Source organism: Symphalangus syndactylus, chromosome 3 (assembly GCF_028878055.3).
Source record: "Symphalangus syndactylus isolate Jambi chromosome 3, NHGRI_mSymSyn1-v2.1_pri, whole genome shotgun sequence".
In the NCBI taxonomy this organism is placed as follows: Eukaryota; Metazoa; Chordata; class Mammalia; order Primates; family Hylobatidae; genus Symphalangus; species Symphalangus syndactylus.
Window position 1 is genome coordinate 94238367 of NC_072425.2, and position 561784 is coordinate 94800150.

Here is a 561784-nt window from a genome sequence, read left to right on the forward strand (position 1 = left end):
ATATTCACCACAGTGAGGAAAATAAAATAGTCATACATTTTTAAAGTTATGTCTGATATATGTAAGTTAATCCAACAGTGGTTTTATAGTGTGAATATGCAGAGTCTCTGATGTGGAATATAAGCTAAACAAGTTAATCAGAGTCCTCAGTCCTAATGGGACTCATGTAAGAAGTAAAGGATGCTATTAATGTAATGTATTTTGCATCATGCATGATTGCACAAGCATGGGGTGCCTTAGTCCTAATTATAACTTTATCACATTGTTTTTCATTTGTTTCATATTCTAAGCAGAAATGCTTGGAAACATTGCCAGCCTTCCTCCCCTGCCTCAATCCGAAACAAATACAGAAAAACAATCAGTAAAAATTTCCAAAAACCCATCAGCTAATTGATTTCACTTGCTTTAAAATGATTAGACTGACAAAAATTAGATTTGATATATTTTAACTTAATCTAGCATGATATATAGAGTATCCCAGAAATAAATATTTTTTTTTGTATCACATTTTCCTTTTGTGTAATACATTTTATCTCAGTAGTTTTCAGTATTTTAAAATTAACTGGGAATAGACCATTCAAATTGAAGTCTCCCAGGCATCAAACGGACACTTTTCTATTAGTCACCTGAATTAATACAAAGTCTGTTTGTGCTGATGACATCTACTTGGGTGGACTGACTTTCTTACTGTAGAATAGGACTTAAATTCAAAACATCTTGACAAATTGGTGAAGTGGGAAGATGTAAATCAAATTGAGTTCAATAGGGATAAAGTGGAGGATAATTCATTTGGGCAGGAAAATAATTTCCAGAAATGAGAGAAAAGGACCCCTTAGAAGTAGCTAAAAGGAGAGCTAATGGTTGTAGCCAAATAGACGTAAGAATTCCAATGTAGTGTGAAAATGAAATAGGAAAAAGGGATTCCGAATAGATATAACATTGAGGAAATGGGAGGCTTTTGTATCATGCCCATATTAGAGAGTTGTAAGCAATCCTGAAATGAAATTTGATCCAGAGAACACAAAGTGGTAGGAAAGGCCACATGGCTGACTAGAAAGAGACATCACTTTCTTTATGATGAATTAAAATGATCTGCCTGCCACGTAAGACACCTGACACATTATCACATTGTCAACACACTGACAATTAAACAGGGAAGCCAGAATAATTTTTATTAGTGGAACTTGCTATCTTTTTAAAGTATTTCAGTATCCTCCTGTCTTCAAACTGATGCACAGGTTAGCTACATTATACCCCAATATCCTTTTGGAATTAAAATTCTTTGAGGAAAATTAAGATATTCTCATTAACTATCTGGGTTTAATTCACTCCAAAGGTGCCAAAAATCTGAAAGAACTCTACTTGTTTTTAATCTACACTGGGCTCCTGGCATGCCATGGTATCTTATTACATAATGCCCTTTTCATGTAATTCTACCTCAGACCCTGTGGCTCTGTGGAAATTCATAATAGCATGAAAGCACCTGTCTCTGAAAATAGTATGAAATCATTGTTAGGATGATTTTTTTTTTCAGTAGGATTCAGGAGGATGAACACTACAAAGCTTTTCCAAAGACTGATCCACATATTTTTAACTCATTATTCACACGACCCCAATTACTTCCTACTTTCCATATTTACCATCTGCTGTCAGACTATATTTTCTTCTTCAGAAACCATGCATAATACCTGAGTTTGTCATTTTGTTTTTTTAAGATGAAATAAATGCATTTAAAATAATCCCAATCACAGTTTTAATATGCTTATGAATGCCATTACATGTAATAAATGTGGGAATCACTTGTGAAATTCAATAACAGCTTTTCTCAGACTAGTAAACTAAGATTAGAGGCCAATTTAAAACAAAGTTATAAAAATAAATCTTTAGTAAGTTAAAAAAGTAAATATTTTATATTTCCAATGCTACTAGTTTTTGAGAACATTTCTTAAATTCCCAGCGTACTGATGACAGCAAATGCTAATTTTCGCCTGACAGAAGTTTTGAGAAACTATAGAGTTAAAATCAGTCTCAAGAACAGAGTATCCTGGTAGTGACTAAAAAGATTTAAAGAAAGTATTTTTTACTTTAATTTCTAAATACACTTAGGCTGGTGACTTTTAAGAAGCAGCCATTTATGCCATGCCCTATTTTCTAATAAAATGCCTTTAAAATAATTCAGTTCATATTTGAGGTGACTAATATTTAGACTATAATATAATATTTAAAATACAAACAACAAATACCTACCTGGCATAGTTCTTTGAACTGTTTGGGGGAATAATTGTATTTTCTTGGCAGCTCTCTTTGTTGCATTCTTTCAGTAAAAAGCCATCTAGAAAGAAAAATAAGTTTAAGCTACAAACATTCCAAATCTTACAAGCGTGGAATATGCAGGATTGATCTGCAAATACTGTCATAAAAGTGGCTTTTTTGGTTATGTTTTCGTATTTCCTGCCTAAAGCTGGTCAGGATAATGAATAACAATCCTCATGGGCACCTCAACATTTCTGCTTTCAACTCTTGCAAAATGTTGCTAGAAGTAGTAGACAAAGGAACAAAAATGGCTCCAGAAAACAGGATTGCTACACCAGACTCTAAGAACCTATAAAAATATGCCGCTCAAAATATCAATATGTTTTTTTCTGTAAGTAATTCTCTGATATCATGTATTTTTACAATACTCTTCACATTAACAATGGTTAAATACATTGAAAGTATATTTGACTAAAAAATTTTTTATGAATTATTTTCCCCCTTAATAGCTAAGTTTTATTGAAATGCAGCTTCAAACTGTGGTTTGAAAAATTCCAGAAAACTTTTTATTGCATCACAGTGTATTCAGCCAGCTCAGTAATCCCCCATTAAAATATTGTTTACTTTGGTTACAGATGGTTTTCAGAAACAGCTCCCAAAATAGAATGAATTTGCAAATACAAATTATTGTCACATTCATTTCATGGAAGAGATGATACAGTGATTTGAGGACATAGTAATATCAAGTTTAGGCTGTACTTTGTATTTCTGTACTTCAAATAGTGATTCACTGAGATAGACGTGTATTTTCTTAGAGTAATCAGATGGTTTGGGAACAATCAATTATCCTATAATTATTTAAGTATAGGCTTTGTTTCTGCATATATGTAATAACTATAGCTGAAAACATTAAAAATTTTCTTTTGCTCAATACATATTAATTTTAAAAACAATAATTAGAAAATACTTGTCATTGAGGAGAGGTAGTTTTTTTTTTTTTTTTAATTACCATTGCTGGCTTTGTTTTTCTTTAAAGAAAGGCGGTTTATTCTACTTTTTCCTGAATATACTACTGTCAATAAAGGAAAACAACCAGTCAAGATCCTTCTAATTTTCCTATTTGAGGAAATGTTGGACCCAAACTGTTATTTAGGTCAAGCTATTAATTCAATTGGATTATTTCTTTGGCTTGTATTTTTCTAGGGCAGAGTTTAATTATTTTCTTTGGACTCTTCAACACTGAAATATAGTAATTTTTCATGATCACAGATGTATATGGTGTAAGAGAGTGTTTAGGTATTAAAAAGCAGCAAAAAAAGTTGAAAGAAAAGTGGATGCTAAACTGAGAACTTAAAAATACTTCTTGAATTGTTCAATAGCAAAAAAAGAAATTGGCTTATGAAATTGCACATTCTATAGAAGTATCACCAACTTAACTTCTTTTAGAAGAACGTATGAAATAAGCCTTTCAAAGTTGCCTCTGACTACCACATTTTTGGGCAAATTGTTGCTTACTGGAGGCATGTGATTGCAGCCAGTGTCAAAGAATGATGATTGGGCAAAATCTTATTATTTGTATCTGAAATAAAATATTTGCTAAATGTTATGAAATAAAAAATCAAAGGAGATATATCTTGTTTGAATTCAATTTAACAACAGACCACAAATCAGATTGGTTAAATGAAGAGATGCTCAATCATGACCATATTCTTCTCTGGAAACCTCATATAGATTTAGGCGTCCTTGCTAACAATATATTACACTTGATCTTAGCCAAAAGGCTGAGAAGCAATGCTAACATACATTAAATCATGTTCAGATATTTCCTTAGGATAAATGCTTTTCTAAAAAAGAACATATAAGAGAAACCTTTTTATTCACATGATACATAGTCTTAGAAAATATATATCTGTATAAATGTTTATTTTTAAATAATTTTGGAAATATACCATATATGCTGCTCTGTAAGCTGAGGTGTTTCTTTGCATAATAATAAAATACAAATATATTTAATAGCTGAACAGCATTTCTTTTTATAGATCTATTATATGCTATTTAACAATCCCTTACTACTGGATATTTATTTTTTTCTCCAAGTTTCCCTTTAATAACATTGAAGTGTTTTTTTACATACTTCTCTGTAAAATTTAATTTTTCCCATAAGGGGATTTTGTAGAAATTGTATTATTGGGACAAGAAAGTATGTTTATTATTAGGACTTTAAATACACATTGTCAATTTTGTATCGCAAATTTACACTCATTCCATATCTATTTCTTCATAAATAGGATAATTTTAATTATTAGAATTTTTAAAAATTATGTGGAATCTGATGATAAAGCATATTTTAGTTTGTATTTGTTCAATCATTAATGAAGTTGAACATCTTCATGTATTTATTGAAAATTATAGTTTTTAAATTGTTGATCATATTAATTTTTTCTCAGTTGTAACATTTTCATTTCTTATTAATTGGTAAGAGCTTTTTACATATTAAGTGTATTAAGTATTTATATGTCATGTTATATAGTTATAAAATTATAAAGTTAAAAATTAAGAATTTTGCTACTTTGTTAAATTTCCAGTGTATGTTATTTTTAAAAAAGCAACAGGTAATTAGTAAAGAAATTGATCAAATGAAAATACTATACATTCATGACTCATTTCTTACATATGTAAGCAATAGACTAAATGAATATATCTTATTTCGTTTTCAGTAAATCTTTTTCTTATTAATAATATATAAATTCTAAAATACTAAATAACTACATTATTTCACTTAGTAGGAGGTCATACAAACGATATCTTAATAGTAACAAATATAATTATTATTAAATTTCTTAGGTCTTTTGGTTTGGGGAAAACAACAAGAACACAGACAAACTTTGATGTCTCCCTTAAACATATTTTCTTCCTTTAGGGGCAGTAGTATATCTAAAAAAGTTAGGCAAAATCAACAGCTTTTTTAAACAGAAAAACAAAGCCACAACAATAAAGCTACATATCTATGATGACAAGTATTTTCTAATGATTACATCTTTAAATTTTAGATTTCTTCTAGAAGTTACCAGCCATGTCTTCCAGGCAAGTCACATATGCAACTGAGAAAACACTAGATAGAGCTGCAAAGATAAAAGTATACCTTTAAAAAGTACCATTGTGGTAAACTTTCCTTGACTTCATTAGAAACAGGCACGGAAGAGCAGGTGGTGTGAGAACTGCGCCTTTTAACAGAAGCATCAGGTCTTAGAAAGAGGAAGAAACAAATACTTTGAGGGAATTTTTTTCTTGGTCTTTTAGTTTTTAGAGGAGCAATCAAAATGAACTCCAGATGTATTAAAGATCCCGTGTGCATGCTAATGTTAATTATAAAATTATTGGTGATAAGATCCATTGTTTATTAAAATTTTTCCACTACTCAGGATGCTGAGGCAGGAGAATGCCTTGAGGCCAGGAGTTGGAGTCCAGCTTGGGCAGCAGAGCCAGACCCCCATCTCTAGAAAATAAATTTAAAAATTAAACATTTCATGCATGCAAAGCATATATAAGTTGCTATAGTGAGAACCAAATAGAAACAAATAGAAAATCATTTCTTGTTCCTCATGAGGACTTTGGTTGTTAATTTTTTTAAATGTACCTTAAACCTATTGAAAAACTTTAAATTATTAGTGGGCACCATTATGGAGAAGCTTATATAACATTCTGATATTACAAAATTAATGAATCAAAGAAGTTGTTCACAATAATACTACTTTAAATTTGCTTTAATTTTTTTTCAGGCTACCTTGGCCAATATTTTATTATGGTCAATTTAATTCATTCATTCATTCCATAAATATTTCTGTACTAATTTTAGGTAATGTTCTGTTCAATCATCATTTAATTTGCTGTGTTATTGATTTCTGTTAATATATTCCTCAATCTTGGAGAACATTTTAAATAATTGCCTAGTCAGCATTTCTATGGACATTGTTCAGTCCAGTTCCATTTTGTTAATGCACAAAGCAATTCAATTTCTGTGAGTGCGGGCTAGGAGCAGCCAAAGCTGTCCTTCTAGTACCTTCAGAGGCAGTTAATAAGGGTTGGCTGACATTTATCACTTATCTTTTCTGTGTGTTTAACTATTACTATTTTTCCACTAGTAAATTTTCAAGCTACTGGGGCAAAATCCATATTGATTCTGACATTTATGCTTTATATTTTGAAAATTATTTTGATAATTACTTATTATTTTATTGCTGTTACTTTGAAAATATTATACATTTTCATTGTATAAAATGTCATTAGATCATGCAAAAAGTTTACTTCTTGTAAATAATTACTTTAGGAGTTTGAGTGCATCTATGGTTCCTTGTGTTATTCTTTCTAATCAAGAGTCCGATTACATAAAATAATCAAAATGTGACTTAAAGATGTTCAAAATTTAAAAAGCCATCTGCATTAAAAAATTTTATTAATAAAGCTGTATGAAACAGTGACTTTTTTCCAAACAGCAGTAGAATTTCTAGATAGTTCCCTGGGCAAGAGGACAGAAGAATACAATGCCCTACCCTGAAGTCACTTAACAAACTGTCGAGGGTAATGTAACACATGAAAATAGCTGTCTCCCCTGTTTTCCATTCTTCTTCTGCTGTATGTAATCAACTTTCTACACTGCAGCTAGAGTGGTCCCTCTAAAATGCAAATCAGATTAATAAGCGGTTCATAGTGACTTGCAAATGTAAAATAACATGTGAAGGCTGTAATGGTCCATAATGAAACATTTTTACACATTTTTAAAAAGACAAATCAGATCATAGCTCTTCTTTGCAGAAAACACTCCAATGACTTAGAATAAACCCCAAGATTCTTACCTGGGCCTCACAACACTGTAACATCTGGCCACACACGGTCACCCATCTTGTTGCCAACACTTTCCCCGAACAGCCTCACAGCTCCAACCACTCATGCTTCCTCCTGATCTCCGCCCACACTGAGATCACTTATGTCTCATTCAGGCCTGTATTCCCAATCCTGTTGCCTGGAATGCTCTTCCACCACATGTATTTGACTTACTCCCTCATTTCCTTTAGGTTTTTATTTCTTCACATAGCCAATATCGGACCTTCTCAAACAAAATGGCACTATCTGCGACATTCTACCACTTTAAGAAGTACAGCATTGGTTTTCTCTTACCCCTTGGGTAGTTATCTACTAATCTTTTCCCCTTATTGAGTGTAGGTTTCATAAGAGCAGAGACTGTCTATTATGTTATGTATATGTCTCTAGCACTTTGAATGGTCTCTGGCAACCTCATCACCAACCCATATCCAGAATTTGTATGAATTAGAAAAGGGTACTACTGACTACCATTGCCTGGAGACCACCGTAAAAATGGTATAACTCTATGCTAATTGTGAAGCAAATTATACCCCCTTCATATATATATAGTTGTGCAAATTATACCCAATTCATAATTTGCACTATAAGCACTGACTCTGAATTTGAGAATTTGCAATGATCAATAAATATTTTTGAATAACTGCATGAATTAAATGGCATGAGATCCATCCAAAAAATATCTCTATATCTAAATTAATATAGTTGAAAATGGAGCCTTAGAATGTTTTTTAATAGGCAGTCTACAAATATCACAAATCAAAACGAAAATCCGGTTATGATCTTTCAAACATCATTGCACTAATAATATGCAATCAGAAGAGAATAAGTAGAAAAGTTAAGAGCATGTTTTAACAGATGTTCATATATGATTTAGAGAAGAAGGGAAAATTTTCCTTCTTCTCAAATGCCCATCTTGAAATTCTCACATTTTTTTGCAGACAGTTTGGCTGGTTTCCAACACACATCATTGCTTGTCTGGTATGAGGAATGCCATCTGTGCAGTATGGAAGTCCTTTTTAAAAAACAGGCTGCTAATTATGCTCTGGGCAGGTGCTGTTAAAGTGAAATCAGGTGTCAAGCTTACAATTGCCTAAAATGACCAAATTATACTGAGAAAGAATGGTATTCCATATTGTAAAATGGAATTTAAGCATGGCATGTAAGCATTCCATTTTTTGGGTGTTACAGAGGTCAGGTTGCATAGCAAGGCTGTAAAACTTTTAAACTACTTCACTTCCACCATCAACAATAAGAGAAAGCTTTATTTTAAATCAAGATTATTGACTAGATCAAAGTTATCTATTTTCTTACTACAGTATCTTCCCAATAATATATTTTTAAATGAAAGTTGATGAAAGAGGAACAGTGACCTGAAAAGTATGACAGCCAATTCTAAAATACATAAATTAATTTAGTGAAACTAGAATCAGTCTTCCATAGTTATTAATTGGAACTCATTTTGTAATTGCAGGAAATAGGGCTCAATAGAGCTATTTAACTCCCTGCAGGAAAAAAATGATCAATTTATTTTCTTTAAATATATTAATCTTTAGAAGTTTTTTTTTTTTTTTTTTTGAGACGGAGTCTCGCTCTGTCGCCCAGGCTGGAGTGCAGTGGCGCAATCTCGGCTCACTGCAAGCTCCGCCTCCCAGGTTCACGCCATTCTCCTGCCTCAGCCTCTCTGAGTAGCTGGGACTACAGGCGCCCGCCACCACGCCCGGCTAATTTTTTTTTTATATTTTTAGTAGAGACAGGGTTTCACCGTGGTCTCGATCTCCTGACCTCGTGATCCGCCTGCCTCGGCCTCCCAAAGTGCTGGGATTACAAGCGTGAGCCACCGCGCCCGGCAATCTTTAGAAGTATTAAAGCTTGTCTCGTACTACAGATTCATGATGACATATTTGATGCTGTTCTAACTTGTATATAGCAAAGCAGAAAATTCTATTGCAGATAAATTTTAAAGCATAAATATGAATATTGCTACTACAATTAGAAAAGTTTATTATCATTATGTGAATCTAATTTTGTTATTGCCTTTATGTGTGACCTATTTTCTGCTTGCAATACAGCTAATACATTCTGTCGTTTAATCTTCATGGTAACTCAGTGGCTAGATTCCATTATCATTCCAGGTTTCAGGTGAGATTATTGAAGCTCACTTGAAGCATCACAGAGGCTAGTAACTGGCAGTTATATTTCTCTAGATCTGTTGAACTCCAAAGCCTGTGTTTTGATTACTCCAGAAATGGTCTCAGATTTACCTTATTAGCCAATCTGATCTCAATGGACATATCATTAGCATTGTAAACTATTATAATGTACATATTACTTGGTCACAGTCAAAGTGTCAGCCATTGTAGTCAAGGCAAACAGGACCACGAAAGGAAGTGTAGAGGTCCCTCTCATCATGTAATTAGTGGGTCTCTTAAGGCCAAGAGACATAAAGTGGAAGGCTTATTCTTACATCCAATTTCATTTCATTTAGTTATCTTGTTTCTCATCAAGTTGTGGATTATAAGTATCAAATAAGAAATGGAAAGTTTTTGCTTCCAGACACAGGGCTACGAACAGAACTAGTATTTTAAATATCAAAGGAGAATACAGAAAAGAAACAAAGAATAATTTGGAGGTATTGCCTTTAGATTAAAAGTTTCCCTATTATAGCAGTATAAGAGGATTTGGTTATTATGACCTATAGACAGAAGAATTCATTGTAGTGGGAACTTGCTAGAGATGCAAATTCTCAGGCTCCACTCCAGACCAACTGAACCAAAAGCTCTATAAATGAGCTTAGCAATCTATGAAGCTACCAAAAAAAGAGGATAATTTTCCAGTAGCAACATTTTTTAATTGCCCTGATATGTAAACAATAACAATTTAAAACAGCATTTGGCTGGAAAAAATATTTTTAAATCTATAATTAATTTTAAGAATTTTCATGAACCATCTTTGTTCTTATTTTATCTAGTAAAACAACAAAACTTCTAAAATACAAATTATCTTGAGGCAAATTTTGTAAAGTATTTAGTTATCTCAAGTCACTTGCCTGAAATTTGGAAATAGTATTGATGGCAGTGGTGGCCCACATGGAGCAGTCACCACCAAGATGCTGGCTGCAGTGGAGGTGTGGCAGAGCTGCATGCTCCAGGGAGCCAGCAGGAGCTGGGAGCAGGCAGGAGCCCCACCCTTCCGGATGTAACTGTAGCTGCCCAAATCGTGGCTGCCCAGGCAGGCCTCCCTATGATCTTGGGGGCTAAGAGAAGGCAGCAGCCCTGCCCTTTTGGGCACAGCTGCAGCAGCCCAAGTCACAGTGTGGACCCAGGCCTCCTTGTGCTCTTGGGGCCTCAGGAAGGCCCCCCACCTCAGCAGGTTTGGAGGTGTGTGCTCCTGCTGGCTGGCTTCTCCTTACTCCTGGCATACATGCTCCAATCTTGGAGTGAGGATAGGGCAGAGCCTCGGCACTGTTGCAACCCAGCCGGGTGTGCGCACTCTTGGGGCAGTGCTCACACACACCTTCCCCTTGCCACCATGGCCCCTTTAAACTCTGGGCACCAACAAACATGGGAGGGAGGGCTGAGAGGGTGCTGATGGCAGTTTGGTGCTAATCTGCAGGCACCCCTTGGCACAGACAGCCTGGGCACCATGAATGGGGACAGGAAGCAGACAGGCTCCTGGGCAAAAGAGGGTGGGTCTCTGGTGAAGCCTTGCCTTCAAGTCAGTGAGGGCCTGAAGCCTGGGGACCAGACAGCTGGTCCAGCAGACTTGAGTGGGTCTTTGTGGTGCTTTTTCTGGCCACTGCCCATGGACCAATCAGCATGCACTTCCTCTCCTCTGAGGCCCATAAAAGCTTCAGACCCAGCCAGACTCAAGTAGAGGATGGAACGACCAGCTGCAGAGAGGAGCTGCCCACCCCAGGGTCTCCTCTCTGCTGAGAGCTGAAGGGACAACAGCACGGCCAGCTGTGGAGAGGAGCTTTCCACTCCAGGGTCTCCTCTCTGCTAGAAGCTGAACACTCACTGGGACACGCCAGCTGCAGAGAAGAGCTACTCACTGTAAGTATCCCCTGAACTATTCTATCACTCATTAAAGCTCCTCTTTGCCTTGCTCACCCTCCATTTGTCTGCATATCTCATTCTTTCTGGGCATGAAACAAGAAATTGGGACCTGCCAAATGGCGGGACTAAAAGAGCTATAATACAAACAGGGCTGAAATACACCCTCTGCTCACTATGTTGCTTGCAACAAGAAGGAGAGAAATGAGAAGGAGAGAAGAGCTGTGGCCCTTTGGAGACCCCAGACCCAGGAGTTCCCCAGCCAGGGCTATGAGATCCTTTCTGGAGCTCTGCAGTTCCTGGCATCTCCAAGTTTCTGGGCAACACCACATTCCTTGGTGCCAGCATGGAAGCTGCTTGTAGTATGACTGGTTCAGCCACAGCCTCGCAGGGAGCCAGCCTGCCTCACTGCAGCCAGCATATCTGGCTGGGCACAGTGGCCAGACCTCACGCTTGCCCACACACCCCTCACCACTCCATGCTGGACTCACCCTTGGCAGGTGTGGAACTCAGGCGAGTAGCATGAGCTGAGTGCAGCCTACCAGGCCAAGTGGGAGGAATGAGCCCAACAGGCCTGAGCAAAACTCGGCAAAGGTGCCACTGGCCACAGAGGTTTCCAGCCAGAAAAACATTGCCCCAAGAATCCCATGACAATATATTTAGCACCCTAAATAACAGTAATTACTTTTATCTGCCACAGGTAGTAACTGCATGAAGTGTATCTCCCCTAACACCTGAGGCAACAATACTAGTTTGGAGGATTAGGGAATGAACAATTTTTAAAGTTTTGGAGAGCATATAAATATACTTATATATGATTTTAAAATGAATTTTAGTTTGGAAATGTTAAACTTATTATTTTCACTAGTAGAAAACGCATGGACACGTGCACACACATACACACTGCCTTTCAGGTTATTACCTAATCATTTAAAAATATCTGTCAAGATTAATTAGTTCGAGTGCCAAAACCCTATGGGAAGCACAAACATGAAAAGGGAAAAAAGTGTTATTAATGTTGTGTGAAGAACACAATGCAAAATGTGCATTTAAACTGCAGTATCAGAAAATGAGGTAGTTAAATATTAAAAACATCAAGAAGAAGGAACTCCCTACATCATCACTATATAAAAAATACTCAACTAAAGTCAATAATAAAATATATACTATTTTTGTACTTTTAATGGAATCAGTACCCCATTTTAAGTACTATGGTACTGCTCTATTGCAATCCTGAAGTAGAGTAGTTATAAAAAGACCAAACTTGGGAGGTTTTATTATTTCTTCTGCAGCCATAAGAACATACAACTGCCTCAAAAATATATATTTTGCGATTCATAGATAAAACATAAGAAATCCTTACCCTCAACACATTTTATGCTTCTCTCCAAATTTTATTCCTTCTCCAACCTCACACCCTAATCATTCCATCATAAGAATGAATGATGGAAGAAACAGTCAAGAATGAAAGAAAAACTCAGTTTCTTGCTATAAGTTTCTCCCTTCACCCTGTGAGGTCCCTCTCTGATCCCATGATCTGCCATGGAGTATACAGATTTCACTAGATATTTATCACTTCAGATTCTCTCCAAGCCAAGTGAATCTGACATTATCCAAGCCCACATATTAAGTTGAAAATGGTCTGAAATATTTTAAGAAAATAAGTGAGCGCAAATCAACACTGGCTACCCTTGTTCAGTAGAGAAGAAAAAAGAGAGGACTATAATATTGTTTAAGGGAAAATGACATAGACTAGAAATATTTTCAAATCATGAAACATCTATGATTCTAGATCTCTCGATGCTTAAATGCAGGGTCCAAAATATCTTTCCATTTCTTCCTAAATTATCTCTAATAGTTTGTCTAGTGTTGTTCTATGCTGATAAATGCTAGTCAGCATCTTGCAAATTATCCTACTGTTCTCATCCTACAAATGGATCCTGGGTTTCAAGGAGAACTGACAGTATTACTAATTTCACAAATCAAACAATTAGAACATATGGTATATTGAGACCATGATGAAATTATGAGATTGTAAATTCTTTTGCCTGCAATTTAATTTTTAATGGCAAAAAATTAATCTATGGTGTCTATTTGTAGTGAGTGACTCAGTAGCAAAACACATAACTACATATTTTTAAGTAACATGACCATAAACTATGCAATTCAACAAAACTGCATAGGACGACCAATGTTGAATTGTACCCGACATTGACTGATGAACGATTACTCTTACGATTGCGTAGGACTATTCTCTTACCTAGATCTTGTTACATGATCATCTTTCTAGGGAGTTCAATGACTTGCTCTGTCCGTTGCTTAACCAAATTTTGTTATTAACTTGTATTATCTATCGTTCTTCATTAATAAATAAAATTGATTTTTATAAAAAAATTAATTATTGCTAGAAGTTTAGATCAGACACCCCCATGGTCCTACTTTCACAAGTTCGATACACTCTAGGTGTCAATGGGTTTATCCAGGCTTTCACCTGAGTGCAGGATTCGGGAGCATCTCTGAAAATTGTTCCAGGGACTTACTTTCAACAATCAATGCCTTTTAGTGTCTTGGAGTAGCTTTAAAAAAAGACAAAAACGAATCTGGTTTATAAAATAATTTACCATTTTTCTGCACCCAAGGAGATAATATGATGCCTAAATCTCGTCCCAAAGGTGTAGCTTTTTCCTTTTTATTAGACTTACATAGTCATAAGGAGCTTCTACATATCCTTCACAGTATTTACAGTCTTCTCCCATTTTTAGCTCCTAATAAAACACCACATCTGTCTACATCATACGACATGAGACTGGAAAGAACTTATCAAGAGAGAAAAGTTTAAGAGTTTCTACTGTAACCCACACCATTTGCCTGGGACTGCTCCTCCTAATCTCCTTGTAAACAGTCGGTAGCTTGTGACATTTTACACAAATGAAGAACAAGTTTCCATGTTCAGAAAAACATCATACACCGTATAGATCTTATGCAACCAGTCAAGGAAAACGAAGAATAAAATATTTTAACAAAATAAGAACATATTCAAAAGGTAAGGAAAGAGGACATATTATTGCTAAAAGCACAACGGCAACTTTGTGTTTTGAATTCATCTTAAAGATCTTTAGTAAAAAAAAAAACTTGATAGGAAATTGCAATTATTTTATCTTTCATTCACTTCATTTAGATGATTTTCTTCCTTTCAAAATTCCATTTAAAATTTTTCTGAGGCCAGACACAATGGCTCACGCTTGTCATCTCAGCACTTTAGGAGGCCAAGGCGGGTGGATCATTAGGTCAAGAGATCGAGACCAGCCTGGCCAACATGGTGAAACCCCGTCTCTACTAAAAGTACAAAAATTAGCTGGGTGTGGTGGCGCACGCCTGTAGTCCCAGCGACAGAGAGAGACTATGTCTCAAAAAAAAATTCTGAAATATAGCAGTATATAATTTAAAAATATATATGCAAGTTGGTTAACATCTTCTCATCTTCTGGGAAAAACTAAATCATACTATTGTCTACACTCTCACCATGTCTTTCCTTTCTGAAACTGTTCGCTGAACTCAGTCTTGTCATTGGAAAATCTAGCTGGGTGAAAGGTATATGTGAGATGGTTCTCAAAATGTCAGTATCTGTGTGTATATTCTCTGCCGCCGAGCATCTGATGCAGCTGAAGGAGCAAGGGTCTATTGATAATCACAAGTCAGTTGTGAGCAAATCTCTGAGGTTGGCACAAAGGTTGAAATTGGAGGGACCAAGGAAGACTGGCTCCCTAATCTCCTTTAGTTTTTAATATTGTTCTGTTCTTAAGCTATTGCTTTGAGTTCTGACTTTTGGAAACACATTTTTTTTTTCTAGGAGATTACCACAAAAATCCATTTAGGGTGATAACATTTCCCCCTACAACGGGAGATGAAAAATGAGAATACAAGTTACTTGTGTTCCTAAGTAGGGGGAGCATGACACAAAAGGAGGGGTAGGTGATTTGCACAAAGAAGATGAACAAACTAAAGACATAACTCTTGCACTTTATGGTTTTGACTTAGTGGCTTTACAAGACCAATTAAAATAGTATTTTAGAAAAACATGACTTTGTCTGCTATATTTTTGGTTTCTATTTTTACATGAAGCAAAATCTATTATTTTTCTGTATCTTACCCCTGCCTTTCTGCAAAAAATTCATAATATGCTTTGCTTTGGTCTTGATGCAAGCTTTCCCCTTGTTTAGGAAAAGTGTTTGCTCTTCACTCCTGCTTCTGTGATATTATATTTAAATTACTATTACCTTGTTAGTCAATGAATTACATTTTGCTGTTAGTAATAGCTTTTTCTCTAAAATGTCTATAAATCCAGCTCTAGGAAATTGGGTATAATGACAAGTATTTTTAGCCTCACATGGCAAGTACTATTACAGAAATTTTCAACTAAGAGCTTCTTTCACAGTCAAAATGACATTTAACAAAATACTTATATATGGTAAATGAATATTATGGCCCCATATTAAGGATTTGAAAATATTTATGTAATTTAAAATATAATCAAATGTATATTTCCCAATAGTAAGTTTTACATGAAACATGTAGAGAAGTAATTTTAATAATCCAGGATATATCAGTCTGTTTGATTATAGCTACAGGCCTTATATGTCTTCATATATTTTTGCAGGAAAATGATTTTACCTTATTTCTAGTTAAATTATTATACAGAAAATGTTAAGGCATCTTCCTAGCTTATTTCCAGCCACTCCCAGAAACCCCAGACATTGGAGTCACAATTTACTAGTTCTATGTGGTACTGTCACATCTCCAAACCTTGGATTACAATTTTTTTTTTTTTTTTGACACAGAGTCTTGCTCTGTTACCAGGCTGGAGTGCAATGGCACCATATCGGCTCACTGCAACCTCTGCCTCCCATGTTCAAGTGATTCTCCTGCCTCAGCCTCCTGAGTGGCTGGGACTACAGGCCTGTGCCACGATGTCCAGCTAATTTTTGTATTTTTAGTAGAGACAGGGTTTCACCATGTTGGCCAGGCTTGTCTTGATCTCTTGATCTCATGATCCACCCGCCTTGGCCTCCCAATGTGCTGGGATTACAGGCGTCAGCCTACAGGGCCTGGCCACAATATTTTTTTCTTCTGTTAACATTGTAACAAATGCTCCAAGTTTTGTTTGTTTGTTTTTGTAGCTTTGTAGCTTCTCTTGAACACTTACCTGGCAGAATTCATTCCTCCTTTTGCTTGGAACGCCTTCCTTGTCTGCAATTAACAAGCCTGCACCTATTCTTTCAGGTTCTGCTTATAAAGAGCCTCTGCAGGATGGTACAGGTTCTCCTCTGCACTAGGAAGCTGTCTAAGGGAAAGACACCAGGAGGGGATAAAATCTAAATAGCTGAACTGAGATTCTGAAACAGATAGCAGGATTAGCTCTTACACTATTTCACCACCTTTCTGAAAGTTTCAGTAAATAATAATAGTAATTATTATCCAAACTAACCATTTGGCTTTTCTACCAAAATCAAGGTGGAAACTTTTCCTGCAATGAAAGTGTTTATAGTCCCCCATCCCCATTTCTTATTCATTGAAAATAAACACTACTTTTAGATCTCTACCCTACTTTCTTTACTATAATCAAGAAAATAATATATTTATAAGATATATGCTTGTGTTGAATGTAAAAATGCATTATTTTCCTTCAGATAACAAGTTTATAAATGGATTAATCATTTTTCACCAAATATTTGTTCTTCATATAGCCTAGGAGTGATTTATAGACTCATTTTTCATCATGAAAATAATTACCATTTATTGGAAAGGGATTTTTATGTAGATATGCCAAGAGAGAGAAAGAGGAAAAAATCACATAGAATTTAGCATATTCATGTAATTATAAATTATATTAAGGTTTGCAAGCAATTAAAAATGTAAATCTGTTTAGATATCCACAGTTTTCAAATATTATTAAATCATTATATATAGGCTGGAATTGAGAGAGGAATGTCTTCTGTAAAGTTGCAAACTAAAGGAGACAATATATTTCCAGCCTATACTGATCTTTCAGTAGCATCACGTTTCCAGTTGAGTGGGAAAACCATACTGAGATTCAACAAATGGACTACGAGTTTTATGAATTTTACTTCAAATATGTAAAGTAATACTTCCATTTCTCTTTTATAAATTTGCTTTTCCTTTATGCACTTAGAAGAGTTCATTACCAATATGACAATTTGTATGTTTTAGACTTTCACCACATAGCTATTTCAGATGAACAGTAACAGGTGGCAAAGCGTTCATATCATGCATATCCAGGCTGCCAGTGATGGCAAATGCAAACAGTCAGGTCCAGACATATAAAAAATATTGTTTTCCTAGACACTTTTCCTGTAATAGGACACATCTCCACCTGGAATAAATCCACAGATACTTCAAAGTGTAATAAATCCCCATCCAAACTTATTAGCTCTTTCATTTCCTAGACCCACTCCTCCTGTGTTATGTCCTACTCAATTTATACCACTGCCATCCTCCTAGATGCCCGAGTTAGAGTTTTAAGTCAAATTTGCCTCTTCCTTCTGCCTTGTTCTCCATTTTAACACTGAAACTGATGGTAGATAGTTCAGTTAACTTCGCTTTAAGTCTATTCTTTTGGACCCCATCTTTGGTCTCATTAACTTGACAAAGACATTCATTAGCACTGGAGATCTGGATGATTTTATCTTTCTCCAGAAAGGATTTGTTCCCTTCCGAAATTCTTTTAGGGTAGGGCATATAACCTTAATTCAATTAGGAATGAAGTAATTTGAAGTTTTAATCTATTGTAGGGATCATCTATTTCTAATTCTTCCTTATTCTTGCAACTCTTTGGGTTTCTCTTCATTATTGGAAACAAGAACTTTAATTTTTGCCCCATCTCCTGCACTCACCTTGAGCTCCAACACAGTGCTGAAAGTTCTACTGAGCTTCAGGTTGTGTCAACAGAACCTATTTTCTCTCAGTCCAGTCATTTAGCCTCTTAGTTGATGCCTGGAATTATCACTAAATGTCAGGATGACTTATTTTCACTTTTCTTCTCCTGAAGACCTTGGCTTATCAAGTCCTACCTACACTGTTTGCTCTCTACTATCTTAAAATAGGGGTGCTTTTAAAAAATGTGGTAAAATTTACATAACATAAAATTAAGCCCTTTTAAAGTGAACAACTCAGTGGCATTTAGTACATTCACAATTTTGGGCAATCACTATCTCTATCTAATTCCAAACATCGTCCCAAAAGCAAACACTATACTCATTAAATAAGTACTCTCTCTTACCCTTCTAGAGTCCCTGGAAACCACCAGTCTAGTTTCTGTCTCCATGAACTCTGTCTCCATGAATTTCTATTCTGGGTATTTCATATGATGGAAATTATACAGTACGTGACATTTGTGTTTCACTTTTCACTTAGCATGATGTTTTCCAGGTTTATTTTTGCTTTAACCTGTGTCAGTACCTTATTCCTTTTTATGGGTGAATAATATTCCGTTTTATATAGAGGCCACATTTTTGTTCATTCATCTGTTGATGGACATTGGAGTGTTTCTACTGTTTGGCTTTTATGAATACTGCTGCTGTAAACCTATGGGTCCAAGTATTTGTCAAATACGTTTTTGATTATGGGGGGTATATACCTAAGAGTGGAATTGGTGGGTCATATGATATCCCTATGATTAACTTTTTGAGAAACCATCGAACTGTTTTCCACAGTGGCTGAACCAGTTTACATTCCTAGAGCAATGTAGGAGAATTCCAATTTCTTAACATTTTCCAACACTTGTTATGTTTTCTTTGTGTGTTTTGATACTAGTCAGCATTCTTGTGGGTATAAAGTGGTATCTCATTGTGGTTTGTATTTGAATTTCCCTAATGACAAACCTTGAGCATCTTTTTATTTACTCATTGTCCACTTGTATTTCTTTTTTGGAGAAATGGCTATTCAAGTCTTGGGCCCATTTTTAAATTGGGTTGTCTTTTTTGTTGTTGAGTTCACTATGTATTCTGGATTCTCTATGTAAGAGTTCCCTATGTATTCTGGACACTACTCTTTGCAGATATATGATTTGAGAGTATTTTCTGGCCAGGCACGGTGGCTTACACCTGTAATCCCAGCACACTGGAAGGCCGAGGCGGTTGGATCAAGAGGTCAAGAGATGGAGACCATCCTGGCCAACATGGTGAAACCCCGTCTCTACTAAAAATACAAAAAATTAGCTGGGCATGGTGGTGCAGGCCTGCAGTCCCAGCTACTTAGGAGGCTGAGGCAGAATTGCTTGATCCCGGGAGGCGAAGGTTGCAATTAGCCGAGATCGCTCCACTGCACTCCAGCCTGGCGACAGAGCGAGACTCCGTCTCAAAAAAAAAAAAAAAAAAAAAGTATTTTCTCACTTTTTGTAAGTTGTCTTTTTACTTTCTTAAATATATTATTTGATGCATGCAAGTTCATAATTTTGATGAAGTCTGATTTATTTTGTCTTTTGTTTTTCATGGTGTTGGTGTCATATCTAAGAATTCATTGCCTAATCTAAGGAATCTAAGGTCATAAATACTTACTCCCACATTTTGCTTTGAGTGCTCTATAGTTTTAGCTTTCATTTCTTGGTTGTTAACCCATTTGAGTTAATTTTTATGTGGTGTGGTAGCAGGTAGGAGTTCAGCTTCATTCTTTGTATGTGGATACCCAGTTTTCTCCGAACCAGTTTTTGAAAAGACTATTCATTCTCCTTTGAATGATCTTGGGACCCTTGTCAAAAATCAATTGAACATAGATGTTTATAGTTTTATTTCTAAACTCTCAATTATATTTCACTGGTCTATATTTCAAGCCTATGTCAGTGCTATACTGTTTTGATTACAATGGCTTTTAATAAATTTTTAAAATTGGAAAATGTGAGTGTGACTTTTTTCTTATTTTTCATTATTGCTTTGGATAATTGGAGACTTTTGCAATTTCATATAAATTGAAGATTGGATTTTGTCATTTCTGCCAAAAGCATTGTCAGAATTTTGAAAGGGATTGTGTTGAATCTGTAGATCACTTTGGTATCTGTAGATATTGCTATCTTAATAATAGTAGATATTCTAATCCATGAATATGGGATAATAACAGTAAATTTTCCTATCCATAAACACATTTACTTTGGTGTTCTTTAATTTATTTCAACACTATTTTTTAATAGACTATTTTTAGACCAGGTTTAGTTTCACAGTGAAACTAAATGAAAAGTACATAAAATCACCTTATACCCTCTGCTCTGTTTCACCCCAACATCTCTCTCACTATCAATATCTGCATCAGAATGGCACATTTGTTACAATCAATGAACCTACATTGACACATTATCATCGAAAATCTATACTTTACATAAGAGTACGTCACTCTTTCTGTTTGAAATGCTGTGGGTTTGGACAAATACATAATGATGCGTACCTACCATTATAGTATGCTATAGAGTATTTTCACTGTCTCAGAAATCCTCTGTGTTCCATCCTTTGATTCCTTCCCCACTATAAACCCAACAATCATCAATATTTTTACTGCCAACAAAGTTTTGCCTTTCTAGATTTTTTTTCTAGTTGGAATAACATAATATTTAAGCTTTTTATATTGGATTCCTTCAACTTAGTACTACTCATTTAAGGTTTTTCCTCATCTTTTCATGACTTGGTAGCTCATTTCTTTTTAGCACTGAAAAATATTCTATTTTCTGCGTGTACCACAATTTATTTACCCATTCATATACTGAAGGACATATTGGTTGCTTCCAGTTTTTGGTGATTATAAACAAAGCTACTATAAACATCTGTATGCAAGTTTTGTGCGGACTAAAGTTTTTAATTCATTTGAGTAAATATCAAGGAAGACAATTTCTGGATCATAAAGTAAGAGTATGTTTAGTTTTGTAAAAAACTGACAACGTTTTTTTCCAAAGTGGTTGGAGCATTTTGCATTCTCACCAGCAATGAATGAAAGTTCCTATTTTTCACATCTTCACTAGCATTTGGTATTTGTCAGTGTTTTGAAATTTGGTCACTCTAAGAGATGTGTAGTCATATCTTACTGTCATTTTAATTTTTAATTCCCTAATGATCAAATAGAGGTTTTAGGTATAATTTTTTCATGTTACCTATTTTTTTAAACCATGGGAGAGTTCCTCTGCAACAAAGTTGTCTACCGTTATTGTAAGAGTTCCCTATGTATTCTGGACACTACTCTTTGCAATTCTAAAACACTCAAAGGTTTGTTTAGAGTCAAACATTTATTGACCACCTACTCTGGCCCAAGTGCTATGCTATGTACTTGGTACACAACAGTGAATAAAGCAAACGTAGTTCCATGTTCCTATTGTATTTAGGTATTTAAGATAGTACATTGTATCTGTTTGTAGCCCTTTCTACATTTTATTAGATTTTTTATTAGATTACAAGCTAATCAATAGTAAACTGTGTGTGTGTGTGTGTCTGTGTGTGTGTATGTGTATGTGTGTGTGTGTGTGTGTGTGTGTGTACACAGTTGGCCTCCACGAGAAAATAACATTTTGGTAAGGAAACAATTCTCTTCTCTTTTGAAGTTTCTAATTAACATTTCCTTAATGCCATTTTTAAATCTGTCAAAAGAGAGCTAAATGTATAGCAATATGAAGTCTAAGCTGTAACAAGCCTCAAGGAAATTATAATGTATCTGAGAGCAATAAGAAAGGAACATAAAATCCTTAAAGATTTTAATCTTAGGCATCTAGTGTAAGACTATACATTAAAACATGGACTGTGTTAATCCAACCTTAAAACATTATTTACATTACACTAATGTATTTTAGTTTTTCAATCTCTCTGACCTATTCCCCATCCAATCTACTTCATCCCTCCCCACTTAAATGTGGATCTGTACTTATCTCACACACTTTACACTATATATAACCCTACTTTTGTAATTTTATTTTTCAATTCTATATAGTCTAATGTTTAACATTATCACTGCATTATATTTAAATGTCTGACTTGGATGTTATACAACTTGCTATAAAATTATTCCCATTGACCTTTCATCTCAAAACACAACATTTCTAAAACTGAGTTTACCATTATTTTCCAAAATGCATATTTTCCAATTCCAATGATATGTGACCTCATTCTTAAAGAAAAGTGGTCTTCAATTCTTGGAATAATTACTTCAACTATTCTCTGTCTCCATATCCAGTCTTACATTTTAATCACTTTTATCCATTCTTTTTATTGAATTCCCTTCATCACCACCAGGTACTGATCACCTCACACCTGAGGGTATTGCTGATGCCTGCTAATTGTCACTCTGCTTCCACTTTCTAATCTTTCCAATCAATCCTGTGAAACACTGCTAGAATAATTTTCTTACACCATTTTTCCATGCTTTTTTCTAATGTGACTGTCGAATACCTCTTCAGATTATTCACTCACTGCAGAAAACAACCTGCATAGATCCAGCAAATTAAAACTACTGGTTTGTTCACAGAGCTTGCCTCCAGGATTTTATAACCCACACTCCCAATTAAAATATTGTATTCTCATTCTCATTCTTACTCAAATGTCAAAAACCTGCATCCTACTTTCTACCTGATACGTCCCTAAATGCTCACTCTTCTCAATTTCTGTAGCTCTTATGGAGTCTACTATTTCATTTTTCGTGAGTCATCTTTTTATGTTGTGTTTCCACAACACTATTGCAAATTCTTGTTGGGGATGATAAGATAAGTTTCCTCTTCCTAACCCAGATAATGACCATAACTTTTATGCTGTGATTCAATGTTTTCTATACTGAATGACAACCTTGCAGTCAGAAAAAGTCACTAAGAGAAAATGCCATGGCACAGTTTTCTCTTCTGAAGGAAAGGTGGCATAATTTCACATTTATTTATGTTAAAATGCTTTCTGACAGTTTCCTCTTTGTAAGAATGTGGGCCAGGCCCCATGATACCAGCAATGAAGAAAACACTTTAAAGGTTTTATTAATTATTGTTCTAGGCACGTTGTGTTATGTCTTCTTAATTTTCTTTTATTTATTTATTTATTTTTGAGATGGAGTCTTGCTCTGTCTCCCAGGCCGGAGTGCAGTGGCGTGATCTCGGCTCACTGCAACCTCTGCCTCCTGGTTTCAAGTGATTCTCCTGCCTCAGCCTCCCAAGTAGCTGGGATTATAGGTGCATGCCACCACACCCAGCTAATTTTTATGTATTTTTAGTAGAGATGGGGTTTCACCATGTTGGCCAGGATGGTCTTGATCTCCTGACGTTGTGATCAGCCTGCCTTGGCCTCCCAAATTGTCTTTTTAATTTTCTTGGGCCTAAGTCTTTTATGTTGCAGGAAGTCAGGGACCCGGAACGGAGGGACTGGCTGAAACCATGACAGAAGAACATAAATTGTGAAGATTTCATGGACATTTACTGGTTCCCCAAATTAATACTTTTATAATTTCTTACGCCTGTCTTTACTGCAGTCTCTGAACATAAATTGTGAAGATTTCATGGACATTTATCACTTCCCCAATCAATATTCTTGTGATTTCCTATGCCTGTCTTTAATCTCTTAATCCCATCATCTTCATAAGCTGAGGATGTATGTCGCCTCAGGACCCTGTGATGATTGTGTTAACTGCACAAATTGCTTAAACAATATGAAATAAGAGATATATCACTGAATTCTTTCCCCAGTAAGGAATATTAATAATTAACAGCCCTGGGAAAAGAATGCATTCCCAGGGCGGGCCCATAAAATGGCTGCCCTGGGAGAGTCTGCCTTATGGAGATGTAGATAGGGATGAAACACACCCTAGTCTCCTGCAGCACCCCCAGGCTTGCTAGGATTAGGAAATTCCAGCCTGGCAAATTCTAGTCAGACAGGTTCTCTGCTCTTGAACCCCGACAATGCATGCACAGCAAGACATGGAAGTTCATTAGAGATTCTAGTTTCTCCCTGACTTTCTGCCTTGTGATCTTTTGTCACCCTTGAAGCATGTGATCTCTGTGATCCACACCCTATTCGCATACTCCCTGCCCTTTGAAAATTGCTAATAAAAACTTGCTGGTTTTACGGCTGAGGGGGCATCACGGAACCTGCCGACATGTGATGTTTCCCCCGGACGCCTAGCTTTTATATTTATCTCGTTTGTACTCTTTCCCTTTATTTCTCAGACTGGCCGACACTTAGGGAAAATAGAAAAGGATTCACGTTGAATTATCGGGGGTGGGTTCCCCCAATACTTTTAGAAAAGTTTATTAGCTATAAGTTGTGTAAATATTTTCAAGGTTTTGGGGAAAAAATCCCTAAACCTCAAAGCAGCAGGAACATTAATTGAGGAAAAATCTATTTAAACTAGAGCCATATGCGTTCTTCTCTATATGGCCACATTATGCCAAGGAGACAGGTCTTTAGCTCTGCTTTATACATCAACACAATGGAGTTTTTCCAGGCAGGCCAGGGTCTATGCCAATTTTGCCTCAGTGAAATCTAGAGAACAGGCCTTCCTATTTTTTTTTTTTTTTTTTTTTTTTTTTGAGACGGAGTCTCGCTCTGTCGCCCAGGCTGGAGTGCAGTGGCGCGATCTCGGCTCACTGCAATCTCCGCCTCCCAGGTTCACGCCATTCTCCTGCCTCAGCCTCTCCAAGTAGCTGAGACTACAGGCGCCCGCCACCACGCCCGGCTAATTTTTTGTATTTTTAGTAGAGACGGGGTTTCACCGTGGTCTCGATCTCCTGACCTCGTGATCTGCCCGCCTCGGCCTCCCAAAGTGCTGGGATTACAAGCGTGAGCCACAGCGCCCGGCCAGGCCTTCCTATTTTACGAACTCTTAAGCCGTGAGCATTGAAGTCATCCAAACATCTCCGTTTTCAAAGTGCATAATGTCAGAATTTCTTTCAGCTTCCTCTAACTTGCTTTGAAAAAGGTTTGCACTTATTGCTGACGTTTAGAAATTAATGAGTTCTGTAAAAGTCATACTCTATTGTATTTCAGTTCATTGAAGGTTTCTTGGAATTTTAATATTTGAATCCATAAAATATATTTTATGTAATACTTGTTTGCAGCAGGAGTTATAAAAATCATGCCTTTAATTTTTTTGTTAGGAGTTAGAAAAGTTTATTTCAATTTTCTATGTCAATACCTGTATCCTGATAATTTAATAGAATGCAAAATATATGAATTAATTAATTAGAACCTTTAATAATTATATAGGATGACTAAATGTCTTTGCAAAGTCTGCTAATAGTCACTAGGAGCAAAACTATGTCAAAAGTTTTAACTTTTTTTAGTCCTCTATTCATGGAAGAATTCTCCAGTAGTAGAGAACTAGGTAGAAAAAGAAGAAAAGGAAATAACAAGGAACAGATAAAACAAGTAGAACACATATAGAAAGACAATAGACTTAAACCTAACCATATCAATAATCATATTTAATGTAAATGCACTATGTATCACAATGATCAGGAAGAGCTTGTCAGATTAGATATAAAACCAACACCAATCTATATGCTTCCTATAAGAAACACACTTCAAGTATAAAGATACAATTAAATAAAAAAGTAAAATGATAGAAAGATATATACAATGATAATACTAATCAAAAGAAAGCTGGAATGGCTATATTAATATTGGAAGAAGTCTAGTTCATAACAATGAAGGGTATATAAAGACCTCATTCCATTCCAAAATATTTATCACCCAATAACAGAGCTCAAAAATGCATGAAATAAAAACAATGAATTTTAAGAAGAATAAAAATATCCACAATTATAGTCAGATATTTCAATTATCACTTTCTCAAAAAGAAATTGCACAAGTAGAAATTGGTAAGGATGTAGAAACTTGAGCCCTTTTGTATTTGTCCATTCTCACACTGCTATAAAGACATACCTGAGACTGGGTAATTTATAGAGAAAAGAGGTTTAATTGACTCACATTTACACAGGCTGTACTGGAAGCATTGCTTGGGATGTCTCAGGAAACTTACAATCATGGCAGAAGGCAAAGGGGAAGCAATCATAATCTTCATGTAGTGGAGCACAAGAGGGAGAGCATAAAGGGGGAAGTTCTACATAATTTTAAACAATGAGATCATGTGAGAACTCTCTCACTATCATGAGAACAGCAAGGGAGAAATCCACCCCCATGATCCAATCAGCTCCCATAGAGCCCCTCCTCCAACACTGAGGATCACAATTCAACTTGAGATTTGGATGGGGACACAGAGTCAAACCATATTGTTCCACCCATGGCCTCCAAAATCTCATGCCCTTTCTCACACGTCAAAACATGATTATCCCTTCCCCACAGTCCCCAAAAGTCTTAACTCATTCTAGCATTAACTCAAATGTTCAAGTCCAAAGTCTCATCTGAGACAAGGCAAGTCCCTTAAGCCTATGAGCCTGTAAAATCAAAAGCAAGTTAGTTACTTCCAAATTACAATGGTGGTTCAGGCATTGGGCAAATAGTCCTGGTCCTCAAGGGAGAAATCAGCCAAAATAAAGGGGCTACAGTACCCATGCAAGTCCCGGCAGGGCAGTCATCAAATCAGAGGTTGAAAATAATCTCCTTTGACTCCATATTTCACATCTAGACCACATTAATGCAAGAGATGGGCTGCCAAATCCTTGGGCAGCTCTGCCTCCATGTCTCTGCAGGGTACAGTGCTCACAGCTGCCTTCACAGTCTAGCATTGAGTGCCTGTGGCTTTTACAGGCACATGGTGCAGGCTGTCAGTGGATCTACCATTCTGGAGTCTAGAGCATAGTGCACTCTTCTCACAGCTTCACTAGGCAGTATCCCAGTGCAGACTCTGTATGGGTGCTCCAACCCCAAATTTCCCTTCTGCACTGCCCTTGTAGAGGTTCTCCATGAGGGCTCCATCTCTGCAGCAAACTTCTGCCTGGACATTCAGGCATTTCCAGTTCAACTAATCTATAAATTTAGTGTAGTCCCAATTAAAGTCCTAACAGATATTTTTGTAGAAATTGGTATGCTAATTGTAAAATTCATGTTGAAATTTAAATGATCTGAAGTAGCCAAAACAACTTTGAATAAGAACAAAGTTTGAGAACATTCCCTGATTTCAATAATCATTATAAAGCTACCATAATCAAGAATGTATATTGGTCTAAAGAAAGAAAACTACATTAATGAAACACAATACATGATCTAGAAACAGACCCATACTGTAACTGGGCAACTGGTTTTCAATAAAGATTCGAAAGCAATTCATGGGGAAATAATAGTCTTTTCACCATATGGTGACAAGCTAGTTGGCTATTTAAATGCAAAAGAAAAATAAATATTGATCAATACCTTATGCTATACACAAAAATTAACTTAAAACATTTTATAGATCTATAGTAAAATAAAAAAAATAAGACTTCTTGTAATAGGGGAAACATTTATTTCCATGGGCTAGACAAAGATTTTTTCATGTAAGACGAAAAGAGCACAATTCATAAAAAGCTGATAAGCTGTATTGCATCAAAATTTAAAACATCTATGTGTCAACATACAATGTTAAGAGAATGTAAAGACAAATCACAGACTGGGAGAAAATAAATTCAAATGATATGTCTAATACAGGATGTTAATAATATATAAAGAACTCTTAAAACTCCATTAAAACAAAACAAAAACAACTAAAAAAAACAGTAAAAAGATAGGCAAAAGATTTGAACAACTAGTTCACCAAAGAAGTTATAAAGATGGCAAATAAGCAAACAAAAAGATGTTGAATGTTATTCATTAGGAAAATATGAAATAAGACCACAATATCACTACACACATTATATGAAAGACTGAATTTAAGAAAACTATTACCAAGTATTGTGAAGGACATAGGGGAACTGGAACACTGTCAGTAGAATCGTAAAATAGGATGACTACTTTGAACAGAAGTTTGCAATTCTTAAAAGGTAAATGTACACTTACTATGTGATTTAGCCATTCCACCACAAGGTATTTTCTCAAGAGGCATCCAGGATACTTCTGTGTGTAACAGCAGTGCTTTGTAAGCACTCCTTCAATCTATCACACAGAATATTAAAAAGATGTGCACTCAGGGATTGAGACTGAATAAATTTAACATTTTAACTGTTTCAGCAAGGACATTCAGCTTTTTCATTTTCTCCCCCATTGCCGGTGTGCAGTCATGACAGGTGCCTAGTACAGGTTATTACCAGTTTTACCCCCCATTGCTTTTGCACACAGTAAATTATTATTATGAAAAATAATTCTGTCTTTCTAGTCCCCTAAGGGGTCTTGGAGAACCACAGGGTTTTCAAGGCCACACTTTGGGAACCACTGGAACTCATGACATAACTGAAAAATAGAAAAAAAATGAGGTTATAATAAAGGCAAATAGTACACAACAAAGAATCTGAAACACCAGGGGAACAAACTTCTAAAAGCTGCACAAGTAAATTATACTGCAAATATGAAGCAAACTAAAATGTGGCATGATTTTAAACATTTGAGCTTGTGTCTTAAAAAATAATGTTAGTAACATTTTATTTGTATAGTCCAGGGTTCCTGACATTGGGACACAGGAAAAGAAATATAATCCTTGTATATTTTTTGGCCAGCAGTCAACAATATTTTTATAGTCACATAATTCACTGATCCTGTTTATTTATTTCCAACCTTTAGAGTGAACAAATCTTGTAAGACTTGGTTGGAATTGCAAAAGAGATTCATGTATTAACACTGATGTCATGGAAGAAGAGCTCACCAAGGATGGGGCATGACAGTGGAAATTGGCAGGAAAGTTGGAGGGAAAAATAAGTTGTTAAAAAACAGGAGGCAAGGGATATTGTTGAAAGTTGATTGAACAAGAGCAGAGATTTAAATAAGTTATTTAAAGTTACAGTTGTAATAGCAATATAAATAATCCCAGAAATAGCAACATTTAAAGGAGAATATGTAGAGGAGCGTGATGGCAAGAGTGAGCTCAAATAATCATGTGGGCAGGAGCTAACTGTTCAAACTGATAATTCAAGGTTATCACTAACATAATTAAAAATATTAAAAACTTGATAGAATTCTATGTCTAGAAAATAGTACTGAGGTACAGAGGAAGAATGATGCTTTCCAACATTATGTCTTCTGTAGTGCTTTTTTCAAATACATGCAGTTATTAAATAAATAATTACATTGTAATTATATAAAATATATAATATGTAATATATAATATGCATTCATCATATATTTTATGTTAACTTTATAAAATATATCTCAGATTGCATTTTATAAAATATAATTAATTATGCAATTTATATAATTAGTAAATTATATAAATAAATTATATAAATTACTATATAAAACAATAAATTATTATTTTCCCTGGGATTTAACTCATATGAATTGCTTCCATAATAATGCCTCATCTTTAAGTTGAATCACCTTGGGTGTATAGACTTTATTTGTTCTTTATATTCGTATGCTTATTACAGTGTCTAGCATATAGTAGATGCTCAATAAATACGGCATGGACATATAGGCTGCCATGATAACGCTGTTGCCTCAAAAAATACTGTGACACACTTTAAGTAATTTTATCTGCGACCTCACTTTTCTCTGCCTTTCATTCTAGGAAATGTTAGTATATAATAAATTACAGGCTGGTGGTAAGTGCTCATTTTCAAGAAAAGGAAGGGAAAGTAGTTATGGTTTTTGAGTGCCTGCTACTTGCTTCATATCATTTTATTTAATCTTTACAACAACCATAGCTGTAAGTCTCAATAAATGGTCATTGAGCAAATAAATATCCTCAAGAGATAGAATTAGTTCAGTTGAAAACATGAGTAAACAAAGCATCAGAAAACATAAACATTTTTTTTTTCAGAGTGTTACTATTAATAGAACTAGTAAGCAGTTTGAAACTTACATCTGGTCAACATCAGAGACTAGGGATTCCCATTATGCCCTAATGTGGCACTTGGCATCAGCCTGTGGGTTCTGTGTGGTAGCTCAATATCATGAGTTTTGTTTTCTAAATTAATATAGTTTTGTTTGACTTTAAAGAAAGAACTTTATGTCTGATCCTTGAATAATCTTCCAGAATGATGATGACAATGCTTTTATCATCCCCGATTAACAGGCTGACAGTCTGTAGCTACTTTCCCAAACTGAGCTACAGCTCTGTGAGTGGCATGCTATTGACTTGGAATACCCAGTTTTCCCAGAAAGAAACTAGTAGGAAATTGAGGTAAAAGCAATAGCAGCTATTACATTTAACATTGTTAAAACCTACATAAATCTGACTACATGTATTTTGTCAATGTAGCATGTTAAGGAATAATATTTAACTATGCCTTGTCTTATCATTGACTTTGAAGCTTTACCAAGCAAGTTGGCTCAGTCATAATGACCCGATCCAAGCATATTCGATTTTCAGTTAGGTATGTCAGTGCCATGTTTGTTTTTTAAGTACAATCACACACACACACACACACAAACACCAATAAAAGTGAAACCACATTTAAGCCAGAGTGGCTGGCCAAAGGGCAGCTTTTGGTTTGGCGTACTCTGCGCCAAGACTGTGCTACGCTTGGAAACCAGACTAATAGTAAATGTCATATAAATCCCTAAAAGTACAGCAGTGCCAGTTTTGATATAGTTTGCCCAGGAAAAACAATATAAAAGTCAACTTTTCAAGGATAGTCTCTTTTTGTTAGCTTGTTTTAATATTCCAAGATAATGTTAAATGATAGAAATAAGTTGCATTGGCTCAGTTCTCAATAGCATTTCAAATCCAGTAAGTGGAGGCTTATTTCACATTGTTCTTTCTAGCGTCTCTCCAGCTTATACTTTATGAGTTGTGTTTAGTTCAGGCCCAGAACTCAGAAACTCAAACAGGAAGCATCTGGGGATTCTCTGTTTTGAAGCAAGGATGGGTCAGGAATAGCCTAGTGAAGTGAGAATATTGCCTGCTTTAAAAGGGGGCTAAATTTCTGATTCCACCCAAGTTTGACAGATACCGTCAATTCCTTGAGATACTGCAATAATTTTCATCAAATGGAATGTAAAAATGTAATCAATATAAATCACTCTGAAGTCAGTAGGTGGGAAAATTCCAGTTTCTTACTTTCTAATTCATAACATTTTAAAATATTTCCATTGTTTGAACCAGATTGCACAATTTCAGTTTTCACTTCCCAGACAGGCCAATATAGGTACATCATTTTACTTTCTCTTTGGCATCCCTTTGAAGTTATTTCTGCTAAGGCACTGAGCACATTATAGCTCAAGGATGAGCTTACATAATTTTCATTAATAGGACTGCAGGCTCCTCAGGTAGATTTTATTTCTTTTTTCTTTTTTCTTTTTGTTTTTCTGAGACGGAGTCTTGCTCTGTTGCCCAGGCTGGAGTGCAGTGGCATGATCTCGGCTCACTGCAACCTCCACCTCCCAAGTTCAAGTGATTCTTGTGCCTCAGCCTCCCGAATAGCTGGGATTACAGAAGCACACTATCATCACACCCGGCTAATTTTTTGTCCTTTTAGTAGAGACGGGGTTTCACCATGTTGTCCAGGCTGGTCTCACACTGCTGACCTCAAATGATAAGTCTGCCTTGACCTCTCAAACTGCTGGGATTACAGGCCTGAGCTACTGTGTCTGCTCAGCTTTTATTTCTTATTCAGCTTTAAAATAAAGTGATGATCAGTAAGTGTTCTTTTTAACGTAGGCATAGTTATCTTCACCTTTTGTCACTTTTAAAAATCATTAACATGACCTTAAATAATTTAATACTCTTTATGACCCCTAGTTGTCTTTATCTGAAAAATAACAACAGAAGAAGGCTCATATATGAGGCCTCCTATAAGATCAGATAATGCAATATTCATCAAACTTTACTTATATGAGTATCAATTTTAAAAATTTTGCCAGACTATTTATTAAATAAATTCCACCTTAAAAATAAATAAAATTGGCTGGGCACGTGGCTCATGCCTACAATCCCAGCACTCTGGGAGGCTAAGGCGGGCGGATCACCTGAGGTTGGGAGTTCAAGACCAGCCTGACCAACATGGAGAAACCCTGTCTCTACTAAAAATACAAAATTAGCTGGGCAAGGTATTGCATGCCTGTATAACCAGCTACTCGGGAGGCTGAGGCAGGAGAATCGCTTGAACCTGGGAGGCGGAGGTTGTGGTGAGCCGAGATTGTGCCATTGCACTCCAGCCTGGGCAACAAAAGTGAGACTCCGTCTCAAAAAATAAATAAATAAATAAATAAAATAAAAAATAAAATAAAATTACTTAGAAAGTAAACTTTATTACTTTCTGTAAAGAGATGGTAATTGAAGAAAGAAAACAATAAAAATAAAGTATCATTCAATACTTTAAAAGTTAATAAAAATAAGAACTTAAATGCAAATTATGAAAATCTAATCTATTAAATGCATAACTGAAAAATGTTTCTGAATGAATAAATGAAATTATCAAATATCAGTTGTCAATGAACTCAGCATTGGCCTCAGCATTGCTTTCTTTGAGATGAAGATGAGAGTGTTTACTGCAAGAAGTTTCTGTGTTTTCCTTTGATATCAATTAGCATAGGAATACCAGATGGTGGATGTATACAGCGTTAATAAATATTATGACATATTCAAATTCTCACTTCACATTTTAATACAGGTGGGCAGCCTGACTGTTAAGTGGAGGAGGAGAACAAAGTAGATATAAACTCACTCATGCCCACTCATCCCAGACTTGGGTCCCACTTCACCCTTATTTCAGGAAAATGGATTCTAAGAAACCTATGAAATTAAAATAACTTCATCCTCCTCCCTTATCACTCCCTACTATGGTGTCCTACTGTTAAATTACATTTGGCCTAAAGCTGCCTCCTTACATATTTTAATTTTGGCCTAAAGGGTTCTCCTTGTATACTAAACTGAAACATAACTGGATTTGTAAGTGGACGGTAACCTACACTTGTAACAAATAGCCCAGTCTCAGCCAATCTCAGCAGCCAAACCTCAGTCACTCACAGGCAGCCAACTGTTCAAACCGTGCTGCAATAAGGCGGTCGCGCCGTACGGTTGCTTCTCTACCTCCCTTCCGTTTTCTATATACCATTTTCCTTTTTCGGTCCAAAAATCGTCTTCAACCACGCAGCACCGCCTGAGTTGCTTGGAATCTCTTCTGGTTCAGGGAACTTCCTGATTTGTAAATTATTCTTTGCTCAAGTAAACGCTGTTAAATTTAATTTTTCTTAAGTTTTTCTTTTAACACTAATAAGCTAGGGTTATAACTGCCCTGGTAAAGGGAGAGGAACAGGGAAAATAGAGGGGCCTGTAGCATTAATCTCCTCCATACTACCACATTCTTTTTGCCATTTCCAGTTGTGAAAGAATGCCATAATTATTGTGGCCTCCACCTCGGTGGATGGATATCAGCTCATACCAAGCCATTTCTTTCCAGCAGCCTGAGCAGCAAGGAGGGAACAGTACCAAGAACTTCCTCAGTCACCTCAGTGGGAAGCCTGGACAAATAGTTGCCCTTGAACCTCCAAATTCATCTCGTATTTCATATAATGATCCTGTCGTGGCAACAGAGAAACATTGAACTAATGGACATGTATTTATTAATCCTGATCTCCTTGTCTTAACTTGCTGTGTGAGCAATATCTGAAAATGAAACCTAAATGTCTCCTCCTTTGCTATTTTTTCCATAATGTGGTTTAAAAACTTGTAATATTCAATTCTTTTTAAAATTGAAATGAATATATAATCATTATCAAAATTGTCTAATAATTCATCTGTCTGTAAAGCAGAGGTTAGCAAAATAGGACCTTTAGGTCAAGTGCTGCTGCTGCCTGTTGAGCAAGTAACCTTTTACTGAAACTCAGTCCACTCACCTGTTTATATATTGTTTATGGTGGCTTTCTCACTGCAATGGAGTTGTGTAGTTGTGATAGTGACTAACTGGGTGGTTTGTAAAGTGTAAAATATTTACTACTTGGCCTTTTACAGAAAAAGTTTGAGAGTCCCCAATAATTGTTACACGCCCATTTTAATCCAGAGATAGCTAGTGTTAATGGTTTAATATATTGTCATTTTATTTATTTATATATTTATTTCAATTATTATTTATTTTTATTTTTTTGAAATGTAGACTCGCTCTTGTTGCCCAGGCTGGAGTGCAGTTATGCCATCTCAGCTCATTGCAACCTCCGCCTCCTGGGTTCAAGTGATTCTTCTGCCTCAGCCTCCCAAGTCTTTGGGATTACAGGTGCCCGCCACCACGCCAGGCAATTTTTTTTTTTTTTTGGTAATTTTAGTAGAGACGGCGGTGTCACCACGTTGACCAGGCTGGTCTCAAACTCCGGACCTCGAGTGATCCACCCATCTTGGCCTCCCAAAGTGCTGGGATTACAGGCATGAGTCACCGCGCCCACCCTGTCCTTTTATTTTATGTGTGACACTTCAATGCCTCATTACCTTACAGCCCAGCCTTAACTGGCAATATAGTAAGTCCTTCTGTTATTGTGTAAATATTTTAATGGTGTAACTGATGAATCTGATACTCTCAAGTAGTATAATATTTTAGAACTATCCTGATTTATACTTTAAACTCCTTTCTCCTTTCTTTCCTGAGTCTTTCCTGACCACAACACAAACTTCTTTCTCTCCCCTGAATTATTTTGTATCTCCTGTAATTACCATTCATTTAGCAATATACATATCGTTTTGTCTTGTTATCAAAGTTTCCAACATAAGAAGTTTGGAAACGACACCTTCACTCCTTAATGAAAAATAAACACCCTCAAGGGAGTGATTTAAAAAAAAAAAAAAAAAAAAAAAAAAAAATTCTGATACATTTTACTCAATTCAGCTGAGACTACACGCTATCAAAGAAATCAGGCTTCATTTTAATATGCCAAAAATTCAAGTAAAATACTGAACCAGTTATAGCAAATTTAGAACACCAGATTTTTTGCTAAGACTAACTCATCTAGAGAGATTGACAAAAAATTGATTTAAATTTGCTGGAAATTTAAACAAAGCTGGCAAACGTTTTTTATGTTAAAAGAATATTGGGTAATATAAAGAAAGGAACAAAATAAAATACTAGTACAAATCAGAAATTTACTGATAGATTAAAAATAAAGTTCAGCACTGCTGTGTAGCTGTGCAAGGCCCAGTTGGTGCTTGAAACTTCTAGGGAGCTGGAACTTTCCAGATGTACTTTCTTTACTGTTGAGCTTAGAGGTCTCTGCCCTAATGTAGGCATGATCTAGGTTCATGCTCCATCCTCCAAGCTGTGAATGCACACCGTAACTGGACATTATGCTGCTGTAGAGATAAGCATGGATGTTGTGAATCATATCATAGCATGACAATAAAATCTACAAAGTTGAAAAATCCTAGGAATTTATATGTTTCAAATATTCTCATTTGTTTCATGAATATAAACTTATATACTAAGCTCTTTGATTATTTTTGTTGTATTTATTTATTTATTTATTTATTTATTTTGAGACAGGATCTCACTCTTTACCCAGGCTACAGTGTAGTGGCATGATCACAAATCACAGTCCACTGCATCCTTAACCTCCTCAGGCTCAGGTGATTCTCCCACCTCAGCCTCCCGAGTAGCTGGGACTACAAGCATGTGCCACCACACCTAGATAATTTTTGTATTTTTTGTAGATAGGGTTTCACCATGTTGCCCAGGCTGGTCTCAAACTCCTATACTCAAGAGATCTGCCTGCCTCAGCCTCCCAAAGTGCTGGGACTACAGGTGCCAGCCACCGCACCCAGCCTTAAGCAATTTGATTAAAAAGGAGACATCTACCTGGCAGTATCAGAAGTAGAATCCTCAAAGACTTGGAGATAGAATAGATGTGAATGTAGAGAGAATGAGAGGAATACGGATGCGTCCAGGCTCTAGAAAAGTGGCGACGTTCACAGAAGTAGGGATATAGAAAAGATATACAGTTTTGTTGATGGCGGTGTGAAAAGGGAGGCAAGGATGAACAAAGATGAGCTCAATAACGACATGTTAAATTCTAAATACGTGTATAGTATCCAACTGGAGATATCCAGAAGTCAGTTGGTATTCAAAGAAGACAACTCTAAGTGGGGCATACTTACGCTGATTCATGAAAAAATGAGAAGGATCCAGGGATGCTAAGAGGTCAAGAAAAGTATTCCAGGCAGAGGTAAACATGAGCTTGAAGGTGCTGAGGTACGTGGGGATATTGACAGTAGGATCACAAAGAGTGAAGTGAAAGGGTGGGAGGCATATAGTGAGGTTATGGCTGGGGTAAGAGAAACAGGAGCCAGCTCACGTTTTATGTAATCTAGGTACAGATGGGGTTGTGCATCACTTTACTCCAAAGGCCGTGGATGCCAGTGGAGAATCATAAGGTAGAGAAAGGATTGATATGATTCGGATGCTAAAAAGATTTTTCTAGTGGCTGTCTGGCAGTGGATTCAAAGTGTGTTGGAGAGAAAGCAGAGAGGCAGAAGAGAAGGTAGAGAGTGGCTCAGAGGTGTGATGTATGATAGTGGTAGAAATGAAGATAAAGGGTCAGATTTGAAGCAGCGGTTTGCAATAATTTTGTAACTGGAATTTACACTTTTTAAAAGATTCAACTCTGTGTAAGTGTATGTCTGTGACTGTGAAACAAAATTTTGTAAATAAAATTAATTTTATCACTGGTAAAACATAATAAAATTTTGGAATAATTTTATTATCTTCTTTCCGTTCTAACTTTTAAAAATTCTACTCATGACCCATTAAATTGATTTTATCACCCACTAGTAGGTTGTATTAGTATACTGACTTACCAGAAAAACTTATAGGTGTTGACGTTAAACTAAATATGGGAAGTAAGACAGTAGAAGCATCAAAGAAAACTCCCAGATACAGGCAGGCAAATTTGACAGAACAATTAAATAGTTCCCAGAAACTCAACACCACAATGGGAACTTTTAGCAGGTTGTATAAGAAGCCTGTGGATTAGTGTGATGCGTCTGTAATAAGTACAAATGAATGTGCTACGAACATGTGTGTGCTGGTATTTGCATGGGTATATGATTTCACTTCTCTTGGGTAAATATCTAAGAGTGGAATGACTTGATTATTTGGTAAATGTATGTTTAATTTTTTAAGAAGCTACCAAACAACTTTCCATAATGATTTGTACCATTTTTTTATTCCCCCCAACAGCTTATGATGGCTTCAGTTCCTCCACATCCTCACAAACACTTACTAGCATGTCTTTTTAATTTTACCTATTTTAATAGGTGTGTAGTGTTTTTAATTTTCATTTCTCTAATGACTAAAGACATTGAGCATTTCTTTAGTATTTATTTGGCATGTGAATTTCTTTAGTAAAGCATCTCTTCAAATCTTTTGCCCTTTTTTTTAAAAAAATAAATTGTTTTTGAGTTTAGCATTTTCAGCATTATTTATTCTAGATCCAAGTATTTTATTTATATAGGATATGTAAATATTTTTCAGAGTTTGCAGTTTATCTTTTTATTCTCAGAACAGTAACTTTCGATGAGTAGAATTTTTAAATTTTCATATAGTTCTGAGGGGGTAGGGAAGATGTGGAAGCTACGTGGCTTTGGATTTGTTGGTGTAAGGTATCCTCTCTATTATTTTGAAGAACTGCCATGACTTAGGAAGTTGTTGTTGTTCTCCGTCCCCACCCCCCACCCACTGGTTAAAAAAAAAAAAAAAGCAACAAGCTGATCGTGAGGCATCCAATTCATTCCTTTAAACAGAGCAGGTGACGATGACAGGCAATAATGTTCTAGCGCTGGCAATGAAGATGAACAGAAGATTTCTTTCAGACATTTCTGATTTCAGCTTAGACACAAGAATTCTTGACTAGGTGATGGCAACAATAGCACAGTGGTTCATGATGGGGCAAAGGAGTTACATATTGGAAGTCTATAGCAGCACAGTTCCTTATGCAGAATATTAAGTGCTAATCATCTTCCTCCAAGAAAAAGTCTAAAATAAAAATCAATATATCAATATGTGTTTATTTTGGAAGACAATGCTTAAAATAAAAGTTAAAACAAATGAAAAATATATCAATTTGCTTGGATCATGAATTGGTGTACTAAAAATCTTTAGTTGTTTTCCATTGTCATAGCTAGCAGTCTGGTCCCACCAAATAATGGCTCTTCTTAATTACAATCTGTGCTGTTGTAAGGAAAATAAAGATGTATAGATGTCTTCTGAGAAATGCCTATAAAATGAGGCACTATCTAACTAGAGAACTGCCATTTTCATTCATCACATGATCTATTAGCTTACTAAATTTTCTACTTCATTACAAGAAGAGATGAAAACATTGTGTATCAACACACTTAATAAAGCTCAATAAAATAAAGTGAAATAGATGATAAGATTTAGGCAAAAAAATATGTATATATGTATATATATGTGTGTGTGTGTGTGTGTGTGTGTGTGTGCATATATATATATCTATATATAAGCAGTAATCACTGTGAATCCTGGAATGAGTTCAGCCTGTGCAATGATATGAATGTTTGTGTCCCTTCCCCTCAAAATCAGTGTGTTGAAATCCTAACACACAAACTGATTATATTAGGAGGTGGGGCCTTTGGAAGATGATCGTGTCATGAGGGTGGAGCCCACATGATCGGGATTAGTGGCCTTATAAAAAAGGCCCCAGAGATCTCTTTTGCCTCCATGTGAGGGCACAGTGAAAAGATGATTATCTATGAACCCAGAAGCAGGATCTTACAAGACAACAAATTTGCAGGCATCTTGCTCTTGGACTTCGAGCTTCCAAAACTGTGAGAAATAAATTTCTGCTGTTTATAAGCCACCCAGTCTATGGTGTTCTGTTATAGCTGTCAGAACAGACTAAGACAGTGTGCCGCCCTTTGAATTCTATACACTTAAGATTTATGTCACACATTTGACACTAAGCTACCTATTTAACCATCTGAAGTGGGAAACATGATTAGGTAAGTGATTCATAGCATCCACAAAATTAAATAACACAAATGTTGTTCAGGAGAAACACATTATTCTTGGTACTAAAACTAGAGAAACATGCTGAAGCACATGTCCTAAAGAACAGTAAGAACTGGATTTACGTCTATGATGAATTGCTTCAACTCTGTCTCATAAAAGAAGGTTCACAGGGCCTGTCACCAGCAGGCAGCAGTCCCTGTGATGAGTCCTTAGGTAAAGGACTGGGCCTGATCTACTGCCATTATTAGAAACACACTGTGTGTAGTGTAAAACATGATGGAACCAATCTTTTCTTATTTGTTTTCAAACATAGACACATCTTTTATAATAATTTTTCCTCCAAGTCATGGACATTAGTTACGATTACCAATGTCAGTGGTATCTACTATTTCCTCAAAAGAGAAACAAGTCCTATAGACATTATAAGTTAGAGCAGCAACCCCAAATCATGAATCAGGTAATTCGCACTTTTAGAGTCGTTCACTGGTGATAGGTTAACAGGAACGCTGTAGTAAATTACGACTAAGAAACTGCACGTTGAGCAAATTAAAATAAATTTATATGCTGCTGGACTTCTTAGAACCTTTGAAATATCTGCATATTTATCTCTGAACGAAATACTCAGGAGATCTTCCACATTCTTTTATTCTGCACTGTGAATTTGGATTAATTCCAACACTGACTGACTCACAATCAATCCCATAAAGAGAATTACATAGATTCTGACACTGATATGTATGCAGCACTTTGAGTTGTTCTTTTGGCACTGACTACTGTTAAAATAACAATGAGATGTATTAGCTTGATGGGATTTTAAAGAAATAACTTCTGAAATACTATTTGTTTTTTATGCTCTGACCTCAAGTGTATGCCATCAATTTCTTTAAAGATCATGTTCTACCTGATCTTTGCCTTCTAAGTCGTGGAAAGGACTTTGGCCAAAAGTAATAAAATCTGATCTGAGAAAATAGAGAATGATTTAAGTTTCATATGCTGCTATTTTCTAATGAAAAGTATTAATACAAAAGATTAAAAGACTCCTAGAGACAATATTAAAATTTTGGTAACACACAACTAGATTCTTTAAAAAAATGTCCTCAAAATATATGAGACTGTAGTAAAAGGGAAAATAATTAACTTTGTATTATGGAAATAATATTCTGTACAAATAATGTAACCAATTAAATCAGAAAGGGAAAATAAAAAATAAAAATATACCTGCACATACCAATTTCTGCAAGTCATGCAGAGCAACTGGAACTCTCATAATAATGGAAATACTAAACACACACCTTGAAAAACAGTTTGGATATGTCTTAATATTAAAATATGTTTACCATACTATATATTAAAATATGAACAGTATTCTCTAAAAATTACTTATATTATGAGATTATTTATACTAATATGTAAATTATCATATATTATATTTGCATTTGAACTCCAAAAATGGTCATGAAAATAAATATAATAGATCTGGTTTTCAAACTAAAAATGAGTATTATTTATTCATTTGAATATGATTGAAGTGAATACGTGAAAATCAGTTAGGTTCGGCTTGTAATTAGTTTTGTCAGTACTTTTTCTTTTCATTGAGAATTCTGTTTTGGGCTTTGAACTCCAGATTTATATATCAACCTGTGCAACCATCTCGACTTTGATGTCTATAGGCATCTCACATCATGCTTTAAGCCAAATCTTGCAGTTTGTCCATCACAGTAAATAACAACTTTATTCTTTCAGCAGGTTGAATCAAAGTCTTGAATTATTCATGTCTTCTCTCTTTTAATCTCATTCCCCACATCTGGTAACTTAGCAAACCTTATCAGCTCTACCTATAATATGTTTTCACAGTCACCCTTTCACTTTGACTCCTTCTGCTGCAACTATCCTAGTGAAAGTAAGCAAGATTTACCTGAACTATATCAACTATTTACGAAGAGTCCTCTGCTTCCAGCCTACCTCTCTAAAGTCCATTCTTCACAAATAAACCAAAATGATCATTTCATACAATACATTGGACCATGTGACTTTTCTGTTCAAAACCCTCCAATGCTTTTCTGCATGTATGAGTTAGGAGACTGTTAGCCATTAGGTGAACAAGGTTCAAATAGTAACAAATAAAACACAAAATACATTACGAATTTGGTATTTGCTCTTATAATGACCTAATTGATGGGCTGCTCTTCTCTATGTAGTAACTCAGAGACTCAGACAACTAATCTGGGGCTTTGTCTTTTCATCATGTGGCTTCCAAATTTTACAAAGCTTGACCTCAAATGACACGTCGAGTATGAACTCATCTACGTAAAATAATGTGCCTGAAAAAGACCCTAAATACAAGATGTTCATTAAAATATTGATGAGACTACAGTCTGATTGGTGTGGTTATGAGAGCTTTTTTTCTTAATATCTTCTGCATTTTCTATATTTCTACAGTAAGTATATATTATTTTATAATTTTAGAGATATAAACAAACTTTTTAAGATGATCATGTCAGTGTAGGTTTCCAGTCTAATTCCCAGTAACTGATTCTAATGACTAAAGAGAAAGATATGTGGAGAAGGAAAGGATTTCACCAGTTCTAGGGTGCAATCTAGCAAGCCATATGTCCCCTCATTTGGAGAGTTAAAGTTTGGAAATATGGCAGCATCAAGCAGAACGTTAGGGTTTCTTTTCTTGAATTCCCCTTGAAATGCATCTCTATGTTACTCTTAACCCTTGGTTATAAGACAACCATTCAATGAACTACTTCTTCAACCCAGTTTCTTTTTAAAAAAAAAAAAAAGAAAGAAAAGAGTTGGCTTCCTCTGCTGTAATGGATGAACCCTGTAATCTGCAGGTGGTCAGCACTGATGGGGAGAAGAACTATGAGTGATATTGATTCATTCTAATTGGAGTCATTTTGGCTTTGAGGGCCAATGACAGCTGAGGAGAAAGTTATCATACAAAGTAGGGGGGGTTATAGGAATTGTTACAAGCTAAAAATGTTGTCATGGATCGAGAATCTTTCTTCTAAACAAATTCTCATTTGTCACAATTGTCAATTTGTCCAAAAGCAAAAGCCATGTTTTCTGACTGGGATACCCGAAATACTAGGCCTTGGACTCTCCCCAGCCTCAATAAATACAAATTATAGTAAGATCTTAAATGGTATTTTTGTATGTTTATAGAAAGAGTAGAGGCCAAGGAGAACAAAATCAAAGTAAGGAAAGCTGACATGTGCCGTGGCAGCTCTAATTCACTGTAAAAGGCTGCCAGGATAGCTGGGGCTGCTCAGTGATAGCTCTATCCTCCACCATCTCATGCTGAACCGATAAGATAGACCTAAATTCCAAAGTGCCACATATACCTGGAGTGGACACAAGGACTATTCATCCACATCTTTTTTTTTGTTTTTTGGTTGGGGGGAAAAGAAGCGTAAAGAACCCGTACCCATCCGCAACAAGACAAATTGGAAGTGAAGGAGGGGAAAGAGCTTATTAAAAGTTGATAAAGAACATGCTTTTGAGTATTACCTCCAGGAAACTAAGAATAATTTTGGCAGGACTGCTGTATACACTCAAGTGAAATAGGAAAAAAAACTGAAGGAAAAATGAGGCTATATGATAAGAAATAGATACAAAAGGAAGACTGAGAGAGTTTAGGAAAACATTTAAGAAAACAAATAATGCCATTGTGAAATTTGAAGTAGACCCAGAAGGAAGATGAACATAGTAAACAAACAAACAAAAAACAAAACAAAGAAACTATACCCAAAGTATAGACTTAAGAAGACAATGTCAGAAAATAAAAAGGAGATGAAAACGGACACAGACAATATAATGGATATGGTAGACAAATGGGATCTGGTAAACAGATAATCTCATTTATGAAGAAGTGTAAAAGATCAATGGAATATAAATAATAGGCACAAACACAATGGCAGAAATTTCACTAAAGCAAAGGAAGATTCAAATCTGAGGTTTAAGGATGCTCACCTCTTCAAAATATTCTACCCAAAATATAAAAAACTAAAATGATTTCATTTCAAAGGCACAAAAATATTCTACAAGCACCCAGGAGGTAGAAATGAATGACTTTTTTTTAAAAGGCAAGTTGAACTCAGACTTAATATTATTTTGAAATATTAGATGCCAAAAGAAAAGGCAGATCTATAATTATAGAGGTTCTACCACTCTGTTTTTCTTACATAAACACCTCCCAGAAAATTCTTTACATTTTTTACAATTTTATAAACATTGAGGCTAAGTATCATATAAATAAGAGACTATGATGAAGACTTTTTATAATTATTAAAGAGTGTTATGTCTTGTGCTAATTATAGATTTATTGCCTCTCATCTCCGAATTCAAACTTTATTACCTGATTTATGAAATGGAAATAGGTCCTTTAAATATTTTTCTTTGCTAGCTGACATGATGTTAAGCTTTGTCAGGAGTGGGCTGCAGACAGTCATTGGCAAAGGAAGAGGTTTTCCTCCCTTGTTCCTACATGCTCACTAGGCAGGGTTTTGTAACACTGGCAGATTCTTCAGTGCCCAGTTCCTGAAATGCATAGCAGCCAGTAGCTTACCTGGCAACTCTTCAAGTGGTTTTGTAGGAAAGTGCCTCTAGTGAGAAATTACTGGTGAGCAGTGTCTTCTGTGCTTTTTCCTCCTAAAGGGCTGATTTAAAGCAAGTTCCCCAGTCCAGCCCTGGGGGTAGCAGCTGCCCCTTCTGTCTTCTATTCCTATGTTCTTTCGAGTTTTCTTAACTTTTATTAGCCACTCCCTTATTATGCCAGCTACCTGTTATAGCTGGCAAGCCTTTATATTAAACTTCTCCTATTCAAATTACTGTGTTTTCTCTCTCAACATTGGACCATTATCAATATCACCAGAGGTTCCTAATCAGTTGTTTCTTTCATGTCGTTTCAATAAAAATCTTTTGATGTCTTTTTGTGTTGATTGATTTGCAAATGCAAATACTGAGAGTAAATAGTTCCTCATGTCTTACATTCTCATGGGATGTCTGACACTGATATTAGGCCCTTCTCAAGCATTTTCCCTTGAATTAGACAAAAAAAAAAAAAAAAAAAAAAAAAAAAAAAAAAAAAAAAAAAAAAAAAAAAAAACGGGAATCCCCAGCAGAATCCCATTGACTACGTAGCTTGGAGCAGAGATCTTGTCAGATCTTGTCAAATCTTGTCAGAGTTACTCAGAAGACAAGAAGACATCCGAAAATGTCTGGGGTGTTGATATGGTTTGGCTGTGTCCCCACCCAAATATCATCTTGAATTGTAGCTCCCACAACTTAGAGGTCCCAATAGACTTCTAATTATCTACCTTATTCTAAATGTATTTTTTAAACTAATTTGGAAGCTGTTCCTCTTAATCTTATAATATTATAATTATCATGGATATATCTATGACTACATTTCATATTCAAATTATGGAAGGGACCTGGTGGGAGATAATTGAATCAATTGAATGATGGGGCCACTTTCCTGCTATTGTTCTCATGATAGTGAATAAATCTCATAAGATCGGATGGTTTTATAAGGGGAGACCCCTTTCACTTGGTTCTTTCTCTTTCTTGCCTGCCGCCCATGTAAGACATGCCTTTCACCTTCTTCCATGATTGTGAGGCCTCCCCAGCCACGTGGAACTGTAAGTCCATTAAACCTCTTTTTTCCTCACGAATTACCCAGTCTCAGTATGTCTTTTATTGGCAGCGTTCAAATGGACTGATACAAGCGTCCTCTTTTTGGTTCATGTGAAAGTTCAAAGTCCTCTGTTCTGTCCACCTTGGCTTCACCTAACAGGTCTTCAGCCAAAGTGCTCTGTCTCTGTTGAATTTTGAAAGAATTACTATTTGAACCAAAAAGTGTATATTTAGCCAACTTATCCTTCACATATATAGGCAAGAAAAAATTATAGTAAGGTATGCAATTATGCATGTACTCTCCCGAAAACTTTTTGCAATCTTTAACAGTACAAAGGAAAAAAAAAAGAATGGAAGATATAAGGAATAGAAGTGTTGGAAGTGAGCATTGACATGATTTAGTCATAGAATTAAGGTTAAATGATTTCAGTATATACATTAATTCATTCCAAACAAATTTATTGAGTGTCTCCGATGTCAAATGTTTCCATGTTAATCCATGAATTTAATGTAGTTCCAATTAAAATGCCAACAGGATTCTTTGAAGTTTAGTCTAAACATTTACACAAGCAAATGTGTAAAAACAGCTTCATATTTTTGAGAAATAAAATTCAAGCATGATAAATTGTTCTACAAGTTACCAGAATTTATTATGACAGTACAATAATGAAGACAACATGGTACTAGCATTAGACAAAAACATCCATAGAGCTGAATGAAGAGCCTGGAAATAGTACAGGTACATAGAATAGTGGGAAAAGTATTTACTGACTAATGGTATGGGAAGGACTGTGATCCGTAAAGGCAAGGTAAAAAGTCAAATAATTAATACATACCATATGGAAAACTAAATTCCAGATAATTGCAACAACAGAAATCCTTTAAATATTTCAAAAAAAAAAGCCAGAAGATGATTCTTACAGAATTCTGGCAAGGGAAATGTTCATAAGCAAGATCCAAAAGCAGAAGTAACAAAGGATAACAGCACACACAAAGTTACAACTGCAGTATGACAACATAGAGATAACTAGTGAATATGAAATGAGAAAATGCTTGTCACATATATCAGAATATATATATATGCTGTATATAGAATTATATATTTATAATACAAATGGCCTATAAACCAATGATAATGAAATAAAATAATGTGCAGCTCATATTAAAAAATAAATTTCAGATTAAAAAGCACAAAAGGTCAATAAATGTACCGAAAGATGTTCAGTGTCATTAATGAGATGCAAATTAAAACAAGATACCATTTTTTCGTTAACTAATTGGCTACAAATTATGAAAGATCAATAGTAGCCAGTGTTAGCAAGAGTGTGGAGGGGAAGGCAATCTGAAAGGGGAATTTGGCAGCAATTATCAAAGGGTAAATTTTACATACTCTTCATAGCATAATTCCGCTGCTAGGAGTCTATGTAACACAAAAAAGTGCAAAATGTGTAAATATTTATCCCATGATGTTTACCGTTGCATTAAATTTATTAGTTAAAAATGGAAGACTGCATTTACACACACAACAATAGAGGAGTAATTAAATAAGTTATGATGGTGTGCTGGTTCTTGGTTGACTTTTTCCATAGATTGATTCTTCACTCCCTTTCTCCTTCAGCACTGTGTATAGTGAGGTTACCTTCAGCAGGCTTCTTTTTCTAGCTTTTTCTGTCAACTGGCTTTTGACTCATTTAGCTTGTATTAGTCTATTCTCACACTGCTGTTTAGCTTGTATTAGTCTATTCTCACACTGTTGTAAAGAACAATCTGAGACTGAGTAATTTGTAAAGAAAAGAGTTTTAATTGGCTCACAGTTCTGCAGGCTGTACAGGAATAATTGCTATGGAGGCCTCAAGTAACTTTCAATCACTGCAGAAGGGGAAGCAGGTGTGCCTTACATGACAAGAGCAGGAGGATGAGAGAGAAGAGGGAGGTGCTACACACTCTTAAACAACTGATCTCTTGAGAACTCACTCACTATCAGGAGAACAGCAAGAGGGCAATCTACCCCCATGATCCAATCACCTCCCACGAGGCCCCTCCTCCAACACTGGGGATTTCAATTTGACATGAGATTTGGGCCGGGACACAAATCCAAACCATGTCATAGCCTAATGGGAAGTACTGTTGGGAGACTGATGGGCAGGAAGAAGGGAGAAGCCATAGTACTTCTCTTCCTTCCCTCTCTGCCACAGGTATTATTTCTGGCATTGATTGGCTTTGCTCCATGGGAAATGCTCTTGCTAGACAAGCCAATTGTGGTTCCAACTTTTCCTGGATGACCATAGCCCCTGGGCTCTACTAATACAATCTTCTCCATTTGTCCCTACAGTTTAACAATGCTAGTGGCTTCCTATTGGTGCTAATCTCTAGATTATCTCTTTGTCCCTGCTTGGTTTTTTACTTCTCCCATCATTTGTGTAACAAATTTTTTTGTATAAAATTGCTTCTACTTTAAAAAGTTAGAAATAATTTTGTTTTGCTCATTAGAATGCACACACACACTTTTGCAGCCAGTGAAAACAGAGAAAAAAAGGCTATACCTGTATAACCGTATACTAAAAAAGAAATGTTCCTGGTAAGTTACTGACTCCAAGAAGGAAGTTGCTGTATCTTATGTTTGATATGGTCCATTGCAAAATGGAACCATTATGTGTATATAGAAATGTATTTGTATAGTAATAATGATAATAACTACCCCTTTTAGGAAAAAACAGATATGGCAAAAAAAGAAAACCCCACCAAGAGGATACGTTATCCCTCTAAGTGGAGTGGAAGGTGTGCATATATCGAGAAGAAAGGATGCTGTCACTTTTGACTTTATATATGCTATATTGTTTGTATTTTTTCTCTTGTAATGTATCACATTGTTAATTTCCAAAATTTTTTTGAAAGCAGGTAATAAAACAGTATGCCTACTATGACCATTTTTATTAATTTTTTTTGTTTTTGTTTTTGAGACAGAGTCTTACTCTGTCTCCCAACCTGGAGTGCAATGGCGCAATCTCCACTCTCTGCAACCTCCACCTCTCGGGTTCAAGCAATTCTTCTGCCTCAGCCTCCCGAATAGCTGGGACTACAGGTGCCCACCACCATACCCAGTTAATTTTTGTATTTTTAGTAGAGACAGGGTTTTGCCATGTTGGCCAGGCTGGTCTCAAACTCCTGACCTCAGGTGATCCACCTGTCTCAGCCTCCCAAAGTACTGGCTGGGATTACAGGTGTGAGCCATCACGCCCAGACACCTTTATTAAAAATTAATGTCCATATGTACTTATTTGTAATGGGAATGGTCTGAAACGACAGTCGACAGTCAATTCTGCTATAACATGTGCTTTGAGATTAAATTTGTTCCAATGTGATTAATATACTAGAAAATAATTTAAGCATACTACCTATGCGCATGTGTGATTTTTTTTCAGTGAAAAAGAGTAGTTGAACTTTAAAAAACTGAACTGAAAAACTGAAAGGCTTAGGATGCACAAAATACACCCACCGCTTATAGTAGCACCCTCACTTCACCTATGTGTTGTGAGTTGTGACACCCATATGTCATATTACAACTTTCTGTCCGATTTTAGATAACCCACATTTCAACAAGCTAAAGTAGCTTACGGTTTGCATACCTTCCAATGCCTAATTTCCAAAACAAGTTTCAGGTCTTTTTCAAGGTAAAGCATCATATTTATTTTAGTATTTATATATGTCTTAACCATGTAACATGTGTGAAAGTGTGCTACCATTTTTATTAGGCTCTCATCTTTTTTTTATTGTTGTTCCTTGTGGGTCATTATGAAGTTTTTGAGTATTTTACCCCAATCACATTTTTTCTCATAAGTCCCGTGGTTTTTATTGCACAATTTTGTACAGTTTAGTGATTTTTAGGAATGGATATATCACATTATAGCAAAACTGACTATACATGTACCAAAATGTTAATAGTGTTTTGGGCAGCAATTTATTATTGCTTATCTGTAGTTTCTATATTTTTCTAAAACAATCGTGCATTGATACTTTAATTAGATCTATGTAAACATCTTTAAATGATGAAATGGCAGCTAAAGGATGATTACAGCTATTCTGGGTAAAGGGCTGAGGCTATTCTGGCAAGCTCCACACATTCACTGGTAGTGTAATAAATTAAGTGCCTTCTAATCTACTTAAAAGGTACAATCACTTAAGCTCGGCACCTTCTTTAATCAGAAAGTTCCCATAAGTACTAAGAAGAATAGAGAAGATGTGACTAGCCAATTTTCCATTAAGCAATGTAGATTATGTAATAAGCCAAATGCCTCTAAACTGGTTGCAAACATTCAGAAGTTATAATAACATGATTCAGATACAGAAATATAGATAGGCAATAAGGAGCCAGATATTCAGTGCTTACTGACTTTCAAGCTATTATTAAGTAGCTCGCCTATACACAGTCCCTGTAGGAAATAAAGAAACTACAAGCTTGAACACATTGTAAATTTCTAAATGAGGAGAAAAAAATGTTTTTCTATGTGATTTGATGCTTGAATTTCTATCCAGTTTTTCAGAGTGAAGATATACCAGCGTTATCACTTTTTTCTTCCCAAGACACTATTATGATTTTTTTCCTCTTCTTTTTTAAGTAGTAACTTGCTCCACCTACAGTCAAACTGCACTCTATGACTTTGATTTGGGTATGAGTCCTCTTTTCCCTCCCCCACATGCCCTGTTTCTCGCTCAGTGCCCACTGAACTCTGTACTTGTTCTTGATCCTTGTATTTTCCTGTCTCTCTACACAGAACTGGCTGTTGAGTGTGCTCTCAATGGAGCTTTGGTTTTAGCTGTTCTCTGACAAAGAGCTTGTTCTGAGCTGCACATCTCGTCCTCTTTGTTCAGCCTCAGGCTTCAAGCATTGAATCCTAAATATTCTCCAGCTGGGAATCAGACAAGGGCAGAAATGAAGAACCCAGAAGCCCAGCAGGATGTTTCAGTTTCCCAGGGATTTCGCATGTTGTTTTACACGATGAAACCCAATGAAACTTCATTCCAAACATTAGAAGAGGTGCCTGATTATGTAAAAAAGGTGAGACTATATTGGAAGAGGCTACTCTTATTCTTGCTGCTTTCTTAATAAATGGTAAGGTCAATCTCCTTAGAGTTTTGTTCACTTTCATTATTCAAATTATTAAATTCTAATAATAATAATTCAGTTTCTTAAAGGCGTGAAGCAAAAGTAGAATTTCCACTTGAATTTTCTTACAATCCATAGCCATCTTCACCTGTAAATTCCCTCCTTTATATGTCACTCCAGAATATGATAAAAACAAAAGTTTAAAGTTTTCCTGGACTCCATGGCATTGTAAATGTGGCTATTGAAAGCTCAATGACAAATAGTTACACCACATCAGTAAACTGTGTAACAATTTCATTTTTAAATCTTTAACTTGTCCACCCCTTCCAGGGAAACTGTCTCCTCTTTCATCTGGTAGAGTAGTTCAGCAGAATGAAGGATATGAAGCTTGACCAGGTCCAACTCTGACTTCCTAAGTTTGAATTTGACCCAAGTTTTCTTTGAAACTCTGAAGTGCTCAGAGGCACATTTCACTTCTGGTTCCTGGCTATGATTGGAAGTGGAAATATCCAGAATTAGAACTTGAATACTGAAGTGCCCCACCCTATCAAAGTTATTCCTACAACACTCACTAGTTCAGGGCAGAAATAGAAAAAAACGACATCATAGAATATGTTAATTTTATTATTATTATACTTTAAGTTTCAGAGTACATGTGCACAATGTGCAGGTTTGTTAGATATGTATCCATGTGCCATGTTAGTGTGCTGCACCCATTAACTCGTCATTTAGCATTAGGTATATCTCCTAATGCTGTCCCTCCCCCCTCCCCCCACCCCACAACAGGCCCCAGAGTGTGATGTTCCCCTTCCTGTGTCTATGTGTTCCCATTGTTCAATTCCCACCTATGAGTGAGAACATGTGGTGTTTGGTTTTTTGTCCTTGGGATAGTTTACTGAGAATGATGGTTTCCAGTTTCATCCATGTCCCTACAAAGGACATGAACTCATCATTTTTTATGGCTGCATAGTATTCCATGGTGTATATGTGCCATATTTTCTTAATCTAGTCTATCGTTGTTGGACATTTGGGTTGGTTCCAAGTCTTTGCTATTGTGAATAGTGCTGCAATAAATATACGTGTGCATGTGTCTTTATAGCAGCATGATTTATAGTCCTTTGGGTATACACCCAGTAATGGAATGGCTGGGTCAAATGGTATTTCTAGTTCTAGATCCCTGAGGAATCGCCACACTGACTTCCACAATGGTTGAACCAGTTTAAAGTCCCATCAACAGTGTAAAAGTGTTCCTATTTCTCCACATCCCCTCCAGCACCTGTTGTTTCCTGACTTTTTAATGATCGCCATTCTAACTGGTATGAGATGGTATCTCATTGTGGTTTTGATTTGCATTTCTCTGATGGCCAGTGATGATGAGCATTTTTTCATGTGTTTTTTGGCTGCATAAATGTCTTCTTTTGAGAAGTGTCTGTTCATGTCCTTTGCCCACTTTTTGATGGGGTTGTTTGTTTTTTCTTGCAAATTTGTTTGAGTTCATTGTAGATTCTGGATATTAGCCCTTCGTCAGATGAGTAGGTAGGGAAAATTTTCTCCCATTTTGTAGGTTGCCTGTTCACTCTGATGGTAGTTTCTTTTGCTGTGCAGAAGCACTTTAGTTTAATTAGATCCCATTTGTCAATTTTGGCTTTTGTTGCCATTGCTTTTGATGTTTTAGACATGAAGTCCTTGCCCATGCCTATGTCCTGAATGGTATTGCCTAGGTGTTCTAACAGGGTTTGTATGGTTTTAGGTCTAACATGTAAGTCTTTAATCCATCTTGAATTAATTTTTGTATAAGGTGTAAAGAAAGGATCCAGTTTCAGCTTTCTACATATGGCTAGCCAGTTTTCCCAGCACCATTTTTTAAATAGGGAATCCTTTTCCCATTGCTTGCTTTCGTCAGGTTTGTCAAAGATCAGATAGTTGTAGATATGCGGCATTATTTCTGAGGGCTCTGTTCTGTTCCATTGATCTATGTCTCTGTTTTGGTACCAGTACCATGCTGTTTTAGTTACTGTAGCCTCCTAGTATAGTTTGAAGTCAGGTAGCGTGATGCCTCCAGCTTTGTTCTTTTGGCTTAGGATTGACTTGGCAATGAGGGCTCTTTTTTGGTTCCATATGAACTTTAAAGTAGTTTTTTCCAATTCCGTGAAGAAAGTCATTGGTAGCTTGATGGGGATGGCATTGAATCTATAAATTACCTTGGGCAGTATGGCCATTTTCACGATATTGATTCTTCCAACCCATGAGCATGGAATGTTCTTCCATTTGTTTGTATCCTCTTTTATTTCACTGAGCAGTGGTTTGTAGTTCTCCTTGAAGATGTCCTTCACGTCCCTTGTAAGTTGGATTCCTAGGTATTTTATTCTCTTTGAAGCAATTGTGAATGGGAGTTCACTCATCATTTGGCTCTCTGTTTGTCTGTGATTGGTGTACAAGAATGCTTGTGATTTTTGTACATTGATTTTGTATCCTGAGACTTTGCTGAAGTTGCTTATCAGCTTAAGGAGATTTTGGGCTGAGACAATGGGGTTTTCTAGATATACAATCATGTCATCTGCAAACAGGGACAGTTTGACTTCCTCTTTCCCCAATTGAATACCCTTTATTTCCTTCTCCTGCCCGATTGCCCTAGCCAGAACTTCCAACACTATGTTGAATAGGAGTGGTGAGAGAGGGCATCCCTGTCTTGTGCCAGTTTTCAAAGAGAATGCTTCCAGTTTTTGCCCATTCAGTATGATATTGGCTGTGGGCTTGTCATAGATAGCTCTTATGATTTTGAGATACCTCCCATCAATACCTAATTTATTGAGAGTTTTTAGCATGAAGAGTTGTTGAATTTTGTCAAAGGCCTTTTCTGCATCTATTGAGATAATCATGTGGTTTTTGTCTTTGGTTCTGTTTATATGCTGGATTACATTTATTGATTTGCGTATGTTGAACCAGCCTTGCATCCCAGGGATGAAGCCCACTTGATCATGGTGGATAAGCTTTTTGATGTGCTGCTGGATTTGGTTTGCCAGTATTTTATTGAGGATTTTTGCATCAATGTTCATCAAGGATATTGGTCTGAAATTCTCTTTTTTGATTGTGTCTCTGCCATGCTTTGGTATCAGGATGATGCTGGCCTCCTAAAATGTGTTAGGGAGGATTCCCTCTTTTTCTATTGATTGGAATAGTTTCAGAAGGAATGGTACCAGTTCCTCCTTGTACCTCTGGTAGAATTTGGCTGTGAATCCATCAGGTCCTGGACTCTTTTTGGTTGGTAAACTATTGATTATTGCCACAATTTCAGAGCCTGTTATTGGTCTATTCAGAGATTCAACTTCTTCCTGGTTTAGTCTTGGGAGGGTGTATTTGTCAAGGAATTTGTCAATTTCTTCTAGATTTTCTAGTTTATTTGCATAGAGGTGTTTGTAGTATTCTCTGATGGTAGATTGTATTTCTGTGGGATCAGTGGTGATATCCCCTTTTTCATTTTTTATTGCATCTATTTGATTCTTCTCTCTTTTCTTCTTTATTAGTCTTGCTAGCGGTCTATCAATTTTGTTGATCTTTTCAAAAAACCAGTTCCTGGATTCATTAATTTTCTGAAGGTTTTTTGTTTCTCTATTTCCTTCAGTTCTGCTCTGATTTTAGTTATTTCTTGCCTTCTGCTAGCTTTTGAATGTGTTTGCTCTTGCTTTTCTAGTTCTTTTAATTGTGATGTTAGGGTGTCAATTTTGGATCTTTCCTGCTTTCTCTTGTGGGCATTTAGTGCTTTAAATTTCCCTCTACACACTGCTTTGAACGTGTCCCAGAGATTCTGGTATGTTGTGTCTTTGTTCTCGTTGGTTTCAAAGAACATCTTTATTTCTGCCTTCATTTCATTCTGTACCCAGTAGTCATTCAGGAGCAGGTTGTTCAGTTTCCATGTAGTTGAGCGGTTTTGAGTGAGTTTCTTAATCCTGAGTTCTAGTTTGATTGCACTGTGGTCTGACAGACAGTTTGTTATAATTTCTGTTCTTTTACATTTGCTGAGGAGAGCTTTACTTCCAACTATGTGGTCAGTTTTGGAATAGGTGTGGTGTGGTGCTGAAAAGAATGTATATTCTGTTGATTTGGGGTGGAGAGTTCTGTAGATGTCTATTAGGTCTGCTTGATGTAGAGCTGAGTTCAATTCCTGGATATCCTTGTTAACTTTCTGTCTCATTGATCTGTCTAATGTTGACAGTGGGGTGTTAAAGTCTCCCATTATTATTGTGTGGGAGTCTAAGTCTCTTTGTAGGTCACTCAGGACTTGCTTTATGAATCTGGGTGCTCCTGTATTGGGTGCATATATATTTAGGATAGTTAGCTCCTCTTGTTGGATTGATCCCTTTACCATTATGTAATGGCCTTCTTTGTCTCTTTTGATCTTTGTTGGTTTAAAGTCTATTTTATCAGAGACTAGGATTGCAACCCCTGCCTTTTTTTTGTTTTCCATTTGCTTGGTAGATCTTCCTCCATCCCTTTATTTTGAGCCTATGTGTGTCTCTGCACGTGAGATGGGTTTCCTGAATACAGCACACTGATGGGTCTTGACTCCTTATCCAATTTGCCAGTCTGTGTCTTTTAATTGGAGCATTTAGCCCATTTACATTTAAGGTTAATATTGTTATGTGTGAATTTGATCCTGTCATTATGATGTTAGCTGGTTATTTTGCTCATTAGTTGATGCAGTTTCTTCCTAGCCTTGAGGGTCTTTACAATTTGGCATGTTTTTGCAGTGGCTGGTACTGGTTGTTCCTTTCCATGTTTAGTGCTTCCTTCAGGAGCTCTTTTAGGGCAAGCCTGGTGGTGACAAAATCTCTCAGCATTTGCTTGTCTGTAAAGTATTTTATTTCTCCTTCACTTATGAAGCTTAGTTTGGCTGGATATGAAATTCAGGGTTGAAAATTCTTTTCTTTAAGAATGTTGAATATTGGCCCCCACTCTCTTCTGGCTTGTAGAGTTTCTGCCGAGAGATCTGCTGTTAGTCTGATGGGTTTCTCTTCGTGGGTAACCCGACCTTTCTCTCTGGCTGCCTTTAACATTTTTTCCTTCATTTCAACTTTGGTGAATCTGACAATTTTGTGACTTGGAGTTGCTCTTCTCGAGGAGTATCTTTATGGCATTCTCTATATTTCCTGAATCTGAATGTTGGCCTGCCTTGCTAGATTGGGGAAGTTCTCCTGGATAATATCTTGCAGAGTGTTTTCCAACTTGGTTCCATTCTCCCCGTCACTTTCAGGTACACCAATCAGACCTAGGTTTGGTCTTTTCACATAGTCCTATATTTCTTGGAGGCTTTGTTCGTTTTTTTTTATTCTTTTTTTCTCTAAACTTCCCTTCTCACTTCATTTCATTCATTTCATCTTCCATCACTGACACCCTTTCTTCCAGTTGATCACAACGGCTACTGAGGCTTCTCCATTTTTCACATAATTCTCGAAACTTGGCTTTCAGCTCCATCAGCTCCTTCAAGCACTTCTCTGCATTGGTTATTTTAGTTATACATTCCCCTAATTTTTTTTTCAAAATTTTTAACTTCTTTGCCGTCAGTTTGAATTTCTTCCTGTAGCTTAGAGTAGTTTGATCATCTGAAGACTTCTTCTCTCAACTCCTCAAAGTCATTCTCTGTCCAGCTTTGTTCCATTGCTGGTGAAGAACTGTGTTCCTTTGTAGGAGGAGAGGCACTCTGCTTTTTAGAGTTTCCAGTTTTTCTGCTCTGTTTTCTCCCCAACATTGTAGTTTTTCCTACTTTTGGTCTTTGATGATGGTGATGTACAGATGGGTTTTTGGTATGTGTCTTTTAATTGGACAGACTGGGTTTTTGGTATGGGTGTCCTTTCTGTTTGTTAGTTTTCCTTCTAACAGACAGGACCCTCAGCTGCAGGTCTGTTGGAGTTTGCTAGAGGTCCACTCCAGACCCTGTTTGCCTGGGTGTCAGCAGCGGTGGCTGCAGAACAGAGGATTTTTGTGAACCGCAAATTCAGCTGTCTGATCCTTCCTCTGGAAGTTTTGTCTCAGAGGAGTACCCGGCCGAGTGAGGGGTCAGTCTGTCCCTACTGGGGGGTGCCTCCCAGTTAGGCTGCTTGGGGATCAGGGACCCTCTTTAGGAGGCAGTCTGCCCATTCTCAGATCTCCAGCTGCGTGCTGGGAGAACCATTACTCTCTTCAAAGCTGTCAGTCAGACAGGGACATTTAAGTCTGCAGAGGTTACTGCTGACTTTTCGTTTGTCTGTGCCCTGCCCCCAGAGATGGAGCCTACAGAGGCAGGCAGGCCTCCTTGAGCTGTGATGGGCTCCACCCAGTTCAAGCTTCCTGGCTGCTTTGTTTACTATGCAAGCCTGGGCAATGGCAGGTGCCCCTCCCCCAGTCTCGCTGCTGCCTTGCAGTTTGATCTCAGACTGCTGTGCTAGCAATCAGCGAGACTCTGTGGGCATAGGACCCTCTGAGCCAGATGCGGGACACAATCTCTTGGTGTGCCGTTTTCCAAGCCCGTTGGAAAAGCACAGTATTGGGGGGAGTGACCCCATTTTCCAGGTGCCGTCCATCACTCCTTTCTTTGAGTAAGAAAGGGAACTCCCTGACCCCTTGCGCTTCCTGACTGAGGCAATGCCTCGCCCTGCTTCGGCTCGCGCAGGGTGCGCTGCACCGACTGTCCTGCACCCACTGTTTGGCACTCCCTAGTGAGTTGAACCAGGTACCTCAGATGGAAATGCAGAAATCACTCGTCTTCTGTGTCGCTCACGCTGGGAGCTGCTATTATATGTTATTGAGAGTTCAGTTTAGAAAGCTTCAAAACTCATGATTAGCATCCAAATGAGTAAAATCCATATCTTTTTCAAGATTAGATATTACACTTTCTTTCTGAGTTTTTAAGTTAAAAAAAGTGGCACTGATATCTTCATAAATTATTGTTGTTTATACTGCAACATCAAACCAAATTCAATGCTCCATCACCAATACTGGAGCTTTCAAAAAATCTCTTATTATGTGAAACAACAATCAAAACCAAATGAATAAAATCTGAATCATGTTTTAAGCAAACATGTAAAATTACCGTATTCTCTAAAATTCTAAGCAGAAAATTGTCTCTACTCTTTGAATTTCATCATTAGAAATAGTTCTGGTAATTCTAATATGAAAAATTAGAATTATGTGCATCTTTAAGGAAAGCCTCTTGAAGTGGGTCTAAATTATACATGTAGAGACAATAGACTTCTAATTATCTACCTTATTCTAAATGTGTTTTTTAAACTAATTTGGAAGATAGTCCTCTTAATCTTATAATATTATAATTATCATGGTTTTATCTATGATTACATTTCATATTCAAATTGGATGATAGAATTTGAGCACATATTTAGCCTATGTCTAAAATAATTAGACTTCTTTACCACTGTGTAGGAGGTAATCCTCTAAAATGAGTGTCTACCATCTCCTGCAGGGCTTCCCAAGTCTGGGCCTTTCAATTCTGAAATGACTAATCAGGAAATGTAAAATAATTTCATATGGAACATAATAGCATCTCTTTTCTGCAATTTCCTTTCCAGGCAACTCCATTTTTCATTTCCTTGATGCTGCTTGAACTTGTTGTCAGCTGGATTCACAAAGGAAAGCCACCAGGTCGCCTGGATGATGCTTTAACGTCAATCTCAGCTGGTGTTCTGTCTCGACTCCCGAGGTGAGTTACATGGTCAACAACGCTGAGCATAAAAACTGAAATTGCCTAAGTATGAGGGGCAAAGGAACCCAATGCATGGGAGAATTAGTTTATTTACACAAATTTTCCCAAAGAATTCAGTTCATGTCATTATTTAAAATTTTGATATTTTGTTCTTCATTGATTTTTTGCACTCATTTAAAAAAGATTATTTATCTTGACTTTGTTGATATCCCTTTAAAATGAGTGCTTCATTTGCCTTATTGCGGTTCCAACTCTGAGTTATGGTCTGGTTCTCTATTAAAATTGTGTTTTGTCTCTTCCAGCTTCAGAAAGAATAGCTCTCTCGGGTGTAGGCATTCCCTACAGCAGGTCACACAAATCTCTGAATAACTACAATAGTTTGCTAATTGGTGTCTGGCTCTAGTACAACCCCATTTGCAGCCAAACATTTCCATAGTATGAATCCAATGGAAACCCTTCACTGGCTCTCTATTGCCTCAAGTGTAAGGTAAAAATCCCTGTATTGAACTATAGAGAACATTGTTTCCCTGGCTTTGCTTTTGGGTCCTCCACTCTCCTGTCTGTTTGTCATATTTATCCTGTCGTGCTTTACTACTTGCCATTGTCCACATGCCACAGGCACTTCCCTCTGCCTGGAAAGCCATCCAGGCCAATTCAGATTCATTTATTAGGTCTAACCATAGACGTCACACTCTTCAGCAAGCTTAATCTGTTTTCCAACCTTATGTTAGGCATTCCTGCATTCCTACACTACAGTCCCATGGAACTGTGTGCTTATCCCAGATCTAGAATTAACACATGACATGATGCTCACCTGTTTTTCTCTCAGCCCTTCCTTCTAGCTTGCACACAACTTGAGAGCAAGAGGTGTGTGTTCTTAATAGTTTTAGCTCCTGTGCCTGGAATGATGTCTATTGCATGTAGTTTCCCAAAAAGCAGTAATATTCCTATAACATTATGTTGATGATAAAATTAGATGATATTGGGACCCAATAATAGTAAGATATAAATGACCTACTTTTTTTAGAAAGAGTACATTATAATGTGTGAAGAGGAAAGACCAATAAATGGAAGTCATCTTCAACACATGTGGGCTTACCAAAGAGGCAGAGGGTGAGGAAAGATTCCTTTAGAAGTCTGTGCTTTGAGCTGCTGATGAATGTTCTCATTCCAGCTTCCCACCCATTGCTTCTTGTCCTGTTTTAAGAGCTTTACTTCTGACTGGTGCTCATTGCTTTGGAATGTTTCTATTAACTGCCCAGTGGGAAACTAAGGTGGATTTTAAAAAAATAACATTAAAACTTTAAACATCTAAAAAAGGTGGAATAATCTCATATATTACATAAAATAGTTTAAACAGAAAGTAAACCTAGAAGTAAAGTTTTTTTCAATAAGTGTTTGAGAAAGGTGCATTATTAGGTATATAGTAGAAGTAATATTAATAATATTTACTCTGAAAAACTACTTGTAATTGTTGCATTTTGCAGTTGGAATCAGAAGAAGATAATGTCTCCAGAAATTTGCAGCCAATTCCCAGATTACCATGAATAAGAATTTACAATTATAGATAATTTCCTTTATTATAATACTTGTCCCCCTTAAGCAGAAATGAACAAGAAATACATTCAACATGCCCAAGGGTATATAGATTTAGATGTAGATTTAGTTATTTAAAAATACCCAGTTGGTTAATTTAGCTCATTCTCAGAAAGTTAAGTATATAGGTTTATGGAAATCAGATTATTGATAGACTATAAAAGTCACTTGATAACTGAAAATTACCCTGCATATACTATTATAGGTCATATATTTTACTGAATTGGAATGAATTTGTTAAGCATTTTGACAATGAATTTGACGGCAAATTGAATGAACTCTTCAGAATTTTTTTTTTTACCTTTTAAAGTTTGATTTGGTTCCAAATGAAATTAGATTGTTCTCTTATCACAACATTGTAAGTACCAGAAATACAAACTGTATCCTCAATACAATATTTTTGCTTAGCAGTGTTATTTTAAAAAGGTACAGAGTTATAACAGGAAAATGAGAATAAAAGAGATATTTTTACAAAAAATACACCCCAAAAAGCAGAGAGAAGGAGGGAGGGGGAGAGAGAGAGAGAGAGAGAGAGAAGCAAAAAAAGAAACCAAAACAAACCAGTCCTTCAGGGATAGAACATGCGATTCTTTTCCTTCACCCACTACTCATAACAGTCCTTAAACTAACACAAACTGTTAACTCTGGTGCCCTTTGAGATAAAGGTAAAAGGTTATGAACTTTAATTTGGAGAATATTTTTCTAAGGTTATTTTAAATGAGAATGGCAAATTACTCCTTTTTTCCTTGTAGATGTAAAGAACAATTCTAAATTATGAAATGTGGATTTTTTAAAAGTTTTTCAAGGAATTTTCTCTTTTACAGCCTTGTCTGAAAGATCCTAGTAAAGCAAATTATCTGAAAATGCATTTTTTTTGTTTTGTTATATAGAACTATGGTGAAAAATGTTTTTATTTTAATTTTTGCTATTAAAAAAAATCCCAAACCCAGATATAAACAGAAGAGGAAAAGTGAGCCTGTGGATCCATCCCTCTCAATTCCCTTTCAGAAAAAAAAAGGAAGAATTTGACATCAATTCTTAAAATAATATTTCAGTTGAAGCCACAGCATCAAGGGGAATCCCTGTGCAAATCATTAACAGCTGAGGGTTAGATTAACACGGCAATGATCGGATCCTCTCCCAGGGACTAATTTCATTTTCTACACTAGCAACAGGGGCTTGCCACGTCCTTCAAATAGGTGATTGCAAGACAAATGGTAGTATGCCTTTTGTTAATTCGTTTGTGAAGAATTATGCTTTGGATAATAATTTCAAATAAGCATGTGGCCTCTGACAAAAGAAGTGGAAATCAAAGCGAACACGTTTTTCCACTTCGCCATTCATGTAATAGAAATGTTGTGTGCAGACTTTGAAGAAAAACAATTTTTTTGTTTTTTTTGAGGATCTTAATTTCAGGATTACATAAAATTTCAGCTACCTTAAAGATTAATAGCATGTCTACCATGTTGATAGAAAAGGCACATGCTACCTCTTTCAAACCTTTATGTCAAGGAAAATATTAACGATGGACAAGATTATATCTTGTTTACAAGCCTGTTGGACAGACCATGATCTATAATAAAAGTCCCTCTCTCCTAAGAACCAGATTATGGACAGGCTTGCATCTGTTTTGCTCTTCTGAAATCCAGTAGGCAGCCTTCCTACTCAGATACTTGTTCCGGTTATAAAAATATATGTCTATGTATTCTAGATAAACACAGTGTATCATGCAGATAATCTGCCTTTCTAACAATTAGTCGCACATGTGACTGTAAAAAAATCAAACTTGATTTAACAAAATATTTACCAAATCTATTGTTTAAGCAAATGTATCTAAAACTTGTGAAATATCCTGCTACTGACTTAAATGTTAATGAGTGAAAAATAATCACATTTTTTTTTCCTGCTTGTTTAAGCAGAACTCAATTTCCAATCTTTCATTAGAAAACCGGGACTTCAATTTGTTACTTCCTTCCAATGTTTCTGCTTCCATAAATTGCATCCTCCCCAGAGAAGTTTTATTCCTGATATAAATATCTACAGTATGTTTGTTTTTAATGGGTTCATTTATTCTGTTGAAATAGCAGATTATAAATCAAATTGCAATAGGTTAGAGGGATAATTTAAGTAGGTAAATTTTCAAATAAAGTTGGGGACACTCCACTTTTAATACATATGGGTCACTGCCAATTTTTACTATGGAGCTAGCTCCACAATGTTCAATCATATATATGCATACTTTTACTGGCCATGCCTGCCGTGGAATTTTCCATTCCTGACAAGAAAGTTTCAATTCATCAAAAAAAAAAAAAACTAAAAAGGAGGAAATTAAACTTCTTTAAAATATTTTTGACTCTTTGGGGTGGGGCCAGAGAATAAAGAAAAATTGTATACTGGGTTTTTACACTAGGGGCCTTGGCACGAGAGGCTAAATGTTGCCTTGGCAAATCAGACCTAACAAATGAATGTATATAATTTTGGGTGATGACTTTAATAAGCAGCAATCCCTTGTCCAAAATAAGAAATAAATGAATCTGTGTAACTTTAATAATACTACTTTATTATTAATACTAAATGTATTAACTTAGAAATAATTATTAAAAATCCCCATGTAAGGAAAATAAATTTTAAAAACTTGTTGGTTTGTTAATTACATTTGAGAGAATGTCTCATTTCCTCTTAACATTTGCATTAGAAAACTAATAAATAGACTTTGTCTTTGTTATTAATTGCGTAACTTCAGAAACTGCTATTAGACGAAACTTCCCTAGTGAATGCAAGGTTCACTGCTTATTAGTCTGGACTTGTGTGTTTATTCAATTGAGTAATACATTTCCTGCAAAGTAAAGAATAGCAAATTAATTTCTTCCAAATCTATCACATTGTGTTTATAAAGGTATATGGTTTTATGGTTGCTGTTAAGAAGAAATTAAAGTAAGTGATTGTTTTATGAATGTAATACCATTTAACAATAATAATTAGTAGTACACATTTTATTTTGTTTGCAGACGGTAAAGGTAATATTATCTATCTTATTATTACCAAGCAAAAATCAATATTCCACTAGATGGAGCAAAAGTGGCAGTAGCTTTACAGACGGGCAGTGCAAACTCCTGGATTCAGTTGAAGAGATTTTGAAGTAAATAAATAACAAAATTTCCCAGAAAAATCTCTCTCTCTCACTCTCTCTACATATGTGTGTGTGTATATATATATATATATATATATATATATATATATATTTATGATCATGTATATATATATGATCCAATACATTAATTTATTTGTAACTTCTTGGAGTTTTACGAATATTTGTAATAATCTTGTTTAAATATTCATTTATTTTCTGGCACATAAAACAAGATTATTAGAAATAAAAAGATCGAATTTTTTTTAGTTTCGTATAATCTGGCCAAATCAGAACACTCAGCTATAATGACAGTTATGGAATAATATAAATTGGCAGATTTGTATGAGTGTATTACATGAGTCTACTTATTCTGAAACTTGCTCTCTTATTTTAGGAGCTTTCAATGAGAGCATTACACCAAATGTCATTTGCTTTCTTAATGATAACAACATGAGAGTCATTTTAGGGCTCATGCAGCCTAATTATCTCATACTTTAAATTATCCTTAGATACTGAAAGAATGAATGTCATGCCCACTCTCACACTTCTATTCCTGGTGATGGGTAGACTCAGATGGAGATGACTTTGAAAACTAATTAGTTTCTAATTCTCAATCCCCAAATAACATTTATTTCTAATTTATTGATTATTTTTCAATCTTAACATTAAAACTGAATTTTATTTTGTAAAAAATGAGGATTAATACTAAATAGCAATTTAGTAACTTAGCAGCTTTTTTTATAGTAACTGAACATTGACAAATTTCTAGTGATGAGAGAAAAATGTTAGGTAAAGCACACAGAAAATCAGTTCACTAGTTAGAGAAATAAGCTACTTTTCATTTACTGAAACATATACTTCAGACCCAAGAGAAAACTACTGATTGGGGGAATTCATGAAGAAAATAGGACAATGGGAGGAAAGCCTCTCTATATGCAGGTTGCTAATTAGAGGATTCTAATGTCTCTTTACATTTAGATCACTTTCCTGGTCTTACATTCAAACTTAAGGCAGAAAAGGGATCTAGTATTTGGGAATTCCAAGCCCCTGTGCTACCCAATATTCCATCTTCATGTGATAAAGTAAGCTTACTATATAGGTACATATTTTATATGCCTCTTCCTACAGGATGGAGTTTAGACAGTTTAAATTCCAGGGTGCAGAGTCATGTGCTGAGATTGCAGGGTGGAAGGGGTAAGGGGGATTGAGAAGAGAAAGAGGAAGGAACTTTGGTTTATGATTCAAGGTCTTCTGAGAACATTTTTGAAAATGTAGGTGCTATTTTCTGCAATCCAGGGCTTTCCAGAGCTTGATAATCATTTCCCAGCTGTAGTGCTTAGGTGAATTGCTTTTAGTTGTGGGCACTCCATGGCTATTCTTTCACATATGTAATAAAAGAGGATCAAATTAATTTTGCTAATAGAAAGCAGGGAATATAACTCCCACAGCTTCTTCCCTCTTTCTTCGTGTCTTGAGGGAAGTTAGGCTTCATGCTAATGTGTGTGGGATATGGTGGGGGGAAGGCTTGACTGTAGTATGTCAGGCATATTTCAGCTCTATTTGTGTTAACCCTAATAAGTCAGTTGACGGAGTAATAAATTGGGTGTCTGCTCAAGACCTGGCACCTGTACAGGAAATAGAAAAGTATTTCAATTTCAGGCAGGTTTTTAAAATTATTTATTTATTTATTTTATTTATTTATGTATTTTTTTACAAATGGAAGTTTTTCTAGGACCTTCAGTCTGTTATTGAGATCTTGGTATCTTAATGCCTATTTCCATTTTCACTGGAGCTGACAAGAAAGATAGCATATTTTTAAGAAAAGGTATTAAACTGAGGGAACATTTATAAGACTGGTGGCATTTGCCCTGTTTAATAGTGTGTTCTTGTGTCTTGTGCTGTGCCTGGCACTTAGTAGGCTCTTCATATGAATTCATTGAATGACTTCCTGAATCCATGGTGGAATCTGCTTTAATACCATGTGCTAATACTTAAGCCATTCAGCTAGAGATGATTTCAACTTTCTACTACACTTTGTTTTAATCTTTCTTCCAGATCAGTTGTTTTAAGGCAGAGGTTATCAACTGGGGAAAATTTTGCTCCCCAGGAAACACTTGGAACTATCTAGAGACATTTTTGTAGTCTTAGCTGAGGTGAGAAGGAGGGGTCCTAAATCTAGGTGCTAAAGAACAGCAATGCTGGAATACATTCTATGATGCACAGGAAAGGCTGTTGAAACAAAAACTTACTTGGCCCAAATTGTAATAGTGTTAAGGTTAAGAATTCCTGTTTTAGAGAAATTGTTATATTGAAGCATATAAAATTGATATTATTTGCCATTTTTAACCTAAAACTTGTATTTTATATAGGTAACCCCTACTAATGAACAATAGTGAGCAATTTTAAGATTTCATAGTTTCAGTAAACATTTGCACCAAATAACCTCTTCCAACAAAGAATTATCCTGCCCAAATGTCAACAGTGGCACTGTTGTGAAGCCCTCATCTAGACATGTAAAAGTAACCACCAAAGCTAACAAGCTTTACAGCAGAATTTGTTCTCACCCCCTACTTTGACTAGCATACCTTCCTAAAAACTTGGAAGGCAGGTTTTAAGTGTTCATTTCATAGATTCCTTGGAGTTTCCACAACACTGTGGGAACCCTTGGCTCATGGCTTGTCCTGCCCCAGGAGGGGCCTCACACACCTGTGTGTGGACATCCCAGACCTCTCGCCGCAGCTCTGTCTACATGCCCCGAAATAGCCACCCTTGGCCACTCTGTCAGGTTGAGGGGTTTGCACACCTGCAGAGGTCTGCCCTCAGGAAGAATGGCTCAGCAAAGAGGCCCATGCAAGGCCCACAAGCAGGCTCAGGGCCACCGCAGCAGTGGATTCCAGAGTATTCAGACTATTGCTCAGATTGGCATTGTGGTATGGGTACAGGATGAGCAATTCCTTTGGGTCAAGGACTTGAACTCACGGACCAAACTGCTTCTTCCAACCATGTAATCTCAAATTGGAAATTGAGTTTTTTAATGTGTGATGATGTGTACTCTTGTTCAAAATTGTGAGCATTTGGCGTTTCTCTGAGTTATGTATATTAATGCTGTTATAAGATAGTCTAGTGTTTTACTTTACAGATTAAATAATAATACTTTGAAATATTAAAGTATGAGAGGTTATTTTAAAGGTATTAAATCACAGTTAAAGTCATACAATAATTAAATTCAAGAATAAAATTAAAGGGCTGGATCTTTAAAAGACCCAGTAAAATGCTAATTCACAGAAACTGACTCTGTAAAGGGAAATAGTGTAAAAATAAAAAATTTTAGTAGTATAATAATCTGCACCACTTCTTCCACTTTTATCTAAAATTAGAATATTTAAGAAGTTTCTCAGAATTTTCAGCACCAAACTTGTTGATGACTTATAAATATATCTTTATTAACCAGAATGATTAATTCATTTTATATTTAATAACAAATATAGAAGGAAAAGTCAACTCAATCAAATTGATAAAAGTGACAACAAAACATCTAGAAGCTAATCTTAAATTTGATCATATAAAACTTGAAAGAAAGAATAATATACTTTCTAAAATTGAAGTATATTTTGTAGGTTTTTAAAAGTTACTGAAAATAAGAATTTGCGGAAGCTTGATAAATAGATGGCGAGATATATTCTAGTGTCTGAGTTTTAGAAACAATTATTTTAATTAGGTTTGTATACCTTACTTTGAAGGAAATATTTTTTCTAATATTTTGAAAACCCTAGTTTATATTACTTATAAGAACTGTTGAAATGCTCTGAGTATCTAATACCTGATGATAAGTATGACATGTATGTGTGTGTATGTGTGCGTGTGAAAGAGAAAATAAAAAGGAAGGAGGAAGAAGAGAAGAGAGAATAGATTTAGACAGAAGCAACTTTAACCTAAAGGCAAATTTTATAGGATCAAAATATTTGAATGCAGTAGGCAATTTGCAGCACCCTTTATCTGCCTTTTAAATTCCCTTTATAAAGAATTCTTAATATATACTTCAGTAAGATTTAGAAATGACAATCACAGAAATTAAGTTGTAGTCTTGTCCTATTTATGTTGTATGGGTTCCGTGAAAAATATTTTAAGAGACATAAAAAATGGCCTTTTAAATTTCGTGAAATTGAGAGCACAAACAGTTGGCATCCGTGATGCCTATGAAATAAAATAAAGCTTCCTGTGAATGATTTTGATACCAAGAAATTTGAGCCTTTAAAAGGAATGACAGAGAAGAAACAAAGTAGAAGAAAGAGTTTCATTTTTTTCATATGAAGATAGTAATTTTAAATGTTATCTAAAACATTTTAGCATAATTTTATTTCTAAAATGTTACATAATCACTGATTGTGAATTTTATCTTCCAGTCTATTTTTCAGGAGCATTGAACTGACCAGTTATATTTATATCTGGGAGAACTACAGGCTGTTCAGTTTGCCTTGGGATTCTCCATGGACTTGGTATTTAACCTTCTTAGGAGTTGACTTTGGCTACTACTGGTTCCATCGTATGGCCCATGGTAAGCTGCAAGTGAGGACTTTTTGTTAACTTATGTTGAACTGTGTTTGGTACATAGTACATATTCAGTAAACATTTATTGAATGGATAAATACAGGAATAAAATAGTATATTTTACAGGATATAAAAATTAATAATGAAGGTTTACTTTGCAATTTAAGTGGAGAAAATCTGAAGCCATATTTTAAAAATGATATGAAATTATTGGAAGTACATTTTTTTCGCTTCTAATTTTAAAAAAGATTAGAAAGTGATGCCTATAGCATTGCTTTTTTATCATTTACCATTTGGTTTTTAATGAAAATGTTAATTTTTATGGGGGTATTTATAAGTCAGAACCCAAACAAGGTCCTAACATTTGGCCGTTGGGATAAAAGGTTTTTTTGTTTGTTTGTGTTTAATTTTTTATTGCAATAGGTTTCTGGGGAACAGGTGGTGTTTTGTTACATGAATAAGTTCTTTAGTTTTGATTTCTGAGATTGTGGTGCACCTATCACCCGAGCATTTTACCCTGTACCCAATGTGTAATCTTTTATCCCTTGTCACTCCCACCCTCTCCCGCAAGTCTCTAAAGTCCAATGTATCATTCTTATGCCACTGTGTCTTCTTAGCTTAGCTCCCACATATAAGTGAGAACATATGATGTTTGGTTTTCCATTCCTGAGTTAATTCACTTAGAGTAATAGTTTCCAATTCCATCTGGGTTGCTGCAAATACCATCATTTCATTCCTTTTTATGGCTGAGTAGTATTCTATGCTAAATACATACCACATTTTCTTTATCTGCTCATTTCTTGATGGGCATTTGGGCTGGTTCCATATTTTTGTGGTGAAAAGGGAACACTTTTACGCTGTTGGTAGGAAGGTAAACTAGTAAAAAGGCTATGGAAAACAGTGTGGAGATTCCTTAAAGAAGGAAAAGTAGATCCACTACTGTTTGATCTGGCAATTCCAATGGGATTGCCGGATCAAATGGTGGATCTACTTTTCCTTCTTTACCCAGAGGAAATCATTATATGAAAAAGATACTTGCACATGCATGTTTATAGCAGTATTGCATTTTAATATACTGCCTTCCATTATTGTTATTATGATATGCTTGGTAGAGTCTAAAAATGTACACAATATCAAACTTCACAGCACAATTATTGAGGGTCATTCAGAAGGACTCTGCAACAGTGTGGAATTCTAAGTAATGTGTTCTATTATAGTAAACTTAATTCGATTTGTTGGCAGTACTTCCACATTACAAATGAAAATGCAATCAGCTAGGCACTGACCATATGCACTTTTCTGTTACCATAGTTTTGCAAAATGCCTCATCTGCAAAAGCCCTCTTACTGGTTCACTGAATTTGCTTTTTGGGATTCTTGGCTGCACTTCCAAAGAAATGTTTTGTTATAGAAAGGGAAATGGAAGAATGAGGAACAAATCTAGGTCTGAACCTCTGCAGGAATAAGTAGGGGCTGAGGAATGGTTGTAGAGCTAAGGTGAGCAAGTGGTCTCTGAGGAGAAAAAAGCATGCCAAAGTATTTCTGAAGTACTAATTTCTGAAGTACTAATCTTGAAAAACTACTGAAGAGCACAACCCAGGATTTCAGTGGGTGGTTGGTTGAGTGGGTGGGGAGGAAGGAAGGAAGAGGAAGGAACCTGGAATAATAATAATAAATACATGGCAGATGGACAGAAGAGACCAGAGATCAGGGTGAATAACTGAGCCATCTGTGTAGGAGTAAGTGTGACCAAATATCCTTCCCAAGCAAGGATGAAGGAAATAGGAGTAACATGGATTTGTGTTATGCTCAAGGCTGTTAAAATTTAAATATAGCATTGTTTATGTTAACCACCTTAAACATGTGCATTTAATAAAACTGTATGAAGGCTTAATTTATTAGAGCAATATGAAGTGAATATATAAGTTAGAAAAAGTTATTAATTTTGTGTGTGATAACCTTTGTCTTTGACAAATAATAGGTCAGTTCCTGACACTATTTCCTCATATATAAATGCAAAGGTTACTCCAAAATCAAACATGATTAAGAATAAATGTGGTTTACATAATAACATATTTGTGTTTTATTTCAAACTGGTAGTTTTCTCCCTAAACTCATTGGCAATCTTCCTCATTTTCTATGCAACAAAGGGGTGTTGCAGAAAGCATTTATATTGTACTATATTACATACTTTCAAGAACCTTCCTCATGCCACACTGCCCAACACGGATGTGTTTATTTGAGAAATGTGCAAATTTGTTTACTCCTGGAAAGCCCATTATAACAGGAAACAAACAATCGACAAAATATTACTAATATAAAACTCTTAAAAATATGTTGATTATAAGTGTTCTCAGTTGGGAACAGCAATAAAGTAAAATAACATATTAAAAATGTGGCATCGAGGCTATTTAAAGTATGCTTCTCATTAGAAATTTTGAACTGAATCCAGTAAAAAAGGCAGGCATTAAAAAAATTTTGAAAACCTTCTGGAAAAACATTCACAACCTTCAGGTTATGGAGCCAAACCGTAAGTTCAAAGACTTTTGACTTGTAATGGAAAGCTAGTAGGAAAAAAGTAATTTATTTAAATGTATCAACCTTCAACAAAATGCTTAATTTTTAAATTTTATTTGTAAATAATACTGTAAAATATTAAAATGGGTTTTTAGAAATCAAGACACACACAGGGCTAAAAAAAAATCCCATATAATATCAAATTTCTTGAGCCTCTTGGATTACTGTCCAAATTGAATAACTGGTCAGATTTATTTAACTGAAAAGTTTCAATAATTCCAAAATACATATGTCATCTTAAAATATAGTAAGAAAAAAATCAAATCCTACTTTTTCTATTCAATGTGTTACTTTCCTTTCACTACTTCAAAATGATATAGCAAAAACATATTTCACGTTTGTTAGTATGTTAAATGCTGTGAGTTTTGAAGAAACAATATATTATGTATTTAAAATGTTGTCTTTACATGTATTTAAATTGCTTCCTTAGGATTCCAAATCACTGCTAGATTTGTTGTTGTTGTCATTTGTTTGTATGGCATATATGTCGCATTTTCTCACAGTTATGGGACAGTTAGCAGAGAAAAACAGTTTATTCTCAACATTTGAATTCCATCTCTATCACTATGCCAAGATATTGAAGTTCTGTATGCTCTTTATATACTTTTTTCTTCCTCTGGAATGAAAATGAAATTGCTAATTATTGTCAAATTACACCAAGCAAAGGCAATACAATAGTTCTATTATAGACAGCTTTGATGATTTTAGAAAAATATATAGAAGGATAAATAGTTCTTAAATTTAAAAAGTAGCTTTGTGCATTCTTTCCTCCACATAAAAATAGTGCATTAGGCTGGGCGCAGTGGCTCATGCCTGTAATCCCAGCACTTTGGGAGGCTAAAGCTGGCAGATCACGAGGTCAGGAATTCGAGACCAGGCTGACTGACATGGTGAAACCTCGTCTCTACTAAAAATACAAAAATTAGCAGGTGTGGTGGCCCACGCCTATAATCCCAGCTACTCAGGAGGCTGAGGCAGAAGAATTGCTTAAACCTGGGAGCCGGAGGTTGCAGTCAGCCAAGACCGTTCCACTGCACTCCAGCCTGGGGTGACAGAGCGAGACCCCGTCTCAAAAAATCCCACAAAAACAAAAAAACAAACAAAAAAACAAATAGTCCATTATTTTTCTTTGTACATTTTATTAGTTACACTAAACATGTAAGAAAACAAGTAAAGATTTTCAAGGAAACATTTTTAAAAGCTGATAATTACTGCTTGGGAGGAACAAGAATGAGGCCTTCAGGGTCCTGATAATAAGCTCTATCTTGCCTTGGGTGCTGTTTACATGAGTGCATATATTTGTAAAAATTCATTGAGTTAGTTGTACACTTTAACTTTATACATTTTCTCTATATATACTTTTATAGAAAGTTAAATTCATAAATAATGTCACCAATATAATTTCTTGGTTTATAGTTCTAAGGCAGAATGCTATAGTATATAACCAAATTTAGAAAAACAATACAAGAGGTTATGATTTGCGACTCTATGTATAAATATGTGACCTTATACAGTTTTTAACTGTGTCAGTGTCAACAAAGTATGGGGAAGTGCCAGCATGCCAGTTATTAATTTATTGCCTCTCTTATCCAAATCTATTCTTCTTTGCCCTTCCTTCCGTTGTTAGAGCTGCATGCTGTAGACATTTCTCTTTTGCCAGCTGACTTGATGTTAGACTTTTCCAATTTAAGGGGCTGGAGGGACACTGCAAAGCCAGAACAGGAGAAAGAGACCTTGCCTCCATTTTCCAGCATGCTCTTTTCTATCTGGCACTTAGAGGTTTGGTATGTGAGGGATGTGGTACTCTTCACCTCTTGCTCAGCTGTAGCCTACACCCTCTGGCAAGATTCTCTGCCATTCAGGGGGCCACACCAAAAAACTATCTGTAGCTCATACACTCTGGGATCTACATACTCTATCTAGTAAGTTTCTCTGTCACCAACAGAGTTCCAGTGGTAGCCACAACCTCTCCAGAGATGTCTGAGTCTTAGGCTTGGGGGTGGTGTGAGTGTATGAGTACGTGTGTGGGACTCTTCTAAAGATATAAGTACCTGCTTGGTTCCCTCTCCCTCAGCTCTATAGGCAGTAGCTGCATTCTTTGGTTGCTATTTCTGTAACATTGAATTCCTCCCTCCTTACCTCTTTGGTAGTTCACTTCCTCTTTACCTGTTAATAATTCTTTATATTAACTTTTCCTTATTCAAGTTACTAATGTGGTTTCTGTCTCCTGATTGGACCCTGACTGATACAGGCAGCCTCCTCATATATTACATAGAATAACAAATTAGAGTTTTCATATGAAAAAGGCTCAACATCACTAATCATTACAGAAATGAAAATCAAAACCACAGTAAGATACCTTCTTACACTAGTCAGAATGACTATTATTAAAAAGTCAAAAAATAACAGATGCTGGTGAGGTTGCAGAAAAAAAAGGAATGCTTATACACTGTTGGTGGGAGCGCAAGTTAGTTCAGCCATTGTATAAAGCAGTTTGGCAATTCCTCAAATAACTTAGAATTGCCATTTGACACAGCAATCCAGTTATTGAGTATATGCCCAAAGGAATATAAATTTTTCCATTATAAAGACACATGCATGTCTATGTTCAATGCAGCACTATTCACAATAGCAAAGACATGGAATAAATATAAATGCCCACCAATGGTAGACCAGATAAAGAAAATGTGGTGTATATACACTATGGAATACTATGCAGCCATAAAAAAGAAAGAGATCATGTCCTTTGCAGCAACATGGATAGAGTTGTAGGACATTATCCTAAACAAACTAAGGAAGAGAAAACCACATACCACATGTTCTCACTTAAAGTAGGAGCATACAACGAAAACACATGGATACTAGGAGAGGAGCACAGACACTGCAGCCAACTTGAGGGTGGAGGGTGGGAGAAGGGAGAAAACCAGAAAAAAATACCTATCAGGTGCTATGCTTATTATCCAGGGGATGAAATTATCTGTACACCAAATCTCATGACACACAGTTTACATAGAACAAATATGCACATGTGCCCCTGAACCTAAAAGTTAAAAAAAATATTAATAATAATAATCAAAAAAATTAAAATATAGAATTTACCCAGTTGCACCTTTTACTACTATATTTCATTCTGAGGCATTGATTATATATTGAGGCTACAAAATTTTGTTTAGTCCTGAAAGTGGGATCATCATCTAAAATTGTTGTAATAAGCAATCCAAATATCCTCTCAAACTGTAACTTTTTTCCTCAACAAACACATTGATTAATTCATTTTAAAATTCATCTCATTCTGTATGTAAACAAGGTAGTGATCACAATTTTTGTGTAGTTACAAATATTTATTCCCACAACTTCATTTTGATTAAGTGAGCTCCTGTACATGACTCTTAAATTTAAAATTATTCATTGCTTTCTGACTTTCTTTTAGAAGTTGAAGTTAGATTATCCTAATTTCATTCACAGTTTAAAAAAGAAAATAAACAGATGTAGTGCTGAGAAATTATTTTAATTTGTGTAGGTGTCAGGATTGTGGTCTGCATTGATGAATAGATTACTTACATTCTTCTGTATTTGTGTTTCTTTTTTGATACCAGAATATACCTAAGATTTTTGTAACTCTTTGCTATACATTATGACTTATTCTTTATTTTAAAAATACACTATGGCAGGTATGCTGGCTCATACCTGTAATCTCAGCACTCTCAGTGCCTAGGGAGACCAAAGCAGGAGGATAGTTTGAGGCTAGGAGTTTCAAGACCAACTTGGACAACATGGAGAGACATTGTCTTTACAAAATATTAAAAAATTAGCTGGGCGTGGTGGCACATGCCTACAATTCTAGCTGCTCAGAGGCAGTAAGATCACCTGAGCCCAGGAATTTTAGGCTCCAGTGAGCTATGATTGTGCCACTGTACTCCAGCATGGGTGTCAGAGTGAGACCCTGTCTGTAATAATAATAATAATAATGCACTGTGATTGTATTCTTAGTGGATCGCTTAGGGTAAACTCCACCTTGTATTTGCCTGAGTTACTACCATTTTTCTTGTCTTCTCTCATGATCCCTTACTTTTCCTCAGTCCTTGAAGTGGGATGATTTAGCACCTCTACAAGAGAAGCCTTGGAATTCCCATCAACAACTTGCCTATGCCTTTTAGTTTCTTAACATTACTTTCAACCAAAAAACATGGCACCTATGTTAAGCATTTTCCTCTGAGTTTATTTCAGTGACAGGGGCCATCCCATGTCAAATGTTAAACATTTGTCCGTAGAAGCACTTAAAATATATATGAACTGAAAGGTCACCATTATTTCCCCTCAAAATGCCTGATTTGAGGGGTCTTTCTCGGAGAAATAGCGTATTCTTATCACTAGCAACTGTAGTCATTTTGAAAGACACAGACTAACTTTCCTTTGGTGTTCTGAGATTCCATATGTAGATAATGTATAGAAAGTACATTTGAAACAAAGATTATGGCTATTATCAAGGGATTGTTAAGCAGAAATTCATTGAATTATTAAACAGGGAAGTCATAAACAAAAATAAAATATAGGGATGCCAGGAATCTCCATCAGTCTATTTTTGAATGTTGATTGTAAACTATAGAAATATTTCCAGGAATAATTAGGAGAACTGAGGATGGCTGTGCAATATTTTCCAGAAATTTAATTAAAAGCTGTGAAATGAGTAATCAAAATTAAATTGGAAAGCATAAATGGAGTAAAGATTATAAGCTTTAACTTACTTATGATTCTTTTTAGGGACACAAAATATGCCGTGTTTTTCTTTTAGTCTTAGAACATAATGTATTTGCCTCTTATACAGCAGAGAATGCATTAAAATTTGAATCAAAAGATCTAGGTGTGCACCACTGTGCAACTGTTTACCAAACACATAACCTTGGGATTAACCACTCTGAGACAGATTTTACGTATTTTACTCATCTTCTAGTTTTGTGAAACAATTCTACTGAAAATGCTTTGAAAGTCCGGGAACGAAGTATAGATGAGTGACTGAATAAATAAGCCAATTCAAATAAAGTAAGATGGAGAGTTATGTGAAGGTTTAGGGATGTTTCAAATGGGACCAGGAGGGAAAACACTTAAATTTGAAGTAGACTTTAGGATTGTTTTGGAACAATATGCAGTTAAATATGATCTGGAAAAAACAGATTTTGTCCCACGTAATTTTATTCAGAAAGAGAATTTGGAAGTCTCTTTCACTAAATATGTATGACGCATTATCACACAAAATATTTGAATACAGCCATTTTAGACCAAAAAAAAGTCAAATCAAGTGGAATTCTATCCATTTTCATTTATTGAACAAGTATAATTATGACTAAATTTAGTGTTACCATATAAAATAGCATAATGAAAGACGGCTGTGTGAATTACTAAAAGGGTACATTAAGATTTTTGCAGTAATCATCAGCTTAGATATTTATTTCTATAGCTATTGACTTCACTTATGCATTTATTTGTGAATGAATGAATTAATACATTTACTTATGTATTAATTTTTTCAAAAAATATTTGAGACCACTTATCTTATACCAACCCTATACTAAGTACCTGAGATACTTGCTTAATAACAGGTATGGTCACTGATTGTTTATTCTATTGTGAATCTGAGACTTCAACAACTAATAACAATAATAATAGGGGCAGGTTCTAAAATTGATAGATAAACTGTCCTCTCATTGCCATTAATTCTGAAATTTACAAATTTCTGGAAAGTCTATAGTTGTATGCATAAACATCAAATGGGATTCTGCTTAAAATTCTTATTTCTGAAATGATGATGCTAGTAAAAGTACTAATAGTAATATAGAAAATTAAATTTCAAGTATCACTGAAGGGCTTTGGAGAAGCAACAGGTATAGTGGTAAAAAAAGTAGATTCTGGAGCCAAGTTCCCTGAGTTCAACTCTTTGTACTGACACTTATTAACTGAGATTTGAGCCGTTTAATCTATGTCTTAGTTTCTTCATCTATAAAATGGGAATAATAATGATAATAGTATACATCTCATAAGATTTTTATAAAGCTTAAATGAGTAAAACTTAGGGGAGTGACTGTCAGATAGTTAATACTATTTAAATATTACCACTGTTATTGAATACATGGTTTTTATATTGCTAGGTACTAGACTAAGTGTTTTGTGTTAATAACACAGCATATTAGATTATTTAATTCCCAGAATAACTCTATAAAGTAGGCACTCAGTCATTCATGAGACATTAACTGAGTACCCACTATACATTATAAAGCCTCCTAATTGCTAGGATTATAACCGTGAACAAATAAAAGTTGCTGCCCTACCTTGTATTTGATAGCACACCTGGGAGCTTAAAGTTAATAATAATTTAATTATTCACTTGAAAATAACTAAAAGAGTAAAATTGAATTGTTTGTAGCCCAAAGGATAAATATCTGTAGTGATGTATATCCAATTTTTTATGATGTGGCTGTTACACATTGCATGCCTGCACCAAAATATCTCATGTACCCCATAAATATATACACCTAGTATGTACCCACAAAAATTAAAATTTTTTTTATAGTTGTTACCCTTTGGGTGCTTACATCCTAACGAGGGAAGAAAGTCCAGATATAAAATGTATCCTATATAATATGCCAGGTTGTGAGGCATGCTGTGGAATACGGAGTGATGGACCCAGCAGTCAGGTAAGTTCAAATGCCAAAGTAATTAGTTTGAAATGCATAATTTTTTTGAGTTTGGTTAATTTCCTAAACTATTATTATATTTGTTCAAAACCAAACAATTTTCTTATTTTAACTTCATTTTGTAATGTATTTCTTGAATTCTGATTCTTTTATTCCAAAGGTACAAAGAAAGAGTATTCCCCCCCAATTCCTATAAAATTGCCCCCCATTCCTATAAAAATAGGAATAATTTATTTTTCTTACTCCGAAGCATTTGTCTAAGAAATAATTGCAGAAAAAAGCACAGGTGAGCAGATGTTAGAAAATGAAATGTTCATCTAAATCCATCCCTGAGAGACAGGCTCTGTAAATAGACAGTAAGGTAATAGACCCTGGAACCAAACTGCCTGGATTCAAATTCTTTTGCTACCACTTTTTAACTGTGTAATATTAAGCAAGTTATGCCACTTCTTTGTGTTTCCTTATTTGTAGATGCAAATAATAAAAGTAATTTTCACAGACTAATTGAGAGGTTTAAATGAGTAAAAATGGACAAAACACTTAGGGTGCAGTCTGATACATAAGTAAAAAAGTTATGAATTCGTATGTTGTCTGACCTGTTTATGTAATGTATTATATATAACGCAATAATGCAATAATATAAATATGACTATGTTTTCTCTAAATAATATTAAAATACATTGGTAGTTATAAGAATTGCCTTACCAAAATTCAGGGTTAAATTTACTTATCCTCATACAAACTTAATTTTTTTCTCACTGTTAGCTGGGGATAATAATACTTCATAAAGGATCTTATAAAGATATAATACATTTGTGTATATGTACAAATGTATTACATAATATAATCCAAAGCTAGGGAACCTTGGTTGTATAAAGAATGTCATATTGATTTCTATTTATCAAATTGTAATGGAATTGTCTTTGTCTTTAATAAGATGCATCTATAGGAAAATGAACATTTTTCAAATTGTAATGGAATTATCTTTGTCTTTAATAAGATGCATCTATAGGAAAATGAACATTTTAGTTGTCACAGAGACCACTGACAGACTGTGTTTTAGATTTATACTGAAGTTAGACATGATACTAATGATCTTTTCCTAGATGAATAGTTGTCAACTGTAATAAACAAAATTATATTTTGCTTTTATAAAAAAAGTGTCTTTTCCCAAAGTGAGTATCATGGAATTTGATTTCTTTCTAGTAAATCAAACTTATCCATATTCCCTTTTTCTTTCAACACTTGAAGTTTTTATTTTGCTATTTTAAAGATTTACATGAAAGGTTTTAAAAGAAATAAAATCCATTAGAATTTGTACATTTTGCCTATATTTTAAAATGTCTTTTCATCTTAATTAAATATTAATGTGTTAAAATATGCTTTTTCAGCTTAGAGATTGAAATGTCTTTTCCAGAACCTAGGAAATGACTTGAAAAAAATTGCTAAAACAGATTTGTTCTTTCTTCTCTTACGCTAATAGGTAATTTGATTTTGTTCTTTTTTTTATAATTGAAGCCTCATACTTCTTAAAATAGCTTCTAAAATGTAACTTTGTGCCATAAGTATGTGTCCTAAAGTATGTACCGTATACAGTTTTATTCTCTCGAAATCTGCAAATCTTGGTAATAAAAAACCCCCAGCATTGTATATTATCACAATATATAGCTTGTGCTACATCATCTTTTAAAACAAAATTTCAGTGCCAGCTCTGTGTTTTGGAACTGTTTGAAGAATGAAGAAGACACGGTTTCTATGTGAAGTGCTTATACTGTGAGTTAAACAAACAGAACAGAAGAGCCCCAGAAAAATACACCAGATGTGCAGGTGGTAGTTAAATCAACAAGAAATCTGATTTCATCAGTATTAGATTTCATTAGCAGTGATCTTTTCTTCTTTAGAAATATAGGAATATAGTGGAAAAATAAGTCATTATGCAGAATTTGATGGCTCCCACCATAGTGAAAATACTGCTCAGGAAAAAATCTGACTCTAAGTAAAAGGACAAAGTGAACTGCACATAAAACATAAAACCAAATGAGTAGGAAGAGAAAACAAAGAATGTAAACAAGGTTGAGTAGAGGATATTTGAGTGGAGGCAGTGATATATACCTCATATTTATAGCAAAGATCTGTAAAACAAATTTAAAAATTTTACTAAAATTGAATAGTAGGGGCAATCATAATTTAATAAAACCAGATAACTATATAGGTACATTGTTAGTGTCATAGATTAATATTTTGACTAAATAAATATCATAAGAAAAACGGCAAATGAAAATGCAACAAACACCATTATTAATCCCAAGAAAATAGATTGATGAATAAGAGAATGGAGATAAATAAGAATAAATACATAACCACAGCATAACAGGAACTCTTTGGAATGACAATATATATTACTTAGATCTTAAGTACCAGGTATCTTTTTAGTGACTCTAAATACATATTTCCATGTGTATAAAAATCAAAAACTGAAACAGAAAGTACTTAAGGGTATTACTCTGAGAGGTATTGCCAAAATCTTGTGGGTGAAAGATGAGCACTGAATTTCACTAAAGTTGTAAGTAAGATTTTTTGTTTGTTTTGTTTTGTCTTTTGAGACAGGGTTTTGCTCTGTCACCCAGGCTGGAGTGCAGTGGCATGATCTCTGCTCATTGCAACCTCCACTTCTTGGGCTCAAGCCATCCTACCACCTCAGCCTCCTGAGTAGCTGTGTCTGTAGGCACGTGCCACCATTCTCGGCTAATTTTTAAATTTTTTGTAGAGATGGGGTCTCACTTTATTGTCCAGGCTGTTCTTGAACTTCTGGGCTTAAGACATTCTCTCACCTTGGCCTCCCAAAGTGCTGAGATTATAGGCATGAACCACCGCACCCAACCTAGGAAGATGTTTATAGTTTACAAGATGCTCTCTCGCTATTTTTCAAATCCTAAAGAACTAAAGATTTTGAATCTTCTTCACTGGAATCAGCCACAGCAAAACAAAATATGTGTGTCAGTCCTACTAGTCATTGAAAACCTGTCATTTTATTAAACAATATTAACAATTAATTGGTATTTACTAGGTTCTTACTAGGTATTCCTAGGGGATTCTCATATATCTTTTATCTTTAATTAAAACAGTAACTAACTTGATGATGTCTATCTTTGACAAAAGAGGAAACTAAAACAAAGCAAATTTAAGCAACTTGCCCAATTCTCAGAGCTAATGCACCAGAGCCTTAATACATTGGCCCAAGGCCATTGATTTCAGAGCCTATGGGCTTTGCCATTTCTTGACCCTCCTAATAAAATTAAAAATTTTCATTAAATGCAACACACACTAATATCAACACCAATCCTATCTATTTTAGATCACGTTGACTTATATAAATCACCAAATATTTTGGTAGAAAACAAAAATTATATTTAATGATTTGGTTGTTAAGGTTTTCAAAGCATTTACTGAAGCATTAACCTACACTAGGATAGATGAAGTGATGCTACCTCTGCTTCACTCACCATGCAATATTGTAGTCATATCATAGTTCTCTCAATCCATTATCATAGCATTTGCTAGATGTTTGACTTGTGCAGTAGCTGCACATTAGAAGCATATTGAAAGCTTTAAAAGCTATTGGGCCAGGGGTGGTGGCTCAGGCCTGTAATTCCAGAACTCTGGAAGGCCAAGGCAGGCAGATCACTTGAGGTCAAGAGTTCGAGACCAGCTTGGCCAATATCCAATATGGAGAAACCCTGTCTCTACTAAGAAGACAAAAATCAGCTGGGCATGGTGGTGGGCACCTGTAATCCTATAATCCCAGCTACTTGGATGGCTGAGGCATGAAAATCGCTTGAACAGCAGCAAGGTGGGGAGCCAGAGGGTGCGATGAGCCTAGATGGTACTACTGCACTCCAGCCTGGGCGATAGAGTGAGACTCCCACTAAAAAAAAAAAAAAAATTATATATATATATATATATATATATATATATATATATATATATATACTAGTCTAAGAACAGAAGTTCTTAGATGAGAATCTTAGAATCTCTAGGGGATAGAACCTGAGCTTAATTGTTGTTTTTGTTGTTGATGTTGCTTTAAACTACCCAGTTACTTTAATGTGCAGCCCAAATTAAATAATAATGTCTACTCATTGAAGATTATTGACAGATGAAACAAGCAACATGCTAGTTCTTTTGAAGATACATTAACAGTAATATATATTTAAATATTAGAGAGAGTTGTACATTTGTTTCAAAAATTTCCATGTATGTTGAAATACAACTACACCCCAGTACTATATGATGCATCCTCCAATAATAATATTTTTCTTTTAAAAACACCATTATTATACCTAAGAAATTGAGCAATAAATCGATTATATTATCTAATGTTGTCAGTGCATTTTAACAATTCCCCCAATTAAGCTGAGAATGTCTGCTTTGAAAGTTTTAATTAGATCAAATCAATGTTTATCCACAAGGTTTTTTTGTCTTTTTGTGTCTTTTAAGTTGATACCATAACCCCACTTTCTTATGCAATTTACATCTGAGTCCAGGAGAGTTGTCTTGTAATAATGGTTGGCTGGGTGCGGTGTCTCACGCCTGTAATCCCAGCACTTTGGGAGGCCGAGGCAAGCAGATCACCTGAGGTCGGGAGTTCGAGACCAGCCTGACCAACATGGAGAAACTCCGTCTCCAGTAAAAGTACAAAATTAGCCCGGTGTGGTAGCGCATGCCTGTAATCCCAGCTACTCGGGAGGCTGAGGCAGGAGAATCATTTGAACCCAAGAGGCGGAGTTTGCAGTGAGCTGAGATCGCACCATTGCACTCCAGCCTGGGCAACAAAGAGCGAAACTCTGTCTCAAAATAAATAAATAAATAAATAAATAATAATGGTCCATATTCCAGTCATCTGATTGTTCCTCCTAGTACTGCTTAATGTTTCCCTCTGTCTTCTGAACTCTCTGCAAACTGGATGACAGTTTCAGACTCTGGATTGATTAGATTGAGGTTAAATATTTTTTGGCAAAGAAAGTTCATAAATGATGTTAGGTACTTCAGATCAAGATTACCACAAGACAGGATGCCTTATATATAATATATAATATTATGTATGGTAATACAAGTGTACTTTGAAGATGTTGTGGGTTAGGCTCCAGACCAGCATGATAAAGTGAATATCACAATAAAGAAACTCACACCAAATTTTTTTGTTTCCTAGATCATATAAAATTTTTGCTTATACTAATACTACACTGTAGTTTACTAAGTGTGCAATTGCATTATATCTATAAAAACAATATATATACTTTAATCACAAATTACTTTTTTTTTGTTAAAAATGCTAATGATCATCAGCGCCGTCATTAAATCATATCCATTCATCAGATGAGTCACTATCTATGGCAATGATAGACTTACAAAACGCATTTATTAAATAGTAAGGCTGGAAAGTTGAAATTACTCCTTGATCCGTATACCGCAGAATGGATATTTTGTTAGCAGGCATCAAAACATTGATTTCCTTGTACATCTTCATCAGAGCTCATGGGTGACCATGTGCATTGACAAGAAGCAGTAATACTTTGAAAGAATTCTTTTTTTTTCAGAGCAATGCATCTCAATACTAAGCTTAAAATAGTCAGTAAACCATGCTGTAAACAGATGTGCTGTAATCCAGGCTTTGTTTTGCCATTTCTAGAGCACAGGCAGAGTACATTTAGCATAATTCTTAAGAGCCCTGCAATATTTGGAATGGTAAATGGCTTCATCTTAAAGCCACCACCTGTATTAGCCCCAAACAAGAGAGTCAGCCTGTTCTTTGAAGCTTTCAAACTTCTAACTATGAAAATTGTAGATTGCCTCTTCTGCCAATATATGGCTATTTAGTCTACAATTAAAATCTATTGTTTAGTGTAGCCACCCTCAATGATCTTAGCTAGATCTTCTGGATAACTTACTGTAGCTTCCAGATCAACACTTGTTGGTTTGTCTTGTGCTTTATTTTATGGAGATGGCTTCTTTCCTTAAACCTAATGAACCAACCTCTGCTAGCTTCAAACTTTACTTCAGCAGTTCTCTCATCCCTTTCGTCCCTCATAAAAATTGAAGAGACTTAGGGTCTTGCTCTGGATTAGGCTTTGACCTAAAGGAAATTGTGGCTAGTTTGATCTTCTATCCAGAACACTAAAACTTTTTTCAAATCAGCAATGAGGCTGTTTTGCTTTCTTATCATTCATATGTTCACTGGACTAAAACTTTCAATTTTCTTCAAGAATTTCTTTGCTAGATATCCACTGCTTGGCTGTTTTCCACAAGAGGTCTAGCTTTTAACCTTATCTCAGGTTTTAACTTACTTTTCTTCCTAAGCTTAATCATTTCTAGCTTTTAATTTAAAGTGAGAGACATGTGACACTTTTTTTTTTACTTGAACACTTAGAGGTGATTGTAGGGTTATTAATTGGCTTAATTTCTATATTGCTGTGTCTCAGGGAACAGGGAGGCACAATGAGAGAAAGACCGGGGAACTGCAGGTAAGCGGAGTACTCAGAACACACACAACATTTATCCATTAACTTAATGGCAACATAGAGAGACCCCTAAAACAATTGCAATAGTAACTAGTCATAGGTCACCATTACAGATAAAATAATAATGAAAAAGTTTGAAATATTGTGTGAATTACCAATGTGTGATACTGAGACACAAAGTGAGCACATGCTGTTGGAAAAATGCTGGTGATAAAATTGCTAGACACAAGGTTGCCACAAACCTTCAATTTGCAAAAAATGCAATATCTGCAAAGCTCAATAAAATGTAGCACAATAAACTGAGGTATGCTTGTGTTAATGGAAAAAAGCAAGCTCTGTAAAATATTTAAAAGAGGTTTATTCTGAGCCAATATGAGTGACCATGGCTCAGGGAAACACAAACCCAAGAAGGCTTAAGTGGTCCCAAGGCAGCTGGATTACGGTTTTAGTTTTATAAATTTTAGGGAGGTAAGACTTACAGGCAAACGCATAACTCAATGCATAGAAAGTATACATTGGTTTGGCCAGAAAAGGAGAGATATCTTGCAGTGGGGACTTAGAGGTTACAGGTAGTTTAAGAGACTCTTTACTTTCCAATTGGTTAAAGAAGTAAGGCTCTCACTAAAACTTGGAGTCAGCAAAAAGAAATGTTTTAAGTTAAAGATGCCATGTAGCAAGATTGATGGCCTGCAGACATGACTTAACTTTTGCTTTGTAGGGCCTTGGGTCTTATTTATTATTTGGTATCAAAATGATGCGGGATTTTTCTCAGTTACTTTGCCAGCTAGAGACCTTCGGCCAGCAACGCCCCTGCCCAGGCCTTGCTCCCACCCAGGTTCGCCGCAGGAGACACCTCATCTACTCAGCCTGCCAGGCAGTGCCTGGCTTGCACCCTGGTGTGAATCCCATGGCCACCATGACTGCGCACTCCGTCCCTGGTGGGAGGAGTTGTGTGAGTGAGTTAGTGCGAGCTTCGGCCCATGGTTCTAAACACTGGCACAGGAGTGAGTTCCATGCGGGGCTTGCGGCTGGACCAGGCGTGTTGCAAGCAACTCCTGCAGTGGACTCCGGTGTTCAGACGAGGGGAATGCAGTGGTGCCCAGAGAGAGGTGCCTGCAACCCTGAGGCCCTAGAGGGTGTGTTACTGCATGCTAATTAGCTTTTTTAGCCCACTGTCTGCAGCCTGATGGGTGGCGGTGCACTCACTGTTCTGTCAGCCCGTTGCCCCTCTCCAGCCTGGGGTTCCTGGGCTGGCTCAGCTACGACACGCCACTGCTCCTCATCAAGTGGGGCGGCTACCCTCTCCCGGTCAAGGGCAGAGGGCCACAGTGTTACCGTCTTCTTTATACCTGCATTTGGTGAGTCCTGAGTTCTTGTCCTGCATCCAAGAAGAATGAGATCTCCCTGAAAGTTGAAGGGTGAGGAGGGCTGAGAAAAATTTTTTTGAACAATGAAACAGATCCCAGCCGGGTCTCTCTCTCAGCATGGGGCTTTTATGGGCTCAGAATTGGGGAGTGCATGCTGATTGGTTTGTGAGTATGCAAAAGAGGCTAAAAGACACCACTCAAAGGTGAGCATGGCAGTGTAAAAAACCAATTAGGGAAGGGTAGGTATACGTAAAATAGTTGAAGGGTGGGGATCAATCAGAAAAGTTCTCAATCTAGTCTGTAGATTTATCCAAGATTGTGACTTGCTTTTTCAGGCTTTAAACTGTCTTTGGTTTGAAAGTCAGGTTTCACCAGGGGCCCACCCCTATCTGGCTAGGATTTGTCTGCCTCCTGTCGTTATCATTACTGCCATGAAGAGTCTGTTTTGCCAGCCTGAAGACCTCTGTTTTAACATGAAAGCTTCTCAGTTGCTGTGCCTAAACTCCAAAAGGAAGGGAGTATTATGAGGCAGGTCTGACTTCCCTTTTTGTCATGGCCAAGAATTCAGTTTTTAAGGTTTTTCTGGGGTCCGCTTCACCAAGAAGAGATCCATTCAGTCAGTGGGGGTTAGGGTTTATTTTTAGTTTCCACCTGTATTATAAATTTTATATTCATATAATTCTATATATATTATTTGTGTGTGTGAAATAAAGCCGTATTTCTTTTTTTTTTTTTTTTTTTTTTTTTGAGATGGAATTTTGCTTTTGTTCCCCAGGCTGGAGGGCAATGGCGTGATCTCGGCTCACTGCAACCTTGGCCTCCTGTGTTCAAATGGTTCTCCTGCCTCAGCCTCCCATGTAACTGGGATTACAAGCATGTGCCACTATGCCTGGCTAATTTTTGTATTTTTAGTAGAGACGGGATTTCTCCACTTTGGTCAGGCTGGTCTCAAACTCCGAACCTTAGGTGATCTGCCCATCTTGGCCTCCCAAAGTGCTAGGATTACAGGCGTGAGCCACTGTGCCTGGCCACAAAGACCTGTTTCTAGAAAAATATGTTTGCATATCCAAACTGATTCAATAAAGTAAGGAAAATACAAATTTCCTGTGGGCCATTAAAAATTTAATTAGTTGTCAAAAATTAGCATTTTTTATAAATAATTACCAATTAAACTTTACTTTAGCACATAGGCGTGTCTTAGTTCCATCAAACATTTCATAATTATTTTAGCCTTCATTTTTGAAAATTGTCTGAATCAAGTATTATACTGGAGTTATAAAATCATGATTTAAAAAAAACCTATTATTCCTTTTACACCATTACCCAGCATTTTCTTCCTGTTCCTCCTAGTGGACAGAGATAGAATATATGTATGTGTATATGAATATAAAAACATAAGTATAAATAATCTTATATTGATATCTCAAATTCAAGTTTACTATTTTAGCATTTTGCTCTTACACTTTTATATTTATACCTCTATTGTCTAACATTGAAAATCTTAGTTTATAATAACAGTAATATATTAATTATTTGCTATGCCATATGCAAATACATACACAACAAAAATATCAAACAGAAAGTTTACTACTAGGCTTCAATTGTTTGTATTTACTTTTATTTTTATATGTATCTAAAATATTTCAAAAGCATATAAAATGCATATTCAGACATACTGTTACATTTCATTTTCCCTCAACCTTACTATGACCATACCATGTAGTTAGCCATTTAGTAAGTTAAATTATGTATTTTTTATTCTTCCTGGGTGTCTTTTTTATTATTACTATACTTAAGTTTTGGGATACATGTGAAGAATGTGCCAGTGTGTCACATAGGTATACATGTGCCATGGTGGTTTGCTGCACCCATTAACCTGTCATCTACATTAGGTATTTCTCCTAATGCTATCCCTTCCTCCCCTTGACTCCACCACCAGACAGGCCCAGGTGTGTGATGTTCCCCTTCCTGTGCCCATATGTTCTCATTGTTTGACTCCTACTTATGAATGAGAACATGCAGTGTTTGGTTTTCTGTTCCCGTGTTAGTTTGCTGGGAATGATAGTTTCCAGCTTCATCCATGTCCCTCTAAAGGACATAAACTATTATTTTTTATGGCTGCATAGTATTCCATGGTGTATATGTGCCACATTTTCTTTATCCAGTCTACCATGGATGGGCATTTGAGTTGGTTCCAAGTCTTTGCTATTGCAAATAGTGCTGCAATAAACATGTGTGCATGTGTCTTTATAGTAGAATGCTTTATAATCCTTTGGGTGTATACCCGGTAATGGGATTGCTAGGTCAAATGGTATTTCTAGTTCTAGATCCATGAGGAATTGCCACACTGTCTTCCACAATGTTTGAAGTAATTAACACTCCCACTGACAGTGTAAAAGCGTTCCTATTTCTCCACATCCTCTCCAGCATCTGTTGTTCCTGACTTTTTAATGATCGCCATTCTAACTGGTGTGAGATGGAATCTCATTGCATTTTTTGCAAATCATTGGTTTTGATTTGCATTTTTCTAATGACCAGTGATGATTAACTGTTTTTCATATGTTTGTTGGCCACATAAATGTCTTCTTTTGTGATGTGTCTGTTCATATCCTTCACCCACTTTTTGATAAGGTTGTTTTTTTCTTGTAAATTTGTTTAAGTTCTTTGTAGAGTCTGGATATTAGCCCTTTGTCAGATGGATAGATTGCTAAAATATTCTTCCATTATGTAGGTTGTCTGTTCACTCTGATGATAGTTTCTTTTGCTGTGCAGAAGCTCTTTAGTTTAATTAGATCCCATTTGTCAATTTTGGCTTTTTTTGAATTGTTTTTGGTGTTTTAGTCATGAAGTATTTGCCCATGCCTATGTCCAGAATGGTATTGCCTAGGTTTTCTTCTAGGGTTTTTATGGTTTGAGGACCTATGTTTAAATCTTTAATCCATCTTGAGTTAATTTTTGTATAAGGTGTAAGGAAGGGGTCCAGTTTCAGTTTTCTGCATATGGCTAGCCAGTTTTTCCAACACCAGTTATTAAATAGGGAATCTTTTTCCCATTGCTTTTATCAGGTTTGTCAAAGAACAGATGGTTGTAGATGTGTGGTGTTATTTCTGAGGCCTCTGTTCTGTTCCATTGGTCTATATACCTGTTTTGGTACTAGTATCATGCTGTTTTGGTTACTGTAACCTTGTAGTATAGTTTGAAGTCAGGTAGCATGATGCTTCCAGCTTTCTTCTTTTTGCTTAGGATTGTCTTGGCTATACAGGCTCTTTTTTGGTTCCATATGAAATTTAAAGTAGTTTTTTTTTTCTAATTCTGTGAAGAAAGTCAATGGTAGCTTGATGGAGATAGCATTGAATCTGTAAATTACTTTGGGCAGTATGGCCATTTTCAGGATATTGATTCCTCCTATCCATGAGCATGGACTATTTTTCCATTTGTTTATGTCGTCTCTCATTTCCTTGAGAAGTGGTTTGTAGTTCTCTGTGAAGAGGTCCTTTACGTCCCTTGTAAGTTATATTCCTAGGTATTTTATTCTCTTTGTAACAATTGTGAATGAGAGTTCACTCATGATTTGGCTGTTTGTCTATTATTGGTGTACACGGCGCCTTGTGATTTTTGCACATTGATTTTGTATCCTGAGATTTTGCTGCGGTTGCTTATCAGCTTAAGGCATTTTGGGGTTGAGATGATGGGGTTTTCTAAATATACAATCATATAATCTGCAAACAGAGATAATTTGACTTCCTCTTTTTCTATTCGAATACCATTTATTTCTTTCTCTTGCCTGATTGCCCTGGCCAGAACTTCCATTACTATGTTGAATAGGGGTGATGAGAGAGGGCATCCTTGTCTTGTGCCTGTTTTCAAAGGGAATGCTTCCATCTTTTGCCCATTCAGTATGATATTGGCTGTGGGTTTGTCATAAATAGCTCTTATTACTTTGAGATACGTTCTATCAATACCCAGTTTATTGAGTGTTTTTAGCGTGCAGGAGTGTTGAATTTTATCAAAGGCCTTTTCTGCATCTGTTGAGATAATCATGTGTTTTTTGTCATTGGTTCCATTTATGTGATGGAATACATTTACTGATTTGCTTATGTTGAACCAGCCTTGCATCTCAGGGACTTGATCATGGTGGATAAGCTTTTTAATGTGCTGCTGGATTTGGTTTGCCAGTGTTTTATTGAGGATTTCCGCATCGATATTTATCAGGGATATTGGCCTGAAATTTTCTTTTCTCGTTGTGTCTCTGCCAGGTTTTGGTATCAGGATGATGCTGGCCTCATAAAAAGAGTTATGGAGGATTCCCTCTTTTTCTGTTGCTTGGAATAGTTTTAGAAGGAATGGTACCAGCTCCTCTTTGTACCTCTGGCAGAATTCGGCTGTGAATCCATCTGGTCCTGTGCTTTTTTTTGGTTGGTAGGCTATTAATTACTGCCTCAGTTTCAGAACTTGTTATTGGTCTATTCAGGGATTCAACTTTTTCCTGATTTAGTCTTGGGAGGGTGTATGTGTCCAGGAATTTATCAATTTCTTCTAGATTTTCTTATTTATTTGCATAGAGGTGTGTATAGTATTCTCTGATGGTAGTTTGTATTTCTGTGGGATCGGTGGTGATATCCCCCCTTTATAATTTTTTTATTCTGTCTATTTGATTCTTGTCACTTTTCTCCTTTATTAATCTGGCTATCAGTCTATCTATTTTGTTAATCTTTTCAAAAAATCTGCTCTTGTATTCATTGATTTTTGAAGGGTTTATCATGTCTCTATATCCTTCGATTCTGCTCTTATCTTAGTTATTTCTTGTCCTCTGCTAGTTTTTGAATTTGTTTGCTCTTCCTTCTCTAGTTCTTTTAATTGCAATGTTAAGATGTTGATTTTAGATATTTCATGCTTTCTCCTGTGGGCAATTAGTGCTATAAATTTTCCTCTAGACACTGCTTTAGCTGTGTCCCAGAGATTCTGGTATGTTGTGTCTTTGTTCTCACTGGTTTCAAAGAACTTATTTATTTCTGCCTTAATTGCATTATTTACCCAGTAGTCATGCAGGAGCAGCTTGTTCAGTTTCCATGTAGTTGTGCAGTTTTGAGTGAGTTTCTTAATCCTGAGTTCTAATTTGATTGCACTGTGGTCTGAGAGACTGTTTTTTATGATTTCCATTCTTTTGCATTTGCTGAGGAGTGTTTTACTTCCAATTGTGTGGTCAGTTTTAGAATAAGTGCTATATGGTGCTGAGAAGAATGTATGTTCTGTTGGTTTTGGGTGGAGAGTTCTGTAGATATCTATTAGGTCTGCTTGGTGCAGAGCTGAGTTTACATCCTGAATATCCTTGTTAATTTTCTGTCTCATTGATCTGTCTAATATTGACAGTGGGGTGTTAAAGTCTCCCACTGTTTTTTTCTGGGAGTCTAAGTATCTTTGTAGGTCTCTAAGCACTTGCTTTATGAATCTGGGTGCTTCTGTATTGGATGCATATATATTTAGGATAGCTAGCTCTTCTTGTTGCATTGATCCCTTTACCATTATATAATGCCCTTCTTTGTCTTGTTTGATCTTTGTTGGTTTAAAATATGTTTTATCAGAGACTAGGATTGCAACCCCTACTTTTTTCTTTTCTTTTCTTTTTCTTTTTTTTTTTTGGCTTCCCATTTGCTTGGTAAACCTTCCTCCATCCCTTTATTTTGAGCCTATGTGTGTTTTTGCATGTGGGATGGGTCTCCTGAATACAGCACACCAATGGGTCTTGACTCCTTCTCCAATTTGCCAGTCTGTGTCTTTTAATTGGGGCATTTATTCCATTTACATTTAAGGTTAATATTGTTATGTGTGAATTTGATCCTGTCATTATGATGCTAGCTGGTTATTTTGCCCATTAGTTAATGCAGTTTCTTCATAGTGTCAATGGTCTTTACATTTTGGTATGTTTTTGCAGTGGCTGGTACTGGTTTTTCCTTTTCATTTAGTGCTTCCTTCAGGAGCTCTTGTAAGTCAGGCCTGGTGGTGACAAAATCCCTCAGCATTTGCTTGTCTGTGAAGGATATTATTTTTTCTTCACTTTTGAAGCTTAGTTTGGCTGGATAGGAAATTCTGGTTGAAAATTCTTTTCTTTAAGAATGTTGAATGTTGTCCCTCGCTCTCTTCTGTATTATAGGGTTTCTGTAGAGACATCTGCTGTTAGTCTGATGGGCTTCCCTTTATGAGTAACCCGACCTTTTTCTCTGGCTGCCCTTAACATTTTTTCCTTCATTTCAACCTTGGTGAATCTGACCATTATGTGTCTTGGGGTTGCTCTTCTCAAGGATTATCTTTGTGGTGTTATCTGTATTTCCTGAATTTGAATGTTGGCCTGTCTTGATGGGTTGGGGAAGTTCTCCTGGATAATATCCTGAGTGTTTTCCAACTTGGTTCCATTCTCCTCATCACTTTCAGGTACAACAATCAAACCTAGGTTTGATCTCTTCACATAGTCCCATATTTCTTGGAGGCTTTGTTTGTTCCTTTTCATTCTTTTTTCTTTAACCATGTCTTCATGTTTTATTTCATTAAGTTGATCTTCATTCTCTGATATCCTTTCTTCTGCTTGTCAGTTCAGCTGTTGATACTTGTGTATGCTTCAGGAAGTTCTCGTGCTGTATTTTTCAGTTCCATTAGGTCATTTATGTTCTTCTCTAAACTGGCTATTCTAGTTAGCATTTCCTGTAACTTTTTATCAAGGTTCTTTGCTTCCTTGCATTGGGTTAGAACATGCTCCTTTAGCTTGGAGGAGTTTTTTATTACCCACCTTCTGAAAGCCTACTTCTGTCAGTTCATCAAACTCATTCTCCATCCAGTTTTGTTCTCTTGCTGGCAAGGAGTTGTGATACTTTGGAGGAGAAGAGGCATTCTGGTTTTTGGAATTTTCAGCCCTTTTTGCCCTGTTTTTTCCTCATCTTTGTGGATTTGTCTACCTTTGGTCTTTGATGTTGGTGAACTCTGGATGGGGTTTTTGAGTGGTCGTCCTTTTTGTTGATGTTGATGCTACTGCTTCTTGTTTGTTAGTTTTCCTTCTAACAGTCAGGCCTCTCTTCTGCAGGTCTGCTGGAGTTTGCTGGAGGTCCACTCCAGACCCTGTTTGCCAGAGTATCACCAGTGAAGGCTGCAGAACAGCAAAGATTGCTGCCTGCTCCTTCCTCTGGAAGCTTTGTCCCAGAGGGGCACCTGCCAGATGCCAGCCAGAACTCTCCTGTATGAGGTGCCTGTTGACCCCTGCTGGGAGGTATCTCCCAGTCAGGAGGCATGAGGATCGGGGACCAACTTGAGGAGACAGTCTGTCCCTTAGCAGAGCTCGAGTGCTGTGCTTGGAGGTCCGCTGCTCTCTTCAGAGCCGGCAGGCAGGAATATTTAAGTCTACTGAAGCTGCGCCCACAGCTGCCCCTTCCCCCAGGTGCTCTGTCCCAGGGAAATGGGAGTTTTATCTATTTAGTAAGTGCTTTACTAGTGCTGCTGCCCTTCTTTCGGAGATGACCTGCCCACAGAGGAGGAATCTAGAAAGGCAGTCTGGCTACAGTGGCTTTGCCAAGCTGCGGTGGGCTCCACCCAGTCCGAAATTCCTGGCGGCTTTGTTTACACTGTGAAAACCACCTACTCAAGTCTCAGTAATGGTGATACCCCTCCCCCAACCAAGCTCGAGTGTCCCAGGTCAACTTCAGACCACTGTGCTGGCTGGGAGAATTCCAAACCAGTGGATCTTAGCTTGCTGGGCTCCGTGGGTGTGGGATCCTCTGAGCAAGACCACTTGGCTCCCTGGCTTCAGCTCCCTTTCCAGGGAAGTGAACAGTTCTGTCTCACTGGTGTTCCAGGGGCCACTGGGGTACAAAAAAAGAGAAAATTCCTGCAGCTAGCTTGGTGTTTGACCAAACTGCTGCCCAGTTTTGTGCTTGAAACCCAGTTCCCTGACAGCATAGGCACCCAAAGAAATTTCCTGGTCTGCGGGTTGTGAAGACCATGGGAAAAGCATAGTGTCTGGGCTGGAATGTACCTTTTCTCAAGGCACAGTCCCTCACAGCTTCCCTTGGCTAGGGGAAGGAGTTCCCGACCCCTTGCACTTCCCAGGTGAGGCGATGCCCCACCCTGCTTCTGCTCGCCCTCCTTGGGCTGCACCCACTGTCTAACCAGTCTCAATGAGATGAGCCAGGTACCTTAGTTAGAAATGCAGAAATCACCCACCTTCTGCATTGGTCTCGCTGGGAGCTGCAGACCAGAGCTGTTCCTATTCTACCATCTTGCCCGGGAATCTGGGTGTCTTAATAAAAAAATAAGCACACGCACACACACCCCACACTAGATTAAATTTTTTAATCACAGTATTCTTCTTTTCCATTTTGTTGTCTTTGTAATTGAACGAGTGAGATGTGCTAAAGTCTTGCACTATGATTAATTCATTATAAATTCTTCTTGTGATTCCATCAAGTTTGACTTTATATATTTTGGGACTATGATATTAGATGTACACATTTTCAAAATCATTATATTTTCTTGATAAGTTGAAAAATTTAACATTATCAAGTATGAGCTCTTTATCTTTTAAAAGTGTTGATCTTCCTCAGTGGTGTTCAAGCTGCTTCCTTCCTGCATTCAAATTGTATTTAGTTTGTCAAAAAAAAAAAGACTCTTGTGTTATGACTTTGGACAATCAATGTCTGTTCTTTCATGTGAAGACTCTTTCTCTTTATTCTATACAAGTAAATGTTAATGAAGCCCTTGCCCCCATCCTCCCATCCTGCTTTCTCCAGAGCCAGAAGGAATTCAGACTGCTTATTTTTATACTCACCGATATCCTGCGGAAAAAGGTAAGGAAGAGTTTATAAAACCTGAAAAAAAAAAAGGATGTAACTTTTTCACTTCTCCCAAGGGCTGAATCTCCTGTGAAATAACTGACAGTTTTTGGATATACAGAAGGAAATGATGAATTGAGCTAAGTGCAGATGTGTGCTCAACAGATGTATAAGGTTACAATTTAAAAGACAAGGAATGCAATACCTGTATCTTTACAGAGGAAGTTGTAAATAGTAAACACATCATTCAGCCTTCAGTAATCCAACTTTTTAAGGTTTTCAAAGTAACAGATTTCTTTTTCATCTTTTTAAACCATTTAACAGTGCACTAAAAAACCTTATATATGTAAAACCGTTCAATAAAGGTCATAAACTGAATTAAATCAAATTGAGACTTGGAAAATGATAAAACTTGCTGTATCATTTGTAATATGTAGGTGAACATTTGTGATGAATTTATTTTTACCATAAAATAGAAATGAATCATTTAAAAAATATTTACTCATCTATAACTGGGGGATTTTGTACATGCTTCCCTCACCATCTTCTCCTTCTCTCTCTCTCTCTTTTTTAAGTATGAGCAATCTTTATTGTTGTTATTTAAAACATTATGATGTTTGGCCTATTTCCAATACTTTTATTATTTTTAATTGATTAAAATTTGTGTATATTTATTGTGTAAAACATTATGTTTTGAAATATGTATACATTGTGGAATGGCTCAACTGAGCTAATTTACATCATACCTCACATACTTATTATTTTTGTAGTAAAGTAATTTACATCATACTTCACATACTTATTATTTTTGTTATTCACTATAGTCACCACAGTGTACGATCGATCTCTTGAACCTATTCCTCCTGTCTAACTGAAATTTTATATCCTTTGTCTAACATCTTCCCAACTACTCCTATGCACATACCCCTTCTATAGTACTAAACATCTTCATCAACAGCTTGAAAATATTCTGAGTTAACTCAGGCTAAAGAAAACTATTGAAGAAATAACAAAATGACTTCATTGCTTATAAATCCTACAGGACAACGTTGTGCTTTTTGAAATATATTTCTTAGTTCTCCTAGAAACTATTATGAATAATAATCTTAAAATATAAAACAGGAAAAGTTCAGTCTTTCTACATGAGAAGGCTATTGGAGCATGACACAGGAATGTTCTAGTTGGAGACAGATATTGCCTTCATTTAAATATGCATTCATATACAGCAAAATAGTCTTTTATGTTCCACATGGTTACCATGCCTTGCATGCTTTTTAAAAGCCAAAACGTACATCCATGGGAATGACAACAAAGCACATTCTAATTCCAGGGATTTAAAGGGCTCTGGGATTTCAAGCTGAACTTCTTTGGCTAAGCTCCAATACACGACTGAAGAAGTGGGGAGAAAGGAACCGTTTGGGTTCTGTGTTTTCCTAAAGCTCGTACAGTTCTGGAGAGAAAAATAATGTCCAAAGTAAAAGTATGATGACTTGCTCAGATAACAGGAAGTTGATTCAAAGTGAATTAGGAAGGAGGTCTTTACTAAAGAGGACGTTGTCAGTGGAAATTCACTAGAGAGTTTTCCCAGAGTAAAACCTTTTAGTAGTCTCAGAAGCATAAACAGACAGAAGTGATTCCTCACATTGAAAGAATAATTTTAAAAGTTGTAGTGCTTCCTTTTCATCCTCTGTAAATGCACCCAATGGATGAACTACTTTTCTAGGGTTTAACTTCCTCCTGTGCATAAACAGACAATTGGTGAGAGAAAGAAGTGAGTAGAGAAAATGCAGAAAGAGGAGACCATTACTTGACAAGGTGTTGCAGCATTGCTGAGCTCACTGACTGCCTCCCATCTCCCACAGCAACCTCTCAATCCTAACAGATGTAGCTTCTCTCCTTCCCTTATTTGCATTTGAGCACAGAGATGGGGTGGATGAGGGAGTGAGCAAGCTGCCCAAAAGTTGATGAACCTATTTCTGGGGAAGTCTCTGCACCTGAACCAGTAATTCTAAAAGACAAGAGGAAGAGATGCTGAATGAAAAGCTTAATTCAATTATTCATGCAAAATATACTACTAGAACTTTTTTCCCTTTCTTGATGACATTAAGTAGTTATGCATATGACAATTCTTTTATTTAAGATGTAAATGCATTTTCACATATTCATGTACTCTCTTAAGGCATTTCTTTACTTCCTTTCCAAGTTTTTAGATGCCCTTCATTTTTTAGAGCAGTGATTTTATAAAGAAGATTAGAGAAGATATTTAAGTTGTGTACAAATTCCTTAATTTCTCTGAGCCTCAACTTTATTTGTAACATGGGCATAAATACTATATACCTCTCCACGTTTGGTGAGATTAAATGAAATCATTGTGTGTTCAGTGGCTGGTACTAGATACCATATTCATACGACAGTCATTGTTTTAATTATTATCATTCACATATATAACAAGTATGTGGTGACTATTCCAGAATCCATGAGAATTAGTGCTAAGTGATTAAGGTGTTTTGGCTTATTGATACCATAGTCAATCTTAGAAACTTTAACAGAGAAAAGAAAAGTGTGCTAAGTTGAAAAGGGCACAATAAGTAGATTTTATAAGCCAGGGGTTGATGAGTTCAATTTTAGATATGCTAAAATTGAGGTATCAGACCTCCAAGTGGAAATGTCAAGGAGAAAGTTGAATCTAAGACTGGTGCTTAGGGAAGAGATTCAGACTGGAGATATAAACATGTACATCTTTAGCATATTGGTGGTATTAAAAGCTTTGAGAGAGATTGAGATCCAAAGAAATGGGTCTGGAGGAAGAAGACACTCCAAAAGTTTAGCCCTGCTGTTTTCCATTATTTAGTGTTTGGGGGTCATAGAAGGAACCAGCAAATTAGACTAGGGAGGCAGCATAAAAATATCACAGAAGGGTGGTGGCGTGAAGTCCTGAAAGAGAGTGAAGAAAGTGTTTCGAGGAGGAGATAATGATCTGTTGTGTCAAATACTGAAGAGAGATTCCTCCTTTAGGAATGGTTTCCTCTCGGAGGTCAACTAAAACTCTTGGATGAAAAATAAAAACTGTCTTGTTAGCTTCAGAGAGATGCCAAAATAGTGAGCGATCTCCAAGCCCAATCTTGAAAACAATAAGGACAGAAAATTAAGGTAGCTTTCCAAACCACATTTATTGTGTGGCCACTGGCAAGCCTGCAGAAACAGCCATGGAAATAAGTAGTGATCTTGATTGTCTTGGAGGACAAGAGAGTAGGAGTAAAAGCTCAGGGTCTGCCAAGATGGGGATTTGACAAAGATAAAGGTCAAAAAGTTATAAATCCACCACCTCACCCACACTCCCATCAGAATGTGGAGAAAAGATTGTCTTGATTCTGGGGAAATAGAAGAAATAAAGAAAGAAAAAACAGAAATAGCCTCAGAGAGTTTGTAAATCAAACACCAGCCCAAACAGATAATTATAGTCAAAATCCACAGTGCCAGGTGTATCCACGACATTTTGCCAGGAATATAGTTTAAAGTTGTGCTATAGGTATCTGATAAAAAATAAAGTAAAAGCCCCTGGGAAAATAGTAATGTTCATCTATGTCTCAATTATTTTTTCATTAGCAATGACCATCACATATCAAAGAACATCAGGCACACAAAGAGATAAGCAATTATGCTTGACAACCAGCAAAAACAAAAGAAAAATGATACTCAGCTGCAGATTTCAATAGTGTCAGACACAGATTATGAAACAACTATGTGTAATACCTTTAAGGAAATAAAGGCAATCTCACAAGTAATTAGATTACAAAAACAATTTTAAGTGACATGCAAATTTGCAAAAGAAATAATTTCTGGAAATGAGAATTATGAAAATGGAATTGAGTACTCAGGATCTGATAACAGATTATAAAGCAGAAGAGAACATTACTCAATAGTAGATTGAAAGAAACTATACAGAATATAGTAAGAAAAAGGAAAAAGGAAAAAAAGATAGCAAACATAGAGAATAAAGTGAGGTTTCATGTATATTGAATAGTACTTGGAGCCAGTGCTAACATTACTCCAAAAAATTATAGATAAATAAAAATATTATTGAAATAGAAAAATTTCTAGAAAATATTGTCTGAGAATACCAATCCGTATAGTAAATAGCAAGCAATTTACTGAGTGACAATATGTGAGATACTCCAAATAGTCAATTCAACTAAATATGTAGGCAAACCTCTAGTTGACATACTTATCAATTGAAAAAGGAGTATCCGACTTTAGGCCGGGCATAGTGGTTCACGCCTGTAATCTCAGCACTTTGGGAGGCCGAGGAGGGTGGTTTGGTTGAGCTCAGGAGTTCGAGACCAGCCTGGGCAACACGATGAAACCCCGACTCTACAAAAAACAGAAAAATTAGCCAGGCATGGTGGTATTCGCCTGTGGTCCCGGCTACTTGAAAAGCTGAGACAGGAGGATCACTTGAACCCCGGGAGGTGGAGGTTGGTGCCGTGTTGTTGCCGCTGCACTCCAGCCTGGGTAACAGAGCGAGATCATGTCTAAATAATAATAATAATAAATTTTAAAAAAGAAATATCAGACTTCATCATTAGTGTTGTATGACGGAGATCAGTGCTTGCTATTTTATTTTAGAAGATAACACAAGAGGTTAGTACAATTAAAGAGTTGTAACTGTTGTATCAGTCTCAAACTGCAACATTTGTATGAGTGATACCATTCTGCTACAAAATAAGTCATAGTTATCTTATTAAAATTATTTTGTATGTTCATTTTCTTTTCTCTTCTCTTTCTTTTTCTTTTTTTGTGTGTTTTCTCGTGGCTTAAAGAACAGAAATGTATTTCCCCATGATTCTGGAGACTGTAAGTCCCAGACCAAGGTGTCTGGTGGGCTGGTTTCCTTAAGAGGCTTCTCTCCATGGCCAGCGGATGGTTGCCTTCTCTGTCTGCCTTTATATGGTCTTTGTTCTATACATGTGGATGTCTGTGTCCAAATTTCCTCTTTTTTGTTTTGTAAGTTAATTAAAAATAATTTCAGCTTTATTGAAGTATAATTGACAAAACTATATATTCAACATGTTCCATGTACAATGAAACATGTATACATTGTGAAATGATTAGCACATCAAGTTAATCAGCATGTGCATTACCTCACATAGTTACTTTTGGGGGATGGGAATACTTGAGATCTATTCTTTTAGCAAATTGCAAGTATACAATACAGTATTTTGTCTATAGTCACCAGGCCGTACATTAGGTCTCCTGAACTTATCCATCTTATAACTCTAAGTTTGTGCCCTTTGACCATCATCTCCCCATTCCTCTGCCCTCCAACTCCTAATAACCACCATTTTATCCTTTGTTTCTTTCTACACCAGGTCCTCAAAGAAAGTTGTTTTGTTCAAAGTCATTTTGTTATAATGTTGATGAGAAAAAAATTGATTCCTGGCCAGGAGCAGTGTCTGTGAGGAGTTCGCATGTTTTTCCCACATCAGTGCGGGTTTTTTACAGGTACTTTGCTTTCCTACTATGTATAAAAGATGTGCCCATTAAGTTCACTGGCATGTCTACATGATCCTGCATGAGTGCATGTGGGTGGTTGTGTGAGTGCCCTGTGATGGGATGGCATCTTGTCCAAGGCTGGTTCCTGTCTTGTGCCCTGAGCTGCCAGGATGGGCTCCAACCACCTATGATACTGAACTGGAATAAGTGGGTGAACATGATCTTACTTTTTACTATTAGTCTTTCTTAAATGTATGTATAGTTCACATTTATTTCAATGTTTAACATTAGAAGTGTTGCCTATCTTTTTTTAGAAGTTTGGTGATGTTTTTGTGACCAGAAATAAGCCATAGGAACTTGTTTATATTATCATATAATATAAACAACATTATATTATATGTTATATTATATTTATACATATATACATAAACATATATTCTATGTTATATTTATAACATTAACATTATATTATAATATAAACTCTTGTTTATATTAATCAGCCTGTAATACAATAGGTTTCCTTATGCATAATTTTGCTTGAAGTCTCAGTTTCCAAGAAACTGTCAATAACGTTAAGTGGAGACTTACAGTTTTTGATGTATTTAGATTCCACATGTGAGATGATGCAGTATTTTTCTTTCTGTGGCTTATTTCAAGTAGTGTTAATATCCTCCAGGTTCATCTACATTGTTGTAAACAGAAAGATCTCCTTTTGTAAGACTGAATAATTTTCTATGTTATATATGTTATATATATCATATATATCACACACACACACACACACACACACACATATATATATATATATATATATATATATATATATATATATATATATATATATCACAGTATCTTTATTCGTTTATCCATGAACAGATGCTTAGGGCCAGGTGCAGTTGCTTTGGGAGGTGGAGACGAGAGGATTGTTTGAGCCCAGTAGTTCAAGATTAGCCTGGGCAACATGGCACCATCCTGTCTCTACTAAAAATAAAAAAAAAAAAACTTAGCTAGGCGTGGTGGTGCATGCCTATAGTCTCAGCTACTAGGGAGGCTGAAGTGGGAGGATCATTTGAGCCTCAGAGGTGGAGGCTGCAGTGAGACATGTTCACATCATTGTGCTTCAGCCTGAGAGACAGAGCGAGATCCTATCTCAAAAACAAAACAAAAGATGCTTAGGTTGTTTCTATACCTTGTCTCTTTGACATAATGCAACAATTAACATGGTACTGCTGATCTCTTCCCTATACTGGTTTTATTTTCTTTTGGTATGTTAACCAGAAGAAGGGTTGCTGTATCATGTGGTAATTCTATTTGTAATATTTTGAGAAAATTCCATACTTTTCTATAATGGCTGTACCAATTTACATTCTCACTCACAGTGTACTAGGGTTCCCTTTCCTCCACACTCCCCAATACTTGTTATCTACTGCCTTTTAAAAATATATATACTGGCCATCCTAACAAGTGTAAGGTGATAGCTCATTGCATTTTTGATTTTACCTGATGATTAGTGATGTTGAGCAACTTGTCACATACCTGATGGATATATGTATGTCATCTTTGAAAAAGAGGTCTATTCAGGTCCTTTGCCCAGTTTTTAATCAGGTCATTTGGATTTTTGCTGATGAGTAGTTTCTCCTATATCTTGGGTCATATACCTTTTATTGGATAGATGATATGCTTTGAATCTCTAGAATGCCTTTTCATTTTGTTGATTGCAATGAAGAAGCACTTCAGTTTGATATAGTCTATTTGTTTATTTTTACTATTGTTTCCTGAGCTTTTAGTGTAATATCAGAAAAAAAAAAATTGCCAAGGTCAATGTTAAGGAACTTTCCCCATATGTTTTCTTCTGGGATTTTTACAGTTTCAAGTCTTACATTCGAGTTTTTAACTCATCTTAAATTGATTTTTTTGTGTAGTGTGTAAGATAATTGTCCAATTTCATTTTTTTTTTTTGCATGTGGGTCTACAGTTTTCACAACATCATTTATTAAAGAGACTATTTCCCCACTGTGTATTTTTGGTGTTGTTGAAAATTAGTTAACCATATATGCTTAGGTTTATATCTGAGCTCTGTGTTCTGTTCTATTAGTTTGGGTGTATGGTTTTATACCAGTACCATAGTGTAACATTTCCTTTTCTCGATGTAGTATCTAATTATTTGGTCTTAATTATATTACTTAGTCTTCCAGAGTCTCCCTTTTTAAATCTAAAAATTAGAAACAACACTACTGGTTCCTTTTACCTGATTGCATAGCTGTGAGGCTGAAAGGAAGTGATTTGTGTCAGAATTTTAAGGGCTATAGAATTGTAAGGGGTAGTTTCCAAATAAGCAAAGTTGGTTTGTCAGTTTTTAGCATTTTGACTAAATTTCTTTTTGTTATTTATCCATGTTCTTAAAATAAACTAAATTATGTAGAAAACATGACATACATTTAATTACATTCACCTGAATGGAATGCAGTATGGTATATTTTTATTTGTTAAATATCCATACATTATTATTTACATGACTTAAACAGAATGTGGCAAAAAATATGGTTAGGTTTTTTTTTTCCCTCTCTAAATGTTAAAAAAAGTTTTTTTTTTTGTGTGTGTGTGTACGAATTTAAACCTAGTACAGGTGAGGGATGAGAAGTGGACTATCTCCCATTGTGCGCAGTATGCAGAGGCTGTCTTGTGCGAGCATTCTTATTGGTGAACTTTCCTTGGCATCTGTATCTCTTATAGACTAGATTGAATTCAGTTGGTGTTGTCATATTCTTATCTCTTTATACACTTTTTAGTTCCCTGCATATGTTTATTACTCACTTCCTAACAGAACATGTTATGAATATGTGAATATGAAAGAGGGTTTTTATTGCAGGAAGCAGCTTCCTCAAACAAATTCATTTCAACAGTTCCACTGTTTATAAAAACAAACAACCCACTATAGCCTCCGATTTTCTAAAGAATCAGTTACTTTACAGATGTCAACTTGCATCCATCATTCATTGCAGCTGAATATAACTTAGTGTGTTTACTACTTCCCAGACAATGCAAGGATCACAAAATATCTTCATTAATTCTTCTAACTTTTGGTCATTTTTTGTTAGATATTTTAATTTTATATATATTTCAACCTCACAAGTATTATTATTTTAAACAATTAATATTCATTTAGATTTACCTGCTTGCATTTTCTAGGGACTAATTTTTTTTCCTGCATTATTTTGTGCTCATCTGGAATCATTTTCCTCTCTGGAAACCCCCTTTTGGTGCTATTTTAAGTGCAGATATGCGGGTAACAAATTCTTTCAACTTTTCCTTTATTGAAAATCTCATTTTATTTCCATTTTAAATTTTATTATGGTACATTTTTAACAATGACAAAAGTGAGCACTTCGGAGTCATCACCCATCCCAGCAGTCATCACCTCAGGACCTATCCCACCCCTTTCATATCCACATCCACACCCATAAAATTAGTGTGAAGCAAACCTCAGACATGGTATCAGTGCATTCACTTGATCTGTGAATAGTTTACTGTAATATCTATATAATATGCTTTTTTGTTCCTTTTTAAAAATTCTTTTAACATATCCACTTGACTGATCTGTAAAATTGTTTAAAAAGCATTTCTTCATATCATCAACTAGTTATTCAGTGTTAAAATTTACCACTGTGTCATAAATGTCTTAAAATTCTTGCGGCTTAGTTTTTAAGTAAGGATGCAGTAAAGTTATGACACTGCAATTTTTACCTTATTTGTTAAATTTATTTTAAACCATAAGTTCCATTTCCATTTCCTTGTAATTTATTTGTTGAAGGCATTGTGTCTCTCTTCCACCCACATACAGCTATTTAGGTTTTGTTGATCCTCCCCTGTGGTATAGCTAAACATATTCCTCTGTCCTATGTAATTCCTATGAATTCTTGATGGGTTCTAGAGGCTGGATAAGATTCAAGTTTGACTTTGTGGACAAGATAAACTGAGCCATAGTGTTGTTTTCTTTCCTCAGGGGGGTCATACTGTTGTGCATTCTTTTTTTTGCAATGTTAGCATTGATATTCATGCTACCCATCCTTATGTTGATAATTTTCCAGTCATTATGGCTTTCTGAAGCTTGTTCTTCAGTAGATTCCACTGAGAACAAGATTTCTTGAGTTTGTATATGCTGATAGCACTTTGTCCTTGACTTTTGTAGCAGTTTGTACTTGGAAGTGAGTTTGGCTGCATGTAAAATCCTTGGCTCACACTTTTGTTGACAATCATAAATATGTTATTCCTTTCCTTTCTCTTTGTTTCTTTTTTAAAAAATAAAGCACCGTTGTTAATACAATGGTGGAAATTTTATTTCCTTTCCTTTTTAAATGACCCAGCCAGATCTTTGGTACATGAGACCACAATTCTTTTTTCTTGCTCATTTTAGGGAAAATTAGTTTTCTTTAACTTTGGGAGAAAGGGCTATGGTGGGGTAGCTCTCTAAGTCTCACAGCATTAGGGCTCTTTTTTGTTGTTTTTAGGGACTCTCTGTCTCTCTCTCTCTGTGTCTGTGTGTGTATTTACCTCATCTCATACTTTCTGAGATCTGGCTCTATATTTTCTCCCACTTTTATCTGAATCTTCCATTTCCTATGTGCTGTAACAGTTTCTACATCTACAGTGGTATTGGAGTTAATATGTAGATTAAGAAGACTATTTCAGGTACAATAGAATTGCCAAATAATATTTGAGAAATTTGGCTTTGTTTTTGTTCTTGTTACACAAACAAAGATATAGAAGAAAATACTGAATTCAGTTTCAAAACAAAAACAGTCATGAACACACACGTAGTATGAGGAATAGTTATCTATCAGGGAGTAATTGTCCTCCAAGAATACTGCCGATGTATGGAATAAAGACAAACGAACGCTAGTATCATAAACACATAGAGGGCAAGTGCTGTACTGTTTATGAGCATGGACTCTGCAACTCGACCCTTGGGGTTTGAATTTCTGCTCTGTCATTTAGAATCTGTGTAACTCAAGCAAGTTTCTTAACTTACCTCTGCCTCAGTTTCCTTGTTTGTAAAAAAAAAGTAATAGTAATTAGGTAGATAATGCATATCATTTACATTCAGTTTCTGGCACAGAGTAAATGCTCAATTATGAAAACTTTACCCAGTGTATCTTTGGAGGTTTTGAGCAATATTCAAGTCTCTGAGTTCAAAGTCTGTTTCCAAGTAAATTGAACAATTTGACTCTACTTTTGAATGTTAATAAAAATAAGGCAAATCACTGCTCAAATGTAAATGAATGTTCTTTCTAGGTAGTTTTGAATTTTATGAGATCAAAATTGTGTTTTCTGGTTCTTTTCTAAATTTGCCATTGTGGTTGTCTAAACTTTGGCAAATTGCCAATTATGTAGGTGAACTCTTCATTTTAAAGTACTGAATTTTGGATCATGCTGAAACTATTAAACTTTAAAAAGTCATCAGAAGGCTCATCTGATAGTAATTTTTGTTTTACTTTTTTTTCTTAAAAACAGAAATACAGAGTCTATTTGGATTTCTTAGACTCTCTTTGTTATTAATAATTTAAACAAGAAAAATATTTTTCAAAAATTATGAAGAAATAGAAATTATCTAAAATATTTTAAAATTATGTCTGCATGGGAATTTAACATTAGTTTGTTTTTTCAGAAGTCTTCACACTTCTTACGTTCATATTGTGTTCTCTTTGTCCCCAAGAACAAAAACTCAAGACTTTTCACAACTCTGTAACAAAAAGTAGATGCCAATGCCTATTTTTATTTATTTTAATAATAGGAAACGAATCGAAGGGAGAGTGACATAGACTTTGTGTTCATTAGAATGATATAGGAATAACATCTGCCTGCTTGGTTGAGTGGCAAGGAGTAGTTTTAGCTGTATGCCTGAGTACGCACAGATTTCTCCAAATTCTCCTGCCTTATTGACTGCATTTCAACCAGACAGATACGTTTTAGCTTTGGATTCTCTTACATAAACACAAGGTCTCCGTCTCATCCTACCTTGGCTATATGGCCTGTCATCTATACTACTCATAAATCCTGAAGACCTTGAGAAGAACAAAAAGTAAATAGCCTTAATTTCCTTAATCCAGTTATTTTAAGTAGACATCATAGCTCTCTTTGTGAGTACAATGTAGTAATTCCATTTATTAGTATATCACTACATGAAAAAGTGTAGTAGTTTGGCAGTAGGTGATTTGACTTGAAATGTGGATAAAATCAGAGGTACAGATTATTTTGGGGCAGCAAGCAAGTTTAATGCTGTACATAATAGTCATGAAATTAAAATTGGCATTACAGAATTGAAGACCTGGAGCACACAAGAATTCTAAAGAAAAAAATACTTCAAAGATGAAAGGGGAATGATTACTGATGATACTTTATAGTATGATAACTAATAATTTTTTTGAAAGAGATGATCATTAAACTGATCATTTCACATTTATTGAGGGAATATTGAGAAATGATTTGAATCTTTAGTTCCAGATTAGGGACATTCTTCTAGGACTCATGACAGGATGTTTTCCCTTAATCCTTTGATTTTTTTTTTTAATTTTAACTATAAAAGGAAAAACCTTTCTTGCCAACTTTTTTTTTTAACCCTGTCTGAGTGATAAACTTGTATCCAAGAATGTAGTTGTTAGAAAGTACTGTTATCTATTTAAAACTTACGGAAACACTTAATTTTTAAGGCAACATTAACTGAGGTTGAATTATGGAGCAATTCCTCCGGAAGTTCATGTCAGAGGAATGTTATTGCCAAATAAATCCACTATGATCAGTTGAGTGACAGTGAGTAGGAAAAGCACTTAAAATAATTGGACACTCAGGGGTACCGTTCTAAAAACTGTTGTGACATGTTAGCTATGTCGCTTCCATTAAACCAGTGGGGGTTTTGAGGTTGAAATTCATCTTTACAGATTAAAGGCTTGCTTCTTAATACGCAGCGCTGTAGAAACTATCAGAGAAGGCCAGGCTTGGAACGTATCAAATGTTCTTTGGAGAGTATGGCCCTAATTTTTCCCTCCTCACATTTATCTTTATAAAGTTTCTAGTTATAAATTTTGATGCATTCAACTAAAGAAGGAAGGAGAAGATATAGCATTTACATTAGAATTTCTGCATTAAAAGCATTATTTCTGCAGTTGGTATGCTGGGTCAGAAAATAACCATTGCCTTTAAAAAACAGTTTCCTTATATTACATCCAAAAATGTATCCTTTTTAGATCTCCACTCCCTCTACTGGTATTAATTGGATGACTAAGTTTCTCCTTAAAGGACTAGAGGGCTTTTACATAAACTGTGTGGAATTGCCTCTGTCATTGCTTTGAGGACAATTCAAGACATAATGATTTTCAGAATTACGCAGAATCAGTCTCCCTTTGTAATCTGAAAAATAAAAGTATGTTTACTTATTACAGAGTAAAATATGTTTTTATCATTTTCTAAATGAGGGCATGAAACGGGATTCACTTTTTCTCAGTGATTTCAGAAAAAAGTTTGCAGTATTATCAGAGACTACGAGTAAATGCTTATGTTCCTTGCATGCCCTGACTCATGTTGTACAAATAAAAAGTGCCCCATTATAATTTTAAGCCTATTTCAATGACATTCAAATATAATATTTGTGTTATGCCATTCTTGGAAATATGTTAATACATCAATAAATGGTTTAAAGATGAATGGAATACAGACAAATGGACGCCAGTTATTTCTTCTGCAGCTCATTTTGATTTATTTCCCTGGGATTATTTATTTTTGGATTATTTCTTCTTGACAGACTCAACTTTTCATAGAGATTTTCTGTTTTCCTTCTGTTATGTAGATTTCCATTTTTTTATTTGATTGTACTCAGCTTCCTATTAGACTTAGAATTAATGTCCTAAGCCTATTTTTTAAATAAAAATAAGCAAGCCTACTCTCAAATCCCTGCTCTGTGACCCAGCAGCTATAATGTATTTATCTTTTAAGGATAATTTATTTATCTTTTTTCATCCTACTTTCTTCATCTTTAAAATCTGGATAATAAAACCTCCCTCTCAAGGTGCTTGTGAGCATTAAGTGACCCAATGTATGCTTGACACCAGCTCTTTGTTCAACAATCATCGCTATCCCAGATTAACAAGTGTACCTTCTAACCTGGCTCATCTCATCTAGCCAAGTGTCTTGTGTGGAGTAGATTATAGCGGAAAGAACTGAATGAATACATGAATTGAAAAAAAATGAATGAATGACTTAGAGTGGTGGGTCAGTTTGTCTCTAATTTGTCTTGTCCCTCTGAATCAATGTCTCAGTTCCAAAAATGACACCAACAATGGTGGCCTTGAGACATTGGTGTAGACAGGTAAAGGCAGGTATGTGAGGGAAATCATTTTTATTATCGTTCTATGTCCCTAAGTTTGAGCCTATATTACTAGCACAGAAGCAGAAATCTAAAACAGGATGCAATTTGATCACAGGTCTTCAGGTATTAAAATCAATGTTCTTTTTACCATATCATACATAACTCTCTAGCCCATTAGTGACTATATCAAAATAGAAAGAAAAGAATTTTCTCTATTTCATTCAATACGTTACCTGATTTGCTTTTCACATTTTTGTTTCTTCATACCTAGCGTCTAACCACCAAAAGCATTGCTTTTCATCTTAGTTGCCAAACTGAGGTCTTCCTTTCTGCAGTTCATCTTTTGTTGCTTAGACTAATTTGCCCTGGCATTTCCTAGGGTGGCCCTTACAGAATCCAGGAGAAGAGATGAGAGGGAGCTTTATGAGGAGCCAACACAGGATGCAAATGCTAGCCAGACCCTCAAAACCATCAGGGACTCTCTGGGGATCTGACCCCATGTGCTGAGGACCACTGCTTTGATAATTTTAAGAGGTCCATTGTTTATTATAAATTGTCTCTCTCTCCAAAGTGACAGCAGCAGTATATATGATTATAAATTGCTTCCCAGCCTCCTGCCTCTTGCATTCACCCATGCTGCCAGAATGTGTATTTAGGGGTGGGGGACTTGGGGGGGGTGAAAGAATGTTTAGCAATGAAGGAGGAGGGGCAAGGCTAGACTCAGTTGATCTCCTCTAGTCTGAAACAGTGCAAAAGAATCAGAGAAATTTGGAGAGGCCAGAAAAAATAAACTTGGGTCATATAATTCAGAATGTCAATCATAGAACACTGAGATAATTTCTTTAATGTCTCTCACTTTGGAGATGAGAAAAAAAATGCCCACAGAGGACAAATGGATTAAAATGATAATTGTCATCCAAAGTCTGAGACTTGGACTTAGATTCTGGACTTCAAGACTTGAGAGTGCATACTGCCTCCAAATTGTTCTTTCCATTTTATATTCTCTGGGCAATTTTGATGACTTTTTTTTTTTTTTTTTTTTTTTGAGATGGAGTCTCGCTCTCTTGCCCAGGCTGGAGTGCAGTGGCACAATCTCGGCTCACTGCAAGCTCCGCCTCCCGGGTTCATGCCATTCTCCTGCCTCAGCCTCCCAAGTAGCTGGGACTACAGGTGCCCGCCACCTCGCCTGGCTAATTTTTTGTATTTTTAGTAGAGATGGGGTTTCAGTGTGGTCTCGATCTCCTGACCTCATGATCTGCCCGCCTCGGCCTCCCAAAGTGCTGGGATTACAAGCGTGAGCCACCGTGCCTGGCCAACATTTATTTTTAAAGGAAAAATGATATGACAATTTTAACTAAATATATAATTAACTACCCTGATAGGGAAAGCTCCTTGAAATCAATTTTTTTTTCTGCAGCTCATTTTGATTTATTTCCCTGGGATTATTTATTCTTGGATTATTACATCTTGACAGACTCAACTTTTCATAGAGATTTTCTGTTTTTCTCCTGCTATGTAGCTTTCCATTTTCTTGTTCAATTGTACTCAACTTGGTAGTAGAATTAATGTCCTAAGCCTATTTTTTAAATAAAAAAATCCTATGCTATCAATATTTTTCGCCTACCATCATAAGTCTACCATCCCTGCATTTGTCACTGTATTATCTTTTATTTCACCTCTCTTCTTCCTCTGTAGGGCATAATAATGGAGTTCTTGTATATTAATTGGATTTGACCTAAAACCAGTCATTAAGACAATTGGTTCATTTTTCTCACATTTGATTATTCTTTTTTTTAATAAAAATTTCCAAATATACACAAAAGTGGAGAGAAACCATGATATATCCCAAGGTACTCATTATCAGTTTCAAAATTATCAACATTCTGTCCTTATTTTGTTCATCACAAGCATCTACTTTTTTGCCTAAAATATTATGAAGGCAACCCCAAATGTCGTATTTCACCTATGAAAATTTTACTTTGTAATTGCCACCCTACTGACAGCATTAGGCAGATAATAAAGGCAGAATATTAACAAAGATATTCATGTCCTGAACTCAAGACTTGACCAAATGGACCTAATAGACATTTATGGAACGCTCCAGCCAAACACCACAGAATATACATTCTTCTCATCACCGCATGGCACATACTCGAAAATCAACCACACAATTGGACATAAAACAATATTTAATAAATTTAAAAAGAATAAAATCATACCAACCACACTCTCGAACCATAGTGTGATAAAAATAGAAACCAATACTAAGAAAATTGTTCAAAACCATACAATTACATGGAAATTAAACAACCTGCTTCTTTTGGGTAAATAATGAAGTTAAGGCAAAAATCAATACATTTTTTGAAACTAATGAGAACAAATATACAACATGCCAGAATCTCTGGGACACAGCTGAAGCAGTGTTAAGAGGGAAGCTTAGAGCATTAAAGGCCCACATCTAAAAGTTGGAAAGATCTCAAATTAAGAACCTAACATCACAGTTGGAAGAACTAGAGAAACAAGAGCAAACAAACCCCAAAGCTATCAGACGACAAGATATAACCCAAATCAGAGCTGAACTGAAGGAAATTGAGGCATGGAAAACCATACAAAAGATGGATGAATTCAGAAGTTGGTTCTTTTCTTCCTTTAAAAAATATTTTAAAAATATTTTTTCTGGGAAATTGGTAAAGAGTTTATGGGAGTTCCTTGTACTATTTTAGAAACTTTTCTATAAGCTTGATATCAAAAAATGTACACACACACACACTCTCATATACAGCACAAGAATTGATACTCTTATTTGCAAATAAAAATAAATACTGTATGGTTTTCCTTCTTGGATTACTTTTTAAAAATCTTTTTAATTATAATGAGAAATTTGGTTCCTAATGACATTAATATCATTACTTATCTGATTTATTCCACTTTCTTTAAAGACAAGGCCACTTAATGCAACATTAAACTCTTTGTGGCTCTTTTTGTCCATTGAATATTCCCTGACTGGGACAGACACTCAAAAGACTCAGTTTAAAATCACTAGAAATAAGACTTCTCTAGTATATCATTAACATGGTATTCATTTAAGCTCATTTGTTAACTTTTTTTAATTTTTAAGAGTTGCTTTTACAAATTTTAATCTTCTCTTTTAATTTGATAAAGTATTTGCATCCAAAACCAAAACTGTAAGACAACATACCTTCAGAGAGAATTTGCTTTCATATACAACATATATACTCATACTTGGTTTTGTCTTTTTCCATCTGTGTAAACATTTTTACTATTACTTCAAAATCCAATTGCTTGTTTTTGGAAATATATATATATTTTATATATGTGTGTGTGTGTGTGTGTGTAATACATATAATAATATTCCCATTCCTTCACATAATTGCATATGATAAACCTAATTTGTACATTGCTTTTCTCACTGAGTAAAATATCTTGGAGAACATTTTAATCTCTTTTACAGTTGCATAGCCCATTTTGGGATATATCATAATTTATTCAGGCAGTTCTCTATTGTTGAACATTTGAATTAGCTCAGTCTTTGGAAGTAATAAATAGCCTCGTGCATATATCCCTTATTCATTTTTGGAAATGTAGATCTAAGATATTATAGATTTTAGAAAGGATGCTGCAAAGGGGAAATGAATATGTGCATATATCCCTTATTCATTTTTGGAAATGTAGATCTAAGATATTATAGATTTTAGAAAGGATGCTGCAAAGGGGAAATGAATATGTGGTTTTGATAGTTATTGGAAATTCCCTTACAGTGGGGTTGATCTATTTTGTATATGCATTAACATTGCATGAGAGTGTCAGTTTTCTCACAACTTCTCCAAAAAAGTGTGTATTGTTAAGCTTTTAGATATTTGCCAACCTGATAGGTAAAAAATTTTAATAGCATATAAATCCTGTTGGAAGCCAGTTGGAACATCTCTGATCAGAGTAATGATGAAGTATGTTACAACTTTTTACGTATATGTAGAGGTGAGGGTTTGCTTCAAAGTTTTGTTTGATTCTACTCAGGCAGATAAAAGGTGAGTGACTGGAGTGGAATATTTTTAAACATCTTTATTGAGGTAAAATTGACTCCTTTATAGAAAGGCTGTTGTGGAATGAGAGCCTCCTGCACATTTCTCTTAAGCTTACTTCTAGACAGAAAAGATAGGCAGAATTGGAGTTTTTATCTATCACTCTCTAGGTATTCACAATGATCTTCTTTGAAAAGATCTAAGAATCATAACTTAGAACTTTAAGTGTTTTTCAATGTTAAACACAAGAATAAAAAGAATTCCGTAATTCTATTCATGCTAATATTTTCTACTCTCAGCATGTATATCTCCTGCAACTTCATACTTCCTTTGGGGATGAAATAATTTTTATCTCAGAGACTGTTCCATATTAGATATCAAATAAAACTGTCTTACATTTTAGATACTTCTGAAAAAGTTTGAAATTTAGAAACACTGCTGAGAAAATATACAATAGATGTCTTCAGAAAGTACATTTCTCACTGTTTCTCATTTATATTCTGAAAACACAATAAAACAGAAACCAGATACCATTTACATGTTCGTATCTTTGATTAAATTAGACACTTGTAGTAAATCAAAACGCATTTTCTAAGTAGAGGAATAGGAAGCCAAATTGCTATTTGGGCTGAAGATTTTCTGGAGAAAAAAATAAAGCACATTGTTTTGATTTGGTCAGTGCATCCGTAAATTTAATTTTCCAATTGACTGGAGAGATGCCGTAATACCTTATACAAACATGATTTGTAACCTTCTAACCTTCTTTATTCTGTGCACACAAAATGAAACTATTTTTCATCTGTAACAGACTGCAGAAATGTTAGCATGGAAAAGTCATTTTTTGCTTCCTATATGTATACAGCTACTTAAACAATGTAAGAAAGCAGAGTAATATCTCCAAAAAAGGGTATTAATCAGTTTTCTGATGCAAAAAATAGTTAGACTTGAAACTACTAAATATCCCCATTAACTACCTTTCTTTGATAGTATACAAAATAAATTATCACTATTACTGTTTTTCTAGATGAAAAAGTTCAGCAAAGAATTGTAACAACTTATTTGTGTGCCAAGTAATTGTAATAATTTATTTTGAAAAATTGGCTTTTGGATAGCTTTTGTATTCTGAGGTGTTTTTCCCCCATAACATAAATACAACTGTCATTTAGGTAGCCTTATTGTAAGTTATAAGCTTTTGACATAGTATGTTTAATCCCTGTGATCTAATTCACTGAGGGGAACCAAGCTAATTTTCATGTGTGTTCTGGGTGCAGTACACATGGTATAACTTGAAGAGCCTTCTTGCTACCAAATACTTCTCCCAACAAGCATGATATGATGCCCATAAAAGTATTGCCCTAAACATATTTCTTTTCGTTGAGGCATTGGTCTTTAAATCTGCTGTTTTCAAAATAACCCAGTAAGGCTTCTAAAATCTTCAAATTCAACTTATCCAACCCGGTCTATAGGAATATCTTAGAGATGGACCCAAAAATGCTTTTTTATGTTGATTTTTGTAGGCTTTCAATTTCAGTAACCACTGAGTTGAGGAAATATATAGTCATTAAGTCCTTCTGTTAAATTGCAGTAATCAATATATGATTTTAGAATAAATCAATTAATTGTGTTCATGTGTGAGCTTTAGTGTTAATATGACTAAATGTGCATGCACTCACACAGTGTTGTAATTGTCAAAGTAAAAAAGTCTAATTGTTAAGCAAGGAGGTATTTTTCTGAGGCGTTGCTGTTAAGGGATGCCACACTGTATTTCACTTCCCAAAGCCAGTGTAGAGTTTTCTATGCCTTGATGATGTTTGTACCTCCATTTATAGAATTCTGTAACATTTAAAATATAATTTCTCAACTAGATTTTATATATGATGCTAAAAAAAATTCCTGTGAAATAAGATAGCTTTATTATAGGAAGAAAGAAGAATTGAGGCTTGGGGGACAATACAAACAAGTGGTCGTAGTCCCAGGCTTTGGAATTTCACAAGTCACTGTTCAAATCTTGCCTGTATCATGAAACCCTTACCAAAATATATAACCAATCTGACTCACCTTTTCTCATCTGTCAAATGGGAATGATAGGGTTGTTGTGAGAACTAAATGTGTCAAGTTATCTCAAAAATTACTCACTGCTCAACAAACAGTGGCTAATTGTAGGGATAAGTGGGAGAACCACAGTGAGGGCTCCAGTCCTCTGACTTCCAGCTCATATCTTCTTCTTCTATGGCACACCTAAGAAGCTTTTTATAAAATCCATCTCAAAATTTATAGCCAGCAAAGAGCTGGCCAAGAATGGAATATAATGTAGATAATATTGGATAGTAGAGAAATAGGCTCAAGTATATGGGGCATTTGAGGGACAGCAGGTGTTGCTAAACTCAGAGGTTTCGGCTGATTGGAAATCTGCTCAATAATTGATAAAAGAGTAAATGACAGGGAACAAATGAATATTCAGGGTGAGGTAATGCAAGTGTGCTTTACTAATTTCATCCAATTTCTGAGCAATCAAAGTAAGATTTTTAAAAACATGTATGTAACCAATATTTTATTATACACATTTCAATCAACCAGGAAGGTTGACAAAATTACATAAAAACACTCACATAACCACCCATTCGCTAGATTTTACAATGAACTTTTTTATATGACTGTGTCATTACATATCTGTTCATTTGCCCATCATTCATGTGGCAATTGTAGTAGGAATAGTATTAGCATTTTTTTTGATTCCTCAGCCTCAATTCTCACAAGACTATATGAAAAAATGCCAGGTGACACTAAGACACACAATATGTTACATTACAGGAGAGAAACCCTGAGTTTAGGGAATCTAAGCCTTTTATAATAGATATTAAGCATCCCTGCCCTTTTCTCTGAAAAGAATATTTATCTGAAGTATAGTAATTTATCATTTTGTTGAGGTATAACATTGATTTATTCTCAGCACTCTTTATAACCCTGATGCACAAAGCCAATCATTTATTCAGTGGCAAAACTGGTTCTGCAGCTGATCAGGCACATCTTAGTTTTAGTTTGTCAATTGCTTTTCTCACTTCCTCACTGTGGTATCACCCTCTCAAGTTGGTAAGGTGATCATATGGGAGTTGAGGCCTTTCCACTCATCTCCATGAGAGGGGTGATGCTGTTTGCATTTCCACCCAAGCTATGCAAATCTATATCCAAGACTATTGCCTCTTTAATGTGTTTCCAGTGTTTTGTAGATGTTATGGACTGAGTATTTGTGTCTCCCAAAATTCATGTGTGGAAGCCCTAATCTCCAGTAATGGTACTTGGAGTGTGACCAAGATTCAGATTAGGTCATGACAATGAGACTCTCATAATGAATTTTGTGCCCTTATAAGAAGAAGAAGAGGAAGAGGGAGAGAGCAAGAGAATGAGAGAGAGAGAGAGAGGAGGGAGAGAGAGAGAGAGTCTCCATCCCCACTTACCAAGGAAAAGCCGTAAGAAGCCCTAGAGAGAAAGTGGCTGGCTGTCTATGAGCCAGGAAGAAGGCCTTACTAATAACCAAATCTGCTAGCACCTTGATCTTGGACTTCTCAGCCACCAGAACTGTGAGAAATAAATGTCACTTGTTTAAACCACCCAGTTTATGGTATTTTGTTATAGCAGCCTGAGCAGACTAAGACAGTAGATGTGCTGAAAAACTGAGACATGGGAAGCTATGAGTTACAGGAATTTAAAATCAAACACACTTTCCCCCCTAGTTACTTTGTAAAGCTTACAAAATCCCCCCTTCTGTTTGAAAGAGAAGTGATGTATGAACTAGCTTAGTAAGACTACCTGGGCACCAAGTAATTCTAAGCAACAGTACTTTGATGGCATACGAGCAAATGAATCAGAAACACATGGACTGAATTATCTCTGAAACACAGTGGAGCATAAACATAAAAAGGAAAGGGTAGTTATTGGAAGAATGCCAAAACTATTGGGCACTGCCAAGCCTAAGTAAGTCTGAGAAAAGAAGGGGAAATCTTACAACTCTCAGGCAACAACCAAAGCCTTCTGAGTCCTGGAGCTTAAGGAGATAAAATCTTAATATTTTGAAGCACCAGGCAAAATGTTATAAAGCAAACATGTATTAGCAAAAGCATCATGATGGGGATTTATATTATTGCATATAAGATAACACATTAAACTATGTGTTATTTGCTAAAGCAAACAAATGAAAAGTCATAATTCAGGTTATACTGGTAAAATTCCTTAGGTCTTAGGCTTACCAAATGCAAGGCAATATTAATCAGTATTTATTTATAATTGTGGCTGCTGCCTTCTCAGGCAAATTGTAAAAATATCTTTCTTCTTAGGAAATACACTCTGCATTTCTATGCTTGTGCAAAACTTGCATTTGGTAAGTCTGAGACCTAAGGAATTTTGCAAAAGGCTTGTAAGAAAGAAGTGGCTTTGCCTGCAGAGTTACATTTTCTTCAGGACACTATATTTATTCTGGTACATTGTGTCTGTATCTCTATGCTTGTGCAAAACGGAGCACTCAAGTCAAGATCTGTAATACTTAAGAGGATTTTCATGCATTAGGCAATTCCTATTAATTAGCCATTTATTGACATAATTATGAAATGAACAAAGAAAAAGGCAACTTTTTTTCTCTACTTAAAGCTCCAACCACAGTGCTTCTCCCATGTGGTACATGGTCCAGGAGCATCTTTACTACACAGGCTGCGAGCAACTTTACTGGATGCGTATTAAAGTGTTCACTCCAGCTATTTTAGCTGACACATAGTAATTAGTATAAACACACCACAACATCATTTCATGTATTTATACTATAATTGCATATCTTAATCTCAGTCATTAAACATATTTAGAGTGCATTAATTTTAAAGTGAAGTAATTACTTTAATTGTAGCATGAATATAATCAAGTGTAATGCTCTAGTTCTGGTATGAAATTCAGTTTTAACATATGCCACAGCCAGAGCATAGCTGGGCTCAAATATCCTGAACCACTTATGTTTTCGTCTTGATGAGCCTCTATTTTCAAATTAAAACTTGGTAGAGGAGTGCCTTCCGAAAGCCCCCTTCGCGTTGTCTTAAGAAAGTCATCAGGAGATATTTATTTAGTCCCCATTAGGTGTAGTATACTATGCCAAATCCTAGACATATATGGCACCATGGGATTCACTTGTTGACCTTAAACTCCTTAACCCAGTGTCAAGGAGGAAATAAGAAACATACATTATATTTAAACAGAACTAATAGAGTATAACTGGATTGTTTGTAATCCAAAGGAAAAATTCATGAGGTGGTTGATACCCCCATTTATCCTGATGTGATCATTACACATTACATGCATATATCAAAACATCTAGTGCAATCCATAGATATTTATACGTACTATGTACTCCCACAAATAAAAAAAAAAAAAAGAGAAACATACATTACACATGAAGGTCTGTCAAACTGTGCCCTGATTTTGAAGACTGTACTGGGATTGTGTAACTGAATCTCTTTCTTCTTAGGAAACGCACTCTAAAGGATTCAGGGGTAAAGGGGCATGAGGTCTCTAAGATATTATCAAATGATCAGGGAAAAAGAAACGTGTGTGTGTGTGTGTGTGTGTGTGTGTGTGTGTGTGTGTCCATGTGTGGGTAGTAGAGACAGAGAAAGAATGAGACTAACAAAACATATGGACAAAATGCAAAAAAAACAAACAAGCTGAATTTGGATAACGATTATATGGGAGTTCCTTGTACCTCGTCTGCAAGTTTTAAGTTTGAAATTATATAACAATAAAAATAAAGCACTGATATAAACCTTTATTACAGCAATTTGGCAATGCCTTAAGCTATAGCCTTAAAATGTTTACACATGAAGTTTGAAGCAACCCTTCCACTCTTAAGAATCTATTCTAAGGAAATAATGGGAAAAATGCTTATAGCAGCTTTGATTATAGTAGTAAAACACCTGTAAAACATTCTGAATGTCCCATCATAAGAGAAGAAAGTGATGGGGTCAAAAATGGAAACTTCCTTGAAGATATAGGAGAAGACAAAGGGGCTGGTGAGATAATCCAAAGCGCGACCAAAAGGAGAGGCTGCAAAAGGACTAGGACAGAAGCAGGATTGCAGAAGCATCTTCCTTCTCCTTTTTCTCTTTCTCACTCCCTTCCTGACTTCTTTCCTTTAATCAACGTGGATATATTGCATACCATCTAAGTCTCAAGCACTATATTAGCGTTGGGGAAACAACGGTGAACTAGATAAAGAAGGTTTCTGTCTTCACTGACCTTGTAATCTAGTAAAAAATTAATTAATAATAATAATAATAACAAACTCCCTGAATATAATTATTCAAACCCATTCAGGGAGCATGGGGGACTGAAAGGAAAGGAGTACTCTTGAGTGTAGGTACATTTGAACTGTGAGGACCTCGAGCACCTAAGGACAAAATTTGGAACCTGCAATTCTAGAAGATTCTATTTCTGGTCTCCATAGGACTTGCATAGCCCTGTGGAAAGTCTAGACGTTATTTATGGCTAATGATTGAATTTGTTATTATTGGTGGTGTTTTTTTTTTTTGTATTGGGCCTCAAAATGACTTGCAAGGGTTTGCAATAGGTTGCATTTACCCATTTTAGTAGCCTAGTAGGACTTTGTCTTAACTCCAGGAAGGAACTACAAACTCTGGATATAGGGTAGGTGGCACAAAAAGCCACTGAACTACTTTGATAATTAGATTCTAGCTGTGTTATGCCAAACCAATCATTTCACTTCACAAGTAAAAAACATATATCTCCCTATTTACAATCCTGGAATGAGTATCAAATAAGATATTTTTGAAACCGCTTTAGAAATTAGGAAATGCTCCACCATGACTATGCTACCACTGTTGGTGTTGCCACAATGCAAGGTCTTAGGAGGAAAGAGCTTGGCTTTCACTACCCTTTAATTTCAAACTGCACTGCGAATGTTTCTAACTTCGGTCTAAATAGAGTAATGGGTGTGGAAGCAGGACAATACCTTCCTTCTCCCAACCAGTTGAAAGGTGATAGATTTAAATTCCTCTGATTTGGGGATTAACCAAATGGCTTAGTTCCTCTGTGAAGATCTACATGCTGTTCATTGACTACTAGCAGAAAAACAATGCCCTGAGATAATTTTTCTTTCACCTCTGTCTTCTTAATTCTTTTGGTGTGCTCTGAGGTCCCCAGTCCTCACAAATGCGAAAGAGTGAATTTTGCATGAACTGGTGAATACTATGTTCTTACAGTGTATCACATGATAATCTGTTTTTCCTTCGGGGCTTCATCTTGGGTTGTGTTGTTAAATTTTAGCCATAGGACATGGTGATTTATTTTCTGTTGCTAATATAATGAAGTGAGTTAAATGAGTTAATAGTATTAAAGTCCTTATGACTTTTTATATAGCACTTACTTGATGGTATGGCACATAATAAGTACTATACTTAAATTTAAGTGTTTAATAACAGAAATTTCAGTGTACTTACTTATTTCCAATCTCAACTAATGGAGGGCAACTAGAATAAATACCAGTGTGAGACCAGTTAAGCAAGTGATGCTAAGATCACTGTAGGCATGACACTTTTCTTAGCATTACTTAAGTCACAACACCCAGTATAGTTTACCTAGTTTTGCACATATTACACTGAATAATTATGTATTGCTCATATTTCATCATTCCTCCCACCAAGCCCCCCGACTAAACCATGAGTTCTTACGGGACAAGGGTCTTTCCTCTGTCATCTCTGTATTTTCCAGGGCCTGGACATAACAGTATTTGTTTGATGCATCTTTGTTGATTCGGAGACTGATAAATAAATATAGCAGTGTATAAATGTAATTCCATTTAATTTAACAATGGGCAGATTAGAGTTCTCAGATTTATAGATGCTAAACCACTAGGATTTTCCTTTATTCCTCTACTTGGCATAAAGTCCTGATGATAGAGGATATTATTAAGAAAATATTCATGCTTGAGCTAAACTAGAATGGATAACTAGTTTCATCAAGTTAGATTATTACTAACTGCTTTCAAGCATTGTATAACATTTGATTTTTAAATCATAAGATTTTCTTTTTAAACATAAGTTTCTGATGAGCTCAAAGGGCAGACAACAGGTATTCTATTTGTTCCTCAAGTTTACTTTGTACATGAAATAGTGGGATTTTTTTATTTTCTTATATCAATTTTCCTCTTCATTTGATTTAAATTCCTTATGCTCTCTGCATTTTGAATTGTCTATTACTAAAATGTTCCTTGCAGATTGTTCAGTTTATGGTGCACAATATTACTTTTTCATTGGTAATTGCACTGCAGATCATTATATGAAAAAAGATCCATTCTTTTCTTGAGGCATAAAACCAAGTTCCTGTCTGTGTTGCGGATGTTAATAATCCCAAGACACTTAAGGAAGAAGAGTGGGAGTATTAACTCTAGAAAAAACCTTTGGCCAAATCCCCATGAAAAGCCTCTCTCATCATAGCACAGGGGACCGAGATTGTTAAGAATGATCTCTGTGAAAGAACTACTTTATGCAACTACAATAAAATATTGAGGATTTCTTTAGATTTTTATGCACATTCTTTTCCAAGAGGAAATCCCAAAACATTTTGTAAAACCTTACACATTTATACCACCAGAAAGCAAAATGAATGATTTAAACAAATTATCAAAATTTCAGGAACAATAATTTAATTGATTTATGAAATATCCTAAATATTGAATTGCTAAAAATGAGCAAGCTTTTCCCATCTGAAAATCTGTAATGCTTACAACACAATAGTCCATTTTCATATAAATCTAATATTTAAAAATTGTTTGTATAAGACTTCTAAAAGTAAGAACCAAGATTCTGTTATAATTTTTTTTGATATAGTTCCTTAAATTAGATATTTTTCCATTCAGTGTGTCATGTGCATGGAGAAAGATAAATTCTAAAAATAATTCACTTTTTAAGATACTTTAACTTTTTTCCATTTAGTAATTTGTAATATTTTAACTCATCTACATTGAAATTTGAGGCTGTTTACTCATGATTCTGTTGAAATATTGTTGCCTTTGTTATTATAAATTCTTTTCCTTTAAACTCTCTATCTTCATCTCAAAGTACAAACTGTATCAACTTTTTGAAGTATGCTAACACTGACCTAGGCATTAGCTTAGATGACGTCGGGTTAACAAACCACAGGAGTCTGCGCTACTGTGCCTGGTAGAATTGATGAACGCACTCATTTCAACTGGGGACTTTGAGTGTGCACTGGTTGTTAAGATAAACACAAAATGTTGATGCCAAGAGGATCAGCCCAACAGAGCAGTAGATGGATGTTATTATTTTTACGAAGAAGGCCTCTGGTGATAAAACAAGGTTGACCCTGTTAGTGGGAGTTCCATAAATCTTTCTTGGCTGAAGGTTCCTGGCCCTGCAGGTTGGAGGGAGGACAAAAGCATCAAAAGGTCCAGGATGTACTGTACATGTGAAGATTGCCTATGGGACTCTGGAATAATATAACAATAGCCAAGACTGCACGGCACAGCTTCAGTTCCTGCCTGCTTTCCTGCTTCTAATAACATTTTTAATTTTATATTCCTCTATTTCTTCTGAATTAAAGAAAATTCTTAAAGTTATGTAAGTTTTTGTGAAGCTATTTAGTATTTTCTCCCCTGCCCCCCCGTAAAGGGCTCTTCATGATTCTACAAAGTTATATAACAACTTTGTTATTTTATTGTCACTTTATGACAATAGTGAAAGTAATGTTTCTTAATTATTTATGTTGAACATGTTTAAGAGCCTTTCCCAAATTTAAAAACAATCATTAAAAACTAAGAGTTCATGTTTTTATGGCAGTGTCCATACTAGTTTGAAGATATAGTATATGATTTGTAAGAATCCTTGTATTTTATCAACTATTGCAAATAAAAGTAAGGATAAACTGATATGTCACATTGTAACTTTTCCAAGTCATTCAGTTTGAAGAGAAACCCCAACCTTTAGTAAACGATCTCAACACACAGTTTATCAAATATTGTCATCTTCTTCTGTTCATTTTAGCATAACAAAGAAAATACTTGGTAAAAATTATATTTCTGTTATTATTTACACATGGTTAATTGTAAAAAAAAAAAAAAAACAACTGAATGCGCCCTTATATAACTAAGCTTGGGCACAAATATGCAAATGTATAATCTTTCTTGCCTGGCTAGTTATCTTAGGAATAGTTTGTGATAATCCAAATTCAATAATCTTCAAATATTATTAAGTACCTACTATCTGTTCAGCACTATTAAGTACTTTGTCATTTAAAAATGAAATATTTACTGTGATCCTCAACGATTTTCTAAGTTTAGGTCAAAGCCCAATAATTCCCTGTATTTTGCCAAACAGATGATGAAATGAGGTTTATGTTGTATGCTCCATAATTAACTAGATAATGCCAAGAATGGGCTTGTTTAAAATTTATTGAGGCTGCTAGCTTAAAGTAGTCTTCAACTATTACCATTAACATAAAGAATATTATAGAGACCAAATGTGCTTTAGTGTGTTTCTCTGAAAGACAAAAGCAAAAACAGTTTTCTTCTTTTGCATTAAAGTTTCTGGCCTTAAGTATGCACTGTGAATGATTAATGAGTAGAAACAATTTTTTAAAAAGAATTTTGCCAACAAACTACAATTCTAAACATTTTTAATAACCAAAGCTAAACAGATTCACTAGGTGTGTAATATTCAAAAACTGCTTTCTACCTTCTGCTCAGCTGAAAAGCTCAGGTTGAATAACTTAAGAACTTAGGCAAAATGTGTTCCACATTTCAATAAACTTGGTGGCTTTATGCCTCGCTCTTTGCTTATGGGCCAGCAATAAAATGTGCTCCTTCCTTTCCTTCTTAGAAACAGAGCCTCATTCTAAACAGATCTCGGGGAAAATTATATGCATATTGTTAAAAAGAGAAATTGCTGAAGACTTAAGCCTGAATTATAGATTTTTTTTGAAATTTTTGAATGTGTTAGATTATTTTTCTCAGGAGATGATGTAGTATCAGCAGTGTCTATTCTAATCACATTGTAGGTGAAAATATATTTTACTTGCCACTGACATTCCAAAAACTTATAAAATGTTTCCAAATACTTTTAAGGGCTCTGAATATAGTTTTCATTACTTTGGAAAGCCATGGCTATTTTATGTGTTTTTTTTCCCAAAATATCAGACACAATTTGGCAAAATGGTTTGATTGTAAAACAAAAGATGTGATTAAGAAACATGTTTAAATCAAATAAGGACGTTTATTGTTAGTTTTCATAATGTTCAGGGAGAAAACGGGATCCTGCATGTTAGGGAGTTTGAAACCTTTAAACATACATATTTTTAGAATAATTAGATATCTAAGTTATTTGCCTAAACAAAACATGATACCTGATATATGAATAAAATCACTGTCCAGTTGATTTGATACCAAAATGATTATGAAAGTGCAATTGTAATCTTCATCTTTACTATATTAAGTATATTATTCAATTTTATTTACTATATGCACTTACCCTCCAAGTTAAACCTGCCAGCACAAGGAGGCTATAGATGCTCCAATCACACTTATATAACCATATGTTGCTTTTGGCCTCTTTATTTTTGTCCCATTTAATGACAAGACTCTAAGTCTTATTATAATATACATTTTAAATGATTCTGTTTTGTTTTATATTTACATCTTGCTATTTTATTTCAATTATTTCTTACAATTCATTTAGAATTTTTCACCAAGTTGGAGTGTAAAATATAACTTATTATTTAAAAATATTTGAAAGGGAACTTTCACCCAACATTATTTTAAACATAATAGATTAGAGCAAATTTTAGAATAAGTAATTTAACGTCTTTTTACTAATTCCTAACTTTGCTTTATCTACTCAATCTGAATGTTATTTAACAGCTCTTCCAGAGATGGTGAGAGTGATGAAGGGGTGGAGGATGTGCCTGGTGGTTGTCAAGGAAATGGGACAGCCAAAGAAAGACATTATTGCCTTAGTGGTTCTTTGTTTTGTCTCACTTGCATATTTTTTTTTTTGTATGTGTGAAGCAGAAATTAGCAGAAACAAGCTACTTAACGCAAAATGATTTTGTCTATTTTTTAGCAGTAAAAAGTATTCCCCCACTCATGGACGTGTTTTAGACAAAATTACCATGATATTTCTTAAGATAAAATAAACATTAAAAAGTATATTCTTAGAAATCTAAAGTGAACATTGTTATTTTTATTTGCCATGGAAATAAAATAAAACTATTATTACAATGTAGGGTGTGTTGTTAATTGGTGTCTTATAATTTAACCTGTGGTCCCTTAATTATGGTACTATTTCTTTTCAACTACCACATTTTGTCAGTATGTTTACATTTAAATTTTCTTTTTTTACAAAATATAAGCTGTGGATTTTTTTCTCTTATGTAATTATTCAGGATGGCTTACAAAAAATTCAGCAGTCATTTGAATGTTTTGCTCTCTCAAACAAAATCTGCATGTGTTCATGTTTACCAGATATTATCACTTTCCCAAGCTTGTTTACTTCAGTTCCTGAGAAAATATGTTTTTTTAATAAACCCAGGATCACAGGTTTGAACTGTACATAGCCACATCTCTTCCTAGAATCAATACTGCCTCCTAAATCACTATTATACCCCTTACTGTCAGAAAATTCCACGTCGATATGTTGCTCCTGGACCCACTGAGCTTTGCTGATAGAGCTAGATACCGAACAATAATGTTATAGCCCATGTCTGCTTGCAAACATAATAGCAACACCTCTGTATAGTTGGAGGGCAGTTTGTGTTATCTGCAAATGTTATAGCAATGATCCAATACATGGGCTGCATGCTACAGTGGAAAAAGCAGTGCTTTGCAATCATACTATTCTAATCGTGAAGCTCAGAACTTCTGATGACAAACATTTCTTAATCCAAAACACAGAAATAGTAAAGATGTGGTAAAGTAGAATTGAACTTCACTTAAATAAGAACACCAGAAAATCACTCTATAACTATACCTAAACCCTTAGAATATTTTAGATCTTGGAACCCCAAATAAGGTCAATTTGAAATGAAGGTCTACATAGGGAAATAAAACATGCTTCACTGAGAGCAGCCTTGTTTGTAAACAAAAATTATCCTTCCTTGATCTTAAGAGCAGGGAGAAGGAGTAACACAATCCTGGTAATGATCAACAGGCACCGTGCTAAAAGTGTGATGCCTGTAATTCGTCATCTACGTTTTCTTCCAAGCTGCCATCGATCTCCATCAGGCCCTAACTTCTCTAAGACTCCCCCACCAACGTGGGAGAAATAATCCCTGTTATGCTTGAAGAAATGGGTTACAAAGTGCATTTGTTAACATTGAGCAGGGTTCCCTGACCAAAAAAGCATTAACCACCCCAGAGACCTCATCTGAACATGAGAAATTGATTAAGGCTGCTAAAAGCCTATGACCTGACTACAGATACAGGTAATTTGAGCTTCTTTGTTTCCGTCTTCTGAACTGATATTATTGACCATCACTTTTGTATCTCTCTTCATTTACCCTTCTCAATTTTTCCTACTTAAAACTTATTTTTCATTTTTTTTTATTTGAGACTATCTTGCCCTGTCTCACAGCCTGAAGTGCAATGGCATGATCTCGGCTCACTGCAACCTCTGCCTCCCTGGTTCAAGAGATTCTCCTGCCTCAGCCTCCATAGTAGCTGGGATTTCAGGCGCCCGCCATCACCCCCCACTAATTTTTTTTTGTTTTTTTTTTTTTTTGTATTTTTAGTAGAGACGGGGTTTCGCCATGTTGGCCAGGCTGGTCTCGAATTCCTGACCTCAGATGATGCACCCGCTTCGGCCTCCCAAAGTGTAAAACATATTTTTCTTATTACCATCTTTCTCATACCTCTGTATTTATATCACGTTATCTTGTATCCCTGCCTCATTCATTTATTTCTTCCTACTCAATCACCCCTTAGAACTTCTTATCTACCCCCTACATATTTTGTTGATGTCTAAGTCTAGCTTTGCAGAAATCATAAAACAATTTTTTTTTTTTTTTGAGACGGAGTCTCGCTCTTTTCGCCCAGGCCGGAGTGCGGTGGCGCAATCTCGGCTCACTGCAAGCTCCGCCTCCCAGGTTCGCGCCATTCTCCTGCCTCAGCTCCCCTAGTAGCTGGGACTACAGGCGCCCGCCATCGCGCCCAGCTAATTTTTTGTATTTTTAGTAGAGACAGGGTTTCACCGTGTTAGCCAGGATGGTCTCGATCTCCTGACCTCGTGATCCACCCGCCTCGGCCTCCCAAAGTGCTGGGATTACAGGCGTGAACCACCGCGCCCGACCCATAAAACTATTTAAACAGGTTTGTCTTCAATTACTCTTTAAAGTATGTGATATTATTTCTTTTCTCCTCCCCTGAGACATTTTGAGTTTGTTGTTTCTCACATTTTAGAAATGCTTTGACCCCCTGCCATCTCTATCTTCCCCTTTATCAAAGCATGTTCTTAAGAACTTAAGTTTCTATTACTTTTCTAGAACTAGTTTAGTTTACTGCCCTGTCTTTTTTTGGATTGGGTGAAAGATTGTTTTTTGTCAAAAGCATTTCAAGAGCGGAATACCTACTTGGTAGCTTATTTTTCTTGTTTTAAATTCCGGTAAACATTTTTGAAGTATGGCATATATACAAAAATATCCATAAATCATAAGTGAGCAGGTGGATGAATTTTACAATGTGAACACACCATATATCCACCATCCAGATAGCCATCTTGAACTTCCTCAGCACACCAGATATCTCCTTCATGGCTCCCGTCAGTCATTAACGCCTCAATGTGACCACTATTGTCTATCTTTCTGGAGATTAAATTTTCCCATTTTTGAACTTGATGCAAATGAATTTGTATGATACATTTTGTACCAGGTCAAAGAATGGGATATAATATTTTCAATGAGTATAGCTGATGATCTATAATGATAATAATTATAATAATTTCTTTACTCTGCCTCTACTTCAACATTTCATAAGTATTAATATTTTATTTTCTTTTAAGCCATCTTCAAGGACTTTTGCAATATCTTTTTTGTGAAAATATAAATCGGTGCAATCATTTTGGAAGCTCTTTGATGATATCTTCTTATATTAGAACTATATGTATATCCTAAGACCCAGAAATTCTACTGCAGGGATTATATTCAGCAAAATGAATAGGTATGTGCACAAAAAGGAATATCTTGGAACGTTCATTGAAGCATTATTTTTCTATCCTTGCACCAATAACAATGTGACTTAAATACTGGCATTTTAATAAGTATGGATATTAGGTAGGGTAGGTTCTCTAACTTTTATTTTTCTTTTTTGTTGGAGTGGTCCCCTGAATCTTTATATAAATTTTAATCATCTTGCACAGTCCCTCAAAAAAACATACTGAGTTTTCTTTAAAATTACAATTGTATTTTAATTTATAAATCAATTTGTGAGTGTTTATATCTTTACAGAATCAAGTTTTCCAATCTAGAATATGGTATTTGCCTCTATCTAGTTAATATTTTTTCAATAATTCCTTCTAATTTTTTGTATAAAAGGCTTTTTTCATGTGAGCTAGTTTTAGTCCTAGAAATTTTGTTTTTTTTTTTTTGAGACAGAGTCTCGCCCTGTCGCCCAGGCTGGAGTGCAGTGGCACGATCGATCTCGGCTCACTGCGAGCTCTGCCTCCTGGGTTCATGCCATTCTCCTGCCTCAGCCTCCCGAGTAGCTGGGACTACAGGCGCTCGCCACCACGCCCGGCTAATTTTTTGTATTTTTAGTAGAGATGGAGTTTCACCATGTTAGCCAGGATGGTCTCGATCTCCTGACCTCGTGATCCACCCGCCTTGGCCTCCCAAGGTGCTGGGATTACAGGCAATTTTGTGTTTTTTATATCATTAAATATTGTACCATTTAAAAATATCACTTCTAATAGCTTCATACTAGTTTGTATAAATATAATAATTTTTGGATATTGAACTTTTTTCAATGGCCTTATTGAATTCTCTTTCAGATTTAAAAGTTTACAGTTGTTTTGGATTTATTAAGTACACAATTCTAATGTCTGCTACATTAAGAGTATTATTTTCTTCTTTGCAACCATTGCAACTTTGATTTCTTCTTGCCTCACTGTACGTATGAGTACTTTTGGTAAAATAATCAATAAAGGAGTATTTTAAAGACAGACACTGATAAAATAAAGGAAATTACCTTTGCTCCAAATTTGTTAATTTTTAAAAATCATGAATGGATGTGTATTTTCTCAAGGGAATTTTCTACTTCTATTGACATGCTTATATTATTTTCCCTGAATTTTAAAAAATATGATTAATTGAACTTATTGATTTCTCTAACATTAACCAAACCCACCTGAATAGAAATACACTCAAATTGCCCATGCCATACTATCCTTTCTGTATATCATTATATAGGCTGATATATTTAGTGTTTTTCATTTGTTTTTATGACAGACTTTCCTTTTTCTAATTTCCGTTTCTAGATTTGTTACTAAAGAAATGCTAGTATCAGCACAGAGATGGCAAGTGTCCCTACTTTATCTGCTCCATGTGCTTAAATTTGTCACTATTTCTTCCTTAAATGTTTGGGGTAATTCAGTTGTGAAACAATCTGGTCCTGGATATTTAGTATGGGGCTGATTTCGAATTACAGATTCAATTTCTCTAAAAAATATATCACTGTGGAGATTTTCTAATTATTATTTCCTTTTTGGTATATTTTTGCTTGTAGGTACTTGTCCAATTTACTGAAGTTTTCAAATATATTGTCATAAAGTTAAGTCATCCTATTAATTTTTTTTAAGATCTGCAGGACTTTTAGTGATGTCTTATGTTTTATTCCTGTTTTAGGTAATGTGTATCTTCCTTATGTTTTCTTAGTCAGCCTTGTTAGTGGTGCACTGATTTTTTTTAATCCTTTCAGAAAAACCATCTTTTGGTCTGGTTGAGTACCGTACATTTGTTTCCTGTTTCTTTTTATTTATTTTCTTAATTTTTTATTTCTTCTTTCTCTTTTTCTGTTTCATTTTCTTTTTTTCTAACTTTTTCATATGGATATGGATAGCATTGATTTTCAGCCTTGCTTTTCACTAATATGTGTGTTAAAAGTACAAATGACCCTCAGAGAACAGCTTTATCTGCATGCCACAATTTGTGATATGTTATGTTTTACTGTGATTTCTTCTTGGACTTACAAGTTATTTACAACTACATTGCTTAATTTCTAAACACTTGGGAGTGTTCTAGTTAGATTTTTCTTATTGATTCCTGGCTTAGTCCCAGTGTGTTTAGAGAACATACACTGCTATTTCCATTTTTTGAAATGTATTAAACTTGATTTAGCAAAAAAAAAAGTGCGTTTAGTCCCAGAAAATGCATCAGGGCACTTGAAAAGAATTGTATTGGCGGATCCTGAAAACACAATTAACAAAACTTGATCCAATTTCGATATTCTCATGAAGTATTTTGTCTGCTTCTTTTATCAGTTTTTGAGAGGTGTGTTAAGTCTCCCTATCTGAATATACATTTATCTATTTCTCCTTTAGTTTTTTCTTTTTCTTTTTGCTTATACATTTTGAAGTTATGTTGTTCAGCTATTTTGTGAAGTTAGGTGTATATGCTTTAGAACTATTACAGTTGTCTTGTAGACTGATCTTTTTATCGTTATGAAATATTTCTCTTTATTATTAGACATGCTTTGTGTTTTTTAAAAAAATCAAGGAAACTGTCTAGCTCTTCTTCATGTTAAGCTTTAATGGCTTTGGCAGAGATTCACGGACTGCCTGGTAACTCCCAACACTTATGTCACCCTCAAAGTGTTCTCATAGTCCTTTCCTACTGACAAAGATTCCGTTGCACTTTTCCAGACCTGCCCATTATTAGGACATGCGGATAGGATCCTGGCAATAAAACATTTTGTATTAAAAATGTCAGCTCTTGCTTTATTTTTTCTCCCTGTTTTCCTTTTATATGCCACCATTTATTTTTGAAACAGTAAAAAAAGTTAAAATCTACAAGTAATTTTTGTTCAGCCCAAGGTTCTGTGGTGATATGTCAACATATACATCATATGTATAAACATATGTGTAAACATATTAATGTTTACGTATATGTATATAAACATGTTAATGTTTATACATTAATTGTGTATAAACATAATGTTTATACATTAATTATGTTTAAACATAATTAATGTGCTGCTTTTATTTCTCTCTGATGCCCAAGAATCTATAACTGTGAGGATTTCTTATTCATTAGTGACTCATCATGGCCAAAACAAACTTAGTTCTAACTTTCTTTAATCTTAGGTGGTGTTTGACTAGGCCTTCAACCAATCATTGTCACTTTCCTGTAGCAGTGGCAGGTGCTTTGACAATAATTTTCTTTATGTAATGGCAAAGACTTAGAAAAAGACTGTAAGATCCAAACTATAAAATTTTCTTGTGAAATGGGACAACAGATAAAGGTAAGTTTCATCCAAACGTGTTTAACACTTTAAAGCAAAATAGTTCAGCTATTTTGTGAAGTGTTTGAATTGGTATGTAGTCAGAAAGGAGAATTCCAGGCAAAATCAGGACAATTTACAAAACCCTCACCCTAAATATGACATCCTGCTGTTTAATTATAACTTAGTTGTAGAAAGTGCTAGAATCTTTCATCTATGTTGTTGTCCAAGTCTGTCTTTATTCTTCTTGCTTTTAATGCTTTTCTTTACCCCATCAACTATGCACTGAAGGCTACTCAATCCCATTTTTACTCCTTCATTGCAAACTTTAGAAGTTATATTCAACTGACTCTAAACATTATTGCATTAATCATAAGACTCTCAACCTGAAGATGTCCTTAACAGAACTTATCTATACTGATAAACCCAAAGTTTCTTCCATGTAACTGAAGCTCCTTTACTCCATCTAGATAATCCTTAATTACTCACACTAGCAATTTACAGTGATTTTTAAATTTCTACTTGAGATGGGTATTCCTATCTCAGAAGTAACTACTGACTCAGATTCTTCTGTGCCTTTTATTTCAGGCTCAACATCTTCTCAGGCTATAGTAACTGCTTTTGACTTGATTACCCTGCTGTCTCACCTTCTCTTGTTTCTCTTGTCTATTGCCACAACAAAGCAGAGTAACTTTCCTAAGTGAACAAATTCATGTTGCTTTTTTTGCATTAAGTCACCCTCTGACTCTTGACTTGCCTAAACATACTTTAAAATCCTTCCTATGGGCACATCCTTCCTAACCGAGTTCCTTCTTTGAATTCCAGCCATTACTGAGCTCTCATCACCACTCATACCTATCTTTTTGCAACTATCTATTTATATACCTGTCTCCTTTACTAAGGAGGAAATGCTCAAAGCGCAGAGCCCATGTCCTCTTCAGTTTTGTATGCCTTGCATTTAGCACAACCCTGGCACAAGGCAGGCCTTCAGGGTTGATGGAAAGCATGATGTGTGAGAAAAGAGGCCAATTTTTATTTAAGGGACTTTTACTAAATTGCATTCACAAGTGTTAACCCAAATCACAGCTTTGTTTTCATTACATTCATTTCATCCATGAAAAAAAAACATGATGATCCCTTTCAAATTTGAACGATTTACATTCTGTGGAAATATTTAAATAATCTAAAACTGTGATTATGGGCGATAGTGAAAAGAACATTGGCTCAGGAGTCTGGAGATCCTAGTTCTAGTCTTACGACCTTAAGGCGAGTGACCTAATCCCTCAGAAACTTATTTTCTTCCCTGTCTTATTTCTAAGATCTTTTCATTTCTAAGTTTCTGTGGACTTAGAATGATGTTGATATCACCTGTGTATTCAATCCATTAGATTTTGCTTAACTTTGATTGGCTTCTTCCTTTTCTTGGCCCTGCCCCATTGTACTTTTGTCACCTTCAACTCTGTTATCACAAACATGAGAGCATCTCTTATTTTAGGTTGTCCCCTCTTTTTCACACTAATTATATCATGTTTAATGTCCATAATTTCTACATAGAAACTTCTATGTAAAACAATATATCCTTGCACTGTCTATGCAGATATTTATATTTATTTTGATGAAAACTATGCATGAACAATCATGTTTCTAACTTGAATGTCAGAGCTGTATCACCTGCAGGTGCAATGTTTATTAGCTCATTTATCTTCCATAACAGTATATAAAATTACTATACAAGATTAAGTTTCCCATACCTATCCTAGATGATGAACAGCATGACCAATTAGGGTTCTAGTGCACCAAATTTAGGATAAAGCTAATTATTTGGGGTGTATATTTTTCAATATACAATATCAATACAAAACCAAATCATTAACTTGAAAATGAAAGAGAAGTCTTGATAAATCAAAGTAATTGCTTAAGATCTTATCTGACCTGAACAGGCTTTAATACAAAAAACAGACTCTCTGGCTGGCCCTGGAGTGAGAACAGGAACATGACCAGTGTTGACAACGCTTGACATGGCCAGCGTCTGAGGTTCCCATCGTGATGTGTAGTGTTCTATTCAGTTCAGCAAATTCCACAGGATTTTGCACCCCATTGACTGTGCTAATGACAAGATCTGATGTCTGTCAGCAGATGGGAAAGTCACAGCCACATTGTGAGCATATGCTGGACTCTCCTGGTTTTTGTAAAGTATATTAGCTGGTTTGCTTCAGCGATCACTTTACAGTTTGAGCCACAGTGAGTTTGGAAAGGATAAAGCAGTTAAACATTTCCCCTGTATTTCAACGTATTTTCAATGATTCTTGGTTGATACAGTTCTTGTTCTTACAGAAAGATCTTTGGAGATTACCAAGCTTTAGCCTTTAGTTTCATAGACAAACAAGTTAAAGGTTGATGAGGTTAAGTAATTTGCTCAAGGTCAAATATCAAATTAGACAACAAGTCAAGTGCATGAATTCAACTTCTCCTAATTTCTAGTCCAGGACTTTCTCACTCTTCCATGCCCATTTTCTAATTAAGGCTATAGCGATATCTAATTCATAAGTGTTAAATTCATCCATAAGTACTGAACTATCATTACAAACAACTTTTATTTTTTTACACCCCTGAGTGGATGATACCTGATCCAAAAAGGAACATTTTTCTGAAGAATATGTGTCCCTTCAATATGCACAGGAAAAAGGTGTGGTTCTACCTGCTCATACTTAGGGATTCTCTACAAGTAAGAAAAGTATTGGTTTCCATGTGACCCAAAATTCAACAAATATCCAGTATAGAAGTGGTTATCAATCTTGGCTGTGTATCAGAATCACCAGGAGTTACGTGATTATTTATTGATTTGTTTAGAAAATTGACTTAATTCTTGTATTGCTTTCATACATGAGAAACCAATTTTATAACAGTGATTTTGAAGAACAGCTATGACAAAATTAGAAAAGAAAGGAAGAATCACTTTTGAGTGTCTGGTGATCAAGGCTATAATATTTCTAGAGATAACTAATGGTAACAAATTTGATATCTGAAACAATAAGTTACTTTACTGGCTTAGTGGACATCAGTGAACTGCCTGCACATTGGTATTTTAGATACCAGCTGCACAGAAATATTTGGTAGCCTACAAGAGTTGCATAATTTTTCATTCAATGTATGCAAACTAAGAAACTTTAAAAAATTTCTGTTGGCAGCTGTACAATCTGTTCGCATTTCCTTGCACCAATGTCTCATTCATTCACATCGATTATATGCTGCTTTGTTGAATGTAGTTTCACCTTGAAACATGATACGATCATATAACAAGACAGAGTGACTCTATGTAACAAGTATTTGAAGAAAGCATTTGTTACTGTCTATGGGACATATTTTATAACCCATTTTAGTTAACTGTTTCAGTGGCATCTAACCACTACAGCCAAAAGACCCTTCCTTATGTATATCTTTCTATATATTGTTTTTGTTCTTCAATATTTATTTTAATGTTTCATTCATACCTTTAACTTAAAATTCTCAACTTTGCTTAACACATAGAGCAGTTTTGAGAATTTCTCTTTGTAAAAAAAAAAAAGAATTTTCTAAAATAAATAGTCTGTGATAGGCTAATTCTTTTTCTGTATATACGTAATTTGAGTACCCAAACTGATGCCATTCAATGAAAAAGAGGACCCTCAGATTATTAGGAAACTTTGTATCAGTAGATTTTGAGATAATAAGCTGGCCATGATCATAAAGAAGTGGTATCTAGACTCAGAATGCTGGAATTCAAATTCTAGATCAACTAGCAAGCAAGGTATTTCATTTATATCATTTAACCATCTCTGTTTCGCCATTTCCTCATCCATAAAATAATGAAATTAACCTCAGAGGGCTGAATTAAATTCTGTGACAGGCAAAGTCCTTCAACTGATACAAACCTTCAGCTATTTTGTTTTACCTGTATTTCATAATATTTGGAAACGTGTTTCAAAATGTTTTAAAGTCCAGCCGACATAATCTAACGAACAACTTTCAAAGCTGATAGAAGGAAAAGGGCTCACTGGTTTTGTTGCACTTGCCCTCTTAGAGACTGCAAATTAAACAGAAGGACTTATTCACTAAAGAAAAATAAAAAAAAAAAAAACAATTATCACCACAAACCCAGATTGTATTTTTCTCTCAACTTTGAAAAGAAAATGTTACAGAGATAATAACTTACTTCGTGCCATAGAAAGATGAAAATAAAACAACCACCACCCTTATCCATGTTCTGCCCTACTTAGAGCTTCTTGTAAAATAAGCACAGACTGGGGCATGAAGAAGCATTCCATGGAAATAATATCTTCAAAGACTGAATTTTTCATGAAAGTTATAGTTCGCTACTTTCAGTAAAATGTCAAGAATGATACAATCCATATGTGGATTAAAGTGACCTCACAGAAATCTTTGAAATGTTAGATGCTGTTTTGGAAAACTGTTACCTTGGTTTCCACAATCCGTTTCTAATATCCTCTGCTTACTCGAGCAGCAAGGATTCTTGATAATCAGTTCATCTTCCATTCCTGAAGTGAAATTCGATTTCTACTTCAAAATATATTCTCACTTTGTACATATTGTCTATCAATAAGCTTCCACTTAAAGTGACACTGTATCGCTTACTTATTCAAAAATTTTGTCTGAGTTCAATTTAAACCAGACCCAGCATCTCACTTACCTTGGTCATTAAACTCCAATGCATTGCTGATGCTCTATTGCGTGATGATTTGGAAGCATTTCTACCCTATGGTTTGAAAATTAATGCTCACAGAAATGAGTATGTATGTTTAGATCTTATGTGGGATAAATAACTGCTTATACTTATAGCTCATTCCTTCTTTTAATCCTACTTTCAAATAATTTTACTTAGTTTCATTTTTGGGTCATAATCACATCTAGTTAAGTTGCATTTTAAAAAATCTAAATAAGTTGAAAAAGCATGACAAGATTTACATTTAATAAATCGAAATTCCTTTTTTTTCTTTTTTTTTAAATTATACTTTAAGCTATGGGATACATGTGCAGAACGTGCAGCTTTGTTACATAGGTATACACATGCCATGGCGGTTTGCTGCAACCATCAACCCATCATCTACATTAGGTATTTTTCCTAATGCTATCCCTCTAACGCTCAACATCCAACAGGCCCCAATGTGTGATGTTCCCCTCCCTGTGTCCATGTGTTCTCATTGTTCAACTCCCAATAGTGAGTGAGAACATGTGGTGTTTGGTTTTCTGTTCCTGTATTAGTTTGCTGAGAATGACGGTCTCCAGCTTCATCCATGTCCCTGCAAAGAACATGAACTCATCCTTTTTTACGGCTACGTAGTATTACATGGTGTATATGTGCCACATTTTCTTTATCCAGTCTATCATTGATGGGCATTTGGATTGGTTCCAAGTCTTTGCTATTGTGAATAGTGCTGCAATAACATATGTGTGCGTGTGTCTTTATAGTAGAATGATTTATAATCCTTTGGGTATATAACCAGTAATGGGATTGCTTGGTCAAAAGGTATTTCTAGTTCTAGATCCTTGAGGAATTGCCACACTGTCTTCCACAATGGATGAACTAATTTACACTCCCACTAACAGTGTAAACGTGTTCCTATTTCTCTACATCCTCTCCAGCATCTGTTGTGTCCTGACTTTTTAATGATCACCATTCTAACTGGCATGAGATGGTATCTTATTGTGGTTTTGATTTGCATTTTTCCAATGACCAGCGATGCTGAGCTTTTTTTCATATGTTTGTTGGCCACATAAATGTCTTCTTTTGAGACATGTCTGTTCATATTCTTCGCCCACTTTTTGATGAGGTTTTTTTTCATGTAAATTTGTTTAAGTTCTTTGGACATCTGGATATTAGCCCTTTGTCAGATGGACAGATTGCAAAAGTTTTCTCCCATTCTGTAGGTTGCCTGTTCACTCTGATGATAGTTTCTTTTGCTGTGCAGAAGCTCTTTAGTTTAATTAGATCCCACTTGTCAATTTTGGCTTTTGTTGCCATTGCTTTTGGTGTATTATTCATGAAGTCTTTGTCCATGCCTATGTCCTTTATGGTATTGCCTAGGTTTTCTTCTAGGGTGTTTATCATTTTAGGTTTTATGTTTAAGTCTTTAATCCATCTTGAGTTAATTTTTGTATAAGGTGTAAGGAAGGGGTTCAGTTTCAGTTTTCTGCATATTGCTATCCAGTTTTTCTGACACCAGTTACTAAATAGGGAATCTTTTTCCCATTGCTTTTGTCAGGTTTGTCAAAGATCAGATGGTTGTAGATGTGTGGTGTTATTTCTGAGGCCACTGTTCTGTTCCATTGGTCTATATCTCTGTTTTGGTACCAGTACCAAGCTGTTTTGGTTACTGTAGCCTTGTAGTATAGTTTGAAGTCAGGTAGCATTATTCCTCCAGCTTTGTTCTTTTTGCTTAGGATTGTCTTGGCTATATGGGCTCTTTTTAGGTTCCATATGAAATTTAAAGTAGGTTTCTCTAATTCTGTGAAGAAAGTCAATAGTACCTTGAAGGGGATAGCATTGAATCTATAAATTACTTTGGGCAGTATAGCCATTTTCACGATATTGATTCTTCCTATCCATGAGCATGGAATGTTTTTCATTTGTTTGTGTCCTCTCTGGTTTCCTTGAGCAGTAGTTTGTAGTTCTCCTTGAAGAGGTCCTTCACATCCCTTGTAGATTGTATTCCTAGGTATTTTCTTCTCTTTGTAACAATTGCAAATGGAAGCTCACTCTTGATTTAGCTCTCTGATTGACTATTATTGGTGTATAGGAATGCTTGTGATTTTTCCACATTGATTTTGTATCCTGAGACTTTGCTGAAGTTGCTTATCAGCTTAAGATTTTGGGCTGAGATGATGGGGTTTTCTAAATATACAATCATGTCATCTGCAAACAGACAATTTGACTTCTTCTCTTTCTGTTTGAATACCATTTATTTCTTTCTTTTGCCTGATTGCCCTTGCCAGAACTTCCAATATTAAGTTGAATAGGAGTGGTGACAGAGGTCATCCTTTTTTTTTTTTTTCTTTTTTTTTTTTGAGACGGAGTCTCGCTGTATCGCCCAGGCTGGAGTGCAGTGGCGCAATCTCGGCTCACTGCAAGCTCCGCCTCCCGGGTTCACGCCATTCTCCTGCCTCAGCCTCTCCCAGTAGCTGGGACTACAGGCGCCCACCACCACGCCCGGCTAATTTTTTTTTGTATTTTTAGTAGAGACGGGGTTTCACTGTGGTCTCGATCTCCTGACCTCGTGATCCGCCCACCTCGGCCTCCCAAAGTGCTGGGATTACAAGCGTGAGCCACCGCGCCCGGCGACAGAGGTCATCCTTGTCTTGTGCTGGTTTTCACAGGGAATGCTTCCAGCTTTTGCCCATTCAGTATGATGCTGGCTGTGGGTTTGTCATAAATAGCTCTTATTATTTTGAGATACGTTCCATCAGTACCTAGTTTATGGAGAGTTTTTGCATGAAGTGGTGTTGAATTTTATTGAGGATTTTCACACTGATGTTCAGCAGGGACATTGGCCTGAAATTTTCTTTTTTTGTTGTGTCTCTGCCAGGTTTTGGTATCAGGATGATGCTGGCCTCATAAAATGAGTTAGGGAGGAGTCCCTCTTTTTCTATTGCTTGGGATAGTTTTAGATGGAATGGTACCAGCTGCTCTTTGTACCTCTAGTAGAATTCAGCTGTGAATCTGCTTGATCCTAGGGGTTTTTTGGTTGGTAGGGTATTAATTACTGCCTCAATTTCAGAACTTGTTATTGGTCTATTCAGGAATTCCATTTCTTCCTGGTTAAGTCTTGGGAGGGTATATGTGTCCAGGAATTTATCAATTTCTTCTAGATTTTCTAGTTTATTTGCATAGCAGTGTTTATAGTATTCTTTGATTGTGGTTTGTATTTCTCTGGGATCACCTTTCTAATTAAATATTTTATAATATAGATTTATGAATTGTTGATATTTCTTGATATTTTACACTGAGGAAAATTAGCTTTGGCCATGTTGATGAAACATACAAAAATCATGAAAAGTTCACTGCCCTGCTGAAAAAGAGGACAATGGATTTCCTATTGCTTTGTTTCCTACTTGCTTTTGTTCTAATTTTGCAGCCAAAAGTCACTTTTAGGTCTACTCCATCGCATTGAATATGATGGCATAATTCAGAAAAGAGTAAATTCACATAAAATGATAGACTATTTTGGTTTGATAATGTATTCATAATGTAAAAATAGTGTTATTGCCAATGTATAGGCTAATATTACCACAACAAAGTTTCTTTAAATATTGCCAAAAAATATGATCACATAATATTCTTAAAACATCAAACAAGTATGTTTTTCTGAATCAAAATAATTTTAAATTAATTGTGACATTTAACTCTTTCTGTGATTTTGCAGCACGTCTGTAAAATCTCAAAGCAACACTGCATTTTACTTTTCGTGTATAAAGTTGAGAGTTGCGGCTGGGTGACATCTGAGGTTTCTTTCAGGTCTAAATTACTATGATTCCAGAGTTGTTCTATGTGCTAGAAAGGACTTCCCATATTTAGTTCTATATTTTCATTTCAAAGATGAGGAAATGTGTTAAAATAGTTTGCTAATTGCATACATCTGAGTTTACTGAAGAGCTTTCCTTTTAAGAAATACATTTCCATTCAGCTTTTTGAACATATTTTTGTCAATTATTCTTTCTACTCAATGGATTCATTAGAAAGTCAACCATTGCATGAGTCTTTATGACACTGTGATTATTATCGCTGAGCCAGAACTTCAACCCAAAGGTTGACAGGAACTCACAGCACTGAGTACCAGGTAGAGTGAAGTTTATAGATTTGATTACACATAGTCCTTAACCTCAAGGAGTTTAATGTCTACTATGAGATGACAGAATTTAATACACCTTTCAAAACGTTCTCATAAAAAATTAAAGGCTCCCGCATTTTGAATGGCTGTATCATTCAGTATTAGGCTCATATCTACTGTTGGGATTCTTCTTTAAAAAATTCTTTGTTTTCATGCTCTGGTCTCTGGGCAACACAGTCACCTTGCTAATCAGCCTATACTTCTAAGATTTCCAAGAGTGAAACCTGAATTGCTTCTTTCCTCCTCAGAGATTTGCAATCCCATTTGTTTTTAAGCTTTTTGGAAGATAAAAAAAAATCTTGGCTTTACATAAGAGCTGTGCCTTGTGGAAGTTTTGGAAATTTTAAATTGCAGTCAAGATCCCCACTCACAGGTGAAACATTATCTGGTCATCTTGTCATTAGTACTGACAGTTTTGGCTGAGGTTGAAGTTAAGAAAAATGCTGGAATGAGCCTGGAAATAGTCATATGTTCCTCATCCATCACCTCATTAATCACAAAGTTAACATTGTTTCTAAAACAATGCTGCTTTATTGTAAGGTAATCCTCATTTATAGTTAAAGCTACTAAACAATATTCAAGAATACAGATTCTCCTCTATGCCCTGCCAAGTGTGGTTGAGACATGACAACCATGACATTATTTATTGATAATTAAAGTAGAAAGAAAGATCCTGGGTAATGATCTCATTTTTATAGTTACAGAGAATCGAATATGCTTATAAGAGGTCCCACGTAGACTCATAATTATTATGTTGAATTTTTCTTTTTACTATTTGCATTAAACCTCATGGTCAGATATACGATGAAGTCAGAAAACATTAAATTTAGAGTTCTATACTTCAGAGTATTACCTCTGTCCACCAATGGCCAAGGTATTTAATAGCTCACCTCCAGCTTGCAGAGTTGTGAGATCATACCAGTGTGGGATATCAATACAAAGCATGATAGTGGAAATGGAAAAATGATAATGATGACAATTGGGCACAATTCTGATTTATGTTCATGCTGTTCCAAAGGTATAAATAAACCACTTAGGGAAATTTGTCCATTTTAAAGTGCTGGAGTTGCAATATATCACTAAATCCAGAGAGCAAATGTATCTCCATGAGTACTTAATTTTTACTCAGAGGCATATGGCTGGCCCAGAAGCATCTGGCTATGCTTTTAAAAACTATACAACTTAGGGATAAAATGATGGATATATTTATTATTCTGAAAGAATATATACATACTTATATTAGAGAAAATGAAATGTGTTAGCTATTTACTCCCCCATAATAAGAGTACATTTGAAGTAACTATTTATATTCATTGGTATTCTAACAAAGAACGGTGAAATTTGTCTCTCCTGAAACTACAGTTCTTTCAAACTCGTTCAAAGTAATAAAAATTAATGTTTATGTTGAGAATTAAAAAATAGGTAATAAGAACAGTGAAAAAAACCAGGAAAATATTTAAATGATACAAGATTGCCTAATGTTTAATTTCAGCATTGTAAGGGTTTGAGGGAAGAAGATCCACTTAGATCACATGAGTCTATATTGTACTTTTTCCATATTTAATTTCATATAGCTGAAAATTGAGGTTTAATCTGTAAAAAAGTCAATTTATTAAGATTCTAATTATGAATACTTGAAGTTGAAAAATTTTAGAAACAATTTGACTTTATTATTGCTTACTACTTAAAAATTTATAAGCCCATGAAACAAAAAAAGAAAAAGATGAAAAAAGAAGCCATAAATCTACAACATGACTATTTAGACTATTAATGTTGTATTACCGCACTTTCTTCAAATTTCTTGTTATTTACTCCTAAAAACTGTTCCATCTATTTTTTGTTTCCAGCAGTGTACCAGAAACTCTTCCTACAATGGTTAAATATAATCTCCTAATGATTAAATGTTATAGCATATTTCCAGATATTATTTTATCTCTTTACTTCAACTCTTCACATGCTATGCTATCTTTCTTGAATATCCATCTGCCTTCCATTTTATGACATCTCCGAATTCTTCTACATCTTGACTACCCTTTCTCAGTCATTCACCTGTTCCACATTTTTTGCCTTAAAAAGTGGAGTGGAAAGATCTTAAAAAGTTGTTTTTATTGGGTTTTTGCTATTTGGTTCTTTTACCTATAAGTATTCCCAAATAATATCCCAAATAATATCATCCATTCTTTTGTTTTTCCTGATATTCTTTGCCTACCTATAATTGAGACATGACAATCATCCGAATCTCCATCTTCATCTGCTCTGTCTATCCTGAGATCTAATCATATATCCAACTGTGGCATCTCTTCCTGGATATCTCCTAGCCCCTTCAAAATTAACTTGTGTTAAGATGGAAACTTCTTCCTTCCTGGCTCTCCTTACGTATTCTCTATCTCCTTTAATATCATCACCATCTCATAACTACAGTCTTCCAAAAGAACATTAACTTTTTTTTTGTAATTCTGTCACATTAAGACAATCACAAAATTCTGTCAATTTACTGCTAAGATGGTCTTGAATACCCTCATCTCTTTTGACTTTTACTGTTCTATTTCAAATGACCTCTTGCCATGGGGCATGAGGAACACAGTTGACCAGCCAAAGTTACATATCCAGTAAGTGTCTCAGCAGGTGGCTGAGCCCATGTGTGTCTCTGACTCCTAGTTATTTAGTCAGATAATCAATGGTACAATACATAGATTTATTTTGTTATAGTCGGTTTAGTTGTTGCTGTTTTGTTTTTACCTACGCTTTAACTTTATGTAAACATGTCTCAGATATTATAAAATTATAACTAACTTTCCTGAGCTGTAATACATTAAAACAATGTGACATCAGTTTATTATTTTATGAGATGGTTCATGTTCCTAGCTTTTGATGATGCAAAAAAAAAAAAAAAAAAATAGTCCTGTTACTGCCAAGAGCAGTCTGCAAGAAGATAGAGCAATTCTAAAGCACATGTGAGATTGGTCTAGATTGCTATAATTTTAAATTGTGGTAACTTATCAACACAAACCAAGTTATTATACACTCACTGTGTAACATGCAACGAAAACAACCCATATATTCCCAGTTTAAAAATCTTACTTCCTAAATATGTTCTGAGTTTAAATGTATGCAAATTTTGGGAAGAAAAAGAAAGCAGAAATCAACCTGTAATTTAAATCGAATTCTTAATTTACTATGTTTTAATTGTGATATTTTTATTGATATAAAAGTAGATATTGGATAAAACCAACAAGAGCAGCATTTTAATGAAATTTATCTCACAGTTTACAGTATTAGAAAAAATGTTGAATCGTAAAATCATCCATCTCTACCTGGTTTACCTCAATCCACAAACCTGCACAAGCTTCAGACATTTGATAAGCAAGTCAAACATAACCTCTTGTAGATAAAACTTCCTGTAAATAAACACACACATATACACATATATTATTTATATAACATTTATGTGTATTTTATGTTCATATATGTAATGTGAATACCTATCTCTATACTTTGAAAATAATCTGAATTTATATCTCTAAGGCATGTTCTTATCAAGTTTACAACAAAATCATATATATATGATTTGTGTGTATAAGCATATATACATATGAATCATGCATTTAAATGCATATGTATAATTATTACATGTTTAAAACATGTACAGCTGTGTGTTATACATGTACATATAATTACACAATTGATATTACTATGCATTTTCTTTACAGTAAAATTATTAGGTAATATAGACAATTTCAAATGTAAATGAGGTTGCTTTGAATATTCATAAAGAATAATTATTGAATCATATAGAAAAGATTTCTTGGTATAGTAATCTTGGTACCAGTGTCTGGTATTGTCATCATTCAGGACAAAAGTAAAAACAAAAGCAATTCTCACTTAGTGTTGCCACTTGTAAGAATGTTACAACGGATGTAACAGCTACAACAGTATTTTTGCCATCACCATTTTGGATTATCAACTAAAGCCAGCATTTAAATTCAGTATCTTCTTCAGGAGATATCCCCAAAAGTATTTGAAAATTTAGTGAATTGCCCACCTTGTTCAGTCAAGAAGTGGGAGGAGAGCTGTTGTGAGCAGATTTGTTAGAAAATCTTGTTAAGTTTGGTAAAGGAAGAGTTACAAATGAGAAACAGACTATTAGGTCTGCTGAGGTCAAAGGGGAAGTTGAGTTTGTTTGGGAGGGTGGCAGGGAGGGTACGGGGAGCCAGGGGTGAAACAGCATTTCAGAGCCATACTATATTGAAAGAAGGCCATTTTCCTAAAACCGGGGCATATGAAGTCACTCTTCTAAAGGGTTTAAATATCTTAATCTTCAATTATATTTCCTTAAAATTATAGAATTATGAACAAGACTTAGTGATTTCAAATGTAGATTTATTTAACAAATCCCATAACTGCCTGAGAAATAATATTCCAAAAATACAGATACATGTTATTTAATATGGTGCAAATACCCTGTGTAAAATTCTGGATTTTCTATTTGTCTGGAAGAACCATTATAGAAACAGTGTTGGGGTGTAAATATTTTCAGGAATCCTGCTATTATTAAATTTCCATGCACCTTTGTGAAGTTTTAGTCCTTTTGTGTGTATTTAAAATGCTTTTGATTTTGTTTTGTGGAAAGGAAAAATATTACAATATCTTCAGCTGAAACAAGGTTAATTAGGAAACACCCGTATCAAAACTAGTAAAAATAATGTAACTAGTTATATTGTCAGAATATTATTGTAGCTGCCATTCTGGCCTTCCTTTCACATGAATTAAATCTGATGGGTTTGGCTACATTTGCCTCCAACACTAGAAACCCCTTGCTCTTAGGCCTTTAATGTTCCCTAAATGTATGCCTTGGCTACTCAATATGTTCCACATGTCATGAAGTTGGGGAAGCCATAGTGAATTCAACACATCTATTAGGCATGGAAGAGTACAACATTTTATTGTTGTCTGGATTGCGTTTTCCATATAAAATCCCCCGAGACTATTACACTCAATAGGATTTACATTCTTTCACTCTTTGTTATATATTTTTAAATTCAGCAGTATTATAGAACTATATTATCCATAATTTAGGATATTATTGCAACAGTACTTAAAAATCATCAGGTTCACTCTACTAAATACTGTTTTATGTTTCTAATTTGTCCTTACCTTGCTAAATCATTACTAATCATTGTCCATTACTAATCATTGTCCTCCTTTCCATTTCCCTGGTAAACTTACCTACAATTGTTTACATACTAGAAGACAGACAGTACAATTAACATAAAGTATGGAATCTGGACTCATAATTTTGCTTGAACCAACTGTATCCTTTATTTATCCAGTGCTGACACAGTACTTAAAATGAGAGTATTTAAAACTATTTGAAATGCTTTACAAATAATTTCTTTAACTCCTTAGCAATACTATGATTTATATACAAGCTAGTCCTCTTAACAGGTGAAGAGGTTGCGTCACAGAGAATTCAATGTCACGCAGCTCATAAACAGATGAGCAGATATTCAAACCTAGGTAGTTTAGCCCTAAAGCCTGCATTCTTAAATTATTATATGCTGCATCTCCATTTATAAAACCCTAGGCAAATTCCTTAATCTTTCTCAGCCTTTCTTCATCTGTAACATGACCCGTTAATGCTACCTACTTCAAGAAGTTGTGAAAATCAGATGTGTTAATAGCAGTAAAGTGCTCATGGTGATATGTTGCATATAACCTTAACTACATTGTATCATTAAATTAATACTTGCCTTCTCCACTAGACCAAAAAAATGCTTATGAGCAGCAAGGATGCAAAAAATTCAGATTACCCGGAATTGAATCCTGGCCCCACTAATTACTTTGTGTTTTGAACAATTTACTTCATTTCTCTATGCTCTATTTCTACACTTGTATGTCAGAATAAAGATAGAGCTGTTATGAATATTACAGGATATGCACTCAGTAAATATGAACTATTATCACTGCCATCACTATTATCATCACCATTGTACCTGCAACAATTAGCTCAGTGGCTAGAGAGTAGGCTTGAGAAAAATAAAACATGAGATCCCTAAGGACCAAGATTTTGGTCCTTTTTATTCGCTTTTGTATCCCCAACTTATAAAGAAGTATTGCTAACATATTAGGTGTTTCAGTACAAATAAATAATTAGATGAATGAGAAAATAAATTTTAGTATTTTTATTCCATTTGCATTCTTGAAATTTTATCTGACTACTGATTTAGGAGGCTATTTTTATAGTCATCTGGAATAGTTTAAAAAAGACTGAACTATTAATTTTGTATTATGCTTTTCCTTATTGACTGGTAGGAACAGGTTATCAAGTAAATACAGATAAACAATTATTGAAAGCATAGATTGACTCTTAAATACATGAGACTTAGGTGTGGTGCTCACACCTGTAATCTCAGCATTTCGGGAGGCTGAGGAGAGATGATTGCTTGAGCCCCGGAGTTTTGGAGCAGCCTGGACAATATAGAGAAACCCTGTCTCTAAAAAAAAAAAAATTATATATATAAAATTAGTCAGATGTGGTAGCACGTGCCTGTGGTCCAAGCTACTTGGAGGCTGAGGCGGGAGAATTGCTTGAGCCCCGGATGTCAAGTCTGCAGTGAGCCAGTATCATGCCACTGTTCTCCAGCCTGGGCAAAAGAGCAAGATCTTGTCTCAAAAAAATTCACAACTTTGAGACTTTTATTCTGTTTTCCAAGCCATCTCGTCTCATATATATGAATATACATATTCATATATATGTATGTGTGTGTGTACATACACACACGCACACACACACTAATTTGGGAAGACTTCTGTATTTACTCTGATTTAAAATTCAAGGAAAGTGTGTTTCTGGGAAGCAGTGCTGAGGAGAGGGAGTGGCATGGGCTGGTCCTGGCGAGCCCACATTTGGTGAGTTTGGCTCACAATAGCTAATCCTTAGCTTGTCGAAAGTAGGGGCATAAAGGCTACTCAAAAACAAAACAAAACAAAACACACAGAGTAAAGACTTTTAGCTTTTTCTGAGGTCCTCTTACTACTACAATAAATTTCTCCAGTAAAAGATAATGCTTCCTAAGCTACTTTCTCTAATTACAGAAAATGACACGTGGGAACATGGACTTAGCAAGTGTAGAGCAGTCATTGACTTCTGGTCTGTGCTTGCAAGTTGCAGTGAACACAGAACATTGCTTCTTGCCAAAATTGCCTCATCTTATGTTATTAATCACAAGCTATCAAGTTATTATTTCCTATTCAAGAGTTATTTTCCTGGGGATTAAGAAGTTCCATAATTGCTTTTTTGGCCTTATCCTAACAGTATTTATTCTTTTCTAGTCATACTTGGTGACTCTTCTTAGGAAGAAAGCCTGTGCTCACAATTACAACACAATGCACAATGTTTATAACTACTGTCTTGTCTACAAGCAATGTTATGACATTATAGTCTCAAATAACCTCTAACCTCACCTCAGATTTTTCTAGGCCCATTTCACTGAGTGTTTTCATATTAGAAGACATTTCTCTTAGATTAATCACCTAACCTTTTTTGAAACTAATGTGGCCAGTATCTTCATGGGTTGTGGAGGAAGTGTAATAATAGAGAAACTACCAGAGGAATTAAGTAATTCATGAACATTGGTATGACTTACTTGTTTAAAAAGTGATTTTATGAGGAATCTTTTTTATTTCCAGATATACCATGTCACATGCAGCATGCTGGAGATTAGTTTGCCTAAAAGCACAAGTTCAAGTCTATGTTTTAAGCTGTAAGTTATTTTTAATATTTAAAAGAGTGTCAGCAGCCAAGCATCTAGTTTATTTATGGCAAATGACCAAATAGCTCTAGCTAAGATTACATGTTTTTATGGAGAGATGAGCTAAAAGGCTTTGGTAACCTCCTGGTCCCACTCCAGTTCAGCCACAGCACTGCAGAAACAAGAGCTCTAATGGGTGTGCATTTATTTCTGTTTTAATTAAGGAATGTGTGGACAAGAGTTTCTCTAAGTGATCGGGACTGTGCTTATGTTCTTCAAGCAAGCTAGTGAAAGAGTAAGAAATCTCCGTGGCTATTACTAGAGAATATTATTGAAAGAGATTGGTCAATAACTTTCTCATGATTCAATATGCCAAATTATGCTCAAAATTTCAGTCAGCCCTATTGAAATATTCTGAGGGTGATTTCTCAGTCTTGCAGCATCCGGTTTTATCCAGACTTAGAACTAAAAATAATCAAGCACAACTTTGAAACATTTATTCTGTTTTCCAAGCCATAATTGTTTGAAATGGTCATAGCAGTACTACAACCAAACATTCAAACTGTAATTTCTTCATCACTTGTAGTAGTTCTTATACTTCAGACAGAAAAAGGCTCAACTCAAATTTTGCTACTGTTCTATCTCTTTCCAAATGATTATTGCATTGTCCAATTTCACACCTCTAGATGGGTGCATTGGCTCAAGCAGTACATTGAAAAAAATACCTGGATGTATTTCTTGAGGAAGGGGACCCTATGTAATTTATTTTTTCTTGTATCTCCAGTGTATTCAAGAAATGCTTATTAATTCTTCACTTGAAAGTACATAGAATTAATGTACAATTGTAGAATCTTAAGGACAACTCAATTTATTATTTTATTTCTCTATGTGCATATGTGCATGTGTGTATGTTGTCAGTATGGGTGAGTATATAAGAGAGGGTCTGGAGAAATCTCTGGCCTTTTCCTTCTGGCAGCTATTATGACACAAATATAGTTCAGCTTCTTGTGCCCTAGTAAGAAAATGAGAGAAGTAAGCATCAAGTAAACAAAATGCTGTAATGTTTTCACTGTTTCCAGTACGATTCTTTATTGAGGTCCATGTCCATTGCCTCTACTTATGACAAACAAGAACAACAACAGAAAAGCCTCTGTTTGCAATCTGGCCTCTTATAAATACTTTCTGTATATTTTAAACAAGTACTGTAGAGTGATGAATCATTACATCCTTAATAAGCATATCAAAATTTTACTCAGTGATTCAGAAGAAAGGACAATGGAGTGTACTTATTTTTAGTTATCCATTCTTGATAATCTTATACCCAAGCTGTTTCCATCCAGCTAACTTGATTCACATTTTACAGTGAAATTCTGGGCAAATGGTCCTTCCTGGGGAATCCAAACAACCTGACTTTGTGTAGCTTATACCTGCTGATTTCTCTTGCCTTCCAGGAAATTTGACCCAATGAGTTTTAGAAGATGCTTTTAGGGCAGACATGAGTGATTCTACTTTGTTCACTGATTCATTTTTCTTTCTTTCCCTATTTTGCATGGATTCATTTATGAATCAATATTTCTCTATTTGGTATATTGATTGGATATGTGAAGTTTTCATATAGGGCATTTTAACCAATCACATGATAGAGCTTAATTTTTCTTGCACTGGTGAAAAAGTTTTATGAATAGAAATTTGTAACTTTTTGTTGTGAGTGAACCAGAAATGTAGATAGATTTAGGGCAGATATAGATCTAAAGCTCCTACATGTCTTGCAATCTGCATGACTATAATTTAGCCATGCCTATTAACTTTTATTTTTAGAGTTCAGTAGTGAAGGCTTATAGTTTATTTCTTTGTATATTTTAGTACTTAACCAGATATTTTAAATAGTAGAACTTTTCCAATGTTGTGTATGACAGGGAAAAAAGTCTCTGTCAATAATAGAGCTGATTTCCCAGCAGAATAATAAATTTTTTTTATATGCAATCAAACAATAAATAACTTTATTAGATTTTTCTAAGTTTGAACCTTTCTATCTCTGCAGCAAGTAAATTAGAAGATGATAATTTCAGTTTACAAAAATTTTATATCACTCTCAACTGACAGTTATTGAGCTCAAACAGTGTGTAATGCATACTTTAGAGTACCAGGGAATAAGTACAGTGAAATTAGCTTTCTGATATTCTCCGAAACTTGTCTTATTTAGAATTCTATGTTTATGTAGGTGATAAAATGGACCTACAGTATCATGCATGTTTTGTGTCTTGTTTTCATTTTAGAATTTTTTTTACCTTTTCCAAGTAGGATTCTTCTGGGTCCCACTTAATATCCTTCAACCTAAAGTTTGTAGACTTGTGGTCATTTAAAGAAATATTATGAATTATTTGGACCATTTGTGGTATATAAATAAGGAAAAGGTCTTATTTCATTTATTATAATGTTTGTAATACTTTTCTATCATGACATTGAATCTCTGGTCCTTTTGCCAGATATAACCACAAAACAGTATTCTTATTTTCCTAGGAGCCCTGGGAATTTGCACTATACTTCTTCAAGTAAATACATGTGTAAATATGTAGCTTTTCAGCCCCCCAAAGACTCTGCTTTTTCTTTCTTGGCAAGGGAAACGAATTCTAAAATCCTGAATCATTTACTGAGTGTGCTTTCCTTCTGATCTCCCAGAGGTCTGATCAACAAATACCAAAAGACATGCTCATTCTAGAGAGACCGGCAGATCGGGTGTCTCCGCAGGAAGATTTGATAAATGGTAATGAGAACCCCTACTGCTCAGATATTGACAAGGGAGAGCTCAAATAAAATAAGTTCTTCATGACCATCCTAATTTTTAAGTAGGTCACCTTGTCCTATAGTTTTTCACTAAAGTTCTTTGTTTTTTTTTTGAGACGGAGTCTCGCTCTGTCGCCCAGGCTGGAACGCAGTGGCGTGATCTCGGCTCGCTGCAAGCTCCGCCGCCTCCCTGGTTCACGCCATTCTCCTGCCTCAGCCTCCCGAGTAGCTGGGACTACAGGCACCTGCCACCACGCCCGGCTAATTTTTGTATTTTTAGTAGAGACGGGGTTTCACCGTGTTAGCCAGGATAGTCTCCACCTCCTGACCTTGTGATCTACCCGCCTCGGCCTCCCAAAATGCTGGGTTTACAGGCATGAGCCACCGTGCCCTGCCTTCACTAAAGTTCTTTATTCTTGACCTTAGGTATAATACATGATGATTACTGCTATCCAGTGGTGCTAACAATGAAGTTGTAATATTGAGAAGAAATATTAAGGATGCTGTTTCTCTACAGCCTTTATCATGTTTTTTTTTTTTTTGAAAATAGAAAAGGGGTATAAAGTTTTTTTACATATGGAGGGTTAAATGCGGAATATATATGATTATCTTTATGTATAAGATTCTAAATAAATATTAGGCCAATCTCAAAAGCATACAGCATTGTAATAATGAGGCAGTTGACTGGGTGGCAGATATTTCTAATTACTTTGAAGCAATAACTTTATGTTTCATGACTCAGGCTTCAGCTGGAGATATCTCCTTATCTAGGGGCCTTATAAAATAGCCATACATTTTGAACAATAGTGGGCCCTATTAGAGCAGGAAATACATCTGTCTTCTTCAACAATAACTAGGTCACATAGTAAGCCCACAACAAATGCCTTAGCATTAATTACTACAACATAATTCATACAAATCATAATTCTTGATTATGACTCAGGGAAGGAATCATGTAGCTATCATAATTTATCATTATTTCATTAATAATAAATCACTTCAGCTTTATCAAGAATTCAGATTACTTTCCAATTTAAAAGTTATTGATTGCTTCTTTTTGTCTCATATTTTATCTGGAGTACTTCATACATCTTATTTTTCTTCCAACCTTCCCTGATCAGTTTGCTACAAAAGTTGCTGATGGTATATATTTGGTATATTTTTCACTAATGCCTTATTTTAAAATCATGTCAATGTGAGTTAAAATTTCTATTTCTAAATTAGCATAAAACCTAGGTCAATATTTAATTTATTATATCTCATTAATATCTTATTAAAATTAAAATTTTTAACACAATATGTAAGAGTCACATTTATTTCTGAAAATCAAGTATAATTGAACACAATCTGGTTTAAATACGATAAAATATTTTTGATAATAATGATGAATATATTCTGTTCATTTCTGAGGCTTTTTATGAAGAAAACATAGCCTTAAAATATGTGGTTGCAGATATTAAGTATATGAAAAATTAAAAAGTATGGACTTCCATCTAAGGTTTGATACAAAAGTTTCATTAAGAAAAATAAATGTGAAGTGGGTGGATGACTTGAGGTCAGGAGTTTGAGACCAGCCTGGACAACATGGTGAAACCCCATCTCTACTAAAAATACAACAAATTAGCCTTTAATCCTAGCTACTCAAGAGGCTGAGGCAGGAGAGTCACTTGAACCTGGGGGGCAGAGGTTACAGTGAGCAGAGATCGCGCCACTGCACTCCGGTCTGGGGGACAGAGCAAGACACCTTCTCAAAGAAAAAAAAAAAAAGGGAAATTGGGTAAATAGTTACTTTGAAACTTTGTACATTTTTTGTGTCCCCAGGGATGCAAAGTATGTAGGTAAACTTGCTATACACATAGTAAGTGCTCAACAGGTACTTGTTTATAAATAAACGAATATTTAATCAGTAAATGAATTATTAATGAATGATAATTCTTAATAAACATTAATCGTAGTACAGTCATAAATGAAATAATAATCATCTCTTATAAAACATGCTATCTGATAGAATTCAGTGTAATTAATGAGGCGACTTCTATCTTAAACAATAATTTTTAGTTTGTCTACTCACATAGCTTGAAATATAGGTATCTCATTCTTACCCTTTTTTTATCTTTTAGTTTAAACTGAGTCAAATACAGTCTAAGCAGTTTTAAAAACATTACTGTTTTAGAACCACTATAAAATCTATGAGCAAAAATTATTAAATTCATGACTTGGGTGGTGTGATGTTTTTTAATGACTGACAACCATACACACACACACACAAACACACACACACACACACACACACACACACACTTAAAGATCAAACCAAAATTTTATCAATCCCTTAAGTTTGGAAAATAATTATTTTGAGATTCAGAAAAGTTCATTCCAGGACCTTTGATGATATCTATGCCTCCCTGGGGAGAGGGCAGGAAATGAGAGCATTCGGAACATAACCACTCTTCCCTCCTTCTCAGCATCCTGAGGCATTGCAAAAGGGCCGTCTGCCATCTGAGAACTCTCTGGAACTCCTGCCCAGAAGCACCTTTTCTCACTGCATCACTTACGCTGTTTTTGCATAAAGGAACCCTTTTAAACTAACTATATTGATTTATTCATTACAGAACAAAAGCAAACAGTTTTCACTCAAAACAACTCATTGGGTGATTTTACTTGAATTGGCTTAACTAAATCAATCAAATTGACGAAACCCATGTGTGTCTGCATAGACACAGCTTGAACTACTAAAGTGCTAGAACTGAAGTTTCAAAAAGAAAAAAAACACTTCTTAAATGTTTGTGATATAGTTTAAAATAGGACATTTGTAAGTGGGCCGTATTGCAGATTTATCAAATATGTTTATAGGGGTTCTATATGCATTAGATTGAACTATTTGAAATTGCTTATATTCCTCTTCTGACCTGAAAAAAGGTAATTTTGTATGCTTTAATCTGATATATGATGGAAAATAACTAATGTAAGCTAAAGTTTTGGAAAGCTAATTATAAGAAGGAAGAACATCTTGCAATGGTGGTAGAGGAGAGTGCCCTCTCTGGTTTTGAAACAGAAGTCCAGGGTTCCTGACTTGACCCTGAAATTTTGTGGTTGTGTCATCTTAGGCAATTCACTAATCCCTTTTGATGCTCAGTTTTCTCTTAGATAAAGCAGAGCTATTAATAATACCCTCAACAGTTGTTGCAAGGATTAAAGGTGGCGATGTATGTGAAAGTACTTTGCAAACCATAGAGAGCCATAAAAATCCAAGATAATGTGCAGACTTCTGTTTAATACTGTCTAGCAAAAGTGAGATGAATAATGAGAAAAGCAAGAAAACTTTTCTCTTGTATAATGATTCCTATCATAAAATGAAAACAAGTAAAATATTATATTTGTTGCTTTATAAGACAGACATCCCATGTGCATTTTTAAGCTATGATATCTGCCAATAAAATTCCCAGGCTAGGCCATTCCTTTCCTATGAAAGCAAGTCACACCACTCCCAAGCTTCACACAAACTGTCAGTGCCATCTAAAAATACTCCTGCACATTATGAATTAATGTTTCCCACTTTGAAATTACAATATTGTTTTTATATACTCTCTCAGCACTTTCCTCCAAACATAATTTTATTAATGCTGATTTTTGCTACAAGACAAAAATCTTTGCAAATATTTGTTCTGGTTTTTCTTTGGAACTGTGAGAGGAGACTCCTGGCTGTTGAAGGAGGGACAGGATGTCTTTTTTGGGCTGTAGTTGTATTTGGCTTGATCCGCTGAAGGAGAGACGGTGCTCATAGGTGCCAATATTTGGTTAAGAGCTAACAGCAGAAAAAATAGCTACTTTGGTAAATCAAGTGATGCTTTCTTGTAGGCAAGTGAGAGAATAAGCAGTCCTACAAGTTAAATAATCTCTTTTTTGCTTCCTAGTTATGAATAGTTTTTATGCAAATTTACCCCCATTTTATTTCATCACATAATTTACAATTGGAATGTCAATTTTAGGCATCACTAGTGGGTTAGATATTCAACACATGTGTCTGTACCAAAGAGTAAAGCGTGAAAAGGATGTGATTTATGAATTAAGTATAGAACTTGGTTAAAGTAGATCTCATGGTAGGTGTAAGGTATTCTTCAGGTTTGCATCTTCTAAATAAAATTTAGTTTTCATGCCAGATGATAGTATTCTAAATATTATTACCACTTCTTTCAGTCATAAACCCTTAAAAAAGAATATATGCGTTTTAAAGAATGAATTGTAGGATCTTATTTTTGACAAACTTATTAATCAAATTGGAGGCAAGTAGTATTATTTACCATGCCAAGCTAATTTGCTGTAAGCAGTCCTGTAATACTTTTAAAATAAACCATCATAAATGCAATACATGATAATTACACATGATGCCTGGGCAAAATGTACTCGAGTAAAATTTTGAATTCACAGTAGGGTTTCTAAGAATGTATTGCACAGAACAAATCTACTGGATGTTGTTACGAAGTTTGCAGAAAAATTGTTAAACTGTCACTTAAGTTTAAGAAATCCAAGATTAAACAAAATAAACTATGTTTCTTTACTGCAGGATAGTTTTGAATCATTGTTATTGTAATGAATGTCATGTATTTCTAAAAAGGGAAATATGCATTTATCAAAGTTATCTGAACACTGAATTACAGTAGACTTTTAGAAAACACTGATTTTGAAGCATAGAATGCAAAAGAAATCAGTATTTCATGTTCTGTGTTGGAAAATTAATAGGTTTGAAATAAAAATTCCAAACCTTCATTTGAACATTAAAGTTCGTTGTTTAAAAAGCAACTGAATACTGAATATTACACTATTAAATAGTATGAAAGGATAACCTCTTATATTATTATCCTAGTTTACAATAGAAAAACATGGATACTGGCTTCCAATAAATATGGCTGTTTGAACATGTGCTTTCATTTCTGCTTCTTCCAAAGCCTCTTGAAAATTGTAGTAATAAGATGGACAAAAAGAGGCATTAACCCCCAACAACATTGAGCAGTAAATGGAAGGTACTGCAACAAAACTTTGAAAGCCGAAAGTTGACAGACAAGAATTAAACTAGTTAGCTAAATCAAGAAAGCTGAAACCCAAAATAGTAGGGCACAGAGCCAAGGTGAAAGATGAACTGCACCACAGAACTCCAGAAAATTTCAAGAATTAGAAACCACATGTGCATCTGAAAGAGGTGTACAGATCAAGTAGAAAACTAAACCACCAGTTGAAATTCTGTATAAGAAGTAGTGATCCCCGGATCCTCAGCACAGCTGAGCGAACTATTTCCTTACTCAGGAGAAGAATGAAATCTTGCTCTCTGATATCCATGAACTAGAAGATCCCCTGATCTTGTGGACAGCAGGTAGAGCTGAGGGCAAGAGAACTAATTTGAACATAGGAAAACTTAATAAATCTGTCCTCACTGGCCTCAAGAATCCCTGAAAAATTCTAATCATCCTGAAAGCCAGCAATAGGAAGACTTCTTCCTGATGTGTAGAGATTCAAAGTAATTGAAAAAGGTAAAAGTCAATATAAAAACCAAATGACAATAACAACAAAAGAAACGTGAGAAACAGAGACAATGCAAGGAACATAAAAATAGTTTTAAAATTACATTATACCAGCATCTTAGAGTAGTACTGTATTTATAAAACTGGAGGATGTTATATTTAACAAAAATACAGAGAACCAAAGTGAAGTTTGAGAAATTAAATATATGAAGACAGAAATAAAATTCTCCAAACAGGGGTTGAAAGATAAGCTTGAGAAAATCTTCCGTAAGATATACTTTTTAAATGGAATAACATAGACATAGATAAGAAAACTAGAGAATTAGTGCAAGAGGTCTGAAGCATAGCCAACATATTTTTCCCCAAAAAGCAAGAATAGAGAAAATGGAAAGCAGGATATCATAAAAAAATGCATTAAGAAAATTTCTGAGACCTCAGGGAAGGCAGTTTTCAAATTTAGCATGCCCCGAGTAAGTAAACAAAAAAACAAAAACAAAAATCTCGACTTAAATGCTTCATTGTGAGATTTTAGAATACTGGGAATAGAAACGTAAACTAGCAGCTTCCAGAGAGGTGAACAAAATCAGGTCAACTGTTCAAAGGAGGTGGAATCAAAATGGCATGAGATTTCTCAGCAGCAGCTGAATTCTAGGAGCCTCTGTATCAATGCCTTCAAAATTCTGAAGGAAAATCATTCCCAACCTGAAATTATATACTTAAATAAACTATCAATCAAGCATGTGAATAGGATAAAAATATTTTCAGAAGTTGCTGGTTTCATACTTTCCCTTCTGTGAACTAGAGGAAATATTTAGCAAGACAAGGAGGAATAAATAGAGGAGAATAAAGTGGCATCTTGTAAAAAGGGAAGCCATCAGGAGAGAGATTAAAGAAACCTCCAATTAATGGTGGAGGGAAATCCTACTAGAAAAAACATGAAGCCAACCTGAGAGTCATCAGTTTAGGAAGCTGGTGACCCAAAGTCACCATAAATGATGTCCAAAAATAAATACATAACTTTCATAGACCGTGGATATATTTGAATATATTAATAGGAGAATATTTCTGCAGCAGAATTTGGGAATAAACTAATGTCAGATTGTAGAGAAGAAACAAACCAACATAAACCAAATGTGGAAGAAGAAAACATCATAACATGCTGCATAGCTCAGCAGTGCATAACATCTTCATAGTCACAAAAATGTACACATTTCATACTTATTTACCAAAAATAATGATAATATAACTCTATTGAGAGGACATGAAAAAAGTGTGTGTGTGTGTGTGTGTGTGTGTGTGTGTGTGTGAGAGAGAGAGAGAGAAAATGCAAGCATTAAAGAGTAAATCTTCATCTACTGTAGCACAGGTTGTGAGCAGTTAACGTATAAAATATCTTAAAAAATACTAATGGAAGAATGCTATTTAACAACATGGGGGTAAGTACCAAAGGCAGCAGCTGAAATGGTTCAAAGCGGTTGCATCTGGTAAGTGGGAATCAAAGGTAGGGAAGATTGGGTCAAGGTTTGCTATTTTTGTTTATATGCCTTATGGAAAATTTAACTTTTAAAACTGCAATATGTATTACTTTGATACATATGTAAAATATTTAACCCATGAGTATCTATGGTGATAGAAGAATCAAAGCTTTTGAAACGATGGTAATCATATATATAATTAGGGTAAATGCACACTAAAAGGAGAACATTATGGAACTGTTGAAAATGTTTGAGGATAATAGAAAATGTTTATTATATATTCCATATAATCTTTAATTACACACACATACACATACACACTAAGATTGGAAGGCTACACACTAAGATGTTAACAATGATGGTCTTATACAGATCAATAGTTTTTTTAGAAAAAGGTTATTGAAAACACGTATATTTAAGTTGTATATAATGGTGTTTTGTTATACATAGTGAACTGATTACTACAGTCAAACTAATTAACATATCTGTCTCTCCACATAGTTGCCACTTGTGTGTTTGTGTTTGTGTGTGTGTGTGTGTGTGTGTGTGGTGAGAACACTTAAGATCTATTCTTTTAGGAAATTTCAAGCACATTCAAGCACATTTCAAACAAAAGCAAGCAAATTTCAAGTATACAAGACAGTATTATTAACTATAGTCCCCACACTTGTATATTAGACCTCTGGAACTTGTTAGTGTGTGTTTCTTTTTTCTTTTTTTAAACTTTTCAAATTTTCTACAATGAGCATATATTTACTTTTCTAGAGAAAAATAATATTTATGTGTACCTAGTATGTGGCTGAGGATAAGGTAACATTCCACATGTGTCATTAAGTTCTCTGAAAATTCTCTCTAGTGATATATATATATATATATATAATATAAACATATATTTTATGTATATACTTTTAAAATATATATTAGGTATATAATATATAATTACATGTTTATATATTACATAATAGATATATAATAATAAAACATTATATTTTGTGTAATAAAATATAAAATATATATATTTTAAAAATAATCCCTGAGACTCAGAGTGGCTACTTTGTGGAAGGTCAGTCAGCAACTTAGGTAGTGGAGCTGGGATGAGAAGCCATATCTGTGTCCTCCAAACCTGTTGGCAGACCCTTCACCTGACCCTGCTGCCACAAATATCCTGTGCTGACCTGCTCAGCTCCACAAGCTGAAGCTCTAAGCCTGCAGGAGTGCTCATTGTTCTCCAGATGTTTTTCACCTTCTAGGTTTTTCTGACTTTGGTATTTTCCTTTGCCTGAAATAAGTTTTTTTACCTGGAGAAATGCTTTAAGACCTGGTTTGAAGTTATCTTCTCTGTGAAACCATCTCTAGCTCTGTGTTAGAATGAATTGCTTTTTCTTCTTCCCTGTTTTTACATCTCAACTGTTTGTTAAGGCAGCACTTTTTGCAGCCTGACTTGTATGATGTTGTTACACTGTGTCTGCTTTCTCCACTACACTGTGAAGTTGTTTCAAAGGCAAGAGGCAGTCATCTATTGGTCCACATTACTTAGAATAGACTTGGTTTTAGTTTTTCCTTTTGCTTTAGTTAAGTGAAAAGACATATTATAAGACCACGTATAAAAGCTTCTTTCTTCCCCTTTCTTTACTCTCCTTCCCAGAAGTTTTTATTTTAATTTATTGAGATATAATTAACATACCATAACATTTGCCTTCTTAAACTGTGCCATTCAGTGGATTTTGGTATATTCACAGGTTGTGCCACCATCTCTACTTTCAAATTCCGGAACATTTTCATCACCTCCAAGGAAATCTGGTGCCATTAGCAATGACTTCCCATTTCCCCTCCCACCCTCACCCTTGGCAGCCACTAGTCTACTTTCTGTCTTTGTGGAGTTGCCTATTTTGAACATTTCATATAAATGAAATCATTCAAGATAAGGCCTTTTGTATCTGGCCACTTTCACTTACCATAACATTTCCAAGTTCATTCACACTGCATGTGTATCACTTCATTCCTTTTATGGCTTGCTAATATTCCATTGTATAGATATACCTCAATTTATTTATCCATTTATCATGGACATTTGGGTTGTTTCCACTTTTTGGCTAATCTAAATAATGCTGTGAAGTGCATCTGTGTGCAAGATTTGTGTGAATGTGTACTTTAAATTTTCTTGAATATGTACCTAAAAGCAGAATTGCAGAATCATACGGTAAGAGTTTTACTTGTTGAAGAACTGTGAAACTGTTTTCCAGAGCAGCAGCACCATTTTACATACACACCAGCAATGTATCATTGTTCTAAATTCTCCACATGCTCACTAACATTTAATATTGTCCATTGTTTTTATTATAGCCATCTTATAGATGCAAAGTGGTATATAATTGTGGTTTTGATTTGCATTTTCCTAATAATTAATGACATTATGCATTTTTTATGTGCTTACTGAACATCTTTATATATTCTTTGGATAAATTTCTATTGAAATACATTGCCCATTTAAAAATAAGACTGTGTGTTTTTCTGTTTTCAGTTGTAAGAGTTCCTTATATATTCCAAATACTAGGCCTTTATCAGATATTTTATTTGTAAACATTTTCTTCTATTCTGTGGATTGTCTTTTCAATTTTTTGATAGTATTATTTAATATACAAAAATTTTAAAAATTCAATGAAGTATATCTATTTTTTTTTCTCTTTGCTTGGGCTTCTGGTATCATATGCAAGAGACCATTGCCTAATCCAATGTCATGAAGATATACACTTATATTTTCCTTTAAGAGTTATATAGTTTTATCTCTGGTTAAAGCGATCTAAATATGGCCTGAGAAGGACTCTGTACTTGTATATTTGAGTCCTTGTAGATGAACTGCAACCTAGCTTAATAGGTAGACAAGATTGAAAACCTAACTTAGTAGTATGCACCTCTAACAATAGCTGTGTCTTGGCCAATCCCAACAGCTGTCCTTCAACCATTCATACACTGCTGAGTGTTGTGTTCAAACCGTGTTCAAATAAGTAAGGCAAATGCCAACCTGTAACCAACCCAGCCGTTCTGTACCTTCCTTCACATTTCTGTATGTCATTTCCCTTTTTTTGTCTATAAATCTTCTTCTGCTGTGCTGGGGTCTCTGTGAATCAGCTCTGATTCTGGGGACTTCCCAATTTGTGAATCATTCATAACTCAATTAAACTCCTTTAAATTTAATTCGGCCGAAGTTTTTCTTTTATCACTCTTATACTAAGGTTTTTAACCCATTTTGAGTTAATTTTTGTGTAGGATAAGCAGTGTTTTACAAATAGAGGGGTCATAGAAAATATTTATTAATTATGATATTAAAGAGACCTGAGGGAATTTGTCTTTTTGTCCACCATGTAAGAATACAGTGAGCAAGCCCACGCCTAGATCCTGAATCTGCTGGCGACTTCATCTTAGAATTCCCAGCCTCAAGAGCTGTGAGCAATATATTTCCATTGTTTATAAATTATCCGGTTTAAAGTATTTTGTTATAGCAGCCCAACTAGTCTGAGGCACTCTCTATTAACTACTGTATGTAATTACCCAGAATTCATCACCAATTTTATAAAGATTGGAATCATTTTATCTTCTTAAAATATAGGCAAAAATTATAAACATCTTCTCTGAGTCTTAGATTTTCCACTACACTGAAAATAATTTTATATCACATCAGGTTTCATTTCCACTGACAAATATGTATCTATATACCTCTCTCTATAAAATTGCTTGCTTCCCTTAATGAAAGGTCTACAGAAACCCAGCTAAAATTCTGGATGAAAGAGATGAAAGGATGGAATTTAAACGTCTTCTGCTAATTTTTTTTTAAATTTTCATATAGTAAAATGTGACGATAGGCAATTTTTCTAACATATTTACCTTCATTATTCACAGATATAAAACAATGTTATTAAATAATTAACAACAGTTAGCATAATCTATTGAAGTTTTTTCTTTGCTTTAGTTCTAATTTCATTTTTGCCCCATCCAAAGTATGGACTAAAATTATTTAATTTTATTATTAATATTCATGTTTGGATTTCTATGTTGTTCAAATGTAGGAAACTTGCCTAATGAGTTGCTTTTATTAAAGGAGAGTGAATAAGTCAGCAATAGGCCTTTCAGTAAAACGAAAGGAAGTTACATACATTCGTGAGCATTTTTTTCTGCAGGCACATTATTTGCTAAAATGTAGAAGCCAAGAGCTTTATACATCCAGAATAATATCAGACTTGCTGTGTGTGTGTATGTATGTTTGTGATTATGAATAAACAAACCAAAATTCATAACATTATTTGTGTAAATATTTCTCTGAACTACAAAGATAGTCTTGGTCTTTTCTCTCTACATGAAAATATTTCAACAAATATTTGTGGTAAAATTTTCAGAGCACTAGCGTAAATATGTTAAGGAAAAATTAATATTTTCAGTAAATTTAATTAACTGAAATAGAAATTTTTTTTCTTTTTTTTTTTTTTTGAGACGGAGACTCGCTGTGTCGCCCACGCTGGAGTGCAGTGGCGCGATCTTGGCTCACTGCAAGCTCTGCCTCCTGGGTTCATGCCATTCTCCTGCCTCAGCCTCCCTAGTAGCTGGGACTACATGCACCCGCCACCACGCCTGGCCAAATTTTGTGTATTTTTAGTAGAGACGGGTTTTCACCGTGTTAGCCAGGATGGTCTCCATCTCCTGACCTCGTGATCCGCCTGCCTCAGCCTCCTAAAGTGCCGGGATTATAGGCGTGAGCCACCGCGCCCGGCCCTGAAATAGAAATTTAAAATGTTTGGTTGATGCAATCAGTTACATTTGTAATACTTTACTAAAAATTTACTAAGGGTTTTACATAACCAAGTTGCATGATTATGTAAATTAAATTGGAAAAAAAGAGTTGAACAGAAATTCATTTTAAGTGACTGTGTATTACCACTATTTGTTGTTAAATTTGAAAAGAGGTGCTCTTAAAATGTGATTTAAGTGGTACCTCTTTATTTAAAACAAGTCATGTTAAAATCCCATTTTTTCTTTTTAAGTGGGACATTATTAAGTTGTTCATATTTTGTGGACTCGACTTTACTCATTAGTAATAGTACCTAAAAATGCACATAACTTGATTTTTAAAAAATAAGTAGTACTTTTAAACCAACATCTACTGGTTTAATATCAATGTCTATGTTCTGAAAGAAGGCAAACTATAACAGATATACTGCACTGTAATGTGCAGTTAGACAATTCTGCCATGCAAACCTCATAGAGTGTACTTACACAAACCTGGATGATATAGCCTACTTACACACCTGGGCTGTATGGTATAGCCTATTGCTCCTAGGCTACGAACCTGTGCAGCATGTTACTGTACCAAATAATGTAGGCAATTGTAAGACAATGGTAATTATTTGTATATCTAAACATATTTATGCATAGAAAAAGCATGATCAAAATGTGGTGTTATAATCTTATGGGACCACTGTGATATATGTGGTCTGTCCTTAACCAGAGAAGCATTATGTGGCACATGGCTGTATATGTTTATACATGTACAGAGAGAGAGAGAGAGAGAGAGAGAGAAAGAGAAAGAGAAAGAGAAGCACTCTTAATATGCTAAACTTCAGGTTTGTAGGGAATTATTATTTTAACATTCAGACAGAAACTCTATCTCTTTCTGAGGATTAACTTGGTCAATCAAGTCTCAGCTGTGTATTGAATTTCATTATAAATAATGTTTGCACAACTAATCTGGCACTAGTGGTTTACTATTTTTTATTGTTTACCTTTTTGTATGAAGGTGTTGCTCTTCTTTTTCCATCTAAACAACAAACTTTTCATTACTTATCTGTAGGTTCTTTCACATAGAAAGGAGAGGGTAAATACCTGTATCATAACTCCGGAAACAATGCCAGCTCTGGTGCCAAATAGGTCTGGATTTAAACTCCAGCTCTAACACTTAGTAGCTATGATCTTGAAAAGTCATTTCTACAATTTCCTCTTCCTTAAAACAGTGACAGTAAGAACTAACACATTGTAAGGATTGACAAAAATAATATCAGGTACCTGCCCAGATCTCTACATATTTTAATTTTTCAACTTATGTTATCTTTTATTTCTCACCTTCAAACCACCTTCAACTCTCCTCACAGCTGACCGCACACATTTTTTCAGTCTTTGCTCTTTCTTCCATCTTTTAGAAAATAGTGGATTTATAGTGTTCTTAATTCAAAAGCAAAATTTAAAATTATGGCAGAATTTTGCTTATATTTTCTAAAATTTTGGCAATGGCCTAGGCAAAAACTGAAGAAAAAAAGTTTTTAAACTTTATAGAGAAATCAGTCATTGCTTTTAGGGTCAGTTTGAACTTTTATGCTTAAAGCTTTTACTTGAAATTGAACTAACATTCATATCTTAGTCCCTTTGCACTACTATAACAAAATTCCATAAACCAAGTGGCTTATAAACATTAGAAGTTTATTTTTTGCAGTTCTAGAGTCGAGGAAGTCCAAGATCAAGGAGTCAGCAGATTAGGTGTCTAGTAAGGGCCCACTTCCTGGTCCATAGTTGACCATCTTCTCATTGTAAACTCATATGGCAGAAGGGGTGCGGGATCTCTTTGGAGTCCCTTTTAGAAGGGCACTAATCCCATTCCCTAAGCTTCTAATTGTCTTCCAAATAGCCTTGCAAAGGGCACCACCTCCAAAATGCCCCATCTGCAAATACAATCACTTCTGGGGTATGGATTTCAACGTATGAGTTTTGGAGGGGCACAAACATTCAGACCATAGTAGTTCATTTCATTGGATTGTTCAAAGGATTAGGCCTGTTGCTTAAAGCACAGAGTTAATAAGACCAAGGTCCAATCCCTACACAGTGCATTGTTTTCACTGGGTTTGGTGGTTTTGACATTTGTAACCAGAAGCAATCAAAATAATTTTTGTTTATATCAATCAGAATTCAAATGATCTATAAGAAACAAAACCCCCTATTCTATTTCTGCTTGATATTGTGAATATAGGTACATGGTTCTTTATGAAAGATAATACCTTAACTCACTCATAGAAATGAGAACATTGCAGGCTGGGCCTGGTGGCTCACGCCTATACTCTCAGCGCTTTGGGAGGCCAAGGCAGGCAGATCACTTGAGGTTAGGAGTTCAAGACCAGCCTGGCCAACATGGCGAAACCCTGTCTCTACTGAAAAAAAAAAAAATACAAAAATTAGCCAGGTGTGGTGGCATGTGTCTGTAGTCCCAGCTACCTGGGAGGCTCAGGCAGGAGAATCACTTGAACCTGGGAGGTGGAGGTTGCAGTGAGCTGAGGTCATGCCACTGCACTCTAGCCTGGGTGACAGAGTGAGACTCTATCTAAAAAAAAAAAAAAGAAAGAAAGAAAAAGAAAAGAAAAGAAACGAGAACATTGCAGACTTTGAATGACTTTGCCATGGTCACACAGCTTCTGAATGTCTTGCTTCTATAATAGCACTTTATCCCACTATGGGGTTCAATGGTTCTTAAACACCTGTTTTATGTCAACTTATGTGAATTCCTTTCATTTTACTTATGTTGCAAGTGTTCACTCGTATTGCTGTATTCTCCATAGGGGTGGAGGTATAGTTGGGACATGTTACAATGCAGAAATTACTTTTAAAATGCATACTGACAATTGCTATTATTAACACAATTGATCACTAAACTCTTACGTCTGGGAAAAAAGGGTCAAAATGTCATTAAGTTGATCGAGATTCTCCCAGGTTATTATGGGGATGATGTTTTAGGAAAATTTTTAATGATAGAGGAAACTTTGACTTTTCAATCTCTTTTAGCATTGCTAAAAGAGCACTACTGCTGTTTATCTAACCTTTCAGCTACAATATTCATTTATTCCCTTTCATCTCATCGTTTGGTGCCTCAGTGTCCAACTACTAAGAGTTTTGAGCATTGTGGGGAAAATGTCATTGGGATCACTTATTGCTGTTAAAGAACTTCCCTTCTGGATATTGGCTGACAAAGTAAGTGATATCCTGCAGAGCAAGAGAATGAGGACCTAGATTGCAGTGAACCTGAACAGTTTGTACTTCCTAGCAGTGACACCAGACATCAATCTTTCCTTAAAGACAGCCCAGAAAGAACACATGAAAATAAAAACTCTTTACAAAGAACAAACGAGGCATTATCTAACCACCAAAAATGCTACCAGAGCAGTTTTCTAATAAGTATCTCAAGGATAAATATGCACTGAAATTACTTAAATTGCCAGGTTGGTTGTTTAGAAAAACAACTAAATGCAATCTATTTTTTATAAGGTAGATATTTATGAGGCTTGAATTATGTATGGCATAGCATTTGAGAATCATTTAATTTCATCTCAAAGTATGTGTGTGTCTCATGTTTTACATGTGCATATCAGCTGGCCTTACAGAAGAATGCAATTTGGTTACAGTTAATCTGCTTCACATGGTCTGCAACATCAAATGTGACATCATTGTAGGAAATCATATTATGCAACTCTGCAATGCCAGGAGAGCTGGGGTTTTTTTTTTTTTTTTTGGTCATTTATTGATATTTTTAAGTTGACATATAATTGCATCTATTTATGATGGGCAGTGTTTCATACAAGCTGATCACAGGGAAAGAGAGAATTACCAGGAGAAATGTACTTAAATCATTATTTTAATTTATATTAATTTGTCTTGTTATCTAGGAATAGATTTGTGGCTGCCCAAATTCACATTGCACTGCAAAGCTCAGAGATCAAGGCAAGCTGTCCATTACTGGCTGTTACTTGACTACTCTACATGGGCCTTAGGCTTTGACAATATTTTGCTTCATGATCTTTTAAATATTTTGCAATTTAATGGATCTTCATCACATGTACAATAGTTTTGAAAATAACACTTCCTGACACTAATGATATTTTAAGATGTTTTCAACAACTTGTTTTCAAAATGATATTTAAATACAAAATGGTACTCCAAGGAAATTGTTATGTTTTTGATCACAATTTTTTTTCTTGTATTTGATGGGATAGGATCAAGTCCAGTTTACAGTAGGACCACACATCTTTGGAGTGGCAGAAGAGAGGCAGGGAAGAGGTTCATGGAAGCCATGATTGACTTCCTTTAGATTTTAAGAACAGGTGAGGATTACACAGCAACAGAACCACATGGACATCCCTGTATGTCTTGACCATTTCTTTCTTCTCTATTTGGGAACTTAAAAATGTCTGGGACATTTGGTGTAGTAATATTCTTTGTTTTTTGATGTTTGATGTTTCTGAAGAGAAATTATGACTAATAAGAGTAATATATCACATTCATATTTTCCCAATCTCAAAAGTGTATCAAAAATGATCTATTAAATATCTTCACAATTAAGGATTAATTTTATCATGGGATAAGCTTAATTATGAGCAAATGAGGTAGCTCCAGTAGTGGCATCCTGTAAATGGTTAAGAAATCTATAAATAGCATAAAGGGGGATGGGCTCCAAGTTTGATATTCTAACCCCAGGACCAAAGGAACAGCAATATACCATGTGATAATATTGAATGTACTTTGTTGAAATAGAAGAAAATATCCTTTGAGAGCTATCTCATCATTATAGAAGTTTAATATGTCCAATATAGTTTTGAATGTTCTTCATGAACTTTTCCTTTAAAATATCAAATCTTTGATAAAAGAATATCTTACACATTATTATTGACCTACACCAATACTGATGTTATTCCTTGTTATCTTTGCTTTTTCACATTTCTCTTCATAGTTTTCTTAAATATACAATTGTTTGTTAGTAAGAACCAAGTTTTAGACATGTTTGCTGCAGTGTTTTAAAAGACACTATCACAAGCTAATGTTCAGTATTTAAAAAAATTATTCAGAAATACTGGCTTTTCCTTGATTATGTGCTAAGAACTGCACAAATACATAAAGAGAAGTCAGAAAGATAAAATAAAGCTCTGAGATTGAGTTCCATCTTCGAAGTCCTCCCTAGATGTCAGCTCCCTGGCCTGGGTGACCAAGATGATGATAATGCCATTAAGCAAGAAAGTAAAACGGGAAAAGCAGGAAGGCAGTAAGATAGATTCAGAGAATAATATGCATATAATTTCCAAAAGGAAATCAGGTCTAGAGTTCAACAGAGAGCTGCAGATACATACTTGGGAGCCATCAACTTTTGGATACATGCTTATTGAAGGCATTGTAGGTGATAGGACAACCATGAAAAACCAGCAGAGTGAAGAGTTGCGAAAAACAAGAGTTGATCTTTTAAAGTTAGATGAGAACAAGGGAAGAAATCACGGAAATGCACCCAGTTGGAGCAGAGATGGAGGAGAATCAGGAGCAAGGAATGTTACTCAAGCCAAAGGAAAAGATTTTTCAAAACAGAAGAAGTGGTCAAATGTTTTAGAAAGTTCAAATAGAATGGCATCTAAACGGAGGCCTTTGGTTTTGGCAAGAAAGCCAATAATTGTTTTGGAAAGATTCAAGTGACATTAACAATGAGCTTAAGAAAGAATGGGAGGTAAGGGAGTAAATAGTTCATTCTTTTCTCATGCTGGAGATAAAAACAAATTAGGGAATAGGAGAGTCAAGCAAACATTTCCAAAGTGGAATGTTTGGATATAACTGAAATTAGGGAGAAGGAATCAGTTTAAAGGAAAGGAATATTACAAAAAGGATTAATTTTGCTAACAAAAATACATGTATTTAGCAAATAAAGTAGTGTGACTTGGTTATTGATCATTGATATGAACCAATTTTATCTGATTAGCATATGTTTAATTAAGAAAAATATATTCAATACTATATAAAGACACAATGGTAGATGCTGTGGAAAATACGAAGATGAATAAGTTCCCTCTCATTAAGAAGCTTATGAAATAGTGGTGGATACAAAATAGTAGAGTATTAGTAATGGTAATACTGTCCTTAGGTCTACCTAGGGATAATAAGCATTGCATAATACTTTTGGCTGAGGAGGGCTAAAGATAGCTTCTTGAAGAAAATGTCATATGCAATAGTTCTTGAAAGATGAAGAATACTTTGACAGATGGCACAAGGAGAAGGGACCATGAAAATACTGAGAGTGTTCAAAAAGCTCAGAGAATGGTACATGAGAAGGAGGAAGATACAGATTTTTTCAATATAATGTTTATGTGTCATAAACTATTACTCTTCTGATTTTAGTTCAGGTATTTGAAAATGTAAAAATCATTCTTAGCTCTCTGGCTGTACAAATCAGGTGGTAGGCAGGGTTTGTTTTATGGTGACAGTTTGCTGATGCCTGCACTAGATTTTGAGTGCACATGGACAGCACATCTCATATACAGATATGGCTCACTGAATACCTGTTAATGGTGATGAGGTAATAAGGCATCAATCTAGGGAAGTAGTTATAGAACAGCAAAGGAAGGATGCTGACAATACAGTGGACTGATGAAAAACAATAATGAAATCTTGGTGGGGGTTAGGAGGGGAGTGATTAAAGGTATAATAGTCAAAGTATTGAAACAAGAAAAGTTCCCTTGGCCCCTTGCAGGGCATGAGATGGGCGTGGCTTGCTTCCTTGGTGCCCTGCTGCTCAAAGCTCTAGGGGGAACATGAAGATGGGCAGGCTGTGGGGCTCCAACCCCCCGACAGCATCTAGGGGTGAATGTTTACAGCTCCTGAGGCCGCAGTGGGCATGTGTTACCATGTGCTCTTTTAGTTTTGCCATCTTTAGGTAGCTTGTGTTTATCAGCTCAGTTAGACCTCTGGCCTCATCACAAGTACAGAGGGCTTTCTGTATCCCGGGGTTTCCTGCCTTGGTGTACCAGAAGAATTGGAACACAGGTGGACTTGGAGAACGAGTGCAAGGTTTCATTGAGGGGAAGTAGCTCTCAGCAGATGGGGAAGCCAGAGGGGAGACGGAGTGGGAAGTTGGTTTTCCCTGGAATGGGACCACTCAGCGGCCCAGGCTGTCCTCTGCCCTCCCTAGCCAAACTCCACATCATTCTGCTGGTTGATGGCCTGCTGCCTGCTGCCTGCTAGCATCTGTTGGTGTGCTCTTACATCGGTGCCTTCCTCTTGATGTCCAGCCGCTTGTGTCGTCTTCCACTTGTGTGTTCCTCTTGATGTCCAGCTGCTTATGTCTCTGCCCGCTAGGGTCTCAGGGTTTTTCTTAGGCACAGGATGGGGGTGTGGCAGACCAGGGTGGCTCTTGGGAAATGCAACATTTGGGCGTAAAGGCAGGAGTGCCTGTCCTCATCTAGGTCTGTGGGTAGAGGCCCCGGGGGTGGAGCCCTCGCCAGGGACCACACCTTTCCCTTCCCAGCACTTCCCTGCCCTCCTCCTGTATCACTACGAGATCAAAAAACAAAAAGAGCAAGCATGGGCAGAAGGGAATCAATTCAGTTAGTAAATAGATTTGGGTTTGGATGTAATGTCATTCAAGGTTCAAGGTTGGGGAATATAAGGGGTATGATATGAGGTTATCAGTACTAGAATAATGGGGGAAATGTTCCTACATAAAACCTTCCATCTCTCAATGCCAAAAAGTCAAAGAATATTACATAGGACCTCTTCCTCCTGTTGTAGCAAGACCTGATAGTCATTGGTATGCCACCTTTAAAACCAGACATACATTCAGATTTAAGGAGTACCATGAAAGGAATAGAAGAAAGAACAAACTAAGTCATCAAAATAACATCTGTAATTGGTAATAATAGAGTTTCTAAATGCACAGACAGAAATCTATCACAGGGGCAGATTGCTTCTTCAAAGACCACTAACAATGCTAATGTATATGACATCATTCACAAAGGATAGACCAACCTGTTTCAATGAGGACATTCAGTTCTGATTCAATCTGGCACTTTCAGTGGACACAGCCTTATTCCTTGCAAATTCAGTAACACTGAAAGCTTCTATTCTGAAAGCCACACTCATTTGCTATGAAGTTCTAAAGTTAGTTTCAGGACACCAAGACAAATGTTAAGACCAATAGGAAGTCCTTATTAGTAGCAAAGAGATCCTGGTAAGATTTTGTTGACAGGGGTAATATACGTCCACTCAGTAGGCTCATTAGGGAGGAATGAAGAGAGATTGCAGTTACTTTCTACCTAGTGATTTCGGTGCTCTTTTTTTTTCTACTTTCCTGTCTTTTCCTAACAATTCCTGGTTGTTTTGCTTTCCTTATGTTGGTCTCCTTTCAAAATGGATTCTGTAGCTTGTGGAGACAAATTATAGAAATCATTTTTCCAAATATAATATGGCAGAAGTTCATTGTGTCTCACCACAGGCAAACATGCTGCAGGGGAGGAGCGTCGTAGGAGTGCTTGCCAATCCTAGCTAACTCTATTGACATCAAGACAGTTCTCCCATGATTTCTGCCTCCTAATTGTGCTACTCAGGTTATTATGGCTGCCAAATATGTCATTAAGTACTTTGGAAGATTTCTTGCTTTCAATCTATGTAAAGCATGTGAACTCCTTTTGAATGTATTTAAGCATGATAAAATCCTTAACTGCACCAAAACCAAAGTCATGGTGTTAATGTTAGTGCTGACAACCAAGAACAAAGTGCACCAGAATTTGGTTTCATGAAGTAGATAAAAGATTTTCATGCAATATAAAAATTGTCAAATTCATAATTATTTTATAATATAGTACTGATAACTTTTATTTCAAAGTATTTTTATCTAATCTTGACAACTTTTGCAGAGAAGGACAGTTTTCCTATGTACAGGACTGGTTTTCCTTATGTTTGAGAAGTGTAGTAAATTCCCTTATCCAAAAATATTTCTTCCCTGGCTTGTTACGTTTCTGGAAATTCCAATATTCATGCTACTGTAGAATGCTTTGTTTTAAATAACACATATTCTATTGAGGGAGGAAAAGCTCTTTGTGCATGTCATCAAAAATATTATTTAGGATCCCCTAACAAATTGCCAGACCCATGGCCTAGGGCTAAGGAAGTCTAAGTTCGAATCCAGAGATCTAGGTAGTTGTTGGGTCTTGGCCATTATCAGCACACAAATGACTGGTGATGGATACAAATGGGAATGATGGAGCTAAGAGAAAGAGGAGTATAATTTGAAATCAGACTGTCTTATCCATAACATTACTTTCCATTAACCTTAAATATAACTTTGTAATAGATTGGACAATAAAGTTAAAAATTACACATTTTTTCTTGGTTAGTAGGCAATCACTTCATCTCCTGGGTTGCGAGTGTTACAGAGGTTGGCAACACGTAGTAAAGCTCACTCTGCTTTGAATGACTATAACGTGGAACTCTCTCGGCTCTCACACATAACCAACACAGTTTCTTTCTTATCTGCCTATAGGTGAAACCATGAGCACCATACTACCTATCTGTAACACCGAAATATGGAAAATAAGATGAAACTATGTGTGTTTTTATACCTGTTGTTTCTACGTTAGTAAATATATGTAAATACACACAGAGTTGCCCAATACACACACAATGTATGTGTGTATACAAATTACACTGTGGCTTTTCTCTGTCTCATTAATTTCTTGAGAAAGTGTACCTCATTTCTCCCTTCTCTTCACAGATTCACTTTCATTCTTCCCTTTTCTGGTTTCCAAAACATATATATGAGCAATAATCTCCTATGATTGAGTGGTATTTAGAAATCTTGGTTGTAAACTGGCTTTTAGGAATTTGAAGGACCTTTTCTCAACAAAATGCATGTTTGTGAGCTTGTGTTTTCAGATCTGCCTGTATAAAGACAGATAACTCATCATGAAATGGAAATACTGGTACTTATTTGGACATAAGTACCATATTTAATAATATTTTAAGAGGGGACTGCTGTTAGTCCTTAAACTTGGGAAGCCCACAAGCATCTCTCTTTCTCTGTTTTTGCAGTGAGATCAGAAACCCCCTCTGACTTTGTCTTTCACTTGCCTGAGGCAGGCTAAGGGAAATACACATTTATTTTCAAAATACAGCTGGTTTGGTGTTTTGTGGTTTTGGACAGGGCTCTAGTTTGGAAGGGGTTAGATAAAGTGTGGGGAGAGATTGGAAGCAAGAGACAGGGTGGGGGGTCTCATCCCAGTTCCTAGAGTGAGCTCCTGGTAATGTTCAAAAGTTCTTGCTCTTGCTCCTTGATCTGGCATGTTTCACACTATATCATCCAACTCTTTGTATTTGTAGATAGCGAAGGGAAAAATAAAATCATACATAACTAATATAATGGTGGGTCTTTGGTCCACAATAATAAAATTAACCTACATTTTGGGAAAAACAAGTAGCCAGACTTGGGCTTTTCAAAGCACAGTGATGCTCAAAGAACAAGGGTGTAAGGCCAGAAACAATGCTGAAAATAAGTGGGCACTGTAAGAGGACAATGGAAATGGGACTTGCAGCCACTACTGATAAGATATGAGCCCTGTTTTTCTTTCTTTGATATGTTTTGTTAAACACAACTGCCCAAAGGCAAGGGGCAGAGAACGAAGTGAAGAATGATTCAAGGTAGCAGAAGAAAGGGAGGGAGGAAAAAGCTACAGGATATGTTCTGGATTTTATTATTATTATTTCTTTTGAGACGGAATCTCGCTCTGTCACCAGGCTGGAGTGCAGTGGTGCGATCTCGGCTCATTGCAACCTCCGCCTCCTGAGTCCAAGCGATTATCCTGCCTCAGCCTCCCTAGTAGCTGGGACTACAGCTGTGCACCACCACGCCCCGCTAATTTTTGTATTTTTAGTAGAGATGGGGTTTCACCATGTTGGCCAGGATGGTCTTGATCTCTTGACCTCGTGATATGCCCACCTTGGCCTCCCAAAGTGCTGGGATGACAGGTGTGAGCCACTGTGCCCCGTCATGTTCTCGATTTTCTATAGACATCTCTTTGAAGCAGTAATTTTGGAAGGTTGATGATAAGAAAATATGTTACTTTGAGCTATGCTAGTTGGTCACTTTTAGAAACATAGGCACCAGCTTACTAGTGTCCTAGGAAGTGCTTTCCCTATAGAACACAGTCTGTAAGAAACTGAGTGAAGAAGATAGACTGATAAATCACTCTATATTTGTGGTTATTGCATCACATTCGTATGTGTTAATAACGACAAATTAATAGTGAGGATGTATTGTAGTTAGCTCACCAAGTAATAGCAAATCCCAATGAATTAGCACAATTAATACTTACTTTTCACTCACAGCCTGGTTCAGTATGGGTCAGGGGGTACTCTGCTCCATGCTGTCATTCAGGAACCCAGAATCCTTCCATCTGGTGTCTTTGCATACCCTAGGGCCTTAGTGTCCTCTGCTAAATATTCATCATGTTGATTGCTGTTGCAGAGTAACAGACAGACCATGAAGAAGTCACGCCAGTTCTTTACCTTGGCTCAAAGTAAAACATGTTATTATCACTCACACTGCATTATTATGAAACAGTTCCATAAACCTATCAAGGTGGTAAGCGGCTAGAAAATATAGTCTCTGTAATGAATAAAAAAGTATTAATATGTAGCATGAATAATAATCATTACTTTATGTAAGTTATTAAATATTATTGTATCTCCATTTCCTCATCTATAAAATGGAAACTATATAAATATCTACCTTCTAGTTCAGTTCTAGAAAATGTATGAGTTAATACCTGTAAAGTGTTCTAAATATTCCCTACATGATAAGCATTCTTACTCTTATGTGTTTATAATCACTAATATTTATTATTATTACTAATAATATTGTTATCAACATAATTTAGATTTTTAAGTATTTTATTCAAATGACAATAAGCACTACATTAGTTCTTGCTTTTGGATTGTATGAAAACAAAAGTTTAGGTTGAAAAGATGATAAATTCTTAAGGTACTTTTTACTTCGTACTAAAAATCTATCGTCTTATTTTGTTTAAATTTTGAGAGAATATTGTCACACAAATGGAGACATCTTTTTAAAAATTCTGCATACTAGAACTTAAAAGCTTCCATTTGAACATGAATAAAAAAGAAAAAATTGTGTTAAAGTGTGATTATGGGATAGAATAAAGGGACGGTATAGTGTTTGCCACAGTTTTAGCGCCATCCTAAAGTGACTCCAAAAGACTCATGGAGCTTACTCTTCTAGAGAGATTATTTAATGTCGACATGTGGCCAAGCATCCTGGCACGGTGGCTCACGCCTGTAATCTCAGCACTTTGGGAGGCCGAGGCGGGCGGATCACGAGGTCAGGAGATCAAGACCATCCTGGCTAACACGGTGAAACCCCGTCTCTACTAAAAATTCAAAAACAAAAAATTAGCCGGGCATGGTGGCGGGCACCTGTAGTCCCAGCTACTTGGGAGGCTGAGGCAGGAGAATGGGGTGAACCCTGGAGGCAGAGCTTGCAGTGAGGGGAGGTCACACCACTGCACTCCAGCCTGGGCGACAGACCGAGACTCTGTCTCAAAAAAAAAAGGAAAAAATTCTGTTGCTCCTTCAGAAGCCTGGTTTCTATGATGCTGAACATATGGATATATACAAATATACAAAATGTGTGGAACAAAAATACAGAGGCCCAGACAACTTACAAATTTTATTCTAATTAATTTGGTAGTTTTAGATATAATTTGTGTTCTGATATTAAGTGAGCACGGATAGAATAGAAAAATTATAAGACAAAAGTTTCTACTTACTGAATGAATTAGCAATGCCATTTATTTTTATCATCACCAACTTTATTTGCTGCTATAGGAAGTGAATGCATTATGATGATAAAATTGATGACATTTCTAGTTCATTCAATGAAAGAAATTAGTGTATATTTATTGTTATTCATGGGCTATTATATTTTTTAGTTAGACTTTGGTAGCTTGAGTCTGTTACTCATTTTATTTCATTTACTTAGCTCAATTTATTTATTATATTTATTTATCAACTATGCTTTGATATTAAGACGAGACAAAGCAAACTTTTAAAGGATTCATTTATATGGGCATCTCCAAGTTCAAAGGGACAATTGTTTTCAATCTAAACTTAAAAACTTAATATTTTATATTTAGATATCTTATTAAAGACAGTTTCTACAATTCAAGAAATTTAGCACTGTCATTGAATAGCATGTGTTGAGCTCTTTAATGCCTTTTACATATTGGAAATTACCAAAGATGTGCCATGATTGTCCCAGAGAATACTTGGACCCAGTCACCTCCACTTCTGAAGGATTAAAACAAAATCCAAAAGAGGAGAGAGTGTATTAAATAAGTCACCGTTGAGAAAGAGAACAATGAAAAACATGTTCTCCTTTTTAATAAAACTCTTTTTTTCATTATTCCTTTCAATTTTATTTTCTTTACAAAATTAAAAGTTTGGATTAAGCAATTCTAGACCCATGCAGCTCACTGTTGTTTGACTATTTGTCTCCTACAGAATTCATGTTTTAGAAACTTAATCACAAATGCAACAATGTTAGGAGGTGGGGCCTAACGGGAGGTGTTTAGGTCATGAAAGCTCCACCCTCAAGAATGGATTAATGCCCCTATAAAAGGGTTTTTGCGAGTGGGTTCACTCTCTTCTGCTTTTCTGCCTTGGGAAAATACAGCGTTCTTCCACTTAGAAGGAATAAGCATTCGTGATGCCATCTTCGAATCACAGAAACTGAACTCTGACCTACCAGTGCCTTGATCCTGGACTTGCACAGGAACTGTGAAAAATAAATTCCCGTTTATTACAAATTCCACAGCCTCAGGTATTCTGTTATAGCAGAACAAAATGGACTAAGGCATAGCTCTTCTGTTCTATATTCATTGTACAATATGCTAAATGTTGCATAAAGCGCTAGCAATATGCTTTTAGTGGTGTCAAGCATCATTACCATTTTGCAAATAGGCCTATAATATTTCTTTCTTTATAACTAGGGAGTTTTCCAGATTATGAGTGAAACCAACATCATCATTCCAAGGTTATGCCAAGACTTCTTGACCTGCCCACTATTGGGAATTAAATGCCTATCTTATATGTCTGCGAAAATTTCTTGTAGACTTGTCTTTATGTCTTGAATTAACATAAAGGATCACTTCCCTCCATTTCATAGATGACAAGATATGAGAGAACATATTTTAAGGTGCTTTTTAGATATTTAATATATGTAGAAGGGTTAGATTCTGGATATTTAGATATTTCTAATTTTTCTGAAAAATTTCTCCAAAATTACCTTTTTTTTTTGTTATATACACCAGAAAACTAAATAAAACTGTCAGGAATATAAATTGGATTTCATGAAAATTAGAACTTTTGTTCTTTATAGGACACTATTTTTTAAAAAGGCTACGGCCTGGAAGAAAATAAATGTAAATCACATATTTAATAAAGGACTTTTCTGCAGAAGATACAAAGATGTCTCAAAACTTAAGAAAACAACCCATTTAAAATATGGGCACAAATTTTGAATAGACACTTCAAAAAGAAGATACATAGATGGCGATTAGGTACATAGAGCCATTGTCATTAGCCATTACAGCGATGTAAATTAAAATTTCAACGTGATACCACTGCATACCTATTATAATGGCTGTCAAATAAATACAAATAAAATTAATGATGTCTGATGCTGCCAGAGATGTGGAGCAACTTGAACTCTCACACACCGCTGGTGCTAATAAAAAAAAAAAAAAGGCACAGCCACTTTGGAAAACAATTTGATAGTTTCTTAACAAGGTAAACGTAGGCATATCATACAGCTCAATAATCTCACGCCTAAGTATTTACCCACATGAAATAAAAACTCATGTCCTCAGAAAACCTCTATGATAACTACTTGATAGAAGTTTTATCTGCCAAAAACTGGAAACAACTGAAATGCTCTTCAACTCCTGAATAGATAAAAACAAAACAAAACCGTGATATAGTCATTCAAGTGGAATACTAATGATAAAAAGGAAAAAACTACTCATAAAAACAGCAAAATGAACGGATCTTTAATGTATTATGCTAAATGAAAAAAGACAACAGACTCAAAAGGCTAAAAATACTGTATGATGTTATTGGTAGGATACACTCAAAAAGGCAAAACTAAAAGGAAAGAAAACAAATCATTGGATGCTAGGGACTGAGAATGGAGTGGGGGTGGGAGTGAGGGGTTTTTGACCACTGCATTAATTATCTATTGCTTTTAACAAGTTAGGAGCTTAAAACAAGAAATGTTTATTATCTCGTAGTTTCTGTGGGTTAGAAATTGGGGCATAGTTTAGATGAATGTCTCTGGCTTAAGTTCTTTCAAGAGGTTGCTGCTAGTCGGTTCAGCTCTTTGCAAACTGCAGTGTCATTGGAATGCTCAAATGGAGAAGGATCTGCATCCAAACTCTCTTACATGGTTGTTGGCAGAATTCAGTTCTTCATGGGGCTTGGACTGAGGAGCTTAGTTCCTTGCTGGCTGGTTAGCCCACTTTCCTGACATATGTATTTCTTCAAAGAGAGCTCATAACAAGGCAGCCAGCTTTTCTTAGAGAGTGTTTGAGTATAAGAGAGGACACCCAAGACACAAGCAATCTACTGTCTTCTTAAAACCTAATATCAGAAGTGACATCCCATCATCTTTGCTAAATTTCTGTTTACTAGAAGAAAGTCACTAACTCTAGCTCACACTCAAAGGTAGGAGATTATAAAAGGCGTGAATACCGTTGGACAGGAATCACTGGTGGCCATTCTAGAGGCTGCCTTGCCTAGTTAGCTCTCTGGACCTCAGTGATTCATATTTCTTCCACATTCAAAAGACACTCACTTCTTTCCTGTTCCCAAAAGTTTCATCCCACTGCATTATCAGTTCAAAGTCCAGAACTTGAATTATCTGAAGCAGGGAGCCATCTTGAAGTCTGACTACCACAACCACGAAAAGGAGGTGGGGGAAACTCTTTGGGGTAATAAAATTGTTCTGTATCTACATTGCAGTAATCATTAAACAGCTGCATTTGTTAAAAACTCATACAGCCGAACATTAAAAGAAGATGGGTTTTGTTGTATGTAACTTACATCTTCATAAAAAAATTGAAAAAGAAATTCAAAAATACAATACAGACCACACACACACATTACATAAAATGCTGGCCAAATGAATGGAAGTGTTGGCCAATATATTAATAAAATATACAGAATTACATTTGGCACTAGAAAGCAGCATAATCATTTCTAATTATATCACTGAAAAATTATAATAGCATATATACATATATTAATATAATCTATAATTTTCTTATAGAAAAAGAAAAATATTATTGAACGGAATGTATAATTATATGAAGTCTTTCACAGAGAGAAGCTTATTCTAAATAATATCTTTTTCTCCTCCTTAATATTTGTTTTCGTTTCTTAAAACAGATAATTCATCAATCCCAGTATTAAGGAAGATGATCATATAAATGCACTGTTAAGTTTTTCTCATTTTGTTCACAAAAGAACTACTGGAATAACTTTCCATAAAATGCATTTTTATAACCACTTTTGAAAATAATTTACCTCCAATAAGCTGAATATAGACTTTGAAACAAATTCAGTATTCCTTCTTTTTTTTTTACTAATTCTGAAAAGTGACAGAGGTGAGTCAGTAGGATCCTGTTACTGTGCCCTGTTTGTACAGCTGTACCTCATTGAATGAGGCTTGTGTTACACACAGTTTGTGATAGGAAGTAAATGCTTTTGAAACAACTAAAAAGACAGATCTTTAACCTCCACCTTTGTGGATTTTTTGTTTCACCGTTTAGCTTCTGTAGAGGGTACAAGGAAGTGGCTCCCAATATATATTATGACTCTCTAATAGAACCTCATCTGATTAGCTCATCCTCTTGTTAACTCATTTTGTGGATGCATCAGGATGAATTTTTTAAAAACCAATCCTGACAGGTCAAAAACTAGACAATGTATTGATTTTTAATGAAGGTTTATAAGTCATAAGTTATAAAATGTTCAGCAATGGGTATGTTCTAAAGGGAAAATGGTATTTGGATTACTTCAAGATCTCTATCTGTAAGCGGATTTTAAACTTTAGGGGATTCATCAAATTTATTACCTCTTATTCAATGTCCACCTAACATCTGAAGATATAAAGTGCCACAAGGGTCTTTGTATATTTCTTATGTACAGCCATTAGGCTTATCAATAAACCAGATAATTTGGTTCTATGTTGTTTCAAAGATTATGACTCGATATTTTTAGAGGTCATTATGGTGAAGTAGTTCTCTTTTGTGTAAGAATAATTTCCTTAATTGCTAGCATAGAAATACAACATCTTTCCTACAAATGATTAAAATAATTAAATCACCAACCAATTGGGATCTAAGTTACATATCTGCTGATGGTTGATGACAATACGTGTTCCACTGAAAAATATATGACTTTAATAAAAATGGCATTTGTTATCTGTTCATAATAAGACTAACCATAATTCTGTTTATAATATTCCTTATTATACAGAATTAAGTCCTTCTTGTATCTATGAGCTATCATTTGTTTACCAAGACCTTTTATCTTTAACAATTTTGTTTGGTAATTCTCTACACAGACTGTTCAGAGAACTTTCATTTTGAAAGCAATGGCCAAAATTTACCCAGATAGAATATATATACATATATATGTATATATATATAGACCATGATTTTCATAAAAACTTCTAAAATTATTCTACTATGTACCATGCATTTTAACTGTCAGTATATGGCAACTGCAAAGACAATTAACCTGATATTTCCAGTTCTAGGTTCACTGTTTAGTTCCTATACATCCAAGCCTAAAAGATTTAATTTCTAACCTATACTGGCAAGGATATGATGAACATTTCACATAGCTAATTCCATTTCCTGGATCTGTAGCAAAAGACTAAACATAAGTTACTTTAGCTAAGAACATATATTTTTAAACTGAATAGAGTATAATGTGACATTTTGATCTATAATTTTGTTAGGAAATGAAAAATGGCAATACAATTTTAAAAATACGGGCAGAATAAAAAATGACTTGGGCTATTCTGTGTCAACTGCTTAGGGGATCAATGCAGTGTCATATTTGTTGTAATAAATTTTTAAAAAGCCACTCTTCTTTGGAGTCTGTATGAATTCCAAGACAGTATGAGAGCAATCTGTACAGTGCTTGATGAAAATAAACAACAAACATTTTCTTTTTTTATGAACACAAATAAAACTATGTGGAAAAATTTAGAAATGGTTTAGTATTTTGGTAAGCTATGGGAAAACCATAGGTAACTGTTAGCTAATATCTTTTTATAAATAAAAGAGTACCTGAGATCTTAGTGCAAAATATTACTATGCTATGCTTTGCTTCTTATTCCAACAGATTTTGAGACTTCTCAGAAAGCCATGAGGAAATAACTTCATTAATATTTTATTCCAAAATTTCCATACCAATTTCTCCCATCAGACAATTTTTCTTTAGTTGGAAACATGTTATCACGTGCTGAAAAATCATCACTATCCATTGAGTGTATTGTCACAACATTACCAGCTAGCTTTTATAATCTGTCATATTATAATATGTTAGCAAAGTATAAATTTTGGAATTAATGTCAGTTTGTTGGAGGCATTTGATTATAACATATAAACTAGACATATTTATTGGCTATGCTTTCATTTTTATTTATTTACAATGTATACAGTCTCTGGTTCCAAAAATTATTTCAGGCAGCGTATTTTAATTATAATTATATTGGCCAGCTTTTACAGAGATGTTCCAGATTTTTCTTCCTCACTTAAGAGAGCAGCATGCATAACTTAAAATGGAAGTTGCTTTGTTCTTATTCTCATGGCTCATTGCAAATTATGTGTTTTGCAGAAGTTAATATTATGTGGGCTGGACACCAAACACATCACAGTTCTGAAGACTATAACTTATCCACAGCACTGAGACAGTCTGTCCTCCAGATATATACTTCCTGGGTAAGTTGTATGAAATGGAATAAACATGGTAATCTAATTTGTTTTTAAGTCTCAGCTATTTCTATTTCCTCAAAAAAAAAAAAAAAAAAAAAAAACTAATAGAAGGTGTTTTACTAAAATGCTTCTTTCTTCTTTCTAAAGCCAGATGCTAAAATCTTTCTTTTCCTTCTGTAAGGCCAGACGCACATGAAGCAAATGCTGTTTTTCAATAGAAGCATTTTATTTGACCCAGAAACTCAAAGTATATGGCAATGTGAGAAAGTGAATGGCTATTTTTTAATTTATTATAACCCAGGAGGGTGATGTATAGATAAGGTATCTCCATTCAAATATATGTAAACAAGGATTTCAGTAAAAACTTTTACCAGTTGTTTTTTTTTTAAAACAACAACAACAACAACAAATTCTCTAAAATCTAGTTGAATGCTTTGCTTTTTGTTACCATAATAGATCAATATCATGATCCAAAAATTTTTGGCTCTAAAATATTCTCACACAAGGAAATGACAAGGTTAATGAATACCAGAAATAACCTCTACTTGTAGAGTTCTTTTGACTCATGGAGAAACCCCGATCTACTTGATAACATCCCTTTTTTTTTGTCATCTTCGTTGCTTAGCTCTTCTTGGTTATGAAAATAAGTGATACTGAAATGTATGTTGAACAGTGAGCTAGAAAGTCAGAGTAACTGATGTGTAAAATCAGTAATCATATATACTTAATATTGATGTGTAAAATCAATAAGCTATTTATTAACTATAAATTATAATGATCAAACATTTCCATGGTTCAAAATACTTTGCAAGGTACCTTTGTTAGATACCATTTAATAAGTACGTACTATGTGTCACTCTTCTAAAATCTCTTTATATGTTGACTTACTTCATCTTTACAACAACCTTCATACACAGAAATTATTATCGCTCTTATTTTAAAATAGTAGAGCTGAGTCTATAGTTCAGTCACACCACTAATAAAGGAAAAAGTAGAACTTGAACTCCTGCAGTCTGGTTCCAGGACCCCTGATCTTAATCTCCGCACTCTAAATGCTCTTCTACGTGCCTCCATATTGTTTTTCACTTATGTTATCTTTTCTGATCCTCATAAATAAGCCTATGGTTCTCTAGATCAAGTATTATCATTCTCAGGGAACTGAAGATCAGTGAGATTAATTACACAGCTAGTAAATAATAAAGCTAAGTACTTGAAACCAGATGTTCTATAAGCCGTAGAAAAATACACTGGCATGTGTGCTAACCCAAACAGCAGCATAGGCAAAACAAATCTATAAGCCAGGGATGGTACTAATACATTTCCTGGAATGGATCTTAACAGGAATTCACCCTCAAACTCCCACACCATACACCTGTGATGACATTTGTATTCTTTTTCTAGAGCTGCCATAAGAAGATACTACTAAATGTGTAGCTTAAAAACACAGAAATTTATTATCTCACTGTTCTGGAGGCCACAAGTCAAGTCAAAATCAAGGTATTGCCAGGGCAATGCTCCTATAAAGGCACTAGGAAAGGATCTTTTCTGGTTCTCTCTCTTAGTTTCTGGTTCTTTCTGGGCTTGTGACAACATAATTCTTATTTTCACATGGCGTTCTTCCTGTTTCTTTGTCCACATGTCCTTTTTAGGAGGATACCAGGCATATTGGTTTAGGGACTCGCCATACTCCAGCATGACCATTAGTTAAGTTAATAATCTTAACTAATTATTTCTACAACAACCCTACTTCCAAATAAGGTCACATTTAATGGGTGTTAGGGCTCAGATTTCAACATGTGAATTTGGGTAGGGAAGGCACTATTCAAGAAACACTTCTAAGCAATATATGTGGAAAGGAAATATGTATATATTAATAACCTACAGCTTATGCTGGAACTCTGGATGATTAAATACAAACAAAATCACTGCCTATTTTACAGCTGCATAGTTCAAGACTGGACTAAGGCTTCATAGCAGTCAATGGGGGGAAAAACAGGGAATGTGATGGAGGAAATGTGTACTGTTCATCCTCCCTTCTCAAAAAATTGCTGCATTAATACAGCCTTTTCAAAAGGCCAAATATATAGGCTGGATATATGGCTGATGAAAATTACAGCCTCCAAAATCTTTACTCTCTTCTGACTTACATATTTCTCTTTTATTAAGGACAACTGAAATCTCCAGTAGTTGCATTTTCAGAGAGAAAGCCTCCAAGAAAGGAAGTAGCTGCATTTGAAGTTGCTCTGGGGAAATCAATGCAGTTAGTTAATTAATTACCTGAGGAATTATCAAAGGGAAAAATTATCAGAGCATCATTGACTTCAGAACTAGAAGAAATCTTGGAGATGACATATTTAAGTCATCTATTTTCAAAGCTATAAATACGAATCTTAAAGAAGCCCACAACATCAGTATTGAACAATGCCAATTTGGAGCTTGAGTCCAGTTTATTGTAATCTCTGTCTTGGTTTCTCTTGTGTCCTTTTCTTTATTAAGTCAATGCATACAAAGTAACAAAGCAGCAAAAATCTATGTAAAATGAGGCTCACACTTGTTTTATTGCCAGAATAATCTTTACAAACTCATGCCATGTTGTTAGGGAATGTGCTGAATAAGGAAACGAACATTGAGAATGCATGACAAGCTGCTAAATATTTTTGGAAGGGGAATGTGGGAACTCACATGGTGGGAAATGAGACATAGGGATTGTAAATCAGCTTGGATTCTTACCTAGCATTTCTAGGTCCCTTGGAAGTTAGGAGAGATGTTTTAAGGGCCTGTGATGGTTAAAGGCTTCTAAGAGGACTTTCTAGACATCAAAATTATAAAGCACACTTCAGGTCTCTTCATTTTTGTTTAGTCATTTGTTAAGATTTTCCTCACCAACATTGTTACATAAGGCCTATAATTTGGCAGTTACCAAGGTAACAATGTATTTTAGGACAAATAATAAATGGGCCACATCTTTGAAAAGAAAATTAATTTGTGAAATGAAATGTGAAATTAAGCTCATTTCACATTGAAATGTGAAATTAAGTATATTTCTTCCTTATTACTACGAAAATTAGAACAGCAGAACTTTTGAAGAAGTTACACATAAGAATTCAACTTTCTAGAATTTCTAACAATATTATTTGCATTTTAAGCCAATTTTAAACTTAATATTACTCACCAAAAAGGAGGGCTATTAATAGAGTGCCATTTTAAGTGAGACGTCTTTACTGCATATACACTGTAATATATGGTTTTGCATGCCACTTCAATCTTTGATTATACATCTTACTATCATGTCTTAAGAACAATACTCTATCCAATTTGCTAATAATAAAATAATAATAATAATAATAAAATTTGTTTAAATTCATGGATGTCATATAAAATATAACAGTATCAGGATTATAACTTCATTTTCTTCTGACATTATAGATAAAGCACTTGAATGCTGAAATTTTATATTCATAGCAAAGCCACTAAAGTGCGTGAAAAAGAAAATACTTCATCTGGATGGAACTCTAAAACAGAAAAAGAACATTAGGGATTAAACATACAAAATCCCAACTAGTGAAATCTAAATAAAGTGTGGAATTTGATTAATACTAATGTAACTGTGGGTTTCTTAGTTGTGGCAAATGCAGCATAACAATGTGTTAGCAATAGAGGAAACCAAGTAAAGGATACAGGACGACACTTTAAGAGAGTTATTATTATTGCAACACTTCTGAAAATATTAAACTATTATAAAATAGTTTATTAAAAAACACAGCTACATGTGCATGTGTACGTGCTTATACTCAGAGCCACTATACATTATATATCTGCTATAGAAAAAATATTAGAATGAGCCATCAACAATAGACATTGTTTCCTGGGAATCCTAGAGTATTATAAAGAGCAATAAATGTATCAGCCAATATTACTTTTAATTGGATTTCATTTTTTCATTCTTTATCCCTCAACCCAACACCCACTGTTTCCTTTTCAGACCACCATTCGAATGAAGCTAAATCTGCCTATAGCTTAGAGAAAGGAATATAATAGACTCCTTATCACATGCAGAGCTAGTCAAAACTTGGTTTCGTCTCTCTAGTTTCATCTTCCACACACCCCATTTTCATCCCATCTCCAATTTAACGATTTTCACTTCTCTCAATCTACCATGCCATAATGCATTGCTATTTCTTTGCACATGCCATTACCTCTGTCTGGAAAATTATTTTCCCTTTACCTCTGATGGTTCTATCCTTCCAAAAAAAAATTTTTTTTTTTTGACAAAGTGTCACTCTGTCGTCCAGGCTGGAATGCAGTGGTGCATCTCAGCTCACTGCAACCTCCACCTCCTGGATTCAAGTGATTCTTTTGTCTCTGCCTCCCGAGTAGCTGAGATTACAGGTGAGCACCACCGTGCCTAGCTAATTTTCATGTATTTTGTATAGACAGGGTTTCGCCATGTTGCCCAGGCTGGACTTCAACTCCTGGCCTCAAGTGATCCGCCTGCCTCAACCCCCCAAAGTGGTGGGATTACAAGCATGAGCCACCACGCCCAGGGAAGATTTTGGTTTTTGTTTGTTTGTTTTTTGGTTCCATAAAACTCTTATATTTATCTATTGTAGTAATTAACACTTTTCATTATTGTTATTTATGCTGGCCTATAAACTTTCAAAGAAATTAGTCTATTTTTCACTGCTGTATACCTAGTATATATAAGTGTCTACTACAGAATTAGTGGTTAATAAATGTATGTTACATAAATGAATGAAATAAAAAGTGTTATAGTTGTCAAAATAAATTTGGCGATGGAAATATTTTTGCTAAATTAACTAGGGTCAGGCCAATGTGAAACTAATAAAAGGTACAATATGCAAAATAATTTAAATCTGTCATTCATTTAAATATTTTTATTTAATAGGCATTCCAAAAATTACAGTATAGGGTATATAATTTATTTACCTTTTGCAATAAAATATATTTGAACATATTTGTTTTATCTATAAAGCTAGTATTGAACAGAAAATAGTGAGCTAACTGCTTTCAAAGAATTTAGTATTTCTCTCAAAAGCATAATAAATTAATGACAAATGCACTTAATTTAAATTACTAGAGTGAGTGAATTTTTTAGCTCTGTCATGTCTTTCCACCTTTAAAATTGCTGTGTTCTCTAGGTTGGTATTGAAATTAATTTTATAAGATTTAGCAATGTTTATAACATATTAGCAACCCTAAAAAGGGTAAATTTTACCCACCATCAGAAAAAATAAATACGATTGGGCTGGGTGTGATGGCTCACGCCTGTAATCCCAGTACTTTGGGAGGCTGAGGCAGGCAGATTGCTTGAGCCCAGGAGTTCAAGACCAGCCTGGGCAATATCACAAGATGCTGTCTCTACAAAAGTAAAATAAATTAGTCAGGTGTGGTGGTGCATGCCTGTAGTCCCAGCTACTCAGGAGGCTGAGTGAGATGTGAGGATCACTTGGTCCCTGGAAGTTGAGGCTACAGTTATTCATGGTGGCTCTACTGCACTCCATCCTGGGTGACAGAGCAAGACCCTCTTTCTCAAAAAAAAAAAAAAGAAAAAAAGAAATACAATTATAACATCAAATTATGAAAATCTCATTAAAACCATTATTACATTATCATATAGAGAATATATAAATCAATGATGATCTTATTATATTTGTGCATAATAATTTAAAAATATATTCATTTATATTTAGGAAACAGTAAATAGCAATTGACTAGAAATAAAGAAAACTGAGTCCCACGCTAGCTTAGTTGTTTACTCACTTTGCTAATTTAAACCGATCAACTAATGTTTGAGTCTCAGTGATTTTGCATATGAAATAGACCTTTTAATATTTACTCTGCCTTCGCATATGGTTATTTTGTAGATCACTTTAATTTATGAGTGTGGAAATTCTCTGAAACATATCAAGTATGATTCTTATGTGTGATATTATTTTTATATTACATATAAGACTGCAGAGAAACCTTAGTGAAATCTCAGATCTTTTTATTACATTGTACTCCCTGCCAAACTACATAAGCAAAGACTGTTTTTCAATATGTGGGAGTTGGATTTATATAAAGACAAATGTGAACAAATAAAGATATAAGAAACTAACAACTTTGATGTAATGCATTTGAATGCACTGGGGATAAATTCTCATAACTCTTTGTCACAAAAGGAAAGCATGCATTAAGCCCCCATGAAGTAAAGAAACAAAACTTCTCTCAGAACTTTGCCTTGGAACTCCAAGGCATTCCTTCTTCACCCTCAACCAGCATTTAAAGATGACTAATAAGACAAAGTTTATGTCCATTAAAGAAATGAGGCTCTTGGATAGTTTGAATCATTACTAGTATCAAAGACTAATGCTAGCATGCGTCAGGAAAATGGAATTAATTATTCTGTAGCTTACAGAAATATTCAAAGTCATTTTGAAATTTGGTAAAAAATAAAATTATTCTCTGATTTTCAGTGTTTTTCTTTACAGAGATTTGATAGTCATTTATAGTCCTCCTAATGAAGGATAAACAAGAGGAAGCAAATTGAGTTCTCTCTAAAGTTGCATTGTCTTATTGCCACATATTTAAAATATACAAGTGGCTAAAAATGTAACCTCCTTTATGTGTCATTGTTCTTATTATGATAGTGCATCACCCATTTTTTTTCCACATGTACTTTTGACTAGCAGGGCCAATCATGGTGGCAGAGATTGGGGATATAAAGATAAGTAAGAAGTGAGCTTGTATTCTCAAGGTGATGGTTTTGCTTGGAGGGAGTCATGTAAGTGAACAGCCATTGCCACAAATTTTGAAGGTTTTAGAGAGAAGTGTTTGCACTGAGAACCGCTGTGGGTCAAGGGAAGCTTCATAGAAGAAATAAAGCTTGAAGCAAATCTGTAATGAATGAAATTTTGCAATGGAAGAGGTTGTAGATAGAATATTATGTAGAAGGACAACATCTGTAAAAACACAAAATTTAGAAAAATATAATAAATTTTAAGAATAACAAGAAAAATGTATGGCATGTGTATTAATTTCCTGGGGCTGCTGTAACAAAGTACCCAGAGCTAGGTGGCTTAGAACAACAGAAATTTATTATCTTACAGTCCTGAAAGCTGGAAGCCTGACATCAAGATGGCAGCAGGGTTAGTTCCTTTTAAGGGCTATGAGGGAGACTCAGTTCCATGCCCCCCACCTAAATACTGGTGGTTTGCAGCTTTGGTATTCCTTTGCTTGAAGATGCATCACTGAGATCTCTGCCTTTGTCTTCATGTGCCATTCTTGCTGTGTGCATGTCTGTCTCTGTGTCTAAATTTTCCCTTTATATAAAAAGACAAGCCCTCCTGGATTAGGGCCCACCTAATTAACTCATTTTAACTTGATTACCTCTATAAAGATGGTATTTCCAATTAAGGACACATTCTGAGGTACTGGGTGCCAGGGTCTCCCATATCATGTTAGTGAAAATCAATTCAACTCATAACAGCATGACTGTGGCTAGATATAGGATGTATAAAATGGTGGAATGGGATAAAAAGGAAATGGTTAAGTGCATAGAAATGAGACCAGAAAGATAGGCATAGGTTACTTAAAGATAATGACTTTCTAAATAGAAACACAAACTCTTATTTCAAACATAAATCTAAGTAGATATGTCTTAAGGACAGAGATCAATACTGTCTATCTATAATCAGGTAATTTTGATCTGTGTCATTACTAATCATAGACTTAAGGAATGTGGCACCTGCTATTTGATTCTTCAATCTCTAGTTTCTGAATTCAGATGAACATTTTTTTAAATTGCTTCTTCTCTAAAGTAATGTTATAAAAATAAATGAAAATCCTAGAAATATGTACATTAGTAATGTTAATGAAATATTTTTGAACTATTAAAGTAGACATGAATTCTAGAGTTCAAAAGTTTTTTTGTTTTTCATTTATTTAAAAGTAGTTTTACAATTACTGTTTAGCCATTTGCTTAGCAGCTTACTCATGGAGTACTTTACTCTCTCACCTCCTACATTTTCTGTTTGTCATTGCCTCCTCACTTTACTTGCCTTGTCCAAACTAAGAAGCCTAATTTCCATGACTCTGTGAAGCACAGTCTGCATCCTCTGCTGAAATCCTGTGCCTTGAAATCTTCAGGCCATGAGTAAATCTAGTCATCTACCTTCTTCACTCTCACATCCAGATTGCTGAGTGCTGTGGGCTTCCTCTTGTACCAGGTTGGCAATTTGGTGCCCCTCCATGAATGGATTCAGATCCAGCTGACCCCTAAACACTGCGTACCAAGCCATGAACATGAGACTGCCCTATTTTCTCCTACTTGGGAAACTCTTTAGAATTTCACTGTCTCCTCAAGATCTCTTCCCCACTGCTGCCTCTTCAACATATTTAAAACTTCAAAGAGAAATGTGAGGTTTTTTTTTTTTTCTCAGTTTTCCTTCTCTGGTCTTCCCTGTTCATACATCTTCAATTAAAACTCATGAACTCACAAGTGAACATGCATTCTTACCTCTAGTTTTATAGAAAATGTTCACCTCTCTTCAGTTGGTCTAATCCTTAGGTTGGTGACATTGCTCTTACCTTACTGTTTTTTTCTCTTGGACTTTGTCCTATCAAATACTCTTGGCATTTTCTCTCTTCCTTTCAACTGGATCCTTCTGAATAAGCCATAAATATAGTACGATCTCTCACATTAAAAAAAAATAAACAGGTAATATCTCCTCCCTCATCCATTGTTTTATTGAAGGAATACATCCAGCTATCTCCTTTTTTGTTATCAGAGAAACATAGAGGTAATCCCTCTTTTCATTTTGTAACCTCCTCTGGCTGATTCTTAAACTTACTAACGTGGGTTTGTGAACTTGAGGACTGCATTCTAGGCCTACTGTTCTGCTGATTCATACCTGCAAATTCCATCTCACTTCTTTTTTTTCAGTTCCTGTCTCACTTGTACACTAACTGGGAGTCTTCTCTCTGTCTCTTAAAAATTTCTCATCATCTCTGATGATGCTAGGTACCAGATCTCTCCCACCTCTGAGACTGTCCTGTTTCAGCCTCATTTACTGCAACTCTTTCTGACTTCTCATAGAGTTGCATCTTTGGCTATCTTCCCACGGTGGACACACCTGTAAGCTAAATAAAATTGATATTTGCATGACACCCATATCAACAAGTTCAACCAAGAGACTTCCTGATTCCCTGAGATGTAATTCCAGTCAGACATTTCCAAAATCTTACTCAATAGCCTCCTGGACATACACCTCATAGACCCCAACATGACATTTCCCAAGTTGAACTTTACAACCTATTCTTCCTCCTGTTCACCATCTTGGTGAACAATATCACCAACAGACAAGCCAGAAATCTGGGTGTCTTCTGACACTGCTACATACCTCTCAACTCCTATGTTTAACAGTTGCCAAATCCTTAAATCTGTTGCATGTACTTTATCTCTCCATCCCCATGGCTACTGCTGTGATTAAATATGCATCACTTTTCTCTGGGCTATTGAAATGAGTTCCAAACATATTTTTATATTTTCTATTTCTTACATGCTTAAAAAGATGTGAATTGTTTCCTTATGCCCAATCTTCTTGAAATGACTCCCTTCTCTGGTTTAGCCACTGTCTAAATTCTTTTTCTGTGTTGGCTGTGGCCAGGCACAGACTTATCGAAGACTCGCTGATGAAGGCTATCAATTGTTTCTTGAGAAAAATGCAGACTCTGCCACGCACACAGGCTCACACGTTGTTATAGTGGCATCAGGGGATTCATGGATTCCCTGAGGTCTGTCAAGAAATCCCATGGTCCAACCTGATTTCTAGCCACACTACTCTCCAACACCTTCTACAATAGCAAATATGTTTAGCTCCCCCTAAATGCCATGTTGTTTCTTGCTTCATGATACTGTCTCACACAACCCCTGCTGGCCACGTTCACTTAGTAAGAGAATAAAATCCACTCATCTGCTGTCTGTTAGCCTTAGATCGCCTTCAGGCTTGTACTCATTCTTTCCTCAAACACATAGGTCTGGGTTTTTTTTCTCCATTATAGCCTTATTATATATGACTTCTACAAGACAATAAAATAACCTAGGGTAGACAGTGTAATTTAAAGCTAAAGAAACTCAGAGTCAGAATGACATGGGTTTGAATGCATGGTAGATATGGATGTATTTGGTAAAGGATATCATGTCCCTAATCCAGCTACCAAGTTACTCTGAGTTTGAGGACGGAGAAATTTCTTCAGTCAAGTTAGTGCCATATAAAGATTTATAATGGAAGTGGCCTTTAAATTGGTTTTATACGTTAGATAGGATTCAGAAATGCAAAGTTTGGAGGTAGAGAAGAAAAGTGAGAATTCTCCTACCTGGACCACATTTACTAAGCTGCTTTCAATCGTAAAAATTAGAGCTTTGATTGGGTCATTAGATTCTTTTTCTAGAACTGTATTAATCATAAGAAATTATCACTCATGTGATTCATGTGAATTATTTCCTCACCTATATTTTTTTGTTAGAAATATGGTATTTTGGAATTCATAGTGAGCTTATTTTTCCATTGGTCAGTTCCTCATTATATTACCAATATGTAAGATTTAGCACACTGTTTCATAAAATGAGTTTTCAGAAAATCTAATCCTATGGAAAACTCATCAAGAAAGTATTCTGTGTGCTAATAGACTTGTGATTCACATTAGCATGGTAAAAGCTCTTAAAAGACCTGTGTTAAAGAAACTTCAGTTGTTTAGTTTACCACTTCACGACTTATCTGATCTTATAACCACTTTTTCCATAATAGCTGTTATTATTTCAAGGGACTACTTCTCCACACTTTGGGAAATTATAATGAACTATAAATATTCATCTGCTATGCATAGTCTTTCCAAACAGAAGTACTTATTAAGCATCCAAAATAAAGTTGTTTCATGTTTTTCTCACCTCTCAAAGAGGAGATTCCAAAACACTCCTCAACTTAGAGGACTTATATCATAGGCCATATATGTTTTGCAAGTATTTTGCTATTAACCTATTGGGAGATAATTGTTTTAATATATTATGAAACAATCAAATCATAGTATCACAGATCTTTTGGAACAAAAAGGATGACTATATTTTAAATGGTTTTCCCCCCCACCACTAATTTCAGGAACCTGAAGCCTAGAGAAGCTTAAGAACTTAGTGAGTATCACGGAGAGCGTCTCTAGTGGAACCATGGACTAAAAATTGATCTCTTGAATGAGAGCCCAGTATTCTTTTGCTCACTAATCTAGTCCATTGCTTAATAACACATTTATGTTAAAAAAATTCTACTTATGATGACAGTTGAAATTTTTATGAAAAGTTTCAAAACAAGAACTAGACGAGTTTTACATGCATAATCATTGCTAAACATCCTTGAAATTACATTTTGCATAACTGAGAACAAAAGTCATAAAATAATTTTAAAATAAAATTATAATACTCAGAAGAAATGTTTTTAAAACATCCAGTCTTTCAGAAGTATAAACTCTATAAAATTAGAAATGTAAAGTGAAAGTCAGATTCATTTTATTCTTATTGGTTTATCTAGTCTCTCATTTAATAAAATGTTTCTTTCCACTGCTAATGACTTTGACCACTCTTGGGGATTCCTTTTATTCTTATTTGGTTATTTTTATTTTATTCTTATTTGGTTATTTAGTCTCTCATTTAATAAGATGTTTCTTTCCACTGCTAATGACTTTGACCACTCTTGGGGATCAAAGTCATTAGCAGAACAAGCAGATCATGCTCATTAGTTAATTCTAACCAGTTCTGTGGTTTAATCATAAGTTGTCTTTCTAAGGAGGAGGCGTTTCTGTTTATTAGGTAATATGGACCTTTAAAATTTGTTTTCACCATGGAACCATATCATATCTCCTTCCTAATAACCTTGAAAAAATTAAGAGATATGATGCCATCAATCAATCATACAAAAACAAAGTTAAAAGGAAAAGTATATGCTGTCCTCTCCTTATATGAAATTAATTTCTTTTATTATAATTTCACATTATTATTGAAAATGCCAAGTAATAATACAGAATTTGGGAGCTGTCAAAGGTATAAAGTCATCCATTCCTACATTTTTTAACATAAAGAGAGTATTTGTGTGTACATAAAAAATCCCTTTAATTCCAGAAAACACATCCAACCTTTTTAAAAGTAAGGAAATAACACACAACATATAATATTTTAACTAGACAATATTAAATGCAAAATCGAAGTCCAATGGCCTTAGCTCCAACATGTCTGTAACTTTATCACCGTGAGGAAAATTAATGTTGCAAAGTAAACATGGCAATAAAATATACAGTGTATAGAATGAGATATATTTGCTGAAGAAATATGCATTCAGAATACTGAACCATTAACAAAGCATTGAGAATTCATATATGCAAATTAATTTTTTTTTAATTCTTTCTTTCAGATTTTCTACTCTCCCCTGGCCCTCTTCATACCCCCTTCAGTATATGCTGTTCATCTTCAGTTCAATCTTCTTTACCAATTTTGGATCCATACAGAGGTAAAACTTTTTTTTTAATCTTTGTAAGTTTTATACCTAAACAGCCTGAAGCAATGTCCTGGAAATCCACTAGCAGATGATTTATTGTGTAAGAAAAATCTTTGTCTGCCTTTTTTAAGGAGAAACATCTGTTCATTTTTATTCCTTTTTACTGAATATATATTGCAAAGTTTATAAGAAGCAATGAGGCCAGTTGGTCTCAATTAAATAAAACAATTTTTTGAACTATTAAGTACCAAAACATTTTAATACTATATTCAATACAATATCTTCCTGTATTACAGTTTATTAAACATTATTTACCAAGAGATGTTGAAATTCATTTCAATTTAGAGAGATAAACATATGTATAGTGTATATATAAATATATCTATAATCTGTTGAAACTCTGAAACATCCTTAAAAATTGTATAGAAATTATGAAGATAATTTTTGGTTGGAAAACTTTCTCTAACTACAGAGATTAAATTTTATTTAAAATTGTTCAGTATATTGTTATTTTTTTCCCAAAAAACTGAAGAAATGTAATTTTAGAGTCTTCCGTGGCATTTCAAACTGTCAGATTTGAATGTTTGCAGATAGATTATTAAGCAGCTGATTGGTTTATGAACATTTGTACCAATCCTATTGCTAAAATACCAAAAATCACAGACCTAGAAAAATTCTTACCTATACACACAAGCACTCTTTTAAACATTTGGTATTTACTGGAAGCCTTTTGAAGTTACTAGAGGAAGCATGTTGACAGGTGTTGCAACTGGTTGAACAACACTACAAATCACAGCTGCATTATATGTGAAATCTTGATACAACGAAGTGCATTATTCCATTAACCTGCAGTATTTTATGCTACCGATTTACTTGGAATAAAGAGACTGTTACCATGACTTTGGACGTATGTAGCATTATTTGAAGATCTATCATGAAATAGTATTGTGTTTTATGATACTTAACACATCAAACACTCAATACCACAACCATCTGAAAGAGATGTGGGGCCAGTTCTAACTCTAGAGGTCAAAGACCAAATTTGTTTAAATCAGTGGAGGGAAGCTTTCTGATGATTTACATGGAGGGGTTAAGGGAGAATTACATTTTATAGCAGCTCTGCTCCAGGTCACGCCATGTGTTGGGTCAGGTATTAGTTTGGATACAGAAAAATAGTGCCTCAGTCACTTTCACCTCTTCCTATGTCCGTCAGAGGGCCATGAGCTAGGGCTTGAGTTCCATTTCATGAAGTAAAGCAAGAGTGGAGAAAAGCCACTGGTGAGACTTATTCCTGTTTGCTAAGAACCTCCAAGTGGCTTCATTTCCACTTCAAAAGCAATGCTTAGAACCTCTCCCTTGTGTTACACTTTACGCTTTTCAAAATACTTTACTATATGTGGGTTCCTACAGTTGAGCTGCATGGGAGGCAAGAACACATCTTCTGAAATTCATGGTTTGGATCTTGGAATTTTAAATAGTATTATTAACTGCGAAAACATTTCTGAAATATTTCTCAACTGTGCAGTTACATTCGTTTATTATATACAACATAGAATAGTTTGTTTACAAATAGTAGAATGATTCAGGATGGAGAGCCAAGAGATTGGACACCATGACTGCTTCTGGAGAGAAAGACAAATGCTTTCTGCAGAGAAAGACAAATTGGACACCATGACTGCTTCTGGAGTGGGAGGAGTATTAAGTATTTTTTAAAAATTATTTTTATCATTTGCTTGTCTTGCTTTTTTCAATTAAGAGTTAATACACAGATTAATAAGTAAAAAATAAAAACTGAAAACAACAGCCTTTAGTCTAGAAAAATACCCACTTTATGTTTTCCTGTACTGTAAATTGTATGAAACCCTATAGGCCACTTGCATACTGTTTAATATCAGGCATCATACTTGGATCTCCATTGACAGAAATGATATGCGAGCTGTAGAGATGACAATGTTAGCCAAAGAGCCCTGTATATTCCTGAATAGCGTTTCATTCTTACAATTGTTTCACTTCTCCTAACATCCATAAAAATCAGTTCTCACTCTAAGGGGAATATGATCTTAAGAAGATACTGATTTTTTTGAAAGTGAAGAAGATTCAGTTCTCTTAAAATCTATCACATTAGAATAAAAGGAAGAAAAAAAAACCTAAAATCACATTTTTGAAAGACTGCATGTGAGATAAAAAAAATAGGCCGTAAAACGCACTAAATAGTTTATAGAAATTTTCTGTTTACTTTTGAGTTATTTTGATAAATAAACAAAGTCTAGGCCTGGCACAGCAGCTCATGTCTGTAATCCCAACACTTTGGGAGGCAGAGGCAAGCAGATCACCTGAGGTCAGGAGTTTGTGACCAGCCTGGCCAACATGGTGAAACCTCATTTCCACTAAAAATACAAAAATTAGTTGGGTGTGGTGGTGCACGCCTGTAGTCCCAGCTACTTTGGAGGCCGAGGCAGAATAATTGCTTGAACCTGGGAGGCGGAGCTTGCAGTGAGCTAAGATCATGCCACTGCACTCCAGCCTGGGCGACAGAGTGAGACTCCCTCCCCACCTCCAAAAAAAAACGAAACAAAGAAAAGAAAAACAAACAACAAGGTCTATTGTCATCCTCTTTTTTTGAAAGTTATGAAGCATTTGGCTTGAAACTCTGCTCTGTTGATTAATTTTTGTGATTATATTTTTGTCTGTGTATTGTTCACGGATCTAAAGCCTCTGCAGCACATATTCAGTTATAGTCTCTTCTTGTGAATTCACTAAAGATAGTAAGAAAACCTTCTTATTTAATACATGTTTTTAACTTAAAACTGTGGAATGTTTTAAGTATTTTTTTAGATGTCACGTGTTATTTGGGTGTTAGCTGAGTTTTCACAGTACAGTAGCAATCGTATAATGATACTATTACACTATTACCTTTGTTTTATCTTAAATTTATTATCACATTGTTTATGTATATATCATGTAATGCTTGAGTAGAGAAATGTAGCAGATAAATAACTTAATTCTTCGATATTGAAGATTTGAACTGAATGATTCAATGGTATTTTTTTTTCTTTGACATAGTCTCACTCTGTTGCCAGGCTGGAGTACAGTGGCGCCATCTCATCTCCCTGAAACCTCCACCTCCTGGGTTCAAGCAGTTCTTCTCCCTCAACCTCCCAAGTAGTTGGGACTACAGGCACGCACCCCCATGCCTAGCTAATTTTTGTATTTTTAGTAGAGATGGGGTTTCACCACGTTGGCCAGAATGGTCTCGGTCTCTTGACCTTGTGATCCGCCTGCGTCAGCCTCCCAAAGTGCTGGGATTACAGGAGTGAGCCTGTTCAAAAAAATTAGCCAGGCATGGTGGCGGGCGCCTGTAGTCCTAGCTACTCGTGAGGCTGAGGCAGGAGGATGGCGTGAACCAGGGAGGCAGAGCTTGAAGTGAGCCGAGATTGGGCCACTGATGACTTTTCATGAGCAGAAATATTAAACTTTGAAGTTCAGTATTTTATTTTACTGTTTTTTTAAAATATTCTCTAAGAAATCTTCGACTATCACAAACTCTGAAAGAGTCTTCTAGGATTACTTTTGAATATTTCAGAGTTTTAACTTTTGCCGTTATTCTGTGATATTCTTGAATTAACTTTTACATATGGTATATGGTAGAATCAAGATGCCTGATTTCTACATACATAACCACTAACTATAGCCCCATTTATTATAGAGACTTAAAAAAATCCATTAGATGTCCTTGATGACTTGTTGAGAAAAAGTTGACCACATATGTTTGGATTTATTTTTAGACTCCTACTCACTTTCATTGATGTATTTGTTTCCCTTTATGCCAGTTCCTCAATTTATTGATTATCATAGCTTTAAAGGATGCATTATTCACACATTTGTAAAATAATTTAATTTTCTCTAGGATTTTTGTCATGCATAATTTTGTGGTCTTTGAATAAAGACAGTTTTGTTTCTTTTTTTTTCCCTATATTTGTGCTAATTTTTTTTCTTGCCTTATTGCTCTGGCAAAGAGCTAGATGGTATAAGACAGAAGTAGCTAAAGTAAAATGTAGGCATCCTCTACTGACTTGTTTTCCCTCTCTCTCTCCCCACTTCTCCCTCTCTTCGTGTGTGAGTGTGTGTCTATTCTAGGGATTAAATATGCATTCCTATCATATCTTACCTTGAATTAATATAATACTTATCATAAATGTAAGAATTTTATAGTAATATAATTCAATGTATGCCCTCCCAACCTTTTAGCTAGCATTCTCACATATGCTAATCTTTCACATCATAAATCCCAAAATATGGCTGGGTACACTGGCTAACACCTGTAATCCCAGCACTTTGGGAAGCTGAGGTGGGTGGATCACGAGGTCAGGAGATTGAGACCATCCTGGCTAACATGATGAAACCCCGTCTCTACAAAAAAATACAAAAACATTAGCCAGGCATGGTGGCAGGCACCTGTAGTCCCTTCTACTTGGGAGGCTGAGGCAGGAGAATGGCGTGAACCTGGGAGGCAGAGCTTGCAGTGAACCGAGATCACGCCACTGCACTCCAGCCTGGGTGACAGAGTGAGACTCCATCTAAAAAAATAATAATAAATAAATAAATAAATCCCAAAATATTGTTTTTATTATTTTAGATTTAATTAGTCAGTTATATTTAAAGGAATCAAGAAGATAAAACAGTTAATCTTCTTTATTTGCCCAGATGTTTACCTTCTAATAGTCTTCATTCTTTCCATTAACCTAAGTTTTCATCCGTTATTATTTCTTTTCAGGCTGAATAACTTTTGCATCTTTTCTAATGCAGACCTGTAGCAACAAATCTATTCAGTCTTTGTCTACCTTAAAATGTCATGTTTTCCTTAATTTTTGAAAGATACTTTTCTGAATATGAATTCTTAATGGACATTCCTTTGTCGCATTTTTTCAGTACTTTAAAAAGTTTATCTCATTGTCTTTAAACTTTTATTTTTTCTGATAATTCAGTTTTCATATCATTGTTATACCGAAGGTAATGTATCTTTTCATTGCTAGATGTTTACAAAATTTTTCTCTTCCTTTTAAAATGTTAGCAGTTTGACTATAATGTGCCACTGTGGTATTTAAAAAACATTAATCTGGGGCTTACAAGTATGTGCTTTGAAAATCAAATTCGGAGTTAAGGGGTTCTGGTCATGATTTTCTTCAACATTGTTTCTGTCCCTTTCTCTTTCTACTCCCCTCTGGGAACATCAATTACATGTATATTCTGCATGATACTACCTTAGAGATCAGAAATGCTCTGTAATTTTTAAGATTTTACTTTCTCTTGTATTCAGATTGAATAACATATTAATTTGTCTTCAATTTTGTTTAATCTTTTACCTACTTTCTCCAAGCTGCTATTGAATCTATTCAGTGTATTTCTCACATTGGATATTATACATTTATGTTCTAGAATTTGGCTTTTTTAATAAACAGTTTTTTTTCTCTGCTGAGAGTCTCTTTCACTTACTGTGACTATTTTGGCTTTATGTCCTAAATGTAATAATTATTTAAAAATTCTTGTCTGTTAATTCCAATATCTGGTTCATATTCAGGTCTACTTCAGTTGACTGTTATTTTACTTGATATGAATCGCATTTGTATTTTTTCTTTGTACATCTAGTAATTTATTGTTAATATTATATGTAAATCATTATGGCAGATTTGTTGTAAAGACTCTAGATTCTGTTTTGTCCATCTGACCATACCTTATTGTTATTCTAGGAGGTGGTGAAATAATTGGCTAACTACCCTGTATTTTTGGAGACTTTGACTTATACACTGTTAGGATATGTGGGGATTTTTGGCACTGCCTTTAGTCTTAGGGCATATTCCTTATCATTGGTGATCTTCAAGTTTAGGGCAAGCCTTGTCTTTTTTTTTTTTTTTTTTTTTTTTTTTAATAATGAAATGCTGGAGGTGTTTACAAAGCCCCTCTCACTTGGCAGGATTTGAACTCTCAATTCTCTTTTGCTAGCACCAGACAGCAATTGAAATCTCTGCTCAGCAATTTTACAACTTTTCAACCTCCGAGTTTTTCATCAGGTTTCTTAGTGTCTTGCCCTACATATGAGTAATTTAAGAGTCAGCCAGGCTTTGAGGGCACTTTGTATGCAGATATTATGGCTCCCTTTCCTAGAAAGGAAATCCTATCCTTTCTAGGATTTCCCCCTTATATTTCCAGTCACTTTTGGTATCCTTAAATTTGGTCTACGACTCCTAACCTAGTGCATACACTGCCCATACAGTGATGTAATTGACAAGCTATCAGGAAAACAAATTCTTCTCAGCAACACTCTATACTCAGATAACTGCCCCAATTAGTCCTTTTGTCTGGAGATATATTTATGAGAGACCTAAACAGCAAAGGGCAATAGAAATTAGAGTACAAGAGAGCTGCAAAGATGCAATGTGCAAAATGAGAAAGCGTAAGAAATGTGCAGCAGTATTATGAAGTAATATGTACAATGAGATAATAGAAACCAGAAGTTTTCAGAAGCTAACAGATATAGAGAAGAATAGAAGAATTTTACTCTATAGCAGCAAATGCAATAGAGTGGTAGCAGGATGAGCAGAGACTTAGGAGATCTGACTTCTGAGGACACAGATAATAGAGTGTTTTGCTTATTGCGCTTTAGTATCCAAAATTAATGGAAGTCTAAGAGTATTTATCTAATCTTCAAAATTATATTAAATTTACTCAAGATCCAGTCATGTGTAAAGATACATTTTTTAGGTAACTATCTCCATTTTGTTTACCTTTTAAATAACACATCAAGAAAGAAAAAATACATACTATTTGTGATATGAATTTTAAGTAATGATTGTAGAGAAACATGTTTAGTGAATATTAAATTTCTGTAGCTGTTATTTCACCATTTGTGTAGATAGGAAATGTATTGGACTTATTAATCTAGTTGGCACATCTTCGTTATCAAATTAAATATTTATTTCGTGTAAGGAAATATGTTGCCTGGGAGATTTTTTTAATATATCATATACTATGATTATAAAAACTTTAATATGAATATTGTAAACACACAATTAGTCATCTCGTGCTTTTTTAAAAAACAACTTACATTACAAATAAGTAAATCATTTCTTTAATGTAAACTGCATTTTTTATTTTGTGGCCTTTGGGATTAAAGTGCCTGAGTTTGGCTCCTGATTTTATTTGTCAACTGTGCCTATGAACTTGCACGGAGTCCTTTACCTTCTTGTGCTTCAGTTTCCTCCTATGGGTAATGAGGATAATAACAATACAAAGTGTCATAGTCTGTTTTCTATTGCAATAACAGAATACCACAGACTGGGTAATTTATAAATAATAGAAGTTTATTTGGCTCAAAGTTCTAGAGGCTACAAAGTCCAAGATCAAGGTGCTGGCATCTGTTGAGGGCCTTCATGCTGAGATATAACATGGCAGAGGGCAAGCAATCATGCAATACAGAGAGCAAATAGGGTGCAAATTTATCCTTTTATCAGGAACCCATTCTTCAAATAACTAACTCACCTCCCATTTAGGCAGTAATAGTATTAATAAATTCATGAAGACAAAACCCTTGTGACCTAATCACATCTTAAAGATCTCAACTCTTAACTCTGTCACAGTAGCAAATAAGTTTCAATATGAGTTTTGGAGGGGACATTCAACCATAGTGTATACATTGTTTTGAGGATTAAAAAATGTAGTTCATGTTTCAATCTGACAATTAAAATAGTGCTTGAAACTTAAGCACAAGAATGCAAAGAAGGTAAAGAACTCTGCCCAAGTTTATAGTCACAGTAACAAATAAAATCTGGAGTTGAACTCAGGCAATTTAATCCCTAAGGCCACAAAATGAAAGATGCAGTTTACATTATAGAAATGATATTACTTACTTGTAATTTATCACATAGAAATTACTAAAAAGTGTTTTCAGTATTGTTACTTTATCTTTTTTGAAATCTAGATACCTGTTTTACTGCATATCACTTACTAACCACTCTTAGCCATCATGATTATTCACATACATTTTGTGACATAATTTTAATGTAATAGATATTTTATTTAATATGAATTATTAATATAAATAAATGCAATCAAATTTAAGACTTAAATAATTAATGAATCCCCAACTTACTTTAGGGAAAAAAATTGCATTCTTAACTATAAAAATTTGGGATTCTAATCATAAAGTACATTGCTTAGGGTTTTTTTGTTTTTTTTTTATCTATAAACTGATTAATGTACAGATTATTACATATGACAAGTTCAACGTATTTTTTAAAATATTTCAATTGTTGTGGTCCACAGACCACAACAGTGAGAATCTATTGCTATTCTTGTAGTATCTTGTTACTATACATAAGACTAAGTATCCTAGTCTTATGTACATAATAAAAAAAGTTAAATGGTGGAAAAAGAGTTATAATTTTCTTCAGGAAGAAGTAGCTAATTTTGAAGAACATATTTTAAAAGGACTGAAGTTTAGAAGCACAGGTACAGTGCTCTTAGCCCAAGAATTCTCAGTTACTTATAGTTACTGATAATTGGACTGACATATTCCAAAGAAAATTTAATGAGTATCATTTCTATTTATTATTTATTTATTTATTATTTATTTATTTTATTGTGAGCCTATCCAGTATTCATTATTTTTCAGGAAGTATTTTCACATTAGATTTTCAATAACAACTCATTAGAATTTGTAGTGGTATTACCTCCAATTAAATATACTAAGTAACTCACCCTGGGCCATATGATTAGTAAGTGTCAAACCTGGGGTTTGTACAAAGTAGTCAGACTCCATATTCTTTGCTCTAATCTACTACACTATGCAGTTTCCCTCTACAATGGTCATTTCTGATCTTAATGTTGTAATAAATAGCCGCCATGTATTAAGCATCCAGTATGTGCCAAGCAAAAATTGCTCATTTAATTCTCACAAAATAATTTGAATCTCTGAAGGATAATTAAAGTTTTACAGGTTGTAAAGAATGAATTCAGTAATGGGGCTTTATTTTAAGGGTATGGGTAGACATATATGCAGCAGGAAACCATTCCAGAAATTTAATAGAAAGTCAGAAAATTAATTTTTTTATATTCATCAAACTCTGTGATCAAACCTCCTTCCTTTTAAGGCTAAGAACGTTGATATTCTATGATTTATATAAGGCGACACAGCATGCATGGGAGATAAATTTTGACCATACTTCATTCACTTGTCACACTTTTCCCTCAAACAATACATTTATCTGCATTTCACTCGTTAGACCCTGGCGGGTGGCAGCAGAGTTCATAAAGAACTGATATGGTAGAGTTAAAAGATCAAGGTCATTGGCTAAGGCCAAGATCAGTTGTAATTCTTCCTGTACCAAATAACTGTGTATACTTTACTCACAATTTACATCCCCCATCTTAAAATCTAACCTATTTTCAGAGGCCAGCCCTGATGAAAATACTTCAGTGATGTTCTATTTCTTACTGAATAAAGTCTAAATTCCTTTCATTTCATGTTCTTTGTGTACCGCCTTCCATCTGTATCTCCTGGTCTATGTCTCATTACTTTCCATACTGTGCAGCTCAATAAAACTGGGCCATTTTCCGTTTCTCAAATTCATCTAATACCCAATCTTTGCATTTTCTCTTCTTTTCATATTTTCCATATCCTAGTATTCCATACATTCTTCAAGGCCCAACTCAAATTCTCCCTTCCCCAGAAAATGTGTCCCCTGTTAAGAACAAACCACTATACAGTTCAGACCATGTGTTAGTCATTATGCTAAATATTTTACATGTATTTACTTATTTAATTATCACACAACCCGTGGTCCCTACTCAAAGTGAGGAAACAACTATACAGAGGTTATGTAACTTGCCTACTGTTGTTGCAGTTAGTTAGTAGCAGAACCATGATTCAAAGCCTGGTAAACAATTCTCTCTCCTTTCCTCCTCTGAAATCCTATATCACTGATTTTACATCTCTTACAGCTACGGTGTCATATGTCTCAGCTTGCTTGAAACAGCCCCAATGTGTACCTATTTTTTCTGGCATAGTTGTTAATAACACAGCCATTCACTCTTAAAACATTCATTATACACTGGTTGAGTTGTCCTCCTAAATAGTTCGTTAATACCTCTTGCCCTTTCCATCTGTATTGCCCTACCTGAATTTATAATCCTTCATCAGTTACATAGATAGTTACAATAGAATTCTGGTTTTTTTACACCTACACACTCTGCCCTCTCCTATATATTTTCATACAACAATTGTGATGATTATTTTAGAACCCAAATAATATTAGGGTACTCCTAACATGAGAAAAAAATTCTTAAATGACTTTCTCTTGTCCCCAAGATAAAATCAAAACCCTTAAATTCATTAATAGATTTCAGGGCTCTTAGAAAATGACTCTTGTTTACAATTTCCATCCCATCCCGTAAGTCAGCCAGTACAGCTAAACTGCCCTGCTATTTGCTTCCTGAAATACTTGCGGGTTATCTGTATTTGCACATGTTATCTCTGTGATAACCTTTTTTAAAACATACTTCATGACGCAACCCAATTACCACTTCCTCTGCAACATCTTTCTTTTACCTCCTAGTAAGAGCTCGATGTACTTTTCTTTACACTAACTCTGTGTGTATTTCTATTTCCATATTGGTAGTTAAGAGTTAGGAGCACGAGCTCTGTTTGGAGACATAAATTAGATAACACATTAGTTTCTGCATATGGGAAGCATCTAATTATTAATAATAATAGTGAAGTTTAATTCTTATGCCACTGTGTTGTATTTGTTGCTTAACTCTCTGTCTCTCTCATTATTCTCCGAATTCCATGATAGCAAAAAAGTTTCTCATTTATTATGTTACTGTGTTTGTGTGTATATGTAAACATATTTCACATACAAATATACACACACATAAATTTTAATAAGCATTGTATTTAAATAAAAAATTCTATTGATTGTTGATAATTATTACGTGTTAAATATTAATGAAGATGCTTATGGGTTTCAAATCAATGTTTCCAATACCTTACTTCACATATTCTTAGAAATATTTGCTACTACCCTGAATCTGCATATCTAAAATGTATTTTATTATGACTTTTATCACCTTAAATCATCTACTCTTCTACTTTGCTTCCATTTCTCTGAAGTCAACATCAAGATCAAATATTGATGTCACCTTTGGCTTCTTGTTCTGTCTTGTTGCCCATCTTTAATGGAAATCCTATACATTTCTTGTTCTCTGTAAAATAGTCTTTCCTTCTATTCTATAGTTACCTTTTCAGATAATTCATCACCCCCTTGCTTATTCATGTATGCATTTCTAGTGTTTATGCAAATATAATGAAAGATACATATAAGTGTATATATATATATATGTATGTGTATTCCAAACAAAGGGGCCTTTCGAGTCTTCTGACCTGAACTGGCACCCTTGTCACTAACAATTTTAGGATCACACCCTCCTTTGAGAATCTGCTGAGTTGTAGTGAGTCTTTCCCAACAGAAAATAAAGAACCAAAGTTGGAAGAGTTTTACTGAGCTACCTGAAGCTGGACTGTCTAAAATTTCATGAATCTTTATTAAAAAATGTCTGTTGTGAAAGGATTTGAATTTAAGCTCTTAGACACAAGGAACACGATGGAAATTAATTTGCCAAATTGAAGAAGAGAACATTTCAGGGATAAGAGAGTAGTATGACATAATGAATAATTTTATACATTTTGAAATCAAAGAGAAATCTGTCCTATTTTAGCTTAATTAGGCATTTGTCCAGCTTGTTTACTACTTTGTTCTCAGAACCTAAAAGATAGTGTTTTTTGAATGAATGAATGAATATGACTATTTACTAATCTTATTTAGATTCTCTGACCTTGCTTCCAAATCTGTTAAGTAACAGTAATCATACCCATAAGAATGTTATGTGGATTAATGAAATAACAAATGTAAAGCTCATAGTTTGGAACATAATATGTTTTCAATGAATAGTACTTATTTTGAAAAAGCCAAATGACTACATTTTAGAATTGGTTCATAAAGTCCGAACTAGAATTGAAGCAAGGGTAGGGTCACCTGCATGCATCAGAATAATGTGAGTGCTTATCAAGATACAGAATGATTGCTCCCTTCCAAGAACTACATAAAATAAATCTCTGGTGAGCGAAGGTAGGAATTTGCATTTTGAACAAGCATTAGACTGAATGTAAATGGAATAAATTTTGAGCATCATGAACGTAGAAGCTGACAGTAAACTTCTTGAGGATAATAACTATGTTGTATTAATTTTTGTTTTCCCAGTGTGTAAAGCTTAGATCACCACCAGCAAACATCTTTTTAATGAATGAATGCACTGATTGTGTTAAGTAGATTGTCTACAATGTTTGTTTATTGGCAGGAGGCAGAGAAAGCAACAAGAAGAATGTACTCATAGGAAAGACCTGAGTCAGAATGGATGTATTAATAATATATATTTTTAATCCCTAAGAGGACAAGGGAAGGGATATGCTTTAGTAAGATAGCTTGTCCTTAGCAGGAAGCTATGCAAATGGAAATGACAGGGCAAATGAACTTAAGACATGTAAGTCCTTATAGATTCTAATCTAGTGTTTGAGAATGTATAATATAATATTTGACTTTAAAATATTAGTATCTGAAATATTTGTTAACAGATAAAAGTTTATAATAGATGACAAAGACATCTAACATTTGAGAATGGAAGCTAAAATGTAGATTCGTGTTTGCTTTGTTTACTAAAGTATCTAATGCCCAGATGATGTCAGGCACATAGTCGGTTGGCAATCAATTAATATTTGTTGACTAATCAGTAGAAGTCACACCTGAAATTGGGAATATGATCATAATGGCAGTCACAATACAGTGAGTTTTAGAAAGAGTCAAAAGTATGGAGCTTGTACCATAAGACTGTAGATTGGAGGTTTGGACATGGATTGCTTAACCTTTCAGTTTTTCAGTTGCCTTCTTTTCAAATAATGTTATTATTACTCATACTACCATGATTCCATTTATCACTGGATGCCTAAATCTGTAAATATAAAATGATGTTACATAAGAATGAAGTTTGAGATGGTTAAACCTATAAATGTTTCCAGTTTTTCTTCTGTAAATTTACTCCAGGTTGTTTAAAAATAACAAAATAACTTATTCTCCTATGAGGGAACTTGTTTAACAGTTACTTGTATTCATTTTTCCAATTAGAAACCAAAAGTGTTATTCAAAAGATATGCTGAAACAAATTCAAATAAAATGCTAGCTTGTCCTGCTCTTGTCTTTTTGCTTGAGGAATAATGTAATCATAAGTGACAAGAATCAGCCTTCAAGATAATTTATTATAAACGCAGTCCTTTAAAACTTTTGTTTATTGTATAAACATAACCTAGTCCCATTCTTCATTAAAACTAAGCCTTTAACTCTTTATCCCTGTGGTATGGATTCATCAGAAATTTACTCCCTATGAAGCTCTTTATGATCCCAACAGTCCTGATTCCTCCAGATTGTTTTATTTCCAAACTATAAATATTGTTTTTTCACTCTTTAGTGTGGAAATTCAGCTACCTCCATATTACATGCTTACTGAAGTAGAAAACTGCCTAATCAAACAGGAAAACATTTGGCCGTGAATAAATCAGCATTTGTCCAGCATTTCAAAGTGTGAAACTAGGCAGACAAGCACATATCGTAAGAGTTCTGCTTTCTCTTCCTTCCCTGTAGATAAATCAGAGGCTAATATGGCCGCCACTACCATCTGTCTAAATACTTGTGTGGTTGTCTTGAATTAACACAGCAGAAATAGTGGAAGAAGTAATTAAGATTTTATTTTTACATTTCATCACCAGATGCTCTATAATATAAATGTATCCATAAACGTTCAAGTTGATTAAGCTTGTAACAAGTAAAACAATAAGTGTTTAAAGATCAACTAATTCAGAACAAGAAACTATTTTAATATGTTGACTTACAGTGTTCATGGATTTTATTCTTTTTCTAAAACTTTAAATGAGAATTGCTGTAGACTTTATTGATAGTATAAAAGCATATTTTTATGTATATTCAAACAATAAATGCTGACGTCATTTATTCTACCTTTAAATTAATAAATAGATAATTAGTAGACATTAAAATGTAATTTCCATTGTTTCACTCTATGACCTCTTGAAAGATCGTACTGCAGTACCTTGTACTCAATAAATAAGCAGAGAGTAAATGAAACCCATACAGATTCTTTTAATTTCTGTACAATCAGTTGAAGAAATTTAGGAGCAAGAAAGAATAATCTAAACTCTCTTCAGGAATAACCAATGAGAGTATTTGCAAAGCTGCACTACAGGAAACTAAATAAAAGCACACATTTACACTAAAAGTAATTTTCAGCTTGAGACTTGGAAAGGGAACTCATTTTGCTTCTTATTAGACAATGCTTTTGCCAATTATAAGTTCAAATTGATTATAAATTCAAATATCTCTACTGTGAAATAGTAATTGAAAAATAAAGAAAAATGAGTGATTTTTTTCATCAGTCCCAAGAGAAAACAAAATTATGTGGAAAAGGTAATTTGTTTGTAAAATCTTTTTTTTCTGATATAGTTTAAACTTTCCATTGAAAGGTCCATTGGAGTGTAAATTTCCTGCAGGCAATGCTTGTGTATTACATTTCTTTTTCCTTTTAAAACCTAGTGAAGTCCCTAGAAACTCAATAAATATTTGCAGAATAAATGAACTGGCTGACAAGAGACTTCTTGCTCTCTTGTTATGCAAATAGCTTTGAGTAAGAGATTCTGATAAGAATTTATAAGTACAGGTTTTAATGCTCTGAAATAGATTATTGGTAGTGTTGATAGAAAACACTTATTGGTAGTTTGGTACTTAAGACAGTAATTGTTCAGCATTTGAATATATATTTAATATTTAGTACATATGATAAATATACTTAATAAGTTTAAATATATGACTATAATACATAATATTTGTGCCCTTCAGGTTTTCCATCTGCAAATGAGAATAAATATGGGAATATCCTATTGAAGGAACACAGAAATATTTATTACTACACACTTTTTAGATAAGTATGCGTGAGCCTATAGTGAATATTTATAAAGATCTTTCCAAATAAATTTTTGTACATATGCACACACACGTTTAGATAGATAAGATAGATGGATACAGATAGATAGATGAAAGAATAAATGAACAAAAAGAGAAGAAGAAGAGAGAGAAAAAAATAAAAGAGGAGGAGGAGGAACAGAAGTGAGGTATGGGAGAAGAACATTGGCCAGGAAAAAGCCAAGTAATTATGGCGTACATATTAGTTCATTTAATTTTAGACTTGGCTTACACTGAATCGTCACCAATTTACCTGAAAATTAATCTTTAAAAATTGTCATTTTCAAACTTCATTTTAAGCATATCTTTCTCAGCTGAATCTAACATGACAAAGATTTTCATATCAGATAATAAATGTATGAGAAGCTGGCTTAGTATTTCCCTTAAATACTGACGGCAGTGATTAAGGAGACCCACAGTGGTCTGGGCTCCGCTGGAACATCATTCATGCATGACGCTGTAACGAAAAGTCTTGGCTAGTTATAATCAATGTTGTCACTCTAACCTATGCTCATCTAAATGCAGACATTTATCCTGCTATGGAGATTTCATTTCACTTCACCCAAACCCAGTCATTCCTCAGCATTTAGCATATCATTTTGCACATGCATGTTTATAAAGAGGGTTCTGTAAAACTCATGCTTTTTAGGATATATTTTCCCTATTATGATTTTTCCCTCTCAGATAAGAATCATAAATATTTGTAAGCATCTTTTATTTGGGATGAACTTTACAATTAACCATAGATGCATGCCTTCTTTCTGAAAAGTAAGTGGTTATAAATATTCCTATGACTTTTCAATAACACATTCTAGTATTTTAGTATCCATTTGCAGATGTAAAAATTGAATAATAGAAATATTATGTGACATTCCCAATATTTAGAAAGTCTCTTCTCCAACCTCAATAGTCAGAATGAGGTAAGAGGAGGCAAATTTCCAAGCAATTCAAACAAACAAAATAATTTGTTTTGAACAAACTGAATATTTTTGATGAAGATAAGTCTTGTTCTCTAACTAAAATCACCAGTTAATTGCATCTCTACTTTTAACCAAGCCACAAAAATCTAACTAGTCAATGTTTGCCAATCAAATGAATCAAGATAAATAATTATGAATTATATAGAATGGAATAAGTTAACTGTATACAAAATAATTTCAGACAGGACATTTATTTAGAATATTTATTTTGATGCTTTGTAGAATTCAGCTCTAAAGTATTTTTCAATTTAAATGGGAAACACACAAGACACAGAATTACATTTTTTAGGTAATGTAAGGTAGTGAGAAAACTTCTGAAAATTGTATCATGAAAAAAATTGTGATTAGAGTAAGCGTTTAATTAATTTATCACATGTAGATAGGTTATCAATTTCCATAGGAAAATTATTTCAGACTGGTCAGCTAGATACAATGGGAGTTTCATTAACCTTTTAGGTCTCTACATTACTCAACTTAATGTGTGAGTGCAGGGTAGGGCGGGTCATAAGGATTCTCAAAAGAAATTTCATAATCACTTTTCCATCTCTGGCTACTTTCATTTGAAACTGAAGCTCTCATAAAACTGAACTCCGATAACATAAAAATAATTTATGGCACTCACTTGCCAATGATCACCAGAATTTAATCACCTCATTATCCAGTTTTACAGTTCCTTGCTCTGTGATTTTCTGTTTGTTCTGTTTGTTTATTTGTTTGTTTGTTTTGGCTCCTTCATTTTAGCTTTTTATCTTAACTTGCCCAACTCACTTGATCAAAGATCATGCTTGGACTTTCATTCCTGGCTTCAAACTCCAAGAGCTCCAGACTCACGCTTTGCCTCTGGTCCTGGTAATGACCACCACACTCACTCCCTACGACATCCCTCTCACCAACTCCCAGGTTAGAACACAGAAATTATACAGTGTTTGCCTCCTGAACAGTAAAGGTCTGGAGCACAGAAAGACACTCATACCCACAAAACAGAATTCTTCAACTTCAGCACTATTGACATTTTGCACCAGATAATTCTTATTATGGGGACTTGTCCTATTCATTGTGGAATGTTTAACAGCACTAAACCCACCACTGCTCACTAGATGCCAGTAGCACTTTTCCCAGTTATGACAACTAAAATTATCTCCAAACATTGCCAAAATTGCCTGGGGGGGTGGTAATCACCCTAATTTGAGAACCGCTGCTATAAAGAAATGAGTATGAGAGGAGTAAGGGGGATTTATCTATTGAATATACTATTGTCAAACAATCACGATGTGTAAGCAATGTTGTATGTGACCTGAGAGACACAGAGAATGGTAAGGCACAATTTTTATCCTCATGAAACTTGTAATATAGTATGAGAAATGAAAACAAGTAACTAGCACACAGAACTGGAAGACATGAGAATTAATGATCTCTCAATATGCATTCAGAGAAAGGAAAACCAAACTCTCACTGGAAAAATCAAGAAGAGTGCTTGGAGAATTGGTCTTGAAAAGAAAGCAGGATTCCAAATGTTAAGATAGAAGGTTAAGGTCTTAGTCGGAGAAGAAAGAGAACATTAGAAATCACTATCCAGAAAGAATGTGAACAGCTTTGGACTCTGAAAGTTTTGGACATTGGTTCATTACAAGGAGTCTTTTTATTTGGCTTCATTTTATTTTTGGTCAGGGGAAATGACATAATGAGATAACGATGGTCTCATGGCTCCCTCTTCTCTTGCTTTTATATTTAACTCTTCTTCCCCACTTTCACCAGAGATTGGAGAGGAAGAAATGAGGAGTTTGTGATCATTCCAAGAAATTGTCCAGAGCATTTTTGTTGAATGAAAGTGAATCATCATGGAGCTTACTGTTACAAAATTGTTATTTGTATTATTTATATATTTATAATTTGTTACTATACAAATAAAATAGCTTAAGAAATAGTCTGAAAAATTTAACAATTTTAAGAAATGTGCCCCCAAAAATGTTTTAAGTTTCTGTGAAGTTTGGGTGAGAAATTAGCACTCAGGTTTTACTGATCTGTAAACTGACAACACAATGTAACTAAGAAAGGCAAAGGAAATAACCTAGTCAACTCTGTTTAGGACATTGGCTCTTAAAGCTTTACGAACTCATGTTTCCTTTTCAGTATATAATAGAAATTCTAGAATTTCTCCCCAGAAAAATACCTTAGGTGCTTATTTATAAAATTTCATCTAAAACTTCAGGGTTTTCCTGACTCTCTGAACCCCTTCACGGCCCTTCTAGGCATCCATAGTTCTCAAGTTATAAGATCAAGAAAAAACAAGTTACAGAATACAAAGAGCATTGCTTCAGAGACCAAAGGGGCAGCAAAAATTCCTAAAATACCATATGGGGAGGTTTAGAAGCTGAAATCCCTGGGATCTTTATAAATACCTGGCATCATTTTAACTAATATGAAATACAAAAGGAATTATCATTTTCTATTAAAGTTCTAAAAGTTTAAATTATTTTTATTCAATGGAAAATTGCTGTATGTCTTAAAAACAGTGTAATAGATAAGTAGAAAGATTCATGAGCTGAAATCGGAAAGGCTTTAGGGCTTATTCCAAGCTAATTAAACTTAAACTAGTAGTTTAACCTCTCTGAGTTTCAGTTTTATGGGTATTTTTAAAGAATGAAGTATTGGACTATGTTATATTGAAGCCCTCTGTATGTCCTAAGATTTGATAATTTAAATAAACCCATCTATGTCTAAAAAATTAACACAAATAACTTCTAAAAATGAGAATTGCTACAATTATTCCCAGAGTAACATATTTTCAGGAAGTGATTCAAAGCTAGATGTTGTCGAATTGCCAAATGCCTGAATTTGCAAAAAATAGGCGATAATTAAGTCGTTATGCTCAACCCTTATTAAATATTAATGAATTCTCCATGACTTTGAATTGGAAGAGTTTTTTACATGAGAGGTTCTGACTGGGCTGTCGGAATGATGAATCATTTCTCACTCAGAGGTGGTCTTCCCCAGCTCCAAGGTACTCATAGGCACTACCAGGAAATTTTATCTGTGGTTGACTGTGTTGTACTTGGCTTTTAACTATTTTTTTAAAAACGAACTTTCAATATTGATATCACCGTGCTTTCGCCTGCAGGAGCAAAAGATTTTCACTGCAATAAAGAGCTTGACATTAAAAAAAAATAGTGCAGTCAGCCAAGGCTCCAATCATCTGCATGCACTCACCATTTGTGTGGCTTTACATCTGGCTGCACACACGCCAGGGCCTAGGATCAGAAATGCATCTGGGGAGCAGAAGCTGGTCAGTGTAGTCCTCTCCACCCACATTTGTTGTTTGTTTTTGTAACACATGTTAGGCACCAAAGAGACAAACAAGGGTAAAATGGTTTTCTCCTTTCCCATCTGGTTCTCTGTCGTAGATACAAAACCCAACCAAGGCATCAGATTTCAATGTCCTGACTGCTGAGGATCCCCACTTCCTTGTTCTCTACTCTTCACCATTTTTCTTAACAAACAGTTTTTCACCAAGTAGAAAGCAATGTAGTCCAATAAAATACAGGGTTATTTATCTGTACCTTCTTCCCAATTCTTGGTTATTAACAGTGTATGCTTTACTTCATAGGAATGTATTCTCTTATAAGAGCTATATATTCACAGTATTTGAAACACCTGAAATTAAAAATACAGATAATCTTTGGTGTATAAACGAGCTCCATTGTATGAATTAATCAAAAGTTCTGCTGTTTGGAGGTCAAAATATATCTCTCATGGAAATAACTTTAAAAATAGTGGATAGCACCCCAGATTAGAAAAAAGAGAAAGACAGAGAGGGAGAGGTGGGGAGAAAAGGAAGAAGGGATGAAGAAAGAAGGAAGGAGGAAAGGAAGGTAGGTAGTGAGAGGTAACAACGTGCTAGCAGCCCCTGCTGGCTCTCGGCGTCTTCTTGGCCTCGGCGTCTGCTCTGGCCGCGCTCGAGGAGCCCTTCAGCCCGCCGCTGCGCTGTGGGGGCCCCTCAGTGGGGCTGGCCGAGGCCGGAGCCGGCTCCCTCTGCTTCCGGGGAGGTGTGGAGGGCGAGAAAGGTGCGGGAGCCGGGGCTGCGCGAGGCGCTCGCGGGCCGGCGCGGATTCCGGGTGGGTGAGGGTTCGGTGGGCCCCGAACTAGGCGCGGCCAGCCGGCGCCTGCTGGGCTTGATCAGTGTCTGGGTCCCATGCGCGGACCGCCGTTCCCTCTTCGCGGGGTCGTAGGCCACGATGGCGGGTCTGCGTCTCTTCCTCGCTTCCCCTCTTTTCCCCTTGGTTGTCTGGGAGAGCTCCCTCTGGGCTGCGGAAGTACCCAGGATAGGTGCCGCAAAGTTCCCTGGCGGGTGCCAGTGAGAGGTGAAGCCAGGAGCTTCTGGGACCGGTGGGGACTTGGAGAACTTTTGTGTAGCTAAAGGATTGTAAACGCACCAATCAGCAGTCTATGTCTAGCTAAACGTTTGTAAATACACACCAATTAGCGCTCAGTCGCTAGCTAATCAGGTGGGGGGACTTGGAGAACATTTCTGTCTAGCTAAAGGATTCCAAACGCACTAATCAGCACTCAGTGTCTAGCTAAAGGTTTATAAACGCACCACTCAGCACTCTATAAAAATGGACCAATCAGCTCTCTGTAAAACGGACCAATCAGCTCCCTGTAAGATGGACCAATCAGCTCTCTGTAAAATGGACCAATCAGCTCTCTGTAAAATGGACCAATCAGCAGGATGGGGGGGGTGGCGCCGGATAAGGGAATAAAAGCAGGCGACCGGAGCAAGCAGCTGCAGCCTGCTGAAGTCCTTTTCCGCGTTGTGTGAGCTTTGTTGTTTTGCTTTTTGCGGTATATATACTGCTGTTGCTCGTTCTTTGGGTCCCTGCTGCGTTTATGAGCTGTAATGCCCACCGGGAAGGTGTGCAGCTTCACTTTTCAAGCTAGCAAGATTACTTGAACCCACGAAACTCAGGACGAGCCACTTTTATGAACTGTAACACTCACTGCAAAGATCTGCAGCTGTACTCCTGAAGCCAGCGAGACCTGGAACCCACCTGGAGGAAGAAACTCCAGACACGTCGGAAGGAACAACTCCGGACGAGCTGCCCTTAAGAACTGTAGCACTCACCGCGAGGGTCCGCGGGACCTCGTTCTTGAAGTCAGCGAGGCTAAGAACCCACCAATTCTGGACGAGGGCTAAATTGACATATAAAACAAGGTATACAGTCTTCTGTATGCAAATATTTCTGTCCGTTTTGAAATGGAAAGTGGAAATCCCTTAGCAGCTGGGCAACGGGGAGAGCGACAAGAACTCTTTCAGGTGGGTAAACAATGTGCCTAACAGGGAGATGATGATGATGGCTTCTGTCACAGAGAAGGATCCGCATTGACATGTGGCAACATTGCCACAGCTTCCATTTTAAGAGGGTACGTGATGCCACAAGCTGAGGATGTGGTCACCCCACCTATTCACATTTATTGAGCAACTGTAAATTGGGTGTTTTAATGCCAGATTGCCAAAAAACAAACCCTGCTAGATAAAGAGTTTTGAATTAGAGATATGTCAGAGACTTAGGCAATTTAAATTATTTTCAATTGGATTAGTGAGGACTTATGGACGTTACTAGCAGTTCTGTTTAAATTTTGAACTTAAATTTTTTCAAACATTTGTAAAATTAGAATAACAGAATAAATTTATATATCGTCATCATTTTGTTTCAAAACTCAAGATTTTGATTCATTTGCATCAGTTGTCCTTTGTTTCTTTGTTTTTTCATTGCCAAAATATTTCATAGCAAAATCTGGATCCACTGTCGTGTATATTTCAGTTATACAACGCTAAACAAATGCATTTTCTAACAAAATGATAATGCCATTATAACTCCCAATGAAAATATTTTTTCCTATTAATACCCTGTTTATAATAAATTTTTCTTTATTGTCTATAAAATGTCTTTTATAAAAGTTAGGTTTGTTCAAATCAATATCTAAAGGTGCACACCTTAAATTTAGTTATGTATCTTAAATATTTTTTATCTTAAGCAGTCCCATCTCTATTTCTTCCCGCAACACTGACTTATCAAATTCATATCAATGTCATAATTGTCAGTGACTATTTTGCCCTTTAGCATCATTTAACTCATTTCTTTATTCCTCATATGTCCTCCAAACGGAAGCTAACCCTAAAAGTGAGTCATGTCTTAAAATATCATGACAATGTATTGATTTTTGTCATTGGTAGGCTCTAATAAATCAGTTTAGATTGTGAATAAAGAAAAGCAAAATATCTTGATATCTGCCATGGTTGGTGGAAGATCTCAAATTGTCCAATATTATTCATATAACATACCAAATGTCTTACATCTGGGCTGCTGTACTTTTTTCATGACACCTACCTGGTTTCTATGATTTTTAGAATTTATAAACTCAGAACTAGGGAATTCTTACTAAGGAATGTGAGAATTAGGCACTAGATATTAAAGTAACTTTAATTGTGAAAAAAGGCCCTTTTACATATTTGACTTTGAATTGTGCCTCTAAGATGTAATGATAGACGATGCCTCTAAAGGTAAGAGATGATTTAGGATTCTATTTGAATAAGTAGGATCACCTTAACGCAGTAGATTACTGATGCAATGGTCGTTGCTGCATGGCTGATTTGCAGGGTGAAACAACTCCAGAGATCATAACAGTGTTTTCACTCTCCTAGTTATACCCTGCTCCCATAAATAAAGCTCTAGTTGGAAGGCAAAAACTATAATGCAACGTGAAATCTTAGGGAAATGTGCCTTGGTGATAGTGGTGTGTAATACAGTAACATTCATAATCCTCAGAACAACATTATTATGTAGATATGTTACTATTTCCATTTTAAAGATGAGAAAATTGAGATATGAAAACCTAGTCATTTCCCGAGGATCACACAGTAGTAAGTGGAGGTTCTTGGAGCTGAACTGAAAGTCGTCTAGCTCTTAACCATGACACCGTACTCACCATGCTGCCTCTCAGAATAGAGTTTTGAGATTACTGTTGTCTTTATATGAATTCCAGATTTCAGAGGAACTTTTTTCCACTCTCTGATACCAACCCTGAAACTTGCAATATCTCTTAATTTATGTGAGCTTCTAATGTATTTATATACTAATACACGTTTAATGATAACTATATGTATAAATATTCTTTCTGTTTTAAACAGGTCATCAATAACCTTGGTCCTTTGGAACTGATTCTTAATACTCCTAGCCATCATAGGGTTCATCATGGTAAGGAAGTTCTATTTCTTCTCTCTTTTCTTCTTCATTTCTTTAAAAATCGCATTATTATTTTCCTTAACTTCATTTAATCACAGTTTCCCAATATAGTCAGCACACATTTTACAAATAAATGTAGTTTCTTCTTTTCTGTCTTCTTTGGTACAAGCCTCATCTCCAAAGTATGAACTGGTGGGGTGTGGTGGGGTAGGGGGATTTATCTATCTGACTTTTGGATTTTTCTTTCTACCTAAATCTTAGCTTCACTGTAGTAGAAAATGAGTTAACCAGCTGAGGAAATACCCATTTTATGTTTTAAAGGATTCTGTCAAAGGCTACTCCTTGACCCAGTGCTGAAGGTATTTCCTATCTATAGTCAGAGAGTTAGTGGTCTTGAAAACTTTTGATTTAAGGAGAGCCCAATAAACAACACTTCACCTTCCTGCCTAAGGCCTTGAACAATCTCAGTATAAGCTGCGTTTCCCTGACAAGGAGAAAATCCCAAGTGGCGAGTGCCTAAGGTTTAAAGACACCAACTTAAGTAACAACAAAAATGTTTACATTGTGTACCCCAAGCCCTATATAGCAATGTGCATATCATCATTATTTGTGATAGAAAAAATAGAATTCAAATGTTTTTCAGCAGTAGAATAGATAAATTTTATATTATACAGGTAATGGAGAAGGATATAACAATGAAAATGCCCAAACCATTGCTACAGGCAACGGCATGAATAAATCTCACAAACAATACTGAGAGAAGGAAGCCAGTAAAATAAATACATAAGTAAATGCTATTGTTTTGTTTTTATAAGTTTCCAGTCTTCCTCAGCAACCCTGAATCCCTGCCTTCCCAAGAAGGGCAGGTCCCTATCTTTATGGCAGGGAGCCGAGTAGAAGCACAGGCTTCCACAGAAGGAGAGAGGCCAGATCAGAGGGCACAGGCGGTTTCCTCTTCCAAACTGAACAGTCATTCTCCAACTCCAGGGAGGACAGAAAGTCCCTGAGTTATGATGGTTCGACTTCTAATTCTTCGACTTTCACAATGATGCAAATGTGATCCGTGTTCAGTAGAAACCATACCTCGAGAACCCACATTGCCGTTCTATTTTTTACTTTCGGTACCGTATTCCATAAACCATGTGAGATATTCAACACTTTCTTATGAAATAGCCTTTGTATTACATGATTTTTGTCTAGGACTGCAGGCTGATGTAAGTGCTTTGAGTGCATTTAAGGCAGGCTAGGCGAGGCTATGATGTTCAGTAGATTAGGCGTATTTAAAAGCTTTTTTTTTTTTTTTGAGACGGAGTCTCGTTCTGTCGCTCGCCCAGGCTGGAGTGCAGTGGCGCGATCTGGGCTCACTGCAACCTCCGCCTCCCGGGTTCAAGCGATTCTTCTGCCTCAGCCTCCAAAGTAACTGGGATTACAGGCGCCAGTCACCATGCCTAGCTAATTTTTGTATTTTTAGTAGAGATGGAGTTTCACCATGTTGGTCAGGCTGGTCTCAAACTCCTGACCTCGTGATCTGCCCGCCTTGGCCTCCCAAAGTGCTGGGATTACAGGCCTGAGTCACTGCACCCAGCCTAAAAGCATTTTTGACTTTCAATGTTTTTTAATTTAGATGGTTTACTGGGACATAATCCCTTCAAAAAAAAATTAAATTAAAAAATAAAAAGAAATATAAGAAGTCGAGAAGAACAAGTCCACATTACAAAATGAAACAGTTGCTACTTCCTCTTACTTCATTTTCCCATGCCCAGGCCTGCTTATATCAGGATTTCCCAAGGTCAGCACTATTGACATTTTGGGACAGATACTTCTTTGTTGTGGAGGATGTTCTGTGCACTGTAGGAAATTTAGCAACCTCACTGGCCTCTAACCATTAAATGTCATTAGTATCCCCTCCCAGGTGTGGCTACCAACAATGTCTCCAGAAATTGCCAAATGTTCCTTAAGGGGCAAAATGCTTCCCTACTAATTCAGAACCATTATTTAAACCATGTATATAGCAACGGTGTCTGCATCTGTTCAGCCAATCTCTCTCTACTTTTACACTATGGGAGATTTTTCCTTGTATCCGTGCATTCAAATGTGTGGTTGCATGCATGGAAACTATGCAAAGGAATGGGAACACAGGATAGTTGAGTTTCTTGGGGTAGTGGCTTGGTTAATTAATTATTCTTTTTCTTTAGATTTACAGTCATGTGGATATCATCATGTCTACTTAAGTTTTATAAAAATATGAAATAATGACCAGCTATTTGCCTTATAATCATTTAGCAGCAGGAAAAATATATGAGTTTTGATTAAGGGTAGTTTATTTTTTACTATGGCTTTTATGATCTTAAAAAAACTAGTCAGGTGTCACTCTAAGTAGAAAATTTCCTTCCTGAAACAGATGCAGTTAAAAAGGATAGACATCCCATCAAAAATTTAAAATAAAGACACATTTACATACATCGTTTCCTTATTTTATTTCTCATTTATAATTTTTGGTATCATTTAATTCTTAATTTTTATTCTTTAATGGTCCTGAAAAAATTATTTACATTTATTCAATTTTTATACTGAAAAATTGACAAGAAAGCTTACATATAGCTTTAAGAAAACACTTCCCCTTTTTAGTATAATTAATTGAAAAATAAAAATAAAAATTCCATTATTAGAGAATAAAATCTGATGTAAATGAGAAGACATTCCCAGGGAAATTATAACCTTATTTAAATCTGAATTTTATGAATATATTCTAAAAACAAGATGAAAGTATGTCAAAAAGCATAACTATTTTTCTGAAAAAAATATTTTCTAATATTTTGTCTCATAGGCAGAAATCGTTATTGCATAGACAAAAATTATGCTGGTGTTCTTATTATTTGGGATAGAATTTTTGGTAAGTAAAATATATTAAAATCAAAAAATTAAATCAGCTCCTTCACTTTATAGGAAGCCAAATCTCATATCCTTAATATTTATCTTCCAGGGACATTTGAAGCAGAAAATGAAAAAGTTGTATATGGCTTAACACATCCCATTAATACATTTGAACCAATCAAAGTGCAGGTAACATACTTGTTTTTTATTTTTTCTTCATTTATATCATTTCATAAATCTTATAGTTAAGAGAAAAATCAGCTGTTGAAAAGTGAAAGTATATTACATTAACCTGAAAAAAAATTTAACTATTAAAAAATTTACAAATAATTATTGCAGAAGCAAAAGTTTGAATCAAATCAGGCAAAATGCATTTTAAAACAACTAATTTTCAAATATGTCTACGGCCTAGAATGAAAAATAAAGTGGCTTCTAAACATACCCTTTCTCAGAATGAACCTGAAATATATTCATGTATTCAGTAGGAGCAATAGTAACATGTATAATTAAGGCCGATCCCACAGTAAGAAAAATATTTGCTTCCAGGGTGCATGACTCTGGTTAGAAATTCAACGTGAGGCCTTTGCGTTACTGTTCTTGGACCCAAGTGTCAGGAACTATTACAGATTGGTTAAGTCTGTGCATTACCTCACTTGCTAAAACTTGTCAGACTAGACCAGTTTTCTGTTAGACATGTGGTACTGGTTGTTCACTGGTCTCGATGGTTGGCACTAGAGAAATCAGGAATGTCTGTGAAGCTCTGATCTGTCAGAGTCAGACCACCACAAATACTCCTGGGGTTAGGCACTCATAAATAAGAAAAAGATAAGAATACTTGAAAAGCTGAAGAGGTTGGTCAATGACAGCTCTGTACAGGGGACTGGTTACAACATTTGGTAAGTGAGGAAATTACTGGCTCATGTTGGGTCAGCTTTTCCAGACTACTTCGAGTTTCACTGAAAGTTGAAATAACAAAATTATTGACCTCTATTGAGCTTCTACTATGTGCACTGCTAACAGCTAACAGCGCAGCAGAAAAATATTTAATGTAGCTATTACTAAAACCTTATAAAGTAGTGGCTCTTTTCATTCCCATTTTCTGTTGGAGGAAACCAAGGTTCCCAGAATTTAAATAATTGACCCAAAGTTAGAAAACTTGTTAGCTGTAAACTTAACCAAGGTGGGTTGAAAGCTAAGCTCAAGATTTGCTTAACTCAATTTAACCTATATGCTGTGCTGCCTCTTTACATAAAAGGCCTTAACAAATTGCCTTCAGTTGTTCAGTGAAAGGCATTTTAATCTCGTACACCAAAAGAAGAAAGGTGGTTATCTCTTTTCTTTCTTCTCAACTATATGGCATTTCTCTCTGTGTCTCTATCTTGATTAAACTTACTAAGAATATGATACATCTCAGGAGAATATAAGCAAATATTTTGGATCCTTTCTTATTAATAATAAGCTTTGTGTACATAAAACCAATTGAGAAATAGTACATTGAAAGCTCTCTTTTCTTCATATAGGAGTTGTCTCCTTATTGCAGTCATTAAAAAAGAGATAGACACCTTCATCTCTATCCTCCAGGGGCAGAGCTTTGCAAACTTAATGTGCATGTTAATCAGAGGATCCTACTGAAATGCAGATTCTGTTCAGTAGTTCTGTGGTCTGGTCCAAGATCCTGTGTTTCTAAACAAGCCCCTATATGATGCCAGTGCTGCCAGTTGATGGGTGATTTCTTTCAGAAGCAAGGCTTTGGGAGTGTACAATCTTGCTGAGGAAAAGGGCGTTTATAATTGAGACAGAATGAGAAAGTGAATATTAAATACAGTAAGAGCTGCACACATAGTGGGATGATTAGTATTTTGAGAGGAACGGTGGTCAGAAAATCACAGGTATTTATGGACAGCTGCTGAAACTGTGTTAGGTTCAATTCTCCAGGTCTTTCCCCTCACATTTCCTTCAGCATAGTAATTGTCACAAGTGGGTCTAAGGTTTAGTCTTTTACATATTCACTTACATTGTCAGAAATGTCAAGCCGGCAAGTTGTGATAATTAGGAATACTTGAACTTACAAAGACATTCACTTATTTTCACGTCCATTCCTTTATATACAGGTAAATTTCTCACCTATTCTGCAGAGGCATCAAAGCAGCTTAGGATGGCTTCCAACAGACACAGGGTTTTGTTTGTTTGTTTTCCCTATTATTAGGCATAAATCATTCACCTTGCCCTCCTTTGGCATCACACATTTTCAGAGCATTGGGAAATAAATAAGTGAAAAACAATATTTTATTTTAAAACATTACCATGTATTTCTCATGGCTTGTGTCCAGAATGATAGAAACAGAACTGTACTCAGTTTCCGAAATTACAAAACAAATTAAGTATATTAATGTACATTATAACTTCTACGCACATTAGTTTTCTATATTATTATTGCAAAGCCCCAGGCGAAGCTTCCACCTAACATTTACCTATTCCTCAGATCTATTCCGTTAACCCATTTATGCCTGAGGTTGCAATTTTTTGAATTTTTCCAATTAGAGTTTGGCGATGACCTTGAGCAGCAGGATATAAATAACTCCCACATGCTTAGGGTTCCAATAATGGAACACTAGGCATAAATGCTTATGTTCTAAATTATTTCTGAATTGCTTCAGATTCCTTATTGTGATATTTTAAGCAACTTTAAGTTATTTTTTATAATCTTTTTTTTTTTTTTTTTTTTTTTTTTCTTGAGACGGAGTCTTGCTCTGTCACCCAGGCTGGAGTGCAGTGGCGCAATCTCGGCTCACTGCAAGCTCCGCCTCCCGGGTTCACGCCATTCTCCTGCTTCAGCCTCTCCAAGTAGCTGGGACTACAGGCGCCCGCCACCACGCCCGGCTAATTTTTTGTATTTTTAGTAGAGACGGGGTTTCACCATGGTCTCGATCTCCTGACCTCGTGATCCACCCGCCTCGGCCCCCCAAAGTGCTGGGATTACAAGCGTGAGCCACCACGCCCGGCCTATTTTTTATAATCTTAATGGTTCAACTCATTGAAAACTAGCAAAATCACAAATTCTGATAGAGCCAAAACCTCTTTCTCCATTAATTTATTTCTATAATTATCATAGAACTCATCTTTAGAGTCTATAGCTGATGCTCAATCCCGAGGAGTCTTTTTAGTCTCCTGGTGCATTAGGATCATATATATGTCATAAACGGCAAACATTTATTGAACATTTATCACGTGGGCACACTTTTAACTTCTATACATGTGAAATGCATGATACTTAAAGAATGTGGATTCCTGCTATGAGACTCAAGGGGAACTTTTGCCTCAGTTAGCAAACTTTTCGATCTCTAATTATAGAATATAGACTATTTAATACTCAGAAGTCTAGTATCACAAACTACTTAGAGTAATTTTATGAATATATGTTGTCTGTAACACAATACAGTAAATATTTATATTTTAAATTTTTAAACAGATAGGCAATCTTTATATGTTATCATGTTCAACTTTTGTATCCACTCAGCAACACTTAGAAAAGGTGTCATTGGCAGGGCATGGTGGCTCAGGCCTGTAATCCCAGCACTTTGGGAGGCTGAGGCAGGTGGATCATGAGGTCAGGAGTTCAAAACCAGCCTGGCCAACATGGCGAAACCCCTTCGCCACTAAAACTACAAAAATTAGCCTGGCATGGTGGCAGGCACCTGTAATCCCAGCTACTCAGGAGGCTGATGCAGGAGAATCACTTGAACCCAGGAGGCAGAGGTTGCAGTGAGCCAAAGTCGCTGCACTGCACTCTAGCCTGGGCAACAGAGTGAGACTCTGTCTTGAAAAAAATAAAAAAGAAAGAAAAGGTGTCATTAGGGAGGGATGTTGAGTGCACAGGGTGCTAGTTAATTCCATTGGAAGCAAAGCCTCTTGACTCATTTTTTTCCTACTTTGGTGATTGTCTAAACAATTGCCCTGTTTTTACATTTCAAAATTATAATTTTATTGAACTTCAGAAATACTGACAACGCACTTAATGGTGCACAGTGCATAGAATAGATTACAGCATGGAATGCAATTACACATTAATTTCTGTTGCTCTAATCAGGCATAACATGTTTTAAATATGTAAATTACCTTGAACAATTAAATAATATACATAATTTTTGGTATTTAATCTTTCTGTCCTATTTATCTTATGTGAAATAAGCTCTTTTTTTTATTCTTTCTAGTTCCATCACTTATTTTCCATATGGACTACATTCTGGGCCACACCTGGATTCTTCAATAAGTTTTCTGTCATATTTAAAGGACCAGGATGGGGTCCAGGTAAACCAAGACTTGGTCTAAGTGAAGAAATTCCAGAGGTAAATAGAGTTCACAGAATTGGAAATGGTGAAGATTGTCTCATATTGTCAGGTCTACAGCCAGCCTGTATATATGCTGTTTTCATGCAAATCTGTAAAAAGATGTTCCCCCAGTCAGATGCAGTCCTGTGGTGCATAACTTAGTATTCACCAACTATGTGCCAATTAAAGGAGTGCCTTCTCCCAGGTGAACACTGCCTTTTACCTAGGAGCACAGATTGTGCAGCAGTGCTACAAAGGCTGGTTTTCATATCGACTTTAACGCCTGCCTTTGTGTACGGCATAACTTCACAAATACATGCGGCTCAGACAGAGTCCTAGAACACTAGAAATGGAGGGAACCTTAGGAATGAGCCAGTCTAAACTTACCTCCACTCATGAAAAACTGAGCCCCCCAGAACAGATGTATCTAAAGTCACATTAAGACTGTGGATTTTGGGTCAAACCATAACTATATTCATTTTATAGTAGAGTAGAAGAATTAAACGCAGAAACCACGTTGAAAACCAAAAATAAAAAAGATAGATCTTTAAAACAGTAGAACCCAAATGAAAAATTCAGTTTTAACCCAAAATTACTCCTCTGGGGAAGAAAGAGAAGTTTCTTTTTTAATCATTTAGAATATAAGTTGTGATTTCTTATCAAATAAATGTATAGTAATGCAGAAACAATAGGAAAGGTAAACTACTCTTAATTTCAAGGTTGATACTATGTGTACAAAAGTTAGCCTGTTATGTTTCAAGGAAATAAAATAAGATGTTTTATTTAAATACTTTATTTTGAAAAAATCCTAATCTAAATAATGACATTTTCTCATTCAGTTACCAAAGCCGCTAGGAGTAAGTTTCCCAGACACTTTTATGTTCACAATTCATTGCGCAACAATCCACCAACTTGATATAGGTGAAATAATTTTTATATTTCAACTCCAAAAAGTTGTTTGCTATGATCGATTTATTATTTTTCATTTTGTCAATAGATAACTCAAAGTGAGTACAGTATTTTAAAGTTATATGAGTGCTGGATTCTGCATTAAAAAAATAGATGTGTAGCATTTTGGGGAAACTCAAATGCTAGAGTAGAAACGTAGTCTATTGGAAACAACTTTTCCAAAGTTTCCAATAAATAACTTTAGAAAAGTTGTTACCAATAAAATAGTATTTTTCTTTGAAGCATGATTACCTATACTGCCAAGATCACCCTCTTTTTTTTTGGGGGGACTGTCTCCCAGGTTGGAGTGCAGTCATGCAGTCTTGGCTCACTGCAACCTCTGCCTGCCAGGTTCAAGCAGTTCTTCTGCCTCAGCCTCCTGAGTAGCTGGGATTACAGGTGTGTGCCACTGTGCTCAGCTAATTTTTGTATTACTGGTAGAGATGGGGTTTCACCATGTTGGCCAGGCTGGTCACGAACTCTTGACCTCAAATGATCCGCCCACCTCGGCCTCTGAAAGTGCTGGGATTACAGGCGTGAGCCACCGCATCTGGCACCTTCTGTTTTTTCTTTTACTTTGCTTTTGCTGCCAGATATGATCATGGATGTATTATCAAATAGGGAAGATCCATCCCATGCATTTTGGCTCTCTTTATTATTTGCACATATTGCTGAATTAGTTCTTATGCTGCTTTTTAAGGCAGACTACATCATAATTGTAATGCTTTCAAAATGAGAAAAAAAGTCTCCTAACTTACCAACATGTTTCTATTTTTAAAAATTATGTTTGTCTTTTAAAAAAAATAGCAGATACTTTTTTTCAAATCTCTCTCTTAGTGTGAATTTCAGTAAGAGAAATAAGTCTGGAGCAATATAAAGGAAATGGTTCTTGTCTACCTAGGTCACTGGCAAAGAAGTTCCCTTCTCATCATCTTCATCTCAGCTATTAAAGATATATACAGTTGTACAGTTTGCTCTGATGTTAGCATTTTATGAAGAGACCTTTGCAGATACAGCTGTAAGTAATATCCATTTTAAGTAGTGTGAGAACATTATCTGTTACTTTGTTTGAAAATGAAAATAAGCTCCCCATATTAAGGCTGCCGTATATTCTTCTCTGTAGTTGTCTGTTGTAATTTTGGCAACGTCTAACATTTAAACAGGTAAAACAAATCTTCTGGACTACTAAACGTAAATGAATTAACTCTATCCAAAATGCTTCTGTGTAGAATGTTCACCAAGTGGTATGCTGTTAATTTGTGTGATAAATAAATTACTTGCCATAAACAAATTTTATAACAATTACAATAAAAATACTTCAGAAGTCAGAATTAAATGTGTGGGAAAGCATACTTTTCATCAGTTTCAACATATTTACCTTCATTTATATAATTTCCTGATAGAATTACTTTAAAGGGTTTTCAGTGTAGAGTTTAATTCCTTTAGTTTGACATTTCTGAAACATTCAGAATATTCCAATTTGTCTGGTGCAAATAGAAGAGCACTAGACCAGAATTTAGTTCAGGGATCGCCACTTTGGGGGTCATTTTTGGCCACAAAAGAATACTCATACTACCTAGGTTTTGGAAAGAGCAAAAATAACATAAGGTATATAAAAATACACTGTAAATTGCAAAAAAAAAATGAAGAGAAAAACAGGTATTTTGTTTTATAGATTTATTTATTTTATATTCATTAAAAATTTACAGTAGCTCAAAAAGGTACATGAAAGCAGTAAGGTAACTAAATTGTAAGTAGGTGAAGTAGAAAATAGAATCACAGGTGAGTTAAAAGAAATGCTGTTTTTATACCTTGTTACCAATAAAATATGCACCCCGTGAAAAACCTCAGTGAATCAGGAATGTTGAAGGTTACATGGTAACTCTGAATAATAGTTATATTGGAAAGAAACAGGTGTAGCAAAGTGGTGGTGAAGATACCCCTATTCATTCAGGTGTATAGGACACTTAAAATTGATGGATAAAATATACAAAAATAAAATTATTAAAATGCACAGAACAGCTAGCAAAAATGGAAGGACTGCTAAGGAGTTAGAAATGTTGACAATATATGAATCCAGTGAGGCAACTGAACATATATTGTGATAGTTGTCCTAGCTGTCATTTTTAAAGTAATAAACTTTTAAAATATAAAAATATAACTAGCATGCAACACTTAGTGACTTACATAGCAGCTTAAACTAGTGCATTAAAAGATGGACTAAATTGAGGCCGGGCGTGGTGGCTCACGCCTGTAATCCGAGCACTTTGGGAGGCCCAGGCAGGCGGATCACGAGGTCAGGAGATGGAGACCATCCTGGCTAATACGATGAAACCACGTTTCTACTAAAAAATACAAAAAAAAGTAGCCAGGCATGGTGGGGGGCCCTGTAGTCCCAGCTCTTCAGGAGGCTGAGGCAGGAGAATGACATGAACCTGGGAGGCAGAGCTTGCAATGAGCTGAGATCACGCCACTGCACTCCAGCCTGGGGGACAGAGCGAGACTCAGTCTCAAACAAACAAACAAAAAATAGATGGACTAAATTAATCATCCATTACACAGTGCTAAAGGCAATAGATAAACATTAAAAACATGGAAGAGATGTTATCTTCAGATATGAAGAACTGTGGAAAAGCCTAAAAAGAAAAATACAACAATCCAGGAAAAAACTTAAATGAATAAAGATAGGATTAACATTCAGTGAATACAGAGAATAATAAATCATTTTCAAAGAACAATGTGTATTATTGATAGGCATCAGTCTATCTAGTTAAAAACTCCGTAAGTAAAAGAAATTAATAAATAATATATGCTGAAAAATGAATCTAATCTAGGATTATCAATAATTTCAATATAAGACCTATGGAATTATTTTAATTAATTAGGTACCAGTGTAATAATCTTAAGTATGATGATGCCACTGTAACAGTTCTATATATTGCATATGATTTATATAGTTAATTATAAGGAAAGGAGGCTTCTTGAAATAGGTCCTGAGCAGGACTTTTAAGCAGGAGTGTTAGGTGGGACTTTTTTTTATTGTATATGGCAGAAATTCAACAGGGAGTGGATTTATTAACTAACATAACTGAAAAGTTTGGGACTATTGCTTCTTCAGAAACAGCTGGACCCAAGAGGGCAAATAACGTCATCAGGAATCTTCTTTCCTTCCTGCAGCTATGCTTTTCTGAGTGCAAATTCTCCTATAAACTGTGATCCTTCATGGTGGCAAGATGGCTACCAACTTGCTCTAGGAAAAATACTGCCATTCAAAGAACCCCACAAGTGAAAATACCCAAACTGAGCCTGATGTTGTGGCACATCTGTACATCAATGAATGCATCTATGTATGTGGTCCTAGATTATGTACCCAGCCTACGAATGGGAGGGCAGGGTCAACTACACGGGATCCTCATGGTCTATGAAGAAGAACAGAGTGGCTTGAAAAAAAAAATTGAGGTGATAGATTATAGAAAAAGGCAAATAGGCTCAAGTAGGCAAAAATAACAAATGTTAGATCTATATAACATAATAGATGTTATCACACAAATAGGTGATTTGAACTTGTTTTCAAAAGTATTTAATCATTTATAAATACCTAGTGACATATAAACATGCCTGTAGGATAACATTTTAATTAAGATATCTATGGTAGGAGTGTCCATTAGGTGTCTTCTGCTCTAAAAAAACAATATTCAATTAAATTTGTCTGGAATATGGCAAGTGTTTCCAGGATTGATTACTTCAGCAGTTCAAACATGCAGCGCTTCTAAAAGGGCTTCTCTAATTCCTTTGGATTTTATCATAAAATAATTGCAATAACTCTAGTCATCCTGCCTTTACAGCTTTTGACCAAAGGCAGCAAATTCAATACTTCTAGAGCATCTTGTTAATTTTATTTCATTTTATTTAAGAAGGAAAACACACACTGAGATACATTTCTTCTGAGCGAACTTCCTTTCATGCCTCATTTTTCAGGACATGCCCACACTAAACCAGTAACTAACATCATCAGGTCATGAATTAACCATGAGCGAATTATACCAAGTATAATTCTTGGCCTCAGGATACAGTGGTACTCACTTCCCCCTGAGCACATTCCTTGTGTATATACCTGGACGAAATCAGCACAGTATTAGTACAAAATAAATGGGAGATATATTTTGGCTGGGCATCCAATAGTGTATGCAATGTGTCCTGCTAAATAGATTTTCAGGAAGTTGTTATAGAGATTATTGAATAATGTATTAAGAAAAGCCATCTTAATTTTTTTAAACTTTTAAGTTCGGGGGTACATGTGCAGTTTTGTTACATAGGTAAACTTGTGTCATGAGGGGTTTGTTGTATGGATTATTTTATCACCTAGGTATTAAGCCTAGTACCCAATAGTAAAATGATCCTCTTCCTCCTCCCACCCTCCACCCTCCAATAGGCCCCAGTGTGTGTTGTTCCCCTCTTACGTGTCCATGTGTTCTCATCATTTAGCTCCCACTTACAAGTGAGAACATGCAGTATTTGGTTTTCTGTTCCTGTGTTAGTTTGCTAAGGATAATGGCCTCCAACTCCATCCATGTCCCTGCAAAGGACATGATCTCATTCTTTTTGGTGGCTGCATAGTATTCCATGGTGTATACTTACCACATTTTCTTTATCCAGTCTATCATTGATGGGCATTTAGGTTGATTCCATGTCTTTGATATTGTGAATAGTGTTTCAATGAACATATGCATGCATTTAACTTTATAACAGAATGATTTATATTCCCCTGTATGTATACCTAGTAATGGGATTGTTGGGTGGAATAGTATTCCTGTCTTTATGTCTTTGAGGAATTCCACACTGTCTTCCACAATGAGTGAACTAATTTACATTCCCACCAACAGTGTATAAGCATTCCTTTATCTCCACAAACTGACCAGCATGTTATTTTTTGACTTTTTAATAATAGCCAGTCTGACTGGGGGGAGATGGTACCCCATTGTGGTTTTGATTTGCATTTCTCTAACAGTCAGTGATGTTGAACTTTTTTTTTTCATATGATTGTGGCCTGCATTTGTCTTTTTTTGAAAGGTTCATGTTCTTTGCCCACTTTTTTGTGGGATTGCTTGTCTTTTTCTTGTAAATGTGTTTAAGTTCCTATAGATGCTTGATATTATACCTTTGTTGGATGCATAGTTTGCAAAACTTTTCTCCCATTCCGTAGGTTGTCTGTTTACTCTGTTGACAGTTTCTTTTGCTTTGCAGAAGCTCTTCAGTTTAGATCCCATCTGTTAATTTTTGGTTTTGTTGCAATTGTTTTTGGCGTCTTCATCATGAAATCTTTGTTTTTGTCTGTGTCCTGAATGGTATTGCCTAGGTTGTCTTACAGGGTTTTTATAGTTTTAGGTTTTACATTTAAGTCTTTATCCTGGTTAATTTTTGTATATGCAGTAAGGGAGGGGTCCAGTTTTAATCTTCTGCGTATGGCTAGGCAGTTATCCCAGCACCATTTACTGAATAGGGAATCCTTTCCCTATTGCTTGTTTTTGTCAGGTTTGTTGAAGATAAGATAGTTGTAGTTGTGCAGTATTATTTCTGAGTTCTCTGTTCTGTTCCATTGGTCTATGTGACTGTTTTTGTGCCAGTACCACACTGCTTTGGTTACTATAGACCTGTAGTATAGCTTAAAGTTGGATAATGTTATGTCCCCAGCTTTGTTCTTTTTACTTAGGATTGTCTTGGCTGTTGGGCTCTTTTTTTTGGTTCCATGTGCATTTTAAAGTAGTTTTTTCTAATTCTGTGAAGAATGGCAATGTTTGTCTAGTTCTGTGAAGAATGTTTAATAAGCATAGCGTTGATTCTATAAATTGCTTTGGACAATATGGCCATTTAAATGATATTGAATCTTGCTATCCATGAGCGTGGAATGGTTTTCCATTTGTTTGTGTCAATATCCGATTTCTTTGAGTAGTGTTTTGTAGCTCCCCTTCTAGAGATCTTTCACCTCCCTGGTTATCTGTATCACTAGGTATTTTATTCTTTTTGTGGCAATTATTAATGGGAATTCATTCCTAATTTTGCTCTCAGTTTGACTGTCATTGGTGTATAGAAATGCAAGTGATTTCTGCATATGATTTTGTATCCTGAGACTTTGCTGAAGTCGTTTACCAGCTTTTAAGAAGCTTTTGCAATGAGACCATGGGGTTTTCTAGATAGAGGATCACGTCGTCTGCAAATAGAGATAGTTTGACCTCCTCTCTTCTATTGTTGCCCTTTGTTTCTTTCTCTTGACTGATTGCACTACCCAGAACTTACAATAGTATATTGAATAGGAGTGGTGAGAGAGGGCATACTTGTCTTGTGCTGGTTTCAAGGGGAATGCTTCCGACATTTGCCCATTCAGTATAATGTTAGCTGTGGGTTTGTCTTATACGGATCTTTTTATTTTGAGGCAATTTCCTTCAATACCTAGTTCATTGAAAATGAACAATATGAAAGGGTGTTGAATTTTAGAGAAAGTCTTTTTCTGCATCTATTGAGATAATCATATGCTTTTTGTCTTTAGTTTTGTTAATGTAACAAATCACATTGACTGATTTGTGTATGTTGAACCAACCTTGCACCCAGGGATAAAGCCTATTTAATCATGGTGGATAAGCTTTTTGATGTGATGCTGGATTTGGTTTGCCAGTATTTTATTGAGAATTTTTGCATTGCTGTCAGTCGAGGATATTGGCCTGAAGTTTTTGGAATAGTTTCAGTAGAAATGGTACCAGCTCTTCTTTATACCTCTGGTAGAATTCAGCTGTGAATCTGTCTGGTGCTGGGCTTTTGTTGATTGGTAGGTTGTTACTGCCTTAATTTTAGAGCTCACTGTTGGTCTCTTCAGGGTTTTAATATCTTCCTAGTTCAGTCTTAGGAGGGTGTATGTATCCAGGAAATTCTTCTAGATTTTCTAGTATACGTGCATATAAGTGTTCATAATATTCTCTGATTGTTGTTTGTACTTCTGTGGGGTCATTGGTAATAACCTCCTTGTTGTTTTTGATAGTGTTTATTTGAATCTTCTGTTTCTTCTTTATCAATCTAATTAACAGTCTTTCTACTTGATTAATGTTTTCCCCAAAACAGCTCCTGGATTTGTTGATCTTTCAAACGGTTTTTGATGTCTCAATCTCCTTCACTTCAGCTCTGATTTTGGTTATTGTCTTGTGATAGCTTTTGGATTTCTTTGCCCTTGATTTCTCTAGTTATTTAGTTGTGATATTAGGTTGTCAACTTGAGATGTTTCTAACTTTTTGATGTGGACTTTTAGTGCTATAAATTTCCCTCTTATAACACTGTGTTAGCTGTGTCCTAGAGATTCTGGTATGTTGTGCCTTTGTTCTCATTAGTTTCAAAGAACTTCTTCATTTCTGCCTTAATTTCATCATTTACCAAAAAGTGATTCAGGAGCAGGTTATTCAGTTTCCATGTAATTGTATGGTTTTGAGTGAATTTCTTAGTCTTAATTTCTAATTTGATTGTACTGTGGTCTGAAAGAATGTGGGTTATGATTTCAGTTCTTTTGCATTTACTGAGTAGTGTTTTACTTTCAATTTTGTGATTAATTTTAGATTATGTGTCATGTAGCGATGAGAAGAATGTAAATTCTGTTGTTTCTGGGTGGAGAGTTCTGACTGTATCTATCAGGTCCATTTGATCTAGTGCTGAGTTCAGGTGCTGCATATGTTTGTTAATTCTCTGTCTAGATGATCTAATATTGTCAGTGGGGTAGTGAAGTCTCCCACTATTATTGTGTGGGAATCTTAAGTCTCTTTGAAGATCTCTAAGAACTTGCTTAATAAATCTGGGTGCTCCTGTGTTGGGTGCATACATATTTAGAATAGTTAGAATTCCTTGTTGATTTGATCCCATAAAGGGATGGAGAAAAATCTACCAAGCAATTGGAAAACAGAAAGAAGGCTGGGTTGCAATCTAAGTTTCTGACAAAACAGACATTAAACCAACAAAAACCATTTTAATTTTAACATTATTTTAAAACTTTAATGATTGGTGTTGTCCATATATATTTCTTTTGTGTGTGTGTTCAAAGTTAGTAACCAAATTATTCTCCATATAGGAACCCCAATTTTAAACAATAGGTAAGTTTGTATGTGTTGTCTGTCCAAATATAATTTTTTAAAATAAAGAAAAAGCCACAGGGAAACATATAATTGACTTGTATTATTGTAGCAGAAAACATTGAGTTAGAGTCTTGCTTCCATTTTGTGAAGCAAATACAGGAACTAGGATACTATGGGGCCAGAAGTCTTTTGAAAATGTAATGATTTGACATGTAGTTACTGTTTGTTTTCTTACATGTGCTAGAGCTAATGATGAAACAAATTGCATATTGGACCAGGTTTATTTGGCTTTTAGCCCCCAAAATGACAAAATTTGAAACCAAGAACTTCTTTTTGGACCAAAGCTTTTATAACAGTGGCATGAACCACATTACTCTTGGCAGTGCACACCTAAACATCAAACCACCAAAATGCTTAGACTTCATACTTGTTTAACGTAAGGTCTCATAACTAACCCCTCACTTACTACTTTGTTTAATATATTAACTTAATATGCTCACTCCAAATAGAACTAAAATGTACATCATTAATAGAGCTTAAATAGTTGAATGAGATGAAAAGAAAAGCCAGGTCATCTGTATCTAAATATCCAACTGTTGATATACTGACCAATGTTGAGTACAGTTCGCATTGTTGATTTTCATTAATTGTATTAAATAAAATCTCTAAATAAATTATACTGATTCATAGAAACAAAAGATGGAGATTTACTTATTTTAAGGTATGTGAACCTCCATGTTAAATTTGAAATAGTGGCCATTAACATTTGAATGCCTGGGCATGAGTAAGTGCTTCCTGGGTAAAAATGTAGCCAGACACTGTGTATATTAAAAGATGTGACTTACAGCATGGTTTTCTCAAGATTTCTCTACTGTCATGAAAAACCATATGAGAAACTCATGTAGATATATTGACGAAGAGAAATATCAAGTGTTGAAACCCTTTACAAACTGAAATTAGAGTTGGAGACAGCTTCGTTCCTGACACAAATTAATTTTGAAAGGTGCATTTGCTTGTTTCCCACATGTGTTTTTCTTTGCTGAGAACATGCTGTGTGACTAGGAAGAAAGGTTGCTTATTTGCAAAATTCTATAGTGACTTTTTAGTCTCAGGGATGTCTAAAAGCATACAAAGACATTAAAATCCAACAGCAATATTTTTTTCCAGATTCACTGTAGCCAATAATCACACAGAATAGTTGTGGCTGACTTGTAATTGGGGACCATGCTGTGGTCCCACAGTCTTTTCTGTTTATGCATATATTAGAGAAGATAAATACTTACTTGTTTTATGTATGCAGGTTCTATATAAATAACTTTGGAAGTCAAGAAAGCAATTTGATGGCCACCACAAAGGTGTAAGAGACACATTCTTACTAAAACTTGCAAAGCATACATTTAAATATACAGTGTTTAGTTTAGTGATATGACCCACGGACTTTTATGTTGATTTGGTTTAGTAATCCTTGAAAAATCAATTCCTCAGCTACCAGGGTCCACTTCCTGGGGTGATAATCATGAATACATGTTTGAAATAAAAATATGTATTGCACTAGCATGTTCTACAAACTAAAATTGAAAAGGCAATACTTCTTTTAAATAATAGACACACAAAAAACAGTTTGAATATTCAATAAGGTCTTATAATAGGATATGTTATAAAGTTACTGCAGATACATTTGAACACAGATTACTTTGATGATATTTCAAGTTAACAGGGCATCTGAGAGTATCCAATATAAATTTGGAAACATTTTTATGGTTTTTAATTCCCCTGAATGCCATGCTCTGTAAAACATTATGGGCACTACAATTTTGTAACTAATATTTTCATGTTGGCATTTTTTAATAAGGCTGCTGAAAAAACCGTCTGTAAAAAAATCAATATATTTTGGTCTACTCTTATAGCAGAGAGTGTCACTTGCACAAATTAGATCTAGCTTAGGTTCTACATGAAAGTTTTCAAGTTGATGTCCAGGGTATACTGTTTTTCTCTATTCTATCCCCTTGGGATTTCATTTCCTTAAGATTTTCGTTGGTAACTAAGGTAATGTGGGAAAAAAAGGAATGTGGGCCAAAATGAGCATCAATTATAATATAAAGGCATGAAATGAATGTAGCGGATTTGTAGTAAAGGAAGACTATTAACAAAAGCTACCTTTCAAATAAGCATTTTCTACAGAAATGTAGAAAAGTGATCATTGTATTTTCCTAAATACATTATTTTTTGCCCACTCTGTTTAAATACATTAATAAACTGGGAAATTACACATTTAATAGTATATGCATCAAATAATATAGTGTTAACTTTGAAATTAAATGTATCTTCATATCACTATTAGTGTTTTCTAATTTGGTGTGAGTATCAGGCAGCTTCTTTAAAAAGTTATATAACAAACACAATCAATGATAACCTCCTCATAATTCAAATTGTGACCTCACTTTGATTTGTTAAGTATATGTAAAAATTAAGCAATTTAATTCTGTTTTGGGAACTCCAAGTCTAAATGTGCAGTTCTTTGGAGTTACATTTCCTCATTAAAAGTATTCCACATGAAGAGGCCGGGCACAGTGGCTTATGCCTGTAATCCAGCACTTTAGGAGACCGAGATGGGTGGATCACTTGAGGTCAGGAGTTTGAGACCTGTCTGGCCAAGGTGGCAAAACTCTGTCTCTGCTAAAAATACAAAAATTAGCTGGGTGCGGTGGCAGGTGTTTGTAATCCCAGCTACTCTGGAGGCTGAGGCAAGAGAATCACTTGAACCCAGGAGTTAGAGGTTGTGCAGGAGCCAAGATTGTGCTACTGCACTACAGCCTAGGCGACAGAACAAGACTCTGTCTCAAGAAAAAAAAAAATAATAATCCTTTTAGAAAGAAAGTCTGGTCTGTCTCTCTGAAACGGTCTTTTAACACCTTTTCTCTTCTGTATTTTGGAAAATAACGAAAAGGTATTTAGTTTATAGATCCACTTGTTTCTTAGTAAGAATATAAAAGTTTCCTATTAAAAGTACAAGGAAATTTGATCTTGAGGCAAATACAGATTATTCAGAGTGGCTCCCACGAAATAGTTTTATGGAGCATTCAAAAAAGATAATATGTTAACAACAGACTCTTTCGGCAACTGTTGTAGGAACTTTCTTTGCTAGAGGTTTTCAGTCTTGGACCAATTACTACCCAATAGTGAGGCACAACCCTTTGGTGTTCTCTACTCAGTGAATGTCCAGTGAATCATGAGATTTTCCAGTCTCTCTGGTAGGAGTATGCATTATACACATACTGGGCATTGTAACTCTGATCCTTTTTTGCCCTTGGATAATTTCTTCAGGGTATCACGCATGAGCTGATAAACTAAAGACTTGACTGACGCTGCAAATTTTTAGGGTTCTATATGTATAACTCTTGCTTTTTTGATACTCTATTTTCCAAACGCTAGCCTCCTTGGTTTCTCTCAAATCCTGGCTCTTTCTTCACAATTTAGGGAATCCACCAAGCTCCTCTGGGTCCCTCTGTGTTGTAACCTAGAAACTCTCAAGGTGGGAAACTGGTGCAATATGGATCATGTCATTTGTATCCCATTTCCCTGAGATCGCTGTTCTTTGTTGCCTTGTGCCCTGTAATTTGAAAACAGTCATTTCAGATATATTGCTATTGTTTGTTTTTCCAGGTAGGAGGGTAAATTTCTCTATCTTATTAGGTACACATTCATATTTTAATGGAGTAGAACCATAGTGTCAAATATAATTGTCACATATCTAATATTTCGGTATTTATAAAATGCAATGTAATCTTTGGCTTTTATTTCTTACAATTTTTTGTAGAAACTGATGAACTCCGTGTCAATTCAATGTTTTGAACTATATGTTAATTATACTTTTTTAGCCAATATATTTTCACCTTTGATATATTTATTGTGTTTGCTTCTTGCTTGAAATTCTAGCAAATGCTTATTGTAGTTATATTCCTCTTAGTATGCTTTAGTGGTAGCCACCTAAGGAGTTCTGAAAATGTAGGGAAAAGAATAAGATAGCCAATATTGACAATTATTTTAAAGAGCAAGAAATTCTTTCAAGACAGATTCTTGAGACTCACATATAATTATACATTGCAGTATGGTGTCACATTGGATTCTGCTCTTGTGTTTATGTTGTAACACTGAGAAGCATCTTCAAGCCTTCGGATTCAGCATAACAAATCCGCAAGCTCACAGCGTCTGGAAGATGGAGCCCTTAGAGCCACAGAGATAATAAGGGCAGCAGGATAAGTATGCCAAGAAAGCCAATCTGCTGCCTTCACATCAGAGGTTGTAGAGGTTTAAGTGTTAGGCAATATTAGCCTCATTTTATAGATGTCTGAGAAGATGAGCATTAATCGAAATAATAACTTTGTAGACCTTGTCAGCCACCTTTTAAAGAAACTACTAAAAATGTGCTAACTTGTTTTAATAAAATCTAGACATTTTCATTCCTAAAGCCTTAGAATACAATTATGGAAAATATTATCAAATGTTTGATAATGCATAAAGTTTAAAAAAAGAATTTTTTCATATAGAAACATACTGTTATTTTAGGATATAGTGACCGAGTTTGATAGCTCCTTTGTGAAGTTTGTTTGGTGGAGAAATGTGAGAGGAGGTTGTATTGACCACGAAGGTTTTCCCATGCAAGGGTAAGACAGTGATAGTCTTCTTCAAGAAGAAAAGGGCTTTCTTCTTTATAGTATCTGTGGGCAAAAGAAGAATTCCCACACCTTCATTGATTAAGTAACATGGCATCAAACATGTAATTCTGCTGTTTTTGTGTTGTTAATGATACCTCTTCCTAAGTATTTTTTTTCCATCTATTTAAAGAAAGTTGGAGTAGATAGGGTTCTGCAGGCATAATTGGGGCTACAAATCTAAATCATCATCCTTGCACTGGGAAACCTATGAAAACAAGAGCTACCAAATAATTTTTTTTTTTTTTTTTGAGACAGAGTATCACTCTGTTGCCCAGGCTGGAGTGCTGTGGTGCCATCTCAGCTCACTGAAACCACCTCCTCCCAGTTTCAATCAGTTCTTGTGCCTCAACCTCCCAAGTAGCTGAAATTAGAGGCATGTATCGCCACCATGCCCGGATAATTTTTGTATTATTTTTGTTTTTTTAGTAGAGATGGGGTTTCGCCACGTTGGCCAGGCTGGTCTCGAACTCCTGGCCTCAAGTGAATTGCCGACCTCAGCTTCCCAAAGTGCTGGGATTATTGGCATGAGCCACCACACAGTAGTGAAACTTGACAGATAATTTTTAAAAAGGAAAAATAACTTATTGCCTCATAAAGCAGCTATTTATGGTTATGAGCTTTCCCAAATGCTTTCTGTGAACTGATCATACATCCAAATTAAAATGGAACTAATTTAGAATAATTTTAATTTAGCACTTTAGGACAGAGATATTTTATATGAAAAACAAGCAGTATATAATTTGAAATGGGAATAAATTGAATGAAAAAATCCTCCATGTTATAAAAAACTAATAAGCTATGTGTGATTTCACATATTGTTTAAAATACAGGAGACTAAAATATTTATAGTCTCTAAAACCTATAAATTCTATTCTATTATTTTTTCTTTTGCTCTAGTTGGCCAGTGGTCTTATTGGCAAAGACTAAGGTGATATGAATTCAAGGGCATGGATTTTGTTGTTCTTGGTTACTCAAACTCATATTTAACCACAGTGCCCAGCACATACTCAATATATATTCATGGAATTAATTTGTAGAATTTATTTATTTATTTATTTATTTTTGAGACAGAGTCTCGCTGTGACACCCGGGCTGGAGTGCAATGGCATGATCTCGGCTCACTGCAGCCTCTGCTTCCCGGGTTCAAACAATAGTTTACTCCTGCCTCAGCTGCCCAAGTAGTTGGGACTACAAGTGTGTGCCACCATGCCCGGCTAATTTTTGTATTTTTAGTAGAGATGGGGTTTCACCGTGTTGGCCAGACTGGTCCAGAACTCCTGACCTCAAGTGATCTGCCCACCTCAGCCTCGTAGAGTGCTGGGATTACATGCATGAACCACCACACCCAGCCGAATGTGTAGAATTTAGAGACGTTCAACTGATTATCTCCCTTACTAGTCTATCAAAGGATGCTATATAGAAAAATTTAAGTTCCATAGGAAAATGAACCCTAAATTAAGCATATATGTTCTATGTTGAATTCCCTCTTCAATATTCTCAGTTTCTTTTAAACTCATTTTTGGGATATTCTGTTTTTTAAGGAATTAAAGGAATAAATATTAAGATACTTAATATTTAAATATTTAACATTTAGAAATACTTAATTTAATATTAAACTATTCATTGAATAATTTAGTTGAATTTATCTTAAAGTTTGAGGAATATAAAATATTGGTATTAGATGAGGTGTGGTGGCTCATGCCTATAAATCCCAGTACATTGGGAGGCTGAGGCCAACTTGAGTCCAGGAGTTTGAGACCAGCCTGGACAATGTGGTGAAAACTCATCTCTACAAAAAATACAAAAATTAGCCGTTGGCTGGGTGCAGTGGCTCACGCCTATAATCCCAGCACTGTAGGAGGCAGAGGCCAGACTTGAGTCCAGGAGTTTGAGACCAGCCTGGACAATGTGGTGAAAACCCATCTCTACAAAAAATACAAAAATTAGCCGTTGGCTGGGTGCAGTGCTCAAGCCTATAATCCCAGCACTTTAGGAGGCAGAGGCAGGGAGATCACCTGAGGTCAGGAGTTCGAGACTAGCCTGGCCAACATGGTGAAACCCCATCTTTACTAAAAATACACAAAATTTAGTCGGATATGTATGGTGGTGGATGCCTTGTAATCCCAGCTACTCGGGAGGTTGAGGCAGGTGAATTGCTCGAACCCAGGAGGCAGAGATTGCAGTGAGCCGAGATGGTGCCATTGCACTCCAGCCTGGGCAGCAAGAACGAAATTCTGTCTCAAGAAGAAGAAAAAAAAATTAGCTGTGCACGGTATCATGTTCCTGTAGTCCCAGCTACTCTGGCGGTTGAGGCAGGAGAATAGCTTAAGACTGGAAAGAGACGTGGCAGTGAGCCTAGATGGTGCCATTACACTGCAAGCCTGAGTGATGGGAAAACAAATAAAATAAATAAAACCCTGTTTCCAAAAAAAATTGTTATTAAATATTTAATATTAAATTATTGATTAATTGTATTAATGTTTTCTTCTAGGGTTTTTATAGTTTGAGGTCTTACATGCAAATCTTTAATCTTGAGTTAATTTTTATATATGGTAAAAGGTAGGGGTCCGGTTTCATTCTTCTGCATATGGCTAGCCAGCTATCCCTATACCATTTATTGAATAAGGAATCCTTTCCCCATTGCTTTTGTCAACTTTGTCGAAGATCATTCTGGACATTGGCCTAGGGAAATAATTTATGAGTAAGTCCTCAAAAACAACTGCAACAGAAACAAAAATTGACAGGTGGGACCTAGTTACAATAAAGAGCTTCTGCACAGCAAAAGAAACTATCAACAGAGTAAACAGACAATCTACAGAATGGGAGAAAATATTTGCCAACCACCCATCTGACAAAGGACTAATGCAAAATCTATAAGGAACTTAACCAAATCAACAAGCAAAAACCAAATAGCCACATTAAAAAGTGGGCAAAGAACATAAACAGGCACCTCTCAAAAGTAGACATACAAGTATCCAACAAACATGAAAAAATTCTCAACATCACTAATCATTAGAGAAATGCCAATGAAAACCACAGTGAGATACTGTCTCACACCAGTAAGAATGGCTATTAAAAAATAAAAACAGATGCTGGTGAGTCTAAAAAGAAAAGGGAACACTTACACACTGTTGGTGAGAATGTAAATTAGTTCAGCCACTGTGGAAAGCAGTTTGGAGATTTCTCAAAGAACTTAGAACTACATTTGACACAGCAGTCCCATTACTGGGTATATATCCAAAAGAAAATAAATCACTCTAAAAGACACATGCACTCATATGTCCATCGCAGCATTATTCACAATAGCAAAGACATGGAATCAACCTAGGTGCCCACCAACGGAGGATTGGATAAAGAAAACGTGTTACACGTATGCCATGGATTACTATGCAGCCGTGAAAAAGAATTCAGGTCCTTTGCAGCAACATGAATGCAACTGGAGGCCATTACTCTAGGTGAATTAGTGCAGGAGCAGAAAACCAAATATTGCAAGTTCTTTCTTATAAATGGAAGCTAAACATTGGGTACCCTGGACATAAAGATGACAACAATAGACACTGGGAACTAAGAGGAATAAAGGGGGGGCAAAGTTGAAAAACTAATTGTTGGGTACTATGCTCACTGCCTGGGTAATGGGATCATTCCTATCTCAAACCTCAGCATCAGGCAATATACTAATGTAACAAACCTGCAAATACATCTCCTGGACCTAAAATAAAATTTGAATTTGTAAAAAATGAAATAGATTGTTTTCCCAAAATATCATTAGCAATGTAATAAGAATTAACATTTAATATATTAATACTAAAACACAAACATAAAATATTCATTTTATTAGTCTTTCAATAAACATACTGAGTTCTATAATCTAGGCACTTGGGATAGGACAGTGAATGAAGAAATAAAAAGTTTCATTGAGTTTACATCCTAGCAAGAGGAGACAGACAACAAAGAATGCACCAACAAACATATAAGTGTATAGAAGTGGTAAATCATATGAAGAGCAATAAAACAGAAAATAGTTATAGAGGTTTTTGGAGAAGTACTATTTTATGTCAGAGGGACAAGAACATGTATTTGAATAGAGACCTGAATGAAATGCAACCTAATGATCACTAGGGGAAGTCATTTCAAGCAGAAGGAATAGTAGGTGAAACAGACTTGAGTGGGGAAAATGTTTGTCATGTCTAGAAACAGGAAAATTTCTGACATGGCTTATTATGAGTTAAAGAGCGAACACTAGGGATTAATAGTGGGGTATGGTATATTTGGGCTAGAGTGATGACTTTGAGCTTTATTCTGAGTGAGCCCCTGGAGGGTTTAGAACGTGTGACATGATCTCACTTAAGCTTAAAAGGATCACTCTGCATGCTGTGGGTTGGGGCCTGTGGTAGGTGGACAGGCAATTTTAGAAGTAGGAAGACCAGTTGAGGAGTATTTCAACAATTGTTGGGGAGATCATCTTGGGGTGGAATAGGGTATTGTGCTGTTTATAACACATGCTTTTATTCTGGATATATTTTAAGTATATCTCTGATATATTAGAAGTAGACAGTGACAGACAAAGTTAAGGACCAGCCACAGGTTTTTGTCTTCAGTAACTGAAGGCTAGGAGGTGTCATTTTCTAAGATGATGAAAACTAGGGAATATATGTTGTAGAGGAGGAGCTCAAAGGCAGTGTTTTAGTCATGCCAAGTTTCAGTTGCCCATTTACCAGTTAGAGATGTTGACTAGGTGGTGGATTCCTGCATCAAGTTTGTTTCCACTCTAATTCCAGTAGTCAGGATGCAGTTTGGTAGAGAGAGTTATTTCTGTTGTCCAGGGATCATATATTTCCTAATGAAAGTAAATACATGTACTTATTCCATCTCTGAGTTTCCTATGACATCTGGAAGAGCTAATAGACCTTCTATTTATGCTTCTCAGTTGTTTATCTTATTGTAATTAATTAAGATTAGCCTAAGCTCCTGAACACAGTAACAATAATACTAACCATGACCATCAGTTGACTTTTTTTACTCTGTGCCAAACACTCTTCTAAGTATTTAATAAGATTACAGTCCTTGCCAAACGTGTATTTTATTTCAAATGTACCAAATGCATAGCTGAGGCTTTAAAATGTCAAATAATTTGCTCATGGTTGCATGGGTGATAGGTTCGAATAACAAATTCTGTGTTCTTAAAGAGCATTTGCAATCATACTACAGATTTTGACATAAATCATTTCTCCCTTTTATGTAAATTATTCCCCGCGAAAACCCACAGTGAAGCAATATAGTGAGAGAAGCCGTTTTAATCAAACAAAGTAACTAAACAAACCTTAGTTACTTCTACCACCAGGAAAATATTTTTCTGGTTTTTTTCTTTTTTTGGTCTCATTCTTCCTAAATGGACATCGCTGACCTCCACATACCAAAATCTTAATAGCCCTCTCCTGCTCTGGTCTAAGACATTCTGGCTTTCACTGACTCCCCCATCTTGTATCTAATACCTATCATTGTGCCCCTATTCCTAAACATTCTAATACTTTCGTATTCAGATTTTTGACCACTCAGCAATACTCTTCCACTAAAGTATTGCTTTGGAGGTTTAAAATCTCTTGACAATTCTGGCTGCCATTCCAGGAAGTTGGCCGTGAGAGATGGGGCTGGTTTTTAAGAAGGTATGAAGCTACGGTACGGTACTGCATGTGAGCAAAAATTGACTGGTGGCTTTTGTTTACTGTTTATAACTTTGGACAGATGCAGTTTAGTTGCAAGTAAGGATATTAGCTAATAGGTGAAATTCCTTGTATTCATTTCAAGGGGCAATGAAGGAGTGCTTGCATAACGTTTTAGGCACTATTTTAGCCAATCTGTTGTATCTCACCTCTGGATTTTCATAAAGATGGAACTTAAGCTCCACCAGTGAGTAGGGAACTCATCCAGAAACTGTGTTCAATACTTTGAATTTACTGATCCACTTTTAATCTGAAGTCGTGTTCACCTGGCTCTAAACTTTGGCTATGTAATCTCAATTTAGACTTCTGCCATTAGCCCCTTTAAATATATTGCTCATATGTATTCCACCATCATCATGCTTTGTGATCAGGCAGACCTGTTTTGAGTTTCAGAGGTGTTATTTGCTTTCCATGTAATGATGGAAAAAGTTAGATAATCCTTTGTTTCCCAGATTGTGTGCGTTTTTTTTTAAATAAAGCCGATATAATGACAACTACTCTGCAAAGTTATTGGGAATGTAACAAAATTAAAGTACAAGAAACACATGCCACAGAAGCTGTAAAATAGTAGATGTTCAATAAACATTATTAAATTTTAATATGTAAATTAAATGCATATTTATAATTCTGATAAAAATGTTTTCTGTTACAATGATTCAAAAGGTAATTTTTTAAAAAATTAATCATTTATTTCAAGTACATTAGGATAAAACCCACTTTATGCAACTGTACCCTTTAATTCATTTTTCCTAAAGAAAAGTACCAAAGACCAGACTAAAATTGAGACAGACATTTAAAGGAAAGTCCTTTGACTCAGTCCAAAAACAAACTGTAAATGGTTCATTTTTCCAAAACAGTTAGTTTTTATACATAATGTAAAGAATTTTAAAGTATAAAAAGAGACTGCTGTACATATACTTAAATTAGAATTCTAGTATCTGCTTTTCCTCTAATTCTTCTGGAGCACAAAGCATATTTGCAAGTCAGAAATCTAATAATCTCAATGGACAGACTGTCTTAGAATAAGCTTTTACCCTTAAGATACCTGGAAAGACAGTACTCATTCTTTCCCATGGCTCAAAGTCCAATGTATAAGTAAGTTTTAATTTAGTTTACAAAACTCTGCCATATTAACATGAAGAGCACACTAATGCTTAATGTTAAGTGTTGAAAAGATAGCTTTTGACATGTACATATGAGCATGTAGATTGAATCAAATATGAGTGTATATGTGTAATGTCCTTTATATGTATGCTTTCACTCATAAACACAGTCTCCTTTAAATATTTTCTGTGTTAGAGAAAGCTTTGCATTTGAAACCACAAAGATTTTGTTACACTAAAAATGGCTATTAGAATGCAATATTCATTAAAATGTGAGTAATTTATCCATATGTGGGGACTCACATGCTTGAAAAAATTATAAAAGTCAAAACTTTAAAGTATAATTTTAAATGATGATGAACACTTTAAGCAAAATATCATTATGGAATTGTCTAATTACTTCTCCAAGTGTCCAGCAAGGAACTGAACGACATTAAGAAAACCAAAATGTTTTCTGTGTAGTCAAACTTTTCTGTAAAGTGTCAATGACAAGTGGTATAATAAGACATAAAATTTGGGCTGTTTTGTCAGCTTTAACTGTTCTTGTACCTTTTAACAATTCTTCTAATGGCTCCATTGATCTCCGTGTTTGTTTGACAGGCACTGTCGCAAGTTACTCTCCTTCTGAGGGTTTGCTTCATTATCCTGACCTTGACTTCCATTGGATTTCTTCTGGATCAAAGGCAAGAAGTGAAATTCTTACATTGTTTTTACTTTTACTCAATTCAAGAATTTTCCACAGAGTGGTAAAATACCAGTATATTATGTAACTAGTGTAGTTTTAAAAATAAATATAAAATTTTGGTATTTGACTTTTTATTATTTTAGAGAAAACTATATCAGTTCTCCTAACTACTCATTTTTTAAATGAATGAAGTATGAAGACATTAAATCACTGAAAAGAGTCTCACTTACTTTAAACTCTAGAAATTTAGTTGCCTAATATTTTATTTATTAGCTGAAAATAAACTTTATAACTTATCAATGCTCAAACTAAGCAATATGTTGATAAAGAACAGATATTCCCTAAAAAGATGAGTGTTCTTTCTTAGTTTAATCACTATTTTCAAATAGCTTCAGGGGACATGCTTTTCAAATATATTAAAATACTAGGTATTCCTTGAGAATGTAAAGTTTATCTTTATATTAATTATAACATGAACATATAAAGAGCATATTTAAAGCTAATGCATGTTAATTACATTTTATTTCAGGCCCAAGGCAGCTATTATGGAAACTCTCCGTTGCTTGATGTTCTTAATGCTGTACAGATTTGGTCACCTGAAGCCTCTTGTCCCTTCCTTGTCATCTGCTTTTGAGGTAAGACATGTGTTTTAGGTAGCCACAGGACGGCGTATACCTATTGCACATTTAATTTATTCATTCAATGATGTTTTCTCTACTTCATTTCTGACCAATACTTGTGGGAAATCTTGATCTTTTTTTTTTTTACTTACCAGTACTTGTTAGTTGTGTCATCTGAGCTAGTTAATATTGCTGAGCCACAGTTTTTTGGCCCCTAAAGTTGGATTGATATCATTAACCTCATAGAGTTGTTGGACACATTACATTACACAACCTTCATAAAGAAATCAGACCATGTAGTAGGTTCTCAAGGAGTGGAAAAATTGATTTTACAAAAAGTTTTGGCAGAGACTCTGCCATTTGAGATTTTTTAAAAGCTTTTAAAGTGAAAATTGCGATCAAGTTTCCTTGTCAGTTACCTATAAAAAGTAATCATTCTATGGAAATAAAGTCACAGAAGTCAATGAGATTTTTTCTACACTGAAAAATACGATCTTTTGTGATGGTTAATTCTTATCTTCTAAGAACTGCATTGAACTTTTGGGTATGTATTTATTGTTTAGAATCTAGGCAGCTGTTAAAGACATTTATTTTCTCATCACTAGTGCATTAATAGAGTGTATTATGTTTCTAATTAAGGGTTATATTGTTTAACTTTGGTGCCAAGACACCGGCCAACATCACCAGAATGTGCAATGTGTAACTTCATTTAAGCATTAAACATAAATACTAATATCCCCCGCTCTTAGCATCAGTGAAAAACCCAATATATACACTTTCATTATTTAATTGATTATAAATTGAAACAACTCCTTTGGAGGTAATTTGGTGATATCTATCAAAATTGCAAATACACATAACCGTTAACCCAGCATTTCACTTCCAGGAATCTGTGCTACTGAAATGATACTCTCACACATATGCGAATTGGTGTATATGCAATATTATTCATTGCAGCATTATTTGTCATGACATAAGATTAGGAACAACTTAATGGCCATGAATACAGGACTATTTAAAATTATTATTCATTAATAAAGTAGTAAAACATGCATCTATAATAATAAAACAGGAAACCCTTTAGTACCAATAAGGGGCAATCTTAACAATAAAACATGATACAGGATCCCATGTGAAGTATCCTGCCATACAGTGCACATAAGTATAAAAACAGGGAGAGGGAGATACAGGCATATAAATATATAAATATATTTTATTGTATGTATGTAAATACATCTAGGAAGATAAAACCTAACATGTTGCTTGTGGGAAGGAAAGGTGAATTTTGTGGTAAGAAGCAGAAGATTCTTTATTAATATTCTTTGATACCTTTAAAACTTCTTAACTTCTAAACCATAGCGGTACATATACTCATTACATATATAATGTGAATTTAGACCGTGAAGCATACTATCTTAGTATCAGGATCTTGGATATCATCTAATTTAATATATCCTGCATTACAGTTGATTTAATGTGTATGTTTATTTTGTTTCTTCAAATTATAACCTAAAAGCAAAATAAAGAATCATAAGTTATACATATTTAATAAAATTCAGAAATATACGTGCTGAAAAAAATCATAAAATCAAAGAAAATGGCACTTAAACCTTAGATGAGGGGCACGTTCTAATTTAAGGCATGAAAGACAATAATTTCATTTAATGAGAGTACTCTTAGATTTATGGTGATAGTTTATCTTACACACTCCAGAAGCAAATAGAGAACATAGGTTCCTTAAATTAGCCAATGTTGTAAATACGTGGGAATGTTTGCTTACAAAAACATATTGCATTTGATATTCTTTGATGATGAGATGGTGGAGGGCAATGTAGTATGTCCAGCTTTTAAGCATGATGAACTCTAGTGATAAGATGATGTCAGTTTACTTATTTAGTTAATAGATGAAAGTGAATGGTAAAGACTTGAACTTTGAAGCCATATTGCCTGAATTTGATTCTTGGCTTAAGAACTAAGTAGCTGTGTGTTCTTTGGCAATTACTTCACCACTTAACTATTCTTGGTCTTGCTTTCCTCATCTGTAAAAGGAGGAAGTATAGCATCCATCTAAATGGGATTTTGAGGATTAAATAAGAGAATATGTGTAAGGAATTTAGCACAGTGATTAACACATAGTAAGTGCTCCACAAAAGTTAGGCACTGTTATTATTGTTATTTTATATGAACTTAAGGATCATTTGAAATAATTATTTGGCTGCTTGGCCTGCCTTGAGATCCCCAAGTCAAGTTTGGAGATAGCTAGAATGAGAAGTGGGGAAGAACAACAATGTTGAAGGAAAAGTCAGAGCTATGAATTCTTGGTCCTGACACTGTATCTGTGACTTTGGACTCTGTGCCTCAGGTTATTCAACTGTAAAATAGGTTTTATAAGAGCTAACCTGCGTTGAGCTCTTACTACGTTCTAAATGCCTTACTAGTATTATTCCATTCAGTATTCATACCAAACCTATGATGTAGTTGCTTCCATTATCTTCATAATGAGAATATTGAGGGGTGTACACAACTTGTCTAAATGCACATAACTATTAAGTGAATAAGTCAGGGAACAAACTCAGGAAGTCTGACACTATAACTCTTAATGATCAAGGTACATTTTCATCCATGTAATGATAACTATACTCATCTACCTCAAGGGTTGTAGCAAAATATAGCAAAAGTAGCTTGGAAAATGTAAAGAGCTATAATAAAATGTCTTATCAATTTAACTGCAAAAGAGTTTTGAAAAGACATGTGGTTTGAATAATTTACCTCCGGATTGTCTTTGGTTTATGATTCAAGGAAAAGAGGACCCCATGGAAAAAAATCTTTCAGGGTGCTTAGCTACTCTTTCCATAAACTACTTCTGTCCATCTGGGCACATGGCATGGCCAGTTCTTCAAGAGTAGATGTTGCCTGTGATCTGCCACTGGAATTTTTCCTTAAAATGTTAAAACAGTATTTAGTTCACATGGTTTGGTGGAAAAATGAAGTGCCACAAAGGAGAGAACACAGGAAGAAATTGATAAATTACAGTTATCATTGTTCATATTACCATTATTAGAGTGTTACTATTATTATTATTAAAACTAAGCCATTAATGATTAAACTTGAGCAAGTCTTCTCTGTTGAGAGGTCAAGTGAGATGGCAGCGTAAGACTGGATAAATATTTTGCTAGCAACCTTTTTTTAATCTGGAAAGTAGCCTTTTCTTTCCACTTCTTTTTAAAGCTAAATATTGTAAAAATTACAACCAGTTACCAATTCTTATATTATTAATTATGAATTTCAAATCTGTGTTTTCTTCATATTTGTATCTCTTAAAACTTTATGTAAATCTTTGCCATTTATCAGAGTTTTAATAAAACTGTTATTTTATTAAAACTGTTCTTCAAACAATGAGTATAGAAACCTAATAAATGGCCTCAGTGACTCCAGTCAATATGAATTAGGGCTGACTGACTAGGAGTGATTATACTACAAGGACACTATATTCTCTTCATTTTTCTTTGAAGCTATCACTAGAATCAATGTCAGTGAAGCAATAAATCCCCTTTCTCCTATAATATAAGTCAATGTTGTATATATTGGTAGCATCAGCTTGCAACCCTATGACTCTTCTCTATCTAGCAGGCTGGCTGGAGGTTTTCTGTTATTATTTTATTATATAAGTCAAACTCAGTAAGTCTGCATGGTAATAGTCTTCCTACATTATTTGGGAGATGTGTGCCTATAAATTTGTAGTTATCCTCTTTCTGGCAAAGTTATTCATCTGTTTTGCATAAACTGTTCGATGCAGAGAAAATAGATTGTAAGAAGATATAACCAAACTTCATTAGTGGTTATGTTGATCTGTTGTTACCTAAATGGTTTTATTCTTTCTCTCTCTCTCTCTTCAATTTGGTGATGAATGTATTCTTTAATGAGCATAGATGCCCTTTAATCTAAATCTCAAAACCTTTTTTTTTTCTTTCTTTCTTTTTTTTTTTTTTTGAGACAGAGTCTTGTTCTGTTGCCCAGGCTGGAGTGCAGTGGCGCGATCTCGGCTCACTGCAAGCTCTGCCTCCCAGGTTCACGCCATTCTCCTACCTCAGCTTCCTGAGTAGCTGGGACTACAGGTGCCCGCCACCACACCTGACTAATTTTTTTGTATTTTTAGTAGAGATGGGGTTTCACCATTTAGCCAGGATGGTCTCAATCTCCTGACCTCATGATCCGCCCGCCTTGGCCTCCCAAAGACCTTTTTTTTTTTTTTTTTTAACTAAGTTTACATGTTCAGAGTTTTGTTGATAGGTACTGAGAGGAAATATTTGAGAGAGATGGCTGCATGACCCTAGAGTTGTCACAGCTTCAGTCAGAGACACCATCGTGCTGATGACAGTGACAGTGAGCAGCCCACTGTGGACAGAAGCTGCTTCTAAGCTGTGTTAACAGTGTCCTATGGCTCCTATTCATATAAGGCATCACTTAGTAACAAATGATTTCCAGAAACCATGATTCTGTAAAAATGCCAATATTCTAGCTATAGCCGTCTGGCATCACTAAGGTGAAGAAGGCATGGGAATTATTTTGCCTGCTTATTTCTGCTTTATTTATAATTTATCTGGTTTTTTCTTCTTATTTTCATGAGGATCATAACCTGATTTTATCTGCATGTGTTCTCAGGTGTGGGCATGAGGGCATGCATACATATTCTTTATTAATCTCAGAACTGCCTGCCTTAAGAATTGACCATATCCTGGCAGTTATTATAGCTTTTGTATCCAGTTGACCCTTAAACAACATGGGTTTGAATGCACAGGTCCATCTATATGTGGATTTTTTTTTCCATAAATATTACACTAAGTGTGCCTGTCTCTCTGGCCTCCCCTTCCACCTCATCCACCTCCTCCACCTATTCCAACCTCTGCCACTCCTGAGATAGCAAGGCCAAACCCACCTCTTCCTCCTCCTCAGACTGCTTAACATGTTCAGATGAGAAAAGGAGACCTTTATGATGACCTACTTCTTCCTTATTATTTTTCTTAACATTTTCTATTGTTTAGCTTTATGTTACCATAAGAATACAGTGTATCATACATACAACATACAGAATATGTGTTAATCATCTGTTCGTGTTACCACTATGGTTTCTGGTCAACAGTAGGTGATTAATAGCTACATTTTCTGGGGAGGCGAAAGTTATAGGCGAATTTTTGACTGCACAGGAGGGTTGGCCCCACTAACCCCCGAGTTGTTCAAGGGTAGAGTGTACTTATTGCTAACAATGTAATACTTCCTTTGAAGCTTATAGTTATCTTAATTTTGTTATCAGTCATTCCAACCAGACTTTTTGAGTACCTCTGTCTGCTTTCATTTCTCTTCTGCATAATGAGAATAACAATAGTAGTACCTACTTTGGCGGGTGGACGTGTCATTTAAATAAGATTATACATACAAAAAGTACTTATAATAGTGTCTGTAAATGTGCAGTATGTTGTGCCTACTCCGCCAAAAGCTTCAGTACAACTAACATTACCACTCCTATAATTACTACTGAGAATATAATAAAAGCACAGGCTCTAGGGCACATGTGATGATTCTTAGTAAGGAACACATTAGTATAAGTTCTCCTTTTCCCAGTTAGTTTCTCTGAGTATTAAAAATGTCTTTGGAACATGAATTTATAGTATTTTTCTATAATTCAAATACACTATCATATGGAAGGGTCTCAGGATTTTTTGTATTTTATGATTTCATATATCACAAATTAATCATGATTGCAGTGACCATGTAACATACAATAAAATATTTTATTTAGAACTTGTTTGGCAAATGTGGATTGCTCAACCCAGCTTAGTGAGAAATGAACAGGGGTAGGAGTTTAGTTGTTGACTGTATTTTAGGATAAATAAAATGATGGCTCTAAGACACAGCAGATAACTTTGCTTCTAACTGAGTCATATGAAAGATTATCTTTGTTCATTGGACTCATATTTAAGAACTGCTTGCAAAAAACTTTACTTCTACCAAAAAAAAATACGTGATATATATGTAGGCCACTTTGACTCTTCCCCACGTTTAAATTTAAGGTATTTCATTTAAAAAAAGTAAATATATTTATTTTAAATGAAATGTTTTCACTACAGTAATAGAAAACCACACATTAGAAACACCCAAAGCATAAATTTAAAATGTCATCAATTTATGAGCAAAAATTAAACTAAATATGAGTAAAAATAATGAATCTAATTAATCTCTGTATTTCTTTTTTTTTTTTTTTTTTTTTTTGAGACAGAGTCTTGCTGTGTTGTCCAGGCTGGAGCGCAGTGGTGTGATCTCGGCTCACTGCAAGCTCCACCTCCTGGGTTCACGCCATTCTCCTGCCTCAGCCTCCCGAGTAGCTGGGACTACAGGTGCCTGCCACCATGACTGGCTAATTTTGTGTATTTTAATAGAGATGGGGTTTCACCCTGTTAGCCAGGATGGTCTCGATTCCTGACCTCGTGATCCACCCATCTCGGCCACCCAAAGTGCTGGGATTAAATCTAATTAATTTATAAAACTCCATATCTGAAAATAAAATCCTTATAAAAATGGCATTGAACAGGCTCATCCAGTAATATGGGGATATTTATCTTAATGCCATTGTTAAAATCACTTCTATCATTTCCATCCCAACCCCTGCTTTATTTTTAAAATGTTATATTTAGACCATCATCCCCAATACTTCAAAGAATAAAGCCAAAGCAAGCAAAATTAAGACGGTAGAACAGACCTAAAACTCAGAGAGGCACTTCCTTGTCCTTCTCTTGCTGGCAGTGGGTGCCAGAGATGTACCATGAAGACATGTTCTGGGAGTTTCTGTTAATGTCAGAGAATACATGAATTTGAGTTACCTAGGAGTGGGTTTGGGTTGCTTCCTTCTCAATGGTTCAGAAGTCCCTGCTAAGCTCGGGAGAGGAGAAGTTTAAGGTCTTTCTATCTTGGAGAGGGAGTGAGTTTGGAGTGCAGAAAATCCCACCTGCATCTAAGAAGGGAATCCCTGGAGGGATTCTTACCCTCCTAGTTCACAGTTCTGACTGAAATCATGTGGAGTACCAACATTAATTAGTACGTATCTTACCCTTTAGGAAACACCCTACTTGTCTTCCAACTGTGGAATCTAATTACTATGCCTTCTTACTTCTTATTAGTTATCCTTTCCACATTATTATCTCCTCTGGGCAGCTCTTTTGAAAAAGCATTAACCCAAGGTTAACAATTTGCTACCTCAGCCATTTTATGTGCAGAAGAAACCAACACTCACAGCAGCAACCTTAAGACTCTTCAATTTTTATTGACTTAATAAATATTAAATGTGCACTGACAATTCCTGCTATGTAGCTGTTACATGCCAAACTTCAGAAGAGCAAATTGTTGTAATTTCAACTCTAAATAGAATGCTGAATTAAATGTTTATTGACTTCAAATTGCAAGGGATGCATATTCAGATGTCTCTTTTTACCCAGTTAATATGTCAACATACATGTATCAGATAAGGAAGATTCATCAGTTCTTAGCAAGCTTCATGGGTTCTTCCTTTTCCTGTCTTGCTTTTTTTCTCTTCCTTTCTTTTCTTTGGTATGTATATATGTGTTTGTTTATTTGGTAAAATTCAGGCTTCCTTGGCATTTATCTGTTTTTGCATGACAGACCAAGCCAAAACTTAATGGCTTAAAACAAAAGAAGATTTATTATTTCTCACAATTTCTGTGGTGTTTTCTCTGCTGCGTTCACCTGGGCCTACTCATTCGGCAGTATTCCACATAATCAGCTGAGATAAAAGGAAATGTGGAAAGACTTGTCTCTGGCTGTCAAGGGAGCACACTGTTTTCTGTCCGCATAGCCTCTCACCCTCTAGTGGGCCAGGCCAAATTCTGTACATTGCAGTTGCAAGATCTGCAAGGCTGAAGACTGCATCTGCAAGGCTTCTTGAAGCCTAGGCTCAGGGACTCTATATACTTCTGCCACATTCCATTGGTCAAACAAATTATCAGACCAGCCAAAAATCAAAGGGTGGGGAAATAAACTCTTGATTAGAAGAGCAGTAAGATCAATTGCAAAAGGGCACACATAAATTTAGGGCCTTTTATCGGTCTACCACACCGAGGTTTTATTTATTACTTGGGTTCATCTCACAGTGGTGGTTAGTGTGTTGTCATCACAGAATGTTTGTCTGAAGTCATCTTAAACGAATCATTTCAACTGTTTATCTGGCTACAAGATGAATGTAAGGAATAGACTGTCCTCAACAATGTTTCATGATATGTATGCTAGTCTGCTATATACATACTTTTGGGTTCAAGGTGAAACACACACACACACACACACACACACACGAATATTCATAGTATAGAGCAATTTTGACTCATCTATTTCAATATTATCCAAACATCTATTTTTTTTTCTTTCTTTTCTTTTTTGAGATGGAGTCTCGCTCCTGTAGCCCAGACTGGAGTGCAGTGGCGCAATCTTGGCTCACTGCAACCTCCGTCTCCCAGGTTTAAGCGATTCTCCTGCCTCAGCCTCCTGAGTAGCTGGGATTACAGGTGCCTGCCACCGCACGCGGATAATTTTTTTTTTTTTTTTGTACTTTTAGTTAGAGAGGGGATTTCGCCATGTTGGCCAAGCTGGTCTCCAACTGCTGACCTCAGGTGATCTGCCTGTCTCGGCCTCCCAAAGTGCTGGGATTACAGGCTTGAGCCACTGCACCCAGGCCCTAATATTTTTATAAAGTGTACAAAGTTTACATTTATAAGTAGTAGCTATATTAGTTTTATTTAATATTTTTCATCACATGCATTTTTTCATACAGCATTTGAGAGATATTAAATTAGATATATTTTTATAAAAGATAAACACTATTCTAAATAAAATTACATAATACCAGTAAAGTATTAATAACACTGTGTTATCTGCTATCTGTGTGATACCACTCATATTTCCACAGATAGAACAGTTATTTTGTACTTTGTGCTTATCATTTCCATGATTTAAAGAAAAAGTAATTTTTCAGATTTTCTTCAAGGTATCATTAAGCAATATTTCATTTTTTAAAATTTGTGAGTACAATAAAATGGTATATATACTATATATGGTTTCTTATACTATATATAGTTTCCTATGCTATATAAAATTTCTGCAAAAATGTTTATTTTTCAAATGTATTCTTTTTGTTGCCTGTACTTGTATCCATTTCTATTCCTGTAAATTGGTTCACTGTTGACTATACGTATCTGTCTATTCTCTAGTGTTTGTTTCTAGGTTTTTCTATTGCAATGCTGCAATAAAAATTCATGTACACCTCTAGTGCACGTGGCATATATGTAGAGTTTCTCTAGTTTATACATCTAGATGGGAATTGCTGGATTGTAGCAAATGTGCTTGTTTAAATTCTTTAGCTGATGCCAAGTTGTTTTCCAAGTTACTATAAAATGTACCACTATCAGAGTGGACCTTTCCTCACCGAAGTTGTAATTGTCAGATTTCTAACCTATTGTCCATTTGGGAAATTAAGTAGCATCTCACTGTATTTCTAATTACTATTTTCTATTTACTATTGAAGTGGATCATTATTTTATGTTTACAGGAATTTGTGTTTCCTTTTCTGTGATTTTTTTTGTACCTTTTACCCATTCTATTGTTTTCTTTTTCTTGATTTTTAGAAATTCTATGTATGATTATAATATCAGTCCTTTGTCATTTATGTTTATTGAAAGTATCTTCTCCCAGGTTGTAGTTTGTCTCATCACCCCTGGACTGCACGCAAATGTTTTTTATTTCCATAGAGTAATTCCATACAATACAATACTCCCCTTTATGTATGAAGATGGTACTATTATACCATCCATTATTATTAATTCAGATAGACATCAATTTTTTCCATATAGTGCTGATATATCCAGCTACAATTCCTCCTCTAACAACCAGTTTACATTTATACAACTCCTGGGGAGGGTTATGAATACCGGCTATAATTATGCAAAAATATTAAGCTAATACATAATTTGAATTAATTCCATGATCTTGCCACCTGTTTTTTGAGACAGAGTCTCGCTCAGTTGCCCAGGCTGGAGTGTGCAGTGGCGTGATCCTGGCTCACTGCAAGCTCCACCTTCCGGGTTCACGCCATTTTCCTTCCTCAGCCTCCTGAGTAGCTGGGACTACAGACGTCCGCCACCACGCCTGGCTAATGTTTTTGTATTTTTAGTAGAGACAGCGTTTCACTGTGTTAGCCAGGATGGTCTCAATCTGCTGACCTTGTGATCCGCCCGTCTCGGCCTCCCATAGTGCTGGGATTATAGACATGAGCCACTGCACCCAGCCAATCTTGGCTTCTTTAGCAAGATTTACTATTTTAATTTTAAGTGCACAGATGATGATTTTCTCTATTCTTGTATAGGGGAGGATACTCACTTAAAATTAATCCCAAATTCACCCTACATTATATCAAAATTTCTGAAACATTGGAAAATCTATGTCCATGGTACTATGTTAGTGAGTGCAGGAATCTTCTCTTCAGTAGGCCAAATATTTATCATTTTACCTGTTCATTAGCCATGTATAAGTGAGCATAATCCACTTCATCCTAGCATAGTCCCAGATTGTATCCCTTTTATATTCTATAAATTAACATATTTGAAAATTACCTTTATGTAACATATGAGAATATATTTTATAGGACATAATATATTTTTATTTTTAGAAAAAATTCAAAATTCAGGGAATAGCATAAAACATGTACACACTGGGGTTATTAGCAGATCCTCTTTGATATTTTTGTGTTAATATAATAAAGCTTTGCAATTATTCTTCTTTCTTTACTTCTAACTCAATTTGAGTATCCTGCCACTTAAAAAATTGTTTTCTTTCACTTACCACCCTTATGAATATTTTTAGAATATAAGGGTATAATCTTTCTCAAGATGTATCATTCCATCACATGCAATTAACAAATGTTTAGGCCGGGCGCGGTGGCTCACACTTGTAATCCCAGCACTTTGGGAGGCCGAGGCGGGTGGATCACGAGGTCAGGAGTTCGAGACCACGGTGAAACCCCGTCTCTACTAAAAAATACAAAAATTTAGCTGGGCGTGGTGGCGGGCGCCTGTAGTCCCAGCGACTCAGAGACGCTGAGGCAGGAGAATGGCGTGAACCCGGGAGGCGGAGCTTGCAGTGAGCCGAGATTGCGCCACTGCACTCCAGCCTGGGTGACAGAGTGAGACTCCGTCTCAAAAAAAAAAAAAAAAAAAAAAAAAAAAAACAAATGATTACTGTTTCAGGTCCTATAAGGGAAGCAATATATATATATATATACATATACATATATATATATCTCATTCATGATATACATCTATCTCTCATGTACACATTGTTTACTGTTCTGTAATGGTACATAGAAAATAACTGATGGACTGAGTTGTGGGGCTAGCTAAGTTGAAGGTGAAAATAAGCCATTTGGGGTGATTTATTTGTGGTCTCCTTTAAAAAAAATCATCCTCTTCCTGTATTCCTTCTAAAATGGTCACTTTTTCTTTCCATGAACAACAAAATACTTGGAAGTAAAATTAAGCAGTATTAGAACATAGTATTGCTTTTCTGCTTTATAGAAGAGGAAAGACTAGTTTTGACACAGTAAATTGCAAACTATCACATGAAATTTTCCAAAATGTATTGGCTTTGTATGGAGTTTTAAGACATTGAATCCACACCTAAGAGAATAATCCATGATAGTTTGCTATGCATCATCTTTATTAAGGCAATTAAAAATTAAAAGACACAAATATAGCTTATATTCTTACTCACCTGTCCCTTCTCCCATATGCTCTTATTTTTAAAGTACCAACACAGGCATCCAACAAGTGCAGCTGCTTTTGCAAATAATACTTTGTTCGAGTAGATGTCATTTTCTACTATTTGTTCACTGTCAGTTTAATGTATTTTAATATTATGTCTATTTTGAGCAACACTAATACTATATATTTCTGATTCACACATACTGCAATCGTCAGAACATAGGTGTTTTCAGAAAAATTTCACGTCCAAAAATATACTGTTTTTTAAAAAATTATTTTAAATACATTTCTTTTTTCTTTTAGTTTAGTTGTTTCATTTAGTCTTGCTTTTGTGCTTTTTACTTTTGTCTGAAAACAGGAAGGGATTTCCCCCAAGAGTAGATCAACTAAGAGCAAACATGTTGAATTTAGTTTAACATCACAAGCCTAGGAATTTTGAGTGAGTTATAACATGAATACAGTCCCCATTAATTAGATTGTTTGGATAAAAATAGAGATTTGAGAATGTTAGAAATCCAGCTTTCTGCATGGCTTGTTCTTCACCAAGGAACCAGTTTCCACCCTATTGACACATCTCTACATTTTTCATGGCTGTCCTATTATTACCTGACTTAATCGTGGATGTAATCTATGAACGTCAGCGTGGTGAATTACGAGCAGCAGCTTAAAGTAAACATCATTTACTCCTAAGAAATTATTTCCACCCTTGGTTTTCTGCTGGGCATTTAAAAAAGAATCCTGCCCCCTTCCCACCTTTTTAAAAATAATCACCTGTCCTACATTTGAAATAACAAAGGGCCTGCGTTTCACCTCCTCTCGTCTGAGTGTGCCGTGCGCAGTGCTATGATTTATGACCTGCGCATCCGACACTCCCCATGCAGTAACAAGATGGCTGCTGCGTTTGAAATATATGCCCCAAATGAAAGTAAACACAATCTTATGATATAGAGCCATGTCAGCACACAAGGAATTAAACACATACACGTTCTAATTTTTAGCTTTTGTTTTTGCATTGTCTTTAATAATAGCGAAAACAGGTGAAGATCTGTAAGTGGACAGATTTCAGGTACTAGATAACGGCTCTAAAGGACATCCTGTCGCTAAGAAAAAGGCGCATGGATATTTGGCAGACCGTCAACATGGTTTCCACTAGTACATGACAGGGACTCATTATGGGCTTGCTGTTGCCTGTAAGCTGGTTTCCCTACCATCAACTCAAGGCCAGAATGCCTGGTTCCAGATGCTCCCGCCAATTGACCGTAAAATTGCCACGCATTTCTGGCCAAGCCTGAGATTTTAAAAGCACCACCCCCTCCCGTCAACACCCAAACCCCCAATTGCCTCTGAAAAGCTGCTCATTATTCTTCCTTTGCCCCCTGATCTAAGGAAAAAAAAAAACAAAAAAAACCATACTTCTGGAATCAATTAGAAATGTCTGCCCTTGATGAGGTTTGCACGTGAGTTTGGAGTTGTGAGACTGTGATAGTGGCAGCCAACAGCTGCAGTTTCAGGTGGTAAAATCTGAGAAGGAATTTTCCAGGGTTTATTTACCATCATAAAAATTTTTTAAATAGGCAAGACATGTAGGGAGACCGTCTTATATGCCTTTGAAAGTGAAGTTAAATTTGGATTGTATATTTATTTTATCCAAAATGAGCAAACTGAAGATCTATGATGGGATGTTCTTTCGATTCCACTACCAGTCTGTGTGAAATGGTTCTAAATACTGGAAATAGAGGTCTTGTTGCTATAGATTAATGGCAAAAGAGCATTTGTTCTTCTGTCATATTAACTGCTTTACAAGAGTCAAGGTTAATAGAAATCAAACCCATTTTCTGAAGATAATGTGAATTAACAAACTATTTGCAGGTTCTAATTTAAATGCTATCTGGGCTTTATTAGGTCAATATTACCCAATTCATGTGTTACTGTGTAACAATATTCCACGATTCATAATCCAAGTAGTGTTTATCTTTGTATTTTAACACTTTCTCAATGATTCATTTAAACACATTTAAAAATAATTTACATAATATGTTTGCTTACTTTTTTTATCTCTAACTGTATACTTAAGATATTTTTTAAAAAGAATTGCATCTGATAAGCTGCTATAAATTTATTTTTATTTATGTGTCCACTTAAAATGTAGTAGCTACTATTGCATGGAAATGTCATTATTTTCCTAAAGCCAAATTGAAAAGCATGGTAACAACTCAGCTATCTGAATTGTCACCTGGCACTTCCAAGTATTTAGACTTTTTTTTACAAGATACAATGTTCATGATATGCACATGATATCCTTCCTAGATGTCTGCTTTTTTCTTCTGCTCGCTAAAAATCAGAGGCAATTTTACATGCACATTTTTATTACTAATCACTCACGCCTTTAAGAAATGCTATCAAATTCTCACCCCTGAGAATCACTATTAAATATAGGGGTTTAGTTTCCTGAACTACCTCTTCTATAATCAAAATGGTATTTTAAGTATATGTTATATCTCTTTCAAGTTTTGCAATTTCTACTTAAGTAATGGTGGAGAGGTGACTCGGGGAGATTTTGTTTTTACTCTTCTGATGTTATCTGCATATGTAAAGACAATAGAGATAAGTTTAAATTTGCAGTTTCATGAGGACCCTTTCCCATTATGCAGACATTTGCCCATGATTTGTTTAGTTTCTAGAATGAAGATTACTACCTGCTATAACTAAGTGAATTCAACCTTATTATAAACTGTACCTAAACTATACTGCAATTTTCTTATAGCCATCTGATAACTTTGGCTGAAAAAATCAGCTGCTTAGAATGCCTACTATCTCATGCATGCCCATAATGAGCTAAATTTTGTTAAAAAGCTTTTTTTGCCTAATAGCTTGTTGGGCAGGGTAACACATACCAACAACAACAAGAGCAAGGAGAAACAACACTGAATAATGTTTAATTACTATCTCTCCAAAATAATGCCTCATTTATTCTTCTTGATGTTCTCCATATGCTCAGCACATTATTGGTAAGCCAAACTTCCTTTTATTAAGATAAAATAATGAAACTATACACAGCCTTTAACAATATTCTGGAATTTACTTCCCTATGATCAAATTGTCACAGAAAGGAAAAATTGACTAATTTGTTCATTCCTTTCCTCTGAGGTGAAATATCCCTCATGCCAGCTTTTCCTGAATATGTTCAAATCTAGGAACAAAATCCACCTCTTTTTTATTGAACCCATGAACAGTTGAAACATTCTCACTTGGGAGAAAACAGAAATCTACTCTCTCTGACTCTCAATACGAGTTTTCTTCCTAGGTATCAGGTGTGACTGTAAGCTCTCTAAATATAAGTGAAAAGCAGCTAGCTACCAGAGAATTACTGCTTAAAACTCTTACCTACCTCTAATAACTTTGCTATTTAAGTGGCATCATCTTCTCTACATGCTTACCTACTCCAAGGCCATTGATGGATACAGATTAAAAGCTAATGTGGATTTTTTTATACAATTTATGCTTTTATGTTAACTGATTTCATATTTGCTGAATATTTACCAAAACTCAATATTTATACATAATTTTTTTGATCTAATGTACAGCACAAGAAGGTATAATAATATCCTTCCTGCATGGTGTTTGTCTATGATACTATCTGACACCGGATTGGTCTATCCTTGAACAAGTGTTTAAATTACTATGATGAAATGGAGAAAAAACTGGACTCAGGTTCCAGAAACACAGTTATTATAAATTAGCATTGTGAGGAAAGCCACTTAATTCTCAGTTTCACCATTTGTGAAATCAAGAGAATAATCAGTGTTTAATATTTCATGTTGGATGTGTGACATAAAAAATACTAAATAAATAGTTACCATTTGTTCACATTTGATATGGTTTGGCTGTGTCCCCACCCAAATCTTATCCTGAATTTTAGTTCCCACAATCTCCCCATGTCATAGGAGGGACCCAGTAAGAGGTCATTGAATCATTGGGGGAGGTTACTCCCATCTTGTTCTCATGATAGTTCTCACCAGACCTGATGGTTTTAAAAGAGACTTTCCCCATTTCACTTGACACCCATTCTTTCTTCTGTCACTCTGTGAAGAGATGCCTTCTGCCATGACTGTAAATTTCCTGAGGCCTCCACAGCCATGCAGAACTGTGAGTCAATTAAACCTCTTTTCTTTATAAATTACCCAGTCTCAGGTTATTTCTTCATAGCAGCATAAGAATGGGCTAATACACCATTAGTATATTACTTCACTGAGAAGAATAGGATTTCTAGGAACCTGTGAGAAATGAGGTAGGTGTTAGGTCTATGAGATTTTTTGGTATATGGTGTTTGAGAACATAAAAACAAAATGGAGAGAATAGTGATTCTAATTCTACTTTGCAAGAATTTAACTGCGTCTCCATGTAATCACCACCATGCCCTTTCAACCTATAAAGTCAATCTAAAAAAATGAATAATCAAAGTAGACAAAAAACATTTTGCTTGCTATAAATCTTCGGGCAAGGATGGCGCTCACAGTGGTTCCAGATAAGTTAAAATGAACTCAGATCGTCAGAGGGGAGCCTGGGACAAATTTTTTACTGGGAGAACGTTGGATATTGAAATACCAAAGCCAGTTATCTTTGATGTAAACGACAACAGGTGTTAAAGACGGTTTTCTGAGAGTCCTTGTGCCAAGAGCTGATGATAGGCCTGTATATAGAACATTTAGCAAGATGATTATTGTCCATGTGCCTCTAGTAAAGGCTTCCAAAGGTATATATACCTTCCATATTGTACTCATAAAGTGTTACTTATAAATCATTGAGGCGTCCCTCATAGAAAGAAGTCACAATGTGAATCACATTAGTGGTTTATAAAAAGCATGTGGAAGTGTTTAATCAAAATGCATTAGGCAGCTAATTTAGAAGAACTTTGAGGTTCTATTTTCCACTTTTTTTATTAGTGACACTATGTAGAAATCACGGTGCAATTTTTTTTTCAGTTTGCTAAATATTCTTCAGATGATTGCTGAAGGCTATGGATAATTTTTGCATGTGATTTTCATTTACCGTTCAACCAACCAAAATAGTGGACTTATTTCAACCTGCAGTGGAGCATTTAGCTCTGGCTTATTCCATTATTCCATAGGAAAACCTTCAACTGAAAAACAGAGTGATGCTCTACTCATATTTAACTCCAGTAAAAACAGCCTTAAAAAAGTAGATCCTCTGACTGTACAGATACACGAGTGTTACAAAGCAGAAATGGAAAGAAATTAGCCAAAGCTATAGAAGAAAAATACAAATTTGAGAAGAAATGTTGCTGAATAATTATAATGGATATTCCAAAGCATTTAATTTTACTTAAGATTTTCAAATTTGTGTTACTGTCTTCATACAGCTTTCTTTCATTTGATCCTGAAGTCATTTTTTCTGGCAATAGCATTTTTCTGGCTTCTTTTTTCCTATTGATGCCTAAACAGTTTCATCTATCATTCAGTGCAATTTCACTTGCTTATCTCTGGCCAGGATCATTTTAAGTAGTATGTGTTTGACTTTAGCACTATATTGATGTATGTTGATGAGGGTTTCTCCCAAGACAGAGGATACAGATGAATGAGTTCACGCGTCCTTTGGAGTTGGAGTTGACTCATTAGGATATGGACCTTTGGGAGAACATGAGACTATGCTAAACTATTCCTTTTGGATTACATGTCAATGGGGATTCTATGTTCTTCCCATCTCTGATATAATATTACTATTAATATAAAAGGGCAATAACATCATGATAAACATCAAAGGTACCCTGTAAGATCAAAAGTCACAAAGAGTAATAGTTAACTTCAGGAAAATGTCTTTGATATTAAGAGCTGAGTAAACTATATTTAGTAAGAGTAAAGCAAGAAAAGTTATAAGCAGTTGCTTTTGACATAAAGATATGGCTAGTCTCCCATCAGTATCCTCTATCTTGTGTCAAGGTGATGATACTGTATTTAATAAAGTATTCATACAGACTGTATTTAATTTAGTTTCTTGTCAGTCAGGAGGTTCTAGACTGAAACAAACTCAGGAGTCATAAGCTAAATACAACACTTGGTTATACTTTGCTTAATCTGCACAGAGCTATTCATTTTTAAATTAAAATTTTATAGTTTACCAACATTTTTTAATCAGGAGATTTTAAGAACTTGGTTTAGTGGTTTCTCTTGAAAAATTCAAAGATCTGGTCACACTGAGCCCACATTTTTTTGGGACATCAATGAGTTGGGACTGAGGACATTTTTGAGTCATGAATTATCTTCTAGGCGAGGTTTTAATTATTTTAAGCTATAAGACATCAAGTAGGATAGGCATATAGAGGAGACAGATAAGATTATAAATCCCTGTGGCTTTCAGACATAGAAGTAAATAACTTTCTATCATGGATTAAAGAAGCATGTTTAAACATTAAATGAAAATAAATGGAGCTGTTGTCAGCTGTCATCAGTTGTACTATTTTATAAGTGGGAGAAACCTAATTATCTAGTTTGGCATTTACAATTTACAAATGTGCTCTGCCTTTAAGAGGTTAAGTTTCTTGGCCAGTTACACGGTTAGTGAAGAGCCAGGAAATAGATCTAGGTCCTTTAATCTATGTATGTATATATGGTTGTATGTACATACAATTGGACAGGAATTATACAAAAAAAGACAGTAACATTGGAATCCTCTGGGGAGAAGAATTGCAATACAGGAAAATGGATAGAGAAGAGAACTTTTCACAGAGTCATTTAAAGTTTGATTCATCTTAATGTAGTACCTACATTCACCTTAATGTAATACCTACTTATATTCAAATGGATGTAGAAGATAACTTTTCACAGAATCATTTAAAGTTTGATTCACCTTAATGTAGTACCTACTTAAAAAGGAGCCTATATTTACACTCCAAAGAGTCGTTTTTCCATGAATAAATGAGAAATGCGTATAGTACATAAAATATAAATTTAAATATACAAAAGAGTTACTTAAAGCACTATTAATTTAAACAAGTGGATCTAATTTTAAAATCATCATCATAAGATACAGTTCAATTCAGACAACTTGTTTTTTTGCTTATACTCAGCACTAAAATAAATGTTTTCCAAAGCCATATATTGCTTAGGGTCAAGTTGGTTTTTGGATTTAGCTCTTGAATAACACTTAAAATTAGCATCTTGATTAAAATAAAATGGTTGGATATTTCTGAGTATAACTTGTTTATGGTATTTTTTTTTTTACTTTTTTAAGATTTAGGATACAAAAATTAGGAGGCTTGAAGTATAAAGAAGGGTGACAATACAGTGTTCCTTTTATATCGTATTATTTAAGAATGATTAATGAAAATAAATATCAATTAAAAACACCCTAATGAAAAAATTAAATAATGGCCTGTTTTACAATTAAATCCTAAGCACAAAACACTTGAAACACTATAATGTTTAAATGTTGGAAATAGGTGTTATGAAAAAACGAATCTACAAAGCCCAAGTTATTTACTAAATAAAGTACTCAGGACATAGACCAAATAATGCTGTTACCTCTTTCCCAATGGAATTTGAGTGATTACATCTGTCTTAGCAAAAGTGGTTTGGTTTTTATCTTAATGTAGAGTCCATGTAATGCTTGTATTACATTGTTTACATTGCTGATTGAAAGTTAATATACTGTATATGCAGTTGGAGATGCCTGTTTCCAGTTTGAAAAGCATAGCTTTTATATGGCAAAACTTAGAATTTAACACAATTTTTGGCTATACCAACCAAGTGGTAATCAGTATTTTCTTGATATTAACAACAGAATATGCTTCAATGACTGTCTCCTTGCTTTAAAAGGAAAATGTTCAGCTATATTGATCAATAATTGTACTAACACTTTTAATAAAAGTTAATATATTGGACTTAAAACATTGATGTTTCATTTCCCTCACTTGGATTAATAGATCCAGTCATTACTCACATACTCAAAAAAAATTAAGTACCAATTTTGTAAGGGAGTTGTTTTCATAGTAATTAGGAATAGAGGGTCAGGACTCATACAGATTGAGGTCCTGGGTTTGATATTTATCAGATGTGTGAATATAGATAAGTAAGTTATCAAGCTTTCTGCAAATAATAATATTGACTCCTTAGGATTGTTGCAACAATTAAATGAAATTCTGTGTATAAAGAGCTTAGGGTACATGGTAAATATTTAAAAATTCATAACATCATCAGTACCAAGTACCAAAACAGATATTGGGGGGAATGTAGCAAATTAGACATTTTCCCAGTCTTTAAGAATCTGGAGGATCAAATAAAATAGTAATTACAGTAGAGTTTGAAAAATGCTATATCAATGTTATGCACAGCACACTCTGAAAGAACTTAGAAGGGAAACATAAATAATCCAGCTGTGGCATGTGATAAGATTTCCTGAGGTGATGATTTGTATCTTCAGTGTGAGTTCACCATGCTTCTTTCACAACTGAAGGGTGTGAGGGAGGGCATCCAGACCAAGCTTTGTCTTAGGCCAGAAGGTGAGAAATTGTTTACCATGTTGGGGAACTGAAAATCGTTCCTTATGACTGGAGTGTTCCGTAAAATGGGAAGGACAGCAAGAGAAAAAAACTAGAAATATTATTAAGAATAATATCAGAAACTGATGTGTATGGAGTGTACTTAAGGAGCTTGGGATTTTGTTCTCAGGCCATACTACTGATGCGATTGAAGAATTTTAAGCATAGGAACCATTTGATTAGATTTGCATTTTTGTGTTTCCTAAAGAAGAAGTTGGTGGAGGTAGGTAAAATACAGGAAAACCTATTAAAAATATATTTTAGTAAACGTGGAAAGGTGACAGTGGCTTGAACGAGGACAGTCACTCTAAGGATAGAGGCATAGAACCAGAAAACTGAGAGATTTAGGATAATTGATCTCATTCTTTGCATCTCAAGAAAACAACAGTCTCAACAGGGAGATAAAACTAACTGATGTAACAGAGTAAGGTAACACATTCAGATAAAATGTTGACAGATGTTTTATTTAAGTTTAGGGATATATTCAACTGATGAAAATGCATCACACTATTCAAGTGCATCTACCATATTTCTAATGGAAAAGTCTTCTCTTGAGAGCAAAGAAAACCTGCAGCCACGTGTTTTTGGGTTTTTTGTTTTGTTTTTTGTTTGTTTGTTTTGAGACAGGATCTCGCTCTGTCACCCAGGCTAGAGTGCAGTGGTACCATCACGACTCACTGCAGCCTCAACTTCCCAAGCTCCAGCAATCCTTACACTGTAGCCTCCTGAGTGGCTGGGACCACAGGCATGCACCAGGATGCCTGGCTAATTTTTGTATTTTTGGTAGAAACGGGTTTGCCATGTTGCCCAGGCTGATCTCGAATTCCTGATCTCAAGCAATCCATCTGCCTTGGCCTCCCAAAGTGCTGGCATTACAGGAGTGAGCTATAACACTTGGCCTAGCATCCAGATTTTAAGTTTTAAATTATAAAATATTTTTACTATGAAGATTAGATCTACATTGAAAACAATTAGTCCTGTTGCAAAATAAGCTGTGTTGGCACCTCAGTAAGTGTTGCTTTAGCTTTTTGGAGAAAGACTAAACATTTTTAAAGAAATTGGTACATAAATACTGTAATTATATATTTATGCAATTTATTCATTCAACAAATATTGTTGAGTGCCTACTATGTGCCATACATTGTTTAGATGCTTCAGGTATATCAGTTACCAAAAATATGCATCATTTTCTAAATGAGTAATCAAGAAATTCTTGATTTACTCTCAAACTTGGAATTTTACATTTTTAATTTATGTCAATCCCCATGTCTGACAAGTGTCTATTTTTAAGTTCCAAAATCTGTAAAAATAAAATGATAGCCAACGTCTTCCAGTTAGTTTTATGGATAGTTAAAGGAAAATATTATTATTATTTTCTAAATCTCATTTTCCTTTTGTGTGTGAGAGAATGAGTATAAATTTCAACTTTTAAACTATGTTTGCTTAAGATATACTACAAGAAAGGCAAGTTTTGTCCATTATTTCAATACTAGGTAATAAATGGATCTCTCTCCTTCCCTTTCTGTGATTCAAAATCACTTTTGAAAGGTAGGCACTAACACCAAATACAATTTTATTAGAGGCTTGTGGTTAATATTACAGCAAAATGTAAGCTGAAACCACAAAGCTCATGTCATTTTCAAGAATATACAGATAAAAATAAAACAGCAGTGAGACGAAGCAAAGAGATTGGTAACAAGCTGTGGATGTGATTCAGAATTTTGGTGTTACTCTTGTAATTTGATCTTTTGAATTATATTTCGATACCTGATAGTAATAAGTCCTGAAAGACTAAGATATTATAAATGCCAAAATGTAAACCTGTATCTACTAAAAATTCTTTTAACTGTTTCTCCAGCCCCTTTCATTCTAAAATCTCTTAATCCTAAGATTTGGGGCTGTCTGCCTTATATTTCATATCACTTAGAGGTATCTTAGTATTGGGATAAAAGATGAGTTAAATATTTGACACAATGTTGTCTATAATTATTTCAGCAAGATATTGAAAGCTTGAGTTAAAATAAGGGTGAATAGAAAGGCAAACTCACTGGTAGAAAGATAACTTTCTGTTAAAGATATTACTACATTCTGTCATTAAAGGGACATAATAAAAAGAATTGATCATTTTACAGTGGCGAGTGGGGAGATACGTTATCACACCAATATACAATTGAACACGATGTCTTCAGAATCTGAATATTATATAAATTTTAGATTCCAATTATTGCTGTAGGAAAATATAAAAGTATAAATTTTCTTAATGTTTTCCATTTGTATAATATTAGGTACCTTTTCAGATACTGTCAGAAAAAAACATTCATAAAAGGGAATGACACTAGTATCTACTATCAAGAGTCTGCTCCATTCTAAGTATACATTTTCATTTACTCCTCACAGAGCAGCGTTTTAGTACCTATTATTAACCACACTTCTCAAATGAGGATATTGAGGCCCAGAGAATTAATGAACTTACCCAATGTCATATATTCGTAAGTTGTAGAGGTAGAATTCAGATCAATTTTCTGTCTGTTTCTTTTTGCAACTATACTATACTCCCACATAAAGAACAAAAGCTATGACTATGTTGATCAGAAAATTAATACAGATGACAATTCCTTTTCTAAATATGTATTTAATGAAACAAGCTTTTATACACACACACACACAATCAGGAGAGAAAGCCCAAATCTGTTAGTCACAAAATATTTCCATTCTGAACATTTTTATTGACGAGCCTGACTAAAACCTTGAAGAAAATGATACGAAGAGGTTGAATATAAAGCCTTTCTCTTGATATACTAGCAAACCTAGTTTTGACTAATGGGAGGGAAAAGTCATTAGCACTGGATTTTAAAGATGAACATACTTTGCTTAGGTAGAGAAGAATTTGGAAGACACTTATGAATTCATTTCAATTTAATTTTGGAGCAACAATTTTGACCTTTCCCTCCTTTGTTTTCTGGTCTTCACAGCATTGCACACTTGCAGGTTTTACTCCTCCCTTGCTGACCACGGCTTTCTCAGCTGCTAGAGACTTCTTTTCTTCCCAATCTCTAAGTCTCTTAGTGCTTCAGGACTTAGTCCTTTTTTTTTTTTTTTAACTCTGTGGGTATCTACTCTCAGCTTACTGGAGGCAATTCACCCAGTCACATCAATTTAAATGCTTTCTAAATGCATCCTATGATTCAGCCTGTGACCTAGGCAGAAGACTTAAAGTGAGCATTCATGGCGGGTTACTGATATGGTTTGGCTGTGTGTCCACCCAAATCTCATCTTGAATTGTAGCTCCCATTATCCCTACGTGCCATGGGAGGGACTCAGTGGGAGATAATTGAATCATAGGGCAGATTTTCCCATGCTGTTCTCATGGTAGTGAATATGTCTCACGAGATCTGACGGTTTTGTAAAGGTCAGTTCCCCTTCATACACCCTCTTGCTAGCTGCCTTGAAAGACATGCTTTTGCTCCTCCTTTGCCTTCTGCCATGATTTTGAGGCCTCCCCAGTCATGTGGAACTGTGAGTCCATTAAACCTTGTTCCTTTATAAATTACCCACTCTCTTGGGTATGTTTTTATTAGCAGCATAAGAATGGACTAATATAGTAAATTGGTACTGGGTAGTGGTGTGCTGCTGTAAAAGCACCTGAAAACGTGGAAGAAACTTTGAAACTGGGTAACAGGCAAAGGTTGGAACAGTTTGGAGGGCTCAGAAGAAGACAGAAAGATGTGGGAAACTTTGGAACTTCCTAGAGACTTGTTGAACGTCCTTGACCGAAATTCTGATAGTGATATGGACAAAAAAGTCTAGGCTGAGGTGGTCTCAGATGGAGATGAGGAACTTCTTGGGAACTGGAGGAAAGGTGACTCTTGTTATGCTTTAGCAAAAGGGACTGGTGGCATTTTGTCCCTGCCCTAGAGATCTGTGGAAATTTGAACTTCAGAGAAATGATTTAGGGTATCTGGTGGAAGAAATTACTAAGTAGCAAAGCATTCAAGAGGTGACAGAGCATAAAAATTTGGAAAATTTGCAACCTAATGATGCAGTAGAAAAGAAAAATCCATATTCTGGAGAGAAATTTCAAGCTGGCTGCAGAAATTTGCATAAGTAACAAGGAGCCAAATGTTAATCACCAAGACAAGGGGAAAATGTCTCCAGGACATGTCAAAGACCTTCAAAACAGCCCGTCCTGTCACAGGCCAGGAGGCCTAGTGGGGGACAATGGTTTCCTGGGCTGGATCCAGTACCCTCCTGCTGTGTGCAGCCTCAGCACTTGGTGCCCTGTGTCCCAGCTACTTCAGCTGTGGCTAAAAGGGGCCAAGATACCACTCAGGCCATGGCTTCAGAGGGTGCCAGCCCCAAGCCTTGGCAGCTCCATGTGGTGTTGGTCCTGTGGGTGTGCAGAAGACAAGAATTGAGATTTGGGAACTGCCACCTAGATTTCAGAGGATATATGAAAACACCTGGTTGTCCAGGCAGAGGTGTGCTGCAGAGGTGGAGCCCTCATGGAAAACCTCTGCTAGGGCAGTGCAGAAGGGAAATGTGGGGTTGGTGCCTAGTGGAGCTGTGAGAAGAGGGCCACCATTCTCGAGACCCCAGAATGATAGATTCACTGACAGCTTGCACCATATGCCTGAAAAAGCCACAGGCAATGCCAGCCCATGAAAGCAGCTAGGAGTGGTGCTGTACCCTGCAAAACCAAAAGGGTGGAGCTGCCCAAGACCACGGGAATCCACATCTAGCATCAGAGTGACCTGGATATGAGACATGGAGTCAAAGGAAATCATTTTGGAGCTTTAAGATTTGACTGGCCAGCAGGATTTTGGACTTCTATGGGGCCAGTAGGCCCTTTGTTTTGGCCAATTTCTCCCATTTGGAACAGGTATTTATCCAGTGCCTGTACCTCCATTGTATCTAGGAAGTAACTAAGTCGCTTTTGATTTTATAGGCTCATTGGCAGAAAGGACTTGCCTTATCTCAGATGCAGTGTTGAACTGTGGACTTTTGAGTTAATGCTGAAATGAGTTAAAACCTAGTGGGACTCTTGGGAAGGCATGTTTGGTTTTGTGAAATGTGAGGACATGAGATTTGGGAAGGGCCAGGGATGGAATTATATGGTTTGGCTGTGTCCCCACCCAAACCTCATCATGAATTGTAGCTCCCATAATCCCCACATGTCCTGGGAGGGACCTGGTGGGAGGTAACTGAATCATGGGGGTGGGTTTCCTATGCTGTTCTCATGATAGTGAATAAGTTTCATGAGATCTGATAGTTTTATAAAGGGCAGTTCTTCTGCATACATGCCCTTGCCTGCCACCATGTAAGATATGCTTTTGCTCCTCCTTCACCTTCCATCCTGATTGTGAGGCCTCCCCAGTCATGTGGAACTGTGAGTCCATTGAACATCTTTCTTTCATAAACTACCCAGTCTCTCAGGTATGTCTTTATTAGCAGCATGAGAATGAACTAATACAGTTACACACTGGGAGATGGAGTCTTCCTGCAATTATGGGGATGAAGGCATTTGGTTTTCCTATGCAGTTAGGTGAAGCCTACAGTATTTAGTTCCTAGCGTGATACAGGTGCTAAGCAACAGCAGCAGCAGTGGGGATTTCACGGGAATATTCCCAGCAAGTAATTATCATATGGGAATACATGAAGGGGGCTTCCTATTAAGTGCAAGTCTTTTAGAATGGAAGTAATCTCCTGCTGAAATAGACCTTTGTGACAGGGTTAAGGAGAGGATGGCTGCTCCTAATTTTATTTTTAAAAAAGCAAAACAAGATAAGCAAGGTTTTACATTGTAGGTCCAAGTCATAAGTAGAGGGGAAAAAACACTGAGTAAATAATGTATGGTTGATTTATAAATAATATCATTTATAAATGGTTAATGTACTATATACCATGCATTAATAATATAATAAATAGTAAGTAATATGTATAAATCATAGTTATAAAATGAAATGCTTATTTATTTATTTGCTATTGTTCTTATTTCTTATCTCTTGACATGCAGAGTTTATGAAGCCCAAAATTTGGTATATAGTAAGATTATCTCTGGCACCTCTAAAGAGCTGACCTAAAGTCTTAAAAGTAAGTAGGTTGAGCATCCCTAAGTCAAAAATTCAAAATCTGACATACTCCAAAATCCACAACTTTTTGAGTACTGATACGATACCACAACTAGAAAATTCCACACCTGGCCTCATGTGACATGTGATGGGTCACAGTCAAACTGCAGGTGTGTAACATACAATTTATTCAGCCTTTCCAAGGAAAAATAAAATTACCTCAGGCTATGTGTATAAGATGTATATAGCATAAATGAATTTTGAGTTTAGGCTTGGGTTCCATCCTCAAGATATCTTATTGTGAATATGCAAATATTCCAAATCCAAAAAAATCGGAAACTTATAAACACTTCTAGTCTCAAGCAACTTGGATAAGGAATACTCAACTTGTACTTACATCTGTGCTATGTTCATTCCATTTATGCCTCAGTCACAGTCACTTGCTGATATCCAGTAACTTATGGGCTGAATTATAAATTTAACAGATTGTTTACACTTAGCTAAATATCAATAATGAACATAGCAATTTCTAGAGAATGGGGCTAAAAATTATGATTGATACTTGATTTAAAAAGATTGCTTTTAAAAATATCATGCTTTCATTAGCTAACTTCACTGGATTAATGGTAGCTGAACGCAGGAACTTTTGGGGGGATTTTTGCCTAAGGTATTTTCTTTAAGGATAAAGGGATATTGGTGTCCTTAGATTTTTACATCATTTTCATACAGGGATGGGAAAGATACTGTAAACAGTCTATATAACTTTAATACATTTAATTTCTTCAGTGAGACTGCCATGACATTCTGCATAAAATGCAGCAAGGCCTATTTTTCAATAATGAAAAGTCATTTCTCACATATAATGTTGCAAATTGACAAAGTTTGGAGTAGACTCTTCTGACATAATTCCAGCTGAACATCCTCTACCATTATGTTTGGATTTTGTTATATATAAGTATATGCATAATCACACTGTATATGCAGAAGTATTTAAATTAAAATGTACTTTTCCTCAAATAACCCTGTGTTAATTACAATCATGTCTTCAAATTAAAAAAATGACAGCATTCCATTTGGATATCTAATTCTGTAAATAGTAATATGTATGATTTTACATAAACTTTGTCTTCCATGTCAGGGCTTTGTGTGGTGAATTCTGGCCTTGTAGATATTTTTGCAGGCCCCTCAGCATGAATTGATCAACTGATATTCATGATCTGGGATACTTCTCCCTCTTTCTCCCATCTCTCTTGTAGGACTTACCCATGGTTAGTCTGGTAGTTGATGGCTACTGCTAGAAAGAGCTATAGAAGAGCAGTGGTTTCCATAGCTTGCAGTTCCACTACTACAGCAACCTGGAGAAATTATAAGATGCTGATTCCAATATACAAGATCTTTAGACACAAACTTTCCATGTGTTTCTACTGTTTAGCTAGGTATAAAAATGTATCTGGAGAACTGAGGCTGCTCCCTACTTGCCAACCAACCTTCTACTGTCCACATTGTTTAAGGTATAAATGCTTATTTTACAGTTAAACTTATAAAAGACACTGTGTAGTTTTTATTTTGATGAGTGAAGCATGTAAACTGAAGGTAATGTTGAAATGCTGCAAGATTAGAGCACCCTTTTCCAGAGGAAGAAAAGTGGCCAGTAGTTACAAGAGGTTAGATGACTAGTACAAGTGGAATGACAATTTTGGGGGTAAATTCAACTAGCTGTATATAGCCCTTCAGCCCTTCCTGCCTTTGCACAGTGATAAATCTTTAGAAATATTATATATATTTCATTAGTCTTAAAGATATTTCAATTTTTAGGAACTATAGCAGTGCTAGGTCTCCCAGTACCTGAACAGAGACTGCACTGGGGAAAGAGGAAATTTGTACCTATGGAAGACTTATGAAGGTACATTTCTATCATGTTGACTTTAAATAATCTAAGAAGATCAGAGCATCACAATTCCAAATCTCAAAAACAGAAACTTATCTGCAAAATTTTTTGTTTAACAATAATTTCACTGATTAGAATGCAATTATATTGTCCTTGTCTACAGTTAAAAATAAATTTATAGAACTATTAAATGTTCACCTATCAGATGAATGTGTAAAAATTCACCTTTTCTTGTCCAGGTGATGAAAATGTTTTGCAACTTGGTAGCAGTGATGGTCATGTAACATTATGAATATACTAAATGTCACTGAGTTGTATATTTTAAAATGATTAATTTTATTTTATCTGAATTCCACCTTACTTAAAAAGTTTAATTATAATATTACACAAAGAAAACAAAATATGCATATTCAGGAGTTTCTAGATGCCAAAAAACAATTACCTTTGCTCACATACATGAACATATTCTAAAAGTAATTTATAAAACATTCCTTTCCACCTGAGATAAAGTTTTGGTCCCATCTTCCCTGGAGCTATCCCAAGTCACTGCTTAATTACAACCCCAGATCACCTATTATGTTTGCCTTGGAGATTTCCGTCGATTCCCTCAGCTAATTGCTGTAGCTAAGAATCCACTGGAGAGAAGCTTCCTTTTGCTAGTCAGAGTTGCAAAGGTGGAGCCCAGGTGCCTAATGTATCTGCCCCTGGTTAAAAGCGTTAGCAATCTGCTAAATGTAAGGAACAGCTGGTGAGACTTAGCAGTCTCTGCACTCAGAAGCAGGTGGACAAAGACTGCTAAAGAGATTGTTGCCCCTTGACTGATGCTTCTTTGCATTTTGTGAACCTATTCCTATGAAGCATTAGGATTGTTGAGGGTGAGCAGGTGGGTTGCAGTTGGCCCTCTCGTTTTCCCAGGCAGAATTATAAAGACCTCTTTTCCGCATATGTGTTGTAGTGGTGGATTTAATCAGCTTTCCCACCTGCCCTTTTCTCCAAAATCCTTTGCTCAGCTGGGAAGATCACTGGCAAGGCAGAGATAAATAGCTGAGTAGCTGGGCTTGATTTCAAGTGTCTCCTTGAGTTGTGCAAGGCTACCAGACACTCCTGTTTAACAGCCAATCACTCCTCTCATTGCCTGTCCCCCTCCCTACTGTCTCCCTCTTTCTCGGGCATGATTGAGAATATGAATTGTATAATTATGAAATATATTCTGTTATTAAAAAGTAATTCTTGGCTTAAGGTCTTCCTTGTTGCATATTTCCTGCATTATTCCAGTCTTTGGCACCATTTTATTTTTGAATACAAAGGAATTTAGAAAGAGTGGTCATGCTTGACTCCAAACTTTAGAAAGCCTGTAGTTGCAATATAAACTTCTTTCTCCTTCAAAAGTCCTTGCTCCTTATCCCACAGATTTAGGGATGTGACATTTTGCTGCCCTGATAAAATGACCCAGGAATTTTCTTTCAAGAAAATTTGATGGCATATGATGATATTGTGATATACACAGTTACATACGTTTGAGTGCCCCCAGGGAAGGCACTAGAATGTTTGACAGTCTCACACATGTTTTCAGATGTTGAAGTTCATGAACTTTAAAGGACCAGGTGTCAAAATGGTTTTGTTTATGTGGTTTGAGAAAATTACTCTATAGTCTAAATATAAATACAATCCAGGCCATCTTGATTTGCCTGAAATATATGTTATGTAGAGCCTGATAAGTAATTACTTAATAAATGCTTTTGTAAATCATGTAATTATTATAACCTAAGACTTACTAGCCATGTTGAAATTAGAAATAACACATAGTTTAGTTTCTCTTTGACTTTCTCAAAATGTATCAAAACACACAAAGTAGCAGAATTACAAATACTTGATGAATATAACAGCCCGTATTCTACAATCTAAAGAATATGATTAATATATTCAATGGCACACATTTAAATGACAACTGAAATTTCCCAAAATGGTTTGCTAGGAACACGCAATTGTGTAAAATATTTTCTATTCAACAGCAGTCCTTCTACATGAATCAGTAAGATTGATTTTTGGGATTCAAGATGAAGAATAACAAGTGGGTATGCTGAAAGTTAATGGTGTTTTATTTTCTTTTTTTTGCCATATTGAGTCAACTGATTTTATAGAAAAGTACAGTGTTCACCCAATTTAAAGAAAACAAATAAACCTTAAAATAGTACAGCTACTTTGATTTAGTTGGCATTGAGATTTTCTAAACAAACAAAAGAACTGGGTGGACATATATTTGTGGTAAGAACATAGTTTTTTTTTGGTGAATGTTATGAATTTCTTTTGCCATCATAATTTGTGCTAGGAATTGAAATTGAATGTGTAAGAAGAGATGACCTGTAGAAATTTTGGGGGAGTATGTGTTATTTTGTTTGCACATGAATGCAAGAATTTAAAAAATAGAAAGAATAGTAGTAGTTGAATTAGCCTCCCATAGCGGACAACCTCGTAGCTTTCAGATTATTGTATATTTTTACAGGGCTTCAGGTATTCAATGTATTTTGGAGTAGATCTTCCACTTACTATGATGTGTTTCTCATGATGGGGATATATTAAAAAGCTAAACTGATTTCTCTATGGATTAGTTATAAACAATCGTAAATTCCTACATTTGGTTTAGTGTGATCTATTTAAAATAACACGAAGACTACATTTAGATTTTGGTGAGAAATCCAAATATTTTGAATGGCTACTGAAACCACAACTGAAGAAAGGTAATATGTAGTGTGTACATTGCTACCGTATTATCTAAGTTATGGATGTGAAAACTGAAATATATTTATCTACACATGCTATAATAAATCTTAACAGTAACTGGTATGCAGAGAACATTTCAAAGGTAGTGCTGGCCAGACACAAGTCATTTGGCAGTGGCCTTCCCTAGTATATATTTTCAGGGCCTGTCTGCACAAAGATGCTGGCAGGTTTACCATGATTTCTATTCCAGGTGATGGATTTCTATCCAAGTAAGCGAGTGACTAAATATTTTCCGGTGGAATCTAGGCACCATAAAATCACTGAAGCCAAATAAAAAAGTTGTCGACCTTTCTAAAAAAGTAATTATAATAGCTTTGCATACCACTATGACAGAAGAAATATTTCCACTTAGATCACCAGATATTCAAATGGGTTGAACTTAATTAGATCAAAAAAGAGTAATATGAGTTTGCTGCCAATATTTTCTTTTATCAGCATTAATGAATGTCTTTTTGAATTTTCATAAATTTCCAGAAAACTTCCTATTAACAATAGCTAAATGCATGGATTCCACATCCAGCTCTATCAAAGAAAAGAAATCTAATCCTAACCCACTGAAAACTCATGCCATCATCACTTCAGCTGATTTATTTTACACAAAACCAGTTAAGAAATGGAACACTTTACATTAGTTTATTTGTGTTACTATAAGCAATTAGAGATGAATACGCCTTCCCAAGCCATACAAATGTGAGTCTCCCTTTGTGGCAGGTTGTTTAAATTTACAACATAAAGCTAGCATTTCCATCTCTAATAAAATCCAAACAGACATTTAATTTTGGTGCATGACTTTTCTGACTAAAATAGAACCAGTAAAGGTTCTCGGACAGCTCTTATTGTTCATGAGTTTGAACAAATTGGGGATCTGTGAATTTATAGCTAGGTTTTGCTCTACTATTGTTTAAAATATAGCACACATGGAAAACACGCCATGGGTGTGTTGTAATTCAGCTTTAATGATGTAACACTTGGTTTCAGTCAGTTGTTGGAGGGCTGTAAGTGACACTGGTTTTGTGCTTCAGACATTGCATGTAACTTAGCAATTATAGTAAGGCTTTCAATAATGGTTGTTGGCGGGATATCCGCAAGTGAAGTCATAGCAATTTTGAAAGAGAAAGCTAATAAAAATACACCTGCCTTGTAGTGGAAAGTGAGCCTTTAATATCTCTGCTTTGAAGTTGGGCAAAGCCTTTGGTATTAACTAACAGATATTCTGATGAAGAAATAATCTACTGCCCTAGGGAAAAGCAAAGGATTGAAGTTCTAACAGATTGCTGTTTTCTAATCACCTACGTTTTAGTCACTTTGATATCGCTAAAGGAGAATAGAATTAAGTGACTTAATTTTTTAAATGACCCAAAGATAGGACTACTTGAAAGCAGATAATCGTAATTGTAAATAAATAGCAGATGCATATTTTTTAAAAAAGACGACTCACCAAGATTATAAATACCACTTTTTTGATAATTTTATATTGTTAAAAACTTCAGAAAGATTTCAAATTTTACATTTCTATATGTCATTTCAATATGATGTTTAGCATTTCAAATTTGCTTTGTGAATCCTTATTTTCTCTTTACATCTTTTCTTTTGTGACTTTTAAAGCCTTTGTTATGAGTTCTTTACATATCGAAGGTAATAAGAAAATATAGGTACTTGTAAAACTACTTTTTACATCATTTAGAGAATTATTGCCTTCAGGAACCTCCCTTGGTATTGTGAAAAATAAACTTCTTCCATTGGTGAATTGCTTCCTTCACATTTGGACTTACTTGTATTCTATGGTAACTTTTAATAAAAATTTAAAATATTAAGTCCATAAATGCTGATATATTGAGAACACTGGAAGAAGAGTTATTTTAGGAATAAATATGATAGGAATTGGGATATTATGAAAGAAAATGACTACTAAATACCAAACTACGATTATTTTAACTACATTTCTCTGATATTTATTGCAGTCATGTTGGGAATCATTGATTGTGATGTCTAGATTAGTGTAAGATAATTTGCATAATCAGTACTTTTCCAAGCACTTTAAATATTGGTGGTTTTGTTTTGTCATGTTATTTACAAGTGAATGTTTGAACTCAAGGCAGAAACATTCTTTTTATTTTTTCTTCTTTCTTGTTTTTTTTTTTTTTAATTCAGTAGTTCATCTCTAGAGAGAGTATCAAGTAATCCAAAGGGTATACATTAGCACTTGTCAGGACCATGTTTAACATCAACATGCTAAACACAGTGAAACTTACTACCAAGTTCAAAAGAAACATAAGGACTCTAAATCCCTTGTTAATGTGGTAAAAAGTCATCATCAAGGTGTTTGTTTTGTTGAAAGTCACATTTTATTTCTTATTTATGAAATGGACTTTGATGTTTCTAAGACCAGAAAAACATTTTCCCAATTCATTTATAAGTGCACCTTATTAGTGAATAGTACACACGAAGCCTTTTTTGTGTGTGTGGGGAAGGGAAGTTGTTTTCTCTGTAGAATTTCAGTGTGTATTTTGCATTTAACTTTAAAAGTGGATTGTTGCTGAGTCTTGACACCTGCTGGGATGAGTATCCATTTCAAGCTACAAAGTGGTGCTCTGAAATAAATACTGGCAAGCTTGTTAAATTTTGTCAGCTGTATCATCACATTAGTGCAGGATATTATGGTAAAATAGAGTTGAGTTCAATTTTCTGGTTATAAGCTTGGACTATAAACTTTTCCTTCTAGTGTTTATGAAGAGTTTCTATTGCCAGAGAGATTTCAAATTAAGGCAAGGAGAAGCACAACAAAGGAACTGATACATTTAACTTTCATGTGCCCAGGAAGCATCATGAAATGTACACCAGAATGCAATATATTGATATTATTTTGTAATATCTGCCAGAGTATTAGGATAGGAAAATGTAGGATTTTAAATATCATTATGTATTTAAAAAGGTGAAATATATTTTCATTTTATTAATAAATATAAGCCATTTTGATGAATAATTTTTATTTTGAATAACAATACTGTTGATTAAGTACCTGATAAGTACCAGGTACATTCATGGGTCTCTCGCTTCATTTACTTTATCTCATTTCATATTAATTATTCTTAGGATATACAATGAAAATCTTACATGGTATTTTTACTTGTCAAGGGTCATACAGCTACTAAGTGGGAAAATCAGGATGTCAGGTCAGGATGGGTCAGAAGCTGTAGCCACGTTGGGCAAGTGATGGGGAAACATTAGGTGATATATCAGAGAGAGGATATAATGAGTACATTAGAGCAGAGAAAAGTTGATGTGAAGTACATGAACCCAGTGCCTGAAAACATGGTGTCTTTTAGCTGCATTCCATAAAGTTTCCAGATGAGACAGACCTTAGTCTCCATGTTACGTTTAACAGTTTAGATGAACTCAATTTCTTGCAATTTAGTGTCTGTGCTGTACCAGAACCAGGCACAGAGTAGACGGCTAACCACAGGGAGGGGAGTCCTGATAGGGAGAAAGGTTTCAGTGTCAAGTGCAGGTATGTATTAGTCAACACCACAATACTTACTGTAGCAGATAAATTCCAGAGTATTACTGGCTTAACATGATTGAAGTTAATTTTTTGCTCAGAAAAAGACCAATGTTAGCGTTCCTGTCTAGTGTGTATCCTTTTATGTGGTCTGTTAGGTACCTAGGCTCCTTTCATCTTATGATTTCACTTGTCTCCATTTTGAAAGAAGAATTGAAGGTGAGTAGAAGATTGCCCATTGGAGGTTTTGGGGCAGCATATATCACCTCTGCTCCCATTCCATTGGCAGGACTTAGCCACATGGCAATTTTTTTTTTTTTTTTTTTTTGAGACAGTTTTACTCTTGTTGTCCAAGCTGGAGTGCAGTGGTGTGATCTCGGCTTACTGCAACCTCTGCCTCCCAGGTTCAAGCAATTCTCTTGCCTCAGCTTCCTGAGTAGCTATGATTACAGGCATGCATCACCACACCTGGCTAATTTTGTATTTTTAATAGAGATGGGGTTTCTCCATGTTGGTCAGGTTGGACTCGAACTCCTGACCTCATGTGACCCACCTGCCTCAGTCTCCCGAAGTGTTGGGATTACAGGCGTGAGCCACCACACCCAGTCGGCAATTCTTAACTAAAAAGGGGTCTGGGAAATATAATCTATCTCAGCCAAAGGGGAGAATATATTTTAGTGAATGCATAGTGTTGGCTGCAAATTGCAAAAATCTTTACAGGAACACAGCCTGTTTTCACACAGGGCTTCTACCCCTTTCCCTGAGTTTTAAGTACCTGGCTTCATGCTTTCATGCATGCGCACACACAGACACACACATTTTTAAATCTTGTTATATGTATTTTTCCATTTTATTCTCATAACATTTCAACCAAATATATTATCCCTGTTCCAGAAATTATGGCTGTATAACAAATTATCCTAAACCTTAGTGGCTTAAGCCATAATAATAATTTTTATTTCTCACAGCTTCTATTGATTAGGAATTGAAAAAGGGCTTAGCTGAGCAGTTTTTTTCTTCGTATCTTTATTGCAGTTTCATTCTTTTGTTGCCTGGGGACAAAGTCATTTAAAGGCTAGAGTAGGACAAAAGGATCCAATTACAAGACTAGTACAAAGATACTGGCTATTAATGGAGTGGCCTCCTTTACTCCTATATAGATCTCTCTACTTGATTGCCCAAAGGTTCTCAAAGGATAGCTTCTGGCTTCCCCCAGAGAGAACAATCCAAGAGGCCAAGGGGGAAAATGTAATGCCTTTTATAACCTAACTTTAGATGTCACACAAAATCACTTCCATGATATTCTGTAGGTCACACAGGCCTAGTCCCGGTTCACTGTGGGAGGGGCTTACACAATATTTGAATGCTAGAAAGTATAGATCATTGAGACCATTTTGTCAGCGGATTTCTACACTTCCATTTGGCAGATTAAAAAGAAAAAATGAGAGGCTTAGAAAGACGTTAAGTAAATTGTCCAAAGTCACATAACTAGCAAGCCCAGACCTGCATACAGGAATGCTTGACTTTAAAATCCCTGATATTAGCAACTAAAATATATTGTCTCTATAAGCAGATAAATTATGTAAGAATGTATTTCTCCCAGAAAAATATGTGTAGTTGGTGAGCTCAAACAGAAGGGAAGGCTTCTGTAGATATTCACATCGCTCAAAGGTCAGAATTTGAAGTAAAGGGAGTGCCTAACCTCAAAAATCTCAAACTTTCTAGTAACACAAATCCAAAAATGATGACATACATGACTGCCAAAATATTGTCTTTTGTTCATATAGATTGTATTACTAAGTCATCAGTTTTATTTTTGACAGTGAAATTAGCAGAGAAGTAGGACTTTAGTGAAGGATAAAGTTAAGAATTTAAATTGTATAAGAAGAAGCCCATTTCTGAAACCAAGACAATTGCTTCTATTTTTATTCCTGCCCCATACATAAAGTTAATGTTTATCAATGATTTCAAGGAAGGGGTGTACAATTAAATTATGAGTCTAGGATTTTATTATTTTAGTGCTACTAGTAGGTTGGCAGATGGATGTATTACTTTTTAAACACCTTGAAATTATTCAACTTATCCTGGTGACTGCAATATCAGTAATGTGATCTTTAAAACATAGTAATCTCAAAAACTTAAGAAATCATTTTATATATTAACTTCAATAGGGATAGCAAGAAAAAAGAAAATAATTCTATAATATATTTAATTATCCCTAACTTCTATAAATTAGTTATATATATAAACTTCTGTAAATTAGTTATTTTTTCCTTCCACTAGACCATAAGTTACCTGAGTACAGCATCTGCATATTGTTCATTTTTCAGTCCTCTAACCTAAAGCACAGTGCCACTACTCTGTTAACTTTAGAGACCTGCAGCTCAACCCTCTACCAAACCCAAGAAAGTAAGGATGCTCATGGGATATGAATCTTCCTTACCCCCTTCAGCAAATAGCATCTGAATTCCCAGAGATAGTTTTGAATTCCAAAGACATCCACTCCTAGCCCATACTCTTGACTAAGTTACTTAATCTCTGATTCTCTGGGAAAAAAAATCACACTGGGTTTGAGAGGATTAAACATAATAATGAACAGGATACATCTAGAATAACATCGGTGTAAATAAGTGATGCCTTTACTATCAGTAAATGTTAACTATATGAAAATGGTACCTGCTTGTTCCTAGGTTATTCCTCTCTGATAGAAAAGAAATGTTTGAATTGTTGTTCTGTAATTTTAATTTAAGAACAAATGTTTTCCCATTAAGCAAGTATTTTTTGTTTGCCTGGTTCAAGGCCACACAAGGATAGACAATTTATTGTCATGTCCTCTGGGAGCTTCCAACTTAATTGTGAAGGGTTTCTTTTTCTGCACTACTAAACTTAAATTGGTGCTCCTCATCACCTATGTGCCTGGATTTCTGAGACTTTTCATAACTTGTTTCTAATACCAGTAACTTAATTCACTGAAAAAAAAGGGAAGCAACTATGTGTCAAGAATTGTCTTGGGTATTTAGTATACTGAAACAATTAAAGTATACCAAATACAATACAGACGAATATCGAAGCCCTTGAGGAGTTTACGTTCCAGTACAGAAAGACGTTTTCTAGCAATAAGTTAATAAGATATATAGTATGTATATAGTGGTAAGTCCAATATGTGGAACAACAAAGAGAGGGGAATGGATAAGCACTTGAGGTTCAGGGGAGGAAGGATAGTGAAAGATGTGTGTGTTTTCTGTGAACTCTTGGCAAACTCCTGAAGGAGGTAAAGGAGCAAACCATACTGCTATTTTAGGGAATAGGAGTTCAGGTTCAGGTAGAGGGCAAGGATGCTTCCAAGACCTGGTATGGAAAGATGAGAGTGTTCAGGAAAGAAATGGAAAATCATTGTGGTCGGAAAGGGATGATGGAAAAGAAAAGGAGAAGGAAATGCCTCAGAGGTAACACCAGAATAAAAATCGAGAGAGACTTGGCCAATGTCAGTAATATATGGGGAACTCTTGGAAATTGGTGAGCAGAGGAGTAATGTGATTTGACTGACCTTTAAAAGGCTCACTGAAATTTCACATTCAAAAGAAATACTGGTTTGACTGCTTTGAAATAAAAATGTGAGTTTCCCTCTCTCCTCTGACACCCTCAATGGCTGCTTCCGGGCCTGAGGCATAGCAAAATAAGACCCTTTTAGCTATGGTTAGATTCTTCAGCAACAGATTGGTGTTTCAATTATTCCTGTACTTCCCTCTCAGAAAGAGGGAATTTCTTACAGTTAACACAGCTCCTATGGGAAGAATCTCTTTTTCTTGCTTTTCAATCACAAGACTCCTTCCTTAGCCTCAATTATTCATTGTTTAAGAAATCAGGCTGGGCACGGTGGCTCACGCCTGTAATCCCAGCACTTTAAGAGGCCGAGGTGGGCCCATCACCTGAGGTCAGGAGTTCGAGACCAGCCTGGCCAACATGGAGAAACCCATCTCTACTAAAAATACAAAATTAGCTGGGTGTGGTGGTGCACACCTGCAATCCCAGCTACTTGGGAGGCTGAGGCAGGAGAATCACTTGAACCTGAGAGGCAGAGGTTGCAGTGAGACAAAATTGTGCCATTGCACTCCAGCTTGGGCAACAGAGTGAGACTTCGGGGAAAAAAAAAAAAGGAAGGAAGGACTCAGTGTATTGACCAGGCACAGTGTCTCATACCTGCAATCCCAGCACTTTGGGAGGCTGATGGGGGAAGATCGCTTGAGCCTAGGAGTTCATGACAAGCTCAGGCAACATAGTGAGACCTTGTCACAACCAAAAAAAAAAAAAAAAAATTTTTTTTTTAAATTAGCCCAGCAACATGGCATACACCTTAGTCCCCAGCTACCCAGGAGGCCGAGGTGGGAGCATCACCTGAGGCTGGTAGGTCAAAGCTGCAATGAACTGTGATAGCAACACTATAGCCACTGCCCTCCAGCCTGGAAGCCTGGGTGACAGAGTGAGACCTTGTCTAAAAAAAAAGAAAAAGAAAAAAAAAGAAAGAAATCAGTTTATCATTTTTTCATGAAAACCTCTTTTTCTCCCCCTCAGAGCTTAACTACATATACACTCAAGGTAAGTAACCTTCCTATATAGTCTCCGGTTGTCGTTTACAGTTCGCATATCACTGTGCTGTAGTAGTTTCTCTTCTAATCTCCTTTTCTCATTAAACTCCTAAATTTCTCAATTGTCTAATATTTATGGATGTGCAGTCCTAATTTGGTGGCTGATGCATTGTAGGTGTTGAACAAGTAATCTTTGCATGTGAGTGAATGGAGCTACAGAAAGATGTCTGAGACTTAGCCCAGTCATTCCTACACTTGCTGCTTTTCTTTTTTGTATCTAGTTCCAAGTATCCCTTTTGGTAGCTGATTAATTCGCCATATCCCAAGGTGTTTGGTCTTCTCCAACACTTATTTCTTTTTCTTCATGGAAACCTAGCCCCAAGCATTTTCTATTTTCAGTTGTCTTTCCACTAAATGCAAATATAAACTAGAAAATATCAAATAGAGGTGTAGTAGCTGAGTCCAAAAACATTTCTTCCAAACAACAGCAAGTTGAGAACAAAGCCAGGTTATGATGCATATTCTAGGAACGTAATTAGACCTACTCTTAAGCTCAGAGGCTCACTCATTGCACAAAGGCTTCGTAACACAATATGGGATTCAAATCTCTGCCTTCACAAAATTACAAATATATGTTATGAACTTTCAGCATTGAACAAAAACAAAACAATTTACATTAAGACAAAAAAATGCCAAATTCTATCCTCTGGAAAATGGCAAACTTTCCAGCAGCTTATAAAACCTTACTATCTTGGTTCTGGGTCTCTAGTTTGTTAATCTTTTCCAAGATAATTTCTGGAAGTTTAACTATTAATGGCAGAGGGCACCAAATCTCTTTTGTTTTTGTTTTTTTTTTCTTTTTCACTATGCCTTTTGTACATAGATATACAAAAGATGCAGCAAAATGCATGGTATCTGTTTGTACTAAGTTAGCCATTTGTATTTTTGAAGCTTATATCCATTACATAGGGATTACTGTAGAATTCTGCCATGGGAGAGAAAGCCACTTCTTCATGTGAAATTACTGTAACCACACGTAAGAGAAATATATGGTCAACACCAAGAATGAATATTTCATTAATCAGTGGGTTCAGAAAAGAGTAAGGCAAGAGGAGCTGGAATAACCTTAAGAGCATTAGTAAGCATTCTTGAGACAAGGCCTTTCCAAAATAGGTAGAACGTGAAGAGGCAGGCACGAAAGTTAAGAGGTCTGTGTATTTTGTGTGATGGAAGATCTGTATTCAGGAAGGAGGATCCTAAAGAGAAGTCATGTTCACTTTTCATCAATTTACATTTTGCCAAGACACTGTATTCTAAAAAACACCTATCATCCCCTACCCCCTTTCAGGTTATACTGATTATATGTCATTTTCAGTAAGTAATCAAATACAGCCAAATGTAAACACAGTGGGAGTTTTGCCATATAGATGCCTGGGCTCCATCTAGTGGTAAAAGTTAACTGTAGGTTTTTATCATTTTCCTTAACTTAACCCCCCTTTAATTCAAATGTATTTAATAAATAGAATTTTTGTCTTGAGGAGATCATAAATTTTTATATTTTTTCTAAGAAAGAGCAATATCCCAGTTTAAAAAAAACCTGTATCCATTATTTAATTTAGCACTGCTTCTAATGAGAATATTTCCTCTGCTTTATAAAACTTGGCTTAAATAGTTACTTCAGTGACTGCTCATTTATAAAGGTTTTTACTCTTTAGTTTGTTTCTTCCTCTTACTCTCCCTCTTCTCCTCCTCCTCCTCCTTCTTCTTCCTCTTCTTCTTTTTGTCATTAAAGGGGACAGAAACAAATTGCAAACAACCAAGTCAAGATGTCATAAATTGCTATAGTAAAATGTTGTATAAAAGCAAAAATAATAAAGCTTCCTATTAAAAAGATAATCCTAATGAAAAATTAATATATAGGGTTCAAAAATAATTGGATGACAAAATTTGGATGACTCAAAGTAAAATGTGAGCTGGTAAGGTACAATGCTGTATTTTCAGTTTAAGCATTTTGCTTTTTACATGACATTTCTTTTAATGTTTTGAGTTATTTTTTGTTTCAACCATTTTACTTTTTGATTGTTTATATTTTAAAGGCCTGATGTGCTATTGAAACAGTGTCCTTTTGTATGTGTGCATGTATAGGTGTGTAATGTTTTATTCTTCACTAGATTAGCTTGGATGTAAATTTTGTGAGAGAAGTTTGTTTAAAAAACAATGGAAAATAAAAATAAGCTTTTTAAGGTTAATCTTAATCTGACATGCCTTTGAACTCTCACTGATTAAATAATTGCAGATAATATTATGTATTAAATTTTACATATGAAATTATTAAATGTAGAAATGCTAATATATAATTATTTAGATATGTGTGAAAGTACATATTTGATATAGTGAATACTATTTATTAGCTTCTCATGCCTTCCAAGTAAAATCACAATGCAGATATATAAAGCAATTTAATTTGTATATATAATTTAAACATGATGCATAAAAGTAAATCTATCCAGTATATATTTCTCAAAACGTGAAATTAAAATCAGGTATAATAAACAAAGTTCTTTTTACTCAAATATTACTTGTCAATAAGAAACAATTACAGGGCTTCCTGAGGGGATTTTCAAAGCATGTTAACAATGTTAGGTATTTGAATTTTTTAAACTCAAAAGATTTTTTTTTAATTTTTAATTTTACTTTGGTTGGGAGTGGCCTACAGAGATTCACTAGAACTGGGGTCCCCAACTCCCTGACCATGGACTGGTTGGTGGCCTGTTAGGAACCAGACCACACAGCAGGAGGTGAGCAGCAGGCAAATAAGCATTAGTGCCTGGGCTCTGCCTCCTGTCAGATCAGTGGTGACATTAGATTCTCATGGGAGCTCGAACCCTATTGTGAAATGCACATCAGAGGGGTCTAGATTGCACAGTCCTTGTGAGAATCTAATGCCTGATGATCTGAGGTGGAACAGTTTCCTCCTGAAACCGTGTCTTCTCCCCGACACGCGCCCCCATCTGTGGGAAAATTGCCTTCCATGAAACATGTTCCTGGTGTCAAAAAGGTTGGGGGCCACTACATTAGAGGACAGACCTCAGGAGTGAGGGAGATGAGGGGGAGAAGAAAGGCAAAACCCTGGGGCCTCTGGCCATGTAGGGGTCTGAAGCCAGAGAAAAAAAGAAATCAAGAAGGCACTTCAAGACATGTAAACAAGAACAAGAAGCCAAAGCTTATAAAGAAAATGCCTTGAAGGATCCTACTGTAATAGTAGGAATAACCCAAGATGGGCGCTTAAAAAGATAGAATATCGGCAACTAGGAGAGCTGACCTTGGGATCTGGAACTTATAGGACTGGGAGGCAGACGTGTAGGGACAGGGTTGCCTGATATCGACATCTAAAAGTCTGAGATACTGATGCAGTTTTCTGCCTCAGCTATGGCACACACCGTTATTATTACTGCCTCTTTGTAAGAGTGAGTGAGCAGAGCCTGGTCTGAAGGCCAATTTGTATTAGCTGAGTGTTGGGTTCCTGCTCTGGGGTAATATTGATGATTGTCTGATGGAAACATTGGCTTAAAGTAGTCTTATTTTTACTGCACTTATATCTCTAATACATTGTTACAGCAACATATGGTAGTATATAGAGCAATTACCTAAATATGCACTTTAATACAAATTACAATTTTAAAGAAAGCCACAGTTTCAAAATAGAAATGTCTGCAGCAAGCTTGAGTTTTAAATGTGGCTTACTCTGAGGTAGTAACAGGAACATTCACTTTTCAAGCCCTTGCTTGCAGTTAAACTGAAAGCAAAGAAACACAGATTTGGCAGCATCTCGTGTCTGTTTTGATAATTTCACAGTTTAAAAATCATTAGAAAATCATGAAATCATCTAGCACAATACCAGGAGGCTTTTCTTGTTAACAGCTGCAAAGCTGCTCTGAAGCCCAGAGTCGGGAGGCAGCCTTTTCCATCACATAGCCCTTTGCTCTGGCGAAAGTCATGCACTGCAACCTCGGGAGACAGCTTGGAATCATATGAGAATCAGCGCGTTATTTTCTGTCTAAATATTACAAGAAATTGGGAGTGTTTTAGTGACCTACCTGGATAAAATTTTAGCAGTCTTCTGTAGCATGAAATTATAAGACAAAACTCAAATGAAAAGTATAATTTTGACAATATCCCTCCTACCATCTCCATATGACGTATTTATATTGTATACACTGTATTTCTCCTCACACTTTCTCTTTTATCCCCCTTGAAAGGAAGGTGATGGGATTTCTCTATGCTGGTTATTTTTTTCTTTGTCTGACTTCTTCCAATTCTTTTATATCAATGTATTAACAAAAATAAACAATATAAATATACAAACAAAAAGTTAAACAGTCAGAATTAATTACTATTGGAAATGTTTTCTTAGGGCAAATTGTAACTGCCCTTGGTGATTATTCAATAAACAAAATTATCTTGCTCCTCATATGTACTCTGAAAAACAAGATCATTTGCTTATCATCTCTTTATATTGGAAATTAAAAAGAAGTCTTATTACTCCAAGGATTTCACTGATCCTTAACTAGGCTTCTTTAAACATTAGATAGTCTAATTTCTTTCCCTTAGTCATTCAAGATGACCACAGTTGTGTACATATGACCTACTCTTTCCTTTCTTGATACAGGAAAAAAAAATATATATATATATAACACATGTGTATATAGATAATTGTTATATATATAACACATGTGTTATATATATGCACACACATATATATGTATAACACATATATGTGTATATATATTTTTTCCTGTATCGAGAGTTTTGATAATTTTGTGTTATGTGTCACATATTTTTTTTATAATTTTGTGCTATGTGTCACATGTATGTATATACATATTTTTTCCTGTATCAAGAAAGGAAAGAGTTTTGATAATTTTGTGATATATATGTGTTATATATATATATATTTATATGAACTCCTCAGTTTTGGTAACTTCTTTTATTCTTTTCACCCCCTTGGATCCCAATTCTTTTCCCAATTGGTATGGCATATATCTGCCAGTTTTCTATAAAGTTTACTTAGTGCTTTTGTTTTTTTAAGTGGCGTCTGATGATATGTATCTTGGTATTTCTTATATTATATTACATTACATTATATTATACATTTATCTTTAACAAGGATGTAAATTATCTTCTAGTAATTAGATTCTTTTTCAAAATTTTATTTAAAATTTAATTTTTTAGAGATGGAGATCTCACTATGTTGCCCAGGCTGAACTTGAATTCTTGGGCTCAAGCAATTCTGCTACCTCAGCCTCCTGAGTAGCTGAGACTACATGTGCATGCCACCATTCTTGGCTGGCATCTTAAAAAAAAAAAAGCCTAACGTATTTTCCTTAGTCTATTTTCATTTTTAATGAATTTTTAATTCTCAAAAACTCAGTAAGAAAAAAATTGTATTAAATAGACTTCCAGTTTTTCATTATTATATCTCAAGATTTAGGACTGTGAAGAGTGAGTCTGGTATGGAGGTTAAAGTATAGAAAAATCGACTGTTTACTAGCCAATGGGGAACGATAATCAATCTAGCCATATTTTTGAAATCTTTTTGAGTTCAAGTTACAGAAAAAAATATTGAAAGCACCTCTGAACACTCTTTGTCTTTCTTTTTTGTATTAAAATTTAAATTTGATTTTTGTTGGGTAGATGTCGTCTTCTAGATGTAGCCATCATATATGTCTTTTATAAATGTTTAAATCTTGCACTATTAAATTCAAAACTTTAAGCAAAGTGTCTTATCTACAAATGCTAACTGTAGAGATGAGTATCTTTTTTATCTTACCATTTCCTTCTGGCTCTACTCCCCTCAAAAACATTTTCAAGAACTCCATTCTTATCATATGTTAATTTTGGGTATATCTGTTCTTATTTGAAGGTGACGATGTACTTACAAACTTTGGCACCAATAGATTCTCACTATTGTTTAGTACAAGAAAATATTTCACTCAGAAACTTCTAGTGCCAGAAGTGTTTGGAATTGGATATATTTTAGAGTTTTAGAAAGGTGCATGCATAATGTAGAACACCCCTTTGGAGTTTGTGGCAGCCCCTCTTTGTCCAACAATCTATAGATGTATGTATGTGTATATAGCAGAAAAGTGTGTGAATGTTCACCCTAAATTGTCTAAATGAAGAATAGAAATAGCATTCTATTAATTCCAGTTAGGTTTATGGCCAATTCAGTTAAGAATTACAATAGCCTCCGTCTCAAAAAAAAAAAAAAAAAAAAAAAAAAAAGAATTACAATAGCAACAACAATAGTGGGATTTTAGAGCTTTTGAACTTCACAATTGCAAAACAAACAAAAAACTTGTATCAAATAGTCCTCTCAAAAGTTGTTTCTATCTCTCTCTGTCTATTGCTAGGACAGGGTGAGTGGGTGGTTGGGAGTGAGAGAGAGTTTCCTTACAAAAGTATTTCAGACAATTTGCTGAAACACTTAAATTGTGCAAGTCACACAACAAACTTTATTGTTTTAAAAAACTAAAGTTATACAACCCAAATGTAACATATATTTGAGAATTATGTTAAACATAGTTGTTTCAACTTGAGGTCCTTGTTTAGAAAGAAAATAATTTATTTCCCTAATTTGTAGATACTTTCAAGTTTGTTTGTATCCATCCATTTATTAAGACATATATAACATTCTGTGATATATATCATCTCATTTAATGATGGTTGTTAGCTCATATCCCACGAAAGACAGGATAAACAAATATGTTGAGCTTCTCTGAAATTCTAACCATTTAGAAAATAAACTGTAAGTTTATATTTAATACTCCTTTTTATTATTTCCCAATTATGAAGATGCCATGTGAATCTTTTAATGCATGAATGAAGGAGAGTTGAGATATCAAAAGTTCTTTTTTCACTTTTTATAAAGTTAATCATAATCAATTTAGAGTCTTTAGTAGAAAAATTTCTAAACTGTTACAGAATTTGGTATGAGAAACATTGGGAAAGAATCCAGAAATAAGAAGTGGTGACTATAATAAATGGCTTCTCTGTGGCTACTGTGAAAATTTGTTTTTGACTTTCTTCAGTTGCATTAGGATACATTATATTTTTATTTATTTATTTTATATGTATATTTTTATTATACTTTAAGTTCTAGGGTACATGTGTACAACGTGCAGGTTTGTTATATATGTATACATGTGCCGTGTTGGTGTGCTGCACCCATTAACTCGTCATTTACATTAGGTATATCTCCTAATGCTATCCCTCCCCACTCCCCCCACCCCACAACAGGCCCCAGTGTGTGATGTTCCCCTTCCTGTGTCCAAGTGTTCTCATGGTTCAATTCCCACCAGTGACTGAGAACGTGCGGTATTTGGTTTTTTATCCTTGCGATAGTTGCTGAGAATGATGGTTTCTAGCTTCATCCATGTCCCTACAAAGGACATGAGCTCATCATTTTTTATGGATACATTATGTTTTTAGTTTTATACTATCTAGATAATCCTTTTCCAAATCTTTTGTGTAACTGTATACTGCTTTCTTCCTCTCAAAGCTTGGCGTATATCTCCTTAAAAATATTAAAGACATATAATAATAATTATGTCAAATAATTCCAATTTTGAGTTGGAAGTGAGTCTATTCCATTGCCTGTCACTTTTCTTGCTGCTCACTGATGGAATCTTTTTGCGTATGTGTGTTTCTGGTAACTTTGATTGTGTAATGGATATTAAATTTAAAGGTTAATTCATGGAAATAAGTTTGAGTCTTGGGAAAACGTCACTTTCCCCCAATGTGAATTTTTAATTACCATTGCCAAAATTTCTAGCAATTCAGGTAACTTTAATTCAACCCTGACACATGAGACTTTTTCTCCGTAATGACTCAAGACCAAGCTTCAGAGCATGCAAAGCTTTGTTTACTTATTTCATATCCCTATCCTAGGGTACATCTCTTTGGATCCCCAGTCCAAATTCAGTGTTGTTTTATGAGGGCCTCTCTTTTGAAAGACTTTAGACTGATTTTATTCTAGCCTCTTTCAGTTGATAAACTCCATGAGAACAAAATATTCAAGAAGGTTGAACTCACCTCTCTGGATTTTGTCCTTTCCCATTTCCTACTCTGGTAATTCCACACTAACATCACTAATTTCCTTCAACCGTATTTTAAAATTATTTTGTCTCACTTTTTTAGTAGCTTTTTTGCAGGGATTGGTTGCCAAGATTGCCATTACAGAAAAATAAAACCTATGCTGAGGCATTAACAATCAACTTTTTGAAAAATAGAAATAAGACAAAGGTAGAACAAAATGAGGCCAGTAGAGAAATGGGAGGAGGAAAAAAGAAACCGATGAAAGATTTTGGCAATAATCAACTTTAGAATAAGGAAGGAGGGATCAGAGAAGACAAAGGGAGATAGCATTTCAAGATGTCAGTGACTGTCACCATACGAATGATCAAGTAAGATTCATCACAAGAAAAAGCCAATCAAGTATTGTAATTAGAAAGGCAGTAGAGAGGATTTTGTGGACAGCATCAAGAAGCCTGATTTTAGAGTTTTCAAAAATGCTACTTAGCTAAAAAGCATAATTGGCAACTTGTTAAAGAAGATTGATAAAAACAAAGAAAAAAAAATTGAGCCAATGTAGAATATAATTCTAGCCCATATCTTTAAAAACATTTTAATTAAATTAAAAGATTAAATTGATTAAATTTCCTCATAAATGGATCCTACAGATAAAGCTCATGATATTCTTCTGTTAAGGCTGGAAGAGTATTAGATCTTGCATATTTTCCTTAATTTCATAATATTTAATTTCTCTATGCTCAGGGATCATCTTTTGATACTAGCTTGTGAACTTCGTCTGAGTCAATCATATCAGCTTATTTGACCATGTGGATTAGGATTTCAAGATCAGTAAGACATTTTTATCTTTAAACTGATCCATTTAAATAATGCCATTTTGAGTGATACACTATATTCAAGCAGAATATCTTTTTCAGCAGCAATCTGAAATTGATGACCTTTTCTCAGAATAGAACTCATATAAAGAATAATGCCAAGACTTCATAATCTTTTAAAAATAGAGGATGGGCACAGTGATTCTCGCCTGTAATCCCAGCACATCGTGAGGCTGAGGCGGGTGGATCACTTGAGGTCCAGATGCAAGACCAGCCTGGCCAACACGGTGAAACCCGTCTCTACTAAAAATATAAAAATTAGCCAGGGATTGTGGTGTATGTCTGTAAGTCAGCTACTTGGGAGGCTGAGGCAAGAGAATTGCTTGAACCCCAGAGGCGGAGGTTGCAATGAGCCAAGATTGCACCACTGCACACCAGCCTGGGTGACAGAGCAAGATACACTCTCAAAAAAAAAAAAAAAATATATATATATATATATATGACAAAAATACAAACCTTTCAATATCTCTTCTAGTGGAATTTATGCAATGGTGCCATTCATTGAATGCTACCATTGTCTTATTGTGTGACAAATTGTTTTCTACTACTTCTTATAACAGACACTTGAATCAAATCACTTCTGAATCTCTTCGGAAAGTAATGAATAAATGAAAGTCCTCTGGGATATTTTATTTTACCATTAGTAGTTATAATAATAATGCGTTCATGTTCACTCCAATCAAGATCATAAGGGGATTTAAAAGGTGTTTAAAATGGTAAGAAATTTTAGACAAACCAATAGGTTAGGACACTTCTCTTATTACGAGGTGATATTGTACCCAACAACGTGAGTGTAATTTGACCCCCTTTGCCTATCCCCACTCCTGATTTAATAAAGCAAGCTGGATTAGTCTATCATGATTTATTCTAGTCCGTGTTCATTTTTATGTCCCAACACTAAATATAAGCATCTGGTTTCATCTAGACATCTGTCAATGGTCAGGTTACATTCAAATAAGCTTTTACAGTGTCTTGGGATTATGGAATTGACTACTTTTCCGGGTCATAAATTCATACCTTGTATATGTTAGATATAATGCAAATCAACAGTTACCATAAAAATAATCTTAAACTAAAGGATGAAGATTCAAGTTAATACTGAATCCCCAATGTACTGCAATGTTTCCCCGATTTGTGTGAAATAATGGCAGAATTTACGAAGTTGAAAGTCAACGTTACCACTTTGAAAATAGGAATCACAAAGAAGATTCACTTGATTAATCAAGGGAAAAATACAGTTGTAAACTGGAAGTCTTTTTAAAATACTGACTTTTTAATAACAATGCCACATGTGGATATGCCTGATGCATTTCCTTTTGCTTATGTTCATCTTGCCAGTTATAGAGAGCAAAAAGCTGAATATTCTCTTTCTGTGAAGACAGTTTGATTTGATTACCATGAAATCAGAGTGCCATTGGCAGAGTGGGTTATGACATCCACATATTGTCTAAAATAATCAAATAATTTAAATGTATGTTATTTAAAAGCCAACTAACCTATAAAGTTGGATTATTTATTCAGTTACACTGAAATATACTTTGTAACTGCTTTTTCTTTCATTTTTCACTAAGCAGTAAGAGGAGAAATGTTACTAAATACATTAGCCTGTTAAAGTATTTAACTTATTTTACAGTAAAATATCTACTTTATTATTATCCCCTCTACTTAGTTATCTGAATAATGAACTTGCGTGTGTGTGTGTATATTTGTTGGGAAAGGCAGTCTCGTATGAGAAGTCGTCTGACCCCTTCTTGGCCAACCAAGGATGAACCTAGGGCCTGTAACACTTCCGTATCAAAAGATAAAGAGCCCACACAGCCTGTGCCAGGTTTGTCACCTTGACTGAGAAGATCTTTGTTTCAGACTCAATGAGTACTTTGTTCTGAGTCAGTGGCCCTCAAGTGGGCCCCCAGTTTTATGTATTTCAGACGCCGCTGGCAGGGAGTGTGGAGTTCCTCTACTGTGGCAGAAGAGAGGTGCATGTCAGCCAATTGCCCTACATCAGCTGCAGCGTATGTGGGGTGGGAGAGGAACCTGCTGGTTATGGGGGACTGATGCACACTCTTGGAGCTGATGTTGCCTAGTCTCTTCAATATGTAAATTAAAGTGTTCTGTCCTCTCCATTACTGTGTTTTGTTTTTCCCTTGGCAACTCCAATACCAAGGTGCAATGAGCACAAGTGTTGGGACTTGTATTTCTAGTGGCTGCCATTTTGATGATCTTTGCTATCGTTTATGTAGTTAGAGTCATTCCCTGGCATTGGAAACCAGTGCCTGCTGTTCTGCTTGATAATATTACCTTTAATAATATCTCTCAAAAGTACTGCTTCTTAAAACATCATTTAGAAATTATTTCCCTAGATAATCAAAATAGTAGATATTAGAGTGGTCTTGTATTTTTAACATTTACTAAATTGATTAGTCATTGTGTAGTTGACCTACAATTAGGAAATTTATAGAAAATGTGCAATAAATGTTTTTTCTCTTTATTCTGTGAATGTGGTTGAGGACATTGTTTGCTATGGTCCTCTTTATAATAGAGACTTTTCCTCTTATCTCAATAACAGGTATAGTTATGCAACCAGAGTAACTCATTTATATCTCTCATGTATGTGGATGTCTATTAATTTTAGAACTAGAACTTATTTTTCCGTTTGTTTCTGTTGCTAAAAACTACAGAGCTAAATATGCAGCAAATGGCTGGGCACAGTGACTCATGCCTGTGGGAGGCCTAGGTGGGCAGATCACAAGGTCAGGAGATCGAGACCATCCTGACCAACATGGTGAAACCCTGTCTCTACTAAAAATACAAAACTTAGCTGGGCGTGGTGGCACATGCCTGTAATCCCAGCTACTCTGGAGGCTGAGGCAGGAGAATTGCTTGAACCAGGGAGTCGGAGGTTGAAGTGAGCCTAGATCGCGCCACTGCACTCCAGCCTGGCAACAGGGTGAGACTCTGTCTCAAAAAAAAAAAAAAAAAAAAAGAAAAAAAAAAATGCAGCAAATATCCACGTAAGTTTTGCTTATATCTTCATTTTCATCTCAATTATACTTAAAAATTTTGTCATATATGTTAGTTTTCTATTACTTCCATGGCAAGTTACCACAAACTTAGTACCTTACAATAACACAAATTGATTATTTCATACCTCTATATGCCAGAAGTCTTTGTACATCAAGCTTGGCTAATCCTGTTTCTCTGCTCCAGGTTTCACAAGGGCAAAATCAAGGTTCACTCAAGCTAATTGTGGCTGTTGGCTGAATCCAGTTCCTTGTGGTTATAGGACTTAGGTTCCCATTTTTCTTGCTGGCTAACAGCTGGAGGTTAGTATTATCTCCAAAACATGTCACTTCAGTCCTTACATTGGGGTCCCTACAGATTAGAGCCAGCAATGATATGCCAAATCCTTCTCAGTTTTGTAATCTCTCTGATTTTCCCTTCTGTGACATCTTTTTTTTCTCTTCTGCCTCTAGCAAGAGAAAGTTCAGTTTTTGATGGCTCAATTGATAAGATTGGGTGTACCTAGATAATTTAGGATGATCTGCCTATCTTAAGATTCATAAGCTTAATTCTATCTGCAAAGTCCAAAAATCATATCAGGTAATATACTCACAGGTTCTAGGTATTAGGGCTTGGACATCTTTAGAGAGGGCCCTACCGACATCACTATTATTTTATATATTTTTGAATATTGTTTTTTGATATGTCATAAATAACATTTTTGGAGTTAAATAATTATTATGCAATGTTCCAATGAACCAAAAACTTCAGATTAACCTAAATGTGAGGAAAATCCGGTTAAACTTTTAAAGACTAGAATGTGATTTAAAGTACAATATAACTGTTTCCCTAGTCTTAATTTAAGAATTAGGTATATAAAATCAACATTTATAAACTTTAAGCATACATATATACCAAGGTTTTTTTGTCCTATCTTCCTGTTACTGAACAAAGTATATATAATTCTCAATTATATCATTACCGTAGTCCCATCTTATCTGCAGCTTTGCTTTCTGTGGTTTCAGTTACCATGATCAACTGTGTTACAAAAATATTAAATGAAAAATTCCAGAAATAATCAATTCATGAGTTTTAAATTGTGCACCATTATGAGTAGTCTGATGAAATCTCACACTCTCCTGCTCAGTCTCACCCTGGATGTAAATCACCTTTTTGTCCAACTTATCCATGCTATATGTGCTACCTGCCCATCAGTCATCAACATTATCTGCTCCTGACATCCAGCCATCAACACTGCCATGGCTTGATGATCCAGGATCACCGGAAAGCAGCTGATCCTTCTGACAAATCTTCAGAAGTTCAATATTAGCCTAACACTGCATCACCTATGTCATTTGCCTCACTTCATCCATCAAGTAGGCATTTTCTCATCTCACATCAACACAAGCAAAAGGGTAAGTATAGTATAGCAAGGTATTTTAAGAGAGAGAGAGACCCCATTTGCATAACTTTTATTACAGTACATTGTTACAATTGTACTGTTATTATTGTTGTTAATATTTTACTGTGTCTAATTTATAAATTAAACTTTATCATAGGCATGTATGTGTAGGAAAAATATAGTGTGTATATGGTTTGATATGATCCATGGTTTTAGGCATCCACTGGAGGTCTTGGAATGAAACTTCCTGTAGATAAGGGGGAACCATTTTATATTACTATGAGTTTATCTCCTCTTGTCTCTCTACTTTCTCTTTGACTTCATGAAGCAGTTTCTTTACTGAATCAGATTTAATATTTGCCAGAACCTGAAATCCTTTGACTCTGCAAAATACAAGCACATCTGCTGGTAAAAATTGCCCATCCTTTTCAGGAAGCTTAGCTGTTAACATGTGGGTTTTTGAAACAGACAGAAGTAAGACTGCATGTGGGCCAAAGTACTTAGTAGTTTTAGAAAGTTTGAACACTTAAACAGCAAAATAAACTTCTGTTCTAGTTCCTCATTTGTAAATGAGTTTAATATTAGCTCCCCGACAGGACTATGGATAGTGATTGTAAAATGTTTAGCATTGTGTGTGGAATATAGTTAATAGAAAGTCAATGATGGGGGATGTTATTTTTCCTAAGAAAACTTTTACTACAAGGGATCAGTGAGAAACATGCCTTTATTGTTAAAAAACATCGAAGGAGTTTTCTTTGTGCACTTAAAACTTGTTGTCATTTTTAGCCTCACAAGACTTTGATCATAGTTATGTTTCACAGTGAATGTTCCCATAGATATGTCCATGTATTGTATTTCCAATATCTTTCTCTGCATTCTTTCTTATCTCTGACCTTGTATATTAGATCACTTTTCTTCTGATGAAATTCATTATTCAGAAATTCTTGGCTGCATGTGGTGGCTCATGTCTGTAATCCCAGCACTTTGGGAGGCCGAGGTAGGTGGACTGTTGAGTTCGGGAGTTTGAGACCACCCTGGGCAACATGGCAAAACCCTGTCTCTACTAAAAGTATAAAAATTTGCTGGGCATGGTGGTGCTCAGCTGTGGTCCCAGCTACTCAGGAGGCTCCTGACCCAGGAGGCAGAGGTTGCAGTGAGCAGACATCATTGCCACTGCACTCCAGCCTGGGCGACAGAGCAAGACTCCGTCTCGAAAAAAAAAAAAAAAATTATTTTAGTGAGTGTCTGATAGCAGTAAACTCTTCAGTTTTTGTTTGTCTTAAAATAGTTTGATTCACAACTTTATAACTTTATTCTCAAAAGATTCCACCAGAGCCCTGTCCCTCCCCCTGACAACCTCCCCCCACTGCCCCTGCCATGCGCTGTGTATAGAATTCTACATTGGCAGCTGTTTTGTTTGGGCACACTAAAGGTATATTTGATTGTCCTGTGATTTCCATGACTCCCTTGAGAGGTCAGCCCTCGTTCTAACACTCAATTACTTAAAGGAAACTTGCCTTTTATTTTCCCCTTGTTCTGGCAACTTAAAACATTTCCTTTTTGTCTTTAGTGTTTTGTTGTTTTAATATTTAGGCTTGGCTTTCTTTTTATTCATCATGCTTGGAATTCATCTGGCTTCTTGAAGCTATGAAATTGTATTTTTATATCAGTCCTAGAAGACTTTCAGCTTTTTACTCTTCTAATATTGCCTCTACCCAATTCTCTTTCTTTTTCCTTTTGGAACTCTAATTACATGTTTGTTAGACTTTCTCAAGTCTGTCTTCCGTATCTCTTAAGTTTGTTTCTCTTTCTTTCTCTCTCTCCCCCTCTCATGCTCTTTTTCATTTTTCATCTATTTTTTTCTCCCAGTGATGCATTTGGAGAGTTTCATAACAGCTCACAAATGCTTTCTTCAGGTGTATCTAATTTGGTTTTATAATCTGATACTAAACCCATCCATTTAGTTTTAGTTTTTGGTTATTGTAATTTTTATTACTGGCATCTCTGTCTTCTTAAAATATATCATTTTTAGCATAATTTTCCCTAAAAATATATTCAAATGTATCTTTTATTTAAATTTAGCCAGTGGAATCATTTTAGAATATATGTCTGATAATTTCAACAGATCAGTTTCTATTTTCCACTGTTTCTGTGTGTTCTCACTAAAATGCTTTGTTTTCTTGTGAAATTTATTACCTCCTATTTTGTATTGGTCCCTGATTTTTAAAAATTTATATAGCGATTTATTAAGGCATAGAATGATGGTGACTTCCTCCAGAGGGAATTTGTGTTTGCTTTGGTCAGGCGGCTGGAGGTTTTACCAAACCAGATGTTTGGTCCACCTAAATGATACAAACTTGGCTGCACATCTGAGCCAGGATTGGTTTGCGATTTCAGCTTCTTGAAATTTTTTTTTTACTACGTCTGCTCGGGCCTAAGCAATTTTCTCTGTACTAACTTGGTTTTGAAAAGGTAGGATAGGATCATTTAAGGTTCCAGATTAATGTGGTGAGGGTTTTCTGTTATATTCCCGATCTGGCATGTTTCCTGGATTTTTACTTATTTTTCTAAGTGAAAATGTCAAAAAAAGTCACCTCTACTAGAGCACAGATGTCCTCAGCCAAAAAGTAGCTTTTGCACTATATGAGTTCCCATATTTGTTTGGATTTGGGGCTCTATAATTCTCTAGTTAGCTCTTCAGTGCTTTTGATAATTTTTTTTAATCTAGCATTTTTAGTTTTGTTTTTAGTAGCAGAGTTGTTTACCTTGTGTTGGAAGCAGAATAATGGTCCCCCAAATATGTCCATGTTTTAATTCCCAGAACTGTGAATATGTTAAGGTTGCAAATCAGCTGACCTTCAGATGTGGAGATCATCCTACATTGTCCAGGTGGGCCTGATGTCATCATAAGTGTTTTTAGAAATGGAAGAGGGAGGCGGGAGAGTCAGTGAGGTGATCTGAGAAGGACTCACTATTACTGCTGTGAAGATGGAAGAGGGCCATGAGCCAAAGAATGCAGGCAGCCTCTAGAAGCTGGAAAAAGCAAAGAAACAGATTCTCCCTTAGCGCCACTAGAAAGGAACAAAGCCCTGCCAACACCTTGATTTCCGAACAGTGAGGCCCATTTCAGACTTCTGACCTCCAGAACTGTAAAAAATTAATTTGTGTTGTTTTTAAGCCATTAAGCTTGTGGCTATTTGAAACAGCAGCAATAGGATAATTATATACTCTACCTTACCAGAAATAGAAGCACTCCTTTATTTTATAAAGAATGTAGTTAAATATTGAGTATGAAAATAACAAAAATGTAATTTCCAAATTTCTCATTATTTTAGACACATTATTACTTAAAATATTATAATAACATGATATAGGAAAATAAGGACTTTTTTGTCTGATCCAATTATTTAATTTTGTTTTTTAGTATTAGCAACTGATACTCCTTACCTTGAATCCAGATTGATTTAAAGCTAAAAGACAAAATTTTCCAAATGGAAACCAAATATGTTTATTTCTGGCAAAGGATAAAAACTGAATTTTTTTTGCAGGGCCCCTTATTCCAGAGTCATGAAGCTAAGAATGAAATTTTTGCTAAAAATGTTATCTTGATATTTTTAGCAAATAAAAACCTAAATAACCACAGCTTTGATCATTTACTACATGCGATTTTTTTGAGCACTTTCACATTTGTTTAAATAACATTACTGAATCAAATTATTCTTTAAATTAAAACCAAACTTGATCTATTTCAAGTGTGCCAAGTTACTCAGCCTCACTGCTATGTGTTTGCTCATAGCAGCTGCTAATCCAGAAAGAACTGGCACTAAGCATGTGGGGAGCTTGGGAGTGGAATCCTGTGACACACCATGATGAGCAAAGATTTCCTTCCAGACAGAATATGATAATATTTTTTCATCATAAAATTTATATGAAGCTGAAGGGATATAAATGTATGTAGTGTTAATTTGGAAACCTGCAAAGATGATATTGGGAAAATTAAACCTTACTTCTGCTGAACCTGGAGCCAGTATACTTTCCAGTAGATAACATTTATTAAAGATGGGGAACAATGTTTATTAAATGGCATAATGATCATGATTGAGGGACATTAGGGAAGCCAGTTAACTTCTCTGTGCTTTATTTGTATTATCTCTAAAATGATGAGGAATAAATACAATAATAACTAAGGTTATTTCCTCTCTAATAGTCTATTTTAGAGAGGGCATGTACAAAAATCTACACATACATATGTATGCACCTATAATATTATTACATTATATAGAAAACTAATAATTAGGGACCTGTCTTCTCTAACAATTTGCATATCTCTTTAAAAATAAAATTCAATGAAAACAACACCTGACTTACATTGGTTAGATGAGATCTTATGTTGACGCTTAGGGGAAATGGAGAAAAGTACATTTCAATAGGGCACTGAACTTCAAAGTTGGCTTAGTTTTCTCCCAACCAGAAAGTTTGTTTTATAACACTTTTGATACAGTTGAAGATTCTCACAACACAGAGAGCTGTTAAGAAAGTACAAAGTATTTCCCTCTGCTGATCATCTTTTTTATTGGTACGTACTCAAAAATTTGGAGATGTACTCCTATGGAAAAAAAATGTTGGCCCTACTCAGCTTGCCTGTCTGTAAAACTGCTCAGTAAGGATAATGACAGTTCTTCATTATGTGTGCCTGTAGTTGCAATTAAGATGTTTCCCCAAAGGATTTTTAGCAGGGCTTGTCTTCCAATAAAGGCCATGTCTCTTTCATACTGAGTGTTTAATGAATAACTAGTCTAAGGAACTATTGCTGATGAACTATTGCTTGATGTGGCTGATGCAGCAAATGATTTCAGCCCAGTGCCTGAATACTTGGGATAATTGCATGAGTAGTAAAGTTGCTTACCATTAACAGATAGTAAGCGTTTAAGTTGTGAATTCAAACCAAATCACTCCATTTGGCCAACCACAAGTCTGGACTTTGAAGTCTAACAAATTGGATTGAATCTCAGTTTTACCATACATTGACTGAATGTGTTTAGGGAAATTCTTTAACCATTGCGAAACTTTATTTCTTCATCCACAATATGTAAAAAACATTGGTAGCTTCCAAGAGTTATGTGAAAGCCTTTGAGAACTATAAAACATAACACATTAGTTGTTATATTTTCATTATATGTGATGTAATAATAATATCAACAGATACAGGAAAATCCAAGAGCTTTGGTTACAGAAAAGTTGTAAATAGTTTCATTGTTTAACATTTTGATGAAACATCTCTCTGATGAAAAATAATTTAAAGGCATAAATCTTGTTTTTAGAAAGTTTACAGTAAATTGAGACAAATGAGACAAGCAAATATGACAAGCAAATGAGTTAATATAAGCAAATGAGACAACAAACAGTTACTGTGCATAGTGAAAAACACCATGATTTAGGTAGATAGCAAACGCTGTAAGAGTGTAGAGGTGAAATCTGACATTGGCAGGTCAGAAAAGTCTTCTCAAATGAAATAAATGAGCAAAACCTTAAAAAAGAAGTGTGGGGGTAAGGTCAGTAGGTGAAAGGAACAAGGATAAATTTTTAAGGAGGAAAAAATTTGCAAATTTATAACAAATTATTTATATTCAGAGAGCAACCAAGGATTTGGATTGATGGTGCTTGTGTGAGGGGTAAAAGTCTGATTGTTAAGGGATGAACATACAGGATAAGCAGAATTTATTCAATTCTGAAATTATAGAACAGACATACTTTAAATAAAGAAATGACATAAATAGATTTGCTCTTTTGGAAATGTTTCCTGGCAGCCTGTGTGTAATGGGTGGAAAACTGAACGGGTGCAGTGAGGACCAGCAAGCCTGGAGGTATTGAAGCTTGTGGGGAAATTCCAGGTATTTAGAAAGTGGGGAGAGAATAGAGTTAGGTCAAACCATTAGGCGTTAGGAACTAATAGGATTGACAAGAGAGAGACATAAAATAAAAACTCCATCACACTTGTTTACTGATTGCTCAGAGGTGGGGTGTGAAGGAGGTATGGGTCTTCTTTAGTCTTGTAAATTTTTGAATTGGTGAGTCCATATTTGCACTGAGATGGAGACCCAGGAAAAGGCAAAGATCTGAAAGGAGAGATACTGAGTTTGTTTGTGGGCATGTTTACTGTGAGATATCCAAGTCTCAGTTGCAAATCTGTAACTCAGGAAACTAGGTGAGAGCTGGAGGTGTAAATTTGAGTGTCAGTTTGAAGATAGTAATTGAAACTATATGCATAGAAGCAATCACCTTGGGAAATGTTTTATTGTTCCTTGCTTTAATACAATTATATGGTTAGGTAATTACAATGTCCTTCCTATAGGCTTCATAAGAAAAAAAACTAGTATACTTTAATGATTTCAGAACATCCTTATTAGTTTTAAAACAAATCAATCAGAGTCCTGTTCTTTTAGAGTTTAATTGATTAGCCCATCTAAATAAAGAAGTTTTATTCACCACTGGCACTGTCACTTTTAGATTAAATATTTTGAACTATATTTATAAGTAATGGTAAATGCCTATTTTAACGTTTTACCATGTGATAAAATTGGTGATTCAAGGTTTCTTCCAAATAGATGGGCTTGGCTTGAAGACAGGTCATGTCAAACAAGAATTCCCACATTTTATGGCCTCAGAGCAGCCTGTCATAGGGGAATATAAATTATGTCTTTACCTCTCACAAGACTGTTAGGAACTAGATAACTAGACTGGATAATAAGATATTATAATATATGAATGTCATCATCATTACTAGTAGATTTGTCCTATTAGTGATGGGTGAATTGCAAAATTACAAGTGGAAATTTATTTTTTGGAATCACTTTATAATTATTTCATTTTTGAATAATGTTAAGTGTAGATATTTGTACAACTTTCTGATATTAAAATTCACCAAAATTCAGTATGCTTTAATGATTTTTATTTCTCATGATTGTAACTTATGCGTTTAATATTGCAAACTATTTTATACAAAGAGTTCATTACTTCTGTTATGATCATTATAACTTATTGTAATAATATTTTATACACTAACTGAATAATTTATGTTTCTCCAACAGCCCTTTCCAGTGTGGCATACTTAGCATAATAAAGTAGAAATCTTAGTTTAGGGACATATTCCTCAGCTTATAAGAACTAGTACAATCTAAAATAGTAGGTGAAAACTTAAATTGTGCTAATTCTAAACATTAAAATCTAACTATTTGAAGCATTAACAATCCTTAATAGTGCCATAAACCATATTAACTTTTTAGCAAGGTAACACAAATTGCCATATTTTGTAATGCTTTTTTTTTTACACAGTCATATTCTGTTATAAGTGAAATTGGGCTCCAGGCCAAGGAGAACTTTGGAGAACTTTTAAGTTTGAGAGACTGTCTCACAGCTGGAAACCACCCCAAAGTGGATTGATCGCAGAATAATATGTTTCCTATTATCCAGTTCTCTACCAAACTATTTTTTTGTAGCTTGAAAATAATAAAGATTTTGTAAGCCCCAAGAGGTCTTTTTTGATCCATGAATGAAGTTACCCTGGATTCATATAACTAAAATCTGACTTCCTTTCAGCCATTGAAATTCAAAACCCTTTCCATTTATTAGTATGAAATAAAAAAAAACCTTCAAAAAATGTCAAAACGTTGCATTTAATGAAGTCAATGTCAGTGCATGTCAAAGTTTTGATTCCATTTAAGATGAGTACAGTATGATGTGAAAGGAAATGTAAAGTGAGTAATGGCAGTCAGTTAATTAAAGTAGATACGAAGGATTCAATCAGTTAGCCTTTAAATTATTCTTTAAAGTTTTTCTTAATCAAAAGATATACTTTTTAAAGTTATCATAAAATTTATTTTACTCATATTTAAATGTTTAGAATTTATGAATTACCAGAAAAAAATAAGATATTTGATTTTTTTGTTGCTTTAAAATTTTGTTACCTGGAATTTTAAAATGAAATCAGTCTTTAAAAAAAGATTTGTTCTTTTAGGTTTGTTCATGTACCCATAGTGCCATTTTACTAATGATTCATTACACATTCTTCACATTCTTAGTGCCTTTCTGGAGGAAAAACAAGTACAGTTCACAGAATCTTCTATATGATTTCTCTAGAATTATAGTCTTCATTTATAATGACACAGTAGAAACAGAGTTGTTTATATAACTATAGTACCCTAGTAAATTAGTTGCATGTCTACAGTAAAATCTAGATGATCTTTACAAATTCTAGATCAGATATATAGCCAAATCATATAAATATATATATAGGAATGTAATTTTGAAGTAATTTCCCTCAAAGTAAAATTATAAATTGTTATTCATATTTAATATAACCATTCGACTCACAGGAAGTAACTACAGAAAACACAAGGTTTAAAAACTGGCATAAAAACTCATTTTTACCAGGTGAAAAGAAATTGATGCAACATGTTGAACTCTGATCATTCATGTTTCACCAGTGAACCCAGATGCACGGAAAATACTTTACTCAAATTGCTCACAATAAGTGCCAATCCTCATTTTTCCATATCAAGGAGAGATGGGGATATGGAAGAATATACAAAATTGGCAGATAATCTTCAAATCTTATTTTAGGCAATATTTTTCACTTCCTGTCCTATCAAACTTTTTTTGTTAAACCAGATTGCCTAACAAGGTTGCCTTCTCCTTGCCCCTGCCTGCCCTCTGGTGGCGAACAGCAGGATGGTAAAAGGAAAATAAGGAGAAATCCATGGTGAGATGATGAATAAGTACTTAAGATAGGTGCAACCACAAGTTACTGGATAATCATTTCTAGTAACACTTTTATTTATAGATTTCAAATATAACTACATATTCTTAATATTATTTGATTTTAACTACTAAATGTCAACTAGCTCATCCTGCTTTGAGACGGCAGGAGGGAAACCCTGGGGGAAGGGGGAAGCAAGAGAAAATTGTTATCCAGTGTGCTTTCCAAGATTTAACTAAATCATTTGTTAGAATTGACTTTCTTCTTAAACATTTTGTGTAACTGAAAGAATAATAATAATGCCTCAGATTTTCATGAGAATATATGATGGTGGGCTTAGAGGAAGGCTTATCATTTTCCAGTTCTGTATTTTTTAGTTGACAGTTTACTAGTAATTTCATCTCCATTCATGCAGACAACATCCTATAAAATAAATGTGTCGGTTTCTTTGAGTTCATTGGACTATTGACAAATCATGGCCCTATAAAGTATGAATCAGGGACTTTTGAAATAGATAAACCGAACCCTTGATTCATAACGAAAACTGAATAAATAAGATTTTTATTACAAATAACCTGACAAACCCAAATCTCTCCACTTTATCTTCCTTATATTTCTATAATAAAACTGATGTAACAAACCCTAAATCACCACCATTTAGTAATAACAAAATTGAAAACTCAAAAATTTTCAGTTTTCTTTATACCAACAGATTTGAGATTGTACCCAAAATTTCTGTCCTGGTTTGGCCTTGAATTTCAATACAGTTCTTCCCTTCCACAGCTATTTGCTGGGTATGCTGTTATTTAAATAATGGGGCTCTGTGGAGAAGACCTCAAGGGAGTTGAGGGGATCGAGAGAGCTGGAGAAGAGAAAGGGATGAAAGAGACTTTAAAAGATGAAACAAATGTAATGAGTTTATGTAGGTCAAGACATTTAAAGTTAACTTTCATTTGTATTGTAATGGGGGAATTTTTCAGCTATTAATATTTTGAGCAGAGAGCCCACTTATTTCATAGAATAAAAAATTAAAAGGATGCCATCAAGCATTGCATAAAGGCATTGATGTGGTATTGTTATATGTAAAATGACTGAAAATTGAACTAACACAAGTTTGTATTTTAGATTTAGGCCTCTGGGAGTTCATGGAAAATAGTATTGGATATTTTTAGCTATTAGAGATATACCCACAGGCCTATTCTCTTCCAGGTCTATATCATTATTTCAATGATAAATTTAAGAGATTATCAGAGAAAGAATTGATCCTCACAATTAAACACAGCAACAAGAATATATGTGTATGTGCTCTGTGTGGGGGTAAGCATACAGGAGTATACATGCATGTATTTCCTTGTATCTTTCTTTTCTACCAAACATTTCTAAAGACAGGGCTAACTTAATATTTCATTTTTCCATAGCTTGTATCAAGTTCCCCATGCTCCACTTCCTTCTTCTGCTTTTCAGCACCTTCATATTCCTCACATTCTTTTATGGCAGAACACAACTCTCTTACTTTTTCTAACAAGAAACACACATTGCAGTTAAACAGCCGAGGTCATCCCCATGCTCGCGTCACAGGTCAAGCAAGATCACTTACATTTTTTAGGGGGTCACTTCTTCTCACTGGGTGGGATATGACCTTTTTCCTGTTTCCAGAAAAGAAACCACCCCAGATGTTCACCACCCCTTCTCTCTTTTTTTTTTTCTGTTTTTTCCATTCTCTTCCTTGTTTGATGCCAAACACACACTTAGACATTCATCTTGCTAGTATTTTTCTACTATGTTAAAAAAGATCTTTATTTTTACCTAATGTATCTTAAATACAAAAAATAAGCCAAAAATACTCACAGAAAATCTGACATTTAATTACAATTTAGGGGATAGATACTATTTTATAATTTGAATGTACCATTCTGAAAACTCCTTGGTATTTTCAGCATATTATAAAGTCATTATTAAGATAACATTTCTCTCTGCATCTGTGCCGCCATCTTAATATCATCTGTGGGCTGCACTTTTTTTTCAAAACCATCTGCATTTTGAGCTGTCTTTTGAGAAATAGCTGTAAGAATACAATTAATTCTATTCTCCCTGTATGGATTGTTCCTCCTAGGTTTTCAGTGACCATCCCAGACATTCAGCTTTCAAGATCCTTCAGATTTACTCACTGAATACAACCAAGTTTGCAGTGGTTTTGTACTGATTACAAATATATAGATACTTTTCCTGATTTTATTTTTTACAAACATAGTCAAGATGTAATGCCTGCAGAAATTATTACTCTCAATAACAATTTCATGGCTTCAATCCTATCTTCTTTATGAAGCTTATCTCTAGTTGACTGCTCCATGACATACTTGAATTGAACTCATACTGTATGCCAGCTACTGTACCATATAATGAAGGTACAGCAATGAACAAAACAAAACAAAACAAAAAGGCTTCTCTTCATGGAGTTCACAGTCTAGTGAAAATAGACTTTTAAATTGAAAACAGCCAATATATTAGAAAATAAATACCTGCTTTGTAACAAGTACTGCACTAAAAGCTCTATGCCAGTCTCCTTGATTTATGTATTTTTTTAATTCTTATTTTCAAAGATTTTAATCTTTAAGTAACCTTTGCATTTTCATTTCTGTATTATATTTTGAAGTTTGTTCTTATTAAGTTCTAGAGTTAGAAGAAAATAATAAATTTTGAAATAAGAAAATCTGGTGGAAATACTGTATACCTTTTCTTGCCACACCAACTTTATTAGACCCCAACTTTATTCATACCCTGTTAAAAATCCAGTTTTTTAACAGAATTTTTAAAATCCAATTTAAAAATCTAATTTTTGAAGAAAGTTCATGGTCTAATTTTTGGTTAGAAGAATTCTGTAAATTAAAATCACATTTCTCTTGATATGACATATTTTTTCCCAAAGTATGTTCATTTCAGAGGTAAAAAATATTTGATGAAGACCAAACTAATAGTTTATCTTAAAGAGAAATTATCAAATTTTATCCTTAAAAATCTAATATCAATTAATTCGTTGACTCAAAAGGATAATTAATATTTTGATTGTGAATTATTATAAAATAAAATAAAATGCAAGCAAAAACAGGCAAACTTGTATGTACCCCAAAGGGTTTTATCAAATCTCATTATGCTATATCCACTTAACATATTTTAAGTAAATAAAACATTATGAAAAAGTTGAGGAGCTCTCTTTACATACTCTCCTCTGATACTATTTCCCTTCTTTCAGCACCAGAAGTAACTTCTGGCAGGATGACATTTTGACCTTCATGAGCCTTAGGCACTTTCGCCTTCTTGAGCCCTTTCTATATAATAAAAAATTATACAGCCGTTAAAAATTTAACAGTAAAAATATTATACAACAGTGTTTCTAAAAAGATGTATGTAATTCAGATTGGTTTCACTGTTATATATCCAATATTATTATAGTCATTTTTTCTTGGGTTTTAAAAGAAATGAAAATTAAAACATTTCTATTATCCTCTAAAAGTGTCGTGGACCCTGAACACTGTGAATTCAGCCTTTTAGCGTTCCTATGCTTTTGCTTACATATTCATCTGTATAGATTTTTAAATTACGACTTACTGTATTGGTTTTAGAAAATGTATTGAGAACTAGTTGTATAATTTTAGTTGGTTTAAAAAAAAAAACAAGCAAACAGTATTTGCCTTTATTTTGAGAACATATTCAGCATTTGCTTTCATTTTTTTTTTTTTTTTTTTTTTTTTGAGACTGAAGCTCCCTCTGTCTCCCAGGCTGGAGTGCAGTGGCGTGATCTTGGCTCACTGCAACCTCTGCTTTCTGGGTTCAAGTGATTCTTCTGCCACAGTCTCCTGAGTTGCTGAGATTACAGGCATGTGCCACCACACCTAGCTAATTTTTGTATTTTTAGTAGAGAGGGAGTTTCAGCGTGTTGGCCAGCCTGGTCTCGAACTCCTGACCTCAAGTGATCCACCTGCCTTGGCCTCCAAAAATGCTGGGATTGCAGGCATGAGCCACCGTGCCTGGCCAGCATTTGCTTTTAAATTAGTATCAATAACACTTTTAATTTCACCCACAAACACATACAATCACTGAAATAATATAAATACAGAAAAGATTTCTTAAATGTATGATTGTTTTCTGGAGCATAAAAAGGTGTTTTCTTATGTTCTCCAGTAGAAAGTTCCACTGTGTGTATGTGTGTGTCTATTTAAGAGAGAGACAGATAGATTCAGCTGATTCCTCAGTGTTGCTTGTAATATACAGCAAATTTACACTAAAATGTTGGCATGTTTGGAGATTAATCCCTGGAAAAAAGTACATTTTGCCATGGAGAGAGTGTGTGCTGTTGTTTGGCTTTAGAGTTCAGTGCTATAATTTGTGTCATTTTTTTTGGACAAGCAGTGCTACAGAATGTCATCCACACCTTTAAGATTTGCTAATTTCCTCCAGGAGTTTTGCTCTTTCTCATGCCAGTTAGTGGTAGAAAAATAGCTTCTTCCATTCATCAGATGAGGTAATGCTCTGTTACTATTCACATTTGAGTGTAGTATGAGTGTTGTATTTAAATGATACCAGCAAGAAGAAAAATTGCTGCTTTCTTTTGAAGATTATTTCTGTTCTTTCACTCTTTAAGGGTTTTTAAATAACTGTAGCAAGCAATTTCTTGATTTTTTTTTTCAGTTTTCTTCACCTTAATTAAATAACAATGAATGTGTCAGCCACTTGTTCAAGGCTTTGAAGATGTCAATACAACTGTGATAATTTAATCCCATCATGTAGCTGCTATGCCTAAGAATATGCTTTGATGTTCAACATATGCAAATTTGGTTAAGCTGCCAAACCATCAATCTGGACTCTATGTTTGTTGGTGAAAGACACTAACCAGTTTTGCTATTGTGAACTTTACTGTAGTAGACCTATTTGCTAGCAACTAAACATACTCAGCACTTCCCTCACTGTGCTTTAATATTTTCCCCTCTATCTGATATTTCTAACTTGATCTCTTGGGTATCTCTTTGTTCCAATCCTAGCTATCTTTCCAAGTCTCAACTCAAATGCTATAGACTCCTTAAAATCTTCCTCATTTCCTTTCCATTACTTCCAATTCTATTTTTCCTCTGTTCTTCCACCCTATCAAGATGGAAATATTTTTCTCTTCTCAAATTCCATGCTTTGGTCAGTTTCTATTTAATGGTATTCACAGCGTTCTTCCCTATGTAACTATTTGCCCATATAGTCTCTTCCTTACATGTTCTTGTCTGCTAAGTAAGAGGAAAGGATATGTTGAACACAAAATATACTTTTTTTTTGTAGAGAGGGAGTCTTGTTCTGTCTCCCAAGCTCAATCTTGGCTCATTGAAACCTCCACCTCCCAGGTTCAAGCAATTCTCCTGCCTCAGCCTCTCAAGTAGCTGGAACTACAGGTGTGTGCCACCACGCCCATCTAATATCTTTTGTATTTTAGTAGAGACTGGGTTTCACCGTGTTGCCCAGGCTGCCCTAGAACTCCTGAGCTCAGGCAATCTGCCCGCCTTGGCCTCCCAAAGTGCTAGGATTACAGGCGTGAGCCACTGCACCTGGCCATATAATACATACTTCCAATCCATGAAACACAGCATTAGCCCTTAGTGAATGCTCGTGTGAGAAATGGATATCAGTCCTTAGTACTCATAGATTAGGTGCTGAGATAGAGTTGAATAATTTACTACATATTTTCTCTCAAGGTGTTCAGAGAGTCTGCTCGGGGACACAAAGAAAAAATAAATTATGGCAAACCACTCTTACCAGTATTACATAAGTATAAACAGTGAGCACAGGTCAGAGAAAAAGACCTAAATATTTTGGGCAATGCACTTTACTTTCACTGAAGCAATAACCTTTATATTATATTGTTATTATATTACTATATTTATTATACAGATGAGATAACTGAAGCATAGTGAGGTTAACTTGTTCAGAGTAAATAACTCATATGTAGCAAAAACACACTTTGAATTTTAGTTCTAGCTAACCTTAAAAGATGCATGAGAAGAAGAATCCAACTACTGGGGTGTTGATGAAACAGTGGCTAGGGATCATTTTCAAAAAGAAGTAACACTTGAGCTGAGTCTTGAAAGATACTTAGAAATCGCAAAGTAGGGAGACCTGGGGGGCAATAACGAGAACAGACATGAGGTGTGAAATATCACGGGGAGTTAAGGTAAATGAAAATAGTTGACTGTGAGCGAGACAAAGAGTGATGAATTAGAGGGGTGGACAATAAGAAAATCAGAAGATATGTTATACTAAAACAGTTGTATTCCAAATCAGTAATAATAAATTCTAGACAAAAGAATAGAATAGTCATTGTTACTCTGTTAGATTGGTGGCAGGTATGACAATTAAAAGGCTATAGCTTAAAATTAAAGAGTGGCTTGATATAGAAAAACATAGACTGAGCATGTTGGCTCATCCCTGTAATTCCAACACTTTGGGAGGCTGAGGCTGGTGAATTGTTTAAGCCCAGGGGTTCAAGACCAGTCTGGGCAACATGGAGAAACCCAGTCTTCAAAAAATACAAAAATAATCTGGGCATGTTGGCACACACCTGTAATCTGTAGTCCCAGCTACTTGGGAGGCTTAGGTGGGAGGATCACCTGAGCCCAGGAGGTCAAGGCTGCAATGAGCCATGATTGTGCCACTGCACTTCAACCTTGGTGACAGAGTGAGACCCTGTCTCAAAAATAAACACACACAGACACACAAACAAAAAAAACATAAAAGAGGTATGAGATAATTAGAGGATACAGTTGATCACATTGGTTGAATGATTGAAGTGGTATGAAGGCAAATTATTAAGAGGGGAGAAAGCTGATTTAGTAGACTAGACGATATAGTTAAAATTATGTGTTGAGCTAATTAAATATTCTTACTGCATTTTATATCATATTAATACAATTATAAGGAAAGTTGTTATTTTCTGCCAGTATGATGCTTGTTATACACAAGTAGTCTATCTGTTTCTCAGTTTTAGGGATATGTTCTTCAAAACACAGAGGACATAAATTTGTATAGCTCCCTTTATGGGATATGTTACTGACTTATCTAGAATTGAAGTATTGCCTTTAGACGGTAATGATCTTACAAATGGACTAAAACATTTCCTTTGAACATTGAATTCAGCATTCTTTGTAATAAAAAATATTTAACCAATAAGAATAGCCTTCCTGGCTATTTGGATTTTATGTTAGTTCAATATCTATTATTTATTCTTTATACAAACCTAATTCACTCATGTTTGCCTGCTTTCCAGTCAACTCATTAAATGCATATAATTCTCTTTCCATATATGACAATAATTTCATGGAAATATTCTTAGAGTAAATACATTCATAATTGTTTGAAAACCTTTCACAGGGTAGTTATCAAAGTTTCCTAGGAAGGGGTATGCTAGTTAGATATTTTTCTTTTCCCAGGAAAAGGATTATGCTAGTTAGATATTTTTATTTTGCTAATTTCTATATCTTATTCTCAACTTCGTGGCCAAATGCAACACTAACTTCTCTGTGATTTACTCTGTAGTAAATCAAAACAGAGTTGAACTTTTTCTTTCAAAATCTGCATGTTTTGGCAAGCACTCATGAGTCATTAGATGCTGAAAATTTACCACAGTGTACAGTTATAACCCCATTTCTGTAATGATATTTGACTTGAAAAAAGTCCATTTAAAACTTTATTCCCTAATGCCAGTAACTACAATAGTAAAATGTAGCACCACCTAGGATTTATATACTGTTGTCCTTTAGAAGTATTCAAAGTATTTTCCATTTTCACTGCTCTACATTTTTTTACAGTCCTGTGTCAGTAGGGTTGGTCTTTGATGGTAGATTCGGGGGATTTCATACTTATGCTATCTTTCATACTGAAATTAAAACAGCTAAGAAAGGGTAACTGGTGATAGGTTAATTGGAATTCTCTTTAGGTCAGTTCAGCAGGTATTTGTTGAGCAAATATTTTCTTCTCTGTACTGATTGTGTCTGTATGTGTGTGAGAGAGACAGAGACAGAGAGAGAGATGGCTAGGTGGTATGAGAAAGAGAGGTATAAATAGCCATAATATTATACAAGGTAGCCTAAAATTGACATTCAAAGTACATTTGAGAAACAGGGAAAAGAGATTTGTTCCAACTGAAGGATCCTAGGAAGGCTATGATGATGTGGAAAAATGGAAGAAAGAACCACAAAACACTAGTTTTGGCTTCTTTAAGACTCAAGGACAAATTTCAGCTCAGCTAAATTTGTAGCTGTGTTACTGCAGTAAGTTATTTGGTCTTCCTGAACACCAGTTTCCTAATTTGGAAAAGAGAAATAAAGTACCTACATTGTGGTTTGGAGTAGAGAGGGACTCACAGAATTTACATTTGTTAAGTATCTCCACTAGTTATTTCTTAATTATGTCCTTTTTATAATGTATTTGTATTGCTGTTATTATTATGCTTATTATTACAAATGTTATTTATACTATTAAATAAGGAGGATAAAAACCACGATGTAAACCATGAGGAAGACTTTATTTAACAAGGAGGTGAGAAAAGAGTGGCTGTCTTCTCTTGGAAAGGATGGCACTGTGAGCAAGGGAATTTAGCTGTGACAGTACAGGGCATCTGGACGTCAACTATGGTGCACAGGGAAGAAACTATTAATATCAAGCTTCTAGTTGGAAAAATTCTATGTAGTTAGACAAATGAGTAAGGCACTTGTCTTATATCTTTTCATATGTTCCCAGTCTGGAACTTGTAATTTAGTCAGATAAACCTGAGGCTTGTAGGATGAAAGTTATGTAAAAGTCTATTTTTGCAGAGAGTGGTCCTCTGTCTCTGACATTAGCTAAAGAGTTACTCTTTTTAGGCATAATGTGGAGTGGTACTGTATTTGGTTGAGAAGTTAAACTTAGTGATTGTAGAGTCCCATTCACTATAAAAGTCTGTAATTCTAGAAAAAAAGACTAACATCTTAAGTCAAATTATTTCTATATATTTAATTTTCTGAAATATTTTTGTTTTGCTTGTAAACATTTCTGTATGTAAACATAATTGAAGAAAATTTTATATACAACAAAATTATCTGATTTTTTAAATATTTTCCATGTATTTATAAGTCTTGCAGGCATAATTTTTAATGACCACAGAAAATATGTGTGTAAGGATAACATTGAGCTCTGTGTAAATATTGGTGGACATTCAGTCTTCCCAATTCCAAATTTATTAACATTGGACTGTTAAAAATAAAACTGGGTTGAGCATTGCATTTCTTAAAAGCTATGTCTCTAATTCTGTTTACTTCAGTTAAGTTTCTAGAATTGGAATTCCTGAGTGAAGGGTTATGAACATTCTTACGAATTCTGATAAATATACCACTTTGCTTTTGGAAAGAATTATAACATTATGCATTTTCATGAATGATGGTTACTTACTAACTTTCATTATTTCCAGAACATCTTTATATTATTTTAATCAAAATTATACTATTAATAGTGAGGATTAAATTTTAGGTTACATTGTAATTCTCCAACTATTTATTTGTTAATTGGAAGCTACAGTCTGCCTCCTTCCACTGTCACCTACATTTCTTCTTTCTCTGCATTCTTTTTCTCCATAGCAATTATTGTATTCTAATATATTGGACCACAATTTCTCATCTTGTTTAATGTCAATCTGTCCTGCTTAAGGGCATTACTTATTGTCTATTTGCTGCCCTTTCTTCAGATTTAGAACAGTACTTTGCTTACCTTATGGTTTGTGCTCAATAAATATTTTTTTGAATAAATAAATGGATACATTTCTCTTTGTAGGCTTTTTTAGTCCATTAATTCTTAAAAGAGTATATATTTTCTTAATATGAATGAGGCTTGTATACAACAAATATACAAATCATTTCTCTGTTTTATATTCTAAAAATATTTTCCTAGTTTGTGTGGCTATTAATTTTATATGTATATATATATATATATATTTCAATATGGATGTTTTAAATAACTGTTCCTCCTTTCTTTTGCAATTATAATTATGTTCATAGTTTGAATAATGAGAAATACATCTCTTATTATTGGGGTATTTAAAAAATATATTTGGTTCCCTATTAGGTTTTAGTTTCTTCCACAATTTTTAATTATTATTTTATTATTTTATTTAGGCATTATTTAGGTTTATGATGTGGAAGTTAAAATTATGTTTTCATATTCATTGTTAAAGTACCACTTTTCGATAAATTTCATGACTTTTCAATTGCTTATGTTTTCTTTATAATGTATTAAATTATCATATGCAGCCTACATACTGCTTTTCATTTGTCAGATATTTTATTGATCAGGATAAATCTCTAGATACACTTCAGAATATTTTAATAACTCTCGAACAATTCTCAGTTATGTTTAGATAGGAACAGTTTTCATCTTCCAAATAAATATGTAAACACTTGACACCTTTAAAGCAATCAGCCTTCCCATCGCCTCAAATTATCTTTATCTTATTCACATTTTTAGGAAAATATTTTGTAGTATTATTTTAAGACCTTTAAAAATACATGTCGCACACATTTTTTTCAAGTTTTTCCTATTCAGTTTGTATTTTTGTTGTTGAAATTGAGGTTTTATTGTATTTTATAATTTGAAATTATTGGTATGTTAAATATTATTCTACATTTTTGTTGCTTTGCAATTTATTGACCAGTTTACTTCCTTGCTTTTCTGTGTTTATTTCTCATTTGTTTCATGTCTTTTATTGTACTTTTAAGGACCTCCAGAAATATTAGCAGATATATCTGTATTGCTTTCAATTTTAATGGAATATTTCTAGCATGTTATAGCTAAGTTGTTGTGGGTTTGTATTATATGTGACAATATCTTTAGAAAAAAATAATCTCTTAAAGGTTATATCTATTCCACTATGATTAAATGCCGACTCTGTTACACTACTAATCTAAATAGTATTTACTAGCTTCTTGGCACATAGTTTGAAAAACCTGCTTCATTTTCTTGAACCTGTTCAGGTTTTGAACTTCAAAAATTTAGTTATTCATTAAATGTAAATACTTTGAGCTAAAACATCTACTTATTAATACATTTTAGCCACTGTTAAGCTATAAACTCTCCTTTCTTAACCATCTCTTTACTTAGACCTTCTGTTAAATTCAACTTTACCTAATAACGTTGTTTCTTCAGAGATATTGCACCTCTGTGTGTTCTGAATACTTTAAACTTTACACAACATTTTAAATATACACAAGTTTTAGGAACACAGAAGTATTTAAAATTGGGGATGATGAAGGCAATGTGTTATTTTAAGCAAGGCATTTGCATAAAATATTAGTTTAATACCCACTGGCAAAAAGGCCGAGTACTGCTTAACCACACAAAAATACAAAGAATTAGGCATAGTTTATATTATTATTATTCACTTATCAAATACTGATATTTCTATGAACACCTGAATATCGAATTTAATCATTAGTGTGAGGAACTAGAGTAGAAGCTGAGATGTTAACAGTTCTTTGTAACTAGTACCCTGGTAGTTTTTGTTGTTGTTGTTTCAACATTTTTTTATAACTTACATAAATTATAGGTTGGTGCACAGAGGTAATCTGAACTTTACTAGGATTACGCATGCAGAGATCATCTGGAGGCAAATAAATCCTTCTCTCACTCTTATTCCCCTACCCACATATTCACCTTACCTAACCTGCCCGGTTTAGTTATACGCTGAAATCCATCAGTGACACGAGATAAATAGTGCTCTTTAATTCTAGATCTCTCCTTTGGTTTTAGTGTTTCATTGTAAGAATTATCCAGCTTCTGGATAGGTAAAGCCTGCCCTGCCTCAGTGACATTTACTAATGAAGGCCAGAGATATAAGTGGCCAGAGTCTGGAAGGAAGATAAGCTTTAAATAAAATTGAAACTAAGTCTTACTTGTCTTTTGTTGAGCCTGTACCATAAAACCTGGCTCATAGAATGAATATGTGATTGTTTGTTAAAGCTAAATAATAAGCAACTCAGGCTAAACAGGAGGAAGAGCCGGACGCAGTGGCTCACGCTTATAATCCCAGCACTTTGGGAGGCCAAGTAGGGCTGATCATCTGAGGTCAGGAGTTTGAGACCAGCTTGGCTAACAAGGTGAACCCCCATCTCTACCAAAAATACAAAAAAAAAAAAATTATCTGGCCTTGGTGGTGGCCGCTTGTAATCCCAGCTACTCAGGAGGCTGAGGCAGGAGAATCACTTGAACTTGGGAGGTGGAGGTTACAGTGAGCCGAGATCATGCCACTGCACTCCAGCTTGGGAGACAAGAGTGAGACTATGTCTCAAAAAAAAAAAAAAAAAAAAAGAAAAAAGAAAAAAAAAGGAGGAGACTGTATTTCCAGAGGCTGGAGACTCAGAGATTCTATTGATAGAAATCTTAATTTTTAAATTCTTCTTTGTCTTTCTTTTTATTTTGTCCTTAGGAGCTTTTCTCCTTCTCCCAAAAATAATATTTTATAAACAAGTGCAGAAAGAACCTCTACAATATTGTAACATGCATTTCTTTAAGTTTAAAATATTAAAAATTGAACTCATAATCATGTTCACAGTACTAGCCGTCCTCATATTTCGCATCAGTGTTAATACTGGACAATTTAGTTCCTCCAGTAAGAATCTCTGGAACCAATCTTACGTTTTCTTTGCTCTTATCACCCAAATGCGTCAGCCATTCAGCCCACTAGAACCGACAATGTAATTGCTTCTCAGTTGTGGCTGCACATTAGATCACCAAGGGAGCTCTCAACAGTACAAATGCCTTGGTTTCACCCCTTCAGAGATGCTGCTGTATTTGATCTAAAGTACATTTGGGCCATTATACTTTTGCAGCTCCCCAGCTGATTCAAATGTTCAACCAAGATGAAGAATCACTGGTCTGAATCCTCCAGGTTAAACCCTCATCACCTCTTGCACAGCATATTACAGCTTCCTTCTAATTTGTATTATTTTCTCATCCCTCCCACCTCACAGTATCACTCTTGTAAAAAATCTTTGACTCCTCATTGTCTGCAGATTATAGTCTAAATTCACCTTACAGATTTTTAATGCATTTCTTTTATTGGCTTACTTGAGTCTTCTATACTTGACACGTGGTCGCATTAATGCCTCTCACACTCTTCCACCACAATCTGCACTGGTCACGTCCAATTCCTGAGCTCCCCCTACTGTATCCGGGAATGCTATTCCCTTTCTTCTCCAGAAGGGAGCCCTTGTTTTACATTCATTGCTCTTCTTTTAGGTTATGTTCTTTATGAGTTTTTACCAGATGCCCACAGGCCTCTAGCTTCCTTGGCATTTGTCCCCTGATGTTTCTATGATGCATTTATATGTTCATCTTCTGTGCTAGGCCGTGAGTCCTGTGAGGCTAGGTATTCTGTTTCAATCCTCTCTCTGTACCCACTGTTCAACCCTAGCAGGGTTCTTAGCACCAAAAAGCCTTTCAGTTGACAAGTTTTTTTGTGTGTGTGATGAATACATTGAAAATTGAAAAAAGAAATTTTAAGATTATAATACTATTCCATGGGTTCTAAAGAGTTTCTTTCTCCTTAATATTTAAGCAAACAAAGAATATTTTCCATATTTAAAAAAATTCCGTGTTACAAATATTGAGTCATACTTAAGAAGATCACTATACCTGCAAAGTTAGAAATGTAATAGAGCTGAAGAAAATGTCTGCTTTGTGTAAATATTCATGTTTCAGGAATGTATAATCTGTTATAGAATTGTAACGTTTCCTATTGGATGTAATGGATAAAAGTTGTTAAAGCATTAATTTTGTCTATATATCTCTATAGTTATATATGTGTGAGTTAATATTTAATGTAGGTATATACACCTACCTTAGACTTAACCACAAACATTTTAATTTTAAAAAGATAAATTAAAAGTTTACATGCCATAAGAAACATAATGTGCACCATCTAAGGACCTCAAGGGAAATTGTAAATATCATCAGACTTGCACATATTATTATATTCTAAGTACAGAGGGATTACTGCAGCCCAGAAAACTTGTAAAGCTTGAGTTTTATTGCACACAAGAATGAATAAAACGCGCTTTGGAAGAAACGGAGCTAAAATTGGCTGACTAGACTCTATTATCCATCCTAATATATTATTTTCTAGCTTTTCTTTTCTTAATAAGAACCCCTGGAAAAATAAATTGAAATTATATATTAATGGCCCCCTTATCTACAGATTCTGAATCAGGAGGTCTAGTGTAAGATCTCAAAATATCTGTTTTTAACTATCATTCAGATTGTTTTAAAATCATCACGAAAGTTTGGGAAATATTGACATAGGTATAATTTAAATAATTTTTTTGATGATTTGATAAAATGGAATGCGCGTATATGTGACCTATCTAATCTAAACACTACCTGTAAGAAATTCACCAAATGATGCCAAATGATGATATAAACCAACTGCCTGGTGCCCATTCCTCTATGTGACCACATGTAGGCCCAGTCTCTGTTCCTTGTGTTCAAGGTGGACCTCACTTAGAACAACAGAAAGCACATGAGAGCCATTCAACTGCAGCTAGTAAGAAGATAATAATGAGTATATTTGATTGTCTTCTCTTAGGCTTTAAGAAGTCCTTCAGAGAGAAAATTTCATAGATTTTTATTTAATCCTAAAGTTCCTTAACAGTATATCCTAGAAAATTTTCTATGCTCCTACACCCTCAACATCTACTAATCATCTATGCGAAAAGTGTTCTAAGATATCTTTGGCCAGGCGCGGTGGCTCACACCTGTAATCCCAACACTGTGGGAGGCCGAGGCAGGCAGATCACGACGTGAGGAGTTCGAAACCAACCTGACCATTATGGTGAAACCCCGTCTCTACTAAAAATACAAAAATTAGCCAGGTGTGGTGGCACATGCCTCTAATCCCAGCTACTCATGAGGCTGAGGCAGGAGAATCACTGGAACCAGGGAGGCAGAGGTTGCAGTGAGCCAAGATTGTGCCACTGCACTCCAGCCTGGCAACAGGGTGAAACTCTGTCTCAAAAAAAAAAAAAAAATCAACTCAAGGTGAACCAAAGACTGCACTGTCCATCCTGGGCAACATAGTGAGACTCCATCTAAAAACAAAAAAAAGATTTCTGGAATAAATGATACTCTTGCATGTGATGCTATAACAGCCACTCAAAAGTGAAAAATTAAGACAAAGAATTAGGCATGTAGATCCCTACCCAAGAGAATACTCATTTATTTACCTTTTACTATAATGAATGTAACTCTTTAAACAATGTTCATTTCCTCTGTTTTAACAGATCAATTAATTGAGGCACAGAAAAAAGTCATCTTAAATACAATAATTCAGTATTTACCTCTTTCTTTGAATTACTCCTTAGACACATGTTATTTTCCAGGGAAGTAGGTAGAAGCTAGTACTAAATATTCCATAGATAAACTTATAATATCTATTATTGAAAAATATTATAAACTTATCAGAACTATGTATGAACTACTTATGCAATTAGACCCTTAAATTTGTTTTTTGGAGATAATATATACTTGGTGAGCCACAAAGCATATATTACCTAAGAAATGGCTAAACCAAAGTCATTATTGTAATACTGTTACTTACTAGTAATAGCTGGAATTTTATGTCTATAAGCATATTTGATTAAATATTGTTCTTAAAAATGTACCTACTTTTTTTTAGAAAACTAACTCGGAATCTTATACAGACAGCTATACATACATTCATAAATTTGATAATAAATAATTTATTAATTATATAAAGAAACATAATTAACATTCTAAATAAATTTATTTCATGTAACTTATTGAAAACTTAAAAAAAGTAACGTCCTTATTGAGGGCATAATGCAAAACAAAAAACAAATATTTTAATGATTTAAATTATGAATCAAGTAAATTGCTTTATGTATGGGGCCGTAACAGTAAAGATTTCATTTTTTGTAAATAAGAAGAAAGAAATAGCTCTGCCATTACTGTTAATATTTGAAAACAATAGGAAAAGAAAATATAAAGAGTGGAGAAAAAGTGTTTCAAAATAAGCCAAAAATGTCAGGTAATAGAACAACAACACACTTAGCAAATCTCTGACTACCAGAATTTTGGATCAACTCCCAGGTTTAGGAGTTGGATGAAACTGGTGTGATGTTTGCCAAAACTAATGGACGCTTTAAAGAGATATATATATATATATATATATTTTTTTTTATAAAGGCCTCTGTTTAAAAAGATGTAAATGTTCTTTCTTCTCCATACATAGTTTTCTTTCTTTTTTTTTAGGATGATCTAATCCTCAAATCTATTGCTATAACACATTCGATCACTTATTCTGAAGGCATGTACAAGTGGTGATTAAAATTAAACTGAAAAATTTGCATCAGAATCTTTATAAAGGCATAAGAAAATTGCAGATTTGTAAGACTGCATATAGGATCCTTTCTCCTTTAATGTCTAAATTCTTTAGTGAGTAAATATGTACATAGACTGATTTGGATGTGAAAGACTCTGCCTTTATAATTTATTAGAATGATTCTTTCATCTTTCCTACGTAAGGGAAACAAAAAATAAAATATCCATATTTTTATGTAGATTCATAATATCGTAAGTTATCAGGAAGAAATGCCTTGTGACAAGAAATGCATCTACAAACACAATTCCTGCTCACCATAAAACCCTGGCTAAGTAGGATTATACCTACTTTTAGAAAAGTATATGTTAAAAAATTTGTACTGTATTTTCGAGGTCAGGAGATCAAGAACATCCTGGCTAACATGGTGTGAAACCCCATCTCTACTAAAAATAATTAAAAAAAAAAAATTACCCGGGCGTGGTGGTGGGTGCCTGTGGTCCCAGCTACTCGGGAGGCCGAGGCAGGAGAATGACGTGAACGCGAGAGGCAGAGCTTGCAGCGAGCCGAGATTGTGCCACTGCACTCCAGCCTGTGTGACCTGCTAATTGAGAATATAGTATCATAGTAAGCCACAAAGGAAAGATGGATGTGGAACAGAGAAAGTGTGAACTGTTGTTCAGACCAGTGTAATCCAATTTGTCCCTGAATGACTGGTGAATATAAGTAAAATATTGAATGAAGGGAAATGTAGATTGGATTGGATAAAATCATTTTTGGAGCATGTCAATGTAATCATTCTGATGCATTTTTGCCTTTAAAGATTATTATCATTTAAGAAGCTCACTTTTTTTCATGATGTTTAAAAATAGATTGAGTTTTTATTCTGTCTTTTTCACTTAATACTGATACTAGCTATCATTAGACTAATGTATAGAACATTTCGGTGTAGTCAGTATATCTCATTATAATTATAGATAGTATATTTTCCAAGAAACAAAGAGAAATCACTGGAAATAATTTTTAAGCAAGAAAATAATGAGGATTAGTTTAAGCACATAAAATCTCTGCCAATTTTTTGCAAATGTTTTTAACTAAGTCAGAAGGGATTTCCCCTTAATGAGAAGCAACCTATCACTAAAATTCTCTGAAACAAAGTAGATGCCTCTAATGAGGAAGATTTCATTAGGAGGTCAAATAAAGTAGTTTTTCATTTTCTTTATGTTCTCTCTTCCACTAAGTGGCCATTTTAGCAAAAGTAAAGGAAGTTATTATCACGTTATGTCACTGTTTTAGAGAGTAGATTGCCTCTTCTGTGGAATTTCTACAATTGGCTAGTCTAGTTTGAGATTACTGATAGTAGTAGGTCCTTTATTTTGTTTCTGTAAATATTAGGTGATGTCATCCGAATATTTTTGTTGCACCAGTCAGATACATGGAATTTCCTGATTTTTTTTAGATACATAACCATAGGTGAGGCAAATATATAAAAGAAGAATATAGAAATGATTTTATTTGTAATGTTTATATCAGTGAGGAGAATAATTTAATGAAAACTCATCAAGAAAAGCTCCCTACATTAAATAAAAAGCTTGTATCTCCCTCTTAGCCTTTACTAGGATACTTTTCTGATACTGTAGGCACCCGAGAAAGCAGCTGAAACTGACAATCACTGAGCAGAAGACAAATGGAAATAGAAGCAGCAATAAGACATATGGGTAGAGAAATGAAGCATTGTCCAGGGGGAAACACTTTCATTTAGTAAAATTTTAATGTGATAAAGTTATAAGAAAGAAATCTTTCACATGAGCCCTTTGAAGTTGTTAAAATTACTTTTTTTTTGCTTTTTCCATTGCAGTAAAATATACATATCATAAAAACACCATCTTGACAATTTTTGTTTATTTCAGTGAGAGGATGTACATTTATAATGAGCAACCACCTTCACCATCCATCTCCAGAACTCTTTTCATGTTGCAAAACTAAAAGTGGATTAAACAAGATAATTAAACATTACCTATTAAACAATAACTATACCTATTAAACAATACCTATTAAACAAAAACAGTACCTGTTAAACAATAACTCCCATTCCTTCTCCCACGATCCCCTGTCAACCACCGTTCTCCTTTCTGTCTCAATGATTTTGACTACTATAAGTAGCTCATATAAGTGGAATTATATGGAATTTGTCTTTTTGTAACTGACTAATTTCACTTAGCATAATGTCACCAAGGGTCATCCGTACTGTAGCATGTGTCAGAATGTATTGCCTTTTTAAAGCTGAATAATATTCTGTTGTATGTATATACCATATTTCGTTTATCTCTTCATCTGTTGATGAACATACACTGACTCCATGTTTTGGCTATTGTGAAGAATGCTGCTGTGAACATGGATGTGTACACTTATCTTTTCAAGACATGGCTTTCAGTTCTTTTGGGTATATACTATGAAGTGGAATTGCTATATCATATAGTAATTGTTTTAGAGGAACCATCATATTTTCCACAGTGACTGTTTCCTTTTACACTGTTATCAATGGTGTGCAGGGCTCCAATTTTTTATATTCTGGCAAAAACTTGTTACTTTCTGGTTTTGAAATTAACATTTTTTTTTATTATTATATCCAGCCTAATGGGTATGAGGTAGAATCTCACTGTGGTTTTGATTTGCATTTCCGTGACAGTTATTTTGAATATCTTTTGATCTGCTTATAAATTTTGTTTTTAATAATATAAACATTGTAATCAGTCTTTGGTCTATTCTGTTCTTTTTTCTTTTTTAATAATGTATTCTAGATTAAATGGTACATGTGCAGGTTTGTTACATGGGTATACTGTGTGATGCTGAGGCTTGGGGTCTGAACGATCCTGTCACTAGGGCAGAAAGCATAGTACCCAACAGGTAGTTCTTTAGCCCACACCTCTCTCCCTCTCTCCATCCCCCATCTAATAGTCCCCATTGTCTATTGTTCCATCTTCATGTTCATGTGTATTCAATGTTTAGCTCCCACTTATAAGTGAGAACATGTGGTATTTGGTTTTCTGTTCTTGAACTAATTCACTTAGGATAATGGCCTCCAACTGCATCCATCTTGTTTGAAAAGACATGATTTCATTCTTTTTTAATGGTTGCATAGTATTCCACAGTGTATACATATCACATTTTCTTTTTCCAGTCCACTATTGTTCAGCACATAGGTTGATTCCATGTCTTTGCTCTTGTGAATAGTTCTGCAATGAACGTAAGAGTGCATGTGTCTTCTTCATAGAATGAATTAGTCTCCTTTGAGTGTATATCTAGTAGTGTGATTGCTGGGTTGAATGGTAGTTCTGTTTTAAGTTCTTTGAGACATCTCCAAACTGCTTTCCACAGTGATTGAACTAATTTACGTTCCCACCAACAGGGAATAAGTATTCCCTTTTCTCCCCCGTCTCACCAGCACTTGTTATATTTTGACATTTTAATTACCACCATTCTGAATGGTATGAGATGGTATTTTACTGTGGCTTTGATTTGCATTTCTCTAATCATTAGTGGTGTTAAGCACTTTTTCATATACTTGTTGAATGCTCGTATGCCTTCTTTTGAGACATATCTCTTGATGTCCTTTGCCCATTTTTAATTGGATTTTTTGGTTTTTGCTTTATTTGTTTAAGTTCCTTGTCGATTCTGGATATTAGACCTTTGTCAGATTAAATGAGAATAGAAATAATAATTGATATTATTCTATTTATTTGAAAATCTGCCTTATTGCATTCAATACTAGTTAGTATCATAGAAAAGACTTAATGATGAATTAATCTAGGGTGCATTTTTTTCCCAAATAAAATTTAAAATATTTTGTGTCTAGGGTTGTCTATTACTTTGGTTTTATTGCAGATAATTTAAGATAGAATATATGGCAATTATTTCACTGTAAGGAAAGTCTCATGCCATTTTTGACTTAGTTATGATGTATGATTGAAGGGGTAAAATATATATTTTAAGCTTTTCTAAAATTATTTGAAAATGAATAGTTATCAATCTTTTAAAAGGCTGTTTTTAATTGGTCATTATTTTAGATGCACACAACTAATTCATAAATATAGCACTAAAATATTTTTTGCTTTCGTTTTTCTAATATTTAATTTTTTTATTTTTATAAATTTTTATTTTTTTATTTCAGTAGGTTTTTACTGAACAGGAGGTGTTTGGTTACATGAATACATTCTTTAATGGTGATTTCTGAGGTTTTGGTGCACCCATCAACTGAGCAATGTACACTGTACCAATGTGTAGTCTTTTATCCCTCACCACCCCCTACCTTTTCCCCTGAGTCCCCAAAGTCTAATGTATCATTTTTATGCCTTTGCAGCCTCATAGATTAGTTCCCACACATAACTGAGAACATACGATGTTTGGTTTTCCATTCCTGAGTTACTTCACTTAGAATAATAGTCTCCAGTTCCATCCAGGTTGCTGCAAATGCCATTATTTCATTCTTTTTTTATGGCTGAGTAGTATTCCATGGTATACCATATTTCTTTATCCCTTCATTGGTTGATGAGCATTTGTGCTGGTTCCATATTTTTGCAATTGCAAATTGTGCTGCTATAAACATGCATGTGCAAGTTTTTTTTTTTCGTATAATGACTTCTTTTCCTCTGGGTAGATACCTAGTAGTGGGATTGGTGATCAAACAGTAGATCTACTTTAGTTCTTTAAGGTGTCTCCACACTGTTTTCAAGAGTGGTTTTACCACTTTACATTCCCACCAACAGTGTAAAAGTGTTCCCTTTTCACCACATCTATGCCAATATCTATTTTTTTATTATGCCCATTCTTGCAGGAGTGAGGTGGTATCGCATTGTGGTTTTGATTTGCATTTCCCTGATAATGAGTGATGTTGAACATTTTTTTTCTATATGCGTGTTGGCCATTTGTATATCTTCTTTTGATAATTGTCTACTCATGTCCTTAGCCTGGTTTTTGATGGGATTGTTTTTCTCTTCCTGATTTGTTTGACTTCTCTGTAGATTCTGGATATTAAATCTTTGTCAGGTGTATAGATTGTGAAGATTTTCTCCCAAACTTTGGGTTGTCTGTTAACTCTGCTGGTTATTTATTTTGCCATGCAGAAGCTTTTTAGTTTAATTAAGTCCCAACTATTTATCTTTGTTTTTGTTGCATTTGCTTTTGGGTTCTTCGTCATGAGGTCATTGCCTAAGCCAATGTCTAGAAGGGTTTTTACAATGTTATCTTCTAGAATCTTTATGGTTTCAGGTCTTATATTTAAGTCTTTGATCCATCTTGGGTTGAGTTTGTAAGGTGAGAGATGAGGATCCAGTTTCATTCTTCTACATGTGGCTTGCCAGGTATCCCAGAAGCATTTGTTGAGTAGGGTAAACTTTTCCACTTTATGTTTTTATTTGCTTTGTTGAAGATCAGTTGGCTGTAAGTTTTTGGCTTTATTTCTGGGTTCTCTATGTTGTTCCATTGGTATATGTGCCCATTTTTATGGGCCTTATAGTATAACATCGGGTAAAGTGATGCCTCCAGATTTGTTCTTTTTGCTTAGTCTTGATTTTGGCTATGCAGGGTCTTTTGGGGTTCTATATGAATTTTTGGATTTTTTTTTTTTTTAGTTCTGTGAAGAATGATGATGGCATTCTGATGGAAATTGCATTCAGTTTGTAGACTGCTATTGGCAGTATGGTCATTTTCAAAATATTCTACCCATGAGCATGGGGTTTGTTTGTGTTATTTATGATTTATTTCAGCAGTGTCTTGTAGTTTTTCTTGTAGAAGTCTTTCATGTCCTTGGTTAGGTATATTCCAAAGTATTTTATTTTATTTATGCAGTTATTGTAAATGGGGTTGAGTTATTAATTTCTCAGCTTTGTCACTGTTGGTGTATAGCAGAGCTACTGATTTGTGTACATTAATTTTGTATCCTGAAACTTTGCTGAATTCAGTTACAAGTTCTAGGAGCTTTTTGGATGAGTCTTTAGGGCTTTCTAAGTACACATTCACATCAGCAAACAGTGACAGTTTGACTTCTTCTTTACTGATTTGGATGCCCTTGATTTCCTTCTGTTGTCTGATTGCTCTGGCAAGGCCTTCCAGTACCATGTTCAATAAAAGTAGTGACAGTGGACATCCATTTCTCAGGGAGAATGCTTTCAACTTTCCTCCATTCAGGATAATGTCGGCTGTGGGTTTGTTGTAGATGGCATTTATTGTCTTAAAATATGTCCCTTCTATGCTGATTTTTCTGAGGGTTTAATCATAATGGGATGCTAGATTTTTGTCTAATGCTTATCTATTGAGATGATCATGTGATTTTTGTTTTTAATTCTCTTTATGTGGTGTATCACATTTATTGACTTCTGGATGTCAAATCATCCCTTTATCCCTGGTATGAAACCCACTTGATCATGGTGGATTATCTTTTTGGAATGTCATTGGATTCCATTCACCAGTATTTTCTTGATAATTTTTGCATCTATGTTCATCAGGGATATGGGTCTGTAGTTTTCTTTTTTTGTTATGTCCTTTCTGGTTTTGATATTAGGGTGATACTGGCTTCATGGAATGATTTAAGGAGGATTCCCTCTTTCTCTATCTTTTAGAATAGTGTCACTAGGATTGCTACCAATTATTTGAATATCTGATAGAACTCAGCTGTGATTCAGTCTGGTCCTGGACTTTTTTTGTGTGTTGACAATATTTTTATTTTTTCCATCTCACTGCTTGTTATTGGTCTGTTCAGAGGTTCTATATATTCCTGGTTTATTCTAGGAGGGTTGTATATTTCCAAGAATATATTCATCTCTTGTAGGATTTCCAGTTTATGTGCATAAAGATGTTCATAGTAGCATTGAATAATCTTTTGTATTTCTGTGGTATCACTTGTAGTATCTCCCATTTCATTTCTAGTTGAGCTTATTTGGATCGTCTCTCTTTTGGGTTAATCTCACTAATGGTCTATCAACTGCATTTATCTTTTTAAAAACAAGCTTTTTGTTTAATTTATCTTTTGTATTTTTTTTGTTTCAATTTCATTTAGTTCTGCTCTGATTATTTCTTTTCTTCTGTTGGGCTTGGGTTTGGATAGTTCTGGTTACTCCCATTTTGTAAGGTGTGACTTTAGATTGTCTATTTGTGCTCATTCAGACTTTTTGATGTAGGTATTTAATGCTATAAACCTTCCCCTTAGCACTGCTTTTGCTGTATCCCAGAGGTTTTGATAGGTTTTGTCACTATTATCATTCAGTTCAAATAATTTTTTTATTTCCATCTTGATTTCATTGTTGACCCAATGATAATTTAGGAGCAGGTTATTTAATTTCCATGTATTTGCATGGTTTTGAGGGTTCCTTTCGGAGTTGATTTCTCATTTTATTCCACTGTGGTCTGAGAGAGTACTTGATATAATTTTCATTTTCTTAAATGTACTGAAACTTGTTTTGTAGTGCATCATATGATCTACCTTGAACAATGTTTTATGTGCTAATGAATAGAATGTATATTCTGCAGTTGTTGGGTAGAATGTTCTGTAAATATCTCAAGTCCATTTGTTGTAGGGTATAGTTTAAGTCCACCATTACCTTGTTGACTTTCTGTCTTGATGACCTGTGTAGTGCTGTCAGTTGAATATTAAAGTCCCCCACTATTATTGTGTTGCTGTCTATCTCATTTCGTATGTCTAGTAGTAATGGTTTTATAAATTTGGGACCTCCAGTGTTAAGTGCATATATATTTAGAATTGTGATATTTTCCCGTTGTACTAGTCCTTTTATCATTATATAATATCCCTTTCTGCCCTCTCTGTCTTTTTTAACTGCTGTTGCTTTAAAGTTTCTTTTGTCTGATATGAGAATAGCTACTCCTGCTCTCTTTTGGTGTTCATTTGCATGGAATATCTTTTTCTACCCCTTTCTCTTAAGTATATGTGAGTCCTTCTGTGTTAGTTGAGTCTCCTGAAGACAGCAGAAACTTGGTTGCTGAATTCTTTTTTTGAGACGGAGTCTTGCTCTGTCACCCAGGCTGGAGTACAGTTGTGTGATCACTTGGTTGGTGAATTCTTATCCATTCTGCCATTCTATATCTTTTAAATGGAGCATTTAGGCCATTTAAATTCAATTTTAATATTCAGGTGTGAGGTATTATTCTATTCATCATGCTATTTGTTGCCTAAATACTTTGGGTTTTTTTTTTCATTGTGTTCTTGTTATATAGGTCCTGTGAGATTTATGCTCTAAGGAGGTTCTATCTTGAACCTTGTATTTCCAGGATATGTTTCAAGATTTAGAGCTTTTTTTTTTTTTTTTTTTTGCAGTTCTTGTAGTGCTGGCTTGGTAGTTGTGAATTCTCTCAGCGTTTGTTTGTCTGGAAAAGACTGTATCTTTGCTTCATTTATGAAGCTTAGTTTAGCTGGATACAAAATTCTTGGCTCATAACTTTTGTTTAAGGAGGCTAAAAATAGGACCCAAATCCCTTCTAGCTTGTAAGGATTCTGCTGAGAAACCTGCTGTTAATCTGATAGGTTTTCCTTTATAGGTGACCTGATGCTTTTGCCTCACAGCTCTTAGGATTCCTTCCTTTGTCTTGCCTTTAGATAACCTGATGACTATGTGCCTAGGCAATGATCTTTTAGCAATGAGTTTCCCAGGTGTTCTTTGGGTTTCTTGTATTTGGATGTCTAGATCTCTAGTAAGGCCAGGGTAGTTTTCCTCAATTATTCCCTCAAATATGTTTTCCAAACTTTTAGATTTTTCTTCTTCCTTGGGAACACAAATTATTCTTAGGTTTGTATGTTTAACATAGTCCCAAACTTCCTGGAGGTTTTGTTCATTTGTCAAATTTTTTTTTTCCTTTGTCTTTGATGGATTGGGTTAATCCAAAAGCCTTGTCTTCAAGCTCTATGGTTCTTTCTTCTGCTTGTTCAATTCTATTGCTGAGACTTTCCAGTGCATTTTGCATTTCTCTAAATGCATGCTTCATTTCCAGAAATTGTGATTGAGTTTTATTTATGCTACCTATTTCACTGAAGAATTTTTCTTTCATATTCTGTATCATGTTTTTGATTTCTTTTGGACTTCACCTTTATCTGGTGCCTCTTTGGTTAGCTTCATAATAGACTTTCTGAATTCTTTTTCTGGCAATTCAGAGGTTTCATCTTAATTTGGATTCATTTCTGGTGAGCTGATAGGATCTTTTGGGGGTGTGAAACAACCTTCTTTTGTCATATTACCAGAATTGTTTTTCTGGTTCCTTCTCATTTAGGTAGACTATGAGATTCAAGGGCTGCTGTTCAGATTCTTTCTTCCTATGGAGTGCTCCCTTGATGTGGTGTTCTTCCCCTTGCCCTAAGGAGTAGGCTTCCTGAGAGCCAAACTGTAGTGATTGTTTTTGCTCTTCTGAGTCTAGCCACCCAGCAGAGCTACAGGGCTCTGGGATGGTACTGGCGAGTGTCTGGAAAGAGTTCTGTGATGTGATCTGTCTTTAGATACTGCAGTCCTGGATACCAGCACCTGCTCCAATAGAGGTAGCAAGGGAGTGGAGGGGACTCTGTGAGGGTCCTAGGTTGTGTTTTTTTTTAGTGCACTGGTTTTATGTTGCTTGGCCTTCAGCCAGGAAGTAGAATTTTCTTTTCTTTTTTTTTCTTTTTTTTTTTTTTTTGAGAAAGAGTCTTGCTCTGTCACCAGGCTGGATTGGAGTGCAGTGGTGCAATCTCAGCTCACTGCAACCTCTGCCTCCCAGATTCAAGTGATTCTCCTGCCTCAGCCTCCCGAGTAGCTGGGACTATAGGCGCCTGCCACCATGTCCAGCTAATTTTTAAATTTTATTTTATTTTGTATTTTTAGTAGAGATGGGGTTTCACCATGTTGGCCAGGATGGTCTCGATCTCTTGACCTTGTGATCTTCCCACCTCGGCCTCCCAAAGTGTTGGGATAACCGGCGTGAGCCACCATGCCCAGCCGGAAGTGGCATTTTCAAGAGCACATCAGCTGTAGTCTTACAGGGAGGATGCGAACTTGCCCTAGGTACACCTGGTTAAATATTCAGGTTTCTCAGGCAGTGGGCAGGGCCATAAAGCTCCCAAGAGATGACCTTTGTCTTGGGCTACGAGTGTGGGTAGAGAATGACCCCCAGGTAGAGGCTGGGATAGGCATGTCTGAGCTCAGCCTCTCCCTGGCCAGGGCTTGCTGAGGCTGCTGTGAGGGAGGGGATGTGGTTCCCTATCCCATGAAGTTATATTCCCAGGGGGATTACAGCTGACTCTGCTGAGTCATACAGGTCACCAAGGAAGTGGTAGAAAGCTGGCAGGCACAGGCCTCACCCCGTTCCCATGCAGCCTGCAGTTCTAAAGGTCAGTCCCACTCTCACCGTGCCACCCCAACAGGATAGATTCTATTTCCAGGCAGCCAGTGGCAGTGATCAGAGCTGACAGCTTGCCCCAGATCAAGAGCTTCCCCATTGAGAAAGCAAGCTGACTCAGACTCAGTTTTTCAGCATCTCAGGGAGCCTGCTAGCAGTGATCCAGTTCCCTTCAAAGGATCTGTGTATTCTCTTGGGTTTCCTGGTATATTACTGTAGTAGTTCTTGGAGCAGAAGTTCACTGTGTGAGTCTCCACACGCTGCTCTGTCCGTAGAGTGGGAGCTGCGAGCTAGTCTTGCCTCCTATCTGCCATCTTCCCCTCTTCCCCTCTCTTTTCTAATATTTTAAACTTCTATTTGATTACTATTTCTTTAAACTCTTTGTTTCTTATTTCTTATTTCTTTCTGTGAGGAAATTACCTACATGGCAAAGTGTCACTTCAAGACTTTATTCACAATGTCTTTGTTTACTTGATGTTATGCTTATCAAGGAAAACTGCAAGAATTTTCTAAAAGTATTTATGTTAAATTTGTTATAGTCTCATTTTTGTTAAATAAATAAAGATAGCAGAAGTTGTACCAGTTGAACAAAGGGATTTTTGTAACATTCTAAAAATATCAGAAAACTCATGCCAAAACCTCAGTGGAATCAGTATTTTTAAATACAGACAGTGAATCAACAGGTAATTTGGTTATCTAAAAATAAAGGAAAAAAAGAGAAGGAAAGAAAATACCATCCCCCCCCAAAAAAGAAAAGTATACAGAGCCTATAATTAAAAAACTATTATCTTTGGTCCCACATAAACTATTTCTACTTCAAAATTTATTTCAGATTTTGTGCTTTGAAATTGAAAGCCATAAAAAAGTATTAAAATATTGGCTCATAACTAAAGATGATAGCTTAGCTGTTACAAAATTATAACCTAAAATAGTACATTAATACTAGGAATTTATATGGATAGTGTAAGTCCAACTGTTATAAGATGGCATTTCGGTTGAGAATGTTATCAATTTAATGAAGAATGGAGAATCATGTGTTTTTAGTTTATTATTCTGAGTTTTCATACTGTGCTAAATAGATCATTTAAAATACAGTTTTGGTTAACTACAAAGTAAAGACTCCATAAAATAAATCTGTTTGGGATATGTGATGGGGTGTGGTGCTAAGAAGCAGCTTTATGTTTTAGCATAAATTATTAAATGGGTGGGTAATCTCCACTGCCCACAACAGTTGCACACAGAAGTTTTAAAAAGTGGTATGAAAACATGCTTTCATTTAGATAGAGTAGCTATTAAATCCTTTTTTGCCTATCTCCCACCCAAGTTTTTAATTATCTTTCTTATTACTATAACTTCCTAAAAAGATAGTGTTTCAGCTGAATTATGTTTATAAGTAATATGTAACATCTTTTAGCTCAATTATTCTTGTTACATTGGATTTTTTGTGAGAATTTATTTGCCCCAAGGCAATTGTATTTATAATCATCAGAGGGGAAAAATTTCAAAAGAATCTCCTCACTTACACAGACGTTTATCTTTTTTTATATTTACAATTAAGAAAGTTGATATTCACTTAAATTTGCTTCTTTACTGTGGCCCAAATGTCAATGCAATATCAATAATAAATATCTCATTCTTATAAGAATATAGATGAATTAATATTTCAATAAAGTAATCCAAAATTTTATTCTACATTAAAATAGCATTAAATCATTATAATATTAATATGTCCATGGTAGGTATCAAGTTCATACCTTATTATTTGGATTATATTAAAAATATACCTGAGATAGTCTTCCTATGTTGTATATAGTTACCTTTCTTAGCCACTTATTCCATATTTGTTTATATGGTTTATGTAAATAATGCATTTGAAGCATTTTCACCCCTTTAGAGTTAATGAATTATTATCCATGTTGCTTGAAACTTTTTTTAAAGTAAAATTTATGCTCAAACCACAGCATGCAAAAACATATGCCAAAAATAACCACAATTGCTTTTATCATTCTTTCATTTTAGAAGTATAGAATCATGGAAATACAAATGTAAGATTTATAAAAGAAGTGCACCTCTTTGTTTAGAGGCTTACCAGAAGAACACCATGGAATGCCTATCTATTATTTATTTTCTCTGGTATCTCTGTAGGAATTTCTTGGATACAAGGCAGTTAAACAGTTTATGATTTTCCCATGCCATCTTAGAATTATTGGTGAACATCATAGAGTGTACAGTACTTACACAAACCTAGATGGAATAGCCTACTACACACCTGGCTATATGGTTTAGCCTGTTGCTCCTAGGCTACAAACCTGTGCAGCATGTGTCTCTACAGGTAGAGAACACTGTAGGCAACTGTAACACAAACCACTAGATGATAGAAATTTTTCAGCTCTGGGCCGGGCGCAGTGGCTTGCGCCTGCGATCCCAGCACTTAGGGAGGCCGAGGCAGGTGGAACACGAGGTCACGAGATCTAGACCATCCTGGCTAATAAGTGAAACTCCGTCTCTACTAAAAATACACACACACACAATTAGCCGGGCGTGGTGGTGGGTGTCTGTAGTCCCAGCTACTTGGGAGGCTGAGGCAGGAGAATGGCGTGAACCAGGGAGGTGGAGCTTGCAGTGAGCCAAGATTGCGCCACTGCACTCCAGCCTGGGCGACAGAGCAAGACTCCGCCGTCTCAAAAAAAAAAAAAAAAAAAAAAAAAAAAAAATTCAACTCTGTTATAATTTATTGGACCAGCACCGTATATGTGGTTTGTTATTAACTGAAACGTTGTTATGTGGTACATGACTGTACATGGAGATGTTCTTTAACAAAATTCTGGCTACTCTCCTCCAGTGATTCAGTCCTATTTCCTACTTGAACACTCTCATTTCCTTGGACATATCAAAGATTCTGTCATTACCAATAACTGCTGACACCTCCAAATTCTGATTTTCATACATCCCCCTCATTGGTCAGCACCTCCTATTTTATGGGTTTACCACCTCAAGTATTTTAGCTGTTAACAATCTTTTCACTATATCACGGCATTGAATTGATGGAGTGTTTTTCTTTTCATTATCTTCACCTCCGTGATATCTATTCTTCTCTCTTATTCAGATTGAATCCCATGATCAGTCTTTATAATCAACACTGTGTATATTTTCAACCCTCTTGCTGTCTTTATTTTATCATGGTGCTTTACAAAACCACAACCTGGCCAATTTCAAACATTCACCTATTCCTTGTCTGTACCTACCTATCTAAATTTGAACAGAAAAAAGCCTCCACTGAAATGATATGGCCTTTATCTTTTATTCTGTTAATTCAATGTATCACTTTTATTAATTTGCATATATTTAACCATCTATGTGTCTCTGGGATGAATAAAATTTGATCATTGTGAAGATCTTTTTAATGTGCTATTGAATTCTGATTGCTAATATTTTGTTAAGAATTCCTGCATCTGGGTTCATCATAGATATTGCTCCGTAGTTTTCTTTTTCTTTCTTTTTTGTTTTTTTTTTGTATTCTTATATGGCGTTGGAGACAGGCAATGCTGGCCTTGTAGAAGGAATTTGGAAGAATTCAATCCTTTTCAGTTTTTTTGAAATAGTTTGTAAAGAACTGGTATTAGTCTTTCTTTAAATGTTTTGTACAGTTTGGCAGTGAAAATATCAGTTTCTGGGCTTTTCTTTTTTTCTTTAAAAATTTTTTTTATTATACTTTAAGTTCTGGGGTACACGTGCAGAACGTGCAGTTTTGTTACATAGGTATACACGTGCATGGTGGTTTGCTGCACCCATCAACCTTTCACCTATATGAGGTATTTCTCCTGATGTTATCCCTCCCCTAGCCTCCCTCCCTGGACAGGCTCCAGTGTGTGATGTTCCCCTCCCTATGTCCATGTGTTCTCATTGGTCAGCTTCTACTTATGAGTGAGAACATGCAGTGTTTGGTTTTCTGTCCTTGTGATAGTTTGCTGAGAATGATGGTTTCCAGCTTCATCCATGTCCCTGCAAAGGACATGAATTCATCCTTTTTTATGGCTGCATAGTATTCCATGGTGTATATGTGATGGGCATTTCTTTGACACTTTTTATTACTGCTTCAATATTTTTATTCATTATTAGTCTGTTTAAATTTTCTATTTCTTCTTGATTCAATTATGGTAGGTGTCCAGGAGTTTATCCATTTCCTCTATGTTTTCTAATTTGTTATTATAAATTGTTCATAGTAGTTTATGATTCTTTGTATTTTTGTGATATCAGTTGTAATGTCCCCTTTTTCATCTCTGATTTTGTTTGAGTCTTCTTTTTTTTCAGGCTGGCTAAAGATTTGTCTATTTTCTTTATCTTTTAAAATGACAACCCTTTGTCTCATTGATCTTTTGTATTTTTTAAATCTCTGTTTTGGTTATTTTTGCTCTGATTTTTATTATTTCTTTAAAGGGGATTAACATCCAGATTTTATAAGGAACTCAAGCATCTCAACTGCAAAATAACAGTTAATCTGATTTTAAATGGTCAAAAGACCTGAACAAACATTTCTATAAAGAAATGACCAATAGGTGTATGAAAAAATGCTGAACATTACTAACCATCAAGGATATGCAAGTCAAAACCACAAGCAGATATCATCTCACCTCAGTTAGAAGAGCTATTATCAAATAACAAAAAAAGTAATGATGCTGGCGAGGATGTAGAGAAAGGGGAACTCTGATATTCTGTTGGTGGTAATGTAAGTTAGCACAGCCATTATGAAAAAATGTATAGAAGTTCCTCAAAAAGCTAAAAACAGAACTAACATATGATCCAGAAATCCCACTACTGTGTAAATATTGAAAAGAAGTAAAACCAATATGTTAGAGAGACATGTGCACTCTCGTAAAAATTGTAGCACTATTGAGATAGCCAATATATGTAATCAGTCTAAATGCCCATCAAAGGATGAATGGAAAAAAGAAAGAATAAAATGAAAATATGGATATTACACATATCCACAATGGAATACTATATAGTTATAAAAAATGATAAAATTCTATCATATTTGCCTGTCATTTTGTGACTACATGGATAAGCCTAGAGGACATTATGTTAAGTGAAATAATCCAGGCACAGAAAAAAAAATACTACACGATCTTACTCTTATATGGAGTTGAAAATATTGATCTCATAAAAATTGAAAATAGAATAATGTTTACCAGAGAATTGGGAGAATAGAGGAGAGAAGGAGATGGGAAGAGGCTGGTCAATGACTACGGTGTTACAGTTACATAGGAGGAATAAGTTCTGGTACTGTATTGCACAGTAAGGTGACTACAGCTAACAATAACGGATTGTATATTTCAAATAGCTAGAAGAGAAAATTTTCAATGTTGTCACAACAAAGAAATAAACGTTTGTGGTGATGGTATAATGATCAAGTCATAATAATTAGTATATCCATGTAGACATATGGAAACAACACATTGTAGTCCATAAATATGTATAATCATTATGTGTCCATTTTTAAAAAAGATGTAATACCACCCTGACTCATCTCACTTCAAATTCATTATTAGGAAATGCAAGCTGGCCCTGCACCTTGCTTAGAAATCATTCTCTTCTTCCCATCCATTCCCTTCTCCAGATAATTATTTTATATCCACTTTCTGTTTGAATGACTAATAGCCTCCCTTCATCTTCATTTTTAGCTGATAGTCTTACTCCCTGTTTAGTTGAGAAAGTCAAAGTAATAAAGAACTTTGGTAAATTCACATGTACCAACATCAGCATCTCCATAAATAGCTACCTCTTCTGTTCTGAAATGCACACTTTTTTTTGTTCCTACCCAAGCCTTTGCTTTTGAAAAAGCCCAATCCTTTCTCATCTACACGAAAATAGCACTACAGAAATTTTGTCTCTATTTCATATTGTCAATTTTTCTATGCCGTTATTTCTTTCATCTCAAAACAATAGCAAATGAATATCTACAATAGCAAATGAATCTTTGTTCTTCATCCCATGAGCTGCTGCCCATTTATCAAATTTAATTTCACTACTCTTTGGAATCTGTTCTTGTTTAGTGTATCAATGACTTCTGCTGAATCTAGTGGTTCTCAGTTTATTTTATCTTTTACCAGCATTTGACATAGTGGATTACATCCTCTTTCTGGACACATTGTCTTCACTTAACTCTCTGTATGTCATGATCTCTTGGCTTTTCTTCCAACTTACTGCCCCCACCCACCCTTTTTCAGTATCTGTTACTGATGCTTTCTTTTCTTAAAATTCCTTAAGTGTGGAGTGTTACACAGCTCAGTCCATGCAACAGTTCCATCTGGAAATCTAACAAGCATTTCAAGAATCACAAGTTCTTGACTGAGCTTCTGACAGTTATCACCACGGCTTTGCCTTGCCCTCTGTAAGCCTACAATCAAGCATCGAGGGCTATGGTCGTATCTGAGACTTGACTGGGGATGGATCTATTTCCTAACTCACATGGTGTTCAGTGTCATTCAATTATTCATAGGATTAGAGTGAGAGCCTCTGTTGCTTGGCTAGAGTTTGCCCTCAGCTGCTTTCCATGTAGGCATTTCCCAATGGCCACTTTCCTCAAAGCCAGAAAGGGAAAGGCTGTACAGTCATATGTAATGTGATTACAGAATTGCCATCGCGCAGCCTTTGCCGTATTCCATTTGTTATAAACAAGTCATGGGCTCTACCCACACTCAAAGGGAAGGAATATCACAGGGCATGAGTACTAGAAGGCAGGGTTCATGTAGCCCATCTTAGAATTCTCCCATCACACTTGACCACCCTGTTTAAGATTGTAAGCACCACCACTACTAATCCTTCTGATCCTTTTCTAGTTCATTTTCTCCGTAATACTTAACAACTTCTTACGTACTATATAATTTATGTTTGTTATTGTGATTATTGTAGGTAAATGAGTTAACAAAACCCCTTTCTTCACTGCATGGGAATCAGATCTTCAATTAAACTTCTGGCTCTGTTTCCCTGAAAAGACCTAAAGATGATGTCAACTGTGTTATGAAGCACAATCGCCTATGCTAATAATGACCCTTGATTAGTAAATTCCATCAGAATGGGAGCAAACTATGAATGAACTACAGATAACCTGGTAAACATATTATATTTTGGACTTATCTGAATGTCATGAGTCTTATAACTAGCATGCCTCTTGCAAGGAACATTGAAAGTTATGCCTATGGAATTATTAAAGGCAACATTAATTCCTGTGGGGCATGAAGTTTTAAGGCAAAGCTGTGTTGTCCAGTAGTTCTTGCACTTGCCCCCCGTGCCTCACTTTGCTAATTCTGTTATCTGCTACATGGCTGCTGCAAGGACTCAACTGGGAGGAATGTCTAACACTAGCCTTCTAGTCAGCTATGGTTCCTGTCCTAGATCCTTCTGCATAGACTGGGTAGTCCATTGAATCTAAATGCTTAGTAGAGACCAAAAAGTCACCCTACTAATAGGCTTTATAATGGTTATCTATCTTGTTCTGTTAGAACATTAACTTCACAAGGACAGAGACTTTTGACAGTTTTGTTTCCCAGTGGTGCTGGTAATACCACCCCCTCTTTTGTTCTCAAATCTAGGAATGTAGTTGCTCCCTTTCTTCATTGACTTACTCTCCCGTTTGGCTTCTTAGCTCTTTCATCACAGATGGAACAAATGTTCTGCATTAAATTATCTTGTTTTAATTTCCCAGGACAGTTTTTACTTTCCTGGTTGGTACCTGATTGTTATAGACCTCTCAGTCTCTGATTAAGTTCAAAATCCAAGTCTTTACGAGGGTGTCTAATTGGCTCATATTTGGTCATGTGTATGCTCCTTAATTTGTGAGCTATGGACAAAGAAACAGGGCCATGAAGTAAAGGTATAGCTAATGGGACCAGTGAAAGGCTGTCCCAAAGAAAGAGGCAGCATTTTGAGCTGGGCTAAAGTATTTAATATTCTAGTTGTGCTATCAAATATTATATTAATATATGTAAGCAAAACAGGTCTGTATAAAAATGCATATGTATTTTGTATATGTATAAGCAAACTTTGTTGGTTCAGAAATAATTTTTTTCTTGCTAACACATTCAGGTATAATTTTTTTTTTTTGAGATGGAGTTTTGCTTTTATTGCCTAGGCTGGAGTGCAGTGGTGCAATCTCGGCTCACTGCAACGTCTGCCTTCTGGGTTCAAGCAATTCTCCTGCCTCAGCCTCCGGAGTAGCTGGGATTACAGGCACCTGCTACCATGCCCGTCTAGTTTTTTGCATTTTTAGTAGAGATGGGGTTTCACCTTGTTGGCCAGGCTGGTCTGGAACTCCTGACCTCAGGTGATCCACCTGCCTCAGCCTCCCAAAGTGCTGGGATTACAGGCGTGAGCCATGGTTGAATATTTTCCAGTGGTCATCTCCAGATTTCTTCAATTTCATATTTGTATCTGCCAATTAATTTAGTGATATAAACCAGAGTGTGTGTGTGTGCTGTGAATGTGTGTGTGTGTGTGTACTTCAATTTCCATTTAGGCTCAATTCCTTCTGAGACTTCTACTTACTGTAATACATTATCAAAGCATCAGATATTAAGAATAATGTTTCAATGCTATCAGACTCTGGTTCTGCCTAGTACAAAATAAACGGATTATTCATCTTAGTAATTACACACATTTTGCTACTTTGCTATTGTGTGCGTTAATTTTTCATGTATATGAATCTGATTTTCTTAACAAGGAAGACTAATTGTCTAGTCTTGAGTGTATTAGGATTCTTTGTACAGTAGTGGGAATATCAATAAATACTTTTTTGATAACCAGTTTTATCATTAAGAAAAATTAATTGCAGTGGATTTCACAGACTTCATTTATAGGGATCATCTAGGGGAGCTTGGGTCAGCCAACAATATGAAAATTGGGTTCTAGCTAATCATTTTACAAAATGTGATAACAGCACAATTATATTAAATTGTTGAAGGCTTCAGCTACACTTACTGAAAGATTAAGGATAAATTCACAAGTGGAACGTAATCACTTAACTACTAGCTGGGAATAAATACTGACAGGTGCAATCTTGTGAAAAGACTGTTTCTCAAACAATAGTTTCTAAGTAAAGATTTAAAACCTTTCTTTAGACATTTTTCCTAAGAGAAATGGTATAAACCTAAAGTTCTCAAGCTAAATTTTAGAAACCATTGAACCTATGATATTACGTCATAATTCTTTCCCAATTTCACATCTGGGGAAAGTATTTTGAGAGAAGAGAGTTTCCTACCCCTCTCCCAGACATAACTATGGATCTAGAAAATTTGGGGAAATAGATGTACCTCATCTTTCAAATCCCACCACCTCTTTTATGTCCGCGCCCCCACATCCTTGTAACTCTTGTTGCTGAATATCCACAGCCTTCATATTAACCCAACTCGCTCTAATAAAGTCTATTCCATACTCCATTCAGGTGAGAATGACTTTTTATGGAAAAGAGTGTCATACTTCAGAATTACCTTTTTAAATATCCTTCTGTCCTGATTAAAACTATCATTTCCTCAAAACAAGAGATATGGGATAGCAGGAAAACAATGACAAATTAAAGTGTCATACACTCTAAATAACAAAATATTTTTCATCTATCTGTAGGTATTTTAATCTTCGGGAGACTTTTTATTCTAATAATCTTATCCTCAACTTTTTATGTTTCCGTAGTTACTCTTCTCCCTCTTTCCACACTTACACACAGGAACAGGCTATATTCTGTCAGCTACTTCTTCACTCCTAAACGCACTGCAGTTTGAATTCCACCCATACATCACTAATATTCTATCGTTAAAGTCAGATATACCTTCCAGTTGTTAAATTCAGCAGCCATTATTCAGCTCTTAACGTGATTGTTTCAAAAAAATTCACACACATGAATACTATTTCTTGGAAAAATATGAGAACAACTCTACCTTCTTGGTATCCATGGCACCTAATGCTCATCCTATTTTCCTGGCCAACCCTACATAGTCTTGTAGGTTCTTTGGTGTCTTTAAATATTGGAAAGGAAGGTTATCCATACTCATTTGTTAAACTGTGTTTTCCACTTAGCATACCGATTTATGTATCCTCCCTTTTTATCAAAGAAAGGACTTAGAGTCTTTCAAAGAAATCAGAGAGTAAAACAGGGCGTTTTCATACATTGCAGTGATTGGCATTGTAGAAACAAGGATTATCAGATTACCTCCTCACTTTAAGCTCTTTAATGACTTTGCACTTCGCTCAAGACTCCTGAGACTAGCAGAGCAAGTTTCTGATGGCATCTACATGCCCATTCAGCATCATTTCCTGTCATTCTTCCAAATACAGCCTATGTTGTAGCCCAAAAATAGCTATGGGACAATATGTGTCTTGTGTGTCACCACTCTCAAGTTCAATGTTTATAGCAAGTGTCATTAATTGTGTGCATCACTCATTCTCACTGAACTTGGTTGAGGAGCAGGTAGAAATTTCTACCTTTTGAAGGATGGAACAAAAGACTCATAAGTCACCACTTGCCGTTACCAATGGTCTAGATGGGAATGGGAATTTTTCTTTACTCAGATATTCCCAATGAATAGAAATTGGCAATTAATTTGAAACTCCTTGCCATCTCTGGTCTAGATAACCTATAATACTTATTTGTTACAGCTTTCCACCTCTCCATGGGCTCTCTGTGATCAGTCTCTGTCTCCAGCATGTTCTATATGATCCTCATTGTATGCTATATATTAATGGCAAGAGGAATTTCATTAATGCTCAGAAAGAAAGAAAATAATTATTTTTAGATTAGAATTGAAGATGAAGATATATATATATATATATATATATACACACACACACACACACACACACGGTGCTGGATCACAGATTTTGTGACACTTCTTTATGACATGTTTAAACTCGCCTTATGCCACAACAGCTAATGATTTTCTTGTCTAATCTCACATCAGCTACATTCATGCTTATAGTTTCTTCTGTTTGAAGCATTCTGTTATTCTGCTTGCTTGACTAATTCCTTTCTTCTTTTTAAGACTTCACTTACTTCAGTTTTCTAAGAGGCTTTATTTGATCTTCCTCTTCCCTCAATACATTCTCTGACTAATATAGGCAGGCGTTCATCCTCTGTGTGCTTCATGCACTCTTCTATCAGAGAGCCTTTTGAGTTGTCATTTGGATCTCTGCCTCTACCACAAAGTCAATTTTGAATTGACTTACCTTATCTCCAGTGTCTAGTATGGTTTGGTATATATGGAAATTTTTTATTCAATGAAAAAATGAATAATTAAATCTTTCACTGGTAGTATTTAAAGTAATATAATAAAGTGATATAATTTGGTCATGTTGGGAAAAATATTTTGTTATGACTTTTCAGAATATGCTCCTTTTGTATATTTTTGTAAACAGCATATTGCAATTGAAACGGAACTGTTTCACTGTGAGTGTCTCTGTGTATGTCTGAGGATTGTCAGAAAATGGCTTCGGTGGTGAATGCTAATGGAGCAGTAGCTATTCATATGTGTAAAAGGATATACTGTCTCTGTGTGTGTGTGTGTGTGTGTGTGTGTAAAATCTCCAAGTCATATGTTAACAAAATGTTACTATAACTTGGAGACTATCCTTGTTTTATCATATTTCATTTGTCAGTATTTGAAATTTTAATGAATTTTAAAGAAAAATATTATCCACTTTCAACTTGAAAATGTATTGTAAATATAAATACATATAATTATTTGCATTATTTTAAATAGCTGTTTAGCATTTATATTGTTAAACATATCTTTCTCTACTGTTGGACATTTAATTTGTTTCTCAGTTTTTTTTAGGATAACCAGTGCTGTGAGATGAATGTTCTAATGAATAAATTTTTTTCAGGCTGGGCACAGTGGCTCATGCATATAATCCCATTACTTTAGGAAGCTAAGTCAATGAATTGCCTGAACCCAGGAGTTTGAGACCAGCCTGGCCAATAGGTTGAAACCATGTCTACAGAAAGTACACAAATTAGCCAGGCATGGTGGTGTGTGCCTGTAATCCCAGCTACTCGGGGGCTGAGCAGGGAGGAATGATGGAAAATAGATTGCTAGTGTGCGCTGAGGGATCAATGGGAAACCAGAAAATAGGACAATTTAACTATGGAATATTCTTTTTAGAAGCTTGGCTTTCAAGAGGAGAAGAAGAATGCTAGCTAAAGCAGGATGAAAGGGGAGGTTGAGAGAATCTTAGGCCCGTTTAAAGGTAGAAAATGAGAAGTGCTAGGTTCAAGAAAGAAAGAAAGCATTTGACATGCAGCCAGGTATATTATGAAGGAATATGATATTGGATCTTCAGTACAGGAGAGAAATCATCAACTGAAGACCCCCTTACCATGGAAAGTAGAGATGAAACAGTAAAAATATGAAGTATGGAGATGTGTGTGTATATATATATATACATATATATATATACATGTATATATATTTGGGGCTACAAGAATTTGAGAAAGCTCTATTTGATAGCTTCTATTTTCTGTTGAAGAATGCAACATCATTTGTGGAATGTGAATAAACCTCAAGTCATTGTCTATGAACTCCAGTGGCAAGATTTTTTTTAAAAATCTAACTCATCAGAGAATATAAAAGACAGGATTTTATCAATAGTTGTTTCTCCAAAATGTCAATATATAAAACATCTTTTGGAGACTGTTTTAATAACAGCAGTTCACAGGAACAAATGTATTCATTAGTTAAACAAATGTCTATTGAGTACCAAATACAGCCTATTCAGTTTGGAAAAATGCTTATTTATTTTAACCACTTGAAGCTATTATGCAAAATCAGCATCCTTAGAGAGCTAACGCTGGAATGTGTAATCACTTTGGCATAAAACTTAATCCCTAAAAATGCAGTTTGAATTATTGCATGATTTCTTTATCTTTAGTAAAAGAGAGTTTGTGATGAAACAGAGGAGCCATTTAATCAGCTTCTTTTTAAGCCTTCAGTGATGTATTCAAGGAAAATGTTTTTATTTTCCATGGTAAGACATCTCTTAATCGTACTGGACAGTTTCATTGTATGTGCAATAAAGGAAATGAACAATGGAAACATTTATGTAGTGTCTGATTATATTGGGATGATGACCTATAATATGCAGACCTATTATTTAATGCTTTAGGGGATTCCCTTCTTTTCCTCCATTATTCCTTTAATCTCTGGTTTCTGTACTAATCCTAAGGAGGAAAATCCAAGCATTTGTGCTATTTCTGGATTGTACTTAGGAATTAAATAATATTTTTAACTAAAAATAAAAGTGGTTAAATTATCATGAGTAATCATTGTAGCATTTTCTCCTCTTTAATAGAGAAAATTGTTCGTAACTTTGGGCACTCGGAACATATATATGAAACTCCCAATTTGCAGGTTTGTGATGGTAGTCTTGGAATATTTATGGTGCACAATACCTCTATGATAGTGATTTATTTTTACTGAACCTCTTGGGTTGCAGATTGCCTTGCCAAGTTGAGGGAGGATCAGAAAAAGGAAGCAAGGCTGAATGCAATTTTGTTCCCTGTTGAGCTAATTAGGAATCTAGGACTAATTTAGAAGTCTGCAAATCTCAAACTCCCTCTCAGCCAATTAGACTAGCTTAGGCTCTAATTTAGACTATCCTTAGCATTTCCCCTGGTCAAAGGGGAAAGAGAGGTATATTATTCCCATACCTCAGGGAAAACAACAACAACAAAAGGGATAGGTAGTGATGACGACATTGGGAATCTGGTAGAGTAGGAGATTAGTTGGTGCAGAGGACATCTTTCATTGTAGTCAAAGAAAAAGGAAACATAAAATTTGTAATGAAATGCACCATATAATATACAATAACCTAATCTACTAGGGTGCTGGAACTTCAAGGTGATCTGGAATACATTCTTATCCTGATAGCCCACAGGCTAACCTTTAGTTTTAATTTCCTAGACTTGAAGATGCTTTCTTTTATAGTCTTAAGAATGAGATGTATTTTTTTTCAAGATACTAAGTCGATTAGAATTAGTTACACATTTATCTCTTTAAGAATGAGTAAAGTCTGGCTGGGCGTAGTGGCTTAACACCTGTAATCCCAGCACTTTGGGAGGCTGAGGCAGGTGGATCACGAAGTCAGGAGATCGAGACCATCCTGGGTAACATGGTGAAACCCCGTCTCTACTAAAACTACAAAAAAATCAGCCAGGCATGGTGGCGGGTGCCTGTAGTCCCAGCTACTTGGGAGGCTGAGGCAGGAGAAAGGCGTGAACCTGGGAGGTGGAGCTTGCAGTGGGCTGAGATCGCGCCACTGCACTCCAGAGCCTCGGCGACAGTGTGAGACTCTGTCTCCAAAAAAAAAAAAAAAAGAATGAGCAAATACTTTATTGTCTTTGATTAAGTCAGAAAGGAAGTACTGGTCTCATCATCAATCTATTTATAATACACCATTATTTCTATAGAATATAAAGATTTGCGTTCTTTGCATGGACATTTATTAGCTTTTGTTCTAGAATATACCCTAATGGGAGGGATTAGGACTGGGGTAATGGTGTTTTGCAGTGCTTTTAATGCATAAACTATACAAAGTCAGATGTGAGATAAAAAAGGTAAACAGTCTATAGCCTCTTTTTTAGAGGAACTTACAAAAAAGGGAGAGAATGTTCATAAACCATCAACAATAATTCAAGGTAGTCTTTTATACATTCAAATATATTTTGAACAGATCATCACCTGGTTCTAAAAATCAAGTGGACAGACAAAGGTAGACATTGAGAATGTTTATTTTCTCTCACATTTTATGCTTTGTGTCCTTCTAACTATTTATTATGCAAATTTAAATTATATATATGCATTTTATTTTCCCTTCTTTCTTAACTCTCACAATAACGTATATACACCATTTTGTCTCTCAGACAGGGTTTGCTAGGAGATCTGAACAAAATGTTTTTAGGAAAGGACAAAAGAGCAAAATTACTTCTAGCTCAGCAGAGTGGAGGGATGTTTCAAAGATGAGAGGTTGTTCGATTTATGACCTAAAGTTTGGAGATTCAGGGGAAGATCATTCCATATTAAAACAATCAAAATCTCATAAGCGGGAAAGTGGAAGTTTAAAAACTGATTAGAAAGTATCAAGTAGTTGCCTAGAGTATAAATGGAGAGAGTAGTGTGAGACAAAAACAGACAAGTGGCTTAGAGGTAATTGTGGGCATTTTTGTTTATTATAGCCCTGAAAATTTTCGTGCTTTGAAAAAATATACAGATTGTCCATTTTTGGAATTGGTATATTTCTGGGATTTGATGACTGCTAAAATCTCCTTATTTGACTAAACAACTCAATGGTTTTTATATTACTACTTAAAATATTTAAAATCCAATTTAAATCTTAATTGGCATGTGTTTTGATCACTGTGTAACTTCTGTCTTTGAAACTCTCCAGCCACGATCATGCAAACTCATCTCAGCTGAGTGTCAAATGACATTTACATTATCCGTAGCTATCGGACATACGCTAACACTAGAAAAACAGAGATTCTTCCAATTCCCAAACAGAGAATAAAATAGATGGATCTGGATTGACTTAACCTTTTGTTCTAACTTGTGGTTAAAAAAAAAAAAAAAATCTAGCTCATAAGATTTCTAAGTAACCAGGGTCTATGAATTTTAACCGGATGCTCTTTTGGGTCTACAGACATAGAGTAGTCTAGAGAATAATGCTGTAGCTGCTTAGAAGAACAAAGAAACATTGATAAATATTTACCACCCAGCTCTATAAAGAGCTTGGATTTAATTTGAAGATGTTCATTCTCCTGATGATTTGGATTTAGTGAGTAGGATTATAAAAGCAATCCCTTGAGAACTGACCTATGTATATTAATAAGTCATATATTAATATTAAAGGTATTTTCAGGATCTAAATCCTTATATTTTAATGCATATACAATTATTAATACAAAATAATTGAATAGCCATTTAAAGTGATACATTAAATTCCTTTCAGCTGCCCCCACTCACATCTTCCCCCAGTTCTTACCAATAATGCTTATTTTTTGACTTAAAATCTGTCCCACATCTTAGATTAATGAACTTGGTAAAATATTGTAGTAGCATTCATCATTATATACACTTAATGTCATTTATCTTATTTCTATATTTCAATAGATTAAATCGTTTTTTGTTTTAAAATAATATAATTATCAGGTGACATTGTTTCACATATTTATTTTATATTTTGTATATTAAGATTATCATGTGTTTTCCCCTGAAGTTTTTTTTTTTTTTTTTTTTTTTTGCTTGTTGCTACTGAGTGTCACTGCTTCTATGCACTCTTTTTTTTTTTTTTTTTTATTATACTTCAGGGTTTTAGGGTACATGTGCACAATGTGCAGGTTTGTTACATATGTATCCATGTGCCATGTTGATTTCCTGCACCCATTAACTCGTCATTTAGCATTAGGTGTATCTCCTAATGCTGTCCCTCCCCGCTCCCCCCACCCCACAACAGTCCCCGGAGTGTGATGTTCTCCTTCCTGTGTCCATGAGTTCTCATTGTTCAATTCCCACCTATGAGTGAGAACATGCGGTGTTTGGTTTTTGTCCTTGCGATAGTTTACTGAGAATGATGTTTTCCAGCTTCATCCATGTCCCTACAAAGGACACGAACTCATCATTTTTTATGGCTGCATAGTATTCCATGGTGTATATGTGCCACATTTTCTTAATCCAGTCTATCGTTGTTGGACATTTGGGTTGGTTCCAACTCTTTGCTATTGTGAATAGTGCCGCAATAAACATACGTGTGCATGTGTCTTTATAGCAGCATGATTTATAGTCCTTTGGGTATATACCCAGTAATGGGATGGCTGGGTCAAATGGTATTTCTAGTTCGAGATCCCTGAGGAATCGCCACACTGACTTCCACAATGGTTGAACTAGTTTACAGTCCCACCAACAGTGTAAAAGTGTTCCTATTTCTCCACATCCTCTCCAGCACCTGTTGTTTCCTGATTTTTTAATGATGGCCATTCTAACTGGTGTGAGATGGTATCTCACTGTGGTTTTGATTTGCATTTCTCTGATGGCCAGTGATGAGGAGCATTTCTTCATGTGTTTTTTGGCTGCATAAATGTCTTCTTTTGAGAAGTGTCTGTTCATGTCCTCTGCCCACTTTTTGATGGGGTTGTTTGTTTTTTTCTTGTAAATTTGTTTGAGTTCATTGTAGATTCTGGATATTAGCCCTTTGTCAGATGAGTAGGTTGCAAAAATTTTCTCCCATTCTGTAGGTTGCCTGTTCACTCTGGTGATAGTTTCTTTTGCTGTGCAGAAGCTCTTTAGTTTAATGAGATCCCATTTGTCAATTTTGGCTTTTGTTGCCATTGCTTTTGGTGTTTTAGACATGAAGTCCTTGCCCACGCCTATGTCCTGAATGGTATTGCCTAGGTTTTCTTGTAGGATTTTAATGGTTTTTGGTCTAACATATAAGTCTTTAATCCATCTTGAATTAATTTTTGTATAAGGTGTAAGGAAGGGATCCAGTTGCAGCTTTCTACATATGGCTAGCCAGTTTTCCCAGCACCATTTATTAAATAGGGAATCCTTTCCCCATTTCTTGTTTTTGTCAGGTTTGTCAAAGATCAGATAGTTGTAGCTATGCGGCATCATTTCTGAGGGCTCTGTTCTGTTCCTTTGATCTATGTCTCTGTTGTGGTACCAGTACCATGCTGTTTTGGTTACTGTAGCCTTGTAGTATAGTTTAAAGTCAGGTAGCGTGATGCCTCCAGCTTTGTTCTTTTGGCTTAGGATTGACTTGGCAATGCGGGCCCTTTTTTGGTTCCATATGAACTTTAAAGTAGTTTTTTCCAATTCTGTGAAGAAAGTCATTGGTAGCTTGATGGGGATGGCATTGAATCTATAAATTACCTTGGGCAGTATGGCCATTTTCACGATATTGATTCTTCCAACCCATGAGCATGGAATGTTCTTCCATTTGTTTGTATCCTCTTTTATTTCATTGAGCAGTGATTTGTAGTTCTCCTTGAAGAGGTCCTTCACATCCCTTGTAAGTTGGATTCCTAGGTATTTTATTCTCTTTGAAGCAATTGTGAATGGGAGTTCACTCATGATTTGGCTCTCTGTTTGTCTGTTATTGGTGTACAAGAATGCTTGTGATTTTTGTACATTAATTTTGTATCCTGAGACTTTGCTGAAGTTGCTAATCAACTTAAGGAGATTTTGGGCTGAGACAATGGGGTTTTCTAGATATACAATCATGTCATCTGCAAACAGGGACAATTTGACTTCCTCTTTTTCTAATTGAATACCCTTTATTTCCTTCTCCTGCCTGATTGCTCTGGCCAGAACTTCCAGCAGTATGTTGAATAGGTGCGGTGAGAGAGGGCATCCCTGTCTTGTGCCAGTTTTCAGAGGGAATGCTTCCAGTTTTTGCCCATTCAGTATGATATTGGCTGTGGGTTTGTCGTAGATAGCTCTTATTATTTTGAGATACGTCCCATCAATACCTAATTTATTGAGAGTTTTTAGCATGAAGGGTTGTTGAATTTTGTCAAAGGCCTTTTCTGCATCTATTGAGATAATCATGTGGTTTTTGTCTTTGGTTCTGTTTATATGCTGGATTACATTTATTGATTTGCGTATGTTGAACCAGCCTTGCATCCCAGGGATGAAGCCCACTTGATCATGGTGGATAAGCTTTTTGATGTGCTGCTGGATTCGGTTTGCCAGTATTTTATTGAGGATTTTTGCATCAATGTTTATCAAGGATATTGGTCTGAAATTCTCTTTTTTGGTTATGTCTCTGCCAGGTTTTGGTATCAGGACGATGCTGGCTTCATAAAATGTGTTAGGGAGAATTCCCTCTTTTTCTATCGATTGGAATAGTTTCAGAAGGAATGGTACCAGTTCCTCCTTGTACCTCTGGTAGAATTCAGCTGTGAATCCATCAGGTCCTGGACTCTTTTTGGTTGGTAAGCTATTGATTATTGCCACAATTTCAGAACCTGTTATTGGTCTATTCAGAGATTCAACTTCTTCCTGGTTTAGTCTTGGGAGGGTGTATGTGTCAAGGAATTTGTCCATTTCTTCTAGATTTTCTAGTTTATTTGCATAGAGGTGTTTGTAGTATTCTCTGATGGTAGATTGTATTTCTGTGGGATCGGTGGTGATATCCCCTTTTTCGTTTTTTATTGCATCTATTTGATTCTTCTCTCTTTTCTTCTTTGTTAGTCTTGCTAGCGGTCCATCAGTTTTGTTGATCTTTTCAAAAAACCAGCTCCTGGATTCATTAATTTTTTGAAGGGTTTTTTGTGTCTCTATTTCCTTCAGTTCTGCTCTGATTTTAGTTATTTCTAGCCTTCTGCTAGCTTTTGAATGTGTTTGCTCTTGCTTTTCTAGTTCTTTTAATTGTGATGTTAGGGTGTCAATTTTGGATCTTTCCTGCTTTCTCTTGTGGGCATTTAGTGCTATAAATTTCCCTCTACACACTGCTTTGAATGTGTCCCAGAGATTCTGGTATGTTGTGTCTTTGTTCTCGTTGGTTTCAAAGAACATCTTTATTTCTGCCTTCATTTCTTTATGTACCCAATAGTCATTCAGGAGCAGGTTGTTCAGTTTCCATGTAGTTGAGCGGTTTTGAGTGAGTTTCTTAATCCTGAGTTCTAGTTTGATTGCACTGTGGTCTGAGAGACAGTTTGTTATAATTTCTGTTCTTTTACATTTGCTGAGGAGAGCTTTACTTCCAACTATGTGGTCAATTTTGGAATAGGTGTGGTGTGGTGCTGAAAAAAATGTACATTCTGTTGACTTGGGGTGGAGAGTTCTGTAGATGTCTATTAGGTCCACTTTATGTAGAGCTGAGTTGAATTCCTGGATATGCTTGTTAACTTTCTGTCTCGATCTGTCTGATGCTGACAGTGGGGTGTTAAAATCTCCCATTATTATTGTGTGGGAGTTTAAGTCCCTTTGTAGGTCACTGAGGACTTGCTTTATGAATCTGGGTGCTCCTGTGTTGGGTGCATATATATTTAGGATAGTTAGCTCTTCTTGTTGAATTGATCCCTTTACCATTATGTAATGGCCTTCTTTGTCTCTTTTGATCTTTGTTGGTTTAAAGTGTATTTTATCAGAGACTAGGATTGCAACCCCTGCCTTTTTTTGTTTTCCAGTTGCTTGATAGATCTTCCTCCATCCCTTTATTTTGAGTCTATGTGTGTCTCTGCACCTGAGATGGGTTTCCTGAATACAGCACACTGATGGGTCCTGACTCCTTATCCAGTTTGCCAGTCTGTGTCTTTTGATTGGAGCATTTAGCCCATTTACATTTAACATTAATATTGTTATGTGTGAATCTGATCCTGTCATTATGATGTTAGTTGGTTATTTTGCTCGTTAGTTGCTATAGTTTCTTCCTAGCCTCGATGGTCTTTACAATTTGGCATGTTTTTGCAGTGGCTGGTACCGGTTGTTCCTTTCCATGTTTAGTGCTTCCTTCAGGACCTCTTTTAGGGCAGGCCTGGTGGTGACAAAATCACTCAGCGTTTGCTTGTCTGTAAAGTATTTTATTTCTCCTTCACTTATGAAGCTTAGTTTGGCGGGATAGGAAATTCTGGGTTGAAAATTCTTTTCTTTAAGAATGTTGAATATCGGCCCCCACTCTCTTCTGGCTTGTAGAGTTTCTGCTGAGAGATCAGCTGTTAGTCTGATGGGCTTCCCTTTGTGGGTAACCCGACCTTTCTCTCTGGCTGCCCTTAACATTTTTTCCTTCATTTCAACTTCGGTGAATCTGACAATTATGTGTCTTGGAGTTGCCCTTCTCGAGGAGTATCTTTGTGGCGTTCTCTGTATTTCCTGAATCTGAATGCTGGCCTGCCTTGCTAGATTGGGGAAGTTCTCCTGGATAATATCTTGCAGAGTGTTTTCCAACTTGGTTCCATTCTCCCCATCATTTTCAGGTACACCAATCAGACGTAGGTTTGGTCTTTTCACATAGTCCCAAATTTCTTGGAGGCTTTGTTCATTTCTTTTTATTCTTTTTTCTCTAAACTTCCCTTCTCTCTTCATTTCATTCATTTCATCTTCCATCAGCGATACCCTTTCTTCCAGTTGATCGCATCTGCTACTGAGGCTTCTGCAATCTTCGCGTAGTTCTCGAAACTTGGCTTTCAGCTCCATCAGCTCCTTTAAGCCCATCTCTCCATTGGTTATTCTAGTTATCCATTCTTCTAATTTTTTTTCAAAGTTTTTAACTTCTTTGCTATTGTTTTGAATTTCCTCTCGTAGCTCAGAGTAGTTTGATCGTCTGAAGCCTTCTTCTCTCAACTCATCAAAGTCATCCTCCATCCAGCTTTGTTCCGTTGCTGGTGAGGAACTGCATTCCTTTGGAGGAGGAGAGGTGCTCTGTTTTTTAGAGTTTCCAGTTTTTTTGCTCTGTTTTTTCCCCATCTTTGTGATTTTATCTACTTTTTGTCTTTGATGATGGTGATGTACAGATGGGTTTTTGGTGTGAATGTCCTTTCTGTTTGTTAGTTTTCCTTCTACCAGACAGGACCGTCAGCTGCAGGTCTGTTGGAGTTTACTAGAGGTCCACTCCAGACCCTGTTTGGCTGGGTGTCAGCAGCGGTGGCCGCAGAACAGCGGATTTTCGTGAGACCACAAATTCAGCTGTCTGATAGTTCCTCTGGAAGTTTTGTCTCAGAGGAGTACCCGGTTGAATGAGGTGTCAGTCTGTCCCTACTGGGGGGGTGCCTCCCAGTTAGGCTGCTCAGGGGTGAGGGACCCACTTTAGGAGGCAGTCTGTCTGTTCCCAGATCTCCAGCTGCGTGCTGGGAGAACCACTACTCTCTTCAAAGCTGTCAGTCAGACAGGGACATTTAAGTCTGTGGAGGTTCTTGCTGAGTTTTTGTTTGTCTGTGCCCTGCCCCCAGAGGTGGAGCCTACAGAGGCAGGCAGGCCTCCTTGAGCTGTGGTGGGCTCCACCCAGTTCGAGCTTCCTGGCTGCTTTGTTTACCTAAGCAAGCCTGGGCAATGGCGGGCGCCCCTCCCCCAGCCTCGCTGCCGCCTTGCAGCTTGATCTCAGACTGCTGTGCTAGCAATCAGCGAGACTCCGTGGGCATAGGACCCTCGGAGCCAGGTGCGGGACACAATCTCCTAGTGTGCCGTTTTCCAGGCCCGTTGGAAAAGCGCAGTATTAGGATTCCAGGTGCCGTCTGTTTCCCTTTTTGACTAGGAAAGGGAACTCCCTGACCCCTTGCGCTTCCGGAGTGAGACAATGCCTCGCCCTGCTTCGGCTCGCGCACAGTGCGCTTCACCGACTGTCCTGCACCCACTGTTAGGCACTCCTTAGTGAGATGAAACCGGTACCTCAAGCAGAAATGCAGAAATCACCCGTCTTCTGTGTCGCTGGGGCTGGGAGCTGGAGACCGGAGCTGTTCCTATTCGGCCATCTTGGCTCCACCCTCCTTCTATGCACTCTTCTTCCCCTGAAGTTTTTTACTCAGCAATGGGGAAAGTGATAATCACGTAAATATTTAGGTCCTTCTCTATTTCTATCTCAGTTTTATGGATTACTCCTAGAAATGCTTAACTCTTTTATCTGATGTAGTTTCTAATTTAGTTATTTGTTGGTCAGTTTAACAGTCTTGGTTTCTGGGACCAATATGCCTAGGTTAGATACTGGATCTTTACACCCACCAGTTAGCAGCTTAGCCTCACCAGTCTTTTGTATTCTTCCTCCAGCATTTAGTTTTAAGACTATTGACATTACCATTTACCAATGATAATTTGATTCCAAACACTGTGGTTAAAAAATAAGCCCAATTTTACCTTACAATCTTGTGATGTGAAGTACTGGTCTATGGATGGAATTAGGACTTAAATTTAGTTCTCACTATCTGGAAGATCCATCCATTAACTAGATGATCTTTAAATTTCTTCTAATTCTTCTTGAGTTCAAGAGATCATGTGTAGTAAGCAGAATCCTAAAATGGTCCTTCATGATTTTCTGCCCTAAACTTAGATTTGTGAATATGATAATATATCATGCCCTGATTATGTATGATGAAGATGAAACTAAGGGTACTGATAAGTTGATTTTAAATTAATCAGAAGAGAGTTTTTTGGGGGAAAAATTTAATTATACTCTTGAAGAACAAAGGGTTTTCTCTGTCTGGTAACAGAAGAGGATGTCTCAGAGATCCCAAGCTTAAGAAGTATTCCATGTGGCATACTTACAAGATTGAGGGAGGAGAATATGTGACAAAGAATGTGGGCATCCTGTGGAAGCTAACAGCCAGCAACAGGAAACTCAGTCTTAACCTCAAGGAACTGAATTCTTCCAAAAACTAAATGAGCTTAGAAGCTGATTCTTCCTCAGAGCCTATAGATAAGAGCCCAGCCTGGTCTACACCTTTTGACCTTGTGAGACCTTAAGCCAAGAACTCATTTAAGTCTACCTGGACTTCTGACTTACAAAATTATGTAACAATAAATGGGAATTTTTTAAGCCATTACGTTTGTAGTATTTTGTTACACAGTAGTTTTGTGGAAACTCACAGTCAAGAGATAAAGAGAAGAGAATTATGAGAGTCCAGTAAATGTCTTCATCTTTGACTCATCATGTCAGTTGTCTTCCTTTACTAGGATGGAGGGAAGGACACAGCAAAGTCAAAAGAAGGGAACCTTGCTTTCCCATGGTGATCATTATTTCCTAAAGACTATCTACTCTGTGTCTTCCCTAATCTTTACTTGAGTGATAGATATTACCATGTTGGCTTGATACCAAGGCCAGTCCTACCAAAGTGAGCGCATTCTATCTCTGAGATATTCACTTTTCCTGATAGGAACTGACTGACTTTCCCTGATACTGATGATTTCTTCTTTTGGCAACATGTATTCAATATAGCAGTTAGTTAAAGCTCATTGGAATCTAGATCCAGCTGATAAAATGGACAAAATGTGTTTAATAGATGCAGAAAGACCTAGTTCAAATTTTGCTTTCACTATTTACAATTCCTATAGCCTAAGGAAATCAATTAACTCCACTGAACTAGCTTTCTCATATTGAAAAAAAATCACCTAGATGTTATAAGAATTAAATAATAAAATTCTAAAACAATGTCTTGAAGCTTCTAATATGGATCTGAGCATATTGCATATGTTCAGGAATTGTTGGTATTTATTTCTTCATTTCTTTAAAAATGTCTTAGATCTCTGAAAATTACCCTATAGATTATAATTTTAAACAGGCAGTATCTGTATTTATTAGAAATGTGGAATATGAGAGAGATAGTGATTGTAAAAGTTACCAGAATATAGTATTTATTTTATATAACATTCTCAGGTTGATTTTGCTTTTTAACCTTAAGAAAGACTAAGTTATGTCCATGTAAAGGATAAAAAGATAATAAAGATCAGTCTTTATCTCTGCACCTAGGTGCAACTGGCAGCCTATGTGTATGAAAGAAAATGATATAAGGAACATTTTTAGAACAAAATGACAGATAGAAAAATATGTTCTCTGTAGGTTCAACTTCTCTCAATTCTTGTCAGATGAAGGCTGGTCACTAAGAATTATCAGATAAAATACAAAAGCTCAATTAAATTTAAATTTCAAACCAGCAATTAACTTTTTAGTATACGTTCCAATATTGCATGACACATATTTATGCTAAAAATATATTTATTGTTTATCTACAATTCAAACTTGTCGTCCTGTATTTTTATTTTTTAAATATGGCAAGCTTAATATGAAGAGACCTAACACACCAGGTCGTTAGCATGTATTGAATAAATAGATGTTTATTTCATTATATTACCCCTTTGATGTAGATTGATTGTTAGGAAAACGCACGTTTCTCTTTTTGAAGTTTCTATTGGCAGCAGAAGTTATTGTTTCTTAATGAGTTGCAGCAGAAGTTATTGTTTCATAATGAGTTAAAACAATGACAAAAGATAAAGCAACAAGGTACTTTCAAGAGAAAATGCTAATTTCAAAATGCATGGATAAGGAAATACACATGTGGAAACAGCCTGTCCTTACATGTCCTAGACAAAATCATAAGATCTGCATTTAAGGCTAAAAACCAGTGAGGCTCATTAAACAGTGTCATTCAGTTCAAGTGTGTTCAAAATATGTTCACATACATATTTTTAATATGTAAGTGTACTTAATAAGTGTACATAATAAGAAACACCTACAGAGAGTTGATGGATAGCAAATGAAATTATAAAACTCCCTGATTGATTTACAAATTATCCTCATTGGCTTACTAACATAAATGGTGCTTTAAACTCGTAATGAAATGTCAACCTTGGAAGGATAAATTATACACGCACACTGCTTTCAAATAACAACACGAATTGCTGTAGGATTCTTTTAAGCCGTATAGAGAACCACATACCCATATACACTGTTGGACATTGAAGACAGAATTACCTAACCTCCATACAGATTGCTATATATGGTAACATGACTTAATTATTCCATTGTTTTCTTCAGCATGACTTTACTATCCCTAGAGACTCTAACGTAGGCAACTTGCTCAATATTTCATAACAGGAACTTCCCAGTCAATCCATCTGCAATGGAACTCATTAGCAGACACTTTTTACCCTAAGTTTTAAATCCTTTGCATCAAATATCATTATCTAACCCTTTCTACGGATCCTATACTGTTGTATCTTGATGTTTACCCGATACTAGCCAAGATACTACTGCAAAACCTCTCATTGTGATATTTTCCCTTTGAACAGTAAGGGAAACTTAGCCTTTTCTCATCAACAAGTTGTGTTGATGGTGCTTGGAGAGCAGGCATTCAATAACATTGAGGGCACAGATCTAGAACAAGACTTCTTGAATTTAAGTTTTAGCTTTGCCAGGTACTACCTTCATGACCTTGGAAAGATTATTTATTCTCTCTGTGCTTCTGTTTCCTCATCTGTAAAATGGCGGATAATACTTCACAAAGTCATTATGTGCAATAATAAATTTACATATGCAAACAACTTTAAATAGTGCATGCTCCTGGTGTATAGTAATGGGGGTACATATTATTAAAAGATGTTGTCCTAGTACATGTAGAGTATTTTTTATATTTCAAATCTAACTATACTTAACACTTTCTATGACATTTTATTGCATAAAAGGGATGCATTTTATTTATTGTAATAGAATGTAAAATTGGAAGTTTTCCCTTAATTGGTGCAATTTGTACTTTCTCCGTTTCTCTGAACACCGGCCTTAGAATTTCCTTCATTTTCCACAGATAATAATTTTAATTTATATAATCCTTTTTGCCTTTGTGTTTTAAACTATTTCTATAGCCTTTAAATTATTAATAAAATGAAAAATAAAGAAAAATAATGTTTAAAATTATTTTAATTGCTATATTAATATTATAGTTGTACATATTTTGGAAGTACATGTGATATTTTGATACCTGTGTATAATATGTAATGATCAAATCAGGTTATTTGGGATATCTATCAACTCAAATATTTCTTTTCTTCGTGTTGGGAATATTAAACACAATTTTTTCTTCTAGCTATTTCAAAATATACAATAAATTATTGTTTTTTTTTTTTTTATTCTTTAGGTTTTAGGGTACATGTGCACAATGTGCAGGTTTGTTACATATGTATCCATGTGCCATGTTGATTTCCTGCACCCATTAACTCGTCATTTAGCATTAGGTATATCTCCTAATGCGGTCCCTCCCCCCTCCCCCCACCCCACAACAGTCCCCGGAGTGTGATGTTCCCCTTCCTGTGTCCATGAGTTCTCATTGTTCAATTCCCACCTATGAGTGAGAACATGTGGTGTTTGGTTTTTTGTCCTTGCGATAGTTTGCTGAGAATGATGTTTTCCAGTTTCATCCATGTCCCTACAAAGGACACGAACTCATCATTTTTTATGGCTGCATAGTATTCCATGGTGTATATGTGCCACATTTTCTTAATCCAGTCTATCGTTGTTGGACATTTGGGTTGGTTCCAAGTCTTTGCTATTGTGAATAGTGCCGCAATAAATATACGTGTGCATGTGTCTTTATAGCAGCATGATTTATAGTCCTTTGAGTATATACCCAGTAATGGGATGGCTGGGTCAAACGGGATTTCTAGTTCTAGATCCCTGAGGAATCGCCACACTGACTTCCACAATGGTTGAACTAGTTTACAGTCCCACCAACAGTGTAAAAGTGTTCCTATTTCTCCACATCCTCTCCAGCACCTGTTGTTTCCTGCCTTTTTAATGATGGTCATTCTAACTGGTGTGAGATGGTATCGCACTGTGGTTTTGATTTGCAGTTCTCTGATGGCCGGTGATGATGAGCATTTCTTCATGTGTTTTTTGGCTGCATAAATGTCTTCTTTTGAGAAGTGTCTGTTCATGTCCTTTGCCCACTTTCTGATGGGGTTGTTTGTTTTTTTCTTGTAAATTTGTTTGAGTTCATTGTAGATTCTGGATATTAGCCCTTTGTCAGATGAGTAGGTTGCAAAAATTTTCTCCCATTCTGTAGGTTGCCTGTTCACTCTGGTGGTAGTTTCTTTTGCTGTGCAGAAGCTCTTTAGTTTAATGAGATCCCATTTGTCAATTTTGGCTTTTGTTGCCATTGCTTTTGGTGTTTTAGACATGAAGTCCTTGCCCACGCCTATGTCCTGAATGGTATTGCCTAGGTTTTCTTGTAGGATTTTAATGGTTTTAGGTCTAACATTTAAGTCTTTAATCCATCTTGAATTAATTTTTGTATAACGTGTAAGGAAGGGATCCAGTTTCAGCTTTCTACATATGGCTAGCCAGTTTTCCCAGCACCATTTATTAAATAGGGAATCCTTTCCCCATTTCTTGTTTTTGTCAGGTTTGTCAAAGATCAGATAGATTATTGTTAACTATAATTTTCACCTGGAACTTTTGAATACTATAACTTATTCCTTCTGTTTAACTGTATTTTTGTATGCCTTAACAAACTCCTAATATAAATAATTTGAAATATTATTTTCCTTAAAAATACACACACGTGTGTGTATTGAAGAAGAAAAATTGCCATAGACACTTGTTTTAAATGCCTATGAAAAAGTTATTCAAACTATTGAAATAAGGGTCAATACTACGGAAAAAAGGAGAGAAATTGACCTCAGCTCCAATGGAACAAAAAGCAAGTGGGTTTTAAATGCTGGGGTAAATTAATAGAAATACACTGTAGGTCATTAAGGGAGAGGCTGGTCAATGTGATTAGGCCATCTATGTTTGCTGATGTGGGACCAATCAAAGTTAGCCTTCTACCTTCCCACAGAAACTGGGATAAATAAGGGCCCTGTCTTTCCTGAGGTACGGATCTCTGAGAAAGACTATATGGAGTTGTAAAATTGGCAAGAAGCTGAAAGAAGGTTTATATTCAAAGGGGCAGAGAAATAATTTACAATTCTGTTTTCTAACATAAGAAGAGAAAGGTTAGGAGGGAGGTTGAAGCCTACAGTTAAGAAGAAAGCCTGTCTACACTTTGGTCAAGCTGAGGGGAACGTTAAGACTGTCTTGGTCAATATTTGTGTATTTGTGTGTGTGTATTACTATCATTTAAAGGGCAATTATAGGTATTTTAAGCCCACAAAGGAAATGTTCATTCTAACTTTTATCTTGATTTATTCTTGTAGAAACATATCTTTTAGTTTCCCTGCCCTCTCATATTCTACCTTCTGAAACAGACTTTAAATTCTGTAGTTTCATGTGGTGAGATTCCAAATGTAAATTATTCTATTGGCAAGAAAAAGAAAACACTCCCTAGATCTAACCCAAATATATTCTATAGACATTGTAACAGAACTGTAGGCAAAGTCTTAAAGGGTCACTAGACTTTTATTATTCCATAAATGACAGAAACACAGGAAATATAAAGAAAAGAAAGCCTGCATGAGCTTTTTACCTTCCTTTGTGCTACTTTCATCTGTTCTAGTGAAAATGTTTCTGAAAACACTGACACAAGCCCCACCCTCCAAAGAAGAAAGAACATACAACATGGTAAACACAATTTCTCCACCCACACTTTCTGGATCTCAGCTGCTGCTTCTGGAATCCACTTCCCCTTGTTCTCTGTCTACTGTCTGGTGTGAATATGTGCAGATACGGAGCTGCACAGCAAAATAATCTTTAGGGAAGTTCCAAGAGTTACAAAGCACATTTGAGACTGATTTCACAATGCTTACTTTAAAAAGGTGTTCAAAGGATCTTTCTTTGCCTCAATAATAAAGGTCTCATCACTTTTTATGGTTTTTTTGTCTGTTTGAATATTTTTTTTTTTTTTTTACCAATTTCTTTTGTTTTACCAACACTTTTATTTACCAATTTCTTAGATGGCCGTTTCTTAGTTGATCAGGTTTTAGGTCAGAGGTGTGCTTGTCATGCCCTTCAGTTTGGTTTTCATATAATCATAGTATCAGGTGAGCTTTTTAATCACTAACTAGTAACTAGACTCCAGTTTTTTGTTGTTGTTGTTCTTGTTGTTTGTTTGTTTGTTTGTTTTAAATTAGGCAACTTCCAGTAGATAGCAATGAGAAGTCACCCTAATCTTCATCTTTAAATCATATATCCTCAGCATGTATCTTGCTCATCTTTCAGTTGATCAAATCTTTCAATAATATCATCTATGACTGGCCTATTTAAGCTATTAATTTACACATTTCAGCCCTAGAACTGATTATTGTCTCTGTATATTTCTTATGTCCATGTCAAAGCAGAGATCTTGAAACAGCATGTTCACATCTAACATCTGATGTAGATAATTCAAGACAGAGCTCTTTATCTTCCTTTGCTACACTTACCTAGCAAAACTGCTTCCCTTTTGTTACTGACAGATTTGTTAATAAACACATGATCATTATATGTCCTCCTTCAAATTCATTAAAATAGAGTCATGGAGTCATGCTTATAAATTATAATGTAATTTTTATGTAGTTTAATGTAAATGTAGTTTTTACAAAATCTATAAAATGGTATCGTACTATATAAAATCTTGTTAATTATTTCTAGACAGAGTATTATTCAACCACCCCAAACTGATAGAAATTTACCTTTTCCTTAAGAATTATTGCCTTCAGTTACAGAATCATTCCAATGTCTTTAAATCTTTATACATGAACAATATTTTCCAGTGTGTAACCTGAATTCCTTGTGCTTTCCCCTCTTGCTCAGGAAATAGAGAACAGTATATCATTTTCCTGTATTTAATATTTCTTTATAGCGTTTGAAGTATATTTTAAATTTGCTCTTGAGGTCCCATCCACTAATAATAATGTTTCTAAGAATCTTTCTGTAAAGTAAACCAAAGGGCAGAGAAGAATAAGCCACCCTTGGTGGGGAATTTCTGTAGAATTTCCTGACTTATTCTTAAAAAGAAAATGATGCAAATTGTGCAGTCTGAACCACAATATTAGCTTGCTTACCAGTTTGTTCCATAAAAGTAATGTTTTGAATTACTTTCCAAAGTGAATTGCTTCCTTCTTCTATCCAAAGAGAGTTAAATTGACAAAAAGTCACCAATGTGGTTTCTGGGCATTTCGACTGCATGCCCCCAAAGGTCTACAGCTATTGGTGGCTATTAACAATCCCTATCTCTGTTTTCTTTCTTTAGGATCTATTTTCTGAAACAATAGTTAATTTAGTCTCTAAAATACAAAATGAAACAGAACGGCCTATTTCTAATCGTAACTATACAAACAAGAACCAGTACGTTCCCGTCTTTGTGTTAGTCGTCTATGAACAGCATCCAGTTTGAAGAGCATGTTTAATTATAATACTCTGAATCAAACTTACTCACTAGTGGATAAATGAGGAAACCTTAAAGTTCAACCTTACTTGATAAAGCAAATAGTTGAATTCCATTTTAATTAATTAACACTCTAGTCATTCAATGGACACTTACTACACATTTGCCATTCTCTCAAAATTTTGCAGAATTCTGGGGACAAAAACACAAAAAAGGTCTTTGTCTTCATTAAGGAAAGCGTCAATGGGGAAGACAGTATGTGTACATAATTTCAATACAGTGAGAGTCGTGTTTAGATATATACATATATTATAGATTAAGACAGATTATAAAAGAAATGTTGGATGAAACACAACTCAAAGGACCTGGGGGAGAGTCTCAGAGGAGGATCTCTTTTTCTGTAGATTTGCAGAATCTATAGAAAGAAGAGGGAGTCATTCAAGGCAGATGAAGTTTTCAGCAAATGGTATGATATGCTTAGAGAACTGCAAGTGTTTCAGCATAACCATAGGGTAGGAGAAGATTAGGAAAAGCTAAAACGGAAAAAGTAGGGAGAGGCCAGATCTTTATAAATTTATGTTGTAAATCAAGGGTCTGTAGCATGTCTTTTGTTTTTGTACTGCACACAAGCCAAGAATACTTTTTACATGTTAAAATTGTAGAATAAAAGTCAAAAGAAGAATAATATTCAGTGACATATGAAATGATATAAAATTCAAATTTCAATGTTCATACAATTTTATTGAAACATAGCGACTCCTATTTGTTTACAGACTGTCTATGGTTGCTTTTGCACTATCATGGCATAGTTGAGTAGTTGTGACCAAGACCATATGGCCTGCTAACCCTAAAATATTTACTAGCTGTTCCTTTTCAGAAAAATGTTGCTGACCCCAGCTATAGATCAACGACTTTAAGATTTTATGCTATAAGAAAAACACAAAAACAAAACAAAACCAAAAATAGATTGGGTTTTAAAGGTGGGTGTGTCAGTAAGAGTTGTTTTGTAAACTTGTTCTCTTAGCATATCTTGAAACTAGTTTGCATGTAGGCAAGACCAGTATCCAAGTGAACTAAGCCATCAGCAGATAAAGGAGTCAAGATATTTTTGGACTTCTGCTGTGTGGGGGAAAGTGAGGAAGATACAGAGAAAAATGTGACACTAACCTTGGGAGAGATAGACATTTACACAGAATAAGAATCTTAGGAATGGCAAGGAAATAGCTAAGTCCCCTTTGAGAAAGGTAATCATGAACCCCAATTTGGAAGATTCAAGTTATTATTTATTTGACAAACATAAATTTACTTGTGGTCAGAAAGCAAGTGGATGGAAGGACTATTTTTAATCTCATTTTCAGAAGTTGTAGTCAGTGGTGAAGTTTCAGGTGAAGATTGTTTATTTTGACCTGACCTTTTCTTCTCTAATATTTTTTTGTTGTTGTTTGTTTGTTTTGAGACAAAGTCTTGCTCTGTCTCCCAGGCTGGAGTGCAGTGTGGCACCATCTCAGCTCACTGCAACCTCTGCCTCCCAGATTCAAGTGATTCTCCTGCCTCAGCCTCTCAAGTAGCTGGGATTACAGGGGTGCACCACCACGCCCAGCTAATTTTTGTATTTTAAGTAGAGACAGGGTGTCACCATGTTGGTCAGGCTGGTCTCGAACTCCTGACCTCGTGATCCACGCACCTCAGCCTCCCAAAATGCTGGGATTACAGGCATGAGCCACTGCACCCGGCCTAATATGTTTTATAGTATCTTAAATTCTTATGCTTCATCAGAATCATTTGAGATGTGCCCAACTACATACTGCAGCAATGTGTGTTACGTGGGCTTTAATGGCTTTGCTCCTGAATCCATTTCCTGACTTTTTCATGCTAAAGTACATCCACAATGCTGTATAATCATCACCACTATTTCCAAAGCTTTTCCATCATCCAAAGGGGAAAAAAAAAACCAAAAACCCTCTGTAACCATTAAGCAATAGCTCCCTAGTCCACCTCTCCCATTCCCTGGTAACCTCTACTCTCTGACATCATTTTTGTAACTGCTTCTCCATATTCGAATCCCTCCCTCATTCTCCCTGGAGAGCGCTGTGTTTTTCTGTCTGGATCTTGGATGATACACATATGTTCAAGGAATCACTTCCTGTAACTCCAGGAAGAGAGTGTGATTCCTAATACCCAATCCAGCCAAGTGTTTACACTATCAACCTGTGGCTGGTAATTTAGATGAATTCATGGTACCTTACAGATTTTAACATGCTTTTCATAAATCTTCTTAACAGTAGTCCAAAATAAAAAGTAATGTCCTCATGTGGAAATTTATAGATTTTTGAGGCTACTAATTCCCTTTCTCCTTCCCTGGTGTCTCCAATTTATCTCTTAGAATTCTTGCTTTTTTTTGCAGACAGTTAATGTGAATCAAACCTACATGGCTATTTCTTAAAATAATAGTCTGATTTTATAATGGCATTCATGGCATAAAATTCCATCTATGCAATCATTTTATATTTTATAGCTTCTGTTTACTCTTTAAAATGCTTCGTTCAGTTTTCTCTTAGAACTTCTTTACTCTTTTTCTCCCTCTTTTACCCTAAATTCCTTTCCTTCTGCTTGCTGTTGCTAGGACTGCCTACTTTCATGATAGCTTAAACCAGATGGAGTTTTTTCTTTAGTTTTGTGTGTGTGAGTGTGTGCGTGTGTGTGTGGTTTCTGTGTTTAAAGTTAAATATTGGTGTAATTGCTATATTTTTATAGAGTACTGAAGTGTTGAATTGTAATTGAGGCAATTTTGTTGGGTAAAACTTCCTTTGATTCATATTCTACTCATTGGCAGATGTTTTATTCATGGCTGTGTAGCACACATTCTTTAAATTTTAGCATAGACATTCTAATTTACAAAGGCAGAACTCTTTTCTTCATGATGTACTTTGACATTCATTAACTGATCACTACCAGCTCTTCTCCAATCCTCTTGTCCATCAAATTAGCAGTGGTGCAAGGCTCACATTTTTATGCCGCATATATTCTGATATATTTATATATGATTAGGGCAGTTTGGTTTACTAAAAAGGAACATTGGCACAAGAACAGTGGGGAGAAGGAGAGAAGGAAGAAGGGGGAAAAGGGAAAAGCTATCTTTCACTTCTGAAAGCTGTGACCTTGTGCAAGTCACTTAGCTTCACAAGCCCTGTTTCCTAAAATATTGTGGATACTTGTGGCACCTCCACTTCCCATGTATTGTAAGAAGGAGATTGGAATTTCTAGCCAGAGTCTTGGGATACTGTTGTACAGAGTGAGCAAGTGGATAATGTAGAGGGTACGCAAGGGAAGATTTCTTGCATTGAAAAGATCTCTTTGATAGTTGAGGAAACGAGAAGAAAATTTTCCGCAGGTAGGAAGATGAGAAATTAAAAATCGCTTAGAATTTTGTGAGAGAGATTGAAAACAGATACAATTATATGACAAATATGACTTCGGGGAGAAATATGGAAAATTAGCAATTTTAAAGAGCATTTTGTTTTCTGTGCATAACCCACCTTTTTCATTTTTCTAACATCTGTGATAAATATATAAGTAACTACTTTATTATTTTTTATTGTCAGATTTGTGTTACTTTGACCACTCCTGTTATACCTGAGCCACAAAGTTGCACAGCTTTATACCAGCTACATATGAAAAGAGGTGCAAAAGAAAGGGAAGAAATAGGTGTTGAAAATCACATTATTTCGTTTTACCATCACAGAACGCTGCAAGACAAGTAACATTATCCTTACAAATAATTTAGTAATGCCTAGAAGATCTATAATCTTAACCCAGGTCTGACTAGCTCCACTAGAATTTGCTTTGCAAAATGGAGCATTCATATCAATTGATTATGATCATTCATTATGCAAAGCTATTGAATAAACACTGACACATGCTTTCTCAAATGGTGTGATGTTTAACACATTATTTGATCTTAAAACAAACTGACATTATAAAATATAACGCAAAATTTGCATTGTGTTAAATACAAAAGGGAATTTCAAAGAAAGCTCATGATATGAGGGATGCCAGTTTGATCTATGCTTTGAGATAGGGAGAGAATGTTGGGGCCCACGGAAGAATACATTGACTCACACTACTGGGGAAGTGAGAGATAAATATAGAAGCAGAGTTCATCAAACTATCCTATTCATAAGTTTTGGTTGTCAAACAAAAAGGACAAAAAGATATTGGAAGTGGAGCAAGCTTCCCAGTGAAATAGGACCACATTCCTGTCCTACTGCAACCTCCATTTGCCCTACTAGAACCATCACACTGATATATTTAGGAATTACGGAGAAATTAAGCAGAGGAGTGGTGGGCGGTCTATATTTTGTTACGCTCCAGAAAACTCTTCTGATGAAGCTCTAAATTGAAAATGAACTTGAACTTGGTTCACTATCATGATCTAGGACTCAATAAGCTGAGAAAGAGAGCTGAGCTACCCTGAATTAAAATAGCTGATTAAAGCAACAAGCCCAAAATGAAAGAGTTAAGCTTTAATGGTGCAGTGGAATAAGCAAGAGTTTAACACCAGAGAAAGTGAGGACTTCCCTCGTTCCATTTCCCCCATGGAAGGACACACAGGTTGAGGGCCAACGGGACGAGCAGAGATATTGCGGTCTTAATATTGAGGGAGTCCCAAACAAAAGGCTCTAGGAGTTTCATGGGTTCTGCGGTGGGGAGAGAGCAAAGGGGAAGAGCGAGGAGTGAGAAGTACTGTGGACCGAGTCAGAGTGGGGAAAAGTGTGTTTGATATTTCTCTCTCTTTCCCTTATGAGGAGGTTTCTGCAGAGCCACCTAAAAATGACTTCTGCACAAGGCCTCAGATAAAGAGACCTAGGAATGAAATTGCCTAGACTAGAAATGTAAATATGTTAAAGAGCATGACCCAACAGAGGGCCTGAGTCTTTTACTGAAAATATCTTCAGAATCTATGATACACTCTCTGTGCATCAAGTCTGGTGTGAGGAGGGGAGCTTCCCCTGTAGGACTTGCCATAGGACAGGTCCCTGACATAGGTCCCATGTAGGACCTGTCAAGCCTTCGTAATTGCCTAGATTCAAGCAGGATTTTGCCCAGGAGATGAACTCCTTGATTGTATTTATGGGTAATTTTTTTTTTTTACCTTAAATTTTGCAGACAACCAGTAAACTTGTAACTGTAAGGGAAAAAAACGTAAGTACTTTTGTACTCTTGCTAAGAAAAAGGACTTTTGTCTGGTTTCTTCCGTTTCTGTCACAAATTTTCAAAACTTCTGTATCCAACCACCAATATGCTGTTGCTGGTATTACTATTTCTTCTTATTTTCCTCCTCCTCTTTTCTATTTCTTTGTTGTAAGTACTTTAATGGGGAAAGCAATAATTTAAGAAAATTTGGCTTAAAATTGTATATGTGCCTATGTGTAGACATTTATTGTTTTAAAATAAGAAAATAATGTAAATTGTATGAATTGTAATTTTAATTTTGTTTCAGTGAATTAAAATGAGAAATATGGCTTGTATTTAAGTATTGTTGGGAGTTACAAGATGACAATCAGAGGCACAATCACGAAGTATCAGATAATATTTCTAATTCCTTTTACAGAATAACATCTAGTACATTTTGAATTCTACAGTATCAAATATCTTATTAGGAGATGTGAGCCTCCCACTTGGTTTGATTTGCAGAACACACAAATACTTTGATCTAAATAATTAGTTATATATATAAATACATATTTATATATAACTAATTAGTTATATATCAATATATAATTATATATATAAATTAGTTATATATATATACATATATATATATATATATATATACTTTGCATTTTCCCATAATTCTTATAAAGGAATTGACTTTTTATTTAAACTTGAAATGGGTGAAAGTTCTGTGAAGTTGACAAAAAGTTCTCACGTTTTCCCCTGTGCTGAACTCACTTTTCAAAGGGCTATTTGGCATTTTTTATTTCTTCTTTCTTTTTTTTTGGAAGGATGCGGGGATGTGTAGATGGGGAGAAGTTTCTAGTTAAAGTAGTAAGAAAGTAGCAAGACAAAAACTCCACCTTGTGAGGATAGCTTTTATTTTATTTATTTTATTTTATTTTATCTTATTTTTCTATTCCAACCCTTAGAATCCACGTTTCATCTTAAATATATTATCCCTAGTAGTATGAACACTGTGTGAAGAAATTTCATAAATTGAATATGTGCCATGTTTGTATATACTCTCTCTGGTTATAGACATGATAAAATTATCAATGAAACTCCCTAATTTGATTCCAAAGTGAAGAGATGTTATCCAGTGAATCATTTGTGTTTGTCAGAGGCAACATTGTAGCTAATGGAGCAGGAATGGGACCCAGATGTTTTCTGAAAAGTTGGTTGAACTGGAGGCAGGGAGCATTACCTAAAGTGTAGGCAGCCATATGGAAGTAAAGGTTGGAAACATCCCATTACAAGTCATATATCACTGGTCTGACAGCAGGAGTTTCAGCTTGTTTTTATTTAAATCATGAAAGCAGCTGCTCAGCTGTCTAGCTGTATTAAATTTAACCCCTTTTCCTGGCAATCGAACTCAGTAATTTATGCAGTTTTGATTGGACCACTGCATAAATATCATTTGGAGAGCTTTTACTTATTCTTGTCCCTTAAATTTACATCCAGATCCATGATTGGCTAATTTTTCTCCCAGATGAGAATGCCTACAGATAATGCACCTGGCTGAATCTATCAAAACAAATCACAGAGGAATACTGTAATTTCAGCTTTGGCAGATAATTACTATGGCAAAACATGAATAGATGCCAGATTATTTTTTAAGTGATCACTTATATCTCTTGGTATCTTTTATTTATTTTCCTTTAGTTATTTTGTTTCCTTCCTCCTTTTCTCTTAATGACTTGCTCTTTCACTTTTCTGTCCTGTATTTGCAATATGTGATTCTGCCTAACCCCTCTCCTTGTGTACTCTGGCTGTTTTAGTTGACTCTTTCACAACTATTTCTCCAACCCATTTTGTTCAACCTTTCCTTACTTCTCCTTCCATACGTCTCTCTTTCTTCATATTCTGCCTTCCTTCAAGCTCCTTTAAGCTCTCTAGCTAGCAGGATTGTTTTAAATTACCTTTCCTTGAGCCCTATGAATCTTGTAGATGTTCTATGCCCTATGTGGAGTATTTTTATCGTTTGGAAAGCCTTCAACTCAGGTTTTGACCACATGTGACTCAAACTACCTGTTAATTTAAGATACATATTTTTTTTTAATCACTTGCCCACCAAAGTAGACTTCTACTATTATCTGTTGGAAAAGTGTAGACTTTAATTTCCTGTGGAGAGAAACACTATGGAAAGAAAATTGAGTTTTGTTCCAAACAATAGGAGTGTTAAAAGAAAAACTTTAAAGAAATTAAAATAAGCAGAGTTTATTTGCACAAATAAGAATTCATGAATCAGGCAGCACCCTGTCCCAGTAGAAGTTCAGAGAGCTCCACCCAGCAACATGGGCAGTCAGTATTGTTACTGTGTAAAACGGGCTCACTGCCCAACACACTAGAAGCCAATACTCTAATACTAAGCTTTTGAGGAAAGAAAAGCTTTGTATTCTAAGTTGACCTACAAAGAGGCAGAAGTCCAATTCAAATCTGTCACCCTATGCTGATTTTAAGTCAGTAACTTTATTAGAAAAGGTTTAGAGGGTGGATTCTGGAACTGGTTGATTGGTAGAAGGAAAGGAAAAGTCTGGACAGTCAAAGTCCTTGGGCATGTGCACTTACTGCTTCATGCTACCTCATAGATCATACGTGTAAATTCAGGAGAAGTTACCATGAAACATGCAGTGGAAATTCCAGCCATAATGTCAGCAACCTTATTTTGTGCAGATTCCAGTTGGCCATATTGGTCCCAACTGATTTTAGCAAGTTTTATTTTATAAGCTGAGGGAGTTTTAGTATTTTTGTAAGTTGCTTCTTTTTTTTTTTTTCTGCCATCCTATAAACTCAAGAATTTATATTTGTCACTGTTTTCACCATTTTGTTGTTGTTGTTGTTGTTGTTGTCGTTGTTGATGTATTTGTTTGTTTAACTCTTTGGGGCACAGTTTCAGTATTTATAGGTAGAAACTGGAAATAACTATAGAAACAGCTTGATTGGTTACAGCTTGGCGTTACCTTACATGGACATGGTTGATCAGTAGGCAGCTTGTGATTGGCTGAAATTTGCTTGATGTGATTGGCTGATACTCAGCTATTTGTTACTGAGAATATACTCTTAAGTTAGACTGCAATTTGGTTACATACTAAGTTAAGTTGCAGTTTGGTATATGCAGGAGTTCAAAGTTAAAGGTGCCTTTAGGTCCAATTTAATTCAGTTAAGCAAGAAAAACTAATAAAATCGAGGTAAGCTGGTTCTAGGGAAAAACATGAAGTTAAGGAAGAGACTTCTGCATTTGTCTGGATTTTTCAAGTAATTACTCAGGAAATAACACAACATTCTTCCCTAACTATAATTAAGAGTCCTTCTTTTCTCTCATAGGTGGTATTTTGTTGGAACTATTGACTTTGAGAGAGATGTTTCTTGCATTTTCTTTTTACTGATTTTATAATGATGTTTTCTGCTAGACTATTTTTCATGAATATAAAATCTTCAGACAGTGACTTTAATAGTGAGTTACATCTGTAATTATCAAGATCCAATGTTCTCCCCATGAAATTGTTAGAAATCAAGGTTTGAGAGTAATTGAATGTACTGTTGGGTGCCAAAATGATTTGTTGTGGGTCAATGAGCTACTTGACATTCTTCAGAACTGTTTTCTTCAGGGTTAATAATAAAGGTCTTATGCAGAGAGAATATTTTTCTTTGAACTCCATATCTGCCTAAACAATAATTCTAACCCCATATTTCTACTCTTTAAAAATGTAGCATGGCTTCATATGCTAAGTCATAGACTGGAAAATCAAGGATTATTTGTTAATGTGGGTCCATAGAAAATTATGTTGTAACTAATTTTGTGTCTACTATTTTCTCATTAGAAATCAACACAGAATGTCCTTTTCAGAACTGGTGTCAGAAAAATATTGTCATCTTAAAGCTTAACTGACTTTTCTAAGGTCATGTCTGACATGGCTAAACATCAGAGTCCTTGTAATTCAGAACCAAATTGGTTTTATTCTTATAGATAATTTTCTTGTTGTATTGGTCTGATTTAGATATGGAGCTAGTTCAGTGATATTTAAAATACAGAGTTTGTTATCAGATGCCATGAAAGGTAACATAGAGTTCAAAGTTCTGCTTTTTGGAAATCCTCCAAGCTCAGGTTTGATAAGATTTTAGCCAATAAAATCTAAGGTGAGAAAGGCTAGTTTTTCTTAGGGAAGGTGATGAACAGGACTGGGGCAAAGAAAGCAAGGATAAACTTTGGCCACATTTACACATCTGAAATATGCAATGAGAAAGCACACATCATAATAGAAGCTGATTTATGTCTTTTATTTATTCAATGAATATTTATTTTAAAATGTACTATGTGTCAGATAGATAGTGGTTTAGATGCCAAGTTGCCAGGGTAAGAAGAGAATTATGAAAAAAATGTCAAAAACAGCCACAGACTGAATATAAGAATTTGAATCAATCAGTTTAACCAACTCTCAAATAATTAAGAAAATGTGTTTACTATGTCTGAGCTTGTCTTTCCTACATATTTTATAAACAAAGATATATTTACTTGATCTTATGAGCAAGAAATGACCTTTTACATGAATATGCTAAGTTTTTATTCTGACATGAGTAGCAATCATAATAGCTCAATAATATTAACAGCTATATAAAAGTTTCAACTAAAGTTGTTAGTCTTTTTCTCTCTCATATTAATGTAAGTTTTAAAAAAGGATATTACCAAGATTGATGTAGGTGTAATGAGATGTACACACTTTTATACATTTATACTTCTGGTAGGATGGTAAATTTTCACACAATTTTATAATCGTGTGAAATAATAATTAAAATTATACGATAATTTTAAAGGGATTTATAGCAAAACACATTGAGAAATTTAAAACATTTGTAATCTTTGACATAGTAATTAAAACCACAAAAACATATCATAAGAAAATAGAAAGATTAACTGAAGGATATTTTTACAGAGATTACCATCATCTAATTATAAAGGCAAATTTTTAGGAGCATTTGGAATGCAACTTCAGGAGAATGGATAAAAGTTGTGAGCATTCATGCAGTCGAACACTACACAATTGTTAAGAATCTTATTTTTGAAGATTATGCAATCACATGGAAAAATGTTCATCTGATGGTAAATTAAAATATGTATCAAACAATATATTAGTATAATTTTAACATGAACTAAATTTTAGAAAGTGAAAGACAGAAAAAGAAAAAAAGACTGAAAGAAGTATATCAAATGTTAACGATGTCTCCCCAAACTCTGCCTTCTACCCATGAATTAGGACATTTATTTTTTATATATAATATTCCTATTGTCCAAAATTTGCACAATCAATATGCATATTTTTATCACAAGTAAAAAATTAAAAATTTGAAATTGTGCCAATATCACTAGATGTGCAATATGAAGCAATTTTTTTAAAATTTGTAAATATAATTAGACCTTGTTGCCTATACTGCCAAATTTGCTAATTGCTTTGCTCCTATTCATGGCCGAAACCATAATTTTAGATTTCCTTGGGACAGCTCTATTTAATTAATTGAGTTAGGAAAGGAAAGGGGTGCTCAAACAATAGAAAAGGTTTTTCAAGCATAGAGAGTTTCAGGGACATGAGGCAATAAGGGAGGGATATAAGACATTCAGTGCTTGCCTTAGTTTGAGTTCTATAATAGGATACCATAGATGAGATGGCTTAAACAACAGAAATTTATTTCTCATGGTTCTGGGGGCTGGAAAGTCCAAGACCCAGGTACCAGCACATCCATTTTCTGGTGATGGCCTTCCTCTTGCATCCTCACATTGATGAGAGGAGAGAGAGAGAGAGGACAGAGAGACAAAAAGGGGTAGGGGAAGCAAGCTTTCTCTTATCTCTTTCTATAAGTACATTCATCCCATTCACGAGCTTTCTACCCTCATGACCTAATTACCTCCTCCTAATACCATCAGTTTGGTGTTAGGATTTCAACATCTGTATTTGTGAGGGTGGACACAAATATTCATTCTGCAACAGAGGTGAAAGATTTGGCTAGAGTATATAGTTGCTAACAAGAGTGTAGCTCTGTGAATCGTATTTTTTTCTTTTACTTATAATCTGATTCTAGAACTCTGGAAACCTGTGCATAGAGAGACTCACCATACCTTCTTAGAAGGAGATGCTCTCTGACTTCTTCATTTAATTTAGATCTGTCTTTATTGTTTTTACCCATATATAATAATTCTGACACATCAGCATAAATAAATGTTACATGCCAGAGGTTCCTCATAATAGAATTTTAAATAATAAAGTTTTTATTTGATAGTCTCCAGCCATATTTGTTTCAAGTACATATTTTTGGAACATTTCCCAATGAAGCTGTTGATGAAAACATTTGTGACATTGGCATATTCATAATTTATTTTAAACTTTGTCAAGGGTTAATTAATTGCATAGATCAAGATAATTCAAATGTCATAACAAGGATATTTCTCTGATATTAAGTGTATAATAAATTTTAAATGTATGGGGCAGGTATTAATAAAGATATAGGAAAAATTATGTACTTCAGAGACTATGCATTGTCTAGGTGCTAGAGAAGACTTCTTCATGTATCAGAATCTTACTCTATGGGACTTTTTTATAACTCCAATAATTCTTATATGTAAACATGTAAATTCTGTCCTGTCTAGCCTTAACCCCAATCCCTGTGGAAAAAATATTTCTCCCTTATTGGACATTTAATATTCTATAAATGTGTCTGTTCTTTACATTTTCTTTTTAAAAAGTTATAGCATCTACCTAGTTTCCTCATTGAATAGAATCTTTAACAAATATTCATTCTTATATCTATATGAAAATCACTTTGTTCTGAAAATTGTATTTTTATATGGATAAAGTAGCATTTCAATATAATGCAATGATATTACTGAAACTACAATTTTATCAAAAATTGTACCTGCTAGTTGTCTCTTAGATATCAATAATGATGGTATTTCTAGTTACCTATAGTGTTAATACTAAATTGAACAGCAATAATGATCAAGTCAGAAGTAACAGTTACTGTAACACTTCTTATTGTAGGTCTTGAATAATTTCAATATTTTATTTCAATATCCTTTTGAGCACTCATTTAAAATTATTGTGAAATTATTGTATTCTAATTGTTATGATTTATCTACACATAAAATCTTGAAGTGGTGTTTGAATTAAATATAAAACTTAACCACATGAAATGCTTCATTCTTGAGTATATATACATTACACACAATTACACACACATGCACACTCATGCATCTGTATTCACAACTCAGTAGGGCATATTTTGAGACATTTTGGAAAATTGTATATTAACTGCATGTTAGATAATTATATTAATATTAACTACGTTTCATTGATGATATTTTTGTTAAGCATGTTGGGGAAAATCCTTGTTCTTAAGAAATGAACACTAAAGTATATGGGGTAAATTTCTAGGTATTTGCAACTTCAAATATTCAGAAATGTTTTGAGTGTGACAGAGACAGACACAGAGAGAGAAAGATAGGGGAAACCACGTATGGAAAAATATATGTGGAAAATTGAAAGAGGTTGAAGTATTTGAAGTGCCAAACTTTCCATTTTTCCGTAAGTTTGAAAATGTTCATTATAAAGAAATTGGGAAAATAATTTATTTAACAAATGAAGAGGATAGGTTAATAGACATAACAATTTCCTCTATAAAGAAATATACAGGTATGGTTGCTAATAACTACTGACCATTTCTAATGACTAGCCAAAATGCAAGATGACTAACATTGAAAAACATGTTTTTGCTTTAAGGGAATATTTGATCGAATGCTAAAGATCACGAAATCTCAATCGCTCTACCCACTCACTGTCTTTCTATCAGTTTTATTTTCAAAATATTTTGAGCTTTTTGTCTATGTTTGCTGTTCATCAGGCTCTAAGTTCATTCTGACTTCCAAAATCAAAAGTTGAGGCTACATTTCAGGTATCTGTGAACTAATTAATTAAATAAATCACCAATTATTGAGTAATGTCAGGATTCTAATACCTAGACCAAAAAAAATCTGTTATAAGATAACTTGTTAAACATTTTGTATTCAGAAATATTAACTCTTCTTCCCAAAATGCTTTAATAAAGTGATTAAAAAGTAGCAACTTGGACTAATTGGAAGCCTACATCTTGCTTTCTCCTCCAATAATAGCATTTTAGACCAAAATATTTCAAGGGAAAACTGCAGGATTATATTAAAAGTTTTACTCTCCAAACTGAGTAACTAATCATAAGAAAATTATGTAAACACTGTATGTTTTGTTGTGAAGTTTGAAATAATTTGAAAGTGAAAACATAATGCTATATAAATGTTAAAAATATTTGTCTTTTACATACAGAAATTGTTATGAAATTGGTGAAATTGCACAACATATATCTAACAATTATCTTCTAGTTCATGGATACTGCAATAGAAGAATAACTATGTTTCCTTTGTTGGATTTTTCTCTAGAGGAAGGGCAAGTGGCTATTCCTTGAAGGAAGCAGATGCTTAAATTTAATTTTATGGATGGTATGTTTAACATTCAATTGAACAAGAGTTTTACAAAAAACAGCTTCCATATGCTCATTTTCTCTTTAAAAGGGATTCTACAACTTCCAGTCTGCCTACAAACAAAGGCAACGTAGCATATCCTGCTTCTCACCAAGGAGAAGAAATATCAGAGTTGACTGCTGTGAAATCAAAACCCTGTACTTGAGTTTTTTAGGAGGAAAGGGGATTACGTCTATAGTCACCACTGTTGCCCTTTGTCTCAGCAAGGGAAATAAAGAATTTAAAGTGAAAAACAAGGAGGAATTTTTTTTTTAACCATGTCATTTTTTCTCTCTCTTTCTGTGATTATGATGTAGGTAAAGTTGTTATTTCACAAAAGGCACCTTTCAAGCTATCAGCATTATCAGCCAGATTCCAAAGTTTTGATAGATGACTTACAAGAGCTCAGCCCTTGGCTCAAGGAACTGACAGATGGACTTTACTTCCAGAGGGGTTGGAATAGATTCATGGAAATCACCCTGTAACTCAGATCTGACACACATGTCCTCAATATCCAGAAGCCAAAAGGGACCAAATGATTCTCCTTCATTTTCTGTGAGCCCACTACCAAGGAGGCATACTGATTGAGAAAACCACAGCAGAAAATATTTACATGATTTGCCTCTTCCTCCTCCTTTTCTTGGAGGTGTAAAACAACATCAAGTTATTCATCATTCTGACATCCTTATTGTATTTTCCTAGTCTTTCAACTTTATTCAATGTTTTTATGATTTTCATTATTTTATAAGATTTATGAATATCGTCACAGACAATAGCATCATCATTTTCAGCCTACATAGCTCTTTGAACACCTACTTTATTTAAAATTAGATTAATTTCAGGGGACATAATTAGATTAATTTCAGGGGACAGATTTTTAGATCTGTGTCCTGAAAATATGCGCTATTTATGATAATAATAATAGCATATATTGTTATTAGCCAATTGCCAGTTCTAGGCTTGGTTTTACAATTGGTTCTAAATTTAAATGGTTTTGAAATAAGGTTAATTTTCTAATAAGATAATTATATATTCATATTAATAAAATATTGCTGGATTAATATTATTTCTGAATAAATATTATTATCACTGTGTCCTTAACATGCACAAGACAGTATGCCAAGCACTTTAGATAGGAACAACTCATATTTGATATTTTTCCAGGCCTTAAAGCACAGTCAGGGCCGGGCATGATGGCTCAACCCTGTAATCCTAGCACTTTGGGAGGCCGAGGCAGGCGGATTGCCTGAGCTCAGAGTTCGAGATCAGCCTGGGAAACACAGTGAAACCTCGTCTCTACTAAACAAAAAAAAAAAAAAAAAAAAATTAGCCGGGAGTGGTAGTGGGTCCCTGTAATCCCAGCCACTTGGGAGGCTGAGGCAGGAGAATCGCTTGAACCCAGGAGGCAGAGGTTGCAGTGAGCCCAGATCAAGCCACTGCACTCCAGCCTGGGGCAACAGAGCCAGACTCCATCTCCAGGAAAAAAAAAAAAAAAAGGCACAGTCAAGTGGCCACATAAGATGTTCAGTTGCCATTATAGCAGTCAGTATGTAATGCAATAAAAGAAATAAGGCAAAAATTCTAAGGACTTAGAGGAAGCAGAGATTATATATTGTATAAAAGAATGGACATCATAGAAGATTCCATGAGCAAGGTATCATTGAGGCCCACCTTGAAGGATGGGTGGCATTTAAAGAGGTGGGATTGGAGAAAAGAATTAGAGGAAGTGAGTACAAAGGGAGCTGTACAACAGGAAAGATCTGGTGTGTGTGCAGGAAACATGTAGTAAGCCATCTGGCTTGTCTGGAAAGATGTTAGGGGATTATCAGGAGAGCATAGATCTATTTTCTTAGTTATATACTCCTTGGAGAACTCATTCGCTTTCACAGTGTAATCCCCCCAAATCCTTTAAATCCATCTTCTTCTCTCCATCCCCACAGCCAATACTACTTTCCCTCTGGCCACTGTCATCATCAGCTTACTGAGACGGTGTCCTAACAGGACTCTCATCCACTTAGCCAGTCTTCATTCTCCACACCATGGCCTGGGTGCTGAAGAGTAAATCGAATCACATAGCTCCAGGATGAAAAGGCTTCAATCACCTATCTTGTCTTACACAAGCCTCATCCCTCTTTACTCTTTACTTGTGCTTCTAAGGATCAGACCTCTCAGAATGTCTCTTAATTTCTTAAAAAAAAAAAAAAGATCTTTTTTTTCTTCCTGGATTGTTGTTTCTGGCCCCAAAACTTTCCTTCCTCCTGTGTTCAGCTAGCAAACTCCTCTTCATCTTTCTTGTCTTAATTTAAGTATTAGTTAATGTAATCATGCAATCATCTATTCATAAATACTTAATTGAATAACTACTATGCTCCAGCACTTCATTCTGCCAAACACTTTCCTTGATTGTCTAGACTGTATTAGATGTCTCTGCTGCACACAGCACACTGCACTGTAATTGTGCAAAGATCTGTATTATCTACACTAATTCAAACCCCGTAAAAGTAGAAATGGCCTGGTTGATTATTGTAATTTTATAAACATTTCCTGAATAAGTATTTTAATCTTCACTTTTGTGCTAATGAACATTGTGTAGATAATTAGTGCATGGAGGTACTTAATACAAATTTGATCAATAAATGTATGAAGCTACAATACTTTCTCTCATCTAACATGATTCTGACAGCTTTACCTGACTTGTTCTCCTATTTAATTCATATTACATATTTTAACTTTTATTATGGCATTATCCTTCAAAATCATCAAATAAGATTCACGTTATTCAGTCTATCACTGAATAGCCCCATAGATGGACTTCTCTTTCAATTTTTCTGTTAATTCCAAATATGTTTGAAAAAGAGTCAGGCCAATGTTTTCTACCAAAACGTTGATTGTGGACTCTGTGCACCATGCTTCAACTGAGTTAGTCTTTGTTCTTGCCACCTCAGGTCTGATATGTCTCTCAGGCCAGCAGGAATATCACCTGTATTCTGAAGCTTTCTTGACCTTTCACAGGTCTTGTTGAACTCCTCTTTTTTTAAATTAATAAATATTTTTAAACTATATTTTTTTCAAAAATACCGAAAAAATAAAACAAAATATCCAGAATTTTACATTAGCCAAGCTTAAGGAGAGTTAATATATTTTAAGATTTTTTAAAGAAATGAATTTTTTTATCTGAACATTTGAAGCCCATTCCCTTCAACCACATTCTTTTCCTTCCTGTCCAATGCAATCACTATGTGTACTAACCACTAAAAGAACTGAAAGAACTGTTGAAAGAGTCATCGTTAAAAGAACTGAAACATATGGTCCAAAATCATAAAACAAAAATTCACAAAATATACACACACACACACACACACACACACACCCCATAGTCAATATAGTATTAATGTCTCTCATTCCTCTGAAGGAAGATGTAGTTCTATTCACTATATATCCTTAATATAGCAGACTTCTACTTTTTAAAAAATGACATAAATAATTCCATACTGTTACATTTTCACTCGTTTGTTCTTGAAATGTATCCACATTGGAATATGAAACTTCATTTCCATTTTTATCATCTACAGCATTTAATTGGTTGTATATATTACCATTTATATGTCTTTTTTCTTATTGATAAATTTAATAATTTTCTTTCTACAATTTTGCATGTATCCCTCAATTTTGATATGCAGTATATTCATTGTCATTTAGTTTTATTTAATAGCACCAAACCCCCAGGACACACAGTTTACTTACATAACAATCCTTCACATGTACCCCTGAAACTAAAATAAAGTTAAATAAATAATAACATTTCTCATAAATTATGGTAAACAATAAATTTTTAATAGTGCGCCATTTATATACCAGTATTTGGTTTTCAGTAATTCTATTTTGCTTTATACTGTTATTCCCTCTCCACCATTCTTCTCATTTACTTTCTTGAATTTCAGTTAGACACATTGTATTTTTCATTTTAACTTCCATATCTCCAAGTATTTATTTTCATATTGCATTATTTTCTTCTGAGTGTGATTAGTTTTATTTGCCAGTTCATTGGATTTTTAATTTCAATATATTTTAATTTAAGACATTTCTATTTGATGTATGTTTAAATTTACCTGCTATTTATTTTTAGTCCCTTATTTGTTTCTCATTATTTCTATTTTTTAATCCCTTTAAACTTAAAACTTACTTTATAATATCTTTCCTGCTTCTTCATTACTTTTTATATTTGTGGTGTAAATTCTCTATTTCTTTCACATATTAAAGTCTCTCTCAAGATGTCTTGTTTTTCTTAAGTGTGTGTGTGTGAGAGAGAGAGAGACACACACACATAGAGAGAGAGAGTATGTATGTGTTCATGCATTTAAATTTTTATTATGAACTCATCCTCAGTTGAGATTGTCAATATCCCTGGGCTTCCCATGTTCCTTGGGATATGGGAGCATCTTTATGCTATTTAACATTTCTTTCTTTGGGGGCCCCAACAATTTCATATGACAAATTGTAGAAAGAAAATTATCATATCCATCTACCACAGCCCTCATAGATTCAAGGTCACATTTCATGGCTCAACTGCAACATCACAACTTCAACTGTATTTCCTTCCTCACCTTCTCGTTTTCCATGGACTCTAGTATTTCTTTTCTTTTAAGGTAAGCTATATATTAGGTTTTCAAATGATGTATTTATTTATAGTAAAAGAGAGTTTTGTGTCTGTGAATTAGGACAGTTTATGGAAGTCCCAGCCCCTTTGAGGGTATGAGATATATACATCTATATTTCACATTGCCAAACATTGTCAAAGGGATTGGGCATATATGCATGTACACACACACACACACACTTTTTCTGTCACTCTGTTTCTTGCACTTATATAGTAACGTAATGCATGCTCAATTGATATGTGTTGATCTATTGACCCTAGAGTTCTTAAATCTCCCATGCAATAAGCAACTTTTAGTTTCATACTTTATATTTTATATCTAAAAAAACCTTGATTTTATTTGACATATACTTGAATTCAGTATGCAATTGGACCAAAAGAGTTTTGTTATTATATTGAATTTTAGTGACACTTTATTATTTTTTATCATTACTCTTTAATCTTTTCATTACTACTATAAATGAGTGGCCTATAGAATTCCAATAGAAAGATTTGGCTTATTCTTTGACCATGAAAGTTTAATAAATTAACTGTTATGGTGTGAAAATCAAGACTCTTGGATTTTAGTGTTACTTACCACTATGTTCATTTGTGTCTACAGTTTACAAAAAAAAAAAGAAAGAAAGAAAATAGAAAAAGGAACCCTATAAAATTATAGCAGTGCAGAAAGTGTAGTTTTCTAACGCCCATTTACAATTCCCCAGGAAAGCAGGCAACCCCTCCATGGACAAGAACAGAGACAAGGTTTGATCACAAAGCCAAAGCCTTGAATTCTCTTTCTGATTGCTGTTTGGCCTGAAGGTTTGCTAAAAGCATCACAGTCCTAGTTAGACTGTTTTCCAGCTTTTAAATACACTAGAGTATGATTGTATTATGTGTTGACCCTGATTTATGTTGAAAACCCAGAAACATTTTTTCCAGAAGAAGTGCTTTGTGTATGTGTGAGCCTTTGAGGTCTGGTCCCATCTGAGAGTTGACTGGCTCACCTCAGTGTACTGTTCATTTATTCAGATGGCTTGCTGCTGAAGGAGGAATCTTTGAATGACCAGTGGTATTTCAGTGAAATAAATACTGTGAAGCCAATATGGGTTTTTTAAAATGTATCACCATGACGTAATATGTCAATGCTCAATTATACATTTGCATGCACCTTAAAAAATCCTGTCTCTAGAGAAAAACTGATTGTCATAATACTGCATTTCAATTAAGCCCACATCCTAGGCATTCTGAGTTCCAAATTCCTAAAACCCTCAAGTTAATGTGTTCCATGTTGTGGGTTAATTTACATAAAGCCTTGGAGCTCCTGCTGCACTGTTTCAAATCTTGGTAACTTTGATATTCTCTGTAGTGCTATACACAAATATTATAAACTAGTTTTCACAAAGACAAGTTATGATTATCAGCAGGAATTAGATTCATACAGTGATCTCTAACCATATAGTATCAAAACAATATGCAGACCCCCTTCATTTTGCAGTCTCTATACAACACATCTGTTCCACTGTATGTGTTTTGGAAATTAAATGTACTAATATCATTCCTACTGACCCAGCCGCTAAACTCATGGGGGAGAATTCTGGTGTATGACTCAAGCTGTGTTGAGTCTTCAGGTCTTTGGGGGATCTGGTAACTCACTTCATCACAGTAAAGAAAAAAAAGAGAGGAAAAAAATAAAATTTCCACATACATGTGCTTTCTTTTGATCAAATTGTAGAGAAATTTAGACAATTATAATGAATTTAGTTAATATTCCTCCTTGTGAAATTGCCAAGGGCCCCAACAGTCTTCTCGTTTCAGGATTGTGTAAGTTTCTCTATGAGTCTTGCTTCATAACAAGGAGAACCCTTGTAGTAAATACTCTGTGGGGGACTGATTTATTGCAGAGGATCATCATTGGGGAAAGAAGCAGCTAGTATTCGATTTAAAATTAGCTTACTCTACTTATAACAGAAGGTCTTGATATATTACATGTGTTGTGACAGAATTTATATTGGACTCATTCATCTGAAAGTTTGAAATAAAACTTCTGTTGGCATAGGCTCTTATAGGATCACTGCTGTCAAAGATGCAGTTAGAAATAGCAAGAGATACAAAAAGATGTAGGCAGTTAAAGCATTGCTTTAAAATAAGCTTTTTATGTCCAAGAAGTCAAACTAGATATTCTTCTGTGTATTAAGATAAAGTAGAATCACATCACTTGTGCATTTAAGATACTATCAGGATTTGGGACTTACCACCATTTGCAAGGTGTATTCCACTCTTTTTTTGACCCTCACAAAAGCAATCACGTCCTTTAAAAATGTACTAGAGTAATAAGGTTCAATATTAAAAATAAAAAGTAGCAGGCCCTACAGTAGAAACATGTTAGAGCTCCTCATCCATTTTTTTTCCTCTGCTCTTTTCCCCTTGACCCAAAGATAGGATTGGTTCGAATTGTGAGAAACCTATATATAGACTTTCCTTTGGTTACTTTCTTCATCCTTGCACAACGTTTCTCAAATTTGAGGCTGTAAGAAAATTGTCATAAAGCGTTTGTATATACAAAACCATGTATATTATACTTTAGGGGTTATTGAAGGGATTTTCTAGGGTAATTTTAACTCTGCATAACTTTTGCTGCGTGTGCTAACTTCAGAAGCTAACCAAAGAGGTTTCTTTTGCCTTTACTTAGTCATGAGAATTATTAACACATTTCTCCAGAATCCATAAAATGCACCTTTGATATAATCATAAACACATGTCAGCTACAAAGATACTTTCTGAAAATTTGCAGTGTCCCAAAATATAATTTTTCTCTTATTCAATATTTAATATTGGTTACAAATTTCCCATGGATTTGTTTTTACAGATTTTTCATAACGTAATTATTTTTAGAAATTCTAGTAATTTCTTCTTCTCTGTCTCTCTCTCTCCTTTATCTCTCATTGAAGAGAGAAATAAACAGCAACAAAGTATGGATCATGTAAAAACTAAACATTTTAAAGGTTTAATTTTGTAACTGGATATATACAATACATTAATGGCCAATCTGTGTTTCTTGAACTATAAACACAAACAAGCAAAATATTTTACCTGTGAAATTTCCGTTGTCCTTGAAGCACTCCATCATTTACCAGTAACCATCAAAATTGTTCATTTTACATGTTTTTGTTTGAGTACTTGCCTTTGCAAAATTTTGATATGAGTTATTGCTACTGCTGATGCTTTATCTACCATACCTTTGGCAATATCCACTAAGTTATTTTTCAGAGATGACTTTTGTATATCCTAACTTTGTAAAAAATTTTGGGAAGCAGAGTGCCAGGAAGCTAGCTTATCTCCATTGAGGGGATCAGGAATCTTGATATCTAGGAATTGATGATTTTGGAATCTATCTCTTCCATCCTTTGCCATTCTCTATACATACTTCAAATGTGTGAAGGATGCTTCTATAAAAGGATTTTTCAGGTATTTTTTTTCTGTTCGATTACATTATTGTGCAAAAATCTGGGACAAGAAGAAGTATTTCTGATGTATCCTTTTTATTATAAATTTAAATTTTCCTGGAGGCTATCCGGGGAAATTTATATTTTTTAATATTGTGTTGGTCATTTTTATTATTTTTTTCACATAATAGAACTGATAATAGATCTTGGAGATTTTCTATTTCTACACTGTCATTGAACAAATAAACTGATTGTCCTGAGAAAATAAAACAATTCAGCTATTCGTGACCCAAAGGATGAGAATCCACATTTTATGGTGCTCAGCCAGTGTTTTTTCTAGGATATCAAACTTTGGAATGTAGCAGACTTCTTTATACTTTCAATTGTGGTTTTCAAAAGTGATCCATTGAGTTGGAAAAAATTAATAGAATCTTTATTTATACTTGTTTTATCTCATGAATTTTAAAAAAGATCTATTTTTCTGTGTCTCATATCAATAATAATTGAACAAAATAAGTTAAATCCAATGGGGGGAAGAACTTCTATGATATATTTTCAATGCCAAGTTTGGAAAACATTGCTGTAAATGCTGATCTAATGTCAATACTGACAATAATAACACAATATAATCAACTGAAACTACTGACGTTTGTTGAGTGTTTGCACATACGAAAGTCTGTAGTAAGTTTTCATGTACCTTACTTAAATTGAACATTGCAACAATTTTGTGAGATTATCTTTTTCACCTGAAGATACTGAGGCATAGCAGGATTAAATAACTTGCCTAAGGTGGAACTGTGATTAAAATTGACTTCTTTTGTATCTCCAAAATGCACTCAAAGCACTGAATCATGGTTACTTCAGGGAATACTCTACCTGCTAGATGAGGATGATTCATCGCTTACTCTTATAAGAACCTTGTTAAGATAGCTGTGCTGGATATGATTCATTTTACAAGTAAGCTAAGTCAGTGGAAAATGTGATATAGTCCTGGGATTGATCTCATTTTAGTAAAATATTTTTCTTTTTCATTGAATGACAACATTATAAAGATAATTCTACCTGAAGATTTAGAAATAAGGTCTGTACAAATCTAATATATGTTCATGAAAAACTCAGGGCTGTATTACTCACCAATGACATCTCTGCCAAGAGTGAAATGCCTGGCATAAAAAAAGAGTGAGATAAATATTTGTGAATGAATACAACCTAATAGAGACTGATTCAATGTAATTTTTTTTATGCAACCATTCACCTTTGAAGTAGGTCCCATGCTATTGTGTGTGTGTGTGTGTGTGTGTGTGTGTGTGTGTGTGTACTCCACACCTAACACTAAATAAATAGTGAATGGATAGAATAATGTATTTATTTTAGAGAAATTTGAAGGGTTACTATTTTGTGACTTTAATATGTTAGGTTTTCCTACATTGAGTCTAGACTGAACATTTTAATAGGTTTTCAAGAGTTTTGATTGTCTAGCAGAGCATTGTTTAGAATACAGCAAAGATATGGAACAATAATTCTCCAAGGCATTTTTCTGACCTTTCTTCCTCCATTGTGTCCTTCAAGTTGGGTCCTTTCGTTTGCAGTTCTGTTGTCAATTCGCTAGTCCAAAAATGTATCATGGCATTATTGTGGTTCTGCTCAAAATTGACTCAGCTTTGTTGAATGTTACTCTTTTCATGTTTGTCAAAAAATATTTCAAGAAACACTATAACTAAAAAATTGTTTTTTGTAGAAAATGTTTATGCATATATTTCCATTGTGTTGCTCAGGATCCCCCTGAAAAAGATCTGTATAAAAATAATTATTTTGGACATAGTTTTATATATGAGTGGGGAATTTGATGTAATATGAAAGAACAAAACAGTAGTTTGGTAATAGTGAGTGGGAGGATCTTTAGAAATTATTCATATTTTTGTCATAAGTAAGGAATTAAAATAAAAATTATGTTAAGACAGTAAAATGTGTTTCAAAAGGCTGGTATAAAAACTCAAAAAAACATGAACACCATGTTGTAAAAGGACAGGGTCCATAACAGAAATACTCCAAACAAATGATCAATCCATAATTGTAATAGTTACCAACTAAAGTTTTACGCCACTTTGCAGAATTATATTTTCCCAGCAATTATCATATAGCCACAGCTTTAAAGGCATCATTTTAACTTATGACCACCAATGAGAAAGAGTTGACTAAAATCTCTCATGTTCCAAAATCTACTTAAAATTTATGTCTCATCTGTCACCTTCTGTTTTCACTTTTAATTTATTGAGTCTTTTAAGCAAGTATAGTAGCATAATAGTCTCTCTTATATTCTTATAATACTTTATAATTAAAAAAGTAAGTCAATACTCAGTAAAATCCTGTGAAAAATCAGGGAAGCTATTACTTCCATTTTGTAAATACAGAAACAAAATCAAATTGACCTCTTGAGGCAAAATAATTTGTGTTGAACTGGGACAACCTAGTTTGCCTACTCCTTTTTCAGAGTTTTTTTCTTTTGTTTTACCAGTCCCTTTATGTCCCAAGTTAGAGTAATTGCAATGTGTATGCTGTATATATCATTCTTAGTCTATTCACTGATTTATTTATGACACTTTTATTTTCTGTAAAATAGCTTTAAGTTTTTGAATTGACAGTATCAATTTATCCAAAGCTGGTTTTCATAAACAACTTGAAAAATATTTTCTCTGCTGCTTTTATTCAGTAGTTATTTTTATTTGAAAGGGTCTAATTTAAAACCCAGATCAAATCTACTATCTTGGAGGAAAGAAAATTATCACAGAAACAATAAATATATTAAGGAGAAGAGGCCTAGCCAAATATTTTTTTTGAATTATTGGGATAAAAATAAGAATCTTAAGACAGAAAATTAAATGCAATTCTGTTCTCTGTTATAGGAATATCACTCCGTTATACAGGAAATTGAACAGTTACCTAGTAATATAGATTACTGAAGCTCCAATTCCTTTCTTTAAGTAAATTCTTGTTCTAATATGTCAAATATAGGAATCATTTTTAAAAATACTCTGCATTTGTTACATATAAGCATGAATGAGTTGTTTAAAATTTCAGTTTCCAAATAACAAATCCAGAAAGTGAATACATATTTTTTAAAAGCCAGGAAATTCTGTCCATCTGACTTAAAATGTAAATCAACATCTTCTAGATTAATATTAGCAGAGGATCTTATGTACTATTTCATTGATATACTTACCTGGAGATTGTAGCATGTATTAAGGTTTTTAAATTATATTTTTGAACATATGAAAAAGAAAAAGAAAATGTGTTTTAATGCAAATGGATAATGCAATATCTGATTGTTTTTTGCCTGGGTCATGGGAAAAAATGGGAAATCAATCAAATTAAGTACACACTTTGATCTTATCATATAAGGAAAAAGAAAAATTATTGTCCCTGAAATGTGGAGATTTCACATCTTTCCAATACTCTTTATCATTTGAGCTCCTTCCCAGCAGTTGATACGTTTTTTTCACAAGCTTTGTTTTAATAATAAAAGTTATTATTATCATCATATCATCTTCATCATTATTTGGAGTAAAAGAGATGTGAGGTGTTGATACAGGCTCACACCTTTTTTTATAGCTTGAAAGGAGAAAATATATTCTTTGAATGTTTGTAGTGTTTATGTAATCAGTACCTGTATTGCCAAGTCTTATTGAAAACAGCTGGGTGCCTGCTGCCTGCCTCTCCCTTTGTTGGAACTGTTGCCAGAACAGGTAGTCAAAAATGGAAAGTAAGGGAAAATTCAGGCATCTGAGGTGTCTCTCAGGAAAGCAGCTGTGGCTTCCTTAGGAAGCAGTCATTGTTTCCCATCAGTCAAGACTCTGTATACCCTTGGGTCCAGTTCTGGCATGGCTGGTCCTGCAGTTTATGACTTCAGACTTAGGCGAGAAACCATTTGGGCAGTCCCATCTCTGGCAGAACACTGAGAGAAATCCCCCAAGCTGCAAGCCATATGTGGGCTGCTGGACTTCTATTAGCCTATGCTGGGAGGGTCCCATTTACTGGGGCTGTAATCATCCCTTTGACATAAACAAAAACAATACGAAAGATCTTTTCAAAACATATCTTTTCAAGATAGGCTGTCTTATTTTTAAAACCAGACATCTCTGTGATTTCTGTAAACATGGCATTTTTTTCCCTAAAAATGAACTCATTTTTTGAGACCTTTTTTTGTTTCCTACATGGTAGATAAAGTCAAATAATTTGTTTAACGGTACACTAAAAATCCTGGATAAGCAGTATTGAATGCTATTCCGCATTTGTAAACACATACTCTTCCAGATTGAAGTTTTTGTACATCAAGTATTGAAAACTGTTATCCATGTGGGATGCCTTAGACTCTTTATTTATGTCAGAGAAATGCCAGAAGTACGTTTTGCTCTTTGGAATACACTGAAAATCAGTGTGCTGTGGTAACAGGATTGGGGAGGAAATGGGCGACACTGCCAGTCATTTAGCACAAAAATGACCTTTTGGTAGAAGATTAGGACTGAATTATTTTCTTGATAGTTTTTTATGGAAACAAACCTCTGGTTTTAAAATGTAAATGCTTTAAATTTTAGTGGTCAGTAATAAATGGTATTAGAAAAGTGTAGTACTTTGAATTTAGATTAAATGTCGTGTTTCTCATCATTCAAGAGAGTTCTGTTAGGACACTTAAGGTCTGTGATGAATCCAGCAACATCTTATTCAAAAATCTTCTGTTTCAAAACATGCTGGATATGAGGCAAACAATTTTATGCCAATGTTAGGTGTATGCAGAAAAATTAATGAAATTGTTTCTAGTTGTAGCTAGAACTTATTTACAGAAATATTTGTAAAATAGGAAAGTTAAAGAATTTTTAAATTCACAGAACTATCTTATACTTCAAAAAATAGTGCTATCGTAGTTTTCAGGGCATGGGGGCAGGTTGTTTTGAATGGTTTGCCCATCACTAATTTTAATGCATAAAAAATCTCAGCAGAGAGTCAAGCTAGGTATAATGTTCATCAGATGCCTTGTTATTTTTCTGCTCTTGTTTTATTTCCAACTTTATAAAAACTAAAACAGACCATTCTTAAAAGTTTTTTATAGCCCTGATTTTAAAAAAATTTTCTTCTCATATCCATAAAAAGTAAGGAACATGAGATTCCATGGTGAGCACCAGAGGAAGATTATTGGTGGAAAAATATTATTTCTCTAAAGTACACCTTTACTAAGATACTTTTGCCAGCATGATGGTCAGTGTTCTTCCAAACATTTCTTCTCACAAATAATATTTGGTCCTTCATTAATTTGACCTTATTGCAACCCTCTCTCTGTGTATCCTTACTGTTTCTGCCCTGTAGTGTTTAAGAAAAAGTCCAAAAAGTCACTCTTCTGTAGCATTAAGAACTTGGATGATTAGAAAAATACAAATTCAAGCTTCAATTTAAACAAGGCACATTTTTTGGACACCCCCGAATATATTCAAGATTTATAAATCACAGTCATAATTTGTGATTCATGATTTATAAATCACAGGCATAATCAAGTTTGGTTGTCTCTAAGTTTTCTCTATGTGTTAGTTGTGGTAAATCTATTTTCACTTTTATTTATTTACTTATTTTATTTTACTTTATTTTTTTGAGACAGAGTCTCGCACTGCCACCCAGGCTGGAGTGCAGTGGCACGATCTCAGCTCACTGCAAGCTCAGCCTCCCGGCTTCATGCCAATCTCCTGTCTCAGCTTCCTGAGTAGCTGGGACTACAGGTGCCCGCCACCGCGCCCGGCTAATTTTTTGTATTTTCAGTAGAAACGGGGTTTCACCATGTTAGCCAGAATGGTCTCGATCTCCTGACCTCGTGATCTGCCCACCTTGGTCTCCCAAAGTGTTGGGATTACAGGCGTGAGCCACCACGCCCGGCCTATTTTCACTTTATGCTAGTGTCTATATACCTGACCTTTGGACAAACTTAAACTAAAAATATAATAATCTAAGCTGGTAAAAATTGACACGTTAGGTCAGAACATTAAGAGTATGTGTATCAAAATATTTAGAAATTCCCCAGGGAAACAATGTAAATAGAAGTGTGTCGGTGTTTATAAGGAAAGGCAAGAATCTAATAGTTATTTAAAGACAATTTAAAAATCCACATTATTGGGTTGTCATTCTCTTAGAACAAGGGTTGGTAAATTGGAATTTTTAAGGCCATCTATCTTATAAAAACACTTTATTCGTAACTTCCAAATCAAAGATGAAAAATTCACAGATGTTTTTGAGAAATACAGCATCTATTTTCACTTTATGCTAACTACGGTTTATACAATTTTAACCAGATGGGTTTACATGTGCAGTAGCTAATTCATGCCAACTGTATTAAAGTATATTCTCTGAATTATGGGTAGGCTTTGGAGACCTCTAAGTGATCTCTAATCTTGTGGCTGATATTTATGGTTTTCAAATGTTATCATGATAGTTTAAATGTGGTCTGGATGAACAATAGGCTTCTCTTCTGTAGTATTGTCCAAAAGGATGCACACTTTCTTAGGCAGTTTAGACTTTTAGAAGTGAGCAAATAATTGTATATAATTAGGGAACTGAAATAATGCTTGAAATGAAAGATTCTGCATTTGTTGTGTAAATTAAGCTAGTACTTTTTGTTAGTCTAATTATAAGTGTCTTTTGCCCGCATTAAATAGTAAAATAGTGAAAATCTGATATTTCCATTTTCAGAGTTCAGCTGAAGCAGTGAAAACTCTGTTTTAATGTGTATTTTGTATTTATCTTTTTAAAACTTGACTGTGTTATGTTTAATATTTTCTCCTGTTTGAAAATTAGTATCAGTAGATATTTGTTGATTGAAGGATATTCTTTTCAATAAGGTGTGCAACAAGCACGCAAATAACCCTTCTGATACTATTGATATTCTTTTCAACAAGGTGATGTTATCACATGGTCATTCACATGAACTTTCTTTTTGCATTGTTTTTCATCAGCTAAGAACTGTGATATATATTTATAAACTAATGTAATACTGTTTGATTTAAAATTTAGATAGGAAAAAACCTTAAAAGGCCTCATATTAAACATAGCTGTGATTGTGTTCTCTTGAATGGGGTATAGAAATAAGCACAAAGAGATAATGCAAGATTTCAAAGTAATAGTTGCAGTATTTGGAATTTATTTCTTTAACATTTTCTTTCCCTTTTTCTGAATATGAATAAATATTTTGGTAACATATCTAATATTTTCAAAGTGAAAATCAACAGTTCTCAATTTCTTGTAAGTTGGCATTTGTGAAACTGGATTGTTGCAAAATTCTAGGAAAAAATCTATAATTATCTAATATATTTCTGATGTTTCCAGTTCATAAAGAGCTACAGTACATTTGGCTCTAATTTATATTCTAGTTCCATTGTGCTTATTTGTCCTCTTGCTCTCATAGGAAATAGAGATATTTTGGAGCAATCCAGGTTTGATCTCTCTTTGGGTTCTTATCTGTACAGCAGACAATGGTCATCTCAAAAAAAAAACAAAACATTGTGTTAAAAAGTGTATTTAACAAAGGATTAACTTTGGTTTTCTTTAAATAATTTAGGAAAAAATACTCCATATTTAATGTGTTTCCTTTAAATCAATTCTTACTGTTGTGATTGTTTTAGTTCTATTAAATAGTTAACTGGTATTTTATAAACCTCACTGATATTACAGAAATAATTTTTCAGAAAAATGTACTCTTCTATTTAGGGCCAGTGTATACATTTGTTTAGAATACAAAATAGTTATTCTAATATTCTAATTCTTAAAAAGTTTTAGGGAAATTTTAGGAAATAAGTATATAAACCTATATTTGGCTGAAAAAAATATAATTGACTAAATAGTAATAACCCTTCAATTTGTTGTAAAGTGACTAAGTCTGACATCTTCACAAAAATGCCATTTTATGCTTAAAATAACTCAAATTTCTTCCTTTACAAAGTAGAGTAAGTGACTTTATCATTCAGCAAAATGACTCAGCTCATTTAACATGTTTATTCATCTTATTAGTGATTCAGGGATATATACATAATCATACCACTGCTGGCAATACATATAAAATTAAATAAGATATATCTCAATGAATGTTTTCTATTTTAATCTTTGTGACAATAAATACATGTTTGGGAGACCAAAAAAATTAGCAATTTCAGAGGTTTTATTTCTCTTGTGAACAATTATTCAAGTACATTAAAGCTTTCATTTTATTTGTAAGCTTATCTAAAGGCTAAATTATTTGAAAAGTCTTATTTCATCACTTCCACAAAGGCTGTGGAAGGTTCCTAGCTGGTTGTAATAGGAAATTTCCACTGCACAAGGTGATACTTGTTTTACTTTTCTCTCTGGTTACTTATTGGTAAATATAGTAAGTGGATTAAAACCAGAAGAGACAGATATGTACGTAGGTATAAGTCAAATCCACCAGATTTCTTTGTAATTTGAGGGTTTGCAATTTGAGAGCATGCAACAAGCAAACTATTGTCTCTCCTTTAAGATTAGATGCTTGATTTGCTTATCATTAGAGCCATTTTGAATAAGACCTCTTAAAACACAGACATAAACCTGGATGAGATAGTACGTCCCTATAGGTCCAACTAGGGAGGCTGAGATGGGAGGAATGCTTGAGCCCAGGAGTTCGAGTCCAGTTTGGGCAACATAGAAAGACCTTGTCTCTTAAAACAAAAGCAACACACACACACACACATAACTGAGAGGAGCAGCAGAATAAAACACCGGTCCCCATTAAAATTTTAATATGGATTACTGACAGATTAGCCACCTGCCAATTGATGAACTTTTTGGAAAGGCATGGTGGAAACATGACAGCATGTGTACAGGCCAAAGTTCAGGCATCAGAGTTGAGGTTCCTGGGAAGTCAAGGAAATAGCCTGAAGACAAGGACCACTAATGATGTGTTAGCACAAGGAGGGCTTGACACTAACAGTGAACTTCCTCTGCTTTATATTTAGAATCCAGCTGTTAAAATCATGGGACTTGCCTAGAACTAGGATAAAATAAGTTTGCATTGAGTTTGTATGTATCCGGAAACGTCATATATGTAGATTAGACAAATATTGCAAAATAAAAAGTCTACAGTTTTCATCTATTCTTCCACTAGCCTAAGTAGGAATTCTGTATTTATTTAACCAATATTTGAGAAATGTATTAATGAACTATCAAGTGACTTATTTAATCTAATTAACTAAGGATACCTAAAATAAATGGCATAATACAAAAATCAAGAGAACAGTTGGACAAGGAAAATTTTAAATGGAGTGACTACAGTAATCAGGTGGTTATATTGACTCTTTGTCAAATATCTGGCTTAAAATTATAGTGCAATATATATTTGAATCTATTATACATTGTGTGTAATATTTATATATAAACATATATTCTAAAGTATAAAATTAACTGTTTTCTTCTACTGAAATATTTTCTAATGGAATGGTGAATGTTTCAGAGTCACATATTTTTAGAAGGGCACATTTATGTTATTTCTATGATCCTGTGCCAATCTGGATTTTATTATATATAAAAATTCCAAATTTGTTCTTAAAATATTGATTGTGAAAAGGTCTCAGAAGCCTAGCAGTTACCGACACAAGAAAAAAAAAATAACTAGGAAAATCTAGGTGATGACTACAGAAAAGGAAATGAATTCACTATGGATGTTCATATTCTTTGAAATGATTTCCCAGGTTTTGCAGTTAGATTTTCTTGGGGTAAATGTAAAACTTTATTCTAGCTCTGATATTTAGTAGTTTTGTGATTCCTTGGTAAAACCACATGCATTTTGAGTTCCTTCTGTCTCACTGCCAAATTGGATACCAGTACACCAAAGTTTGTCATGAGAATTAGGTGACATAATCTAATAACGGCATGTAGGACAATGCTGGCCTAAGCAAAGGTCTTCATTGCATATTAATATAATCTGATCCTGACTCCTAGGCTTAACCAGTTGTACATCTCTTTGAAGGGATAACACATAGGAGCCTGAAACAAGCAAGCAAAAAACAAACAAACAAAAAAACAACAAAAAAAAAAACAACAACAACAAAAAATAGGACTGCTAACTGCAGTACTGCATTTTCGGTAGGAATTTAAAAGCATTTCAGATAACTGGAAAAGGGAAGATTTTTGTGATTGACTTAGAGCTAGGTCCTAGAGGATAAAGGATGTGAATCAAAGTTTCAAAGGTGGAAAGATTTAGTGGAAAGTGGTGGATTAACAACAAGGCATAACTAGACTTGTAATCTTTTCCACTTCCTCTTTAGGTAAAAATTTTTAATAGTACTGGGAGTCAAGATGAAAGTATGGATAGTCTAGGGGAATTGAGAATGGAAAAGAGGAGAATTATGAGATTTATGAGAATACTCTGAAAACTTTGTATACAACTTTTGAGGTTTCACTGAAGTAATTTTCCTCAGCCTTTCCTCAGGGAGATCATCCTTGTGACTGTAGACACCAAATTCAAAACCAATAAGGACTTCTAGTGCCAAATATAGCTTAGATTCCACCACCCTGCACAACACAAGGTATCTATTAGTTGCTTGCTGAATATTCTGAATCTAAAGTAAGTTATTTACTCTGATATTATAGATTTATCATCTCTGTCTCACTTGAAAATCTATCTTCTCAGTGCCCCTCTCAGCATTAACCCATTTTCATGGACAAACGCAACTCATTGCACAAGTCTAAGAGTTTTCAAAAATACTCCCCCCAGCACAGTATTATTTTACCTGGCACCATCAGAAGAAATCCCATGAGGTCATTTCTCTTGAATTACAGTCAAAAGAAACAAAATCAAAACCAGCCTTTAAATATATTGTATTTGACTTCTGAGGCAACTCCAAAATGTTAATATTATTCTTGACTTCTCCTTCAATATAACTGCTGATTTTATTTTTAGTATTTTTTCATATTGTGGATGTTACAGGTTAAAAGGAATGCATGAATTTGAAGGAGTCCATCAAACTGACTAATGTGAAGGATGATGGTTCTCTAGAAAGATCCAGGAAGTTCACATGAAACTGAACAACCCACTCATAAATCGAAACATCCTTGTTTGGGAAGGTTTTTTTTTTTTTTGCTTGTTTGTATTTTGGTTGTTGGTGGTGTTTTTTCCTCATTCATGCTTTAATAGCAAAATCAGCGTAGTTCAAGGTATTTTCTGTGAATTAACAGCTGTCCTCAGTTAACAGTCTTGACTTCACCAGAGTTCCCCACCCCAGAATGCTCCCATGCCTTCATCTTCTTACTTAAATGTTATCTCTTTGTATATTTTGGCGAATCTTCCAGGTATAGACATATTCTTCTTGGGGAGAGGCATCTGGTCCTATTTTAATAGTATGGAGGGGAAGTATACACATATATGAAAAAATATAGAGAAACTCCCACACAGCTATCCCAATAACTCTGGTTGTTTTGTCATTGTTTGCTTTCATCATCATTCCAGTACCCAGCCACCTAACATGGTGATCAGGAAAGCAATCCTATAGTTTTGATTATCAGTGCCTAGGTAAGAGCATAAGGAAGTGTTTGCTTTTGGGAAATCTGATGGTGCAAAGACCGTGACCAGTACCTGGATTGAACAAACTCAATGAACTTTTGAGGCTGCTTAATATGATTTAGTTAAGTCTTCAATGTGAAAGAAATTTGCAGTTACATTTTTATACCTGATAAAATCAAAAGACTGAGGAGGTAAATCATCAGCAGTGTTTAGAATTTAATTCACGTTGGTCAAAATTCATAGTAAGCTAGATCATACTGCCTTGGAGGGATTCTTTAACAATGTTTTTACTTCTCGTATTCCAAAGGTTTCTTAACCTACATAAGCAATTAGATCATTTAATATAATACATACACCATGCTGTATCCCCAAATGTCAGAAGAAATGTTTGAATATCTAACTTATCTAGCCTCATTCCTTGAAATGACCCAGATATGTGATTATAAGAAACAAGCCACAGAAATAAAACTTCTAAACTCCTGCTCCTATCTTCACACACCATGTTTTAAGTTAAATTGTCTAAGTTCTATCAGTGAACCATTGCTAGATTTAATTTAAATAACATGACTCCCTAAAATGTCCATGTTCATTTTCCTCTAGGGAAATATTTTTAATTCAGTTGAGCAATAGTATTGATTCACTTCTTTCTTTTTTTCTCTTTGTGTTTTATTTCTTCAGATTGTTTTTTCCATTTGCATTGCTTTCTGGGGAGTTAGAAGCATGAAACAACTCACCACTCGCCCTTGGAAATAACCTGAATTTGTACATAATTCTTTTCTTTTGATGAGTTGTCCACAAGCATATTATGACTGCATATTAAAATGTAATTATCTTATATAATGCTTATATAAACTATTTCTTTAATGAAAGGTAAAATTACTTATTTACTATTGTTTGCTTTTCACATTTGTTATTTTCTATTAAAAATTAAAGTCAGTTTTGGTTACTTCCCCCCTTTATTACTACAATTAAAAAAAGATTTCAAATATAATGATGTTATATTAACCGATAGCCTATAAGATAAGTATAAAAAGAAGGGATGAAACTTAAAAACAGTAAAAACAAGAAGGAATATTGCCTTTGCATCGATTTGAAAACAATGTTTCCTTTGATGTTTGCTAAAATTACGCATAGATACGTATTTGTAGTCATAAAAGTGTATTACATTTGTTGTCTTCCTAAGGCTACATTTACCTTTGCAAACCATATAACCTAAGAAGCTGCATTCCAGAAAAAGACATCACTGAGGCCAGGCGGGGTGGCTCACCCCTGTAATCCCAGCACTTTGCGGGGGTGAGGCGGGCAGATCGCGAGGTCAAGAGATAGAGACCATCCTGGCCAACATGGTGAAGTCCTGTCTCTACTAAAAATATAAAAATTAGCCGGGCGTGGTGGCGTGCGCCTGTAGTCCCAGCTACTCTGGAGGCTGAGGCAGGAGAATCGCTTGAACCCGGGAGGCAGAGGTTGCAGTGAGCGGAGATTGCACCACTGCACTCCAGCCTGGGTGACAGAGTGAGACTCCGTCTCAAAAAAAAAGACATCACTGAAAGAAAAATGAATAGAATTTGTCAGAATTAGTTTTTTCAACAGGTTACTTTGTCGTACATTTCTCTAAAATGCTTGGTCAATTTGTTTTGGCAGACTGAGCAACATGCAGCAATTCTGCATTATTTAAAATTGTCAGAACAATGTTAATTCTCTACATAAAATTACCCAAGGTGTTGTGTGTACATTGTTCATTGGGATTGTAAAAATCCACCAAGTGTTTCATTAGGAGGGAACTGACAGGGATAAGCAGGATGAAGTCCAAAGAAGGAGGACTGGAAAAAGTTAAAAAAAAATCTTTATTTTTTATTTCTCCAATATTTCTTGAAATCAAGTTAAAATTTAACAATTTAATAATTTAATTTAATAATAAAATTTAAGAATTTAAATAATCAAAGACACGTGTACTAAAAAATTAATGCTGTTCTTCATTGAGCTTTGCCTATATTTATCACTGGGTTAAAGAGCATGAGTAGTAATCTCATATTAGCAATACGTTATTTAATCTTTGAATGGACAAAAATATGGAGTATTAAGAGAATCAGACTGCACGTGTCTATGTGAACTCAGGATACAGAATTGAAGCACATTTAGTTTTCAAACTGGAACAGCAGAGGAAGATTAAATTTTGCATGATGAAAAAGCAACAAATTCTATCTGAAGTATCAGAAGTGGATTTGGCTTTGCTTCATTCTTTTTATACTTATTAATTTAACACATAGTTATAGAAAATACGTAAGCCTATAACATATATTGAATCCTGCTTTTGTCCCTTACCAACAATTTTTGCAGAATTTTGTATATATATACAGAATCATGTTACAGTAGGGAGCCCTCTGCTGGCTTGAAATTATGAAATTCAAGACCCTGATTCTACATTCTAGAGACTTTTCAGTATGTAAAACACATTCTTCAGTAATGGCAAAGAAAGGAGACTTTTTGCTAATCTTTACATAGTTGTTTAGTATGTCAGAATAGCTTAATGATTCCCCAAGGAATGATACATAAATATGTGTAGATGCTTTAATATATGTGAATTTATAGGATTAGCCTAAAAATGAGTTTAATTATAGAAATGTTAATAAATAATTCCCCCAAATGAGAAAAGATCCTTTTGTGGTGAAATTCAGTTTTCTTTGAGTAAATTGAATTCTGTCTATTCTCTCTTTTCTCTCTTGGGTTTACCTCACTATGATTGTGAATGGTTTTCTGTTAGAAATACAGATATTCTCAAGATACAAATTTGTGCCAGTGAAAGTGGGAGTGGTTACCAGACAGGTAATGTTCCTGACACCTCCTATACAAAAACTATAACAGTGACAAAATTATGACAATGAGAAATCTGACCTAACAGACTCCATCTTGCTTCTAACCTCCAGGTTGTCCTTGTTTATTCCTGGGCACAGGCCGAGCTAACTTTGAGAGGAACTTAGTTGATAGTTTGACTTTGAAACAAAAATGATAACAGCACTTTCCTAAAACAAACCCCCTTCTTGCTTGGGGACAAGGCTGCCTTTGTAGGACTAACAAATTAGCCACAAGATTAGAAAATAGGCTTGGGAGTCATACAGCTAGAGACCACAAGATTCGAACTCTCCCCAGTTGCTCCTAGGGATAACATCACTATTGTGAAACTTCAGATTGGTGCTGGAGATATTTTTCAGCTCCTGCACTCCAGGGATCAGCTGGCACCACCCAGATGGATAAACTGACTCATCTGGTCTTCTGGCCCCCACCCAAGAACTGACTCAGCCAAGAATAGCTTCAAGGCTCTTTGATTTTTATCTCTGACCTGATCAGTGAGCACTTTCCATTCCCTGGCCCCCTACCCACCAAATTATCCTTAAAAAACCCAGTCTCTGAATTTTCAGGGAGACTGATTTGAGTAATAATAAAACTCCAGTCTCCTATTCAGCTGGCTCTGCATGAATTGAACTCTTTCTCTATTACAATTTCCCTGTCTTGATAAATCGGCTCTATCCTGGCAGCAGGCAATGAACCCATTGGGCGATTACATTTCTAGGGCCTCTGTGCATTATTAACCAAGGCACTTTATTCTTCACTTTATTCTTTAACCCTGCTAATTTTCCAGTCCAGTTTTCTTCTGCAGAACACTAATACGTGATGACAGAACATACAGCTATTAATGTTGTAAATTGATCTTGAGTGATACCATGTAATTTATGCTTACTGGAAGGACTTTAACTCTCTCTCTTTCTCTCTCTCTCTCTCTGGAGGGAAAGCCCTAAAAATAGGACTCGTCAATTACTCACCACTTTTATTGGAGAGATGCAAACTTAACTTTGCAAATCATATGAAGATATTTACTTTTCCTAATTTACCATAAGAAAAGATAGAGGAAAGGAGCATTTGTTTATTGAGTAGTCCTCTATTAGTATTATTTGATTTAGTCTCTAGAATCCTGTGTTAGGAGATGTTAACACTACTTTATAGCAGATATTTTTGAGTCCGAGAGAGGTTAAATAACTTGTGCAGGCCCATGAAATGTAATGTGACCAAAATAAAATTTAAACTCTCTGAAGTTGAACATTGAAGTCCATGATGTTTCCCCATTCCACAATGTCAGACATCTGAATAAGACAAGCCTTTAAAAGTATAAGCTGAGGGGGTTAAGTTCAGAGTATTTTCCATTCGATTTGATGCTCCAAGATACAAAATAAAGTTCTCAGGATAAGTATTTTAGTCATAAGATTAATTGTCAGGGTGAATGAGTCCAGAACTTCTAAACCTTCTAAGAATGGCGACGCCGTAGGTTTACTTACAGGATTGCCATATGTCTGAAAGAGGTTATGGGACTTGTCAGTTTCCTCGAGAATTGCTCGTTACCTTAGCTCTATTAGTTGTGCCATTTACTTCCATATCATCTCATTCCATCAAATTATTTTTGTTAAACTGAATCTAATCATCTCAGAGTCCTGATATTTAGCAATATGTGCATTCCTAATCATGAATCAGATGATAAATTAGTTGCTAAAGTATATAAACCCTTGTTATATTTAACATTAACAACTTACATGATAGTTTATTAAATATTTTCAAATTTCATTTTTACTAGTGATTATATAATTTAATCCCTCAGTGTGGAATCTGCAATAGAATCATTGAGTGGAATTCTTTAATATATGGTATACATTATAGTGTACAGTAATAGGATTTATTCCAGAGAACAATAAAAAATAAGCTTCCTTTTTAATGTCTCCCCCATGTTCTCATAGCCATAGACTCCAGAAACCCAAGATAAAATAGCAAAAAACAGACTAGTTTGACTTTCAGAATCTTAAAACATTTTTGATGTTATGATTTTCAGCAACATGATGGAAGCAGCTTGGCTCTATCTTAAGCCTGCCTCAGTGGAAAAAAAAAAAACAAAAACAACAGACAATGTTCTATTCATTATTACAACATTTTTTTCAAATCTCACTCCAGTTCTGCCACCATTTCTTCTAGACATCGTAACAACTTACATTCCTTCCTCCCCAAGACACAATTAGAAAAAATTAGCAAATTAAGCAAGCATTGATGTTTATCTCTTGTAGATTGTGCCTTCTTTTTGACATTCTACAACTCTAGCACTATTTATGTAAAAATTTTCAACCACCCCAGGCACCCCAGTATCCATGAATCATAATAACTTCATTTCTTGGGCATGTTCTTCCTTTGTTTTAACAGCAATAAGCCCCAAATTATAACCTGTCTTGATTTATATTACAGAAACCAGGAAGACACAGTCTTTGCTTTATGCATCAGGATTACCTGTGGATCTTTTTAGAAACGGAAATTACTGTTTGGAACGTTGAATTTAGTAAGATTGAGAAGGTGCCAAAGGTTCTATATTTTTCAAACCTCTGGCAATGATAAGGTGCAGAAGCTACAGCCAAACTACAATGAAGGAGAACTTCTCTTGTCCCTCCTGTCAAGTTTAGAAATAAGCAGAAAAGTTGTGCAGTGTGAGAGAATATTGTTTCTATAGCAAATATGCTAATTATGAGAAAGAGGTGATACTGATTAAGTAAGCATGGATATTTAGACATGCCACCAAAGTTTTCTGTTTCACATGAGATCATTTTGCATACATTTTAAAAGAAAAGGAACCAGCCGGGCTTGGTGGCTCACACCTGTAATCCCAATACTTCTGGAGGCCAAGGTGGGTGGATCACTTGAGGTCAGGAGTTTGAGACCAGCCTGATCAATATGGTGAAACCCCTTCTCTACTAAAAAAAAAAAAAAGTATAAATATTATCCAGACATGGTGGTGGTACCTGTAATACCAGCTACTCCAGAGGCTGAGACAGAAGAATCATTTGAAACCCGGAAGGCAGAGGTTGCAGTGAGCGGAGATCACGCCACTGCGTTCCAGCCCGGGTGACAGAGCAAGACTCCGTCAAAAAGGAGAGGGGAGGGGAGGGGAAAAGTAAAGAAAAGAGAGGAAGGGAGGGGAGGGGAGGAACTGAGCCAGAAAATGTAAAAGCTGTGTAAGCATCAGCAAGCTGAAGAGTGAATGGAGGTAGAGTGGGGAATGGAGATGTGGTTGAAAAATATTGTCACCATAGGTCCTGTTTGCATTTGTCTGATTTTTCATTTTTAATGGAAGATTATTAATAATGGTAATGATATAGGAGTTAACAAGGCATTATTTGGGCGGATCATGAGGATAAGGAAGTCCTCAGTAAGGTTTTCCTTTTAAAGAAAAGCAGCTCCTAAATCATTTTCTTTTCTAACAAAGAGCAGTCTGTAAAATCAAGCTGCAGACATGGAAAGGCAAGCCAGAAGCTTGTACAGGTAAATGCCAGCAGTTGTGCCAATAGGAAAGGGGCTACCTGGGGACTAGGCATGTTCAAAATGGCGGCTCCATGTTCTCTTTGCTAACCATGTGTACAGTAAGGAGCAGACAACATGGTGCCAGCCAAGTACAAAACCCATTTGCATAGTAAAAAGATTAGGGTGGAGTGACAAGCTTCTTCGCAGTGCTATGTAAACGTCACACCTGGTCCAACCAATCTTTGGGCCCTATGTAAATCAGGCACCACCTCCTCAAGCCCATCTATACAACCCCATGCACTATACCAGGGGCACAGAAGACCCACTGGGGCACCCATCTCTCTCTGCAGGGAAAAAAGCTATTCTCTTTTCTCTTTCTTTCTCCTATTAAACTTCTGCTCTTAAACTCACTTCTTTTGTGTTTCCATGTCCTTAATTTCCCTGACATGAGGCAAGGAACCTCAGTTATCTATCCCAGACAATGACTGCTTTAGTATTAAAATATACAGGGGGTTAGGTTTGGTAGATCCCTATTTTACACTCCTGGCTTCTTCCAGGGTCTGTTGTAGTAGTGTGAGGTATGTGTGCACATTGAAGGGAGCTCTCCCTGTAACACTAAGTTAAATGTAAAAGATGTCCATACATAATGGTTTCTCTCCTCCCCTTATCCTATTCAGGCAAATTCAACTAACATATCCCTTTCAGAGACATTAGACAAATGCAACTAACACATCCCCTTCTGAGACAGTACACAGCATGCATTTTAACTTGCTGGAAAAATGATATCTGCTGAGACAATCGGAGTCTAAAAGGGGCTAATTCTCTAGACAGGGGGTATTGGAGATCATCTAAAAATGGCACCTGGCAGCCACACTGCACACTAGGAAACCTTGGCTTGGCCTATGTAATAGGCTGCAAGATGCATAAAATCATCAGGATGCCATGAGCCCCTCCCCACCAAATTAGGAACTCCGTATTTAGTAAGCTAAGTACTGATTTGCTTTTGAATAAAATTTATGCTAAACACATAATTTGCATAAAATGTTTATCAACTTATATTATTCACAGGGTGGGGGAAGATTAGTGATATTACTGATTGCACAAAAACCAGAAGAAATAAATGTGCTGAAGAAGTATCAGCATCTATTTCGAAAGTTTATACTCATTTTAAGATATTCATGCTCAAAGGGGAGATCTAACACATGCAACTGCAGAGGGTATATGCACTCTCCAAAATGCATCATTATTTAGATTAAAAGACTCTTTTAAGTTATTTTACTTATATATATTCTTCTTTTTTTAAATTTTACTTATTTAACCATTAAAATTATCTTGTGCACAAACAAAAAATAAAGCAGTAGCTATTAATGTGCTGGCTCCATAGCTGAAGGACTTTGCAATCAGTTAAAAGATACCAGTTTCATCTCACTGCCATCTGATTTTCCAAACGGATCAATATTTTCATTCAATTAATGTAATTGAAGTAATTTTTAACAGCCTATCCCATCAAATGTGAAACACTTGATCATTACAAATTAAAAAGTGTAATACTGAAGATAAAATTATATTTGTTTTGTAGAGATAGTATGAATAGAAATTTTGGTGGATAAGTGTAGTAATACAAAGCAGTGTTCTTTCTAAATTAAGAGGTTGATTGTTAGCAGAAAAATTGCTTGAAATTGTGTTGGACATAAAAATAATAGTATTCAGAGAGGTATATTGTGAAAATTGAAAAATATTTTATGCATACAAAGTTGCAAATTGCCTAGAAATTTATTTGTTGTACAATTGATGTTAAATACAAAAGAATACATCAACATGAAAGTATGTTTTGCTGCCAGACATCAGATTTTAGAAGTGAGTAAGCCTTTGAAAAAAATTTTGTAAATCAAACCTGTGTCCTCTCATGTTACTGAACATTATGGTAGACTTTGTCAAACTTGGTTGCATTTGTTTAAAACTAGTTGGAGATCTTTAGACAAATATCAATAAAGATTGACAAAACTTTTGTTCCCGAAGTTATTAGTGAATTTCACTTATTGAAAATGAAGCTTGCAAACAGGGAGATATTGAAATTGATCCCTATTAAACTAGGAAAGGACTGAACAAATTATATAATAAGAGTTCCAACTTCAAGCGAAATTTAACTCTGACACCCAAAGTTGAAGCTTGAGAGTATTGATGAAACTTCTGTTTCAAAAGAGATAAACTTACATTATGTACCAAAAAGGAACAGAATTTAAAAAGTCATAATTTCACGGCTTGTAATTTGGTAAAACAATTAACAAGTAATAAATAAGACAAATTACTTGATAAATTTTGTTTTGTAAAATATTTTTGAAATGTTATTCTGAATGTAGGCAAAAATACAAGAGCTATGACATATATTGGAGTTAATTATTTATATCATTTAATAAGAGAAAAATTAGAACAGAAAAATCATACATTTGCTGTATTTTTTTTAGCTTGTTAGATACTTCAGTACCTGTAATGGAGAGTATTTTCAGAATATAAATGTTATACAGAGAAAAGTCAATTGCAAGTGTCAACACTTTTGAATGTATTAACCATAAGATGAAACTTTGAATAAGAATACAGATAATTTTATTTTAAAAATTCAAAATAATAACACCATATTAGAAACAATATCTTCAAAAAAATGCCACTGACATGCTATTAAAGATAGAAGTGACTAAGAAAACTGATTAGAGTATATATTAAGAATAATTATTCTGTTTATGTCATTTTTAATATTCTATAACCTAGATGATTAGTGTGAAGGTTTTTTAAAAATTTGCTTTGATGACATTGAAACAGGAAAGTTCCCTGACCCCCTCTTGGGACTTGTGACAGGGGTGTGGCTACTTTGCTTGTCTCTTCGTGCTCAAACCCCTTATGGGAGGGGGAACACTCAAATGGACAGGTGCAGGAGCCAGGGCGGGCGCTTTTGGGCGCTGGCACCACAGTAGCATCTAGGGGTGTGTTACAATTAATGCTCTATTAGCAGTTGCTGTCTAGGGATGGCTAAATGTTAATCAGCTCAGTGGAGAGTCAGAGTGACAGCTTTTTACACCCTGCACTCTTGGTACCTGGACCTTTGTCCAGTGTCCGGGAAGAATCAGGTCACACAGACTTGAAGGATGGTGAATGCAAGGATTTTATTGAGTGATGGAGGTGGCTCTCAGTGGGATGGATGGGGAGCTAGAAAGGAGATAGAGTGGGAAGATGATCTTTCCCTGGAGTTTGGCTGTCCCGTGGCTGATCTCTCCAACCATCCCCAGCCAAACTCCTCTCAATATTCAGATGCTCCTTCTCTTCTCTCCTTCTCTGCCATGCTGCTTTGTCACTCTTCCACTCTTCTGCTTGTGGAGCCTGGGGTTTGGGGTTTTTATGGGTACAGGATTGGGGGGAGCATGGCGGGCCAGGGTGGTTTTGGATAAAGCAACATTTTGGGCAGGAAAACAGGGATAACTTCTCATTTAGGGTCACAGTTTCCAGGCTTGAAGGTGGGGCCTTTGGCGGGGAATCCCACACTTCTGCCTTTTCTCCATATTAACATGGTTTTGTCATTTCTTGTTTTGAAAAACATTTATTTTGGAAACAGTTTTGAATATACTATTGTATAAATTTGCCAACATATTAAAACGGATTTTTGATGAATAAGTAGTTCTGTGTGTGTGTGTGTGTGTGTGTGTGTGTGTGTGTGTGTGTGTGTGTGTAAGAGAGAAGGAGAGTGAGAGTGAGAGATTTTATTTGATCAATGATTTAGATAGTCACTCTACCAATAAAACCTATGTAAACCATTCATAAATATGCTAGAGAGGAAAATTCTTGTACATTATTTAACACTACTTGATGTGTCTAGGCTGAAGTGTCAGAAATGGAGTTAAGCACTTTCAATATCTTACATTCTAAACATACTAACTTGGCAAATAAAAGAATGAACGACTTAGTGCCTTAAAAAACTTTTAATAGTAAAGTGATTTTTAAAATTTAAGCTAATTTATTGAGACCCTTGAAGAACAATGATTTTCATCACTGAACAGTTCAAGAATCCATTCAATTTGATGAAGAGTTATTTCATTGCCCTTAGTTATAAGAGATTCAATTATAATACATAAAAAATATCTGACAAAAGTTCATGTTGAGTAGTTTGGTGTTTAATCTCAACTATGTCATCTGACTGGGTCATTGATTCCAAATTTGTGGGCTGCAGTTTATCTGCATCAAAACACCTGTTACTTCCAAGGCCCATCTTAAGACTGAAGCAATCCAGACCTCAGAGATAATGTTCTGGTATGTGCACAAATACATAGGTTCCCAGGGGGTTTATGTGCAACCTAATATATAAGAATCCCTGTTCTAGAGGGAAAGAGGGTTCATATATTCTCCCACATTTAGCAGGATATTGTGTTACTTGGTAGCGTTTCTACTTCTTTTCATGCTTGTGATTGCTGATCCTTGAATGGTCTAAAATTTTCTTTCCCACTCTATAAAGAAACTGTCCTTTTTCTATTTATTTAAAATAGAAATTTTATGTAATATTTCCAAGGAAATTCCTGAGGTCACCTTTAAGCTCTTTAAAATAACTTTGTTCCCGACGAAATGCCTTAATTGTTAGCACACATATAGTAAGTAATTCATTAGTTCAATTTCTTGAAGATGAATTTTGCTTGGTTGCAGAAACCTAAGGTAGGAATTGTATTTAGACTCTTATGCCGATTTAGCCACTTATTAGATGTGTGACCCTGAACAGACATGGGAAGTGAATAAGAGGTCTTCAGAAAACAAGCCTCAAAACCCAGTCTGGTTATTCTTTCCTTTGGTTCTTCAGTGAAAAAAAAAATGGGAGCAATGGTCCAGATCATGTCTGTGTTCCCTTGCAACTCTGACTTTCCTGTGTCAGTTAATCCAAATTACTTCTATATTTTAATGTAATAAAACTCTTTATGTTTTGATCAGATTTGGACTACTCAATAATTTGTATTTCATTGGTAATGAATTAATAAGGTTTTGTTTTATAGCGTGTTCATTAGAATCAAGTCAACGGGGACAACCTTAGAAAGAAGGGAACCAGACAATTCTAATGCAAAAAATAAAAAAGAATCTTAGAACAATTTTACAAATTCTAGTTCTTATTTTTCAGACATCCTGCCCTTTCTAATGCCTATTGTCCTTTCTCTGCTGTATATTTTATTCTGTTACTTCCATTTCTTCTACCTCCCTTATTCTTTCCACTATAGAGGAATCAGTTTTATACAAAGTATGATCTGCTTTACTCTGTGTGCTTATAAAGGCCACCACATTTTGACTTACTAGTTGATAAACTGCTTCTTTGGCTTTCCTTTTATTCTTTTGGAAGAGTAAAGAATCTCAGGTAGTTCCTTAATGTGCATTTCTTCTGATATTAGAAAGCAAACAGCTGTTTGCTGCATATATAGCACTTAAAAATCTTGAGTACATGGACTACACAAACACCTCAGGAAATTCAGGTCATTTGATACATATCGATATGGTAGCTCCTTGAAGCAGCAGGGAAGGTCCCAAAACACAAAAGGAAACTGCTTACTCTGAGTCTTAAGAATAATTTAGGTTTTAACTTTATTATGAAATATAAATGGTAAACAACATACATTTAAGCAACTAGTATAAAAAATTCTTGTTGAATTTTTAAGCTGATAGTTTACAGTTTTCAGAAATGTAAACTCAGCTTAAAAATTCAACAAGAAATAGCTTTTTCTATTGTTACATCTCTGCACTCAAAGATATGAGAAGACAAGATCAAATCTAAAACTTGACTTTCTTTAGATATTTTCATAATTGAAATTCAATATACAACTTTGTGTCTTGATGAGATCCTGGAGTGGTATGGAAGGTGGGATGTGCTGTGAATGTTGCTGATAGGAAAGAAGATGCTGTTCCTTAACGTTTTATTGGCTGACTTAACTTCAAAAAACCAAAAGTAAAGCATTAGCTATTAATGTGCTGGCTCCAAAGCTGGAGGACCTTGCAATCAGTTAGAAGATACCAGTTCTATCTCACTACCATTCGTTGGTCCAAATGGAAAATCAGCTATGATAGCACAAAGTTGAGTTTCTTTCCAGCTCTTTAATGGAAGAGAGACTGTAAAATGTTTATAAAATGAGCTTATTTTCCTAATTCACTGGAAAAGAAAAAAAAAAAACCTTAAAATCAGTTAGCATCTTCCCTCTTTTAGGAAGTCTTGCAAGGCCCTATTTGTAAATTTCATTAATAATAAGGCCGTTTTCCTCATGGCAGTTCTTACTCCTCCCTGGATTTCTCCCCTAATTGTCTTGGGTTTTTCTTAAAGCCTTTAGATGGTGGCCCACTCTCATTTTCTCCAATGCCCCTCTTCTCATAATTCTCAGGAATTTAATACCACATAAATGCTCTTTCTAGGACCCATCAACATATTTTAAAAATGCTATTTTCCCCAACTTTTTAAAAGACTATTTCTTCATCTCACTTCTACTTCCAGCTAGCTATGTTTATCTCCATCATTTTACCTCAAATTTCCTTCAAAAAGTTGTCTATAATTATTGTTTCTAATTTTTCTCCTCCAATGTTCTCTTGGACACACTCGTTTTGCTTTCACCCTCACTGTTCCACTATTCTTTAAAAATGCTCTTATCAAAATCAGAACAATGCTGATGTTAACTCCAATGATCAGTTCATGGCCATTACTTTTTTTGTCATCTTAGTAGCATCTGACACTTACTAACCACACTGTCTTTGAAAGACTTTATTACCTCAGTTCAGACATTATATTTATCTGCTTTTTCTATGAACTCATGAGTCTTTTGGGATGCAATTTTCTCATTTCCACATACTCTAATCCTTTCAGTGCTCAGGATGTAGATCTCAGTGCTTGAAAATTCTTAATTGTCTACACTCACTCCTTAGCTGTTATCATCCAATCTCATAATACTAACCACATCTACAGGTTGAAGACACCAGAAGTATATATCTGGCTCATAAATCTCTCTTTAACTACAGACTCATGTCTTTATTGATAGTATACTTATGTTTAGTACAACTATGGTGATGGACATATTACTATACTATTATAAGTATAATAATGGATATGAAATCTTACATAGTACTTACCATATGCCAGGTATTCTTAGTATTTTACATTCACTAACTCATGTGATCCTCACAATAACCTTATGAAGTAAATAGTAATATACTCTTTTCTTGGCTAAGAAAACTGAATGAGACTTAAGCAGTTTACTCAAAATCGTACAACTAGTGATAGGATTGCCAAATTCAAACCTGGACCTCCTGGCAACTGGGACTTCAGAAAGGTCAATAAAGTCCACACTATTCATCCATTGAAGTTTGCATCCTTCATGAGCCTCTGTTAGACCCATACCAATCTAGCCAAGTGGCCTGTGTCTGCATTTGGGAAGTAGCCTCATTCATGGCAGTGGGTCTCATTTGCAAGCTTCCCATGAACTAAAAGGAGATAGTGAGTGTGAGAACAGACATAAGGTATCTGGAAAGACATAATGTCAGTTGAGCACTGTTAAGATTTAAAGCTAGATGCTGGTGTGAGGTTGGAGCCAGATGCATGGGCGATGGTGGGGAATTAATCCTTGTCAAGAATTTCCCCGAGAGATCCTAATGGGGAGTTAGCTTTAAACACCAACAAGACGAGGAAAACAGTCTGAAAATCAGTGGTAGCAAGGAGAGCCCTTTCTTGACTCTTCTTCTCCCATCTACTTGCATGGCGAGTGAGTTCTGGGCTTCAGGAGAGATAGAAGATGTAACAGAGTAAAGAAAAACCAAGACCAAATTCCTGATACACAACACAGACCCACACACACTGTCACACACACATACACATATTAATTGCACACTTCCCACTGGCAGCAGGACAAATTGGGGAAGGGGTGGTACTGGAGAGGGAGAAACTCTTAATGAAGTTTGCTTTTCAAATATGGACACTGGCATGCTAATTTCTGATGGAGAATATTTTTTATGACTAACGTGATGAAAGGATTTTTATCAAAGGACGTGTAAAATACAGATGCTGCCCAAGATGTCATCCAAGGACAAAAAATAGCTCTACAGAGAGGCTGGAGAGGCAATGGAGGAAATGCAAATCGTTTTTTTCCTTTTTTATCTGAGTCCTGTTTTTTCAGCTTACTGGTGTCCCATATGCAATGTGCAAACAGGGAAGAATATCTCTTAATGAAAATTATTTGAAAATTACAGGATGCAGTATTTAAGCTTTATGTAGAATAAGCCATAGATACTCTAATTTTCAAAGTAACTGATGCATTGTTAGCAACTCTTATTTTAAAAGCAAGAAACATAGACACAATTCTATAAAATTTTCTAACATCAGATAGCTATCTTGAGACGTCTGAAAGACTGAATGACAAGGTTCACTTATGTATTTATTGACATTTTTAAATTAAAAAGAAAATTACCTTATAAAGCATTTACATGGCTAGCAGTGTGGGAAAAGGTGAATAGGTCTAAATTAAATTTCTTCTCTATTTCAGTACTTTTGAAAGGCACGAAAGGAAATAACACCAATCCAGAAACGTATTCTTTCTCTCCAATTTTTCCTTTTCCCATATGAGCCAAGCCTGGAAGTCTACGGACACATTAGGGCATGTTTCCATTGTGTGGGAGAAACATCTGCAGAGTGCACCGGGACCACCAGAAGTGGAGTGAGAAGGAAGCATGCGGGGGCGGTGGCGGTAGACAATGAAAGAAAACTGGAATCTGGTTAGGCCCAAACATCCAACTGAATTGCCTAACCTTTAGTTTACCCTTTTGGGTTATATAAGAAGTCTAAGAGCTATAAAATTTATATTAAAAACAATTTTTAAATGTCATGAAATAGAATTCATAGCATGCTCTTAGAATTCTTTCCTTCTGCAACTATGAGAAACACTCTACTTTGCACATCACCCTCTATAGAGCCTAAGTTGGGTGGTTTTCATGGGTTTCTTCCTACTCATTCTTCGCTGCCATTTGTTAATATGGCCTTGCGAAAGACTCGGAGCTACAGGCCTCCTCTTAACCCAGAGGGAAGCACAGTGAAGACAGAGATGGATTCTGAGGAAATTCACTGTAAAACATCAGGAGCCAAAGGGCTCTGGAAATGCAAATGATTATCATTAGAAAGTAATATGCAACTAATGAAGAAACATTTGAAAGAGTAATGTGGTCTAGCAAAACAATCCTGCAATCTGCATTCAATCAAAACTGACCAAAAATGCTCGCAGTGGTCCTTTGTATTGTTGGAAGCCAAATGCTCTCTGGAACTCATGAACAAAGCTTTACAAAGTGGCTTATTACCAACAGAATATTACTGAAGCAATAACCAGCCTTAGAGTTGACTTTTCCAATAAGGGGGAGAGTCTCCGACTGCAATGGCCAAGGTATTTGAGAGTGGCAAGAATAGTTATGTACCTATCAAATGCTCACAGATGAGCTTTGTGGGTCAATTTGTTTTAAGTCTACAACACTTATAACTAGACATCTTGCTCATAAAATAGCTTTTGTAAGAAGATAATTAAAATTCTGTATACAGAGTTTTGAAAATCATATGAGGCAGAGCTATACTTAGAAGACTGGATGAGAAGCATACCTCGAACTTTTGGAAACTGCTTAATTAATTTTGATTCTAGGCCAATTTAATAAGTCTCAAGTACCGTGGCACTGAAAATCCATTAACCTTATTCTGTTAGAAAACAAGGCACATATTCTTTATAGATTGTGATTTTCACTGCTCACCTGTGGTTCAGTGCCTTAGTGAGCCAGGGTTTTGGACTCCAATCTTCAAACGAAAAGTTCTAAGGCTGGCTATGATTAAGTTTCAGACAAATCATCTGCCTTCTCTCCTTCTGGTTGACACCTGGCCTCCGTGAGCAGGACTGCCTCCTTAGGATGCCGACTGGCAGTCATGAGACAGAAGCCCTGTAGTTTTTCATGAAAGAACCACTTATCCTAGGGCCATAGATCACCGAGTACCAAAGTATGTGGTTTAGGAGATGTCAAGCACGTTCAGGGATTTTAGACCTCATTCATTTACCTACCAGAAACAGAAATATGTTCATAGGTAGTTTTTTTTGACAAATATTTGTTCTAAAGTTAGAATAAAATTGAAACCTAATGTACTTACTGTCAAAACCAGGCAGGCAAGTGGAAAGGCCAGTAAAACAAGTACTTTAGATTTTCTAATTCAAATATATTATATCTTTTAGTTTATATTTATTTTTCTGAAAGACAGTATAATCAAATTAGTTAAAATCAATATTTAACTGAAATGGAACACTGAAGAATAAGATGATGGTCTTTTTGGAGGCATTTAAGAAAAATTAAGTAGGCCGTATTAGAATGTGAATATAAAAAAACTTCCATAAATGTTAACCTTATACGAATATTTTTTCTTTATATTCTGAAAAATATATTTTTGAAAGAATAGATTTTTATTTTATTATCGGTGCCACCATTATGTAGTAGAAAATGTACTTGCACAATAAAACAATTCAGTTGTAGCTTTCACAACTCCCTTATACTTCCTTCCCTCCTTTTGTTTCTCCTTCCTTCCTTCCTTCCCTCCCTTCCTTCCTTCCTTCTTTCCTTCCTTCCTTTCTTCCTTCGTTCCTTCCTTCCTTCCCTCCCTTCCTTCCCTCCCTTCCTTCCTTCTTTCCCTTCCTTCCCTCCCTCCCACTCTTCCTCTCTTCCTTCCTTCCTTCCCTCCCTTTTTTTCCTTCCTTACTACCTTCCTTCCCTCCCTCCCTCCTTTTCCTTCCTTCCTTCCCTCCCTCCCTTCCTTTTCCTTCCTTCCTTCCTTCCCTCCTTTTCCTTCCTTCCTTCCTTCTTACCTCCCTTCCTCCCTTCCTTTTCTCCTTCCTTCCTTCCTTCCTTTCTTCCTTCTTTTCCTCCCTTTCTTCCTCCCTCTCTTCTTTCCTTCCTTCCTTCCTTCCTTCCTTCCTTCCTTCCTTCCTCCTTCCTTCCCTCCCTCCCTCCCTCCTTCCTTCCTTCCTTTTCTTTCCTCCCTTTGTCCCTCCCTCCCTTCTTTCCTTCCTTCCTTACATTTTTTACTTTCCTTTTTTCCAAAGAAATATGACATTTTAATTTCTTTTAAAGTTTAGGAATTCAAGTTCAAATGGGCACTCTGGTTTTTTAGAATTTACATTGAGACTTTTGATAAATATTGAGTATATGGTATTTGTTAAAATATTCAGACTGATGGAGATGAAGAGATTAAATTAAATAAAAGGGTACTTTCCCAGGAGATATTGTTTTTAACAATTTATTAAAACATGCTGAGTATTTCTGCCTAATTAAAATGTGCTTAACAGTAACAATCACTTTATAGAAAACTGTGCTTGGGAAGGGACAATTATCAAATTTTCTGTGTTTAACAAACCAAAATTATTAAAACTCTTATGTTTGTTTAGTCTCTCGTGGCATTAAAATAATTTCTTTTATATATTTTTTTATTTGAATACAACTATTTGATGCTTAAAGGTTTAATTTTCTCTAATCGCAGTTTGACCTAAAAAGGTGATAGATGCCACAGATTACCAATTCATCATCATGTGTCTTAACTCATTGAATCCTCACATTGACTCTCTTAAGTAGCGATGACTTCCATTTTACACTTGAGGAAACTGAGACTTACAGAGTGTAAGCAACTTTCTAAAAGTCAGGTGATCATTAAATGTTAAGAATCTGAAGAAGAACCAGAAGTGTTGACTCTAGAATCTTAGATTACTGAACTGAAAGCCAAGGACAGTAGGCAAACAATTCTCTTTAAGTGAGGATGCAGTTGATAATATTGCCTGCATTTTTCAAGAACAGTGGTTCATATTAAGCATAAAATTAACACTTTGTCTATTGTAAATTGTATCAGAATATTATGATAGGTAATAACATTCATAGTTGCAAACTTCACACACCTTGTCTATTGTTCTTTCACCCTGCAGAAAGGATGGGGCATGGTGAATGTTAGTTAAGATCCATTTACTTGAATCTTCTTCCAATTTTGTGGGCTTTGGAAATGAGAAAATTTTATTTTCTTTAAAGTCAAAATGGTGCAAGAAAAATATATCAAGAGGATAGAATAGACATATAAAGACAGACCCCTCCTCAATTGCTAATATATGCCATCATTATAAAATAATAAAAAGTAGACTTGAACAGAAAAAGTGCAATATGGTTTGGAATTGTATCCCCTCCCAAATCTCATGTCAAATTGTAATCCCCAATGTTGAAGGTGAGGCCTGGTGGGACGTGATTGAATCATAGGGGTGGATATCCCCCGTTGGTGTTCTCATGATAGAGTTCTCATGAGATACGGTTGTTTAAAAGTATTTAGCACCTCCCTCTACTCTCTGTCTTCCTCCTGTCTGGCCATGTAAGATGCGCCCCTTCATCTTCCATCATGATTGAAAGTTTCCTGAGGCCTCCCCAGAAGCCACTATGCTTCCTACATCCTGCAGAACCATGAGCCAATTAAACCTATTTTCCTTATAAATTACCCAATTTCAGGTATTTATTTATAGCAATGTGAGAACCCACTAAGACAAAGTGTATTGTTGAGGCTAGGCACAGTGGCTCATTCCTGTAATCCCAGCACTTTGGGAGGCCAAGACAGGTGGGTCACTTGAGCTCAGGCATTCGAGACCAGCCTGGGAAACATGGTGAAACCCTGTCTCTACCAAAAATACAAAAAATTAGCCAGATGTGGTGGTGCACACATGTAGTCCCAGCTACTCGGGAGGCAGAGGTGGGAGGATCTCTTGAGCCCAGGAGGCAGAGGTTGCAATGAGCTGAGAATGTGCCACTGCACTCCAGCCTGGGCAACAGAGTGACATCTGTCTCAAATAAAATAATAAAATAAGCAAATAAAAACAAAGTGTATTATTGAATTGTTTTACTAATTTTTATTGTACAATATATAACATAAAATTTATCATTCGAACCATTTGTAAGTACACAGTTCTGTGGCATTAAATATATTTATGCTGTTGTGTAACCATTACCCTATCTGCAGAACTTTCCCATTTTCCTAAACTGAAATCCTGTACCCGTTAAACACTAACTGCCCACTTCCCTCTTCCCCCAAACCTAAGAAACCACCATTCTACTTTCTGTCTAATAAATTTGATGACTCTATGCACCTCATACAAGTGGAATTATGTAATATTTTTCCTTTTTTTAACTGGCATATTTCACTTAGCATAATTTTTTAAGATTTATTAATGTATCAGAATTCCCTTCGTTTTCAAGTCTGAATGATATTCCTGATGTATATACCAAATTCTGTTTGTCCTTATCATCTGTGGATGGACACTTGGGTTGCTTCCACATTTTGGCTATTGTGAATAATGCTGCTATCAGTATGAGTGCACAATATATGTTTCATATATAATAATAGATTACAGATTTTATCTGCACCACCCTTAAAAACCTTTGGAAATCCCTGAGTTCTGTGTCATCCACTATCAATCAATGCAGTAAAAATATTTCTTGTTTGCTTTCTCAGGAGTTGTACATACTAAAACTATATAAAGCAAATCAGAGCAAAACACTACCATCAAAAATAATATTTCCAAAATGTCTAGAATTTTTCTGTTATAGTGAATATTAAAGAAGGAACAATGGAAGGCTTCAGTTTTAGATAATATATATAATATATTGAATCTACAAGCTTATCTCCTCTTCTTTCTGAAAACCTATTGCATTAAGAGCAATGGAATAAAAGGTATCTATCTACAACAAAAATAGAAGTAGAATAAGAGGGAAATGATTAGAAAGATAGAAGCTTTTTGGAAGTTAGAAAGCCAATTCATAGATGGGTAGTGACTGGTAAAATAGTTTCGTTTGGGTCCAGTGAAGAATGTGAGTAGAAGGGGCTCTAGCTCAGGAGGAAGTTGTTTTGTCCCTAAAGAGTCTCAGTTGATAGAAATAGGAAGCAGGAATAAAATATGGGCATTAAAATAACAATCAATTGAAATTTTATGTGAAAGACCTCTCTACACTTAGCATGAAATTATAACAGCCAGATGATACCTCCTTAGAAAGGAAAAGTGAGAATTCTTCTCTAATGAGCTCTAAATAATTTAGGAGTTGGTACATACTATGGTTTGAATGTCTCCTCCAAAACTCATGTTGAAATTTAATTGTCTTTATAACAATATTAAGAGGTGGAACCTTAAAGAGGTGATTAGGTCATGAGGGATCTGCCCTCATGAATAGATTAATGCTATTATTGAGGGAGTGCGTTCATTATCACAGGAGTGGGGCTTTACATAAAAGGAGCTGAATTCATAAATTCAGCCCAGTTTTATCTATGTATCCCTTGCTTGTGAGCCTTTTCACTCTTTCATTTGCCGCCTTCCATCATGGGATGACCTTTGCCAGATGCTGGTGCCCTGCTCTTGGGCTTCCTAGCCTCCAGAACTGTGAGCCAAACAAACTTTTCTTTAAATTACCCAGTCTGTGATATTCTGCGATAGCAACAGAAAATGAACTAAAACAGAAAATAAATACTGAGAAGTAGGGCTGCTGCTGTTACAAACACCTGCAAATGTGGAAACAGCTTTGGAAATGGGTAATGAATAGAGGCTGGAAGAATTTGGAAGAGCAGACTAGACAAGGCCTAGACTGCTGTGAATGAAGCATTAAGTGAAATTATAGTGAAGGCTCAGAAGAGCAGAGTAGGGAAAGTCTAAATCTTAGAGATCACTTAAGTGGTCATAGCCAAAATGGTGGTAGAAAGGGATAGTAAAAGACATTCTGGTGAAGTCTCACACCTCACCAGAAATGAACAAAGTATTAAAAATTACAGTAAAGACTATTATTATTACAAAATAGGAAAGACCTTGGCAGAATTGTGTTCATGTTCTAGGACCTTATGAAATTCAGAATTCTAGAGTGAGGAACTGGAATATGAAAAAATATAGCAAAGTATTCAGGCTTCTGTACGGTGACTTTTAACTGCATACAGTGAGATGCTAGAGCAAAGCAATAACCTAAAGACTGTACTTTTAATTAAAAGGGAAGCAAAGTAGAAAGATTTGAAAAATTTGTAGCCTGACTACATAAAAATGCACATTCAAGAAAGAACACTAAAGGTGTAGAAAGGAGCCTTTTGCTAAAGAGATTACTGCGGATAGAAGGGGACCAGGTGTTACTCATCAGCATAATAAAATAAAGACCCCAAAGGCATTTAAAAGATCTTGGAGGCTTTCCTCCCATCACAAACCCAGAGCTCTAGGAGGGCAAAATGGTTTTGGGGGATGCCCCCAGAGAATGCCCCATAGGTTTGCCACTCAGAGCCATCTTGGGACTCTCATCCCCTCGTTCTAACACAGTACCCCTGTGGCACTCCAGCCATGGTTGAAGTGAACTTGAGTGTGGCTTTATCTCCTGCTCTGGAAGGTAAAAGCCATGGCAGTGTCTACCGGTTGATAATTCTGCAGGCTTACAGAATGCAAAAGCTCTGTGGTATAGCTGCCTCCACCTGGATTTCAAATGATGTCACATATAGCCTGAGGATTCAGGCAGAAACCTGCTGCAGGCGCAGAGACACACAGAGTCTCCACTAGGGCAGTGCCTAAAGGAGTCATGAGAGTAGGGTTTTCTCTGAGACCCCAGAAATGTAGAGTTACAAGTGTGCAAGTTCAACCCAAGAGACAGAAATTGTGAGCTGAGCCCGGTGAAACTAAAGGGATAGGGCTGCCTGAGACCTCAGGACCTCTACCCCTGCCCTAGTGTGTTCCCAGAATTTAGGATATGGAGCTCTAAGACTTAATATTGCTTTCCCTTTTAGGTTTTTTACTTACTTGAGACAAGTCATCCCTTTCTTCCTGCATAGCTCTCGCTTTCAGAATGGGAATGTCTATTCTATGAGTGTCCCACCATTATATTCTGAAAGTAGATCATTTGTTTGATTTCACAGGCTCACAGCTAGAGGAAATTTGCCTCAGGATAAAGGGTGCCTTTAGTCTCACTCATATTTGATTCAGATGAGACTCTGGACTATGGACTTTGGGGTTGATGCTATAGCAAGTTGAGATTTTTGGGCTATTGTGATGGCTCCCAACTGATGTTATGGCCCCTATTGTGATGGATGAATGCTTTACAGGTGAGAAGGACATGAGTTTTGGAAGGAATGCTGTGGTTCAAATGTCCCCACCAAAAGTGATGCTGAAATTTGTCATTGTGAATTTCATAAACATAAAAAGGTAATGCAAATCTGATGCATTTATTTAAAGTAAATTAAAGTTATATCACAGTGAAAATAGAATGGATGACAAGGACTACTAATATTATTATCATTTAAAAATTATATTGTGTTTTAAAGATTAAAATGCCATGTGAAATGTGTAACCTCCTTTTTTTGGACATAAAATCATCTTTTGAATTGTCATTGAGAGATATAAACAAAAGAAGAGGGATTAGACCTTATACAGATAGGAGAGAGAGAATAAAAGAGCCAAAAATAAATAAGTATATAAAAGAAGCAGGGATTATATGGAAAACATTCAGATGTTTATTGTTTTCTTCCACTGTAAACACCATAATCCCTATCTACATTAATTACATGAATTTTTCCCCCAAAATCATAACCATTGTGTGTGTTAAAACTACTCTTCTTTGTCAGACTTCTGCTTACACTAGCTATAGCAATTCTGAGTAAGTGAAACTGGAAAGGAGAAAATAAGACTCCCTTTTGTACTGGAAGATAGTTAAAGTAGCTCTTTTCTTTTTTGATACTGACATCTATTGGAAAAATGGAAGAATATATTGATATGTTTGTTTTTTGAAGGCAAATAAAAGCTAATTAAATTTAAAACCCAAATTTAAATTAAAAATTATGAATGTATATATATATATATATATATATATATATATATATAGTACATTAACCATTTTAATAGCACCATTGTCTAACTGCTTGAAAACACAGTTAGATAAGTTTTTAATCCTGTAAACCTTTTTAAATTCAGTAGTTGTTGTTGCAAATACAGTGATATATCTTTTAAAACTCATTCATTCTAGATAGGATTCATGATTCAAACTACTGAACATTAAACAGTAAGAGAAAAGAGTAAAGTTTGGCTTATATTCAAGTTTTGCCTATCAGGCTCTCTGAATTTTTTCTTATCATTCGGATTGATGATACATAAAGAAAATATGCTTTCAAAAATAATTTAATTCAATCTGTGAATGTCCTTTTCGTAGAAAAAATATTTTTGGAATGTATTAGCTAGTTTTTTTCCAAATTTATTTAAAATATGTGTTCCCAGTAAGGCATGTATGCTTACTTTGTAACTACTACTCCATTCTATCTTTAACTAGATCTGGGAGTGCTTGGTCTACACAGGGTATTTTGTGTCTAAATGACCTCTCATGCATTTCTATGGGAGTATAGAGCACACAATTCTGAGGAAACGCTCCTATCTGGTAAAACAGACTGTAAAGTACACATTTTGTCTACACTGAGCTGGGTTGGGGAGCTTACCAAGGAGTCCATCTTTTTCTCTGAGCTTTTACCAATATGATAAAATCAAGCATGTGATGGAGAAAAGTATCTTTCTTAAAATTTATTTTTATTCTCTATTAGAAATTATACATTAAAAATTACAAGGCCGGGCGCGGTGTCTCACACCTGTAATCCCAGCACTTTGGGAGGCCGAGGCGGGCGGCTCACGAGGTCAGGAGATCGAGACCATCCTAGCTAATATGGTGAAACCCCGTCTGTACTAAAAATACAAAAAATTGCCCGGGCGAGATGGTGGGCACCTGTAGTCCCAGCTACTGGGGAGGCTGAGGCAGGAGAATGGCGTGAACCCCACGGGGCGGAGCCTGCAGTGAGCCGAGATCGCGCCACTACACTCCAGCCTGGGCGACAGCGAGACTTGTCTCAAAAAAAAAAAAAAAAAAAAATTACAAAAGCAATATATGATTACATTACAAATGCAAATAGTATATGCAGATTAAAAAGTGATCATTCCTCCCCTCATACCACCACTCCTCACCTCTCAGGTAAAAGGGTTAACTTTAGTTTTCCAGATTTTATGTATTTACATATCTGTGGATGTGTATACACAAAAGGTACGGTGCATGTTTCTATCTAATATTTCTATTTATATCTAATTTGCACATCTATATATTTGGGAGATATATTAATATTAGACATTCAAGAAATACATAGAAGTACCAAAAAATGTAAAAAAGAAATTACCAAGTCCCCAAATGCTACCATCAAGAAACACGTGTTTCCAATATTTTACAAACATCATCTCGGGCTTTTCACATCTCTAAACAGAAATAAAAGAGAAATGTAAAATGGGGTCATATTCTTCATGTCATCTTAAAGTTTGAAATGTATTAAAGATAACATGAAATTTGTAAAATTTTTAAAATAAAATCAAAAGGATCATGAGTTTTAAATGTTTCTTTACCTGAAAGATATTTCCTAAAAATTAGATCCCACTAAACATAAGAGAAACAATAGAAAGAAAATATGAAAGAAATACAAAAAAAAATAACTTTTATTTAAATTTTCAAATTTATATCTATTGGCTCTTTGCTATGTAAAATAAGGAATTTGTAAACTTAAACTCCTAACTTCCGTTTTATTCTTTAACTCATTTTCTGTTAACCATATTAATGGTATATGGTCATGATTCTATAATGTATAACATTACAATATAGTAGTTTTTATCCTTACCTATTTTATATTTCATTTGTAGATTTTTATTGTATTGTCTTCACATTTCTTAGCCCTGTTAATTTCTAGTTTCATTCTGAATCTCATGATGATGATCCAGGGACCAGATATACAACTTAATCTTGACTTGTGTTACATGGGCTAGATCTTGCTCATACTGTTTAAGAAATCAATGTGGCTTTAAAAGGAATCAATACTATATAAAATGCCAAGCAATAACAATTTAGTCCATAAAAGTAAATGACATTTTATCCCTTCCTATCAAATCAGATATACCATGCCATTTCTTTGGGCTTTGTTTTTGCTTTCAAGAAATAGGAATCTCCTTTGAATTAGTTCATGTGCATGCCTTTGGGCCTTCTGTAGTGATACAAGTAAATACATTTACTTCAGTAAATTTATTCAATAGATTTACTTCAGTAAATTTATTCAATAGATTTACTTCAATAAATATATTCAGTAGATTTATTTAACATATTTACTTTTCAATAAGGAAAATAGATTTAGTAAGAAGTATAGAGGAAAAGAAGCTATAAAGAAATATTTTATGTCATAAGGATATGTAATGAGATGTAGTTATTTGAGAAGCCCTTATCTTTTGAGATTTGCTTCCCAACTAAGTTATTTGTGCCTATCACTTGTGATTGTAAGGTTTTTCAGATATAAAATATTTGCTGGGTAGTGTTTGTGTACGAATGAAAATGAGGCTAAGGAAACAGAGTGCCACCCTCTTCCATGAGCTCTCCCCACACAAGTCTCCGCGACGCTCGACTCTGTTCTTTACTTCACACTTCACCTGTATCTTCTTCTTTACCAATTCTGGATTCTAGATAAGCATAAGCATAATTCTTCCTCACACCTCTGGAGCAACAGAGAAGCTTCATTGCTGGGCCCTCAAAATCCACTGGGACTGGAGTTTGAGGAACTCTTGTGGGTCTCTCTCACTGGAACTTGAATAAAAAAAAAAAAAGTGTACTCAACCACCAATCAAAATCTAAGGGAAGCCTATTATAAACATTGCAATAAATATCAGGAAACTTGATAACTAAGTCACATGGCAGGTTTTCTTTAAGTGTTGATGCTTTAGTCAATCTAGGCATGATTACTGAATCTGCCTCACTCTTCTGAGGTCTGCAGAATGATTGCTGCAATCCCAGTTGTGGCCCTCTCTGTTGGACTGGAGGTAACTAAGTACCATCTTCAACCTGAACCCAGGGATGGCTCTGGAAGAAAGCTGAATTGGAAAGGTATGCTATACACTCAACTTATTTAAATGTACTTATTGAGATTCACTTGATGTCTGGGGACGTATCCTCTATGGACAGCTCTGTACCCCTGCCTGGAATGTTGGCAATCTTGTACACAAAGGGTGGCCAAGAACACTTATTTTATTTTTATATTTGAGGATGGGACATCCTCAGGGTTCCAGTGAAGACTAACTACAAACAACTTCCAAATGTAATCTGGAGCTTCTGCTCTAAGTCTTGCTGTGGTGAACAAAACATTCTAGCATGTCTTTGTTTGGGAATCTAAAAAAAAGAGCACATCTCTGTCTCATTGAATTGTGGTTATGAATTTTAGATCTGAGGTTATCCCAGGCCCTCAATACTTGTTTTGTAAGTGGCCTATAGTGCTGAGCCACAGAGATAGGTACTTAGATATCTGGGTTTCTCCACCTTTGAGATAGTCCATTTCTTCATAATTTCTGTCATTCTTTAAAGTCAGCTTACATTTGTGGCATGAATCTTTCCCCCAAATTTCTCAAGTTTCTTGATATTTATTGCAGTGTTTATAATAGAAAGATAAAAGGCATGGTGTCAATGTTAATTAAATGTTAATAAGAGACTGGTAAGAAATAAATTATAAAACACATGGTATAATACCAGACAGCCAATTAAATAATGATACAAATGTTATAATTTATGACATGGAAAGATACAGTAAATTGTTTAGTGGAAGAAAGTGCTGATTAAATATATTACACATCCCTAAATGAGGAAAGTAGAAAATTCCCCCATGCAGAATAATTCCAAATAATTTGTGTTGATATTCTGCCCTCTGGGAGGTAAAGCTTAACTCCTCACAACCCAAATCTAGACCAAACACAATGACTTCCTTTCAAAAAGTATAGTATGGAAAGGGGAAAGAAGTGTATACTTTATACTGACAGATACTACTGTGGTGGGTGATCAAGGTCAACATCAACAGTAATAGGTCATGTTGACAATATGTACCCTTGATAGAATGTGTAGAAAATGACTCTTTACCTCTGTGGCCTTCCTCCCATAAACCATAACCTAAGGCCGGGTGCGGTGGCTCACGCCTGTAATCCCAGCACCTTTAGGAGGCTGAGGCAGGTGGATCACGAGGTCAGGAGACCGAGACCATCCTGGCTAACATGGTGAAACCCCGTCTCTACTAAAAATATAGAAAATTAGCCGGGCGTGGTGACGGGTGCCTGTAGTCCCAGCTACTCGGGAGGCTGAGGCAGGAGAATGGTGTGAGCTCCGTCCCGGGAGACAGAGCTTGCAGTGAGCCGAGATCGCGCCACTGCACTCCAGCCTGGGTAACAGAGCGAGACTCCGTCTAAAAAAACAACAAAAAACCATAACCCAAGTCTAAGTATGAGGAAAAAAATAAGTCAAATCCAAATATAGTAACATTCTACAAAATACCTAACCAGTACTCTTTAAAACCATCAAGATCTTCAAAACAAGGAAAGTCTGACACACTATCACAGCCAAGAGGGGCCTAAAGAGACATGTTAGCTACATAGAATGTGTCTGTCTGAAATGGGATCCTGGAACAGAAAAAGGACCTGAGGAAAAAACTAAGGTGATATGAATACAGTATGGACTTCAGTTAATAACAATGTGTCGATATTGGTTCATTAATTATGACAACTGTACTCTGTTAATGTAATTAACTTGGAATGGAGTATATGAAAATATACTATCTTTACAAATTTTCTGTAAATTTAAACTAATTAAAATTTTAAAAATTAAAAAATAAAAATAAATATAAGCCTTTGTTAGTGGAAAGTGCATATAGATGTATGCATGTATATACACAGCAACACAGCTAGAATGACATTATAATATGCTAACCTTGGTTATTCCTTGATTGTGGGTATACCTTCTTTTTGTTTATCTATATTTTTCTATGTTAATTATTTCTTGCTTGTGTAATAAAAATCAACAACTATAAAATTACTTTTCTGTCTCCTTTTGTACATCTCATTTCAACTATTAAATACAATCTACAGAAATAGCACACAATAAACAAATGTATTTTCTCACAAATCAAGAGATCCAGAGGTAAGGTCGATACTCTCATGCAAAAGTCAAAGCTCTGGGAACGTCTCACTCTCCCTTTCAGCCCCTGGCCTTCAGCATGACAGCTTTGTCCTCAGGTTTGCTCACCCCTGGTCAGAAGATAGATGTCAGCATTAATTACATGGCAACATGCTTTCTTGTTTATATCCATGGAAGAAGGGAAAACATCTACTCCAATCTTCCTAAAAGATTTGAGTCAACTCAGGTAACTGTACCCATCCCTAACTAGTCACAGTTGCCATCACATGGTACAAATGTTCACTGGCTTAAGCCAAATTCTCTGAACCAGTCACTGTTAATGGAGTAAGGAATTACAGGTAAGGCCTAATCAAATCCACCTAGAACCAGCAATAGAGTCACGTTCCCCAGATACATGGGTTACCTGAAGAAGACTGAAACAAACTCCTTCATTGATTTCTTATTTGTCTGCAGATGGGACTTGGTGATCACATTACTGACTCCAACTGTTCCAAGTAAAGTGTAAGAAAAGACACGAGTTGGCCGGTGTGGTGTCTCACGCCTGTAACCCCAGCACTTTGGGAGGCTGAGGCAGGTGGATCACTTGAGGTCAAGAGTGCGACACCAGCCTGGCCAACGTGGTGAAACCCTGTCTCTACTAAAATTACAAAAATTAGCCAGGTGGATGCCTGTAATCCCAGCTATGTAGGAGGCTGAGGCAGGAGAATTGCTTGAACCCAGGAGGTGGAGGTTGCAGTGAGCCAAGATTGCAGCCCTGCAATATACTCTGGGGGTGACAGAGCGAGACTCTGTCTCAAAAAAAAAAAAAAAAAAAAAAAGAAAAGAAAAAAAAAGAAAGAAAAAGACACCAATCGCCCACAAACTACCTATTATTCAATATCTTAATTCAGTAGAATTGAGAAATATGAACTAATGGTGTAATCAGCAATCGATAAATCAGTGGCAGATCCACACTAATTTGTTTACATATTGTCTGTGGCTGCTTTCATATTGCACGATGGCAGAGTTCAGTGGTTATGACAAGGACAACCTGGCTTGCAGAGTCAAAAGTATGTTCTGGTCAGCCCTTTATAGGAACAGTTTGCCAACCCCTGACCTAAAGTCAATCAGGGACTTCACTCTCCCTCCCTTAGTGAAGAAGGTCAGCAGTCCTCCTGCTCATTTGTCACTTTATTGAGGTCTCTCCACCCCATCAACCAATGCTCATCTGGTTATCCACCTGGGACCAATAATAGGCAAGTGAGATTAGCCCCTAGGACAACTCTCCCAGAAGCCTCTGAACAAGATCAAAACATTAATCCAACTTCAAGGCTGAAGTTCCATTGTTCATTCTAAATGACTTCCAACTATGTTTATCCATAGAGCCTGTCAGAATTTCTGCAATGAGAGTGTCACTAGGAATTTGCAATGAAAGCATCACCAATTGCCAGCTTTATTCTAAGTGCCTTTGTTTCACATCCAGCATTATTGAAAGCATCTTCATTCTGTTGTTTTTTGAGTCATATGTTTTGACACCCCAAAAACTGCATTGAGTGTGGGCTCCATCTAGTGACAGAGCGTGCATACTTCCTTTTCAGTTCTGAGTCTGAGGAACTATTTCTATTGCCTCATGAAAATGCTTAGGCTTAAAAATAGCCTGCCTCCTAAGGAAAGAATCTTTCTTTCTTGTATGTTATTAGCCAATGCAGAGCCAAAAGAAGACCAGGTGGTAGGGATGATACACAGGTCTGTGGACGAGCTCTTGAATTCAAGGTCAGCCTCTCCACAATTCCCTTCTTAGCTCTGGATGCATGATAATAATTTGGGCAGCACATGCTGGCTAACCAGGTGGTGTCCTAAAATTTGTGAGCTTAGGGCCTCACAAATGCTTTTGAAACAGGAAACATTGATCTAACTATTAATGTATTACAGGGCTATAAAGCCTCGCCCTTTTTATTTATTTATTTATTTATTTTTCATTTTTTCATTGCTTTTTCTGATTCCTTACTTCTGTTGCAGTAGCTTATTAGGGCCTGAGACCTACCACCAGCATATGCCGGTGATCTCCTCTCCCTTCAGTAGGTATACTAGGCATAGTTAAAAATTAAAATCAAACTGAGCATATGTGCCCTGAGGCTGCCTGTGCTGGATAATGACCTGTACCTTTACTGAGGCCAGTGCAGCTGGTATTAACTGGCCACACCCTGTGCAATCAGAATCTGCAATAAATGTCTGTGTGGCTAACAGGTCATTTAAGGCCCGTGAGCTTGTATGTTTGCTGAGATATATTTAGCCTCTGCACCGTTGCTAGGACCAGCTTTGATTCTTGTGTGTTCACAGAGGTCTAGCATTTCTATAGAGACAGCTCATTGCCTGTAGATAAGATCACTGTGTCCTGCCATGAATGATGATGTCTATATCCCATCCTTATTAAGGTTTAGAAGTGTTATTTGAGGACACAGCATTTAAAATTAAGTCACACTTTCATTTCCAGAACATCTTCCAAAAGTGCAGGATTTGGAATTTTAAATGTTTATGTCCATACAGCTAAAAGACAGGTTTATGATGCCAAAGCACTGATAGGTGTAAATGTCTTGCTTGAGTTGACCTTAGAGAGGCTTCTAAAGCGTTTGAAAAGCTTTCAGAATAGTAATCTTAGCCCTGCAATCTTAGATAGATGTGAACTTTTGGTTTTCAGTCTGATGTAAGAACCTAGTGAATGGCTAAAATGTGTTAAAATTGTCTTTAAAAATGTTCCATGATACTTTTTTCTTTCCTTTTAGTGTTTGGAGTTGTAATTGCCAAAGCAGTGTAATGTAGGTCACCCAGTTTTTTGTTGCAGTCTACTCTTTAGTGTCTCTTGCAGAATGTTACTTGTGATGTGCCTACTTATTATTATTGAGTATAAGTCTCTTCATAATCCTTTTGAACAAGTAAAGTCTGAAGCTATTTCTTAATTTTAGAGATATTAAATAACTAGCTTAATTTATAAAGCAATGTTTGAAATAATATTTTATGAGTTGTTTACCTTCAACACCATATATAACCAAAATTTATCAATCATTATTTCTAAGTAGTGTTTTACAAACTCTCCACAGAATATTTTTTAGTATATTTCAGTGAAATAACTTTTCAATATTCATGGACATTGTTTTAATTTCTATAAAACACTGATTGCTATAAATTTTCATGATTTATGGTGTTATTTAGAATCTAAGATTTTTTTTTAGAACTTATTGATGAAATTTAGAATGTCAGTTTAGATTATTAAAAATGTCCCAATGTGGGAAAAAATAAAAATAGAATCACTCTCTATTATCTTTTCTCCAGCTATCCACTGGACATTCTACTGAATGGATAAGAGCCCTTTTGAATTCAGCATTTCTCAAACTGAGCAACCTGACTTCCCACTTACACTCCTAATCTTGCTCCATCCAAAGACTTCTCTATCTCAGTTGTCAGAAATGCCAAAATTCTACTTTCTCAAGCTAAAAGCTTGGATCATCCTGGACTCCTCTACTTCTTGTACTCCCCACACTGAATCCATTAGGAAATCCTATTGATGTTACACTAAAAATATATGAAGAATGTTACCACTCATCACCTTCACTGCTTTTACTCCCATCCCGCTTCTTACTGGATGACTGCAGTGGCCTTCTAACTGGTTTCTCCACTTTTCCCCCTTTTCCCTTAAATAATCTTCTTAATATAGCACCTGGAATGATAACTTTTCTTAAAACATAAGATGGGTCCTGTTCCTACTCTGTTTAAAACCTACAAACAGCTCAGCATTTTGCTGAGAATAAAAGCCAAAGTTCTTACAGTGTTCAAAGGGACATTGTATGATGGATGCCTTCTTCGTCTCTGACTCCTCCTTTACTACTCTCTCCCTCACCACTCTGGTCTCCCGACACCAGCATATTTGCTGTCCCTTGAATATACCATACACCCAGCTGCCCTGGGCCTTTGCACTCATTGCTCCCTCCACCGGTGTGGTCTTCCCTAATGTGTCAGCATGGCTCACTCTTCATTCATCTCAAGTCTTTGCTCAAGCATCCTTCTGGTGATTCCCCTTAATACAGCAGCCTGCTCTCCTCTTCTCACTCAGCATCACTGATCCTTCTTATCTGGCTCTACTTCATCTCTTTTTCCTCTCACGTCTCTAGTATCCATATAATAGGCTTATTTATTATGTTTATTACTTAGTATCTGTCACTTCCTATAAGAATGTATACAAGGCCTGGGGTCATTGTCTGTTTTGTTACCAATGTATCATGCTCCACACATGGTAGGTACGCAATTATTGAACAAATGAATGATACAAGATTTCATATGAATATTTACATATTTATATACATACCTATAAATCACTTAAGGTATACTTAAAATTATCTTGTATGAGTACACAATAAATTCTTCAATTAATTCCTTACTATGGAGCAATAATATGCTTTAGGTTCCCATTATTTTAATCTTTAATGAACAAGCATGTATGTAAATATTTTTATACATTCTCATTTATAGAAAAAGTACCTTGGGTAGTTTTACAATGTCCCAATTAACCATGTGTTATATCCCATTTTAAGAAATTAAATTATATGTCATATTGGTTTAAGTAACATAACGGAAAAAATTGTACTAGACTAGGAACAGTAAAACTTTTCAGATATGCTACTCTTTACTTTCGGGTAAGTTATATAAAATTCTTGAGCTTGTTTTTCTCGACTTTTAGAATAGTATACACTTTATCATCTACGTCATTTGTTTATAGGGTTAAATACGAAAACATAAGGGTGATTGTTCTAGGAACTGTGAGACTCTATTGAGGTTTAGTTTTACTATATTAAGTTACCCTCAAACTCTGAGTTGTAATTACCCTTCAGACTCTTGTCTTTTATGCTAACTTTCAGAATTTTTTAATGTTTATAGATTCAGGGAGTACATGTGCAGGTATGTTACATGGATATACTGCAGGATGGTCAGGTTTGGGCTTCTAGTGTACCCATCACCTGAATAGTGAACACTGTACCCAATAGGAAATTTTTCAACCCTTATTCTCTCGCTCCCTCCCCATTTTTAGCATCCCTAGTGTCTATTATTTTCTTTGGTATGTCCATGTGTACCCACTGTTTAGCTCCCCCCATAAGTGAGAACATGTGATATTTGTCTATATCTTGAATTATTTCACTTGGAATAATGGCCTCCTGCTCCATCCATGTAGCTGAGAAAGACATGATTTATTCTTTTCATGACTGTGTAGTATTCCATAGTGTATGCATACCACATTTTCTCTATCCAATAATCTGTTGATGAACTCTTAGGTTGATTACATGACTTTGCTATTGTGAATAGTGCTGTGATACACATATTAGTGCAGGTGATTTTTTGATATAACATTTTTTTTCTATGGATAGATACCCAGGATTGCTGAGTTGAATGGTAGTTATATTTTTAGTTCTTTAAGAAATTTACATACTGCTTTCCATAGAGGTTGTACATTACATTTCCACAAACAGTGAATAAGCATTCCCTTTTCTCTGCATCCTTGCTAATATTTGTTGTTTTTTGACTTTTTAATAATAACCATTCTGACTGGTGTGGGATAGTATCTCGTTGTTTAAACTTGCATTTCTCTGAAAAAAATTTGCATTTCTCTGAAAATTAGTGAGGATGAGCATTTTTTCATAGTTTATTGGCTGCTTGTATGTCTTCTTTTAAGAATTGTCTGTTCATGTCCTTTCCTACCTTTTAATGGGGTGTTTTTGTCTTGTGGAGTTTTTTAAGTTATTTATAGATTCTGAATATGGATGCATAGTTTGCAAATATTTTCTCCCATTCTGTGGATTGTCTATATACTCTGTTGATTATTTATTTTGCTATGTCGAAGCTTTTTAGTTTAATTAAGTCCCATTTGTCAATTTTCGTTTTGTGTTGCATATGCTTTGGGGATTTTAGTCATGATTATTTACCTAGGCCAACGTCCAGATAATTTTTCCTAGGTTTTCTTCTAAGATTTTTATAGTTACAGATCTTACATTTAAGTCTCCACTCCATCTGAGTTAATTTTTGTATATGGTGAGAGGTAGGGGTCAAGCTCATTCTGCATATGACTATCCCATTTTCCCAGCACCATTCATTGAATAGAATGTTCTTTCCCCATTCTATATTTTCATTGACTTCAGTAAAGATCAGTTGGTTGTAAGTATGTGGCTTTATTTCTGGGTTCTCTATTCTGTTTTATTTATCTATATGTCTATTTTTGTACAAGTACCATGCTGTTTTGCTTATCATAGCCCTATAGATCCAGTAATAAGACATCTCCCAACAACAATAACAAAAAATGCCCACAACCAGACAGATTCGTAGTCAAATTTTACCAAACACACAAAAAAGAGCTGGCACCAATCTTACTAAAACTATTTCAAAAAATCAAAGAGGAGGGATTTCTCCCTCACTCATTCTATGAAAGCAATATCAATCTGATATCAAAATCAGGCAAGGACACAACAATAAAAAAAAAGAAAACTATAGGCTAATATCCCAGATGAACACAAATGCAAAAATTTTTAACAAAATACTAGCAAACTGAATCCAACATATAAGAAAAAGATAATACATCATGATCAAGGGATTGTTATCCCAAGGATATAAGGGTAGTTCAACATATGCAAATCAATAAATATGAGTCACCACATAAACAAAATTAAAAATAAAAAAACCATAGGTCATTTCAATAAATGCAGAAAAAGCATTTTATAAAATCTAACATCCCTTTAAGATAAAAATGCTCAACAAACTAGGTATAAAAGAACATGCCTCAAAATAATAAAAGCCATATATGACAAGCTAACAGTCAACATCATATTGGATGGAGAAGAGTTGAAAGTATTCCCCCTAAGAACTGGAACAAGACAAGGATGTCCACTCTCACCACTCTTATTGAACATAGTACTGGAACTCTTAGCCAGAGCAATACAGCAAGAGAAGGAAATAAAAAGCATGCAAATTGGAAAAGTGGAAGTCAAATTATCTCTGTTTGCTGGCAAAATGATCTTAAATCTAGAGAACCCTAAAGATTCCTTCAAAAGACTCCTAGACTTGATAAATGACTTCAGTAAAGTTTCAGGATACAAAATCAATGTACAAAAATCACTAGCATTTCTGTACAGCAATAACCTTCAAGCTGAGAGCCAAATCAATAACTCAATTTCAATTACAATAAGCCCCAGCAAAATCAAATACCTAGAAATGCATTTATCCAAGGGGATAAAAGAGCTCTACAAGGAGAACTGTAAAACACTGATTAAAGAAATCATAGATAGATGATACAAATAAATGAGAAAACATCCCATGGTAATGCATTACAAGAATCAACATAGTTAAAATGACCATAGAGGCCAAAGTGATCTACAGATTCAATAAAATTCTTATCATATTACCAATGACATTTTTCACAACATTGAAAAAAAATCTTTTACAATTTATATGGGACCAAAAACATCCCAAATAAGTCAAACCAATCTTAAGCAAAAGAACAAAGCTGGAGGTATCACTTTATCTGACTTCAGACTCTTCTATGTTGACATTTGTAGTAACAGAGAAAGAGATAGTGATTACCTTTTATTATTTCTTTCTTTATTTTATTATTACTATTTTTGAGATGGCATTTTAGTCTGTTGTGTAGGCTGAAGTGCAGTGGTGCTATTACAGCTCAAGGTAGCCTCAACCTCCTGGGTTCTGATGATCCTCCTACTCCAGCCTCCTGGGTTACTGGGACTATAAGTGCATGCCACCATATCCAGCTAATTATTTGTCTTTGTTGCAGAGATGGGTTTCCACCATGTTGCCCAGGCTGTTCTCGAACTCCTAAGCTCAAGCAAGCCACCTGTCCCAGCCTTCCAAAATGCTGGGATTACAGGCATGAACTACCATGCCTGGTCACTTTTGATTATTTCTAATCACCCCATTCTAAAATGGCATAGCAAACCTATGATAAGATTTGATCATACAGAAACCTACCTTGAGTTGTAAACTATTTGCAAATTATTAAAGGTGTATTAGTCCATTTTCACACTGCTATAAATATACTACCTGAGACTGGGTAACTTATAAAGGGAAGTGGTTTAGTTGACTCACAGTTATGCATGGCTGGGGAGGCATCACGAAACTTAGAATCATGGCAGAAGGTGAAGGAGAAGCAAGGCAGGTCTTACATGGCAGCAGGAGAGAGAGAGAGAGCACAGGGAAACTTCCGTTTTTAAAAACATCAGATCTCAAGATAACTCACTATCATGAGAATAGCATGGGGGAACCGTCCCCATGATCCAATCACCTACCACCAGGTCCCTTTCTCAAAATGTGGGGATTACAATTTGAGATGAGATTTGGGTAGGGACACTGAGTCGAATCATATCCAAAGCTGTTTATTGAATAGAACCTATCTGAAGTTAACCTTCTGAGGCAAACAGTTATCTTCATGAAGACAAGAACAGTGTCTTGTTCATCTGTGCAGCCCACATACTAACAGGATGCCAGACAAATGATGTATGTATTACTCAGGGTTCTCCAGAGAAACAGAACAAATAGGGTGTGTATGTATGGAGGGGTATACATGTATGTGATTACATATGTGTGTGTATACATACACACACACATATACATATACATATGGCATTAATCCATATATGGATTATATATGATATATATATGTATGAATATAGGGATATATATGGATTATGTATGGATACATATATGTATATATATACATATATGTAAAATCCACACATGTATATATGATATATGTATTAATGCATCTATGGATTATATATGAATTAATACATATATGACATGTGTATATGTATACAAGCATACATATATGTGTATATGTATGTGTGTGTGTCTGCATGTATGTGTGTCTCTGTGTGTGTGTGTGTGTGTGTGTATATATATATAGAGAGAGAGAGAGAGAGAGAGAGAGATTTATTTGAAGGAAGATCCATGGATGAGTTGATATTGCAGCTTGAGTCTAAAGGCCATCTGCAGGCAGAATGTGCTCTTTCTTGGGGAACATTTGTCTTTTTTCTTGCAAAGCTTTCAACTGATTATATGTGGCCCACCTGCATTATGGAAGGTAATTGGCCTCATTCAAAGTGTACTGATTTAAATATGAATCTCCTATGGTTTGGATGTGTCCCTCAAAAGCATTTGTTGGAATCTTAATCTCCAGTGCAACAGTGTTAGGATGTGTGGCCTAATGAGAGGTGATTAGGCTATGAGGGCTCTGCCCTCATTAATGGATTAATGCCATTATGACAGGAGTGGGTTCGTTATTGTGCAAGTGAGTTCCCTATAAAAGGATGAGTTTCATTCTGTTTTCCATCTCTCTTTCACTCTTTTGCCTTTCTGCCTTCATCCATGAGATGATGTAGCATGAAGCCTCTTGTCAGATGCTTGCTTTTTGATCTTGTACTTCCCTCCTCCAGAACTGTGGGAAATAAATTTTTGTTCATTGTAAATTACTCAGCCTCATGCATTCTTTTATAGCAGCACAGAGTGCATTAAGATAAATCTCATCTAAAAAATACTTTCATGGCAATAGCTATACTAGTATTTGACCAAATACCTGGGTTCCACGGCCTAACCTATTTGACACATGAAATTAACCATCAAAGTAGGTGACTAATAAATATTTTTGAATGACCATACTGGATAATTATAAATATATTTGCATTATTGTTTATTTCCATATGGAATTTATGGTAGTTTATTAATTTTCAGATATGTTAAATTATATCCTTTCAAGTTTTGTTACTTCATATGTGTACATTTAGGTAGATCAGATTTATAGATAAATAGATGAATGGAAAAAAAGATGGACAAATGGTATATAGGCAAATAGACCCAGATAATACAAATATACAGTTCTCGTTAATAATATTTTGGTAATATTAAGTCATTACAGATTTACATTTTATAATTTTTAATACTTATTTGTATCAGACACAGGCCTGACAAAATTTAACTATCAAAGTTACTATAAAATGAGATGAACACAATTAAGAATTTGTCATAAATGAAATCTCTGCCAATGAGAAAGGGAGAAATCCTTCTGCCCCTTGTGTGGTATATGAAGAAGAAAGAAATAGTAGTGACTGAAGGTCAGGTGTTAATGTTAAAATTCCTACTTCTCACTGTTCCCTGATCAATCCCCTTGAAGTTTAAGGGTGCCATGAAAATATCAACATATATGAAAAGTCCTCTTCATCTAGCATGAGATTACCTGTATGTTTCCAAGAGAACTTTGGGATTTGGCTCAGCTGTATTATCCAATATAGTGCAAAAGTGATATATTAGCATTCACCAAGGTGGTGGCTGGATAAATAAAAGTGAAGCAGCCCTTTTAGCTTCCAGTGCCCAGTAGGCAAAAAACAAGTTTAAGCATGTTCTGGCAGAGAAATACATCGGATCTGAGAATGTTGGAGGAATAATATAGGTGTAGGGATCATAAGAAGAGACCACACAATATGCGGGACCTTTGTCACTAGAAGCAAATGAATGGACATATTGGACCTTAACGATGGGATGCATTGTGAGAATAGCATGTAGAAAATCTTATTTATAGTATGCTTTGAAATATTTTTTCTGAGAATTCACAAATTAGCAAAGTTGAAGCAACTGGAATATCTTTGAAAGTATTATCCCGTCCCGTTTGCAGCCTGTTAGCATTCTCTCTGTATATTGGGACAGTGGGACAACATCATGCCTCAGACTGATGTTGGTACAGATATTTCATGTTGTGCTTACTCCTTTAAAGCTTTCTTGCTTAGTTCCTGTTTTCCCTAGGAAAGGCAATGACAGAATTATTTTTTAAATGTACATTCTAACTGAGAATGAGCCTGGGGAGAAAGTAGTGACCCTGTGTTCTTTTCCAGTCCTGGACTCATGCCCTAGGAGCATGTAGTGAGAAGAAACAGAAGAACTGAAATCTCAGCAGAATTAAAAACAAAGCAATCAATCTCTGCACTGTCTTTTACCACTTCTGTAGAGCTTAAAGATTTTTATCAGACTAAAACTTTGAGATATTTTGAAAAGTTTATTTCAACAAAGGTCTGCAAAATTTGCCTCATCATAAATAGGTTTATTACGTTTCCCAATCCCCTTGAATAACTAAAAATATATTTTAACAGCATATCTCAAGTTTTTCTTCTTTCATTGTGCACAGTCATTGTTGAGGGACCTGTACTTTTGTGGTAACATATGGGGTGTTATTTGGAATAAAATACAAAGAAATATAATCAAGAAATGATCTCGTTTCTTGGTTATCTTGTTTCTTGATATATTATAAGAAACTAATGTGTATAAGAGACATACACATATTAGTTGCTTAAGAGAATGTAGTTTTATCTACCCCTCACCCCCACCCCAAAAATAGCAACATGCATTCCAATTCTGGATACTTGCCTTTGCTCAACATTTTGTATTTATTTTTAAAGACTAAATAAAATTTACTTACAGCCTTGATTTTTATCTTTATTTTTTTGAGGCATCCACATTGATTAAAACACTGTCCTAAGTCCTGACATATATTATGCAATTTATTTCCCTCTAGAAAGGAGATTAAAATTTAATTCAGAGACAGGAAACAAATGAGAGCCAATCAATTATATGCTGGGGCTTTATAAGCACAACAGACTGAACAATTCTGCTTTATGAATGGACCTCGTTTATTGTAAGTTCCTTTGCCTTCGGGCCTTAATTCTCAGGGGCTCACAAGACATATTCGGCATGAAACTATTTCCTTTGCAAGAATGCTATTATGATTCCACAGTAAGACTCATGCATGGGAAAAAACAAAACCTGAAAAACCAAATGAATAATGAGCAAAGTTGAGGTGAAAAATTTTTGGCTGCTAGGTTTTGTTTTTGTTGACATTATATGTTGTTGTTATTATACCTTTTAAAAAGTGTTCCCCAGCAGTTGTGCTCCTCACAAATGTAAAGGTTGTTTTTCATTGTTTCTCTTTTAGAATGTGATCACAGAGACTTCCTGAGGTCCCGAAACACCTGTGTCCTATAGCAGTGCTGCTCACACTTGCCTAATGAGAACAATTGCCAAGGGAGGTTGCTAGAATGCATATTCCTGAACCCCAATCCAAACCTAGTAGCAGGGCCAAGTTCTTCATTAGCCACAGTAGGTATGGTGCCTAGGGTTCATGGTACTTTTAGGGATCTAAAAAAATGCACTAATTTCTTTTGAAATCTGAAGAACAAATATAATCCATCCTCAATTATATTTGTCTTTATATCAATACAGTCATAAAATATAATATTTAATATTTTATGGATGAAAGAGTCTATTGAATATAATAGTGCCTAGAGCCCCTGAAAATAAAAATGGGATCTTGCTTAGCAACCAGAATATTTAAGGAAAGAGCTCCAGAATCTGCATTTCAACTAGCACTCACAAGTAAGTTTTTGAAACACTCTTGAGCAGTATTTTTAAAAGCTACATCCTTTCTGAGTTCAGTCAGGTTTCAATCAGAGAAATGGAATTATTGCAAGTATTACAGAAGGAATTTATGAGAGGAGTTAGACCTTACACAATTGTGAGAAGTACAGAGAAATAAGGTCGAGAAATGAGATGTGGAGGATTTGAGAAGTCACCAGCAAGCTTGAGCCTGGATGGGAGGTTAGAAGCTTGCAGATAATCTGGAAAGCCAGGCTTGTCCCCCTTTGGAGGTGAGACAAACAAAGGGAAGATGAGTTGGGATAAGTCTCTTCAAGGCTGTTGCCTCTATGTCTACAGGGGTGGGAGTGTGGGATTGGGGTTCACTGTTTATCACCAGGACCTGCAGCCTGGCAAAAAGAGAGTGGGACACTGAGTAAGAAATAGCAAGGCAAACTTGAATGTACCTGCAGATACCTCCAGTTTAGCTAAGTTGACACATACAAAATGCGGCCTCTTCTTCCCCTCAGATGTTAGATAATTTTTATTCACATAACACATACTCTGCCTTCATGAGCTGATCATGGTTGTGCTGCTCCCTGTCACTCCACTCTTTACTCTCCTACCCTCTTTCTTACTAGTTGTGTGATCTGGGAAGGTATCTTACCCTCCTAAGCCTCATGGTCTTTCCTCATTTGATAATAGAGAGACTAAGAGTGCCTGCTTCAAAGGATTGCTGTGAGAACTGAACCTGATAAATAAGGTAGGGTGTTTTTTTGCCAGACTGTCAGGCACATGGTAAATGTTTGTTACTGGTGTTATTATTAATAATAATAAAGTAGACCACAATTGAAGTGAATGATTGTGATATAATCGTAGAAATAATTCTAAATCTGCAATAAACTACAGTGCTATTTGTTGTCTTAATGATTTAATAGCCAGAAAAAATAATCAGCCTACTTAAAAGGAACAATAATTAGATGACTGACTTTGTAGCAGAAACTTTGAAAGCCAATAGAAAACAAGGAAATAATATGTTCAATGTGCTGAAAGAAAATAATTGTAAGATGGAGAGCCAAGATGGCTGACTAGATGGAGCTAAGAAGAACTTTTTCCACTGAGAGAGACTGGGCCATGAAATAGATTGGTGCACTCCAAACAGATCTTTGGAAAGAAGGCATTGAGAGTGGACAGAGGGAGGATACAGACCCCAAGCTGAAAGGGGAGGAAGCTACCAACACTGCATGTGGTTGCAGAGCACGAAGACTTGTTCCTGGCCCTGAGTGGCTCCTAGAGAAGCAATAAATGAAACAAAAGTGGAGTGGCTTACTCTCATCTTCGACCTCCAGGATCCAAGCTGCAGGAGATTCCACAGCCCCCAAGAACATCTGATCTGGCAAGAACTGGCTGGGGAGTTGGCAAAGACAGAACTCCAGCCTGCATTGAGCCCAGAGGCTTTGAGCACAGCCATGGGTGCCCATGCCCCAAGGCTCTAGCTTATCATCGGTTGCCAGAACTGGATAGAACAGGGGTGTCTTGCCCATGGGAGGGGGCCAGTCTGATCTGAGAACCCCCTATCTGCCAGCCTCTCCCAGGGTTAATGCCTAATTACACCTGCTTGCAGCACAGCCTCAGCTTGCCAGCAGCCACTGCCATAGCTCTTTCCCTGGCAGATCTTGCCTAAGCACTGCAATATTTTTGCAGATGGACCTCTGCCAGTGCATACTCACCAACAGCCTTTCCTGCCAGTGTGCACTTGCCCATAGCCTCCCCCCATCACCTTGCTGGTGCACATGCACATATGGACTCCCTGCCACCCTGCTGGTGTGCATGTGCACAAGGGCCCCCCACCACCTCACTGGAGCACTATTACCAGCAGCCCCCATTAGAGTGTAGTTGCCAATAGCCTGGGAATGCCTCAACCCCTGTAGCGCAGCAGGTGCTTCACCTTGAGGGGCCAGAGGACAAAGACAGAGTCCTGGTTACAACTCCCCAGGGTTAGAGCATGTAGCTCAGGAGTGCTGGGCTGAGCCTTGGCTGCCTGAAAGTATCCAGAAACAAAGAAAATAAGCTAAAGCCAATTTATTCCACAGTGAAACCCTCAAGGGCATCAAAGAATATAAAAGAAAAATGTCCCATACAAAAGACAGCCACTTCAAAAATTAAAGGAACATTGGCCCACACAGATGAGAAACAACCAGTGCAAGAACTCTGGCAACTGTCAAAGCCAGAGTGTCTTTTGACCTCCAAATGATGGCACTATCTCCCTGGCAATGGTTCTTAACCAGATTGAAATAGATTAAATGACAAACACAGAATTCAGAATCTGGATGGCAAGGAAGCTCATGAAGATATAAAAGAAGGTTGAAACCCAATCCAAGGAAAACAGTAAAATAGTAAAACAGTACAATAGTTGAAAGATGATGTAGCCATTTTAATAAAGAGCCAAACTGAATGTCTGGAAGGGAAAAATTCACAACAGGAATTTCAGAATGCAAAAAAAAAAAAGAAATTTTGTAATGCAATTGGAATCATTAATAATAGAATAGACCAATCTGAGGAAAGATCTCAGAGCTAGAAGACTGCTGCTTCTTCGAATCAACATAGGCAGATAAAAATAAAGAAAAAAAAATTTTTAATGCAACAAAACCTCCGAGAAATATGGGATTATGTAAAGAGACCAAAGCTGTGACTCATTGGTATTCCTGAAAGACATGGAGAGAGAGCGAGCAACTTGGAAACCATATTCGAGGGTACTGTCCATGAAAATTTTCACAGTCTCTCTAGAGAGGCTGAATACAAATTCAGGAAATTCAGGGAACCTTTTCAAGATGCAATACAATATAACCATCCCCAAGACACACAGTTATCAGATTCTACAAAGTCAATGTGAAAGAAAAAATCTGAAAGGCAGCTAGAGAAAAGGGGCAGATCACATACAAAGGGAACCCCATCAGGGTAACAGTGGAGTTTTGATAAAAAACCCCTAAAAGGCAGAAGATATTAGAAGCCTATATTCAGCATCATTAAAGAAAAGAAATTCCAACCAAGAATTTCATATCTGGTCAACCTAAGCTTTATAAGTGAAGGATAAATAAAATCCTTTCATACCAGAAAATGCTAAGGAAATTTGTTACCACCAGACCTGCTTTACAAGAGATCCTTAAGGAATTGCTAAACATACAAACAAAAGATTAATACCTGCCAGCTCCAGTGGCCTAGTACATAGCTCACCGACACTATAAAGCAACTATATAATCAAGTCTATATAACAACCAGCTGATAGCACCATCACATGATCAAATCTTCACATATCAAGATTAACCTTGAATGTATATTGGCTAAATGCACCACTTAAAAGACACAGAGTGGAAGCTGGATAAAGAAGCAAGACCCAACTGAATGCTGTCTTGAAGAGACCTATTTCAGATGCAAGGACACCCAAAGGCTCAAAGTAAATGGGTGGAGAAAGATCTATCAAGCAAATGAAAACCAAAAAAGAGTGTTGCTATCCATGAGCATGGGATGTGTTTTCATTTGTGTCATCTATGATTCCTTTCAGCAGTATTTTGGAGTTTTCCTTGTAGAAATCTTTAACCTCTTTGCTTAGGTATATTCCTAAGTATTTTATTATTATTTTTTGCAGCTATTGTAAAAGGGGTTGAGTTCTTGATTTGATTCTCAGCTTGCTCACTGTTGGTATATAGCAGAGCTACTAATTTATGTACATTAATTTTCTATTTTGAAACTTTGCTGAATTCATAAGTTCTAGGAGCTTTTTGGGTGAATCTTTAGGATTTTCTAGGTATATGATCATATCATCAGCAAACAGTAACAGTTTGATTTCCTCTTTACCAATTTGGATGCCTTTGATTTATTTCTTTTGTTTGATTGATCTGGCTAGGACTTCTGGTACTATGTTGAATAGAAGTAGTGAAAGTGGGCCTCCTCATGGGTGGATAGAATCAATATTGTGAAAATGACTGTATTGCCAAAAGTAATCTACAAATTCAGTGTCTATCAAATACCACCATCAAAATACAACCATTAAAATTTGTATCAAAATACCACCATCATTCTTCACAGAACTAGAAAAAAAAAACGTAGCATTCATATGGAACCAAAAAAGAGCTTGCATAGCCAAAAACAAGACTAAGCGAAAAGAGTAAATCTGGAGGCATTACATTACCCGATTTCAAAGTATACTATAAGGCCATAGTCACCAAAACAGCATGGTTCTGGTATAAAAATAGGCACATATGCCAATAAAACAGAATAGAGAACCCAGAAATAAACACAAATGCTTACAGTCAACTGATCTTCAACAAAGCAAACAAAAACATAAAAGTGTGGAAAGGACACCCTATTCAACAAATGATGCTGGGATAATTGACAAGCCACATGTAGAAGAATGAAACTGGATCCTTATCTCTTACCTTATACAAAAATCAACTCAAAATGGATCAAAGACTTCAATCTAAGACCCCAAATCATAAACATTCTGGAAGATAACTTTGGAAAAACCCTTCTAGCCTTTGGCTTAAGCAAAGCCTTCATGATCAAAAACACAGAAGCAAATGTAACAAAAATAAAGATAAATATATGGAACTTAATTAAACTAAAATGCTCCTGCAAAAGAAAAGAAATAATCATCAGAGTTAACAGATAACTACAGTTTGGGAGAAAATCTTCACAATCTATACATCTGACAAAGGACTAATATGCAGAATCTACAAAGAATTTAAACAAATCAGCAAGAAAAGAAAAGAAAACAATCCCATCAAAAACCAAGCTAACCACATGAATAGACAATTCTCAAAAGAAGATATACAAGGGGCCAAGAAACATATGGAAAAATGCTCAATGTCACTAATTATCAGGGAAATCCAAATCAAAACCACAACATGATACCACCTCACTCCTGAAAGAACGGTCATAATCAAAAAATAATAGATGTTGGTGTGGATGTGGTGAAAAGGGAACACTTTTACACTGTTGGTGAGAATGCAAACTAGTACAACCACTATGGAAAGCAGTGTGGAGATTCCTTAAAGTACTAAAAGTAGATCTATCATTTGATCCAGCAATCCCACTACTAGGTATCTACCTAGAGAAAAAGAAGTCATTATACAAAAAAGATACTTGCACACACACCTTTATAGCAGCATAGTTTGCAATTGCAAAAATATGGAACCAGCCCAAATGCCCATTAATCAATGAGTGGATAGAGAAAATGTTGTATATTTATACCGTGGAATACTACTCAGCCATAAGTAGGAATGAAATAATGGCATTCACAGCAACCTGGATGAAATTGGAGACTATTATTTTAAGTTAAGTAACTCAGGAATGAAAAGTCAAACATCATATATTCTCACTCATAATTGGGAGCTAAGCTATGAGGATGCACAGGCATACTAATTAAACAATGGACTTTGGAAAGTCAGGTGAGAGGGTGGGAGGGGGTTGAGGAATAAAAGACTAGACTACACACTAGGTACAATGTACACTGCTTGGGTGATGGGTGCACCAAAATCTTACATGAACTTATTCATGTAACCAAACATCACTTGTTCCCCAAAAACTTATTGACATAAAAAATAAATTCAAAAAACCTTTTACCATTGCACACCTTCAGTGCAGCCCTGAACTGCTTACAGTTTGATGCTACCAAATTCATGAATTTCTGTCTGTTCAAATAAACTTATAAAAATTTTAAAAGAAAACAAAAACAAAACAAAACAAAAAAAGTGTTGCTATTTTTATTTCACACAAAACAGACTTTAAACCAACAATGATCTAAAGGACAAGGAAGGGCATTGCATTACATAATAATAAAAAGTTCAATTCAAAAGAAGATTTAACTATCTTAACTATATATGCACCCAACACTGGAGCACCCAAATTCATTAAAGAAGTTCTTATAGACCTACTAAGAGACTTAAATAACTAGACAATATTTGGGATATTTCAACTCCCTGCTACAGAAATTTCAGAATGCAATTGGAAGCATTAAAAACAGAATAGACTAATCTGAAGAAAGAATCACAGACCTAAAAGACCACTAACAGTGTTAGATAGATCATTGAAACAGAAAACTAACAGAGATGTTAGGGAACTAAAGTCAACCCTGACCAAATGGACCTAACAAGTATCTGCAGAATACATAACAACAGAATACACATTCTTCCCATGTGCACACACCACATATTCTGAAGTGGACCATATGTTCTGACATAAAGCAATTCTCAACAGATTTTTAAAAAGACCCAAATCCTACAAGTCACACTCTCACGCCACAACACAATAAAAATAGAAATCAACACCAGGAATATTGCTCAAAACCATACAATTACATGGAAATTAAACAGCCTGCTTCTGAATTACTTTTGCATAAACAATTACATTAAAACAGAAATAAATAATTCTTTAAAACTAATGAAAACAAAGTACAGTATACCAGAATCTCTTAGATACTGCAAAAGCAGTGTTAAAAGGAAAGTTTATAGTGCTGAACACCTACAGAAAGAAGTTAGAAAGATCTCAAATCTAACATCACACCTAGGGGAACTTAGAAAACAAGAGCAAACCAACCCCAAAGCTAGCAGAAAAAAAGAAAACCAAAATGAGCGATGAACTGAACACAAATAAGAGGCAAAAATCCATACAAAAGATCACTGAAACCAAAAGTTTGTTCTTTGAATGAATAAGTAAGATGGATTGCCCATTAGCTTGATTAATAAAGAAAAAATAGAGAAGATTCAAATAAACACGATTATAAATGACAACGGAGAAATTATCACTGACCCAACAGGACAAAACAAACAAACAAAACTTAGAGACTATTGTGAACACTTCTATGCACACGAACTAGAGAACCTATAAGAAAATACATTCCCAGAGATATACAACCTCCCAAGAGTGAACCAGGAAGAAATTATAATCCTGAACAGACCAATAACTAATTCTGAAGTTGAAGCACTAATAAAAATGTACCAACCAGAGAAAGTGCTGGGCCAGAAAGATTCACAGCCAAATTCTACCAGACATATAAAGAAGAACTGGTACCAATACTACTGATATGTTTCAAAAAAAATCAAGGAGGAGGGACTGTCTCCTAATTCATTCTATGAGGCCAGCATCATTCTGATAGTAACAAAACCTGGCAGAGACACAAAAAGAAAAGAAAACTTCAAGCTGTTTTCCCTGATGAACATAGGCACAAAAATGCTCAATAAAATAGTAGCAAATCAAATCCAGCTGTACATTAAAAAGCTAATTCACCATGATCAGGTAGGCTTTATTCCTGAGATGCAAGGTTGTTTCAATGTACGCAGATCAATAAAAATGTTTCATCACGTAAGCAGAGCTAAAAACAAAAACCACTTGATGATCTCGATAGATGCAGAAAAAGGCTTTTAATAAAATTAAACATCCTTTTATGTTAAAAACCCTCAACAAACTAGCCATTGAAGGAACATACCTGAAAATAATAAGAGCCATCTATGACAAAACCACAGCCAACATCATACTAAATGGGCAAAAGCTGGAAGCATTCCCCCAGAGAAGAGGAATAAGTCAAGAATATCCCTTCTCAGCATTCATTCCTATTTATCATACTACTGGAAGTCCTAGCCAGAGCAATTAGGCAAGATAAATAAATAAAAGGCATCCAAATAGGAAGAGAGGAAGTAAAACTATCTCTCTTCACAGATGATATGACTCTGTACCTAAGAAATCTCATAGTCTACCCAAAGGCTTCTACAACTGAAAAACAACTTCAGTAAAGCTTCAGGGTACAAAATAAATATAGAAAAATCAGTAGCATTTCTATGCTACTTGGACCAATAATGTCCAAGCTGAGGGCCCTATCAAGAATGCAATCCCATTCATAATAACCACAAAAAGAATAAAATACCTAAAAATGCAGCTAACCAGGGAGGTGAAAGATCTAAACCCTAATGAAACAAATCAGAGATGACACAAACAAATGGAAAAACATTCCATGCTCTAAGATAGCAATAATCAATTTTGTTAAAATGTCCATATTGCCTGAAGCAATTTACAGATTCAATGTTATTCCTATCAAATTATCAACATCATTTTTTTCACAGAATTAAGGAAAACTATTCTAAAATACATATAAAACCAAAGAAGAGCCAAAATAGCCAAAGCAATCCTAAGCAAAAAGAACAAAGCTGGAGGCATGACACTACCTGTCTCCAAACTATACTACAAGGCTGTAATAAACAAAACAGCATGATACTGGTACAAAAACAGACACATAGACCAATAGAAGAGGTTAGAGAACCCAGAAATAAAGCCACACATTTACAACTATCTGATCTTTGACAAAATGGACAATAGCAAGCAATAGGGGAAAAGACTCCCTAGTCAATAAACGGTACTGTGATAACTAGCTAAACATAAGCAGATTAAAACTTTATCCCTTCCTTTCACCATATAATAAAATCAACTCATGATAGATTAAAAGCTTAAATGTAAGACCTAAAACTATATAAACCCTAGAAGAAAAGCTAGAAAATATTTTTGTGGATGTAGGCCTTGGCAAGGATTTCATGATGAAGTCTCCAGAAGTAATTGCAACAAAAACAAAATAGATAAGTGGAGCCTAATTGCACTAAAGAACTTCTGCATGCTAAAAGAAATGATCAACAGAGTAAACATACAACCTACAGAATGGGAGAAAATATTTACAAACCATGCATTCAACAAAGGTCCAATATCCAGAATATATGAAGAAGTTAAATCAACAAGCCAAAACAAATGACTTCATTAAAAAAAGCGTGCAAAGGACATGAATAGACATTTCTCAAAAAAAAGACATACACATGGAAAATCATATGAAATAATTCTCAACATCACTAATCATTAGGGAAATGCAAATCAAAATCACAATAAGATACTATCTCACACTGGTTAGAATGGCTATGATTAAAAAGTCAGAAAATAACAGGTGTTAGCGAGGTGAGGTTGTGGAGAAAAGGGAATGTTTATATATGCTGGTGAGAATGTTAATAATTTTACCCACCGTGGACAGCAGTTTGGAGTTTTCTCAAAGAAATAGAACCACCATTTGACCCACTAATCCAATTCCTGGGTATATACTCCCCAAAATATACATTATTTTACCAAAAAGACACATGCACTTATATGTTAATCCTAGCACTATTCATAATAGCAAAGACATGGAATCAGCCTAGCTGCTCATCAACAGTGGACTGGATAAAGAAAATATGGTACATATACACCATGGAATACTATGCAGCCATAAGAAATGGAATCATGTCCTTTGCAACATGGATGTGGCCAGTATCCTAAGCAAATTAACAAAAGAACAGAAAACCAAATAGTGCATGAATTCCCACTTATAAGTGGGAACTAAACCTTGAGTACACGTGAACATAAAGAGAGGAACAATGGATTCCAGGGCCCACTTGAGGGTGGTCCGTGGGAGGAGGGTGAGGGTCAAAAAACTACGTACGAGGTACCATGCTCACTACCTGGGTGATGAAATCACTCGTACACCAAACCCCAGCGACACGCAATTTACCCATATAGCAAACCTGAACATGAACTCATTGAACCTAAAAGTTGAAAAAAATAGAAAATAACTGTAAACCTAGAACTCTTATGTCCACAAACCTGTCTTTGAAGCATAAGAGCAAAATACATTTTACTCATAAGACATTTACCACTAACTGACAAATTTACCCTAACAGAAAATCTAAAATATGTACTTTAGGCAGAAGGAGAATAATTCCACCAAGAAGGTCCAAAATATAAAAAGGAATAGTAAAACAAATATGGAAAATGTTAACTAAGTCTAAATAAATAGTATTTTAAAAATAAAATTAATACTATTAGTAATTTATTCCTTCTAATACACTTTGCCACTGAGCAAGACTGTTTTGCTTTAGTTTGAGCCTCCCCTCTTAAGTGATTGGAAAATATTCCAAAATTGACACCTGAATTTGAAGCTATGACAAGCATATTTTATATTGAATAATAGTCAAAATAATAATGCTTAGGCTAGTACAGGTATAATCTCCAAATCAAGACATGATTTTATGTTTCAGTATTTTTTTTTACCATTACAGTTTTTCAGGGACTTGGCTTTTACAGTCTGTGTATGTCTGACTACGGCAGAGGCTGCTAGGTTTCTCTTGGTATATATTTTTCCCTCTTTGATAGAGACAGAGTTCCTTATTTTTAACTAGTCACACAGCCACCCAAAATGGAGCCTACATTTTTCAGTCTCCTTGGTAGTTGGTTGTAGCTCTGAAATTTAAGTTCTGGCCAAGGAAATCCATTAAAAGATAATGGGTATGGTATGGTTTGGCTATGTCCCCACCCAAATATCTTGAATTGTAGCTCCCATAATTCCCACGTGTCATGGGGTGGGAGGTAACTGAATTGTGGAGGCGGGTCTTTCTTATGCTCTTCTTGGGACAGTGAATAAGTCTCACAAGATCTAATGGTTTTATGAAGAGGTGTTCCCCTGCACGTGCTCTCTCTCGCCTGCCACCATGTAAGACATCCCTTTGCTCATCCTTCATCTTCCTCCATGATTGTGAGGCCTCTCCAGCTATCTAGAACTGTGGACTTAACTGAGTCCATTAAACCTCTTTCCTTTATAAATTACCTAGTCTCGGATATGTCTTTATTAGCAGCATGAGAACAGACTAATATAGGGTACGACTTCCAGGTTATGTCTATAAAAGACAGGAGGGTGCCATTGACTGCCTCTCCCACTTCTTCTAAGGTTGGGCTGTGGTCCTGAACCATGAGCCACCTTGGACCCTGAGGAGGAGGGACCCCAGAGAAGGCCAAGCAACAGGAAGGGAGAAGCTGGGACCTCAGACACGGCAGAGCACTTTACTATTCCTTAAGCCATTCTGGGTTTGTTTTTTTTTTTTGGTATATATATTTTAACATTTTGTGAAATGTATATCCTAAATAATGAAGTGGTTATAAAAAATACATACGTTAATTTATTGGCAGACTGAAACTCATTATTGTAAACACTGTTTAAATCTTTACATTTCACTGAATATAGTGTTAGCTACTTTTTATGCTGTCAATATTTCACTGATGTTCAGATGCTACTTTCTATTTTAGAAGATGATGCCACGAGCATGAATGCACTAGAGAAATCTGCAGGGAATGTTTTATGGTGATACTTGCATCTGTGAAGCATTTGTCCTCCAAAAAGAAAGCATGTACTTAAAAGGTTAAATTCTCGTGCCCTGTCCAAATGTACAGGTAACTTTAAGTAATAACAAGAAAAATAGAGAATGCATGTTGGTTTTAGTTTTAGTAAAACTGGAATGGAGACTCAGCTAAGACAACTAAACATATATTATTACTTCATTTTAACAAAGAGTACTTTGGTACTTTGACAAAAAATAAATAGCTGATTGCTTCCTTTGTCTAGACAAAATCACTTCCTAATCTTTGTAGAGCTAGGCCTAGGAAATGATTAAGTTACACAATATTTAAGCCTAGTTTTCATGCAACACTAATAATTCTATCACATTTTTCTTTCTTTCAGTAATTCATTTGGGATTACAATATTTGAGCCATACATTAAGCCTGGTGTTTCATATATAAATTATTTACATTCTTATTTTAAGAAACCCGTTTCTGAATAAGCTAAATTTACAATAAGAAAATATTAACCTTTCAGAATTGGTTTCCAAGAATCTGAAAATACATATTTTATAACATAAACTTGATAAGATTAAATGGTTATATTTCAAATATTATAAAAGTGTATACAATTAACCGTGTGGTTATATTAACTGTGCTATAGCAGATTTTTATTTGTTAGCTATATTTTGAGTGAAGGATTGGATCTGTTTTGTTAGTTTTTAATATTAAAAGGCACTGAATAAATCAACTCATTCCATGAATAAAAAATGTTTAATTTTCTTAAGTAAAATGTAATTGCATAAACATTCTAACAATCAAATACCTTCTGCTTCATTGCTAACATAAACTTGCCTTTGAGATAATCATAAACAATACTTTAGAACATTTTATACCAAACATTTGAAGAAGAAATTAGAGTTTTCTAATTTGCTCTGCTTTGGAAGAAAGTATAGGTTATATTATTCAATTTGTATGACATAATTGTGTAATGATGATTAAATTTCTGTTACAGAATATCCTCAAAAACCTACGGGTAATAACCTTGATATCTTCTACTGTGAGCATAATGGAGGTTGACATTGTGAAGTTTATGGAAATTTGTGAAAGGTGAAAAGTAATTTACTCTAAAATAAGGTAAAAATAAAATTTATTTTTCCTTTAAGACACTAGAGTTTAATGGGTTAAAAATACCAAAAATACAGTAAAAACAATTACTGATAATACTACTATCTTGAGATAGTCATCATTAATATCTTGATATATTTCTATTCTGTTATTTACTTTGAACATATAAGCTTATGTATCTACATATCTACATATTTATGAAAATAGTCAATTTTTTATTGTATTCATACTATAAGACAGTATTTCCATTTATTTTAAATATCTTTTTAAATAGCTGTGTGCTATTTTATTTTATAGGATTTTTATAATCATTCTTCATTTTGCAGGCATTCAGGAAGCAATTACCTTTTCAAATACTATTAATAGGAAGCAAGTTGAAAATGGTAAGTAAGACATAATACATTTATTTACTATTTTACCTCATCTTTTTTCAAAAGTATAGGGTAATAGGCAGGTGATATTTTGACGCTATTGATGAAAATAAACTTATGCCGGCCGGGCACGGCGGCTCACGCCTGTAATCCCAGCACTTTGCGGGGCCGAGGCGGGCAGATCACGAGGTCAGGAAATCGAGCCCATCCTGGCTAACACGGTAAAACCCCGTCCCTACTAAAAATACAAAAATGAGCCAAGTGTGGTGGTGGGCACCTGTAGTCCCAGCTACTCGGGAGGCTGAGGCAGGAGAATGGCGTGAACCCAGGAGGCGGAGCTTGCAGTGAGCCGAGATGGAGCCACTGCACTCCAGCCTGGGCAAGAGAGCGAGACTCCACCTTAACAACAACAACAACAACAAAGAAAAAAGAAAAGAAAAGTTACGCCACTTGTTCTGCCTCCGTTGGAAATCAGACACTGACATAATTCCTAACACCAGTATGTATACAGAACATCTTGACATTTAAATGGTGATGTAATTTAAACTTTGTAGCCTGCTGTAAAGCAGCGAGGGCAGACAGTCATGTAACAACATATCATTACAACTGAAAAAGTGCAACTAGAGGTAAATATAATGTACTTGGGAAGCATTTATTGCTCCTGACTAAAAACGTGCATGCACATACTTAAGTACCATTCTCTATACACGTACACGTATTAAGATGTTAGGGATTTCTGAAAAATCCTCTGCACACAACTTTTTTGATTTATTTTTCTCATTTGCATTTCTTATGCTTTTCTGGGTAACAGGTAAACAAACACTTGAGGTATTTAATTACTATTTTTTTAATTTTTCAGTTTCTACTCTGTCAAAAAGATTGGGAAAAGTATTCTAATATTTAAGTAATTAAAACATCATTATTCTGTATAAATCAAAGATTATATGATGCTATTGAAAAAGTCAGACCTGTGCATTTTTTTTGGATTATCTTATAAAATATTTGACTGAATATATTAGGCATACTCATCTGCCTAATAACACCAATGTTAGCTAAGTTTCTAGACTTAAGAATAAAACCCCACAGAATCTAATTGCCTTTCTGGTCTGACAAGTTTGTGCATTTGAAAGACAAATATTTGCAAATATGATATTCAAATTTAACACTGATACATATCTTTTTATAGTGGCCAACCAGCAAAAATTTAAAATAGTTCAATAGGTCAATGATTGTCAACACCACCAAATACATGTGTTGTGATAATTTGTTTATACCTTAAAGATTCCTATTGAAATGTATAATTTACAATGCATGCTACTTATAAGTTTTTGAAATGTACAATGTGCTGGCTTTCTAATTCCTGAGCAATCTATCCTATTTGAGCATTCACAAAATGATTAGTACTGGAATAGCATTGTTCACGATGACTAAAGCTATTCTCAAAATCTTACCATCATTCCTTCCATTCTAACAAAACATGAAGTTTTAATGAGCAAGCTGTTCTATAGTGTCAGAAACTATTGCTGTATGTGTTTTACATGTGTTTCAAGTAAAAAAAAAAAAAAAGACAAAACAAAAAAAACTTCAGTGCCAACTCCGTCTGTTCATCTTGTTTCACTGAATGGAAATACGTTTTTAAATATTTCTGAATATACCCATAGTACCAAACACCAAATATTTAAAGTGTATATATTTACTTATTATCGTCCGAAATGCCTTTTACTGTTAAAGTACCCCTGAGTTTACTACAGTCTGCATGTTCAGTTAGCTAGACGTTGGCATCCAGTGGGTCATGCCATGTTTATGGTAAAGGGAAGGAATTTAAAAGGGATAGGTAAGAAATCTAGCCATATCTATTGGGTAGATAAATTGAGGACCACCTCAGCATGTCACATATGTTAGGGCAATAACAGCATGTTGGTCCATCAGATTTACAATGCATGATGTCAGGGGATTCTGTGGAGTGGCCTGGCTGTGACTAAATGTTGGACTTAGAAAAGTCTGTCAACTAAAGAGACAGTGATTTCCACTCATCAATTTCACGTTCAATAGCAGAAGGACTCCAAATCCTTGGAGAAAACTATCAGAAGAAATACAGATATTTAATGCTAATTGAGATGGGCACTTTAGGCAGGCTACTAGAAGAGAAACCAGGGAAAAATAATAAATCAAAAACCTAATCAATAAACAAAGGCAATATAATTTATCATCAGATTGTTGGGGTTTATATCCTGGCTCCTCAGTTTAGTAACTGTGAGATCAAGAGCTATGATTTAAACTCTTTGCTTCAGTATCTCATTTGTAATATGCAGATAATAGTACCTAGATTCCATAACGTGGTTGTGAGGATTAAATGCGATAACAACTACAGGTTTCTTAGTTTCACTTCTAATACATATCGGACATTCAATAAATATTAAATATATATTAGCAGGAATGATTGTGGCAAGGTGATCACTTCTGTCTTTTCTGTCGGCAATCTCGTATTCTCCCTTACTTCACTAAGCTAGCCTAGCTCTTTTGTATTCCACAGCTTCGGGGAAGGTTGCATTGCTGGACCAAAACTAAAAGCCACTTACAGGACAAACATCCTTTTGTGCTATTTGAGGTCTTAATGCTTCGAGATAAAGGAATTAGGTAAAATGCTTATGAGGATAAGTAGAGGAGAAAAGACTAATGAGACAACACCAAAGGTAAAGTTTAGAAGAAGAAATTATGGAGGCTGAGTAATAAACATCAGAATTCACTGCCTCAGGACAGTACTCTTTTATCACTAGAAAACCATGAAAAAAAAACTTTCTAGATCTGAAGAACCTCTTCAGAGTTGTACAGTAATGTTTATAGCTATGACTATTACAGTTCATAAGTTGGTGAGTCTTGCTTCTTTTTCCAGGCCATATTTCACTTGGACCTTGAAAGATAATGGGGCCCTAATAATGACTAACTTTGGATTTCCCACCAAGCCTGTGGGATAGAGGCTTAGAATCAGTTTTAATTTGATGATTTAAGATTAAAAAGTGGCTATTTCTTATATATAGTTTATATAATCTGTGGATTGGGAACAATGTAATTATTAGCACAGTGGGGTGTGAATAAAGGCTTAGAGATTAAGAATAATATGACAGATCTCGACCTTGATATTGAAACCCACTGTATAGCATTAGAGCTCAATGAATACCTCATGGATCAGGCAGTTTGACTCTGAGAATTAGCAAAAGGTTAAGCCTACAGGCAAAGACACACTGTCCCATCTTTTGGGAGGAAGAGAAATGCTGGCTGAAGTGACCTTTCTTAATAGATTTTTTAAACATATTCTTTAAATTGCTGTGTTACCTGGCAGAGTGAGAATCCTAGCTTAGTTCTAGGCATTTACCAAAAAAGAATAATATTTAACAAAAACATAAGTTTAATACTAAAAAATAATTTTGTGTTTTAGTAACAATATCAAAGTTAGCCCAAATAATAGATTGGCCAGTTTTACTTGGAAGTACCTATCAGGTGTTTTAACCTCTGTAAGGTCAAATCTGCAGCATTTCCATTTCAGGCAGTTGCTTTAACGGTCTTAGAGAAATAAAACTAAACTAGGTCTTGCATAACACATAGTATTTTTGTGTTTTGTTTTGTTTTGTTTGTTTTGAGGCAGAGTCTCGCTCTGTCACCCAGGCTGGAGGACAGTGGCATGATCTCTGCTCACTGCAACCTCTGCCTCCAGGGTTCAAGCAATTCTCCTGCCTCAGCCTCCCGAGTAGCTGGGGGGACTACAGGTGCCCGGCACCACACCCAGTAATTTTTTGTATTTTAGTAGAGACGGGGTTTCACTATTTGCCAAGGCTGGTTGCAAACTCCTGAGCTCAAGCAATCTGCTGGCTGTGGCCTCCCAAAGTGTTGGGATTACAGGCGTGAGCCACCGTGCCCGGCTGACACATAGTTTCATACTATTAATATTAGTTAATTAATCAGAAGTCTCCAAGAAGACAAAACCATAAACAACAAAAAGACAGGAAAGGAGTTTGAAACTGAAACTGCAGCCTGTCCTACAAGCACTCCCAAGGCGTTGGGCTCTCCTCAGGTCAAATCCATCAGTACTGGACCATGAGCCATTTACAAGATGAAAGTTCTTAGATTATTTAACTAATGCCAGAATCCTAGAAGGTAGATAAATTGGTCTCATTTGTTAGCTCCCTGATTCCTGGGAGGAGAAAATGCGCATTTACTCTGAAAGGTCGTTGACTAAGGTCAACTAAATATAAGCCTATTGTCAAAGAGCACCAAACACACAAGAAAACAAATACCCACCAATAAGAACCAGCAGGAAACAGGTGTTTGCTTAAGAGCCCTAAGGATTACAGATACTGGAATTATCGTATATAAAATATGAAATAAACACATGCAAAATGTTTAGGTAACAATGTAAAATTGTAAAAAGGAACAATTAGCAAAAAAGTATGTAAAAAATCCAAAAATTTGAAAGAACCAAAATAAACTTTAAAAATGAGGCTGGGCACGGTGGCTCACGCCTGTAATCCCAGCACTTTGGGAGGCCGAGGCGAGCGGATTACGAGGTCAGGATATCGAGACCATCCTGGCTAACACGGTGAAACCCCATCTCTACTAAAAATACAAAAAAATTAGCCAGGCGCGGTAGCGGGCGCCTGTAGTCCCAGCTACTCGGGAGGCTGAGGCAGGAGAATGGCGTGAACCTGGGAGGCGGAGCTTGCAGTGAGCCAAGATAGCCCCACTACAGTCTGGCCTGGGCGACAGAGCAAGACTCTGTCTCAAAAAAAAAAAAAAAAAAAAAGAATGAAAAACATAATTTTTGAAATAATGATCAAAACTTTAATATATGGGTCGAAGTTTAGATTAGACTGAAGAGAGAACCAATGAACTAGAAAATATTATCTGAAGAAATTACTGACAATATGGCACAAGGAAGCAAGGAGATTAAAAAAAGTAAAGGCAAGATTAAGATGTTTTGAGAATGGAAGTCCTGAAATATGTCTAATTAGAGTCATATGAAGACAGAATAAATAAAATGATAGAAAAGAAACATTTCAAGAGATTACCACTGAATATTTTCTATTAACATTGAAAGATGAGGTAAAAATAACTTATGCTAATAACATTGTAGTGAAACACAGAGAAGAAAAAATAAAGATCTTAAAAGATGCCAGAGGGAAAAGACAAATCTCCTCAAAGAAGTATCAATTTGACTGACAGTTGTTTGCCAACAACAGTAATGGATGCTCTATATATTATAACAATACCTTCAGACTCCTAAGAGAAAATATGTATAAACCTAGTTTGGTGTACTTAACCAAATTAATTTTTATTCATTATTGCTTTAATTTCTTGAAGCTCAGTCTCAAAAGCCTGAATGAAACTTTTTCTACATTTTATGGCATGTTTTTATACTTTTGGTATTAATTTTTATAATTTATATTTTATTTCCTGTAGTTAATATATAATTTATAACTTTATTTTTGCCAAGTACAAATTTCCTCTTTTTGTCCAGTTTTACTTCTTCTTAGCCTGAATCTCTGCTTGTATTCTATTTCCTACCATTATAAGGTTCTAATATATTTAATTTATTCTATACATTGTATTTATATATAGTTGGATTAAATGCTAATGGCAAGAAAGTGAATCACCGCTAACTTACATACTGTATTATTCTTTTCTTTTTTTTTTTTTTTTTTTTTTGTCTTTTGAGATAGGGTCTGGCAGCTCTGTAGCCCAGGCTGGAGTGCAGTGGTGCAAAGGAATATATTGGAAAGAAATTTGGCACAATCTCATAAGATTAATCATGCATATATGAAATGACCCAGCAATTCTATTTCAATATGTACCAACTCCTTGCCCCTAAACAACTCTAATACTTGTCCATCAGGAGAAAAAAAATCTATAACGTCACTACCAAGAATAAAAAATTGAGAGCTAAATGATAACTCATGAACACAAAAAAGGGAACAACAGACAGTGGGGCCTACTTAAGGGTGGAGAGTGGGAGGAGGGAGCGAAGTAGAACAAATAACTAATGAATACTAGACTTAGTACCTGGGAGACAAAATAATCTGTACAACAAACCTCCATGACATGAGTTTACCTATATAACAAACCTGCACATATCCCCTGGAACCTAAGATAAAAGTTAAAGAAAGAATAAAATATTGGAATCAATTAAAAGCCCATTTTCAGGAGAATACTATAAGCAGTGAAAAATGAATGAACAACTACATATACCAAATGTGGATGAAATGTAGAAATAATTGGGAGTGGATAAAGCAAGTCAAAGATGACAGTGTACACCATAATCCCATTTTAGAGAACTCAGAAACAAAGTTAGAAGTATGTGCTACCTGGAGTTACATATTTTATATGATAAGAATAATAACATGGCAAGTGGGTGATAAATTAAAATTCCAGAAAGTGGTTAATTGGTTGAGAGTAGGAAGAAGAGCAGATAGGAAGACACAGGTAGAAATTTAGGTGTCAGGAATGATCTAGATCTTAATTTGGGTAGTTAGTTCAGGGAGGATATTTATTATTAAGCTTTATAAGTCACTTATGTGATATATGTAATATATATAAATACACATAATGTTTATGATGTGTCAATATTACCCAATAACGTTGTTAAGAACTAAATGAAAAAGTCAATTTACAATTTTTGAGAATTTTATTTATAGACTCAAGCCTTACATTACATTTATTTTATTATGTAAAAGCTCCATGGGCATTTTGTCTTCATTCAAAAAGATTTAATTTTCTATTGATCGACCTCATTATGTTACCATCTCAGGCAGTACGTTATTTGTGAATGGGTAAGTGTTGAAACATTGGTATTTAGACAACGGTTTATTCTGCTTCTCTCAGCTTAATTGACTCTTGATTGTATGTGCTGCAATGTATTGCCTAGAAATACAGATAGTTTTAAACGCTTTCAGGTTATTTTATGTATTTTTGGACAGGATATTTTTCTCACATAGATAATTGAAATCTTATTTTATATCACTAAACCTGATGAATACTGATTCAGCAGATCATTGTCTGAGAATACAAACAATATTTGGAACGTCGGGATTATGATTTAGCCTGTCCACGTGGCACAGTGGAATCTAATTACATTACATGCTTTGTCTTTAACTCTACTTAAATCATCCAGGAGAGAGTAAAGTCGTGAGACGTATACAAAATGTACCTCACCATTACTTTCTAACTTCAATTGCACAAAGTTTTTCTGAACATAAGAGAATAAAACAAAGTGCCCTGGCTCCAGGACTTTGGAAAGGAACGGGTTCAGAATAAGTAACAGTTATGCAAGCTAAAGGTACCAATAATAGATGTACTAAAAAAAGGAAATGTCATCCAAGAGGGGAGGGCAATTCTAACTTTTTGGGGGGCTGGTGAGACAGTGAATGGAGGAACATGAGAGCTGAGGTAGATTTGAAGTGGGTGTACAGTATCATTTGGAGGGAAAGAGAGGATAATAGCCTTTGAGGACCAGGATATGGCTTAAGCAAAGGGCCAGAGAGTGTTGTAGACTCAGAGGTGTTGAGGAGACTGCCTTTCTCAGCAAACAATAAAGCAAGGAGAGCACTTGTTTCAATTAAAGACTTCTATATTGTTTCATTGCCTCTTTCCTCATCTCCACCCTCTCTCTCCTCCTTAACCTATGATTCTGCTCTTTTAAATGCACTTTTAGTCATTTCACTCCCCAGCTTAAAAACATTCACTGACATTCCCTTACATATGATGACATTTATTCTGAGGCTTGAACTCAAGGACCTCCTCAACATGATCATAATAGTTCTTGTGAATCATCATTCCTATTAATCTTCTGCTATAAAACTCTTTCATGAAAAAAATGAACCCATCCATTATCTTCCATCTTTGGGTTGTGTGCTGGTCTGCACTTGATTTTACATGTCCACCTCGACCACCATTGCATCACAACCTTTGCCATCTGTTTCAGTATTCCTATCAAGCCCTCCTTCCTCTAAAACTTTCCCCACATCCCTGAGGAACAATTTATTCTTCAAAATTCTCTACAGTACTGAAAGTACAACACTAAACTATTAACAATTTGAATAACAGAAATCAAAGAATTATGGACAGGGAAAAATAACAAATAAAAATAAAAGAGAAATCTTCATGACTGAAGAAACTACATTATCAGATAAAAAGTATCCAGGAGTTTCTGAGGAAAATGTATAAAAAAGTAATTGTTCCAGTATACATCATTCGGAAGTTTCGGAACTACATTGATGAAAAGAATATGCAAAGCTTTCTAGAAATACAAGTTACTGACAAATGTGTAAGAAATATCAGAAACCATGAATGCTTGAAGGCTGTGGAAGAAGGCTTTCAAATTCTAAGATAAAATAATTTTGAACCTAGACTTCTATATCCAGAAAATTCACAACCAGCTGCAGAATGTAAGCAAATAAATCATTCTCAGACATGCAAAATCAGAGAATCTTACATTCTATGTAATATCTTATTGGCATCTTATGAAAATAGGATTTGGCAAGCCGAAGAATTAAACTAAGGGAGAAGAAGTCGTGGAACCTAGAGAACAGTCTTTAGGCTAGAATTTCAGTGTAGGGAAACCTCTGTGGAACACCTGTATAGCACATCTGGAAGGTAAACCATCCCACAGGAGGATTCTGGAGGGGGAAAGAGACAAGAGATACGTAATGGAAGAAAATAAAACCAAGAGACTCTTAAATACACACGCAGGCACGCACGCGCACACACACACACACACACACACACACATCACAAAAAAATAAAGCCTATCCTATTAGGAATTAATTGCTTCCGTATACAGCAAAAATAAAAAAATATGGCATAAAACAATTTATGAACTGTAAGAAAATACGTTATTTTTCCTTCATGCAGGAAACTTCAATTTTCAAGTGCTCCAGAGACTGAGATTTTGTACCCAATGGAGAAGGAACATAATCCCAACACATTATTAGTGACAGAATGGAATCTTAGTAATAATGTAAATGCTCCCTTTTAAAAAAATTACAGATGTTAGAGCCAACCAATGCTAAAGCAATGATGACTCAACTGCAGAAGGGTATGTGGGTGTAAATACATTGATTATATAAATGGAATAGTGCAGCTGACAGTAATTAGGAGATAAAAAAGCAGGAAGGAAAGGTGCAGGAAAGGGTAGAGGAGCTTGTATCCCTTTTTTACAATGTGACACATCAAGATATGATACTAGGCCAGGCACGGTGGCTCATGCCTGTAATCCCAGCACTCTGGGAGGCCGAGGCAGGCAGATCACCTGAGGTCAGGAGTTCAAAACCAGCCTGACCAACATGGAGAAACGCTGTCTCTACTAAAAATACTAAATTAGCCTGGCGTGGTGGCACATGCCTGTAATTCCAGCTACTAGGGAGGCTGAGGCAGGAGAATCGCTTGAACCCAGGAGGCAGAGGTTGCAGTAAACGGAGATCATGCCATTGCACTCCAGCCTGGTCAACAAGAGCGAAACTCTGTCCCAAAAAACAAAAAACCAAACAACAAAAAAAAAAAAAAAGAAAAGAAAAAACATAATATTAAATGTTGAGAAAAAAATAGTTGTTTCATTACATGACTAAAAAATACAAAATATAAAAATGAACATTTAAAATAATAAGTAGCAAGTATTTGAAGAAAGACAGCTGGAAGAAGGGAAAGTAAAAGGAAAAAAAAAGTCCTCATCTTTCCTATGGGAATATTAATGCATTTGTTTAAAGTTGGCATATTGTCTAAAGTTGACATATTAAGAAATAGAGGAATAAGCAGATTATCTTGAAATATAAAGATGAATACCAGAAGAAATTAAAACAGAAACATTTAAGAGTCCTCTGAGGAATAGGACTTTGGTATCAGATATAATTCCTTCTTATCCTAAGTTTTTTATTATTTGATATACTACTATATTAATGAATATTTATAAAACTATAGATTTTATAGCAGTATTATGTGATTTAAATATGCAGTTTTTGATTACAAAAACCCTTTTCATTCATTTTCTAAGCTAGCCTGTTTCCAAACATTGAGGACAAACTCATAAAGTCAAAATATATGGCTGTTTCATTTATTATGGCAAATGTTACAGTCATGAAGACAAGTCACTGGATGCTAATTTGAGAGGTGATGTTCTCCACATTTAGAGGGTGGTGGATACCTTGAACAGAGAGGCAGTTCAAAGATTCTGATCAGCTTTGATAGCTTCCTGGGTTCCATTTTCATGATGAGTCTTTGTTATCATGCTAAAAATTCTCTTAACTATCAGATTGGTAGAAAAATCTATAGGCACACGTGTATGCAACACACACACACACACACACACACACACACAAACACACTAACTCATATAAATAAATTTTGATTAGCTATGTTATTGTTCTCCACTTATATGCATCTACTTGAAATTATATATTATATATGTTATATGTATTATATATATAATTTAAAATTTACTTATCTACAAATAATTTATTCCTGGAATCAGATGAACAATAATTTAGTTTTTTAAATATCTGTAATCTTGAAATAAGGAGAGTTACCATGGAGTGATACATTCACTGAAACAATGTGAATGTCATTCGTGTGTAAACTAAAAGTTTCCACTGTTGACTTTATTAGATTTAATTTCCTAGTTAAATTGCCATTAGCTTTCAGTTACGTGTATGTGAAGTGTTTTACAGAAAATCTTTTATGTTCCCCAATTTCACTGTCAAACTGCTTTCTTCCCCTTCCTTCCTCAAAAACCCCAACTGCACTATTCACAATAGCAAAGGCATGGAATCAACTTAAATGCCCATCAATGGTAGACTAGATAAAGAAAATGTGGTACATATAACCATGGGATACTACACAGCCATAGAAAAGAAATAGATCATGTACTTTGGAGCAACATGGTTGGAGTTGGCAGTCAATATCCTAAGCCAACTAATTAAGGAAGAGAAAACCAAATTCCACATGTTCTCCCTTTTAAGTGGGAGCTAAACTTCGGGTGCACACGGGCAAGAGGAAGGGAACAACCGACACCAGGGCCTACTTGAGGGTGGAGGGTGGGAGGAGTGTGAGGATTGAAAAAAATCTATTGCAGCGTATTGCATAAGCTTAGGAGTTTGAGACCAGCCTGGGCAACATGGCGAAAACCCATTTGTACAAAAAAAATTACAAAAATTAGCCGGACATGGTGGTGCACACCTGTGGTCCCAGCTACTCAGGAGGCTAAGGTGGGAGGATCACTTGAGCTCAGGAGGTGGAGGTTGCAGTGAGCCAAAATCATGCCACTGTACTCCAGCCTGGGTGAGAGAGCCAGACCTGTCTCAGAAAAGAAAAAAGAAAATAAAATACCTATTAGGTACTATGCTTATTATCTGGGTGAAAAAATAATCTGTACATCAAACCCCTGTGACTTGCAATCTCCCCATGTAACAAACCTGCACATGTACCTCCGAACCTAAAATGAAAGTTAAGAAATTATGTTCTCAAACTCTCAATGGTATTTATGATATAGGGAACATAACAGAAAGGTGTGCAAAAGTTTATGTGCTTAAGAACCGGAACAATTGTCAGAAACAGTATATTTGGGAAAAGAGGCCAGTTTGGAGGAAAAGATGAGGTGTTCAGTTTCAGATCCATGGCATTTGAAGTGTTGGTGAGCTGTGTGAGTGAACACTTGGCTGGCAGAATAACTGACTTGTGTCACTGCTGGAAGTTCTCACCCCCAACTCTCACCTGGGTTGTGGTAATGTTGGATTCTGGGGTAACAAAGGCAAAACAGTTACTAATTTAGTTTTTGGGATTATAGGCTTGATGATGTCACCTTTCCTATATATCACCATCCTCTGCCTAGCTTCAATTGTTTGTCCACTTTTATACTTGAAAAAAAATCCCAGCTCCTTTGACTCATGTATCTTTGAATTTATTACTTACCTATTTTTATTGATGCCACTGACTTGCCTCTTCGTCCTTATCCCTTTTTCACTGATGATTTTAGCCTCCAGCTAATGGTATTCTCTCTCCATTCTATCTCCAGCTAATGGTATTCTCTCTCCATTCTATCTCCAGCTAATGGTATTCTCTCTCCATTCTGTCTCCAGCTAATGGTATTCTCTCTCCATTCTGTCTCCAGCTAATGGTATTCTCTCTCCATTCTGTCTCCAGCTAATGGTATTCTCTCTCCATTCTATCTCCAGCTAATGGTATTCTCTCTCCATTCTGTCTCCAGCTAATGGTATTCTCTCTCCATTCTATCTCCAGCTAATGGTATTCTCTCTCCATTCTATCTCCAGCTAATGGTATTCTCTCTCCATTCTGTCTCCAGCTAATGGTATTCTCTCTCCATTCTATCTCTTCCCTGTTGTCTTCCCTCCCTACTTCTTTAGAGTCCATGATCCGTACGATAACTACTCAACTGAAACCATTTCAGCACTTTTGCCATCGTCCTTTATTGTCTCCACCTGTTCAGTTGTTGAAAACAATTATCCACTTTCACTTTGTCTTTACCTGAGTAGCTGGATATTGCTACAGATACTTACACAATAGGAACAGCTACTGTCCCAAAGTTATGCCTGCAGTTCCTAAATAGGTTATTGCACTGCTTGTCAATCATTTCCCAGCATACTCTTCCCCACTCTCATACAGGATTATGTCACATTTGTTCTTCCCTCCTCAAACCTTCTCAAAAAGCTAAATAGCTAATTTGACACAGCTTTATAGATAAAACAGAATAAGTTACAAGAAATGCTCAATTTCCCAGTAAATGTAATCACTTACCATATCTAGACTCATATTCTTGCCCTTCTCAGTTGTTTTTATAGTGAAATGGTTCTGTCAAAGGTTGACCATTATAACCGTGCTCCCCTCTTGCATCCCTCTTGCCTTTCTAAAGACTTAGCACTTGTAATTGTGAGCTTTTTCTCTTGAATTCTTCGCATGTCCCTGAATCAGATCATTCTTAACAGACAAATAAGCTGTAATAACTCTCTGTTGTAAAATGAAAACAAATAAGGGAAAAACCTTCCTTGACTTCACATCGTCTTTGTTACTTATCTGTGGTTTAATCTTCCCTTCTTAAAATCTGAGTACAGTCTTCACTGCCTTGATTCACATTCCATTTTCAGCTCACCCCAGTTGATCTCCAGCCACGATCACTTTCCCAAGATTTTTAATGTCACAAGTTGCCTCCATGTTGTTAAATCCACTTTGCTTGTATCATCTTCCAGGACTTAGCTTAGTGTCATCCCCTCAGAGTCACCTTCACTGACAATTGTACCTAAAAGGAAACCTGCAACCCTAAGGCACATCAGATTTTTCTGTTGTCCTTATAGCACTATTAGCTGATATCATTTGATTAGTATTTGTCTTCCCACACCATCAGCTTCATAAAAACTGAATCCCAACTCTGAGAGCAGTGCCTGAAATATTGAAATATTTCATTTAAATGTTAACAATAAGTTGTTGAATGAATTCATGAATGCCTAAATAAAGTCAACATTTTTTATACTCCTCTAGTATCAGTGAACACCAGAGTTGCCTTCTTGTAATTTTGATTTGATGTCCTCCAGGTAATAATTCCAGTGCTGCATGATATCTTCTGTGTGGCTCTTGAAATCCCTTATGCACCCATCTCCACTCCTCTCTGCCTCAGAAGGCTGGCCTGTATGCATGCAGCTACAAGTGTTCTAATTCCCCACTTTCTGAAAAGGTTTGGACAATTGTGAGTCCAGCAGGAGCTTGGAGGCAGACAGGAGAGTGGATTCAGAATTTTTATTACTCTAGATCCTTCTCTGTGGGGTTTCCTTGGGCTGGTTGCATTTCCTCAACTCAAGATTGCAATTGTTCTCATGGTAGCTTGCTCTACCCAACTGTCTCCTTTTGGCTTCCATGCGTGCCAGGAATTACTCCTACCTTGTTTGTGTGTGTGTGTGTGTGTGTGTGTGTGTGTGTGTGTGTGTGTTAATTTGTTTGGCTTTTTAAGCCTAAGTGTGATAACAGCTTTTCTGTTACTAGGTCCACAGTACTGCCTTTTCCTCTGTGTTTTCTGTACATCTTATCCCTACATTTATAAATTGCCCCTTTAATGAACTAGCCTCCAACTGCCCTGTTTTGAATATACCATGTACTATTTGTGGAACACTGAAAAATGCAGGATAAAAACAAATTCTGCCAAGTAGTCAAACAATTTATGTAATCTTCATCCACAACTTGTGCCATAGTCTAGGCAGAAATGATTTCAACTTATCTTTGGGGTGTCCACGCCATTATTTCCCTGTCACTAACAAGAGTTAACCCATTTGTTTATGCTTTATTGGAATGGAGATAAGGAGAGGGAGAAAAAGCACTGAGGTTTGTAAGTTGTAGCTGTGCTGCCCAGGAGTTAATATAATTTAAACCAGTTCTGGAGTCCAAGGGATGACTAGCATTACATCCTGTTATATTTTAAGTTATGGAGCTCTAACTCCACTTTGCAAATAATTCAGCAATTTTATGCACTTCCTAAAATACTGCTTTATCCGTCAATGATGAAAACTGTTTTACAGATCAACAAGATTCTGTATGTTGATGACATCATTGTTTAAACCGAGACTCCTATGAGGCTATGAAAAGAACGCCTCCTTCTGATACATGTTTTCAAAGTTGCCTCCTGTTTTACATAAGTGGTTTCATGCACACACACACACACACACACACAAATACAAGCAAAAATTTGAAACAGAATGATATAGCTATTGGCAATTAGAAGCTCAAAAGTTTTTGAAGCTTAATAAATTATTTTGATCTTTTAAAATTCTTTTTCATAAGCCAAGGTTCCATGTTAAAGGAAGTTAATTATTTCAAACAATAGAGCAGATGGAATGCTCAAGAAAAAAATGAAAAGCATTGCTCATGTATTACTCACTCCTGATAAATATCTTTGTATATATACGTAGGACGCACATAAATGCCAGACATATCACCGAGATTAAAGTGATGTCATCATTTCAACACTGTATTTTCTCACTTCTGTATTCCTTTAAGCAATATTTTAACAAACACAAAATATTCTTCACTATAAAACCAATAGCAAAGTATATTAATTCTAACAATTATATAGCTAACATAATTTAAATATTAATATCCTGATCCGTTTCCCTATTTTCAATTATTCCTTTCCTTGTCCACCTCTTGTGCTGCAGTATTCTTTGCCACATTTTATAGCAATTAGAGAACCTTTTTGTGAAATATCATAGTAGAACAATGTTTTAAACAATTTCCAGGGCTCATGATTTTTAGGGGACTGAGTGGAGAGTGAGGAGTGGAGAAAGATGTTGAAAATGTGCTATTAACATTCAAGAAAATGTCTTGTTCTGGAAAATTATTTTTAGTTCTAGGAGAGAAAAAAGCAAAACAATAACAAAAATAATAAAAATAGAATTTGACTATTGTCAGAAAAAAAAGGTCGGGTATGTGTGAGATTAAAAGACATGTCACTTTGAAACATGAGAGAAAAAAAGGAAAATAAATATTAAGAGTTCTGAAATATAATTATCATAATAATTTGAAAATCATTGCTCTAAACAAAGCTGGGTGGACAGAGAGCAATTTTAAATATATTTTACACTAACTATAATAAAATAAAACTATATTTCTAGTTTGATTCATATGCCCAATAAACTAAGATATTAAAATTGCAAAGGGGGAGGAATCGCATGTAGCACTTTGCAATTTCCTATTTCTGGGACATATGTCCTAGACCCCCAACTCTTATACAATACAGACTTTCTAATTCTCTCTTTAAATTAAACCTTTGGGATTACTCGAGCATGGCTGATACACTTAGATAATATCAGGCATTTAATACACACTATGTGCCTTTGATTTACCTGACAAGTGACAACAAGGCTGTATTGAGTTAAGCAAGCACTATCAGTAAATGAATATTTGCAGGATCTGCCTGTGGTTATTGTCATACCAGAACAAAACTCTTGTTCAATATCCTGTTTGGGAAGCAGTCTCCACCAGATGCATCCAAAGCAGGGCAAAACCACCCGTAATGCAATTGGTTGGACATGAAATTCTATACCCCTGAGGGAAAACACTTCATCCTGGCCCCAGGTGGTGGGCAACTAATACTTTGTGTTCCTAGGAGAACGGGTATCTTTAAAGAATATATTTTTAAGTGACTCTTTAGTAATATGGACTTTACCTTTCTAACACTGATTATTTTTCTGTGATTATAAGTCACCACAATGGGAAATATTAAATTGGTCAGAATGAGTTGCTTTTCCTTATTTTTCACACAAAAAAAGATTCTTTTATTTAAATGTGATGTGAAACACATAGAATTATCTTCCTATATTTTATTCATTTCTGATTTCCTATACATGTTCTCTGAAATAATTCGGTAAACTACGTAGTAGAAATAAAATGGATTTATATGTTAACTGAGAAGCTGGATATACAACTGAACAATGGCCAGGCAATATAAGTAAAAGAGAACACTAACCTACAACCCTGTAGCAACCAGCCCTGGAAACCAAGCAACAACTTCTGCAGCAACTAATTTCAGAAGTCAAACCACACTTATGTAGCAATCATACTTTGATGATTGACTTGGTCCAAGACTTCAGCTTACCTGGTCCTGTCCCCTCTCTTACCTGCCCCTAACTCAGGATCAACCAGCGAGAGCCAAACATGCTTCCCAACTAATCACATAGGATGCCCCACTTCTGTAAGCCCACCACCACCCCCATTCAAACTGCTTCCAATTAGGGAAAACCTGAAGCCTTTCCTTTTTTCACTGTAAAGCTGTTGACAACCCTGACTGCCTTTGAGTATCTGCCAAATGTGAGCGACATTGGGTGGCTCCCTAGCTATAGCAAAGTGACATTGGCTGACTCCCTAGCAACATCAAGCTCTTAATAAACAGACTTTATTCATGCTAATTTAAGTGCTGTTTGTCTATTTCTACTACATGCTAATGTTCTTAAAGCATATTCATAAAATTTTAAGATTTTAGATTATAATTGATTTTAAGGTACATTTTAAACTGTTTCAAATGATTATTTCTGGGGCATGGATTAGATGTAATGGGTAACTTTCTTTTTTCTATGTATACACATACACATATAGATATATATACTTATATACTTTTACTTTATATATATTTTAGTTGAGTATCACTGATTCCAAAATTATTTATAAACAATAAGAAATAATCTTGGCTTCAATTAGAGAGCTAAGCTTTATTTTATGTAAAGAACTAAGACAAATTACACATTCAAATGAATTATCACAAAGTCCATAGCAAGCATATAAACAACAGTTTTATAGGCACTGATAAGTGACTACTACTAATAAAATAAATTAAAATTTGTTTTAGAAAAGTAGTTCACCTAGCATATCTTCTATTGTACTGGTGAATTTGGGAAATTGAAGAGTTTGTTCAATTTCATTAAATTCATCTCTTCCTTTTCTTTCTTCTCTCCAGCTATATGGAGATATAACCACAGCTGCTGCTTCTTTGCCTACCTAGGAAACCGGGCATGTCTGTTATCACACTTGTTTGGATTGGTGCCACCTGTTTTCTTCTCTGAAGCTGTCTGCCAGAGAAGAAAGCATTACTAACAAGAGGCAAACTTGGGTGGCACTGGCAGGGTTCAGGGCAAGAAAGGCAGGACTGATGCTCTAAACAGAGAGGAGGAAATAAACACAAAATTCAATATGAACCTTGTGGTTGTATATCCAAACTACAAGCAATGGCTTAGAACTGGGGAAATTATATGAATATGGATGGCAGGAATTGAAGGAGGGAGGGAACAAGCATATCACTAATGCAGAAAGGGGTGAAGAAAACACTGTAAATTCCTGAAGATATGGGAAATAAACAGGAATCAGATGGATTCTAAAAAAAACTATTTTTACTACATTTCCAAAACTGAAAAAATAATTAGAAGTTAAATTTACAACCACGGAATAAAATATTTAAAAGACTTTATAGAACAATGAACATGTGATTTTATTAAAATATTGACTTAAGAATATTGCTTAAATAGAAATATAAAATCCAGTTACAGATAATTTTAGAAAAGCTATTCTTAGCGATAATTCTACAGTAATCCCTCAGTTGTAATCTATGAATCTTGTTATGGGATGATTTAGACTTTTTTTATCTAGACTAACTAAGTGAATTATTATCACCTGATCTTTGAAAGGAGACAGGCATTAATTTGGAACAATTTCCCTTGGTATCTTCTATTAGAGTGAATTTAATAAGCTTGCTCTCAATGTCAAAAGATCTTGGAGAACTGTCAACATATACTAGATAATTTTTTTTCTGAAGATTTATTTACGTTTTACTCGGTAAGTTCTAAGGTTGAGAAAATTTTTGTTATTTCAACACAAAAGGCAACAATGGTGCCATATTATAAAAAGAATACTTTGGCAACGGTGAGTCTAAAAATCATTTATTTGTATGTGTTCGTTGATGAAAAGAGTCAAACTCTGTAAAATATTTTAGAGATTAATTCTGAGCCAAATATGAGTGACCATGGCCTGTGACACAGCCCTCAGGAGGTCCTGAGGACATGTGCCCGAGGTGGTCAGGGTATGGCTTGGTTTAATATATTTTAGGGAGGCATGAGACATCAATCAAATACATCTAAGAAATACATTGGTTCGGTTCAGAAAGATGGGACAACTCAAAGCTGGTGGAGGGGCTTCCAGGCTATAAGTAAATGTAAACATTTTCTGGTTGACAATTAGCTGAGTTTATCTGAAGACCTGGGATCAATAGAAAGGAAATGTTCAGGTTAAGATAAAGGATTGTGGAGGCCAAGTGTTATTGTGCAAAGGAAGCTCTCAGATAGCAGACTTCAGAGACAGCAGGTTGTCAAATGTTTCTTATCAGACCTAAAAGGGTGCCTGGCTCTTAGTCGATTATCCCTTGGATCTGGAAAGGAAGAAAGGAAAACAAGGGGAAAGAGGATTCTCTATAGAATGTGGATTTTTCCCACAAGGGACAGCTTTGCAGGGTTATTTCAAGATATGTCAGAGAAACATGTTTTGGGATAAAATATTGTGATTTTCTTCCTTGTTATGACAGAGTCAGATTGGAAAGTAAGTCACGATATCCACAGTTAAATAAAACCTTTCTGATGAGAATTTATGGTTTGTAGGGCATGACTCCCCAGACCCTTAGACAGGAATTGGGGCAAGATTATAAAAAAATCAGAGCTTAGTCCTCATGTTAATTTTTTCACTTTTGGATTTGATCACTTGAACTTTGTTTTATAGGTAACTATCAGGAGTACATATTCTTTATTTCCCATGATTACAGGCAGTAATAGATCACAATAAGGGGCAGCTACAATAATTTAATAGTTTTTAGCCAATAGTCATGCTCTATGATTCATATAAATTTGGATGTGATTACATTTCTTGCATATTTTTTAACTTCACAGTGTAGGCTCCATTATACAAACACCTCATTTATATTTAAAATGTTACTAAGATAATGTTAGCATTGGCTTTATATAAAAACAGACTTAAAGAGTTTAAGTATTTTTTATGAAAATATACAGCTAGTAGGTGGTAATGTCTAAATCAGAACCCAAGTCTTCTCATTTCAAACTGAGTGTAGTTTCTATTATGCTCTGTATGTCTCATCAGAAGGAGGCTTCTGTGTGCCTAGCTCCTAGCTCATTTTGGAGTAGACTATGGTACTTCACCAAATGCCTGAAGCTAGTTACAAGCAGTGCTAGCATTTGAATAGCATTCATTACTAATTAATATGCTGTTAAGTACCAGGTGCTGTATTTGGTGACTTACAGATATTTTCTTTAATGCTTACAATAATTTTTAAATGTAGGAGATATTTATCTCTATTACATAAGAAAATTGAGATTCAGAGAGACTAAATAATTTGTCTAAACTCATATAGATGACAGAGCTAGGATTCATACCCATGTCTATTTAATTTTTGCTTGTTCTAGGATCTGCTCCTTTTGAGATAGAATACCTTCTAATTTTTATGTGACTATTGTTGAATCTTCTTTCTTGATTCTTTAAGGACCAATCAGCTGGCTAGTTTACTTAAGGCCTGTTTTTTCTAAGCTGATGGTCATATATACATATTGTCTGGAAGAGAAACAGAAGACACCTGGTAAGCATAAACACTATTGCAAGAGTGTTTAAAAAAATAGAGAGGATCGCCACAGGAAGAGAGTAATAATAGCTAAGGCATTCTGGATATGAGGCAGAGGCATACTTTAAAAAGTTGGAAATTATTTAAAAAGTTATTACTCTACGATTTTTATATCAAAATCAGTCACATCTGAGCAATAAGCTACGGGGCTCTTGGTAGTAGTCTGAGTAGAAACCTACCTCCACTGCACTTCTAGCCACAAACTGCAGACTGCAAACCTCACTGGTCATTCTGTGAGTAGGGGCACAGAAGAGGGAAGAAGGAAGTCACAATTCCAGCCTCTGTGCTCTGAGGACAAACTCGTGCCTTCTGATTACATGTTCAACATTTCAACTGGAGAAGCAGCTATTAAATATCTTCTCAAAGTGAACACACTGCAGAATACTGTTTGCATGGGTTATAAAACAGACAGGAACTTGCACATAGAGGTATCTTGGTTTTGATGTGATGAAAAATACTCCCAGTAGGTGGTTCCCAGCTCAACTGTCATTTCTTTTCTGAAGGCATCCAATTCCAAAAATACTGTTTTAAGCTTCTCATTTTTTAATATTTTCACATTATTTTATAAATTTGTTATAAAATTTACCAAACTCTATTTTGTGACTGATTTATGTGTCCCCCCTCTATCTTCAGCCATTAGACTATGTTCTAGTTAGCAGCAGCTCCACTGTATCTTGTTCAGTTTTATAACTTAAGTGCTTCCATGACTTCAGCCTTTGTGGGAGGCACTATTTTCAGGAACACTTGCTGAATTTCTGAATCCAGTTACAAGTAATCCTAGCATTTGCATAACATCCTGAGAAGTGGTTAATTGATATTATCCCTGAATCAAATGTAAAATCTGATAAACTCTCCAATGTTGAAAAATGTCCATCTTTAGTTATAAAGAAAAATCATTTGAATTCTAAAGAGATGGAGAGGAGGACAGCACCATCTCTAGCTTCCTTCTAAAGATCAGAAGACTGGGAGAGTATGTCAGCAAATTTAATATTTTCAACAGGAGAATATGTCAGCAAATTTAAGCAGGAGAAGCTTTATCTGACTGAAGTTCAGTGACCTGATTGAAAACTGTAAATTGCCCCAATTTCTTTATGGGCTCTTCTTGTATCCTGGCTCATGTTAGGCCAAAACAACACAACATAGACTGTTGGAAAATTCTATTGCCATGATAACTGGCGATCCAAACTGACTATGGAAAAAATCTGGCCATGCATATTGGATCATACAAAAAGAACGTTACCAAGGAGACACCATGGCTACCACAGAGATAAGTGGCTCAGGTGAAAGGCAAGGTAGGGAAAAAGCCGGTCAGCCATCACCAAACAGAGTAATTCTGTTAACAGGTTTGCTGGTTGGGTGGTTGGTTGGTTTGGGTTTTGTTTTGTTTTGTTTTGCCTGCCTTTTAGTGCAGGCACACAATGAAACTCTATGTGGGAAACAACGGCTGTGCAGGACCGCCTTTTAATCAGTTATGCCATCTCTACTGCAGGTCTTGATTCTAAATATCATAAAAACCACAAGCTTTTTAAAACACTCTGGCTATACTACAAGGTACTAATTCAAGACACGTCGTAAGAATATTTGAGATTGGTACTGATACAGATTTAATAGAAATGCTACAAAAAGTTATCTGAGTAAGAAACCTGTCCTAGCAAAGCGTACACTCACTTTACTGGAATAAATTACTTCATTTTACTGCTGCTCATGTCAGTTTTTATGTGATCTAAATAAACTCATCAATGTTTTATTTAAAACCTGAGTCAATTAAGTTACTTCTTCAGTTTGATAATAGCTAATTTCTCTTCTTTTTTTTTTTTTTTTTTTTTTTTTTTTTTTTTTTTTTTTTTTGAGACAGAGTCTTGCTCTGTCACCTAGGCTGGAGTGCGGTGGTGTAATCTCGGCTCGCTGCAAGCTCCGCCCCCCGGGTTCATGCCATTCTCCTGCCTCAGCCTCCCAAGTAGCTGGGACTACAGGCGCCTGCCACCACGCCCAGCTAATTTTTTGTATTTTTAGTAGAGACGGGGTTTCACTGTGTTAACCAGGATGGTCTAGATCTCCTGACCTTGTGATCCGCCTCGGCCTCCCAAAGTGCTGGGATTACAGGCATGAGCCACTGCACCTGGCCAATTTCTCTTTTTTTATATCACTTTTTTTCAGTGAAGCATAATGACCAGGCTCAAACTTAGTTTGTGATTTCTAATTTGTCTTATATTCATGTTTCTAACTAGGAGAGAGAAGAGATTAGCAGGTCTTGAAGACTCATTTTAAAGTAGGAGTAGCAATTTATACATTATCAAAAGTCTGTGATGAGAGTCAAGTATAGTAACATGTTAGAGAGCATTGTAAATTTTGAAGTACTGTGTGAATATAAGTATTCATTCATCATTCATTCATCCCTTTGTTTTTTGTTCATTTTTTTCATTCACAAATATTATTTAGGGCCTTCTCTATGCCAAGTACAACACTAGGCACTTAGGATACATTGAAAAAATAAGTTCTCAGATCTCATATGGCTTACAGTCTAGTATACAAAACAAAGATGCAACATACTTAATAGCTAAACTATATACTACCTTAGAATGTTGGAGGTTCTGTAGATAAACAAAAATAAAGGACAGTAAATAAGAATAGACCTTTCAGGGGTGAGCTGTTGAATTTAAGTTGTAAATCAAAATACAGATCATTGAGCAGATGAGTTTCTAGCTAAGACTTGCTGGAGGTGAAGGAGTTGATTATCCGGATATTTGGGAAAAGAAAACAACAGAAAGAGAAAAAAATAGTCTAAGTCCCTAGGGCAAGAGCACAACTAGCATGCTCTAAAAACGGTAAGGAGGCTGGTGTTGTTCAAGAAAAGAAAGCATGACAGGGATTAGGGAAACATGTCAGAAAGCATCAGGAGGGCCAGATTATATACTATCCTGTGGCCAACCAGGAGGACTTTGTTTTTTACTCTGAGTGGAATGTTTTGAGGAGAGTAGTGACATGATTATATTTAAGTTTTAAATGGTTCACTCTGGCCACTCTGTTAAAGCAGAATATAGAAATCAGGAGAGAAGTGAGAAAAACAAATAAGTGCATCACAATAGACATGGTAGTGGCTTATACCAGGGTGGAAGCTGTGAAGGTAGAAGTGGTTGCATTGTGGACAGATTTTTGAAATTTTATAAAAACCGTATTTCTTACAGAATGGATGTGACTGTTAAATAGAAGACTCAAAGTGGAATGCAATGGTTTTGGCTTGAGCAAGCGAAAGGGTAGAAATGTGAGTGACATGGAGTAAGACAAATTTCTGGAGGAGCAGGTTAGGGAGAGGGTGAGCAGATTAGGAGCTCATTTTGGAAATGTTGATTTGAAATCCCTATTAGAATAACAGATAAAGATGTTGATAAGCAATTGAACATATGAATCTGTAGTTCGGGAGAGAAGTCTGAGCTGGAAATGTTAATTCAGCAATTGTTGGTGCATTGATTATATTTAAAGCCATGAAATCTGATGTGAACAAAGAAGGTGACTGCAGATACAGAAGTACACAGGAACCATGAATGAGCATATGGATAGTCTGACATTAAGGGTTTGGGAAGAAATTGAGGCATGAACAAAGTAGATTAAGAAAGAGAGAAGTGTCTCTTCATATCCTTTGCCCACTTTTTGATGGGGTTGTTTTTTTCTAGTAAATTTGTTTAAGTTCCTTGGAGATTCTGGATGTTAGACCTTTGACAGATGGATAGATTGCAAAACTTTTCTCCCATTCTGTAGGTTGCCTGTTCAGTCTAATGATAGTTTCTTTTGCTGAGCAGAAGCTCTTTAGTTTAATTATATCTCATTTGTCAGTTTTAGCTTTTGTTGCAATTGATTTTGGTGTTTTAGTCGTGAAGTCTTTGCCCATGCCTATGTCCTAAATGGTATTGCCTAGGTTTTCTTCCAGGGTTTTTATGGTTTTAGGTTTTACATTTAAGCCTTTAACCCATCTTGAGTTAATTTTTGTTTAATGTGTAAGAAAGTTTCAGTTTTCTGCATGTGGCTAGCCAGTTTTCCCAGCACCATTTATTAAATAGGGAATCCTTTCCCCATTGCTTGTTTTTGTCAGGTTTGTTGAAGAGCAGATCATTGTAGATGTGTGGCCTCTGATCTGTTCCATTGGTCTATATGTCAGTTTTGGTACCAGCATCATGCTGTTTTGGTTACTGTAGCCTTGTGTAGTTTGAAGTCAGGTAGCATGATGCCTCCAGCTTTGTTCTTTTAGCTTAGGATTGTCTTGGCTACATTTATGTAGGCAACAAATACATAAAAAAAGCTCATCATCACTGGTTATTAGAGAAATGCAAATCAAAACCATAATGAGATACCATCTCATACCAGTTAGAAGGGTGTTCATTAAAAATTCTGGAAACAACAGATGCTGGAGAGGATGTGGAGAAATAGGAACGTTTTTACACTGTTGGTGGGAGTGTAAATTAGTTCAACCATTGTGGAAGACAGTGTAGCAATTCCTCAAGGATCTAGAACAAGAAATACCATTTGATCCAGCAATCCCATCACTGGGTATATACCCAAAGGATTATAAATCATTCTACTGTAAAGACACATGCACATGTATGTTTATTGCAGCACTATTTACAATAGCAAAGACTTGGAACCAACCCAAATGCCCATCAATGATAGACTGGATAAAGAAAATGTGGCACATATACAGCATGGAATGCTATGCAGCCATAAAAAAGAATGAATTTGTGTCCTTTGCAGGGACATGGATGAAGCTGGAAGCCATCATCCTCAGCAAACTAACACAGGAACAGAAAACAAAACACTGCATGTTCTCACTTACACGTGGGAACTGAACAATGAGAACACATGGACTCGGGGAGGGGAACATCACACATGGTGGCCTGTCTGGGGGTGGGCAGAAAGGGAAGGGAGAGCATTAGGACAAATACCTAATGCATGCAGGGCTTAAAACCTGGAAGAGGGGTTGATAGGTGCAGCAAACCACTGTGGCACATGTATACCTATGTGACAAACCTGCACGCTCAGCACATGTATCCCAAAAATAAAAATTTAAAAAAGAACCTCATTACAAATACTGTGAAAACTTCAAAAAAGAAAGAAAGAAAGAAAGAAAGAAAGAAAGAAATATATTATCTTAGCTCAGATTGCTTTAATAAAATACTGTAGACTATGTGGCTTCAACAACAGCCATGTATTTTTTACAGTTCTGGAAGGTGGGAAGTCCAAGTTTAAGATGCACATTGATTTATTTTTAGGTGAGGTACCACGTCCTGGTTTGCTGAAGACCTTCTTCTGGATGTGTCCTCACAGGGTGGAGAGTAGGAGTTGTAGTCTTCCTTCTTCTAAGGACACTAATCCCATCATGGAGTCCCATCCTGGTGGCATTATCTATAACTAATTACCTCCCTAAGGCTCCATTTCCAAATACCATTACATTGGGGTTAGCGATTTAACATAGGAATTCGGGGAGGACACAAACATTTAGTCCATAACATATTAATATATATTAAGAAGGAAGAACTAATCATCAGTTTCAAACGCTTCTGATATGTCAATTAAAATGAGATCTTAGGATCGACCACTGGATTTATCAGTTTGAAGATCACTGGTGACCTTGGGAAAGTACTTTTAGTGGAGTGGTGAGGGTAAAATCTGGTGGGAGTGACTTCAAAGAGAATGGGAGAAAAGGAAGTGGAGACAGTAAATGAAAGATCTAAAAAAAAAAATTGAGCTTTTTTGTTCTTTTTTGGTTTTTGTTTTTGATTTTGGTAGGGAGAGGGTAAACTGCAGCATACTTTCTATGTCAATGGAAAAGATCCAGTAATGAGTAAACACTCAAAAATGGGATTTCAAGGTATGAATTGTTGGAAAGATGTTCTTAAGTAGGTGATCCAGGAGAGGAACCAGTGCAGAAGAGGAGAAACTGGATTTAGAAAAAAAAAAAAAAAAAGCATGCATGATTTATCTCTGGTACTACATTTATAAGGCAGAGGGTGTGAAAACTAATGCTGGAAGGTTGGAAGATATGTGATGGAAATATGCAAAAGTTCTTTTCTAATTGTTTCAATTTTCTCTGTAAGATATAATTAGCTCAGATTGAGGCTGGGGGAAAAAGTGTCTAGTTAAGAAAAAGAATGTCTATAATTGCATATAGTAGAATCGTATGGAAGCATTAAGGGCCCATATAAGGTTCCTGGTCATGTATTAAAAGCAAAAGCAATCAACAGGTTGTGTGTTTTTCTGCAGCCACACTCAGCTGCAAGAGTGAAGGGATTAATACGTTGGATATACTTGGCCAAACAAGTTTCATAAAGTCAGAGATGTTGCAAGGAAGCTGAGGATGTATGCAAGGAAATGTTTATGATGACTGACCTTAGAATTTAAGCTAGGTAAGGAAGTAAGAGAGACATCCAGACAGTAGAGGATAGTTAAAAGTTGTTAGGTTAAAAATTTAAGATCGTAGAAATTGTAAGTATTAAACTGGTATAAAGAAACACCTGAGACTGGGTAATTTATAAAGAAAAGAGGTTTAATTGGCTCACAGTTCTGCAGGCTGTATAGGAAGCATGGCAGCATCAACTTCTGGAGAGGCCCCAGGAAGCTTTCAATCATGGCAGATGGCAAATGGGAAGTGAGGCACTTCACATGGCCAGAGCAGGAGATCAAATCACCTCTCACCAGGCCCCACCACCAGCATTGGGGATTACATTTCAACATGAGATTTGGGTCGGGACACAGATCTAAACCATATCAGATGCCCAGAACTCCTTCACTTCACTGTTCATGTCTTGCTTTCAGAGCAGGTGGGAGGAATCACTGTTAGTGAAATTAATATCAATCAATTTTCCACTCGTACCTAGTTCTTATAAAGGTCAAAAGAAGGAAAAAAAACCCCAATAGCTTAATTCTGTGTTTTCCATAGTGCCACTGCACTCCAGCCTGGCAACAGAGCGAGACTCTGTCTCAAAAAAAAAGTACTGACATCTGGGAATTATCCGAGACATTGAAATATCTGGGGTGAGAGGAGTGGAAATGTGACACTAAGTTTCTGTATTTTTTTAAAGCTCCTCAGGTGGTACTAATGGAAAGCCAGGGTTGAAGACCAATAGCTTTTAAAAGAGATTTATTTATCTAGTCATATTGAGCTGAGCTTCCTTTAGCAGAGATAATCAGTGGTTGACAAAGGCAAATTATACTCATCACTTCTCTGGTTTCATAACTTTGAAAAGTGTCATTAGTAACATACCTACACAAAAGATATTAGAAATGTTAACACACAAGGCAAATCAACAAGGAAATCAATGATTTTTGTTAGGTAGGAAAGCTGTTTTTTGTTAGATAGGGAAACTGTGATAGACCAAGTGAGCTTATGCTGAGAAAACATTATCTGTTTTATATAATCAATAATGACAACTCTCTTTCTAAGTAAAAATTGCTCCCTGGAGAATATAGCTTCTCTGTTAGTGTAAAATGGAATAGCAGATAATTACATGTAACTATAATCTCCCCTAAAAGGTCCTTCTGCATGTTTCATTATGGTTAATATTTGATTTTTGAGCCAATAATGAGTTCAGACTATAGAATTGTATTCCATTGAATGAATTTTGGATGTTCTATCTGAAATATTTATCTGTTTTTATATATATGTATATGTGTGTGTGTGTTTTTCTTTAGTAGTTTTTAAATTCCAGCCAATTTAACCTTGACTCTTATGCATGTTTGACTGTTTTATAATATTGATATTTAGTTGGTCAACTTTTCAAGCAACATTACAAAGGGAAATTATGTTTGCAATAAGAAAATTTCTTTTGTATTTTGGCTGAAGGTATTTAAAAAGCATTCATTTCATGCTTTTAATCAATGCCATTGTTGGGTGAAATACAGTTTCATCAAACTTGGCAGTTTCAGTTAAAAAAAAAAACCTCATCTAAAACAAAGAGATTTAGAACTGAGAGCAGGAGATAGGAGAATAATAAATACATCAATAAACCATAATATACTAGATTTTCCTCTCCTGTACCCTTAAATGTGACTGAGCACTTTACCTATCTTTTGCTTAATCCAACACCCATCTGAAGTTTTCTCATTGGTCATAACAGTAGATAAGAAAGCATGCGGCCATGTGGACATTTCTATCTATAATTTTCTTCAATTACTTCTCTTTAAAAATTTCACATTCAAGGGGTACATGTGCTTGTTACATGGGTATTATAGGTGTAATGGTGAGGATTGGGCTTCTAGTGTACCCATCACCCAAATATTGAACAGTGTACCCAGTAGGTAATTTTTTTCAACCCTCACTTCCCTCCTTCCCTCAAAAGTTAGGTATATTGGAGCACTAATTTACAAACAGTGAAATTTATTCTTTTTAGAATTAAAATTATTTGCATTTTGACAAATGTACAAAGTCATATAGCCATCACTACAATCAAGGTGTAGAATATTACCCTAAAAAGTTAAAAATGTTCATACAAGTCAGTTATGGACATTTACATAATATCCATTACTTCGGTTACATGATCCTAATAAAGTCCTCTCTTGTTCCTTTGTAGTTACTTCCCTCCTATCATCCCCAGGTCTTGGAAACCACTAATCTGATTTCTGTGGCTATATGTTTGCCTTTATTAGAATGTGATATTAAGGTAATTATAAGTAACAGTATTTTGTATGTAACCTCTTTTATTTAGCCTAATGCCTTTTAGGGCCATCTATGTCATTACATGTATCAGCAGTTTGCTGCTTTTTATTGCTCAGTGATACTATTGTCACAATTTAGTTGCCCACTCACCAGTTGACTGATATTAGGGTTGTTTATAATTTTTGGTGTAAAGTATAAGGCTGCTGTGAATGTTTGCAGACAGGTCTTTGTGTAGACATGTATTTTTATTTGTTGTGGGAAACTGCCTAGAACCAGTATTACTGGCATGTAGGTAAGTATACATTTTAATATTAAGAAACGGCCAAAATGTTTTCCAAGGTTTCTGTGCCATTTTGCTTTTTCTAGGAGCAATGTATGAGAGTTGCAATTGCTATACTCCTTATCAGCACTTGGTGTCATCTATTTGCATTTTGATTTTCACATTCTTATAGGTGCAACATCTCTTTGTAGTTATATTTACATTGCCCTTATTACTAATAGTGTGTTTCTTTACCGTCCATGTTTCCTCTTTGATGTAGTATGTGCTCAAATATTTTCTTGATTTTTAAAAATTGGGCCTTTTTTTCTTTAATTGAGCTGTCAGAATTCAGTGGATATAAGTACTTTATATAAATAGGTCATTTGCATCAGATATGTCATTTTTCTCCCAGTCATTGACTTATCTTCTCAACTTCTTAACAGTTACTTTAGAAAAAAAAAGATGTTTGGTATTTGATGAAATAAATTTATTCACTTTGTTTCATAGGTTATATTTTTATGGACTTATCCAGAGCCACAATGATTTTCTACTATGATTCCTACTAGGAGTTTTATAATTTTAGGTTTTACATTAAAATCCATGATAAATTTTGAGTTAATTTTTATAAGTCATGAAGCATATGTTGAAGCTCATTTTTATTGCATATGGACATCCAATTTTCCAGCATAATTTCTTGAAAAGATCACCTTTTCTCCATTGAATTACATGGTCGTCTTTGACAAAAATCAATTGGCCGTATATTTGTTGGCCTATTTCTACACCCTTCTTATTTTACAGTGATTTGTATGTTTTTCCTTTAGGCAAGGATAGAATGCCTCTATGTTATAAACTTACACTAAGTCTTGAAATCAGGTTGTGTGATTTCTGGACCTTTCTTCTTTTATGAAATACCTTGGCTCTTCTTGGTCCTCTACTTTTTAATGTAAATTTAGAAATCAACTTGTTGATTTCTACCCAGAACACCGAGCTGAGATTTGGTAGAGATTGCGTTGACTCTGTTGTTTAATTTGGAGAGCATTGGTATCTTAAGATATTTCCCTCTAGTCAACTAACATGGTATATATCTCTATTTGTTTATATCTTCTCTGATTTTTCTCATTAAATTTTATAGTTCATAGCGTATACATTTTGCATATGAATTTTTCAGGTTTTACTAAATTTATCTTTACATGTTCTAATGTTCTGTTTTTGATGACATTGTTAATTACCCTATTTTCTATTTTAATTTCCAATTTTTCCACTGTTAATATGTAGAAATAAAGTTGACTATTTATATTGACCTTGTACCATGGAAAGTTCCTAAATTCACTTTCTTCACAGAGTAATTCTAGTAATTTTTTCTTCTACTGTTTTTGGTGACTTACTACATAGACATCATGCGATCTGTGAACAAAAGCATTTCTATTTCTTGTTTTCCAAGTTGTTTTAGTTTTTTTCTTTTCTTTATTATTGATTATAATCTTCAATATGATGTTTAGTAGCAGTGGTGAGAAAAGACATCCTTGACTTATTTCCACCATCAGAGGGAAAAATTAGTCTTTTACCATTAAGTATTATATCAGCTGCAGGTTTTTCATAGATGTCTTATGAGGTCTTATATTAATATTTGTAGAGTTTTTCTCATAAATAGATCTTGGATTTTGTCTAATGCCTTTATCTGTTAAAGTAAGTATATGGGTTTTCTCTTTAGTAAATAACATTAATTGATTTTAAAAAATTGAATCAACCTTGCGTTCTTGGGATAAAATGACTTGCTTATGATGTACGATATTTGAAATGTTGCTTTCTTTGATTTTCTATTAATTTGTTTAGTATCATCTATCTATGTATATGAGGTATATTGTTGCATAGCTTTCTTCTTTCTTTCTTTTTTTTTTTTTTTGGTAACATCTTAGCCTAGCTGTGGTCTCAGGGTAATGCTGACTTTATAAAATGAGATGGAGAATGTTCAGTCCTCCTGTATTTTCTCCAAGAGTTTGGGTAGAATTAGCATTATTTATACCTTAAAATTTTGATAGAATTTTTCTATTAAAGATTTCTGAATGTAAATATTCCATTCTGGAAATTTTAAATCACAAAATGAATAAATTTAATAGTTTAAAACTTTTAAAGTTATCTATTTGTCCTTGAGTGAGTTTCAGTAGTTTATGTCTGTTAAGGAATTTATTTAATCTACATATTCAAATTATTACAAAAAAAGTTATTCATAATATTTCCTTTTTATCCTTTAGTGCCTGTCTAATCTGTTGTGGCATCCTCTCTTTTGCTCTTGTTATTAGTAATTTTTGTGTTTTCTTTCTTTTTCTTTACCTTGATCAATGTGGTCAATATTTATCAACTGTATTTATCTTTTGAAAGAATCAGCTCTTGGTTATATTGATTTTATTTGTTATTTTTAAATTTAATAACTCTTGCTCTTATCTTAGTTATTTTCTTCCATTTGTTTTAAACAAATTTTTAGATACTGGCAAATGGGAGAGCAGCACCATATATTGAATAATGATTTACAGTATACACCGCACCCTGGAAAACATTGCTCCAGTTCTGCCAGGAGGTGCCATCTAACTGATAGTGTAACTAACTGACCCTTCCAAAGGCCGTTCAACCATTTTAACAGGCCAGTGGTTTCAAATTCATAAGGAATATGGTAAGACAAATGAATTCTACGAACATGAACCAATTGCTCTACTTCATTTGTTGTGAAACATGTCCTTCACCAGAAGCGGTGTTAGGTGGAATATCGTGATGGTATCCACCATGACGGTGGATAAGGCTTTCTGTAAGTCCAGAAATGGTGATTTTGGCAGATGCATTGAGGATAGGAAAGGAAAATCTATATCCAGAGCAAGTGTCTCTTTCAGTGAGAATAAAGTAAGGCCTCTTCTAAGATGGAAATGACTCAATGTAATCAACCTGCCAATATGTAACTGACTCATTCTCCCCTGGTAAATTATGTTATATTGGAGGTTAAATGTTCACATCTGATTTGGCAATTGAGCAGTGAGAACTTGCTCAACCTTAGTGAGTAGCTCAACCTTAGTGAGTAGAAGTACATGTTGCATGGCCTCATTTCTGACACAATGGCCAATTTGTTCATAAGCTTAATATAATGGCAAGAATTATAGAATGATCCATCTTATCCACCTGAGTATTAAAATTCTCCTCTCTTGTGGTGACATATTTGTGAGCATTTACATGCAACATAAATATCTTTAACTTGCTGTCCGCTTAGAAATATCTATCCAGGGCTGGGTGCAGTGGCCTGTAATCCCAGCACTTTGGGAGACTGAGGCGGGCAGAGGACGGGGTCAGGAGATCAAGACCATCCTGGTGAACATGATGAAACCCCGTCTCTACTAAAAATACAGAAAAATTAGCCAGGAGTAGTGGCGGGCACCTGTAGTCCCAGCTACTCGGGACGCTGAGGCAGGAGAATAACGTGAACCCAGGAGGTGGAGCTTTCAGTGAGCCGAGATTGCACCACTGCACTCCAGCCTGGGTGACAGAGTGAGACTCCATCTCAAAAAATAATAATAATAATAATAATAATAAATATATATATATATATATATATATATATATATATATATCCGGATCTCTCTCCCTGAGACCAGTTTTCTAATTTTGTATTTTCCAACATTCAGTGAAACTGTTAGCCCACAGTCCATACATTGGTATAAACCATACCTCTATTTCTCTCTCCAACAAAGGGACATTGGGTATATTGCTCAAAGTTCTGCTGATCAGGCGGCTTTGCCTTAATTGATGTCAACAGGGCCCCACAGAGCAGAACTATAGCATTTCGACCGGTCACATTTGGATGGCCCCTACTTATCAAACAGAACTTATATACTTCAAACCCTACTTATTCATTTTCAGCCAACTAGTCATAGACACTCCGAATGAAGCCATAGGTGAAGGTTGAGTAAAAGAATGTAAGTTTTGCAGGAGTAGGAACCATGGGCTTTCAGGAAACTTTCTCATGTAAATTATCTGTGCCTGCACAACCTGCTGAAGCCCAATCTCAAACATATCATTTTCACTTGATGACAGCATGCTGCTTGCTGTCCACACACAAATGTATGGTTAGATAGGTCAGACAATATCCAATTTATGATGAGCAGCTCAAGTTGCATGATAATTTGGGGGTCATGGTCAAGCATTCAGTCTCTCCTAAAGCCTAATAGCAAACCAGAATCTAGACAAACATCTCAAAAACAGAGTAGTTAGCCACCAGAAAAATGGTATTGCTTTTCATTACACTGATGTTATTATAAGCTCATTGGATCTGGTGAGCAGGAAGTAGCAACTACTCTAAACACAGTGGTAAGACTCTTGTGTGCCAGAGGTTTAAAAATAAAATACACAAAAATGAAGGATCCTGCTGCCTTGGAAAATTTTTTAAGAATTTGGTGGTCTGGGACATGTTAAGATATTTCTTCCAAGATTAAAAATAAATTGCTACATCTGGCCCCTCCTACCACTTAAAAAGAGGTAAAATATCAACTGGATCTTTCTGCATGTAGGCGGAAGCATATACTTCATTTGAGTATTACTTTAATACATTTTCTGAGTTATATAAAAAGCTGCAAGACTTCTGCAACAGGTCCACTGAGATCATTGAGAGGTGAATCTCAGTCAGATCATCTGACCTCAATAAACTTCTACCTGGACTGGTGAAACAACATGAAGTTTTGGTTCTGCAAAAATTAGTGTCGACTCAGATTCCGTAATTAGTAATATCCTAGAAGTCTATTTCCTCTTCTCCAATGTGTGGTCACTCTTGTAAATGGCTAGAGGTCTCTTTGAGGAAGGATAAGAAGGTTATCCCTATAAATTTTTTGCAGAGTGGAAGGGTCCTTCCTTAATGGAACCCACCTCTCTTCATTTAAGGAATTTGGGACTACAAGCTTGTTCAAGTTTAAAAGTTGATTGAGGGTCCTGCCTCTTTGTTTTGGTGATTCAAGTCAACCTTTATTTACTAGATCTAGAGTTTTTGACTTACGCAAATCAAATAAGCTTCAATATGTTATGTACCTATTTCAATTCTAGAGACACTATAATCAAGTTGCCAGTAACATAAATTTTTGTGGATCAGACTATTCTGATGAATGTTCTGGCTCTGTGTCTAACACGATAACCATGCTCACTTGGTCCTTGAACATTAAATGACACTACTTGGTCCCTGCAATCCCAGGATTCTAATTGTAGTTGGAGATTCCTCTTTAACTATAGCAGTTTCCCCTGTAATAACTGGCCTACAGAGAAGAGACACTATGGAGCTCTTTAAGAATATGGGGAAGAAGAGGGAGAGACTTTCTTCAAAAATTTTTCCTGCTTTCATAAGAAAGAGAGTGTACATTAGACCCTGGAGGGTATATTTAAGGGATGAGAGGGTTGAGCAGGTCTTACATGGTAAATCCAGCATATCATTCCATTTGCACTAAGCCTTTGAATAACTTCCTCTACAGTTTACTCAGAAAAAGAAAGCATTTCAGTCTCATTGGTGTGGGATTACTTTTGGTCCTATTTCCATCAATGATGGAACTGTACCTTCTTGTGGGTCAAACTTTGTATTTCATCTTTTAGGACCTACTGGGACTGGAATTTTGTGATAAAGTCTAGAAGCAAGGAGATGGGGTTAGTGGTAGTTCCTAAGAAGGATAGGTAGCCCCTTGTAATGCAAGTACCTAAAGGGCAGCCAATACAACCTCTTCAGGTAAGGGGGAACTGACTTCCTCTGCAGATTTAAGAGGGCTGCTTCCAGTGGCAGAGTGATCTTGGCAGAATTTCAGGCTTCAGAGTTCTTAGCTTCAGTGGAATGTCTCCATGGGTCTCTATCCTAATTTTCACAGTCTCATTCCTTCCCAAACCTTGATGGCAACTTTAACAAAAGAAATCCTGAGAGGTTTAAGAATTAAATTTGTGTTGTAATTCAGTTATCTATAGATTAATATTTAGAGTTTGGTTTTCAGAAATCTTGATAGGTACAGAATATAAGAGAAGTAACAGAAGCTTTGAGGTCTCTTATGTGGTCCTTGTGCTGGAAATTTAAATCCCTGAGTACATACTTTCTCCCTAGCTTTCTCCAGTGCCATTAGAAGTAGCAAAAGAATCTCATTATTCTTCTTATTTTCACTAACATGTTATACAGCAGCAAATAGTTGTTCACTCAAAGCTTTGTCTTCTATAGACATTTAATTAAAGTATGTAGGATTATTACTGCCTTTACATTTAATCACGTGAGAAAACCAGTGCTAGATAACCCAGAACCAATTCAGATAAACTGTGGGGGATATAAAAATATTTTTTCTTGGCTTGGCGCAGTGGCTCACGCCTGTAATCCCAACACTGGGAGGCCAAGGTGGGTGGATCACGAGGTCAGGAGATCAAGACCATCCTGGCTAACACAGTGAAACCCTGTCTCTACTAAAAATACAAAAAATGAGCCAGGCGTGGTGGCAGGTGCCTGTAGTTCCAGCTACTTGGGAGGCTGAGGCAGGAGAATGGCGTGAATCCGGGAGGCGGAGCTAGCAGTGAGCCGAGATCCTGCCACTGCACTCCAGCCTGGGCAACAGAGCGAGACTCCATCTCAAAAAAAGAAAAAAATATATATATATGTGTGTTTTTTTCTTTTTACGCTTTTAAGTTTTTGGCTGGGGTCCCTGTCACAAATAAAGAAACAACAACAAAACCAGATTAACACAAGATAAAAGCATGCAGATTTATGTAATGTAAGTTTTATGTGACACAGAAGCCTTAGTAAAGAAATGAAGATTCACAAAAGCAGTGAAACATGGCCATTTTCCTGCTAGGTTTGATAAAGAGTAAAAAGTTGTAGAAAAACGTGACGGGGCAAAGGGTATGAGCTAAGTGTAGTAAACTGGGGAAAACTTAGCAAGGGTTATTTGTTCAGATTCTATTTGGCATTCTTCCATTTTCAGAGATAAGGATGTTCCTTTCTCCAGGTATAAGGAAGGTACTTCTGACATGAGGGTCTCATGACCTGTATCAGGGGAAGGTCAGAAAGTTTTTCCTGCACCTGACGTGTCTCAAATTCCTTCACTTTAAAATATTCAGTATACTAAAGTGCCATATTCTCAAGTAGCCTGTCCTGAACTCCGTCAAAACCATTTTTTGAAACCATACTTGATACATTCAATCAAAGAAGCAGAATGAATATACACACACATATACATATTTTTTAAGGACGTTTTTGCCAAGATTTGCCTTTATGCTGGGGAAGGCAGTCAGGAAGTAAAGATGGATGTAGAGTTTGGAGAGCATGTGCAAGGAAAGCCATGAGCACAAACTAGAGTCCATAAGGCCAGAGCAGAGTCTGTGTCACTTCTCACTTACTCCAACCTCAATTATGTCAGTGTCCCATGGAAAAGTTAGTGCCATTTGTTACAGAGTTAAATCTACACATGGCCCAGGAGTTGGGTCAAGCTGAAGGAGGATCAGCTGCAAGACTCTCTGCTGTCTGACACTGCTAAGGTGAGCAAAAAGAAAAGCAACAGCATGCATTAGCCCCAGCCCTGGCATTGTGAGCATGAAAAACATGGCTGCTGCTTCACTTCTACCATCTGCATCTCATGCAAAATATCTTTTGAAGCTCACTATAATTGGGAGATGCACACACACATACACACACACACACACACACACACACGCCTATGCAGGCATATGGCAATTCTGAGAAACAGAGTTGAGCCTAGCCAAGTGGACACACACTCAAAGTTGCCTATCCATGGCTTTCAGTCAAATGCATCATTTAAAACTATACAGAGCTTTACTACTTTGTATGATCTTAAAATACAATAACAATTTTGGCCTTCATTTTAAAATGAAGGTAGATTAAGTAGCAGTTCATTTAAGCTGATAAGTTAATGTAAAAAGAAGACCATATTAGATGTCTTAAAAGAATAACAGAAGTTCTATGAAGTTCCTAAAGAAAGATACATTGCATAATTGGCATGAGAATAAGAATTATAAAATGTTTGTTTGTTTGGGAGGGGCCATACGATTTGGGCACCTGACTATATTTTGATCAGTCAAGTTGATAGATGAGATTATTGTAAGCTAAAGAAACTGAGTAAAATGGTATAGATTTAAAAAAGGTATGCTAATAAAAGTGAAGGATAACTTTGTTCCGAAGATAACGTGTGTGTGTGTGTGTGTGTGTGTGTGTGTGTGTGTGTGTGTATTTGCATGCACATGAGCAATGGAAATTCAAATAGAAATGTATATTTAAGCAAATTCTAGGAAAACAAGGGAGAAATAGCCATAGGTGAGTCTGAATTTGAAAGAGTAAATGAGTTTCCCTCTGTACTTGGAAGATCAATTCAAATTTCAAAGTAATATACAGGTGCACTAGGTGAAAGAGAAAAAGAGGAGTGAATACATTGAAAGTTAATGCATATTAGTTGGTGCCAGTTAGAAGAAATTGAGATGGGATGTTTGAGTCACTGAGAAAGTTAAATCTATGTGTTTTTATAATAATTTCAGGTAAGTTGTTAGAGATAGTAAGATCAAGGACGAAAAGGCTTTACAAAAGAAATATTGAAAAAATAATAAAACACTCACTTTTCATATACGTATATTTTCATTTGTGGAAGACACTGTGCAGGCATTGGAGATACATAAATATGTATAATGTATAATCTCTGCTCTTATGAATCATAACATCTATTTAGGAAGATGGACAAATAAGTACAAGGCAACAAGGCCTATGAAGAGAAGACTTTGGAAGAACAGAGGCACATATCTAGTTAGACTAGGGGACCAGGGAGGGTTTCCCAGAGGAAATGACAGTAGTTATTCTCCAGGTAAAGATGAGGTTGTGAGCAGATGGAATTTTGTGTCAAGCTTTCATGCGATTGTATCAAGCAATTTTGTGCATTCTGTGCCTAGTAACATCAAGCAATTACATCAAGCAGTTGTACATCTGGAAGAGCTGAAGCATTGTTTCTTAACAGATGGATTCTGTGAGATGAGTAAGGTAAGGCAAATAATAATCAAATCATCAAAACTTGTATATTTAACTAAATATATGGGTTTTACTATATGTGTTTTTTTTTTCTTTTTTTTTTTTTTTTTCGAGATGGAGTCTCGCTCTCTTGCCCAGGCTGGAGTGCAGTGGCACGATCTCGGCTCACTGAAAGCTCTCCCTCCTGGGTTCATGCCATTCTCCTGCCTCAGCCTCCTGAGTAGCTGGGACTACAGGCACCCGCCACCACACCCGGCTAATTTTTTTGTATTTTTAGTAGAGACGGGGTTTCACCGTGTTAGCCAGGATGGTCTCAATCGCCTGACCTCGTGATCCGCCCGCCTCAGCCTCCCAAAGTGCTGGGATTACAGGCGTGAGCCACCATGCCCAGCCTGCTATATGTGTTTTAAGCAGGAGAGGCACATGATGAGTTCTTTATTTTCAAAGACTACTCAATGGAGGTTCCTCAAACAATTAAAAATAGAACTACCATATGATACAGCAATTTCACTACTACATGTATATCTAAAGAAAATAAAATCAGTGTGTCTAAGAGATATCTACACTCCCATGTTTATTTCAGCACTATTCACAATAGCCAAGATATGGAATCAACATAAGTTTCTATCAGCAGATGAATGAATGAAAAATGTGGCCTATACACAATGGAAAATTATTCAGCCATAAAAAAGAATGCAATTCTGTCATTTGTGGCAACATGGATGAATCTGGAAGGCTTTATATTAAGTGAGATAAGCCAGACATAGAGAAATACCACATGACCTTACTCATGTGGAATCTAAACAGTTGATCTCATAGAAGCAGGGAATAGAACAGTGATTACCAGAAACTAGGGAGAATAGAGGGGAGGGGTAAAAGGGGGGAGAGTGGTCAATCGGTACAAAGTTAAAATTAGGAGAAATTAGTTATAGGGTCCCATTGCATATTAGGGTGACTATATTTAATAATGTATTGAATATTTCAAAAAGTCTAGAAGAGAGAATTTTGAATGTTGTTACTACAAAGATATTATAAATGTTTGAGATAATATGCTAATTGTTCTGAATTGATCATTACATGATGTATATATGTGTTGAAACGTCACATTGTACCCCACAAATACATACAATTAATGTGTCAATTGAAATAAAAGTAAGGTGTACTTTCAACGAGTGGTAATTTTGGAGAGATGAAGACCAATTGGGAATGTATCATATAAGTCAAGGGTCATGTTCTGAAGATCTGAATTAAGGCAGAAGTGTGAATAGAGATATAGGAATAGATTTGAAATGATGATTATGATAATGGTAATGGTGCTAACGGGAGTGATGCTGATGCTGATGTTGATGAGGATGTTGATGCTGTTGCAGTTGCTGCTGCTGCTGATTACAGGTAATATCTTTGAACACTTACTATTTTACATGTACTGTGGAAAGTTTACTACATAGATTATATCAAATAATCCTTATGGAAGCCTTCTAAGGTTAAATTTATTTTTCTCTTCATTTAAGAGAAGAGGAAATACATCCTTTAAAATTTGAGTATTTTGTTCAAGATCATAGAGACACTAAAAATTGTACGTGGATTTTAAGCTAGGCTATCTAAAGTCCCTCCTTTAGGGCCACTTTATGATTTTCCTTCTCAGCAAATATTTAGGAATGAAAATGGTCAAGTGGAAGGCAGGGGATGAGTTTGAATTAGAGAATAATCTAGGATTTCTCTCAACATTCTAACTTAGGTAATTAGAATAATAGTATTCCCATGTATTGAGACTGAGCGTGCTAGTGGAGGTACTAGCACTAACATTATCAGTTGTTGAAATAGGAACAGTATAGTGAGATCTCGCCTGAAAATATGTTTGAATTTATCTTCCTAGAGAGATAACCACACCAGGAAATTTTCTAAAGAAATACTGTAGGGTAAAGGAAAATATTCTGCAGATGCGCACAGCTGGACCAAGAATTGACCATTATTGTATTAACAATGTATTTTGGCGTTCTTCCTGTTCTTCCTTTTTGTCAATGCCTCATATTTTTTTCCTTATTCTGTTGGTCATTTCGTACATTTTTAAAAACCTGAATAAATTTAACTCAACATTGATTTATGAGTAGCTGCAAAGTTAAAAACAAAATATTATCAGAATCACGGAAATATGTATCTTCAAAGAACATGTATTCTGAAGAAAATTATTTACAGTATGACAATAATGTCTAGTCACACAACGATTCCACCTGAAGAAAATAGATCCCTGTCCCTCTAATCTAATTTGGATAGTAAACTCTGCTCTTGTACTGACACACTGTGATAATTGTGCTCTCTCTAATTTTACATCATTATTAGCTTTTGTGTGAAGCCAGCTTGTCTGGTAATTACAAAAATTCTTTTGCTTCTTTCATGGATATCACTTTTCACATTAACAACAATAAAAAAAACTGAGAATACCCCTTGAAAAGCTGCACTCCTTGTAATAAATCTTACCTATAAATAGTTACATTCCTTGTAATAAAACTAATTTATAAATTTTCATTATTTGTATTGTTAATATTTATAGTGATTAGGCTATAAAAGAAAAATATCAATGCTTTCTCAGGTAATTTTTCCATCATGTTTAAGACTTAGGGAGACTGATAATTATAAAGATTAAAAACTTAAGGAGACTGACAATATAAGATTAAAAACTAAGGGAGACTGCTAATTATAAGATTGAAAACTTCCACAGTAAAAAATATAAAACTTAGGGAGACTGTTAATTATAAAGATTTAAAACTTCCACAGGAAAAAATATAACTGTAATGCTTTACTTTAATGGTTTCTTTCATTGCAATGATTTGTTCCTTTCTGAAAGTGTGGATAAAAGTCTGTGCATCCCTGCAAGCTTGTTAATGGTATTCTGTCACCATAGAGTACATGAGGTGAACCCCCTGGGGGGAAAAACAGAATGTCTCATCCTAAATGGACAGCTAATGAGATACTTAAAAGCACAGCCAGTGAAATGTGTTACTGGAATAGGTCTGTACAAATTTGTTTGAGGCTTCCAGGTCATTGATTTGTTTATAGAGATCTCTTAGATTCATATCTCTTTCACTGCTATGGTCTCGTATAGACTGAGGTCATAATGAACATTTATTTGGTGAGAGTCCCCAGAGGGTGTACCAAAATTAGCAGCCTCCATTAATAATATTTGAGGGTCTTCTGCTTGATTAAAAAGCACTAATTTAATTAGTGATTTATTTTCTTCTCTAATGCTGTTTGCATTGCATCCAATTCTGATTGTCAGTAATTTCCTGTGAAGAAACAAACAAAAACCACATGTTCTTAATATCGTCATTACTGTCCATCTCATTTATAAGTAATTTAGTTGTGTCTAAACAAAGAAAGAAAATGAAGAATTAGGCAATTGAGGAGGGAATTTATTTTCAACTTAGCCAGACTAGATCACAGTATTTTTCTCAACTTTTCTCAATAATAGCATTGATTCTCTACTTTCATTTCCTATAAGTAAAAAGGCAAACTAGAACTGAAGCATGTGTTTATACAACATATGCGTTTAAGAAAATATCTGAATAAGATAGTAAAGAGCAGGATGTGACATCAACACTCCTAGAGGGGAATGAACCCAGTTCAGTATGTCTTTTGAGTGGGAATCTGACAAAAACTGAAGTGGGTAAATATGAAAATGTCACTCCCTGGTTTTCAAAGAGAAAAACTGACACTTAAATAGATAGTATCAATATGATTTTTAACATAAGTGCCACTAGAATGGAGATTTACCAGAATCATATTATAGAAAAACAAAGATGAGAGATGTTTAGCCAAACAAAAGGGGTTCAAGAAAAGTATCCTTCACACACACACACACACAGAGAGAGAGAGAGAGAGAATCTATATATATCTATCTCCCTAGATATATATGTATATAAATGTAATTTATGTATATAATATATATTATATATACATTATACATTATATGCTTGTAACACTATATATATATATACAATATGTAATGACAAATATTTATCATTTATTTGTCTTGGAAACATACCAAATCTATTCTTCCACTTATTTTGAAATATACAGTAAATTGTTGTTGACTATATTTGCCCTATTTGCTACCGAACACTAGAGCTTATTCCATCTATCTAATTGTATTTTTGTACCCACTAACCAACCCCTCTTTATTCTCCCTCCCCACTACCATTTCTAGCCTCTGATAACCAGGATTCTGTTAACGATCTTCCATGAGATCAATTTTTTTTTGGCTCCCACATGAGTGAGAATGTGCAACATTTGCCTTTCGTTGCCTGGCTTATTTTGCTTAACTTGATGTCGAGTTAAGTTAATCAGTATTTTTCCTGATGTTTGGTATTCACAGTAATTATCGTAAGTATTGTCCCGATGACATTAATTATTTCAACCATTTTCATTATCTTTCTTGTTTCAAACTCATTACTTTTGTTAATAGCATTGCTTGCTTCATTTGGTTAAATTCTTCATAATCTTTCACTTCCTAATTTAAGTCTTGTTTATCTCCAGAACCAAGATTTTATTTCAGAGGTGTGAATTGTATGTTATTACTGGTTTTCTAAGAGGCTGAGGAGGTGCATTGTGTTTATGCTTAGGTGTGGGGGAAAGGTCAGAGTGGGTTAGAGTCAAAAGTGCTAAGTTAGAACGACTTATTCAGTAAGAAAACTAGCTATTTTTCTAATAGTTTGGGTATAGTACCTACACCGTCTGGTTGGAATATATATGATCACCTTTGGAATAGTCTTGAGCTGTGAATTTTTTCCCTGGTTGTATGGGATACTTTCATTTCGTGAAAACATGACAATTCAGGTATCCTCATGCCCTACTTTATATCTACAAAGCTGTCTATTTATACTCTTCTTATAACCATTTAAAGAATAGAAAAAATAATGAACTTTAGCCATGATTTTTATTTATCTGTCAGAGCATAGGGTAGCATTTTCCCTAGGTTTTCCTTCATGTGTCTTTTCTAGAACAGTCAAATGATCCTATCTTTTGTCTTCCAGTTTGCAAAATGTCATAAATTTATTTCTTAACAGTAAGTAGCTCTAGGAAAATAGGATCATTGTGTCTTTCCCGTATGGTTTTCCTCCCACAAGAGAAACTGTAATGCTAACCTGTATTGGTGCTTCCTTTCACGCTGAGGCATAAAGAGTATTTCTGTGTGGATTCTTAAGACAGCACGCACCTTCTAATTCAAATTAAAAGAAATTTCAAAATTTTGTGTGCATATTGGAATAAGAACTATGCCAATCTTTTTCTAGTAGTGCAGGTTATAAGAATCTTCTCTCTCTCCCTAACTATATTCAATATTTTAAATTGTAGCACAATATTTTATTCCTTTTACGTCTATATGTGTGTGTGAAGGGGCAGGTGGGATGCTTTCTGGCTTTACCTATCTTTTGTTATTTTTTTTAATTTTAGAGACAAAACATTCTATGGTTACCCAGTCGTTATTCTGCTGTTTTATTCAACATGTTAGAAACTATTATAAATGTTTTAGCTTTTTCAATTCTAGAAATGCTTCAAATCAGTTTGGAAGGAAGTAATATATAAATAATAAATGACAAAAGTATTAGTTCTAAATAGTTGGTGACCCCTGTAAATCTGTATCAATATCAGGAGAATGTGGCTTCAGTTTTGTCAAAGAAAAATATTTTGAATGAAATTTAAGTAGATTTCTAGCTTCATTTTTTCCTTTTATAATCAGTTTCACTGCCTAATCTGAAAGAGAAGAGAATTTTAGCTTGCAAGGTATTATATAGTTATTGTTGAAAGTTCCAAATTGAGTCAAATAGGTGGGTTTTAACCCAGTCCTGGTTTGTTACTAACTGAGTGATTCTGTGCATATCACTTTACCTCTCTCTCTTTGAGTTTCCTCTTATATTATCTATATCTTTGGGTTGTTGCGAATTTACCTATAGGTGAAGTGCCTAGTATAGTCTGGCATACAGAGTGCTCAATAAATAGGCGTTATTATCATTAGTTGATATTTTAGTGTTTTATTCAATTTTAATGGAAACAAAGTGACAATTACACTGTGGCTTTGTCATAAACATAAAAACAGATAAATCTATATAAATGTTGTAGTTACATCTTACCACAATAAGATATGAAAAAATATTTTCTAAATTCTTAAGGAATTTTAGAATAAAATTCCTCAAAAACAAAACACATTTGTTGAAATTTTTTTGTATGCTTGCTTAGTAGATCTGAGATATAATAGCTCTGAGATCAAGCACATCTCATTTTACATCAGAGTCAAAAATTCTTTAATTTTCAGTTATTTTTAAAGTTTTTTCCCTACTGATTGTAATTTGTCATATTTCTATTTCATTTGGAATAATAACTTCAGTTTAAAATCTCATAACAAATTTATATCCATTTTAATTTAGAAAGCTAAAACACTAACAAAATATGTCTTCTGGAGACCTATGTTTTCCATCTTTTCTGCTTTGGTAATCAACGTTCTCATAACTCTTTTGGGGAGAGAAATCTAAGATCGCTGCTTAATAAATGAAGAGATGGTACATGGATTGGTTAATGCAAATTAAATTCATGGATACTATTGACTATTGTGCTCTTTAAAACTCATTGACATCTATCAAAGAAAATTTTGAGAAGAACCATGTTTTAATAGGCCAGTTTTGTGTCTAAAAAAGTTATGTTTAATGACATTACATTTTTTACTGCATTTGTTAGTTTCCTACCAGCAGGATACTCAGAGAAAAAGCATATGTTGATTATGTGTGCGTCATGTTTTCTTCCTTATATTTATTTTTAACTTCTACATTTTAAAAATTAAGAGAAAATCTTTTTAAATCAAGGCAAAATTAATTTAAAACTGGTTCTATAGGGAAAGCACTTAAAACTCAGAGAAATATCTATACAAAATTTTGGGGGCCTCAGGAAAAAAAGCTCCATAAATGAATCCCAGCTATTTTATTATTTAAATGTTCACAGCAGTTATGTTTTGTACAATTTGTTCATTTGAACCAAGTTTTTTTGTTTTGTTTTGTTTTGTTTTTTTGAGATAGAGTCTGGCTCTGTCTCCCAGGCTGGAGTCCAGTGGCGCAATCTCGGCTCACTGCAAGCTCCGCCTCCCGGGTTCATGCCATTCTCCTGCCTCAGCCTCCTCCCCAGTAGCTGGGACTACAGGCACCCGCTACCATGCCCGGCTAATTTTTTTTGTATTTTTTAGTAGAGATGGGGTTTCACCGTGTTAGCCAGGATGGTCTTGATCTCCTGACCTCGTGATCTGCCCGCCTCGGCCTCCCAAAGTGCTGGGATTACAGGCGAGTCACCACGCCTGGCCTGAACTACGTTTTTTTTTTTTTTTTGAGACGGAGTCTCGCTCTGTCACCCAGGCTGGAGTGCAGTGGCTCAATCTCGGCTCACTGCAAGCTCCGCCTCCCGGGTTCACGCCATTCTCCTGCCTCAGCCTCTCCGAGTAGCTGGGACTACAGGCGCCCGCCACCACGCCCGGCTAATTTTTTGTATTTTTTAGTAGAGACGGGGTTTCACCGTGGTCTCGATCTCCTGACCTCGTGATCCGCCCGCCTCGGCCTCCCAAAGTGCTGGGATTACAAGCGTGAGCCACCGCGCCCGGCCTGAACTACGTTTTTTAAGATAGCTATTATACACCAACAAATCTATTTTATATTGTTTTTGTATCATCCTGGTGATCAGCTAAATCAAATTCAGAAAGACAACTGCTGTGAAATTTTCATAAATTTTTTGAACCTGAATAGCTTTTTCAGTCTGGCTGTGGACATGTAGACCCTTAATCCATTATTTGAACATTAAAATCACTCTACATCTATATTTACATTTTTCTCAATTTTTCTGAAAATTATTTTTATTTAATTATGCAATAATGAAGGCTTTCTTCATTATCAAGTATTATTTTATTTCAGAATTTCTCTGAGGAAATTATTTCCAGGATTCTCATAAATGATTTGCTTATAAATAGAAAACTTTTATGGGTAGTTTTTCCATAAGTACTAATTTCACAAAACAAGACAATCTGTACTTGTACCTCTGAGAAGTGATTCTACTGATCAAATTTCAATATGCAAATATTTCACTCATGCTTATCATTCCACAAACGTGCAAATATTTCACTCATGCTTATCATTGCCTTCAAACACTAAGTTCTATTAAGGATGTCACTGTCTTTCACCTGTTTAGCTTCTATGGCACAGTTAAGCTTCTTAAAAATCCAGTTCCTATACATTAAGTGGTGTATATGAAAAGAGAATGCAGGTCTACTTATTTACAGGGTCTTCAGACTCTTTTCATTACCTCCATCTTTGTCTTTTCTCCTACTTTCTATAACTGGAATATATTAAATGCATTCTGTGATGGAGAGACTGTGAGTAGCATTCTCACAACCATTACTCATTTACTTTACATCTTGACACCAGAGATGAAGCTCAATTCAATATCTGTGGAAATAGATAAAATCTCTCATATCATTTATGTTCAACGAAATAAACCCAAATGTCAATGTGAGAAAATCCATTTTCAGATTGAAAAGCCATTCTCTTTGAAGGATCAACTAATGACTACTTTTCCTATTCCTTGTCTCCTTCACAGGACAATTACGATGGGGCACAGGGAAAAACCAGTCCTCTCTAAAATGACATGTGGCATTTAAAAACAAAAATCTCTATTTTCAGTGCTTGCATAAATCTGATGATTTTCTCCTCTTGAGCAAAGAAACTGTAATGCCTTCCTGGTGTGTTTTGCAGAGCATGGGATCAACATCACACATGGAATATATTTGTGAAGAGACAGACAGAATTATGTCATACCCAGAGGGGAAAATAATCAGATATCAACCCTGCATTTGCTGCATTAATCATATTTTTGTGACTAAGAGAAATAAGAATAGAGCTGGTTATTAGACTCATAATGACCTCGTTCCCAGTCTTCAATTTTGGTGTGGCAAGTATGTTCATCTGTCTGCACATTCGGTTATTGGTAAAGTATAATCATGCATAATACTTCCTTATTGGCTCAGAGCTTTAAAATGTGATTTCACATTTTCTTGTGTTCCTTGAAAAATTGTGTACTAGTCAGGTGCTAATGGCTCTCTTTGGGAAAGAAAACTAAGACATACTCTCTTATAATTTCAAAAGGATTTTAAGTGTATAATTACATTAATATCTAAAGTAAATTGCATCTCATTTTTACATCATAGGAATTAGGATTATTAGCATTAAGTAAAATTCAAAATGTAGGAATTAAGGATATTATTACTGGGGAAAAATAACAGCATGAAATTTTAAAGGAAGGATTTGGTTTTAGGTAAGATAATGTTACTTCATACTTGGTAAAAGATAATTCAGTAAATATTTTCGAATATAAATTAGCTTCTAATTGAAAACGGTAGTTATTTTAAGTGTTGAAGTTTACTAGAAGCCTTTGGGAGAAATTTAATGTATTGAAGAAGTTAAAATGTATACAATTTTACAACCCATGAGATATATTGCTAATATTATAAAGAAAAATCTATGTGACTAATTTGAACCTTAAAATATTTATATCAAAATGGTAATAAGTGAAAAGAAAAATATATTTCTGGAGATTAAACTGAACACTTTAAGCTATAGAACTGTGTTTTGTATTTTCTGTGTATCAGTCTTCAGTATTGTGCAGGCAACTCAATTTTAATGTATAAAATAGTCCGAGTGATGATACTCATGCCCAATAACCTATCGGTTGGATTAGAGTTAAAAGCACTGCACTAATGTTATTAATTTATATTTGTTCATTTAGAATCATGTAAATATGCTTACAACTTTTCTGATAAAACTCTAGTTAGAAAAGCCATAGATGGAGAGGAAGACAAGGCTTCCAATTGGAGAATGTCAATATTCTAAATATCTAATTGCCAACAATTTTACATGTCTGTCTGTGTCAACTTAGAGAGAAGAATAGAATAGAACCTACATTTCAAGTAAGATAAGGTAGAACTGACAGCCATTTCTCCTTTTTTTGTTGCCAGAACATTGGTCCTGCTTAGGATACCCATATACTAAAGATTATATTTCAAAATTTATATACCAGAGACATAATTTTGCTCAGCTAAACCTATGATGGCAATTTCAGTCATTATGCCAGTGACTGAAAGATGAGGAAAAATCTACAGGGGGATTTTGGAAAAGACTATATTATTCTCACTGATAACAAGTAAAAGTTGAGGAAAAATAAAAAGTCTTCTCTTTGTTGGATTTTTTTTTTACACTTGAAATCTTGGCAGTCATTTTGGGAACATAAGTAGAGTGAGCAAAAGATAATTAGTCAACACACATGTAGGCAGAGAAAATCATAGAAAGAACATGAGTCATTGTGATGTAATTTGTCCGCTAAATTAATGCCTCTGATCATTTTATAAGCAATATTAAATTATATATTGTCTAGTTATTTTGTTTGGCTCTTCTCTTACTTGTGTAAGAGATGATACTTGTTATTTAAGGCATGGAAGTGCGTATTTTATAAAATATTATTTCTATCTGAGATGAATTTGAGAGCATTGAGCATGTGTCAGTGGCCCAGGTACTGGTATGATTGAGTTCATCTAAATTTGTGGAACGACTTTTAGCCAATATTGTCAAAATTTGGAGCAAAAGAGGACCTAGGATAACTTTACCCACATTTTATTTTCCCCTCAACATTTTACAAAGAATACGCTGAACTCCAGAAATATTAATTAGCTTATTAAAGGTAGCCTAGATCTCTGTATTTACAAAAGCTTTATTTAGAGCTATATTTAAAACATGTGTCTTTATTCCTAGTCCAATTTTCTTTCCATTATGCTATGCTTTTCCTAAAGCCTAGAAATTAAGTCAATATCTGATTTTAATTATCATCTGAAAAGTCTTGTTATGTAGTTGACCCATCTTTATAAAACCTGTGGTGTTTATGAGCTTTCCAGATTAACTGATGAACTGGACTTAACTATTGGGGGGGGGGGGTGTTGGTGAGTCACTGTCCATGGTGCTGTAATAGTGGGGGCAGGGGCACTTTCCAATTATTGTTTGACCCTTACTTTTTGATAGTAGTCATAGGTGCATGATATCATCCAAATGTAAAATTTATACCCTGATTATTGCCCATTTAAAAAATAAGAAACATACTGTTTTCTTGGAAATTATTTCCCTTATATCCTCATTAATCTGGCTTTAGTTTAGATGAATACGTTCTTCTTCTTCTTCTTCTTTTTTCTTTTTTTTCTTTCTTTTATTTTTTTTTTTGAGACAGGGTCTCAATCTGTCATCCAGGTTGGAGTGCAGTGGTGCAATCTTGGCTCACTGCAACCTCTGCCTTCCAGGTTCAAGTGATTCTCCCACCTCAGCCTCCTCAGTAAGTACATTCTTAATATATTAGATACTGCACAGTCTGCAGTAAAGGAGTTTTAAGATATAACAGGATAGTATAGCAATGAAACAGTTGACTTTTCTTATAAGACCACAGCACTGAGTTAGAACGGTAAAGTCATCGTTTTTCTTTTTTTTCAGATAAATATTGCCATCTCATAGTGCCATATCATAGCATTATCCAGAATAAGTTATAATGAAGACAGTTTTCTCTGAGGACGGAGAATCTCGGCACAGTTGGCTGATTAGTTGGTCATCAAAGAGAACAAGAAATTCCATACAAGTGCTTTCTCTAAATGGTCTGCAATCAGGCAACAGAGATTTCACCTATAAAAATATTGACTGGTTTATATTTCCACTCGCATCTATGAAACTTGCTTATGTGGGACTCTCACTCACTTGTGTGAGTAAAGCCTTTTATAGGCCTCAGTATTTCCAGAAGAATAGGTCAAAACATGGTTTGAGCATTCACAATAAAGCCACCCATCAGGCCGGGCGCGGTGGCTCACGCTTGTAATCCCAACACTTTGGGAGGCCGAGGCGGGTGGATCACGAGGTCAGGAGTTTGAGACCAGCACAGCCAAGATGGTGAAGCCCCGTCTCTACTAAAAATACAAAAATTAGCCGGGAGTGGTGGCAGGCGCATGTAATCCCAGCTGTTCGGGAGGCTGAGGCAGAGATTCGCTTGAACCCGGGAGGCAGAGGTTGCAGTAAGCCGAGATCACACCACTGCACACCAGCCTGGGCGAAAGAACGAGGCTCCTTCTCAAAAAAAAAAAAAAAAAAAAAACACCCATCTCCTGTCTTTCCCATCTCAATCAGCTGGAATCCAAAGAGCACTGTGTATTTGGAGTAAGACCACCTCTCTTTTGACTTTCTCACCTTAGAGTCAAGTAGTCGCCTCATAACTTGTTCAAGTTCATGACAAATGTTTCTTCTCTTTTTCTTTGCTTCCGTCAACACTTCCCACTTATCACCTTAATCTGCCTTCAGGTCATTATTTCTTATTTCATTATATTATTATTTCTTGTTTTTGTTAATCAGTTTCAAAAGCTCAATCTTCCAGTCCATACATCATTTCCTTGCTCCAAATCAGGAATCTGTTCATTCCTTTATCTCCCATCCATCACTAACGTCTGATAAGCTTCAACAGTTTCCTTGTGTCAGATATTAGCAAAATCCTCCCTATCCAACACTTCTTATTGAGTTTTTATTTTAACTTCCTGTTTTAACTGGTATATGGCTGTCTTCCACAGCTTCCCCTGCAGCCATCCCAGTGGTATTTATCCTGTCTCATACACTCATCACAGGCCAGGGCATTCAAGTGAAGTAGTTGTCTTCCTTAATCCTCATTATCACATCTGAAATATTCTCCCTCCTTCCAACTTAGAAATCCAAACTGTGGATCTCATATATGCATACTGTAATACTCCTCATATATGCATACTGTAATACTCCTCATATGTGCCTACTGTAATACTCCTCATATGTGCATACTGTAATACTCCTATGTACATACCGTAATACTCCTATGTACATACTGTAATACTCCTTACTGCTGTCATTTACTTACATCATTTCTCTTCATTTCCTGAACGTTTTGACTCCTGGATAACTTTTGTTCTTTTGCCCACTAATCCTTTAAAATGTGGCCTCTCCTGTCTCTGGTCTCTTATTCTCCAGTGATCCTGTCCTTCACCTTGCCACATCATGGTGGTCATTTCCTATATTTTGCCCCTAACACTAACTCCACCTCTCCAGGATATCAATCGCATGCAACCAGGAATCCAAGTGCCTTGTCTTGTCTTTGTAGCCCACTCACAGTTTCTTATCACTGATGATCTCACAAATATACTGAAATCTACAATTCACTGATTCTATCACTTTTTAGCCATTTGTCACACCCCTTCATGTTCACATTTTTCTCTATTCAAATTACTTAGCCAATTGTCATATACTCCCCCTTGCATACACCGTTAACTCATTTTGCCTACTCAAACTTTGTCCTCTTTACTTGGGACAATCACAACCTTGGTTGCCCTTACTTACATGTGCACTAATGAAGCTAAAATTAGACGTATAAGCTGCAAAGTAATCATACTGTATTTTATTTGCCCATTTACTTTGTCATCTTTAGAACAAGCTTTAACAAGCTATGTCCCATAGGCCAAATTCAGCCTGCTGCCTGCTTTTCAAAATAATGTTTTGTTAGAACACAATTATGTTCATTCATTTACATATTGTATATTGCTACTTTCATGTTATAATGACAGAGTTGAGTAGTTGCACAGAGATCTTATGGCTCCCAAAGTTTAACATATTTACTCTCTGGTCCTTTATAAAATAAGTTTTCTAATTGTCGTTCTAGATGACTATGCCATTACCTTTCACCCATCCTCTTACATCTAACATATTCTCCCCAGTCCTCACTTTTGGTGGGTGAGATTGCTTCGCACTGCAAGAAAACTTGAACGGTATATGGATATGCCTTCATGCTCACATCATATATGTAGGTAGGTAGTATGTGTGCTACCTACCTACATAAGTAAACCTAAGCTGAAAAATTTTGCCTTCTCCCTTGATACTATAGACATTATTATATACATGCATTAGATTTTTCACATGAGCATTAGATCTTATAACTTCTCATCTACTAAAGGACATCAGTTTAACAATTCACTTCTCTCTCTTGAATCATCAATTTCCTGATTTCTCTTTTTGTTATATTGTCATCGTGAATATACAGACATGCTTTTATATCTTCTCTTTTTAAATAAAATCTTCTGATAACATCTCCCTCTCTAGCTTCTTCAGTAAAACCCAAAAGTATTTTCTACACTTACTGTTTTCAATTTATTTCCTGTCATTCTTCTAATGCATTCTCATCAGTCTACAAACGACATACACATCGCAAAATCCAGTGACTGATTCTCAATGTTCATTTTCTTTTACCTATTGATAACATTTTCATTAAACAATTACTTACTAAATACTTATATATGTGGGCACTGTTTAAAACATTAGCCAAAAATGAAAAAAGTCAGGTAAAAATCTTTGCCTTTAAAAGGTATATATTTCACTAATTAATCATATTTAATCATGCATTCTTCCTTTCTCCCCTCCTACCTAACCCTCCACTTTTTCTCAATCTGCTTTATAGTTCTTTCTATTCTCCATGACCATTTAATGTTGCAGTATTCCAAGGATATGCAATTGGATATTTTTATTTTCTACCTGCAGATACTAACTCTATGACCTCATTCATTCCTGTGGCTTTGAATTTATACTTTTTGAAACTTTAAATGTGTATCTCTAGCCTGTATTTCTCTCCTGGTCTACAGATTTATATATAATATATGCATATATGATTTACATATATTGCCTATTTAACTTGGATGACTAATAATCATCACATACATAACATGTTTTCAGATGAACTAATGATCTTATCCTCCAACCCTTCTATATCTCAGTTGATGACAACCCCATCCCCAGTGACCACCCTCCTGCAAGCAACCATGTCTTGCTTGACTTGTCACTGTAAACCCTTAATGTATTTTTGTCCTCCACCATCTATTTTCAACACAACAGCCGATGTGATACCTATAAAATGTACACCAGACCATGTCACTCCTCTCCTCCAGCCCCACTAGGGGATATCATCTCATTCTTAAACAGCAATGTCCTTACAAAAGCCTATGAGGCATTATATGATCTGGTCCTCCCTAGCCTCTTTCACCTCTGCTTATCTCCTCCTCTTCCACTTGTTACAGTAGTTGCTTCCTTGATGTTCCTGAAAGAGACCCACCATGCTCTCATTTGCAGTTTTAGCTCTAATTGTTCCCCCTCCCTAAAAAGCTCTTTTCCCCATATATCCACTGGACTTACCTCCCTCCAGTATAGGTGTAAGTGGCACTTTCTCAGAATAAATGGCAAAAAAAAAGAGCAAATAAAATTGGTTAAAATACTGACAGCATGATATTACTTGCTCATATGATAAAAGGCTCAAGGAACCATACTCATAACCTCCTTAAGTATTTTCATATTTTTATAATATATGCACAGGAAGCTTTTATGACCCCAATAGCACAAAATAGCTCTCTTCGTAATTATATATGTAACAGAGGCATTAAATTTTGGTATAGTTATTCATTTAAACAGCTTAATACAAGGACTAATAATATTTTTCTCGCATTCAAGATAAAAAATGACCAGATGAATTTTCTGAGACCAACTAACTTGAGAGTAATAAAGCTAGAAAAATACAGGTTTTTAATTAATACATTGTTTGAACATCTACAAAGCATAATATTAATTTAAGAACATTTATAAAAGTAATAGTTGAGCATTCCTTTACTTTTTGCTTTTTGTTTAAGAGCTTTCTATAGCTTTTCAGACATAATTTACCTTATTTTTCTTTCCCTTAAATTGATTTCATGATAAAAGAATCTTTATCCAGCCATATGCAAAATGCAGTACATCATTATTTTCCACTAAAAAGTAGAATTTTTATCATCCAGATCATAAAAATCTGTAGAATTTAAGCCAGCATTCTCGAGTCCCAAAGACTTTTTGATTTTCACCCTGACCCTGGACCCTAAATTCGTTTCTGCTATGGCTCTATTCCTTTAGGATTTGAGCAAAACAATTACATAAAAGAGAGTAGACTGAAAGAATCTCTAATAATCTTAGTAGAGAAATTAAGTAAACTATGAAAATCATGTCTGTCTATGACCCCAGTGGATCTAAGAAAATATTCATGGTCACATGGGAACTTTTGAGTATTTCTGTATATCATGAACAAAGTGACAGCAGCCCAGCCAGTTTAGAAACTTCAAATGCCTTGAATCAATTGATTTTATTAAAAAATGACAAGTTTGCACTGTGATAATTCAACCTGTCTATTAAAATTACTTACATTAGCCCATGATTGCATACTCTGTTTGTCCACAAATATAGTTATTTGAAACACTGTAATTTACTAACCCTGAAATGAACATTTAAAAGAATAAAGAAAAAGAAATCAAAATTAAAAGGAGAATGAAAGAGAATTTTAAAATTTAGAGAAGATCTGTTTTCGGGACACTAGGGCAGGTACCACAATACGTATTTTCTAAATAAGAGAGGTGGTGGGGGGGATTTTTATAGGAATTAATTACTGAGAAGCATATGCATAGATGAAAACAAGTATTGTTTTCCTAAATTCCATCATCATTCACTGTGAGAGAGAGTTACAAGTATTTTTTTTTTCCCATATCTGCCTACTCTTATACATCATTTTTTGAATAAGCAGCTATGTGCAAAACAAATTGTCTTCTGACCATGAGCCTGCTAACTTGGGTATAATTGTTCTGCCACAATTTGTTTTTACACTTCATTCTACATTATCCTTTTTCTGCTGCCTTTTAACCTTCCTGCCTCTATTTGCTAAGGTGGTTGATGACTAAAATGTCTAGCCCTGAGGAGACAATCCTGAAATAAAATAAAACATGATACACTCGTTGCCTGCAAGTAAATCTAATTCCTAATATTTGAGCTGTTTCAGTCTAAGTGTAGTAAAAATAGCAGTTGGTCTTAAAAAAGCAAAACAAACAAACAAAACCTTCATTAACCTTGCCAAAAAAGAAAAGTGGCTTCACTATTCTGATAGAATTCTGAGATACTCCCCCAAAAATCTCCTAAGACACAGTCTATTTGTACCATAGCAAGGTGACCTCTTTGATCTAAGATAATTTACTCCTCAATTGAAGATTCAATTATTTTTTCTGACATCTGCTATCATTGATGGTATTCCCAGAATCTCTCAGCATTACAACAGTGTGCATTAGTATAGAAAAACTTTTAAATGAAAATCTATATTACATTTTAGTAAACACTTTACCAGCACTTAGGCCTAGTTATAAAATATCCTATTGCTTTCTTTTCCTTTTCTTCTCCTTTTTTTCTTTATTTTGTTTTTATTTCTTGCATTACTATAAGAAAAAGCTGAAATCACTTAGGCCTTTAAATACAAGAGTGTTTAAATATCACTATTGTCCAGAAAAGTTATACAACTGAAGGGTGCATTGGAAAAGTATGAAATACAAAACTCAGGAAACCAAATTTCCATCAAGGGGTTCGTAATTTCTGTAGTCAAGTGCATTCTAGGTAGCTGTACTTGAATTTTCCATTCTTTGTAAAGCATGTTTTCGCCATTTCCATCATCTGTCTTCCCTTGCTGCCACATATATTCTCCATGAAATATTCTACTTCCTCCATACTCTGTGTTAATAGACTCAGAACTCCACTTTCTGTAGTAACATGGTTAGCTCCCTAAATTCAAATTTTATATTCGCTTTTGCTATACGAGGAAAAAAAACTATAGAGATAAATTTTATTTCAAAATTTTATGCAGAAAAACAAAACTTCTGTGCAAGTTTTCAAGATCTTAATCACCCCTAAATCTCTCCCCTACTTCCCACAACTATAACATGGCACATTATGTAATGAACACATAAAATCTTTAAATTGGAAAACAGAGTGGGGTTTGTGATATTTATTAGCGTCTTTTCTTCCCTTACTTCGTCATCGTCTATGCATCCTGCTGTCTCCAGTCTTTCTAGCTTTTTGGACTATCAAAACGTTTGAAATCCACATATGAGTGATAATCATTCAGTTTACCCGCGACAAGTTTGTGTCTGTTCCACTGAGCTCACTAAGCTTAGTGTTTGCTCTCCTCGGGAACCTCAGCCCCTCACGACTTCCATGTTTTATGTTTCTCAAGGTAGAGACATGGGTACCACCTCTTTCTGGACATGGCTCACATGAAGGTTAATGGCTTCCGGCAGCAACTGACATACTAATAGTTGATCACTGTCTCTTTTTTGAAACACTGACTTCTCTAATTTATAAGACACAACATTTTCCTGGTTTTCTTATTTCTCTGACTTCCTTTTCAGTTTCCTTTTTGCTGATCCCTGTTTCTGATTTTACCTTCTAATCTAAACATGGAATGTGTCTGGCCGTACTTTAGATCTTTCTCTTTTTATACATGTCCTAATGTGTCTATGTACGTGATATATCTTCGTTCTATATATGTTCCATAAATATCATCTCCCTATATAATGCTTCTCTCTATATAGATCTCCTTTATATATAATAATGTATCTGTTATTAAAATACTGTTGAGAAAAGAAATAATTATATTCAAACAGATTCATGGCATATTAATTATAAAAACATGGAATATAATTTGTGATCAATTAGCATGATATAAAATGGAGATATGCTCTAAGTTTTTTTTACAATTGAGAGATGTGATAACTGTTTTTCTTATATAAACTGTTAATTTTATTACTATGTATGTAGTAAATATAATATATGTGGCATAAACATATATTATAATTCATACAGGTATGAACCATCTTGCCTGCCTAAACAATGTTTGTTTATTTATGTCTTAGTGTCAATGCATAAAACAATTTTTAAGATATGTACACATCGGCCGGGCATGGTGGCTCAACGTCTGTAATCCCAGCACTTTGGGAGGCCGAGGCGGGCGGTTCACGAGGTCAGGAGAAAGAGACCATCTTGGCTAACACGGTGAAACCCCGTCTCTACTAAAAATACAAAAAATTAGCCGGGCGCGGTGGCGGGCACCTGTAATCCCAGCTACTCAGGAGGCTGAGGCAGGAGAATGGCGTGAACCCGGGAGGCGGAGCTTGCAGTGAGTTGAGATCGCACCACTGCAGTCCGCCCTGGGCCAAAGAGCCAGACACCGTCTCAAAAAAAAAAAAAAAAAAAAAAAAAAAAAAAAAAAAAATAGATATGTACACATCATTTGCTCCATTATTATTTAGCTTGTTTTTAGATACAGAATTTGCTAGGTTCAATGGATATTACTGTGACATTTATGATGAAATAACAATGAATTAAAGTTTTTTACTATATGGATCATGTGCTAGTCACATTTGGTGGTTCAAATGACCAAAATTAGCAACTTGGAATTACTGTGTTGCATTAGATTTTCTAAAGAATTGTAATTGGAACCATAAATCGGAATCAGCCTAAATAACTTACTGCTGAAAACAGTATATCAATTTTCTTTTGACACTGTAATGCTGCAGAACAAAACAGCTGATAGCTCAATGGCTTTAAACAATGACCATTTATTAACACACGAGCCCTCAGTTCAGTGACTTAAACTGGGCTAGATCATTTTGGCTGGACTCACTCACAGGGCTGAGAATCTATGAGCCAGCTGTAGGCTGATGAGGACTGGCTGTGGAAAGACTGAGGCAACTAGTTCTGCCCACATGTCTTTAATTGTCTCTGCTCCACTTGTCTTTAATTGGCTAACCTTAGTCTATTCTCATATCAGTGACAGAGACAAGGGCACAGATGAAAGCTTGAAAATATTTTTCAAGCCTCTGCTTTTGAACAGACATTCCATTGACCGAAGCAAGTCACCGAGCCAGATCCAGAGTTAGAGTGGGAGGATACCACAAGGTTTTAGGTCAAAGAGCATGAATACAGGGAGAAGAATAGATAAGGGACAATAAAGAAATCAATGTACCACATATGCTATAAACACATTGAATGTTACCATAAGGGGTCATTATCATCTGTGGAACATTTTAACCTACACATACATTTCCTCTCCCCCTCAAACCTTCTCATTCAAGGTGCCTATATATTCAAAAACCCAGAGACTTGTAACCTGCATACTCTGGGTTACTAGACTCAGAACTCCACATTTTGTAGAAGCTCTGGATTAAAAAGAAGTGATTGAAGTGTATAACCTGATTGAGAATGATTAGCCTAAACTAATGCCAGAAGCTATGGCATGGCAATTTGATTGGCTTAAGCAGATTATTCCTCTATTTTAGGAATTGTCAATATACCAGCTTCAGGCCATCACAAAAACTCTAGGAGAAGAAAGCTATAAATACAAAGGAAACTTCCTTAGGTCTTACGATTTGCCCCATTGTTCTTGCTTTTCAGAATATAAAAATCGAGCACAGAAATATCTCTAGCTTCAATAAAATACTCTTCTTAGATTCCCTGTCTTATGTTTTCACTTGGTCTTCCTACCTACTTCATTTTCTAATTGAGTTTTTCCACTTTATCTAGATTTCCCAAAGGATCTGTCTTCATCCTGTGACTCGCTCTGATTCAATAGACTATTCTAATAACTTAGCAATAAACTCCGACTAAAGCCTGTGTCAAAAATCATTTTAGCCTTAACTCTTTTCATAACAATTAATAATATGAGAGTATTATTTCCCACTTCCTTTGTAGAACATGTTATTTTATGATAAATATCTTGATATACCATAAATCAGGTTAAAATAGAAAAATGAGAAAAACGTAAGTGAAAATTGACTCATGACTAGACACAATACATACCGGGACTCTAAGTTTCAGTCAGACAAAAATATACACAACCTTGTTCTTTTGTTTTGTCAATTTTTTTAATGTCCTTCATTGGTTGACTTTTAAAATAATTCCTCATTAAAAAAATTTTCACTCTTATGAAAAAATAAAGTTATGTTTGATGATCAAGAATATTATGGGGTTAAAAATTAGCATTTAATACCTTATTGAAGGAAGCAATTTAAATGCATGGTCTACTACTTCATGGTTTGAGCCCGGGTTTCAGAAAGTTGGGCCAGAGAAACTCTCTGAAATGCTTGAGGCATGTTTCCTGGCTGTGTCTTGCATCACCTTTTCTGACTTTGTAGCCAAGGCTCATAGCTTCAAGAGTTGGATGTTGATTGTCAATGTGTTACTAATAAAAAGTTAAGCCCTCAGATTTTTAAACCAGACATATTTTCAAAAACCATTGCAATTTCTTAGTTTTCTTTCTGTATCAGCTATTCATCTCATACTCCTAAGAAGCAATACATGACTTCATTCATTATGACCTATGCTTCAGTCTGAACAATTCGGGAATATTCATCAGGATTTGCCATTAATCAGTTAAAGATGTTCATAAACAAAGCCAATGAATAATTCATACAAAACCCAGTACATGTGCTCTAATGATGAATAATCATGAACTGATCTGGAATTTGTTAATGACTTATGAATATTTATCTCTAGATTGTACTCCTGTGCAATTCACAATTCCACAAAAACTTTCCTTTTACATTTCATCCTGTACTTTTGCTGAAGATGCCTTTGGGACCATTAAATATTTTTCCTAGAGGGCTTTAATATGACAAAAATTGTGAATATGATGTCATCCGAAGACCTTACTAAACACACCAAAAACTGCTCCTTATTTCCATAATCTCGATCTAGCAAATTTTTCTTAGGTAATACTGCCTTTCACCATATGATGTTTGTATATATGACAGAAAGATGGCCATGTGGAGCCTACTTAACTAGTCAGATGTGAAAATGTAAAAAAATAAAATGAACTGAAAGCTGAATGCCGGAAATAACGTTTTCCTTAAGCAGCTACTAATCTTATGCCAGGTGCAGGCTGTGACACCCTTCAATGAATGTCTTCTTAGTGTGCCCTCTGGCCACTCAAAAATTGGAAATTTCACAGCAACTTTGGGCTGAGTATTTATATGAGATGAGACACTTCAGGCTAGGATTGTCATCAGCTGGCCCTTCACAGGATGGGAATTAACAAGCAACATTTTTGGAACTCTTCAAGTGTTCTGAGTGCTTGGCAATCATTTACCAGTTAATCCTCCTTTGAGGGAGGTCAGTCCTCCGCCTGAATTTTCACATGAAGTATTTCACACAGATGTGAAGTGATCTCTAAAGGCCACAGTGCAGCAAATCTGGGGTAATAAAAATAATCAGAGACAGACTTGGACAAAATTGGAGAGTAGGAAATTGATAGTTTGGGTTGCCCAACTGGATGTTCTTTCTGAACGCTTCTCATAATGAAAGCAAGTTATCATTTGCTATATATCAGGAACTATTCTAAACACTTACGTGCAGGAGTTAATTTAATCTTCGCCACAGTCCTACAAGGTGGGTAGTATCATTATCTCTATTACACAAATGAGGAACTGAGGCACAACGTGGTCAAAACAATCGTCCGGCACACAGATAGTAAGTGACTGAGCTGGGATTCAAATCTATGCACTGGGGCTCCAGGCTGGGCTTGCAACATCTTCCCTGAGATGCCTCTGCTGCCCCATTTTTATCTTGCCAATCACAAGCATCCTATCTTAGCTTGTCCACCCCAGCAATTACCTGGATTATACATTTCTGTCAAGTCTTTGCAAAAAAAAAATTGTTTTATGTCCAGTCACCCACTGTCTTTTCTCTGGTAGGGAACTATTAAATTATCTCTACAGTGGGCCTGTATTTGATCACTGAAGTATTTTGAAAGAAAGAAACATTCAAAAGTTCTTTTAAAATATCACTGAAATAAATACATACTGTGTTCCTTTTACAGGACCACCTCTGCAGGGAAATATGGTGAAATTTTATATCATTTTTTTTTCTTTTTTCAGAAGATCTTAAAAGTCACTGGGTCACTTAGTGGGATGCTTGTGCAGTTAAGCCAGGGAGGGGTTCAAAACTAACTGGTGTGCACACAGCAATGATTAGTGAGAGATTGAACCAGTAAAGTAGAATGCATCTTCGCCCAGACGTTTTATCTACTCTGCCAGGATATATTCATAAGCATAAATGGTTTTTTGGGTGTTTTCAGACAAATTACTTTGAGACTGCAAATTCCATTGATGTCACACACTGGGTGGTTAAATTCCTCAATTTATAAGGAAAGCTAATAGTTTCTATGAGATCAGCATCTATTTATAAGTATTCCATTTAGGGGGAGAAAGGGGAGTCCGTGAACTACTTTGCTTTCTTTAAAGTTCAGGACTATTTTCACGGACTTTTAAGTGTTTGTCTTTAGACTAAGCTTTTAGATGTATATGTATATTTTTAAGTCACTTCTTCATGAACCCCTCCCCATTGCATCCAAGGATATTTATATTTGAATTACCAATAACTACAAATATGAATGGTAAAACGAGATTCATATCCGATTGCTTAAATAAAAGGGGCTGCAAAAAGGCAATGGTAAAGACAATGATTCAACAAAGAAAGAAATTTTGAAGTCTGTGTAAGAGGCTAAATTGAAAAAGGCATGCCTTAGGGTCAATTTAAAAATTACAAAAAATCCTGACGTTCGCAGCACCTCTTCCATTTATAGAACAGGTTTAACACTTTCTCCATAAGAGATGGCCAGTTGCTTTTCTAAATGTCTATAAAGTGTTATGACATTTATTTTATTCCTCATTATATGTATTTATCTCTAAATACAATTAAGCAGCATGAAAATATATCTTTATTAGAATTAATACCAATTTTCAATGGAATAATTTTATATTCAGAATTTTTCAAAACTTTTAACTCTCTCAATTTGCTAATACTCTGTACAGGTTTTATACATGATTAATATAAATTATTCCTTTGTAAATATATTATTGTCATCAAGGGATTTTTCTCATTTAATATTTCATATTATAAAAATCATAATTGCCACTTTTTATAAAAAGCGATATATGTATTTAAAATAAATGCCATGCATGTATTAGTTCATTTATACTTTTATGCCTGCCTTAGGTAATTACCTTCATTATCCCTATTTTCATAAGGAAGAAAAGATTGAAACATAGAGGTTTCTTTAGTTATGCAGAGTCCCCATAGTTAGTAAGTGGCCAAATTGGGGGCTAAACATAGGCCTTTTAAATACAAAGTATTGCTTAAGAGCAATACTCCATTTTGTTTTAAAATATCTAATAATACCTCAAAGCTGATAATAAAATGCCCTTTCTATGCCGTCATTAATTACTACTTCCCTTATACCCTCCATCATCCTCTTTTAAAAAATACATATTTCCAAATTTCTAACTAATGTAGTTTATAGAGCTATTTGTTTATTTATCAGTGTTAGACATTACGTATTGACTTACATTATAGAAGAAAAGTATTGCTTACAAAGTTCTCCCCTTTGGCACTTCTCCTACTGTCATCCTCCTGAAATACTAACATCCCACTTTTTAGGTCAAATTTCAGGATTCACATTTTATGGTTTCGCAAATACTACTGTTAGTTGTGCCATTGACCGAACTTTCTCACGATTTTTTACTGAAGACACTTACACTTTATTGGATACATTATTGTTTGTTTATCCTGGGGTTACCCATTCTCTTCAGTTGCTTTTCTTCCTATATACCTGTCATTAACTCAGCACACAAACTCACTGACAGAATTGTAAAATGATCCTCAATACCTCTCTGTTTCTCCGTTCTCATGGGACCTTTTTATTCACGAAGTCTATTACACATCTGGCTTTGGAAAATTACCATTTTCTACATTATCTTGGGAATTTTCTTTCCCTCTCCTCTCTGTTGAATCCCATTTATCTTCATCTAGTATCTTCCTTTCCGGTATTTACTCTCCAGTTTGGTGGAGTATATTCTCTAAGAGATCAAGAGTTAAGAGTTTAAAGACCTATACTTATAAGCATGACTTTATTTCACATTGCGTATATTGAATTGTAGTCGGCTGGGTTTATTTTACCAGCTTTTAACTTTGGACTTTTTAGGCAAAGTAATTCAGATAGATTATTTGCTTAAATAGAAAAAATTTAAATTCTTCCTTTTCATCTGTATAACACTCTTTTTTGGAGGAGGCAGTAGATGTTCAACATAAAAAACTAAATAATAATATTGACAGTATCTTTCTAATACTAATGTGAATGAATCCAGTATCCTGTTAGCCCTTAGTTTAAGATTTTTTTAATTTTCCAAGTAATTTTAACTTAAGAACAGTTTAATTGAATTCTCTAGAGACATCTGTTAATGTAATTGTGAACATTTTGTTTCCTAGTGGCCCAGGATGTGTGGAGTGATTTTATAATATAAAGTATTCTTTAAGAGAAAAATGTAAGTTCATCGTGGTGTTTGATTTCAGTTCCCTGGGCATTTATTTAGGATTTTAACATCTGTCTTTATCTTTGTGTTCCTATACAATGTTTTTGAGTCTTTTATAAATATATGTATATGGCTAACCTTTTACTGCTGATTTAATCTATGCTTTGTGCATATGAGCCTATATGAGAAAACATTAATGCTATCCAATCTAAGTGAGCAATAATGGATGCTGACTTAGCAAATTAGTTATGTTCTCCTTTTTTTTTGCCTTCTCCCTCCGTGAGGCATTGACTTTATAGTTTCCAAAAAGTGAAGAATAAGATAAAAGTATATTTTTTAAAAAACCTAAAGTAGTTGAGTCTCTTTAGATAAGAAGTTCTAGATTAGGTATCCATATATGTCTACCAGTGATGGGATAAAATTAATTAGCCAATTGAGCTAATACTAACAGTTTTATGCTGTGTATTCTTCCAGCTCTTATTCTTTTGTGATATTTGATTGTTCAGCTGTTTCAATTTCTTTTAGCCTCTTCAGATATCCATGTGCTAAATTCCTAAGTCCAGAATTAAGCTTTAGATATCTTGGCAACCTAAGGGAAACATTGAAAGATTATACATCATTGAGTTATCCATTCTTTGAAAGCTTGAAGGAACTCACTGGTAAGTTATATTATCCAAGAGCTTTACTTTTAAATATAATTCTTGAATTTTTATTACATTTTCTGGTAAGTTACATTATCCAAGAGCTTTACTTTTAAATGTAATTCTTGAATTTTTATTACATTTTCTGCAATTATCTGTGTATTTGTATGTTCCCTTTCTTGAGTCAACTTCATCTGCATATATATTTAGAAAAATATTAACTTATTATAATTTCTAGTTAATTAACTTATAAATTGACGTAGTTTTTCTTTAAAATATTTTTAATCTCCTTTACATATATTGGAAGTATTCAACCATGTAAACTTCTCAAAGCTGAAGAATTGCTATAGGAGATGGGAATAAAGAATGACAATAGTTTTTATTTGCTGTGAAAGCCAAAATATTCAGTCACCTGCAAACATTGCAAAACTTTTTGGAAGATTACCTGATCAGATTATTTCAAAGTGGAAGGTAGTTTCTCAATTGCTTTTTTGCAGATAACAATAGCACTTTTGACACAAACCTAAATCAATGTTATCGAATTGGCATAAATACAAAAGCAACTGTAGCATAAATTCACCTGGAAAATTGTCAGTGAATTATGGTGTTCCTTGAGAAACACAGTTTAGATATATTTGTTGAAGTGAGCTAAGAAAACCTTGATTTTTATTTTATTCCCTCATGTATCTATGAGTTTGAATATTCTGCACTTATAGCTATAAAAAAGTGGTTATATAGTAACAATTACATGTGCCTTGTCATTTCTCAAACCCTTCCACATTTCCAGATGCTTAAACTTCATTTTAGCGTCAAGTATTTTGAAAATCACTTCTGAGAATAATTAGAGAATACTTTTGCTTTACTATACAATTTGTATTAATTTCCCCTTTTTCCTGAAATGGTAATCAACTGATAATAAAGAAGGTATATAAGGAATATATATTTGAAGTACTGTTTGTATATTATATGACCATAATAACAAATAACTACATAAATAAATAACTAAATGAATAACTAAATTTCAAAAGGATAAACTATATTTCATGGCTAAATTTTGTGACTTTGAAAATCTGTGTGACATTTTTCCTCAGAGATGAATAATAATTATCAAATTCTCAAAGGATATTGACTCATGAAAAGCCTCAGATTTAATGATTTACTTTGTGAGACTAATAATTTTTATATTGCTTAAAATATGTTAGCACTTATTTTGTTCTCTAATCTATACTAGCTAACACTTTCAGGTAAACAAAAGTATTCCTAACAGAAGTTATTGTATTGTGTTCAAATTAATAGAAATGTCTCTATTCTCATCAGCCAGAACTATTTTGTCATTTGATGCTAAATTATATTACATTAAGGAATATTGTTCTACTGATATTTTGCTAAGAATTTTGTTTGTTTGTAATCAGGAATGAATGGTGGTTATTTCTAGTTTACATATTTGATATTTATTTCATTTTTTTCTGTTTTGATCTATGTAAGTAACGAATCTTCTTCATAGATTTATAATAGATGTTCTTGAGTTTCTAGAATAAAGAACATAGAGATCATTAGAAGGTAATTATGAAAAGAAATAGAAGTGATGAGTCATCTTCATAGATTTCTAATAGATGTTCTTGAGTTTCTAGAACAAATAGCACAGAAGTCATTCGAAGGTAATCACAAAAAAAGTAAGTAACAAGTCATCTTCATAGATTCCTAACAGATGTTTTTGAGTTTCTAGAATAAAGAACACAGAAACCACTAGAAGGAAACCATGAAAAGAAATGTATTTACAATAGACATATGGTCTATTGCTTTAAGCAAAGGATTAGTGTTCCTGTATTTTTATATCTTTTACAGTACAAAACAAGCCAACCACTAGCTAAACTAATCAAAAGAAAACAGAAGGCATAAATATTCAAAATAAGAAATAAAGATGAATAAATATTTAAACATGAGAAGTTTAGCAGGACTACTTTGCAGACTTGTATGAAAATTAATTTGAAAACTTAGATGAACTGGTTAATTTCTTAAGGAAATACAGATTACCAAATTAACCCCACAGAGTTAGGAGGCTTCAACAGACCAATTTTCTTTTTTCTTTTTTGTTTTTTTTTTTTTTTTGAGACGGATTCTTGCTCTTTCACCCAGGCCAGAGTGAAGTGGCGCGATCTCGGCTCACTGTAAGCTCCGCCTCCCGGGTTCACGCCATTCTCCTGCCTCAGCCTCCCGAGTAGCTGGGACTACAGGCGCCTGCCACCTCGCCCGGCTAATTTTTTTTTTTTTGTATTTTTAGTAGAGACGGGGTTTCACTGTGTTAGCCAGGATGGTCTCGATCTCCTGACCTCGTGATCCGCCCACCTCGGCCTCCCAAAGTGCTGAGATTACAGGCGTGAGCCACCACGCCCAGCCAACAGACCAATTTTCTAAGAACAAAAATTATTAAGGAACTGCCCCAGAAGCATCAGACTCAAATGGTTTCACAGAGGAATTCTACCACATTTTCAAAAACCAGATTAATGCTCTAAAAATTATTGCAAAGCAATGAAAATGGGGGAAAGTGATTAAGTTCCTTTAAGACTGGGAGTATAAAATCAGTAACTTAGGCCACTTCTTCTGGGTTCCCTGCAGTTTTTCATCATCTGCTTTTTTTTCCCTATTGATGGGGAGGCAGTAGTGTGGTAGTGTGAGAGGTCACATGCTGCCATTTGATGAATTATTTTCTTTTTTTTTTCTTAAGTTATTTTAACATCTCAGCTTTCTCTGTCATCAAATTATACTGAGGGCATAGATTTATGTAGAATATAATTTTCCATTCTCGTTTGGTTGTTAGTCGATTATTACTGAATGGAATTTCCTACATTGAATCTGCATTCTTGTTCACTAGGTATACCATGCTATTGCTCCATTGTTGGTACATGCTTTTAGCTCTCATATCTTTGTAATATACACACCTGTTTGAATTATTGTGTGACTTATTTTCCCATTTACTCATTTTTGCCTTGCATGCTACATTGTCCAATATTTATAGTTCATTGTCTTTCATTTTTCATAATTTTCTTATATATAGTTTTCTCTCCTTTTATTTTTAAACTTTCTAGGTCATAGTACCTACCTCATAGAGTTTCAAGGGGATTAAATGATCTAATATATATAAATCACCTAAAATACCCAAAACATACTAAGTATATAGTGTTTTTGTTTGTTTGTTTCAAGTAAATATACTCAGATTTTTAAATTTTTCTGTGAGACTAATTTTCTTAAGGATGAGAACTGGCTGTCTCATGCACATCCTTAGATTGCTTCAATCTTACCTGACTCTTGGGCTTTTAGCTGCTTGCTATACTGGCTTCTAACAAGACCACCGATTCAATTTGCAATGATGTTCTTCCTACCTGAGACTGAGGCTTAGAGTCTTGTGATCCTCCCACCACTTCCAGATAAAATACTGCACCACATGGCATGGAACCAACTTCCCCAATGGCTGTCAAAGGGTCAGATAATGCAGCCTAAAATTCAGGGATAGTCACAATCCATGGAATGAATTTTGACCATTGAGGGAACGGAAATGCAGAGAAGATAAACTTCCCTCTCCGTGCTTCTCAATTCACTTTTCTGAAAGAAAGTATTTGAATAACTTCTTTAGAACAGTCGTTTTCTGGAAGAGTTAATACCCTTGTCTCTTGGTGGAGCAGTGGCAGTTCATGAACTTTACTCATGCTGCTCAAGCTTTCTTGAGTCCTGTCCTAACTGTACAATTTCCATTTCATGATGAATTTCTGAAACATCCACGAACTCATGACTTAGTAACTCAATAATATGCAGCTCATGAATGGCCGTTTAAACTCATACTTATCGTCCCATGGTCATTACCTTTCTCTAGAAAAGACCGGTAGCAGATGGAGAGATGTTTCTCAAACTAGAATTTTTTTCTCTGTCATGGTAAACATGTTTTTGCTCCAGATTCCAAGGGATCTGTATTGCAATTCATTTGTTAGGTCTTATCAGAGACCCCATTCAGCATCTCCGTTCAAAAGGAAAACTCCAGCCCTGTCAAAAGTTTTGGATAATATAGCTCAGTTGGCCTGGAAACTTAAACCATAGTTTGAACTTGCTTCAGAGCCCTCTCTTCCCCTGGGACTTACTTATAACTAACAGCCTTTCACAACTTGTGATAAATGAAGCAGAACAGTATTCCCAAGTGTACTATACGCTGCTTTTAAAAGTCCCCAAAGACCCGAAACTATTGTGCTTATTTCTGAGAATGAATGAGGTTCAAAACTTGCTCATCATTTTAAAAGGGATGTCCGAGAACACTCCAGACTATTGGCACTTTCTACCCCTAATTTGATTCAATGCAGTAAGTTCCCCAATGTTTGTAGAATTTCTCCAGTGCTGTTCTGGTAAATTAATGTTTAATAGCCATCTCTCCAGGTAAAAAGAAAAGGTCCTGATTTTTAGCTTTGTTATTTTTTAAAATATAAATATTCCCACCATGGCTGATTTCAAAGTATTAATTGGGCACCCCTGAATGTATCTTTGGGAAGAGATATGTAGTACCCCCAAGACTCAGAAAATACAGTAAACCAGCCCCTAAAAATGTCTTTTACACTCTGGCCCATGTGAGTTACTAGAGCACCTAGGATACTTGCAGCATTCTGCTCATTGGGAGCAATATGGTGTTATTGATAGTAGAGCATGCATGATAGTCTGTAGGCCACGTATGGATCATGTTTTTCGTTTTGTAGCATATCAAGAAAAATCAAAGTCTCTATGGATACATTAGATACATGGATACATTATGGATACAAAATCTCTGTGGACAGAAAAGAGTAGAATTAATCAGAGTTCTATGTTTAAGTTGTACTGCTGGTCTTAACAAATAAAGGCAAACTGTTTGACCTCCCATCTTGGGTACCAAGAAGACGTACTTTCCATACTAAATGCCGAGGCTGTGTTGATTCGTTTCAACCCATTCCATGTCAGACACAGCAGTTTCAACTGATATTACTCCTTTAATAACTTTACAATAGGTCACCATTATACACCATGACCTGTGTGGGTTTTATCAGAGGCCATGCAGGTGTAAATAATGGAGCCTAGAACTCTGAATCCTTCAAATCTTTTTATGTGTGTATAGTGCTAATATCTACATTATATATTGATATATTTTATAAGTACAACCAAATATAGGTACAATACAACTCTGATACTTACTTTAATTATGAATTGCAATTATTTGGAAAGAACCCTACGGTTCAAAAAGTTTATTATACAGATACCTTTGAAATAGTAAGAGTTATACATAAATTATTTTGAATAATTTTTGAAAGATACAGTTCTTTCCAAAATATATTATCTTTATTAATTCAGATGGAAGCAGTCAGAAGATAAGCTTTCATGTTTCAATCCTTTGTTAAGTACAATATTTATCAGCAAAGAACATATCTGAAGTGTCAAACTCAATAACTATTCAAACAATTGGACACAACTACATGACTGGCACTCAATCAAGAGGCAGAGCATTATCAGAACACCAGAAAACTACCCTGTGTACCCCATTTCACTTAGCACCCCCATAAGGATGTTTAGTGACTTGAAAAATATAGGTTAGTTCTGTCTTTTTTGTCCTTAATATAAATGGAATTATACATTTTGTACAAGATTGTGTTTGCCTTCTTTTTCTCAATATTTTATTTGGGAAATTCATCTATGCTATTGCATGTAGTTGCATATGATTATTTTTATTACTGAGTAATATACTATTGTAAGAATATTACATTTTAGTCATTCTAGTGACTTAAGTAACATTAAAGAAAGTCAGTACTTTTTCAAATATTTATTGGCTTATTAAATAGTATCCTGTGTGAATTGTCTATTCAAATTATTTTTTCTTTTTTCTTTTTTTTTTTTTTTTTTTTGAGACACAGTCTCGCTCTGTGGCCCAAGTTGGAGTGCAGTGGCCCAATGTCTGCTCACTGCAAGCTCCGCCTCCCAGGTTCATGCCATTCTCCTGCCTCAGCCTCCCCAGTAGCTGGGATTACAGGTGCCCACCACCACACCCGGCTAATTTTTTGTATTTTTAGTAGAGACGGGGTTTCACCGTGTTAGCCAGGATGGTCTTGATCTCCTGACTTCGTGACCCACCCGCCTCAGCCTCCCAAAGTGCTGGGATTACAGGCGTGAGCCACCGCACCCAGCCTGTTCTAATTTTCTGTATATTCTTCTTTAGTGTTTCTTTTTCTAATAAATAAATTTAGTTTTAAAAGTCAATTTTTGTTAGATGTATATACTGCAAATATTTTCTCCACTCTGTGGGCTGCTTTTGCACTCTTTTACTGGTGTCTTTTGACAAATATTAAGATTGTAATAAAAGCTTGGTCAAAAGATAATTCCTTAAAAATTGTATTTATGTGTATTCCATTCTACCCTATGCATTTCTGTTTCTTTTTCTTTTTTTTTTTTTTTTTGAGACAGAGTCTCGCTCTGTCACCCAAGTGGGAGTGCAGTGGCACAATCTTGGCTCACTGCAACCTCTGCCTCCCAGGTTCAAATGATTCTCCTGGCTTAGCCTCCTGAGCAGCTGGAATTACAGGCGCACGCCACCATGCCTGGCTAATTTTTGTGTTTTTAGTAGAGATGGGGTTTCACCATGTTGGTCAGGCTGGTCTCGAACTCCTGACCTTGTGATCCGCCCGCCTCAGCCTCCCAAAGTGCTGGGATTACAAGCATGAGCCACCGTGCCCAGCCCTATCCATTTCTTTGAAAAACTCACCCTTTGATGAATTAAAGAATAAACTTTTTTTTTCAGTTTTTAAATTGACAGGTTTTTTTTTGTTACCACTGGCTTTCCACTACCTGAATTATCAGGTTGATTTGCCCAAGAAAGGCCGCTGGCATACCAAACTGTTTTGCACCAAATAGATAAAAAGTTAAGATGCATCCATATTTAGTGAACCACCATATGGTTGATATTGTAATCAGTAATTTTATCAACTTATTTCTAAATGTCAACGTTTTAAACAAATTATTTAAATATTGAATTCATTTTTTCCAGGAGATATTTTAACAGTTTCCTGTCACCTTTTTATGAGTAGATGAATTGATGATTCTCTTAGGTATTAATACATGCATGGATATGTGTACATCATGTAAAGATATACACGTATTATAACACTTTATATGTAATTTAAAACAGTCGTTTACTAAAGGAAAAGAGGCAAATTATGTTTTAGGCCTGAAGAATATTTAGGTTGCAGGTATGAGTTTGACTACACTTATTACTGTGATTTGCAACAAGTGTGCAGGATTAACTTAAAGTATAAGGATGCTGGATTTCTTCTAGGAAAAGTCAGTAAAATTAAAACTTTTGACTTCTTATATACATATACATGTAACTATTTTCTCCTCAAAAAAATAGGTTGGGAAAATGTTGGAAGGGCCAACTGGGGTTATTTCTTATTAAATACTTTAAAGCACTAATTTCTTTTAAAGTATGCTTTGAGAACAATCATTATTAAACAAAATCATTCGCCCATAAGCAGGCGTGAGAACACAATATAACAGAGAAATAATAACACTATTATTATGGAATTATGATTTTCCAGTTTTAAAATTCCTACCATCATTCAAACTAGCCTAAGGTTTTCTGCAGATTGCATTGAAGTAATTTGCTTGTGTATTTTCTTCTTCTTTGACTTGTTTTCTATGACTAGTGATTAAAGAACAAAAGGAGAAATGTTTCTTTGTATTAATTCTCAGGTTCAATTGATTCCTTAGAAGACATCTTTTTTCTTTCTCTTTTGTTTGAATTGAAAAACAATTAATCTAAGTCGAAATATGTTCTCTGATGCATTAGAAACTTTTCGCTTTTGTTTTTGAATTTGCCTCAAGGGATAAGATAAAGTCATGAAAATTGAGACATAAGCTTTTTTTAGCATTGTCTAACATAACACTTATTGTTAATATAAAACAGCATTGCATTTAAGCTACAGCTACTTCTTCATATTGAAGGCATCCTTCCAAATAAAATTATCTACACATGCTCAGGAATATAAATCAGTTAAATAAGCCACACAAGGCAGATTTTTTACTTGAAATTTTATTTCACAAAATTAAAAAATCTGGCTAGAAATAAGTAGATTGCAGAAAATACATAGCTTATTTTTTGTCAAACTCATTCAAGCCAAATGGCTAAATGAAGCCCGCACTCATCAAGGGGAAGACAGGGAAGTAAAGAAACAGAAATATTTACAGCTCATTTGCAATCGACAGAGAAATATGATGAAAGACAAGTGAACGCATTCTGCTGAAGGACTCCTTTTGGAGTTGAGGAAGGGCATTTGCCCCTCTATTTTATAGAAGAATATAACTGGGCTTCTAATCAGCTCCTTTGTGCTTGTTGCTCTTACGGGTGGGAGATTTCCTAATCTTGGCTATATAAAAATGTCTGTGATAGTGTCCTGCCGGGAGCAAAAGTATAAATGTCCAATGACATACTAGTCTTTAGATTTTTCACACACAAAATATTTTTGAATATTTCATTCTGATGAGTCTGTCAGAATGAATACAGGTGTTTTTATCCAAACACCTAATGGATTATCACATTTAAGTTAATCTTCTCATAGTTTAATAGCTTTCTTCTCTAAAGTTCCAAACAAAGACTCTTAAGTATGATGATGTATTTCAGAAATGTATAGCCCTATAGAAACAGGTTAAGTTTGTAGATGACATAATGTCTTTGAAATTTATCATATCAAATGTATACTTCCAAAGCATTAACAACATATTATAAGCTCATTGTTCAATGCAGCCCACGTTCCCTTCCTAAATCAATACTTTGGAGGTAGGACACACAATTATCTTGTGTTTTTCTTCAAACTTTTAAATGCTATATGAAGAAAATTTCATAGAAGTTCACTGGGGCTAAAAGTACTTTTTGGGTAAAATTTTTTTTTTTTTTTTCGAGAAGGGGGGTCTTGCTCTGTTGCCTACGCTGGAGTGCAGTGGTGCGATCTCGGCTCACTGCAAGCTACGCCTCCCGGGTTCACGCCATTCTCCTGCCTCAGCCTCCTGAGTAGCTGGGACTACAGGTGCCCGCCACCACACCCAGCTAATTTTTTTTTTTTTTTTGTATTTTTAGTAGAGATGGGGTTTCACCACGTTGGCCAGGATGGTCTTGATCTCCTGACCTCGTGATCCACCCTCCTCGGCCTCCCAAAGTGCTGGGATTACAGGCGTGAGCCACTGCGCCCGGCCCTTTTTGGGCAAATTTTTAACATTTCTCTAATGTTTGCTACAAGTTGCACTGATAGCAAGTATCAGCAAGGAAAAAGATTACTAGCAAAAATCGTCAAAGCCCAAAAGCAACTTGGGATACACTCTGTAAAAGTTAATTATACAAAATGGGTCATTCTTGTTCTACCTAGCCAAAACAGAGTTGAGGGGAAAGAGCCCTCAGGACACACACACACATTGCTCCAAGAATATAACTCTTTGCAAGACTAGCTGTTGAAACTGCCTGCTGTAACCCAAAACAAGTTTTATCTAATGTCTTATGAAACAACCTGCAGCAATTCTAAGACGAGTTTTACCTGCCACTGTTGCTCACCAATCAGAACTTGCCAGTACATCGGAACTTTACTAGTGCCGATGAATTTTCTCAAATAGCGATACTAACATTCCCCTTTTTATAAAACCTCTAACCTCTTTGTGCCTCACACATAGAGAAGACCACCTAACATGTGTGGTCTGTGTGTATGCCCTGAATTGCAATTCTTTCTTCCCAAATAAAATGTTAAATTTAGAGATTTGTCTCTACATATTTTATTTGAATTTGACAAGTCTCGTAGTCTAAAAACCAAATTTTCTTTATTTTAACGAAACTGATTTTAACTGACAAATTTATCGCCACAGGGAATTTAGATTAAAAAGTTTTCTGCAGTCTTCCATTCACAAATTCAATAGAAACGTAGCAAAAAAAATGAGGTTTCTTTTTCCATTTAGTGAATCATTACTTGATGTAAAATCCTAATACATCCTTTTTTCTTAGAGTTTTACTTTCTTTTATAATTAGCTCAAAATAACATCAAAATAAACACAGCTTTATTTTCTGGGCAAATTGTGATTGTTTTTATGTAATTTGGCTCTCATTGTGATATAATCGTATGATATTATGTAGGACAAGGCTGGGTATCTAGCTCTTTCCTCTAAGGGAATTTTCAGCGTGTGACTAGAAAAGGGTGGGAGAGTGGTGCCAGGTTTCTGTTTTCAGAAAGTTTAGCATATAGCATTGGCCTGTCTATAGTTTTTCATCAGTGGCTTGCAGAGCATCATTATTTGACAGACTCCGTTCATATAACTTAGTAAAAGGGCATGGCCAGTAGAGTTGGGGAGGGTAAAGGTAAAAATCCTTCTAATCAGTGCAAGTGAACAGTGGTGCCCTTGAGCATATATCGGAGGGACTGAATGCTGCTGCTGAGTCTTAGCTCCATAACTTATACATTTCATAGATATTTCAGGTGCACTTTGTGTTCACTGCCCTGTGGCTATTGATATTTTGGAATATGAAAGAATAAAAAAATCCATTTGTCTTAAAATATTATTACATGAGACAGCTTAATATATGCCCGCAAAGTAGCTTTGCTTGATCGGACACAAAATAATCTATTTTAGTTCTTTGTCACACATTTTTTCTGATGATAAGGTCATATAAAATCAATGTAAACATGTTAAGCAATATAGAAATTAGACGGCCAAGTTCGCCAGGCGCGGTGGCTCACACCTGTAATCCCAGCACTTTGGAAGGCCAAGGCAGGTGGATCACCTGAGGTTGGGAGTTCGAGACAAGCCTTACCAACATGGAGAAGCCCCATCTCTACTAATACTACAAAATTAGCCAGGTGTGGTGGCCCATGCCTGTAATCCCAGCTACTCAGGAGGCTGAGGCAGGAGAATAGCTTGAACCAGGGAGGTGGAGGTTGCGGTAAGCCAAGATTGTGCCATTGCACTCCAACCTGGGAAACAAAAGCGAAACTCCATCACAAAAAAGAGAGAGAGAGAGAAGACCAAATTCCCCTTCTTAAAGTATATTTTTCAAAAGTATAAAAATTTGACTCTTATACATACATACATACATATATATATATATATACATGTATAGAATAAATCTGTATCAAAGATTTAATTCATTAGTAAAGGTACTTGGAAGATGTCAAAAGTAGTCAGCACACTGAGTATTAAAAGGTATCTTTTAAAAGGAAATGTTAGAATAAGTTTTCTAGTTTAGATATAAAAAATCATTAATGTCTTACAGACCAATAAAATCAAACCCTTTTGGTGTATTTTTTCTGTCAGACAGAAATCTAAAAGTTACTATATCACTTCTTTGTTTTTTGAGCTTTAATCAAATAGTAAATAACAACATCAGACACAGGTACTTTGTCCTAGAGGATTTAATAACCCTTAACTGGACCTGTGAAAACAGCTCCAATATAATATTGAAAGAGCGTCATGTACTTTCTTTTGTCTTTCATCCTACTTTTAAATAGTTTTTCTCACCAGTTCTCCCATTTTGATATAAAATTTCCAAAGGTTATTCTTGAACACAAAGTTTATACTGCTTATTTGTGTCGTTTCAGCAAAAGATGTTGATTAACTAGATATGTTTCCTTGAGTGCTGTGGTATGAATGTGGTATGGTTTTGCTCTGTGTCCCCACCCAAAATTCATCTGGAATTGCAATTCCCACATGTCAAGGGAGGGACCTGGTGGGAGGTGATTGGATCATGGGGGCGGATTCTCTCATGCTATTCTCATGATAGTGTGTCCGGAATTGGTGGGTTCTTGGTCTCACTGACTACAAGAATGAAGCCGCGGACCCTCGCCACGAGTGTTACAGCTCTTAAGGTGGCACGCCCGGAGTTTGTTCCTTCTGATGTTCGGATGTGTTCGGAGTTTCTTCCTTCTGGTGGGTTCATGGTCTCGCTCGCTCAGGAGTGAAGCTGCAGACCTTCGCGGTGACTGCTACAGTTCTTAAGGCGGCGCATCTGTTGTTGTTCGTTCCTCCCGGTGGGCTCGTGGTCTCGCTGGCTTCAGGAGTGAAGCTGCAGACCTTCGCGGTGAGTGTTACAACTCATAAAAGCAGTGTGGACCCAAAGAGTGAGCAGTAGCAAGATTTATTGCAAAAAGCAAAAGAACAAAGCTTCCACAGTGTGGAAGCGGACCCGAATGGGTTGCCACTGCTGGCTCCTGGCAGCCTGCTTTTATTCTCTTCTCTGGCCCCACCCACATCCTTCTGATTGGTAGCCAAGTGGTCTGTTTTGACAGGGCGCTGATTGGTGCATTTACAATCCCTGAGCTAGACACAAAGGTTCTCCACCTCCCCACCAGATTAGCTAGATACAGTGTTGACACAAAGGTTCTCCAAGGCCCCACCAGAGTAGCTACAGAGTGTTGATTGGTGCATTCACAAACCCTGAGCTAGACACAGGTGCTGATTGGTGTGTTTACAAACCTTGAGCTAGGTACAGAGTGCTGATTGGTGTATTTACAATCCCTGAGCTAGACATAAAGGTTCTCCAAGGCCCCACCAGAGTAGCTAGATACAGAGTGCCCATTGGTGTATTTACAATCCCTGAGTTAGACATAAAGGTTCTCCACCTCCGAACCAGACTCAGGATCCCAGCCGGCTTCACCCAGCGGATCCCGCACTGGGGCTGCAGGTGGAGCTGCCTGCCAGTCCCCCGCTATGCGCCCACACTCCTCAGCCCTTGGGTGGTCGATAGGACTGGGCGCTGTGGAGCAGGGGGCGGCGCTCATCGGGGAGGCTGGGGCCGCACAGGAGCCCAAGGAGGGAGTGGGACCGCTCAGGCATGGCGGGCTGCAGGTCCCGAGCCCTGCTCCGCGGGAAGGCAGCTAAGGCCCGGCGAGAAATCGAGCGCAGCGCCAGTGGGCTGGCACTGCTGGGGGACCCAGTACACCCTCCGCAGCCGCTGGCCTGGGTGCTAAGCCCCTTATTGCCCAGGACTGGCAGGGCCGGCCAGCTGCTCCGAGTGCGGGGCCGCCAAGCCCACACCCACCCGGAACTCCAGCTGGCCCGCAAGCGCCTGCGCACAGGCCCGGTTCCGGCTGGCGCCTCTCCCTCCACACCTCCCTGCAAGCTGAGGGAGCCGGCTCCCGCCTTGGCACAGTGTAGCAGTGGGCTGAAGGGCTCCTCAAGTGCCACCAAAGTGGTAGCCCAGGCAGAGGAGGCGCCGAGAGCGAGTGAGGGCTGTGAGGACTGCCAGCATGCTGTCACCTCTCAATAGTGAGTGAGTTTTCATGAGATCTGATAGTTTAAAAGTGTGGCACTTCGTCCTTCTCTTCCTGTCCTGAAAGCTTGTAAGACATGTCTTGCTTTCCCATCTCCTGCCATGATTGTAAGTTTTTTGATGCACCCCCAGCCATGTGGAACTGTGAGTCAATTAAACATCTTTTCTTTATAAACTACCGAGTCTCAGGTAGTTCTTTATAGCAGAATGTTTATGTCCCCCTTGAAATTCATTTGTTGAAATCCTCACCCTAGAGTGATGGTATTAGGAAGTGGGGCCTTTGGGAGGTGATTAGGTTATGATGGCAGAGCCCTCAAGAACAGGATAAGTGCCCTGATAATAGAAGCCTAAGAAAGCCCCCTCGCCCTTTCTGCCATGTAAGGTTAGAGTGAGAAGCAAGCTGTCTAAGATGAAGCAGGTCCTCACCAGACAACAAATTTGCCAGGACCCTAATTTTGGACTTCCCAGCCTCCAGACTGTGAGAAATGAGTTTTTCTTGTTTATAAGCCACCCAGTCTATGATATTTTGTTATATTAGCCCAAAGGGACTAAGATATTAAGCAAACAGTTTTGAGCAAGTACTAAACATCTACTAGAAAATTAGCTTTGTCTACAAATTATCATAAAGAATCTCAGTTTGAATTTTTATAAGTATGTATTATTTAATTTTTTATACCAAGACCAGGAAACCAAGCCCAAGAAAGTTTTTCCCATGACATTGGGGAATTCTACTTTGCTTGCGATGTGTAAAATCTGCTAAGATCTTTGGTCTGTCAGGAAGGGCATCCCTTACTGATGAAGCTAGAAATATGTAACAGGTAACGCGGCCAGTTTACCTGAGTGTTTTCTCCAAGCATTGGCTCTCTATGCAAACTTATTCCCTAAGTGTGAGCTTGGTGTACCTTGACTAAATGAGAAGCATTCTCAATATGACACTGTAGGTATAATCTTGGATTTATGATCAATATTTCCAATTATATCTTAGTAAAAGGCAAACAGATTTTTACTTAACCTATGCAAACGACTATATGAACATAAAAAGTGCAGAAACTCAGTAGAGGTGTTTGCTTCTGAATTATGAGGAGCAAATGAGACTTGGCAAATTGAGGGTTAGCCTTAAATTAAGAAAGAAACAAGCTTCTTTTTAATATACCAGCCAGAAAATAGAACCGTAAAATTAAATCAACAATACTGTAAACAAATAACCACAATTAAATTTCCTTCATTAATTCATTCAGTCCAATGGAATTAATTCCTTTACTGAGTCATAGGTCATCTGTCTGCTATTAATGAAGTTTTCTGCTTCTAATTTTAAAAAAGACCTAGCTGTCCTGACTCAGTCTGCTGGTATGATCTGACACTTGTCTGAATGATGTCAGCTTTAAGCTCCAAAGCCTATAACCATGAGTGTATGCTGTGAAGCATCAACAGGTAGAAGTCCCAGTATATTGCTTTCCATGAGTCTGTGAATGCAGCTTTCTTTACTGAAGACAAAAATTTACTCTATAATATACAACAGAGCCTTCAGGCAAGCATAAGATGACAGCAGCAAACATCTGTAGGTGGGAGTCTGTAGTTGTGGTTAATTTGTTATAGAAACGAATGATATCAGTTTGGAGAGGAATGAAGTTGTTGAATGGAGTACAATAGATAACACTTTCATAAGAATTGTATCAGTGTTGCCTCTGATAATATATTACAGGCAGAGAGAAAATTGACAACTCTTGAGGGCCTTCTAATCCGTTTTATAAATTGTAGAATCCTGGAAATACTTATATTACTCACAATTCACTTGCATAAAATCGTAATTTGGTTTGGAATCTCTTTCCATGCAGCACCTTTTTTTTAAATAGTGTGAAATAGTGTGAAGCAAATCAATAAATGTGCAGCATTCCCAATGAATCTGGGTTTTTTTTTTTTCATTTTTTGGGGGGTAAGGTGAAAGACCTTTGTGACTCCCCAGAAACCCTCTGAGAAACTCAAACTTTAGTTGTAAAAGACATGCGCTCTTCCTCACTAAATTTAGGATCTGATTTGATAGAAGACAAAATTTAACAGATTAGCTGAGGAGATTTGGTCACTTGATTAAAATAGGATTATTGATGCCTAGGAACAATTGCTCAATGTGACAATATAATATCTTAAGTAAACATAGGAGAAGGAAACTCAATAGTTAGGAACCTCAGCCCCTTCAGATATGAGCAATATTTCAACATTGTTTAAATCTCAAGAACATGATAAAGGCAAAACAAAGCACTGAGAATGATTCAGGTAGTCTGATGAGGAGGTTGTCCAGTCATACCATTTAAATACTCCTTGTTAGGAAAAGACTAGATACATCAATTATTATTTTAATGGATAATAAAATTTAGTTATGCATTAATAGAATATGTATTAGTAAAAAAATTCTACTTTCATTTAAAAATACGTTATTGATAAAGCCATCAAAAATAAAATTTTGCCAAAGTTTTAATATATTTTGTTGCTTCTTTTCAGGCTCATTATTTGCAAGAAACCTATTTCCAAGCAAATGAAATTAACATCTGCCAAACTTTCTAAAACTTGATACACACATTTAAGCGTTTCCTTTTATTTCACTTTTGTGTATTCTGAAATGACCTGACAAGTTTACATTAAGACAAAACCCCTTTTTTCTCTTAAAATGAAGAACTTTTCTGTTATAGAAAAGAATTGCTTTTCTACAACATTAGCATTCCTAGTATAATCTCAAACATCATTGTTAGTTACAGCTTTTAATGAATGTAACTTCTATTACACAGAGAAAACTGCAAAGTAGTAATGGATACCTGACCGTCAATAGCAAGAATGTTGGCAGACAGCAAAGGCTCATGAGAATATCAGTGATCACCTACTGAGACCTACCTCCCTTTCACTCATTCTTAAAGTGGCTAAATATATATGTTCATTAACTTGACCCAAAGTACAGCCATTATGTAACATACTAATTGTTAAAGAGAATATACATGTAATTACCTATATATGTAGTTAAAGGTAATTAAAGTTACAATATCCTGTCTTATTTTTCACTAGAAATCTATATATTATTTACTAATCCGTGATTAAATAACAGAAAAGTCTTTGAGTAAGGACATAGGAAATGATTTTAAGATCATGTACCCAAAACTATATAGAGTATGGTTGTTATTAATTATTAAAATATTAGTATATTTAAAATGTTGTTATTGCAGATGTTTTGTTTCCCTGGGAATTCTTGATTTCTCTAAAATTTGACTTATGTTACTCTTACTGGTCTCTATTAACTAATTAAACAAAATTCCTTCAATTTAAGAGACTTTATAATCCAAGTGATTGATAAACTCTGAAGGGAAGAAAGTGTTTTAAACTCACCAGAAGATGTATAGGTATTTCCCAGTTATAAACACACAGATATAGGAAGAGCTTGCAGTTTAATTTCCACAACCTCAGTCACAAGTTAAACACAGAGGAAAAACTTTACTGTTGAAGATCTCAAAGGGCCGCTTTGCTTTCTAGTGTGCAAGAAATGTTTTCTTCACTGATTTAAGCTCTACAATAGAAAAGCACACAAACACAATAAGGAACCAAATAAGCAGATTTCTTCCATCTCTCAACTGCCAAAAACAAAGTTTTTACAATTTCAATAGAGATCATCAAATATTCAGATCATAAAACCAGTACCCTTCTTACTGTTATCTCCAAATGGGGAATAACTTATTGGACACATATGAAACAGAAGCAGAATCAAACTTGATCAAGAATTGAAACAAAACCAAAACAGAATTGAGAGGCAGAGAGAAAGAGAGGCAGAGAGACAGAGAGATGGGGGAAAATTCTATTATTACTTGGGAATAACTCTAGGGTTCCAGAAATATATATAAGTCATCAATGAGGAAATCACTAAAATGATAAAGCTGATTTCCTGTAGCACTTGAGAAGCTGGGCATTTATGGGTATACAAAGAGAAGGAGAAGGAAGAAGAGTAAGAATAGAAGAATGATGTAAGGATAAGATTGTTAATTAGTTACAATTGTGGTTAATGTCCTACATGACAATAAAACCATAATCTTTGGGGCTAATCCATCACATAGAAACCGACAGATTAATATATAACATTACAGTGGGCTAAAATTATGTAACAAGTAAGAAAGTCAAAAACAGACACACTGCCCTAGGATCTAGAGATAATTAAATGATCTCTTTTAAAAAGAATTGTTTAATAATATCCTTATTGATTTGCGTATGTTGAACCAGCCTTGCATCCCAGGGATGAAGCCCACTTGATCATGGTGGATAAGCTTTTTGATGTGCTGCTGGATTCATTTTGCCAGTATTTTATTGAGGATTTTTGCATCGATGTTCATCAGGGATATTGGTCTAAAATTCTCTTTTTTTATTGTGTCTCTGCCAGACATCAGGATGATGTTGGCCTCATAAAATGAGTTAGGGAGGATTCCCTCTTTTTTCTGTTGATTGGAATAGTTTCAGAAGGAATGGTACCAGCTCCTCCTTGTACCTCTGGTAGAATTCGGCTGTGAATCCATCTGGTCTTGGACTTTTTTTTGGTTGGTAGGCTATTAATTATTGCCTCAATTTCAGAGCCTGTTATTGGTCTATTCAGGGATTCAACTTCTTCCTGGTTTAGTCTTGGGAGGGTGTATGTGTCCAGGAATTTATAAATTTCTTCTAGATTTTCCAGTTTATTTGAATAGAGGTGTTTATAGTATTCTCTGATGGTAGTATTTCTGTGGGATCGGTGGTGATATCCCCTTTATCATTTTTTACTGCGTCTAGTTGATTCTTCTCTCTTTTCTTCTTTATCAGTCTTGCTAGCGGTCTATCAATATTGTTGATCTTTTCAAAAAACCAGCTCCTGGATTTACTGATTTTTTTAAGGTTTTGTGTGTCTCTATCTCCTTCAGTTCTGCTCTAATCTTAGTTATTTCTTGCCTTCTGCTAGCTTTTGAATGTGTTTGCTCTTGTTTCTCTAGTTCTTTTAATTGTGATGTTAGGGTGTGAATTTTAGATCTTTCTGGCTTTCTCTTGTGGGCATTTAGTGCTATAAATTTCCGCCTACACACTGCTTTAAATGTGTCCCCCATGCTCATGGATAGGAAGAATCAATATCGTGAAAATGGCCATACTGCCCAAGGTAATTTGTAGATTCAATGCCATCCCTATCAAGCTACCAATGACTTTCTTCACAGAATTGGAAAAAACTACTTTAAAGTTAATATGGAACCAAAAAAAGCCCGCATTGCCAAGACAATCCTAAGCAAAAAGAACAAAGCTGGAGGCATCACGCTATCTGACTTCAAACTATACTACAAGTCTACAGTAACCAAAACAGCGTGGTACTGGTACCAAAACAGAGAAACAAACAAATGGAACAGAACAGAGCCCTCAGAAATAATACCACACATCTACAACCATCTGATCTTTGACAAACGTGACAAAAATAAGAAATGGGGAAAGGATTCCCTATTTAATAAATGGTGCTGGGAAAACTGGCTAGCCTTATGTAGAAAGCTGAAACTGGATCTCTTCCTTACACCTTATACAAAAATTAATTCAAGATGGATTAAAGACTTAAATGTTAGACCTAAACCCTTAAAAACCCTAGAAGAGAACCTAGGCAATACCATTCAGGACATAGGCGTGGGCAAGGACTTCATGTCTGAAACACCAAAAGCAATGGCAACAAAAGCCAAAATTGACAAATGGGATCTAATTAAACTAAAGAGCTTCTGCACAGCAAAAGAAACTACCATCAGAGTGAACAGGCAACCTACAGAGTGGGAGAAATTTTTTGCAATCTACTCATCTGACAAAGGGCTAATATCCAGAATCTACAAAGAACTCAAACAAATTTACAAGAAAAAAACAAAACAACCCCATCAAAAAGTGGGCAAAGGATATGAACAGACACTTCTCAAAAGAAGACATTTATGCAGCCAACAGACACATGAAAAAATGCCCATCATCACTGGCCATCAGAGAAATGCAAATCAAAACCACAATGAGATACCATCTCACACCAGTTAGAATAGTGATCATTAAAATGTCAGGAAACAACAGGTGCTAGAGAGGATGTGGAGAAATAGGAACACTTTTACACTATTGATGGGACTGTAAACTAGTTCAACCATTGTGGAAGACAGTGTGGCGATTCCTCAAGGATCTAGAACTAGAAATACCATTTGACCCAGCCATCCCATTACTGGGTATATACCCAAAGGATTATAAATCATGCTGCTATAAAGACACATGCACATGTATGTTTATTGTGGCACTATTCACAATAGCAAAGACTTGGAACCAACCCAAATGTCCATCAATGATAGACTAGATTAAAAAAATGTGGCACATATATACCATGGAATACTATGCAGCCATAAAAAAGGATGAGTTCATGTCCTTTGTAGGGACATGGATGAAACTGGAAACCATCGTTCTCAGCAAAGTATCACAAGGACAGAAAATCAAACACTGCATGTTCTCATTCATAGGTGGGAATTGAACAACGAGAACACTTGGCCACAGGAAGGAGAACATCACACACCAGGGCCTGTCGTGGGGTCGGGGGAGTGGGGAGGGATAGCATTAGGAGATATACCTAATGCTAAATGACAAGTTAATGGGTGCAGCACACCAACATGGCACATGTATACATATCAAATTGCATGGTAAATTTTAAACTCTTGGTATTTTAATCTTACATTAAAGAAAAACACCTTTAGAACACATTTCTAAATTTATTAGTAGTAAAGTGTTTGGGAGATTTTTGTGCTATTTTTAGTTCCCAGTGGTCAATTAATATATTAGCTTTGAACCAAGTTCATTTTATTTATATTTTGTATAAAATTAATGAATATTTGTGTCCCACTGGTTTCTCAATAATGTTTATCCACTTACTTTTTCTTTAGATTGCTTCCTCTACCAAGCAAGAGAGGTCATGTCTAGTGATATTCTATTATTCTCTACAAAGACTCTGTATATTCTATCTAGTGTTCCTCAGGTAAACCCTGAAGTTACCAGTAGTGTTTTGATAACTTACATTTCTTGAGATGAATGAGGATGTTTTGAATGTCAGAAAATGATGTGGGGTACAGGAGTGGAAGAAAAATGGAAAGAGAAAATGAAGAAAAGAAATACAAAAGATACTTCAAAATGTAACACCTCATGAAGAAGTAAAACCCCATATATAACATCATGCATATTTTATAAATATAGGTACATTGTAGAGTTGTTTTGCTTTTCAATTTCTGTAAATAATTTCAATATTGAAAAAATTCATATTGAAAATAATTATCCTTTATTGTACCCCTTTAATTTACAAATGAAAACACTTTATAAATAAAACCATATTTATATTTTCAAATACTGTCCAAATTTGAATTGCCACAATTTTTCAAAATTTGTATTTATAAACGTTTATTTCCCAATATTCCCCATATTTGAAGGCTACTAAATCACTGAATTTTTGTAGTCTCTTCCCCTAAATTATGCACATATTTTTTTCATGTTGCAGAGCTTACCAGAACAGTCTTTTCCATTCAAATGCATCATACTCTTTTTCTCCAGACATCTGTGTACCCACTGAGTTACTGGGTTCGGCTATTTCTAGTTCTCAAAATCACCAATCCCATCTAAACTGTATGTTCTAATGCTAAGTTGGACTTCTGTGCCAGATATTTTTCTTTATGATAAATTCTGTCAAACACCTAATTAGTTTCCTACGACTTGATTTCCATTCGGGCCTCCAAATCTGTCAAAAACATATGTATATGTCCTCATGTCAATTACAGATTTGGTTAAAAATAATTTTCCCCAAGGAGTTCCCCAGAGGTTGCCATATAAATGAGCACACACTACTATTCAATACTTTTTAGTTCACCTGTCAGGTTTATTCTCTTTTAACCCTCACCTAGAGTGGGCACTTTGCTACTTGTACATATAACACAATACGAGTTTTTGCAAATTTTAATATTGTTAACTTTACGTGATATATTGTGAGATATTATTGTTTAATATTTTATAAGTAAAATAGAAATGTACAAAAGTTTTCATATTATTCCTTGGGAAAAATTCAACCTCCACACAATGTATTGTAAATTTATATCTCGACACATTTCACAAAAACTGACCGAAATCATGGATGTCAGGGAGCATAGAGCTGATTACTAAATATTTGATGAATATCAATAGGCTTATTGAATCCAGAAGCAAATTAACTAAACAATTTTCCACAGAAAAATACATTAAATAAGGTTATTTATTTTTATTTGAGCAGTGTATTTTTAAATGAAGTTTCATATTATTTTTCTAAACTTTAGTAATACTACTTTCCATGTACTTTTATAATTTCAAAGTCTTATTATTATTACTGCATTTGTATATGTTTAAGTTTCAGTGATACGTAGTTTTCCAAAGACAAAAAGTATAACTGTTAGAATATAGGCACATTGGGTTTTAGATGGTATACATTGTATAGAGATAAATACATACCAATAAACAATTTTTCACATCTATCTAGTACCTACTATTAATCCCTTTGGGAGTCTAAAATGAGCTTTCCAGATTTTTTTACTTCTTTCTTCGTGCTATAGAGTTTGTTTTACTTTTCTGCCCCAAATTGATACTATAAATGTAAAAGTGTTTAATTTTACTTAAATATATGAATATACTATTAATATGTTATCCAATTTAAGAAAAATATTTCATAAGCCTGCTATGTGCAGTCAGTGTTAGAGTTTTTAATGGGATTGAAAAAGAAAATAAAACTTTAGAAACACATAAAATATATTAAATACAATTTCATCAATATAATTTTTAATATATAAATATTTTGAGTTCACGTTTGCCAAATCAGATGTACATGACTTTAGGAATGCTGAATACCATTTACAATGTCTTACATTTTTCAGCACTCAACAGATTTCAAGAAGCTTTCAAAAACGTGATCTTATTTAATTATTGTAACTTTATAAAGGAAGGTAGGCAGAAAAAGAAACAGATTCAGGTTCATAAAGCGACTTGTTTGAAGTAAAAAATGGAGTAACAGCTGCATATGAATATGCCTTTTAGACTTTTGATTGTAAGCTCAAGTCTTTTCTCATTATAACTTTAGCTCATTTTTCAGGAATACATTATTTATCCTAAAAATGAAACTGTTGCCTTGATGCCTGGGACTAATTTGCTTTTTCACTCTCACTGGCATCTTTTTGCTTCAGTAGAAATATCACTGACCTGCTTGAATATGTGTGGTGTACAGCACATAGATCTGTGGGTGTCCAAAATACAGATTTCATCCAAAATACAGATTTCATTTTTTCTCACACACTAATATTAAAAATTTGAATGAGTGTCAATTTCTCTGGTTATAGTATTCTGTGAAATGAAGAATCATTTTAAATATTTGCTCAAGTCCATTCCAGCCCAACTGTTCTGTTCTACAAGCTGGTTATTACTCTACTAGAAGACCGAGCTTGGTAGCAAAATGATGTTTATTTGTCAAGAAGGAGTTTCTAATTATGGCCCGTTACAGCTAACTCTTTACTTCTATATCTTTCACTATGCAGACACATGTCTAGTGTGTACTTAATAAAATTACAAACCTTCAGTTTGGATGGAAGACACTATTAGGAGAAAAAAAAGTCATTATAATCACAACACTTAAGTATACTGGATATTGTCTCAAAATACATGTGTAATTAGTTAAAAAGCAATGTTAGCCTTCTCTAAGGATACTCTTTCTCACACAATAAAGAGGCAATGATTTATTAAATACCTAATATACCACAAACATTGAGTTGTATTATTTTGTTATAAATTTGAGAATACAAATCTTATATTTTCAAGTTCTAGAATTGTTGGCCTTTCGAACAAGAGTGGTTCTTTTCAAAATACTCTCAGCCTGACATTCTGTTACTGTTACATGTCAAATTGAGTTACATCATGTAATAAAACATACTCAGAAAGGTGTACAATTTTAAAGAACTCTTCCAAGGCTCGGAACAAAACATTTTGTATACATTTTTCCTATGTGCGTTTTTTTCATCAAATAGAAAAATCAAAGTGCCATAATTATAAAAGCAAATCATAAACCAATTGAGGCATCATGTTAGTATATCTTTATCAGACTTTTGAAAACATTACTGTAAAGTTGTCTGCATAAATATTTTTCTTTGAACATACAAGATTTTGGTAAGTAACATTTGGAAAATTGGTTGCATCAAAAAAGTGTCAGCTTCATTCACAACGGATACTTGGTATCAACAAGGATGAGTTTTCATCCCTCTTTGACAGCGGTTAGTTCTGTCTTCTCTACACGGTAGAACAGTTCTACATGAAGCCAATGAGGAAAGGTACAAGCTTGTATTCAGTGAGGATTTAGACTCGATTTCTTGTCTCTGACCAGATATTTTTCACATGAGGCCAGTATGTAAAAAGATTATACACCCACTCAGTCAAATTTAAATTTCTATTACTTGGAGGTATATTTGCAATGTGTTTGCCACAGTCAGATTTTAGCTTTGTAAATACTTCTGTCAACACTTACATTTAAGGACACAAGTAAAAAAATTTTGAGAACTATTGGCTGGGCATGGTGGCTCATGCCTATAATCCTAGCACTTTGGGGGGGATGAGGCAAGTGTATCACGAGGTCAGGAGATCGAGACCATCCTGGCTAACACGGTGAAACCCCGTCTCTACTAAATATAAAAAAAATTAGCCAGGCATGGTGATGGGCACCTGTAGTCCCAGCTACTTGGGAGGCTGAAGCAGGAGAATGGTGTGAACCCGGGAGGTGGAGCTTGCAGTGAGCCAAGATGGTGCCACTGCACTCCAGCCTGGGCGACAGTGTGACTCCGTCTCAAAAAAAAAAAAAAATTGAGAACTATTTCTAGAAATATAAAGTATATAATATTGAAATCGTTTTGAATTATTAAATATATTATAGAAAACACAAGTAATTTTGTTAATGCTGTTAAAAATTCAAAAATTATAGTGTAAGAGGGAGCAGGAGAGGGTCCTTTTTATCAGTTGACTCTTTCATCTACCAGAATGTTGGCTTCTCTAGTGCTCTAGTCTTGGTCACTCTCTTATGCCTTCAAACGTATAGTTTTATTTCTCTTTTTTCAGCTTTGATACTTGTTCTTGACAAGAAAATTGGTCTTATATATTAGCTAATCCCTCATAGAGGAAAGCATATGGGGTTTTCTGAAATGTAAAGATAAAATATTAATTATAAGATGACTTGAAAATTTCAAATATATAAATAAACATGCACAATAAAAACTTCTAGTGTAATAATGAATGAAATTGAGTAATTCAGTTAACATGAATCAGATACATTTCTAGTGCACATAGGGAAAAAAATCATATTCTCATTATTTTAAGCTACATCATATTTTCCACTCAAGACATTTGTGGATCATAAAAGGAATACTACATAATAATAAAATAGAATTTGTAGCCATTTTAGATATGTATGCCCAGAGCAAAATAGTCTCAAAATACATAAATATTTTCAAATGTTGAAACAAACTTGAACACCTGGAATAAATCCCACTTGACCATGCTGTATAATTATTCTTATGTATTGTTGAATGTGATTTGTTAATATTTTTTGAGGATTTTCATGTCTATGTTAAGACAGACATTACTATGTAGTTTTTTGTTCTTCACCTAGTTTGAGTATTAGAGAAATACTTACCTTATAGAGTGGATTACAAAATGTTTCCTCTGCTTCTATTTTCTGTAAAAATTGTAGAAAATTTACACCATTTCTTCCCTAAATCCTTGCTAGAATTCACCAGCAACCCCATCTGGGCCTGTGATCTCTGTTTTAAAAGGCTGTTAATCATTGATTCAATGTTTTGAGCAAGTAGTACATTCTGCTTGTGCGGTGACCAGAGTAAAGTTAAAAGTTTATACACTTGCCAGCATTCCTCCCCACACAGCTCTACTGATGGTCTGTTCTGGTTACCAGATACTTGTTTTGTTTCAAGGTTGGACCCTCCTAGAGTCTGGGCAGGAAGTTGTAGTCCGCAGGTTTCAACCAGAGGAAAAGCTGCTGTGGCCACTGGATCTATGGAAGGTCTACCAATGGCCTCAAAACCTCTTTCCAGCTACTCGTATGGCCACTGCATGGTGTGCTGATGGTGTCATTTGAATTATGGACACAAGGCTAAGTCTGTTTGGGATTCCTTTGAAAATTTTGGTGTGTGCTGCTTTGTTTTTATTGTGAAAAGCCAACATGACTATGAAGGGAAAGGAGGTAACACAGAGATTTGCTGACTGAGTTAAAGAGAGAAATGTAAAGAGAGTGGGAATATTAGACTCATTAATAAAGCCTTTGAGTTGGCTGGGCACGGTGGCTCACGCCTGTAATCCCAGCACTTTGGGAGGCCGAGGTGGGTAGATCACAAGGTCAGGAGATCGAGACCATCCTGGCTAACACGGTGAAACCCCATCTCTACTAAAAATACAAAAAAAAAAGAAAAAATTGGCCTGGTGTGGCCACATGTGCCTGTAGTCTCAGCTACTGGGGAGGCTGAGGCAGGAGAATCGCCTGGATCATGGAGATGGAGCCTGTAGTGAGCTGAGATTGTGCCACTGCATTCCAGCCTGGGCAACAGAGGGACACTCCTCAAAAAAAAATAAAAGTAAAACTAAAAAAAATACAGCCTTTGAGTTATCTAGTCACGTGCAGTGGTGGTCAGTCCTCTGATGTTACAAACTCTGTGTTTGGCAATACCTAATAATGGTACAAACAGGTCCATCTTTTCACTGGGGGATACAGAAGAGCCTCATGACCAAGAACAGAAGAGCCAATTCCACAAAATTTTATCTCTCGGAGTGATAATGGCTCGTCTTGAAAGATAGACACAGTCTTTCGAAAGAGGCATTGCAATCCCAGCAGTGCCAACAGTGCCAAGGAACTGAGGCCAAAATATATTAATGTCATTTCAGAAGACTATAGGACAATATCAGAGAGAAGTTATTAATGGTTTTGATAAAAATGTTCAGCTTCAAGAAGCTCTTTGTCCAAGAAGCTGCTGGAAGAAAAGAATGTGGGACCTAAAGGAGCAGAAAAATGTGTTAGAAAACATCAAAACACAAAGGGAAAAAGAGGTCAATTGTAAAGAGAATCAGTAAAAATCTCTAATGGACTCTGTGCTGAAGATGATAAACTTCTCCTTTTAGAGAAGATTATACAGATGATGACAAATTGGCATCTCCTTTTAGAGAAGATTACACAGATGATGACAAATTGACATTAGACAAAAAGGGTTTCAGAAAATGGAAACCAAGATTATCAGTCAAATATCAATTTGAAGAAACTCGTTAATGCTGTTAACTTAAATATTTTCTTTAAAAAAACTTAAAAGAGAAAAACAAGCAGTATTTTAAGAATTCCCAATTAGAGCAGTGCAGTGAGAAATGCACTATTTAAAATTGAGATTCAAAAGCTTCCTTTGAAACTCCAGACACTGCCTGAACTAAATCAAGAATGTGAAATCAAACTTTGCAGAAAATCAATGGAGGAGGAAATGTATCACATAGAAATAGAGGAGAAACTTCCCAAATTATATGAAAGCATCATCCTTTTACATCAAAACCCTGACTCCTATGGGAAGATGTCTGAAGGCTTGAAGAAACAACTGGACAGTTTGTCTCGTTTAATCAAAGGTGGATCATCTCTCATGAGAAAATAGCTCAAGAAAGCTTGTCAGCTGTTGTTATGACCAAGACAGTGCAATGATCTAAGAAAACAAGATGGTCACAACATGCAAAAATTGTCTGAATTAGAGTTTGAAATCCAACTTTTCCCAGATGACCCCTTTGCACCTAGTATTCCACGTGTAGCCTAGTGTGGTGGCCAGAGAGTATCAGGTCGGCTCCTGAATCTTCAGGTTCCCTGAGGAGTAGGAGGGGTGAGATGTGATAGCTCAAGGATGCAGAGTGATGTGCAGATATGACTGAGGTTTCCAGCAGCTAAATCCTGAATATCCACATACTTAGCCAGATATCTGATATATTTTATCCATTTAAATTAATTCTGATTGAGTGACACCTTTTAACTTCTTAATTGATGCTGCATTTTCTCTATTGAACTTTTATATATTAATAATGATAAAATATTGTTTTTAGACTAGAGATGGTTTCAATATAGTTCTTAAGAGCATATTATTTCATTTTACCATACTTTCTAGAATTAGATCATATAAGTATTGCACTTTAACTTACTTAAACTATAATTGAAGTTGAACCCAATCAGAAAACAATGGAAACGTTAAAGATCTTTTCCATATGCTGTGAGATGTGATAACAAAAAGTAATATTTTCCTCAATAAATGTTGATTGTTGTTAAACACGTCAAGAAAACAAAAAAGCCAAACTAAACACAATCAAATCCCCAGCCTAATTTGTAAATACTTGTGTTTATTTATTCCTAATTTTATAAATCAAGTTTAGGAAGTTCATAGTGTTGTACCCGAGCGAGTTAGAAAAACGCCACACTTTGAGACGAATTATGAGTCCTTTATTAGCCAGTGACCAAGAGACGGCTAACACTCAAAATTCTCTCGGCTCCGAGGAAGGGGCTTGATTAACTTTTATACCTTGGTTTAGGAAGTGGGGGTTCTAGTTAAAATAATTTTACAGAAGTTAAGTAGTCAAAAAGTTAAAAAGATAAATGGTTACAGGAAAGCAAACAGTTCCAGGTGCAGGGGCTTTAAGACTATTACAGGGTGATAGACACGGGGCTTTGGGCGTTATCAATCAGACGAATTCTTGGGGACTGTGGATATAGCCACAGTGTCTTATCAGTTAATTGCATTCTTGGATGTGCTGGGAGTCAGCCTGCACAAGTTAAGTCCTTGAGGAAGGGGCTGCCAGTGAAAGAGCCAAGATGGAGTCTGTCTGGCTCTCTTAGCTAAGGGAGAGTCAATTCAGGTGGAAACAAGGCTAGGTGATTAAAGGAAAAGGGAGAGTCTAAAAACAGGGTTAGTAAAAACAAGATTGGGCATTACAATAGTTGTTGATATGGTTTGGCTGTGTGTCCTCACCCAAATTTTGTCTTGAATTGTAATTCCCGTGTGTCTTGGGAGAGACTTGGTAGGAGGTAATTGGATCGTGGGTCCTGAGGCCACCCCTGCCGTGAGAAACTGTGAGTCAATTAAACCTGTTTTCTTTATAAATTATGTGTCTGGGGTAGTTCTCTATAGCAGTGTAAAAACAGACTAAAACAGAAAATTGGCACCAGGAGTGAGGTGCTGCTATAAACATAACCATAAAATGTGGAAGTGGCTTTGAAGCTGGGTAATGGGCAGAGGTTGAAACAGTTTGGAGGGCTAAGAAGAGGCCAAAAAGGTGAGGGAAAGTATGGAACTTCCTAGAGAGTTGTTAAATTGTTTTGATCAAAATGCTGATAGTGATGTAGACAATGAAGTCCTGGCTGAGGTGGTCTCAGATGGAGATGAGAAGCTTATTGGGAAATGGAGCAGAGGTTACTCTTGCTATACTTTAGCAAAGAGACTGGTGGCATTTCCCCCCACCCTAGACATCTGTGGAACTTTAAGCTTGAGAGAGATGATTTAGGGTATATTGCAGAAGGAATTTCTAAGCAGCAAAGCATTCAAGGGGTGACCTGGCTTTTTCTGAAAGTGTACAGTCATATGCACTCAGGAAAAGATTATCTGAAATTGGAACCTATGTTTAAAAGGGAAGCAGAGCATAAAAGTTTGGAAAATTTGTAGCCTGACCTTGCAGTGAAAAGAAAAACCCATTTTCTGGGGAGAAGTTCAAGCCATTAGCTGTAGAAATTTACATAACTAAAGAGAATCTAAATGTCAATAGCCAAGACAATGGGGAAAATGTCTCCAGGGCATTTCAGAGATCTTCATGGCACCCCATCCCATCACAGGCTCAGAGGCCTAAAAGGGACAAATGGTTTTGTGGACTAGGTCCAGGGCCTCGCTGCTCTGTGCAGCCTCAGGACATGGCACCCTGTTTCCCAGACTCTCCAGCTCCAGCCGTGACTAAAAGGGGCCAAGGTACAACTCAGGCCATTGCTTCAGAGGATGTAAGCTCCAAGCCTTGGCAGCTTCTGTGGAGTGTTGGGCCTGTGGATGCACAGAAGACATGAGTTGAGCTTTGGAAGACTTCATCTAGATTTCAGAGAATGTATGGAAATGCCTGGGTGTCCAGGCAGAAGTCTGCTGCAGGAGAGAAGCCTTCATGGAGAAGTTCTACTAGGGCAATGCAGAGGGGAAAATGTAGGGTTGAAGCCCTCACACAGAGTCCCAACTGGGTCACTAACTAATGGAGTGGTTAGACGAGGGCCACCATCCTCCAGACTCCAGAATTGTAGATCCACTGACAGCTTGCACCATGTACCTGTATAAGCCACAGAAATGGCCGGGCATGGTGGCTTGTGCCTATAATCCCAGCACTTTGGGATGCCAAGGCAGGTGGATCATCTGAGGTCAGGAATTTGAGACCAGCCTGGCCAACATGGCGAAACCCTGTCTCTACTAAAAATACAAAAAAAATTAGCCAGGCGTGGTGGTGAGTGCTTGTAATCCCAGCTACTTGGGATGCTGAGGCAGGAGAATTGCTTGAACCCAGGAAGCAGAGTTTGTAGTGAGCAGAGAATACACCATCGCACTTCAGCCTGGGTGATAGAGTAAGACTATGTCTAAAAAAAAAAAAGGAAAAATAAGAAAAGAAAAAAAGCTGCAGAAACTCAACTCCAGCCCATGAAAGCAGCTGTGGAGGCTGTACCCTGCAGAGCCACATGGGTGAAGCCCACCTCTTGTATTCAGCATGCCCTGGATATGAGACATGGAGTCAAAGGAGATTATTTTGGAGCCTTAAGATTCAATGACTACTCTATTGGGATTTAGACTTGCAATGGGGCTATTGCCCATTGGCTTGGGCCAATTTCTCCCATTTGGAGTGGGAGAATTTACCCAATGCCTGTACCCACTGGACACTAATGTCCCCCAGAAGCCCTCTTTATTTTCAACCTACATGCATGCAATCAAAAGTAACTAAGTTGCTTTTGATTTTACAGATTCATAAGCAGAAGGGACTTCCCTTGTCTCAGATGGGAATTTGGACTTGGACTTTGGGGGACTGTTCAGAAGGAATAATTGTATTTTGCAATGTGAGAAGGACATGAGTTTTGGGAGGGTCAAGGGATGGAACGATGTGGCATGGCTCTGTGTTCCTACCCGAATCATCTTGAATTGTAATCCCGATGTGTCAAGGGAGGAACCTGGTGGGAGGTAATTGCATATGGGGGTGGTTCCCCCATGCAGTTCTGGTGATAGTGAATGAGTTATCAGGAGAACTGATGGTTTCAAAGTGTGGCACTTCCCTTTGCTCTTTCTCTCTCCTGCCACCGTATAAGGCATGACTTGCTTCCCCTTCACCTTTGGCCGTAAAGGCAAGTTTGCTGAGGCCTCCACAGCCATGCAGAATAGTGAGTCAATTAAACCTCTTTTCTTTATAAATTACCCAGTCTCAAGTAGTTCATTATAGCAGTGTGAGAATAAACTAATACAGTTGGCAACCATTTGTTTCTTATTTTGTTTGTTCTTTATAACCTTTGTTTTGCTGTTTATAATATTGTTTACTGTTTAAATATTTCTAATTTGTATGCATCCAGAATAAAAGATAATTTGATTGCATGACTCCTGTGCTTCATTTTTGACTTAGAAACAATCTTCTTAATCTCTTTTTTAAAAAATTCTGTTTCTCTCTGGTATATTTATGGTACAATTTTTTACATCAAATGTTTGATCTTGTTCTGCTTTGCATAAGAAAGAAATTATAAATCCAACATCATTTTTCCTGAAATCTTTATGAAGTTTTTCTGAGAAGGTTAACGAGACAGTTTATGCTAATTAGTTAACATGTCACTTTGGCCAGGTACTAAATTCCCATATGTTTTTAGATCTATTACTACTGCTTTTTAACAATGATCGTAGAGATTTTAAAACCTCAAAAAGATAGTGAGCTCCTCATTTAATTTTTTTTCGTTTTACATTTCTCTTGGTTGCTTAATGTTTCCTATGACTATAATAAAATTCAGTCAAGTTCTGACCTCACTCCTCAAAACACAAAATGTATAGATTAATTTAGGAGAGTTGACATTTGTCTAATGTCTTCCTATCTAAGGACAAGCACATTTAATACTTACTCGTGCTGTAATTTATATGCTAGAGTTTTCCTCATCTATGAACTTCACGTTTATTTTTAGGGTTGTTGGTAGGCCTTTAAACTTATTATTAATCATAAGTATTTAATATTTTGAGATGTTAATACATATTTCCTTCATTCTATATTTTCCCTTTCTCTTCTCTTTTTCATTATGCACTGAGTATAAAGCCTGAGGAAGTGGATATGATGGGAAGATAAATCCAAAATGTCCAGGATATTCTTGCCCTTTATGTGGCAAATCTTAAACCCTAGGATGGAGAGAGGATTTGGAGACTAAAGAACATGCCTCGATAACAAAGATGGTAATAGTAGAATGTTCCTCTCCAACTACTACTTCACAAAAACACAGAAACACATGTACATGCCCCATTCAGACTCCTCTAGAATCTGAGAAGGCAGATGAAAGAGAGGCGGGGCTGGATTTTCTAACATTCATTCTATTTCCAACCTTATTTGGGACACTTAGAAACTTTCTTCAGCAGCAGGCTGAGGGACCTAACAATCCTGGTTGATTAAGACAATGTCACAGGAGATCATAGAAGCAGATTTTGCTTTCCTCACAAAACTTTGGCAATACATGGTCACTCCCTTAATAAACACACATACTAAAGTCCCCCAGAAGCCCTCTTTACTTTCAACCCACATCTATGCAAAAAATTCAATTTCTTATAATCATGGTATGTTTTTTCATTAACCCCCACCACCAGCGATTTTATGGAGTCCTTTGAAATCAGAAATGCTTCCACATCCCTTGATTTTGTCATTTCAGGAGAGAGGTAATTAGCCCATGCTTCAGTTGCTGCAATTTTTACAGAATTCCATAGGGTTCTCAAAATGTAGAGAAATATGTTTCTCTTGAACTCTTCCCTTAATTTAGTCTATATTTTACTAAGTTTGGGATGTAGTTTCATAGTATAAGACTTAGGATTGCAGTTGTTTCCAGGTTTGATTTTTTTTTTTTTTACTTTTATAAATATTTAAGGTCAAGTATATCACACAACATAAAAGTTAAGAGTGAGTATACAGTCAGTAATTACAAAGTGATCTCCTCTATCACAGCATGATGGCCAAAAAAAAAAAAAAGTATCTGTAGTATTCCCAAGAGCCACCTTCCATGGCTTGCAGGACCAGTTAGCTTAACCACATGACATTTTGTTTTCTTAGTATGAATCATTAATAAGGCTGGTGTTTTTTAATATATATTTTATATTAACATAGAATTTGCACACAAAACCTTTCACACTTTCTGTGTATAGTTCCGTGGGTGCTGAGAAACGTCTACAGTTGTGTATCCACTACCACAATCAAGATATGGAACAGTTCGTTTATATTCTAAAAGTAAGCCCATCTCCTTCAAAATTGTCTCTCCAACTCATGGTGCCTGGCATCCATACATGTATTCCATGTTCCCACAGTATTGCTACTGCAAGAACATCATACAAATGGAATCAAACAGCATGTACCATTTTAGTCTGACTTCTTTTACATGAGTTTATCCATTTGTTGCATGTGTTAGCACTTTGTTCTTATTATGAGCAGTACTCCATTTTACAGGTGTACCACAGTTAATTTAAAGCTTCATCACTTAAAAAATATTTGGCAAGTTTCCAGTTTGAGGGGATTACAAATATAGATACTATAAATATATGTTTATGAAGGTAATGCCAAGTAGGCTGGATCGTAGCATAAAAAAATGTTAATTAGACATTACCAAATTGTTTTCCAAACTGGGTATTTTGCATTTCTTCTAGCAATGTATGAATTTTCCAGTTTTGCATTCTTGCCAGCACTTGAGATTTTTTCCTTTTTAAAGAAGCTGTTCTAATAGGTATATGTTATATACATGTGGTTTTCATTTGCCAAGTGACTAAGAGATTGAGCATTTTTATATTCTTGTCATATATATGATGTCTTCCTTGGTGAGGTGTGTTTAACTCTTTTGACTACTTTTTCATTACTTTCTTAGGAGTGTTTGAGAGTTGTGTGTATATTCTGCACACAAGTCCTTTATCAGGCATATGATTTGAAAATATTTACTCTAATTGTTTGCACTGAGTTTTCAATATCAAAAGTTTGTTTATTTTGATAAAGTACAAATTATTCTCTCTTTCTACATATATATATTTGTGTAATGTATAATGATGAAAATCAATTAAGCATATATTCGTGTGAACGTGTTTCTGGACTCACTCCTCTGTTCCATGCATCTCACTCTCGATGTATACATACATCCTTTTCAAAGACCACCTGATGTTGAGTACTATTGGTTCATGTTAAATCTGAAAATATGGCATCAAGAATTCTCCAACTTAGTTTTCATTTTAAAAACTATTTCTACTATTAGAGTTCCTTTGTCTTTCCATATAATTTTAATAATAAATTATTAATTTGCCCACAAACTCCTGTTGGAAAATTTGTTTATAATTTTATTGACTCTATAAAAGAGTATGAACAACTGTAGGCTGTGAGAAGTAGGCTCTATAGAATCACGACAACAGAGTGACCTCTCCTCCCAGGCAGAAGATGTGATTAATTTGTTTGAATTGAGTGGGTAGCAGGTAACTAAAACCTGCTAGTCAGAGATGAATTCATACAATAAGATATTATTTAGCCTTAAAAGAGAAGCAAATCCTGTCATTACTGACAACATAGATGAAGGTGGAGAACATTATGCCAAATGAAATAAGACAGACACATGACAACACGATTCCATTTATACGAGGTATCTAGAATAGTCAAACTCAGAAGCATCAAATGGTGAATGCCAAGGACAGTGGGGAGGAGGAAATGGGGAGTTAGCCAATGAATAAAAGTTTCTGTTATGCTAGATGAGTAAGTTCTAGAGATCTGTTGTACAACAACATCGTGCCTATGTCTAACAATACTTTATTGCACACTTAATTTATTAAGAGAGTAGATTTCATGTCAAGTGTTCTTGTTTTTAAAAAAGGCAAAAAGAAGCATTTGGAGGTGATGTTTATGTCTGTTTCCTTAATTTTGGTGACAGTTTCACAGGTGTGTGCATATGTCCAAGTCATGGAATTGTATACATAATTTATGTGCATTCTCTGAGAGAGAAAGAGAGAACCCAAGCCTAAACAGGAACTATGCCTAGTTCCTCTGAAAAGGAGGGTGGCTTGGCTGTGGCCCTTACCTTTGGGAGGAGGGATCAGAGGAGAATTTGCAGTTAGGACATCATGGCATACCTATTTATTCTCTATTTTATATTCAGCATTTTTTCTTAAAATTATAGGAGCTGTTATGTTTAACTTTAGTGGAATCTTCAATTATAACTATAATTTGAATCCTAGTATTAAAGCTGTGAAGGTTTGTGCAAAATGCAATTATTGCATTTTAGTAGATGGTAAAGTTAATTTGGAACTTATGTTGTAGAGGTGCAAAAGCTAATCAACTCCCCTTTAGATTTTTGTTGTACAAATTATTTTAGTAAAGTTTGGATTTCCAATTGGGTCAATGTGTGCACTTATTTTTTCTAGTTTTTTTGTTTTCTCCTTCTTTATCGAGGTTTCTTCCTCCCTCGTCTTTCATTCGTTCCTTTCTCTTTTTGTTTTCCATGTTTGTCACTGTATATATGTGTTTGTGGGGTGCGAGTTTTCTCTCTACTCATACTTATAAATGTATTCCTCCAGAGAGCCTCAAATCAGTATCATTGTGGTTATAGAGACTTCCCCGATGGCAATGGTTGCTTTATAGGGATGAAGGACCTCGAGCTTAAGTCAAACTAAAATGAACTCTTATTGTGCCTCAGTGGTGTCTGGGGTGTTTTCTCTACCACCCGGAGAATCAGGATGTTTGTTGTAAGAGACAAAGGCAGCAGAGTGGCACAGTTAGAGTGCTGGGCTCATAAACCAGATATTGATGCACTGTAACCATCCTCTGCTATGGCCTCGCCTTTTCTGCAGTGCAGGCTTCCTTTTCTTCCTCTCTTTTCTCTCTGTACACATTCCTTCAGAGTATTTTGAATTTCTAATCACATAAATCATGACTTTTAGTTTCTATTTCTGTCTGATGATTCAGGGTGCAAAGTGCATTGTGGGTGGTTACAGGGAAAAACCCAAGAGCCCAACAGTCGCCCTCATGAGTGCCTCCCTCCTTCTCCAGGGAGTGCCAGTCAATCTTCCCAGGTGAGAGCTTTGCAGTCAAAATTTCATTTTGTCTTGCTGGGAGTGACAGCCATCGAGCTTGTGATTGCAAGATTATTCCTTTAGTCTGCTGGTAAGCAGCAGTACTAAGCAAAGCCCAGACACACTGGCTAGGGGTTGGGCATTCTCCTTTCCCTTTTCTCATCAGTGTCTGGGCCACAGGTTTCCATGGTTGGGCACCTCATTAGCCTGGGAGGTCAGGGAACAATACAGGACAACAGCAAAAGAAGCAGAAGCACAGAACATGAGCAAAGCCACTACCCTTGCCTGAACATCAATGGCTCACATTAGGCAATGAAGTGCCACACTTAATTCTCTCTGGAGTGGTGGTCGCCTTCATTCCCACAAGCCTCACAAAGGTCCATTACTGTTCTTGTCCCCACCTATCCGCCATCCCATTCTGTTGGGCCATTCTGTTTGTAATGGCAATTGATATGGCTGCCCCAAACCACCAATGATAGTCACCAGGACAGATGCAGTGAGCAAAGAACACCAGCCTGTCCCCTGTTTAGTGGGACTCAAGCACAGGTTAGTCAAGGCACTGTGTTAACACTGCCTTTCTGACTTGCCAAACATGTGCTCAGTCTGACATTAGGCTATGTAGGGATATAGTCAATTGATAACAATTCTGGTCTTAGGGAGAAGAGTGTTTTAGGGTGGGAATTGATGGAAAAACTCAAAAAAGGTAACAAACTGCACAGACAAAAGCATAAACCGACCAGTAATTGGTGGTTCTGTCTCTAAAGGCTTCACCATATCACAGAACAAGTTAGTTAGCAAAGAACAGTTAATTAAAGCTGACCAGGTGTCGTAGGTTATGGTTGGGCCATCCTGTTCATTATGCCAATTGTTTTAATTGCCTGAAATTCTTCCCATTGGTGCAGGATGGATTTCACCCTAGGGTTAAGCAGATGGCCAAACACATGCCACCTGACACTGGACAGATGCGATCTACAGCACTTTGTTAGTCACATATACTCACAGCCTGTGGGAGGAGGACCTGCTTGCCACGCAGGGTTTACACTTGGGAATGGAGTGAACAGGCAGGGGCTGTGGGAGGCAGGCTTTGTAGTATCAAGAAGGTGAGATGACCCCTTGTTTCCACTAAAGGATGTGATTGACCTGTTTGAATAATTCCATGGGCTGGCAGGGAAATGAAACCCCCTATTCAGAGATAAGCAGGAATTCTGCCTGGTCTCCTAGACTAGGAAACTTATACAAAGGAGATCTTGCAGTTAAGCCATGCAAGTCTTTATTTTACCAAAATGTCATGACGGCACATATGAATAGTTTTTTGGGTCTTATATTTGGGTCTTGTACCACATATATGTTCTGTCCATTTTTGGTGAATATATTTTGAAACTCTGCTGTTAGGTACATTAACATGCATGTCTACTTCCTCTTCTTGAATCATGGATCCATTTATCATAAATATTTCAAAATCATATATTTGATAGGGGATTTGTATCCAGAATGAATAAAGAAACAAGAAAAAGACAAATAACCAAGTGTAAAAATGAACAAAGGGTTTGAATAGACATTACTCCAAAAATAGCCAATACACACATGTTCAACATTTTATTAATCACACAAATGCCAATCAGAATCACAAGGAGATATCAATTCACACACTCTTGGGTGACTATAGTCAAGAAGAAAAACTACTAAATTTTGGAGATGTGGAGAAGTTGGAACACTCATAAATTGCTGTGAGGATGTCAAACTTTGCAGCCACTTTGGAAAACACTTTGTCAGTTACTCAAAAGGGTATGCTTAGTTAGCATAAAACCAAGCAGTTTTACTCCTAGGTATATACCCAAAAGCAAGGGGAAAATATATGCAAACAAGAACTTATACATGATTGTTAATAGCAGCATTATTCATATTAACCAAAAAATCGAAACAGTCCAGCTGTCTACCAACTGATATATATTAATAGTTAAATAAAATTTGGTATATCCATATAATGTGATATTATTTGGTAATAAAGAGAAAATAATTAGTGATACATGCCATGACATGGATAAACCTTGAAAACATTAAAATGATAAGAATCCAGTCACAAAAGATCATAATTTGTATGATTTAATTTAGATGAAATGTCTAGAATAGGGAAGTCTATACATTTGGAAAGTAGATTCATGGTTGTTTAGGTTTGGAGGAGTTGAGGATAAATGGGGAGTGACCGCTAATGGATATGGGGTTTCTTTGTAGAATGATGAATATGTTCTGAAATTGACTGTAGTGATAATTATATCACTCTAGAAGGATACTGAAAACATTGAATTGAACACTTTAAATGTGTGAATTGTATGGTGTGTGAGTTATGCCTCAATAAAGTTGTTATATTAAGCAAACAAACAGATGCCTGCCTCTCTACAAAGAAAACAGCAGACTAGAGGACTTCATTGGTAAGTCAAGAAGTACCAAATTTACCCAAGATATTCCATGTGATAGAAAAAAAAAAAGAGTACTCAAACATGTTTTATGAGGCCAGCATAACATTGATATCAAAACTGACAAAGGCTATGAAAGAAAGAAAAATTGCAGGTGGATCTTCTCATGAACATAGATATTAAGATCCTTTCCAACAAAATCCAAAACATAAAAAAGGCATAATCAAAACCAAGTTGGGTTTATTTCAGGGATACAGGCAGATGCTAACAGTCAAAAATTAGTGTACTTAAAGCCCCTCCCAAGTGCTGGCAGACCACTGCGCATGCGAACAGCTCACCCAAGGAAACATCCAGGGAGGAGAGACACAAATCTCTGGAACCACGCCAATGTATAAAACCCCAACTAAAGGGCTGAACAGCACACTTGGATCTCTCAAGTTGCCCGCTTGGCTCTCTTCCAAGTGTGCTTTACTTCATTTCATTCTTGCTATAAAACTTTTTCATAAACGTTCACTTCTGCTCAAAAACTTGCTTCAGTCTCTCATTCTGCCTTATGCCCCTCAGAAAACTTATTTCCTTTGAGGAGGCAAGAATTAAATTGCTGCAAACCTGTATGGGTTCACTGCTGCTAACACTAACACAGATATTTTATTAGTATTTATTTTTGACATTTCAATATGTTTTCTCAGAAAGATCATAGAAAATTCCAAGTATTCCATTATCCATCTTGACCTATGTATTTCATTATTATACAGTTGTTATCTAAAAATATGACTGCTGCACAAATTAATTTTAGAATAATAATAAAATTCCTGATTCCCAACTGTTGACTAATGGTCAGTAGAATAACAAAAGATAGAGTGAAACTGTCTATATTCTTCAAAAACATTAATGACTTTCCCTGGTTATTGGGAGCTTTTATTAACATAAGCTTCACACTAAACATTTTTTCATGGCTAATAGAATTAAGCATCTCATATTTTATAAAACAAAACTTTCAGTATAGTATGTCTAATTTGTATACCTATTGATTTCAGCTTTGGAATTTACTATGAATAAGCCAAATATAAGTGAGTATATCCTGAACATTATGAAGTGCATTTATGCATTTTTACGAATTGGCTTCTTTCTTAGCTGGTTGCATAACCTCCATAAAATTGAATACCTGAAGAATTTAAATAGCAAATAATTGACTTTCCACTCATTTATTGCTACTACTCCTCATTTCTGTTTTCTTGGCGCTAAATAACCTAAGCTTAGAAGCACATATTGAGTAGTTTTGACGTAAATGGAAAATTGACATTGTTTGCTAAAAGAGAACACTAGCCGGTTATAATAAAAATATTGGACTGCCCTACTTGTTAAATATAAACTGTTATATGTTCTCATTCAAACACCCTTTAATATTCTTGATTCTCAATCTCCATTGTCACTATCCTACTTTAACTCCAGTTATTTTCTTGCTGGATCCATATACAGCCTCCTATCTGTTCTACTTACATCCACCCAACACAACTCCAATCATTTTCCATACAGGAGTCAGAGAGATCCTAATAATGGGACAAATAAATTATGTCATTTTTCTGCTTAAAACTCTTCAATGTTTGCCCAGTGTTTCCACCCTTTTCATTATCTCTCTTCCATTCATTGTGGTTTTCTTTTGAACAGCTTCTTCATTGAGATAAGACTCTAATCGGTTTGGAGTCTTTACATGTATGCTATTTCCTCTGCTTAGAAAATACTTGGTCTTTTACTTCACAACCAGATTAGTTTCACATTTATATTTTATTCTTTATTCATTCAGGAAACTTCTATTTATCATGTACAATGTGCCAGATAACTATGATAATATTGGGGAGTAACTTCAGACATGCGCCCTGGCCCTCAACAATACTATAGTCCAAGGACCAAAAAAAAAAAAAAAGCAGCAAATTATTGCACAAATTAACTTGCAATTCTGAGAAAGTGTTCCAAAAGAAAAGCATGTGGTGGTATGAAAACATACCCTAACAGTGTAATAAAGAGATTTCATCAAACTATAGAGGACAAAGAAACTTTCCAGGGAGAAAGGATGATTAGCTAACCTGTGAATGAGTAGCAGTTGACTAGGCAAAGTGAAGGAAACTGCAGCAGGAAGGGTGAGATCAAGAGTGAAGACCTGAATTTCCCTTCCTAGTGGAAGGCCTCCCAAACACCGCAGATGACAACAAAGTGCCCCTGCAAAGTAGATCCCTTGCAATCTGCCCTCCTCTTGATCTTCTCTGTCACTCAGTTCCATTTCATTTTCTGTATTGCTTCCCACCATTGACATTCATCTACTTTGTGGCTTGTAATAATGGCTGTTCCAAGTTTGTTGTTTACACAGATTAACATCTAGAACAGAAATATATTCCTCTTTCCTTCCCCGACCCCCAGAGGCAAATTCCAGGGAAGGACATTGATTGACCCTGCTGGGTCACAGGCTTGGGCATCATTGTTGGCTGTCCCTGGATTCTGTGATCACTACTGTACCCAGGGTCAGGGCTTTTTGTCAGAAGGTGCACAGGGGAGAATCATGCTGAACAACCAGAAACAATCATTGTGACGATTCTCAACTACACTCAAATTTTAGCCCCCTCCACTAATTTTTTTTTACTCTCATTTACTTCTTTGAGAGTACTTCACTTTGAAAGGTGGTTCAGTCTTCTTTGAATATTTAGAAAAATGACAAACTTAAAGAAGTCTAAGAAACCATTTACAATGTGACTAATGTAAAATTTTTTTTTTACATTAGTAAAATTGTTATAGTGGAATACTTGAAATTATATCACATGCTAGAATTCAGAAGCATTTTATAACCACAAGAGATTTAGAAAATTTTAAGCTAGTTGTTTCAGCTTTCATAAGAGCTAAACTTTCTTCTGTACTCACTCATAAGACAAGAATTGATTGTATTAACTTTTCCATTATACTGAAAATTACGATCTCACCCATGAAAGCCCTCAACACCTGGAAAATTCCTCCAAAGAGGAAATAATGCATCTAACATGGAAATATTTCACCATCCTCGATAAAATGTAATATGGATGAAAATATAAGTGAATAAAATAAACAGTTTATAGTAAACTCACCAAGTTGGAATGTTAACTGTTATTTTAAGAGCTGCCAATCTACGTTGCATATCATAATAAATTCCAGAGTAGAGAGTGGTGTTTTGCTTTATCGTTTGGGATCCCTGGGACTTATTCAAGGGTACAAAGAAAATAAACCCATAGTCCTAAATTATCTATAGTAATATGTTTGTCTCTATGTATGCTAAAATTATATATAGCAACAATTTCATTTAATGAGAGTGAGCATTTACAAATTTATTGAATGCTTACTCTATGCGTGGCACTGTTCTCAGTATTTGGGATATGTCAGTGAATAAAGTCAAGTCCTCCAAACTTAAAGAATTTATGTCCTAGAAAGTTCTAGTAATTATTTATATTAATGGTTATGTGAAAATTTCAAAGATATCTCACAATGTAAGGAGTAAGGACTCTAGGATGACATGTTCCTCAGACCCTACAAATGGGCATTTATCCTGGAGAAATCAGTGTGTTTCATATATTGGCTTTGATCCAGATAGATTAAGAAATCTGACATTGAGCACATCAAATGGCAGGATGTCTCTCACAGGTAGAATCAATTAGCTAAGTTGACAGACATCAGTGACTATAACAAAACACTAATTTATTGGCTTACATTGATAACTATGAAGGCTGCTATCCAGGGACTAAACAACTTTATGCCTTCTTTATGTCTATAAATAATTTCTGAGAAAAGCCAAACTGTAATGAGAAAATTGCTTGTAGAGCATGATAGTAACAACATTGGAGTTGAAAATAGGTTTCAAATGTTTGCAATATCAGGCTGAACATATATGCTAATGTGAGCATTCTATGAAATATCTAGCTCCAAATTTCTGTTCAAATTATTTTGCCTTCTCTGATATTACCCTAAAATCCACCCATAGAGAAACAGAGATGCTCATACTTCTCTGTGGCTGATTATAAAAAGAGCACTCCGATTATCTGATTAGAAATATTATATCTCAGTCTTCCCATTGATTTTGCCTCAAATCCACCAACTTGGGAAAATAAGTGGAAAAACGTGCAGAAAACACACTTGTCTCTGCTTTTGTTAATTGCACGATCTTCCTACTTCCCAGGTGACCTGTCTTAGCAAACATAACACTGGATTTCAATTTATAATTCCCTTTCTCTAAACAGACAATAATATTCTTAAATGACTTTTTTTTTCTACGTGGTAAGCTCTCAATCTGTGACACTCTGTTTCTGGAGTTACTCTCTAAAGGTGGGTTTTATGCAGTCTTAATGATATTCCTCACTTCTTCCCCAAGAACCACAAGTATATTATTTTAAACTGTCCCTTGTCTGCTCACTGTAAACATCTGTTTTTTTATTTGTTGGTTTGTTTTGAGAACGATTCCTGCTCTGTCGCCCAGGCTGGAGTGCAGTGGTGTGATCTCAGCTCACTGCAACCTCCGCCTCCCAGGTTCAAGTGATTCTCCTGTGTTCAAGTGATTCAGCCTCCTGAGTAGCTGGGACTACACGTGTGCCACTGCACCTGGCTAATTTTTGTATTTTTATTAGAGAAGGGGTTTCACCATGTTGGCCAGGTTGGTCTTGAACTCCTGACCTCAAGTGATCTGCCTGCCTCAGCCTCCCAAAGTGCTGAGATTACAGGCATGAGCCACTGCACTTGGCCTGTAAATGGCTCTTTAAAATTGTTTGGACTTACATGCTCCTGGTGCATCCTCTGTAGATGAGTTTATTATCTTTCTTACTCATTTCCCCAATTGCTGTGTCCTGTGTCTCCGTGAGGAGTTGTAATTCTGGTTTATATATATAACACAAAAAGTGCTCCTCACAAAAACAGTGGCAATTGTGCAAAATGTGGTACTTTCAATGAACTGTAACATTGAAAAACAGCACTTATGATATTGAATTACATATAAATAATGTATGTACAATAAGATCAGTGGTGTGCCTGTTCTTAAGGATCACTCTGAAAATGGCTTCTAATTTGCCATATAACCCATGCTTCTCAAATTAACATCAGGAGATCTGCTTCTCTTCATTGCACGAAGTCATAATGTCATGACCTATAGGATAAATCTAATTTTATCTTTGGTTATTGGTATGTCATGGACTTACCCAGGACATGTTCCTTTACTAGTAAAATCATTGCTGCTGAAATATTCATTCATTCATTCATTCATTCATTCATTCATTCTTTAGTTGGTTAGTTAGCTATTTATGGCAGATATAGAGATTCACCACTAAGATCTTTCTTCCTTCAAGCATTACACTCATTACCCAGCTGCAAGCACTGTAGGTAGCCTTACAGCTTTAACTCCATCATGGTTTGATGGCTGTCCTTGCCCATTCCTGCTTCTTATTCCCTTTCCCAGGTGTGTTTGCCCAATATAACTGTTGTAGTCCTAATTCCAGTCAGTATCTGTTTCCAGGAGGATGCAATGATACTAGAACTGAGGTTTTTGAATTGGATCACTTACTGCCCAACTGGGAATGAGAACCACATATCACGTGAACTGTGAGTTATGGATAGTCCCCAGCTCAAGCTTGCAGTCCAACTGCTAACATTTCACCATGTCACTGGTGCAATGACTCAGGTTATTAAAAATGCAGAGAAAATGCATAAAAGGTAAATAATGGAATTTGTTATTAAATTTCATTGCTAACCTGCTGAAAGATAGTGAAAAGCTAAAAACTGTGAATACTTGAAAACTAAGTGTAAAAGCCAGGACCTCTAATATTCTGCAGGGACAGAAAATAAAAAGCTAAAGACAAACTCAGAATTTAATAGAATGGCCAAGCTTGAATGACATTTGAATATTCAGCTAAAGCAGGTCTATGATGCCAAGGCTATGGCTATGATTGAGAAAACCTAGGTCTCTGACACATGGGATCTGGGTAAATGAACCCAAAGCTATCAACTTCCCAGATATCTCAGAATCGTCGGAGACTGTATAGGTGGCCCATCCTTCCCCACTAAGAGTTGTGATTTCCCTGTGTGGGAAGACACTGCAGAAGCCTCTCTCAAGCAAAGTATCAGGGCTAACCTTGTTAGATGGTGAGGGCAGATCCCTCATCTGCCCTCACCATCTGTCCTGTCTTCAAAGCCAGTGGCTAGAAATAAGTGGCAGCGTATCTTAGCCGAGAGCATGCTACATACCCCTACAGAGGTAGGGGACACTGTCAGAAGAGCTATAATTAGCTGGCAAGTAGTGGCAGGAGCTGGAGGAGTATCAGTGAGACTAGATTTTGAGAAAGTTTGATAAAGAGGATCACATAATAAGATTAGATAAAGGAGGATTTATTGAATTTGGACCTCCTTGGGATACACAATTTAATATCATAGCAAGTGATTTCTACATATATTAATCCATCAATTTAACCTAGTAACTCTAAAATACTTCAATGTTATTTTATTTTATATTAAGAAACTACCCCTGTATCCTTGTATCAAATTCTATCTTTTCTAATTTTTTTTGTTCTCCATTCTTCCTAACAATTTTCATCTCACGTTTTGTATTTGGGCTGCATAGTTATAGTCCTATTTCCGTTTATTCTAATCCTCATAGATGTCTCACTAACTCTTAATTTAGTTCTATCAGCTACACATGCAAAACACTAGTATAATAGCAAAGACTTGCTGACGTATGTGGACCTGTAAATCTGTCTTAACGCTCAACTGTTGTTATCTTGTTTGTTTCTTAGCTTGTATTGCTGAACTCCATATAATATTCTGTAAGATCTTAATTATTTTCCCATTATTCATTTGTTTATTGTGTTTATCGTTATGTTTCCTTGGCTATGTCAGTCATGGGTAAAAATATCCAAAGGATACACTTTTCCCTATTATGTAGAAAATAACCCCCTGGATATTCATTAGAATTTATTATTAGAGTGTTTTTCTAGATGGCATATACATCTTTTAGTTTAGGGTTCTCAATATTACTTATATTCCAACATTATTTAAGAACCTGCAGTAACTGAAATAAGAATAGACAGTAAACATGTAATTTCTGAATACATTACTGAATAATTCATTTCAAAATTCATTGCTTTGGAAATATGCTATCTATTTAAAAAGCTTCAGATAGAAACTAAAAAAGTGGAATATACTTTTTAAAAATGGGCTTCGAGAGATATTTGCAAGTATCTTTAAATTGTATCTTTATTTTCTTAGAGCTGTTTGATAATGAGAGATTTAATCTAGATTCAAAACTCTGTATAAAAATTCTAAGGCAATTATTCACGAAAGAAACATAAAGGGAAAAATAATGATCTAGTGAGTAATCAAAATAAAAGTGAGGAATATTCAGGAAATTGTGATTACTCACATATCATTTATGACTATTTTCTTATTCCAAGTAAATGGTTATTTGGTCATTTCATTTAAAAGTTTTAAAAAATCTTGACTAGATGTCCAAAGAGACTTAATCAATTTCCCTAGTATATTATTTTTAGGATTATTGCAATTATCTTTTAACAAGCTTTTATATATTTTAATGCAGAGTGTGAACATCAGCCTACTTTATTGTAGCATTATCCAATTCTTCCAAATGTATTGGAAGCAAACTTATTTATGTGATGAATATGACATTTTTTTCTCTTCTATGTTTTTCTATTTCATTTCACCCAGTGAAACACTTTTGTGAACAATTTCCAAATTATCTCATCCATGTTCTTCCACCCTAGTCCCTCTTTACCTTCTTCCTTATTGCTTCCCGTTTTTTCTTCACATACACTACTAGTTTCTACTGGCATCTAGATACCATGTTCATTTTAAAATGATCCAGATTTTTAGATTTGTGATTGCATTTTGTTGGCTAATTTATCATAGTGCTTTTTCCGGTCCGTGTCATCTATATCAGAGAACGTTCTTCTGGAAGTTCAATTGCAGAATTCTTCAACATGGAATTTCAAGCAAATTAAAAGTTTTCAAAAACAAACAAAATCTCATGATCCTAGGTATGCAAATAGAGCTACACCCGTGTATTAGGTTTCTCTAGAGGTACAGAATTGATAGGATGATGTATATACAAAGGGGAATTTATTAAGGAGTGTTAATTCGCATTATCACAAGGTGAGGTCCCACAATGGGCTGTCTGCAAGCTGCAGAGCAAGGAAGCCAGTCTGATTCCCAAATCTGAAGAACCTGGAGTCTGATGCTCCAGGGCAGGAAGCATCCAGCATGGGAGAAAGATGTAGGCTAAGCCAGTCTAATCTTTCCACGTTCTTCTGCCTGCTTTTATTCTGGCCTTATTTGCAGCTGGTTGTGCCTACCCACATTGAGGGTGGGTCCCAGTCCACAAAGGCAAATGTTAATCTCCTTTGGCAACACTGTTGCAGACACACCCATAAACAATACTTTGCATCTTTCAATCCAATCAAGTTGACATTCAATATTAACCATCACAAACCCCCAGGGCCAGCTGTTAACATTTGCTATCACACTATTGAGTCCGTTAACATTATCTTCCATTTGTAACTGAACATCCCCCAAATGGTGCCTTATGTGTGCTCTCAATCCAATCACTCATGGGTGCAAATCTCATTAAGTCTTTCATGAAGAGATAGTTCTATCAGTTTCTGGTCTTCTATCTTAAGGAAATACAGGCTGAGGATATATACCATATCATCATTTCTGCATGTATTTATTTACTCTCCATACCCAAAACCTGTACAAAGTAGGATAATAGAGGAGCAGGAACAAATAAAGCATTGCCCTGTTGCTCCCAGACACTGAGCTATAGCTAAACTAGATACAGATTTTTGTTGGGTCTTTGCTTCCCATGGGACTAAAAGCTTCTGTAAGAGATCAAATGAGGAAATGTGATGCCCCACCATGACCTGGGGGATCTGGGCCCATGTTAACCTTTCAGAAGAGCAGTTGATATTCCAAAAAAATTAAATGAGGAAGTATATCTAAAGATATTTTTTGAAAAGTAAGCCCAAGTTTCCCATTATTATAAACACAAAGAATAATGTTAAAATGTATAGTTAATTGTTAGGAAGTTCTTTTACTTCTATATAGCATATAACAACCTATACATTGTTTTCAAGCAACAACGAAAAAAAAAAGCAGAATTTATATGAAATATAAGAGAGAGGAGAAAAAAAACACAACAGATGGTTTTTATAAAAATATTTATTTTTCCTTTCATATTAGCTGGCAGCCGGCAAAGAGGCCAGTCAGGGTGTTCTGCCTCTTGGTAGTTCGATGGGTCATCAAAGAAAACTATTTTAACTATTTATGGATTCTCTTGACAAGCTTTAGTGCACCCACAATGGGTTGTCTCTGTATGGTATCTATCAGGGTCCTTTTTTAACACTTCCTTCTTAGAATAGTTATGCACATGGTCCTTATATCAGAATTCCTCAAACTAGAGCT

At 35.4% G+C, this 561784-nt stretch overlaps 1 protein-coding gene across 1 annotated transcript; it reads left to right on the forward strand.

Annotated features, from left to right (window-relative positions):
* Nucleotides 1–49756: 49756 nt before the first annotated feature.
* Nucleotides 49757–397454, forward strand: AGMO (alkylglycerol monooxygenase). The gene is made up of 13 exons (XM_055272539.1): nucleotides 49757–49882; nucleotides 57490–57620; nucleotides 66753–66904; nucleotides 179405–179508; nucleotides 191958–192053; nucleotides 215342–215408; nucleotides 218224–218289; nucleotides 218380–218459; nucleotides 222482–222616; nucleotides 224448–224564; nucleotides 243790–243872; nucleotides 244404–244509; nucleotides 397380–397454. Exons 1-13 carry the CDS (start codon nucleotides 49757–49759, stop codon nucleotides 397452–397454), a joined length of 1338 nt encoding a protein of 445 aa, XP_055128514.1.
* Nucleotides 397455–561784: the final 164330 nt, after the last annotated feature.

What these genes read in the sequence shown, in the direction of transcription:
- AGMO (XM_055272539.1), top strand. Translation starts at nt 49,757, where the DNA reads ATGAAGAACCCAGAAGCCCAGCAGGATGTTTCAGTTTCCCAGGGATTT. An exon ending in GTTCCATCGTATGGCCCATG is followed by an intron (nt 66,905 to 179,404) that starts GTAAGCTGCAAG and finishes TGTGTTTTGCAG; the next exon opens with AAGTTAATATTATGTGGGCT. An exon ending in CCTTGTCATCTGCTTTTGAG is followed by an intron (nt 244,510 to 397,379) that starts GTAAGACATGTG and finishes TTATTTCTTCAG; the next exon opens with ATTGTTTTTTCCATTTGCAT.